At 41.3% G+C, this 506,192-nt stretch overlaps 2 protein-coding genes and 1 pseudogene across 2 annotated transcripts; 1 reads left to right on the top strand and 2 right to left on the bottom strand.

Moving 5' to 3' along the window:
* Positions 1-18,849: 18,849 nt before the first annotated feature.
* On the top strand, positions 18,850-172,532 carry SH3PXD2B (SH3 and PX domains 2B). Its single transcript, XM_089687384.1, has 14 exons — positions 18,850-19,042; positions 26,356-26,471; positions 29,438-29,513; positions 60,763-60,839; positions 90,523-90,614; positions 131,189-131,214; positions 148,120-148,254; positions 148,952-149,056; positions 151,337-151,420; positions 153,018-153,135; positions 156,690-156,889; positions 160,460-160,509; positions 167,450-167,575; positions 168,489-172,532. The coding sequence occupies exons 1-14, from the start codon at positions 18,850-18,852 to the stop codon at positions 169,998-170,000; spliced, it is 2,910 nt and encodes a 969-aa protein (XP_089543510.1). The 3' UTR covers positions 170,001-172,532.
* A 1,514-nt stretch (positions 172,533-174,046) lies between these two features.
* On the bottom strand, positions 174,047-273,732 carry NEURL1B (neuralized E3 ubiquitin protein ligase 1B). The gene is made up of 5 exons (XM_089687394.1): positions 273,460-273,732; positions 211,230-211,790; positions 193,212-193,916; positions 184,573-184,692; positions 174,047-182,094 (listed from the first exon to the last, which is right to left on the bottom strand). The coding sequence occupies exons 1-5, from the start codon at positions 273,488-273,490 to the stop codon at positions 181,853-181,855; spliced, it is 1,659 nt and encodes a 552-aa protein (XP_089543520.1). The 5' UTR covers positions 273,491-273,732; the 3' UTR covers positions 174,047-181,852.
* On the bottom strand, positions 260,742-260,901 carry LOC149454551 (U2 spliceosomal RNA; annotated as a pseudogene).
* Positions 273,733-506,192: the final 232,460 nt, after the last annotated feature.

Raw genomic sequence — 506,192 nt, 5'->3', positions numbered from 1 at the left:
TAAGTCTCATGCCATATGGGTGCAAGGCCTTGAGCATAACAAGGTAGTCTGAAGAGCACAGAGATGTGAAAGTGGTAGTAAGCTTTAGCAACAAATACAATGTTTGTTTTTTCTGTCTGTTCTAAATGATAAAAAATGAAGACTATTTGGCTGATGAGCATCACCTTGGTATGTGTATTAGTACATGTTTATACATATATACAGCATATATATAGGAAAAACTAATACAAATCATTTAAAAATGGATGCTTCCTTCTCCTGTGATCTCTAAAAATTTTCTAACTCCTAAATGGCTGTTCATATCATTCAGTAATACTGGTTTGTTGAATATAGCGTCATATAGCTATAAAATGATTGTACTCTGGCTTTCTAGTAAGCACTGATGCTTACCAGAGGTAGTATACATAGATCTGCATAACCTCCTATGTTTATGAGCTTTTCCTCTTCTGGGTGATCTATCCTCTTCAACCAAGCATCCTACTGTTGGGTTATTTGACCAATGTTCATGTATGCAACAACTTTTGGGGATGCAATGTGTTGAATGGTGCTGTATGCGCATTGCAGTGTATACCAGGAAAATACAGTAGAATATGTAGTAAGAAGAAGAATAGTCCCATACTCTTTCTTATTAAATGCTTTTGTTCTGAGGTCATTCAGTTTTACTGGGAGCAGTAATTTATTCAACAGAAATAGTACTACTATTCCTGTAGTCTGGGTTTTTGTAGGCTGGATATATTTAACTTAGTCCTTCTTCTTGAAATGCAGAAATCACAAGTCGTTTCCTTTTTTCTTTCATGGAAATGGCGCTTCTTCTTTACTATTGCTTAATAATGGTTTCTACTTTGATTGTGAAATAACTGAATGTTTATAATAAAATGTTTTGCATGATATTTATATCACTCCTATATATGCATTTCTCTAATGAAAATGTTATTTGGTTGGAAAGAGAAGAAAATCAAAGTAAATATGCAAGGTTCGGATATAAACACAAAATGTGTTCATATATAAATGTATTGGTGGTAATTGATTTATAGATTGACTCTTGAATAATTTCAAAAGCCAGTTTGAAGTTGTAAGCAGTACTAGGCAGTAAAAAAAGAAAAGAATCTTGGCAGGACGGCTAAAATGTTCACATCGTGTCCTGGGGTACTTGTTTGTAGACCTAAGACCACTTTGCATGGTATGGTGCACGCACAGCTTTCTTCTAAATTAGTTTTGCGTTCCAATCTGGGAGAGAACACAAAGCCTAATGCAGGGATCTGGAAATTTGTTTTAAAAAGTGCTTGTTTGAGTGAAATCTAAATCGGGGTCCCAATCTACTTGTCCCGCATGACAATCTACTTGTCTCGATAAAATAAAAATATGAAGGGTTGATTTTTTTTTTTTTTTTTTTTTTTTTTTTTTAGGCAGAGGTGCTTTTAGGAATATGTGGGGCTTTTAAAAATGAAGGGCTTTATGGCAACAACCTTTGAATGTTTAAACATTGCACTGTTAATCTCCTACCAATCTCCCTGCCTGTCTCCAGCACCGCACCCAGGGACTAGCAGGGAGAGGAGAGTCCTTGCAACGTGACCAGCACTGATTGTGTGCTCGTCCGGAAAGGAGAGTGTTGGCCTTGTTTAAAGTTTAGGAAAAGCGCCTCCACTGAGCAAGTAAATAAGGCGCCAAACGTTATTTCTTCAGGTTACCCTCGCACACTGAAACACTTGGGTGCTTAGTACTAGCGCCTGCTGAGTAGCCAAATCAAGCTCTGGTGTCTGCTCCATTAAGCCCAGTTCACACCTGGGCGTTTTGGGATTGTGGCAGAATCACTGCGGCAAAACCGCACCATATTTTAGGTGACATTAAAAATAATGGCACCTGAACCTGCATTTTGAGAATCTACCACAATCCCAAAACGGCCAGGTGAATGAAGCCTTACTGGTTCTCACATATGCTATTCTAACTAGATATGTGTTCCTATTGAGGTGGTTCACACAGATGCATTCCACACGCATTGTGTTTTGAGTGTCATTAGGAAAAGGGTCCTAATGTGAGTTTGTAGCAGTGTGTTCCAGACTCGCAAGTGATAGTGGCATGCGTAAAAAAGTGTTCACATAGGATTGCTATTGACAGGAATTTTCAAAGTGAATGGAGGGCGTTTTTGCATTAAAGTGAATGGAGGGCGTTTTTGCATTAAAGTGAATGGAGGGCGTTTTTTGCATTAAAGTGAATGGAGGGCGTTTTTGCATTAAAGTGAATGGAGAGCTTTTTTGCATTGAAGTGAATGGAGAGCGTTTTTGCATTGAAGTGAATGGAAAGCGTTTTTGCATTGAAGTGAATGGAAAGCGTTTTTGCATTGAAGTGAATGGAGAGCGTGTTTGCATTGAAGTCAATGGAGAGCGTGTTTGCATTGAAGTCAATGGAGAGCGTGTTTGCATTGAAGTCAATGGAAGGCAGTTGTGGAAAGAGATGGCAAAATCACACCTGTACTGAAATCGCACAGAAACCAGAATGAACTTGTGATTTCAGTACACACGTGTGAACCCAGGCTAAGGAGGCTGCTTGCCCACAGCAGGGCTAAATGTAAAAAAACCCCACCTACCCGACGCATGGAACTGCATGTCCCAGGCTTCGGGCGCAATGATTTGCCACATCCCTGCTAATAGAAGCACTGGTCATTGCTTCAAAGCTCAACTAAGCCCTCAGTTTGATAAGCTAAATACATAATTAATGCAACAGAACAAATGTGTGCAAAGTCTTACTGCTCAGTTTCTTTCAAAAACAGCTACAACCTGAATATAAAACCTGTTCCCTGGACTTAGTGGCCTCTCTTTAGAGGTCCTATACATTCCCCTTTGGAGATGCATAGTTCTGAAATCAGCAAAATCACGCTTCCAGTTGAATGCAGAGCTCTATTTTTGACTTGGCTAGAAGAGCATTGGACCTCTGCAGTCTCCTGCTTCTCTCTGCAGAGATACCCCTACTTCCACACAGAGCACAGGGGTCCTTCTCTACAGCATGCTGGCAGCGGACAGGTTTTTCTACTTGGGGTGCAGCTGCTTTCTAATGAGAACAAACTGTAAGACTTTGAACACCTTTTTGTTTTGATGCACCTAGGAGGTATGAATGTAACTAATCTAAACTAAAAGTTAGCTTGAAACAAGCTACAGTCAGCAATCACTTCCTATCTGTAGATAAAATAAATCTGAAGGAGGCTGCCGCCATTGCGGACTTCTGAGAATGCTAGCTCTTAGCGGTTATGCTGATACGTTCAATTTTAATACACTTGAGTTACTGACCCTTAACAAGTTAACACATCAGGAAAGACAAAAATGTAAAATTCCTTATTCACAGAATTTGTTGTTGCTTAGTGGCGAATAGTATTGAAACAAAATGTTTTCGCATGACAGCCAGGTGACTCATTTGGAGATGAGGCAGGGACAGTGGGTTGAGGGTTTATATTAAGATTGTGTTGTTGGCTACTTTAATTCTCTATCCTCCATTATTATATTGTATTAGCTGAAAAAGAGGTTGGCAAGAAACTGGAATTTTCCATTAGGAGCCCATATTTTAGTTTCATGTGGATCACATTAATTTATTGAAGCCTTTGCTATACATTCTCTTGAAAACATCTGTTTTCATCATCTTCTGTGTCTTCACATTTTCTACAAGTTCTAAGTAAGGTCTGTTGTGCAAGCTATTTTCGTAAGACCTCCCTTAGAGCTGACTGTAGACCCACATAAATCAGATGTTGTGAAGATCAAAGTAAAATATGGTTATGGAGCTATTGTAGTCATTTATCAGGATAGCTTGGGTCCCGTTTATTCATTCTCTTTTTGCTCTTCATTCATTGTGACTGCATTGGGAACTACTGTATATCCATGGTGCCTCTTGTTAAGAGTAATCGTGTCTTGTGTGTCACGGTACTCTCAAATTCTTAACATTTGCTGTTGCCTTTTTCATTAGGGCTGCCACTTGCCACATTCAACTGGACAGTCTGGGTTTTGAATCATGTGTCCGGTTTCTGTTCGCCTGAAAACCGGAAACAGTATTCAGACTGGACTGTGGCTCCCTAAGATAGCTGGAGAGAGGATCAGGCATGCTTCTCCCCCCAGCTCACTTCATTCTCAGCAAGGCACTTCAGGGGAGTGAAGACAGTCTATTCTTCTAACTCTCTCTCCCTGTCATATGACTTATCAGAGGAAGGAGGAGCTGCCGCCTTTGCAGTTTGTGATCTGTGAGTACAAGAGAGAAGGGAGGGGGCTACTCCATTGTGCGGAGGGACACCAGGGGAAAGAGGGGACTCTGATGGGGACACCAAGGGCAAGCGGGGACTCTGGGAACACCATAGGCAAGGGGAGGGGACTCTGATGGGGACACCAGATGTAAGGGGGGCCAGTCATTTATAGGCTTTACATTAAGTTTTAAGAGAATGAACAGTAAGAGGGTACCCTAACAAAATGTCCAGCGCAAGAGGAACGCTAGAGAACCGAAGGTGCGTTTCCTCCTATACTGAGCCCCTAGATTAGGGGTGGGCAAACTTTTTGACTTGAGGGCCGCAATGGGTTCATATATTGGACCCGGGGGCCGGACCAAGAGTAGATGAATGATGTGTATGTGTCATCCATAGTAAGTATAGTAATATTCCCCCATAGTAAGCATAGTAATTCATCCCCCATATAGTAATTCATCCCCCATATAGTAATTCATCCCCCATATAGTAATTCATCCCCCATATAGTAATTCATCCCCCATATAGTAATTCATCCCCCACATAGTAATTCATCCCCCACATAGTAATTCATCCCCCATAGAGTAATTCATCCCCCATAGAGTAATTCATCCCCCATAGAGTAATTCATCCCCCCTATAGTAATTCATCCCCCCTATAGTAATTCATCCCCCATAGAGTAATTCATCCCCCCTATAGTAATTCATCCCCCCTATAGTAATTCATCCCCCACAGAGTAATTCATCCCCCACAGAGTAATTCATCCCCCACATAGTAATTCATCCCCCACATAGTAATTCATCCCCCATAGTAATTCATCCCCCATATAGTAATTCATCCCCCATATTAATTCATCCCCCATATTAAGTCCCCCCTGTGTCAATTCACTTACCTTTACTCCGCGCGTTCCTCTCGCCGTATTCCCGCGCCGTTCCGGTGTAGCATGAAAATCTGTCTCCTATGAGGATCTGTCCCCCTCGACGTATCTGCGCATGTGCCAGTTTCAGGCATTAGCAGCCGATCGGCGATCTCCGGCACATGCGCAGATACGTCGAGGGGGACAGATCCTCACAGGAGACAGATTTTCATGCTACACCGGTCTTCAGGGCGGACTGTGAGAGGAGCCTAGCGGGAGCCTAGCTCCGCGGGCCGGATTAAAAGGTCCGCCGGGCCGTATACGGCCCGCGGGCCGTAGTTTGCCCATTGCTGCCCTAGATAACTGGTTCAAGTGGACAGGGATTCACAATGGCAAAAAGTATACGAACGCTAGGTAGTACAGGAAAAAGCAGATGACATAAAGGCAAAACCTCTTAACCTTCATAAACAATAATGGACAGGGATTCACAATGGGAAACAGAGTTACCAAGTCCACAGGGACTAAGAACCATGCAGATTAAACAGTTAGAGGAACAGCTATCTATTTGAAAAGGATGGATAAAGGGTGACAGACAACGTAACATTAGACATAAGGGGAAATTTTGATGTCAAATTGTGTAATGAATTTATAGTAAGGCTCCACAACTAGTAATTTCTAAAACATGGGGGGAAAAAAAGCGAAAACCGAGAAATGAGAGTTGAATTGTATGGAAATAATATAACCTTTGACCTTGGCCCAAACAGAATACTTTATATGTGGTCAGAGAAGAAAGATGGAATGATCACTATGGCTGCCTATCTGATCATAAGAGCTAGAGTAAGTTGAGTACAAGATTACAGTACATGGGATAAAGGGATATCGGAGAACAAAAGGAAAACTAATTTAGGCAGGACAATTTTTAAGAGAGTAAAAAGAAAGTGAGAGAATGATATGCATGTGTTGTGTAAAAAATGGGAAAAATGTAAGCGATTTTAGAGAGATGATCGTGTATTTCTGTGAATGGATCTGCTGGGGTTTTAGTCCTGCAGCTCTGTATAGATTCCCCCCCCCCTTTTCCTCTTTCTTATGAGAAGAATGTGCTGGGATGAGACATCAGTGATAACTGGCAAGGACACATAATGACAAGTTTTCATAACATTATGTGCCGGTTTAATTAATCTGATAAACAATGTGATCACAGTAATCATGGTAAAATGAAGGTTAATTTTTTAAATCCAAACTTGTTTATTGAAAGTAAAGAGTAATAAACAATCACCCAAAGGGATACATATTGTTTCACATATCTCAGGTATCACAAATGATTAGAGGAAAGTGGCAATTATTGAAATGTGAAAATACAAAAACAAAAGGAAATAAAGAAGTTAGATTAACCACTTGCTCTCCAGAGCAAGGGCGGACTGACAACTCATGGAGCCCCCGGGCAATAGGGGATCATGGGGCCCCTGTGTCCTTGCCCAAACTCAAAAGGACAATGAAAAAGGTACCAGTGGCATCTCATGGGGCCCCCTACTGACCTCGGGCAGTGCCCGAGTTTTCAAATGGTTAGTCCGCCCCTGCTCCAGAGGATTTTCCCCCCTTCTTGACCAGGCCATTTTTTGCTTTCCTTTAACTGACAATTGCGCGGTCATGCAACGCTGCACCCAAATTAAATTTATGTCCTTTTTTTTTCCACAAATAGAACTTTCTTTCGGTGGTATTTGATCACCTGTGCGGTTTTTTTTTTTTTTGTTTTGTTTTGTTTTTTTTTATGCTATAAAAAAAAATACCCACAATTTTGAGAAAAAAAAACATTTTTTGACTTTTTGCTATTAAACATGTCCAGTAAACAAAAAAAATTTTAAAAATAAAATTTTGTCATAAATTTAGGCCAAAATGTATTCTGCTACATGTCTTTGCTAAACAAAAATCCCAATATGTGTAAATTAATTGGTTTACCTGAAAGTTTTAGCATCTACAAATGGCAGTTTATATGGCGAATTATAGCGGGACTGTGGCGGCCATTCTGACACTGGGGAGAACAAACTTGGTGTCACTGACATCCCCAGTGACACCAATACACTGATCAGTGCTAATGGCACTGGGTAGGAAGGGGTTAATGTGTGGTGCGATCAAACGGTTAACTATGTGCTGTGTACTGTTTCACAGTAAGCAGTGTGCTGGAGCTGACTGGAGAGAACGGTGTTGTTTACATACAGTTCTCTGCCCCCGTCGGTAATACTCTCTATCACCGGCTGCCGGCGAGCAACCACTGGCTGGGACCCGATGATTGACAGCCGAGGCCGCTAGCAGCAGCGTGGGTAGGGCAGGTGCACCTCTGCCATTCTATAGCAATATTTCTGCTATAGGGTGGCGGGAAAGCGGTTAAAGAGGTACAGCGTCCTCCTTTATGGAGATGTATTTGTGTAATTGAAGTTAGGGTGTAATATTGAGATTATGACTTGAGTTTTAATTTCTGATATGATAACAATTTTATTAATTATATAGATAATTTTAATTTGGTTTAGATAACCTTAGTTGAAAATTGAATATAAATTATTGGGAAAATCTGTAATTGTTAATATAATTAATATTATACAAGATTTATATAATGCCAACAGTTTGCGCAGCACTTTACAATATAAAAGGAGACGGTACTTTTATAAAAAAAAAAAAAAACAAGAGTATTAAGAGGGCCCTGCTCATAAGAGCTTACAATGTAATAGGGTGGATATAGGGTTACTTTAGATTAACATGAGGTGGTTATATTGCAGCTGCCTTATTACTTAACAGAGCCTAAATGGACGGAACACATGAGAACTTATAGTACCTTGATGTGCAGTCCATGATGTGAGAGTAATAAATAATTTATAACCAAGTCTACGCACACAGTTAGGATAGATGCCACCTGCAGCCAGCTGTTTTATAGTGTTTGAACTGGCTGGTGATTTTCTGTTCTTTCACATACAGATTGTTGGTACTTTTTTGTTTTTATTTATTGTTGAACTCCAAAGCAGAATGTGTGCACTGTGAAATGAGGTGTCCCTTTTTCTTGAAAGTGTAGTGTTAAGCTAAAGATACTTTGGATTTATGGACATCTCTGCAGGACCGCATGGTATTGTTATCATATGTTATGTTGTGACTTCGGAAAAATATGTAAGATGGAAACTATTCTTTAATTAAAACTAACAGAGCAAACTAAGATAAATTATAATATTGCTAGGAAAAGGTTGTTTTTTTTTAGAACATGAAACTGGAGTTCTTACACAAAGAGCATGATAGGAAAAAAACAAGCCATTGAGATATATTTCATGCAAGCTGAATCCAGTAATGACTGGTTTATCCTGCTATATCAGAGCTGCTAGACAAAGGTACAGACAATATTTTAGTCAATTATTCAAATTTAATGGTTCCACATTTTGTGCAGCAAATATTGCAAACAGCCGAACTAAATATTTGCCTAATGCACAGTTCACAAAATATGAATTTGTATTGTTATTTATGTACAAATATAACAAGGAAAAAGGCATACCATTGAACCCAGCCACCATATTGCCTATATTGGAGGAGGATGTAGACCAAGTAAAACCACGTGTTAAATCGATGTTGTAGGAATCCGCTGCTGTGAGCGCAGTGAGGACATACTGCTTGAAGACCCAGAGATTTGATTGTTTTGTAGATTTGATTTCGGTTTTATATCAAGGATGGCTAGACTCATACTGAATTTGCAGTTAACACCCAGAAGGATGCTCTGTATTCAGAGTCATGATTCTTATTCCCCAGCTCAAGAAGCAGAGCTCCAAAGCCTGTGAGCTATCAAGAGTATACATTTTTATAGATCGTAGAGAATTAGAGAGCTGTTGGGGTGGTGCATGATTTTGGTTCCATTTGAAGGGCTAGAAGTTTTTTTTTTTTTTTTTTTTTTTTTTACTTCGGCAGGTAAACCAATGCATGGTAAGTTATTTGATTGGCTGTCTTCAGCCTTCCAGCTTCTTGCTGATGTAGCCATACTAACATTAAAATTCACACATTGGAAGCAGACCAGACGACTAAGAATACTGCATTACAGCCCTGGACACTTGCTGGGTCTGTGCAACTCACAGATTCCACCCTAGTTCTGGGCCAGTAGAGCTAGGATTAATAATTAAACTTTGAGGACCTCAGAACAAGAAGAACAAGTGCTCTACAGTGGGGGGGGGGGGCTTCTTATGAAGCATGACTTTGGAAACAGGTGATCTTTTAGGTCTGCTAGCCACACTTTTCCCATCAGAAGTAGTTATGGTTGCCTTAGTAAATGAGCCTGGGATAGCACTAGGGTTCACCACATTTGTTTTTTAATATACTGCTTCTTGTTTTACCTGTTACCTGAGGTGTTACCAAACACTGAACATCCCTTCCAGAGGTTACAAAAGGATATATCCAGATGCCCAAGTCAGGATCGTATGAGTATGTACTGGTCTGTATGGGCATGTTTTGTGAATGGCCAGAAGTTTGGCTAGTGGCAAATGCTACTGCAAAGGCCACAGTAAAGAGTGTTCTCAGAAGTAGTTTGTAAGTACAATATAACCAGGTAAGGTGCAGTGCATAGAGACCAAACAATCTCATATTACAAAGATAATATAAAATAATGATCGATATGAAGATTATTTAAGGTGTAGTAGAAGAAATCAAAGAAGAAATATCAGTCCTAAAAATGCTTCTATGGCGTGGTGGTAATGTTCAAGATGAAATCCCAGCAGAGAACATGTAGTAAATCTGGGACTCACACATACATCATAGGGTGAAAAGAGATTAAACTCCGGTGGTGTGCTGTAAAATGGTAAGATTGCAAACTCCCCAGAAGCGCAATCTTAATGCGCATTGATCATAAACCTCAGCCTGAGGATCTTCCCTCATTGGGAAATGGTCTGGTCTGTGGTTCTCCCCCTCTGATGATGTGGGCGTAAGTAGATGTCAATCAGAGGTCCCCTTTTATGGGCTGTACATTAAGGTCTGGTCATAGGGAAAACAATCCTTCCTCCGGGCTGGATATAAGCACCTGGGTCCTAGGGGTTTAAGTGCTCATGGTGGAGCAAAAAATAGGGTCCCATAGTGTAGTAAGTATGAAATTTATCTGGCAAGTAGCTAAAACGATTCAGGTTAATGATATAGCTCTGAAAGTTCTCCAATAGTAGTAAATAGCCTGTGCTGCCAATGCTACTGACCAGTCAGTGTATTAAGATAGTCGCCAGACCTCCGTGATCCGGCGGCGTGACGTCACTACGTAGCGAAGCTCCTTGACGCGTTTCGTATAACCATACATTTTCAAAAGGGGTGTTGCCTTGGCTACTGGACATCTATTCAGCTGTTTTATAGGCTTAGATACCGTGCGCTTATTAGCGGGCGCCATCTTGCTGTAGATCATTGCAGACTGCGCATGCGTGAGTGTCGCGGGCGCAATGTTTCTGTGGATCTCTTTTTCACATAGGGGATTGCGCTTGTGCGAGTCACTCGTGCGCCATATTACTGTGGGTCTTACACATTCCTGGAAGAAGAGACCTAGTGCACATGCTCGGACGGTGCAGTCGCCATTTTCCTGTGGATATTATACTGTCTCGGTCATGGGAAGCAGGAACATTACAAAGAGGGGGCCACTATGGTGTGGCACATCAGCTGGATGGCTGATATCGACATAGTTAAATTACTGCAATGAAATGTATATATACTGGGTATATCTTGTTAATAGAATATACAGTACTTTGTGATATTTAAATGTTGTGTAAGCAAAGCACTGTCTGGGACTGAACATGCAGCACAAACTAAAAATACATGTAGAAATAATGTTAAAATATGATAACTATAAAATCAATGTAAATATCATATATAGGTATAAGAAATATATAGAAGATATATATGAAGAACATATAAAAATTAAATATATATATATATATATATATATATATATATATATATATATATAATTTTTATAAGGTCGGTACATGTTAAAACAATAAATGTTGAAGAGTTCAGATACATCATACTCATGATAAATAAAATCAAATAGATAAAAATGATGAATAACATATGGACATGGTGTAAATATGGTGAATATAACCTCATAAGGGACATCAACCATCGTAAGCGCTACACATAAACCATATAGATAGATATAGCCATTCATAGGTTTAATGTAAAATGCATTATTTATATTAGCTGTTATCTATGAAACAGTTCCTATCGATGTCGATATTGTTGCCTGCAGGGGTGAGGGTCTTCATTTCTTAGATCCACTTCGTTTCCATTTGTGAAACGAGCCTACAGTAATCAGTATTATGACACACCAAAGAGAAAATGGGGGACACCTCGGAATTGTAATTCCAATTTTAACTCCAACTCTAACATTAAAGATTATGGACGATCGTATCCCCAATCTAGACATGATACTACACAGGAGGATAATTATGACCACAGACCTAGAGATTATCAAGGTGGACCACACCCACAGTCTCATTTTTTAGCGGTAGGCAATACACGCAAAAGAAGCGTAAGACTAGAGGAAGTAGAGGAGGGAAAAGGATCAATAGATCCAAAAAAGAGAAGAGTCTGACGGGCAAAGGCATCTTCAATTTAAGTGGAGTCTCTTTATCACAGCAAGAACTTCAGATCCTTGACAGAGGTTTAAAATATGCACCACAGGCCGGTCTCAATAAATTCCAGACATATGTGGATATCCACAGATTTGCTAGGAAACTATCCATTAAGAAATATTTCCTCAGTAAACCGGGTACTAAAGAAATTAGGACAAATGATGATACACATTCAAACCTTAGAAATGCATCTTTATTTAACCCCCCTCCCCAGATGCAGTCATAAATCAATATATGTAAAGATTTAGTAATAAAGGATATAGAAGCTATTAAGGTAAAACGTCCATATAATCGAAGAGCTATAGAAACCAGCTTAAACTCTCTACTGAAGAACAAAGATCTGGTCATCAGATCAGACCAGCCGATAAGGGGGGGGGGGGGCGTAGTAGTCCTTAACAAAACTGACTACATGGCGGAGGTTCAAAGGATTTTAGATAAGGATACCTACACAATTCAACCTAGGAATCCACTCATCACATATAAGTGCTCCTTTTAAGAATTTGATCACCAGAGGTTGTGAGAGCAATGTGTTAAATAAAAATGAAAAAGAATACCTATGCCCCAAAGCCCCCAGACTTCCTATTTTGCACTGCTTGCCTAAAGTGCACAAGAACCCGGTGCAACCACCGGGAAGGCCTATAGTTAGTGGCATTGGATCTTTATGCTCCCGAATAGGAGAGTATATGGATCATTACTTGCAGCCCCTTGTTCTGACCACTCCTGCATACATCAGAGACACTAAGCAGGTACTGAATGAAATTAAATACCTGAACTGGAACCCAGAGCAGTTAACCTTTCTGGTGACAGCTGACATGGCTTCTTTGTATAGTGACATCGGCCATGATGATGGCATGATGGCAGTTAACTACTACTTGGATCTAGCCGAGAACATTTCCATAGACCATAAGAAGTTCATTTTAGATCTCTTAGACTTCGCAATGCGGAAAAACTACTTTTGGTATAACCACACTTTCTATTTACAAACAAGGGGCGTCGCAATGGGGGCTAAATTCGCTCCCAGCCTGGCCAGCCTATTTATGGCCAGGTGGGAGGAGGAAGTTATATACGCCAGGGACTTGCCAGAGTTACCATTCTACAAACGCTCTATTGATGACGTTCTACTCCTATGGCAAAGGGAGGAATCAGCTCTGGTTAACTTTTTTGGCACACTTAACAATAACTTAAATATTCAGCTCACATACACTTTTAGTACTACTGAAATTAATTTTCTAGATATTACAATACTGAATAAAGGAGGCTATCTAACATCAGAAGCATTTTTTAAGCAAGCCGACAGAAACGGCTACATTCCAGTCGATAGTTGCCATCACCCATCTTGGTTAGAGAATGTCCCCAGGATTCAACTCATGAGAATTAGACGCAACTGTACTGACATTGAGACCTACCACATTAAAGCTGAAATTCTCAAACAGAGATTTGTTGAAAAAGGCTATGAGGAGAGGACTCTCAATACAGAAATAATCAATGTAGCTAATATGAACAGGGAGGAGATGCTGTCTGATATTACCACACAAGAAAAATAAATTTTGTCCATTGGTCACTACTTTTTCCATACAGCATAAAGTTATTAATAAATCATCAGAAAAAATTGGAACATCTTGAAAGCGGACCCTGTTCTAGCTAGTGCCCTACCAGACAGACCGGAGGTATTCTTTAGGAAGGCACCTACCCTTAGAAACAAAATTTCACCTAACGTCATAGAACCTCCCCCCAGACCTAGTTTTTTCACCAACATGAAAGGGTTCTTTCCCTGCAAAAGATACCCTATCTGCGTACAGAGCAGAATGCCCAAAAAGAAAATTGAGACCTTCACATCCACCACCACAGGAAGAACTTTCAACATTTTACATTTCATGACCTGCAACATGAGATGCCGTATACCTTCTGGAGTGCCCCTGCCGAAAACAGTATATCGGCCACACTACCAGAAGATTGCGCGATCGATTCCATGAACACTGCTACAATATCAAAAAGGGGGTTTAGAGAGCATTCTGTATCTAAACACTTCAGATACTTCCACAACCGAGATCCATCAACCCTTAAATTTACTGGAATTGATATGGTTCAACAACATTGGCGGTGTTCTAGTAAAAGTAGGCTTGTTTCACAAATGGAAACGAAGTGGATATCCGAAATGAAGACCCTCACCCCTGCAGGCCACGATATCGACATCGATAGTAACTGTTTCATAGATAACAGTTAATATAAATAATGCATTTTACATTAAACCTATGAATGGCTATATCTATCTACAGTGGGGATCGAAAGTTTGGGCACCCCAGCTAAAAATTTGTATTAATGTGCATAAAGAAGCCAAGGAAAGATGGAAAAATCTCCAAAAGGCATCAAATTACAGATTAGACATTCTTATAATATGTCAACAAAAGTTAGATTTTATTTCCATCATTTACACTTTCAAAATAACAGAAAACAAAAAAATGGCGTCTGCAAAAGTTTGGGCACCCTGCAGAATTTATAGCATGCACTGCCCCCTTTGCAAAGCTGAGACCTGCCAGTGTCATGGATTGTTCTCAATCATCGTCTGGGAAGACCAGGTGATGTCAATCTCAAAGGTTTTAAATGCCCAGACTCATCTGACCTTGCCCCAACAATCAGCACCATGGGTTCTTCTAAGCAGTTGTCTAGAAAACTGAAACTGAAAATAGTTGACGCTCACAAAGCTGGAGAAGGCTATAAGAAGATAACAAAGCGTTTTCAGATGTCAATATCCTCTGTTTGGAATGTAATTAAGAAATGGCAGTCATCAGGAACAGTGGAAGTTAAAGCAAAATCTGGAAGACCAAGAAAAATATCAGACAGAACAGCTCGCAGGATTGTGAGAAAAACAATTCAAAACTCATGTTTGACTGCACGATCCCTCCAGAAAGATCTGGCAGACACTGGAGTTGTGGTACACTATTCCACTATAAAGAGATACTTGTACAAATATGGTCTTCATGGAAGAGTCATCAGAAGAAAACCTCTTCTACGTCTTCACCACAAAAATCATTGTTTGAACTTTGCAAATGAACATATAGACAAGCCTGATGCATTTTGGAAACAAGTTCTGTGGACCGATGAGGTTAAAATTGAACTTTTTGGCCAGAATGAGCAAAGGTACGTTTGGAGAAGGAGCACAGAATTTAATGAAAAGAACCTCTGTCCAACTGTTAAGCATGTGGTTGGATCAATCATGCTTTGGGGTTGTGTTGGAGCCAGTGGCACAGGGAACATCTCACGAGTAGAAAGAAAAATGGATTCAATAAAATTTCAGCAAATTTTGGATGGTAACTTGATGCCATCTGTGAAAAAGCTGAAGTTAGAGAGGATGGCTTCTACAAATGGATAATGATCCTAAACACACCTCGAAATCCATGGGGGATTACATCAAGAGGCGTAAACTGAAGGTTTTGCCATGGCCTTCACAATCTCCTGACCTCAACATAATTGAAAATCTATGGATAGACCTTAAAAGAGCAGTGCGTGACAGACAGCCCAGAAATCTCAAAGAACTGGAAGACTTTTGTAAGGAAGAATGGGCAAAGATACCTCAAACAAGAATTGAAAGACTCTTGGCTGGCTACAAAAAGCGTTTACAAGCTGTGATACTTGCCAAAGGGGGCAGTACAAGATATTAACTCTGCAGGGTGCCCAAACTTTTGCAGACGCCATTTTTTTGTTTTCTGTTATTTTGAAAGTGTAAATGATGGAAATCAAATCTAACTTTTGTTGACATATTATAAGAATGTCTAATCTGTAATTTCAGCCTTTTGGAGATTTTTCCATCTTTCCTTGGCTTCTTTATGCACATTAATACAAATTTTTAGCTGGGGTGCCCAAACTTTCGATCCCCACTGTATATGGTTTATGTGTAGCGCTTACGATGGTTGATATCCCTTATGAGGTTATATTCACCAGATTTACACCATGTCCATATGTTATTCATCATTTTTATCTATTTGATTTTATTTATCATGAGTATGATGTATCTGAACTCTTGTACAGCCAATATTAATCAATTTGTTTTTTTTTATGTAAATTTTAGTCACAATAAAAGGCCATTTTGTAATGTAATGATATAGCTGCTCTAAGCGATTAGAATCCCCGTGGTGGAATTTGCCTCCTAGACCAGAACTAGCTCCTTCTAAATGTAAGGAGGTTCCAAGTTAAAGGTAATAGTAGGTGTGGTCTGTGATTAAAATGTAAAATATTGATCAAAAGTGGGGAGATTGTAAAGGAAACTTGTAAATTCTGTATAAAATTGTATTCGATTTTGTATGCTTTGCCTATATATTGTACACTGCACTCATTGTGCACACGGCACTAATAATATTTCATTACGTTTACATTCCTTCAAGTCCTGATTAGAAATTAGCCTGCCTATGTAACGCCCCTTGTTATCACATTAATATTACAATTGTACTTTTATGGTATCTACGTAATTATGTGTATAAAAAACTTCAAATACACCTAATAAACAGAACATTGATTTGGAAAGATGCTGGGTGTATCATTTTGTGTCTGTTCCCTACGGCAGTAGTTATTAATTTGGAACCACTAATCAATATGAGGATAGGAGTTGCCTATCTATAAAATTTCAGTATTAATGCCTAGAACAACTCTGATGGGGACACTTTATGTAAGATAATTTTATTTTCTTTTACTTGAAATATAGATGTGATTGGCTTTCTTTGTTATATTAGAGAGCAATTCGAACCTTGGCTGCAAGAAAATGTTTGCAACCGGACCTCCTTGAATTTTAATTTATTACCCCTGCCATAGGTGGACATTTTTTCATGGCAAGAATGTGTGCATTCCTGCAATGCACAAAAAGACACAGCCCTTTTACAGGTGTGCAGTGGTGTCATTAAGTCTTAATAGCACAACCACATACCTTGCTATTGAGTTCACCTGCTACAAAACAAATGGTAACAAAATACCATGTTTTGGTGCAGCACACTTTTTAACCGCTTGCCGCCCTGCCACTGTGTATATACGTGTGCAGGGCGGCAGTGGAGCGCAAAACCACGTTTAAAAACGGGTTCCACGCTCCCGACACTTTCGCCGGTAGGGGGCGCGCGCGCTCCCGCCGACCCGCGGGTGACACTATTTGATCCAGGAGGGATCAATCATTAGATTTCAGCCAGTGATTTCTGGCTGAAATCACATGATCGGTCCCTGTCCTATCCTGTCCTGTGTTGACATACACACAGGGCAGGATATGATGTCATTCTTCTCTGCCTGGACACATTCCGTTCCAGACAGAGAAGAAGACCATCAAAAAGTGAGTACACAAGCACTACACTACAGTTAGAACACTCTAGGACACATTTAACCCCCTGATCGCCCCCCCCTCCAGTTAACCCTTCACTGCCCTGTCACTAGTGTCACTGATCAGTGAAGCGATTTTTACTGATCAGTGTCGCTGGCGACTTCTGATAGAGTTAGCGCCCCTCCCAGATAGCGCCAGATTGCCTGCCAGTACACCAGTAATCCCGTTTAACCCCTTAATCACCCCCCCCTCCAGTTAACCCCTTCACTGCCCTGTCACCCAGTGTCACTGATCAGTGAACCAATTTTTACTGATCACTGTATCAGTGTCGCTGGCGACTTCCGATAGAGTTAGCGCCCCTCCCAGATAGCGCCAGTTTGCCCGCCAGTACACCAGTAATCCCGTTTAACCCCTTGATCGCCCCCCCCTCCAGTTAACCCCTTCACTGCCCTGTCACCCAGTGTCACTGATCAGTGAACCAATTTTTACTGATCACTGTATCCGTGTCGCTGGCGACTTCCGATAGTGTTAGCGCCCCTCCCAGATAGCGCCAGTTTGCCCGCTAGTGCACCAGAAATCCCATTTAACCCCTTGATCGCCCCCCTCCCCCCCCCAGTTAACCCCTTCACTGCCCTGTCACTAGTGTCATTGATTACAGTGAACAGATTTTTACTGATCACTGTATTAGTGTCACTGGTGACTTCCGATAGTGTTAGCGCCCCTCCTAGATAGCGCCAGTTTGCCCGCTAATGCACGGGATTTTTTTTACCAAAAACATGTAGCAGAATACATTTTGGCTTAAATTTATGACTAACTTTGAGTTTACGATATATTTTTTATAGCTGAAAGTAGAAAATATTGTTTTTTTTCAAAATTTTTGTGGTTTTTTTTGTTTATAGCGCAAAAAATAAAAAGCGCACAGGTGATCAAATACCACCAAAAGAAAGCTCTATTTGTGTGAAAAAAAGGACGCAAATTTCGTTTGGGTACAGCATTGCATGACCGTGCAATTATCATTTGAATTAGTGCAGCGCTGTATAGCAAAAAAAGGCATAAATTACAGCATCTATACGATAGTTTGTAGACGCTATAACTTTCACACAAAGCAATCAATATACACTTATTGGGATTTTTTTTACCAAAAACATGTAGCAGAATACATTTTGGCTTAAATTTATGACTAACTTTGAGTTTACGATATATTTTTTATAGCTGAAAGTAGAAAATACTGTTTTTTTTCAAAATTTTTGTGGTTTTTTTGTTTATAGCGCAAAAAGTAAAAAGCGCACAGGTGATCAAATACCACCAAAAGAAAGCTCTATTTGTGTGAAAAAAAGGACGTAAATTTTGTTTGGGTACAGCATTGCATGACCGCGCAATTATCATTTGAATTAGTGCAGCCCCAAACAGCAAAAAAAGGCCTGGTCATTAAGGGGGGTAAATCCTCTGGGGCTCAAGTGGTTAAAAAAGTTTCTGTTTGTACTACATTTGTTTTTATATACTGCAAAAAAAAAAAAAGCTAGGAGCCATTAAAGTGTTTGGGTTTGGCTTGAAGAAAAGGTGGCAACCCTATTTATCATAAAGATCAGTGAAAAGCATCCTCTGGAGAATGTTCTATATTCTCTTGGAAACGCACTTAAATTTTAGCTTTAGAGTGGTAGTAAACTCTTCTTGTTGATTTTTACCTATAGGTAAGCCTATAATAAGGCTTATCTATAGGTACAGTTAATATCTCCTAAATGTACACCATTTAAGAGAAATTTTATTAGAGATATACTTTAGCAGCAGCTGGTGACGTCACCAGCACATGGACACTGGGCTCTGAATGAACTGTGCTGTCCATTCAGAACTCTGTGCTGCTTCCATGACGTCATCAGGGCATGCGCACTGGGCTCTGAATGAACTGTGCTGTTCATTCAGAACTCTGTGCTGCGGCCGTGATGTCATCACGACTCGGCCATTCATACGGCCGAAGCCCGTGAGCTCAGAAAGAAGACCAGATGAAGATGGAAGCTCCTACACCGGTAACAGCTCTCTGCTGGAGGCTTCTTTTCTAGGTAAGTCCGACATAAAGTGCTAGTATGCGGAGTGGTATACTACCACTTTAATATATTTTTTTAAGGCATTAATGTAAATTGAACCTTCCGTTTAGTGATACATGTTGCAAAATTTCAACCAGCTTTTGATCACAGCGCTGATGGGCTGAATTTACGCTGTACACTTGTGCACATATAAATGTTATACAAACATTTAAATGTGTACAGTGTAAATAAGGCTAAAATTTACACCCCCAGGCATAACTGTGTCTAAATGTTTTTTTTTTTGTTACACTCCTGCGTGTAGCGAAATTCTATGGCCTGGATGTGGCTGTGTGAATGTGCCCATAGACTTATATACAGATGCGTAAAAAAACTGTTTGCTGTACACTTTTTTTTTTTTTTTACTCCCTCATCAATGAGCCTTTACACATTTCCTTACATCGGTTGCCCAGTGGTTAATTGGAAATTAGGAATGTTAATTTGATTGCTTTTAAATTTCAATGGAAAATTTGAATGACGTTAAGATCGAACTATAGGACGTACACATGTATAATATACCATAAAATGGGTTGAACTGTTGGCGGAAAGTAGTCCGGACAATGTATAGGTTTTACTTTAATGTGTACTTGTGCCCAACCTATGAGCAATGAATGATTTACATATTCTTAACAAATCATAAATGTGTTAAAACAAGCTATCCTTGACCTTCCTTGCTGCTTTCAATATGAAGTTATTTTTTAACATAGATCCTCAAAGACCCTAGAGTTGGTTTCAGCCTGTTCCTAACAATTTAGAAACACCTGCTGGTTGTTTACATTAGAAGACTGGCAGTCTAAGATTCTGTTTTAAGAATCCCTCTGTTCCTTCTCAGCAGGGGATCCATAGACAGATCCCCTACAGAATTGGATCAGAAAAGAAATGGACCTCCGTGTTCACCCTGATTCCATTCCGGTTTTCCTTGTGAAGAAAAAAATTAACCCATGTACCCCCCATACATGGCTGGATGTAAAAGGAAGTACATCTGTTTTTATCTGTTTATACGTGATCCTTTCTGCTCAGGTCTGCAAAATCGGACCTAGATTCAAACTTATTGTAGTTATTATCAGATGCACGTCCATTTAGATCTGACCACCCACAGGGATATATTGTAGTTTGATTATGATCAGTCTTGTCACAGGTCAAAAACAAACTGATTGAAAAATAGTTACGGCTTAAGCGAACTTTGAAAAATTACTTTTCACTGTACACGTTACAGAAGCCAGCTGTCATTCCTGGGCCTCGCAGCTTACATATACAAAGGGGTAGGGAGGCTCATGACATCATTACCCTAGTATGGTCCCTTGGACATATTGGGCCAATGTCATTCCTTGAATTCTGTGAATATATTGATTAGCCACATTTTACCTTGGACAATAAATTGATTAGCCACATTTTACCTTGGAAATAAATGTGTCTGTTTATAAACCTCTGGAGTTTGGGCAGTAGACACTCAGATTAATGCAGGCCATAGATGGGGAGACAACCGGCCGGTTTTTTAACAGAAAAAAATGAAAAATCGGTCGTTCAGTAGGCAGATGTTACCACCAACAGTAAAAAAAAAATCGGCCGATTTTCTTCCCGTCCACTGCGGGCATTTAATTACTTCTGTCCCTGCAGAGAGCCCTGCTATTATATTTGACATTAAAAAGTATTGCGGTTGCAATATTGTATCTATTTGTATCCATTTCGGATACAGATGTTTTTTCGGATACAAATAGATACATTGTTGCAACCGCAATACTTTTTAATGTCAAATATAATAGCGGACTGGAATTCTTCTTCTTTTTCTTCTTCTTTCTCTTCTTGTTCTTTTTCTTCTTGTTCTTTTTCTTCTTTCGCTTCTTCTTCTTTCGCTTCCTCTTCTTCTTTCTCCTCTTCTTCTTTCTCCTCTTCTTCTTTCGCTTCCTCTTCTTCTTTCGCTTCCTCTTCTTCTTTCGCTTCCTCTTCTTCTTTCGCTTCCTCTTCTTCTTTCGCTTCCTCTTCTTCTTTCTCCTCTTCTTCTTTCTCCTCTTCTTCTTTCTCCTCTTCTTCTTTCTCCTCTTCTTCTTTCTCCTCTTCTTCCGCCTTCCTCTTCTTCCTCTTTCCTCTTCTTCTTTCTCCTTCCTCTTCTTCTTCCTCCTTCCTCTTCTTCTTCCTCCTTCCTCCTTCCTCTTCTTCTTCCTCCTTCCTCTTCTTCTTCCTCCTTCCTCCTTCCTCTTCTTCTTCCTCCTTCCTCTTCTTCTTCCTCCTTCCTCCTTCCTCTTCTTCTTCCTCCTTCCTCTTCTTCTTCCTCCTTCCTCTTCTTCTTCTTTCTCCTCTTCTTCCTCCTTCCTCTTCTTCCTCCTTCCTCTTCTTCTTCCTTCTCCTCTTCTTCTTCCTTCTCCTCTTCTTCTTCCTTCTCCTCTTCTTCTTCCTTCTCCTCTTCTGCTTCCTTCCTCCTTCCTCTTCTTCTTCCTTCTTCCTCCTTCCTCTTTCCTCTTCTTCTTCTTCTTCCTCCTTCTTTTCGTCCTCCTCCTCGTCCTCCTCCTTCTTCTTCGTCCTCCTCGTCCTCCTCCTTCTTCGTCCTCCTCCTCGTCCTCCTCCTTCTTCTTCGTCCTCCTCGTCCTCCTGTTTGCCCATCATTGCCGCAAAAATTGGCCAATCGGCCGATTTGTTTTTTTTTTTCCAACTTTACCGATCAAAAAAATCTGACAAAATCCAGAAAAACGGCCGACCAATTAACCCATTAATGGTGCGAAAATCGGCCGATTATTTATTTATTTATTTTTTCTGCTGAAAAATCGGCCGATTTTAGACCCATGTATGACCTGCATTAGGCTGGCAATACATTATACAATTTTCTTGAGATTTTTGCTTTAGATTTACCAAAAACCATATAATATGAGGTCAAACCTAAACAACGCTTTCAATTGTATCCAATTAGGCAGGCCCTTGCACTACATAGTTGAAGGTAAATCTAAAGGAAATTGGGCAGAAAATTGTATAGTGTATGGCCAGCCTTAGGATCCAACTTGTGAGACCCAATGTCGCAGGACATGCGAAATGCCGTGTATTTCTGAGAGCCGTTCCAATTAACACCACTAAGTCGCTGCAACTTCAGAAAAGGTACCTGCACTACTTTAATAGGAATTTGATATGGCTTCAGTGCCAGAGAGTATAAAAGTCACATCAAAGTCAGACTCCAAAGTGGAACTGAAAATTTGTGTGACTTTGGAATCGGCTAGTGTGAACCGCGTTTAAGGCAGAATTAGATTTACATTGCTATTTCATTTTTTTTTTTTTTTTTTTTAAGGATGCGGTCTGTGTTACACAGCACGTAAATGTCTTTCAATGTATGCATGTTTGTGCATGATACTTTGTTTTTGAGCCCCTAAAGTAACAAAAAAATAGGCATCTTTGCACCAGATGTCATTCTCAAATGTTGTTTGAGTTCAGGACCTTCTCTGTGGTTATGTAGTTTAGATTACTTGCAGCAGTACTGAAGAAAAAAGGCTGGACATGTGAAAGAACCGTGATCAGCAGACTGAAAAAACAAAAACTGAATCGAGATTTGCTGATGTAGACTCTACACAGCCACTCTTATACTTTATCAGATGAGTGAGATTTCAGTGCTGATGCATAAGAATTGTGTTGGTAAAATCTCTTAATTTAGGATATGCTTACGTTAAGTTTTAGTATTTATTTCTTTATGGATTTTTTCCTTCTCCATTTTTTTTTCTGGTTCCGTTTTGTGGTTTTAAATTTTTGGGTTGTCATCAGTAGAACAGCTGTTCTTTGCTCTAGTAAGTAGGATTTAGCATTTTTGTGTCTTTCAGAATGTGGTCCACCCACTCCTAATGCAAACCAACTGGCATGGTGACTTATAAAGGGTCTTTTTTTTTTTTTTATTTGAGCTTCAGCACACTGTGGCTGCTTCGTGCCTATACATTGTAAAATGCTGAGCTTTATGCCCCTTCCGGTGTCTCATTGCAACTGTGATGTGGCAAAAGCAAAGTTCCGTTTTAAAGGATGGGACTTAATTTATGACTCCGCACTGTGACTAAACTGTGGTGTGTGTGTGCGTGTGTGCGCGTGTGCGTGTGTGTGTGTGTGTGTGTGTAAAAAAAAGAATCCTTGAAATTTCTCCATATATGTGATTAGCATCTCAAGACTGTTTTCCCTGAGAGGTACCAGTTTAACATATGGATGATGTATGTTTCAACCCTTTTTGTTTCTGTTTAAAATTACTTTCAGTGACCTAGGCATGGCTTGAAACTTTATGGCTTGACCACTGCCCCTTCCATCACAGTACGCCTATATTAAAAAGCTTATAATTCAACATATACAGCTGGTAAAATAAGTATTGATCACGGCACCATTTCTTCTCACTAAATATATTTCTAAAGGTGCTATTGACACTAAATTTTCACCACATGTCGGTAATAATCCATGCAATCAATACATACAAAGAAACCAAAACAAGTAAGTTCAGAAATTCACCACTTCCCGACCACTCTGTATCAGAAATAGAGCCACAGGGCGGCATGGGTGCACAAAATCACATATATGTGATATTGCATCACTGGGTAGGTGGCACGCGTGCCCTACCTGCACCGCCATTCACGGCCGCGGCTGTCAATTTCCGTGTCCCGGATGGTGATTACTTGCCGGCGCCCAGTGGTTTCCGAGGATCTCAGATGTGGAGGAGAACTTTTATTTACTAACAGTTCTTCTCCCTGTCAGCTCAGGCACACTGCTTTGGATGGCAGTGCACAAAGCAGTGTGATTACAGTGAAGCAAACTGACACACTCCCCTAGTAAAACACTCCCAGCACACAGTTAACCCTTTGATCGCCCTTCCTGCCCAGTGCCATTAATACACTGTCAGTGCTTTTTTTTTTTTTTTTTTTTTTTAAGCACTGATCACTGTATTGGTCTCACTAGGGATGTCAGTGACACCAAGTCAGTTTCCCTCAGTGTCAGAATGCCATAGTCCCACTAAAAGTTGCTAATCACCGCCATTACTACTAAAAAAAAAAATATATATATACCACCATTTTTAAACGCTATAACTTTCATGTAAACCAATTAATTTACACATATTGGGATTTTTTTTAGCAGACGTAGTAAAATACATTTTGGCATAAATTTATAACAAAATTGTTTTTTTTTTTAATTTTTGTCGCAAAAAATTTATAGCGCAAAAAATAAAAAACACACAGGCGAAATACCACCGAAAGAAAGCTCAATTTGTGGGGAAAAAAGTACATAAATTTCATTTGGGTGCAGCGTTGCATGACCGTAAAGTAACGCAGTGCTTTAAAGCAAAAAAGGCCTGGTTAGAAAGGGGGGTAAATCCTCAGGAGGGCAAGTGGTTAAGTGATGTGTAATAAAATGTAATGACACAGGAAAAAAGTATTGAACACGCTAACTGAAATTTAATATTTCCTACAAAATTATTTGTTGGTAATGACAGCTTCAAGACGCCTCCTGTATGGAGAAACTGGTCACATGCATTGTTCAGGTGTGATTTTGGCCCATTCTTCCACAGTCTTCAAATCTTGAAGGGTCCGCAGGCCTCTTCTATGAACTCTGATCTTTTGTTCTTTCCATATATTTTCTAATGGATTGAAGTCAGGTGATTGGCTGGGCCATTCTAGCAGCTTTATTTTCTTTCTTTGAAACCAGTTGAGAGTTTCCGTGGCTTTGGGTTTGGGATCATTGTCTTGCTGAAATGTCCACCCTCGTTTCATCTTCATCATCCTGGTAGATGGCAGCAGCTTTTTATCAAGAATATCTTAGTACGTTTTTCCATTCATTCTTCCTTCAATGACATGAAGTTTGCCAGTACCGTATGCTGAAAAACAGCCCCACATCATGATGCTCCCCTCTCCAAACTTCACTGTTAGTATGGTGTTTTTGGGGTTATGTGCAGTGCCATTTGACCTCCAAATATGTGTATTATGGCATCCAAAGAGTTTGATCTCATCTGACCAGACTATATTCTCCCAGTATTTCACAGGCTTCTCTAAAGGCTCAGGGTGCTGCGCTACTAGTGTAGGCCATAGACTGTTCGTTTATCGGACAATTTTTTTCTTTTTTTTTGTCCGAAAGAGTAATCGGCCGATTTTTGCACGGTTAGTGGGGCAATGGCATCGGACGATTTTCGTCTATCGGTCATGCTGGAAAATTTGTGAAAAACGTCCGATTTCCGTAATCATTGGTGGCATCATTGGTTTACAGAACAAACAATGTTTTGTTTTTCGGACTAAAAATTGTCCGATAGACGAACCGTCTATGGCCTGTATTAGTGTATAAACTATGAACCATGACAACAAAAATAATTAAATAAACATATGCTCCTCATCCAAGTGTAAACATGACATATACAAAGGGCATGTGAATGGGTGCGAGCAAATACAGTAACACCAGCACAAAATAGTATAATGTGGTGGTGGCAACAGTGAACAATAATGATGATGTGTATTGTGTTGATAAAATGTGCTTCAGGCCCAAAAACTTGATTAATTAAAGTGACTCAGTCCCCAAAAATATAACCGTCCCAAAACACAGGAAAAAAATCAATCAATCTTCAGTGCACACCTTGAGACATCCAGTGCAGCAAAAAAACAAAAATATCCTCCACCGGCTAGTGTGCGCGCTCACCTTCAAACTGCAACCCGCAAGGACTCGCAAAGCATAGAGAACCTCAAATGATTCCAACAAATTGGTCCTCAATAGCAATCAGAGAGTGAAAGGTCATCTCTAATGGTGCTGACAAACACTCATAGGCATGCTCCAGAAATGGCCGCAGACCTCTTTCAGCTCCAGTCCCTCACATAGAAGATGCAAGCAAGAAAACTCCCATAGTGTAATCTGTCCCAAACTTTAATATAAACAATATCCACACATAGCTACTCACATTTAAAATAGGTCCGCAGACCAAAAAAAGCAAAATGCTAGCTGCAAAAGGCTGCAGGGAAGGTGTATAGGATTGGGAGTACCAAGTTGGCGGCTGCTGTTCCTTACCAGATATAACGTCACCATGTTCCGTCCTACACGTTACGTCATAGGTCATGTGACTTCCTCAGGATCTTTGAAATCACACCGTATAGACCCGCATATGAATCGCACATGAACGCACAGCGCATTGCAGTGCAATTCCAGGGCATAGTGTGAACTGGCTCTTAATGTTGTGCAGAGAACTTTAAACAAGCTTCGACATGCTTTTTATTCAGCAATGGAGTCTTGCGTGGTGAGTGTACATACAGGCCAAGGCAAATGAGTGCATTACTTATTGTTTTCTTTGAAACAATTGTACCTGCTAATTCCAGGTCTTTATGAAGCTCTCCACGAGTGTTCCTTTGGCTCTTGGACAACTCTTCTGATGGTTCTTTTCGCTCCTCTGTCAGAAATCTTGCAAGGAGCACCTAGTTGTGGACCGTTTATGGTGAAATTATGGTTTTTTTTTCCCTGCTTCCGGATTATGGCCCCAACAGTGCTCACTGGAACATTCAGACGTCTCGAAATCCTTCTGTAACCAATGCCATCAGTATGTTTTGTAACAATAAATTTGCAAAGGTCTTGAGAGAGCTCTTTGCTTTTGCCCATCATGAGATGTGAAACCTTGCTAATAAGATGCCTTTTTTAAAAGGCATCAGTTGAGACTGAACCAGCTGATATTAATTTGCACTTAGAAGGGGCAGGGTTGCTTTTTAATTACTGATAGATTTCAGTTGGTGTCTTGGCTTTTAATGCCTTTTTGCACGTCTTTCTTCATGTGTTCAATACTTTTTCCCTGTGTCCTTCCCTTTTATACACATAACTGAATTTGCTTTGTTTTCTTTGTATGTATGGATTGCATGGGTTGTTACTGACAAATGGTGGTGAAAATTTCATGTCAATAGCGCCTTTAGAAATATATTTACTGAGAAAAATGGTGACGGGTTCAGTACTTATTTTACCCGCTATATCTAATAGAATCAGAAGCAGCTTGACATCTAGTTGACTCACATAAGATGACATCATAACGTTTTGGTAAATTAATTTGTATATTGCATACAAATAATGAAAACACATATGTATGAACTTTAAAGCTGACCTCTAGGCAGTTTTAGAAAATCCTCTTTTTGTAGTTACGTGTTTTCATTAAAAGTATTTTTTAAGTATGTCTAATAGGGGTGCACTGAAATTTCGGTGGCCAAAATGTTTTGGCCGAAAACACCTCTATCGGCCATTGGCTGTTATGTAAAAAAGCAATGATACAGGCACTGACGATAACCTTGCCGCTGCTGCTCCTCGCCGCCGGCCGCTGCCGCCCCTCAGTTGTTCTCAGCCTTACCTGAGAAATCACTGAACAATCCCGGCGCTGGGCATAGAGATTAGTGAAGGAAAGATGGCCTCCACTCATCTCCTATGCCCTTCTTTTTTTTTTCTTCCTTTGTTTTGATCTAATGCTTTACATTGTAGGAGAGATGTGGTGTTATTGACCCCATATATCTCCATAAAGAGGACCTGTCATTAATTATTTCTATCGCAAGGGATGCATTCATTCATTGTGATAGGAATAAAAGTGATTAAATTTTTTTTAAAGGGACAGTGTAGAAAAAAAAAAGAAGTTTAAAGTGCCCCCGTCCCCCCAGGCTCGCATGTAGTGGTGAACACATGTACAAAAAAGTGCAGCGCTAAAATCACAATGAAAAAGTAAATGTATCAAGTGGAACAGTAAAGTGCAACACATAAATATATAAAAAAACAGGAAATCGGCAAACAGTAAGGAAATTATGTCTGTGAGCAAAGGTGATAAGTGCACTATAAGTGCAATTAAAATCAATAAATAGTAATATTTTTGATATTCATGGTTGCACGTAGGTAATTTGTGCAATATTAGAATTATAAGTTCATAAAAAAACAGTTCAAACAGTGTTGGTACAGTGGCCACTGGAAGCGAGTCGGCTGCTGGCAGTGATTTACTGGAGGTGGTGGAGGAGGAAGAGGAGATTCTGCACCACCTTCCATTCATTCCCAGGCCGCCCGGCACTCTCTCCTCCACAGCCGCTTTCATCTACATCCTTTGTATGCTGGATAGAAGCGATCTCCCCTAGGACAAGGGTTCCTCTTCCACCTATGCCTCTGATGGAGCAGTTCGTTTAACCCCCTGGCTGCCTCTCTACCTCCAGATGTGATATACCTATATGCCTCTTATCATTAAATTTCTGGTGAGTGTACATCTGACCGAGGTGATTAATTTCATGTTCACATCCTGCACTGTAGAATATTGCACTTTATGAATATATGGACACTGTTTGAACTCAGTTTTTTAATGGAATTATTCTAATATTGCACAAATTACGTATGTGCAACCGTGAATATCAGTAATATTACTATTTATTGATTATTTTAATTGCACTTTTAGTGCACTAATCACCTTTGCTCATGGACATAATTTCCTTAATGTTTGCTGATTTCCTGTTTTTTTTTTTTTTTTTTTGTTTTTTTTTATTCGCAAGTTTTATATGTTTGTGTTGCACTTCACTGTTCCACTTGATACATTTACTTTTTCATTGTGATTTTAGCACTGCACTTTTTTATACATATACTTGTGGGGATTGTTTCCTGTACCTTGTGTGCTAGCTACTTTATAGTCATCACTAGCGCTCGCCTATATACAATATATTTACATTCACTAAGTGGTGACCACATACGTAGGCCATGCCCACATATGTAAATGTGTTCGAACCACACAGGTGAGGTATTGCCATGCCATCAGAGTAAGAGCAATAATTCTTGCACTAGAACTCCTCTGTAACTTTACACTGCTAACCTGTAGAAATTTTTAAAGCCACCCATAGAGATTTTTAAGTGGAATAGTTTGATGCCATTCCACGAGCGTGCTCAATTTTAAAGCATGACATGTTGGGTATCTATTTACTCACCGTAACATCCTCTTTGATATTGTCCCAAAAATTGGGGTATATATTGTTTTGTTTTTTTTTGTTTTTTTTAATCATTTCCAAAAATATATATTGATTTTTTAAAAACTGCCCGCTTTGGTTTCTGTTTTCGACACCAGAATTTTCATTTTGGTTCACCGCTGATGTCTAACATAAGTACTTGAATCTGGCTTTTCTACCCCCTATAATCACTGCACAACAGTGCTTAGACTGGGTGGTGGAGGGTTCCAGTGGTAACTGACTGTGAGGATTTTCCCTCAATTGTGTTATCTTCATGGCAGGAAGTGAAGGGAAACTTCCCCAATGAGATGTCGCATAGAGAAAAAATGGCTGGAGCTCTAACCATTATCTGCTTTTTCCAAAACAAATACAAAAAATTAGGTTTGCTTTAGTAATAACAAAGGTGATTTATTTTAAATATTGGATGTTTTCAGACCCTATCAATTGTAATATTTTTTTTCAGATGCAACTATTGGACAAGTTTCCAGTGGAAGGAGGTCAAAAAGATCCAAAGCAGAGAATCATCCCATTTTTGCCAGGTATGTTTCTTGACCCTTTGTGAGCACATTATTTTGAGCGATATGACAACAGTCCTGGAAGTTTACGATCGCTGCAGTTTAAGAGAAACAGAGTTAGGGGTGCTGCTGGTATCAAGAAGTCAAGTGTTTGTTATAAAGGCATCATAAACATTCCCATCTGCACCTTGTGTTTTTTTACCTGCACAAGATGTGCATTGATCATGTACTTTCATGGTGTCATATGTTGTTTTGTATGCACAGCCTAAAGTAGAGTAAATATTCACATTCCTTTTTTAGCTGTTCCTGTTTGTGTTTAACCACTTGCCATCCTTTGGATTTACCCCCCTTCCTGACCAGGCCATTTTTTTACCTTACGGCGCTGCGTTATTTTAACTGACAGTTGCACTGTCATGCAACGCTACACCCAAATAAAATTTACGTCCTTTTTTTCCCACGAATTGAGCTTTCTTTCAGTGGCATTTGATCACCTGTGTGGTTTTTATTTATTGCACTATAAATAGAAAAAAGGCTGACAATTTTAAGAAAAAAAAACAATATTTTTGACTTTTTGCTATTAAACATGTCCAGTAAACAAATTAAAAAAATCTAATTTCATTATAAATATAGGCCAAAATGTATTCTGCTGCATGTCTTTGCTAAAAAAAAAATCCCAATACGTGTAAATTGGTTTACGTGAAAGTTTATAGCGTTTGCAAATGGCGGTATAGATACTGGAATATTTTTAATTTTTTTTTTACTAGTAATGGCAGTGATCAGCGACTTATAGCGGGACTGTAGCGGGCATTCTGACACCGGGGGGAACTGACTGACATCCCCAGTGACACCAATACAGTGATTAGTGCTAAAAATAAAGCACTGACACTGTACTAATGGCACTGGGCAGGAAGGGGTTAACATGAAGAGCAATCAAAGAGTTATTTGTGCACAGGGAGTGTTTTACATAGGGGTGGTGTGTGTGGGCTTCACTGTAAGCACACTGCTTTGGATGGCTGTGCTGTGCACAGCCATCCAGAGCAGTGTGCCCAAGCTAACGTGGAGGAGGACTGTTAGTAAACAAAGCAGTCCTCCTCCCTGTCGTAGATGCTTGGTGATCACCGGCCGGGACCTTGTGATTGTCAGCCGTGAATGGCGGCGCGAGTAGGACGCGCGCGCGGCTCATGCGCCCCCTACTTGGAAACACATCGCGTATATATGTGATTTTGTGCACCTCTGCCACCCTGTAGCAGAATGAGGCATGCTGTATAGCACTGCACAGGTTAATGCATGACCTCTGTCTGTAGTCTGAAAACTGACACTTCCTGTAAAGAAACAACATATCCCAAAATCCCTGGGCCTCTCTAACAAATGCTCATCAGATGAGAGATAAATTGTGATTAGATCTGATGGACACACAGGCAGAGCAATTAACAGAGAGATCACCATACAATCTTTAATCTCATTAGCACTCCCACATTTGTGATGCAATGCAGAGGTAATAGTTAGACATGGATTGGATGCTGCATGACCAGAAGCGATCTGCCTGTTACTCTAGCACAGGGATTGCCAAGCTTTCTAAACAAAGGATCAGTTTACTGTCCTTCAGTTTTTAAGAGAGCCAGACTGTGGCCAGTGGGAGTAGAAAATATCTTGGTGTCAGTGGGAGTAGAGTGTTCCCTCTTTGGTATTAAGGGGAGTCAGTGCCTCATATTTAGTGTCAGTGGGAGTAATAGTGCCCCATCATTGGTGGCAGTGGGCGGAATAGTGCTCCATCATTGGTGTCAGTGATAGGAATCATGCCCCATCATTGGTATCAGTGGGAGGAATCGTGCCCCATCATTGGTGTCAGTGGGAGGAATATTGCCCCAATATTGGGGTCAGTGGTAGGAATAGTGCCCCATCATTGGTATCAGCGGGAGGAATAGTGCCCCATCATTGGTATCAGTGGGAGGAATAGTGCCCCATCATTGGTGTCAGTGGGAGGAATATTGCCCCAATATTGGGGTCAGTGGTAGGAATAGTGCCCCATCATTGGTATCAGCGGGAGGAATAGTGCCCCATCATTGGTATCAGTGGGAGGAATAGTGCCCCATCATTGGTATCAGTGGGGGGAATAGTGCCCCATCATTGGTATCAGTGGGAGGAGGAGTGCCCCATCATTGGTATCAGTGGGAGGAGGAGTGCCCCATCATTGGTATCAGTGGGAGGAGGAGTGCCCCATCATTGGTATCAGTGGGAGGAGGAGTGCCCCATCATTGGTATCAGTGGGAGGAGGAGTGCCCCATCATTGGTATCAGTGGGAGGAATAGTGCTCCATCGTTGGTGTCAGTGGGAGGCTTGGTGCCTCATTGTCAATGTCAGGAACTATGCCTCACCGTTTCTCAGAGTAGGGGCAATAATGGCCCTAGGCACAGATAAAAGCAAGCAAAGGGCTGCATCTGGCCCCCGGACCGCAGTATGGAGACCACTGCTCTAGCGAATATGGACACGCTAGGTGAATAAATACATGGACATAGGGGAATCAATCAGCCCTGACATTACAAACTGCAGTCACAAATTGTGTGCCCAACATTACAAGGAAAGGCGAACAAAACTGTGCAGGGAATATAACTACACTAATACCTAGTCAAAACAGTAAAAACATTTAAAATTGTACAATGCCTTTGAGTTTTTCTGAATTACAGTTAAACAATAAACTTGTCATGGGTAACACCTCCAGTTCTTTGCTCCTCTATTAAATGAGCCTATAGTATCCATGTAGTTATGGCAGTGGAGAAGCCAGGTTTGTGGTGATGGTAATAGTAACAGATTTTATATTATGGAATACATTTTGAATCTGCTGTCTGTATAGCTGTGAAAACTAAGAGCTGGCAAGAGATACACAATACTAACTCCAAACTTCACATTATTAAAGGATAAGTTAATCTTTTGGACAAAAATAATAAATAATAAAATTATTTGCAGGCAAAAAAAATGTGCATTTATTATTTTTGTCCAAAGGAGCCTGGAAAGCATTGCATGACCAGTAGATCGCTGATGCCATGCAGGTCTTCTGCAGATCTGTCAGACTATCTGCTTGCTATACAGGGATGTACGATCAAGTAGATATTCTGACAGGAAGCTTCAATGAACTACCACGGCACTCCACAGCGCCCTGGTAGTTCATTGAAAGCTACAAGCCCACAGCTGCTAAGGCTGTTGGGACTTAAAGTTCATTCATCCACGGAAGTCCATGAATGAATGATGTGGCCATGTGGGCGGAGCCCCTCATGGCCCTGCTGTTTTCAAATCTGACAGGCAGTACTGTTAAAACGTCTGTCCGTATTATTTGTCAAAGGAGGGGGGGTGGCTGCAGCATTGGGAACATTTTACGTGTTCCACCGTAAAAACGGATATAACATGTTCCCAAAGGTGAACTTATCCTTTAAATAGCAAATTTGTATTTTCCCAGAATAGAAACTAATTTTTTTAAATACATTTGTTGTAAAATAATGTTTAGGCTTCTAATTAAGTGTAATCATAATTTTTATAATGGTGAGCCTTCCTTGCAATACCACTTTTTCATAGTAATGGAGACGAAATCGAATGAAGATGGAGCAGATGAGTTTGTTACATCTTTGCTTCCTGCCTGCTTGTTAACATGGGTCTGTTTCTAATAAAGTAAATAATAAGGACAGGAATAGACTGGTGGGCAATATGAAATATGTTATTATAATTTAATGCATCTTCTTCAGTAAGTAGTTGTTATGGCTGTGTTAGGAGAGAATGTTTAGTCAGCTGGCCAGCATGAATTTGGTGATCGTCCGTAAGATATGTGATTCATTTGACTGAATGGGCCATAATGCAGTGCTTCCAGCATTTCCCTTCCACCAGTTATAAGTTAATAAGGAAAATACCCCTTTTTGCGAATTGCTTTCCTGTTACGTCTGCAGTGCAGACACACCCTGATTTGTGAACCCTTTAACATCTGGTAGATCACACACACTTGGAGAGAAAACCCTGCCCAGATGTTTTCAAGTGATGACCTATTTGAGGTTTTGAAACTTAAACAAAAATGGAAACATAAACATAAAATATGATTTTAGTGTTTTTGCTGAGCACCCAAGAGGAGTCAAAATGTTTGATCATTACTCCATTGTTTAATGTAATATTCAATAAAAGTGCAGCGCAATTATCCAATAACATACAATGCATTAATACAAATAAGATGCCATTAATGTGATGCCACAAATATAAATGTAAAATTAGTGCTCATAGTAAATCTGTGAAAATAATAACAGCATCTCTTTGAAAAAATCCAATGGAAATGCAATAAAAGTCTACACAATTGTGTTATTGTGAATCCATCTTCCACTGGTGATTATATATAATTCAAGCAATTCACTTTGCACCTTTATCTTCCTGCACTGATCCTTACCTTCACACTGTGACCCACCTATCGGTAGAGTGAATCTAATGGCAGTGATTTTATAATTCTCAGCTGCTGCACCTGCAGGGCTCCAATGAGGAAAGTGGTGGGGTCTGCCTCCCTTTAAATGTGATTTCCCTTTGGGAGTATCTCACCAAAAATGCTATTTTTGCTGCAGAGAGTGCCAAAAATCTTACTTGTATCTTGGTGCAGACATCTGGGAAAATCAGTAAGCCAATCACTCCAGCAGGAAGTTACATTTTCAGGGGGCTTTCTGTACACCTTCTGTGTACAGAATGCCTCCAGGTAGCCATATTGCATTGCAATTTACAGAAAATGACAGCGGTGCAGACTGAATTAGAAAGGTAATTTTTAATAACATTCAATTACAATATGACTTGAATTGCAATTGTATACACTACAGGGGCGGACTGACAACTCATGGGGCCCCCGGGCAATAGGGGATCATGGGGCCCCTGTGTCCTTGTCCAAAATCAAAAAAGCCTATGAAAAAGGTACCAGGGGCATCTCATGGGGCCCCCTACTGATCCCGGGCCCTTGGGCAGTGCCCGAGTTTCCAAATGGTCAGTCCGCCCCTGATACACTATATATTATTTTTAATTTGTTCATTTTGTTCCCACGAAAGTGTATGTACTCTTTAAGGCTTGCATTTGAAGGTCACTGTTTAATTGTTCTCTCATCAATGCCAGTTTCATGGACTTTGTGCATTAAAGTCATACATCAGTTCTGTACATCTTGTCTGATTTTTGTTTATGGACTGACCTGTTTATTCCTTTCTCATTGGCTCTGTATCTGAGAGTTTCCAATAAAGAGTGCGATTTAAAAAAGTTTGATCACAGCTTAGTTGCGTAGAGGATACTCTGTACTACTATATAGCTGCATGTCAATTTTCCTTATATTCGACTGTTGCTCGTTTTATGACTGCTAGTAAAGCAGCATGCAGAAAATGTGAGTACTTTCACATAGACTGAATGCGCTCAAAACAAAGGTACCTTCTTTTTACTGTGGTGGTAAACTTTTTTCTTTTTTTTTACCTGCAGGTAAGCTTACAGTAAGGCTTACCTGCAGCTAAAATGAATATGTCCTAAACGTGCGCCATTAAAGAGATATTCTAGCGAGCAGCAGCCGATGTTGCCAGCGCATACGCTGTTAAGTAACGGCATACCCATGCCATTCCTTCATAGCTTTGTGCCACAGACAAGACTCCCACATGCATTCAGGCGGTTGCAGCACGCCACTGGAGGGCTTTGTTTTTAGGTAACTCTTTCACAATGTACTAGTATGTGGTGCATACTATCACATTATGATATTGCCTTGCAGGAAGAAACCTTTTTTTTTTTTTTTTTTTTTTTTTTTTATATAAACAAGAGTTTGCTACCGCTTTAAAGGCAGCAGTCGGCAGGCTTCCTTACAGCAGAAAAACACTAGGGAATACAAGGGCCAAATAAATACTGTAGCAATGCCAGAATATCACAAAAAGGTGAAGAGTTCAAAAGAAAATAGTTAAGAAGAAACTCGCTTCTAATGTTTTATATTTTGTGCTTATGGACACCAGTGAGGAAACACCTTATAAATGTGCTTATTACGTCTACCGAATGCAGCACATGCATACTTACTGTACGTACAGCCAAAACTTTTTTTTTTTGCGTGGGGTTTAATGTTTGGGTCCCTGCTGGGTAGATTTCAGTTATCACTAGAACAAGAGGTGAGGGTAAATCTTTCAGTGAACTCACCGGTTTCCACAAACACTGTCGAGAGATTTCCGCTTACTTCCTGCTTTGTCTGCAGGTCTCAAATGGAACACAGACAGCAGGAAAAGTGAACTGATGGCAATTTTAACTATATCCTTCTCTTAAAAAAACGAAAATTGGGCTATATACAGTATCTCAGAGAAGTGAGTACGCCCTCTCACATTTTTGTAAATATTTGATTATATCTTTTCATGTGACAACACTGAAGAAATGACACTTTGCTACAATGTAAAGTAATGCGTGTACAGCTTGTATGTAGAGAAAAGAGATTTCAGCACCACTCTAAATGTAGATGGTTAAAATCAGGCAGATTTGATGGTAAAATTGCACTCGCATAGCTAAGTAACAGGTCGGCATGTCAAGTAATGGAGGTCCAGTGGGAACATCAGGTCCTTTTGGCCATGCTCTGGGTGTTTTCCTGCCACTCCGGATGTGTCCAGGACTTGGGGAGTAGCAGAGGGGCACAGGGATGCTCACAGGGATGATGTCACAGAATGGACTGGGTTTCCAAGATGGCGCGCATTTGGAGCATGCTCACACACCACTTAAATTTGCTGTCCCCTCAAAATAAATCAACACACAGCCATTAATGTCTAAACCGCTGGCAACAAAAGTGAAGACACCCCTAAGTGAAAATGTCCAAATTGGGCCCAAAGTGTCAATATTTTGTGTGGCCCCCATTATTTTCCAGCACTGCCTTAACCCTTTTGGGCATGGAGTTCACCAGAGCTTCACAGGTTGCCACTGGATTCCTCTTCCACTCCTCCATTACGACATCACGGAGCTGGTAGATGTTAGAGACCTTGTGCACCTCCACCTTCCATTTGAGAATGCCCTACAGATGCTCAATAGGGTTTAGGTCTGGAGACATGCTTAGCCAGTCCATCACCTTTACCCTCAGCTTCTTTAGCAAGGCAGTGGTCATCTTGGAGGTGTGTTTGGGGTCATTATCATGTTGGAATACTGCCCTGCTGCCCAGTCTCCGAAGGGAGGGGATCATGCTCTGCTTCAGTGTGTCGCAGTACATGTTGGCATTCATGGTTCCCTCAATGAGCTGTAGCTCCGCATTGTCGGCAGCACTCATGCAGCCCCAGACCATGACACTCCCATCACTATGCTTGACTGTAGGCAAGACACACTTGTCTTTTTACTCCTCACCTGGTTGCCGCCACACACGCTTGACACCATCTGAACCAAATAAGTTTATCTTGGTCTCATCAGACCACAGGACATGGTTCCAGTAATCCATGTCCTTGAGTCTGCTTGTCTTCAGCAAACTGTTTGCTGGCTTTCTTGTGTATCATCTTTAGAAGAGGCTTCCTTCTGAAACGACAGCCATGCAGACCAATTTAATGCAGTGTGCGGGGTATGGTCTGAGCACTGACAGGCTGACCCCCCCACCCCTCAAGACAACCTCTGGATATGACCCTGAGCACATTCACTCAACTTTTGACTGACCATGGCGAGGCCTGTTCTGAGTGGAACCTGCCCTGTTAAACCACTGTATGGTCATGGCCACCGTGCTGCAGGTCAGTTTCAGGGTCTTGGCAAGCTTCTTATAGCCTAGGCCATCTTTATGTAGTGCGACAATTCTTTTTTTCAGATCCTCAAAGAGTTCTTTGCCATGAAGTGCCATTGTCCACGGCTTCTCCAGACCCTTCCATGTCTGTCACATGTTCTCAGGGTGAACCTGCTCTCATCTATGAAAAGCACAGGGTGCCAGTGGCGGACTTGCCAATTCTGCTTTTCAGTGGCAAATGCCAATCGAGCTCTATGGTGCTGGGCAGTGAGCACAGGGCCAACTAGAGGACGTCGGGCCCTCAAGCCACCCTCATGAAGTCTGCTTCTGATTGTTTGGTTAGAGACTTTCAGAGCAGTGGCCTACTGGAGGTCATTTTGTAGGGCTCTGGCAGTGCTCATCCTGTTCCTCCTTGCACAAAGGAGCAGATACCGGTCCTGCTGATGGGTTAAGGACCTTCAATGGCCCTGTCCAGCTCTCCAAGAGTAACTGCCTGTCCTTCGTGCTCTTGAGACTGTGCTGTGAGACACAGCAAACCTTCTGGCAATGGCACGTATTGATGTGCCATCCTGGAGGAGTTGGACTGCTTGTGCCACCAATGTAGGGTCCAGGTATCGCTGCATGCTACCAGTAGTGACACTGACCCTAGCCAAATGCAAAACTAGTGAAAAACAGTCAGAAAAGATGAGTAGGGAAACAAATGTCAGTGGCCTCTATCTGTAAAACCATTCGTGTTTTGGGGGTCATCTCATTGTTGCCCATCCAGTGCACCTGTTCACTTCATTAACACCAAAGCAGCTGAAACTGATTAACAACCCCCTCTGCTACTTAACTGACCAGAACAATATCCCAGGAGTTTAATTGACTTGATGCTATACTCTGATTTAAAAAGTGTTTTGTTTTTTTTTGTTTTTTTTTTAGTGTGTGTATGTATTTATATATACATAGTTGCATAGTTAGTCTGGCTGAAAAAAGACAAAAGTCCATCCAGTTCAACCATAGAAGAAAAAAAAAGTTATAATCCTGTACCCACAGTTGATCCAGAGGAAGGCAAAAAAAAACCCAGCAAAGCACGATCCAATTTGCACCTGCTGGTAAAAAAAATTCCTTCCTTTTCCCAGAGAGGCAATCGGATATTCCCTGGATCAACTTTTCCTATAAATGTTAGTATCCAGTTATATTCTGTGCATCCAAGAAAGAATCCAGGCCTTTTTGGAAGCAATCCACTGAGCTGGCCAGAACCAACTCTTGAGGGAATCTATTCCACATTTTCACAGCTCTCACTGTGAAGAAACCTTTCTGTGTTTTGGAGATTAAATTACTTTTCCTGCAGACGTAAAGAAAGCCCCCTTGTCCTCTGTGATGACCTCAGGGTGAATAGTTCTACACAGAGTTCACTATATGAACCACTGATGTATTTATACATGTTGATCATATCCCCCCTTAATCTCCTCTTCTCAAGAGAGAATAAATTCAGTTTGTCTAATCTTTTCTCATAGATGAGCTCCTCCATGCCTCGTATCAGTTTGGTTGCCCTTCTCTGTACTTTCTCCAGTTCCCCAATGTTCTTTTTGTGAATTGGTGCCCAAAACTGAACTGCATATTCCAGATGAGGTCTTACTAATGATTTGTACAGGGGTAATATGATATCTCTCTCTCTCTCTCTGGAGTCTATACCTCTTTTAATACAAGAGAGGATTTTGCCCGCTTTAGAAACCACAGCTTGGCATTGCATGCCATTATTAAGCTTGTGATCTACCAGAACTCCCAGATCCTTCTCCACCATTGATTCCACCAGTTGTACCCCCCTAGTATGTATGATGCATGCATATTCTTAACCCCTAAGTGCATAACCTTACATTTATCAACATTAAATCTCATTTGCCACATAGTTGCTCAATTAAACAGTGCATTGAGGTCAGCTTGTAAGTTGAAGGCATCCTGTGAGGACGTTATTCCACTGCACAGCTTGGTGTCATATGTATGTGTGTGTTTTTATATATACATATATATATATATATATATATATATATATATATATAAAAATACACACACACTCCCTTTCCATTCATTGTAGCTGTCCTGAGTGTGTGAAACGCCCCGTATCTACATGCACCCCACGCTGAATATAGGCAGCCTGTAGAAGTGGATGTATATGCAGCAGCTACGCAGACATGCCAAAATTTGACATTGGCTGGTTGGTGCCAGAGTATTAGCTTCTTAGTTAAGAGTCATGAGTAGGAAGCTGTCACATTTATCAGTGGTAGTAATACCGCTTCACTTCATATTTCTGCTGTAAGTTCATTCAGCTGTTCGCACAGGACACTCCAAAGTCTGTATATACATGGTGCTGGGGTCTACCGTATAGTTTCCTGCTGGTTGAATGTTCTTGGCCTGTAGTGTTAGACTGTTTTATTTTCTAATGAATGTTCTTTAACTCTTATGGTCGAATGTTCTTATGGCTATTTTTCTTTTAGGATCGAATGTTGGGGTATGTTACATTCGCTCAGCAAAAGGCACCAAATAGAAACTGAGATTACACATATTTTACAAACATTGTGTGTTATGCGTTACATTTGCACAAATTGAGATATTTGCAAAGCACATTTTTATAAATAGACCCCTATACAGTGCCTTGAAAAAGTATTCATAACCCTTTTAAATTTTCCACATTTGTCATGTTACAACCAAAATGGTAAATTTATTTTATTGGTATTTTATGTGATAGACCAACACAAAGTGGCACATAATTGTGAAGTGGAAGGAAAATGATAAATAGTTTTAAATTTTTTTTTCAAACAAATATCTAAAGTGTGGCGTGTATTTGTATTCAGCCCCCCTGAGTCAATACTTTTGTAGAACCACCTTTCACTGCAATTACAGCTGCAAGTCATTTTGGGTATGTCTCTACCAGCTTTGCACATCTAGAGGGTGATATTTTTGCCCATTCTTCTTAGCCGTCGCAAAATAGCTCAAGCTCTGTCAGATTGGATGGAGAGAGTCTAATAACAGCAATTTTCAAGTCTTGCCAAAGATTCTCAATTGGATTAAGTCTGGACTTTGACTGCGCCATTTTAACATATGAATATGCTTTGATCTAAACCATTTCACTGTAGCTCTGGCTGTATGTTTTGGGTCGTTGTCCTGCTGGAACATGAACCTTCGCACCAGTCTTAAGTCTTTTGCAGACTCTTAACAGGTTTTCTTCTAAGATTGCCCTGTATTTGGCTCCATTCTTCTTCCCAGCTTCCCTGTTCCTGCTGAAGAAAAGCATCCCAACAACATGATGCTGCCACCACGTTTCATGGTGGGGATGGTGTGTTCAGGGTGATGTGCAGTGGTAGTTTTCCATCACACATAGCGTTTTGCTTTTAGGCCAAAAAGTAAAATTTTGGTCTCGTCTAACCAGAGCACCTTCTTCCACATGTTTGCTGTGTCTCCCACATGGCTTCTCGCAAACGGGGCTTCTTATGGCTTTTTTTCCAACAATGGCTTTCTTCTTGTCACTCTTCCTTAAAGGACAGATATGTGGAGTGCATGACTGATAGTTGTCCTGTGGACAGATTCTCCTGCCTGAGCTGTGGATCTCTGCAGCTCCTCCAGAGTCACCATGGGCCTCTTGCCTGCATCTCTGATTAATGTTCTCCTTGCCCGGTCTGTCAGTTTATGGCCATGTCTTGGTAGGTTTGCAGTTGTGCCTTACTCTCTGTTTTCGGATGATGGATTGGAAAGTGCTCCGTGAGGTGTTCAAAGCTTGGGATATTTTTTTATAACCCAACCCTGTTTAAACTTCTCAACAACTTTATCCCTGACCTGTCTGGTATGTTCCTTGGCCTTCATGATGCTGTTTGTTCACTAATGTTCTTTAACAAACATGAGAGCTTCACGGAACAGCTGTATTTATACTGAGATTAAATTACACACAGGTGAATGCTATTTACTAATTGGGTACCATCTGAAGACAATTTGTCCCACTAGATTTTAGTTAGGGGTATCAGAATAAAGGGGGCTGAATACAAATGCACGCCACACTTTTCAGATATTTATTTGTAAAAAAAAATTTGAAAACCATTTATCATTTTCCTTCCACTTCACAATTATATGCCACTTTGTGTTGGTCTATCACATAAAATACATTTACGTTTTTGGTTGTAACCTGACAGAATGTGGACAATTTCAAGGAGTATGATCACTTTTTTCAAACCACTGTATGTACAGGGTATTAAAGGCAGACTGTGCGCATTGAGTGCCATTTTGAGCAACAGAGTTCACTATGCTGTTATGTCTGCTTCATATACACAGCCATTACTGCATTTAAATTGGCAGCAATCATGAATATTTTGTCAGTCTTCAGCATGCTTTGAGCAAGTTCAGCACAATCTTTTTTTGAATGTTCTACATCTGTAGAAAACTCCTGCAAATGATTAAGGGCTATAAGGCCCTGTCAGCAGTTTTGGGTTCTGCAAAATCTGAGACTGCAAAATAAAGGCTGTAGAAATGAAGCAGTGCCCTAGTTTTTGTGCCAGATTTGAATATTTTCACTTTGGAATTGCATCTCGGTCTAGCTTCATTTGTTTTAAATGTGTATTTTTGTACATATGCAAAAGTTGTTTGTATTGATTCACCGATATATAATGTTTTAATGATAGATTTTAATTAAAGTTTGCAGTAATTACGTCTTTCATTGAATTCCAGTTACGCTGATTATGATTCTGGTTCAAATACCAGGAATGTGTTCAGTGCACTACATGACCGTGCACCTGAAAGGATTTTCCCATCTGAGAAGGCAGAGGAAGAGTTTAAACCACTTTTATCTTCCCCTCACTTGCCATTGCTTTCTTTTCCATAATGGTTTGGGTGGGCTGTGACTCTCTCTTGTTTTTATGCCCTCTTCTTCCTCAAACGTTTTTTAGAGAGGGAGCAGGTGATGGTAACAGGAAGAGGCAACCAGGTAAAAGATGGGTAAGTACTGATTTGTACTCAAAAAATATTTGAGGTTACTATACATATATACCAGCACACTTCCGCTTCAATCTGAGCGCTGCCACCGTAACAAAAAAACATAGACACAAAAAACAAACTGCCCAAAATTGAGCAAAAGTGGTTACTATTGGTAACAGGTATTTTCTAAGCTGGACTCTATGAGAAATACACCGAAATACCAAGTATTATAACACATAAGGTTTTTTTTATTGCTCAGTTTTGAGTGAAACTCCAGCGTGGGTTCAAACAGATTACATTTTGAGTTCAACACATGAAAGACATGAATAGATCAAACAGACTAGACAGACAAACTTAGATTAAAAACGACCACGTCCGGACACATCTAGATTCATACATGGGCAGCATACCGCAACAACATGCTGCAGAAGTAAACCACAATAATGTATAAAGGTAGCTCCCATGTATGAATATGGGATTCCTGGGTGCCCAAATGATCAAAGCAGGCTAAAGTGCACTAAATTAGACCAAAAAGTGTCAGGCCTTTGAAAATTACTGGGCCATGCCCTAATGAAGTCAATGTGGCAGTCTGTGTAAAAAAAAAAAAAAAAAAAAAAAAAAGAAAATTAAATGAATAGTTGCATCCCATATAATATTGTTAGAATCCGTTCATAACACAAATCCCCATAGGTTTTATTGCAGGAAATTGAGTAAAAGGCCCAGCTATACAGTATATACTGGGCAGCATCAAACAAGGAGCATGTATCCTGCACTGAACTTTGTGAAGGATAATTATGTGTGGACAACGTTACTCAAAAACATACAACATCTCACAGAAGTGAGTTCACCCCTAAGTGAAAATGTCCAAATTGGGCCCAAAGTGTCTATTTTGTGTGGCCACCATTATTTTCCAGCACTGCCCTAACACTTGTTGGCATGGAGTTCACCAGAGCTTCACAGATTGCCACTGGAGTGGATGTAAGAGACCTTGCGCTCCTCCACTTTCTGTTTGAGGATACCCTACAGATGCTCAATAGGGTTTAGGTCTCTAGACATGCTTGGCCAGTCCATCACCTTTACCCTCAGCTTCTTTAGCAAGGCAGTGGTTGTCATGGAGGTGTGTTTGGGGTCATTATTTTGTTGGAATACTGCCCTTCGGTCCAGTCTCCTATGGGAGGGGATCATGCTCTGCTTCAATATGTCACAGAACATGTTGGCATTCATGGTTCCCTCAATGAACTGTAGCTCCCCAGTGTCGGCAGCAGTCATGACACTCCCACCACCATGCTTGACTGTAGGCAAGACACACTTGTCTTTGTACTCCTCACCTGGTTGCCGCCACACACGCTTGACACCATCTGAACCAAATAAGTTTATCTTGGTCTCATCAGACCACATGACATGGTTCCAGTCATCTTTAGAAGAGGCTTCCTTCTGGGATGACAGCCATGCAGACCAATTTGATGCAGTGTGCAGCGTATGGTCTGAGCACTGACAGGCGGACCCCCCACCCCTTCAACCTCTGCAGCAATGCTGGCAGCACTCATACGTCTATTTTCCAAAGACAACCTCTGCATATGACGCTAAGCACATGCACTCAACTTCTTTGGTCGAAAAATGGCGAGGCCTGTTCTGAGTGGAACCTATCCTGTTAAACCGCTGTATGGTCATGGCCACCGTGCTGCAGCTCAGTTTCAGGGTCTTGTCAATCTTCTTATAGCCTAGGCCATCTTTATGTAGAGCAACAATTCTTTTTTTTCAGATCCTCAAAGAGTTCTTTGCCATGAGCTGCCATGTTGAACTTCCAGTGACCAGTATGAGAGTTTGAGAGCGAAAACACCAAATTTAACACACCTGAGACCTTGTAACACTAACGAGTCACATGACACCGGGGAGGGAAAATGGCTAATTGGGCCCAATTTGGACACTTCACTTAGGGGTGTACTCACTTTTGTTGCCAGCGGTTTATACATTAATAGTTGTGTGTTGTTATTTTGAGGGGACAGCAAATTTACACTGTTATACAAGCTGTACACTCACTACTTTACGTTGTAGCAAAGTGTCATTTCTTCAGTGTTGTCACATGAAAAGATAGAATAAAATATTTACAAAAATGTGAAGCGGTATAGAAGTACCCGTAATAATAATAATTTTAGTGCTGCCTTTTAGGTGTTCAATATAGTAAAATAGTCCTGTAGTAATTGGAAGAAAATGACCATTCTCACTGGCCCTGTGAATATCGGTTTTTGCTCAGAAGAATGAAGATTCTTATGTTTCGTTAATGTCATCATTCATTTTGGATAACTTTGAATTCTTGGCCTCACCCCTGGCACTGCCACAACCAGAAGTGACTGCCTGGCTGGAGTTCTGAATGATGATTAATTCCTTTATAAGACATACAGTACTAGCCCTGTTTTTCCCATGTCTCATTCCCACGTCCTAAAGGCACCTTTCAGTTCAGATGCCAAATAAAATGAAACATTACTTGGTTAGTGCAATCTGTGTTAGATTGGTAGTCTCATGGACAAACTAGACTGACAGGCAGACTAAACCTAGGAAAGCAGTCTTCAGGATTTGATTTGCCTTATGGGAAAAAAGGGTTGCAATGTCTTAAAATACTGCTAACACTTTACAAACTGGTAGTAAGCAGGTGACTGTTTTGTTTTTTCCCTGCTGTACATACCCACTGTGGCTAGTGTCACTAATAATTACCCCAGACTACTGAAACCAAGTCTCACTAGCTTTTAGTGAATGTGCTATTTCTTAAGAGGCATGTTCACAAAACAGTTTGGTACATCCATTGTATCGGGGCTCCAGGTTCTTTCTGGGTTTTTCACTTATGTATGCCCTTCAACTCCCCAGGAACCATTCTCCATTGAGACTTGTTCTATATAGGGGTACATTGTTTTTGAATGTGTTTGTAATATAAACATTGCACAGTATTGTGCTAGGTTGGGGTTTCACATCATAGGGTGAGGGTGTCACGGGAGGGGGGGGGGAGGGGTGCTTATCAGTGCGTGGATCTTTATTACCTTGACAAAGGTTGGCTGCACTACTCCAAACTGTTCGTGTGATTAAAAAACCTTTTGATACCATTTTCTACTGTTTCAAGTCCTGTGGAGTGCTCACGATTCACTTGACTGAATACATTTCCAATTTGTGATGCATCCAGGCATTACCTCTATGACGAGTGCAGGCGCTCTTCCTCATTGATCTATATTTATCTTAGTGGCTCCCAAATTCTAGAACTAAAAGCAAGTAAGCTTTCCCTTGCATTTTCTCTATCTGTTCTGTTTTTCGGGAGGTTACTGCCTGAAACATCAGGAAGAAACGAGAAGTAGCCCTGCAAAATTATCCTCCATGTTACCAACAACCATCTGTCATATCTTCTTGAACACAGTGATATGGGGTGCCCATAGATTTTAAAGTGTAGTCAGACCTGCCTGTGTAGTCCAAATGCCCTACACCATACTCCTGTGGAGTGCTGAACATACAAAGTTTGTGAGCTAGAGAGGTCAACCATGTGACCATACAATCCCCCCCTCCTCCCCATCACACACACACACACACATATCTACATCTACACTTCTCTAAAGGAGATGAATGCATAATTTGTGAGTGACCACACACACAGAAGACTGGGGGCTTGACATACAGTGCACACAGAATAGAGGCTGTGGTGTCAGCGATAGTCTCTGGTAGCATACTCCAACATTGCCTGTTTTCTGGCTGGTATCTCCCCTTTAACAAACTTTGCAGATCTGCCATCTTACAATCTTGTTCATCTTTTTCTTGTACACTGGAGGACAGAAAACAGCCCAGATCCACTCTACTGATATCCTGAGAAAATAAACTACCAGCAGGAGGCTTGTGGCATTTTGTATGGCAGCGCATACTGAAGGCAAACACCGTCATTTACAACAACCCAAGCTACCAACCGCCTTATAAATCTAATATTGAGTTTGTAATATTTTCCTTAAAGTCTGTTGTTTGTGTAATTGGCATGCTTTATAGTGGCCCATCTTTCTACCTATGCATGTTGTATAAGTCTAAGCATAATATGTAAAGGATGAAGGATTAGAGTTCCATTTTATGCCTTTTGTCCTGAGAGCTTTCTGAGCTTTCTAATAAGTAATCTCTTGCAGTATACAGTATGGTTGCCATTTCTGTCAGGACCGGGCATGCCACAAGACACCAGATGATTTTCAACCAATTCTGATGAATTGACATGCCTACAATTCACACATCTCTAATGAAATTACATTTCTTTTAATTAATTTTTTTCTGCCATTGTCATTCAGTTACTTTCAATGCAATATCTGCATTCTGGGTGAATTTATTGTGTTTTTCATTTCCAATTCTTCCCCTTTTTTTTTTCCCATACACAGATGCCAACACAAAATGTTATGGGCATTGAGAGGACAGTGCTGAGCTTGTCAGGCACCAAGGAAACAGAATGATTCGGAACACTGTTTCTTTTGTATTGCGGGACAAATGGCAGTTCATCTTCTAGGATTAGGGTCTGTAAAGTAAATCACTGATATTATGACAGTCTGGTCAGCATACAGAATATGAAATGGCTAGGGCAGACCTTGTCAGAGTCATGGTATTTCTGAGAAGGAAGGACTATAAATATTTTTTTTTAGACTGTAGTCTTTGATGGACTGTTCCACACTATTAGATTTTCAGCACCTGTTATAATTTACACTCTGCAATTTTTAAATGCAGCTTCCAGCATCCAGTACCAAATTTTGTTTAATTTCCAGTCATTTCTGGCTTGTGGGTCCACAGCTGTATAGGAAGAGAAATCAACCTAGTATATGTATATATACAGAATAAAAATATGTAAATATCATCATGAATGAAGACCTGCCTATGATCTTAAGCTATAAGATGAGAGTGAGAGAGATCCTTTATTCAATATATTTCTATCATGCTAATAGCACAGCTCATGCAGAAGCAGTGAGGGAAAGATTGGTACCTGGATTTTTTTCCCCTGGGTTTATATTCACAAATCTATTGTATGTGATGCTAAAGAAGAGAGGCATGCAAGGGGAGGACAATTAAAATTTCAGCAATGAATTGAGGATACCTTATTTAAGACTCAAAGTTATGTATGCTATAAAGTCAAATGTAAATGCAGCAAGTACTTGAAGGTACAGTATTATCCTTTTAAAATGTAAATGCAACATAAGAAAATGCTTCATAGGCATAGTTAGCTCTCCTCTTTCAAAGTCAAACTTCCCATCAAATAGTTAATATGTACAATGAGGAAACCATTGTTCATTGTCCAAGAATGAACTAAAAATCGCATTTCTATCCTGACCTCTGAGTATTCCTGTAGTGTCTGGATTGATGACATTGTTTGCCTTTGTAACAGGAGTGGAGGTGAAATTAGGACATAGCCTTGCCCATTCTCCCAAATATATATGAAAAACATCAGATTTTTATAGAACCGCTTTCGAAGCTTAAAACTAATCATCCTAAAGCAACCATCTCTTTGAGGGGCGTGATGAAAAAAATCTTACATTTTAATTCCCACAATGTAAAAATATATTAAATCGACATTTTATATGTCAACCAACCCTAACAGCTTATTCCATTAGGAACAGACATATGTATTGCATGTGTCCAAAGTTGTGATTACTGCAGATGAGAAGAGGAAGAGAGCCAGAGGATTGTTTAGGAGAAACTAAAACCCTATGTATTCACTGTCTGAGACTCTCAAAGTACAAATGACATCTCTGGATGTAATTTGATTTAAATATGCTACCTATTATTTGTAGATTAAAATTTGCAAGCAAAACTTTCATATTTTTTTTTGTCAGAGCTGCCCTAATAAATCTTTAATAAGTAGAAAAGTTTATTGAAAAAAAATTGCACGTGAGAGACACGCGTGCAACAGGGGCAACTATACAATCTTTACAACTCCTACAATCGTGAGCGACCCTATGTATCAATCTAAGCAGGCCAGATCTTATCAAATTTTTTCAGGCAATTCCGACTTTCATAGGTAGGCCTATACAACGGCAGTACTTTATCAACACAGGCACACTACTCAGACATTTTAGGAGGATTTGGAAGTTTCCAACAGGTAGGATTTCCCATCTTGCATAGGTTACATAGTACAGGAATAATTTGATCTCAACCTACAACTACTTTCTGTATTTCCAGTAATAATGGGTCAAGTTGTAAGACAACTTCACAGATCCTACTAAGTATCTCAACAGCTGAGAGCCAGTAAGGCTGGAGCAGCAGAGAGGACCAGATCATATGCAGGAAGATACCCTTGGTAGTTCCACACCGAGGACAAAGCGGGTTGGAAGATCGGTAAACGCTAACTAATTGTTGTGGGTTATGAAAGGCCCTGAGGAAGAACTTCAAATTAATAAATCTATCCTTTGCTGAGATCATATTTGTGACATAAACAGAGACCCGTCCTAGTACTCTTCAGTAATGTCAGGTAAGTCAGCTTGCCATCTATGGAATAAATGTGTAAAAGTAGGGGAATGAGCAAATGAGTCATAGATATAGTGAGGAGAGTGGCTTTCCTATCACTCTTGAGGTAAGCAGGCGTTTTGTGGATTCAGATTTCAAAGTAATAGGGGTAGGGAACTGAGCTGTAAATGCATATTTTAGCTGCAGAAATCTAAAGATCATACTGTTAGGAAAGAGATATATTTATATTTAAATTCCTGGAATCTTATGATAGCTGCCTTTTTGGTATAACGTGCTATAATGTTGTCATTCCCTGAGCAGCCCAAAGCTGTCGGTCGGACACTAGATGCAATTGGAGGGGGGAAGAGGAGTTACCCCATAGTAGTACATTTGAAGAGAAGGCGTTCTCTGCATGATAAATCCTTGGGGCATGGTTCCAAGCCCTAATACTGATACGTATAGGGCAAGGGTTTCTGCCCGGGAGCTGCTGCAGCCAGTCAGGGATCCTGATCTGTTCTATCTCCAGGAAGGCAAAGAGCTCAGGCATGTCCACAAGGCATTGTAGCAGGAAAGCAATAATGCCTATTTGGATAAAAATGAACCCCCACCTATAGGAGATTGCCAGCTCTCTGTGTATCCAGCAATGGATGCAACAGTGCTCTTCTCTACAAGGTAGCCATGCACAGATCAGGCAGGATCTTAATGTCAGCCTGGTCAATCTTGACTGAGTCCAAGGAACAAGCCTTCTGAAGGATTGTGTACATTTGAGAGTAGCAATGGAGCCTACAAATCACATCCAGCAGTCTAGTTGGATCTGTTGGGTAAGGACATAGGGCCTGGTAAACTCAATCTAGCTTGATATTGATTAGGGGGCCATGTCAGTAACCTTCTGGAGGATGGCAGCTACCGTATCGTGGAGGTTATCGGTTTCTGTTGCCTCCGAGGAGCTGGAGGTTATTGCAGCGGATCCAGTCCTCCAGGTCTTCCGGATGAAGCTGTATGGAGGATAACTGGGCCATTTTGGGTCTCTTGAGCTTGTTTCAGGCCAGACACACTGTTGTCTAGAGCAAATGTGGGGGCTTCCTTTGTGGAAACCCAAACAGATAATTGCTGGATCTCAGAGAGTAACACTTGAGTCTTGTGCCTTTTGGGTGTTCTCCGGTCTGTGGATCAGAGCTTCTACGTTTGCTTTGATGATGAGACTTTGGATCAGGGCTCTTGTATCATCTGCCCCCTCTCCTGAATGCTGGAGAATATTTTATTATGTTTCAGTGGACACACCATTACTCCCAGCTATTGGAAATACACTAATATTTTCACAATCTGACAACCAACATATTATTGCACAGAATTAAATTAGGATTTATTGAAGCTCAAATATGATATGGATATTATGTGTGTCTTGTTTAGGAGGACTAGTGTGTGTTATTATTCTGCTGGACCTGGTAGCATAGGCATGTTTAAATTGGCATATTATACATCTGTATAAACACTTTTACGTTAAGATGTATGAAAGGTCAGCCTCAGGTTGAATAAAATCAGACATATAGATATGTATTGCTCAGACCACCCTTCAAGACTGTTTTATGGGCCCTGTCATAAATAGCCAAGTCTTTAAAAGTTTTTTTTACAGATTCTGCAAGAGGGGATTTTATGACCAAAACGGGCGGCTAACTTCATTCCCCTATATGGTCAGATTTCAATATATCACTGAAAAGTAATATTTGGCTGTGAACCTTACCCACAATGTAAAAAGTGATATGAATAAGAATGTTGAATCACCATCTATATATACAGAAAAAAATGACATCTGTCTGGATGTGGCTGCCATTTGGCCACCATTGTTCCACCCGTCTCCTTCGCTTTTTCAATCAAGGAATTTTCGAGTGGCAGGTGGTTGACAGGGCAAGTCATGAATGTGAATTTTGACTGGTTCCTCAGGAACGGGACAAAATTTACATACTGTATGCTCAACTTTAATATTCCTGATCTGCGTATGCTGGATTATATACTTGTATGAAAAATGTATCCTGTTTGTTGTATTTCTTCCTTTGTATAAAATCCCTGGTGTTTCTGCAAGTCCCTCTATCATGTGTTTTTTCTGGATTTTTGGTTAATATTCTGTCTCTATTGTTTAAAATACACCCTTAATGGTATTCCAGTCTTAGTCCGTTGTGTTCAATATTGAGTTGACCCACCCTTTGCAGCTATAACAGCTTCAACTCTTCTGGGAAGGCTGTCCACAAGGTTTAGGAGTGTGTCTATGGGAATGTTTGACCATTCTTCCAGAAGTGCATTTGTGAGGTCAGGCACTGATGTCGGACGAGAAGGCCTGGCTCACAGTCTCCATTCTAATTCATCCCAAAGGTGTTCTGTCGGGTTGAGCTCAGGACTCTGTGCAGGCCAGTCAAGTTCCTCCACCCCAAACTCATCCAAGTCTTTATGGATCTTGCATTGGGCACTGGTGCGCAGTCATGTTGGAACAGGAAGGGGCCATCCCCAAAAGTTGGGAGCATGAGAGAGAAGCATGATTCGTCACTCCAGAGCATGTGTCCACTGCTCTAGAGTCCAGTGGCAGCGTGGTTTACACCACTGCATGCAATGCTTTGCATTGCACTTGGTAACGTAAGGTGTGGATGCATCTGTTCGGCCATGGAAACCCATTCCATGAAGCACTCTATGCACTGTTGTGCTAATCTGAAGGCAACATGAAGTTTGGAGGTTTTTAGCTATTGACTCTGCAGACCGTTGGCTACTTCTGTCCACTGTGTGCTTCAGCATGCGCTGACACCGCTCTGTCACTTTACGTGGCCTACCACTTTGTGGCTGAGTTGCTGTTGTTCCCAATTGCTTCCACTTTTCATAATACCACTAACCGTTAATCGTGGAATATTTAGTAGCAAGGAAATTTCACGGATGGGCACAGGTGGCAACCTATCACGATACCATGCTTGAATTCACTGGGCTCCTGAGAGCAACCTATTGTTTCACAAATGTTTGTAGAAGCAGTCTGCATGCTTAGGTGCTTGATTTTATACACCTGTGGCCATGAAGGTGATTGGAACACCTGAATTCAAGGATTTGGAGGAGTGTCCCAATACTTTTGGCAATATAGTGTGTGTGTGTGTGTGTATGATATATAGATATATGTGTGTGATATATAGATATAGATATATATATATATGTGTGTGTGTGTATTTTGCTCAGCATAAATGAATACACCCCAACAGATTTGTCAGAAAACCTGTACTTTCCCTTCAGAATCAACATTTTCTATGGGACACTATACTACAAAATACTCCCACAAATACAGGCCATTGATTGCAAACAAAATTTGTTAATTTGCACACACAAAGTATTTTTCCTAACAAATTCATTCACGACACATGTTGCAAAAACGAATACACCGCAATGAAAGTCTTGGAAGCAAAGCTAAATTTTAGACAAATTCCTATTTAACAAGAATTCAACTACAGGTGAGTCTATTTATTCATTAAACAGGTGTCCAGCAGACAGCTGATTATAAAAGGGCGTTACTTAACAAAGAAAACCCCTTCCCATATCATGTTGTCAGCAATGGCACCACATGGAAGAGAAATGTCACAAGGCCTGAGATCAGCAAAGCTTTACTTATCAGTCAGGATACTGTAGCAAAAGTGACACAAAAATTTAATAAAGATGGCACTGCAACCATCTCACACAGACATCCAGGCTGTCCACAGAAGTCAAAACATCGACAGGAGCGTCTTCCAATGAGAAGGGTTGAAGAAAATCACCATGTAAGTTCACTGCAGTTAAGTAAAGATGTAGAAAGCCAAACTGGGGTGATTGTTTCCCATGACACAATACAGAGTACACTGCAGAGGAATGGCATGCATCAGTGTCATCCTTCAAAGGAAGCCTCTCCTAAAGCCCACGCATAAAAAAGCCTGCCTAGAATTTGCCAGGGCCCATGCTGAAAAAGAAGATGACTACTGGGACCCTGTACTCAGGAGTGATGAGATCAAGGTAAATGTTTTTGGAACTGATGGCTTCAAACTGTATGGCATCGCAAAGCTGAAGAGTACAAAGAAAAATGCATGGTGCCTACAGTGAAACATGATGGTGGCCTTCTGTGGAGCTGCATGAGCTCTGCATGAGCGCTGCTGGTGACAAGGAGCTGCATGTCATTGATGGGATAATCAATTCACAGATGTACTGCTGTATATTGAAAGAGAAGAGAAGATGCTACCATCACTCCATTCCCTTGGTCATCATGCACTTTTCCAACATGACAATTATCCAAAACACACATCTAAGGCCATTATTGCATTTCTGAAGAAGAACAGGGTGAAAGTGATTCAGTGGCTAACTATATCTCCTGATCTGAACCCAATCGAACACCTATGGGGAATTCTGAAGAGACAGGTTGAACATCACTTTCCAGCCAGCATCCAGGCTCTAAAAGAGGTCATTCTTGAAGATTGGAAAAAGATAGATGTTGCAGTTGCAATATGTCACCAACTTGTTCATTCCATGCCTAGAAGACTTGGTGCTGTCCTTAAAATCATGGCAGTCATACAAAATATTAGATGTAATAGTTTTTGTTGTGGGGTGTTATCATTTTTGCATCAACTAATTTGAGTAAAACTGAAGATGTTTAATCTAAGTTATATTATCAACCTTACTTTCATGTAGTGAGCTAAACAAATGTTCTGTAAAACTCAGTTTTGTAAAAATTTTGGAAATAGTTTTTGTGTTCATTGAGATATTTAATAAAATCGTTACAGAGGAGGTCTAGCGCTGGAATCATTGCTCTCACTATAACGTTCATGGTGATACCTCACATATGTGGTGTGAACACAGTTTACATATGCGTTTGCTTCTGAGCGCGAGCACAGGAGGATGGGGGCACTTTAAATTTTATTTTTACACTGTCCCCTTTATTAGCACTTTTATTCCTATCACAATAAATGTAAACATCCCTTGTGATAGAAATAAAGCATGAGAGGTCCTCAAGAAGATCCCAGATATTTCCTCCATTCTGAAAAGCATGAGACCAATAAAAAAAGAAAATTGATTTCATGCTTCCTGCCTCCCAGGACCATAGAGATGGCCAGGACCATCCTGCTCTATGGCAACCCGGCGACTCCACCGGATTGGTTACCAATCACACGGAGTAACCCGGAGAGGCACCGGTGGGTGGTGAGGAGAGCGGGAGTGAACGTCCCCTCCTGCTGCCTGTAAAAGCAATCCAGGGACTAACCAGCTGCTAGGATAGCTTTTACAAAACATGGAATCGCTGACTGAAAAATAAAAAGATACTGGGATGATTCCTGTAGCTGCAGGCACCATCCCGGTATAACTGATGAAAGTCAAGGGCGTCCACCCGCCAGGAAGATATTAAACTGTATGGGTTGTTTTACAAGGTGAGGGTTCCCATATACTTTAGGAAATAGTCCCTGTCATTTACCACAGTAGAAATTCGCACTAGCTACATAATTTTGATTCTGGCCCGAGTGTTAATGAATTTGAAACCTCACATATGGTGTCTGTATCTCTCTAAAGATATGCAGCACTGCATGTAGTAGGATCGCAGGAGGTGCTGAGTGAAGTAGGACCACATGAAGTGCTGCCTGTATTAGGGAGGATAGAGACATGCTGCCTGTAGTAGGGAGGTAAGATGTGCATTGCTTGTTGTAGGGAGGCAAGAGGCATACTGCTTGTAATATGGAGGTGAAAAGGAGCTTGGTGTTACACAAGTATACAGAAATCCAAGGGTGCATGTACAGGGCTGTGGAAATTTTTGAAAAATACTACTTGTCCAGGGACTAAATCTGTGCCCCAATCTACTTGTTCTGATAGGAAAAAAAAAAATAAATTAACCAAAACCGTACTTAAATCTGAGGTGCTGTTAGTAATGTCTGGTGCTTTTAAAAACAAAAGGGGCTTTGTGGCAACTTAAACATTTTAATATTTTTAACATTGCGCTGTTTATCTCCTCCTCCCCTCCCTGCCAGTCTCCAGCACTGCACCCAGGGACTAGCAGGAAGGGGAGAATCCTTGCAGTGTAATGAGCACCGATTGGCTGCTCGTCAGGGAAGAGGAGTGTCCTTCTATCCTTTATCCCTTTCGCTGCCAGAGCTGTTTTTGTGATTTTAAAAAATCATTTAAGGCCTGAAGATTACACAAAACTCCAAAACATTATATATTTTCTGAAAGCAGACACCCCAGAGAATAAAATAGCGGTAGTGCCAATTGTTTGTTACAGCGGTGTAGGAAATGCAAACGTTCAGTAAAAAATACACTTAAGTTAATTTTAGGGCACAAAAAGCAATAAATTATCCAATTTTTTTGTAAAATATAAAAGATGAGGTTGCATCGAGTAAATAGAAATCAAACATGTCAAACCTTAAATTTGCGTGCGCTTGGGAAACGGCAACAAACTTTTAGTACCCTATATTTTTTATAGGTGACGCTTTTAAAGCCCCTTATAGGTCATCAGCGTTTTAGAAATATTGTTCTCATTCTGGAGTGCAAGGCGATATGTAACGTGTATCTCGACGTTTTCATGTGTAGGCACTCCAGCACGTGCTTTTACGTTTGCACATGCATATATGTGGGGGTGGGGGAGGGCTCTTGAAAAATTTGGGGGGGTTATATGTTTGGGTGTATGTCTGCATGTCTCCCTTGAATGTAATGCAGTGTACGTCGCACCGCATTACATTCTTTCCTGGCCTCAATGGCTGGGAATCTGTCAATGTCACATCACTTTCGGGTCAGGGCCACCCGAATGCTTCCACCTGACAGATGCTTGCACGCAGCAGGGCTAAATGTAAATAAAGACTATCTGCCTGGCACTACATGTCCTGGGCGTTGGGCGATATAAATTTAACAACCTTAATTGCATGAAGTTTTCAATTTAAATATATTCTGTACGGGTAATTTACATGAAATGAGATTACACAGTTGCACCATGCACAGAATACAATCAATTAGATTGGTTAAAAAGAGTTCAAGAATTGTTAGGAGATTGGGTGGAGGGGTGTTGGAGATTTTATATAAATATTCTTTTTGTCTTTACTAGTAACAGAGATGATCTTCTACAGCACAATGCAGTCACCAAACACTCATTTACTAGTAATAGTTGTATGTGTATGTTGGAGAAAAAGAATTGTCACAAGGTCTGGTCTTTGATTTCTGTATGATCACATACCACATGTATGAACAAGTTTAGCCTCATATCTCTGATTGTTATATGGATATTGGAGCTCTTAGACCTTTTACATGCTACATGGAAGTTTAATCCTAGGAAAGACAAAGTTAATGAATTAAAGCTGTGCTCAGTAATGCGCATATTTAAAAAAAAAAAAAGAAATCTGCATCTCTGCAAGAATTTCTTTAGAGTATACTATAAATAAACCCAAGGCAGGAAGGAAGAACTTACTCAGGTTGGTTGCATTCAATAAGTACATTCGTCAGTTTTTCTTGCACAGATGGAAGTTGAAAAGTGCAGACAAAATGTACAGGTTTTATCTTTTTTTTTTAATGGTAGATACAACATTAAGGGAACCTTTAAAGTAAAATATTAAGTAACCTACAGTGGGGAAAATAACGATTTGATCCCCTGCAGATTTTGTAAGTTTCTCTACTGGCAAAGAAATGAAGAGTCTATAATTTATATCATAGGTGTATTTTAAATGATAGAGACATAATATCAACCAAAATCCAGAAAAAACACATGATACAAATGTTATAAATTGAGTTGCAGTTTAGTGAGTAAAATAAGTATTTGATCCCCAAGCAAAACATAACTTAGTACTTGGTGGAGAAACCCTTGTTGGCAAGCATTTTAGGTAAGATGTTTCTTATAGTTGGTTACCAGGTTTGCACACATCTCAGGAGGGATTTTGGTCCACTCTTCTTTACAGATCTTTTCTAATCCTTAAAGTGTTACTAAACCCGTGTCATGGTCCCCCCTCCCTCACTCCCTCTCTTCCCCCCTCCCTTCCTCATTGCATGTCCCTGCGTCCGCACATAGCCCACATAAAGTGGTGTGCTGGTCGCAAGGGAGCTGCCTCCTGTGGCAAGGGTCACACCTCTCCTCGGTCGCGCGCCAAGGAGTCTGCCGCCCCACTGTGCCTGCATGTGGATTCTCCACATGCAGGCCACCTGAGTGTCTCCGTGCACCCCCTTCCCTGTGTCTCGGCAGGCAGAGCGCGGCCCTGAGGTTCCCACGCTCTGCAGCCGCCGTAGACAATGGCCGCACTCCCTGTGCGTGGCTGGAGTGAGGGGGAGGGCTTGCTGCCCTGGAAACCCGACGCCAGGCCGGCCATTGCCGTGGCAACCTGGGAGTGTCCTGCTCCGGCGATAAAAGACTGGAGAAGGACCCCAGCGGGGAGATCTTTTTCTGCTCGTGACCCTGAGTGCTGTGAGAGGTCTGAGCTGCGGCCAGACCTTACAGCCAAGCCGGATTTAACTCTTCCCTGCCAGCCTGCCTTCTGCTGTGTCCCCTCTGCTGAGTGCCCGGATCTCCTGCCTAACAGAGCTGCCTTCTGCTGTGTGCCCTGATTATCCTGCCTGACAGAGCTGCCTTCTGCTGTGTGCCCATATTACCCTGCCCACCGGTCTGCCCTCTGCTAGTTGCCCGGACTTACCCTTTGCCTGCCCTCTGCTCTGTGCCCGGATTACCCATTGCGTGCCAGCCTGCCCTTTGCTGTGTGCCTGGACTTACCCAATGCCTGCCCTCTGCTGTGTGCCTGGACTTACCCATTGCCTGCCTGAACTGCCATCTGCTGTGTGCCCAGACTTACCCATTGCCTGTCTGAACTGCCCTCTGCTGTGTGCCCGGACTTCACCCATTGCCTGCCTGAACTGTCCCTCTGCTGTGTGCCCCAGACTTGACCCTTGCTATACTGATCAAGTGTCCAAATCCCTCAATAAAAACCTTGTGTGCCTACTGCACTCTGCGTGTGTTCTGTCCCACCCACACCTCCATCACAACCCAAAACAGTAAAATCAGTCTGTATATGCAGTAAAGCATACTTCTTATACTCACTGTGGAACCTAAGAGTTAGTCCTCTGCATTGTGTAAAATCGCTGTTTGATTCTTCTTTGATCCTCCCCTTCTTCCAGTGTCCCCCTCTTATCTTCTGATAAGACGTGTGGAGACCCTCTGCACATGCTCAATTTGGTGTGTATTGCTAGAGAGGTTTTTTTTTTTCTTAGTGGATGTGATCAGCACAGGGCCAATCGGCACTGTCCACACAGAGGTCAGGGGTCCTGCATCTTCCTAGAACAGAATAACTCCTCATACAAGCTTTAAAATATGCTTGGCTGGACACTGATAGAGGTCCCAAGACTGCTCTAACTATATACTAAAAGGTATTTGGCAGTTTGTTTACTAAAATAATTGCACTTCCATGTTCTGTGTACTGTGGGAGACCAGATATAGTGAATGCAGGGTCCTGGGTTTAGTAACACTTTAAGGTTTCTTGGCTGTTGCTTGGCAACTCTAAGTTTCAGCTCCCTCCCATAAATTTTCTATAGGATTAAGGTCTGGAGACTGGCTAGGCCACTCTATGACCTTAATGCGCTTCTTCTTGAGCCACTCCTTTGTTGCCTTGGTGGTATGTTCTGGGTTATTGTCAAGCTGGAAGACCCATCCACAACCCATCTTCAGTGTTCAGCCTTGTGCAGGTCTACAATCTTGTCCCTAACGTCCTTTTTGACAGCTCTTTGGTTCTACCCATGGTGGTGCCCAAGAAAAAGATTCTGTGGACAGGTGTCTTTTATACACATAACGAGTTGTCATTAGAAGCACATTCTTAAATTGACAGGACTAATCTGTGTACCACATGAGTACATAGCCAGTCTGTGGGAGCCAGAATTATTGTTGGTTTGTAGGGGATCAAATACTTATTTTACTCACTGAACTGCAACTCCATTTATAATATTTGCATCATATGTTTTTTTTTCTGGATTTTTAGGTGATATTCTGTCTCTGTCGTTTAGAGTACACCTATGATAAAAATTATAGACCCCTTTTATTTATTTATTTATTTATTTTTTTGTAAAGTTGTAAACATAAAAAAAAATCTGCAGGGGATCAAATAATAATTTTTCCCCACTGTACACATTTAGCCCTACCTATTGGTAAATGGTACCCTGGTTTGATGTGTAAATTAACATCAGTGTTCTGGTCAGCTAAAGTCTGATGCACACTTTTAAGTTCTTTTTTTTTTTTTTCTTTCAACCAAGTAGTCGCTGTACTAACTATGCAGTGTTTGTGGGACAATCTCTCCTGCTGAGCTATTGTTCTGACATGTGTATTGCCCTCACCCCAGAACACACTGATTAATGCTGGCAGCCATTGGCTGCCACCGCTGATCAGCTGCTGGTCAGATGCTGGTTTTCCAGCATGTTCTTTTGACAAAACCAGGTAAGTGGACCATTTCTGTTAGCCAGACAGCTGTACACACTGTCCAAATGTTGGCTGGTTCCTGTTGAACCGGACGATATTCCTATTGTGTGTACATAGCATAAGTGTACCTAGTGTCCACTGGTAAACCAAATACGTGGGGGGAGGGGGGGAGGGGGGGATTGTTGGCCTGTTCGTACCAGTGAAATTTGTTGTGGTGCATTTAAAGTATGCAAGTTAACTTTGGGTTGCCTAAAACACTGCAACAGACCAAAGATTGCGCCTGTGGCGTCTTTGCTAGCATATCACACAGTAGTGCATTACTGTGCTGCAACATTTACATGCCACATTTTATCACTTATCCCAAAAATAAGAGGAGTATTTCTCATTTCAAGACAGTGGGCGATGCCATACAAATTATCGCTCAGAACCAAAGTAGTAGTAGTACAGTAGACATAGTACAATGTATAACATTAGCCTATATTTGTACTCTACTCCAACAGTTCTGAATGTGCATCAAGCCAAAGGGGTGTTAGGCAATGATATGCATTTCCGCGTCTATTGTACTGAAATGAGGAATAATCCTCTTATTTTTGGGATATGTGATGGAATGAGACTTGTGAATATCTTCTGTTCTGTAAAGGCTTTCCTGTCCTGTGCACTGATTGGACTGAGGGCTTCTTGATTGCTTTGGGTAGGCCTTAGATTTTAGTAACGAAAATAGTGCTCGAGTGTTGATGGGGGGAATCCCTCCGGAGGAGCGATTTGTGTTCTCCTGACAACTGTCCCTGCTGGGAGAACAGAATAACTGCTAGCTGGCAAAAACCTTTTTTTTTTTTTTCTTTTTTTTTCTTTCATGCAGTTTACTACCGCTTAAAGTAAAAGACAGAGTAAAGCCCAACTCCAGATAACTTCTTTTTAACAAAGAATTCCAGGTATGAATAGTTTATGCATGGTTACATTGGTCCAGCTTGGACCAATGAAACTATGCATAAAATATTCATACCTGGCCGATACCCCTGGAAGCTGGAAATCACTAGACGCCGTCATACCAGTGATCTTCACATGCTTCCTGGTCCAGTGCCAAGTGGCTGCCGTGCTGTATTATGAACACTGAAGGTCGTGCCATTGAGAGAATGCTTTGCATTTTGAAAAGTGAACACTTTCATTCATTATTGGACAAGATGGAGAGCATGACACTACCATTCTGCTTCTCCACCTCCCTAGTCAGAGAATGCTTTGCTTTTATTCAGAAAATGCAAAGCATTCTCTAAATGATGCCCATCCGAGCGGCCAACCTCCTGTGTTCAGAATGCAGCAGGATAGAGATCACCTGGAGTAGCAGCGTCTGCTTCAGTAATCTCCAGCTTTCAGGGGCATTGGCCACGTATGGTATATATGCGTAGCTGTAGATATATTAGTTCAAGCTGGACCAAGGTACCTATGTATAAAATACCACACCTGGAATTCCTCTTTAAGCCATATGAATAAAAGCTGACTAATAATATCACCCCTGTCAGTAATAAATTGTTGGTCTCAACCTCTAACTAAAACTTGACAGCTGGACAGCTTGACCAGCTGATGTAAGTAGAAAAAAAAGGATCTATTGGCAAGGTCAACAGGTATCTAAACTGTTATAGGGAGCAGAAGATTTGCTTTTTTACTGCTATTGACAGACTGCATTATCTGTATATTTGTTGTTGTTTTTTTTTTTTTACCGTAGCTACACTTTAAACTGTGGTACTGTGCATAGGTATTAGTCATAAAAGAAATAAACTTTTCTTTGTTTTGTTTAGGAAAAATCCTGTTTCGGAGAAGTCACATACGTGACGTAGCAGTGAGGCGCTTGATACCCATTGATGAATATTGCAAGGTGAGTACAATCTTTGTAAAGTGACCTTTGGTACACTGGGAATTAGGGGAAAGTTGTGACAACCATATAATGGAGATAGATGTCAAGAAGCTTTTTTCAACTGCTTCAAAGGGAAACTGTAATGTACCATTATTTTCGGGTACACATTACTGTTTTAGAACAATTTTTTACTGTGTATACAATCTTTTATCTTGTAAATAAACATTTTATTATGCTGTAAAAGTTCCCAAAGCACTTTGGATTATCAGACAGCACCGAAGAACTAATTCAAAAGGATAATTGGACTGCACTGCTCAGAAATCGGACAGCACTCTTTTTCAGTACGCACTGAATTTGCACTGCCACTGCATTGGGCATATGTGAACAGTCACCATAGGAAGTAATGTTATTTCACATAGCATGCGGATTGGATGCGGTTCATCATCCAATCCACATATATGTGAATTGGCACTAAGGGAAAAAAGGCTTTAAAGTGGAAGTAATCTCTTCTTTAATAATTTTACCTACAGGTAAACTTATAATAAAACTTACATGTAGGTAATAGCCCAGGACTCCCGCACACATGCACGGGAGTGACGTTATCATGGCTCTGCCAGTCAGCCTGCCAAAGCTCGCAAACCTGGAAGGAAGACGGGTGAAGATGGAAGCCCCGTGGAGATGTGACGCTGGTCCGCTGGAGGGCTTTGTTTCAAGGTAAGCCCTTCATAATGTGCTAGTATGCAATGCATACTAGCACATTATGCCTTTACCTTGCAGGGTTTTTTTTTTATGTGGTTTACTACCGCTTTAAGACCTGGAAAGGGACAGGGCCATCATTTGAGGTGAGCACAGTGGTGAATGGTGGTGGGTATCACTGTGCATGTGCTTGAGAGATACAAGAGGTATGATAAAGTGGAATGATCTGCACGGTCAAAATTTGCGTTGTAATCTGTCAATTTATGAGGATATTCACTTATATTGTTTTAATGTTAAGATGACATTATAATTTATGTTTTCATTTTGCACAGTAGATGAAATCTATTACTTGGTTTGTCTTTATAGGGAAGGTGCAACAATTATCCTTTTGCATTATTTCGTTTGTTGGTTGTGGGAACATAATTTTTGTTTTCAGCCACCCCGTACAGGTTTTATTGTTTGAATATTATATTTGATATTGGGACTATACATGCACAGATCTTTTTCACCACTTTTATTATTTGATATACACATATTATTTGTGTCATGCCAACAGTAAAGCATCCTGAGACCATTCATGTGTGGGATTGCTTCTCAGGGAGTGGGCTCACTTGAAATTTTTTAAAGGATTGTACAAAAATATCCTTCTAGAGCAACTTCTCCCAACCATCCAACAACCGTTTGGTGACGAACAATGCCTATTTGAGCATTATGGAGCACATTGCCATAAGGCAAAAGTGATAACTAAGTGGCTTGGGGAACAAAACATCAACATTTTGGGTTCATGGCCAGGAAACTCCCCAGATTTTAATCCCATGGAGAACTTGTGGTCAATCCTCTAGAGGGTGAACAACAAAGAAAACCCTTAAATTCTGACAAACGCCAAGCATTGATTATGATAGAATGGGCTGCCATCAGTCAGGATGTGGCCCAGAAGTTGATTGACTGCATGCCCGGGTGAATTGCAGAGGTCTTGGAAAAAGAAGAGTTAACACTGCAAATATTGACTCTTTGTATAAACTTAATGTAATCCTCAACAAAATCCTTTGACACGTGTAAAATGCTTGCAATTATACTTCAGTATACCATATAACACCTGACAAAAAGATCTAAAAACACTGAATTAGCAGACTTTTGTGAATTATTTGTGTCATTCTCAAATATTTTGGCCAGGGCTGTATATTAATTAGTTTGTGTGAACGTTATAGCTCCTACAAATTACGGTATATATACTGGACGCTATAGTAGTAATGGCTGTGATCAGTGACTTGTAGGCAACCTGGCTCTAACACACTTGCTGGGAGGGACGCTAACTGACATCACTAGTGACACTAATACAGTAATTGGTGATAATACTGTACACTGCACTAATGACACTGGCTAGGAAGAGGTTAACATCAAGGGGCAATGAAGGGGTTAACGGTTTGCCTAACAAGTGTAATGTGGACTGCTTTTACTCACAGATCAGGCTGCTTTTTCTCCCTAAACTCAAGAGTCGATTTTGAGATTTCTGAGTCGTGATCACTGTCTATGTGGAGTTCTGTGTGGTTGTAAGCACAAAACTTTGCACTGTGATTAGCCATAGCCGATCAGCAGGTATAGAACACAAATCATTGGCTGCAATCTGCTGGCATACTTGTGCTGTGCCCAATAACAGCATAGCTCAGCAGGGGGCATATGTGCCTGAAAGCCAGGAAGTTTACCTCGACATATGGGTATGGGCCTGGCTGTGCCACCCACTAGCAGTAAATGTATTTTTAGCTGGTGGAAAGTAGTTAAAGGATGGATTTACTGGGAAAAATAGTTGAAAAACACTGTTTTAAGCAAACATACCTATAGTTCCTGCATGCAGGAGTGCCTCCATACCATGTTGCAAAAGAAAGGAGCCTCCCTGAAACAGGAAACCTGGGCATCGGTCATGGCATCAGCCATGGCAGTAGCTTAAAGTGAAACATAGGCACGGGTTAAAAGACAAACAAGTGATTCAAGATAAGTGATTCAGTCTACTGAAAGTGCTTAAAACTGAGGGTTTAATATAATTTTGAAGCCTAAGTTTACCTTAAGAAAAAAAAAAGTAAATAAAAAGAAGTACTAGAGGCATTACTTCAGTGTGGCATATCCCTTGTGCATCTATCTTCTAATTCAGTAGTAATCTTCCCCTCCCGATGCACCCAGCCACTGTAAGCCTCATGTTTCAATTTAAAAAGCTATAGTACGGCGTCTATGAATGGAGGAGCTGGGCAGAAAGTGCAAGCATAGTTGGGCACTCATGAGCTCCTCAGTTCTATTAACCCCCTGCTGCACCAAAAGATTACAGCAGTGGGGTGAGGAGGTGTTTGTGGTGTATTGGAGGAGGAAAATTACTACTGAACTAGACAAGCACAAGGGACAACTCGCACCGAAGGTAAGCAATGTCCCTTGTGCTTAAATTGTTTTTTTTTTTTTGTCTTTTGTAAACTTAGGCTGTAAGCTGTACAGCAGTCTTTTTACAACAAAAGTGACCGATGAAAGAAATATAAAGCGTCTAATTGCACAGCTGTAGGTCTAACTCCGCATTGGATATATTGGACCTCTGCATAGATAGTACTGCTTCCCCACAGAGAGGAAGGGTTTCATGCACCATGCTGGCAGCGGACAGGTTTTTCTTCTAAGGCTTCATGTGCACGAGCCTACCCTGACCAACGACTGTGAAAAACCGCAAATCGCTGCAAAAACGTGGTACCGCGGTTGCCGCGTGTTTAGTTTTCCTGCTTATAGCGGCCAAAATCATGAACGCGATTCTTCCACGTTCAAGAGAGGGATGGTTTAACCTTACCTAAACTCGGCAGCTCCTAAACTCTGCTAAAAGCCAATGTGTACATAAGCTTTTATGGAGTTGAGTTTAGGAGCTTTAGCAAAAAAATGCCAAAAGCTCCTAAACTCGAGTTTAGGAGCTGCTTTTGTGCATGAAGCCTTAGGCCCCATATACACGGGACACTTCTGAATGATGGAAACTGACTGCTGGAAACGTAGGTTAAAAAACGTTTAGCCATGTTTGCATACCGCGTTTATGCGCGCTTGCGTTTAGAAGCGTTTTTTAAAGATAAGCAAAGGAGAACCTCTCAAATGCTCAGAATGTACTGGAAAGTGGTAAATTATTAACTAATTCAGACTGTTTCAGAGAAATACAGAGAGTAGAAGCAGAGAGAGCAGTACGTGCTGAGATTAGCTTAGGTGTGAGTTGCTCATTAACATTTCTTTTGTTTCCAAGGGTGGGAAAGGTGGCTGGTGGTGTGAGTCATTAAGGCCACCTGGCAGGGGGTCAGCATGAGGAATTTGAGGTGTGAATGGTCATTAACATATCTTTTGTTTCCAAGGGTGGGAGAGGTCTGAGGTGTGAATTGGTCATTACAGTGTGTGACAAGCTTGGTAGGAACATCCTGTGTTCAGTGGTTTGTCCATTTGAGTACTTTGAAAATGCTTTGCATACATTTTTCATGATGAAAAAAGGCTCTGGAGAGCATCTGGAAATGGAAGCATTAAAAAATTTTTCAAACGCTTACAAAAAAATGCCAAAAGTTCCTAAACTCGAGTTTAGGAGCTGCTTGTGTACATGAAGTTTAAGGCTCCATGTACACGAGCCTACCCTGACCGCCGGCTGCGGGAAAACACAAACCGCTGCAAAATTGCGGTACCATGGTTGCCGTGATTTGCGTTTTCCTGCTCCTCAATCAATGAAGTAATGAGATCCTCCTTCATCAAATGTGATATTCAGTGCTCAAAACACCCCATCAAATTGCACACTCACCATGTGCTAGTGAATAACCAGCATGTTAGTATATATCCAGCATTCACCAAACAGACTCCAAGAGAAGATCCTCATGTGTTGGTAATTAATCAGCATATCAATATATATCCAGTATTCCACCAAACAAACTCCAAAAGAAGATCCTCTCATATCCAAATTAGCACATGGATAAAGAAAATACTCGCCATAGTGTAATATTATCCAACAGATTTATTGTAAAAAAAAAAAAAAACCCTTAAAATCACACTCACAATAAACAAGTAAGAGTAAAGCGTTTGTTACATCAGAGCTCTGAGCTCTGTATTCAGCGTCTCACCAGCTTGCCTGCACTCAAGATGGCGATAGTGCTTTCACGTGATCCGGACACGTGCGTCGGCGTGCGTGGTGACATCACCGGATAGCCACACTCTAACGCGTTTCGTCCAATGAAGTCTTCCTCGGAGTATGGCGAGTATTTTCTTTATCCACATGTGCTAATTTGGATATGAGAGGATCTTCTTTTGGAGTTTGTTTGGTGGAATACTGGATATATATTGATATGCTGATTAACTACCACCACATGAGGATCTTCTCTTGGAGTCTGTTTGGAGAATGCTGGATATATACTAACATGCTGGTTAATCACTAGCACATGGTGAGTGTGCAATTTGATGGGGTGTTTTGAGCACTGAATATCACATTTGATGAAGGAGGATCTCATTACTTCATTGATTGAGGATCATTGATATATTTATGTTATTGCACTATTAATTTGCACATATTTGGTGGTGGTTATATATATTTGTGCAATTTAGTTTATTGATTTAATTTAGAATTGCGCTATTATTTGTGGTTATTTTGCTTATCACAATTTATCATTATTTACAGTTTTAATAATAGCAGCACCCAGTGATTATATTCACTCTCTATTGGCGCAATGATGTTGGTATAGGAGGAGTGTCATACTCATTGAGACATTTCTTTGGTGACTAACCTTATAGTGATTTAAATGGCATTAACGATCCGCAACCGTGTCACAACCGCACTGCAAACGCCTGCCAGGCACCATAGACTTGAATGGGAGGCTTCAACTCCTGACTCGACACGAGGCATCAGTTTTGCCACGACGCTAACGCTTCCGTGTGAACAGCACTGTGTGCTGCCAGGTGCAAAAATTTCATAGGCATTTGAGAAGCGTTAAAAACTCTTCCCAAATGCCTGTCTGACGCCTGCTGACAAGGCTAGTGTGAACATAGCCTTACTGTTCAAGGGACAACCTGAAATTTGGAATTTTCTTCTACTTTCAGTGATACCGGTAAAAATAACAAATGGAGAGTGTGAACCTCTCTAATTGGGGCACAGACCACAATAAAAACCTGACTGTCCAAAACTAAAAAACCCTAAAATAAAAATTTTGTCTGTAGTAAGGCCAGCATTCACATACACAAACTGGCAAATATAAAAGGGGGGGGGGGGGGGGTCATCACATTGTTTTCTTGGTTTTCTAAACCATTTTGCATTGAAGTGATACTTTTTTATTGGGAGATTTTAAACCCAACCTTGTTTTTCTTGTTTTATTTCGCTAAAGAAATCTGTTAATCACAGGCTTGCCAATTTTACAGTATTTTGTAGCTCAGTCACTCAGTTTGTGCAGCATTTCATTTCGATGACAAGTTCATCAGTGACCATCTCTCTGCATTCATCTCAATAGTTGAGCTACAAATTATAACACGGTTTGTAGTAACAAACGCTAACAGAAGGATGTAGCACAAGTTTAACCTGTGGTGAAAAAAAAAATCACTTCTTAGCAACAAATCACCAGTGACTATAACCATTACGTCACTAGCCACAAATTGCTAGCATTAGCAAGTTGTAACGGAAAGGAATTGCTGCTACAAAATCACCCATCTGACTTGCCCCTTATGCTTCCCTTGTTAGTGTGATATACTGTGAGTGAGTACACTACTCATTCCATGCATTGGTGTAAATGAAAAAAATTCATTTTTGGCATGCAGCAAACTATTTCTATATATTCATATGTTCCTAAATTGTCGCGTCGGTTCAAATGTATGTTTTGTCCAAGGTGCATAACACATGTGTAGTCCTACAACGTATGGGTTTGGGACTGAGCTGCCAAAGTAGACATCATTCAGGATTCTGCTCAGAACGTGTTCTGCTCTGGCATTCTCTTATTTATTTATTTTTTTTACTAGAATATGTGTCTGTGCCTTAAATTGCAGCGTAAGGGATTACGATAAATCTTTCCAAATTTGTTATAGGAAGTATGTAGGAAATCCCATGCCACAGGTGTTTGTAATCAGGAATGATGCAAATCTAGTCCTTTATTTAAGAGTATTTCCATCATTCTGGACATTTTAAACAATTTTACAATTCTTATTTCTATAAGTATGATGGACTACACACTGCCCAATTATTGTATGTTACACTGTTTGCATAAGTCAGTATTATGTTTTGTTTTAGTGAAAATGGGATATTTGAGTATTTTATTCTGTGTATGAAACACAACTCTAAAGGGTCAATTTTACACAAAAGTAATGTTTTAGTAATAGTTAGAGCCAGGTGGGATGAGTCAGCTCCTGGCTTCTTACACTGTATGTCTTGGATACAACTGCAAAGAGATCTATTTGCCATAAATTGTGAACATTGTCCAAACAACTGATCAACGGGTGCTTGTTCCAGGTTAATGACTCACCAAGCAGCAAAGCAAGGATTAGCTTTGAAAGCTTCAGATCATAAACAAATCGGCTATGGCAGCTTCCAGATATCTGTCCTGACATTCTTTTTAGACTGTACCTGCCTCTACCTAGAACTGTACACATTCTCTAGTTTTTCCCTTTTTTTCCTTAACATGCATTTTGGAAACCCAGAAAACAACTATGTATACTAGAGCACACTGGTGAAACTTGGCTGTTAAGGTGATGGTTAGTAGTGAGGACTTCAAGCATGTCCTGACAGGACAGAAGAGATTGCAGTACAACCAAGAAAAAAGAGCTTTGAGTCTGTAGTATAAATAAATGCATTTTATTTCTGATGGGAGGATTGTAGAATAACTGTGTATTTTTCCTTATATTCTATGTGGGGAGATGAGATTTTTATGCATGTACTACTAGGTGGGATCACCAAGCGCCAAATGTCTTTGTATGAACATCTGGTACTATCAGGCTTGGATAGTTTCAGAAACAACTTTTTTTGTAATTGTTATGTACTAGATACAGAAGGAGCATTCAGGTACATTCTGGCACACTGCCTACAGGAGATTGGACACTGCCAAAACAAAACTGAAAGGACAGTCCATTATAACCCCTGCACTCTCAGCATGCCTGAGTTGTTATGGCATCCTAAAGAACTGACCTATTCTCTCCTCTGAGAGAACCTTTTCTTAGATGAAAACCATCTTGATAAAATCTAACACGTTTCTCCAGTTGCTGAAGAGCCAGAAGAGGCTTGTTTTGCAGCTTTGGCAAAATAGGCTCCAATTGGTGATCCCTATGCTCTTGAAAGATGGCAAATCGACTTCTCACAAAGGTTACCATGTTGGTATGAAACAACGATAACCCTTCCGAGGAAGTTCTCAATAGGATGAATCCTGTCTTTTGTCCAGTCTGGTCTGGATCAGGATTGGCCTAACCATCAAGGGTCAAGTCTTGGTCTTAGCAGTTCTTTTCTGAAACCACTTGCCTCTCATTCCTTGGGTAAGGCCTTCTTACTGAATGTTGCTCTAATTGATCCTCTTGTACATTCCTCAGTGACTCAATGGGACCCCAGACTGGTTTCTCAAAGACCTTCCTTTGAACATATTAGGAATATTCCTTTTTTCTGTTCTTAACTCACAAGGTTGCTTTGCTTTCCTTTCCATCACTTTTGCATGTGAAATTCTGACTTTGCTAACTTAGCTTGTAAAGAGCACTTTTATTGCTACACAAGGGCAAGGTTGTTTTGAGGCCCATGACCTTTTTTTCCCAAGGTAGTTTCTTTTACCTTACCAGGACATTTTTCTACCATCTCTCTGTCCTGATACTAAAGATTCTAAGGAGATTTTCCTACATTGTCTGTGTGTGGTATGCGCTGCTCAAGATTCTCTTAGCTACAGTTTCCCTTTCAGCAGTTACGGAACAACTGAAGTTCATGTGACAAGTGGTCTATGGACTTTTTTATCAACAGGTAAAATTATATTGGACTCTTGATTTTAGTCTAGCACTCCTTTCTGTATTTTATGGCTACTGTTGGGTTCCCATCGAGGGAAGCCTTGCTCTGTGGGAGCTGCTTCAAAGGAATTACCTGTGAAGCAAGAATCATAATTTTTTTTTTTTTGTTTTTTTAGGTTTTCCTTAATCTGACTACACTTGAAAGTCTAAAAGCTCCCAGCTATTTGAGTATGTACCTGTAGGATACAGCTTGCTTCTTGTTCCACTATCACTAGGTGGCATCAGCAGTAAAACATTTAAGCTTATGACCTCATGGGACAGAGTTCCCTCTTTTCCAATCAAAGCACACTCCACTGTACCAGTTAGTGAATTGTGGGCCAACAGGTCTTCTGTTCACACTTTTAAGTTTTACCAGGATTATGTTTAGACGTCCACTGATACTAGCTTTGGGTGTAAGGTTCTTCAAATGGCTCTGTAGGCTCTGTTGAGCTACCACTGTAAACTTGTTGGATTTTGTGCGCTTTTTAGCCTAGGTTTGCTCTGTTGCCCACCCCTCAGTTCAACTGCTTTTGGAAATGAAAGTATACCTGAATACTCATCCTATGTTCCGCAATGTACAGTTAACAATAAGATTTTTTACTTGCCGTAAAATTATTTTCTTGGAGTACATTAACAGATACTCATATCTCCTCTGTGCTTACAATTCACTCCTCTACTGTTCCTTGCTAACAAAACCGAGGCCTGCTGGGTGTGGGTAGGGTTATACTGGGCTGTCCTTACAGCATGGTTTTGGCAGTGTCTTCTGAAGGCCGCAGCATAACACAGTGTATCTGAAAATTCATCCTGTGTCTCATAATGTACTCCAAGAAAAGGATTTCACTGTAAGTCAAAAATAATTTTTTTTGTGCACATGTAGGTAAGCTAGTCAATTATGGCAAGAGTACTCTAATACCCTGCGCTTACTTAGACTACATAGATTTGTTCATATAGATATACCTACCTGTTTTGGACTTGCATAGACCCCTTTGGAAGTTAAAATAATCCTGTACTTTGCCAATACTAGGTAAAAGTTAACGGTTCAGTTCATAGGTGGAGACTTTACTTGCTTTCTTCATGCCCCCTGCTGATGGAGCTCTCTGAAGAACCTGTGAAAATGTCAGCTTTCTAAAAGTGTAAAATTGCGCAGGACCTGGCGACTGGACACTGGGGCATGCAGTACTGCATTGTGGGTGTGTTCTCACACTTAGCAAGACCAGTTATTTATTTAGAGCTCCGGTAGAGCAGAATAGCATAGCCAGCTTTTTAAATGGCTTGCATAAGTGTTGCACCAGCTGTTACTATGCTCACATTAGCTGCTATGTTCTCACCCAGTGCCGGCTTTACCTAACAGTAGCCCTGGAATATCAGCACCTACCTTTTCACAGCAGTACTGCCATTGTATATCTTGGGCCCCTCCAACCAAAGGAAGGTCTGTTTTAAATAAAACTGGGCTGGATTTGCAACAGTCCTTCTCTGACTGTTTTTGAGGAAAGGTAGTCTCTTGCTATTGACACCGTGCACATTACCCTGCATCTGAAATATCAGCCTGCTGTTCAAGCCTTGAGCCTTTTAGCACTCCTACAGCTACAAACACTTTTCCACTGCACCTGCTGTTTGAGTCGTTGTTGTATGTGGACTGGAAATACTCTGAAGAGCCCAGGACCCCATCTCAGAGTGTATCCAAACATTTCTTCTTTTAGAGGGAGTTTCCATATTGGGGGTCTTGCTCCAACAGGAATACCATTTTTCTGATTAAAGATGTGCTTACTTTTTGGGATTCCACTGATGGGCAGCTAGAATCCTTCCTTGAAATTCCAGTTTGAAATGATTGCTCTATCTCTTCGTTCCATGTTGGTAGTAACATTAAATGCCCGTTCACATATATGCGGATTGGATGCGGTTTGAACCGCATCTAATTTGCATGACATTTGAAAAAACATTGCTTCCTATGGTGCCTGTTCATATCTGTCGGATGCACTGGCAGAGCGGATTCAGTGTGATTTTTAAAAGCGTCATGTATGATTTCTGAGCAGTGCGGTCAGGTTCAGGGGTAGAGAACAAGCTATTGACTTCTATGGGAATCGTTTCTAAACCGCATATGTGTGAACAGGATAAACCTGACGTGAACCTATGAACAACTACTGTATCAATTAGCTGTGAAACCGGAGCTTCAATCCGCACCACACGTGTGAATTAGCTTTTAATCGGTCAAACCATGGCAGAATGGGTGGATTCCCTCAGGGGTAGGCCCCCATTGCATAAAATGTCTAGAGCCTTTTGCTTTTGTGATTGCTTATTACAAGCTTGTTTCTCTCGCATAGAACTGGTGTCCCTACAGATGCACAGAGCACTTTGGCTGTGTAGTTGGTATGCTGATCCTGTATCTAAGGAGTATTTCACTTAGTTGGCCAATCTAACCTAGCAGTTAACTATGTCCTCATCTATCGGACTGTCCCCTTTGATCCTCTGCAGCAGGGTACAGGTGCCATGCCTAAATACAGGCTATGTTAATATAGCTTTGCTTTAATTGTTTAATACCAAGGGGTTATGATACTGTGAGTGGAATAACACATCAAACAAACAAAAATCTATTGCACATATAAGGGAATATATCTAGGTAAGTTGCATTCAGGAGTAAGATGGAATTTCTAAAATAATTTGCAAATTATACTACACCCTGTCGCAAACGTGCGCATCAGAGATGGACGCGGTTCAACCATTTTGGCTTCAACCTCCATCTTGGCGGAGGAATTGACCCTCCTGATATGTTATTCCTTTATTCTCGTTCCCCCCTCCCTTCCTGAGAGGCACAGTTTCAGATGTGTGTGTGTTAAAAGGTGGTGGCAGTGAGAAGGGGTTAATTGCGTAATTAACCAGACCCAGTAACAATTGCTCAGGTTGCAGGTACATAGATTGTAGTCCATTAGCTGGAAAATCTTTGTGCAGGGTGCAGCTGGGCATGGTATTGTTACGCACGTCACATTGCGGTTTGGATCGGCCAGTCCTTCGGTCACGAGTTCGGTGAGAAGGTCTGGGGTTTGACGCCGCAATCGTGACATATTGGTGGCAGCGATCATGAGATTGTCATGACACACCCAAGGAGTTATTGGTGTTGAGACACACCTGAGCATCTCAGACCGAGCTGTACGAGAGTGTAATGATGGGGAGGATGATGAGGATTACGATTTAAGATGGAGCTGGAGATCAAGATGGATGATCTGCCTTAAGATGGATCAAGATTGTTTTCCATTGGATGGATGGATAGATATGGATCCTCATTTCTTTCTACGCTTCATCTTTTATTCCCAAAAACCCCTTCATCTAGGGACCATCCCAGATGGTGTAGTTTGAAATATTTACCCACCTATGATTGGAAGGTAATATTATCGATTGCTTTACTTATGCAGCCAATAGATTAACTTGTCCACCAGATAGCACTCCTGGACTGGCACTAGATGGTTTGAATCTGAGCCAGTTCAGCAGAGCCCGGCCAAGATTTGATATATGTATGGGCAAGCTGAATGTGCCCAAGTTGAACCATCAGTTTCTAGACCCTAGCACTCAGAACACCTTAAGGATCAAACATCTGCATGCTTTTACAAGATAGGCTCTTACAGCTGCCTTCCAATGGTAGCTTTTAAGTCCCTAGAGCATGAGGATATTCATCTTAAATTCTCACACAAAAAAAGCCTGTACCCTGAATGTCACTGGGTCCTTCTTAACTGGCAGCAAATTTTCCCCTTCCGATCAGGGGCTTGTAGGATGTTATTGCAACACCCTGTTATGAAGACTGCCTATTTCTCTTGGCTCTTTGTCTTTTTTAGCCTCTCTCTCTCTATCCCTGGGCTTTTGGTCTTGGGGTGAAACATCCACACGATCTCTATGCAGAAAAACCTTGCTGTGGCCTGTCAATCCTTTTTGGTGAATGGAGTGGTCCTTTTTCTGTGTTCTTGGGAGAACTCCACTTTCTGCTGTATACCCATACCTTTTCTTGTTCTCCAGAACTGAAGGTCTCCTTTTCATTGGGGGATCCCTTTGAGACTTAGTTGAGGTCCAGTGGCATGCAAATCAAGAAGCCAACTGTTGTATGATCTTGACCTCAAGGAACGTTTTGGGAGCTCTCTTTGTGACAGGACACGAGGCCTAATCCCTGTGCTGGATGAAGCTTATAGTTCAGCGTTCATTAGATAATGTATTAACATCTGGCCCTCCTCAGCTGGTTCCACTTCACAGGGAGAGGTCATTGACTTGGGTGACTTTCATTTCTTTTATGGCAGGAAGAAATATTCACTGGAGTGTCCTGTGCTCTCCTGGATTGTCAGCAGGCAGGACATGGTGGGATGCAGGTACGCCCTGTTGAGGATAGAGTACATCCGGAGGCCTTTGTGGAACCTTATCACCTGGAGATTTTGTTTTTTTTCTTTGGCTGATCTTGCAGACTCTTGAGGAAGTTCCTGTGCTTAGCAGTTCAGCTATGCCTCCTGCCCCTGTGGATGCTTTGCTGGCCTGGCACAGGTCAGCAGATTCTTAGAACCTGCTCTGTGCTCAAGGTTAGGCAGATTCTGTGGCGTTCCTCTGTCAGGATCCATTGACCTTTCCAGGTGTTTTAAATGAATGATTTTTGTACTCGTGAGTTGTCAAGGGTGTTTTTAGCCATCCTTTTAGGATATAGCATTGTATTATCCCATTTTCAAGATCAATTGCCCTGGCTATTGCCCACCCCTCAGCTGGACTGGTTTTGGGTATCCTGGCTGTTCCTGAATTCCCGTGTCCCTCAATGGACAAGAGAAAAAATATTAATTTTTTTTTTTTTTTTTTTTACCATAATACCTTTTTTTATGTACAGTTGTGCTCAAACGTTTGCATACCCTGGCAGAAATTGTGAAATTTTGGCATTGATATTGAAAATATGACTGATCATGCCAAAAAATGCTCTTTTATTGAAGCATGATGATCATATGAATCCATTTATTATCAAATAGTTGTTTGGCTCCCTTTTAAATCATAATGATAACAGAAATCACCCAAATAGCCATGATCAAAAGTTTACATATCCTGAAATGTTTGGCCTTGGTACAGACACACAAGGTGACACAAATGCCAATTAGAGGTTAATGTCCCACATCTGTGGCTTTTTAAAATGCAATTCGTGTCAGTGTTTTTATAAATAGTCAATGAGTTTGTTACCTCCTTACATGGAAGCACTGACTAGGCTAGATACTGAGCCATGGGGATCAGAAAAGAACTGTCAAAAGTCCTGCGTAACAAGGTAATGGAACTTTATAAAGATAGAAAAGGACCTAAAAAGATGCCCAAAGCCTTGAATATGCCAATCAGTACTGTTAAAGCACCTATTAAGAAGTGGAAAGTTCGGGCATCTCTTGATACCAAGCCAAGGTCAGGTAGACCAAGAAAGATTGCAGCCACAACTGCCAAAAGAATTGTTTGGGATACAAAGGGAAACCCGTAGGTAACCACAAGAAAAATACCGGCTGCTCTGGAAAAAGACAGTGTGGTTTTTTTGAAGGAGCACAATATGATGACACTTGAACAAAAATGAGCTGCATGGTCGAGGTGCCAGAAAGAAGCCTTTACTGCATCAGTGACCCAAAAAGGCCTGGTTAGGCATGTCAAGGTGTTGTCAGGCACTGGGATTTTTGTGGTATTGGTGCAGTAAAAGCTTATTTCTGGCACCTCGTCCAAACAGCTAATATTTGTTCAAGTATCACCGTATTTTACTCAAAAACAACCACATGATCTTTTTCCAGAGCAGCCTGTTTTTCTTTTGAGGTTGCTTGTGGATTTTTATTTGAACCCCGGACAATTCTTCTGTCCGTTATGTCTGCAATCTTTCTTGGTCTTCCTGACCTTGGCTTGGTATCAAGAGATCCACAAACTTTCCACTTCTTAATAGGTGATTTAACAGTACTGATTGGCATATTCCAGGCTTTGGACATCCTTTTTTTATGTCCTTTTCCATCTTTATAAAGTTCCATTACCTTGTTACGCAGGACTTTTGACAGTTCTTTTCTGATCCCCATGGCTCAGTATCTAGCCTAGTCAGTGCTTCCACGTAAGAGCTAACAAACTCATTGACTATTTATACACTGACACTAATTGCAGTTTAAAAAGCCACAGATGTGGGACATTAACCTCTAATTGGCATTTTAACCCGTGTGTGTCACCTTGTGTGTCTGTACCAAGGCCAAACATTCCAGGGTATGTCAACTTTTGATCATGGCCATTTGGGTGCTTCCATGTAAGAGGTAACAAACTCATTGACTATTTATAAAAACACTGACACTAATTGCATTTTAAAAAGCCACAGATGTGGGACATTAACCTCTAATTGGCATTTGTGTCACCTTGTGTGTCTGTACCAAGGCCAAACCTTTCAGGATATGTAAACTTTTGATCATGACTATTTGGGTGATTTCTGTTATTATGATTTAAAAAGGAGCCAAACAACTATTTGAAAATAAATGGATTCATATGATCATCCTCCTTCAATAAAAGAGCATTTTTTGGCATGATCAGCCATATTTTCAATATCAATGCCAAAATCTCACAATTTCTGCCAGGGTATGTAAACGTTTGAGCACAACTGTACATTGAGGGATGCAGGTCCCAACCCTCTGTATTTTTTTTTTTCGCCCTTAGTAATGATTTCTCTTAAAACCGAGGCATGCTGGTTGAGGACTGGTTATACAGGCTCTGGCTTACATTTTTCTGTTTGACAGTGTCCCAGTCCTTCTCCTTAGGCAGCAGTATTAACTGACTTTCTGAATTTTTGTTTCCATCAATTGACTCTAAGAAAAAAGTTTATAGTAAGTACCACACCTATCAAAGTGATATAACAAAATGCATTCAAATAGTAAATTTAACAGACCAAGGGAGCATATAAAGATGTTAATTGTTGGGTTTAAAATACATTTACAGCACATTTCCAGTTTTCAGAGAGGCTATGATTTGGTTTTTTTTGCTAGAATTTCACATTTTGTATATTTGATTTGTGCCTCAATAATTCAGTCATTTCTTTCACTAAGGCACTGTAGTAAAATTTCACCTTTTTGAAGATAAAGCTGACATATTTGTTGCATTAGTACTTCAAGGCTGCCCTTGCAGTCTCTGCTTGTATAAGATGCACATAGGATATTATCTTAGCTTAGTTCACAGAAGGGGTCCAGGATATGTGATCTACCATAAAACCTACACATTTCCTTTCCAGTCAGTGCTCTTTTTCTTAAAGAGACTAAATAAAGAGCCATGTGTTGAGTTCTACAATGGAATGAGTGGAAATCTGAACTAGTTACGACATATTGGAACTGCTGGGAAAACTGCTTAGCAAGCCTGTTAATAAGGGTCTTTTTGAGGTAAAAGATTGTCTTTTCATTAGTCATTTAACTATTGCTCCTGGTGTTTTCGGTTAGACGATACAGGGACAGGAGAAATTAATGTTACTTAAGTGCTATAAAGTGAATTATCACCCTTTGTTAGTAATCAATAAATTTATTGTTTGGACTGTTAAAATAAATATAAGCTCCCTCATCTCCCCACATTTTCTAAGAGGCAATAGAGTATACATTGAGCTTTGGTTGTGTTCCCAACTAGCCCCCAATATGATGGGACAGTCACAATTTTCAAACACAGCAAACAGTAGAACTCGGTAACAGTACAGTCCAGGGCAGATATGCCAAATTCAAATGAGTGGAATATATTTTTCAAGGGCCACTGTCTGAGGGCGGTACCAGCATAACTAGAGGAAAAAGACTGTAGACCTTTGGTAATTAACATTAGCAGTAATTGCACCTTACAATTCTTTTAGCCCATAGAACATTTACTAAGGTATTGAACTGCAAAATTATTGAAGTTAGTATACCCATTATCACCTTGAGAACAGTGTGGAACCTCAACTGGCTGAGGGTCAAAAAGTAGGAGCCAGAGACTCGCAGTTTGACATGCTTAGTCCAGGGTATATATTGAGTAGTACATCATACAGAGTGCCAACGTATGCAACATACTGCTCTGGACACAAGTTTTGAGAATGACCCAAATATTAATTTTCACAAAGTCTGCTGCTTCAGTGTGTTTAGATCTTTTTGTCAGATGTTACTGTGGTATACTGAAGTATAATTTACAAGCATTTCATAATTGTCAAAGGCTTTAATTGACAATTACATTCAGGGATGTTGAATTCCCATTGCCGGACGCCCGGGACATGTAGTTCCGGGCGCCGGGCATGTCGTTTTTTTCTACCTTTTTAGCCCTGCTACGGGAAAGCAGCGGGCTCATCTGTCAGGTGGAAGCAATCAGCGGCAGCGCTGCCGCCGATTGCTTCCACACAGTGATAACCTCTCAGCCCCCTCGTGTGAATACCCCCGCTAACTATCTCCCGGGCTCCCCCTGCCCATCTGTGGGCCCGGCTGACCGCCATCAGGTAGAGTGGAAGGAGGAGAGTGGACATGTTCACTCCCCTCCCCTTCTTGTCTTGACCTGGAAGTGACGTTATGATGTCACTTCCAGGTCCCTGTTGAGAGATTCACTAAATGTAATGCTGTGCAATGTGCAATGTGCACTGCTTTACACTGTGTAGTACAGGGGAGACATGCAGGGTCTTTTAGACCTTGGATGTCTCAATAAAGAGAATCTGTCACCTAATATCACATAGGGGACTTTGTCCCCTATGTGATGAAAAAAAAATTAAGTGTAAAAAAAAATGTTTTTTTACTTTTTTTTTAACCACTTCCAGTCCGGACACTTTTACCCCCTTCCTGTCCAGGCCAGTTGTCAGCTTTCAGTGCTATCACACTTTGAATGACAATTGCGCAGTCATGCAACACTGTACCCATATGAATTTTTGCATTTTTTTTGCATTTTTTTGAGACAGATAAAGCTTTATTTTGGTGGTATTTATTCACTGCTGTGATTTTTTTTTTTTTTTTTTGCTATGTAAAAAGTCCAAAAATTTTGAAAAAAAGTGTTTTTCTTATAAAATTTTGCAAATAAATAGTATTTCATCATAAATCTTGGCTAAAATTTATTCTGTTATATTTTTAGTAAAAAAAAAATAACCCAAATTGGTTTATAACCAAAATTATAATTTTTAACATTTTTATTTACATTTTTTTTATATTTTTTATTTATTTTTTTTTACATACGGTCACCCTAGCAGTACAGTGTCACCATGGTGACACTGTACTACTTGTTGGGGGTGATGAAGATTTTTTTTTCTTTCTTTTTTACACTTACTGCTTTTACACCCATAAAGTATGTAAAAGCAATCATTTCTCCTTCTCTTAAGCTGTATTTTTGCAGCCATTGAGAACTACTGAGTGAGCTGTGATTGGTCACAGCTTGTCACATGGTACAAGGATGTTTTGAATAGCCTTGTACCATGTGACCTCTGTGATCATTCACAGATTTCACACGTAGTAAGCAATGATGTCACAAGTGATATCTTGCTTACTACTTTGCATGTGATCACTGATTGGCCAATCAACGATCACATGATCGGGATCTCGTACAGAGGTCACGTCCGACGATCGGTGTTCCACTGTGTCCGGAGGACACAGCAGGCACCAGATTGCTGTGCTGCGCGCTCCCGAGGAGCGCGCACAAGCAGGGTGCGGGGAGGCCATTTATAAACGGCCACCCGACCCTGCACTGCCACCGTCCAGTCGTTTATATACAACGGCCTGACGGGAGGTGGTTAAGTTGTAAAAAAAAAATTAAAGTTACACCTAAGCACATAACGCCCCCCCCCCAAAAAAAAAGAGGAAGCCCCACATATACACACGTAAAAACATAAAAGCACAGTCTGGGTCGCCTACGCATGTAGACGTCAATTGCGATACACATGTCACATATCGCCGCGCACGCCAGGATGAGAGCAATAATTCTAGCACCAGATCTCTTCCATAACACTAAACTGATGACCTATAAGGGGCTTTAAAAGCATCACTTATAGAAAATTTAGGGTGCTAATATTTGTCACCATTTCACAAGCGCATGCAAATTTTAAGGTTTGGCATGTTGGATATTGAATTAGTCGATGCATTCTCATCTTTTATATATATATTTATTTATATATATATATATATATATATATATATATATATATATATATATAGTCAGGTCCATAAATATTGGGACATCGACAAAATGCTAACATTTTTGGCTCTATACACCACCACAATGGATTTGAAATGAAACAAACAAGATGTGCTTTAACTGCAGACTGTCAGCTTTAATTTGAGGGTATTTACATCCAAATCAGGTGAACGGTGTAGGAATTACAACAGTTTGCATATGTGCCTCCCACTTATTAAGGGACCAAAAGTAATGGGACAGAATAATAATCATAAATCAAACTTTCACTTTTTAATACTTGGTTGCAAATCCTTTGCAGTCAATTACAGCCTGAAGTCTGGAACGCATAGACATCACCAGACGTTGGGTTTCATTCCTGGTGATGCTCTGCCAGGCCTCTACTGCAACTGTCTTCAGTTCCTGCTTGTTCTTGGGGCATTTTCCCTTCAGTTTTGTCTTCAGCAAGTGAAATGCATGCTCAATCGGATTCAGGTCAGGTGATTGACTTGGCCATTGCATAACATTCCACTTCTTTCCCTTAAAAAACTCTTTGGTTGCTTTTGCAGTATGCTTTGGGTCATTGTCCATCTGCACTGTGAAGCGGCGTCCAGTGAGTTCGGAAGCATTTGGCTGAATATGAGCAGATAATATTCCCGAAACACTTCAGAATTCAACCTGCTGCTTTTGTCAGCAGTCACATCATCAATAAATACAAGAGAACCAGTTCCATTGGCAGCCATACATGCCCACGCCATGACACTACCACCACCATGCTTCACTGATGAGGTGGTATGCTTAGGATCATGAGCAGTTCCTTTCCTTCTCCATACTCTTCTCTTCCCATCACTCTGGTACACATTGATCTTGGTCTGATCTGTCCATAGGATGTTGTTCCAGAACTTTGAAGGCTTTTTTAGATGTCGTTTGGCAAACTCTAATCTGGCCTTCCTGTTTTTGAGGCTCACCAATGGTTTACGTCTTGTTGTGAACCTTCTGTATTCACTCTGGTGAAGTCTTCTCTTGATTATTGACTTTGACACACATACACCTACCTCCTGGAGAGTGTTCTTGATCTGGCCAACTGTTGTAAAGGGTGTTTTCTTCACCAGGGAAAGAATTCTTCGGTCATCCACCACCGTTGTTTTCCGTGGTCTTCCGGGTCTTTTGGTGTTGCTGAGCTCACCGGTGCGTTCCTTCTTTTTAAGAATGTTCCAAACAGTTGTTTTGGCCACGCCTAATGTTTTTGCTCTCTCTCTGATGGGTTTGTTTTGTTTTTTCAGCCTAATGATGGCTTGCTTCACTGATAGTGACAGCTCTTTGGATCTCATCTTGAGAGTTGACAGCAACAGATTCCAAATGCAAATAGCACACTTGAAATGAACTCTGGACCTTTTATCTGCTCATTGTAATTGGGATAATGAGGGAATAACACACACCTGGCCATGGAGCAGCTGAGAAGCCAATTGTCCCATTACTTTTGGTCCCTTTATAAGTGGGAGGCACCTATGCAAACTGTTGTAATTCCTACACCGTTCACCTGATTTGGATGTAAATACCCTCAAATTAAAGCTGACAGTCTGCAGTTAAAGCACATCTTGTTCGTTTCATTTCAAATCCATTGTGGTGGTGTATAGAGCCAAAAATGTTAGAATTGTGTCGATGTCCCAATATTTATGGACCTGACTGTATATGTATGTATATATATATATATATATATATATATATATATATATATATTTATTTATTTATTTATTTTAAATAGGGTAATTTATTGCATTTTTTGTGCCCTAAATTTAACTTTCTTGTATTTTTACTGACATTTTGCAGTAATATCATGTGACATAAAAAATTGGAACTACCACTTTTATTCTCTAGGGTCTAAAATAAGATTTGTAATTGTGTGAAACACTCTTTACAGATATCACTTGCAGCCTTGCCAGTTTAGTATAAAGATGTTTTTTCTGTCTTTGCAGTGCCTTAGGCCAGAGTTTAAATCTCTTGGATGTTGAAACTTGTTGAAAAACAATAAAGGAATTAGGCTGTTAAATAAAACTGTCTTATTTTCTTTGTGGTTTGAATCCTAACCACCTACAAATAATGATATGCTGTCTATGTACATTTTTGAATGAAAACACACACACACACATGCTCACACACCTCAAGAAATTAAAGGAACGCTTTTTAATTATAGTATAGTATCAAGTCAATTAAACATCTGGTATATTGATCTTGTCAGTTAAGTAGCAGAGGGGGTTGTTTATAAGTTTCAGTTGCTTTGGTGCTATTGAAATTAACAACAGGTTCACTAGATGGGCAACAATGAGACCATCCCTAAAACAGGAATATTTTTACAGATGGAGGCCACTAACATTTTTTTCCCTACTCATCTTTTCTGACTGTTTTTCTCTAGTTTTGCATTTGGCTAGAGTCAGTGTCACTACTGGTAACATGAGGCAATACCTGGACCCTACAGAGGTTACACAGGCAGTCCAACTCCTCCAGGATGGCAGATCAATACATATTATTGACAAAAGGTCTGCTGTGTCTCCCAGCACAGTCTCAGGGGCATGGAGGCGATTCCAGGAGACAGGCAGTTACTCTAGGAGAGCTGGACAGGGCTGTAGAAGATCTTTAACTCATCAGCAGGACCGGTATCTGCTCCTGCAGGATGAGCACTGCCAGAGCCCTACAAAATGCCCTCGAGCAGGCCACTGGTGTGAATCGCTCTGACCGAACAATCAGAAACCGACTTCGTGAGGGTGGCCTTAGGACCTGACATCCTCTAGTGGGCCCTGTGCTCACTGCCCAGCACCAGAGAGCTCGATTTGTCAATGAACACCAGAATTGACGTGTCCGCCACTGGCTTCCTGTGCTTTTCACAGATGAGAACAGGTTCACCCTGAGCACATGTGAGAGACGTGAAAGGGTCTGGAGAAACCGTGGAGAATGTTATGCTGCCTGTAACATCGTTCAGCATGACTGCTTTGGTGGTGGGTCAGTTATGGTTCGGAGAGGCATATCCATGGAGGGAGGCACAGACTTGTACAGGCTAGACAATGACACCCTGACTGCCATTTGGTATCAGGATGAAATCCTTGGACCCATTGCTAAACCCTATGCTGGTGCAGTGGGCCCTGGGTTCTTCCTGGTGCATGACAATGCCCAGCCTCATGTGGTGAGCATATGCAGGCATTTTCTGGAGGATGAAGGAATTGATACCATTGAATGACCCCCAAGTTTGCCTGACCTAAATCCAATAGAACACCTCCGGGATATCATGTTTCGGTCCATCCGACGATGCCAGGCTGCACCTTTAGACTGTCCAGGAGTGCAGTGATGCCTTGGTCCAGATCTGGGAGGAAATACCCCAGGACACCATCTGTCGTCTCATTGGGAGCATGCACCAACGTTTCCAGGCATGCATACAAGAAACTACTGAGTACCATTTTTAGTTGAATGAATGACATTTCAGCAAAATGGACTAGTCTGCTGCATAATTTTTTCACTTTTATTTTCAGGGTGTCTAAGAATTCAGTCCTCTGTGGGTTGATAATTTTCATTTCCATGAAACGATAGGGCATACCCAGTCCATATCAGTATAGATATTCAGCAGGATATTTTTTCCCATTGAGATCTGATGTGTTTTCAAAGTGTTCTTTTAATTCTTTTGCAGTGTGCGTGTGTGTATTGTGGCAGTGCGGTATCCTGCCATGGTCTAAATCAAGCTTATAACCCAGGATTCTCAACCATAGAGGTTGAGGGGCTCCAGGCGGGTTGTTTAATGCAGAGGAAACTGGTTTGTCAGTTTCCTTGTTGGTTCTTAACCGTTTCAATACCGTGCAATTTTACACCTTCCTGCCCAGGCCAGTTTTCAGGTTTCAGCGCTCTCACATTTTGAATGACAATTGCACGGTCATACAACATTGTACCCAAACTAAAATTTTATCATTTTCTTCACACAACTAGAGCTTTCTTTTGGTGGTATTTAATCACCGCTGGGGTTTTTATTTTTTGCTAAATTAACAAAAAAAGACCAAAAATTTTGAAAAAAAAACACATTTTTCTTTGTTTCTGTTATAAAAGTTTACAAATAAATAATTGTTCTTCATAAATTTAGGCCGAGATGTATTCTGCTACATGTCTTTGGTGAAAATAACCCAAATTAGGATGTATTTTTTAGTTTGTAGGAAAGTTATAGAGTTCACAAACTATGGTATAGATCTGAATATTGATCAATCCTGAAGTACTGACAGCCAATCTAATATCTTGAGGTCCAAGAATGTAAGAACAGTACAGATATCCCCCAAATGACCCCTTTTTGCAAAGTAGACAGTCCGACGTACTTCATAAGAGGCATGGAGGGGTTTTTGAAGTTGTATTTTTTTGTCATCATTTTTCGGAAAATGAAAAATTTAAAAAAATTCTTTTCAATATTTTTTTTTTCACCAGTGCAGTACAGCGTCATGATATAACTGGCATGGCGGTGAACAGCGACACTGACTGGTGACAGTATGAAAAAAAAATATATATATTTTTTTATTTTTTTTTATTTTTTTATTATATTTAATTTTTTATTACTTTTTTTTATTTTTTTAAAGATTTTTTTTCATATTTTACTATGACCAAAATAGTACAATGTTACCATAGTAACACTGTACTACTTTGGGGAAGTGATCAGTATTTTTTTTTTTTTTACACAATTTGCTTATAGCAAAGAATTACTTTGCTATAAGCAAGCATTTACCTGAATGAAATCGATTCATTCAGCTTTTTCTTTTTTTTTTTTTTTTTGTGCTTAGCTGTGATTTGGTCACAGCTAATCACATGACATGTGCATGTGATTAGCTGTGACCATTCACAGCTAGGCACTAGTATACAATGGATGGCATCATGAATGAAGCCATCCATTGTATACAACTGTCATGTGACCTGCTGTGATTGGTCACAGCAGGTCACATGGTACTGGCAACGGGAGCCGGTACTCGGATCTGTCATCGGCCGTGTCCGAGGTGCACGGGCGGTGACAGATCGCACTGCTGCGTCGCTCTGCAACCGCGCAAACCGCGCATGTGCGGGAGCACGCCAAATGGCGTGCACCCGGAAAGCTGCAGCGCTTTTCAAGCCGCCAAACGGCCATTGGCCGGGCGGCTAATGGTTAAAGCCTGTTTTGGGACCTGGGGCCTGGAGATTTCTAAGTGATTTGGGAGGGATGAAATCTCCAATCCTTGGTCCATGTTTACAGAACCCCCAGCACACTGATTGCACAGGTGCAGGCATTTTTGTAGAGGCCTAACCATGTTTCTGGACTCCACCCTGGCAGACAGGAGGTCATTGCCCAGGAGTCAGGAGGGCTCCACCTAGGAGAGGTGGGAGCCAGAGAGCAGGAGTGTATGTATACCTGAGAGAGCCAGGAGGCTGAATATTTGTTTAATTTGTTTTGATAGTGGATACCCCTGTGTGGGAATCCATGTTATGGAACACACACACACACACACACTATTGCCAAAAGTATTGGGCTGGTCTGAGTATTTCAAAAACTACTCTACTGGGATTTTCGCGCACAACCATTTGTAGGGTTACAGAGAATACTCCGAAAGAGAAAATATCCAGTCAGCGGCAGTTGTGTGAGCAAAAATGCCATGTGGTCAGAGGAGAATTACCAGACTGGTTGCTGTGACATTTAGATGGCAGGATCAGAATTAGACATAAACAACATGAAAGCATGGATCCATCCTGCGTTGTATCAACAGTTCAGGCTGGTGGTGGTGTAATGGTGCGGGGGATATTTTCTTGGCACTAGCAAGGTGTACCTAATAAACACACTATATTGCCAAAAGTATTGGGGCACCCCTCTAAATCATTGGATTAATGTGTTCCAATCACCTCCATGGCCACAGGTGTATAAACTCAAGCACCTAGGCATGCAGACTGCTTCTACAAACATTTTTGAAAGAATGGGTCACTCTCAGAAGCTCAGTGAATTCAAGCACAGTACCGTGATAGGTTGCCACCTGTGCAAGTCCATCCATGAAATTTCCTTGCTACTAAATATTCCATGGTCAACTGTAGTGGTAATATAACAAAGTAAAAACAACTGGGAAGAACAGCAACTTGGCCACTAAATGGTAGGCCACGTAAAGTGACAGAGCGTGGTCAGGAGATGCTGAAGCGCATAGTGTGCAGAAAAATCCAACTGTCCGTAGACAGTGGCCGTGGCCTTCAAATTAACACAACAACAGTGCGTAGGGAGCTTCATGGAATGGGTTTCCATGGCCAAGCAGCTGCATCCACGCCTCACATCACCAAGTGCAATGCAAAGCGTTGGATGCAGTGGTGTAAGCCACGCCGCAACTGGACTCTAGAGCAGTGGAGACATGTTCTCTGGAATGATGATTCAAGATTCTCTGTCTGGCAATCCGATGGACATGTCTGAGTTTGGTGGTTGCCAGGAGAATGGTATTTGCATGACTGCATTGTGCCAAGTGTAAAGTTTAGTGGAGGGGGGATTATGGTGTGGGGTGGTTTTTCAGGGGTTGGGCTTGGCCTTGACTTGACTGGCCTGCACAGATTCCTGACCTCAACCTGATAAAACACTTTTGGGTTGAATTAGAGTGGAGACTGGGAAGCAGACCTTTTGGTCCGACATCAGTGCCCAACCTAACAAATGCGCTTCTGGAAGAATGGTCAAACATTCCCATAGACACACTCCTAAACCTTGTGGACAGCCTTCCCAGAAGAGTTGAAGCTGTTATAGCTGGAAAGGGTGGTCCAACGCAGTATTGAACCCTACAGACTAAGACTGGGAAGCCATTAAAGTTCATGTGTGTGTTAAGGCAGACGTCCCAATGCTTTTGGCAATATAGTGTGCATGTAAATATGTGTGTGTGTGTGTGTATGTATATATATGTGTGTGTGTGTGTGTGTGTGTGTGTGTGTGTGTGTATCTTTATTTTTTCTGTAGTCTCATGAAATGAATGACAAGTTTAGGCTGTAAGCCCTATATAGAAACATACAGTTGGCATGAAACAAGGGTAAAAATCATCCAGTACAAGAATGTTAGGTCATATTTAGGCCTATTTGTTGTACTAACCTCAACATAAAATACCATGCCTGTGTTGCAAGTGCTGTTAATTTTGAATGGCAGCCCAATACACTTATCCAGCATACTGCATCACACATGCATTTTGACACGCCACAGCGGATAGTTAAAGAATACTACAGGTATGGTACTGTATAAACAAAATAAATGGGGATGTTTTACTGCAAAGCATATTAATCAAAACACAGCATGACTGAATCTGGCCTTATAATCTAGTCGATTTTATCAGCAGGGCTTTTCTCTGGTCTACAAAAGCAAAATATGTAAACTTTGTTGGTTTATGTTGCTGGAAAGACTGCTTGCATATTTCTTAGAAACCCAATTTTGAAGGTAATCATGTGAAAAAAGTTTCATTTCTTGGAAGGCTCTGCTGGTGTATTATATAGAGAGAATGCAGCGCTCTTAAAGAAAATTATCAATAGACACAGTCCGGTGAAAACAGTGCTCCGTGATTCCCAGTGCAAATGGTAGAAATTCAAACTAACCAGAAAGCGTATAGGTAATACGCATGTGTATATATATATCCTGAAGACTCCCCTCTCCTCTCAGGTCTGGTCAGAAAAATGGCTGGGAAAGATGGTAATCCTACGCCCTCATGTGGTGAAAAGGTGGTCCAGCAGGTCAGAGAAGTATCAATCTGGATAAGCCTCCACAGGAACTGACACAGGGATCACTAGGGCTGCAAGGATTAAAGGGGCTCCTCACAGGAGACATAGGGAAGCACTCATAGTGTAGTAGGTAATGATTTTATTCCAAAAAACACAGGTGCTTAATGAAATATCACAAAGCCGAGTATGAATGAACACACTGACCCTTTAAGAAATAAAGATGGCCGCTGGGCCTCCTCGTGGCACCGGCGGCTTAGTGTCAACGGCGTCCTGGGCTCCACTGACGCGTTTCGTGCGCACACACTTCTTCAGAGATGGAACATAGGACCTATGTTCCACCTCTGAAGAAGTGCGTGCGCACGAAACGCGTCAGTGGAGCCCAGGACGCCGTTGACACTAAGCCGCCGGTGCCACGAGGAGGCCCGGCGGCCATCTTTATTTCTTAAAGGGTCAGTGTGTTCATTCATACTCGGCTTTGTGATATTTCATTATGCACCTGTGTTTTTTGGAATAAAATCATTACCTACTACACTATGAGTGCTTCCCTATGTCTCCTGTGAGGAGCCCCTTTAATCCTTGCAGCCCTAGTGATCCCTGTGTCAGTTCCTGTAGAGGCTTATCCAGATTGATACTTCTCTGACCTGCTGGACCACCTTTTCACCACATGAGGGCGTAGGATTACCATCTTTCCCAGCCATTTTTCTGACCAGACCTGAGAGGAGAGGGGAGTCTTCAGGATATATATATACACATGCGTATTACCTATACGCTTTCTGGTTAGTTTGAATTTCTACCATTTGCACTGGGAATCACGGAGCACTGTTTTCACAGGACTGTGTCTATTGATAATTTTCTTTAAGAGCGCTGCATTCTCTCTATATATGAATTTTGGGACTTTTTATGTGTTTTTTCCTTTAATGTTCAGCCGCTTTAAATTGTTGAGGAGCGCTTACTATATATTTTATCATCTTCTTATCTGCTGGTGTATTGCTTGATTAATACAGGACCTAAATGAGACAATATAGATACATGTTGTTTGTAAATAGTGACCGTTTTGCACATGTGTGATTATCACAAACAAAGCAAACATTCTGTAATTAAATACTTATGTGCAAGATATGAATACCTTTCCTTAAGAGGGCTTTGGCACTTTGCTCTTTTGAAATTACGTTCTTTGCTATTACAGAGGCCACCATGACTGTACAATACTTGAGACCACCATAGCCCATGACTGTCTTTAGTACATGCCTGACTCTATAACTAGTATTCTACAAATGAAGTTGGTGTCTAAAAATAAGAAACCTGTTACATTTCAGCTGCCACAAAAATTAAGCAAATACAAAATTTATAGCAGGGCAGTCATACTCTCTCACACCTTTTTTGATGTTCATAGTCATTAAATCACACATTTATTAATACCTCTGATGGCTCATGCTTGTTTGATTGTCATATTGTCATGTCTCTTGGACCTGTTGGTGATGATGTTGGGAAGGAGTAGAAGCTTTGGACCCAGGAGCAGGGGATAGCCAGTGGAGACAGTTCTGGTTCCCCTCTGTGCTTGGTGGCTTGATCCATTGACTCCTATCTCTCTACGGTGTCCCTTAGTGATGGGCTATTACAGCTACTATCCTTTTCATTTTATCAAATATAGCTCCACTGAGGTTTTTGGAAACCTGTTACACTCAGTGACCAGTTCATTACGTACACATATCAACTAGGTGTTGTATATGTTGCTTGGGGATTTTAGAGAGTGCTGACTCTCTCAGGGGCATAATTCGGTTCTGTAGATTTGTCAGGGATACCCTTGCACCTGCAATTCTCCCAATCCTCCTCATCCTGAAAAGATTTATCCAATACTGGATATGACCAATATGTGGTCATTTGTATATTCCAACAGAAGTTACTTTTGGCAGAGCAGACAGTGTTTCTGTATTCTTGGATCATTCCATTTTGGTATTGCCCTTTGTAGACTTTTCCTTTTAGGATGGCAGTCCAGCAATTTGTTGTGGTCTTCTGCCATTATAACCAGACAGACTTCTTCAAGGCTCAGTGTTGTGCAATAAAAAGCTGTAATTTTTGCAAATCACCATTTTGCAAACTGATAGTGACTAATGTTTTATTTCAAGCATTAGCTTATGTCTCCAATGCTAGAATTAAAAAAAAATAAAAAAATGTAAAGGTATACTACGGTCACCACAGTTGGAAATGTGTAAAAGCTGATATTCTGACAGTGAGCACAGCCCACCTGTTTTGGGTTTTAGTTTTTCATCCAAACATAGCAGTCGTGATCTAGTCTACCCCGCTGCCTTTTTTCGTTTTATGTATCTGGTTTATAATGCAGGATATGAATTTCCTAATACAGCTGCTGTAGGACCCTTGCTGTTTCTCATACTGTATGCACGTACAAATGTATATGTTTTTAAAAACAACCCAAGTCTAAAATTGTGTGTTTAAATGTTAATACATGAAGCAGAAAGATGGCTGCACTGCAATAGAAAGCAGATCTTCCCAATGAACATGTGGGAATTCTGTGACTGTTGGCTTAGCAGTGCACAGATTGGTTAAAGCAGTATTAAACCCAAAACCATAAATGTAAACTTTTGCAGCTTACTAATCATTCCATGTGGTGGCTGCATTAGTTTTCTTTTTTTAGGCTTCCCCCTATGTTTTCACCTTGTGTTCTGGCCAGTAACACAGTTCCTGAGAGGATGGGAGTGTTAGATGTACTAGTAGTTAGATACACTAATACATTGAAACTGAACTACAGCTCACACTGCAGTTAAAGAAGCAGTTACAGCAAACATTTTTTTTCTGTTGGGATAAAGTTTTTTTTTTTTTAAATGAATAAATAAAAGTTGATCATTGTAAGTACCTCTATCTGTGGTAAATGGTTTGTCTCAACACTCTTAACTGATACATTTGTAGGAGAGCTTGCTCTTTTGAAAAACAGACATACTGGCCAGATGACCAGGTGAAAATAAAACTAAGAAAACCTAAAACGAATGCAGCCATCAAAGCTAAGAATTGGTACGCTACAATATAATAACTATTTGCTTTTGGGTGTAATAACACATTAATATTTTTTACCTGGAATTTTTCTTTAACAAAAAAGTTTGTTCATTTTCTTTTATATTTTTGCAGTTCTGTGCTTAGATTTTTTAATGTTTGACTGCTGGTTTACAGATCAGTTTACAGCTAGTTGTAGTATTGAGAAAGTAACACTGTTCTATGTTTTATTTAGGCTCTCATCAGGATGCCTGTTTATATCTCCCAGTGTGATGAAGTCCTGCAGTTTTTTGAGGCTAGGTTGGAAGATTTCAACACACCCAAAGAGTAAGTAGCATCCAGTAAAGCATGTGACTAGGTATAGGTTTTGATATATACCGTATTTTTCGCTCCATAATACGCACTTTTTTCCCCCCAAAAAAGGGGGGAAAATGTCAGTGCGTCTTATGGAGCGAATATAAAGCGGCCGGTCCGGTATTTCTGCGGCCACCATGTCAGAATACCAGGTCGGCCGCTCAGCTGTTCTCTCCTGCAGGGCCTTACCTGTTCCTCGCTCCAGCGCTGCACAGTCTTCCCGCGCTGGCTTCTGTGACAGCCGGGTGCCCACTGCGCATGTGCTGCGCTTTGTGAATGATCCGATGTCTTCTGGGACACATGACAGGTATAATTCTCTAAACATGCTTTTTTTGCCCTTTCCCCACAAATCCATTGGAAGAAAGAGATTCTCATTGTGCTTTGAAACTTATTTCTGTTATGTTGTATTTTAGTAGAATTGTGACCAGGCTAAGGACTTTCAAATATTTACATTACTTTAGCAAGCAATAAAAAAACTTTAAAACAAGCTCTCACTGACCTCGTGTAGCTACAGGTACTGCTGAATGGCTGTTGGTAAGATTCAGTCCATTCCTGCCAGCAGTTCTAAATGCTGCATGCACGCATTGGGGTAGAATTAGCTATAGAGTGCAAAATCTGGTGCAGCTCTGCACTGAAACCCGGTTCCAAGTTATATTCTCAAAGCTTAACTGAACAAGCTGAAGTTAGAAGCTGATTGGCTACCATGCACAGCTGCACCAGATTTTGAGTACTCCAGTTTTAGTAAATCTACCCCATTGTCTGTGAACAGCAGCCAGGGCCGAATTTACATCTAAGGAGCCTAAAGGTAGAAAAGTTTGAAGGACCCCCCCAAGAATTGGTGCCAGTTTATGGAGTGGACTGGTGCTCTTAATAAACTCACAGCAGAGCAGCCAGCCATTAACCCCTATGTAATTTACATAGGCTTTATTGGCTGGCTGCTCTGCTGTGACGGATTATTAAGGGCTCCTTGTGAGATGACAGAGGGGGGGGGATAAGAGAGAGGGGGGATGATAAGAGAGAGGGGGGATATGATAAAGAGGGGGGTATGAGAGACAGAGAGGGGGGTATGAGACACAGACAGAGAGAGAGGGTTATGAGAGAGAGAGAGGTGGGGGGTATGAGAGAGAGAGTGAGTATGAGAGAGGGGGGGTATGAGAGACTGAGAGAGAGGGGGGTATGAGAGACAGAGAGAGAGGGGGGTATGAAAAACAGTGAGGGGGGTATAAGAGACAGAGAGAGAGGGTGGGTGATATGATAGAGAGAGTGGGGGGGGAGGGGGAAGAGGGGGGGGTACAGGGGCTCAGGCTGTGAATGGAGAGGATTGGTGCCTTTAATAATCTGTCACAGCAGAGCAGCCTTACGTAGGAATTATTGGCTGGCTGCTCTGCTGCGACAGATTATTAAGGGCTCCTCATGAGATGACAAAGAGAGGGGGGATAAGAGAGCGTGGGAGAGGGGATGAGAGAGGGGGGTGAAAGAAAGAGGGGGGATGAGAGAGAGAGACCACTAGCCCTGTCTGCAGTTCCTCATATGCCCCTCCCCATCCCAGTCCCCGTGGGTGTGTGTGTTGGAGCTGGGAGAGAAGGTTGAAGGAATCCAGGCTTTGGGAGGTGCTAGGGATGCTGTGCCTGATACTGCTCCCCTCTTCGGGGGTCAGGGAGGCTGTGGAGGTCTTCTCGCTTCCGAGTTCTTGCTCCTAGCCACTCTTGCTGCCTGCATTCCCTGTAGGCTCTGTCAAAGGAAGAGGGGGATGCTCAAACCTGTTACCTGTTATACTCTAAATACGTATGTAACCTGATATATGTTTTAAATGTTAATTTAGCTTTTAAAGCAGATTTAAAGGATAAGTTCACCTTTGGGACAAAAATAAGCAATGTACATTTTTTGCAAGTTAAAAAAATTTGAATTTATTATTTTTGTCCAAAGGACGTCTGTAAAGCATTGCACCAGCGATCGCTGATGCCATCTAGGTCTCCTGCAGACCTGTCATAATATCTGCTTGCTGTACGGGATGAACGAGCTAGCAGATATACTGACAGGAAGCTTCAATGAACTACCACAGCCCTCCACAGCGCCGTGGTAGTTCATAGAAAACTACAAGCCCACAGCTGCTAAGGCTGTTGGGACTTGTAGGCACTCTTTGACAAAACACTGTGAATGAGTGATGCGGTCTTGTTGGCAGAGCCCCGCATGGCCATTCAATTTTCAAATCTGACAGATGTACAGGGACACTTCTCCCCTTACTATCTGCCAGAGAGAGGGGGGCGGCAGGCATGGCTGTGGCTTTGGGAACATGTTACATGTTCCATCCTAAAATCAGGTGGAACATGTAACATGTTCCAAAGTTGAACTTATCCTTTAAATCCAATAACAAAAATGTAATGTAACATATTGGTGCACATCAGTACTTAGATGTACTATCAGTACTTGGTAGAAATGGTTGTTTTTCTTTATTTTAACCTGGTGATCCTGCCTGTAACAGTTTTCTTGTCCTAATGTGGTATTGCTCCATGATGAATCTATGGAGGATGAGCATCGTCGCCCTAGGAAAGGAAATGGTTTAAGACTACAAAGCACCCCTCATTTTCTCCATAATAATAAAAAAGAAGAATTTTGTTCTATAGTTCTCAGGGAGACCTGGAAACAGTGCTAACTAATAGCACGATCAACAAGTATTTTTTTGCAATCATCAAACGGATATAGCAAAACTCTTTCAGTTGTATATTTTAAGTGTCCATATAAGCTTGTTTGTTTTTTTTTTTTTGTAGCTTTAGTCACAGAAGGGAAGGGTTAGAAGTGTCTCCACTGGGCAGATACAGCATCTCTACATGTTTTAGGGACCTTTGTGACCGGGACTGAAAGTGAGAGAAAATACCAGTTTTTTTTCAGGTGTCACTTGAGCAAGAATATAGGGTTAATTGACCAATGGGGACTCGTGTTCCAGTGACAAATGTCTGAGAGAGAAATTGCCCTCACTATGTAAAGATTTCCTCTCACTTCCTGTTTCTGGGACATGAAGTGAATGGTAACCTTCCCAACAGGGCCTAAACAACAAAATATAAACAGATTTTTCACCATTCACTGCTATATCCAAAAGTAAAAAAAAAATACTCTTCAAGGCAGCATAAATGTTTTACAAGTAGATTCTGAATTTCAGATCAAATGTGTGTTTTGTTTAAATATAATGTGAGTGAAGAGAATTTATCAAAACTGGAGCAGACAGAATCTAGAGCAGCTGTATATTAACAGCATTTATATGTTAGCTTTGAACATAAAAGATAGAAGCTGATTGGTTGCCATGCACAGCTGCTCCAGATTCTGTCTGCCCCAGTTTTAATAAATTCCCCACAATGTTTAGGAGTAGTGCAGATTGATTTATAACAAAACATTCTGTTTAGCATCTTTGTTCAAGATATTTTTATGATGATTAATCTTGGATGACTGGTATTGTAAAGTAGTACCGTGTTCCTTAAATTTCTGATACTAGTAGTAAAATCATTGAAGTTTAAACCTAGAAGATCTGTTCTTCTACACAGAGGGACGTTAGAGACGTTTAACTCAGAGTATCTGATTAGAGAGGAAGAAAGATGGTCTAACCACACTGGAACTTCCTCTTAGCGTCTATTTATAACGGCGTTCTGAACGCTTTCTTTACTGAAGTCAGTGTGTCATTGTGTGCAGGTTTGCAGCTTCATTAATATATTCTAGAATATTGGGATTAAAGAACTGAGTAGAGAGAGAGAGCATAACCTTAATCTAGATGGAAGGGACATTGCTAATTTGTGGTATGTTAATGTAAGGAATGGGTGAGGGAATGCAAAGAGAAATGCGCTACTTAAAGCAGAACTTCACCCAAAAGGTGAAGTTCCAGTTGTTTATATCCTCCCCCCTCTACTACTACATTTACCACTTTTTTGGGGGAAGGGAGCGGGTACCTGGTTGTGTCAGGTACTCACTGCCACTTCCGGTCAGATGTGGCGTGGCGAGGTGAGGCGATCTGAGCCAGAAGTTCAGCTCCCCTCCTTCCCCCACAGCCTTCTAGTACACTTCACAAGTCCCAGAAGACTGCATGACCATGCACAAAGTACAGCGTGCTTTGCACAGTATGAAACCGGATGTGAAGCTGCAAGGCTTCACTGCTGGTTTCCCTTATCGAAGATGCCGACACCTGCACCTGAAGCTGATTGAGGAATTGGCTCGGGTGAGGACATTGCTGAATCCCTGGACAGGTAAGTGTCCTTATATTAAATGTCAGCAGCTACAGTATTTGTAGCTGCTGACTTAATTTTTTGAGGGGAGCCTGGAGCTCCGCTTTAAGTGAACAATGATAATGGAAACATTTATGATAAGATACTTAAAATACACCTTAATGCACCATGCACCAAGCTACATTTCTACAAGATTTCAAAGGCAGAAAATCGAGCACTTGCACCTTCCTTTCCATGCCTCAACAGTGCTCAATAAGGTCTGATATCATATGGGACCAACCAATAGTGAGGTGCAGAGGGGAACATAGCAGAGCCTATCCTTCTATCCCACTCATAATTAAGTCCCCTACATTTTCAAGTTCTCAGAATACTTTAGAAGCTAATGTAAAAGTACTTTGTACTTTTTATTGTGGTCATTAAAGTCCAAACCCTTGCAATCCATGATCATCCATCACACACCAGCACAAATAACAATATCGCATGAAGTATAGTCGTTATTTCAAACTGAAGCAGTATGCATTTCTAAAGAAACTTAAAACAGTTGTGCTGCACTCCCGTGTTAGACATGTGCTATATATGCACCTAATAGCTGCGTTAATAACGTAAATATTGTATATAAGAATAAATATAACTTTATATATAATTAGTGACTAAATATATATAAACATCAAATTATAATAACAGTGTTCATGACCAATGTGAAATCAAATTATAAACTTATTCTCAATAAACCGCATAACCAAAGTCAATATATATATATGTAGAAAAAGGTCTGGCCAGATTATTGTGCTCCTCTCAGTATTTCTACCCACAGCTTTGAGCTACCACTATTACTACTTGGAATCGACCTTGGCTTATGACCCCGACTATGAAACTCTTCTTCTGCATCGACCTTGGCTTGTGCCCCCGACTACAAAACTCTTCTCCTGCATCAAACTTGACTAGTGACTGACACCAAGGGGTTTATTTACTAAACCTGGTTGACTCAGAATCTTGTCCACTTCTGCATAAAAACCAATCAGCTTCCAGGTTTTATTGCTGAAGCTTAACTGAACATGCTAAGGTTAGAAGCTGATTGGCTACCATGTTACAGGTGCCCAAGATTCTGAGTCAACCAGGTTTAGTAAATAAACCCCCAATCGTCTGTCTAGTGGTTCAGACAATTCAACCTCTTAAGAACTGTGAATGGTGCTTAGCCTGACGTTCTCAGCCATTGGTCTCCACTCTCTACAGAGAGGATATTAAAGGAAGGAGGAGACCCCCTGGAGGGGAAAAGGGAGATATCCATCCATCCATACCTCAACACAGGGATCAACTTAGTGGACAGACCCCAGGTGGAATATTACCAAAACTACAGCTATCCACACAGCATTTGGAGAAATATCATACGTAGGAGAATTGATTTACATCTGTCCTTTGAGGACAAAAAGCTGTTTTAGCCTAATATCAGTTAGGCAAAAAATAAGGTGAGCACATAAATAGATCATACTGCATCCAGATACTGGAGTTGGAGTTTCTGAATTGAAAGAGGACCTTTTTCTACATATATACAGTCATGGCCGAAATTGTTGGCACCCTTGATATTTTTCCTGAAAATCAAGTATTTCACACAAAAAAGGTATTGCATTAACACATGTTTTGCTATACACATGTTTATTCCCTTTGTATGTATTGGAACAAATATAAAACAGAGGCAGAAAAGCAAATATGACATAATGTCACACAAAACCCCAAAAATGGGCTGGACAAAAGTATTGGCACCCTTAACTTAATATTTGGTTGCACACCCTTTGGAAAACATAACTGAAATCAGTCGCTTCCTATAACCATCAATAAGCTTCTGACACCTCTCACCCGGAATTTTGGACCACTCTTCCTTTGCAAACAGCTCCAGGTCTCTCTTATTGGAAGGACACCTTTTCCCAACAGCAATTTTAAGATCTCTCCACAGGTGTTCAATGGGATTTAGATCTGGGCTCATTGCTGGCCACTTCAGAACTCTCCAGCGCTTCTTTGCCATCCATTTCTGAGTGCTTTTTGACGTATGTTTGGGGTCATTGTCCTGCTGGAAGACCCAGGATCTTGGACGCAAACCCAGCTTTCTGACACTGGGCCCTACAGTGCGACCCAAAATCCTTTGGTAATCCTCAGATTTCATGATGCCTTGCACACAGTCAAGGCACCCAGTGCCAGAGGCAGCAAAACAACCCCAAAACATCATTGAACCTCCACCATATTTTACCGTAGGTACTGTGTTTTGTTCTTTGTAGGCCTCATTCCGTTTTCGGTAAACAGTAGAATGATGTGCTTTACCGAAAAGCTCTATCTTGGTCTCATCTGTCCACAAGACGTTTTCCCAGAAGGCTTTTGGCTTACTCAAGTACATTTTGGCAAACTGTAGTCTTGCTTTTTTATGTCTCTGTGTCAGCAGTGGGGTCCTCCTGGGTCTCCTGCCATAGCGTTTCATTTCATTTAAATGTCGACGGATAGTTCGCGCTGACACTGATGCTCCCTGAGCCTGCAGGACAGCTTGAATGTCTTTGGAACATGTTTGGGGCTGCTTATCCACCATCCGGACTATTCTGCGTTGCAATCTTTCATCAATTTTCCTCATCCGTCCACGACCAGGGAGATTAGCTACAGTGCCATGGGTTGCAAACTTCTTGATAATGTTGCGCACTGTGGACAAAGGCAAATCTAGTTCTCTGGAGATGGACTTGTAACCTTGAGATTGTTGATATTTTGCCACAATTTTGGTTCTCAGGTCCTCAGACAGTTCTCGTCTCCTCTTTCTGTTGTCCATGCTTAGTGTGGCACAGACAGACACACAATGCAAAGGTTAAGTGAACGTCTCTCCTTTTTATCTGCTTTCAGGTGTGATTTCTATATTGCCCACACCTGTTACTTGCCCCAGGTGAGTTTACAGGAGCATCACATGCTTGTAACATTCTTATTTATCCGCAGTTGTGAAAGGGTGCCAATACTTTTGTCCAGCCCATTTTTGGAGGTTTGTGTGACATTATGTCGAATTTGCTTTCTTTCCTCCCTTTTTTTGTTTTGTCCCAATACACACAAAGGGAATAAACATGTGTATAGCAAAACATGTGTTAATGCAATACGTTTCGTGAGAAATACATGATTTCCTGGAGAAATATCAAGGGTGCCAACAATTTCGGCCATGACTGTATATATTGACTTTGGTTATGCGGTTTATTGAGAATAAGTTTATAATTTGATTTCACATTGGTCATGAACACTGTTATTATAATTTAATGTTTATATATGTTTAGTCACTAATTATATATAAAGTTATATAAATTCTTATATACTATATTTACATTATTAACGCAGCTGATATTAGGTGCATATATAGCACGTCTAACACGGGAGCACGGCACAATTTTTTTAATTTTTTTTTTAGTCACAAACACTATTTAATGAGTTGGTGTGAGTGCCAGCGAACCTTATGTGAGTTTATTTAATTGTACTTAATTGATTAACACATTCACAAATTCACCATAGTAGCTCACAAGTATATATAAATTGTTTTGAGTGTGCATTTCTAACCGTAGAATTTTTTGTTTTATTTTTGATGCGTTCTTTTTGGTGTCTTCTAATGCACTAATGCTCAAATTGTCTACAGTGTTGAAGATGTTTGGACTTTATAATGCAGTAGAGTTAGAGCTAGTAGCAGAAAAAAGAATTGTTTATATGTTACACACAGTTATACCACAGGAGATAAATTCTTCCTGAATCAGCCAAACTTCGACCCATCTATGGGCAGGCTGATTGTACAGAAGTCAGTCTTCTGTACAAGCAGCCTTGTGGAAAATGATTTGCTCGATCTGTGCTGCCAGCGATAACTAGTGGTGCTGATGAGTGTATTCTGATGGTGGGGAAGCCTCTCCATTGTCAAAATAGAATAGCTCTGCAGGAAGGATTCCCCCATCTACATTGTGTGTGGACTGTGGCAATCAAATATATGTAACCCACTTGTTGAACAAAAGGGAATTAATCATGTATGACCTACCTTAAGCTGGCCTTTATATGCTTTAAATTTTTTGTTCAGCCGTGTGTACCTGCTCTGGTCACTGCGGAATACCTCGTTGGATGCAAGTGCTGCTTGGCCAAGAATGTGTGGACTGGCTCCTTCAACTTTTGTCCAGTGTATGGCCAGCTTAATGTTTAAAGAAAGGTTTGGCAGTATTTGGTTAATAATTATTTTTTAGTTTGTGTTTTAACACCAGTGTTTAGCATTCATTACTAGTTCAACAAAGTGAATATATACTGTACGTAATAACTGTCCTCTTAAAAATTAGCTAAGATTTTTTTCGTTTTGTGCTTTTATTTTTTTTGGTTGTGTTATTATGTAGCAAAAAAAAGCCATTTTTAGTGGGATAGAAGAGTGATGTTTTTTTTCTGCTGCACATTGTTGTTTGGATTAAAAGCTTTGTATTACTGGTCAAGAGCACTAGATATGTCGGTTAAAAGCAGGCGCCTTTTAAAATTTCTTTCTTATAATGAGGGAGAACTTTTAATGACAAATACTATGTCTTTTTAATAGGCAGCCTAAGATGGGGCTGGTTGCTATTAATCATTTAGTGCATATATTTATGAATACTATACCTAGAAGGTCTCTCATGATATTGGGTTAGAAAGCAATGAAAGAAATGCTTTATTGCAACACTCACTTAAAATTAGAATTGTAGAAAGCAGTCTTGATGTTCCATTTCTTTAAAAACATTCTAAGAAACGCCAAATTACTTCTGACAGTTGGAATTCAAGCACGCTTATTGCACAACCCATGTTTTCATCTTTCCTCTTGTGACATCTAACAAAAGAACAAAAACATCCATTGCAAATAACGCAAGAGGGCAAAACAAAGCTAAAATTAATGTGTACTGTCAACCTGTGGGTGACAGCCGACACTTAGTCTGATGAGAATGGGAAATATAGCATTGCGGAGGCAGTGAGGTAGAAGCGGTCTATTTAACTGGGCAAATATTCATTACAAAAGAGACCCGCACAGTTTACAGTAGTGTGTGTGTGTGTGTGTGTGTGTGTGTGTGTGTGTGTGTGTGTGTGTGTGTGTGTGTGTGTGTGTGTGTGTGTGTGTGTGTGTGTGTGTGTGTGTGTGTGTGTGTGTGTGTGTGTGTGCTTGTCTGTGTGTGTGTGTGCTTGTCTGTGTCCTAAAAATGTCTTCTAGTTGCTGAATGGACAGTTCTTGGTATATCTTCTGTGGGCAGCTCTCAAAATAAAACCATCCTAATTTACAATCCACATTTTGGTAATACAGTTTTCATTAAAGGTCATTTTCTTTGAGCAATTGTATTTTTTTAACTAAACTTGTACTGTTCGTGTTTTTTTGATTATTGTAAATATGTACAGATTTTAATGTCTTTCCTTTTAAAGCGGTAGTAAACTGCATCTAAAAAATAAAATAAGAAAATCCCCTGCAAGGTAACATCATCATGTGCTAGTATGCATCGCATAGTAGTGGATTATGAAGGACTTGCTTTAAAACAAAGCTCTCCAGCAGCGCACTGTCACCACTGCAGAGGCTTTCATCTTCACCTGGTCTTCTTTCTGGGTTTGCGAGCTCCGGCCGTCTGACTGGCTGAGCAGTGATGTCACTTAAGTATGCCTTTCCTTCAGTTCGCATTCTCTGGCTGTCAAAAGAAGTGAATATCTCCTAAACTGTGCAGGTTTAGGAGATATTCATTTTACCTACTGGTAAGCTTTATTATAAGCTTACCTGTAGGTAAAAGTATATAGAAGGAGTTTACTACCACTTTAATGGCTGTTTAACTGAGGAATGTGATGAAAGAATGCAGTCCTGCTTAAAACAAGCATTTCCTTTGTAAGGCTCCATGCACACTAGCATTTTTTTTAGAAGCTCAAGAAACTCTGGATGAAAAACACTGATAATAGTGTACCATTTATGTGATATGAAGTGTCTAAATAATATCTATTCATGTGAGTGCATTTACCTTCATTAAATCCATTTTACCTGATTTGCACTATGTTGAGAGTGCTCCCCTCTTTTCGTGGTTTTGTTTTTGTGTGGAGTCTCATCGCACAGTGATCTGAGGTATATTTGGAGGTGGAATCACTTGCAAAGATCCTTGAAGTTGGCTGAAGGATTCATGACATACCCAAACAAGCATTGCTTTTCTCACTGGTGGTTTGCATAGTGGCCATATTACCAAAGAGTTCTTGAGGCTTTTGGAACACACATTCTGTTCTTTCTCTGGTACAAATAGAGAAGATAGCTCTCATCAACGTTGGACTTTTCCTTTGGGACTTTTTGGTTCAAACATTCTTGAACTTATTAGTATGATATTTTATGTTGATTTTTTTTTATATATTGCAGTCACTTTATTATGAGCACATGTGTCTTTTATATCTGCCTAGAGTTTAGCTTTAATGCTTACCTGTCTTTTATTTATTTATTTTTTTTAAAGAGTGTCTGATGATTGGTCCCCTTCTTCATTCTGTGGTTCAGTCTGCTGGTCCTTACATCACAACAAGGCACAGTATAGAATTAAGGACCAACAGACTGAACCACACTGTTCAGCTGGGTACCAGGCATCCAACATGCTTTTGTTCTCTACAGAGCTAAGTTGGTAAGCAATATCGGTAAGTATTTCTCTCCTTTTACAGGCAGCCCTTATTTACACATTTATTCTAGAGACAGAGTTGCTTTAAAGAGAAGCTACAATCTTTTTTAAAAAAATAAAGTCAACAGCTACAAATACTGGAGTGAAAATCATGGCGTGCAGCATTGTCATCACCCAGGCCAGTTCTTTACCAGGCTTTAAGTGCCTGGACCAATCTTCCTTGTGCAAAGCTAGTTGTGACTTGCTGCTATTTTGCAGCTGGCTCCCCATTGCACATTAAGACTCAGTGAATTCAGGTCTCATAGCCTCCTGGGTCTGTCCAAGGAGGTTTCCTAGGCGAGAAGAGCGAAAGTGGTAGCGTGTACCTGTCAGAAATAAGTACCTGCTGCCAGAAAAAACCCTTCCAAAGTGGGAGAAGAGGATGAAAAGTGGAACTTCCCTTTTAGGTGCAGTTGCACTTTAAAGTAAAGCCAGGCATAGATGGATAAAATCTCATTTGGTTAAGCAGGGACCACAGATTGACTTCAGTACTACCAACATGTTGGATTTTTTGCATGCAATTACTGCCAGCGGCTATAACACCCAGCACTAATCGCTGTATTCAGCTGGCAGAATACAATAACACTGCTGGAGTGACACAAGCAGTGTTGATGGGAGAATCAAGCGAATTTATTTTCTGAAATGTGTGGTTGCAGGAAAGAAAATTACATCATATATGGTTTGCTTAAATGTCTTAAACCGGATAAAAATTTTACACAAAATAAACTTGGTAGCGTACATTAGTGTTAGCAGATCACATTTTTTAAAGTTAAAGTACCTAATTAAAGTGGACCTATATTTACATTTTCAATTCACATAAATCAACATGTGAGCACTACCAAATCGTATTATTACTTTATGGGGAATAATGCAACTTGCTTGTCTTGGATTCAAAAAAAGGATGCTACTGAGTTTTTTTGTGACCTGAAGCCTAGGCACACTAGATCCCTTGGCCTCTGGCTATCAGAATACAGACTTCAAGAGAATCTGATGTTTTCGTTTAGGCCTAGTCTGGGAAACTTGCAATGATATGAGGATCAAGAAAGTTTAGTTACTGTTTAGCTCTAATAAGAAGTAAGTAGAGCCTGCATCTTTATTGAGCATTTATTGCTACTCACATGTGCATATATTATTACAAACTATAAATAGAAGCATTTTTTTTCTTTTTCTTTCTTTTTTTTTTGTTGCATGACATTTTTATATAAAGAAACATTAAAATAACTACAGTTCCCCTTGCCCTATATATGATTATCTTTTTAATATTAATATATTTTTTTTAATAGAAAGATACAGAAACCAAAAACAAACAAAAAAAAATTCTGTATTGCTGCTTCCAAATCCCTAAATGTGGTGGCTGCATTAATTTTCTTTTTCTTTTTTCCCTTTATTTTCACCTGGTTAATTGGTTTGTGTGTCTCCACTCCACACTGGAGGAGCAACAGAGACATCTTTGGACAGTAACATTGTCAATCTGGGGAGAAGATAGTGTTAGATGCACTAATGGGTTTATATGAACTTGACTAACAAATTAAAGCAAAACTGCAGCTAACACTTTTTAAAGTGGAACTAAACCTTTTGTTTTAAAGTGAAATTTTAATTACTGTATTAAAATATGTGAACAGGCAGGATTGTTAATGGGCTCTGATGTAAGCTTAGAGAAAGTGAGAAGCAGTTCTGACATGAATAAAATCTGGTCAACACATGCCTTTTGTGTTGTGCAGATCTGGACTTTGGATATAACATTAAACACTTGTGAGTACACATGATTCTCCTAGCAGAATCCTGCTGGGAAAGCACTTTTCAGAACAGTGTCTAGGTATGTCACCTTTAATATTGTCTTTTAAGAAGATCAATCTTTATAATTTTTGTTTTAGTTCTGTCTCCTTTGGGACAAGATATGCGTAGTACTTTGATACAAGGTGCATGTAGTAATTTGTCCCATGTTTTTTGCAGCAGCAAAAGTAATGCAGAGGGAGGGGGGATGTGTCCGATTCTGTATTCCTCTTGTCGCTGCTTGTATGTGGAAAGTTCTTACAGCCGAGACAAGCTGCAATTATGAACCAGTCATCGTCTTCAAGGCTGTTGTCGGATCAGTCTCAGAAGGAGGGGTGCAGGTCGGACCTCATAACTATGGTTAGAAAGCATTTGGAATCACGGAACAAAGTACCACATGTACTTTGTCCCATAGTGGACAGAACTGTAGCAAAATCATGACAGATCTTAAAGGCCCAAAATGTGCCATATATTGAGTAATAGCATCTTCATTAAAATGCAATATACACTCAGTGATCACTAAACTAGGTGAACCTGTTCCAATAAAACAAGTAATCAAGAAACAAATTGTGGCTACAACTGAATACATGAAGCATGTACATGTGGTAAAATGTTCAAACAACCATTAGAAGTGGAATGATTTGTGATCTAAGCAATTTCGGCACGTCAAGTTTTATGGTGAATTTCCTAATATCGGAACTTTAAAGCAGAACTTCACTCTTTCAATCAACATGGACTATTTTTAATCCTTATGCTGCTAGCATTAGTAAATAGACTACACTATCAGGCCATTTTATTAGGTACACCTGTTCAGTTGCTTGGTAACACAAACTGCAAATCAGTCATTCACATGGCAGCAACTTCATGCATTTATGCATCTAGACATTGTGAAGACGACTTGCTGAATTCAAACCGAGCATCAGATGGTTGTTGGTGCCAGACAGGCTGCTCTGAGTATTTCAAAAACTGCTGATCTGCTGGGAATTTCACGCACAACCATATCTAGGGTTTACAGAGAATGGTCAGAAAAAGAGAAAATATCCAGTTGTGTGGACAAAGATGCCTTGTTGATGTCAAAGGTAAGAGGAGAATGGACAGACTGGTTCAAGATGAAAGAGAGGCAACAGTAACTCATGTCAATATGGACCAAAATATCTGATGAATGTTTCCAACACCCTGTTGAATCTATGGCACAAAGAACTAAGGCAGTTCTGAAGGCAAAAGGGGGTCCAACCCGGTACTAGCAAGGTGTGCCTAATAAAGTGGCCAGTGAGTGTATATTCCCTTAAGTATTGGGTCACCTGCCTTTACACACACACAACCTTTAATGGTATCCTTGTCTTAGTCCGTAGGGTTCAGTATTGAGTTGACCCACCCTATGCAGCTATAACAGCTTCAACTTTTCTCGGAAGGCTGTCCACAAGGTTTAGGAGTGTGTCTATGGGAATGCTTGACTATTCCTCCACAAGTGCATATGTGAGGTCAGGCACTGATATCGGACGAGAAGGCCTGGCTCGCAGTCTCCACTCTAATTCATCGCAAAGGTGTTCTATCGGGTTGAGGTCAGGACTCTGTGCAGGCCAGTCAAGTTCCTCCACCCTAAACTCACTCATCCATGTCTTTGTGGACCTTGCTTTGTGCTCTGGCCAGCAGTCATGTTGGAACAGGAAGGGGCCATCCCCAAACTGTTCCCACAAAGTTGGGAGCATGAAATTGTCCAAAATGTCTTGGTATGCTGATGCCTTAAGAGTTCCCTTCACTGGAACTAAGGGGCCAAGCCCAGTCCCTGAAAAACAACCCCACACCATAATCCCCCCTACACCAAACTTTACACTTGGCACAATGCAGTCAGGCAAGTACCGTTCTCCTGGCAACCGCCAAACCCAGAAACTTCCATCGGATTGCCAGACAGAGAAGCGTGATTCATCTCTCCAGAGAACACGTCTCCACTGCTCTAGAGTCCAGTGGTGGTGTGCTTTACACCACTGAATCCAACGCTTTGCATTGCACTTGGTGATGTAAGGCTTGGAAGCAGCTGTTCAGCCATGGAAACCCATTCCATGAAGCTCTCTATGCACAGTTGTGCTAATCTGAAGGCCACACTAAGTTTGGAGGTCTCTCGCTATTGACTCTGCAGACAGTTGCCAACTTCTGCACACTGTACACTTCAGCATGAGCTGACCCCGCTCTGCCATTTTACGTGGCCTACCACTTCGTGGCGGAGTTGCTGTTCTCCACAGTTGCTTCCACATTCTTATAATACCACTAACAGAAGACTGTGGAATATTTAGTAGTAAGGAAATTTCATGTATGGACGGAGAGACCTATCCTGGTACCATGCTTGAATTCACTGAGCTCCTGAAAGTGACCCATTCTTTTACAAATGTTTGTAGAAGCAGTCTGCATGCCTAGGTGCTTGATTTTATACACCTGTGGCCATGGAGGTGATTGGAACACCTGAATCCAATGATTTGGAGGGGTGTCCCAATACATTTGGCAATATAGTGTAGATAGGAAAGTATATTATATGTACTTGTGTTTAAACTTTTTTTTTTTTTTTTTTTACATTTCTTCAGTTACTTCCTGGTTTCCATGCCTATGCAAATTATGTCATACATCCCAGCAGTCTTCTGGAGGGGAGGGAGGGTTCTCAGGTCAGCTCGAGCAAAGGGCAGATGGATTCCAGGATCTAAATGATACATAATTAATCTGCCTTTACTCAAGATGGCCACTGCCAAAAATGCCGGGGCGTGTTTTTCAAAATGATTCCTCCGCAAAATAAAGCATGGAGACATGGTTGAATGGGTGAGTTTGCTCTGAATATTAAAATTAGTTAAATAGCATTTTTGCTTTTTGGTGCTCAGATGAAGTGCAGTTGCCATGCTAAACCGTTGGAACACCTTTTTTCACTTTTTCATAATGAATCCAAGCTATAAATTGCTTTCTACGAAAAACAATACCAATCAGAAAAAGCCATTCTTAAAAAAAAAATTAAATACTAGTCTGACTGAATAACCTAGGGAAGAATGATCCAAAAAGATAAGTAAATGAGAAAAAGTAGCTCCAGCAGAAGAAATTCTGTTCTTTGAGTTGCTATGTCAGAGCCCAATGCCCATTCACCCTGAAAGTGCTGTAACATGATCTGGCCATTCATTTAAGATGTTCTGAAAATACAAATGAACTAGAATAGCATTGTGTGCGTAATTGGGCCATAATACCTCCTATCTGCTGAATGTAAATTATTGGCAGCTAAACAAAAAATTGATTAACATTAATGCCTGGAAAATTAGGTTCTACTAAATACATAATCAACATTTTTCATTGGTGGCATCGATTGAATTGCAAAATAACACTTTATTACTGGGCCCCAATCACACTTATCTATATTAGCTATTTATGTTTGAATCCATAAAATGCCTAACTGTTGGCATATGTTTTCTGCGAACTCTAGCTTTGTAGCTCTTTGCTCCCAAGAAGTCCACTGAAAACAGATAATTTTCCGTTTGGTAAATACTGGTGGGTTGATTTGACCATCACCTTATTTTGGCTTTTTTTTTTTCCTTTCTGTTTTTTTCAAGGCAAGTCTCTCCATAAAACAACCTAGTTATTAGTGGTTGTTTTCCTTAGTAACTGCCATGCTAAGCTTAAATAAGGATCCTAAAATGAGTGCGAAATTCCACTTTTTAATAAAATGCCCATTAGACATTGGCAACTTTCCTCTATATAAGCTGGCAACCTGCATGCAATTCTTTAGGACAGAATCCAAGGATGAGCTGATCTCCTTTCAATGATCTGTTTAACTTGCAGCACATGTGTCTTATTATCATGAGTGCACTTAAGAATTCATTATCTAATAGCAGCATTTGACATGTTATATTTTTAAACGTTTGCTCCTTGCTCATGGCTTAGGAAACAACCTCGCACTCAATGTCACATCTCCAGTGAGACCATTTACTTCTCAGAGAAGGTCTTACATACTACTCCCCCACCCTCCAAAAAAAAACCCTTGAAAAAACTGTTGAATTGAACTGCATGTATTGACAATTACAGCTTGCACATCTATTCTTGTAAAGGGTCTCTCCACACAACACAGTCAGGTTTCAGGGAATTTGATCTGCAGAATAAGCCATATAAATTTAATATTAATAGTGTTTGTAAATCAACACGCACAAATGCTAATTATCAGCTTAGATATAAGTACACTTAGCTCAAATATGAACACAAAATAAACAGCCTTTCTAGGATTGGTATTTGAATAGTATTATTAAAGAATTTGTAAACCCAGCATTTCATGTTCCTAATATGTGCCTGCTGTAATTTTAGTACCTTTTTCTCTATGTATTGTCTCTCTTGAAGCTTGGGATTATAAAACATAAACATACATACTCACCTAAGTTGATGCAACATTTGTCTGATGCTGTATCTGTCCCCTGCTGCCTTGAGGACCGAAAACTGTGCAGTTAAGACTTCTGATCACACAGTTCTTGGTCTTCAGTGAGCAGAGAACCAGAGACTGACACTGCTGTGCCCCTCCAGCGCTCACTGGGTTGTTTTACAAGACAAAGGTTCTCATATACTTTAATGCTGAACAAAATTCCGCTCTAGGCTTTCTCCTAGAATAGGTCCTATAACAAAACGCCCAGGCATTTCACATAGTCTCTGCTTAAGAAAATTCAATGTCAACTTTAATACTCAAAAATACTGTCAAAGAACCAAGATCACACAATTCTTTTGCTGTTGGTGATGAGACCAACCCCAGAGGGACCATGGTGCATTTTCTCCAAGAATTTATAGGACAATTAATTGGCAGCAGTGGTTGCTGAATAAGCTAGAGAGGATGACCTGGAATATTTGTCCAGCAGTGGCTATTGTGTGGCTAGAGTTGGCATTGAAGTAAGAGACCTTTGATGCCAGGGCATTGTTTACTCCACTGGCCACAGGCTGGCCTCACCTAAAGTGAACTGTAAGTGAAATGGTCTTGTACAGAAAGTTTGAGTACCCCTGCTTTCTACCTTTGTGATCTTTGAGGATCTTTGAAAGTTATTTAGGCCCTGTTCTCGCCTGTGAATTTTACATGCACTGTAGGTGTGGTGCATTAAAAAAAATCCTGCTTGTTGCATCTTTGATGCACTTTCATCAAAACACACGTTTATATAGAAAAGCACAAAGCATATAAAGCACACTGCACAGATGTGAACCCAACCTTACATTGCATGCACCTACAGAGGCTAGGGTGGCTTGTACTGCTTGATAAGAATATGTAAATGCTTTAATGTCCATAGTCTGAACTCAAGTTCACTTTAAATCTCTTTTCAAGTACATTCCATAGATTTGTAGAAATAAAAAAAGATACAGCAGTACCAGGCTTATTGGTCCATTTATCTGTGTTAAATTATATAAAGAAATAATAAGAAAAATAAAATGATAGAGCAGAAAAGCTAATAACAAAGAATCTACTTGGGTACATGAAAATATGGCCTGTCTAAAATATTTTATAATAATTGTAGCATGCAGGACAATAAAAACTTGCTAGGGGCCACCCAAAAGCACGCCATATAACTCCATGCACACACCGAGAGACTGCTGTTTTTGTTGGTGTTCTCAAGTGGTGTATCAGTTCTCCTCCACAGAATTATTTTTCAATTTATAACATTCATTTTTTGTCTTTAAAACTTCTTTCAAGATTTAAATATTTACAGCTCTGGGCTATCTTGTAGTTTCCTGGATTAATTGACCTTGGTGTGTGCCTTGGGGACTGTCCTGGACCCCACTGTGTACGGCTGGCCTGTAATGTTTGCTTTGAGTACTGGATTGTGTATTAGGTGCTCACGTGTGATTACCTGAAGGGTGCTATACAGGTCCAGAGCAGTGATCCATTTCAGTGGTTTTCAGACCCTGAAGACCCCTTTTTGAGGCTCTCTGTGACAGGCGAAGCCTGATCCTTGAACAGGTCTACCTTCATGGATAAGGAAAGGCAGGGTTTCCTTGTAAATGTAACGCAGTTACCTGGTCCAACTGACACTACACACTGTGGAAGGTGTTCATAACAGCCAAGAGGCTGTTATGAACACCTTCCACAGTGTGTAGTGTCAGTTGGACCAGGTAACTGCGTCATGCCTCCTGGATGAAGCCATCCCTTTAACTTTTTCCACTGAGAATGCACATAGCACTTTGCTGCACTCTTGCTGCCTTTTTCTACAGAGACACAGGCACAGGAACACAGTCAACTCCTGGGCTATAGTGGCTCCTATATCTGAATACGCACAACCCAATCTTTGTTGCACCTCACGGCCTTGTAAACCCCCATGCTTTGTACAGGCTTGGTGGGCGTAGCTATCTGCTCACAACTGGCAAACCCAGCAGCAGGAATCAGTAGATTCCTGCAGCTGGGATTTGCACTGTGGCAAACTGCACGCTGGTGCAAATGCAGCCTTAAGTCTCCTATGGGTACTACTTCTCCGCAAAAGAGTTTTTCACTCTGCCCAGGCATCTACTTCCAAAACAAGAATTAGCTGCTCTTTTCATCATACGCTTTGGACTCCCAAGTTCACCAAGCCTACCCAGATACCCTTCTCGAAATGAAAGGGCACCCCCACTCCAAAGAGTGAGGTGATGTCTGTTAGCATTTTCATTTGTCTGGATCTGAGCGGTCCTTAACCTCTGGGTCCAATCTGTCATTTCAAAGGGGTACAAAGTAGACTTTCTGTCTCTGCCGCTCCTGGCTTTTTGACAACTTATGCATTTTGTGTGGGAGCCCAAAACGTTTTCTTTATAGCATTACCATTCAGGCTGTCTTCTGCATTCTTGGTGTTCACAAAGTGCTTACCCCACTTCTGGCTCTTCTACAAACCCAGGGCTTTCATGTCACAAGTTACAAGGACAAATTGCTATGCTAGATTCCTCAGACAGGAACCGGTCTGCCAACATCGAAAGGACAATTAAGTTTCTTCAAACCTTTAGTTGGATAAACTTTCCAAGGTCTTCTCTTCAGCCCGCAGACCGTGTGGAGTACCTGGGTCTAATCTTGGACACAGCTCAAGCCAGAATTGTTCTTACCCCAAGAGAAGGTTGCTTTCCTAAGGGCCCACAAGTGGGCACTCAGGTTAAAATGGCACTCTTTAGATGTCTTCTACATGAATGTTCTGGATTTGATGGTATCTCCTTTTGAGTCAGTTCCCTTTGCCCAATTTCACTCCAGGTCTCTTAAATATAACATACTCATGAAGTGGAACAAGCAAATCTATTCCTTGGATCACGCAATGCTTTTGTCCAGCCAGACAAAGCTCTCCTTGACTTGCTAGATCTCCAGCCCTGTCCTAAACTTGAGAAAATCTTTCCTTCTCATTCCCTGAAAAGTGGAGACAACAGATGCCAGCCTTATTGGCTGCAGTAGAGTTTACAACTCCCTGACCTGGTTCCCACAGGGGTCAAAACTTCCTATTAACATCCTAAACTTGAGAGCCATCACATCCCTGCAACACTGGACCTCCTTTTTAAGGTTACCCAGTCAGGGTAAAGTTGGATATTGCCACAGCGGTATCCTACATAAACCATCAGGTGGGCAGCAGAAGCCAGGCTGCCCTAAGAGAAACAAGTCTGACACTTTCCTGGGGGTAAACATGCATTCCAGCTCTCTCGGCCATCCACATCTCTAAAGCGAACAGTTGGCAGGCGGAATTCCTAAGCTGCCAACACCTACCACCGCAGAGAATGATCTCTGCACTGAAACAGCTTTCAAAATCTAGATAAAACCAGACATGGACATTGTACAATCTGTACAAATTGGTAGCCAAGGATCCTCTAGCCTTTGAAATTGTTGCTCTGGTGGTTCCCTGGGCTCAATTTAAGTTGGTTTATACCTTCTTTCCAATGAAGTTCCTCCCTCAACTGCTGTACAAGAAAGATGCACCTACTGGCCCAAGGCCCCTTATTCCATCCTGCTTCTCAGTTGCTGGCTTTAACGCCATGGCTGGGGAAACCCAAGCCCTAAAGAATAGGTATATTTCTGACTGCTACTCCCACCTTACTCGGAGCAAGAAAATCCAACTCCTGTAAGATTTACCATAACACATGGAATTTTCGCTTTGTCTGGTGCTAGAACAGAAGCTGTGTTTCAGGGAATACTTTTATCACTCAAATTTTTGGCCTTTCTTTAGTCTGGCCTTGACCAGCACCTGATTCTCCTGAGTAATCTCTAGGGACTGGTTTCTGCTTTATCTATTTTATTCCGGAAACCTCTTGCCTCCCAATCCCTCATCAATAAATCCCCCAGATAAACTCCCATGTCACCTTGGGATCTCAAACTGGTGCTCTCTGTACTTCAGAGACCTCCCTTTGAACCAGTTAGAGATATTCCGTAGGTAAAGCCTATTTGTAAAGTTGCTTTCTTGGTAGCCATTACATCTTATATGTTTCAGATATATGTTCAGGCCATGGCTGATGAGGTGTTCAGCCACAAGGTGCTTCATGTTGCCATCTGAGTTTTGTGTTCAGGTTCTTGCCCTTGTTTTCTTGTAGGCCTGTTGGCAGTTCTGTTTTTCTATGTTGTTGCCCAGAAATACATGCCCTGTGCCCTGTACTGTATGATTAAGATAATAGGATTTTGACTTACCTGCAAATTCCTTTTCTTTGAGTACAGTACATGACAGAGGCCCTTTCCCTCTGTGTCTTGATCCTTTTTGCTTGCTAAAATAACTTGTGTCTCCTTGTGCCTGCATGGGTTTCCACCAGATACTGCGGTTTCCTCCAACACTCTAAATACATGCTGGTAGGTTAAATGGCTCCTGTCTAAATTAGCCTTAGTATGTGTATGTATAAATGTGAGTTGGGGACCTTAGATTGTAAGCTCCTTGAGGGCAGGTACTAATGTGAATATACAGTTGTGTTCAAAATAATAGCAGTCAGACATCACTAACCTGATCAATCACTGTTTTTGGTATAAATGATATTTCTACATGGCAAATAATTTACTAGCAGGTGTAGTAGAGTAATAGAAATCCAACAGACCCAACAGTCATGACATGCATGCTGCTGATTCTGTGTAATTGAATCACTAATTAAAAGGGGCATGTTCAAAATAATAGCAGTGTGGAGTTCTATTAGTGAGCTCATTCATTCTTTGAAAAACAGGTGGCAATTATTGCCCTTATTTAAGGAAGGAAGGCAGCAAATGTTGTACATGCTGGTTACAGTGCATTTCTCTCTGAAATTCTGAGGAAAATGGGTCGTTCCAGACATTGTTCAGAAGAACAGCGTACCTTGATTAAAAAGTTAATTGCAGAGGGGAAAACATATAAAAAAGTGCAGAAAATGATAGGCTGCTCAGCTAAAATGATTGCAAATGCTTTAAAATGGCAACCAAAACCTGAAAGACGTGGAAGAAAGTGAAAAACTATCATTCGAATGGATAGAAGAATAGCCAAAATGGCAAGGACTCAGCCAAAAATCAGCTCCAGGACGATCAAAGAAGGTCTAAAGTTACCTGTGAGTACTGTTACAATTAGATGAAACCTATGTGAAGCCAAGCTATCTGCAAGAAGCCCCCGCAAAGTCCCACTGTTGAAAAAAAGATGTGCTGAAGAGGTTACAATTTGCCAAAGAGCACATTAACTGGCCTAAAGAGAAATGGCGCAACATTTTGTGGACTGAAGAAAGTAAGATTGTTCTTTTTGGGTCTAGTGGCCGGAGACAGCTTGTCAGATGACCCCCAAACACTGAATTCATGCCACAGTACACTGGGAAGACAGTGAAGCATGGTTGCGCAAGCATCATGATATGGGGATGTTTCTCATACTACGGTGTTGGGCCTATTTATCGCATACCAGGGATCATGGATCAGTTTAAATACATCAGAATACTTGAAGAGGTCATGTTGCCTTCTGCTGAAGAGGAAATGCCCTTGAAATGGGTGTTCCAACAAGACAACGACCCCAAACACACCAGTAAATGTGCAACATCTTGGTTCCAGACCAACAAGATTGACGTTATGGAGTGGCCATCCCAATCCTCGGATCTTAATCCAATAAAAAAACTTGTGGGGTGACATCAAAAATGCAGTTTCTGAGGCAAAACCAAGAAATAGAGAAGAACTGTGGAATGTAGTCCAATCATCCTGGGCTGGAATACCTGTTCACAGGTGCCAGAAGTTGGTTGACTCCATGCAACACAGATGTACAGCAGTTCTCAGAAACAGTGCTTATACAACTAAATATTAATTAAGTGATTCAAAGGAAAGCAAAATCTTCAAACATTTTTCAGTTTATATAGTGAATGTTTGAATTTGTAAAGAATACAAACACTATTTTTTTGAACAGTCTAATATAAACGTACGTTCAATTTTTTTAGAGGAACAACACACATTTGATATATTTTTCTTCATGTTTTGATTTGGAATAGAATGTGTAGTGTTCCCAATGCATTTGTGTGTATGGAAATAAAAGCTATTAGAAGGATTTTGAGCTTTATTCACTTTTTTCAACACTGCTATTATTTTGAACACAACTGTATATGTAAAGTGCTGCATAAGTCTGAGGCTCTATATAAGTACCAATAATAAATAAAATAAATGTCTCATGGAGGTGGCAGCGTTGTATGGTGTGCATTGGGGCAGCCCTAGCAAGATGTTATGAATACAAGTCCTGTCCTTTTACATGCCCCTTTACATCACCATCAGAGTGCCCCCTTACATCAGGTGTCCCTATTAGCGCGCCCCCTTACATCAGTGTCCCTGACAGCCTCTCCTTGTATCATTTGTCCTCATAGGTGTCCCCTTACATTTGATCAGTTATCCCCATCAGAGTGCCTCCTTACATCAACTGTCTTCATCAGACTGGCTCATGGATCAGTGGATGCACTCTCAGAGATCGGGGGGCTGGCACAAGTAAAATCTGGTGGGGGAGCCAGCCCTTCCAGAACCATTGGTGTATTGTACACACACAACCTAATATTTTAGAGCCATTTATTCCAAACTGCATACAACTGTTTCAGTCTTCATGCTATCATTAGCGCAGTTCATGGTAACCATGACTTCTATGGAGTAGGACTTTGAAAGTGAGAAAGTGTAACTATGACGGATATGGTGAGAATTGTCTAAAGCAGGGGTGGGAAACTGTGGCCCTCCAGCTGTTGGTGAACTACAAGTCCCATCATGCCTCTGCCTTTGGGAGTCATGCTTGTAACTGTCAGTTTTGCAATACCTCATGGGACTTGTAGTTCTACAACAGCTGGAGGGCCACAGTTGCCCACCACTGGACTAAAGGAATCAAGACAACCTCCAACTCCTTGGGAAACCGTAGAATAAAATGGTACATTTTTATAAAGTCTGAAATCTATATAGTACTGCACATTAGGTAGAAGTAGTAGCTCCCAGCTGCATTGCCTACTGCAGAATTCTGCCTAGTAATAGGAGTGTGCCAGTCATCTAGTCTCTAGAGCTTTAGGGTGGAGTCCATTTGCATGCTGCTGTATACAGTCTTGCTGCAACATTAGGGTGGTGCATATAACGAACCTTTTTAAAAATCGGTTCACATTTTACTGCAATGGGAACTGACAGTTCCAAGATCTCAGTCATCTCTTTAATTGAGTCAGAGACTGTATTCATAATCTGCAACTGGAAATGCTGATCATAAAAAGACCTTGACTTTGTCCTTCTGGCAGAGTAAACCATTTCCATTTGATTGCCTTAATGTTAGAGGCTTGACAAGTGTATTACTAGTATGTGTGATTGTATGGAAAATGTGTTCTTCCCTAGAATGCTACTGATGTCAGGTGCATAACTGTGATAGTCAGGCACACTCTTCAGTAGAAACATGATTCCGTCCAGGAAGCACAGGGCATGCATCTACCATTCAGTTGCCAACTTTCATGCTCTAACCTGCCATCACGAAAAAAAATTACAGCCAGAATCTAGTTACTATGGGAAACTCCTCTTTGCTTCAACATTTATCAGTCAGTTAATTTTGTTATTCATTCATATTGTATATATGGGAAAAAATGTATGTAATATGTGGTTAAGTAACTATAGTTTAATTGTTGCCTGTATTACTATTTGTTTTTTTAGTAATTCTTGACCTTCTCTCTGAGGTTCAACTAGAGCACTTATGTACAGTTATGTTCTCTTTTCAGCCCGTTGGAAGAAATTTTTTCAGTATGCTTTATGTACCAGCATGGAAAATGGCATTAATTACAAGTAAATGATACAAGTCCTAGTTACTAAAGTAGTTAGTATGAAGTATGTAGACAAATAAATACTTAAACAGTTTTCGGGTTCGCTTATTAAATCTGAGCTGCTTACAACTGAAGAATGAGGTACATTCTAAAACAGAGTTAACCAAAACAAGCACTAGGAATACCAATCATTATCTGGTCGCTCAATTCAGGATATGTTGTCATAAAAATTCAAATATTAACACTAGTACCAATATTTTTAATGCAGGTGCTGGCATTTTTTAGCAAGCGGAGGCTGCAACTTGACAGGGGGATGCTTTACTGCTGGTAGGGGAGTGTTGAATGTTGTTCTCTCCTTACAGCAACAGCGGACACAATTGTGAATTCAGCACAAGAACATTTAATAGCAGCATAAATCTAATATTGGGGTCAAAATGACACATAAACAAGACAGATTCTTGTGTGTTTAAAATATAAATAAAAAAGATGAACAAGCCCCTGTGTAACTCCTCCTCTAGCAAAAAACTGAGGCATGCTGAGGAATGTCCTAAGAGGTTGGACACCTTGTCTACTGCTTTGCTGAAAAAGCCTAACAATTTTTTTTCTAGCCTTATAACTATGGTCTTCCTTGGTAATTTCAAGTTCTCATTACACTGCTGACACATTTTCCCTTGGTGGCGTAAGTCAGTGCTGCTTGAGCTGGTCTGTGCATAGCAGCTATCTGGATAGGCATCTCCTCAGCTCTAGCTTTGGTGGCTTTTTCTGGCATTTTTCCCATTGTGACTTCCGTCATCACAGCTTGAGCATTGTGTTGCTGTCTAGACCTTTGTGTACTATTAACTGTTGAGTGCTTTTTGTGTCCAGAGCTATGGCACAGCCCCAGATACAACCCTGTCTTTGAAGACTCCCTAAAGGGTAACTCCATTTTCATGAGGAAAAAAAAAACGCAAATAAAAAAAAATATAGCCTATATAATTGCGACTCAAGTCATATAGTAATTAAATGTTATTAAAAATGACCTTTCCCTTTCAATCTGCAATGCTGTAATTTTCTGTAAAATGCAATATGGCTATCTGGAGGCATTCTGTGCACAGATGGTTTACAGATTGGCCCCCAGAAATGTCATTTCCTGCTTGTGTGATTGATTGGTTTACTGATTTTCTTAGAATTCTGCACAAAAATACAAATCAGTCCTATGCAACAAAGATGAGATTTTTGTTTTTCTACTAACAAAGGGCAATCACATCTAAAGGGATGCAGACATTGCAACTTTCCTCATTAGAGCCCTGCAGATGCAGAAGCTGATTGGTAATTTAAAACTACTTCCATACAGATTCACTCTGCACATGTACACAGACAACCAAACAGCTATTCCTTCAGAATAACAAAAGGTGGGAATTTGCAGCAAAGTTTGTTAAAATCCTTGCAATATACATAATCACCCAGAGGGGAATGTTCTTTTCTCAATAAAAGTGGTTACTCTTTAAAGCCAGTTGAGCTGAAGCATTGGGAACTGTCTCACTACTCTAACGTTTGGCACTGTTTTCAAATTCCTGCCATGCTGCTTTAATGCAGTAAGGATCAAGGCTGAGGGATTAAGTGTTGATGACATCAGTTGAAATGCCCCACTTTTTCCTGCAGATAATCATCTTGCTGCTGCTCCTGCCCATGAAGCATCATGGAGATCTCCAGTCTGTTTCCACTGAAAAAAGGGGGGGGGGGGGGTTTGAACCACACTCAATATAGTGGGAACAACAAAATTGCTGTATGTATAGACATCCCATTCACACCAGGCAAGTCAATGTTAAAATATGGGACCGTCAACACATCAATGTCTGTGCTCACAATAATGTAACGCTCACATGTGTGCCTTAGAAACAGGCACCGATAAAACTTCAATGAGAGTCCCAATGGAGCCAGCCAGCAATCAAACCATTAGTTCATAGGATACAAAATAATAACTTTATTAAAAGTCTTGTAAAATAGAGAAGCACTTGCTCCAGAAAACATCCCCGCATGGCTTTTACAGGAAGCATTGTCAATATTACCTTGTAAGATGTCATCCAATTATCCCAGCCTGTGGCCACTCAGCATGTTTGAAGATCACGTACCCACAGCTAGGCAGAGCTGATGTTGGAGGAAATGGCCGTAATACTACCATGGAGCTGCCATCAGCTGTACAGATGGCGAAACTGAAAGTTTTATATATCGCCACTCTCAGAATCTCACCACAGGAGTGAAGAAGCTTTGTTGAGTCTCTGTAGGAAAACCTCCGCCTCTTTTTCAAGCCAAATGTTTGTTAGTCTGTTTCCACTGCCCACTTGCAGGGACTCTTCTACTTCTGGCTTCCTCTGCACCAGCTTCCTGAGTTTAAGGGTAACTGAGGCCTTGGTTCAATTTTGGGCCTAGTTGCATTACTACTGTGCACACAAAATATGTCTGCTAAGACACACAGATGAAAGTACTGCTTCCAGAGCTGTCCTCAGGCCATACTCCCCTAGTGGTTCTAGTGGCATTTACATGGTATCCCCAAAAGGAACTGACATTCACAATCTAGAATCAATCTGATTGGAGTGTATTTCAGTTCTGTCAAGACAGCCAAGGCCTTCCTCAAGTCCACAGGGACATTCTGCCCGCAGAGGTTCTAATTATGATCTGGCACCATCCTTTGCGTACGCTGGCTGCTAGCATCTTGGGCCTACAACTCAAACTGACCATGGGGCTATTGTCACTGTCTCTGATTTAGAATCCCAGCAGTCCACCTATTGTGAGGCTATGTTCTGGTCTCCTTGATTTACAGGGGGTTGTTTAATCCCTATAGCTGCAATTTGTATGACCCTGCACCTGAGGATTAGCCTGGGTCTTTTAGAGCCTGTAGAGCTGCAAAAACCTTCTGTTTGATCCCTTCTACTATGAAGATTGTAAATGCCATGAAGGTTCCTGTTCCTCACCTGAGTGTGTCAGAGCGTTCCCTTTGAGAGAGAATTTATTAATCAGTGATTCTTTACCACCATTGGTGAACCAGACCAGAAGTCCATCTTTAACAAGCAGACCACCAAACTGGTGAACGGTGTGCTCACCTTTTAGGATTTCACTGATAGACGACTGAACTCACTCTGTAAAATTCCAGCTTGAATTAACTGGTGTGGTCCTCTGTTCTGTGTTGGCTCTAACTTAAATATTAGTGCAGCGCAACTCTCAAAATTAATAATTGTTAGAAAACATACAGTCAGGTCCATAAATATTGGGACATCGACACAATTCTAACATTTTTGGCTCTATACACCAGCACAATGGATTTGAAATGAAACAAACAAGATGTGCTTTAACTGCAGACTGTCAGCTTTAATTTGAGGGTATTTACATCCAAATCAGGTGAACGGTGTAGGAATTACAACAGTTTTCATATGTGCCTCCCACTTTTTAAGGGACCAAAAGTAATGGGACAATTGGCTTCTCAGCTGTTCCATGGCCAGGTGTGTGTTATCCCCTCATTATCCCAATTACAATGAGCAGATAAAAGGTCCAGAGTTCATTTCAAGTGTGCTATTTGTATTTGGAATCTGTTGCTGTCAACTCTCAAGATGAGATCCAAAGAGCTGTCACTATCAGTGAAGCAAGCCATCATTAGGCTGAAAAAACAAAACAAACCCATCAGAGAGATAGCAAAAACATTAGGCGTGGCCAAAACAACTGTTTGGAACATTCTTAAAAAGAAGGAACGCACCGGTGAGCTCAGCAACACCAAAAGACCCGGAAGACTACGGAAAACAATGTGGTGGATGACCGAAGAATTCTTTCCCTGGTGAAGAAAACACCCTTCACAACAGTTGGCCAGATAAAGAACACTCTCCAGGAGGTAGGTGTATGTGTGTCAAAGTCAACAATCAAGAGAAGACTTCACCAGAGTGAATACAGAGCGTTCACCACAAGATGGAAACCATTGGTGAGCCTCAAAAACAGGAAGGCCAGATCAGAGTTTGTCAAACGACATCTAAAAAAGCCTTCACAGTTCTGGAACAACATCCTATGGACAGATGAGACCAAGATCAACTTGTACCAGAGTGATGGGAAGAGAAGAGTATGGAGAAGGAAAGGAACTGCTCATGATCCTAAGCATACCTCCTCATCAGTGAAGCATGGTGGTGGTAGTGTCATGGCGTGGGCATGTATGGCTGCCAATGGAACTGGTTCTCTTGTATTTATTGATGATGTGACTGCTGACAAAAGCAGCAGGATGAATTCTGAAGTGTTTCGGGCAATATTATCTGCTCATATTCAGCCAAATGCTTCAGAACTCATTGGACGCCGCTTCACAGTGCAGATGGACAATGACCCAAAGCAGACTGCAAAAGCAACCAAAGAGTTTTTTAAGGGAAAGAAGTGGAATGTTATGCAATGGCCAAGTCAATCACCTGACCTGAATCCGATTGAGCATGCATTTCACTTGCAGCAGACAAAACTGAAGGGAAATCGCCCCAAGAACAAGCAGGAACTGAAGACAGCTGCAGTAGAGGCCTGGCAGAGCATCACCAGGGATGAAACCCAGCGTCTGGTGATGTCTATGCGTTCCACACTTCAGGCTGTAATTGACTGCAAAGGATTTACAACCAAGTATTAAAAAATGAAAGTTTGATTTATGATTATTATTCTGTCCCATTACTTTTGGTCCCTTAACAAGTGGGAGGCACATATGCAAACTGTTGTACTTCCTACACCGTTTACCTGATTTGGATGTAAATACCCTCAAATTAAAGCTGACAGTCTGCAGTTAAAGCACATCTTGTTCGTTTCATTTCAAATCCGTTGTGGTGGTGTATAGAGCCAAAAATGTTAGAATTGTGTCGATGTCCCAATATTTATGGACCTGACTGTAAATACACCTAAAAAAACATATACAATAGATAAACTAAAGAGTCCATAAAAAAATCCCCTCAGTGACATGTATCACTGTGAATATCTTCTTCTTTAGTAATATTCAGTGATCCTCCACCACACCAGGTGAAAAACCTGCTCACCTCAAGAAAAGAAAATATATGCTGATCTGGGTGTACTCAACTCCTCAGTCACAGTGACATATCTTCTTATCTCCTCTCGCCTTCCACTCACTCTGACATCAGGCCAAAAAAACAGAAAAGCCAAAACCTAGTGCTCTCTGTAGAACACTTTATTGTATCCCTCACTAAAATAACACAGATATAAAAGCATAAAAAGCATGTGGTGGAGCATCACTGAATATTACTAAAGAAGATATTCAGGGAAGTGATACACGTCACTGAGGGGATTGTTTATGGACTCTTTAGTTTATCACTTGTATATGTTGTTTAGGAGTATTTATGTTTTCTAACAATTATTCATTTAGAGATTTGTGCTGCACTACTAATTTTTGAATATATTTAGACAGTGAGGTGGGATCCACTGTTTGTGCTCAGCAAGCAACAAAGGGGTATTTAATAGTATTTTGGATTTAGGTGGGGAGAGTGATTGCGCTGATTGATCACAGTTGATTCTAACTTAAATATGCCAAACTGTGTGAGAATGCATGGATTAGCGTAGATCCCACTATGTTTGTAGTAAGCCCCTGTTTCATGAAGTAGTTAGAGGAAATGTCTGGAACCTTGTGCTTCAGTTGTGATAGTTTGTTAGAAGCACCAAAACTTGTTTCTCTCATAGGATTGTCGGCACCACTCTGGCTACATGCCTGGGATGCTGAGGTGACATCCAAGGAGTATGTCATTTGGTTGCTCTTTGAGGGTCTTTACCAACACCATAGGTGGCTGAAGGGCTTGAGGTCAAGAAATGGGGCTGAAAAGACATGCTGGTAGGTTAATTGGATCCAGTCTTAATTGGCCATAGTATGTGTATGTATGAATTTAAGGTAGGGACTTTAGATTGTATGCCCCTTGAGGGTTAGGGACTGATGTGAATGTACAATATATATGTGTGTGTGTGTTATATTATATATGTATATGTAAAGTGATGGTGCTATATAAGTACCAATAATAATAATATTAATAAAAGTCCCACCTTGTTCATCTTCATTGGTCAATACACATAGGCATTCTGAGCCTACCTCGCGTTCAAGCCACAGAGCTCAAAGCCAGAGGACAGTTATGGTAGGCATGAGGGTGTGCATCTTATTCAGGTAGGAGGCTTGTGATGGTCCTCCTGGCACCCCTCTTGAGTGCTTCAGTTGGAGAACTGTTTCCTCGCTGCTGGGAGACAGGACCAAGGTATTATAGCTGAGTATTGCACCCAAGGACTAGACGACACTAGCTAAAGTGTAAATATGTAAAAATCCTCCTGCGCTTAATGGAGTAACTAAAAGTTTCGTATTGAGCAGCTAACACTTGAACTTATACCCAACAGTTAAATAATACAATATATGGAAAAGTAGTGCAGCGCTTCAAATACCCTCCAATAAATAGAATACAATAACATATAACACACTCAAATGGGGTAACTCAATTAGCTACATATACATATAACCACATATGCGTAAAGAGTGACTAGAAATCGTAATAACAGTAGCCGTGCCCCCCTCACTCCCACTCTGTAAAATGGTGTGTGAGGTAGGTAAATGATTCAAACGTGAATAAAGTTCTCAAATAGTAAGTGGTGGTGCCTGCAACGCAGTAAAACTTCATGCAAAGTGCATAGACAAAACTCTGGTGATGGTGAGTGACAATCCTCCTCTGGCTGAATTGCCCCCTCACCTTAATAAAGCGACCCAAAAGGGCCTACACGCCTTCAAGATCACTAGTGGGATCTTAACCACAAATGCTGCCAGACAAGCTCCTCCGAGTATTACATCAGGTTGGGATGATACACTGGATGCCTTGGCTCCTGACCACCGCTGGGTACGTCACTCATCAAGATGATATAGGATATAGAAAACTCTGATAGTGGATATCCTGAGGATATCCTGAGGAAGTCACGAGTGCGGTGACGTAGATACATGAGAACACAGCATCCGGTGAGCGTTGGCGTACTTCCGGTACAACCGCCATTTTGGTACACCTGTCAGTGAGGCCAGTTCACCCATGCAGTGCACCCATGCATGTGAGGAGGAACACCTGTTAGATCTTGCTGCATTATGGAGGGAAGCACTGTAGTGCTCACCTAATGTAAGTGCTATTTTAATTTACAATAAAGCACTGATTATCTGGAAATACTACACTATCAGAGTTTTCTATATCCTATATCATCTTGATGAGTGACGTACCCAGCGGTGGTCAGGAGCCAAGGCATCCAGTGTATCATCCCCATTTCTAGTCACTGTTTACGCATATGTGGTTATATGTATATTTTAGCTAATTGAGTTACCCCATTTGAGCGTGTTATATGTAATTGTATTCTATTTATTGGGGGGTATTTGAAGCGCTGCACTACTAGCTAAAGTGTGTAAACTGGAACTGTTTATTGAACAGAAATAAAGGTTTTTGTACACTTTAGAAATAGGGGCATTCCCCATTTGAACAATAAAAACAAATATTACATATTGAGATAAATAGCCCACACTGATTAGATAATGAGGTCAAGTTGACACAAGACTAATACCATCATGTAGGAACCTTAAGGAGCCACCAGACAGAAACAATAGGTGACTCAATTAACTAAATTAACAATGGAACACATACACAACGGTAAACACATCACACCTCAATAAACAGATTACAACAAGAGACCTCAGCTTCAGGTTGTTTTGAGCTGATTATATTAACATCTGCTCTAGGAGGGAGTCTAGGAGGGAAGTTGAAGCAGTCAATGCTGGTTTGGGCACAGAGACCCCAAATCTGTGCCCTGGTCCTCCAGTTCTGAGTCTGTGTGTTTTGGGGAGAAAGTAAAACTACTCCAAAAGGTACCCAAGGCACACATCTCCCAAAGAATAGAGCCCCCTCAAACACCAGGGCCCATAGTCAGTAGGCAAGAGGCTAGCCTGCAGTCTCCCTTAAAAGACCCTGTCCTGGTTGGGTTTGTCACAAGGCTGTTTACACATCTGGAGGGGTCCTTTGATAGTGTGTCTTCTCGACAACTGTGGGCTTTAGTTACCAACTGTAGCTCACAGACTAAGCCCTTGTGTCTGGTATTTTCAGATGCCCCTCACCTTTTATCTAGTGCTTTTGTGCTGGATCTTCCACACCCTGGTAGCCCTGTTGCCTATTCTAGGAAAAACCTGTCTTCAGGAGCAGTGCCCTGTATGTAGTAACTCTTCTTCCCTCAGGGGCATTTTTTTCCCCTCAGATTTATTTGCAGCCCTCTGGTTGTTCAGCTTTCTCAGAGGGACCCCCTGACCTTTTTGAGGTCAGCAGGCATCAGTTTCCACTGTCCGTTCCCCAACAAGGACTTGAATTTGCAGGATCCTCCAGAGGTCGCTTCTGCTACTCAGAACACTGACCCTATGTTGATCCTAGAGCAGTTTCCGGATATCCTCAATATGGCATGACAATTGGGCAAAGTTATTCATCTTAAATCTTAACTTAAGAGGCCACGTTCTTTTAGGGCATTGATCCCTTCCTTATCTATCAGAAAGATGGTACCTCCCTTTTAGGGCTTTTAGGATGCTGACGGACTAACCTTCCAATGTAGTCTGTTCTTTTTCTGTTATCTTGCAGCCTCTCCTATGACTAGGTGCCTAGACATCTAGAGGGTCTGTGTAGATCAAGAAGTTCCTAGTGCAGCCTGTCATTCTTTTGTGATGAATGGGATGTTTTCTCACCCTGCTGTGAAAGAAATTCACTTGTTGGTATGTCCTCATGTCTGGGGTATACATTTAATTCCCCAGAGCAGACTGTTCCTACTTTGCTGGAGAATCTTTCTGTGACACAGTATTCTGACTTGGTCTCCTTTTGGACAATGCTCATGTATTCCTGGGCTACCATCTCGAAAAGCTCTGCGAGCTTTCCCTTTCGAGTGGCCGGGCTCTTGTGCTGGATGGTGCAGTGTGTGCTAGGCTTGATCACACTGTATCCTTAGAGACTAAGCATCACCATCTGGCACCACTTTACTTACAGTCTCTACACAGAAAAGGGGCGATATAGAGTACATCTGAGGCCTTCATTGGACCTGATCACTGAGAGATAGGACTTTGTTTCTGTCCCTAATCAGAATAATGTGTTTACCAGTTGGGCTAAGATCTCTGCCCTTCGTTCCTTGGCTGAGGAAGTTTTGCTGGATCAGGGTGGGTCCAATGCTTCTTGGAACCATGTTTTCTCTGAATCAAGGTTAAGCAGGGTTGCAGTGTTCCCTGCCAAACCCAGAGATATTGGTGTTTAAACGGATGAGTCCCCCACTCATCTTTGTCTCATCTGTCTTTTGCACCAGTCTGGGTTGCAGTATGTTTTCATCTTTGTCTGCCCGTGTTAGTCTTACTTCAAGGGGAGTTGCCTCTTCTTTTTTTTTTTTTTTTTTTTTTTTCTTTTTTTTTTTTTTAACCAGCCTCCCGAGCTATTTGGCTGATAGGTTTCGTGCTGTGAGGGCTCTCATATGCATCTAATTCCTAAGAGTAAGGAATGAGGCTTATGAGGCCCATGTAGACAACTGGTCTTTCCTGTTGGACCTGTTTGTATGTGTCCCACTGGTTTTTCTCTTTACCACACCTGGTTATTTGGTCTAGATACCAATTTTGTAGGTCACTAGTTGTGCCACTTGCTTTGCTGGACTGGTATTGAATTCCCACACCCTCAAACTTAGGCCCAATGTTCCTTGGTAGCATCTTCCCCTTTGGTGGCTTCTTTGTCCTGTTCTAAAGCACCAGGTTGATTACTGGGGTCTCTCCCTTGGTTGGAAGAGTTGAAATTGAAGTGCAACACCACTGTTAACAGTTCCAGATACAACCTTATTCCATTAAAGGTGGGGGGTATATTTCAGAAAGTGTTAGCGTTACATAGTTTGTCTGGCTGAAAAAAAGACAAAAGTCCATCCAGTTCAACCATTAAAAAAAAAAAAATCCTATACCCACAGTTGATCCAGAGGAAGGTAAAAAAACCCAGGAAAGCATGATCCAATTTGCTCCTGCAGGGAAAAAAATTCCTTCCTGATCCCTTGAGAGGAAATCTGATATTCTCTGGATCATCTGTACCTATAAATGTTAGTATCCAGTAATATTCTGTGTATCGAGGAAAGAATCCAGGCCTTTTTTAACGCAATCCACTGAGCTAAGGTGTTTTATTATTATTATTATTATTAATAATAATAATATTATTTTTAAGAGTTAGGGGGTTAAGGTTAGGGGTTAATTATTATTACATAGTATTAATTTATTGCATTTATTTATTTTATATTTGTGTATTTATTTAGAATTTACTTGTTCATTTATAATTATTATTATTATTAAAGCCTTAACAAAAAAACATAAATAATAAGACAATAAATAAAATATTAACCCCCTATTCCTAACCGTAATCTTAAGCCAAACCCCTAATTCTAACCCTAACCTAACCTTCATTCTAGCCCCCTGCCCTAACAACAAAAAAAAGTGAATAATAAAAAAAGAAATAAAAGCTGATGGAAAATCTGAAAAACCTACATGATGCAACAGATTATTTTTTTCTCTATTGGCTAATAAAAAAACGCCAAAGCTTAAAATCGTTGTATGAAAACGCGTGAAAATCGCTCCAGTTCACTATGTTTCAAGTATAAATGCAGAGGAATCTTACGACCAGATCAACTTCTTAAAGGAAGAATGACCTACATTCCTCACCAGGCTTCCCTGGCCTACCCTTTAGCTTCCATTTTGCATCATTTCTTACACTTGCACACTTTGTGCATTAGAGTCAGGTGTATGATTAATCAATTATACCAAGCAGGTGCTAATGATCATCAATTTCATATGTAGGTTGAACCAGTCGTTAACTGAAACATCTATGTAGGAGGTTTAAAACTGGGTGAAGAACAAGCAAATTCTGCTACTAAGGTGAGGTTGTGGAAGACCGTTTCATGTCTCAATTCATTCACTGAGCACAATTCAAGACTGTGCACAGCAACAAGACACAAGGCAGTTATACTGCTTCTGCAAGGTCTCTGCCAGGCAAAGATTTCAAAGCAAACTGGGGTTTCAAAATGATGCTGTTCAAGCTCTTTTGCAGAAGCTCAGAAAAATGGGCAACATTGAGGACCGTACATGCAGTGCATGGCCAAGGAAACAAGCAGATGAAGACATACTTACTTCCCTTTCAGCAGTGCTATCAGCACAGAACTGGCAGAAACCAGTAGGACCCAGGTACTCCCATCTACTGGCCGAAGAAGTCTGGCCAGAAATGGTCTTCGTGGAAGAATTGCAGCCAAAAGGCTATACCTGCCACATGAAAACAAGGCTAAGGGACTTAACTATGCACAAAAAATAAGAACTGGGGTGCAGACAATTAGCAGCAGGTATTCCTGGACTGAGTCTAAATTTGAAAAATTTGGCTGTAGCAGAAGGCAGTTTGTTGCCGAAGGGCTGGTGATTGGTACACTAATGAGTGTCTGCAGGCAACAGTGAAGCACGGTGGAGGATCTTTGCAAGTTTGGGGCTGCATTTCTGCAAATGGAGTTGGAGATTTGGTCAGGATCAATGGTGTTCTCAATGCTGAGAAATACAAGCAGATACTTATCCATCATGCCATACCATGAAGGAGGCATGATTGGCCCCACAGTTTTTCTGCAGCAGGACAACAAGAACTATCATCAACATAAAGAAGAACAAGGAGTCTTAGAAGTTATGGTTTTGCCCCCACAGAGCTCTGATCTCGATATCATGTCTGTCATCGTGTCTGTCTGAGATTACATGAAGAGACAGAAGAGTCAGTCTATATTGTCTTGTGTTTTGTTGAGGAAAGAAGCGTGGGAATTGCCATTGCTTACCTCTGCCCATTCCCTTTGTCTGGCTGTTGGTATGCAGATAAAAGCTTGTGATTTTCACTTTTTCCTGAACTGCATGATTCTGGGTGATTGCAGCCCTTAAAGCAATTCTAAAGGTTATTTTTTTATTTTTGGAAAATAACAAACATGTCTGTACTTGCCTACTGTGTACAGTGGTTTTGCACAGAGCAGACTAGGATCCTCCTCTTCTTGGGTCCCCCGCAGGCTGTCTTTGCCCGCCCTCCTATCAGGTGCTTCCAGAGCAATCAGCTTGCATTGGTGAAGAAAAAATAAAAAAGTGAGCGCTCTCTCAACAGCAGCCAATGCACTCAAGGTAATCACAGCAAAACCCTCAAAATACACAAGAATATAAGAAGTGCGGCGCTAATAAATATGTGTCTCAAATGAACTAAAACACAAATATAATAAGCAAAAATAAATATATCAGATGAATATATCAAATAAATAATAATGTCCAAATAAAACGCAGGATCTTGCATGAAGTGAAAAGAACCAGGATCCAACAGTAAAATTGCGCACTCACCGGACGCGCTATATAAAAGCGCATGTGTAGTATGACCACTGGAAATCCATCATACGGGGACAATAGATAGCCATCCAGGAACAGATGATCTCAGTGTAATGGACAACTTCCAGATCCAGAAATCCCCTTAAGACTGGGTGAATGATAAGTAAGGGACTCCCTCCGGTGGTGAAGATGAGAAATGGAATTACCTGAAATATGTTAGCTCCAGATAGGAGCCAAAAAACACCTCATAGTGTAGTATGTAAAAAGCAAAAACGTTTATTCCAAAAAATTTTTTGAACTTAAAAAACAGGGCAGAAACACTGTGACAGTGAACAATGAATGGGAGTGTAACTGACCCAAAAGTAAGATGGCCGCCGGGCCTCCTCGTGGCTCCAGGCGGCTGAATGTCACGCTCTGCTGGCTCCTCCTAAGGCCTTTCGTGCTCCTGCACATCATCAGAGGCTCCGTGTGCCATTCACACATGGAGCAGCGGCTTGGCCCCACCCCCTCTCTCTCCTCATTGTCTGACTGGCTGTGATTGACAGCAGCAGGAGCCATTGGCTCAGCCAATGAGGAGCCACAGACCCGGCACAGCCAAGGGTGTCGTGCACATCACTGGATCGTGATGGGGCTCAGGTAAGTATTGAGGGTGCTGGGGGCATGCATGAATGTAAAAAACCTTGACCCTTTACAACCACTTAAATTCTCTCATAAAATGTTAACTTAAGGGTGCTGATGCACTCTCTGTCCATTCAGAAGGTGATAGTGGGGTGACCAAGCTGCTTTAGATATCTGAGAATAGTAAAATTGAAGTCTCCCACCTGACTATGCAGTGTGGCAAAATTATGTGTATTATCATATAGACTGAACAAAATTGCATATCTTGTGGCAGATAAAACCATTTTACAGACACAGGCTTCAGTAGTTGTTGGCCATAGTAGAACTTGACATGTACTTTGCAAACTAGGTTCAGTGTGTCAAGTCAACACCGGTAGCCTGTTCACTGGATAGTTAATAAAAATGGTGGTTAAAAATGGAAGTACTGCCAGAGAATGGTTAGTGCATGATGTGTGATGTTGGTGAATGGATCTAAAAGTTTCTCTGCATCAGTATAGCAAAATATGTGATTGAACTCATAGGAATTGTAAAGGTATACGCAGGATATTCTCCATTGACATGTTGTCCATTTTATTCAACACTCTGTAGTCCATTTACTTATATTGGTAGTACCCCAAGTTTATGGATGAATTCAGATGGGCAGAGTTCTATGGTAAACTCTTGTACACTGGAAAGACCAGCTGCATCAATCAAACACCATTTTGTTCCAGTTAGAGTGGTTAAGAATGTGCACTCCAGCACTGTATCTGTCATCATTCAGTGTATTTGTGCTTTCTGTCCAAGCACTTTCACACATTTTATATAGCCAAGAAAATGCATAGAAATGGATAGACATTTGTGAAGTATATTAAATACAAGGCATTTGGCTGCTATTCAGGATTCCTACTTCATGATCTACACTACTAGGAAAATATTCAGCTGTCTCCAGTGACACAGCTGCAAATCAGGGGAAACCACTGTTTTTTGTTTTGTTTTTGTGGGGGGTGGGTGGGATGCTTTTCTTTGGCTAAAACATTCAGCTTTGTCTGTAGGAACTGTTGTACTTTGCTGCAGAGCTGCCTTAACTAAACTTACCCCGCAGCAATTTCAGAAGAAATACAGTATTTAGAGTTTTTTTTAGTAAGAATGCATTTATCTCATTTACATTTTGCCAAAAGAAATTACAAAACAGAGTGAAAATCAGGATAAATCCACTTATGTAAAATAGGGCTCAATTCACTAAGAATTAAATACTGCATGATTATTTGCGCTGAAATAACTCATGCGGCATATCACTCAGGAACATGCAATTCACAAAAAAGCTTGTTAACTACAGCATGAGTTCTTTTATTTTGTCATATTTAATGTACATTTATGCATTTTATTTTACCACAGACAGGCTGCAGTGGATACTGAAACATTTAGCAGTGGTATTGCTACCAATGCTAAATGTAACCGTTCAGGTCAGGGAACCCACCAGCTTCCTACCAACCATGATTCATTTCTGCTGTTTGTGAGGATTCCCTGATAACAGTAGAATGTAAACAAAAGAGCTGACAGTAAAAAAAAAAATTGCATGTGGCTTCCACCTGCCAATCCATATCAGGCCCTTTGGGAACCTCACGCCAAAAGAAAAAAAATCTGGTCCCCCCAAAATCCATACTGGACCCTTATCAGAGCACGCAGCTTGGCAGGCCAGGATGTGGGGGGATGAGCATGTGGCCAACCCCGAAACCGTACCAAGCCTCAACATGGGGGAGTTGGTCCACCCTGACAAAACACCTTGTCCTCCAAGAGCCTCTTCCTCATGACCCTAGCCTAATGATTGAGGGGGGGGGGGGGGGGGGGTTAGGGGGGAACTTAGCAAAGGGCCCCTGTTTTTATTTACACTTGTCATATTTTTTAGGGGGTGAATGAGTAGCGGTATTATGTACCCCATACCCATTTATATCAGGTGGACTGGGATCTGCGGGCCCCCTTGTTTAAGGTGGCTTCCAGATTCTGAAAAATTATCCCCCACACCCCCACAGACACTAGGACAGGGTTGTGGGGAAGAGGCCCTTGCTCTCATCAACACAGGGACAAAGTGCTTTGCCAGCTCCTGCCCCCCAGCCCACCCTCCTCCCTCGGTAAATACTTCGTAAACCTGCCATGAATTGACATTTTCATTATTGAATGTGATATTTGGATAACTGACCCAAATAGTGTATACGATATAATTTTAGTCAATTGAGCCCGTGGTCTTTTTAGTCACAAAAAAGATATTGAGGAGTTGTGTAAAGCTTTTATAACCAGCAAAGTCCATTTTGCCAAAGAATACCCATTCAGGTGTTTACGGTTAAGTAGTTAACTAGGTGTGGGTCGCTGTTACACACCACAGCTGCTCATAATTGTTTGCTCTAGGGGCAAGCCCAAAATGCATGTTACCACTTGTTTATCCAGAAATATAGTTGTGCAGCATTTTAAAAGATGCTTGTGTGTACATTAAAACAGATTACAGGTAATCATGTGCAGCATACAGAAAATTATGGATTTTATGACAGTAGATCACTACTGAGAGCCATATTTCAAAGGTTGGGACTGTTCCTAGAAATCGGGGATGGTTTTCAACTATTGCACTAGATCCACTGTATTCTTTTTTGATGCTTTAAAACAGTCCTTCTCTGATTAGTTTGTAATTAATTGCAGTTAAATCATTGTGTCTGGGCAAAAAATAAGGTTTAAATGGCGATATCTCTATCCATTGCTAATAACAGATTTTCATTTCTTTTTCAGAGAGCCCATTGGAAGAAGGAAACTCGGTAAGAACATTGCTTGGGTTTGCTAAGCCTTGTGCGGCACACTTTGTAATAATCTTAACCTCAGAAGGAAGGTTATGTCTTATTTTCATATCTGAGAGCCATTTGATTTTGGGCTCAGGTATCAGATTTTGAAGTGAGTCAAATGCAGTTTGATGTCATTTGCTGTTGAGTTGTTTTATTTGTCTTTGAGTTGCTCATGGATTTGCGTTGAGTTTCTTTAAGATGCTATTGCAACCACTTGTGCTTTACGAGTAGGAAAAGTAGCTTAAAATGCTACAAAAAACTCATGTACATGTGCATTTGGAGCCCTATTTTCATTGTGAGGTCCCATATTGAAAAGTGTATATTGAACTCCTGATCTAGATAATATTTTATAGTATGTGGCCACATGACTTTAGGCCTAGGGTCATATCAAAATATGCCTGTTGGGGCATATTACTGGATGCAATCCCTGGTAATACTTCTACCTCTCTGACCCTCTTTTGGTATTTATCTATATGTAATTGTACTGTAAATGTATAAATCCTCTATCGCAAATTGTCAGTGATTATGTGGGCTAGCTCTCTGGGCACTATGTCTGAGATGCTTGAAATCCTTTTTTCATAGAATTTTCTTTGCAAATTGTTTTTTCTTTTTTCAACCCTCCCCATTTTCTCAACCCTCCCCATTTTCTCAGCTTGGAACTGGCATGTAATAACACATAGGAAAGCCAATTTTGCATTAGAGTCATTTTGGACAAGGAACCAGTTAATGTACCAGAGTGTCTTGTGTGGGGAAAAAACCGAAGTACTTCGAGGAAACCCATACAAACACAGGGAGAACATGCAGACTCATGCGTGGGGGGGGCAGTATATCATTTTTGTTCTACTTCATCATTATTGTGTGTTTTAGTATTTTTAGACTCTTGTATACTTGTTATGTTGTGTATGTGATTCGTATATGTTGCAGCTGTAAGTAAGTGTCTTGCATTCCTGTTTTATTTTGAATCAGGGTCCATTTTAAAAAAACTTTAAAGATTAGAGGGAGTAAGCAGTTCCACAACTTTCAGTTTGGGGCATAGTCCATAGTTAAAAGCTGAATTTCAGCCTTATCCCAAGTCTTGAAGTTCCTCTCCTGTACTAAAATTGCTTTCTTTGTTTTCACTGCACACTATGCATTTTCTGCAGAGGTTGCAGCAAGTCAGACAGTGTGCGCCGCATTTCCTGGCAGTCAGGAACGCGTCCTGCATCATCTAGCATTTTTTCCACAGCCTTACAGTCCCTACACTGCCCCTTTCATACACTGGAGTTTAGTTCTTTCAGTCATGGGAACTCTGCATCATATGTAGTCTACCTAAGCACACTCACTCTTCTCTTCTGCTAAACCAGAACATAATAAGAACGCCGTAAAGGTCTATGGGAGCCATTTTTTTCTAGCCTTTTTTTTTTCCAGAGTTGATTTGCAAGCTGTTGATTAAAAAAAAAAGGCATGGTTAGCTAGGCACTGCCCACGGGTACATTTGCAGTTGTCAAACCCCAGGACCACTGCACCAGGCTACATAAACTGTATACCCAATGATTTTACTGCAGTGGGTTCGGGCGGTGATGGGGAGGAGGGTAGGGGATGAGGCTGTAAGGTGTGTTTACTTTGTAATTTTTCCCTACTTTAAATGTGCATCTAAAGTTGCCGAGCAATAGGCTGTACCCCTTTTAAAAGTGATGTATTGCTGGTAAATGACAGATCCCCTCTGTCTTCTATTTATCAACAAACCAGGGGATCTGGTAGCACTACCCTGGTCAAATGACAGATCTCCACCGGCTTGTTTGGAAATGGTCTGGGTATCCTGGGTGAAGACATTGACCAGATATAGCCATGATAAATGACATCACCCAGAATTCCCAGCTGTGTGTTTGCTTCAGCAGTGACAGGCATAATAGTGGCTGGACAGCATCATTGTGGTGGTGAGATAACATCTCCACATAAATGTCATGCACTAATATGGATGTAAATCAAGATGAGCAATGCCTGCTGATGGGTTACGCTGAAAGATATATTTTTTTTTTTTTTTTTTTTTTGGTGAATGAGTAGAAAGGAATACTATATACCCTGTACTCATTCACATTGTGGGGGGGGGGGGTATATATCTGGGGGCTTCCAGGTTCAGATAAGTCAATTCCATCATCAAAAGGTAAAAAGCAAATAATAACAGCCGCATCAATGAACGAGTTTATTAGAAAAATAACTGGGCAAATATAGCTAATTTGTTGCCAAACTGTGGACAGGCAGGGTTTGGATCGAAGTTTTGTTCAACCCACACCTGAAGCTCATCCCTATGGCTGACTGTGCTGTGTTCTTCAAATGCAGAGGAAAAAAGCAAGGTCACCAGTGTTGTCAAGCAGTCTGGCTTAGGGTGTCTAGATGCTAAGAGTGGCTGAATAGAGTTACAAATATTTTTTCAACCTTTTCGACAGAGATGCACACTTGAAATAGCTTTTTGGTCTCACGGACATCCTGCTAAAAAGTACTTGCAACTCATGATGCCTTAGGGTGATGGTCAGTGGCACGAATGCTTCTTACAACTGTGGACATTAGGAATAATAGACCTCTAAATAAAATCAATATACAAAGTGCAAACATAAATGAAAAATTGATCAATAGTGAAGTCCATCAAGATAAACCAAAGTTCAAAAAATATCAAAAAATATTTGTGCAAAAAGAAATATTTTTCAAATTCTTCTTCTATTATAAAGGAACTTCCACCTTCCATTCGTGAAAACCAATATCAAATGCACTCACCAGATATAGGTGAATAAAACGCCTCTTAGGAATTTATGGGATCCTAAACCCTCTTTCGTATCCACTCTATAGGAATCCTCCTCTCCAGCATAGGCTCCACCATCCGACCAGGGAGAAAAAAATCTCAGATAGTGTAATATTGTAAGACACCATTCATAAGTGAAATCAAGGATTAAGGCCACTCACATTAAATTCACTTTAAAAAGGCATATTTATTAGGACCAGCTTCTTTCAGATGAACAGTAGATGCAAGGCAACCTCCCACGGAATCTCACATCACAGCTCCAGGTTACAGCAGAAGCTCTACAGAGACACCGCATATACAGATCCCAAAAGATGGCCGCTGGAACGCACCGCTCAGCGTGCGCTCCACTCACCGGAAGTGACGTCAGACGTACGGAATAGAAACCGGAAATGCGTCAGCGCGTTTCGCCCCTCCCATCGAGCGTTCTCAAGACAAGGTCTTGAGAATGCCCGATGGGAGGGGCGAAACGCGTTGACGCATTTCCGGTTTCTATTCCGTACGTCTGACGTCACTTCCGGTGAGTGGAGCGCACGCTGAGCGGTGCGTTCCAGCGGCCATCTTTTGGGATCTGTATATGCGGTGTCTCTGTAGAGCTTCTGCTGTAACCTGGAGCTGTGATGTGAGATTCCGTGGGAGGTTGCCTTGCATCTACTGTTCATCTGAAAGAAGCTGGTCCTAATAAATATGCCTTTTTAAAGTGAATTTAATGTGAGTGGCCTTAATCCTTGATTTCACTTATGAATGGTGTCTTACAATATTACACTATCTGAGATTTTTTTCTCCCTGGTCGGATGGTGGAGCCTATGCTGGAGAGGAGGATTCCTATAGAGTGGATACGAAAGAGGGTTTAGGATCCCATAAATTCCTAAGAGGCGTTTTATTCACCTATATCTGGTGAGTGCATTTGATATTGGTTTTCACGGGTGGAAGGTGGAAGTTCCTTTATAATAGAAGAAGAATTTGAAAAATATTTCTTTTTGCACAAATATTTTTTGATATTTTTTGAACTTTGGTTTATCTTGATGGACTTCACTATTGATCAATTTTTCATTTATGTTTGCACTTTGTATATTGATTTTATTTAGAGGTCTATGTTTGCACTGTTTTTCTCTATTTTTTCATTATTTGTGTTGATCACAGTGCACAGCAGCAGGATAGAACCTGTAGTAGAGTGTTTCACTAGGCGCAGGAAGAATTTTTAGTTTTAATTAGGAATAATAACCCCCTTACCGATGGCTATAAAGATATAAATGGTGTCAGTGGGAACTTATCTGAGAGGCAGAAATTGCTCAAGGAGCCCTAAGGTTCCATAGAACCCTGGTTGAGAAACCCTGATCAATCTTAATTTATTATGTGCAGTTTTTAGACCAGACAGGAGCTGGAGGTCTTCACCTTGGGTGTTGCAGTGGTGGGGGTAAGGCTGGTGCCTTAGTCTCTATTGCCTCTGCCCCTCCCCTGACCTGGCCATCTCCTGCTCTTTGCAGGACCAGGCTGTCAAAATGTCAGCCAAACCCTGCAGAATTTACTTAGCAGATCTCTCAGTGCAATCAGCATAGCTGCTAGTATGACCACCATCCTTATTCTGTGTCAGTAAATGACACACAGAATGCAGTAGACTGGGCATCAAAGTAGCAGTAGAACACTGCTCATTACATCCTTGATTAACCCCAATTGACTTCTAACTCCTTTTTCCCCTTCATTCTTTTTTTTTTTCCTTTTTAATACTGTATATAAACGTAGAGCTTGTTTGCATTAGCCCTCTGTAGACCAATGTGCAGTAGACTGCTCTTCATAGGGTATTTGGCAGGCTGTGAAGAGGCATTATGTCACCCCCCCCCCCTCCTTTGTCAGTGAAGGACTATGCCTCCTGGGTTATGTGACGTGCATGGCCCAGGAGGCACATTAGGTATAGTGCATGTCATTGGCCTGGACAAGTGACATGCATGGGGCAGAGGACCAGAAATCTTTTAGTTGAAAAAAAAAAAAGAAATTAATAAAAAAGTGCCCTATTTGTGTGTAGCGGAGGGGAATTTTTGCTTCAGGGTGAAGATCTGCTTTAAAGTTTGCTTTATTACCCAGATTGTAGAAAAAATTGTTATCATAATGTGAACAAAAACCTAGCTTTGTTTCACTGTGCTCATTATAACTTAATCACATCAGTTAAAAATGTCAGAACATTCACCTCCATTTCATTTGGCTTACTGTAGACCAAAAAGGTAAAATTGAACTGTCATTGATTAGCCCTGCTTTAGGGCCCTTTTACACTGATTAGTTTTTCTTCTGTTTTTGCCTCACAAAAAGCAGAAAAAAAACCCAATAACCTTTAAATCCTATGGAACGCTTCTTACCAGTCAGTTGCAGTTTTAAAAGTCCCTGCATGTTTGGGGCACTAAAAACACACCTCCCCATTGAAATGAAAGGGAAAACGCATACACGGTTGCTTTTTATTAATCGCACATCCTTTTTTCACAGATGTCAGGCATCCAGATGTCAGCTGATGTCAGGCAGCCAGAAACCGAATCGGAAACATGGCAAAATAGCATATGCGGTTTACCGTGTATTTGCAAAGGAGAAATGTGAAAAGAGCTGTATAAATGGACTTGCAACTGCCATCCATCTCAACTGGGGGGGGGGGGGGGGGGACACTCTTGTAAAAAATTTTCTATCTCTAAGACAAGTTCCTCTGACACTGATGCAAAGATTAAGATATAACTCTTTATTTAGCTTTACTTAGTTTGAACAGAATTTTTTTGAGTTAAAGTGGTTCTAAAGGCTGAAGACTTTTTACCTTCATGCATTCTGTGCATAAAGGTAAAAAAAAAACCTTCATTGTGCAGTTCCTCCTGCAGCCACCCTCATACTTACCTGAGCCTTATCCTGATCTAGCGATGTGCACGAGAGCAGCGGCTCTCCCAGGTCTCTCTCCTCATTGGCTGAGACACTGGCTGAGCCATTGACCCCCCGCGGCTTTCAGTCAGAGCCAGTGAGGAAGGAGTGGGGGGGCGGGATTGAGTCATGCTCTGTCTGTCCAATGGAGACATAGAGGCTGCTTAGGAGCTCGCAAGTGCCCCCAAAGCAAGCAGCTTGCTCTGGGGGCCACCCGGCAAGATGGAGGGACCACCATACAACGGTGCACTATTTCAACTGGTAATTGTGCGGTTATGCAATGCTGTACCCAAAAAAATGTATGTCCTTATTTTCACACAAATAGAGCTTTCTTTCGGTGGTATTTGATCACCTGTGCACTTTTTATTTTTCACGCTCATAAATTTAGGCCAAAATGTATTCTGCTACATGTCTTTGGTAAAAAAAAAAATCCCAATAAGTGTATATTGATTGCTTTGTGTGAAAATTATAGTGTCTACAAACTCTGGTATAGATACGCTATTTTTTGCTATACAGCGCTGCACTAGTTTAACTCACAGTTGCACGGTCATGCAATACTGTACATAAATGAAATTAGTTCTTTTTTTCACACAAATAGAGCTTTCTTTTGGTGGTATTTGATCACCTGTGCGCTTTTTATTTTTCGCGCCATAAACAAAAAAAGACTGAAAAATTTTGAAAAAAAATATTTTCTCATTTGTGTCATAAAAAATATCCAAAAACACTCACATTTCTTCATAAATTTAGGCCAAAATGTATTCTGCTACATGTTTTTGGTAAAGAAAAATCCCAATAAGTGTATATTGATTGCTTTGTGTGACAGTTATAGCATCTACAAACCGGTATAGATAATGGAATTTACACAGTTTTTACTTGCTGACTGCCTATCATATTTCTTGAGGTGATAAAATATCAGGACAGTGCAAACACCCCCGAATTACCCCTTTTCAGAAAGTAGACACCCTACGCTATATGCTGAGAGGCATATTGAGTCCATGGAAGATTTGTTTTTTTTTTCCCCACAAGTCTTTGGAAAATGACAAAAACTTTTTTTTTTTTTTTTTAACACAAAGTTGTCACTTAAATTATATATTGTTCACACAAGCCATGGATATATGTGGAATTACACCCCAAAATACATTCTGCTTCCAAGTATAGGGGATAACACGTGTGAGACTTTTTGGGAGCCTAGCCACATACAGGAGCCTGAAATCCAATGACCACTTTGAAAGCCTGAAGGTACGTAACTTCCTCATTTCACTTCCTCACTACCTATTACAGTTTCAGAGGCCCTGAAATGCCAGGATAGCACCAAACCCCCCCCAAAAGACCCTTTTTGGAAAGTAGACACCCCAAGGAATTTAAAAAGAGGCATGATGAATATTTTGCAGATCTCATTTTTTCTCACAAGGTTTTGAATAATAAAAGAAAAGTAAAAATGTTTTTGTTTTCTTTCTTCATTTTCCAAAAACTTGTGGCAACAAACGAGATCTGCAAAATACTCACCATGTTTCTTATCAAATTCCTTGGGGTGTCTGCTTTCCAAAAAGGGGTCATATGGGGGGTTTGGTGCTATCCTGGCATTTCAGGGAATCCAAAACTGTGATAGTATAGAAGTGTAATGAGGAAATAAAGCCCCTTAAAAGCCTGAAGGTGCTTATTGGATTTTGGGGTCCTGTACTTGGCTAGACTGACAAAAAGTCTCTCACATGTGGTATCCCCATACTTAATGGAGAGTAATTCCACATATACACATGGCATGTGTGAGCAATAAATCATTTAAGTGAGAATGTTGTGTAAAAAAAAAAAAAAATTTTTTTTTTGTCATTTTCCAAAAACTTGTAATAAAAAAATAAATTCTTCTATTGACTCAACATGCCTCTTAGCAAATAGTTTGGGGTGTCTGCTTTCCAAAAAGAGGTCATTTTGGGGGGTGGGGGCATTTTATGGCCAGCATTAGAAGTTTATGCCACACATCACTCACTCTTCTAATCACCGGAAGACCAAGCCTTTTCTGACACTTTTTGTTCACATGAAAAAAAATCTGTATTTTTTGCTAGGAAATTACTTTGAACCCCCAAACCATTATTATATATATATATTTTAAAGCAGACACCCTAGTGAATAAAATGGTGGGTGCTGCAATTTTTTATGTGACATAATACTCGCACAGCGATTTTTCAAACGCTGATTTTTTAAAAAAAAATACATTTTTTTTACTTTTAATGCACAAAAACACAATATATTAGGCAATTATTTGGTAAGATATAAAAGATGATGGTATGCCGAGTAAATAGATACCAAACATGACATGCTTTAAAACTGCGCATGCCCCGTTCAAGGACGACAAGCTTCATACATTTTTAATATCCATAGGCAACGCTTTAAAAGCCTTTACAAGACACCATTTTAGATTCACAGAGGAGGTCTACTGTTCGAATTACTGCCTTGATCTGACGTTCGCGGTGATACCTCACATGCATGGTGCAACCGCTGCCTACATACTGGCACAGGGTGCTTCTTTTTTTTTTTTTTACTTTTAATTAGATTTTTTAAAATTATTTTTACACTGTCCCTTTCATTTTTTTAAAAAAAATTTTTGATCACTTTTAGTGCTATCACAGGGAATACAAATATCCCCTATAACTTCAATTGGCATTGTCATATATTCTTTTTTGAGAAATCTAGATATTTCCTCTACCCATACATTATCTAATCTCACCAAGATTGGTGTGATCAGATGCTTTCCTAATTTACAAATGGCGCTGTTTATATCCTGCGAAACTGAAGTGATGAAATGCTCGTAGCTTCCAATTTCTTGGACTGTAGAGATGATTGGCACCATTCCGGTCTCCAATCAGCCCTATGGTCAGCTGGCAGAAACACCGGCTGCATTCTCAGGTTCCCCCGATGGCACAGGACTGCCCAGAAAGACTGTGGAAGACAGCGGGGGGGGGGGGCATCTTTTCCTGCTGCTTGTAAAAGCAATCCTGCAGCTAATTAGCCACTAGGATTGCTTTAAATGAAAGCCGACCACCGGCTGAAAAAAACGATATCAGGATGATAGCTGCAGGCATCATCCTGGTATAACCACTCAAAGTCCAGTGATATACCAGTGCGTTGCTGGTCCTTGTTGGGTGTATATGCTATGTTCTTCTTCTTTTTTTTTTTTTTTGTTATGCAACCTGTGGGCTGAATGAAAATAAAGAGAAGAAATTTCTGCCAGAAAAAGTGTGTGGATTTGAGGATTGGGCCACAGCACCTTCTGGATACAAAAAGGCTTTGATGATCTCAACCTGGAATTTTAGGAAGGATCCACTTCGTCCAGTTGCTTTGTAAATTGCAAAAGCATTATATATAGCCAATTGAAATAGACACTTTTTGTACCAGTGTCGCGCTTTCCGGGAAACTAGGTACGGATTCATCATTTGGTTGTTGAAGTCTACCCCTCCCATGTTAAGGTTATAGTTGTGGACACAGAGGGGTTTCTCAACAACGTCAGATACCTTGTTAATTTGGACTGTCGCGTCTGCATGAATAGAAGAGAGGATGAAAACATCTCATTTGTCGATCCACTTCACTGCAAGCAATTCATCATTCCTCATGCAGGCTTTCTCCCCCTTTCTAAGTAGGGTATTTACAAGCCGATGGGGGAAGCCCCGGTGATTAGGTCGCACTGTGCCACATGAGCCAATTCCAAGATTGAACAAATGTCTAAATAGTGGCATTCTTGTATACAAATTGTCCACGTATAAGTGGTACCCCTTATGGAACAAACACGATACCATGTCCCAAACTATCTTGCCACCGCTCGCCATGTAGTCTGGGCAGGCAGGGTGCTCTACTTCGCTGTCTCTTCTCTCATATACCATAAATTTGTATGTATAGCCTGTGGCCCTTTCACAGAGCTTATACAATTTGACCACATATCTGCCATGCTTGCTGGGGATGTACTGTTTAAATGCAAGGCAGCCAGTAAAGTGAATCAGGGACTCATCCACGCAGATGTTTTGCTGGGGTGTATACACACCTGCAAATTTCTTAGTGAGATGGTTTATGAGGGGTCGAATTTTGTAGAGCCTTGATGTTCAGGGTAACCCCGAGGATGACAGAGTGTTGTCACTGAAGTGCATGAAGCACATTATCATCGCATATCTATTGCTGGTCATGACAGCAGAGAACACGGGCATATGATGAATCGAGTCTGTGGACCAATACGACCGCAACTCATTCTTTTTTGTAATGCCCATGTTGAGGGTTAGGCCCAAAAAAGTTTTAAATATGGAAACCGTAATGGGTTTCCATGCGAATGGTCTGGCAAGGTTTGAAGTTGGGTTTGTGGTGATATATTGCTGAGCATATAAATTGCTTTGACCCACAATCAAGTTGTACAAATCTTCTGTGAAAAACAGCTTCATAAAATCAAGGGGAGTTAAATTTGCTGTTTCCACCTGAATTCCGGGTTGGGCAGTGAATAGGGGAAGTACGGGTGCTGCAGAATCTGTGGGTTGCCAATCAGGATTTGCAAGCACATCCAGAAGGACACTAGGGGCTCTGCGGGCCTGTGTGCGAATTCGTGGTGGCTGCATGACACTACTTGTGCTCGCCACCGCACCAACTTGTACTGCACTTATGGGACTTGCCACGTCACCAAGTGATACTGCAGTGATGGTATGTGAAAGACCAGGATGTACTAGGCTGCTGGTGCTCGCCAGTTCACCAAAAGGTAGTACTGGCACTCTGCTGCATATGAGACAAGTTATGCGATCCTAGCTCTTCAGCTTCATGGGGTCGGATATGCCTGATCTTAACAGGGACCTCTTCTCCCTGATTGTGTCAGTGAGTCTTCCCCTTTGCTCTCACCTGACATGCTCAGAATCCTTTAAGCCTCTTCACTAGTGTACCTTTTGTTGGACATTTTGGACTCTAAATTTACAGGTACCTAGTGCGACTCACGGGAAAAAGAGCACCTGGCTGTCAGGGACAGCTTGAACCGCTACAAAAAAAACTACCGGCAAATGCTAACAGAGATCAGGCCTGATTCTGTGAACACTGCGGTTTTGTGTGCAATATATTACAGGTGACAGTGATCAGAAATTATACTGACACTGCACTTCATGTTAGGGGTGGGGGGGAGCGTTGGGGCTAAACGCTAGTGCTGGCAGCGAATAGGGATGATCCTGCTAACACTGTGTTTTTGGGGACATTAATACTAAGGGGGCACTGGTATAGTTTTGTTTGTGAGCAATATATTGATCCGTACAAACACTATACTATTAATGATGGCGATCAGCAACCTATAGCGTGAGTGTGATAGTGTGCAGGCAATCTAACTCTAGCTGACCCTAGCTGGGAGGGACGCTAACTGACCCTGATGCTATCTGACGTCGCTAGTGGCACTAATACAGTGATCAGTGAAAAATACAGTACACTGACACTGTACTAATGGCACTGGCAGGGGGCAATCAAAGGGTTAAATGTGGCAATCAAGGGGTTAAAATGTCTCTATCTACCGTGTGGGTGCAGTGTGCTGCTTTGTGTGATGTGTTTCTTCTCTCTCTGGAACAAAATAGTTCCAGGGAGAGAAGAACCAGCTAGATCTTGTGCCTGTATTTACAAATACAGACAGCTCCGCATCTCCAAAATCACTGGCTGAGACCTGCTCACATACACCTCCTACAACCCGGCCTCATCCCAACTCCTCCACCTAACCTTTTCTTTTACACTCGCACAGTGCATACAGTCCACCACCCACTCCGATGGGAACACTCTGGACCTTGTTTTCTCTCATCTCTGCACCCCCCACAACCTCACAAACACCCCTTCTCCCCTCTCTGACCACAACCTCATCACCTTCTCCATCTCCTCGTCCTCTTACACCTACCCCTCCAAACGTCAAACCATCACCAGCCGTAACCTCCGCAACATGAACCCTGCCCCCTTCCACTCTGCAGCTGAACAACTTTACAACAGTAACCTTCCCCTGTCCTGCGCTGACCTGGCCACTACTATAACAACTCGCTGTCAGCTGCTCTTGACTCCTTAGCAGCCCTAACCACACGAAACATTAGACCCCGACCGCTTCAACCCTGGCAGAATGACCACACCAAAAATCTCAAGCGATGCAGTCGTGTGCTAGAGCGACTATGGCGCAAAACCAGATCCCAAAAAGCGTTCACCCGATATAAATCCGCCTTCCTCACCTACACTTCCTCCCTCCACACTGCCAAGCAAGCCTACTTACCCTCATCAATACCCTCTCCTCCAGTCCTCGCCGGCTCTTCTCCACTTTCAACTCCCTGCTCTCTCCGCCCCCACCTCCACCCAGTACCTCACTCACTGCCCACGAGATTGCTAACAACTTCCAAAGCAAGATCGACGCAACTCGTCTTCGACCTCGCCACTGTCCAGACCGCCACCCCGCCCAACATTCCTCACACTAAAACCCCCTTAACACTCCACTCCTTCGACCCTGCTATCTCTGAAGAGGTCACTAAGATCTTCTCTGAAGCTCGCCTTACCACCTGCCCCCTTGACCCTGTCCCCACAAAACTCCTACGATCACCCTCCTCCTCCATCCTACGCTCCCTCACCCACATCTTTAATCTCTCCCTCTCTACTGGCGCATTCCCCTTCCCCTCTGAAGCACGCGCACATCACTCCCATACTTAAAAAAAACTCTTCCTGGATCCCTCCGACCTAAACAACCTTAGACCCATTTCCCTGCTGCCATTTACATCCAAACTCCTTGAGCGCTTAGCCTATAATCGCCTAAGCTCCAACCTCACCGACAACAACCTCCTTGATCCCCTACAATCTGGCTTCTGTCCCCCACACTCCACCGAAACCGCCCTACTCAAACTCGCCAACAACCTGCTAACCGCCAAAGCCAATGGCCACTACTCAGTGCTACTACTCCTCGACCTCTCTGCGGCTTTCGACACGGTCGACCACCCCCTCCTCCTCAAAAAACTATACGCTTTTGGCCTCAGAGACTCCGCTCTCTCCTGGCTCTCTTCCTATCTATCACAATGCTCCTTCAGTGTTACCTATAACGCTGCCACCTCCCCCTCACTACCCCTCTCTGTTGGGGTTCTGTCCTCGGGCCCCTTCTCTTCTCCATCTACACCTCCTCCCTTGGTCAACTGATACACTCCCATGGCTTCAACTACCATCTCTATGCCGATGACACTCAAATCTATCTCTCTACCCCCCCGCCTCACCCCTTAAGTCTCCACCCGAATCACTAGCCTCCTGAACGACATTTCGGACTGGATGCCACTCCACTTCCTCAAATTAAACCTTGCCAAAACCGAGGTCCTAGTTTTCCCCCCAGCCCCCCCCCCCCCGACCTCTCCATCACGACCAACAACGCCACCTTCAGCCCCACCCCGCAAGCCAGAGTACTAGGTGTCATTCTAGACTCCAATCTGCCTTTCCAGCCCCAGGTCCAATCGCTGACAAATTCAAGCAGATTCCACCTCGGCAGCATCTCCAAAATACGACCGTTCCTAACTCCAGAAACTACAAAGCAACTCATTCACTCCCTTATTATATCACGACTTGACTACTGTAAGTCCCTCCTCGCTGGCCTACCTCAACACAGGCTATCCCCGCTTCAGTCTATCCTGAATTCTGCGGCCAGACTCATCCACCTTACTAGCCGCTCCATGTCCGCCAACCCCCTCTGCCAATCCCTCCACTGGCTTCCAATTGCCCAACGCATAAAATTCAAATTAACATTGACGTACAAAGATGTTCATAACACTGCCCCAAACTACATCACCGACCTGATATCCATCTACCACCCAAAACGCACTCTCCGCCCCTCACAAGACCTCCTACTCTCTAGTTCCCTGGTCTCCTCCTCCCATGCCCGTCTCCAGGACTTCTACAGGGCTTCCCCCATCCTCTGGAACTCACTACCCCAATCCATCAGACTGTCACCTACCCTCCTCACCTTTAGGTGCACCCTGAAAACCCATCTCTTCAGAGAAGCCTACCCCGCCCTCACCTAATTGCCCATCTCCTCCGCTCTTCCCACCACTCCATCCCCCACAGCTATTTCCTCCTGTACCACTCTCCCCTCCCTCCTAGATTGTAAGCTCCAAGGAGCAGGGCCCTCGAGCCCCTCGTGTATTGTATTGTTACTGTGCTGTCTTGTGTACGGTCTCCCATTATAATGTACAGCGCTGAGCAAACTGTTGGCGCTATATAAATCCTGTATAATAATAATACAACGAATGACAGTTGGGGGTAAGATCAAAGCGACGTACTTTGCCTGCAGCTACCGCCCGTCTGCAGTACATTGCGGGCAGGCGGGCGGGAAGTGGTTAAAGAAAAAAACGAGCCTTTAGAACCACTATAAGAGCAATAGGTGGAAAGACATGCAAGGGCCTCCATGCTACATTTCATATAACTGCCTATGGTTACGTAAACTTCTGGATTTTCATGGGAATAGAAATTGTGGAAAATCAACCCGCCAATAGATTATTGGTTCCAATGTAACAGTAAGGCCTCAAGCACACAGGATGTTTTAACCCTGTTTTTTGAGGCATTTTGTGTGTGGTTTTTTTTTTTTTTTGGCCTCTAAACACCCCTCAATGCACACCTAGGCATTTACAGGAGCTTAGAGGCAGGGGCCTTTAGTGGCAGAAAAAAGCCAACTTCCAGTGCCTTCAGGTGCAGCAGCGTTTTGTCAGGGAAAAAAAAGACCTATGCGACTAAACATGTGTAACTGTGTCTAAATGCACTAAAGAGATAGGCTTGTCAAACGCTTGAGTGTTCATTTTTTTCTATGGGCAGAGTAAATGATCTTCTGGCCAGCTAATTAAATGAACACCCAAGTGCTTGACGCTCCTAAACGCATTTGTAAAAACATGGCTTTTAGGCGCGTTTTAGACCCTGCTATTCTCCTGCTGTGTAGAAGAGCTGAGCAAACACATGGGCATGGGACCTTAAATGCTGCTTTGCTTTTTTTTTTTTCTTCTGCCTCTAAATTCCCTTCAATGTTAGCCTATGTGTCCATGTACAGAAAAGTTCACAGGAGTTTAGAGGCAGAAAAAAAATGTCATTAATATTCTGGCCAATTAATTGATCGCATTTTTTACGCTGCTTTTCTCCTGGTGTTTAGAAGAGCTGGGCAAACACCCAGTGTGCCTGGGCGTTAAAGAAACATTTTTTATTTGCCATTTAGTTTATATTGTACCTCCATTCACTTTCTGGGGTTGAGCGGGGATTAATAGTGTGTACTTGGTGAACAACTCATACATTTGCATTATGACACCCCTTTGTTACACAGGAGGGCAACCTGAACAAGGTTCTGGATGTTTGGGCTCTCATGTAAAAATAAACAAGGCTTTCTGCTGATTACAATAGAAAGGTATATACTGTATTTATGACATCAGGTTTTACCAAAATTGGGGTTTCCATTAACCATTACATCAGTGGTTCAGATGTTATCTGTGGGACAAAGTGAATACTAAAACTACTGTACAGCAGTCTTCAGGGAAATACAAAGCAGTTGGGTCATAGTACTTCTTGTTCTCTGGTGCCCTCTAGTCGTGTCTAAACATAACTGCACATACAAGAAAATTCAGTGTGAGAACAGATTGGGGATAAATTCACACAGGATTTAGCTTCCTCTCATGTTCTCTTCTGGTTTATAGCATTATTTAGCATTTGAAACTGTGCACAAAATCACCAGAGGAGATCAATTATATGTATAATGCTGGGATAATGTTTATAGTATCTGTTTTCATGTTTGATGATGGTCTTATTTTTTTTTAAATATTTAAGAAAATATATTTAAGGTCCACTTAGATGGCAGTAAAAACTCAGTAGAAATAACATTTTCCTAGTCCATAATGTAAAAATAGGTTTGCCTGATATTTAGGCATTAAACATGATACTTGTTCATATTTGCTACAGATGTTACACATACAAGGTTATTGGTTTTGCACCACCATACTGAAACTCATGAAGGCCTCATTCCATAATTGTGTTTTTGAAACTGTGTACAAAATGTTCACTGAAATCCTTTTCGCTACAGTCATTGACACTGGCACTTATCTGTTTCTTCTTTACATGGCCTTTAAGCATCATTAAACTCTGCAATTTTTGTTTTTTAAGTGGGTCCCCAGGAGCTATTAGGCATAATGTACAGCATAGTAGCACAGTATGACAGACTTGCCTGCCAAACAACTTCCTTCAGTGCTGCGCTGTCACGGATGCTTCCATCTTCTTCTAACCACTTGATGGGCTGGGCTGTAATTGCACCACTCCCACTCATGTGTGCACACAAGAGTCACATGACCTTGGCACAGAGCGATGCCATAAATGTATGTTGAGCTGCGCATGCAGGGAGAAGCAGTTTTCCTACCAATAGGGTCTCTTCTGTCATTAAACCCTAACTTTCAGCTTTTTTTTTTTTTTTGCTTTTTTTTTTTTTTAGGTTGAATTCCAATTTAAACTGACCTGACATTACATCCATTAAAATGTTCCCATCCTTGCTACCTAGTGTGGATGGATGGAAGCTCTCGCTGCAGCTGTTGTATTTAGCCCTGGTTGGATGCAGGTGCTGTTCAGCTGACAATTTTCTGCCCAGCTCATTTAATTTTTCAAAGTTCCATTACCTTGTTACGCAGGACTTTTGACAGTTCTTTCTGATCCCCATGGCTCAGTATCTAGCCTAGTCGGTGCTTCCAAGTAAGAGCTAACAAACTCATTGACTATTTATACACTGACACTAATTGCAATTTAAAACCACACATGTGGGACATTAACCTCCAATTGGCATTTTAACCCGTGTGTGTCATCTTGTGTGTCTGTACCAAGGCCAAACATTCCAGGGTATGTAAACTTTTGAGCATGGCCATTTGGGTGATTTCTGTTATCACTGATTTAAAAAGGAGCCAAACAACTATTTGATAATAAATGGCTTCATATGATCATCACCCTTCAATAAAAGAGCATTATTTGGCATGATCAGTCATATTTTCACTATCAATGCCAAAATTGCACAATTTCTGCCAGGGTATGCAAACTTTTGAGCACAACTGTGTATACAGTATAGTCTTATATCATCATGAAGATAATGTTATTACTTTTTTTCCTTACATCCTCCTGATCTTGATATTGAGTAATATTGTTCTCACGTTATCTTACCTACTAACTGAAGGTGTTATATTAAATACGAATTTGTTTGTTCTGTTGGGCAGGTGCAGACTCTGCATCAGCTGATCCTTTGGTCCTTGACCAGTATGTAGTGGTGGCACCGTATGACAAACAAGAGAGCTCTGAAATCAACCTGCGAGTTGGACAAGTGGTGGATATCATTGAGAAAAATGAGTCTGGTAAAACACAAGTTTCTACTTCCTGCATCAGCAGAAACCTTTTTCTTGTCTTTAAATATTTTAGGTGGAAAGTGAATCTTTTTTTTTTTTTTTTTTTATTGGGGGGAATGCATATTCGGAACAGATAACAGAAAAACTATGTTGAGCCCGCAATTTTCATGTTTTCTGTTTTGTCTTTTTTTTTTGAACAAGTGTGATAAGAAGATAATTTAACAGGATAAAATAGAGACTTTGAGCAGTATCATCCCATGCTTAAACAGGAACTTCACTCTAGAAAAAATAAAAGCAGCTACAAATACTGTAGTTGCCAACTATTAGTAAATATGCACTTTCCAGTCCAGGGATCAAGCACTGTCTTCACCCAGGCCGGTTCTTTGCTGCTACTCTGTTCCTCTGGCTTCACAGCTGGCTTCCCACATGCGTGAGTAGCACTGTGCTTTCTCAATGGACCTACAGCCTTCTGGGACCTGTGACATGGGAGTGGGTACTTGTCAAAACTAGTTACCTGCTCCCTGAAAAAAAAAATTCAATACAGGGGCAGAGGAAAGGGGAGAAGGAAGAAAAGCAGAAAGCTATCTTTTTTGGTTAACAAAAAAACTTAGGTTTGGGGATCTGAATCAAGTAATTGCTTGAATTAAACTTTTTCTGTTGCAAAGCATAAACATGTTGGTATATGTTACTATTGTATTGGTTTTAGGTTGGTGGTTTGTTAGCACTGCAGATGAACAGGGCTGGGTACCTGCAACTTGTCTAGAGGCTCAAGATGGGGGACAAGATGACTTCAACATTCAGCCTGAAGAGGGTAAGATTGCCTGTTCATTGTTCCATTCCAGCTAATACATACCACAGGGATAAGAAATAGAGCATGTGAGAGCCAGAAACATGCCCAATCCATGCTAATATCTTGTATCTAATTAGCTGTTATCACAAATGAACAAACCAGTAAATGTCACTAAAATACTAAACTGTCTTTTTCATCACAGCTTTGTATGTTTATATCTATTTCTGTGTTATACATTTCATTAAGTGTCTTACTACTTCATGTACTGTGTGTGTATGTGCTATATGGTTTTGTAGTGTGTGTTTTTATATGTATCTCCATCCACGATGGTCTGTTTTGAATGTGGAACATTGGAAGAGTGTATATTGTGAGTTTCTGGCTGTCTTTCTTTTTTGTTTTTTTGTTTTTTGCCCACTGGGAAAGTATACAGTCAAATCCTTAAGTGGTAGGGTTAATGCTTCCTCCTACTGTAACTTTAGTGAGATTTCTACATTTTTCTACAGGTCTTACTACTTACTGCAATATAAATAAAATCTAAAACATATGAGCCAACGTCCTATGCATGTGATCTCCCAGAACCTACAGTTCATTTCTAGGCATAGAAAGCTTGATTTTGTCTGTTCTCCAGGTTTGTGAGGAGTTTAGTTCATTAGTTTCCAGCCAAATAGCCTTCGTATGTGTGTTTGTAAGACTATGACATGACCATTAAAGTGGTTGCAAAGGCTCAAGGTTTTTAGAATGCATGAAGGTAAAAAACCTTCTGTGTGTAGCAGTGCTCCCAGCCCTCTCAATACTTACCTGAGCCTCATTGCAATCCAGCAACGTGAATGACAGCCTTGGCTGTCCTGGGTCACTGCCTCCTCATTGGCTAAGACAGCAAGCAGGAGCCATTGGTCAGCCAATGAGGAGAGAGAGGGGGCAGGGTCAAACTGCGGCTCCGTGTGTGAATGGACACACGGAGCAGCAGGTGTCCCCAAAGCAAGCTATTTGCTGTGGGGGCATCCGACAGACAGCAGGAGCCAGGAGAGCCTGCGGGGGACCCGAGAAGAGGAGGATCCAGGCTGCTCTGTGTAAAACCACTGCACCCAGTAGGTAAGCATAACATGTTTGTTATTTTACATACCACAAAAATTAACGTTTAGAATCGCTTTAAGCCTTCTTAGAACAGGGACTTGTGACTAGTCCACATACTACTACATTTGTTGAAATTAACAGGACTACATAGTATTAACAAGTACATAGAGGCACAGGTTGTAGTAACCACATTGTGACTAAAACTTTTTCTAAGTGATCACAGAGCCCCAGATGCCAGTGCCACAGCCCTTATTTACGTGCCAGTAATTTTGTGGTGCTTTTTTGGTGAGGAAGCATATTATTGAATATATTACACAAGTTCTTCAAATCTAGATATATTAACACCTATAAATATACTATATGACTAAAAGTGATCTGTTGTTATAAATCATTGGGAAGAAAAGGGAGCACTGATTATGAATCATGTCTTCTCATACCCACTTCACTGCCTGATCTCACAAATTCTGTTTCAGATAAATGGTTACAAATTACCACAAATTAACTTTAAAATATTGTGGAAAGTATTCCCTATATAGTAGAAGCTTTTATTGTTAGACTGGGAAGGGAGGGGAGGGTGCGCGGGTGGCACTGCCAGGGGTTTCAGAATGGGATGTCCAACAAGCTAATAAAGGTGTGTTTGGCATGTGTCCATGATCTTTTGGCCATATACTGTATATTCCATAATGGTTCACTGTCACTTTGACTGTCAGTATACAGGTGTGAGCGATGCTGCTGCAATAAACAAGGGGCATAATGCCACTTATCACTGCATGTAAAGATATAGTATGTGTGTGTGTGTGTATATATGTATATATATATATATATATATATATATATATATATATATATATAAGGATTTTATATACATTTATATATGAGGGTCAGGGGTGGACTGACCATTTAAGAACTCGGACACTGCCCGAGGGCCCGGGGTCAGTAGGGGGCCCCATGAAGTGCCCCTGGTACCTTTCATAGGCTTTTTTTGGGTGTGGTTCGAGTGTGGGCTAGGACACAGGGGCCCCATGATCCCCTATTGCCCGGGAGCCCCATGAGTTGTCAGTCTGTCCCTGATGAGGATATATGCCTTTTTTCACTTGCGTGTTTAAAATTTGTAATATCAACAAACTGGGTTCCTAAAATTATCCCATAAAGAAAGATTTATTGGGAAAATAATGATGGCTCCTCATTTCCTTTTTTGTCACTTCCTGCTTCCCAACATGCTCCCAGCCCCATGGCGATACTGGTCCTTGCCTAGGCACGTGGGCCGCCGACGGACTCTTGGGGATTTGTACACCAGTGGATGGGGTCCAGGTGCAGAGAGGCTTGTTTTTTGTCTGTTTACTGTTTGCATGTACTCTGACCATTGGTATCTGTATGTCTTGCATGGAATATTTCACTTTGCTAGCCAGTGAAATGTTTATCTGCATGCCTGAGGCATGGATCTTATTGTAAACAATATTAATTGAATTCTATGAAATGTGATCTGTTTTGACACATCATTGATATATGGATTGTGGTATGTAACCCCTCTTAACCACTTGCCCTCCTGTGGATTTACCCCCCTTCCTGACCAGGTCATTTTTTGTGTTATGGTGCTGTGTTATTTTAACTGACAATTGCGTGGTCATGCAACGCTGCACCCGAAATGAAATTTACGTCTTTTTTTCCCACGAATTGAGCTTTCTTTCAGTGGTATTTGATTGCCTGTGCTGTTTTAATTTTTTGCACTATAAAGAAAAAAAGACCAACAATTTTGAGAAAAAAACTATATTTTTTAGTTTTTCCTATTAACCATGTCCAATAAAATAATAAGAAAAATCAAATTTCGTCATAAATTTAGGCCAAAATGTATTCTGCTACATGACTTTGCTAAAAAAAAAAAATCCCAGTATGTGTAAATTAATTGGTTTAAGTTATAGCATTTACAAATGGCGGTATAGATACTAAAAGTTTTATTTTTACTAGTAATGGCGGCGATCAGCGACTTATAGCAGGACTGCGGTGGGCATTCTGACACTAGTGGGATCTGACTTGGTGTCACTGACAATCCCTAGTGACACCAATACAGTGATCAGTGCTAAAAAAAAAGCACTGACACTGTATTAATGGCACTGGGCAGGAAGGGGTTAACATGAGGGGCGATCAAAGGGTTAACTGTGTGCTGTGTACTGTTTCACTATAAGCTGTGTCCGTGTGCTTCAGTGTAATCACACTGCTTTGCATGGCTGTGCTGTGCACAACCATCCAAAGCAGTGTGCACGAGCAGTTTTGTTAACAAAAAGTTCTCCTCCCCGTCGGAGATGCTCAGCAATCACCGGGCGCTGGCGAATGACCACCGGCCAGGACCCGGTGATTGACAGCTGAGGCCATGAATGGTGGAAAGGGTAATAGATTTGCTATAGGGCAGTTGGAAAGCGGTTAAAGGATAGGTTCACCTTTTAGAACAAGGGTTTAACCTGTTACTTGGCTTGAAATTATATTATCAGAGCTATGACCATGTCAGTCTATGCAAAACTGGGTAGGTGCTGGGGTGTTGATTGGAGCATATATACATTACTAAATCTCAGAGTTCATTAATTAATTCATTAATTAGTCTGTTCACTCTAAACTTGTTAATTTTGCTATGGTTTATTGAACACCAGTGCACAAATCATTTCTATTAGTGCTCATATGATTTGACTGTTACTTACCTTTTACTGTGACCTTCTATCTGGGATCTGGGTTTTGTTGTATGTAATTGTTCTGCTTAACGACTATTATTATTTTGGGGCTACATTGATAATTTGCACCAGAACATTTTATATGAATGTAGGTAACAATTTAGCTTGCTGAATTTGCCAGTTATTACATTCCGTTTAGCTGATTTTTACACATGCTCTAAAAAAAATTATTTCACTTTTGATAACAGAGGAGAAATACAGTGTGATCTACCCATACATAGCAAGAGATCAAGATGAAATCACGCTAGATAAAGGAGTCGTCGTTGAAGTTATCCAGAAGAATTTAGAGGGCTGGTGGAAAATTAGGTAATATTTATAATTCATAGGAAGTTTGAACTGTTATATTGTGATTAGGTTTACTTAATGCCAGTCTTTAACAGCAATTTATAGCTAGCTACATATGCTCTATAGTAGCTGGTGATGTCGCTGCTAAGAATTTGTTTTTCACACCTACTGGTCAAACTGCGCTATTAATATGTTAGTGTTTGATACTACCAATTGCTCTCATTTGGGAATTTGTAGCTAAGCCATAGAGGTGAATAAAGAGCATTTGTTGCTAACATGAAACGCTTTTCAAACTCAACAGCTGAGTTTCAAATTGCTGTAGAATTAGTGAGTTAGCAAATCACTATGATTTTCTTAGTGAGGACTTGCTTAAAGGATAAGTTCACTGTTACATAAAAAAAATAATAAATGCACATTTTTTTGCAGATAAAAAATTTGCATTTATCATTTATTATTTTTTTTCTGTTCGGAGCCTGTAAAGTATTGCATCCATGATCAGCAGATCATGGGTGTAATGCCACGCACCTACAGACTGTGTATCTGTCTGCCTGTACCTCCGTTATGGGCAGGCAGTTACACAATGAAAAGAAGCTCAATAGCTCCCTGATAGTTAATCGAGAACTACAAGCTGACAGCCACAAAGGATATCGGAACTTGTAGTTTTCCCATTCACAGAATGCTGTGAATGAATAACGCGACTGGGCAAGTGGAGTCCTGCATGGCCATGTTTTTTTCAGATTGTGACAGCCAGTGGTGGGGAGAAGATCCCCACTAGCTGTCAAAATAGGGGATCAGGGGGGAGTGCGGGCTGGCACGTCTGTAACGTTACATTTTGCATATGGGTGTATCCTTTGAGGTAAAAGTAAGAGAATTGCTGCTACATACTTGCCAGTGTAAGATGGCTTATTACTTGTTTTTGTGCTGTTTATGAAAAAAACATTTTAAGGGATACTTCCTAGAAAATGGACAGTTAATTTTACCGTGCACCTAGAATGTACTAATATGAAGGACACTCAGTCTCTCTAGGCCCTCTTGTAAACAAGTCAGACATCATCCCTGTGGTGCGTACTTTCTTTTACTTGATGAACTAAAATGAAGTAGGTAAAATACAGTGGGATTGATTTACTAAGCAAAGTTATTTGATTAGATTGGGAATGTTCAGTTAATGTGGTAATTTCAAGTCGTGTAAAGTTAAAAAAACAAAAAACTAGTGACTTTTGCTTGCTGATAACTAAAGTAAACAGAGATTCAATTTATTCACAACATCAACGTCTCTATGCCTATCATAAATCAGTCACATTGTTTCACATAGAACACATAGAGAGGACTCCGCAAAGCTCTATTTAGATTTAATTTGTCCCCCTAGGGCTAGTTGACACCAGCCCCATTGGGTAGTGTTGCCCAGCGTAAAGACAAGGCCTGTTCCAACGTGTGTGATAAAATGATGCAGTCATACATTTTATTGCCATGGATTACAGCATGTGGTAATGCACTGCCACACATTGAATTTAATTCATTGTAATTTAAACAAAAGTAAAAAAAATGGGGTAAATGCAAACACTGCAATGCATTGTACCATCGCAGTGTCTATGTTATACGTACTTTAACTTGTGTGAATGAATCTATAATAAAATCACACTGCAATTGAACAACAAACTTCTCTATGTGAAAACAATAGCTATTAATCACTAAAATACATAGAAAATCAGACATTCACTTTTTTATGTATTTACTTTTCCAGATAATTACTTGACGTTTCTAGTGTTGCAAAGATGATATAAAAAATAATGCATCCCTCATCCCATTCCTGCTCCAATGTGTATGGTATCCTTTCTCAACCTTTTTAATATGGAGGAACCCTTGATACAACTTTTTGTCTTCAGGGAACTCCTGCTAATAATTAATATATTTACAGCTCACAGAACATTATTGTGACGGTCAATGTTCCTTACATTTGTGGTCACTGGGGAGACTCCCTCTTTACAAATGGCTAAAAAGTTCACTGATGTCAGAGGTTATGCATCTGAGAATCAGAAATAGCTTATTGCTCAAGGAACCCCCAGCAACCTCTGGATGAACCCTAGAGCTCCACTGAACCCTGGTTGAGAAACCTTGGTCTATTGGCTTTGTATACTCACTGCCGCACCAATAAATAGGACTTTGTAAAATAGGTTCTGTGAATCCGCCCCAACCTCTGGATGAACCCTATGGTTCCACTGAACCCTGTTGCGAAACCTTGGTCTATTGGCTTTGTATACGCACTGCAGCACCAATAAATTGGACTTTGTAAAATAGGTTCTGTGAATTCACCACAATCTTCATAACTATCTTCTTTACTGTGATTGTTTGGTTTCCAAGGGAACCCAAGTTGCTTATTTAGAACCAGGTTTCAACAAGTAAAAAAAAAATGTATTTACTACTACACATTTGGGTTTATTTACAGCATGGTGATGCACTGTTTCACTGTATCTGGAACTCTCCTCTTGTGGCTCCACCACAGTACACGCTTTACCTAGCAAATTGTGCTTCAAGTGAAATCTCTCATAACAGATGGCTGTCCTGAGATCATTAAGAGTCTGTAATAGAAGGAGCTCCATTGTGTTTCTACATGAAGTCATAAACCAACAAGTTTTTTTTTTTTAAATATCCTGGAATGCCTGATTTCCAAACTGTAGAGATGCCGTACAACTATTCAAGCCAGAATTCTGAATCATAAATAAAACTTTAAATATATAGTACATCTCACACCCTGGCAGGGTGTATACTGTAGCATACCACATCCATTACTGGAACAGGATTGTGGCCTGTTTGCTGTCTTGTCAGACTGTTACAAATACTTTGTATTTGTCATTCTTCCTTTTTCAAATGTTCAGACTATGTATATGCATCAGGTATACACAGGTTAGTAGTATGCAATGGTTAGTGGAGTTATTCTACTTAGCATTGCTACTTTCTTAGCTTTTCTTATTTGTACCAGTTACACAAATGTACATTTCTCAGATCTGGAAATCTGAGGCGAGCAGAAGGAATCTGTTATATTCAATAAAACAATGTAATCAGCAAAAATGAAATACAATAAAATTAAAATCCATCTTGCAGTGGTCTGACTTGGTGACCTTGTCAAGTGTATAAAATAGTTTCCAAGGGCAGTTCCCTATGAAAGAAAAGGGTATTTTACTCCCCTCTTTAGTAACCTGTATCTCTGTTCCACCTGCAACCTCTATAATACTCTACAACGTTAGACACTACTGTAAGTTTTGAATGCCCAAGTCCTCCCTCATGCACCATAAGTTAATCTTCTGACTCCTAAGTTACTACAGAACGCAACAGTGACCCAGGAGTTGGAGGATGGAGCCACAGCACACAGTGAAGATTGGTTTCTGTGGATTAAGCTATCTATAAAGAAGTACATGCCATGCCCAATCAGTTAGTGCTTAGAACAAGTGTGTTTAAAATTTAATTGGCATTGAGAAAAGTTATTTTCCTTTGACAGAAATTTTTAGAGACATTCAAGTTGTTAGTTATGGATTTGCAGTTTCTGTGATGCAGAAGATGACATTGTTTCTCTTTTTCAGGTACAAAGGTGCAGAGGGCTGGGCTCCAGCTTCCTACCTTAAGAAGATTAGTGGGGACCTGTTGTCTCAAAAACTGGCTTCAGGATCAAGTGCCAATTCAAGTGCTCTAGACCTGGATGGACTCTCTAGGCAACAAAACTATACAAATCGTGATAGGGATGTTCCTGGGCGGCAGGCTCATGTCACAGACTTTAAAAGAAGTGAGAAAAGATAAATCGTTTACATTCATTAATTTTTTATCTGACCCATAAATCACCATTTTAATGTTCTGTTCACAGTCCTATCCCCTGAAATTGCTGTCTCTATTTCTAAAGGTTTTGCTTCTTCTAAGACTTTTATGGGCCTATTCAACATGCTAGTATAAACATTAATACTGAAATACGGTAGTTGATTTACTAAAGGCAGATAGGCTGTTCACATTTACTAAAGGCAAATAGGCTGCTTTTAATCAACTGCAAAGTGTGTGACAGCAAAATGAAATCAAAATGTGAGTACTGAGGACACTAAGTAACAAGCTGGCGCTGTGAGTATTAAGAGGGCAGTGTGGATATTGAGGAGGCACTGTGCATACTAAGGGGCACTGGGAGCACTAAGAGAATAGGGAGGTGGTGAGGAGCGCTGTGAGTGCAGAGCAGATGGAGTGAGTATGGGGGGAGCACTGTGAGTGGTGGGTGGGCATTGTGAGTTCTAAGGGGGCACTGTGATTGCTAGGTGAGCCTTTAGAGTGCCATGGGAGTAATGATGAGTACCAAGGGGGTCCCTGGGTGTGACAGAGGGGCATCGTGAGTACAGAAGGGCACTATATTCAAAACATTTAGGGCAAATTAATAGTGGTAAAAAATAAATTTAAATTAAATAAAAGCCTATTAAAATAAACGCATTTGAATATCCCCATTATATTAGTGGGTTACAGGCCCTATGGGAGTGGTGATGCAACCCATTGCAAGTTGTCTTTGTGATGCAGCAACTTGCTCCATGTATACGTTCCTTGAACAACCAGATGAATATTATTGTGTGATGTGTGGGCAAGTTGTTTGTTTGGAATACCAGGCCCTGGATCTAAGGAATAGGTGGCAACACTGCAGAGCATCAGCAACCTGGATAGGCGTGTGGACCCTGCCCAACAGGTGCTGGCTGGGGCCAATATAGAGGAGATGGTGACATCGAGGTGCAGGTGGGAATCTGGGTTACAGTTACAAGGCCTGGTTCAGGGAAAAATGTTTGGTTAGTCGTGAGTCGATACATCTCAACAAATATGCCAAGTTGCATGATGTTGGGGATATCAGCTCAGGAGTGGCATTGCTGGAACAGGCTACCACTCCTAGCCGCTAATGGAATGACTACTCCAGTAAGGATGGGGGCAAGGTTACAGGCAAGGATAGACAGATACTGGTGGTTGGGAACTCCGTTATTAGAAGAACAGGGCAATCTGTCGCAAGGACCATGATTGCTGAACAGTATGTTGTTTGCTGGGCGCACAGGTTCAGTAAATTGTGGATAAAATGGACAGCTTGTTTGGAGGGGCTGGGGAGGATCCAGCTGTAATGATACATATTAGTACAAATTACAAAGTTAAAGGTAGATGGAGCATCCTTAAAGATGATTTCAAGGACTTGGGTGCAATTTTAAAGAAAGAGACCTCCAATATGGTACTTTCAGAAATACTGCCTATGCCATGAGCCACACCAGAGAGGCAGCAGGAGTTTACAGAGCTAAACAAGTGGCTGAGGAACTGGTGCATGGAGGAGGGTTTTGGGTACATGGAGAACTGGGCCGACTTGGAGGTCAGTTACTGACTCTTCAGCAGAGATGGACTACACCTAAATGGGGATTGCCCTGCTCTGTTGAGGGAGCAGTTGTCTAGAAGGTTGGAGAAACCTTTAAACTATGTTGTTTGGTGAGGGGTTGGAAGGTATACCATGAAGTGAACAAGGGTCAGAGTGTACAGATTGGGCAAAGTCTGGGAAGAATGGGGCCTCAAACCAGATGATAGAGAAACTAAAGTATCCAAGGCTAGCAGGCATGCTGAATCCTAAGGTGTGTGAGGATAAATGAAGATATAAGATATGCTTGTACAAAATTAAGAGGCATGTGCACAAATGCTTGAAGCCTGGTTAATACATTAGAAGAAGTAGAACTTCTGGTAGATGAGGAGTATTTTGACTTTGTGGGAATATCAGAAACCTGGTTGACAGCCCACATGACTGGTTTATGACTGTTCATAGGTACTCCTTGTATTAGAGGGGACAGGGTGGGTAGAAAAGGGAGAGGGGTATGGTTGTATTTGAAGAGCGATTTGATACTGAATATGTGGGATGGCATTAACAGAGCTAGCAAGAAGGTGGAGCCTTTGTGACTAGAGCTTCAAAGGGGCAAAACAAATAGTAAATTGCTCATGAGTGTATGGTGCAGACCTTTAATGGACTGCCTGGCACCCCTCTTGAGTGCTTCCCTCAGAGAACTGCTTCCTCGCCGCTAGGGCACAGGACCAAGGTTTTATAGCTGGGCATCGCACCCAAGACTAGGCGACACTAGCTTAGATGCAAAACTGAAATTCTTCACTCAACAGAAATACAGGTTTTGATACACTTCAGAGATAGGGGCAGTCCCCACATGCATAATAAAAATGAATATTTCACATTGGGATAAAATCCCACACTGATTAGGTAAGAGCTTGATCACATTATCCTGAACAGTGGAAACCATAAACAGTACAGCTAACAGTGATCTAATTAAAAGTAAGCTAATCAACAACTAGCAACTAATTTGTAACAGTGATCTAATTAACAGGAAGCTAATCATCAGCCAAGCACTCAGACAAACCAGGGAGCCCATATAATATTCCAACAGTCTGAAAATGTGGAATTTATCTATCTTCATAGATTTCTTCAGGCTTGCCTCTCTAAACCCCCATTTTCATTTGTCTTAAGTTGCGTTCATGTGATCCTTCAGCGCTGGGTCCTTCTCCTGTGGTTACTTTTTGGATAGGTCCTTCTTACAGGTGGCCACATCACTCCTGTGTGACATGGACAGATCCTATTGGCTGGCTGGCCAGCCGAGGGGTCCTCTCAGGATCCAAAAAAAGACTGGCAACCAGACCTAAGGAGAGTCAAGGAGACCAGCTGGCAAGGGGGGGGGGGGTTTCCCATCCCATCCCCGCAGGCTGAACTGACTTCACTGGGTAAGGAAAACTTGAACCCTGGAAGGATGGGTTTAAGGAGATTGGGAGGGAGAGATGGGAAAAATTGATTGTGCCCAGACCAGGGCTTTAAAGGAGAATGTGATCACTTCTTCTCATGTGACAGTGCTAGTGACTGATTGGCTCCTCACTGTCATATGGGGGTGGAGAGAGTCTTCAGACTCTGATTGGATTGACTTTGAGATTACACAGGCCTTTTTTCATGCCTTTCAATTGGGCAGAGCAATGTTCTCATGAAGAAGAGGGAATTAAAGGTGACATGATGCTTTGTTTGGGAAAAACACAGGTTCCCTTTTACAGAAGAAAACAATACACATTCAAATACGTGATCACAATCATTTATTCTCTACAGTCCACTGTTAGAACAATTTAACAGGGGTATAAATACTGAAGAAAGCATGGACAGTTACATTGAATTGTTTAAAGTTTGAAGTTCTAGTCAGTCTATTACCTGATGAGTAAAGCTTTTTTTTCTGATGTTTCCTATTGTCTATTTTTAACATAAGATGTCTGCTCCTTTTAAGGTAAGTGTAAAGTGTGGCTATGTTAATAATTTTCCCTATTCCTGCAGAATCTCCAATAATGAGACAGAGACCTCCCCCTCGCCGGGATCTTACTATTGTAAGTTTCTTCTTGTATATCCCTTGGACATATATTTCTCGTGCAGCTCTGGTTTGGAGCTGTGGGCTTCCAGACCTTATGTGTGTCTATAAAATATATACTGTACCTGAGTGACATATTGAATTTTAGACTTTGCAACATTACCAAATAATCTCTGTATAATTAAATTGGAGGACCCACCTGAACTATACAATCCAGTAGGCAGGTCCTTACACTACATACTACTGAATGTTTTATTACTCATTCTATTGCTATGCTATGACTACCCATGGAACGTCTGTCGTCTAGGTGATGAAATATTGATGTGATATCATCCGTATTGTGGTTTTGTGATACAAATAATTATATTATCCTAATTGAACAGTACAGCAAACAGGCTACTTGTTCATCTGCCATGGGTTAAAGGCTCGTATATTCAGGTGATTGGACACACAGTTTTTGAGGAAGGTATTACATCATACCACTGGTAGTATACTTTAATTCCACTTTCTTCTAGAGCCCTTATATGGTACTTACCTTCACTTGTAGCTATAGCGTAGACCAGGCGAAAGGGAGCCATTTCAAAACAGGCAAACATTTGCTCTGTCAACGGCAAAACAATTCAGGGCTTGTTCACACCATGGTGCAGAAACATCAGTTTTTCTGCACGTGTTCTGCAAGGGCACTTTGAAAGTAATTATGTGCCCTGTTCACACCACAAAACTAGTATCATGTGCAAATTTGTTTTGTGAAGGAATCTGCAACGTGTATAAAACCCATTGGAGCGAGCATGAAAACTGATATAAACTGATGTAAACTGATGTCTCTGCAAATGAAATCTGCGTGTCAGTTTCCTTCAGTTTTTCTGCACGTATGGTGTGAACGAGCCTTCAACCTCAGAGTGATGATTCTTCCCCTGCTCCAAAGCTGGACCCAGATTTAACACAGGTCTCTGCATTTGATTCTAGCTCTATTTCAGGCATGCATCGATTGGATTAGTAGACAGAGGCATAATATTCTGCAACCAGGTCACAATTCTATGGACAGATTATGGTTTTTATACAGCTGTGTTTTGTCCAGGCCTCTTCTACTCCCATTTCTCAACCGGAGTCCGTCCCTGATATGCTGGTCCTAACGGATGCAGAATCAAAGGGGAATGAAGAGAATATTGAGGCAATGTTGGAGGAAGCTGCAGAAGATCTACCACCCCCACATTGCAACTATATTGAAGGCAACATGCTTTCTAACGTTCAAAAGCGATTTGCTTCTGTCTGCTAAAGCCTTGGCATTTTTCAAATTGACACTTCCATCCCCTTTGGGCACGAAAAGACTGACAAAATCTTGCAACACATTCCCTGTTTATGAACAGATAGAATGTGCAATGTAGAACAATTGGGTCACTCCTGAAAGTATTTTCACTAACCCAAAAATCCTTTGCTGAATTCTATCCAGTGGAAAAGGAGTTTGCAAAAAAGTGGACTATTCCTGTGGTTGATTCTGCCGTGTTTGTCCTAAACAAACACCCTACTGTACCTACAGAAGATGTTCCTTTTTTTCAAGAATGCTGCTGCAAAATTTGAGATGCTCTTAAAAGCTGGCAAGCCCAGTCCTTCAACAAGCCCTCACTGCTATTTCTGTACGTCAAACTGCAGCTAACTGGACTAAGATAATGAATAACCAACTTGACCCTGTACTTCAGGATTGTTCTGCTGCTGAAACATTACAATTGCCTTCTGCTCCTTTTTCTGTGTAGATGCCCTGAAACACACCATGACACAAATAACCATAATGGCTCTAATCTGAATTTATAAGTGCAGAATTTTATGGCTGAAGTCTTCGACAGCTGCCTATAAAAGATGCCTCACATGTATGCCCTTCCAAGGAAGCCTTCTGTTTGGTGAGACACTTTACAGATTCATCAAAGTCCCATGTTTGTTACCTTCCTTAGAGAAACCCCCCCCCCCCCCCTCCTCAGGGACCCCCTAGCTCCTCTAAACACAGAGCATCTGCATGCTATAATTAGGCTTTAACTTCAAAACCTACTTTCAGCTGTTCCTTTCAGCACAAGGTTTGGCCCACAAAGACCACTAAGCCTTCCCCAAAGCCCCCTTTGCAATGAAGGGGTGCCCACACTCAGTGGGAGGATGTCTGCTACAGTTTGCATTTCTCTGGGTCACAAATGCCCTAGACCTGTGGGTTCAGTCACAGATTTCAATGGGTACAAGATAGAGTTCAAAACTCTACTGCCCAAGCAAAAACTGTCCAAGCACAGTCAGATTTGCATAATCGCGGCAAAACCACACTGCGTTTTTAGGTGCCGTTAAAATGAATGGCACCTCAACTCGCTGTTGTGCGATTTTAGTGGACAGAATTGCGGCGAATGGGGCCTAAGAGCTTATGCTGAACTGAGATTCAATAGAAATCCCTCCTCAGTGATATTTGCCGTGACAGTTCTGGATCTAATGGCTGTCTCCTTCAAGAACACTTCAACAAAGTATTTTGCCAGAATGGAAAAAGCAGGTTCTTTCCTTCAATTTACCTATGCTTCTGTCCAGCCAAACAAAAACTTCCTTGTCTTGTTGGATCACCACTTCTGCACCAACAGTGGGAAATGCTTTCCTTCCCTACAACTGAAAAGTTTTTACTACAGACGTAGGTCTGTCAAGGATTGGAAGACTCCTTCTCAGCCTGACAGTTCAGGGAACATGAGTTCAGGGAACATGAGTTCAGAATGGTAAATTGCCTCTAGCACAGATCTCCCTCCTACAGGGACACCCAATTACTCACTGCCCAGCGATTTCTGTGGTCCACAGATGTGTTCAGTCTGATATCCTAAAGATGGGGGGACTCTGTATGTAAACATCGTAGCCACCAGATAACAAGCTACTTCTTTTTGTGGCCAGAGCCACGGATCATCTTACTCTGGCCTTGGATGCTCTAATTATCCCCTGTTCTCAATTCAGCCATTTAATCTATGTCTTCCCTCCACTGATAATTTTTCCTTGCCAATTTCACAAAAGAGAGCAATAAAGAAAAACAGTGCTTCTACTTGCACAGAACTAGTCCAGAAAAAACACGGACATACTCCAATTTCTAGCAGATGATCCCTGGTCTTTTTCCAATAGGATAGCCCTGCTATCTCAAGGCCCTTTATTCTACCCTTCTTCAAAGTCTATGGCTTTAGCTGCATGACTGTTGAAGGACATGTCCTAATGGATAAAGGAATTTCTGAGTCTGTGATTCCTGCCATGTTGGGAGCATGAAAGGCCATTTCCAGAAAGATTTCTTGTGCCTGGAAATCTTACTTTGCCTGGTGTGAGCTCAGACAAATCAGGCCAAGAAATGTATCTGTGCTTCACATTCTGGCCTTCCTACAAACAGGTCTTGACCATAATCTAGGTCTTAACATCCTTAAAGATCAGGTAAAGACCATGTGTCCTTTTTCCAAAGGCCTGTGGTTTTGCACTTCTTTTTGAAAACCTTTATTGATAGGTTATAATAGGCCCCCCCTTGCACCACCTTATTCTTCCCTAGGATCTTCATTTGGTTCCCTGTGACCTGCAGAAACCACCCCTTGACCCTTCAGGGCTACTTGTCTAGCGAATAAAATTCAAAATACTAACAACTTACAAAGCCATCGACAACTCTGCCTCCAGCTACAACACTACCCTGGTCTCAAAATATCAACCAAACTGCTCTCTTCTGTCCTTCCAAGACCTTATGGTCTTTAGTTTCCGAGCCATCTCCTCCCAGGACTTCTCCCGAGCTTCTCCCATCCGTTGGAACTCCCTACCCCAATCTGTCCGACTATCTCCTAATCTATCCACCTTTAGATGATCCCTGAAAACCCATCAACTAATAAACTGTGTTTTTTACTTTCTCTATCATCTCATATATAATAAAAGTGTGTATATATATATTCGCTGTTTGTGAGTACCATTCTTTTATTAAATAAATTTTGGTTACTGAGGTAATGCGCAAGGTTGGTGCGCTTCTTTTTGTTGTTCCTCTTCACGCTTCCATTAGACAAACAGATTCCCTACTTGTTCTTTCTTTATGACCTTGCCAGGGGCACTCTGGTGCAAAATGCACATTGCATGGTGGATTAGGAGCTTGATTAAATAAGTTTATACTCTTAAGCAAAAGGCACTTCATGGTCTTTTCCCGCTCACTCCACTCCGAGCCTCTGGTATCTAATTATGTAAGGCTTTCATCTGGTCTTCTGTTTATACTTTCTCAAAATATTACCAGGTGGTTGTCCAATCTTCTGTGGATGCAACATTTGGTTACAAGGTTTTTGCAGCAGCATTCTGAACTTGGGTCTTGACCCCTGTTGTTTTTTCAGGGGCCTTTTGGTACAGGTTTGTTTGTCTAGTTGCCCACTTATTGTGGTCATTGCTTGGGGACATTCCATGGTGTTTGAATACGTTGCCTGGGTCCTATACTGTATAATTAACATAAGAGGAATTTTGACTTAACCTGTAAATTTGATATCTTGGCGTATGATACAGGACACTGGTCGCCCTCCCTAAACTCTCCTCATTACTCCGCTTTGCTTGCTATAAAACTGAAGATTTACGTAGTGGGGCAGTTATAGTGGAGGTGCCCTCGGGACATGTGTCCAATCACCTGAAGGTACAAGTCTATAACCCATGGTCTATGAATATGTTGCCTGTGTCAAAAAATCTTCTTTTTTTTTTTTATTACAGTATATTACAGGACACAGTATCTTTTTTTTTTTTTTTTTCTTCATGGGGATTGAATTAAAAAACTGACCTGATTCCCACATTCACACTAAGGTGTGTGAGGTAATCATCCCTGCTGTGTCTTTGTATTCTCACAGCGGGGGACTTCCCCACTATCAGAATACACTGGTCAGTGCTGCAGACTATAGCTTGCAGCTCTAATCGAGTTGGGAAAATCTGACAGGGTGGTTGAACAGAAGTCAATTGGTAAATCTGGCATCTGTTCAAACACAGTGCCCACACATGGATTGAAGTTTGGCCGCTCCCTGCTGAACTGGATAAATTTCGATCCATGTATGGACAACTTTATACCATGGGTTATGCAGCTACCTTCAGGGAACTGGATACTGGCAAACAAAGCTGTAGGGACAGTCCCAACATAACCACTCCCAGCAAGCCTGTTGTTTTGCTAATATCTTTACATGAATGGACATCTTCTCTCTACTTTGAGAAAAGCAAACCTGTTTTTTTTTTCTTTATAATTCTTTTTATCACCATTCTTCTATGAAGTTTACTAGCTGCTACAAAGCTACTGAAGCTTCCACCTTGAAACTTTATGGATCAGTTAAATTCTCCAACAGGAAGATGAAGGGCTAGCCTGTAAAAGTTGCTTTAGGCTCTGGATCCTTTTGGTGCTTTAGGCATGTAGTACAATGGTTCTGGATAAGTTGTCCATTTCCCAGTGAAGCGCTGTACCCCTCAGGGGTTATTCCTACCAGGAGAGTGAAGATCTGCATGGGGCTTAGTCCCTAACATCCAATCCCATTTGATGGTAGGATTGCTAGATTGCTGTGTAACATCCTTGTACTTAGGGCGATGCTGGTCCTTGCAGCTACAAGGTCACCAAACCAGGATCCATTCAGACAATGACATGGTACTGGCCTACAGCAGAAGGTACCAGAAGTCACACAGCTCAAAGACAAGTGGCCCTCATTCTAGGTTGAGTGCTTCTACAGTGATCGTCCCAATTTTCTAGGTGTTGTGCTGAGCATGCCCCAATGCATACTTACCACAGGGTTGCCCAACACTGCTGCTATTCACCGAAAGCCTTGTTTTTTTTTTCTTTATTGAATTCAATGTGTTCTGTAATTGGTAGAGATTGTGATGTCACCACCCCTCTTCTGTTCCTTTTACAATCATAGAACACCTGTATTCATGGAAAAAAAAAACCCATGGCATTCTGTGAATGGATGTACTGGAGATTGAGCAACTCCTGTGGTCAGTGTCAGTGTAGCAGCCACTCAACACAGAACCCCACAGATTGCTGTGGTAGTGCCAAGTACTACAGCAGTCCCTCAGATATGAAATATCCAATTACAAAAATGTTGGGATTCTGTGTAAAGTCTGCATAAACACAGAATGCTTTGATTTGCAAATCTCATCAACCCATATTTTATTCACAATAGAAAACACATCAAAAGATTAAACTGAGGAAATGTACCATTTCAAGAAAAATTTTATCTTGAAATTGTTGTCAGAAACGCGTCTCAAATTGTGATTGTGCATTGTGAGAAGGAGAGAAGATCAGCCATCATGTTTCACTGAAAAGTAGAAAGTAATAACTGCATTAACTGCAGTATTGAGTAAATGTATTTTTTCCAGTGCAGAAATATTAAACACTATCATAATCGGGAATACAATCTCTGACACTTTTCTGGCGCTGTGGCCCTTTAAAATGGCTTGTGGCAGATTTGGGTAGTTCTTAGTAACACCTATATTACAAAATGGTGCTATTAATGCACCAAATTGAAAAATAATTACCTCTAGTTCGTATATAAGAAAACTGGAGTTATTAAGACCCACTCTGGTGTAGAGAGACAAGCAGAGTGCCTATGCTGTGTAGCAGAGTGGTGTATTTGTTACCACTACCTCCTCCCCTCCCCACCTTTCACTAGGCTGGTTAAGGATGCGGTTGGCTTCACAGCCAACAACCTTCTACTAACCAGTGATGCTGACCGTGGGAGGAGTCGTTCACTCCTTGTGTTTGGCAGCAGACATTGGGTGGATTCTATTTCCAATACAGGCTAAGGATCCACCCACTGCCTGCTGCCAATCATTATCCAATCACTATGGTAGCATGATGTTGGAGGAAAAGGGGGGTGTTTGATTTACATAGCTGAAGAATTGAATTGTCAATCCAGTGAGGTAAAAATGTTAAAATATCTTTACAACTGTTTGGAATTGCTTTGAGATATTGTTCTAATTTGTTTCCACAGCCCCGAGGTCTAAATCTCCCAAAACCTCCTACTCCACCACATGTTGAAGAAGAGTATTACACCATTGCAGATTTCCAGACCACCATACCTGATGGCATCAGTTTCCAGGCTGGACTAAAAGTGGAGGTGAGGTTTTAACATAAAATATCACTAAGCTATATTTTTTGGATATTGACTAATAAAATGAAATCCAGACAGTTGCTAGGAAAACTACCATGTGCCATTGCCCTTGTTCACCCCACCATCCTCACCTATCCCCCTCTTTTGTAGATGTATTCTTGCCTGCTTGGCTTTTGAAATGGAACAAATCAAAACAATAGTTACCTATAACAGTCCAGGCTTCCATCCAGCATACAGGGCTCCCATTGCCTGACCCCTGGAAATGTTTCTAGTTTTGTGGTGGGCATGATATTGTGCTGATTTCAGGACTGGAGCCATGCCTCTAGTGCTGAAAAGGAACCTTAGGTGAGTTGCATAACAGCCAAAAATGTTTCTTTGAACCTGAGTGATCTTTCTTCATGGAACCTGTATTATAAAATTATATAGGCTCATTTTTTTTTTGTTAATGCTAGTTGACTGGCTGTTATGATGATCCATTGGCTTTTGCCACTAAGTTGGAAGAAGTATGCAGATCAGGATCTCAGGGCTTGATGCTTGTTTTGGATCAGTGATTCAAAAGCATTGAAGTTATAGACAGCAGCCAGGGTAGTAGAGTTTTCAAAAGGTGCTCAGCAGTAGCAGCTCAATACCGCTCTCAGTACAGATTTGCATGTCCTCATCTCTTTGTATCTAAAGCAAGGTACGCATTTTGTAAAGGGGAACATTTACATAATTGTGTTAATGGATTCCAGGTAGTCCACCCCCCCCCCCTTTCCTATCCCCAAGGCATATAGTTTAACTTACAAATGCATTCAGTATCTCAGGTTGTGTAATTTTATAATGGATTACAAGAATTTTTATTGCAGTGTTGATTACTAGAATTAAATGAAATTTGTTCAAGGATTGTGGTTTTTCTAATCTGTTATTGGTTTCTTTTTAGGTTGTTGAAAAGAACCATAGTGGTTGGTGGTATATACAGATTGATGATAAGGAGGGCTGGGCCCCTGCCACTTTTATTGACAAGTACAAAAAAACTAGCAATGCTTCAAGGCCCAATTTTCTGGCCCCTTTACCAAATGAGATGGCCCAGCTGTGCTTGTCTAATGCTTCTACAGAAAGCACCTCTGTGGAGGAAGCATCTGGGCCATGTAGGCCCCTGCCTGAGCCACCACAAAATGGTACAGACCCTGTGTCCAAATGGTCAAAAGAGTGGAAGAACAAAGATCAAGGTTTCAAAAGTTCTTCCTTTGATGGCAAAGAACACTTTTTAAATAGTGTGTATGATGAGGCAGCTGGGGACGATAGGGAGGATAGGCCAAGTCTACCTCCGAGACGAGAATCCATGTTGAAAAATGAAGAGGTATCTGAGCGGCCAAGCATGCCACAGCACCGGGCTCCCCCTCCAAAACCTTCAGCCAGCATGATGGCATCAAGTCCTCAGAAGCAAGTTCTTTTAAAGGAGGCCAAGAAACCAGAAATAAAAATTGACAAGAGCAAAATGTTTCAGTTGAAAAATGAAATGGGTCTTGAATGTGGACACAAAGTGTCACCCAAAGAGTTAAAAAAGCCAGGGCTTAAGCCTGTTGCCAACAAACCTAAGCCTGAGATATCATCAGATAAACCTGAATTAATGGTTCCAAACCCTTTTCTCAAACCTAAACCACAGGTCAAACCCAAACCAGTTGCTACAAGTAAAACTGAGGTTAATTCAGAAGATAAGGTTGACATTTCAAATCTGAGAAGCAGACTTAAACCCTCTGGGAAATCATTGGATAAAAGTAATGAGCAAGAGCCATGTGCAAGTAGTGGGGTGAGCGATACCGCAGTGTACAACTGTATAGGGGCTGCTGGCAGACCCCTTGATAAACCTGATCAAAAACATCTGAACAAGCAAGACAATAGTGTTCCTGGTGAACCACCTTCTAAAGCGCTTCCAGTACCACTTAGGACTGTTGACACTGAACCAAAGGCTGCAAGAGATCCACCCCAGAGGCCTGTAATTCCACCAAGAAGACCACCTCCTCCCAAGAAAGTTTCCACGTCCAGTGAAACTAATGAAGGCAAGGCAACACAGCTAAAAGAAAGTTCTGATTTTACAATTGCTCATATGGCAAATCGACCCATAATGGTTCCTCCTAAAGCCAAGCCGCTCATTTCTTCATCAGGTAGTGATGATACCAAAGTGAAAAATAGCTTTGTTCCCAAGATGCCGGCATCAAGACTAGCAGATAAATCAGAAACAAAAGAGAAGCCTGTATCCAGCACTCCACCTTCTCAGTATGTGGCTGTTGCAGATTTTGATGGAGATGAGGATACTAGTAGCTTTAAAGAAGGAACAATATTTGAGGTTCAGGAGAAGAGTTCTAGTGGCTGGTGGTTCTGTAGGGTTCTTAGTGGAGGCCCCATTTGGGAGGGCTGGATACCTTCCAATTATCTAAGGAAGAAGCCATAATGGCTTATTTAGTTTACACAGTTAATTAGCCTCTTACTTTCACTCCTATTTAATTAGTCCATTAATTTATAGTTTTTACTTCAAGCCTGCTTTTTATAAGGAAAAAAAATACATTCCTATGTTATTCACACCTTGCTTAATGAGAACAGCTTGCAATGTGGACATCGTGTAGAGAAAATGTGGGCATCCCCTGACTCTGAACTGCAACTTCCATCATGCTCCGATGCTAGAGGCAACAGGACTGATCTGTAAATGGCTGTATGATGATTCCACCATGGAGAAGATAACTGCTAAAATTGCTCCTCCCTGGATTATGGAATTGTGAGCAGAGATAGCATAAACAAAGCCAAATTGTTCTGTCCTCTCCACATTTGGCGATCACTAACCAAGCAATTATTCCTGGCCAAGTCTTACTTAAGCCACTGTTGACAGTGGCATCATGGGACTGTACAGTTTAAAACTTTATTTAATGTTTACAGTCTCATGTTCAGAGCAGTGATAACACAAAAAGCTTGACATGATACTTAAAATATTTTCTGATAAATTTACATGGCTGCCTGGCATGTTTCAGTAGCTTATATCAAATTCCTACAGTGCTAAAAGGGCAACTAAACGATGATATAATATTGCAGGTAATATTTTTTTTTCCTTAAATACTAAATGAATATTCTTCCCTTTTTCATGTTTACATTGTTTTTGTGATCACTTCCATCATAGGAAAGGGTAATATTGTAAGGCCAATAGAGGGCAGTAATATCCAGGAAGAAGTGGACAAAGCTGCAAGTATAATTTTTTGCCATTTGGTCCACCATTTCTTTTATATTTACACAGAACAGTCAGACAGTTTTATAAAATTAAAAAAAAAAAAGAGCCACAACCTGTGTAATCGCACATCTCTAACATCTGTTAGTGGGCAGAAGCCATACCAATGCTAGGAATAGGGTATGCATGACACCTGCATAGGCCCATTTGAATTACTGTGCTCTTCATATGAATTATTATTATTATACAGGATTTTTAGCACCAACAGTTTGCTCAGCGCTTTATCTACTGATGATATGAATCATCATCATTAGATAATAAAGAACCTAGACACATTATATGTGCTTTTTTAAAATCAGTGAAATGACTGTTATGCTTCTAGATTTGTTTTCCTACTGGAAATGGTCTTGTTTAGCAACCTATATGTACAATCTCGAGTGTTAGAAGCTCTCTTGAGCCAATTTAGCAGCTGCATATGTATGCAGCTTTCTCTGCTCATCACAGCCTGGTAGGAATATGAGGCTAGAGCAGAGATCACAAATCCAACCCATTACCTGCTCTTGTCCTGGAATTAAGGACTAAATCTGGCCATTGTTTTGCCTTCATTTAATTGCAAAACTCTGCAGGAATCTGCTACGTTTTTCTTATCTATCATCTAACAGCTGAAACACTTGTTGGAGCCCTTTTATATGTATAAAATGTTTTGTGAGAAGGATATATTTAAAGCGCATTTATTATGTTTGCCAAACTGCTATTCTCTCTTGGTACAGGAGCAGTGCTCCATATCCGGCCATTGTCTTCGCTTGCTCTGGAACTGTGATTTGAGAGGTAGAGATGAACATACCTTCTTACTGTCTGTTTTGTGGAAAGGCTGATGTGGCCTTTGTGTGGTGGAGTTAAATAATAAATCCTTCTATAGGGGCAGATTAGGAAGGGGCTTAAAGTTGTCTCAATTTCTTAGTTCAGTAAACTAGGAATTATGGTGTAATCTCCATATAGTAATTCTGTATCTCTTGTTTACTTTGACAGATGTTTTTAAACATCAGCAAGGCAAAACTCATGCGCATATTGCACATTGTTCCTTCGTATTTTATTGTATCCTTGCAGTATTATATATTCTAATCTGTTTCTTTACAACAGAGGAGGTTAATATCCTCTGCTGCATGTAACCTTTGTTTATATCTATGTATCTAATATACTTCATTTTTTTTTATGCAATCCCATTTTCAGTGTGGTCATGTTTGCCATAAAATGTCATCATTATCGGATCTTCTTTGATCTGCTGAACAAATGTCAACATGAATTACCCCCTGTTTTGCTTCCATATCTTTCCTTATAGTTTGTAATTATCGCTGCTGGTGCCTTTCTGATTGCCTTGTTTTGAATGTGCCATCATCAAACCACCATGGGCTTTCTTGCTCATACCTGATGCATACTTTGTGATGGAGCCCAAGTGACCTTTCCTAGTGTCCATTACCGTGCCTTCATAACGCATGATTAGTTTGTAACAATCTGCTCATACCTTTCAACATTTCTCCCTTTTGGTGCCATGATGGCAAGACACCAAAGACATATATTATTATTTTTTTATAGTTAAGGGATCATCTGGTGTAATTTGTATACATCACCAGTATGTCAGTTATATAGAACGGATTTAACTTTCATACATCTTGCAACTATGCAGACTTCAATCTGCCCATCAAATCTCAAAAGGATCTTCCATTAGTGTTTTGGCTCCTGTACTAGGACAATAAAGCTTTTTTTAAGTTACTTTTGTGTTTTCTTTTTTTTTTTGTCTCCTTAAACAGCAGTTGTGGGTGAGCAATGTTGCTGTTATACCACTAGGTGGCTGCATAGTGTTCTAGGTATTTGCAGTTGAATTGAAAGTGTGCAGGCAAGGACTGAACTGTTTTACAAAAGTCTAGAAAGGTCCTTGAGATGCATAAAAGACTCTCTATCTATATGGAAATTAAAGTTATTTTTGGTGTAAGCAATCTAGTGAATAAACAGAGTTCTGGAAATAGAACCCTTTAGCTGGCTAAACCTTTTGCTTTGACACAGGGCTGGCTAATAACTTGTGAATTCTTATGATTGATTCATTATTTATGAGGGCTCTTGTTCATTAAAGTAGCATTCACCAACATCTGTTCTTAAATAGGAAAAGATGCAGATTGTAATTTTTGCCTTACTTATAACTTGGTAAATGGAAAAGATGCTCTGAACATTTGCCAGACATTCAGTGTACACACCATCCAAGCCAAGGTGGTGGATCCAACAATGATTCTGGATGGAGATGTGGAGACAATACTGCATTATTGGAAGGATCATTTTTTTTTCCTTCATTTTAGTTAAAGCTCCTAACTACCACCAGCAGCCAGGCACATCAGCCATGGTAGAGCCGTATCACTATCCCTAGGGCAGGGTGGAAATCGGTCTGCAATATACTCTTAAGCCATGGTTCAGATCTGTGTGGTCTGTGATTTGCGCGGGGCACGAGAGCCTATTCATTTGAATGGACCCCCATGCCTCGGGACACGCAGGGAAGAAGTCTCTGAACTAAGTTGCAGAACGCAGCCCGCATGGCAACTGAGGTTCCCAGTACCGTTGCGATTTCCAGTGCGGGCGGCATTCCATTAGAATTAATGGCACTTGTCTGCGGGTCCCGCATTCCTCTGTGTGTGGTGCGGTTGCAAGTATTTGTGCAGGTCCCGCAGTGGCACCACCCACACAGATGTGAACCAAGTGTAAGGCATGGGACACACTATAAAGAAAAATGGGCAAACGACCGTCTTGTTTTCCTCGATGGTTCACATTAGGTTGAACCCAAGGATGGTACTAATTGTACAAAAATGTTCGAAAGAGGCTTTTTTTTTTTGTTGGTTTGTTTGCTACAACATTTCTTCGTCAGTCTTTTGTATCCGATTTTTTCCTTGTACAAAAACAGTACACATTGAATAAAAATTGTTTTGTTTATGTGCAAGAAAAATTAGATTTTGTCCCTCCAGAAATTTTTCATTGCAAATTCTGAGTCTGATGTCAAGTTGTGTACACACTATATGAAAATCAAATATCGGTTTTCGTATGGAATTTTTCTTTCGATTTTTTTTCTCATAGTGTGTACCCCACTTTAGCCTATAAGCAGCTTTCATGTTTAGTATAGTTTTGTAACAAAGAGCTTACCCATGTACATAGTAGTTAAAATAAACAGTATATAGTAAGACGATATCCTGTTGATGTTCAGGAGGCAAATGATGTCTTCTTAAATAAAACGCTGAATAGATCAGTGTTGTATGAGCCATATTTTATTTGTTTTTGAACATAATCCATAATGGATGTAGAACAGATAAAAATGTACAATAACAAAACAAAGCACAACACAAAAAATGGAAAGTGCAAAATAAACAACTGATAATTAAGTCTCTTATACAGACTATAGATAAGTTTACAATGCGGTACAGGTATCACAGTAAGGAACCATCATCTGTGTAGGTATTTCCCAAACCACAAAAGTTACAGATTTGGGGCATAAAGGTGAAGCATACAACGTTCACTGAATTATCAAAACAAACAAAAGTCATAATCAGTGGTAATTTTCTTTAATATAAAACTAACACGAAGGTGTTTAAATTTGCAATTTAAGTATTATTATAACATGGAGTCTGAATATAAAAAGTGCACAAACAAGCTCAATAAGGCACATACATATTCTATACAAATGAATAACCATTGAAAGTTACAAATCAATAACATTAGTTGTACAACGATTGTCTTCCTGGAGAGGGGAGTGAGGTGAAAGGGAGAGAGAAGTACAGCTCAAACAGAAACCAATTACCAGAGAAACACTGTGCAGTTTATTTTGGCATGTTAATTGCGAAGTGGAGGCACAACCTGGGGAACAGAATCTGGACTCTGACTTGATTTCAAGAGAAACAAAACGCTCTCAATTTTTTGATTTTTGTTTGTTTTAATGTGAAACTTAATGCACTCCTGTATGCTGTGCCAGATTTGTTGCAAATAATCCTGAGATTGTTCCTGAAAGCTTGTCTGTCACATATGCAATTTTTGTTAAATACAGCGGATTGACCCTTTGATTGGTCAAAAATATAGCTTTGTGTTCATCTACAAAAAGCATTCATTAGCCGTTGTTTGGCTGTCATTCTGATCTAGTAACTCAGGCCTTTAAGTCGGTGACCCCAGGACAAGTATTCATTTCATGAGTTCTGATTTCTGTGGTCTGCATGCTTGTCCCAGGTCAGCGACTCAAAGCACTGCAGCCAGGGAGAGCTAGCATTTTCATAAGGCAGTCAGTATACAGGTTTCCTTTTGGCAATGGTGGATTGTAATTTTTTTATATAGCATACAACTTTTAGGTGACTAGTTCATGGCAGTGTTTAAAGGCTGGTTTGGCAATACTGGCTTGTATCTGGCACCTATGTGCACAGCCATCTTGTAGTAAGAGAAATACATAGGCTGTTATGCACAGTACCTGGCTGTCATAAGGACTTCAGTATATGGTCACTAATGGTGAACAGGGCGATCTGGACTTCTGCCTTAATTCTTGTTGCAGGTGACTTGAAGTCAGGCGCTCAGTATTTTCAGAGGTCCGCAATGGCAGCCTATAGCTTTCGCTTAGTACAGGATTCCTTTAGGGCCCATTTACATTTGTGCATTCCTTTAGGGCCCATATACATTTGTACAATGTGTTGATGCACAAACCCATAGCACATGTACAATGTGCTGCAACAATGCATAAATGTTAATCAGCCCTAAAAAGAAGACCCTCAAAGCGATTTCTTTTACTTTTTAGATGGAGGATAATGCAGTTGTAGTCTGTGTGTAACAATCTATTCTAAGTTCCATAGCACAAAGGAGATCTTACATCCATCTACTCCCCAGCTGCAGTCAATTGTGACGTCACTCATCTGGGTCATCATACATGGGCTGCTAAGGGACGTATTACTCTTTTTTTTTTCTTTTTTACACAACCTATCAGATGCAGTCACTGTTCAGCAGCACCAGTATATTTAGACAGCTGCAACTGTTGAATACAATAGCCACAGTGGTGATTCCTCAATCCACAGTTAGTGTGGATGGGGGGATTCTACTGATTTTTTCCCTTGTTCAGCCCACAAGCTAGCTGAGGCTACACAAACGCTTAAATCTCTTTGCCAAAAAAAATGTAAATGCTTGGTGCTAGGATCACATTTATTTCAGTGTAATGTAAGTGAAGTGGCCAAATAGAACATTGTCAAAGGCAGTTCATCTCTGTCAGTAGCACTTTTAGGGCCAGTTCACACTACATGCATTTCAGGTGCTTTTTTTTTTTTCTGCATCCAAAACACACAGAAAATAGGTGATATGGTTGTCTGTGTCAGTTCACAGCAGTGCTTGCAGTTCTAGTTGCAGGAAAAAAAAAAAGCCATACTGAATTTCTCTGCCCAGAATTGTACTGTAAAGCGGTAAAATGCATAAAAAAACGCACTAGAATGCACCAAAACGCATTGGAACACATATCCCTATTTAAATTGGGGAAAATATGAACTGGAATGCATAAAAAATGTACTGGAACACATAAACATGCATGCAAAAACGCATCCAGAATGCAGCTGGATTGCATTTCTATAGTGTGAACTGGCCCTTAATCGTGTAGACCTAGCCTTAACCCAAGACAACTGAGGTTTTGGTGAAGTATTGAAGATGGACATTGCCTTACTCTGGAAGCAGTGCTTGTCCTTGGCTAGGAGGAGGCCTCTGCTATGAAAGCTAGATAACAGCCATTTTCCAGGTTTTCTTTACGCTGATGAGAAACAGGAGATATATTTGTTCCACCATCTTTGTATGGTATATAACCTTGCTAACAGCTCCTTTAGGGTCTCTGGGTGTGAACTATTAAAGGATAAGTTTACATTTAGGAACATATTACATGTTCCACCCATTTTGTAGGGTGGAAGTGCTGTTGAGCACTCTAGGTGGTACATTGATTCTTCCTGTCATTGTATAATTGCCTGCCCATATGAGGTACAGGCAGACAACTACATTAGAAAGGCTGCAGAAGCCTGACATTGCACCTGCAAACTGCTGATCACGGGTGTAATACTTTACAGGCTTCTTTGAAAAAATAAATAAATGCACATTTTAAAAATATATATAGTGAACTTATCCTTTTAATCAATTGTTTTGTTCTCAACTATAATAGAAAATAATCCCACATAATGGATGGTGAACTAAACATTCATTGGCCAGTTTCAGCCCCCTGAAGGTATAAAGAATGGCTTTATATACCACCTATGACTAATAAAGTACATTTAAAGCAGACTTCAACAAAACATTTTCCACTTCACCTTGCCAGTAAGGACTCCCTAAACCTGCTCCAAATAATATGTTTCCATTCTGCCTTTATATTTCCCCGGTCTAAATGGTGTGACCTGTAGTCTAGGTATCTCTTCTTACACTCACTGTGTGCATCAAGATCTTTCCTGTCCACCTTGCCTAGTTCTTCAAAAAAAGACTTTGCATTTGTGTTACATACACAAGAACATAGCAGCATAAAGATGACAATGGTAGTGCTAGAAAATGGACAAAACTGCCTCACGGACTGCAGTAGCATGTTGTAGTATAGGAGAAAACTATATATTTGTTGGTGGATAGAATTCAATATAACATTAAGAAAAGGATTGCTTGACCAAGGGCTAGTTCTGCTTCTGAGGAACCTGGATGCTTCCATTGCTGCTGTCCTTTTTACTAGAATGCCATTTGCCTAGCAGTAATGCAGATTCTCTGACTTCAATACATTCTTAGCCACTATCAAGGATACAGGCAGTGAAATTGCCACATCTAATCTACATTCTTGTTCCAGGTCAGTATATCTCAGAAGGACCTGACAATATCCGACCAATATGAAAACCAAACAAGTAGCATTTGGAGGAGTCAGCAGTATCAAGCTCCATGGTTCTCATTGTACAGGGGTTTATGTCGACATCACTGCTAAATTGTGTCATTTCTTCAGATTTATCATAATCTAACATACCTAAATCATGAATGTTACCTTCTCTACACTTGCTGTACCTTCAGGTAAAACCATCCCCTCCCTGCCTCTACACCCAAATGTTAACATCTTCTCTAAACTAATCTCAAGGTAACCTTGATACAAACGTTAGCAACTATCATCACAGACTAGGGACACAATGCTGGCTACACGGCCTGTTATGCCATCATGGCACACTACAGGGTGTCTACATCAAAAGAGGGTCTATGCTGGATATGTATTAACCTGTTTGTGATGGTTTAAGAAATTCTTTGGAATCGTATAAATATATAAACAGTAAACAGTTTACATGGTTCAAAACTAAACTATTGATCGAAGATGGTTAACACCCCCCCCCCCCCCTTAAGTATTCTTCTGATGTTTACATACTGATAGAGTTGGGGCCTCTGCCTTATGGGCAATATGTTCCCAATGAACAAGAATCTCAAACATCTAGGTATATATACTGCACATCACATACAGCTACTGTCACACCAAAAGAGTCATTTTGGACAACTACTTCTTAAGCACATTATACACAAATTGTGCTGAAATCTGTTGCTCGTGTACACAGCAGAAGCCACCATTTAGTACACTATCTAAAGGGTTCCAGCAATATCACAAGGCACAGTGTATGGAGATGTCAGACATTCCTAGAGGAGGAACTCTAGCCTCTGCCTTGTGAACATGATCACTGCACCTCCAAGTCTCCATTCACCCTTCTGTCAGATCAGCAGTGCAGTTTTGCTGTATTTTAAATGTGTTTACCATACATCCCATTCAAGAAACCTCACCAAGGATGCAGCAAGCAGGGTTTCTTTTTTTTTTTTTTTTTTTTTTTTAATGCACTGCACTCGCAACCCATACGAGTAAACGTACACTAAACAAAACATTTTTTTTTATATATATATAATACTAGGTAGGAACTTACTGTGAGACATCAGAGCACAGAATAAGCTGAAAATCAGCTGTCCAGTAATCACAATATGTTTAGAAAACACACGGAGTAAAGTTACCTGAAGGGGTTGGATTCTGCGGAACTTAGCACATAGTGTTTGTGTTACCAGCAATCTGCTTGAATACAAAAGAAAAAGCATGAGCACACAAACTTGCACCAAACAGCAGCACTACAAGGACACATGAGGAGTATCAGAGAAGACCTACACATAGTGGGATATAGGATATAGAAAAATGGGGAGAGCTCAGGTCATCTGCTCCAGACGCCCTAGGCTGTCCCTCATATACAATGTGTAGAAAGCAGCAAAACCAGATCTGTTAGGCTATTGAAAAGTCAGTTCAGATGCTGAAAATGTGTGTCCTCGATTCCAGTTGACTACAGCAATAAGGCACCAGACTAGGTGTGTTCTGGGATAAGCCTCATGCACTGGGCAAATCTGGGGTCTTCCCAGCTTGGGTCATTTTCAATTTTTATTTATTTTTAACAAGGAGAGTGTCTGCTTCTCAAATCTTAAAGCTGAACTCAATAATAAGCTCATTTTGTCTAAATACAAGAGGTATATTCTTACTTAAATCTTTGTGTATTTCTTCCAGCTCAGGCAACGAGACACACCTCTGTACAAGAGGAGATACAGACAGGTCACTCTGTGTACGGTCAATAGTCTTGTGCCTGATCCCTCCTGTAGTGGATGGACTGGTTGGGTCCCTCCAATCTCTCTGCTCAAGACTATGCACAGCACAGTAATGATGCCACCACTACTTTTACAAAAGTGAATTTATATCACCTGTGGCTATTGAGGAATACATCCAATGAAAAGCTTCTCTGCCTGGAGTTCAGCTTAAAAAATATTCATTGAGTCACAGTTTCCGCTACAGCCCCACCTGCAGGTAAATCTTAGATTGTTGCTCTATCTAATCAAGTGGGATAAGCAAAGCATATCATGGTCTGGACCAGGGATATGCAAACATCCAGCTGTTGTAAGAGTCCTAAGAAGCATTGAAAGAATCTAACAACCACAAACAGGCCTGACGGGACTTGTGGTCTACATAGCAGCCCTGTACAAATTCATAAGGGCTCATTGGGCAGGTGGGGCTGGCAGTGAACAGAATGAAAATGAGGCACAGGCTGCATCTGTCCCGTGGAGGTAAATAAGAATCTGGGGTTTTAGTGTAGGTTAGTTCAGGGCCTAGGGGAGGGTTTACTGTAGTTGACATAGCTGTTCCTTAGAGGTATAGTTTATCTTCCCCAACAAGCAAATGACAAATTTGCATCTGTGAATTAGTTCTCATATTTGCTTGTGTGCAGAAGTCCAGCTTACCCCTCTCTATTACAGTTCTGAAGTTGTCAGTTGAATTACTATCTGATTCAAAGAGCAATGATGGTGTGCAGAGTGCAGTAACTTTTATCAGAGATTGTCTTCACTGATCTGTTTCTGGTAAACAAATCTGATTAAATGATGCAGGCCAGTGTTTCTTGGATTCAGTCCTGAAGGGCTCACAGGCCAGGTTTCCTTCATTGGGAATGGCTTTGGCATCAAGCATCCTTCATACGTCACCTAGACAAGGTGCAAGAAAACCCAAAACAATGACAACCAGAGCCAGTGGTAATAGTCTGTAAAGGGCCCACTGCACAAGAACTACGTTTTGCTATTCTTTGCTACCCAAGTACAAGCACGTATTAACTATAATGTAGGCAAAGGGTAGCATTAGGGATGCCTTGACCTCTTAGTCCACCACATACAACCTCAGTCAGACCGTAAACACCCCCTTTACCTCTACTCCATATGGCCATCTGTATGTCTCAGTGGCAATCAGGCAGGGCGTAAAGGAGGTGTTTACTGTTCAACATCACCTGTAATTATAAGCCAGGAGAACAGTTCAGGCATCATAAGATTTACCTCCCACTCCTCAAGTGAGCAGTGCCAAATCAAAGTGTCCAGCACTTGCCAGATCCACATCTAATAATCTAGCCCATAAATCCCAGAGGGCCCTTGTACAGCTACACCATCTGCACAAATGATATATTCACCCCTTACCGGAGCTGAGAAACACCAACTCTTCAAATATGCCACTGATGTTTTCCAAAATAATACAGCAATATCTAATCGGTTTACATCAATAAGAGAATAGATAAAAATTTATCTTTGAAATTACCATTTAAGGCACATCAGACATTTCACAAAAAGCCAAGATATTGTTATTACATGGTTACACATTTCCTTGCAAAAATAGAGATGATGAATGTTTCACATTGACTGGGGGCACTCACACTATTACACTTTTCTGTATGACCTAACGGTTACAACAGCTGTACATTTCTTTGTGTTGACCTGTCCATATATCTGTTATTCCTCACGAAAAGTGAGAACAGGTTATATTGCTGGGTGGTAAAAACAATACATTTTGATAATATTGAAAGAAAGTCATCCTATGGCTGCTTTGAGCATTGTGAACTCCTTTGTACCATTGATACTCAAGGGTAGCTCCCTTGATTATATCTGTGCCCCAGTGTCAATGCACTGAACCCTGGGAAAGATTTTGTTGAAATATGGGGCTTTCTTGGAGAACTGGAGCAGAGGCAAAATAAGGCGGTTGCCAAAAACAAGCAATCAACCAGGATTTACCTTTGACGTTGACCACAGTAGTGAATGTGAGTGGCTGCAATGGGCAATAACTCCAGTTTTCATACATCAGCCCCGTAGTATGCCGATGGAAATCTACCTTCAAATGACTCTGATTAAGGATACTGGAAGGCACTACTACTATTTGCAATGTTAAACAATTATTTGCCTAAAATGGGCCTTGGGCGGTGATATGCTAGTGTAGTGACACCCCTGAGTAAAGGCACCTCTCCAGCCATGTTGTTGGTGAGCTGGATGGCTCAGTAAGTGCACCCTGAACAATTGCTATACAACCCTGTGCTGGAGGTATCCCTTTATCAGCTGGCCATGAGTAAGGACACTGGCACATATTGTGCTACACCACCCTCATATGTTTAACCTCGATGCCAACATATAAAGCATGGATTCCCTTTAGGGATAATCCCTGATTTTACTCTATATTCAAATAAGTCCACACACCAAACATCCCTGTAAAAGCTCAGACTCATTTAAGGACGGTACGTTTTGATGACATCTTTTATCACCCTTCGGCAGATGGGGCAACAGGCATTGACCTGCCTCTTCAGCTTCATTCCACAACTACTACACAGACACATGTGGCCGCAGGTGTAAATGACGGTTTCAACTTCATTGTCAAAGCAAACTGCGCATTCTCCATCTTTGCTCCCTTGAGGCTCTGGTGCAAACACAGGTGACACGGGAGGACTTAGAGGGGAACTAGGAGCCGTCACTAGAATAAAAGAAAACCATGTTTGAGAGACTGACTTTAATACAGCACACCAGAACATAAACTGTGCAATTTACTAACAGGATGTTTCTACAGGGAGAGCCTTAAAAGCGAATACCCTGCAGTCATAGCATACAGTGTTACTAAACCCAGGACCCTGCATTCACTATATCTGGTCTCCCACAGTACACACAACATGGAAATGCCATTATTTTAGTAAATACAAGCTGCTAAATACCTTTTCTCATTAGCAGTATATACAGTGAATAAGAAAAGTCTACACACCCCTGTTAAAATGTCAGATTTCTGTGATGTAAAAAAGACAAAGATAAATAATTTCAGAATTTTTCCACCTTTAATGTAACCTATAAACTGTACAACTCAGTTGAACAACAAGCTGAAATCTTTTAGGTGGAGGGAAGTAAAAATAAAAAACTAAAATAATATGGTTGCGTAAGTGTGCACACCCTTAAACTAATATTTTGTTGAAGCACCGTTTGATGTGATTGCAGCACTCAGTCTTTTTGGGTATGAGTCCATCAGCATGGCACATCTTCACTTGGCAATATTTGCCCACTCTTCCGAGCAAAAACATCCAAATCTGTCAGATTGTGAGGGCATCTCCCGTGCACAGTCCTCTTCAGATCACCCCACAGATTTTCGATCGGATTCAGATCTGGGCTTTTACTGGGACATTCCAAAACGTTAATCTTCTTCTGGTGAAGCAATTCCTTTGTTGATTTGGATGTATACTTTAGGTCATTGTCATGCTGAAAGATGAAGTTCCTCTTCATGTTCAGCTTTCTAGCAGAAGCCTGAAGGTTTTGTGCCAATATTGACTGGTATTTGGAACTGTTCATAATTCCCTCTACCTTGACTAAGGCCCCAGTTCCAGCTGAAGAAAGACAGCCCCAAAGCATGATGCTGCCACCACCATGCTTAACTGTGTTGTTTTTGCATCAAACATATATTTTGGAATTATGACCATAACACATTTCCCACATGCTTTTGGGAGACTGTGTTTTTGCAAAATTTATCCGGGCTTGGATGTTTTTCTTCATAAGAAAAGGCTTCTGCCTTGCCACTCTACCCCATAGCCCAGACATATGAAGAATACGAGAGATTGTTGTCACATGTATCACACAGCCAGTACTTGCCAGATATTCCTGCAGCTCCTTTAATGTTGCTGTAGGCCTCTTGGCAGCCTCCCAGACCAGTTTTCTTCTCATCTTTTTATCAATTTTAGAGGAACGTCCAGTTCTTGGTAATGTCATTGTTGCGCCATATTTAATCCACTTGATTATGACTGTCTTCACTGTATTCCATGGTATATTGAATGCCTTGGAAATTCTTTTGTACTCTTCTGACCTCCTCCTCCTGATACCTTTTAACAATGAGATGCTTTGGAAGATCTCTGCGGACCATGGCTTTTGCTGTAGGATGCAACTAAGAAAATGTCAGGAAAGACCTACTAGAATGGCTGAGCTTTATTTGGAGTTAATCAGAGGCATTTTAAATGATGGTAGGTGTGTACTGACTCCTATTTAACAGGATTTTGGATGTGATTGCTTAATTCTTAACACAGCACACTTATACAACAACATTATTTTAGTTTTTTATGTTTACTTCCCTCCCCTAAAAGATTTCAGTTTGTTTTTCAATTGAGTTGTACAGTTTATAGGTCACATTAAAAGGTGGAAAAAGTTTTGAAATGATTTATCTTGGTCTCATTTTTTTACATCACAGAAACCTGACATTTTAACAGGGATGTGTAGACTTTTTATATCCACTGTAGCACTCTTGTGACTTCTATCAGTGTCCAGCAGAGCACTGGTTACAGCTTGTAGGAGGAGTTTTCATTCTGTTCTAGCAAGATGCAGGACCCTTGACCACTGTCTGGACAGTGCTAATTTGCCCTGTGCTCATCACATGCACTACCAAGAAAAAAAATAAAAACCTCTGTAGCAATACACACCAAACTGTGCATGTGCAGAGTGACTCCATGCCATATGTCTTATCAGGAGATAAGAGGGGGAAACTGGAAAAAGGGGTGAATCAGAGAAGTCTGGATCAGACAGCATTTTTACACAATGCAGAAGATTAACCCCTTAGGTTCCACAGTGAGTATAACAAGCATGCTTTACTGCATATACAGACTGATTTTACTGTTGTGGGTTTAGTAACACTTTAATGCTGGGCCATTCTGACAGCCAGAGCTTAGGCATCTACCCATAGTGTTGAAGTTCTCTGCTCCTGCACATTCCTATTGGTCAGTGAGGCTGTATAAGTAAAGATAACTATCGGTTCTCTTTGGCACAAAATTATCTTGAAAATATTATGGTCTACAATGCCATAGAAGTATCGATCCCAAAACAGCCTCTTGTTTTAAACAGGCTGTGATGGAACACTGCTTTGGCAAAACACGCATGGAAAGTGCAAACATGGCAGCTGAAAAGTGACCAGCACTATATCCATACATACCCAAAGACGACTCTGAGGCTGAAGAGGAACGATTCACGCTGAAGGCCATATCTGAGTCACTGTCATACTGGGAGCCGCTAGGAGAACCAGATGGGGAGAGAACGTTGGATTGTACGGTGCCTGGCGATAAGAAAACAGGAGTCAGGATACATAAGTGAAAATCCAGATTTGTTTAAATTAAAAATGTTCAAAACCATTGCATGCAATAGAAGATTTTAGAAAAAAATAAACTTTTTTTGCATCCTAAGCTGCTGTTGCTCTGAAAAAATAGGAATACCTTCCTTAGGCCTCATTCTCACGCAGGGGAGGACTGACCATTTGGAAACTCGGGCATTGCCCAAGGGCCCGGTTTCAGTAGTGGGCCCCATGAGATGCCCCTGGTACTTTTTTCATAGGCTTTTTTGAGTTTGGGCAAGGACACACGGGCCCCATGATCCCCAATTGCCCGGGGGCCCCATGAGTTGTCAGTCCGCCCCTGTTCACATGGGGTACTTCAGGGATAGGTTCGCCTTTCGTAATATGTTACACCCATATTCAGGTGTTCATGTTACAAATGGACCTCCCCCCTCCCGTTGTGACAGCTAGCTGGAGATCTTCTTCTCCCCGCAAGCTGTCACAGTTTTTAAAAAACAAGGCTGTACAGGGCTCCATCTGCCCAGCTGCATCACTTGATCACGGTGTTATGTGAACAAATGAACTACAAGTCCCAACAGCCTTTGCAGTTGTGGTGCTGTGGTAGTTCTTTGATTCTTCCTGTCAGTATATCTGCTTACCTGTACATCCTGTATGGACAAGCAAATATACTGACAGATCTGCAGGAGACATGCATGGCACCAGCTATCTGCTGATCACTGGCGCAATGCTTTTGAGGCTCCAGAAACAAAAAATAAATGCACTTTTTTTTACCTGCAAAAAAAGCGCATTTATTATTTTTTTTGTAAAAAGGTGAACTTCTTTAAATATACAATCATGTGACGGCCATGTTTGCCTACATGGGATACACAGGTGCTCTGTGCATCCTTATGCAGGCAGTCCCATTTATGTCTTTTGGGACACAGTGGCTGCATGGACACAGCTGCTGCTCCCAGTCTGACATGCATGCAGGTATGTGTCCCTGAGCTCACACTCTGCATACTGGCACACGCACCTGCACACACATAGATGTAGATGGGAGCAGCAGCTGTGTCCCAATAGACATGAATGGGATTGCTGGCCCAGGGATGCACACAACACTTCTCTTGATTCTTAAGAGCCAAATGGAAGGATGAGGTCAGTGCAGCCAACAACCCATTTTTAGGATGAGAAATAGTCAGCAATCCCACAATACAGTATAACTGTCAGCTTTGCGTAGTCAGAACTTTAAATCTGAACCTCTAGTCTTACCCAGGTGTATGGGCTCCTGGCCTGTACTGAACATGCTTACACTGATTTCATTGCACACTGTGACCTTATTACAGTGTGCATTGGAAGCTCCAGCACGTCAGATTAAGCCTGCCTCATTTTCTAGTTGAAGGACATTCAGCCCCATCCAACATTTTCTTTCCTCTGGCCCAACACTTTTATTTATTGGATTTCAAATCTATCAATCATGGAGGTTCAGCATTACATGTGGGCATTACCTAGGTTAGTCTGCATGTAAATACAGTCTGACTAGGAATGCCAACCCTTCCAGACTAACACCCACTTAGGCATTTTAATATTTGCACAGCTCCCCTCAAGAACCAGCCCACTGCTTGCATCAGCACTGAGGGTTCTCGAAAAGAGTACTGAGGCAGAGTGCTATGATATATTTGGGAAGCCATGTGCAGCCTCATCTGCCTGCTTTGCATAGTGAAGCACAGAGGCCCAGGGCTGATGTCACTGGTTTAAAATAAGATACTATAAACAAGGGTTTTTTGTTATTTTCTTTTAATAATTAGCATCTTGGTGAGGAAAGAGCGACCTGTGAAGGTAAAAAATTAAACAAAAGATTAACCCCTTGGCGTCGGCCCCTCCAGACCCTTTAAGGGTTCCAGAAGCCGGGAGGCAGGGCGGAGTTTTAGGGTCATGTGACCGACTTGATTCGCTGTCACATGATCGGGAAAGGTCCCGATCGAAAGAGGAGATCGGGACCATTCCGTAAGTACCGAACGTGTGTGCTGGGAGCGTGCTTTCAGCACATATGTTTTTTTTAATAGAAAAACAATTTGTGGTTGGCCAGTGCCAAGAGGTTAAGCAGATTAAACCTCAGCTTTAATATAGGATAGAGTTGGGATAAAATGAAGATCTGATCCAGTCCCCAAGCATCTCTGCAGGACATCATTCATAACAGCCACCTGTTGCTCACTGTTAGGATAGAGATGAGAACTATTGTAGTGACCCGTTTATGCAGGGGAAGACAAAGGAAGAGCTAGGAAAAAAACAACTGGGACTCAAGCAGTGTATCTATCTATCTATCTATCTATCTATCTATCTATCTATCTATCTATCTATCTATCTATCTCACACACACACATACACACATACAGACTCCAGCAAACCACCACACACCTCTTTCACTCACTGTTGATTTCTCATATCTATGGAAATCTGCTAGTTTAGCAGAAAAGATTTCTTAGATTTCTAAGCACTATTTAAGGTTGCTACTCTGCGGATGTGGAAATTAATAATGGCATGAAAACACCCCTGAAAAAAGAAGGGCTAGAATTATGAGTGCTGCCACTGCTGGCATGTTTTTGGTATACACCGATCAGCCATACCTTTATGATCACTCATCTAATATTGAGTAGGTGCCATAACAGCCCTGATCTGTGGTCTGATCTGGCACCAAGCCATCAGTAGCAGATCCTTTAAGTCCTGTAATTTGTGAGGAGGGGCTAACGGGGGTGGATAGGACTTGTTTTCCCGCACATCCTACAGATGCTCGACATGACTGAGATCTGTGGAATTTGCAGGCCAAGGCAACACCTCAAACTCATTGTGTTCCTCAAACCATTCTTGAACCATTTCTGCAGTGTGGCAGGGCACATTATTGTGCTGAAAGAGGCCACTGCCATCAGGGAATACCATTTCCATGAAGGGGTGCACTTAGTCACCAACAATGTTTAGGTAGGTAGTAACATCCACATGAATGGCCGGACCCAAGGTTTCCCAGAAGAAGGATGCCCAAAGCATCACACTGTCCCTGCTGGCTTGCTTTCTTCCCAAATTGCATCCTGGTGCCATCTCTTCCCAAGATAAGCAACATACATGCAACCGGCTATCGCCATGATGTGAAAGAAATCATGATTCATCAGACCACCTTCTTCCATTGCATCGTGGTCCAGCTTTGAAACTCACATGCCCATAGTAGGGGCTTTTTGCTGTGGACATGGGTCAGCATTGGCATCCTGCCTGGTCTGCACTAATGCAGCCCCATACACAACAAACTGTGTTGCATGTTTTTTTCTATTTCAACTTCAGGAACAACAGGTTTACTTGCTTCCTAATATACCTACCCACTTTCAGATGCCATTGTAATGGGATAATCAATGTTATCAACCTAACCTGTCAATTGTTCTAAAGTTATGGCTGAACTGGTGTATGTTCTGGGATTGTGAATTTGGAGGAAGCTTCTACTGGAGATCACCACCTGCTGGATGAAAGTGGTAGTCATGATATCTGTAGGCAATACTACTTATGTATCCAATTAAAGATAAATGTTTAAAATGTAAATTTTTTTTAGTACTAAAGAAATTCTATTCCAAAATTCTCTACATTCTCTTTAAAAAGGAGGGAAATCATTTCCCATATAATATATTTAGTATGTGTGTATTCCTTACATGGAATATGCTGGACACACACACACACAGCTGCACTGACATCATGGCAGTTCCCACACTCTCCCTAAACCACAAGTCTCCTCTACACGCCTGTAGGAGACAACATCTATCTCTAATGCACTATGCTCCATCCCACACATAGAAATAACTGTCAAGGCAGGATGCTAGACCAAACACGGAGCACGGGAACAGCATCTAGGTCTTGGGAAAACAAGTTCATCTCAGGCAGGAACCTAATTCCTGCTCTGTGCTGCCCATTCCATGCAGACATATGTGTCTTCATATACTGCAATCACATGTATCCACAGACATAATAATCCCATAAATAGAATTATAGCAAAATGTCCAGTTGGTAGGAGCTCATGCCTTCTGTAGTCACCCTCTGGACAGTCTGATAAATGAAATAGATGCTGCAAAATAATATGTCTACTAATCCAGAAGAATGAATTTTACGGGAACTATTTTATGGACACTGGAAGTAGGACAAGTGCCCAACACAATCAGGCCAATGCTAACTTTTCTCTTTAAGGCCCCCTTCAAACAGGGCATACTTCGATTAGATCAACAGGGGGTCTGTCCGCTAATCCCTTGCTAATCAAAGTAGAGTGGGTGGATGACAGGTCCGTGTCTTCTCAGTTTATGCAGAATGAACACAGACTGAGCCCGCTCTGCTCTATGGGTGGCCGGGTGTAAATGGACCCTGATGTCTGTTTACACCCGACTGCCCTCTGATCCAATCTGCCTAGGCAGAGGGGAACGATTCCCCTTCAGCTTTTTTTTTTTTTAGCAGACTGGATCGGATTGGAGGAAGGCGGGTGTAAAGTGGACACCGGTCCATTTACACCCGATGGTCCATAGGGCTTAATGGAGGTTCTGATAAGATCAGCTAAATAGATGGACCTGATTGGACCCTTCATGTGAAAGTGGCCTTAACCATCACTAGATGATGACAACTGAATTGTAGCGAAGGCAAAAACACCTCCCTATACTGTTGTCTTCTAATGGGATATCTTGTTTTACAAACAGAAATTCAGTGAAACAGTAATTATAGAGGAAGTAATTTCCATTGAAAAAATGGCCAGCACTGATGGTACCATGGAGCAGTATTTTCTTCAGGAAAGGGAATAATTTCAGCCCTTCTTTTCCACTTTATTAATTCCTTCCATCAAGACAGAGCTTAATGTTAATATTTCAAAATGGGCCCATTTTTCAGTCCAAGTTATAAACCAAAAAAGGTTTAAAATGCTGTCAGGACTTCATGGATCACTTCCTGTTCGGATACAGATCACATGATGTGAAACACTGCTCCTGGGTGTCTGACTCATTTTGGCAGTGGGTGCCAGAGAGAAATTAGTGCCTATGTCTGACCCGCACTGCTATTGATCTGTTGGCAGGGAAGCCACCAAAGAGAACGGCCAAAGGGACCTAAACAAGATACTTATCCAAACACATCTACTAACTAATGGCCCACCATCTACTGTGGTTGTAGTTTTTGTTGTTAGTTGTAGTCATGTAACTGCTTTATGCACACAACACATCCTATAGTCCCTAGCCCATCTCAGGAGAAAGCAAGAGAGGGTGGATGCATTCCTACATACAGTGGGTGCATGGAAAATGAAGGTAGCCATCCTCTAATTGGAAGTCAGATCACAGCAACAAAGAGAAAGGATATGGAGAAGGCAGAAAGCAATAGGAGGTACTTTTTGTAGTTGAAGAATATGTAAGCCCAACATTTCATATTCCTGATATGTGTCTGCTGTACCATGTACTTGTGTGAAAATGTATCCTGTTCTCTTCGTATTGCTTTCTTTGTGTTAAATCCCTGAAGTGCCTGTCAGTCCTTCTGCTTTCCTATTAAAACTGACCACACTAGGCATGAAAGCACAGTGTGGTCAGTTCTATAGCTGTGCTAGGAACTCAGCCTGCTCTCCTCCAATAATCAAACTTGTCCTGACACGTCCCCCCTGCACAGCTTTTCACTGGGAAGATCATTGTGCTGCTGTTTCTTGTCAACCAGCTCTTATGCAGCTGAGAACAGAAGGTATGTGATCACTAATAAAAAAGGGGGAAAAAAGGGTATTTATAATGTCTCTTGTTATATCTATGCACAAATGTTTTGAATTTCATTTCTGTTTTAAACTGTATGAGTTGTTTTACAAGGTGAGGGTTTACAGATACTTGAATATATATATATATATATATATATTTTTTAAATCATTATTTTTATACTAGAGTTTAGTGTCATTTTAACACAACCTAATTCTTGCTTGCAGCATTTAGATCAGCACAACGCAACCAATTTAGAAGTGTTTATTCAGTCATTGTTTCAGGCGCCTGCTAAGAACCCCCTTTTAGTATATGTGTAGATTTAGTCTACGAGCAAGATATCACTTTCATTACCTCACACTGCGCCTACATTTTACGTTTTATTTATAAAATACAGAGCGCAGTATGGAGCCTGCGGTGTCCTGTAAAATGTTCACTGCATAGTGCTGCAGGAGACACTGCTGGATAGGAGAGACCTGACAGAGTAGTGTGTAGAAGAAATTGGAATTATCTTGCTGTAGAGTTCCATAGCAAGCAAAGTGCAAAGAACATTTAGGCTCCATGCACGCTAGCATTTTTTTTTTATCAGCATTTTTTTTTCTGCTCCTAGAAACTAAATAGTGTTATCCTAGGTGTCCATCCACACTACTTTAGGCTGTTAGCATTTTTTGAGCTTCAGTATCTGGGAGCAAAAAAACAAACTTTTTGGAGCATTTTGCAAGCAGAATAAAAACGCTAAATGCTCCTAAACACTACTAAAATGCAACAAACAGCTTCTGAATGCTAATAAAAATGCTATTACCAATGGTTTTTATCAAGCATCTTTCCAGCATAAAAAAAAAAATCACTAGTGTGCATGGAGCCATAGGCCTTATGCACAAGGGTTTCTTGTAAACGCTGTTTCTCTTCACATGAGCAAGTCCGCATTAAAAACTCACCTACTGTATGCTGCATGTTTCCAAACCAGTTTAGGTAAGTTTAGCAGAATTTGGTATTTGAGCATTTATTAATTCATTGGCCATATTTTAAATTTATTCTGGCCATTGAAATGAATAAATGTTGAAGTGCTAAACAATTTTTTGTAGTCAAAATTCCCTCTCCTGAACACAATTTTAGGGCATTCAGAAGACGTCCTCTAAACTCCCCTGCTACTAAACGTCTATGTGTGCATGGACACATAGGATAACATGGAGGGGAGTTCAGGGGCAGGCAAAAAAAAGCCAAAATCCACAAAAATGTGAGTTTAGGAGCAGAAGTGTGCATGAGGCCTTATAACAGAGTTGTGATCTAAGGTTCCATGTACACGGGACACTTCTGAACGATGGAAACTGACTGCTGGAAAACATAGGTTAAAAAAATGTCTGTTTAGCCACGTTTGCATAACACGTTTATGACTGTTTGCGTTTAGAAGCGTTTTTTTAAAGATAACCTCAGGAAACCTTCCAAAATGCCCAGAATGCACTGAAAAACAGTAAAAAATTTACTATTTCAGACATTTTTAGAGAACTAGAGAGAACAGAAGCAGAGAGAGCAGTATTTGTTGAGATTGGCTGTCTTTTCTTTTTTTTTTTTTTTTTTGTGGTTGGATGTTTCAGCCCATTTCTGTGCAGAAATTATTGCAGCAGTGTCTAACATATTTTCTTTCATGTGAAACTTCAAAGTATGGTGTACCAGGTCCATTTGAGTACCGTAAAAACGCTTTGCAAATTTTTTTTAACGCTTCCATTTCCAGATGCTGTCCAGAGCCTTTTTTCATCATGCAAAAATACATGCAAACGCTTATAAATGTGTTTAGCTACGTTTACAAGCGTTTGGCGTTTGAAATGCTGATAAAATCTACTCCTGAACGCAAGTTTTGTTCGTTAAAAGAAACGACAGTACTCAACTGCCTGTAAACAACTGTAAACAAAGATGTGTACATGGACACATAGGAAAACATTAGGGAGAGTTCAGGGGCTGCTGAAAAAAAATGCAGAAAAGCTCCTAAATGTGAGTTTATCAGTTGCAGTGTACATGTAGCCTAAATGTACCACATTTCTAATGCAGCAGCATGAACAGTAAGGCCATACGATTGCTTTTCAGCCACCAGTTCCCACTAAACCATAGGAGAATAGAGTATCTGTGCTCACTCTTGTTGGTAAAATATGGAAATCATAATGCCATATATCCAAAAGAAAGATACAAAATCATTTGATGCTGGTGTGGCCACTCATCTGCTGGTCTCCTCACCTTCTCTGGGACCCTGGAAGACTGTCCTTCCCGAGTTTATTTTTCTCCCCATGTATTCTTATGTAGAACCTAGGACCAGGGAGGTGACAACTATCCAGGCCATAAAACTCCTCTTACCTCTGCTTGTTTATATCTTCCTGGATCACCTCCCGGCTAAGAGGACAGAGATAATAAATCTAATGCACTGTGCAGTGAGCAGTTTGGAGGCGAAAAAGAGTTGATCTCAGAAGCTGAAATGCCAAACTAGGAAATGAGTAATACCAGTGACACCTGCCTGTCTGTGCAGCATGGAAGATGTGTAAATCAAAAGCTTTGCTGTGCAGAAAATAAAAATCCTTTGGCAGGTAAAAAGTAAGCGTATCATTTGTACTGTATTAAGCCATCTGTCAGAGGTTCTGCTTTAACCCTGCACAGGGGCTCTTTGTACACCATTGCAACTGGACCTGATATTATCAGACAACTGAATCATATTTTCAATTTCAATGAATGAAATCCAATAAGTAGAAATTATCAGTCAAGGTGTGCCTGAGAAAAACAATACTTCAGCGTGCACTATTTACTCACCCATAATTCTCAGTTGATTAACAATCCCATGGATAGAAAAGAATACCCAAAGTGGCTGTGAGTTGTCCACACACATGAGCATGCCACGACTGTTTCCGTTGATGCCATGGTGGACCTCCCCAATGGGCGTAAATGAAAAGCTATGGACATCCCCATTGCCCGTTGTGAACAAGCCTTGATGTACAACCCAGTACTCCTTTCTGTCCAATAGGTACTCTGGGTTAGATGGCAGATCATATGTCCGTAATGTGCTTGGATCGCAGGAGGTGATGCCAAATGATAACGAGCCATAATAAGGCAGTGGCAGCTGACCTGTCTCCACGAACAGGGTCTCGCCATTGTGCACTGGCCGCTCAGTGAACACTATCGTCCTGTTGCTCTCTTGCCAGTTAGTATATGCCATTGTTCGGTCTGGTGACAGGGTGATGTCAGCACCACGGGTTGGATGAAAATGAAGCTCAGTGTCCAATATGGTAGGCATGGCCTGTGAACGTTGCCGCCGGTTTTGACAACAAGGGATGGCATGGTTATCCGTTTGTGGAGGCATCCTGCTTAAGTTCAAGTTGGCAATCTTGGCCACCACCTGGTTATTCTCCAGTTCATTATTGTTGAAGTTAGCAGAGTCATGGCTACTTTGGGGCAGACAGGTGCTCAGTCGGGGACTGCTCAGTCGTCCTGGAGGCATGGTCTCTGCAAATGTGCTATCTGTGGGGGCAAATGGAACAGAATAATTATAAGGGACAATTCAGCTACAAAATATCATGTTATGTTCTGAATGACAGCACTAAGAGAAGCACTGGTTAGAATATCTATTTCCCTGTATCTGAAGAGATGCAATATGTAAAGACAAGAGCAATATCTATTGTTTTGTATTATGCTATTAGGCAAAATAAAACCTACAAAGCTTGGGCTTATTTCTTATCTTTGAGAATTCTCCATCCTCTAATTAAAAAATATTCCCTAACTGCATCTCTCAAAAATGCAAGAAAACGGTCTGCCAAGGAATCCATGTCGAATGACAACCTTCATGAAAATACAGCCTGAGCATATCACCAGGACTGGGTAGAATATAAATATTAATCAAAGACTGCTTCACGTTAGGAAAATGTATTTGTTTTTGGGAAGGCAAAATGCTAGCTTCTGTAAATACAAATGGATTTCAATATTAGCTCAGGCCTCAAACTTGATCCTGCAGCCTATCATGCAGGAACACATATTCCTGGCATGCTTGGCCTGCAACCTGTAACTTTCCATTTGTAGCTGAAGGATGGCTTCCAGCATGCTGAGAGGCATTATATGCTGAGAGCCGAGCACCAGCTGGAGAGCCGCTATTTGCCTACTTCTGGCTTAGTGTTCGTCGTCTCAGCCAGGGTCAGAAGACACAATACTAACTCCCATCCATGTGTGGGTGGCAGATGCAATGCAGCTGCCTCCTGTCACACAATGAAGTTGAGAAACCTTCTTTCCATCCTGTAGCTACACCAGCTGAATATTTACAAATGATTGGAGTGGAAATATGAAATCTTAAATGCATTGTGCATTCAGTTCTGCATGCCGATATATAATCCATCCAGGTGTGCTGTGTGTTTAATTTACTGACATTTAATTAGCTCTCGCTTCCTGTTACTCTGCGGCACTGGTGATGTAGTCAGGGCCTCACAGCTGCCCCCTGGGAAGGCTACACCACCAGTGCCTTCTAGGCAGATCTTGAGCATGCACAGCACTAGATCTGGAGCAGATTGTCAATGAACAATGGCATGTGAGGCCAGGTCTAGCCTGGTGCATGCACAGTATTAAGTCCTATCAGTAAACAACCAACTGTGCCAGATCTAGTACAGCATGATTGGGCAAGACATCTTCGGTGGGTGAGCACAATATAAGAAAGATGGCGCCAACCACAGATGACATTTTTTTTTTAAATGGCAGCTTGGGTTCCCCATCAGCAGGGGTGACAGAGCAGCCCAACAGAAAGAGGCAAATAACGATTTCTAATTGTATGAGACTTTAATAAAACCGACAACAGCAATGAAAATTTAATTTAACGTGGTTGTAAAGCTCAGACATTAAATATGAACAAAGCATATCCTTCTATAGTGTGTACCTCTCAATTAAGAGTGCTTAGCCTGGGTTCACACTGATGTGGTGCGGAATCCACAGCGTTTTCTGTGTGAATTCCACACCGCATCAGAATCGCACCCCGTTCATGCGAACCGCTGTGGGTATGTATGTTAAGTTAACAACACCCCGAAATTGGTCCGCAAAATGCGCTGTGCAGAATTGGACTGCATAGGTGGGAATACCCATGCGATCTGATTCTAGTGCGGGGGTCCTACACCTTTTTGGTGCAGATGCGGTGTGATTTGAGCCATACATATTGTATGGCTGAAATCGCACCGCACACAATTCGCATGTGATTTGCACAGGAATGCGGTTCCTGTGCAAATCACATGCGATGCGGTTCCTGTGCAAATCACATGCGATGTAGCGCACCACATGAGTGTGAACCTAGCCCAAGTGTCATTTCTGTATGCTGCTTTGTTCCTCTGCTATAACCATGAATCACTTCTGACAACCTTTTCTGACACCAAGAGAAAAATGGTGACAGGGGAGGGAGCACCACCAGGTTGACAACCTCAGCTCTGTTCCTGTGAGCTGTGTGGAGGGAGGTGTCCCTTTCCTCCAATCAGCTCCCAGAGCCTCCTCACTGAGCTCCTCTGCAGAGTGTAACTTCAGCTCTCCACCCCTGTTTTTTCTGAACTCTCAGACAAGCTTTATAAATTCTAGACTTTGAATGGATTTAGGAAAGAGAAGACTGTAGATAGGCAGGTACACATACTTAAACACATTTGTGTGACATAAGGGGGTTTACATATAAAACATTTGTTGGACGTCTGTCACACACACATTCACACATTTGTGCAGGCTTTAAGAATTTTTCCCATAATTTCTGTAATAAATTAATTCCTATGTTCATCATAGCCAGCTAGTGGCCAAAAGGTAGTACTGTATATTTTTTCTTTCAGGTATTTCAGAAAACTATACCACATTTTGGCCACTAGATGGCGCTGACGATCATAGGATTTAATGGAATACTGGAATTCCGAACAAAATGTGCTGTGCAGCCTGTCCAGAACTGTGACATTTGTCCAAGTAATGTTTAATATATAGACCCCTAGGTGTCCACCACACAAGCCGGACATAGAATAATAGTTACAAGAACAACGTTTAGGTTTAACTCTAAAGTAATGAGCTGTAAAGTTTTTTTATTATGCATCTCCTACATACAAATCCAGGCATCGAACTTTTGTCATCTGAATGCGTACACATTGTTGTGATACCTATTAACTCCACAGCGTCTCATCTTTTATATTTAATGGAAAATGCACAGAGCATATTGAGTTTGTGTGAAAAAGAACAAACATTTTAGATAGAAATACATTTTGCATTACATTTTCATTTTGTCTGTGGTATTACATTGATGGAAGCACCTGGCTACTTTTTAATTCCATCTCCAATGCTGGCGATGAATTATAAAGATAACAGTGAGACATTTATAAACCCAAGTTTCTAAGCAGCATCAACATAGACGCCTATTGCTGAAACGTCAGGAGTCCCCAAACTACAGCCCAGAGGTCACCTCTGGCCCCCGGCTATGGGCAGTGGTGTGTCCTCAATGTGCAATGAGTGAGTATTAAGATCAGCAACAGCTGCCTATGGTCTCTGAGTCTGATGCAAGCAGGAATGCTGTAAAGGGGATTTTTTTCTTGGCCTATACCAAAATAGCCAACAGTTTATATTTTAAGCCATTGAGTTCTGTAAATAAGTGGCTTTTAACAATAGACTAGTTAAGAATAGGCAGATCAGCATGTGAAAGGAGCATCGGGTCCGACCTGTTGGCTGTTGCATACAATATTTCATATTTGCTAAAACACTAATATTTTTTATTCGTATATATTACAGAAAATATTAAATTATTTTCTAAAGATACTTACACAAAGAAGCACTGATGTATATAAAATGCCTAGGATTCTTTACACAATCCCATCTCCATATAAATTAGTGGCCGGCTCACACCACAGAAACACAGCCCAGATGTGTTTCTGTATGTGCGTTTACATGGGTTTTTTTTTTTGGGGGGGGGGGTTGTTTTGGTGCATTCCCCCTTTTTTTTTGTTTACTAAAGTTTTCTGGGCTTTGGTTGTCAGGAGTCGGCACCCGCCAGCATCCTAACAACCAATAACTCTTCCCTGTGGCATCAGTTGGTAAAGGGCCACCATAAAAAAATTAATTAATTAATTTAAAAAAAAATAAAAAAAAAAAAAAAAACAGCATGGGGTGGCCTTTGGGCCTGGTAATAATTTTGAAGGGGACACCACACCAAATTAAAAAACAAAAAAAAACAAATGTGTGGATTCCCCCCCAAAATCAGCCCCTCTGATCCACACAAAAAACCCCACCACCTCCAGGGATGAGTCAATGCTTGTTAGGACACCGGCCGGTGCCGACTCCTAAGAAACGACCAAAATTGCAGGCAAAAATCACATTCCAGTGAGTATTTGAAGCATTTTGCTGCATTCCAGTACAGTTTAGTGTAGAAAAAATGATGTTCTAATGGTTTTGACTGTACTGAAACGCACTGCACTGGTGTGAACTATGCCATAGGAACCCATAGAACCTACTGTCCCTGAGTTTTTGATGCAGAAAAAATACACTGGACTGCATCTGGTGTGAACTGGCCCTTAGTGAGAATTCATTGTGCAGACAATTCATATAGGACCAAAGAATATGTGTACAAAAATGATCGTTTTATCTTGTTAAAAGTCTTTTGCCATACACAATATACTCTCTGTAGTCTCTAATGGCAGTACTGGCAATACTTGGGTCATTGGTTTGAATCCCAACCACGGCACCACCTGCCTGGAGTTTTCATGTTCTCCCTGTGCCTGCGCTGGTTTCCTCCGGGTACTCCGGTTTCCTCCGGGTACTCCAAAGACATCCTGGTAGGTTAATTGGATCCTGTCTAAATTGGCCCTAGTATGTGTATGTATAAATGTAAGTTAGGGACCGTAGATTGTACGCTCCTTGAGGGATAGGGACTGATGTGAATGTACAATATATACACATGTAAAGCGCTGTGTAAATTGACGGCACTATATAAGTACCTGTAATAAATAATAAAAAAATAATGGTTTGGTAGAACTGACATGTCCTACTTCATTCATGTAAAGTGTGAATTTTACCAGTAGGTCCACTCTAAAGCCTTTTAAAGACAAGGCATTGCTTAGTGTTTACAAAAAAGTCTTCTCCTTTTAGAATTCAGAGAAAGGAAAATGTTCAAGGAGATCAGCTACTTCATAACCAAATACCAAACGAATAATGTCACAAAGCAACAAAGTGTATAAGATTACAGTGTGCCGCTAATAAAATGCTCCGCTCCATCCCGAAGAGTGAGTGTATGGAGAAAATCTTCTGTGTGAATAAACAGGGATGTCACACTAGCTGTCGTGCTGTGTTTTATATCCTGTGAAAGATCACTGAAATCCTGTGAACTTTGGTGCACAAAGCCCTGTTCTTTATCAATGTCGTCCTCTATTAAATACAACGCACATTTGTTAACCTTCACTAAACCTGCAAGAAAAGAAACATGGGAGCTACCCGTGCTTACTTGTTTTTAAGGGTGCAGGCTCCAGAGCTGTCATTCTGACATTGGCTTGACTACCTCCTAAATCACTAAGCTGAAAAAAGCATAATGCCAAGAAAGTCTTAACTGCCATTCTGCTTACTTGCTCCATGTAAGGAATTCACTGGAGGAATCTGGATGACAGCCCTGGAGCTTGCACTGTAGCAATACCAGTTCCTATATTTTTTCTCCCACAGGTTCTCTTTAAAGGGAAGTACACCTGTCAAAGAAAATACGGGAGGCTCTTTCTTAAAATGTTAGTTATCTGACTAGAATATGCCTACGTCAGTCCAGAAACAACCAGGCAGAAAATGAAAGCCAGGATAAAGTTGGAATACCCGTTGTTAGAGATTCTGTCTAGTCCCCTACAGAACAGACAGTGCACAGTCCACACGTTTATCTGCTGCTTCTCTACAAACAGGAAACAGGAACTTTATTATAGAGAAAAGGCAGAGTCCTATCATAGATGCAGCTACAGACGTATACACACTGCCACCTACTGGCTGAAGATTATATCTGCAGTTGTTGCACAAAAAATACAAGAACACTATCTATTTATGCTTGTTGCAGGTTAGTGACTTGCAAAAGCATTACAGCCAAAGCAGTACAACAGACAGGCAGCGAACGTTCTCAGAAGGAGAGTTCAGCAATAAAAAGAATATCACACTATCGTGTTGTGGTCAGTGGTGTATTTAGGCTTTATGCTGCCCTAAGCAACACAAAAATCATCTGCCCTTACGGACACCGACCACCGCCATCCCCCCATTCCCACTCCCATGAAGAGAGCCTGACATTGACCAACAACACCCCTGCCCCCCACCTGGGAGAGCCTTCTACTATCCCTCCCCCCCTCAGTGATAGAAAGAAAGACACTCATCTTCACAGCTCCAGACATCCCCAGGAATAAGAGTCACGCTGGTCCCCATGGTGTATGTGTCCCTTCTTCCATCCCTTCTTCCAGGGAGCAGTGCTGCCCCCCTGAAAATTGCTGCCCTAGGCAACTGCCTTGTTTGCCTTGTGGTAAATACACCCCTGGTTGTGGTAGTGCATGGTATTGCACCATTTGTGTTCATTGTAAATGGTACCCCAACACACCTTTGCTGAAGTATGCTGCAATACAGGGCAATGCTCTGCTGTAAGCTGCGTTCAGGAAAGAGTCAGGTGGAATTCTGGCCTTGTTGATATGCGTTGGCAGCCAGTTCAAAATAACTGGGCTGCCATATTGCAATGCCTGTTAAACATGTGTGCATTACTGCAATACAAAAGGAAATTTTAATGAATCTGGATCTGCTATTAACCCTCACGTCAGTCCTGGACTGGCAAAATGGTAATTTGGGGAACCAGCCATAAAGTCCAGGGTATCAGAATAATGCTGAGTTGATGGAAGCAGTCCTGTTTAAACTGAACAGAGATCTCCTTAGCCTATAAATAATAGCTCAGCCTATCGGGGGAAATATACCCCAGAGTGTGGCTTTATGTACTTAACCTGGCTGCATACATGTGATGATTTTAATGAACACATATCTTAGTTAAATGGTGTTTTTTAGTTTAGCTTTAAAGTGTATTTCCAATTTTATAGGTAAATTGGTAAAACCTCTATTTTCTATTTGTTACATGTTCACAAAGCGTAGCTTAAATGGGTGGAGCATGTTTATCACGTTTTTAGGGTGGAACATGTAATATGTTCCCATACCTGGGCAGCACAGTGGCTAAATGGTTAGCACTTCTGCCTGGCAGTACTAGGGTTGTTGGTTTAAATCCCAACCACGGCACCTCCTGCCTGGAGTTTGCATGTTCTCCCTGTGCCTGCGTGGGTTTTCTCCGGATACTCCGGTTTCCTCCCACACTCCAAAGACATGCTGGTAGGTTAATTAGATCCTGTCTAAATTGGCCCTAGTATGTGTATGTATGAATGTGAGTTAGGGACTTTAGATTGTACACCCCTTGAAGGTTAGGGACTGATGTGAATGTACAATATATATGTAAAGCACTGTGTAAATTGACAGCGCTATATAAGTACCTGAAATAAAAAATAATACCCGTAGCAGCACCTGCCCCCCCCTCCTTCCTGACAGATAGTATGGGGAAAAGTTTCTGCCCACACAGTCACATCACTCATTCACAGTATTGTGTGAATGAGTGCCTACAAGCCCGGGAGCCTTATCGGCTGTCGGCTTGTAGTTTTCAATGAACTACCACGGCACCATGGAGCATTGAATCTTCCTGTCAGTATATCTGCTTGCTCGTACATCCCACACAGCAAGCAGATATTCCGAGATCTGCATGGCATCAGCGATCTACTGATGGCTGGTGCAATGCTTTCCAGGCTCCTTTGGACAAAAATAATAAATGCACATTTTACCTGCAAAAAAAAAAATGTGCATTTTTTATTTTGTCCAAAAGGTGAACTCATCCTTTAAAGCCCATCTTCGGAGAAAAGAAAAATGTTACATTTCAGCAGGGCTGCCCCTGCACTGCAAGGGTTAAGTGTTCATTTAGGTCTGAGAGGGAGAGGTTGCAAAAAACAGCTTTACTTTCCTGATCCTCCACTTCTCTGCCAGCCAGTGCTTTCCCCTGCACTCTGGCAGTGGACTGTCCTTCAGCATCCTCATGTTCAATGCAGGGCTATAGGCTCTGCATTGGAGTGATGATATCAGAGGACATGCAACTGCCAGAGCATATGTAAAAGGTATGTAAAAAAGTGCCTAAACAAGGATTTATAACCTGCAGTGTGGACCAAGCCCCACCACAAAAGGGAACATTTTTCCTTTCCCTGGAATTCAGTTTAAAAATTTATATGTAAAATTGATGCTTACCTTTTCACTTGGTTAAAAATCCTACTTGGCTTTCTCCTTTTATGTAATGTAAAGGAGGAGACTGGAAAGTTACACGTTTTCTGTAATTAAAGTTTTACTAAACCCAGGACCCTGCATTCACTATATCTGGTCTCCCACAGTACCCCGAAGATAGAAATGCAATTATTTTAGTAAATATAAACTGCTAAATACCTTTTGACATCAGCAGTTAGAGCAGCCTTGTGACTAACAGTGTTCAGCAGAGCACTGGTTAAAGCTTGTAGGAGGAGTTTCATTTCTGCTCTAGGAGGATGCAGAATCCTTGACCTCTGTCTGGACAGTACTGATTTGCCCTGTGCTGATCACATGCACTCTCCCAAGAAAAAAAAACAAAATACACCTCTCTAGCAATACACACCAAACTGGGCATGTGCAAAATACCTACAGTTCAGTCTGCCTTATCAGGAGATAAGAGGCGGTTGCCTGAAAAAGGGGAGGAACAGAGAAGAAAGGATCAAATAGCCTTTAAACACAAAGCAGAGCATTATCCCCTTGGGTTCCACAGTGAGTATAACAAGCATGCTTTACTGCATATACAGACTGATTCTACTGTTGTGGGCTTAGTAACACTTTAACCCTGTCTGTACTGTGCTGGCAGATCTTCATTGTTAAAATGTGCACACTGTCTATCCGAACAAAAGCTTAAAAATTGCAAGGTTTCTGGGATACACTGTACATTAATGCACTCTGGAAAAAAACTGTCCCTTCTCTGTCCCCTAATTGCACACTACAAGTTGTTCTGAATGACACAAGCTGCCTGTAAAATCCTGCATCAAAGAAACAACTAGAAATATTTTTTTACATTATTTTTAGGTATGCTGTGTGAATGGGGATGCAAACATGTAACGGGGGATTCTCAAATTTGGAAATACATTTTAAAGCAGAACTAAAGGCAAAACTTTTTTTTCATTTTGAATACAGTAAGGAAGGGTTATAGCTCGTCAGAATTTTTTTCGCCATCTGTAACCCATTGTCGACATTTCCCTTCACTTCCTGTCCCAAAACTAAAGTGAGGGGAAATCCCTGTAAATTAATTCCTTGGGAACCCCCAGATCACTAGAACTAGTGTCCCCATTATTATTATACAGTTTGCTCAGCGGTGTACATTACAAAGGGAGACAGAACATGCGACAGTACGAAAACAATACAATGTGATACACGAGGGGTTCGAGGGCCCTGCTCCTTCGAGCTTACAATCTAGGAGATGGAAGATTTCCCCTTATTAATTTTCTGGGGACAATCCAAAATTTGGGATTTTCGTTTACTGTCACTTTCAAAGAGAACGGTAAACAGGACAAATAGAGAGGGTGAATCTCTTTAATGGGAGTACAGACAGTAATAAAAACCGACAAATGTCCTAATACATCCCCACTCTATCCAAAACAAAAAAAAAGAATGTTTCCTTTAGTGGCGTCACTAGGGATGGTGTCATAGATAGATGGCACAGGGCAAGAGTCCAGTCTTCAGGACTCCATGCCCGTCCTGCTCACAGTGGCATGGTGGTGGGATAGTGTGGGCCAGGATCCGGTCTCCAAGTCAGGACTTAGGAGATGTGCTCACTGCCATGCTGCCAGTAATTCAAACATGGCACCAGGTCGTGCCATGTCATTGACTCACTGCGCATGCACCTGCCCGCAAATGACCAAGCATGTTCGAGCCCAATCAGCTTTGGAACTGCACATGTGTAGTTCCAAAGGCATCCCGCAATCATATTTTTTATTGACTGTTGGCAACCCTGGTGTCATCCCTCTGGTGGGTGTCAACTGGGTACAGTCCGCTCCCCCATAGCAATGCCACTGCTTATACTCTTATACTTTAAGATAAAGGTTTGTCCTTTAGTAGCGACATTTTCTTTCTACGGAGAGTCTCCTCAAAACTGAGAAAGTTATTACATAAAATATCTGAATATGATTTTAAAAGCCTCAAACTGTATACATTTTTGAAAACCCATCTGTGACATGTATTAAAAGTAGATTTATGTGAAGGTCATCTCTTCTTCTGTATTGCTGCCCAATACAAAACAAACAAAGCAATACAAAGCTTTGTCTAAAAATTGGTAAATACAAGTATTGAACCAATATACAAGCATGTACTCTCAATCATCAAATGCTTACGTAAATGTAGGTAAATTCTACGAATGTGCTGAATATAAATATATAGATAGTGTTGCTATATTTCAACAGGGCTGCTATAGAACAATACCTTGAAAAAGTATTCGTACCCCTTGAAATTGTCCACATTTTGTCATATTACAACCAAAACATAAATATAGTTTATTGGGACTTTATGTGATAGACAAACACAAAGTGGCACATAATTGTCAAGTGGAAGGAAAATGATAAATTGTTTTCAACATGTTTTACAAATAAATATCTGAAAAGCATGGCGTGCATTTGTATTCAGCCTCCTTTACTCTGATACCCCTAACGAAAATCTAGTGGAACAAATTGCCTTCAGAAGTCACCTTAATCTCAGTATAAATACAACTGTTCTGTGAAGCCCTCAGAAGTTTGTTAGAGAACATTAGTGAACAAACAGCATCATGAAGGCCAAGGAACACACCAGACAGGTCAGGGATAAAGTTGTGGAGACGTTTAAAGCAGGGTTAGGTTGTAAAAAGATATATCCCAAGCTTTGAACATCTCACGGAGCACTGTTCAATCCATCATCCGAAAACAGAAAGAGTATGGCACAACTGCAAACCTACCAAGACATGGCCGTCCACCTAAACTGACAGGCCGAGCAAAGACAGCATTAATCAGAGAAGCTTGGTAACTCTAGAGGAGCTGCAGAGATCCACAGCTCAGGCAGGAGAATCTGTCCACAGGTCTTTATGGCAGAGTGGCGAGAAGAAAGCCATAGTTGAAAAAAAGCCATTAGAAGCCCCGTTTGCAGCTTGCTAGAAGCCATGTGGAGGACACAGCAAACATGTGGAAGAAGGTAATCTGGTCAGATGAGGCCACAATTGAACTTTTTGGCATAAAAGCAAAATGCTGTGGGGATGCTTTTCTTCAGCCGGGACAGGGAAGCTGGTCAGAGTTGATGGGAAGATGGATGGAGCCAAATACAGGGCAATCTTAGATGAAAACCTGTTAGAGCCTGCAAAAGACTTGAGAGGGGCGGAGGTTCACCTTCCAGCAGGATAACGACCCTAAATATACAACCAGAGCTACAATGGAATGGTTTAGATCAAAGCATATTCATGTGTTAGAATGGCCCAGTCAAAGTCCAGACCTAAATCCAATTGAGAATCTGTGGCAAGACTTGAAAATTGCTGTTCACAGACACTCTCCATCCAATCTGACAGAGCTTGAGCAAGTTTGCAAAGAAGAATGGGAAACAATTTCACTCTCTAGATGTGCAAAGCTGGTAGAGACATCCCCAAAAAGACTTGCAGCTGTAATTGCAGTGAAAGGTGGTTCTACGAAGTATTGACTCGGGGGGTTGAATACAAATAGATGCCACACTTTTCACGGATTTATTTGTGAAAAATGTTCAAAACCATTTATCATCTTCCTTCCACTTCACAATTATGTGCCAATTATGTGTTGGTCTATCACATAAAATCCCAAGAAAATATACATTTTTGGTTGTAACATGACAAAATGTAAAAAATTTCAAGGGGTATGAATACTTTTTCAAAACACTGTATATTATGTCAGAATAAGAGATCGTAATATATATTTTCTTCCTGAATATTCCAGCATATGGAGCCAGTACATAAGACCCCATAGAAGGTCAATATACATTTGTCTGGAAGAAAATGCTGAACTCACATGCCAAATACACTGATTGAATTACTCTGCAGCAGCCATGTACTGGGTGCTGCTTAACATGTCAGGTCACAGGTCAATGGTCATTTGTCATTGAGCACCGTATGGCCACAAACGTCAACCTGCAGACAGAAGGATACCAGGGACATGTTACCATAAGAGGCAATCCAGATGAGCCAACACTGGTGCAGAATACATGATAGGAGTCTAGGAATGTCTCTAACCTTCTGTAATCTTCGTGACGGCACTGCCAGCCTCTGGAAGGCCCAAACTGTCAGCACAGGACAATAAAGACACCAGGGCGAGGTGTGTGATTACGTTTTTTTTCACCTGATCCCTTAAGACAATGCGACACTCCATTGAGAAGCCACATAGCTAGAATCAGCAGGTCTACGGTGTCTATTTTCAGCACCTTGTGTGGATGTCGGTGAAATATAAAACTGTAAATCTCCAGACGCAATGGTATTTCGTGACTAGAACTCAGCAAGCCATAGACAAACTATGGAAAGTACAGTAAAAGGAAAAAAAAAAGACCATTGGGCTTCATGTGACATTTTGAGAACTCTTTAAGGTGTCGGTCTAGTGAAGAACAGAAGCAATATACACAACAAAAAGAATTTATAGTCATTCCAAATACCCTTAAAAGGTCACAAGGCTATAAAAAATACAACAGCTTCGCGGTATGTTCACTTCAATATAAAGCTAAAATGACTGGTTCCTCAGAAACACTGAGTAAATATTATATGTCATAGTGTGATATTTAAACAGCAACTTCATCCTACCGAGGTAAAACTAAATTTTAACTCTCTAAAAAATTGTCCTTGTATGAAAAAAAATAAATAAATAAAACATATATTTTTTATTATTTTTTTAATTTTTTTCCATACAGGGACAATTTTCTAGAGAGTTAAAATTTTGTGTATATATATATATATATATATATATATACACATATATATATATATATATATATATATATACACATATATATATATATACACATACATACACACACACACACACACACATACAGACTATATATATATATATATATATATATATATATATAAATATATAATATATATAATAAATATATAATATAATATATAATATAATATATAATAAATATATATATATATATATATATATATATATATATATACTAAATACTAGGAATTCATATATATATGTCCCTGGAGTCCAGCATGGTCTTCCATGCAGCCAAAGTTCTCCTTGCACCACTCTGCTAAGGTGCCACCATCTTGAAACTGCTGTTCAGGGAGATTTTGCGCATACAGGCACGGCCATGAGTCTCTGCAAAGTCCCAATTACCAGACATGCAGCAAGTCTCCGCCAGGACCAATAGAACTGTTAGAAACTGCAGTAAAGAACAGAAAACAGAGCGCACCAACCTTGCGCATTACCTCAGTAAACAATTAGATTTATTGATAGAGGAAATGTATCAAAGCTCTGATGAAGAAGGGACCCCCCCCCCCCTTTGAAACGCGTCAGCTTCATCCTGAGAGCCACCCTTCCTGATGAGATTTGAACGTGTCTCCTAACCTAGGAACTTGGTTCCAGGATTTGATATGCCTGTTTTATTGCTACTCTTGTGAGTATATTTCCTATATCAATAAATCGAATTGCTTACTGAGTAATGCGCAAGGTTGGTGTGCTCTGTTTTTTTTTTTCTTTACTACAGTTTATATCGAGCTTCCCCAGCTTTATGTTAGAGCTGCACAACCTTTGATCGGTCCTGGAGGAACTTCTTCTACATATCATACTTTACATTGGTCCATCGGTCCTCTACTGATCTAGGTCCCTGAGAGCAGGAGGTGTTGTATCTGTTTTAACTGTCAGAAACCTCTGGCACGTGTGAGATCCCATGCATGCACATACATGCAGAAGGGATCTGGCAGGTATATGGGACCTGGAGGAGACCTGGGGCATGTCTGTGCATATGCTAGTGGCCCCCTGTGATGTGCAATGCCTGCATCCCAAAAGGCAGCAAGAACGCAACCCTACATCATCCTCTTCCAGGCAAGGAATCGGGAAGTGGCAGTATTAAAGACAATAAAAAAGGTATTTATTTTCCCCAAGCTTAAAGAAAATGTAAACCCAACATTTCATATTCCTAAAAAGTATCCTGTTCTCCTTGTATTGCTTCATTTGTGTGATATCCCTGGTGTTCCTCCCAGTCCCTCTGTTTTTCCAAAAACTGGCCACACTAGGCATGAGAGCACAGCGTGGTCAGTTTTCTATCCGTGCTGGGAACTCTGCCTGCTCTCCTCCAAAGCTCAGACTTATCCTGACACCCACACCCCCAACAAAATCATTCACTGGGAAAATCACGGTACTGCTGTTTCTCCTCCCCCAGCTCATATGCAGCTGAGAACAGAGGGTAGGTGATCTCTTATTTTAAAAAAGGGAAAAAAATGGTATATAATGTTTTTTTTTAATCTGTACACAAATGTTTTGCCTTTCATTTCTATTTTAAATAGAATTGGTTTTTTTGTGTTTACAGTGAGAGTTTACACATACTTATACTTCCATATCTGCAATTGTGTAAGAGGGAGGGGGAGGAAGCAGACAAGATGAAGTTATTTTTGAATACATAAAAGAAACACTTGAGAAACGGCTGCCTATTTAAAAATAAGTGAACAATTGTACAGCTGATCAGATGCCGATGTGGCCTATGAACTATGTGAGGGTCTTCAAACAGCCCACACATTACAGTTCAGCCACAGCTGTGCTTCACTTCATTATGGGAACAGCTGAATAGGCAACTGAAGAGTGCTAGGTACAGAGAAAATATTGGCCGATGGGCAATGATTGGTTACATCATTTCAGGAGGCCTCTTGGCCAATGATAATAACCAGGAGTAATGCTATTGGTTGACGATATTTCTATGCAGCATTTAGAAAATACACCATTTCACTTGCTAAAATTCAAAAGGATATTATTCACAAATCATTATGAACGTATGCAGTATACAATGGCAGCTATAGTCAGAAAATCTATAAAACACAACAGAACTACTTAAAGTGTTACTAAACCCACAACAGTAAAATCAGTCTGTATATGCAGTAAAGCATGCTTGTTATACTCACTGTGGAACCTAAGGGGTTAATCCTCTGCATTGTGTAAAAACGTTGTTTGATATTGACTTCTTTGATCCTCCCTTTCTTCCAGTGTCCCCCCTATCTCCTGATAAGACATATCATGTAGAGTCACTCTGCACATGCTCAGTTTGGTGTGTATTGCTAGAGAGGGATTTCTTGGAAGAGTGCATGTGATCAGCACAGGGCCAATCAGCGCTGTCCAGACAGAGGTCAGGGGTCCTGCATCCTCCTACAGGAGAATGAAAACTCCTCCCACAAGCTTTAACCAGTGCTTGACTGGACACTGATAGAAGTCACAAGACTGCTATATACTGCTGATGAGAAAAGGTATTTAGCAGTTTATATTTACTAAAATAATTGCACTTCCATGTTCTGTGTACTATGGGAGACCAGATATAGTAAATGCAGGGTCCTGGGTTTAGTAACACTTTAAAAGAGTAGTATGGGTTAAGCTAAAAAATAAATAAATAAAATTATACTCACTTAAGTGGATGCAGCATCTGTCCCCCCACTGGCTTTAAGACTGAGAACTGAGCGATCAAAGACCACTGATCGCTCAGTTCTCAGTGTTTCGTGAGCAGAGAGCTGGTGACTATCAACGCTCACTGGAGCGCTGGGCTGTGAAGGGGGTGGGAGCAGCTGACTCAGGATCTCAGGAGTCAGGTGCCACTCCAGGCTTCTGGGTGGATCCCAATCATATGGTTGGGATCATTTCAGAGCCTGGACCAGCTCTGTGATGTCAGTCGACAGCAGGCTTTAGCCCACTGATGGCTGAAAATGGATCACAGGGGTGTAGAACGAACTGCACTCCTGTAATACCCAAGAGAAATAAAGCCAAAAATGTTTTAGCTATACTTCTTTAACAATTACAAGAGAACTGGTGTGTTGTAGTATAAAACTTTTTGATTATTGAAAAAAGATTTTCCAGCATGTCCCTTCATCAAAAGTGAAACAAACTGTAATGAGTGGGGATTGCTACACACTGATCTGATTTCAGCTCGTTCCTGCTGAACCGGCTGAATTTCGATCATTGTTTGGCCAGCTTAAGTATAAATTGCCAAAATGAAAGGTTCTAATCCTTCCTCATTCTATTAAAAATGTAACACTTTGACTGCGGTACCACTTAAATCAGCTTTAAATAGCCCATTGGGTTAATCTAAGATCTTACCGCCCTTTTTTCAATAAGGCAGTGCAGTGGCCAGTCACATTTCTGTACACACTTTACTGTAGCAAGATAAGCTTAGGAAGAGATCTAATTGGTGGTGATGAGTCAGAACGAGAACTCATCTTTCATAGAACTGACAATAGTATAGTAATTTCAATGATTAGTATGATTTACTGCACTTTGGATACTATCACTGCTTTTGCACTGCTTCAGTTTAACCAGAAAGTCTCATACATGCTGTCCAACATACCCAGCTCAAAGCTGAGCTGCATCAGCCACTTGTCTAAATGAGGTAATTTGTTGATCTGTTATTTTAATGGTTCTAAGTTTCCAAGATCTTAAAAAGCGAATTGGAACACTCCTGTGTGTAGTGATAACAATGGTAGCTGGAGTTTCTCGTGCAGGGTCAAGTGATGGACTTTCTAAAAACCCCGTCCGATAACAGAGGAATGCAGAGTAAGAGGCCCTAAAGAGTCTCTTATGGGACATACAAGATATACAGTATGCCGGACCATTGATGGCTACAAGTGAACAACTCAATATACAGCAGGACTGTGCTGAGAGCACATCGCATGAGATAAAAGACTAATTCACTTTACTATATACATCCCCCATCACTGGAGAAAACAATTCCGTCCCTGGTCTTAACCAAAAAAGCGGATCAGGGTCTCTTAAAATAGTAGCGATTCTTTTATTAACCATCAATAGGTACACGTCATCCTCTAGGAATTAGGCGTGAAACCTGCTGGCCAGAACCCCAAATAGGGTCTAATGATTCCTCAAAATAATTTTCCATTTTACACATTCTTTTGAGATGAACTCGATTTGAAGCTCTAGATTTTTGGCACACTTACATTTTAAGGACCCACAAAGACCTTATGCTGACCTCAATTACCCAACATTAAAATTGTTGAGTCCTTTTGTTTTATAAAGGCAAACTTATAGTATAGTCATACAAATGGTTGGAGGATTATATAAAATTAATCAAATCTTAATCTTAATCAAATTAATTAAATCTTAATCAAATCTTAATCTTAGGATATTTGGGTTTTGCAAGAACCCCGAGGCATAAACTTAGGCCAAAGCAGTTAACACTTACAGTATGCAAATCCTCCTAAAGTTGTAATCATAAATAAGTATCAAAACCCAGAGAACTTTTTTTTTAGTTCTGGATAGTAATGGGAGGGTTAGAATCCCTGTTACCAGCTATGTCCCTGCTGGGGAGATTTACCCCTTGTCCTGGTAACTACTTTCACTAGACTGAAACTGAGAGAAAAGCTTAATTAAACAAAGAGAAATTGTTGAAAGTGCTTAACTTCTATGCACACAATTCAATGAAGCGTGCAGGATTGAGCAAAGTTTTTTTGTAGATTCTACACCTACCCTTTAAACAAAATACAAATAAAGAAAAATGAAATTGTACCTAGTATCTGTACTTCTTGGGTGATGCCATAGACATCGATCAAGGCCCAGAGAGGACTGGAGACTTTAACTCCACAATGAAATAATATAGGCTCCTCATCATTGATGCTGTAGAAAATTCTTCCATGCCGGTCAACCCAAAATGCTAAAATATTGTCCCTCTGTGCAAATCTCTCTGGTAAAGCTTTTGCCCAGTACCCAGGTCGGGTAACCAGATCAGGGCATGCATACTTGGGTATGTCTTCAGTTTTCATTTGCGCCGGATCATGAATTGTGAATCCAAAACGTAGAGCTCCACTCCAGCCATGGTGGACGGACACGAGCTTCAGACGGACTTTCTCATACAGGTGAATTGGGCGACTGGTAAAGGTAATTCCGTTACAAAAGCTATTACGCCGGATGGCTTTTCTTCCATGAGTATCAAGACGGATGTTCTTCCCCTTAGTTTGGCAATGAAACCGTGGAGACTCAGTTCGGGAGAGGACAAGTCTTCTGTCCTGACCACAGTGGAGAAACGTGTAGCATGGTCTATTGGCTACTGGACGACTGTGATGGCTTGTGTCTGGAGGAGGTAAAAAAAAAAGAATGATAGAAGATCAGGTTTGTATGATATGAAGTATGTGCAGAGTCTTTATAAACAAAATCCCATTAAAAAGCTCTCCATTTGGGGATGAAACCTGCCCCATGCTTTGACACCCCATACAAGCCTCCTCTACCCCCCAGGAACCTCACCTGCTCATACATTCTCACTCAAGTCCTTTGAACTTACGCATTTCACCTACGTGTTTAATCTCATAATTAACCTTTGTAATTTAGCTCTTATAAGGGTGAAAGGTGTCAGCCAAAGGACTAGGGCAGGGATATGTTTGTAACTTTCTGAACAATAAATGGAGTTTTAATTGTGGGATCAAGTATGCAGCTATTACTCCTATCTGCTGCAGACAAGCTCAGGAACAGGATCAGCATATGTGGCTGAAAGCAGCAGTTGAACGTGGCTTATAGCCGTGTCAGTTTGTTTTGATTCAAACATTTCAGTGACGTAGGAGTAGAGGATCGGTGTGTAGTTGGCCCTCTTGTTGCCATGGCTGATGTGACTCCTCACCTCTTCTCCTATTCCACTATGTCTATATACGGAACACTGATGTCACCACTGAAAAACAGTTTTTATTACAGCAGTTTGATGCAGTCTAATAACATATGTATTCTTATTATATGCTATTGGTTATTGTGCTTTTCATTGTACCTTTGACTTATCAAACAGGCTGCACTTCTTTTATAAACAAGAAACATGCAGAAGTATAGTATTAAAATACTGTATATGTTACAAAAAGTCTTTATTTTTAATTTTTACACAATAATTCACAAATACATAATACCATTCTCATCAGTGCCCTGTCCACTGGCACTCATTGGAAACCTAAGAAAGAAATACAAAGGATGCCACAACTAAGCTCCTTTCTAAGCTGTAACTGTCAGCTGCCTTGCTGATATTCAGGCTCCTTCACATCCTGAATCACTTAACAAGCATGCACTAAGTGAAGGCAGATCGGAGTACTTCTATTGGGCCAATTAGTGTGAACAGAAGCCAGAAGATCAGTAGTAGAACCAGGTAACAAGCATTTCAGGAGGAGTTTAGTAATGGCAGTCAATGTATTTCTGGTCCCATATTCTTTAAAGTGTTACTAAACCCAGGACTCTGCATTTACTATATCTGGTCTCCCACAGTACACAGAACGTGGAAATGCAATTATTTTAGAAAAAAACACTCACTGGCCGCTTTATAAGGTACACCTTGCTAGTGTCAAGAAAATATCCCCCACACCATTACACCACCAGCAGCAGCCTGAACCTATGATACAAGGCAGGATGGATCCATGCTTTTATGTTGTTATGTCAAATTCTGACCCTACCATCTGAATGTCACAACTGCCGCTCACTGGATATTTTCTCTTTTTTGGACCATTCTCTGTAAACCCTAAATATGATTGTGCGTGAAAATCCCAGTAGATCAGCAGTTTTTGAAATACTCAGACCAGCCTGTCTGGCACCAACAACAATGCCACGTTCAAAGTCACTTAAATCCCCTTTCTTCCCCATTCTGATGCTTGGTTTGAACTTCAGCAAGTCTTCCACACCACGTCTAGATGCCTAAATGCATCTAAGCTGCTGCCATGTGAATGGCTGATTAACAATTTGTGTTACGAAGTAATTGAACAGGTGTACCTAATAAAGTGGCTGGTGAGTGTATAAACTGCTAAATACCTTTTCTTGTTAGCAGTGAATAGCAGTCTTGTGACTTCTATCAGCTGAGCACTGGTTAATCTTGCAGAAGGAGTTTTCATTCTCCTCTGACTGTCCTCTGAGGCTGCATCACCCCTGATCCTCTGTCTGGACAGCGCTGATTGGCCCTGTGTCGATCACATGCACTCTTCCCCCCAAAACAAATCTTCTCTAGCAATTCACACCAAACTGAGCATGACTCCTAGAGCTCTGTACTATTAGCAGATGGATTGGGGACAGTAGAAGGGGAGGATCAGAGAAGGCAGGATCAAACCGTCTTTTTACACAATGCAGAGGATTAACCCCTTAGGTTCCACAGTGAGTATAACAAGCATGCGTTACTGCACATACAGACTGATTTTACTGTTATGGGTTTAGTAACACTTTGGTTTGATTTGTAGGAGGCAATGGACTGTGGAACATTTTGTAGCATGGTAAATAAAACCAGGAAAACGTGGTGTGAAACAGCCCCAGGATACCAGCGCTGAAAAGTAAGATTGATACTCATAAAGCAACTGCTCATAGAATACTACACAACTGCCAGTCAAAAGTATATCCCTGCAAGACATGGCCCACTTCATAAACATCTGTTACATGAAAAATACTATACGGCCTTTTCAGCCACATCATATATTTCAGCCATTAGTAAACAATGGCATTCCACTCAGCAAGCTGCTTCAGCCATGCACTATAACACGTAGACTGAGAGATGGCTCTGTGTCTATACTAGATGGATATTCTAAAAACCTGAAAAGAAGGAAATAAATGGTCCCCACAGAGGATAAACTGTTCGGAAGCCTGTATACCTTCCTGTCCATTTACCCACGAGATCACAGCAGTTGTTCTGCAGTGGAAATATGCAGTGGAAATATGCAGTAACCATTTCCTTTATTATATATGAATTTGTTTCCAATCACAGGGCCCAGTGTTTGCCTGAAACGCAGAAGACGACAGGTAATGTAAATCCATCCCACTGGAAGTTATGTGCTGTTCCCCAGCCTTTCCTTCCTTCCTGGGGCCTTTGTGTTGGAAAGGTTTAACCCCTTTCCCTGCCTTTCAGCAGCTAGGTTACAACATACGAGGAGGACAACTGAGTTTAATAGACCATGGATGTGAATATATAGCGACTGTCCATTTCCTGCATTCATGGCATCCATAAAACTTGGAATATTCACATTAGATATTTATATATAATGTTACATAATTTGGTTGGAAAAGGGCAAGTCCATCTAGCTCAACCAATAGAAAAACCTACATATACAGGACCCTATACCCAATGTTGATCCAGAGAAAGGCCAAAAAAAAAAAATGGGCCATGCTATAAACCACAGTCCAATTTTCTCTAGTGCAGGAAGTATAGGGTCCTACATATACAGGACCCTATACCCAAAGTTGATCCAGAGAAAGGAAAAAAAAAATGGGCCATGCTATAAACCATGGTCCAATTAGCTCTAGTGCAGGAAGTATAGGGTCCTACGTATACAGGACCCTATACCCAAAGTTGATCCAGAAAAAGGCAAAAAAGATGGGCCATGCTGTAAACCATGGTCCAATTTGCTCTAGTGGGGGAAGTATAGGGTCCTGTATATGTAGGACCCTATACCCAAAGTTGATCCAGAGAAAGGCAAAAAAAAAAAAAAAAGATAGGCCATGCTGTAAACCATGGTCCAATTTGCTCTAGTGGGGGGAAATATAGGGTCCTACATATACAGGACCCTATACCCAAAGTTGATCCAGAGAAAAGCAAAAAAAGATGGGCCATGCTGTAAACCATGCCCCATATTTGCTCTAGTGGGGGAAGCATAGGGTCTTACATATACAGGGCCCTATACCCAAAGTTGATCCAGAGAAAGGGAAAAAAAACTGGCCATGCTATAAACTATGGTCCAACTTGCTCTAGTGGTGGAAAAAAAATTCTTACTGATCCCCTAGGAGGCAAATCTGATATTACCTGGACCGACAATATCTGTTGTTATTACAAATGTTAATATCCAGTTATCTTTTGTACATTTAAGAATGCATCCAGCTCTTGTTTAAAACAAGATCTGCTTTTAGCCTAGAAAAACATATTCCATATTAAAAACCAATGCTTCTGAATGGTTTCAAAATGGTCACAGACCCAGATCAAGTGGGTTAGAAAGTCATAGCGAAGTCCAGACTCTGGATTTACATACAGGTCAGTAAACAGGAAAGTACTGAAGATACTGGACCAAAAAGATACACCTACATCATTTCAGAAGGAGATGCCAGTAATGGTAACTTTCATGATTCCTCAATACAGAATTACTTTAAACCAGTGGTCTCCAAAACTGTGGCCTGAGGGCTGAATGTGGCCCTTTGCTTGCTTTTATCCAGCCCTTGCAGAATTATTCCCCCACTGTCAACAAACAGCATGGCATAGTCCCTGCCACTGACAATTGGGTACTACTCCTCTCACTGGTATCAATAATGGACCACTATCACTCCCATTTATACCAATGATGGAGCACTATTTCCCCTACTTACACCTACGATGGAGCACTATTACTCCTACTGACACCAACAATGGAGCACTATTACTCCTACTGACACCAACAATGGAGCACTATTACTCCTACTGACACCAACAATGGAGCATTATTACTCCTACTAACACCAACGATGGAGCACTATTACTCCTATTGACACCAATGATGGAGCATTATTACTCCCACTGACACTAAAGATGGCACACTATTCCTCCCATTGATATCAATGATGAGGCAGTAATACTCCTCCTAATATCAATGATGGGGCTTTGTTTACTCCCACTGATGCCAGGACATTTTCTTCTCCCACTTGCCACAGTCCTCCCCCCTAATGTTTGAGGGACAAACTGGACCTTTGTTTAGAACCTTTGGAGACCCCTGCTTTAAACTAATAGTATGTTTTGGCTAAGAGGGAGGATTTCCCTGGGTATTTATGAGGACACCTCCACTGCTGTCACTTTGTCCTCCTGGACAGATCCAGGCCCTCTACACAGCAACAGCTGAGGACGATTAATTGTTGGACGGACATGGTATATTTAGATCTCAATGCTTCTAAATATGTCTGCACAGGCTCAGGTGGAGCTCAACCAGATAGCATCTTCACATGATATAAATCAGCTACAGCTTGCTACAAGAACATTCCTACTGTACGAAAACATACAAACTAATTAACACTAATAAAACTGTCTTGCTTTTTTCAATGTTCTTTTTCTCTCAATATTAAAAAGGATTTTATTTGAGAAAAGCCTAATTTTGCCATCTGCAAAAACTGGAAACATATGACGACAGCTGCTTATTCATAAAGTCACTGGTGTGGGTTGACACATAAAAAGTAAAGGGTAAAAGTAAAAAAAAAAAAAGAAACCCCACATTGCATATGCCAACCCTGCTAATCCTCATGGAGCCAAGCTTCATTCACATCTGAGTGTACCGTTTTTCGTGTATATCTTACTGTGTTTTTTTGCATATTTTCATACAGCATTTTTAGCCATTTTTGAGCTTTGGTGGTTTTTTATTAGCCAATAGAGAAAAATATCATCTGTTGCATTAATTTTTGCTAGGTTTGTCTGCTTCAGCTTTCATTTCTTTTTTTATTATTATTTATTATAATTATTATTATTATTATTATTATTAATAATAATAATAATAATAATACATTTATTATTTTATTCATTTATTATTTATTATTTTTGTTAGGGTGATAATAATAAAGTATTGTTAATAAATACACAAGTAAATAAACAGAATCATAAATAAATACTATATAATATAAATAATATTTAACCAGCATGGATTCATTAAAGACAGAAGTTTTCAAACAAATCAGATTTTTATGAGGAGGTGAGCAAAACCTTGGACAGAGGGGTGGCGGTGGACGTGGTATACTTGGATTTTGCAAAAGCATTTGACACAGTTCCCCACACATGGCTAATGTGTAAGGTAAAGTCTACATGCTTGGAAAAATCTGTATGTAAATGGATAGAAAACTGGATAAAAGATCATATTCAGAGAGTAGTGGTTAATGCTTCATACTGTGAATGGTCTGGGGTCATCAGTGGTGTACCCCAGGGTTCAGTGTTGGGACCCTTACTTTTTAATATATTTATAAACGATATAGGGTCTGGGATTAAAAATCCCATTTCAGTCTTTGCAGATGACACGAAGCTGTGCAGTGGAATAACGTCCTTACAGGATGTCTCCAATTTACAAGCTGACCTCAATGTACTGTTTAATTCGGCAACTATGTGGCAACTGAGGTTTAATGTTGATAAATGTAAGGTTATGCACTTCGGGACTAAGAATATGCATGCATCATACATACTAGGGGGGTACAACTGGGGGAATCAATGGTGGAGAAGGATCTGGGAGTTCTGGTAGATCACAAGCTTAATAATGGCATGCAATGCCAAGCTGTGGTTTCTAATGCGAGTAAAATCCTCTCTTGTATTAAAAGAGGTATAGACTCCAGAGAGAGATATCATATTACCCCTGTACAAATCATTAGTAACACCTCATCTGGAATATGCAGTTCAGTTTTGGGCACCAATTCACAAAAAGAACATTGGGGAACTGGAGAAAGTACAGAGAAGGGCAACCAAACTGATAAGAGATATGGAGGAGCTCAGCTATGAGGAAAGATTAGAGGAACTGAATCTATTCTCTCTTGAGAAGAGGAGATTAAGGGGGGATATGATCAACATGTATAAATACATCAGTGGTTCATATAGAGAACTTGGTGTAGAGCTATTCACCCTGAGGTCACCACAGAGGACAAGGGAGCACTCTGTACGTCTGTAGGAAAAGAAATGTAATCTCCAAATATGGAAAGGTTTCTTCACAGTAAGAGCTGAGAAAATGTGGAATAGACGCCCTCAAGAGTTGGTTCTGTTGACTGCTTTAAAAAAGGCCTGGATTGTTTCATAGATACACAGAATATAACTGGATACTAATATTTATAGGTAAAGTTGATCCAGGGAATATCCTTTTGCCTCTTGGGGGATCAGGAAGGAATTGTTTCCCCTGCTGGAGCAAATTGGATCATGCTTTGCTGTTTTTTTTTTTGCCTTCCTCTGGTTCAACTGTGGGTGCAGGATTATAACTTTTTTTTTTTTTTTTTATTGGTTGAACTGGATGGACTTTTGTCTTTTTTCAACTAGACTATGTAACCTAGCCGAAGACTCACTGAACTACCACAGCATTCAAAAGCACTGTGTTAATTGAGAAATACAAGCCGACATCTGCAAAGGCTGTCAGGACATGTAGTTCCTTAATTCACAGAACTCTGTAAATGAATGACTAGGCCGTGTGAGCGGAGTATGGGGAACTTCTCCCCGTACTGCTGTCACGGGAGGGAGTTGGGTAGCAGCTGCAGCATTGGGAACACCTAAAAACGGGTGAAACATGTAACATGCTCCCAAAGGTGAACTTATCCTTTAAGAAAACCTGCTGTAATGGCCTAAAACACCTGGTACCTATTGTCATGTGGCCATCATTTAATGTGAAGTATGTATTTTATAGATTTAGGCTAGATTCACATATGTGCGGGTGGTGCCACTGCGGATCCGCACAAAAATCCATGCACCACCCACACAGAAGAATGCGGACCCACGGGCGGGTGCCATTAATTCTGATGGCACGCCGTCAGCACTGGAAATCGCAACCGCACTGGGAACCAAGGTTCCTGTGTGGGCTGAGGTTTCCAAAAAAGTGCAGGGACTTCTTCCCTGCGTGTCCCGGGGCACGCGAGTCCATTCAAATGAATGGGCTCTTGTGCCCGCGCAAAACACGGCCCGCACGGCCGCATATATGTGAACCAGGGCTTAAGGTGCAGTAAAAAAAAAAAATTACCAAATCAGCAGAAGAATTGACATTCATTACCGTGTTATGCGTATAAAAATAATGACATTGTGTTCACATTCCCAGCACATAATGAATGAAAGGAAACAAGCCTGTGCTTGCTCGCCTATCAGCCACATGACTGTGATTTTATTTCACTGATAAGGTAATAACTACACACAGGCAGGTGCTATGGCACTCCCTATACCGGATAACAACGTTACTATGGAAAGACACTGGATACATTTACACAAAGTATCATTTATCCATTTATTTTGTTTAATGGTCAAACATGCCATAAACAAGATAACGAATAAAGCTCTTTTTACAGGAGATAACATTTTTCCCACATCACACAGCTACTTGTACTGCATACTGTATAATTGCAGCAGTGTGGAGTTCCCAGGAACCACAGGTCTAAAACTTTCTATACAAAGGTTTACAACTCTACAGCTGGACATAGGCATGAGGTGACAGTTGGCCATATCAGAAACAAACTCTCACACAGAAGCAGAAAGCAGCTGGGGATCCAAGTGCTACAGGGAGAAGGATGGATTGGACAGGTTTAACCACTTGAGACCCTAGGCCTTTGTCCCTGTAAAACCGGCCATAAACTGATCGAAATTTGGACGGTTCAGCAGGTGCCAGACGAATTTTGATCAATGTGCGTTAGCCCCCACTTGACAGAAGCTGATCATTTGACTGACTTTTGTTAAAAAGGGACATCTTGCATAATTTTACTCAATCAGTGACTGCAGCCAATGAATGCAGCTGCTGATCAGTGTATTCACAATACAATGTCCCAGATTGATTGTCTTTTGTTCTGTTTTGGTTCTGCACATTATACCTTGTAGTCTCCTACAATGTATTCTACATAATTTCTTGCAGGACAGATAAGGTATTTAACTTGGTAACAAACTGGGATCCATATATATTTTTATTTCTTCATTTTCTTTATTGAAAACAAATAGCAACAATTTAGAAAAAAATAAATTACATTTACCTGTCATTTTTCTTAATGCAGTGTTTTCATAAGTTGTGCAGTCCCCTCATATTTGCATATTTTATGACATTAGTTTAACTTTTATGCAATGTAGTGGAATGGTTAAAGCTCAAAGTGAACACATGGATTTTACTTTAGGAGAGCTTTATTCCCTATTCAATGCTACATTGTGTTATTGCTACATTAAAGTGGAACTTCGCTCTCTCTCAATTAACATTGAATATTTTTACTCCTTATGCTGCTAGCATTAGTAAATAGGTAGGAAAGTGTATCCTATTTATTTGTTTTAAACTTTTTTTTTTTAACCTTTCTTCAGTTACTGTCTGGTTTCCAAGCCTAGGCAAATGATGTAATACATCCCAGGAGTCTTCAGGAGGGGAGGAGGGGTTTTCCCAGCTAAGCACATCCTCCTGTCTGCATTCCTGAGCTAAGGGCAGATGGATTCCAGGAAGTAAATTCTACAGGAATCATCTGCCCTTACTCAAGATGGTCACAGCCAAGATTCTAGAGGGTGTTTTTCCATGTGATTTCTCAGCAAAATAAGGCATGCATGAGTTTGCTTTGAATATTAAAAATGAATAAAATGGCATTTTTTGTTTGTGGTACTCAGACGCATTGTAGTTCCACTTTAAGATAAGATTATGCTGGGTTGACAGGGCTAAAAAATTAGCATGACAGTGATTTTTCACAGGTTTACAATCATTAAAATTCAAATAACATTCAATGCGTGCACTTAGGTGAGCATTTTAGCATTAAGGTAAATATCATCTTGATCATTCAATGTCATTGTTGCAACCTGGGGACTAATTTTGGAAGAAAATATTTCTATTCATTTTCAAGGAGCTTATAAAATGAAAGAACCCATGAGATCTATACAATAAAGATCCCATGAAATCTGCATCAGTATGTGTTGTATCTCTACTCCCACATGCACCTACTGCTCCTCTATCGAGTAAAGATCAGGACAGGCTGTTCTAGCAGCAACATAACAGTTCCCACTGTTCATCCACCTAAGACCAGGGCTGCTATTTTTAATGCGGCGTTCTCCGCTTGATCAAGCTGGCTGTTGCAAAACACATAAAAAATACAAGACACTCCTCCAATTAAGAGATGACTAGTCACGTAACACAGCTGAGCTTTTTATAGTCCGATTGTGAAGCTGAAGCAGGCTATGTTCAGTTCTATGCTGTTAACAAGTCAGGGCAACCCATTATTATCATCACAGATGAGCAAACCACTCAGCATGGACTCATGTCAAAGATAGATCAGGCTGAGTCATGAACTTTGACCAGTTTGCTAATTTTTTGTGGTGTGTGTGTGTTATATATATATATATATATATATACACACACATATATGAGATACACCTATCCCATCTTCCATGAAGCTACCAACATGTCACACAACCACATAGGTGACTTCACGGAAAGCAGGACGAGGTGGTCTTTCTCTTAAAACACCAGCCTCGTGCCAAAGAGTACCTGCCCCCTTCCAAATTTCTACTGTTCCAGCAGGAAGTGCTGGAAGGTGTAGGGATCATATGGAACCTATTCTAATGAGGTGTAAATGTAAAATAATCCACTTGAATATCAAAGGATGTCCATAACGACCTTCAATATTTTCCCCCATCATCTAAAAAAGAAAACTGGGGTAGCATTAAAACCCAGAGCAAAAATTATTTCAAGCTTGAGGCCTTAGCAAAAATGAGAGTTCTTTGAGGTTCTTCCATATAGAATTCAGTAAAAGCAAAGTATACGAGGAGGCTCTCCACATGGCCAGTGAGTCAGCTGCTGTTAAATAGCAGATACTACTGTAATAAACTATACAGTATGTACCTGCTGCCAGAAAGTTGAAAACAAACTCTGCCCTTACATTGTGACACAACTTCCCAGGATATGTAAGAGGACAGTACTAGCGTGCATTTCTAGGGGTGACCACATTTCTTTTGTTCTGGGGTCGTTCTTGAATTACTTGTCTCATTATTTTGTTTCCAATAATTTTTTAGTGAAAAGTTTCAACAAAATACAAATATAATTGCAATATAAGTCTGACAGCAGAACATCAAACTCTGGTAGAACAGTATAAAAGAACTACAAAAATATAGCTAGCTGAGTACTTTCATAACAATGTCAAGATACTGAAGCACTAATAGGATCCCCAAGCAACAAAAGTTGGAGTAAGCGATAACCATCTCCCCTTCCAGCCTGCAGGTCGGTGCTCAACCGTAACAAGGTAACCTCTATGGTACAACATCGTAAAATGGATACATGGCCATCTACAAGAGGATCAGTAGCACCAGTGTACATGGCACTCAAATAGATATGATGGGGTTATACCATCATAAAATCAACTTGCATTATTTTAATGACTTAGCTGGCTCATACTTTAGACTTGTATTGTAAGAAGAAGTAAAGCACAACTATTGTGTAGCACTGAAAAGTGGGAAGCAGAGTCCATGTTTGGAATGCGCAAATATGGTTGTCCCCAAGTTCATCTAGATTGACAACCTATACAAATATTTTCTGCTTTTTAAAAATTGACACACATTTATAAAAGCTAATTACAGCAAACAGATCCCTTATAAAAAATTATTAAAAAAAAAGAAAAAAAAAAACTTTGAAAACACTATAAATTCCTTTTAAGGGAAGAAAAAAAGCTGGATTCATTTTGACTACTCAAGTTAACGCATTGCCAAACAAGGAAAACGACAGCTATACATGGTTACATATGTGCCTCAAACAGCATATGTTTGCAGTTAGCTAGCTAGCTACTAAGTACATACTTGCACTGAAATATGGTTTTGTAATTGGAAATAAAATGTGTTTATGCTTTATCACCTTTTTCATATTAAATTACAGGCAATCAAACCCTCCCTAGTGCGGGCTCCTCTGAGGCCTCCCAAGTATAGGGGGGAGCCGTGTGGAAAAGGAAGGAATGAGTAAGTGAATATTTGTGCTCCATCCCAACTAATCAGCCAAAAGCCCCTGAAGACACACACAAACAAAGCCTAGTATTGTTTAACACAAGATACATGCAAATTGAAAAGCATAAAAGGAAAAGAAATAATTATTCCGTCACAGTATTATGTGTTTCACATGGCTTTACTCTATTTGCTACAATGAAACTTCATTAAACTTGGTGCTGGGAGGAGAATGTTTAGCACACTAATTTCATGAGAGCGTAAAGAAAACCAACCAACATTGGGCTACAGATTCATACAGAAAAGTGATCCAAAGCACCCACCCAACCACAAGACAGCTAACTCATAAAGAAAAATTACATTCTGCCAATTTTTTCTTTACTGGCTTGTACAAATCGTCCACTGACTCGTAGACTGGCCTACTCCTGAATTCATCATTAAATAGAATCCATTGGAACAGACAATTGGTCCTTCCATTCTAGGCTTTATTTAAAAGGTGAAAGCTCTAGAGTCAGTAGTCTCATAACCACTTTGCTACTTAGTGAGTCAATGACGTAGTAAATACACAGCCAGTTAAGTGAGCCCTTAGAGGGAAGGTCAACAGAGATACTACATATTTCCCACAGTATAGGTTTCAATTAAGCAGATGTAATGATCAACAATGCAGCTCCAGGTCACAGACTTGGTATCAAGTGAAGTTGGGATGAGAACTGTTCTCATCCCAACTTCACTTGATACCAAGTGCACCTTTAAAATGATAGCTCCTATGTTTGTGTCCTCCCAGGTTCACTGAAAATATGAGATTCTTCAAAGCATCTCTCTGTGTGTCCAGGACACTGTGATCACACACTCGGAACTGGGATCAGAAAATATCTCTAAAGCCAAAACTTAAAAGGGAAAGAAGCCATGTACAGGTGGAAAGCATCAGCAATACGACAAAATGTCTTTGAAAGTTCTCTTTTACTTTAACTAATGATTATTTTCCACTGTTTACAGGCACACCACTGAGGGGAAGATTGATATTCTTGAGTGTGTCTATTTAATAAAACACATAAATTTACAAAAAATATATATATTTTTACATTTCAGATAAGCCAATTGGACACATTTTTTTCCATTAATGTTAAGTAACTTACACATACAAAAAAAGGTCCCAGAACATAATTTGACCCTTTTTAGTACATTCAAACAAACTTGTCATGATAAAAAAACATTGAGGCTGCTCGTGCTGACATATTTCCCAGAAAATTCTAGTATTCTAGTCTAGTCTCTATGACTTCAGTACTTTCCAATTACTGGCCAAAAATGCATATATAGAGAGGGAATTGTGACTTTCCCTGCTTGTATAACTTTGCCCAGGTCAGTGTCAAAATACTGAATCTAGATTAGCCTTACAGGCGAACATCTATTTTCAAAGGGTGGTTAGCAATGATAGCCCCTATATTTCAATAATAAAGATTTACTTGAAAAGGAGAACTCCACTTTCATTAAAAAATGATACAGCATATAAAAATTTCTACACCAGCCATTTTGAAATTCAAATAGACACTAAACAATATCCTTATTCTCTGAAAATAATTAATACACATGAACTATTTAATGGCTTTGTAACCTATTTTTCATGAAATTGTTTCTTACTGTGTTTTTCTACCACCATATAGCCATGAGCTCCTGAATGTCTACTTTTCCACCAAATTTCCCTTTGTTTGGAATGAGCATTGAGTGTTAGTTGCAGTCATGTGCACTGCTCTATGCACATCCCATAGTCCATGGTTCCTACACCATCTCGGAGCAAGGAAGAGAGGGTGGCTACGCTCCTACATACAGTGACACTATTCTATTGAGAACAAACCTCTAACCACCCTTTAAACGGAATTGGGATCACAGCAGCAAATAAAAAAAAAAAAAAGGGATTCTGAGAGCAATAGGAAGTACTTTTTAATGTAATAGTACCTACTTTTTTAAATTCAATACAATATGGCAACCTGGAGGTGTCCTCTACACTTTGGTGTACAAAATACCCCCAGAAATATCATAACTCACTTTTGTGATAGGATCACAGGTTTGATTAGAAATCTGCACTGAGATGCAAGTAAAATTTTATGCAACCTCTGCAATAGGAAATGCAGTTTTGGTGAAATACTCCCGGTTAACGCCACTGCAACCTTCCTACCTAAACCATGCACCAGGATGTTATGATGAACAGAGCCTTCTATTCAAGGAATCCGTCTGGAAAGGATATAGTGAAGCAAAGAGCTACTGTTACATAACAGAAAAAGGTAGGCTGGAATGCTTGTTAAAATCCCTGCAAGGTACATTGATCACCCAGAGGGGACTTTATTTTTCCCCTCAACAAAAGTGAAGTTACACTTTAAGTTTAAAGTAGATAGAACAACACATACACATTGTTACTACCTTCTGGTGGCCCTGTTCCTAACTATCGCCTTTACTGTATTAGGTGCATGTTATAGAAAGATGGTGCATTTTTTCCCCGGATTGGGTACTAAGAAATTCTATGGAATTTGCTTATTTTGTTCCATAGCCTTTTAGCCGCAGTATATACATTGTAGAATTGTAACACACTCTGTGGTGTTATGACCCCCAAACCACTCACAAACACATAGATGGGACCTCTCTGCTATGAATGAATAATTATCCTACTCTTTAAGGAGTAGCTGGCTATGGCTTACCACCTCAATAGCATTTGGCTGCTGCATATTGAGGATGGGGAGAGGAGAGGGTTCTTTTTTTCTTGTTGCTCTCATGATGTGACACTGTTACTTGACATTTGACTGAGTGCACTTGTACCTGACTGTCTTGTCAACATTTTTTCAGTAAAAATTATTGGAAAAGAAAGATGGTGAATTTTTGTAAGTCTGTTGATAGTTGAAAAAAGGTAATGCAGATGAACTAATTAAATAAAATTATCATTAATAGACTTTTGCTGTCATGAATAAAACTGAAATGGTTAACTTTCTACCTCAAAAATAATTTTCTGTGGCCCAATATAGTTGACAACATTTGATTCTCTCCCAGAACCTCAATTTTGCTGCTTGGGATGGGCAAGAGTGGTGGGTAAGTCTTCTCGGTCACTTGCTTTCTCTGGAATTCTCTTCCACGCGCTATTAGATGTTCACCAACCCTCTGGGCCTTTAAAATCAAACTATAATGGTACCCTTTAGATATTTACTTCTAGATATGATTTTCCAGGACTTCACCCTCAACAACTATTTGTATAATACAAATACTGCTTTTGAATTTCTCGTACCATTGTGTCTTTATAATGTAAACTTGCTTGGACAAGTCCCTTTCATATCGCTCTGTGTATCTGTATATGTTTTGTTGTTTTTATAGCCCATACATGCCTTTACTTTGTACAGTGCTATGAAAGACATTGGTGCTATAATTACACATATTTAAAATATAACTAAAGTTACTAGAAGTAAAAGAAAAAAACTAATTTTGGGTTGCATCCAGAAAAGTAATAGAGGAAATCACCCAATGGGGGCACTAGTTCTAGTGACCTGGAGGTTGCCAAAGGATCTCCTTAATTTGAAGGGCTTTCCTCTCACTTTCCTCTCAAATCTTTGCAATGGGACACAGATGGAGAAAAAAATATCTGAGAGGGTTTACAACTGTCCCTTAGGCTATGCAAAATGAAAACAAAAAAAAGAAAAATTTTTGCCTACAGTTGTACTTTAACGCTTTAATATATATGGCTGTTTTACAGAGTTGGGGTTCCGTTACATCAAATAAAACATGCAATAATGCACTTGCTTGCACTGGTAGGATGCAGCAATATTTATTGAGAATTGCATCCCAATGCACAAACAAGAGGTACAAAAATACAATGTTGAGGTGCGCTGCAGCTTGTTCATTTTAAGTTGGCTTTCTAATGCAGTATGTCATGTGCTGCAGTGCACTGTGCTATAGTGCCAATAAACCCTAACGTGTGACTGTACTTATAGTCCTGCTTTTAGGGTGTACCCAGGAATAAGGTTTCACTTGCGAGGAGAAAAGAGGTAAACAGAAAACCTCAGCTATCACATAACATAATCGTCCATTTTCCCTGCCTGCCTGTAGAGCGTAATTGGGCCTACAACATGCTGGTCCATAGAGAAGCATGTGATTGGCCCTGACCTAACTCATCCAAAGTCTGATAAGGGTGGGCAGGGGATTAAAAAAACAAATCGTTTTGTGTTACCTCGGTACCACAAAAAAGGGGGGAAAATCCTCCTGCGCTCCACAAGTAAAAGAACCCTCAATAGCCGTGCCAGCTGCTAACACCCTTTCCCTATACCAGAGGATGCATCAGATAAACTACGAAAATGGTGAAGCTCTATGCCAAATGCTAAACACAAAATCCAATAATCGATAGATAAATATGAATATAAAAATAAAATAAAAATAAAAAATACACAAACCTTTACACCTGTAAGTGTAACAAATATTGTACTAAAAACTAAAATTCAATATCTCCATATATATGTGCAGTAATAAGCAGAAAATATAAATGATGATAAACAATAAATAATATATATAGTTCTAGTGATAATAGTGCAAAATAATCTGGGGTGCCAACCATTGGCTAACCAGAACAAACGTGTGAATGACCATGCTAAATCACACATATAATACAAATAAAGTGACAAGTGATCACATAAATGGAAATATAATCAATAATACAATTCACTAAAGTGCAAACCCATGCCTGGTGAGCCAACCGAGCGGCTGACCAGACTAATACAGTGAAATAAATGAGTGTTGTGCCACTGAATATGATAACAAAGTGGCAAGTGCTCAATATACAATATAAATAAAAAGGAAAAAAGGATGCAGTCCACAATGAAAGTGCCAATCAATAGGTGCAAATGATAAATGTGCAAATACTGCAAAACATGCTTTACATCTTCACTCCCAACTCGATATGTGCTATTGGTGACACTCTAGTGTGACTATCCTTAAATGGCTAGAGTGCCTCCTCACCACCTTAACTCGACCCCTAGGGGCCACAGCTCATTAGATGTTCCACACCTGGAGGAAAAACCTGGCTCCACAGGATTCCACTTACAGGGCTGAAGGTCCGCTACACTTGCAGTCCCCGTGGTGAGGCTCAGGCAAAATGGATGTATATAGAGGAATAGACAAAGGAGATCTCCGTAGTGTAATACCGTTTAATAGATACACAAAAAACGCCAAACAGATGGACACTCACATAAAATCCGGTACACTTCAGCGGTTTCCCATGTGCTATGGGTGTACTTAGGGATTTCGGGTGTATCAAGATGGCATCGGACAGGAACCGGAAATGCGTCACCACTCTCGATACCGGAACTACGTCACCACGCTCTACACGTTACACCACGATAATCACGTGGCTTCTTCAGGATGGCGCGATTGGTGACAAGATCTCCGGCAAGCAGTTTTTACCAGATGCCCCGCTCCTGTGCTTGTTATTCAGTTACCCCAGATGGTGATTGTACTTGGGTTTATTGTCCCAGGACGTCATTAACTATTATTTCTGCATCCTTAGCTCTGTTGGTGACTGTGAGGGTCCCTCTAATGTCCTACGGTCCTGTTTCTGCTCAGTTTGTTCTGGTTAGCCAATGGCTGGCACCCCAGATTATTTTGCACTATTATCACTAGAACTATATATATTATTTATTGTATATCATCATTTATATTTTCTGCTAATTACTGCGCATATATATGGAGATATTGAATTTTAGCTTTTAGTACAATATTTGTAACACTTACAGGTGTATAGGTTTGTGTATTTTTTATTTATTTATTTATTTTTTTATATTCATATTTATTTATCGATTATTGCATTTTTCGTTTAGCATTTGGCATAGCGCGTCGCCATTTTTGTAGTTTACCTCGGTACCACAGGTCAGTTTAAACTGACAACAGGGTTACAGGTAAACATACACTTTACAATAGACAATTTACAGCTGAAAAGGATCTATCAGATATCCGTCCATCTGGAAAGTCCAAATGGGTTTGGCCACCAAAATTGCACTTTTGTGTCTGTATGATGATCAACACTGCTAGAAAAAAAAAAAAAAAAGGAAACAGCATAGATCTTTTGTTGCACGGAATAAAAGAGCTGCCTGTTTAGCATAAGAATCACATCAAACAAAAAAATCAAACATTTACGCTGCTTAGAGATCAGCCAAGCCTACTGTTTATGATTAGCATCATTATAATAGTAATGTCTCAATGAAACACACCATATGTAGATTACGAGTAATAAGAACATCCTAAGATGTTCCAGTTTTACAATTCCATAATCATGACGTTAAGATTATGAAACACGGCTTTGTTTTACTGTACCCATGTTACATAACTTGGGAGCTGAAGCCATACATCACAATTAAATTGGAATTTGTATATAAATGTCATCACCTTTCCAGCCCATATACATGTTAACCCTCCACCCCCCCCCCCCCCCATATACGATCTCCATTTGTTACCTAATATTTTGTGCTCAACTGGGTGATTAAAGTGGAACCTAACTCTGAAAACTCTCTTTCTCCTCTCCTTGATGCTATTCTGGCCTGGGTCCATTCACACACAGAGCCGCAGCTGGGTCCTGCCCCCTCTCTTCTCCTTGGCTCATTGGCTGTGACTAAAAGCAGCAGGAGACAATGGCTCCTGCTGCTGTCCCAGCCAATGAGAAGAGGGACTTACAGGAGGGGGAGGGAGTCCCAGAATAGTCAAGACTCCAGTGCACATCACTGGATCGAGAGGGGGCTTCGGGGAGTATTAGAAGGGGAACCGAAGACCATGTAACAGCCTTGCAAACCTGAGCCACTGAAACTTGATGACGGTTTGCCCAAGATGCCCCGACACTCATAGTCACCTTGGATGCCGCCTGCCCCTTCTTAGACCCCTCTAACAGTACAAATAGAGCATATGACCTCCTGACTTGTGCTGTCGCCTTCAAGAATACCCTTACAGCACGAACCACATCCAAAAGGTATGCAGAGATCTTTCTCTTGCTGACTGAGGCCTAGGAAAGAATGAAGGCTGAACTATGTCCTGACTGAAATGAAAGCTAGAAACCACCTTTGGTAAAAAGCACGGATGAGGTCACAACACCACCTTATAGTGATGCAAAATCAGAAAAGGCTCTCTGAAAGATAGAGCTGCCAGCTCTGACACTCTTCTGGCAGAAGTGATTGCTACTAGAAATAACACCTTATGAGTCAACAGGACCAGTGGAATATCTCCAATAGGTTCAAATGGTGACCTTTGCAAAACCTCCAAAACCAAGTTCTGGTCCCAAGGACACAAAGGCAACCTGACAGAAGGAGCCATACGCATCACTCCGTGTAAAAAAGTGCAGACCAAAGAGTGAGACACAATGGAAAAAAATAGCTAATGCTGAAACCTGGCCCTTAATGGTACCAACAGCCAAATTCTTCTGCAACACTTTTTGAAGAAACAACAGAATCCTGCCAATCACATACTTTCGTTGGTGCCATTTGTGAACCTCACACCAGGCAATGTAAGCCTTCCAGGTTCTCTAATAAAATAATGTTCATAGAATCTTCCTTTCTAGCACCAAACATGATGGGGATCAAAGAATCTGACACTCCCCTATCCTTCAGGATCTTGGTTTCAAAAGTCACACTGTCAAATTTAGCGACCATAATGCTGGGTGCAATATAGGAACTTGAGACAACAAGTCTGACTGATATGGCAGGGCCCATGGCCCATCTACTGCCATCTTCCCTATATCCATGTAGCAGGCCCTTCTGGGCCAGGCTGGAGGAATCAGTATCACCGAAACAGATTCCTCCCGAATCTTGCATAAGAGATGTGGCAGCAGCTGGATCAGATGAAAAGCATAAACCAGTGAGAACTGGTTCCAAGGAATAGCTAAGGCGTCTACCCATGCCACCCAAGGGTCCCTTACCTTGGACACAAAAAGACTGACCTTGTTGTTGAACCTGGTTGCCAATAAATCTACATCAAGGCTACCCCGTCACTGGCAGACTTCCTTGAAAACATCAAGATGCAAAGCCAATTCCACTGGAATCAACTGCTGGTGACTGAGGTAATCCGCCTGACAATTTTCCACACTTGGAATGAACATTGCTGAACTTGGAACATATCTCTCGGCCCAGGTCAGAATGACATTCACCTCTGAGCACCTCGACTCCTGGTACCACCCTGGTGGTTGATGTATGCCATTGCTGTATAATGATGCTGTGGCATTGTCGGACTGAATCCCTGCAGGTCAACCCTGAAGCCTGGATGTCCAATACCTCAGAGCCAGTCTCACTGATTGAAGTTTCAGGACACTGATGGGAAGAACCCTTTCATGTGGATGCCATGCTCCCTGAACTGTGGACTCCTCCAGAAAGGACCCCAACCTGAAAGGCTCCCAACCTGAAAGGCTGGCATCTGTGGTTACCAATTTCCATAGCACTGGCCAAAAGGATCCTCCTTTCTCCAAATTGTGAGTTATCAACCACAAATTCAGGCTCTGCCGCACCTCTGGAGACAGAGATATGCAGTAATCCAGGGCCGGAATCTTTTTGTTTCAAACAGACAAAATGTACCTTTGCAGAGGTCTGGAGTGGAATTGGGCTTAGGGAATAGCCTTGAACAAGGACACCATCTTCCCCAGCAACCTCATACAAAGGCGAATCGAAGGATACCTCTTGGCCTTCAAACTGCAAACCTTGTTCCTCAGGCCGCAACATTTCCCTGGAGGCAGAAATACCTTTGCCTGAACCCTGTCTAGGACCATCCCCAAATACTCCAGACTCTGCACTGGTTCCAGGGCCGACTTCTTTAGGCACCCATCCCAGTTGTTCCAGGATCTGGAAATGCTGAGCCCCTACCGCAAACCGCAGAAATCTTTAGTGAGGAATTTGCATATCTAGAGGCTTGTGACAGCGCGGATTAACACTACTATAGGTAAGTATAACTTGTTTATTATTTTAATTTAAAAATCAATTTAACATACTTCTTAAACCATAAATACCATATACTAAAATTTATACAATCAATCACACACACATACATAAACACACACACACAGACACACACACACACATATATATATATACACACACACACACACATGTAGTATATTGTGTGTAATATATATATTGAAGACAATGAAACACATACTGACAGGCCAGTGATAAGACCACTTTACACACCAAAAGGACACCTTACTATGTTAATGTATGCAGGAAGTAATTACCTTCCCTGTGTTGTGTTGGGTTAACCTGTTTTTGGGTAAATATATGGAGAGTCAGGGGAAGTTTCTAGGTCTAGACACATAAGATCAAACATGCTACTAAAAGTGGCCAATCAGACTGCTTGCCATTGTACTGAATGGGGAAAATGTGTATATTAACACAGGACACAGAACACAGGATGGAATACATGGGATAGAGCACAGGTCAGGATACATGGGACAGAATACAGGTTGTATGGCAGCTACCTAGGTGCATATTATAGATTGGACATATGCTGGATGGTGTAGTATCTCTATGCTTGATATGAGGTATCTTGAATAGGACTTTGAGAGCTGTTGTTCATTGTAACCTTTACAAATATTCAGCTGGATTTCTGTCATCTGTAACAAATATCTTTATCCGAATAAATGCATCTCTCTGGAAAAGGACTATTGGTTGCTGCGGGAATAGTACATATATAAATATACACTGGTCATACGTCCTCCATTATTGATATAAGACAACAGATTTGTCTTATGAACTGTTTCTGTGTGGACTTCATTATTTTAAGACAACAACACACACACAGTTGTGTTCAAAATAATAGCAGTGTGAAAAAAGTGATTAAAGCTCAAAATCCTTCCAATAGCTTTTATTTCCATACACACAAATGCATTGGGAACATGACACATTCTATTCCAAATCAAAACATGAAGAAAAATATATCAAATTTGTGTTGTTCCTCTAAAAAAATTGAAGAAAAGTGAATATTAGACTGTTCAAAAAAATAGCAGTGTCTGTATTCTTCTTTACAAACTCAAACATTCACTATATAAACTGAAAAATGTTTGAATATTTTGCTTTCCTTTGAATCACTACATTAATATTTGGTTGTATAAGCACTGTTTCTGAGAATTGCTGTACATCTGTGTTGCATGGAGTCAACCAACTTCTGGCACCTGTGAACAGGTATTCCAGCCCAGGATGATTGGACTACATTCCACAGTTCTTCTATATTTCTTGGTTTTGCCTCAGAAACTGCATTTTTGATGTCACCCCACAGGTTTTCTATTGGATTAAGATCCGGGGATTGGGATGGCCACTCCATAACGTCAATCTTGTTGGTCTGGAACCAAGATGTTGCACGTTTACTGGTGTGTTTGAGGTCATTGTCTTGTTGGAACACCCATTTCAAGGGCATTTCCTCTTCCGCATAAGGCAGCATGACCTCTTCAAGTATTCTAATGTATTCAAACTGATCCATGATCCCTGGTATGCGATAAATAGGCCCAACACCGTAGTATGAGAAACATCCCTATATCATGATGCTTGCGCAACCATGCTTCACTGTCTTCACAGTGTACTGTGGCTTGAATTCAGTGTTTGGGGGTCGTCTGACAAACTGACTCCGGCCACTAGACCCAAAAAGAACAATCTTACTTTCATCAGTCCACAAAATGTTGCACCATTTCTCTTTAGGCCAGTCAATGTGCTCTTTGGCAAATTGTAACCTCTTCAGCACATGTCTTTTTTTCAACAGTGGGACTTTGCAGGGGCTTCTTGCAGATAGCTTGGCTTCACATAGGCGTCTTCTAATTGTAACAGTACTCACAGGGAACTTTAGACCTTCTTTGATCTTCCTGGAGCTGATTGTTGGCTGAGTCCTTGCCATTTTGGCTATTCTTCTGTCCATTCGAATGGTAGTTTTTCGCTTTCTTCCACGTCTTTCAGGTTTTGGTTGCCATTTTAAAGCATTTGCGATCATTTTATCTCAGCAGCCTATAATTTTCTGCACTTCTTTATATGTTTTCCCCTCTCCAAGCAACTTTTTAATCAAGGTACGCTGTTCTTCTGAACAATGTCTGGAACGACCCATTTTCCTCAGAATTGCAGAGAGAAATGCACTGTAACCAGCATGTACAACATTTGCTGCCTTCCTTCCTTAAATAAGGGCAATAATTGCCACCTGTTTTTCAAAGAATGAATGACCTCACTAATAGAACACCACACTCCTATTATTTTGAACATGCCCCTTTCAATTAGTGATTCAATTACACAGAATCAACAGCATGCATGTTATGACTGTTGGGTCTGTTGGATTTCTATTAGTCTACTACACCTGCTAGTAAATTATTTGCCATGTAGAAAGATCATTTCTACCAAAAACAGTGATTGATCAGGTTAGTGATGTCTGACTGCGATTATTTTGAACACAACTGTACATACATACACACATATATACACAGTGTTTAATCCTCCAATTGGTCAATACACAGCAAATTATATTATACTCTGCAATCAGGTCTAGTAGTGTAATCCTCATCACAGGATGTATGCTCTGCATCAATAGCATTTCCCACTCAGTGGACAGAACCTCACCTTTCTTGGTGGACTTTGTGAATTAACAAAACCCCTTTGCACCTCATAGGGTAAATTATGATGAGGTATTTCACTCTATACATACACATGGATATCCACTGGAGAGGGAGAGAGAGAGAGAAAGAAAGAGAGAATGCAATCCACCGCAACCCACCTCAATGTATCATTGTGGTCTGAATAGGGCACATAGAAAACAACTGTATTACAAGTTTGGTCTTGCTTGTAGTTTTTTTTCCCTCCTAGATTGGGCTGCTTGCCTTACTGAATTCCAAGTTATTTATTGAGCTCCAGTAAACTGCAGACAGTTTACAGCACACATTTTAAGTAGTTTACATTGTCTGCATGTTTATTTTATAGTGTTTAAGCATTTATCTAAACCTCAGATAAACAGTTTCTGGGGGAGCATCCATATTTTATTTTGTAAACATAATTTTACAGTGTAAACATAATTTTTTGAGGAAAGTGTCTATACTTCATTGTGCATGTATGGGTAAGTCACTGCATGAGATATTTGTAATGCACTTTTGCAAACAGGTAGCCATTAATTGAAGCTACTACAGGAGGTGTCAAGCACTAGGTAAATTGCAATCACTTATTACCAGCATCTATAATTGATTAAGGTCACACGGATGAAACGCGTAAGCTGTTTTATCCTGTAATCACCCACATAAAGATCTATGCATTTGGATGTTTCAAGTTGCCGGCTGCCTATCTTCACAAATATTTTGCATGAGTGATTGAAAGACACTCAGAGCCTGAGCACCGATCCCTTAACTCCTCACTGGGGTTTACTGGGACTGCGGATTGAGCACTGCTTTGTTTTTGCTACATGTGACAAGCATCTGTGGCTACAGCCTTATGCGAGAGAGAAAAAAAAAAAAAGGCTGGCCTGATGCAGATGAAGAGATGTGAATGTAGGCTTGAAGAAAATGTTTGCTTTGCCGATGAAGGGCAAAGCAACAGATTCATTGTAATGTAGCACTGCCTGGCAGCACATTCTTACCCAGGGGCGGACTGACCATTTAGAAACTCGGGCACTGCCCAAGGTCCCGGGGTCAGTAGGGGGCCCCATGAGATGCCCCTGGTACCTTTTTCATAGGCTTTTTTGAGTTTGTGCAAGGACACAGGGGCCCCATGATCCCCAATTGCCTGGGGGCCCCATAAGTTGTCAGTCCGCCCCTGTTCTTACCTTCAGCTTGCGCCCACCACTGGTCTGTTCAGCTGCTAAAGCTGTAACCTACACTGGTGTATGGACTTCCTATGTAACAATGATTTTTAGCCCAGCCCTGTCACATGGCGTGCATCACATGCTCATCCATACCTGAAAGTACTAGAAGAGCTACAGCGGGACAGAGAGTGTTTGGCTCTTTCATCAGACACCCCCATACCATCTTCTGGCAGTCTTAGGGAGCAGGGCAGCTTTGCCTAGAGGTCAGCCTTGTGTGGGCCCCACTACAGGAGGTGTTCAGGTTGGGACTGGCCGTGAACCTGATCTTCGAGTTGAGAGATGTGCTGGCTTTACTACCCCATATGCCTGTTTTGATTCCTACTATAGATGTAGTGTATCATATCTGCCCTATTCTCCCTGTTGCTCCATCCTTGCCTGTACCATAACAAGGTTTTATATACGCTGCTTAGCAACCATTGTGGCAGAGTGCATGTTTTTAAGGCCTTCATATATCTCCTCTACATTTTTCACTTCAGTGAATATTTTCAAGTGGCTTTTTGGGCTTTAAAATCGATGTTCACATCTATCTTACAGCCTCTATCTTTGGAAGATCTCAAGACCCCCCCCTTTCAGGGACTACCTAGTGGTGTTTCATCCTTGTGGGATCCCCCTGCTGACTAGCCTGACACGTGGCTGCTTCATGCGTTATCTTTTATCCCGACACACTTTCTGCTCCGTAGCTGATACCTTAAGTGACTCCTGAAGAAGCGATACTCTCGCGAAACATGTTGAGTAACTACAGAGTAACTACCAAGTGATTACCAATATTGACATCTGATTTATGTATTCTGATACCCTTACCAGGATACGGTACATTTGTGTCAATTTTAATAATTTTTGATGAGTTTTATAAATCTGCATAGAATGCTCTACCCCCCTTTGGGGGTCTTGCATTCTAAGCAAAATAATATGTATGTAATTGCTATGTAATGGTCTACGTGTCTACAATAAAGTGATTTTAAATATATCTTTGTTGCAGTGCCTCTAAAGTCCGTAATTGGCCTTTTTAACTTTCTTTGGTTCATTCTAATTATTATGATGGGACGTGGCACATAGGAGCCTGTTATATGCCCTTACAGTTTGTCACTCTGTATCGGGTATCCTTCCATGTTATTTCATACCTGAAAGTAACCAGGTACTTCTTCAGGCACCGCAAAATTGTTTTGACTGAATAGGCAAAGGACAAGTTTGCCATAAGATAAGTAATAGTCATGAGTTTACTGTCCCTCATCTGCCCATTCCAAACAATCTCATGTCCTCCATAACAGAGCAGTAGCAGGAATATTATTAAACCTATCCAACTGATCATAACCTTAGCAGAGCATTTAAATTGTCAGCAGATACCACAGATATGAGATGGTCACCCAATCTGGCCAACCACCTTTCTATGGCCTTCCTGACGCATTGTCCCGGCAAGAGAAAAAGATTAAAATATACAAGAATTCTGCCTTAAACCCAGATAGATGTGCAATAAGAGTTCACCATTTGCACACAATCTGTGCTAGCAGAGATTGTTAAATCTTAGTGACACATTGTTTGAAGCCTTTCCCAAGTGTCTAGGGCTGGTCAAAGAGTACCTACAACTGCTATAGACCTCTGTGATGGATAGTTTTACACACTGTGGGGGTGCTAGCTCCGGAAGGGTACATATTTAGACAAGTCCAGTGTCAGCAGTTTGTTAGTTCTAGTCTTATGACATTCTGAAGCAGACCAATGTTGAACCATCAAACACTGTTAACACCTCTAAAGCAGTGCATTTGACTGACTATATAAGCATAGCTAAAATTTGGCCAGGTTTCCACATTATTGGCCTACACAGTGTACTAAACTCGCTAAAAAAAAATCTATTCAAGTATGGATTCTTAACTCAAAAAGTACCTTCTATTTCTCTTAGCTTCCTCCAAATCTCAACAATCTTTCTTTGTGTTCCTGTGATCGGACTCCGATTGGACTCCCTTGTTAGAGGGTGGTTATGTTTGTTCTCCATTGTCCCACTGTATGTAGGAACATAACCATCCTCTTGTTTTGGCTCCTGAGATGGATTAGGGGCTATCGGATTTGCAGCGTGCACAGAGCAGTACTCATGACCACAACTAAAATACACTGGTCGTTCCACACAAATGGTATCGAGGGAGAAAAGGAAAGGTTCCAGTTTTACTTGGAGGCAGAAAAAAACAAACACAGTAAAAAACTATTTGAAGCAGTATTAAACCCAAAAAGTATACATTCATTATATTGCAGCTTGCCAATGCTAGATGCGATGGCTGCATTATTTTTCTTTTTTAGGCTTTCTTTCTTCTATTTTCATCTGGTGATTTGGCCAGTAAGTCTTTTGTTTTTCCAAAAGAACAAGCTGTTCTGCAGAGTAATTGGTTTACAGGGATGAGACAAACCATTTACAACTGACAAGGATGCTTACAATTGTCCACTATTATCTATATATGTAAAACCTTTATCCTAAAAGGAAAAAACTGATTGCTATAGCTGCTATTAAAGTGTGAGCTGGAGTTTGCCTTTAATTTGTTAGTATATTTTAATCTACTAGTATATCTAACACTACCCTCCCCCCATACTGAAAATGCTGCTGTCTACTGTGCCCCTGTGCTCTTTCATCCAGAGTGGAGGCACTTTAATACAGGAGGTGTGTTACTGGACAGATTACCAGGTGTAAACAAAGGGTAAAAAAAGAAAGCTGATGCAGCTGCCACATCTAATGGTTAGTAAGCTGCCATATAATACATTTTTGGTTTTGGATTTAATACCGCTTTAATGAAAAATCAGATTACAGGGATGAAAATAAATGGATGTGTATGGATTATTTTGGAGAATAAGGATATGATTTAGTGTCAATAACTTCAAGACAGCACTAAGCGAAAAGCAACCGACCTCATCCAGCCAGGCAAATCTTTGCTTCTGATTCTCTAAATAGATATTGCTGAGTGTTATGCCATGCTACTGAATCTTTAAATGTTTCAGCCATTATAATTCCAATCACAGTTGCCTACTACACAGGACAAAATAAGGATAGAAGTCCATTATACATTCCATCCAGGCCCATGTATAAAACGTTAGCTATGCTCTGTATAGAAAACAGGATGGCATGTATCCCAAAGTCATTTGCGGGCTGGACTTTTCCAAACAGCTCTGAAAACTCTGGCACAGTCCTACTTATAACACAGCTCTGCAGCAGGGTGGCCTCTGTCATTTACCCTCAATCCTGCTCTTTTTCATCCACCCATCTCCCCACTCTCTGCTGCCTGGGTTTGCTCAGATGCCAAGACAGTTGCAGTCCTAAACCCATAATCCAGAAGCAAAAGACAGTAGCTGGTTTATATCAAAAGGCTGCTCAAAGAGAAATAGACCGTAACCTAAAGTGACCAATCAAAAATAATTTTTCAGTGAACCTAAAGAACATTTCATATTATTATTATTGTTATTATTATACAGGATTTATATAGCACCAAGAGTTTGCTCAGCACTTTACAATATAACAGGAGACAATACAGTAACAATACAGTTCAATACACGATGGTTAGGAGGGCCCTGCTCCTTGGAGTTTACAATCTAGGAGGGAGGGGCTAGTGGCACAAAAGGTAATAACTGTGGGGGATGGACTGGTAGGAGGAATAGAAGATTCCATTGTTAGCGGAGGGCAGGATAGGCTTCTCCGAAGAGATAGGTTTTCAGAGATTGCCTAAAAGTGAGCAAAGTAGGCGATAGTCTGATAAATTGGAGTAGAGAGTTCCAGAGGATGGGGGAAGCTCTGGAGAAGTCCTGGAGATGAGCATGGGAGGAGGAGACAAGGGAGCTAGAGAGCAGGAGGTTGAGGGAGGAGCGGAGAGTACGGTTTGGGTGATATTTGGAGACAAGATTGGTGATGTAGTTTGGGGCAGAATTATAAATGGCTTTATATGTTATTGGTAATGTTTTGAATTTTATCCGTTGGGCAATGGGAAGCCAGTGGAGGGATTGGCAGAGAGGGATGGCAGACATGGAACGGTTAGTAAGGTGGATGAGTCTGTCAGCAGCATTCATGATAGGCTGAAGAGGGGATAGCCTGCGATGAGGTAGGCCAATGAGGAGGGAGTTACAATAGTCAAGGAGAGAGATAACCAGGGAGTGAATAAGTTGCTTAGTGGTTTCCGTGGTTAGGAACGGGCGTATCTTGGAGATGTTGCGAAGGTGAAGTCTACAAGATTTGGACAGTGATTTGGGGCTGAAAGGACAGATGGGAGTCTAGGATTACACCTAGTACCCTGGCATGAGGGGAGGGAATGATGATTGTGTTATTGATCTTGTTAGAGAAGTCAGGGGAGGCGGCACGGGCTGGAGGGAATAGTATGAGCTCAGTTTTGAAAAGATTGAGTTTGAGAAAGTGGAGTGACATCCATGCTGATATGTCACTTAGTAGGTTAGTAATGTGCGAGGAGACTGAAGGGGTGAGGTGAGGAGTAGAAAGATAGATTTGTGTGTCATCAGCATAGAGCATATTCCTGATACATGTACTTGTATGAAAAAGTATCCTGCACTCTGTGTATTGCTTCCTTTATGTGAAATCCCTGGTGTTCCTGCCAGTCCCCCTGATCTGCTATTAAAAACTGACCACGCTAGGCAAGAAAGCACAGCCAAGTTATGGGGGCTTGTCCATTTTTTTACCATTCAGCTCTAAAATAAAAATGTGGTATAGCTTTCTTTTGTTTTTTTTAAGGAAACCTAATGAGCTCTGTTACCACGGCACCCTTACCTCTCTTGATGTTGTGCCATAGCTCTTGGAATCAAAAACTAATTTCTAGCACATGGCCTAAAGGACCTTTCCAGGTATGTCACTAGTATTTGTGTGAGTCAATCAGTTCCAGCAACCGTTGCTCTAACAACTGTATTACTTCGCCCCTCTGAAAAATCTGCCTTTCAGGAATCCAGAAAATCTGGACTGATCACATGAACTGAAAAAAGCAAGCCATCTTTAATTTGAAAACTTCGACAATGGGCTACCTGAAAAAGAAATCTGATCCGTCTTATTACCATATGCATTGGAATGTGTCCAGCGAAAAGCAGTGATGTGTATCACTAATGTCTCTTAGCAACATGCTTTGGCACATAGTCATTTTGAAACAGCAGATGCATACGTTGCATTTAACTGAAAATCAAAGACAAATGACAGGATTTTCAAACACTAGTAAAAGGAAAACAATGCAATGCTTCTCCCGGCTGACTACGATTAGGTGCACCAAGAGTATCATTAAGGTTTCTTCATGGTGTTTCACAAGACTGATTCATAAACCCAGAAGCAGTAGTAGATTTGTCATTAGGCACACTAGGCCTGAGCTCTGGAGCTTTATAGTCCGAGGCATCCGATCCTTTTCATTCCTCCAATTTTCTCACCTCTTTTGGCTTATGCTTTAAAATCTGCACTTCCACCAGTGCCAGGAAAACTAACCTGTGCTTCAATCTCTGGCTTTTGAATGATAGTCACTGAGAATCAATCAGGATCGGAAGGCAGGTACTCAAGTTACTCGTGACCGAGGACAGGTGATAGTCTTCAGCTGACCCTGCCAAGTTAACAAAGTTTTGTCTTGGCTATATTTTGAAATTCAGTAATGACACCTTCCAGGTTTGCAATTAAAACCTTGCTTTCTGAGTTTATGAAGTGCAGAAATGGAATAGTTTTGACTTTTGCTGCAATTCTGTTGCCTCTATTTCCAAAGACCAGCAGGCATACTGGTACATGTAGTTCAAAGACTTTAAAGGGATAGTTCACCTTCAACAAAGAAGGGGCGTCTGTGGTTAAAAACAAACTGCAACTCTGACTAAAGATGAATAATGTCCTTGCTATAGGTGTAGGCCATTTACGTATCGCATGAATTCTGGCTGGAATACTCCCAGGATGTTGCTAGGATGTTGGTAAGTGAGGCCTAGTCATTACTGCTCACCCCCACCATCACAGGAGTGAGATTTTTCTCTGATTCAGACCCCGCACATGCTCCATCTTTCCCCTGATGTAGTAGCTGTGAGCTCAGTGTCTGTGTGCTCACTCCTGTGATGGAGGAGGTGAGCAGTAACATGTAGGCCTCACTTAGCAATGTCCTGGGAGTATTTCAGTCAGGCTTCATGAGGTACGTAAATGGCCTACACCTATAGCAAGGGCATTATTCAACTTTAGTCTGAGCTGTCCAGTTTGGTTTTATCTACACCCTTTCTATGTATAGGCAGTTTTTTGGTAAGGGTGAACTAATCCTTTAACTTGTAAGGTTCTGCTAATACCTGTTACCCCACATGACTTCAAAAACTGGTTAACCAGCTGCTGTTGATCCAGTTAGCTACACACCCAGGTCATCCATCTTTGTGTTTAAGCTTGGCTTATTCCCTCAGACATTAGCAACAGCTAATGTTCCTAACGCCAGGTCCCCCGTGATTTTATATTTCCAAGAGGTTTCCTAGTGTGCCCAGTGTTTCCTAGTGGAAAAGATTCCCAGTGCCCCCCATGTTTCCTAGTGGATACGTTTCCTAGTATCCATGGCTTCCTGAGAATAATCATCATAACCCCAAGATGTTCTACGTTCTGAGAGACTCCTAGTGATCCTGATATTCTAGTGATCCTGTAGCTGGATTCCCGTTGTTCTTAGTGTCTGTTTGCAATGTCCCCTAGTGCTTTCTAATGTGACGTTAGTACCCCCAGTGTCCTTGAACCCGTAGTGGTCTTAAGCATTTCAGTGTCCTTGTGTACTTTTGCCAGCTTTCAGCCTACCTGCCACTCTGTGATCCTCTGTGATTGCCTGTCTGCTATTCTTTGAGCTTTCCCAGCAAGAAAAGCGGCACAGGCATGCTCTGCCCCACAGTCGCACCCTTGTATACACACAGCTGCATGGCGGGGAATGCCTCGCCTGCATATGATTGCTGTCTGTAGTCACAGCCTCCTGACAGGATAGCTGAAACAGGTTCACGCTCTTGTCCGAACACGCCCGAGTCCACCCCTAGGTCCCAGTAACTGCCTACTCAGGTAAGTCAGAGAACCTCAACCTAGGAACTGCAGATCCAAAGCTGCAGGTTCTTTCCTTCAGGAGCTCTGGAGTAGACCAAGCGGTTCCTTAGACTCTGCACCTTAGTCCTTTCAAGGGCCCTCACCTTTCCTGTATGTGTGAGCAGGTTGGTTTCTTCTCTGCCACTACCAATAGGTATCCTTTCTGTCCTGGAATCTTCACTACTCCAACTTTATCCCATGTACCTGTATTCCCCGGGACCTCTGTGCACGTCCATGTATCTTCTACATACCCTTACCCCTGTTTTCCTGTACATTTCGCATCCCAGTCCTGTACTCAAGGAACCTCTGTGCAATTCCATGTATCTTCTACATACCCTTACCCATTTTCCTATACATTTCACATCCCACTCCTGTACTCCAGGAACCTCTGTGCACTTCCATGTATCTTCTACATACCCGTACCCGTTTTCCTGTACATTTCACATTCCACTGCTGTACTCCAGGAACCTCTGTGCACTTCCATGTATCTTCTACATACCCTTACCCCTGTTTTTCTGTACATTTCGCATCCCACTCCTGTACTCCAGGAACCTCTGTGCATGTCCATGTATCTTCTACATACTCTTACCCCTGTTATACTGTACATTTCGCATCCCACTCCTGTACTCCAGGAACCTCTGTGCACTTCCATGTATCTTCTACATACCCTTACCCCTGTTTTTCTGTACATTTTGCATCCCACTCCTGTACTCCAGGAACCTCTGTGCACGTCCATGTATCTTCTACATACTCTTACCCCTGTTATACTGTACATTTCGCATCCCATTCCTGTACTCCAGTCTAACCTTAAGCCCAGCATCCCAGTGATATATGCATCTTATTAGTTTTCTGTGCCCTGTCTGCCTGTAAGACCAGAACCCCAGTGCTGCATTATACGTCTGCCATTCCTGTAAATCCTGTATTCTGTGCTTTCCACGATCCTGGTGTCTATGCTTCCCAGTTCCAGGAAAGCTGTGGCCTGCATAGATGTGCTTTCCAAGTACAAGCAACACAGGTAGTCCACAGTTACAACCTTATATGACAGTCCCTTCCATAACAATGGTTGAAAGGAACTTTTATAAACACCTGAGCATAAAAATTATTTTAGAAGCTGACCACCTGTGCTCGGCTACTACAAACCGTTCCATCATTTGTGTGATCCAAGAGAAGTAGTTGTGTAGTAGCCATGGACTCCAGGCATCTGTTAAAACATTTTATACTACAGTAGATATTTATAGATGTTTTTAATACACACTACACCTCAGCACTGTTGAAACTGAAAATGGGATTGTAGGTACACCTACATTTTAAGGCCTTGATGTTCTGTATCTACGGTCTCTTAAGCTATAAATCTGGCCCTGCCTGAAAGACAAGTGTTACAGAAAAATGGGATCCAGATATGCAATGAAATAAACAATGGTTCTCTGTGTTTGCATTGTGCAATGAGAAACGGCTATCAACCTAAAACAGATGTAATCAAGAGCATAATTTAATGTGTTTCCAAAGCATACTATCTGAACGCATCTTAAAGGTTTAGAATTAATGTATTAAATATAAGATATTATTTGGCATTACAAATGTATTTTTTTATATTAGTGAAGGAACTGAGCGGTAGAAGCAAGGTCAAACAATGTTCTCTTCCAGTTCACTAGAACACAAAATGATGGGTGTCCTCTCATTGCTTGTCATGGACAACATTAAATTTTCGATTCCTGTTCATTTACACAATCTAAAACCAATGACTGAAATATTAAGGAAACACTGCAATTGCCAGGCAGTTGACACAATTTACCTCTCTATAATACAGTGGGAGTGTGCTCTCTCTATAAGTTCCTTATTTCCATGCCTGTTGTATCACCAATCACATTCAATCTTCTCAAGCAGGCTCTGAACCACTTATCAATATAGACTATTTAGTTTTTCAGTAAGGCACTATATATTGGAAAGACAGCAAAGAGCCTGCAGTGGGTGTAACTGGGAATAGCTTTCATGCATCACATGCAGGGGTTCTCAGAGCACCAGATTAAGAAAATAATGAAGATGCATTGGGCTGGTGCACTATAGCAATATTTAGATGAAAAACAAAGTAAGGAGCAGTGAAGATGGGTTCCCTGTATGCATCTCAAGGTTCCATTTTCAGTTCTTACTTCTGCATATCATTGGGAGCCCATGCACAACAGTGAATGGCAGTATAGTAACATGGAAGACCCACTCATGCCCTGGATCATACATAGCAGCCTGCAATTATCTCTATGTATAATTTTACATTGTAGTCTCTAAGGAGCAGGGCCCCCTAATCCCCTTTATACTGAATTCTATTGTAACTGTACTGCCCCCTCAATGTTGTAAAGCCCTGAGTAAACTGTTGGCACTATATAAATAAATCCTGTATTATAATAATAATAATAATAATTACAATGACGGTGGAGATAGACTGCTTCCTGCTTTTGAAACTCAACCTATAGGCCCAAAGGCAAGGAAGAAACTATAGAAGTAATCCAATTCACAACAGTAAACAAAAGGATAACCAGTGGGGAAACATTAATCCGGTATTTAAAGTGACACTAAACTCTCGGTTAAAAAAAAAAAAAAAAAAAAGATACTTCTATTCGTGTATGTATTTTAAACTAAAAAAAGTACCTTCTATTGCTCTCAGCCAATGATTCACAGCCGGGACCTGCTGATCAGTTGCCCTGAGCTGTGTTGACAATCAACAATCAAGCCAGTGTCATTAGTACAGTGACAGCATATATTATTATCACTGATCACTGGTGATGTCAGTGGCAGTTAGCCATTTCCCCCCAGCGACAGTTAGTGTCAGATTTCCCACCGCACTATCGCAGTCCCTATTGTAAGTCGCTGATCACCGCCATTAGCAGTATAAAAAATAATTCCAGTATATATACCATAGTTTGTAGGCGATAACTTTCACACAAACCAATCAATATATACTTATTGGGATTTTTTTGTCATCAAAGACATGTAGCAGAATACATCTTATCCAAACTTTATTAAGAGATTTGACTTTTTACATTTTATTGAATATGTTTTATTGCAGAAAGTAAAAAGAAACAACAGTTGTTTCCCCAAAACTTTCAGTCTTTTTTCATTTATATTGCAGTAAATAAAAAAAAAACCCAGTTGTGATTAAATACCACCAAGAGAAAGCTCCGTTTGTGTGAAAACAAATTATATAAATTTTGTTTGGATATAGCACTGTATGACTACGTAGTTACCAGCTAGAGTAGCACAATGCTAAACAGCAAACAATGGCCTGGTTATGAAAGGGATAAACTCTTCCGGAGCTCAAGTGGATAATTAGAGTTCAGAAGGTATAATATTGTTGACATTAAATGAATGTTCAATTAGCAAAAACCAATATATCAAAATGTTGGGCATCACTGAGTATCATAATAGGTCTCATGTGTTTGCCATGTGCAAAGACCTTCAGCATCTAGATCTGCAGTAACATATAAACATGAGTCACCTGTCACTTTGCAAAAACGAGTAAAACAGCTCAGTATTAAAATCCCCTTGCATGCATTTTGAACAAATATCTGACCTCTGAAATGCTTATTTGGTAACAAGATCGGGTTCTTCAAATTACAAGTGGATTAGAGAAGCTCACTGAAAAACCTAACTTTCTGCATTACATTCTGATATTTAGACTGCAAAAAAAAAAAAAAAAAAAAAAAAAAAAAAAAAAGCAGTAGCAGGGGATTATTTTTATGATCTAATCCCCATGACTAGTTTACACAGCATCAGTATTCCCAAGGTGGAACAGAGAAAATATTTCAGAATTCATAAACAAATACATTATCTGCATTTAAAAGTTGGTTTGGGACAGTTACTGTTTTATAAATTGTATTTTGAGATAATCATAAAAATAACAGCATTATGATATGCTACATTAAAGTTTTACTAAACCCAGGACCCTGCATTCACTCTATCTGGTCTCCCACAGTACACATAACATGGAAATGCAATTATTTTAGTAAATATAAACTGCTAAATACCTTTCCTCATCAGCAGTTACAGCAGTCTTGTGACTTCTATGTGTCTAGCTGAGCAATGCTTAATCTCGTAAGAGGAGTTTTCATTCTCCTCTGACTGTCCTATGAGGCTGCTTAACCCATGACCCTCTGTCTGGACAGTTTTGATTGGCCCTGTGCTGATCACATGCATCCCACCAAAGAAAAAAAAAACTCTCTAGCAAAACACATCAAACTGAGCATGTGCAGGGTGTCTCCTAGGGCTCTGTACTATTAGCAGATGGATTGGGGACGGTAGAAGAAGGGGAGTATCAGTTAAGATCAAACAGCCTTTTTAAACAATGCGGAGGATTAACCTCATAGGTTCCATAGTGAGTATAGTAAGCATGCTTTACTGCATAAATAGACTGATTTTACTGTTGTGGTTTTAACTAACTAAAAGGACAATTTACTGTGCCCAGTAACAAAATGGTGTGGCTGGCCTGTATGCCAGGCTATGACTGTCCTCTGGAATCTGTCATATATTGGTCTGGCTGGTGGTGCTGGGGGACACCACTGACTTATTATTAAAGAGGGGGATACCAACCAAAGAAGGTTTTTTAACCTGGCCAAAATACCATTTCCTCCTAGGAAGCTGAACGTGCCTCTAAAAAGGTTGGATGAGGTCACTGTCACCTGATGTTTATGGGTTTTAAAAAAAGGAATAATTTCCAAATGATGAATACCTCAAACAATCTATTTTTCAATGGCCAGACCCATCAAAGGGAGGATAGGCATCTGATTTGTTTGCATCCAATCTTCCTAGGCACCCACACAATCGTCTTGTGTTTTGACTGTACATATTTGAAGCAATGTGGTAAAAACATGAAAAAAAATATTTCAAACTATCCAAGTTAGTTTTGTATAGCTTCATTCAATGCTCAGCTCTGTGCAGGACCTTATGCGACCACAAATACCACAATGGATGTACAGTTGAAAACAGAGCTAATGTTAAATAAAAGGCAAAAAATGAGAATTTCCTACTTAGAAACTAAAAATCTTGGTACAACTATTCCCATTTCAATGGGGTGAAAGGAAATAAAATACTGAGCATGCACTACAGTATGCAGCAGTCGAGTTGGGAAGATGGTCGGGGTGGACATCATATATGTTAGGGAGGATGACCAGATGTGTCTTCATTCTTTGTTCTCAGTAAGACATCTACACCGCGTTTCAAATTATTATGTAAATTCTATTTAAGTGACACAAAGATTAAATATTTTGTTTTTCAGTTTTACTCATAGATGGCATTGTATGTCAGGGCTCTTTTGATCACTGAAAACAATCTCGGACACCTGTGATAATTAGATTGGCAGGTGAGCCCAATTGAAGGAAAAACTACTAAAGGAGGGTGTTCCACATTATTAAGCAGAGCACCATTTTCAAGCAATATGGGGAAGAAAAAGGATCTCTCTGCTGCCAAAAAGAGTGAAATAGTTCAATGCCTTGGACGAGATATGAAAACATTAGATATTTCACAAAAACATAAGCATGATCATCGCACTATTAAGAGATTTGTGGCTGATTCAGAGCACAGACGGGTTAGTGCAGATAAAGGCAAATTAAGGAAGATTTCTGCCAGATCCATGCATCGGATCAAGAGAGCAGCTGCTAAAATACCATTACATAGCAGCAAACAGATATTTGAAGCTGTTGGTGCCTCTGGAGTCCCACGGATAAAGGTGTAGAGTCCTCCAGAGTCTTGCAACTGTGCATAAACCTATATTCGGCCACCACTAACCAATGCTCACAAGCAGAAACGGCTGCATTGGGCAGAAAAATACATGAAGACTAATTTTCAAACAGTCCTGTTCACTGATAAGTGCCGTGCAACCCTGGATGGTTCAGATGGATGGAGTAGTGGATGGTTGGTGGATGGCCACCCTGTTCCAACAAGGCTGCGACGTCAGGAAGGCGGTGGTGGAGTCATGTTTTGGGCCGGAATCATGGGAACAGAGCTGGTCGGCCCCTTTAGGGTCCCCAAAGGTGTAAAGATGGTCTCTGCAAAGTATGTGGAGTTTATGACTGACCACTTTCTTCCCTGGTACAGAAGGAAGAACTATGCTTTCCGTAATAAAATCATCTTCATGCATGACAATGCACCATCTCATGCCGCAAAGAATACCTCTGCATCAATGGCTGCTATGGGGATAAAAGGAGAGAAAGTCATGGTGTGGCCTCCATCCTCCCCTGACCTCAATCCTATTGAGAACCATTGGAGCATCCTCAAGCAAAAGATCTATGAGGGTGGGAGGAAGTTTACATCCAAACAGCAGCTCTGGGAGGCTATTCTGACATCTTGCAAACAATATCAAGCAGAAACTGTCCAAAATCTCACAAGTTCAATGAATGCAAGACTTGTGAAGCTGCTATCAAATAAGGGGTCCTATGTTACAATGTAACGTGACTTGTTAAAATGTTTAAAAAGTTAAAATGTTGTTAAAAGTTTGATTGAAATAGCTTTTGATTTCAGTAAATATGCTGCAAACACAACAAATGACAATTTTCAGTTCTTTACAACCTATAAAGTGTTTTGAAACTTACTGTGCGTAATAATTTGGAACAGTGCATTGTAAGTTTTTTATGTTTACCAAAAATACTGTTATTAGGAGGTTTGTTCAATCAAATTTGAATTGTACTCTTAATAGTTGATAACATGAGAATTATGCTGACTGTTATTTACATCAATTATTTAGGTAAATGAGAAAAATATCATTTGCATAATAATTTGGAACACGGTGTATTAGTCTATGGGATGCTCCTCTTGAACAGTCAGTGAAAAAGTAATTTTCATTGAACTGTAACTTTCAGTGTTTATCAAGGTCAAAAATTGGTTCTCTGCAGCTGAAGCAGAAGATACATCTACCTTTGTGCTACTTCACTAATTCGATTCAGATGAGGGATAATAAAAAAATAATTAATAAAATACTGTTCAGGATGTTGACGGCTTTTTTTCCCTTTTATCCGAACAGGAGTTTTGGAAAATTTGTTTGGTGCCAAGTCTAAAAACAGGAAGGCCTCTCCCACCTCATACTGATTTACAAGTAACATCTATCTGGTATTCAGAAGCTGCTTCTCCACCTCTACAGACTGTGCACACAACACTCCTACATGGAGGTAGGCTATGTCGCTTCAATGCTTATTTTACGTAGATTGAACTTGAGTCCAAATGAAGTTAACTGGCAGCATTGGAAAGCATGCTGGCACAGATGAGAGGGCACTGATGATTTATCTTCTTGCTCATCTGTTGTGTGTCACGACTGAGCAAATGTTAAACTAAGAAGACAAAATGTCAAATAAGTGCAATTAACCCAAGTGTTGAAATAAAAAAACAGGAATGGCCACACAAGGGTTCCAGTTTTTGTATTTGTAGGCATAGTAATCTTCTAAAGAGTACATTTTATCACAGGGTTATTGTTCATCAAGCTGCTTAGGGATTACTTTGAGTGTGGAGTTCAGATGTCAATAGCAGTTGAGTTCTCTAATTGGCCACGAGTGCATTTTTTTTTTTACCTATTCTGTATATACCATATATATATATGTGGTACAGAAAACACTTTAAGTACCTTCTAAGCAGCAATAACAGCCTTTTATTCCTGTTGTACAGCAGGAAAGTATTAGTGAGCTACATAGGCGAGAATTTAGCCAGAACAAAGGACCCTATTAAATCAACAACCAAGTGGGCACTTTAGAGTGCAGACCTGGTGGGTAGGCACACCGCAACAGAAGCTGGGCAGGGATACCCTCAAAAGTGCTTCAAAGCTTACCAAATTCATTAGGTCTGTCCTACCTAAACTGATATGCCACCACAGATCTACTCAAAGGGAAACAGAAGAATGCACAAAACACACAACAGACTATATCACTGCAAGCCTTATATTCCCCCAAAATACAACTTTTGGTCTTCACCTCTTTATGCTATTTATCTACTGCCCAAAATTGCTCCATCAGACTGGTGTACAAAATAGAAGGAACACTGACAGAACACTCAACACCCAAGCAAAGGAAGCTGAATTTGCGTAATATACAACAAGGAGAGCACATTAATGTAACAGCAAAACCTTATCACCCCAATTAGCCAACTGAAAGACCTCTCTCACTTGGTCAGTTTAACAAAAATGTAAAATTGTGTTTTAGATCGATGCCATCAGCTTGATCCAACTACCTGCTTCACACACCTTGGGGTTGTTATCAGAGACTAAGATGTCAGATCACTATGTGCAAGTTTTTATCTGTATAGTTATTTTAAACAAATCACAATCCCAGTTTACTACTATTACCCAGATACTCCAGTCACTTCCCAGGAAACAAAAAGAAGCCAGTACGAGATTTAGTTGACCAGCATACGCCCAAAAGGTTGGCTTGGCCTTTACCATCTGGTTGTTCTCCTTTACTTTCTAAATAACACATAAGAGATTCTATACATGGAAAAACAATTGCTTCTATTTTTTTTTTAAATCTATTTTAATTCTGCTTCTACATTGACCTTCTATTATATTCAATGTTTACAACAACAATTGCAAAATTTCCTCCTATTTCTATGACTATTGTGAGCAAACCATTTTATAATTTTTGCTTACCATTCTTCTATGTATAAAAAAAAAAAAAAAAAGGCATTCAATTTAGCATATTTCAGATTGTCATATTAGTAGCTCACTGTTAGCACAAGTCACAAACAGTAACAATATACTATTTCAGCCAGGGGCGGACTGACATTTGAAAACACGGGCACTGCCCGAGGGCCCGGGGTCAGTAGGAGGCACCATGAGATGCCCCTGGTACCTTTTTCATAGGCTTTTTTGAGTTTGGGCATGGACACAGGGGCCCCATGATCCCCTATTGCCCGGGGGCCCCATGAGTTGTCAGTCCGCCCTTGATTTCAGCTGATAAAAACAAACTACTTTCCTAGAAAAGACAAGTGTGCTGTTGTTGTGGCAACACTACCATCCTTGTGAAGCACTAAAAGCATAGATTTTAATTTCCTAAGTGGTTTCCTGCTTGAAAAAATTATTGGTATACAGTGCTTTAACAAAAAAAAAAAACCAAACAACCCAACAACAAAACTATAAGTGCTTTCTAAACTTTGGTTGCTTGGAGTTGTTCCCCAATGTTAAATTTTGGCAGAATATCACAGCTTCGACAGTGTTACTTTTGGCAGTTTGGATTTCCAAATAGTTTTTGAGAAAGGGACCAAGCACAGCTTCAAAGGCTCTTTTTGCCTTACATTTTCTTCTGTTATTGCCGGAACACTTTTAGGTCTCTCCCCTCTTAGTATTCCTGGTTAAAATTTTTAAAGGAAGTGACTCAGGATGTTTTGTGTCCACCTGCCTGGCAGGGCTACCATGAGTTTTTCAAACCATTTTGCACAATTTTGCATCATTTGCTGTTCTGTAATATAAACTCTTTTTGAGCCTAGGTCAGATTTTATTGACTTCCGGTTTGGAAATTTAAAATTTCAGAGATATGAGAATTTTTAAAAAGTTTGACCAAATCTTCAAACTTTGTACTACCAAAGTACCCCACATCTTATTAAAGATTCCATATGTTCCACCAGCTTACACTGCTTCAACATTACTTTACTGGTACTAATGTATGTTCACTGTACAGGCCAACCAGTAACTTTCCCTCAGGCTTCTATTTTCTGTGTAAAAGTGTATAGCATATTTCCCAACACAGCCATCCAACATAGATTAGGACGACTGCTGTGCACTACCTCCACTGAGAACCCCCTCCAAACTTTGCACATCCGTGTAACATAATGGTGCTCCCAGTAAAGGGTTACTCAGCCATTCGCCTGTCCAAAAAATGTAAAATGTCCTTTATTTTCAGTAAGGCTCCATCAATAAGTAACTTTCTGAAAGCTTGCCACAAAAAGAAACAGAAATGTTACAAAGAAAGCCAGGCTGCAACTCGTCTGACTTCTTAATGTAGCTCTATCCATTGTGCTGAGCATTACGCGCTCTTAGAATTCCACAGTGTAAAAGAACTGCTGGACTCGCTCAGTGTTTTCCTAATTCATCACCCTGATAAGACAAAACTAGTTCTGGCATGGCAGGCTGGAGAGTGTCTATGCTTCCAGAAACATGTATTAGTGCACTTGAATGGTCATTTCTGGCGCCAATTTTATTAAGTGTACCACCCTGCATTAACAACAACCATGGTTTCTTTATGAAACATACCACAAAGAGACTTGAATCTTGCCTCCTGGCCACTGTTCTGTGAGGCGTACAGAAATAAAAAGGGCAGGTCTTTTTTGTTTCGGTGTATTAACCAGCAATGTTTGTACTGCAAAATAATACAGCAAAAATAAAAAACAGATTAAGACTTTCTTCTAAGACATCTTTGCCATGTGCCAAGTCAATGTAAGTCCAACATGTAGGAAAACAAATATTGACAGCCAAATAGCCCTATAAGTGGTTGTTCAATGCACTAGGTCGGGCCTATTATTTTCTAGCGAATAACCACAGGATGCCCAAACATCTTTTCCAATTAAATGTACAGCTTCATTTCAAATTGATTTGCTCTTTGGCAGTCAAGTGATCCATGCCATCTCCTGCCTTGGGAAGAGGAAAGAATTTCTGCTAATTAACTTTGGGATGTTTACAAAGTAATACTTCAGCAAAGGCATTTTATGATGAGTCCCTTGGCAAAGGCTCTTCTGTATCTTTTGTCTTTCAATCTTCAGACTTGGCTACTGGATAGAAAGAATACTATATACAAACTGTAATGTGCTGCTGAGTGACCAGCACAATCTGCAACAGAAAACATTGCTGGGAATGGGAATAACATTGCATTTTATAAATACAGCCTTTATCTAAAGACTCTGAATTTTATTTAAAAAGTTCAAGATTTTGTTTTTTGGTTACTTCTCTCTGACATCTCATTATGCAAAATCTAGTCCATAAATTTAGGATATCATTGATTAAATAATGGACAATCTGTTTTTATTACGTCTGTTTCAAAACTCATAGTATATAATGCTCCATTGTCCGTACAATTAAGGTTTTATTATTTGCACTTAATGTGGGTGTAGGTGAACTTTAACATTCTCATTGACACATCAGAAAAAACAACAGGAATTTAAAGAACTCCCACGCATTAACAAATAGGTGTACTGTTTATGAAATAACCTGGCGCACCCTATCCACCATGGTCATTCATTCCAGTTAATATAAGCTTGATCTGAGAGCAAATTGATTATAAAATGCCTCTGACCAAATTACTCAGATAAAGCTATTCCAGATATATGATGAAGATGAACCTCATCACAGAGTATATGGCTGTTCCACGTTGGCACACAGTATCATAAAACACAGTTTCATACATAGGCAATTACATGACCCAGTTTATGTGACAAACGTGAATATATGTAGAGACATGGTTTTGTGTGAATGGATATCAAAGATAGTCTTAAAGTGGCTGTAAACCTCAAACATGAAAAATGAACAAAGCATATCCCTCTTTAGTGTGTGCTTGTCTCAATCCATAGCACTATGTGTCGTTTGTGTTTGCTTGTTCCTCTGCTATCAGCAGGAGTCACTTCTGATGAGTTTTCATGACACCAAGAGAAAAATGGTGACAGGGGAGGGAGCTCCAGCTGATTGACAGCCTCAGCTCCTGTGAGCTGTGTGGAGGGGATGTGTCCCTTCTCTCCAATCAGCTCTCAGAGCTCTCCTCACTAATGTAACTTCAACTCCCTGCACCCTGCTTTTCAGAGCTGAGAGATGCTGTATAAATTCTGTACTTTGAATAGATGTAGGGGAAAGATGGCTGCAGATAAACAGGTACAGCTTATGTAAAAGAATTGATTTCATCTCTGTGTATTCCCTGAGGCCAGTCACTTCACTGGGTATATGTAAGGGTTTACAACCAGTTTAAATAAACCTCAGCTACACTATTACTTTCCTATTTAGTAGCTGAAAATACATGAAACAGTGCAGGCAGCTGTCCTGACTGCATTACACCAAAAAAGCTCAGCTAGGTATTATACAAAGAATACTGAATTCTGTGCTGGAGAACTAAGTTTTCTTTGGGCTATACAACAGGTGGTGAATCACTGGCACTGAGGAACTAGCAGATCAAAGGTATTTCTCCTGGCTGTGCAATATTGGTAGCATGGTGGCTATGAGTGTGCACTTTACTTGCAGCCCTGCGTCTTGATTTTCAATAATAAGAGATTTGCATGAAGTTTGTATTTCCTGTGTCTGTTGATACAGGTTACCTACCATGCATGACCTGACCCAGTATGTCCCTTTTATGGTCAGGTGTGTGAACATATGACAATCACACCTATATGAGTTTACAGGACATCCCATTCCAAGACCATTGCCATAAATATGGAGTTGCCTCACACTTTGTGCATCTATAACAGCCTTGACTTTTCATGGAAGTTCTCCATAATAGTTTGGAGTTTAGGAACACTGTAGTCATTCGGTCAAAAGAACATTTGTGAGGTCCGGTACAGATGTTGGACGAAAGACCTGGGTGGAAAGTAGTGTTCTAGCTCAGCCCAAAAGTGTTCAGTTAGGTTGACATTAGGGCTTTATACAGGCCACTCAAGTTAATCCAAAACGCGTAAAACCCATCTTTTTGGAGCTGGCTTTGTGCGTATGGTCGGGGTACCCACATACTTCTGGCCATATAGTGTATGTGTGCTGATATGAGTATTGCAGAACAGTGGACTGTAAGTTTTATTCAGGGCAGGAAGTTATGTGAAGGGCTTCATGTACTCTGTATATACAAGTAATAAGATAAGATGGAGGTTACAGATATTGTCTCCTCTATCTGTGGTCATCTTATGCTCAAGAGGTTTTTAATGTTGGCTAAAAAAAATGGGTACAACAAATAAAAACTGGCAAATTTAGTTATTAAAAATATTTTATTTTGATCAAAGTAAAAAAGTTTTACATTTGATCAGAAGATATTAGTGAAATCTGATGTGGCTGGTTATTTTTATATGTCAGATGTACCACTCCACTGTGAAAAATCAGCCACATCTTCCCATTCCAGAACCTGTCACATTACTGTTTGTGACTTACTGTTTGTGACTCTGCAAATATATGTGTAAAGCGCTACGTAAATTAACGGTGCTATATAAGTACCTGAAATAAATAAATAAGCAAATCAGACCACATATGGCTAATCTCTAGTATTCAATAGAAGCCAATGTTAAAGTGATACTAAAGGGTGTAGAAGTTTTTTTTTTTTTTTAAAAAACAAACATGTCATACTTACCTGCTACTTAGCTGCTTGCTCTGGGGACACACTGCATGCTCGCTCCTGAGCCGCCTCTGTGTGTCTGTAACACACAAAGAGCGTGGCTCGGCCCTGCCCCAGCTCCCTTCTCACTGGCTGTGTCTGAGTCAACAAGACCCAGGAGAGCTGCTGCTCTCATGTACATCACTGGATTGAGATCGGGCTTGGGTAAGTATAAGGGGGGGGGGGGGGGGGGGACTGTGGGGAGAGCAGAACATATAAGGTTTTTTACCTTCATGCATAGAATGTATGAAGGTAAAATACCTTCAGCCATTAGAACAACTTTAGCTTATTCCTACTTGCTTGAGTGGTAATCAGACTGAGTGCCCCTTGCACTTTCTATGATAAATCAATGAAAATTTTTGAAACAGAAAAATGTACTTAAATTCCGTTTAATAAACATGCAGCCCCCAATATTACACATGCATTATACAGAATTTATCAAAACATGGTCAACTGCAGTTTTTATAATACTTTCTGAAAAACCTGGCCTAAAAAGGTTCGGTGCCAGTGCCACTTAGAAGAGCCACTAGCATAAAAATAATCATCTTTTTTATCAATCCAAAAAGAGGCATTCTTCCCCTGATCACCAATGTAAGGTGCATATTTCCCACTAACCCTCAATTTTTTTTAGCAAGGATTTCCCAGAGAAGAAAGTAATTTCAAGGGTTCCCCTAAGATAAAAAGGATGAGAAAGACTGTCTTACGCGATTATCTTTCAGTCAACAATAGATTAAAATAAGTTTTGTAAATTTGCAGTATAATGTCCTAAAAACCATCTTTGCTAAAATAATCATTGAGTGATCAATAAAGCAATACAAAGAAACATAAGCTCTAAAATATGTTTGTCTTGGAAACTATATAAAAGGCAAATCATCAAAGCAGGCAGGACTACAGCTCTGCCTGTATCAGGTGTTTAGTAATGACACAGAGAAGGCACAAATATTTTGACCAAAAAAATACAAATAAAATAATGATAAAAATCTAATGTGTATGGCCAGCACCAGAATCTGGAGCATTATCATTAAGTATAAAAAAATTGCTCTTTGAACAGTCAACACAACCCTATCCCACAAAACAAAATCCAGTTCTTCAGATAGACTTCACTAGCTATGTCATGCAAATCCTTTTGAGACTATACCAAACACCGATCTATTTTGCGGTCATTTAATCAAGACCCAGTAGTTTATGTAAAGGTGAATATGGTTGCATGACAAACACATCTATTAAGCGATTAAACCAGGGGTGCTCAACCTTTTGAAGAGCAAGGGCCACTTAAGTGATTAGAGAACCGGTCGGGGGCCACAATGAAATGAAATGGTTCAGAATTTCGAATTATTTTCATTTTGAAAAGCATAATGAAGACTTTCCCCCTGAAGCCACTGAATGCTAGCAGGAGGGAGAAGAGGAGAAGCTGGCTTTCAGCTGTTGCAGGAAGAATATGGAGAGGATTGGTTCCTATATGTTTCCCCCAGCCACCCGACCTATCCAAGTGTAAAACAAAATGTGACAGGGAGGCCACACAGGCCCCCTGAAGCATGGGGTGGGATCCCTGACGCTACACCAGTGGTTAGGGGTGTGTGGTAAAAACTCATTTCAACTATGCATTCAGGAGTTTTGGTGCGCTCTCAGAAAACGCACTAAACCTAAAGGATATAATAGAAGTCTATGGCTCAGTGCAGCTAATCCACAGGAAAGCCGCAGGTGCACTGCGCTGCACCCGTGGATCAGTGTGACAGCAGCCGAATAGTTGTTAACCCTTTTATAGGTGCTAATATCCCCATTGCAAAAGTGCAGAGTATGTGTTGTTTGATACACTGACTTTCTTTTCCTCTTCCAGCTTCTGCTGGCTTTGCTCTCCAGGCCAATAGAAAGGTCCAAGGCGAAGCGCACTTGATATCACACCACCTGGGACAGAAGCTGACGCTACAGAGGAAGCAACGGCTTATGCGACTTATGCCCATTCTGTGGCCGCCTGCTTCCTCCACTGCCTGGCACCAGCTCAAAGCACTCTGATGCTCTGGGATGGTAGTTTGGCAAGCCAAGATCACGATCAATGGGTTGCCGGCCCCAGGCATGCGCTTCCCTGGTTTGAGTTTGCAGGCCGCACCAGAGCGCAGACCTCTGGTTATAGAGGGGAAACAATAGTATTAAGGCTATGTTTTCATACCCCTCTGGTTACTCTTTCCTCTTTGAGAAAGGGCTGTCTGCTGATAATACAGGCATGAGATGGTCACCTGAGAAATTCTTAAGGACATCTTTAGCTGTGTGTATGGTCAGATCTTTTAAACCGTCATCTGCCACAATTTGAACACAATCTATGTGTATGGCTAAACATACTAATATTGTCATAAAAATAAGCAAAAAAAGTGAATTTTTCATTTTCTAAACACCTCTATAATACACCGTCAGCTGTTCAAGAAGTACCTTTTCTTTCTTCATCATGTGCAACCTATGCAAACACTGTTCCTGATATGCAAATGATGACTTTTTGTTCTCATCTACATCTGTAACCACTCTTGGCTACTGATATACTGTAGGCAGAGAGCAGGAAAAGTAGAAGTACCTTTAATATACTGGTTGTGGCAAACAATTTTACTTCACCTTCTCTATGCTGTACAGTAGGGGGATGGTGGCATCCAGAATGAGAATAACTGGGTTTTAAGGGACAGACTAGAGCAGAGTTTTTCCTCTACGGATTATAAACCATTGCATTATTTATAAACTGAATATTTCATATTTGGCAGCAGTCTCTGTAAGCACTGGCAAAGCAAAGGGTTGCTTTAACAAGAATATGTTTATATACTATTCCAGTAACATTTTCATGAGGCAAATTTAAAGGAAAAAAAAACAGTGGGTAAGAGCTTCCTTTACTACATACGTAGTTTAAAGGATCGGGAAAAAGTTTACAAACCTCAGGAAAATGAACATTGGGGGGTTGAGTGTACATCATAAAAGAACACATCTGTATGTAGGATATGTGGGACAGGAGGAAGGAGATTGAGACCAAAGCCTTTTGGGGTTAGGTTAGATTATCTTCAGAATTCGCACACACAAATCACAAGCACACTTAAAAGAACCAGAGGAATTTTCATGGCATGTAACAAAGATGCTTGCGTCAGTCTGAACACTTCTCCATTTTTATCGAAGGTTTTGCACAACAAAGAACAGAGGAATTCCAGAGTACTTGAACCCAAATTATTCTTAGAGGGAACTGCTCCATTATCCTTTATTCTAAAACCCAGATCTGAATATTCAGTGCTTCAATCGGAGAAAATATCTGATAGATCTTTCACGTGAGCAGTGGAAGGAGAGCAGAGTAAAAAAGTAAGGTTGCTGCGCACAGCAACCAGAGTTAACTTTACATTAAAGGCTGTAGAATGACAGATCATGCACGCTTGTTCCAGGCTACAGTCATTTATTTCTATTTTCAGAAATCATTTGCAAATATTCTCATCAGTCAAATGCATTCCTGCTAAGAGCCTTCAGTATTTTTCACTTTATACTTTTAGTACATAATACACACTGCAAGTCTTCTAATCCTTAGCCTGGATATTTGAAGGAATTCACTTCCTGCCTCCATCTAAACCACTTTTTTTTTTTAAGTCCGCAAACGTGCAAACTACAACGAAAAACCCGTAAGTGTTTCACAAAAAAGTGCAAGTGCAAAAACACCACACAAAAAGTGCACTTAGGGGTGTGCTTTGTCCTGACGGGGACAAGGTTCCCATTTGGTCCTCCTGGCCAAAAGGCCTGGTGGACCACCGTTCCTTATGTCCAGCCGAAGCCGGACATCCAGTACTTGGTCAGGGGGCTCTCCCGAAGAGAAAACCCCCTAGGGATCAGGGGAGGAAGGAACCAAAAGGCCACACATCCTCCCCCTAGACTTCAGGGCAGGCCCGAGGACCCACACCCTCCATCCTGTGAAAAAAAACACACACATAAGTAAAAGGTGACAAACATGGGAGTGTAAAAATAAATAAATAATTAAATAATCTATAAAAATAATAAAAAGGTGGTTGTGCCCAAATTGTGCACTGACCAGCCCTGAGGCCTGTAGCAAAAAAATTGCCCAGGACTTGGCCAAAAGGCCCGGTCCTAGAGGCGCAGTGCAAAAAGTGTTTTAAACTCGGTGACCATGTGCTCATTCACAACGTGGGGTCCCACACCCAAGTGCTACTCAGAGCACCCCTGAGGCGACTACTCAGGGGGCACCGTGTTTGCGGACTTTCTGCCTTCCCAGCCCCTGGCCAGACCAGGGTAGATCCGTCCAAATCAGGAGGTACTGGGTCCTTCCAGTTTTCTCAGGGGAATTACTCCCAGGGCCCCAGCTTAACGTGTGGCGCTCCCCAGTTTCTGTCCCCCAGTACTAGCTTTCCAGACCCCCATCATACCAGTGGGGGTACTATACAACAGCCATCCCTGCAAAGCTAGAATGGCCGGGAGCACCCCCACTGGACACTGATAAGAACAGATACTACACTTGATCTTAGCCAAAAGGCCGAGAAGTGTAAACCACTGCCGCATCTGCAGTCTAGACCAGGGTTTCTCAACCTTTTTTCATTCAAGGCACCCTTTAAAATTATGGACAATCCCAAGGCACCCTTTAAAATTATGGGTAGTCCAGAGGCATCCTTTAAAATTATGGACAGTCTTGAGGCACCCCATTCTAAACATGGGTGCCTCAAGACTGTCCATAACTTTAAAAGGGCAGCCCATTCTAAAATGTGAAAAACTATTTGAATAGTTTTATATAACGCAGAAACATCCACACATGTAGGACACATAACATTAGAAGTGATTTATTCTTCCAAAGCAAATACACGTTTGCACGCTGGTACTGACTAGTATTTCAGTGTTTCTCTTCTTCCTCAGTTTTTCTCCATCACTGAGCTAATGTGACCCCAGCACTGATGGAGAGGGGCACGGGAGGGTCAAACTAGGATGCTGTGCAGGCAGCTGACATCCTCCTTATCAACTGATGATGACATTGGTAGTCAGGATGTCGGTGGCTAGAAGGTCATAGTGGTGCACAATGGAAACCTGTGGCTTTGTGTAGCTAAAAGGCAGGCTTGTTGCCCCCGCTGGCTTGTATACAAGTTTTGGACAATTTTTAGACAATTTTCCAAGGCACCCCTGAAGAAACCTCAAGGCACCCTGGTTGAGAAAGAGTCTAGTACTTCCACCTAACAGCACTAGGGTTGTTGGTTCGAATCCCATCCAGGACACCACCTGCCTGGAGTCTGCTCCTTGTGCTTGCGTGGGTTTCCTCCGACACTTCAAAGACATGTTGGTAGGTTTTTTGGATCCTGTGTAAATTGGGCACAACATATGTATGTATGAATGTGAGTTAAGGACCTTAGATTGTAAACTCCTTGAGGGTTAGGGACTGATGTGAACATACAGTATGTATGTGAATATACACTGTGTAAATTGATGGCGTTATATAAGTACCTGTAATAATACTAAATAAACAGATAGGAATGCCAGGTGAAACTGGTAGGGCCTGAGCTGGAATATGATTCAGAGAGATCAGGCTCAGAGATTTTTTTCTTCTTGATTTAAAAACTGAAAGTGTGTCTAAACCATAAAACAAAGCGTGTACCCAATCCAAAGCACCAGGTGTGATTTCTAACATTTCTGTCCTCCCTCTGCTATCTGCATGACATCAGGTAATCAAGGTGATGCACCCCTCCCCGCACCTAGGATTCAGCCTATGAAACTGTGTACAGGGGAGGCGTGTTCATCCCCTCCACTCAGGTCTCAGATTACACTCAGCTTTTCCTACTCTCTGTATTATGCTGTGTGTGACATTAGATCCCCACCCCGCCTCCTGAAGCTCCACATGCTGTTTAAAATAGTTTTGAAAGACTATAGAAGAAAGCTACAGATAAACACTTCCTGTTCTAGGGTGACAACATTCATTCACTACACTGTATCTATGGAGGGACAGTGTTGTCACCCTAGGCTGCTCTCCTGACTTGGACAACAGACACCCTCTCCTCCTCTTCATTACATAGAGGTGCATTGATTTGTAGTTTACAGAAGAAAGCTGATAACTCTATTTTGAAACACTAAAGCCCCTTCCACGTGGACAGACGTTTCCCAGGGGTTCGCTTGCTCAGCGGGGGATCTGTCCGCTGTCCCGCTGGGCAGGCAGATGTCTAGTCCGTGTCCACTCTGCTTATGCAGAGCAGTCACAGACACAGTCCTCTCTCCTCTCTGGGCAGTCTTTTGTAAACGGACCAACTGTCCATTTACACCTGACTGCCATCCAATCCGCTAGATGGAAGGGGAACGGATCCCCACCCATCTGCTTTTAGCAGATCGGGTTGGATGTATGTGTGTCCATTTACACCGGCTGTTCCATAGAGGAGAATGTTGAGACTGCCTGAAGAACTGATAGGCGGATCCGATCGGTCCACTCATGTGGAAAAGTCTTAATAGTGGGAAAAAGTGAGCAGCCTTCTTAATACTCCTGCTAATGTACTGGTTTTGGATGCACTGCAAAAACATCATGTGTGCACCATTCTGGGTGACTAGAAGTGTAACCAGCCTATAGACATTCAAATATTTACATATTCTTAACCAGCAGTAATTAACTTTAAAGCCCAACAACAAGTTGGTGTTTGCCCATTGACCAAGCTCCCCCGGTCCCCCTGCACTACATGGGTTTAATACAAATACTTACCTCCCCTGACAGCTGGTTCTCTCCCCATTGCTATCCAATGCTGCTGGAATGTGAGAAGGCTCTGTCTTCTGGTACTAAGCAGGACTGCTGATCCTGCATTGTACATGTTACCATCAGAGCGCAGTGACTGCCCAGGCAGCAAAGTTAGGCAGCTTTGGGGGACCAGTTGCGCAGAGCGGTGAGTGAGCAAGGAACAAGACAAGTATTTGTAAATATTCCTCCCCCCCCAGACAGGCAAGCAATAAAACAATGCAGTGCAGCTGGGGTGATCCCACTACATGGGTACATTTCTCGGCACCCTGGACTGGGACTGCAAAGCTAAATTCTGCACTGGTATAAATTTACACATGTACGATGGAAAAACAAGTGGCTCCGTCTACGTCATAGCAGGTCACAGTGAGCACAGGTCATGGTATGTATTCCCCACTTTCATTCATCACCATTTTTTGCAAATGCATAAATATTCTACCATGCATACTGCAAAGGCTTTCAGGGCACAGATTAATTTAATTAATGTCTCTTGGCAGAAGCGTGTGGCAGATCATAAAATCCTGAAAGGGAAGCCAACATGTAAACACTGTCCTGTTATGCAGACATGAAAAGCCCAAGTAAATGACTCCAAGAACGCTGGACACATGGCATTTTTAAAGTTCTGCTCTATAAAACCAGCTTTGAATACATGAAACAGCCACAAATAGATTGCAAGCAGCTGGGCAACCCACATAAGTACTACAAAAGCAACTGACTGGGAAAAGTGGCCTACTTAAAAAACAGTAACATTACTGATAACACTACATTTTCTTGTTTGTTTTTTTTAAATCATAGCATGTTTAGCCTGTTAGATTCTGAAATTTTTGAATAACATTTGGGCTGGAATTTTATAAATATTTGGCCATGTTATACTTAAAAATTAAGGCATTCTTTTCACCCTTTTTAGAATATAATTAAAATGCATGGAGAAAAATATCCTTAGAAATAGATAAAACTGCCACAATTGATGCTTCTCATGGAGAATAAAAAATAAAAAAGAATACCACTTTTAGGCGTTATTAATACCTCATATAATGATGTAGAACAAGCAACAACATTATACAAATGACAAACTGAATCTGATTGGCTGGGAAACACCTGCACCTTCTCTTCTGTCCTATGTCCTGTGCCCTTATTGGCGACCAAGGCATTTTCATTGGACAGAGGATTGAAAGGGAGGGGGGTGTTAAGTTTTAGATAACCCGAATGAATATGCATCATAAAAAGCACACAGAAATCATGCAAACTTTATTTATTTAAAATATAATGTTTGCTATGTTACGGTTTTCTGTGCTATGATATTACTAAGGTATGCCACAAAATAACACAATCAGTAAGCACTTAAAAAAGTCTCACCATACTTATCACAGGTTTTTCCAGTTCCCCATGACGCAAAGTGCATTTAGCACTTTGTCCTGTTTTAAATTTATGCTGTGGATGCAGAACTAGTGTGGTCCCTCCTCTCCCCCACTGCTGTCTAATTATTCTGCTCAGAATAAATTTATCAAAGTTGGAGCAGCCTGAATCTAGTTTAGTTCTGCATGGCAGCCATTCAGCTTTCATCTTTTTTTATTTTTCAAAGCTTAGCAGAACAAACTACAGGCGTACCTCGGTTTACGAATTTAATTCGTTCTGCAGGACTTTTCATATAGTGAAAAATTCGTAAACCGAAACGCTGTTTCCCATAGGAATGCATTGAAAACCAATTAATCCATTCCAGAGGTCAGAAAAAAAGTAAAAAAAAAAAAAAGTCTTTTATCTGTTCAAAACTCTTGCTAAAGTGCACTTTAAAGGCATAAATACTGTACAGGGACATGATTAAAAATTATTTCGGAAATGCATTGAAAACCAATTAATCCGTTTCGGCGCTCAGAAGTAAAAAAAAGTCTTATCTGTTCAAAACTCTTTATAATGTGCACTTTAAAGGCATAAATACTGTACAGGGACATGATTAAAAAAAAAATTGTAAATGCATTGAAAATCAATTAATCCATTCGTATTGCAAAAAAAATTTGTAAACCAAGCCATTATTTTCAATGGATTTTCATTCGTAAACCGAAAATTACGTTAACCGAGGTACGCCTGCAAAGTTATAAGTGGATTGGTTGCCATGCACCACTGTTCCAGATTCTAGCTGCTCCTGTTTTTAATTTTCCCCAAATTATTCTGAGTGACAGGGGTGTCACTACTGTTGCAAGGGGTGGCCTGCAATGATTGAAAAGGTACGGTATATTCTTTAGAGCAGCCTTTGTCAGGCCTTGGAAAATGTCCTAAAATTTCTCAAAAATTGTATACAAGTCAGCCAGTGTATCAAGCCTGCCTTTTAGTTACACAAAGCCACAGGTTTTTATTGTACACCATTACAACCTTTCAGCCGCTGACGTCCTAACAACCAATGAAGTCATCGGTTGATAAGGAGGAGGCCAAGGGCCTGCACAGCATCCTTTGGCCCAGTCTTGCCAGGAAAGAATGACAGCAGAATCGGAGAAGTAGACTAGCAGCTGGAATCAAGGGAAGAGAATTGACTACAGGAGAAGAGATGTTTGTAGAAAATTTCCGGGAGAAAAAGAGACTGGCAATGGGAGGTGGTGGAAGAGAACTGACTGCAGGAGAGGAGATGTCTGTACAGAAGTGCTGAGAGAAAAAGACAGAAGAGGGTGGGGAGCAGGAGAAAACAGACAACAGGGCATGGGTGAGTGAGAATGACTTTGGGTGGACATAGAGGGGTCTCCTGAATCTTTCCAAAAGGAATGCCAACAAATAGGGCTTCATACAGGGGTGGAGCTCACAGCCAAAATTACGACAAATAACAAGGCATTTTTCCTCATGGTTTTGCTTTTAATATTTGAAGCACATTTTTTTTTTCTATTATTCTGTCTGAGACTTGTTCTTTAAGAGAAACAGCATCCTTTATTGTAGAAATAACATCCTATGACTTTTACGGAAAGATGAATGAGAGTCTTTGTAAGGTTTCTTAGATGTGAAAGACATCCTTGCAATGGAAACAAGTCTTTCAATTTGTGTTAATGCATTAAAAACCTTGTCCCTATGTATAGTCTATAATTAGCTATATACATGGAGTCAGACCTATTGATTCTTTTTTCTCACTGCTGATTAAAAACAATAAACGCTTTGCAGCAATGAATGGTAATGAGAGACCATGTGGCCTAAGGGGGGGGTTAGGAAGCATTTTTATTAATTGCAAAAAGGGGGTGCTTTTATAAACACGTTAGTAGTATGATTTGCTACTTCTGACATTACCGATTCATGCAAAGTATGGGTTTTAAGGATGGGTCTACTTGAAGAAAAATCCAAAGGAAACTTCCTAAAAAAAGTGTAACTTTGTAGCAACCCTGTTTGAATAATGTCCCAGATTAAGGCCATACAGAAAACTCTCCTAGAAGCTTTTCCTCCTGGCAGCTGCGATTTTACAGAAAAAAACCCCTGACGCTTGTAAAAATTATTTAATTACATTGGCCAGAATAATAATTTATTCTTCCCATTGAAATGAATTAACACTCAAGCATTACCGCGCATTTAGTCTAGGTTCACACCTATGCATTTTCTGCTGTGTTTTGCAGAAACGCACAGCAGTCCATTTAACATGGTTTCCTATGGGTCAGGTTCACATCTCCTTGTTTCATCCTGTGTGTTTTTTGGAATGGGTAGCAACTTTTTTAAACACAAAACATTGCATTTTCAGTTCTATAGACTCCACTGGAAACACCGCAGAACAGCTTTTTGGGCGTTTTTGATGCATTTTTGACATGTTTTTTTTCTGCCCAGCAACAAGAAGTTGAAAGAAACCTGCAAAACGCATAAAAAACGTGTTAAAAATGCATGTGCTAAAAAAAACACCGCAAAAAGCACTGCAGAAACGGATCAAATGCAAACTGCATAGGTGTGAATCTAGCCTTAGACGCATTTACAAGCATCAAGCATTTTTTCTGACAAAACTCTACTGCTCCTGGATGCACTGGCAGTGGGATTTTCTTTTTTTTTTTGCCTCTAAACTTTCCTGCCACTAAAGGCTGCTAAAAGTCTGTCTGTGCATGAACACATAGGCTAAGATTAAGCCCTGGCTCACAATGAATGTGGCTTTGAAATTTTGCTACTTCACTTGAAATAGCACAATTTCAAAGCAGCTGGTCAATGCGATTTCATGTTTGGCTTGCCTGACATCTGTGCGCAGATGTCTATGCAAGTCGCATATGCATTTGCCAATCACCAAAAAAAATCAGTGCTGCATCACAAAGTCGGATTTGAACAGTTTCATAGGTACATAGATATGAATTGTCATGAGATCGCATAACATATTGCATCTGGGGGGGGGGGGGGCAGAGGGGTGTTTTGAAACGGGAAAAAAACACCCCTAAAAGCGGCAGTAAAAACATCCTGTGTGCATGAGGCCTTAAAATCCTTTGTAAACACATGAACCTCCAAAGTGCATACTGTGAAATAGTCGTCGCTAAATAGTTCAGGTAAGTTGAGCGAACATCTACCTGCCAGAGAGACCTCATTTATTCCAAAGCCATGAAATGAATGGAGTTAAAGCACAAGGGCTTTCAATGGCAGGGGCACAGCCTCTAAGATTTATCTGGAAGGCCAGCTGACAAGCTCACAATTTCCCTACACACAAACCATCTGCCAGGGGCCCTCATTGTCCGTCTGCTTTGGGCTTTTCAAAGAAAATGTCTGATTCTTTCATGCAGAAATACACATTTTTGTAACAAAAATACATGTGCAGCTTGACTCTACCAACATAAACAGCCCACATGGAAAAACACACACTTTATATAAATTGCCGGTTAGTTCTGGTCTGTATGCAATCTTGACGTTTTAACAAGCAACATATCAACAGATACTTTACAGATAAAGTAACCGTTATGCTTACAGGCATTTATATCTAAGCAAGGAAAAGATTAAAATATACTTTTTTATTTTTTTTTACTGTGTACAAAAGTTCATGTGCATCTAAAACATGATCATCCATACTGTTGATCAATGGAACTAAGTGGTATGAAACTAAGAAGCAGTGCCATAAATAAAGCAATCTTCATGGGCCCATGGTGCGGTTGAGGTTTAAATTGGTAAAGGAGAGGGTTAAACGGACAAGTCATTAGTGAGGGTCTAATTTCGCCCACAACAGGCTCAATTCTTGGATGTCCCTTCTCCGATTCAATCTTGGCATCTCAGCTGTTTTTTGTTCCTTTGTAGCATGTGTGCAGCAAGTGTGGGACAACGGCAGCCGTGTCTCTGTGGCATCTGTCCCCTCTCAAGTTATACGGGCACATAGCTAATCCTTGTTAAGGAATAATAGCTAGTTCCTGCAGAAGTCTACCACCTTCACATACAAAAAAAAACAAAAAAACAAAAAAAACCAAAACAAAAGTAAATCAGAACTAAAGATAGTCCTACAAAATAACATTAATAATTCCACTATTATTTGTGACTAATAAATACAACTATTTATCATTCTTCTAAATTGCCGTATTATCTTGTAACTGCAATACACGGCATCCTATTTTCAGTCCATCATCAATAGTTTTGTAGCGTTGAGCCACTCTGATCTCCCTGAAAAACAGCTCAAGCACATCAAGAAAACACATTAAAACACATGTCCTAAATGATAGCACACAATAGCGTCATCCCAGACATCAGGTGAAGAAAGGGTTAATGGCAACCTACCATGATCTGGTTATGTGAAACTGCTAATCTTTCTAATCCCTGGTTACACATTCGCATCTATGAATTATAGCCTTCTTTATTTCAAGGGGAAACCCACCGCGGTATCACAACCACGATCAGGAAAGCATTTACCACAGTATAACCAGCAGCCTAGCTGTGCAGTTAGGAGATAATAACATAGTCAAAGCAGAAGATGGAATAAAAAGAACAAAAGGTGACCAAAATGAGCCGGAGTGGAAGTTCCAGCACAGGCTACTGAGTGTGGAGTCATATCACGGTATATGGAGAAAGCAGAGCCAGGGGGCCAAGTGCTACATGGTTCATGGCATGACTTCAATACATCCAATGAATACTGCAGCTAAGGGAGATTGTTACCTATAGACTGGGAATGAATATTCATAGAAATGGGATTGGGTAGAGAATGAAATGGATTTCTTGGCCGCTAGAAAGCACCAATGACGTTAAGGCTCCATGCACACTGCGTGTTCTAATAACGCTGGTAACGTTAGCTGTGTAAAGTCATATTAAAAACGTGAGTTTTTTACCATTTTTAGCATTTCGTATTAGCGTTTAGCTGCGTTTTGTTTAGCATTTTTCTGCATTTTTTTTACAAATAAATGTATTTTGTTTTGGGGGGGGGGGGGGAGGGTAAAAAAGTCCAAACTGACGATTTGCCGAGTTTTTCAGCGTTAGAGCATTTTTACAGCTAAAAAACTCCTCTAGCAACCCACTAGCCCTAGGTTTTTTTCTAGCCAAAAAACGCTGATTACAGTCTATGTGTGCATGGACACATAGGATGACATGCTGGGGAGTTTACCGGCTGTAGAAAAAAATGCCAAAAGCCAAAAACAGCCGCTGTAAAAACGGCCAGTGTGCATGAGGACTAAAAGTTCCGGGGGATATCCTCTCAAATATCAACAGGGGACAATCATGTGTATCAGTCTGGCAGGATAATGGTAACCTCTGGATATGGGAACGTTTACCAGCTTTACTATACTATTACTCAGAGATGCAGTACTGGATGGGAACATCTCTCTGTGAAACCAAAGTCTCTTAAATCCAAACACTGAAGACTAGTATCAATATCACTCCCCTCAGCCATTTAGCAAAGATCAGAGTTGCTAGGATGTAGATCTGATATGGTGCTTTCTCCAGATCAGCCAACCTGTCCTACATAGTCATCACAGGGTTAACTTAAAGAGCACCGGTCCTAAACTAAATATCCTCAGGTTACCTTAAACAGCACCCGTCCAAAACTAACTATCCTAGGGTTAACTTAAAGAGCACCTGTCTTAAGCTGCCCATACATTATACAAATTTCCTGTTCAATTTACTTTAGATTTATCTTCAGCTATGTAGCACAAGGGCCTGTGATTGCATACACCTCATATTATATGGTTTTGGCAAATCTAAAGGAAACTTGTACAGGAAAATTGTATGATGTATGGCCAAGCCTTACACTGCTCATCACAGGATTAACTTAAAGAGCACCTGTCTTACACTACTCATCATAGGGTAAACTTAAACTGCACCTGTCTTACACTACTCATCATAGTTTTAACTTAAAGAGCACCTGTCTAAGGCTCTGTTCACACCAATACGTTTTTTAAGGCTTTTTTGCAGAAATGCACTACAGTCCATTTAATATGGTTTCCTATGGAACATGTTCACATGTATGGGCTGCTGAATTTTTGGAAAGGGTCAGGGACTTTTTTAAAAGCATGTTTTCTACATTAGAGTTGAATGGAGAATCTCCTAAAATGCATGGTAGTGCGTTTTTGCAGTGTTTTGTATTTTTATTCTGCCCAGCAAAAAAAACAAATTCCACTTTAAAAAAAAAAATGTTGAACAAAATGCAAAATGTGGTAAAAACATATCAAAAACGCATAAAACACATAAGAAAAACGCTAAATGAACTGTGAAAAGCACTGCAAAATGGACAAAACGCAAACTGCATAGGTGTGAATGGAGCCTTACTCTATTCATCATAGAGTTAACTTAAAGAGCATCTGTCTTACACTACTCATCATAGGGGAAACTTAAAGAGCACCTGTCTTACACTACTCATCATAGGGGAAACTTAAAGAGCATCTGTCTTACACTACTCATCATAGGGGAAACTTAAAGAGCACCTGTCTTACACTACTCATCATAGGGGAAACTTAAAGAGCACCTGTCTTACACTACTCATCATAGGGGAAACTTAAAGAGCACCTGTCTTACACTACTCATCATAGGGGAAACTTAAAGAGTGAAGAGAGACAGCGGTGCCACTCTGACTGTAGATGGTTTAAAAAGCAGGTATGTTTAATGGTTAAAATGCACTCACAAGAGTAGGAGGTTAAAAGGTATGTCATGGTTACAGAGGGGTCCGGTATACTGGCAGTCCTATACGGTGCTCCTGGTGTGTACCTGTCACTCAGGTGGTCTCGAGGGGTAGCAGAGAGGTGCAGGGAGGCTCAGACAGATGGCGTCACTGCACAAACAGGATTTCAAAATGGCGCACATGTGCGCTCCTTTCTCAGGTCGCTTAAACTTAAAGAGCACCTGTCTTGCACTAATCATCATGGGCATAAATTAAAGAGCACGTTCTTACACTATTCAGCATCAGGTTAACTTAAAGATCACCTATTGTACACTATTTTTCATAGGGGACACAAAGATCACCTATTGTACACTATTTTTCATAAGGAACACAATGATCACCTATTGTACACTATTTATCATAGGAGACACTTACAGATCACCTATTGTACACTATCATAGGGGACACAAATATCACCTATTATACACTATTTATCATAAGGGACACTTAAAGAGCACATATTGTACACTATTTATCATAGGGGACACTTAAAGAGCACTGGTCTTACACTAGTCATCATAGGGTTAACTTAAAGAGCACCTGTCAACATGTGTTGTGCTTGGGTCCCCAGTTCTGCACACCAAATACCAGCATTCTAAGTGGGTCCCAAACTTCTTGTTGAATTTCTACTTTATTTCAGAAGGAACATTCAGCTGCTGACCCACAGGCTAGATGCTTCAATGTAGATCAGGAAATAAGGTCAGGATCAATGGAAATGAATCCTCCCAGCTGACCACTAAAGTTCAGTCCACACCACCAACAACTGAAAGCACTTTAAAGCGGAGAAATTCTTCCACGCATGAATCAGATTCCGCACAATCCCCCCACAATAGGAATGATCTGGTAGAGGTTATGTCCCTGTGTCTAGGGGGATTGCCGATTGTGGGTGACCTTACAGCCACATCAGTCCCAACCAACAGCAGAAAACAGACTTGAGAAGGGAAATACAAGGCTGCCTTGTGTAGACACGGATTGCAGGACTTCATACAAGTCCCTGTGTCCTCCCTCCTACACCAGGGACTGGAGAGAGAGCACCATCAATGGAGCCATTCTGCCATCACCCACCACTCTCACATCTAAAGAGGCACCTGCCTGGACTCTGGACATCCCTACTGTGTCCTGGAAATGTGACAGCTACTTGGTAACCAGCACAGCACTGCTGAGCCACACGGCCGTTGAGATTCAAAAGCCTCAACACAGACCTCACCTATAGCTCCACAGCGGCCCCGCCCACACACATTACATTCTGTCACCTCCACACATCGCTGCTGCTCGATTCTACAGACAGACTGGAGATCGCTGCACCCCCATTGCTACATTCTATATACAGAAACAGGAAGGAGATCGGTGATCACATCCATATATTGCTACATTGTATATACAGAGCCAGACAGGAAATCGAGGATCACTACCCTCCTCCATACATTGCTATACAGAGCCAGACAGGATATCACTACCCTCCTCCATACATTGTTACATGGTATACACAGAGCCAGACAGGAGATCGGTGATCACTACCCTCCTCCATACATTGCTATACAGAGCCAGACAGAAGATCAGTGATCGCTGCACCCCCATACATTGCTACATTCTATATACAGAGCCAGGAAGGAGATCGGTGATCACTAGTCACCTCCATACATTGTTACATAGTAAACAGAGACAGAGAGGAGATCGGTGATCACTGCATCTCCATACATTGCTACATAATATATACAGAGCGAGACAGGAGATCGAGGGTCACTACCCTCCTCCATACATTGCTATACAGAGCCAGACAGAAGATCGGTGATCACAAGTCACCACCATACATTTGCTACATAGTATATACAGAGCCAGACAGGAACTACCCACCTCCATACATTGCTATACAGTGCCAGGCAGGAGATCGGTGATCACTAGCCACCTCCATATATTCTATATACAGTGCCAGGCAGGAGATCAGTGATCACTGTTCACCCCCATACATGACTGTTCTATACAGGCCAGGCAGGTCACCTCCATACATTGTATTACAGATCAGAGCAATCCCTGCCCTCCTCCATGTAGATCTATTAGACATCAGAACAGCATAAGTGATCATTTCTCTTTTTAAAAATACACATCCAAACTCGGCTCTATCCTATTGGGTGGAGGAGATCCCTCTGATCCGATCAATGATCCCATTCACAGGCAATGATCCACCTAGTCAGAGGAGCCAATACATATGACAGACAGGCTGGAAGGACATGTCATGGGTCCCCCTCCTGTGTGTAGATCACCGAAGACAGATCCCAGGATGCCGATGGCTGGCTCACCTGGCAGGGTTTTGTGTACCGTGTTCCCCATCGCGGTAGGCGCAGCGCTTGTAGCAGCGGCAAGAGATCACTGAGCCCAGTCCGGGCCACTGAAGGTCCATTTAATCCCTCTCTTCCGGTAATGTGTACGCTGCACAGAGATCCGGGTGTGGGTGCCGGTCCCCCCCGCTCTATAGACTCCTCCGCCGGCCGTCTCCGTACACAGCTACAGCCGGAGCCGAGTGACTACATCTCCAGCCACAGCCGCTCCATCACCAAGGGGGCGTGGCCGCACTGACAGCCAAGACACGCCCCCCGCAGCCTCTGTCCCTCTCATCCTGAATTAATGGGGCTCGGCGGGGGGTAGAGATCGGGCGACCAATACGTGACACAGTCCCAGCCGGGCCCTTCCCTGCCTCACTGTAATGTGTACAGTATACCTAAGACCTTCTTATTAGAAGAGGATGTCTCTGTACACACACTGATCCACCAACCCTTTATTGTATGTCACATTCTTCACTACCACAACAAATCAGATATGAATGTCAGATCATCTGCTCAGGGGATCTCTGGTCACTTCTTTTATACAGAACATTTCATGTATTCCTGGTCAGGGGCGGACTGACCATTTGGAAACTCAGGCACTGCCCGAGGGCCCCGGGTTATTAGGGGGCCCCATGAGATGCCCCTGGTACCTTTTTCATAGACTTTTTTGACTTTGGGCAAGGACACAGGGGCCCTATGATCCCCTATTGCCCAGGGGCCCCATGATTTGTCAGTCCACCTCTGTTCCTGGTCCTATAATATTGTGATCATAATAAATACATTGCTATGAGACAGGGCTGGTGTTAGAAACCACAGTGCCCCGTACAGCCAACTTGAACCCCCCCCCCCAAAAAAAACCCCCAAAAAACAAAAGTTTACTGTGCTTCAAGTTATTAATGAATACAGTGAGTGATCGGTGCCGATCCCTCATTGTGTTCATTTAGAAAAGAAAGGGGCTGGTAAATATGACATAGTTGCCAGAACATACCCCCAGTGTCCAGGGAAGGAGTGTGAGAAGCCCACAGCACTGCCTATGGTGCACAGGGAGGGTGACGGGGGTGTGTGTGTTGGGGGGAATCACTGGAACCGATCCCATGCATGGCTCTTTCTGCAGCAGCTGAAGGCCAGTGGGAGGGAGAGGAGAAGAAGCCAGCTTTCAGCTGCTGCAGAAAGAGCCATACAGGGGATCTGTTCCAGGTATTGCCCCCCACACACACCTTGCCGATCACCCTCCCTGCCCACATATGATTCACCCAGCTGCTTGAGTCCCCCTGCTGGCCAGGGTCCCTCACAGGAGGACTGGTAGTACCCCCTTATCCACAGCCCTACTATGAGGTGTCCTAATGATGGTAGAAAAATATTACAGAGAGGAAAGCTGCCTCTGGTGACTATAGACACATGCCTACTGTGCCTAATGTAAAGCTGGCCTTGGACCATTTGAATTTCAGCCGCTCAACCTACCAGAGACAAAGCCATTAAATTCCCCCATCTACATTGCTTAATCTCCATTGTATTAAGGAAGCCGTAGCCGCTGATAATGCCAACCAGAGACTGCATAGGAAAGGTCCATTATTTTCCAGCCTGGTAAGTAATTTTTTGTCGAGCCAGGCATTGCTTGCAGGACCACCCACAGCTTGAATTTCAGATGAATCAGCAGAAATCAGGCAAAATTTAGGTCATCTAGGGGCCTCCAAGTGTGCATTCACCTTTTCACAAAAAATGAAAATGAACTAAACATCACACCCTCTCCCTCTGGTCCCTGCTGCACTTAACTCCATGGATGATTAGCTTTCACTGCCCACGCAGAGGTCTGGGGATTTGAAATCCACGGTCCTTCTTCTCCTTTGGGATGCTGAGATGGATCAGAGCAATACAGCTTGGTCAAGGTGGTCATGTGCCAGCACAGAATTTTATGTATTACAGGTGCTTATATAGTTCCGCTTTACGCACATATATTGTACATTCACATCAGTCCCTAACGCTCAATGGGAGTACAACCTTAGGTCCCTAACTCTAATTCATACATACACATAACAGGACTAATTTAGACAGGAGCCAATTAACCTACCAGCATGTCTTTGGAGTGTAGGAGGAAACCAGAGTAGCCAGAGGAAACCAATGCAGTTGCAAGGAGAACATGCAAACTCCAGGCAAGTGGTGCCATGGTTGGGATTCAAACCAGCAACCCTAGTGCTGCTAAGCAGAAGTGCTATCCATTTAGCCACTGTGCTGCCCCATCACACTCCATCATTCACCATCACACCTATCATCTATCTCATAACCCTCCCTCCCCCCCATCTCTTTCTTTCTCTCCATTCCCCTCTCTATTTAATTTAATTTGTTTTAATATTTCATTAGTTTTAACAAAACATTGTTGCATTTTCATTTTATTTATTTGCATAAAAAGGCCCACCAAAATCTTTAGCACCAGACCCATGATACTCCTAATCCGTCTCTGATCAAACCTGAAGGCAAACCTTCTGCTGTTGTCTCTTTTATTTAACATAATGTAAACCCTTAAAGCAGAACTACTGTAAATGTAAAACTTTTCTTTTTAAATTTCGGATAGTGTATGGGAGGGCTATAACCCCCGTAAGGTTTATTTTTGCCATCTGTGTCCCATTGGGGAAATTTCCCTTCACGTCCTGTCTCATAACCAAATCAAGAAGGGAAGAGGAGCAAATCCCTCCAAAGTGAAGGAATCCCAGGGTGACATCAGAACTGGTGTCCGCATCAGAAGATATCTCCACTATTTCTGTTTTGGGGACAACCAGGGCCAGTGCTAGACTATTTTGCGCCCTAGGCATAATCAGCTATTTGTACCCCCTCCCCCCAAAAATATTTCTCTTGCAATACAGTTCAATCTCTCTCCCATCAGGTCACATACCCCTTTCATATATCCCTATTATCCTTGCCATATCCTCCAAACAGGGACTTAGCCCACGCCCATATCTGTCAACCTCTTTAGCCCCACCCACCTGTCACGTTTAAACCCAGTGGCGCCAATTTCACTTCTCAATGCTGCCTCAGCTAGCATAGCCGACACTCAGACATCTTTCTGTCTGCTCATTATCTCAGCTTCTAATGTCCCCCCACACACATACATACCATCTCCTTTCCATCCACCAGCTAGCACGATTTCCTCTCTACTGCCAAGTGTCCTAGTGCTAGCTCGTTCCTACAGCCAACATCGCTGCTGCATCATCTGCGCTCCTGCAGCACTGTTTCAGTGTTCCTCTACACCCCTGCCAGTAGTACTCCTGCTCTCACAGCCAACATCACTCTTGCTCCTGTCAATAACAGCCCTGTCATCCATCCCTGCCAATGTGGCCGGCCGGCCAGCTCCTTGCATCCTTCTCCCCCCAGCTGCCACTTCTGTCACAAACAGACCTGTCATCCAGCCTTGCTACTGCAGCCAGCCAGCTTGTCACATCCCTCTCCCACCAACTGTCATTTCTGAAACAAACAACTCTTTCATCAATCCATGCCACTGTAGCCGGTTGGCTTGTCACATCATTCTCCTGCTAGCTTGTCACTTTTGCCGGATGTTTCCCCACCTCCTCCCTCCCAGCAGCTGTGGCTGCGCCCTAGGTGGCAGTGTGCCCTGGGCAGCTGTCTGGTTCACCTAGTGGTAGCGCCAGCCCTGGGGACAACCCAATTGTACTTTCACTTTCAGTAGTAATGGTCAACATCAAAATAGAGTGGGTGAATCTCCTTAACTGGGGCATAGACAGCAAAAAAAAAAGTGACAGGGGTTTTGATCCTTCTCCACTTTGTCCAGGGGCAGACTGACAACTCATGGGGCCCCCGGGCAATAGGGGATCATGGGGCCCCTATGTCCTTGCCCAAACTCAAAAAAGCATATGAAAAAGGTACCAGGGCATCTCATGGGGCTCCCTACTGACCCCGGGCCCTCGGGCAGTGCCCGAGTTTCCAAATGGTCAGTCCGCCCCTGACTCTGTCCAAAATAAGAAAAAAAAATGCCTTTAGCTATACTATATTCCTACCCTTTTTTAATGTACAGTTGCAAGAAAAAGTATGTGAACCCCTTGGGATTATGTGGAGTTTTGCATGAATTGGGCATGAAATGTGCTCTGAACGTCATCTAAGTCACAACAATAGAAGAACATAGTCTGCTGAACATAATACTACACAAACATTAGATCTTGCCATGGTTTAATTGCACATAACATGTAAACATTCACAGTGCAGGGAGGAAAAAGTATGTGAGGCCCTAGCTTAATGACTTCTCCCAGAGCTAATTGGAGCCAGGAGTGAGCCAACCTTGACTCCAGTCAGTGTGATGATATTGGATGTGTTGCTGACAGCTGTCCTGCCCTTAAAAAACACACACCTGTTTTGGGTTTACCTTTTTCAAGAAGCACTGTCTGATGTGAACCATGCCTTGTAGAAAAGAGCTCTCAGAAGACCTACGATCAAGAATTGTTGACTTGCATGTGTATGGTACGGTTGTTTGGTGTATAATACCTTGTTTCTTTAGGTATGATTCCATCTCTTTATTCATATATTCCCCTCCATTGTCAGTGCGTATTATTCCAGGTTTCCTTTGAAACTTGTTGCTTGTCATAGCTACAAACTCTTGAAATTTTTCTAATGTCTCACTTTTGTGCTTCATTAGATACGTTATTGTGTACCTGGAATAATCGTCGATGAAAGTCAGTAAATATCTGTTCCCGCCAGGTGTGATGGTTTTCATTGGTCCGCACACATCACTGTGTATCAGTTCCATGGGTTTAATGGTTTTACTCTGACTGGTCTGTGGAAGAGAGGTTCGGGTGGCCTTTGCTTTGATGCAACACGTGCACTTGCTGAGTGTGTGGCAAGGCAATATTTTCATGTCTTCTGATAGACCTCTCTTTGCAAAGTCCTTTATAGCTTCTGGGTTTCGATGCCCCAGTCTTCTATGCCACAGGTGGATGCACTTGTCATGTGGGTTATGAGTTGCTGCATTAGCCTTCTCACTTTCAGTGATGATTTTGTACAGATGTTCATTTAATCTTCCTCTTGCTAAAATTTGCTTTCCATTTTGAATTGTGCATTCATTACCTCTGAACTGGACAGTGAGTCCATTGCTTGCAAGGGTTTTAACTGATAGGAGGCTTGGAACATATAGAACATTCTTTACAAGGATGCTCTGCTTGCCCCCTGATGGCGTTTTGCAGTTCAGAAATCCCTGACCTTTACCTTCTGCTGTAATACTTTTCCCATTTGCTAGGAAGACTTTATCTTTTACACTAAAATCAATTTCTGTGAAGAATGTCTCGTCGCTTGTCATGTGACTTGTTGCCCCTGAATCAATGTACCATCCGTGTGAGGTACTAATCTGAGTCACTTTAAAAGTACCACTCCATGATGTACTTTCATTTTCTTTCATGACTGCTTTAGCTCTTTCTGTCAGGAATGGACTCAGCACTGGTGGTGGGACTCCCCTGCCGTGTGGGCTGCAGTACCAGAGCTGACCAGCGGGTGCTCTCGGCACTGGTGGTGGGACTCGCCTGCCGTGTGGGCTGCAGTACCGGAGCTGACCAGCGGGTGCTCTCAGCACTGGTGGTGGAACTCACCTGCCGTGTGGGCTGCAGTACCAGAGCTGACCAGCGGGTGCTCTTAGCAGCCAGAAGCTCACAATCAGCCAAACCTGGGGCTGATTACAGAAAGGTGTATATAAGGCATGACCAGGTCTGTGCTCTGGGCCTTGGTGTATGGTTTCCCATGAGCCTCTGTACCTGTACCTGTACCTGTACCTGTACCTGTATCCTGTGTTCCTGCTTCGTTGCTGACCCGGCTTGATCCTGATCTCTGTTGACCGTCTCCTGTTCTGACTACTGGCTCATCCCTGACTATTCTTCTGCCTACTCCTATGCTGTTTGACCTCCTGTTGCTGTACCTTGGCTTGTGACCCGTTTACTCTTTGCCTGCTGCTCTGTACTGATCTGCCTCCACCGTTACCGACCCGGCTTGTCTGACCACGCTAACTACTCTGCCATCCATCCATCCTGCACGGATCCAGCCGTACCTGCACATACCTCTGGCGGATCCCTCTACCACTAGCAGGGGTACGCCAAGTCCATCCCCACCATCAGGGGCTCTGGTGAAAAGGCAGACTGGGGCTTAGACTCTGCGCCCTGGGGAATCCTGCCCTGAGGACCGCTAGAGGTACCACCAAACGGTCATTACAGAACCCTACGGCCGGCCTGACCGTTCCACCTCTCCAGCCCTGACTACGCCTGTGTTCCTGCACCTCCTAAAGATTAGTGGAAGGTTGGTTTGCTCACTGTGCGTTTATATAGATATATATCTGGGTGGCTAATAACCTGTATTATATTGTACCTGAGACCTGCATTTCCCTGTGCCAGTCCACACCTTTCTGGTCATTCCTAGATTCCTGACACTTTCTCTTGTGGTTAGCTCCCGCTTTCGCTGCTCAGCTTTCCAGATTGAACAGTTCTTTTTCAGGTGACCGGCCTTTTTGCAGCGAAAACATACCCTGGTTTTTTTGCTTTGTCTTATGCCTTCATGCACCTTCAGAGCTGCCTCTGGTCTCTCGTTCTCTTCACTATGCAAATTTTCATTTCTTCTGCTGTATTCATCAATTAATTTTCCCTTAACATATTCTAGCGTCAGTTCAGTTTCCGGTCTAGTTTCCAGAGCGTTTATAAGGGCACTGTATGATTCTGGAAGGCTGCACAGAAGTAGCGCCACAACATGGTTGCCTTTTATTTCTTCACCTATTGCACCCAGCTGGTCCACAATTTCTAGCATAGCATTTACATGTTCACCCATTTCCTGCCCTTTTTCCAGCCTCATCTTGTACAGTTTGCGTAGCAGATATAGTTTACTGTTTAGGTTTGCACGTTCATGCAGTCTTTGTAGTGCAGTCCACATACCTTTAGCTGTGCTTTCTTTCCTTATATGAATGAGCTGATTGTCCTCCACTAACAGGCTTATGACTGCTTTTGCTTGCCTGTTTTTTCTGTCCCATTCTTCCGGGTTGTCATTGGGTCTGTGTGTATCTAGTACCTGCCACAAGTCATCTTTGGATAACAGCATTTCAAGCTTAAACTTCCACAGCTGGTAGTTGGTGTTGTTGAGCTTTGCTATTGTAAACTTCATATCTGAAGCACTTGCCATCTTTCAGTGAATTGGTAGGATTGTAAATGCAGCACTTACTTGCTTGTAGTTTTCCTTTTTTTCAGTGTCTGGAGCTGGGCCCATAACCTGTTGGTTATGTGTTATAGAAGACACTGGTAGTGATAGCAGAATTCAGGCTTTACTTGTGTGGCTTAAGTTACAAACATATAGAGCACATTTCGCAGCAGACATATATTACAGCAGACATTACTTCCCATTACTTCCTGAAGAGATGATAGAGAAGAAAGAACCAGCAAGTTTTACACATACACAACTAGTAACCTTTAGCGTACAGTGCCATCTACTGGTCAAGTGATATTACCACAGAATACTGTATATAGTACATGCTGTTGTATTTCCAACAGCATGAAGCTGGAAAGGGTTACAAAAGTATCTCCAAAAGCCTTGATGTTCATGTGTCCACGGTAAGACAGACTGTCTACAAATGGAGAAAGTTTAGCACTGTTGCTACTCTCCCTAGGCGCGGTCGTCCTGTAAAAATGACTGCAAGAGCACAGCGCAGAATGCTGCATGAGGTAAAGAAGAATCCCAGAGTGTCAGCTAAAGACCTACAGAAATCTCTGGCACATGCTAACATTTTTGTTGACACATCTACAATAAGGAAAACATTAAACAAGAATGGAGTACATGGGAGGACACCACGGAGGAAGCCATTGCTGTCCAAAAAGAATATTGCAGAACGTTTGAAGTTTGCAAAAGATCACCTGGATGTTCCACAGCACTACTGGCAAAATATATTGTGGACAGATGAAACCAAGATTGAGTTGTTTGGGAAGAACACACAACTCTATGTGTGGAGAAAAAAAGGCACAGCACACCAACATCAAAACCTCATCCCCACTGTAAAACATGGCGGTGGGAGCATCATGGTTTGGGGCTGCTTTGCTGCCTCAGGGCCTGGACCTTTACCAAGACATTTTGCAGGAAAACGTATGACCATCTGTCCGCCAACTGAAGCTCCGCAGAGGATGGGTGATGCAACAGGACAATGACCCAAAGCATACAAGTAATTCAACAAAACAATGGCTGAGACAGCACAGAATACGCCTTCTGGAGTGGCCCAGTCAGAGTCCTGACCTCAACCCGATTGAAATGCTGTGGCATGACCTTAAGAGAGCGATTCACACCAGACATCCCAAGAATATTGCTACACTGAAACAGTTTTGTGAAGAGGAGTGGTCCAAAATTACTCCAGATCGTTGTGCAGGTCTGATCTGCAACTACAGGAAACGTTTGGTTGAGGTTATTGCTGCCAAAGGAGGGTCAACCAGTTATTAAGTCCAAAGGTTCACATACTTTTTCCTCCCTGCACTGTGAATGTTTACATGTTATGTGCAATTAAATCATGGCAACATCTAATATTTGTGTAGTATTATGTTCAGCAGACTGTGTTCTTCTATTGTTGTGACTTAGATGACGTTCAGAGCACATTTTATGCCCAATTCATGCAAAACTCCATGTAATCCCAAGGGGTTCACATACTTTTTCTTGCAACTGTATTAGATGCTTCAGCATGACGGATAGGCTTTCCCTCTGATGGCAGTGCCCTAAATGTAGTTGCCTCTACACAGTTGGAGTATTTGAGTCTGACCCTGCTGGAATAGCAACTACTGGATAAGAGGTGTTTAATGTTTATGGGCACTATAGGCACCTATACTTTGCATTCCACATCAGACAGGGCATAGTGTCTTCCAAACCAGACTCTTCCTCTTATGTCAATGAAACCCTTGCTTTTCCTAGAAATACTGCTAGTACCACATGGTGGGCAGCAGGCACTGCAGCCTCTACAGAAAACAATAAAGACATTGTTCGCATATGCATTTTTAGATGATTTCATGCAGCTTGACCTTTAAGAAACTACTTTCGTTTTTAGCTAAATGAAATTGGCATAGTAGTTTTCTGGGCAACAGATTAGGGTCATTTCATCTATAGCACCATAGCACCCAAAATTAAAGCTGAACAGCAGGCATTATATGAAGTTGAAACACACACTGTATATGGTAGCTGTGTGTCTGTCCATTCCATCTTGAAATTTACACAGCTCTGCCACACAGCAAAACCCTCCCTGGTAGAGCAGGAGACTTGATGCTTCTCTGCTGCCCCTCAGTTATGCGCACAGTACAGTTCTTATCGTTCCCCAAGCTTGTAATTGGACAGTAAGATGAAAAGCAGCAGACTGATTATCTCATCTTTCCATCACTCAACTCTCTTCTCCTATCAGCATATTCCTTCTAAGTACAATAGAATAGCAGCATAGCTGACTGGCTGCTCCTCATTTCTGAGCAAGCTCCTCAAGCTCATCACCCTCCTCTGAAGATGATTTAGGGCTCATCCTCACTATAGCACAGTGTACAGCAATACACACATTTTTCTGGGTTTAGACATGCTTCATTAGGCAGCCTGTTGAAAATGAATAGTCTGTCAATGCATCTCAACAAAAGGAAAAATGGTCCCATCACAGTGGTATTTCTAGGGTCCTAACTGACCACAAGCACCTCTGGGAAAACATTAAAATGTTGATGGGCTGGTAGGATACCGTGGTAACTTTTTTTGGATCAAACTGAACTAAAGTAAGGTTAATATATTGTGAACAAAAATGAATTGGTGTAAAAACAGTAATAACACCTTACTCTGAAATAAAAATCAAATGTATTATCATTGTTTAGCAAAAAAATATAAATAATAATAATCAAATAAAGAGAACCTGTCATCTCTAATTTATATTACAAGGGATGTTTACATTCCTTGTAATAGGAATAGAAGTGCTTAAAAAAATTAAAGGGACAGTGTAAAAAATAAAGAAAGAAATAAAAAAAAAAATTAGTGTCCCTATCCCTCCGTGCTCACGCACAAAAGTGAATGCATACGTAAGTCGAGCACGCAGTGCTTTTTTTCAGTGGGAGTGCTAGGGAAAGCAGTTCTGACACCTCCAACACTGAAAGTATGTAACACCAAGGGGTTCTGGGGTGTGCTGGAGCGTCTATTGATGCTGGCTGCTGGGGGATCTATTGTCACTGGGAGGGGAATCTATTTTTGCTGGTGAGGGGTCTTGTGTTGCTGGGGGCTACTGGAAAAGATCTACTTTTTAGAGTGGGGTGTTTTGGTGCTGGCTGCTGGGGGATATTTTGTTGCTGGGGTGGTATATTGTTCCTTTTTGCAGGGGATCTATTTTACTTCTTTCCTTGCTATCATTAAGATATTCCATCCAAAGTACTTAGCACTACAAAATGCTACTTGGCTCTGTATTCTCTCAAAGGGGCGGAACTGTGAGGTGGGTAGAGGGTGGAACTAAGGGATGATGATCAGAGGTGGGAAGGAATGAGGAGCAAGGGGTAACTTGGAAGGGGGGTATCTTCACCTATTCACTGAGAAAAAAAGCCCTGTGTACACGCATATGTAAACAGTGTTTGCACCACACATGTGAGGTATCGCCATGAATGCTAAAGAGAGAGCAATAATTCTAGCACTAGACCTCCTCTGTAACTCTAAACAGGTAGCCTGTAAACATTTTTAAAGCGTTGCCTATGGAAATTTTTAAGTATCATAGTTAGTCGCCATTCCACGAACGTGCACAGTTTTAAAGCGTGACTTGTTAGGTATCTGTTTACTTGGTGTAACATCATTTTTTATATCTTACCACAAAATTGTGTTATACAGTATATTGTGTATTTTTGTATTAAAACTCATTAAAGTGTATTTTTTCCCCAAATAATTGCGTTTGAAAAATTGCTGAGCAAATACCATTTGACATAAAAAATTGCAATGATCGCCATTTTATTCTCTAGGGTCTCTGTTTAAAAATATATATAATGTTTGAGAGTTCTAAGTAATTTTCTAGTAAAAAATACAGATTTTTACTTGTGAACAAAAAGTGCCAGAAAAGGCTACATCAACACATATCTGATGAAGACCATAGCAGTTGCTTTCTTCTGCTGGAAAAATGTCAACACAGATCACCACATATCTAAAAGTTTAGCACAATCAAACATCACATCCAAAAACGATAGAAAGATGGCATTCCTAGTCCCATATAGCAACTAAGTATGCCATACTGACCGCCTTGATTCAGTACTTTGAATAACTGACCCAGAACAAGTATGCAGACGGAATTTTGTGAATTGAATATAATATACCAGAGAAAAATCAATAATATACACCCTGTTCCAAATTATTATGCAAATTCTATTTAAGTGTCACAAAGATTAAATATTTTGTTTTTCAGTTTAACTCATGGATGGTATTGTGTCTCAGGGCTCTTTTGATCACTGAAAACAATCTTGGACACCTGTGATAATTAGATTGGCTGGTGAGCCCAATTGAAGGAAAAATTACTAAAGGAGGGTGTTCCACATTATTAAGCAGAGCACCATTTTCAAGCAACATGAGGAAGAAAAAGGATCTCTGCTGCGGAAAAGAGTGAAATAGTTCAATGACTTGGACGAGGTATGAAAACATTAGATATTTCACAAAAACTTAAGCGTGATCATCGCACTATTAAGAGATTTGTGGCTGATTCAGAGCACAGATGGGTTTGTGCAGATAAAGGCACATTGAGGAAGATTTCTGCCAGATCCATGCATCGGATCAAGAGAGCAGCTGCTAAAATACCATTACATAGCAGCAAACAGATATTTGAAGCTGTTGGTGCCTCTGGAGTCCCATGGACATCAAGGTGTAGAGTCCTCCAGAGTCTTGCAACTGTGCATAAACCTTCTATTTGGCCACCACTAACCAATGCTCACAAGCAGAAACGGCTGCATTGGGCAGAAAAATACATGAAGACTAATTTTCAAACAGTCCTGTTCACTGATGAGTGCCGTGCAACCCTAGATGGTCCAGATGGATGGAGTAGTGGACGGCCACCCTGTTCCAACAAGGCTGCGACGGCAGCAAGGCAGTGGTGGAGTCATGTTTTGGGCCGGAATCATGGGAACAGAGCTGGTCGGCCCCTTTAGGGTCCCCGAAGGTGTAAAGATGACCTCTGCAAAGTATGTGGAGTTTATGACTGACCACTTTCTTCCCTGATACAGAAGGAAGAACTATGCTTTCCGTAATAAAATCATCTTCATGCATGACAATGCACCATCTCATGCTACAAAGAATACCTCTGCATCAATGGCTGCTATGGGGATAAAAGGAGAGAAAGTCATGGTGTGGCCTCCATCCTCCCCTGACCTCAATCCTATTGAGAACCTTTGGAGCATCCTCAAGCAAAAGATCTATGAGGGTGGGAAGCAGTTTACATCCAAACAGCAGCTCTGGGAGGCTATTCTGACATCTTGCAAACAATATCAAGCAGAAACTGTCCAAAAACTCACAAGTTCAATGGATACAAGACTTGTAAAGCTGCTATCAAATAAGGGGTCCTATGTTAAAATGTAACGTGACCTGTTAAAATGTTTAAAAAGTTAAAATGTTGTTAAAAGTTTGATTGAAATAGCTTTTGATTTCAGTAAATATGCTGCAAACACAATAAATGACAATTTTCAGTTCTTTACAACCTATAAAGTGTTTTGAAACTTACTGTGCGTAATAATTTGGAACAGTGCATTGTAAGTTTTTTATGTTTTAAAAAAATACTGTTATCCTTAGGAGGCTTGTTCAATCAAATTTGAATTGTGTTCTTAATAGTTGATAACATGAGAATTATGCTGACTGTTATTTACATCAATTATTTAGGTAAATGAGAAAAATATCATTTGCATAATAATTTGGAACAGGGTGTAATATGAATGCAGTAAATTCAGCTGGCTCATACTTTCTGTTAACTGAAAAAAAATAATTTTCTAAAATTTACTTTGTGCTCAGCTTCTCCAGAAGACCTCCAGAATATCTGTTGGGAGCACCTCCCTAATTGCTACCAGAGTACTCTAGTTCCGAGGGCTGGCCCCTTGTCCTTGTGTCAGGGAATGGGAAGATCGCCGCAGCGATCGAATCTGCACATGCGTAGAATCCTGACAAAACTTACAGGCAGGCGGGCACTAGGACCCAGGCGCGCCTGTCACAAATGATGGCGCTGGGCAAGCACTAGGACCCAGGAGCGCCTGTCAGGAGTCGGGCGGGCTATTTAAACCCGGCTCTTGCAATGCTCAAGTGCTGTATGGTCTTATCTGTGTTCCTGTGAGTAGACTGTTTGTTGCCGACCCTGCCTGATCCTGATTTGCTGTACAATCTCCTGCTCTGATCCCTGGCTTTGTCTGACCATTCTCCTGCTTAACCCCATACTTTCTGACCTCCTGTTGACGAACCCGGCTTGTGACCTGTTTATCCCTCTGCCTGCTGATTCTGTACTACACCGCCACCACTGTTACCGACCCGGCCTGCCCGACGCTGCTTCAGTTACCTCCTCACATCAGACTCTTACCCGCTATACATCTTCAACGGTGCCTCTACCACAGCTGGGTGAACCCAGGGGCCGCGACCTGGTCTCGGCCTGCTCCAAGTCCATCCCCACCATCAGGGGCTCTGGTGAACAAGCAGGTCGGAGCTTAGATTCCGGGCCTTGGGGGATTCCGGTCTGTGGAGTGCTATAGGCTACCGCTGCAGGATTTCTGACACCTTGGGTCTTGGATTCTTCCAGTTTTTCACCTGTGTTATCAAAGCTACTCTGGTCTTCACGGAAAGGGTTGAGGTTTATGAGGATAAGTGCAAGTAGCAGTTTTTTTTTTAAATTCTTTTTATTGAACTAATGATTCTCAGATAGACTCTTGGCTGCTATAAAGTCTTAGAAGAGACTATGCAATGCATGTTACCCTAACTGAGTCACAAAGACATTGCTTGGATGAGTGCATATTGTGCAGCTTCCCTAATCTATTTTATATTATTTTGGAGTGAACTTTGCCATCTTGACCCTGTTTTGCATGTTTGCTTCTAACTTAGCACCTGTTTAGAAATCTGCAACTTAGAGTTAAGCCTAGTACAAATGATCAGAAAATCATATGAAAAATCACACTTTCGACGTGATCATACAATAATCTGATCATTAGTACACAGCTTTCGTCCAAAATTATTAGAAGGGACAAGCACAAAAATGTTTCTCGTATGATACCAGATTGTATGATTTTCTTTAAGCAGTACAGTTTTCCTGTGAATATACAATACAAATACAATACAATACTTTAGGGCTTAAAATTTCCACTCAACTGCTCGCATTTGGCAAGTAGAAATAACGTGGGGGCAAGTGTGTCCCAGGTGCCGCAGCTAGGGTTGCCAACAGTACGGGATTGACCCAGGTTTCTGTTCACCTGAAATCTGTCCTCGGGATGCAGCCAGCCAGTGAGAGAATTCAGTGGGGGTATCGTAGTGTCAAAGTGATTCCTGTCAGCTGAGCCTGTCTGTCCTGTGTGCTCTCTGCCTTCTCCCCCGAGATGGCGCCTGCCTGCTGTCCACATATGGGATTGTCTGCCCTAGAGCCACTCCACCTCCCAGCTTCAACCCCTAACTCCGACTCCCAAACAAGGCTGAATGCTCTCCTGCCTGCAGTGGCTCCACCAGAATCCCTGTCCATCCTGACGGTAAGGAATTATTCAGAGTCATCCAATAGTCCAATAAAGAGTGGGGGGGGGCACTGATATAAGGGGGATGGGGCGGGTCCCTCTTTAATGAAGGTCTCTGAGGCGGTGGGAGGACAGGGGCACTGATATAAGGTGACTCTGATATAATGGGGGGTCTTTAATGGGGGATGCTGACTGCAGATATAATAATTGTTGACTCACCATTAGATCAGCTGTCAGCACCCCCCATTATAGACCCTCATTATATCAGAGTCACCTTATATCAGCACTCGCCTTTCAGACCCACCATTAGATCAAAGTCTCTTTATATCAGCGACCCCCCCTTAAGACTAACTGTTGGTCTCTAAGGGGTTTCATTTATATAAGGGGATTCTGATCTAATGGAGGTCTGATGACTCTGATAGGGACACCTGATGTAAAGGGAGACTCTGATGGGATGCCTGATGTAAAGGAGGACTCTGATGGAGACACCTGATGAAAGGGGGGCTCTGATGGGACAATTGATGTAAAGTGGTCCACCTGATATAAAGGTGGACTCTGATGGGGACACCTGATGTAAAGGGAGACTCTGATGGGACGCCTAATGTAAAGGAGGACTCTGATGGAGACACCTGATGAAAGGGGGGCTCTGATGGGACAATTGATGTAAAGTGGGACACCTGACATAAATATGGACTCTGATGGGGACAACTGATGTAAAGGGGGACACTGATGGGACACCTGATGTAAAGGAGGACTCTGATGGGGACACCTGATGAAAGGGGGGATCTGATGGGGACACCTGATGAAAGGGGGGATCTGATGGGACACTTGATGTAAAGTGGGACACCTGATTTAAGGTTGGACTCTGATGGGGACACCTGATGTAAAGGGGGACTCTGATGGGACACCTGATGTAAAGGAGGACTCTGGTGGGGACACCTGATGAAAGGGGGGCTCTGATAGGACACTTAATGTAAAGTGGGACACCTTATATAAAGTTGGACTCTGATGGGGACACCTGATATAAAGGGGGACTCTGATGGGGACACCTATTTTCCTTTTATGTTTAAATTGCTTTATGTTACTATGGTTAAAGTTGTTGTTAATATTTATTTTTGTAACTTTGTTCTGCATTAAACATGTAACAGTGTCATTTGATACAATTTATAAGGACGTGTTTAGGGGTGGAATTAGGGACAGCACAAGGTAGGGGTTGGGTGGGGCAACTGAGTTAGTAGCTCAGGACTTGAAATTTTGAGCCCTGCAATAAATGACATCACTTTCAAATGTTTATTCTGTTGTACAAGAATTTTTGTAACTTTAGTAACCTGTTCATTTTCGATATGAGACTAGCATGCAAACAAACACGGACTATCTTTCTTTCGATATTCTCATTGCGTGTACAGGGCTTTACTCTCTGTCTGATCATTCGGCCAATTATCCATTCTTCTTAACTTTTAAAAATAGGAAAATACAACAACATTGTAAAGAAATAAACATATGCATTAGTGCCGGTTCATATACTGTATATGCGGATTGGATGCGTCTTGAACCAATCCGCCTGACATGTAAAATAACATTGCTTCCTATGGATGGTGCCTGTTCACATATGTAAGGTGCATTGGCAGTGTGGAATCAGTGCGGATTGAAAAAGAGTCCTTTCCAATTTCTGAGCAGTGCGGTCCGGTTCAGATGCTGATTGACTTCTGTGGGAACCATTTTTATCCACACATGTCATCAGTTCTGAACAGGATTGTTGACCTGAACCTGATCTAATCCTATCCTCATCCTGATGTAAACCTGACCTGAACTGCTGAAAAACTACTGTCAATTAGCTGTGAAACCTGAGCTTCAACCTGCACTGCATATGTGTGAATCAGCAAAACTGTATTGACCTTATTTTATAGGAACTTATCAAACATTTGTCTAGCTTTACCTAATGTTCATAAAGCCCAGTCTTTTTGCGGCAAGTTATATGAGTAGATATTCCAAACCAGCAGAATACAAGAATTCAGCAAACTCCCTGAACAAAACGTACGGGGAGCAAAATCATCTCTATACCAGACACTGGTTTCATAGGTTGCCAGGCAACAGTCCAACTGGCAATGTCAAAATATCAAAAATAAAAAAAGCATGGACAAAAAAATATAGAAGCGAAGTAGAACAGATTTCCGGGAGCGATCTTAACCTTGGAGTATGTTTGGAAAAACCAATCAAAAACTCAATTTACATTATACTATTCAAGAAGTATGTTTTGATTAAATTAGTCATGCCTTTATTTTACAGCATTTCAGACAGATTTTCCTTCAAATACAATTACATTTCAAGTTAGTGTGTTTCTTTGCATCCTACTGTGCTTGGCAACTGATAAACTTTGGGGGCAATGTGCATGTAGAGTAAAAGGCCAGGCTCTCATGTTTCCTTCTTTGCAATGTTAAATACAGGTGCTAGTATCTGTACAGCATACAGCTTCATTCATAAACAGTAAAATGATTAAAGTAGAGGTCTGGTCAAAAGCTAACTAAGCATAAAATGTCTGCCACCCCTATTATATAGGAAAGATGTCTACAGTGAAGGAAATAAGTATTTGATCTCCTGCTGATTTTGAATGTTTGCCCACTCACAAAGAAATGATCAGTATAAAAATCGAATGGTAGGTGTATTGTAACACTGAATAGCACAGAATAGCAACAAAAAATTCAAACGAAATGCATGTCGAACAAATTATGCACTGATTTGCACGTTCATGAGGGAAATAAGTATTTGATCCCCTTCACAAAACATGACTTAGTACTTGGTGGAAAATCCCTTGTTGGCAATCACAGAGGTCAGATGTTTCCTGTAGTAGGCCACTCCAGGACCTTAATGTGCTTCTTCTTGAGCCACTCCTTTGTTGCCTTGGCCGTGTGTTTTGGGTCATTGTCATGCTGGAACACCCATCCGCAACCCATTTCAATGCCCTGGCTGAGGGAAGAAGGTTCTCACCTAAGATTTGATGGTACATTGCCCCGTCCATCGTCCCTTTGATGCGGTTCAGTTGTCCTGTGCCCTTAGCAGAAAAACACCCCCAAAGCAGAATGTTTCCACCACCATGTTTGACAGTTGGGATGGTGTTCTTGGGGTCATAGGCAGCATTCCTCCTCCTCCAAACACGGCAAATTGAGTTGATGCCAAAGGGCTTGATTTTGGTCTCATCTGACCACAACACTTTCAACCAGTCCTCCTCTGCATCATTCAGATGTTCAGTGGCAAACTTCAGATGGGCCTGGACATGTGCTTTCTTGAGCAAAGGAACCTTGCGGGCACTGCAGGATTTCAATCCTTGTTGGTGTAGTGTGTTACCAATTGTTTTCTTGGTGACTGTGGTCCCAGCTGCCTGGAGATCATTGATAAGATCCTCACGTGTAGTTCTGGGATGATTCCTCACTGTTCTCATGATCATTGACACTCCACGAGAAAAGATCTTGCATGGTGCACCAGACCTAGAGAGACTGACAGTTGTTTTGTGTTTCTTCCATTTGCAAATGATTGCACCAACTGTTGTCACCTTCTCACCAAGCTGCTTGTGTAGTCCCAGTCCAGCCTTGTGTAGGTCTACAGTCTTGTCCCTGACATCTTTGGACAGCTCTTTGGTCTTTGCCATGGTGCAGAGTTTGGAATCTGATTGTTTGATTGCTCCTGTGGACAGGTGTCTTTTATACAGGTAACAAAATGAGATTAGCAGCACTCCCTTTAAGAGACTGCTTCTAATCTCAGTTTGATACCTTCATGAAAGACACCTGGTATCCAGAAATCCTGTTGAATGATAGGGGATCAAATACTTATTTCCCTCATGAACATGCAAATCAGTGCATAATTTGTTAGACATGCATTTGAATTGTTTGCTGCTATTCTGTCTCTCAGTGTTACAATACACCTACCATTCCATTTTTAGACTGACCATTGCTTTGTGAGTGGGCAAACATTCAAAACCAGCACGGGATCAAATACTTATTTCCTTCACTGTATACTTACCTAATCTAAGGGCACTTTGGTCGGCTTAGTGTAGAAGAGGGACAGTGGACAAAGGATGCCCTAAAGTGGGTGACGTCACTGCCCAGGCTCTGCAGTCGTCACCCTCTCTCTGCCGCTGAAGTCGGTGCCAGAAGCAGATCACATAACCAGACTGACTATATTAGGTAAGTATACACATCTTTCTTTTACAGGATAGTATAGGGCGTAGAACAGAGGTGGGAACAGGTTTAAGCCTAATCAGATTTTGACCAGACTTCTACTTAAATATAAAAATTATTATTATTATTATACAGGATTTATATAGCGCCAACAGTTTGCTCAGCACTTTACAATATAAAGGGAGACTACAGCAGCAATACAGTTCAATACAAGAGGGTTAGGAGGGCCCTGCTCCTTGGTGCTTACAATCTAAGATAAATTAGCTCAATACTAACAGTGGCTGTTTGACTTTTGTAAAAAAAAAAAAAAACACAAAATAATAATAATAGTAATAAAAAAGCAAAGACATTGCTGTCTTGGGCATAAATACTTTCTGAAATACTGACCTGAAACAAGTGTACAGATCAAAAAAGTCAAACTAAAGTGACTAAAAAATGTAAAAGTGAAACCTGCAACTACAGCTTCTCAAAAAATATAAAAATGCAATTATATTTCATCCATCATTTAAAAGAAGAATCAATTCCAGTACATACTGACGTGTTTCAGACTCCTACAGAGGCCTTAGTCACAATTTTCACTTTTCAATTTTACATTGGATGCCATAACACTATAGTACTGTGGTTATCCAGGCACAGGCATGCTTCTCTCTATCCCATCCTGATGGTTGCTGTGGGCCGCAGTACTACTTCTATTGCTTTCGAGACAGATCTGAGTTTTTAAAAGCAGTTTTTAAAAGTAGTGCATGCAATATTTTTTATATGATCCAGTGAAAATTAGTCCAGATCCAGTCAAATGAATGGGCTGAAAACCGCACCATACTGAATCACACAGTAATAGAACAGAAATGCAGACCAGATTCCTGTGTGATCCAGGTGTGAACCAGGCATAATCCCTTAATATGAATCTTTTCTTAAAGAAACTTGGGTGCTGCCATTGTTGACCTGCTTCTGAAGATGCTATTTGTCTGGCTATTATTATACTGACCCACTGACCTACTGAGGCAGAGGGTAAAGGACTAGCCATCAGTCAGGAGCGTACCTACAGGGGTTGCAATTGCAACCCGGCTCCATGCTCCAGGGGGCCCGTGTGGCCCCCCTGTACACCCGGATAGAAGGAGCGATGGGGAGGCTGCATACAGAGCAACCAATCTCTCCACTTTCTATCTGCAGCCGCTGGTTGTCCGCTTCTTCTCCTCTCCTTCCCAAAGGCATTCAGTGGCTGCAGGAGGAAAGTAGAGAGATCGGTTCCTCTGTATGCAGCCACCCTGCCACTCTTCCTATCCAGTTTATTTCTCCTGTCCCCCTAAGCTCTTTCCTGTCCCCTCTGTGTTCTCTCTTGCCCCCCCTGTCCCCCGAAGCTCTGCTGTGCTGCTTCCCCCCATCCCCTCTCTCTCCTGCGTGGGATCTGTCAGAATGGAGAGCGAGGAAGGGGTGGGTAAATGTGTCATTACCAGCCCCTTCCTTGTCTTAATCAATTACTGTGTCCTCAATCTCTTCTCTCTGTCTCAAAGGTGGAACATCAGAAATCTGTTTAGACAACTGATATTTCATCAAAGCCCCCCAACGGGGCTCCTAAAAACATTGTAATAAATAATACTGTAAAAAAACTACTGACACAAGTGGTAGAACTATGAATTCTTGTACTGTACCGCGCTCCAATATTATCAACCTTTGTGATTGACCTTTTTTGATTGTGTGAATTTCTTAATATACCACCTATAATCCAATCATTACTTACTTCTATGGTGCTTAAATATACAATTAACATAAATTCATTTATAAATGTGAATTAAAAAATTATATGTGATTATAACAAATATTAATAAAAAATTAATGAAAAATTGGAATGTCAATTCTATGTGAATAAAATTAATAAAAAATTAATAAAACATTAATAAAAAATGGGAATGTCAATTATTTTCTTTGAATTTGAGATGGTGTTGTTATTCAATTTAGTTAATGTGATGAGTCTGTGTTCGCAGCTTGAACCTCTCCCTCCTGTCTCCTCAGCTCAGCCTTCTCAATTGTGCTTTCTTCACTGGCTGCTTTGCCTAGCGATCTAATATTTAATAAATATTCACTTAAGCACACTATTAACATTAATAATAGAGTAAGTTAACTCCGGGTGGCTCACAAAAAACTATTCTATTAAAAGTGGTAGAACTACTAGGATAACAAAGGTCCACCACCAGGCTCCAGGCCAGGGGTCGGGGGGCACTTCATGGTTTCCTGCATCGGGGTTCTGAAGGTTCTAGTTACACCACTGCCACCAGTATTGCATGTGGTCTCCCCGAAGCTGATCTTTTCCCCATTACTGACCAACCATGCTTTGTTCTGCACAGTGTCTCTGAGCTGAGGTGGCCATCTTGATAGAGGCAGGGCTCTTCTCCATGCTATGTATGAGCCTCTTTAAAGCAGTGAAATCATCTAATCTCCTGAGACTAGCAGTCAGAAGCAGCAGTGCCTAAGATGATCTTAAACTGCAGGTATGCAGGTATACAGCTATGCAGAATGGGAGTGCCTAGGCACACTGACATACCAGGAGGTGCACCAGTGGTGTATCATTCATGGGTGCAGGGTGTTCACTGGGGGGCCACTGTGCTGTGAACACCCTGCACCTATGGTTGAGATGTATCAGGAGTCAGGGATGATCATTCGGGGCAGTGACAAGCATCAATCTCCCTGTATGGCTTTCAATGAAGCAGCTGGAAGCTGATTCTCCTCCTCTCCCTCCTGCGGCTTCCAGATGCTTCATTGAAAGTCATACAGGGAGATTGGTGCTTGTCACTGCCCCCACCGCTGCACTGATCATCCCCTACCGTCCATTTCTCTTTGTGGGCCCCCCTGTGTGCTGCTAAGTGCCCAGCCCCTCCCTCAATCCTCCACACTAATTGGAGAAATAGAGGCTGGATCAGCTCTGCCTCCCCCTGTACCCACCCACACTCCAGTCTGTGCCATGCAGAAGAGGATGTGTGGGCGGAAAATTGTATACAGAGCAACCAACAGCTCTGCAATGCTTCTGACTGAGCCAGTGAGCCAGGGGCCAGCCATGTAAGTCTGACCTTCCTCCCTTCCCTTTATTCCTCCCCTTCCTTCCTCCCTTTCATTCATTCCTCTCCTTTCCTCCTTCTCTCTTTCCTTCCTCCCCTTCCTTCTTTCCTTTCTTCCTTCCTCCATCCACTCCCTCCCATTCCTTGCTTCTCTTCCTTCCCTCTTTCCTTCCTCCATCCATCTGCTTTCCTTTCTCCTCCCTCTCTTTCCATTTTCCTCCCTCCACTCCCTCCCTTTCCATTTTCCTCTCTCCCCTCCCCTCTCTCCATTTTCTTCCTCCCTCCCCTCCCTTCATTTTCTTCCTTCCTTTTTTTCCTTCCTTTCCTTCCTTCCTTTCTTCCTCCATCCATTTCCTCCCCTCCCTTCTTCCCTCCCTTTCTCCTCTCCTTCCTTCCTTCCTCCATCCATTCCCTCCCTTTTATGCCTTCAATTTTTCCTTCCTTCTTTCATCCTCTCTCTTTCTTCTTTCCTCCCTCTCCTCCTTTCTTCCTTCCTTTCTTCCTTAATCCTTCCCCTCCCTCCTTTCCTTTCAGTTCCTTCCTTCCTTCCTCCATCTCACCTCAACAACAACAACCTCCTCGACCCCCTACAGTCCGGGTTCCGTCCCCTACACTCCACCGAAACTGCCTTACTCAAACTCTCCAACTCTCAGTGCTCCTACTCCTTGACCTCTCTGCGGCATTCGACACAGTCGACCACCCCCTCCTCCTCAAAAAACTACACTCCCTCGGCCTCAGAGATTCTGCTCTCTCCTGGCTCTCATCCTACCTGTCACAACGCTCTTTCAGCGTTACCTATAATGCTACCACCTCCCCCTCACTCCCCCTCTCTGTTGGGGTCCCTCAAGGCTCCGTCCTCGGGCCCCTTCTCTTCTCCATCTACACCTCCTCCCTTGGCCAACTCATACACTCTCACGGCTTCAACTACCACCTATATGCCGACAACACACAAATCTATCTCTCAACCCCCCACCTCACCCCCTCAGTCTCTGCCCGAATCACACACCTACTGAGCGACATATCTGACTGGATGTCGCTCCACTTCCTTAAACTGAACCTCTCCCAAGACCGAGTTTCTTGTCTTCCCCCCAGCCACCATCCCCCATTGACTTCTCCATCATGTCCAACAACGCCACCATCAAACCCGCCCCGCAGGCCAGAGTACTTGGTGTCATTCTGGACTCCAACCTATCCTTCCAGCCCCAAGTCCAATCTTTAACAAGCTCGTGCAGACTCCACCTCCGCAACATCGCCAAAATACGCACGTTCCTAACTCCAGAAACCACTAAACAGCTCATCCACTCCCTCATCATATCACGACTCGATTACTGCAACTCCCTCCTTACTGGCCTACCTCGCCGCTGGGTATCCCCGCTTCAGTCGATCCTGAATACGGCAAACAGACTCATTCACCTTTCCAACCGCTCCATCTCTGCCACCCCCCTCTGCCAATCCCTCCACTGGCTTCCAATTGCGCAACGGATCAAATTCAAAATCCTAACACTGACGTACAAAGCCGTCCACCACACTGCCCCGAACTACATCACTGACCTAATATCCAAGCACGCACACTCCGCTCCTCACAAGACCTCCTTCTCTCTAGTTCCCTGGTCTCCTCCTCCCATGCCCGCCTCCAGGACTTCTCCAGGGTGTCACCCATCCTCTGTAACTCCCTGCCTCAACCAATCAGATTATCACCTACTCTCCTCTCCTTTAGGCGCACCCTGAAAGCCCATCTCTTCAGGGAAGCCTACCCCACCCCCTGCTAACTTGCCGACCTCCTCCACTCTTCCTACCACTCCATCCCCCACAGCTATCTCCTCCTGTGCCACTATCCCCTCCCTCCTAGATTGTAAGCTCGAAATAGCAGGGCCCTCAATCCCCTCATGTTTTGCATTGTATTGTTATTGTTCTGTCACATGTTCTGTCCCCCTTTGTAATGTACAGCGATGAGCGAACTATCAGCGCTTTATAAATACTGTATAATAATAATCCATTCCCTCCCTCCCTTTTCTTCAGTCCTTTCTTCCTTCCTCCATCCATTCCTTCCTTCCTTACATCCTTCCTTCTCTTCCTCCCTTGCATAGTTACATAGTTAGTCTGGCTGAAAAAACACAAAAGTCCATCCAGTTCAACCATTGACAGATTTGCCTCCCTTCCTCCATCCATTCTTTCCCTCTTTCCCTCCCTCCCTTCCTTCCTTCCTTCCTTCCTTCCTTCCTTCCTTCCTTCCTTCCTCCATCCCCTTCCTTCCCTTCCTCCATTCCCTTCCTTCCTTCCTTCCTCCATCCCCTTCCTTTCTTCCTCCATTTATTTCCTTCCCCCAAATCTCTCTCCCTCCTCTCCTCCTCTTTCCTATTTTGTCCTCCAGCAATAGCATTCATGAGTGCAGCCAAAGAAGTTTAGTTTTTTGTCATTAGCCTATAGCAGTAGTTGGTCCCATGTGAGGACATCTGATAGGGGACTGTGATAGAGATGTGTGATATAAAGGGGTACAGGTTCTGTTTATTCATCCCAATCTAATGACAGCCCAATATATACTTGTGCTCCCTCTTCATTCCCTACTGAAACTGTGCATTGCCCCCACAAAATCATTGTGAAAAATTAATACAAAAATAAATTGTAAAAAAAAAATTAAATAACAATAAAAAAAATTCTGACACCCACTCCATTGCTCTACTGACACCATCCACTGGCCACCCAAAAGCATTTTTAAAAAAATGATAAAATAAATAAAACATTAAATTGTAAAAAAATAATAAAATCATAAAAAAATTATTATAATAAAAATAAAGAACTACTGACATCATCCACTGCTCTACTGACACCATCCTGCACATACTACCCACCGCCATACACTCCACACTGTACATTCCCTATTTAACATCATCACATTCTGCACATTATGCACGTTATGTCAGACACTATTAACCAAACCCTTTTTAAGCCACACCCATTTTAGGCGCACTTTAAAATACACCTGCTGTTCGCCACGGCATGCATAGCACGCCACATTTTTTCTTCATCACTGCCTAGGGTCCACTTTCGATCTTGCACACCGATTTCATGAGACACCTCTTCAGTGCACTGCTATTTTTCAAAAGGAATTTACATTTTGCAGAGTACTGCTTAGACACAATGAGCACAATGTGTGCTATAACATAGCAAATCTTTGCTTTTTGAGTTCAGGGCCAATTTAATACTTTCTGAGTAATTGGCCAGGAACAAGTATGTAAAACAGAAAAGTCAGAAGTCCTTATTTGCATGCCTATTGTAGATCAGTGATTTAAAGATAGACTCCAGACAAACAGCTAAATACTCATATGAATTCCATGAAGGGAGCTGTATTTACAAGTATGATTTATCAGAACTGTGAGTAACACAGTAAAAGGAGAAGCAACAGATTGGTTAGCTCATATCTCTGCATTCTCCTACTACCACTGCTGAATAAAAATAGCATTTGTATACGCTGGCTACCTCTATTTTGTGGAGTTACTTGGGGCACAAGATTTTTGTTTCTCAGTGTTCAAGATGTGATACACAGGTTGGTGTATCGCAAATGTGTCACGGCCCTGGGCATGTGCTTCTCCCCTATCTTACGCAGAGTTAGCTATATCATGTAGACAAAACCATCTCCCCTTTAGAGTCTTCTGAAGAAAGGTAACCTACCAAACACGTTGAGACGCAGTATCCTTTGACGTCCCACTTTTCTGTAACATCAGAATTACAATTGTCACTACTGTATGTACTGTATTTAAGATATATATAATTAGTTCACCATCTATGTATCAGTGTGGTGAACGGGATACATAAGGTGTTTTGCTGTTACAATTGGGTCTTCTTTTGTTTGCATGTGTTTTTTGATGCTTAGTATGTTTTTAATACAATACATTGAATGAAACATACTGTATTAAGTTTTAATACTACAGTTTGTGGCTGTCTATTCCTGAAGTCAAGAGCACCCAAAAAGTCCCACATTTTTCTGTCCTTATTTCTGCTTTCTGAAGTCCGCCAGGGATGTGGTGTTTGCAATACCAATTCATACCAATTTTTGTGTAATGTATGTAAAACCTTTATCCTAAATATATGAAAACTGTTACTGCAACTGCTTATAAAGTATTAGCTGGGGTTCAGCTTCAATTTGTTAGTGTATCTAAATCTGCTAGTACATCTAAGACTCCCCTCCCCCCAGAATAACAATGCTGCTGCCCAAAGGTCTCTCTGTTGCGTCTTCAATCAGAGTGGGGGCACTCTAATACAAGAGGTGTGTTACTGGCCAGATCACCTGGTGAAAACAAAAGAAAAAAAGCCTAAAACAAGATAACAATGTAGTCACCACATCTAATGATTGGTAAGCTGCAATATATTATATTTTTGATTTTGGAGTTAATACTGCACACATCTAGTTTACTACTGATAATGAGATCTACCAGCACAGTGTAGAAAGGGGTAAAGATGATAACCACACAGCCCCTCCTTACTTTACACAGAATGGGAAAGCTTTGTATGATTTCTAAGCAAGTAAAAGGTAAGCAGCAATTTTTAAAGATATGCTATGTAAATGGGAACATGTAACAAATATAGAGAAGCTGTTAGCCTAATTTGGTTGCAAAAGTGGAAATAAACTTTAATTAAAAGTAAGGATTACTTTAGAGATGAGAATCAGTATGGACTGTTGGGTAACAGCCTATGAGATAGCAAACTTTTGGGTTAAATAAATGTTCTTTCTTGTTCAAAGTGGTACTAGAACAGTCCATTCCACCTGTAATGATTAAATAAAAAAGATATACAAATACATGTAAATCGGTAGAAAATATATCAGTGTTCTCAGTGAAAACAGATTAATTCTTCCTCCACATTACATTCTTATACTGGAAAATGTTTTCTCTAATTACCAATTAACCCAGCTCAGATTAATACCGGAAAATAATCAGGGAGATGTCTGAACTTGAATATCTAACTCCTTACTGTCCTTCAGGATTTAACAGAACACCACATATTAGAATTTGCTAAAGGTCTTTCTGCAGAGGCTCATATCCCCATTTGCATTACTGATGTAATATTATTAAAGGTCCAAATAAAAATAATAGAGAAGAATGCATATTTAGAGGGTTATACAATCTGCCATTATGAGATTGTCTGGAATCCAGTTCCTTATTTTATGGAAGAGATGTTGAAGGTTAAAGTATGAAATCATTATTATTATTTTATTATTATACAGGATTTATATAGCACCAACAGTTTGCTCAGCGCTTTACAATATAATGGGAGACAATACAGTTCAATACAAGAGGGATTTGAGGGCCCTGCTCCTTGGAGCTTACAATCTAGGAGGGAGGGGCTAGTGGTACAAAAGATAGTAACTCTGGGGGTGGACTGGTTGGAAGAGTAGAATATTCCATTATTAGCTGAAGGCAGAATAGGCTTCCCTGAAGAGATAGGTTTTCAGTGATCGCCTATAAGTGAGCAGAGTAGGCGATAGTCTGATAAATTGGGGTAGAGAGTTCCAGAGGATGAGGAAGCTCTGGAGAAGTCCTGGAGACGAGCAGGGAGGAGGAGACAAGGGAGCTAGAGAGTAGGAGGTCTTGCGAAGAGCGGAGAGTACGGATTGGGTGATATTTAGAGACAAGATCGGTGATGTAATTTGGGGCAGAGTTATAAATGGCTTTATACGTTATTGTTAGTGTTTTGAATTTTGTGTTTTAAATCATGATGTTTAAATTTGAATGCCGGGGAAAAAACTAAATACCCAGGCAAATGCATAAATAGAAACTCTTTTATTTGTAAAATGAATTTGTAATTCTGTGCAGTCACTTGTAATCTAGACATAACTACCAGACAGAACAGCCTGGTTGGCAACCTAGTTTTTCTCTACTGCATTTAAATATAGCCTGGTCACAACCAACTCCCATCCTGATGATTAAAACTTGCAGGAGAAACACCACTGAGAAGCGGTCATCTCTCTTCTTAATCTTAAACTGGTCGTACACTGATTGAAATTTGGCTGGCTAGCTTTTTTATTGTTTTTATTACATTTATTATTTTATGATTTGTTTTAAATCTGTAGTTACTACCAATTCCTTTTTTTTATTGAACGCACAGCTGTATTACCTGGAATTTGTAATATCTTTCAAGATATTACCTTTAAAGCATACTGTATTTCTGATTTTGCCATAAAATTTAAGAAAACCCTACTATATATTTTTCCCATTCACACTTACCTACAGAAAATACCCTTAGATATGTAAGAGGGGGTTAAGTTAGCATTGTTGCTTATGCCGTTATACTTTTCTACTTGTGGGTGCGGTCTTATTCCTCCGATTGTGGTGAAGTCATAAAAATAGGTGTGGGGGGGTCAGTTGTAAGTGAGAATACCAAGAGGTTTTTGAAGCAAGCATTTACGTGTACCTCCACTATGTTCTTTCCCTTTGCAGGCACCCCCACAATTGACATTCTTCGATTATTTGGATTGCCCTTGAGTACAGGAGTTCTATATTGAGGTGTTTTAGTCTCGGAAACAGGGATTGTTGGTGTACTACAGCAACCCCCTCTTGTTCATGCAGAACACAGGGTGTAGCAGCCAGGACAGATATTAAGTACTGTGTGTTGTTCCCTATTATTATTTGGACTGTTAACATCATAATTTGGAAATCAAGTAAAATTAATTAAAGCACTCTCCTGCCTGGTTCTGTGTCTCACAGTGTAAGTGGGCAATATTAGATTGCAGAACAGCCTACTATACAAAATAGAGGATGGACAGAGGGAATGCAACTGGCTCAAGGCAGGAGTGTTGGGAGTGGTGGTGACCAGGTGACAGAGGGCCCTCATGGATAAAGTGTCTATAGGGTCCAAGATACATCCCTTTGGGTGGCCAGGTTACTGTTACTGCTACTGTGGTTCAGGACTATACCTTGTGACCCATCTAGAGCTAAAAGACAGCAAGGCCTTGCAAATGTTCATGAGCTATGCGTATCTTCGGCCCTTGTTCTGTGGCAAAGTGTGCATAGAGAGCTGTTCGGAAGGCTTGCATGATACTCTTCCCCTCCTAAAATTCAAAACTGAACGCTGCTGGATCCTTGCCTGGCAGCCGACTTAAATAACATAACAAGTGCTAGTATTTCTTTCTTCTGGGTAAAAGGTCACTAGCAAGCCATGGTGACCTCTGGTAGCTTAGGGGTACTTACACATGTTTCACAGGAGAAGGCCTCATGGCTAATTGCAAGCATTTCTCAACAATTTAAATTTCCCAAGGACAGACTATGTTTTCCCTCATTAACATACAATGAAGGCCAGCTTCAAAATCTTACCCATTTGTTAAGATAGGCAGCATTCAAATCTAGTTTACAACTGATAATGTCATCTGCCAACAGTACAGACAGGATTATTATGGCAAACCCAGCTCCCCAGCTCTCTTATAAAAAAATAGAACAAAGTAAGATTTTCCAGTACCGTAGTTATCATAAAAGAACATCTAATATGGTAGGCAGCAATTTTTAAATAGTATATATTGTATATATACTATTATACTATTTATATATATAAAATATTTGTATATATTTTTTTTTTGTTTACAAACGATTTTATTGTACAAGAGTAGACAGTAGAACAACAGCACACTTTAAAAGTGATATTGTCAGCAAAAACAAGGCACTTTTGAAAAGTACAATACATAAAGGTATATTAACATAACAAAGAAGATAAGAAAAAAGAGAGGAAGTTACAAGTGCATGAAGTACGTAAACGACAAAATAGGTTAGGTGATACACCTGTCAATAGTACATGCCAGCCAACTTTTACTGGGGATGTTATTAAGCATGTAATAAGTGTCTGCAATCTCTCCATGACTCCCATTTTTTATCGTATAAGTGCATCTTATCCAGTAGGGTATAATGAATGCGTTCCATAAGCATTACAGTGTCAATTCTGTGTAAAACGGAGTCTAAGGGTACAACATTGGACCTCCAATGTAGGGCAATAGACCATAAAGTGACAATGCATAATGTGTGTATCAATCTCAGATTGGCATCAGAGACCCCTGGGATATGGGCCCCCAACAAACAGGTCTGCATGGACAATCGTATCGGGGCGCCCGACAATAAGGTAGCGACCTCAGAAATCCTACGCCAGATCAAAGATATGGTCGGGCAATCCCAAAATATATGAACCAAAGTACCCGTGCAGTCACAGCCCCGAAAACATAGAGGGGACGTTTGTGGAAACAGTACATGTAGTCTTGACGGGGTATAATACCATCTGGTTAGAACTTTAAGGGCCGTCTCACGAACCGAAAGAGATCTAGAGCTCTTGCATATATTATCCACCATGGAATCCCAATCCTCATCCGAAAAAGTGACGCCACAATCCTCCTCCCATTTTCGTCTGTACAAAGGGGGAGCATGAAAAAGACAGATCAAAAATTGGTGATAAAGATTTGAGATAAGACCCCTACCCCTGGGAGAGTCACGGCTGACACGTTCAAAAAAGGAAATCGGAGAGGATGGGGCAAGGCCAAAGTGCGCTTTAAAAAAGTGCCTAATCTGTCTATAACGAAGGTACTCGCGAAGAGGAACATCAAACAACACGCGCAGCATATCAAAGGTAATATAAGATCCTCCTCTTTGGAAATCAGACAATCTGATAAAAGATCGATCATACCACCAACGAAACATATGAGGGGAAGAAAAGGCTACAACAAAAGTAGGATCCCCAAAAAATGACACACCTGGGGGAATAGAAGAGACTAAACCCAATTTAGATTTGCGTTTGGACCAAAGCGTCAGTGAGTGAGTCACTATGGAGTTATGAAAAACAGTCGATCGGGGGGAGATGTTAGACCATAAAATTCCCGGTAAATAAAAAGGGCGTATCGACTGAGACTCAAACTTGATCCACGGGATTTGAGAGTTAATAGTAGCCCATTGTGACAATTGCGCAAAGCGAGCCGAGAGATAATATAGCCAAAAGTTAGGAAGACCGAGACCTCCCGACCGTTGTGAGCGTTACAAAATGGATGAGGCAAAACGTGGATGCTTATTTCCCCAAATAAAATTATTAATAGTCCGCTGAAAATGATCCAAAAAGGTTTTTGAGACCGGAACTGGAAGTGCTCTAAAAAGATAAAGCAATTTGGGCAAAATATTCATTTTAACCGCCGTGACTCTAACCAGAAAGGAGATATGATAACCGTGCCAGATCTTCAGTAGAGTAGAGAGACGCGATACACATGGTGGACAATTAGCCGCAAATATATCCGAGTATCTGGGAGTGAGGTTAATCCCCAGATAGGATATCCTGTCCTTGACCCAGCGAAATGGGAAAGAACTACGGAGAGATGCACTTAGGGAGTCAGGAACATTAACAGGCATGACCACAGATTTGGTAAAATTAACGGTGAGACCTGACACTTTGGCAAAATCGTTCAATACAGCACACAAGTTAGGTAAAGAAGTCAACGGGTTAGTAATAAAAAGCATAACATCATCAGCATACATGCTCAATTTAAAATGTGAAACTAATAATGAATAGCCAGAAATATCCGAATGTGATTTAATCGCCAATGCCAAAGGTTCCAACACCAGCGCAAATAAAAGGGGTGAAAGAGGACAACCCTGGCGGGTACCTCTACCCAATGTAAAGAAGTCAGAGTTACAGCCAGGAAGCCTAATTCTCGTTTTAGGAGAGTCATACAGGGCATGTATGCCTGCCAAAAACCCCTCACTAAAGCCCATTTTCTGTAGCAAGGAGAACAAGTAGGGCCAAAGAACACTATCAAAGGCCTTGTTTATATCCAAACTCATCAACAGAACCTCTTTGGAATGTAAATTGGCGTCTTGAATAACATTTAGAGTGAGACGAATGTTATCAGTAATAAATCTGTCGGGAATAAAACCCGACTGGTCTGGAGAGACCAAAGAGGAGATGATAGGGGCCAACCGGTCCGCCAAAATACGGCTAAATATCTTTAGATCATTATTCATGACTGAGATTGGTCTATAGTTTTGTGGCAAACAGTGGTCCTTCTGTGGCTTGGGTATTAGAGACATGTTAGCCAATAACATCTCCCCAGGGAACTTACCCCCCTGCAAAACATCATTAAATAAAGTTATCAAGTATGGAGCCAATGTAGAGGCAAAATGTTTATAATAGCTAGCGGTAAATCCGTCAGGACCCGGCGCAGTAGAGAGCTTGAGCGCGCCTATCGCACATGTTATTTCTTCTAAAGTACAGGGGGCATTAAGAGTGACAATCTGAGAGGGTGTAAGGGCAGGGAGGGGTATAGAGTCCAGCCAAGATTTGTATATATTTTTAAGTTATGCTATGTGAATGAGAACATTAACAATTATAAAGTAGGTCAGGCATGCTCAACCTGTGGCCTGCGGAGCCATCTGATGTGGTCCGCGACCTCAAACCTAAGGCAATCACCATGCACATCCTCCTTTGGGTGCAGGCCGCTCTAACGATTGCCAATCCTCCATAATCCCCGCAGCTGTCATATACAAGCAGCTATTGCAGCTAGTTCCCTGTTCTTCCCTTTCTTTCTTAACACATGACATGGGAATAGGAGCCTTTAGTTTAGTGGATTATATCTAATGGCATCCATACAGGGGTTCTGAATGTGGATTCTCACAGTTGTGTCATGAGCTTGGTGTCATTCCAAGAGCATGTGAGTGCATAATGTGTCATTTTATCTTTGCTTAAAGTGATTCCAAAGGTTAATTATTTTTTTTGTACAATAACAAACAACTTACATATGTTGTAAAGCGCTGAGCAAACTGTTGGCGCTATATAAATCCTGTATAATAATAATAATAATAACTTACTTGCTGTGTGCAGTGGTTTTGCACAGAGCAGCCTGGATCCTCCTCTTCTTGATTCCCCCCCGCAGGCTCTCCTGCTCCTCCTTTCTGTCGGATGCCCCCATAGCAAGCAGCTTACTATGGGTGCATCCCCTGCTCTGTGTGTCCATTCACACACGGAGCCACGGCTTGGCCCCATCCCTTTCCTCATTGGCTGACTGGCTGAGATTGACAGCAGTGGGAGCCAATATCTCCTGCTTGCTGTCTCAACCAATGAGGAGGCAGAGATCCAAGGCAGCCGAGGCTGTCATTCACATCGCAATGAGACTCAGGCTAGAGTATGTGCTAGTTTGTTTCCTTGATGTTTTTTTCTTAGATTGTCCACAGTCCTTGTTCTGGCAATTCAAGGGATGGCTGCAAAGACCCTGATATAGTGAAGGCTGAAACACTGGTTCGGAGCTTTTTCGCATGGTCACACTTGAGCATGAGAGTAGGATTAATTGGATCTGGTAATAAAAAAATGATTTTTGTGATTAAACTGTGGTTTGTTTAAAATTTTCATCATGTCATTCAAAATAAAAAATCAGAAATTCTGAACCATTTTGTTTCATTGTGGCCTGCAACCGGTTACCAAATCACTTAAGTGGCCCACGCTCTTCAAAAGATTGAGCACTCCTGAACAGGAAACTCGGGCTCTGCCCGAGGGCCCAGGGTCAGTAGGGGGCCCCATGAGATGCCCCTGGTACCTTTTTCATAGGCTTTTTTGAGTTTGGGCAAGGACACAGGGGCCCCATGATCCCCTATTGCCCGGGGGCCCCATGAGTTGTCAGCCCGCCCCTGCTCCTGATGTAGGTGTTATCCTAGTTTGACTGCAAATCTGAAAATACTCTTTAAAGAAAATCCATGCTAAGAGAAATATCTAGTCTGCCATTGAGGACTCCCTTCTGATAATTCTAGCTCCTTGGATATGGGTTCAGTGCTTTCTGAGTCACATACCTGCAGCAGTCTGAAGTCTAAGAAAAGCCAGGCCTCATGATCTGCATGCCTGTTTTAGGCCAGTGACTTAGAAAGCATTCATGAAATCAGAATGGCATTTTCAGAAGGACAGGTCAACAACGGCAACCTTCATATTTCTTGCAGCATAGGTTATCTTTAAACTCTCTCAGTGACTGGTGGCAAAATCCTTCCTGGTGGGGTTACCAGATCTGCACCCACCACAGCTGTCACTGCCCCTCTACTGGATACTCCATAATAATAAATAACATAAAAAAATCCAGCAGCTATACTGTGACACAGAATGCGATATATGACCACTGTAATGGGGGTCATATAGGTCTGGTAAGTGATCCATTTGTTTGCCATTTGTGTGGATTTATGGATTTCTATGTCACCAAATTTTGAAGTCAAAGAAGGACTGTCATGATTTGAATTCATGCAGCACTTGGTGGAAGCATAAGGGTGCTTCATAAAATTGGGAATATATAGTCACTTTATATTTATTTATGTTTGGTATATGTACTGATTGATATTTAATTATTGCTATTCATGCACATAATTCATAATTTAATCAATATATGGGGAGTATAGGGTGCTACTTTACACCTTATGCTATTTACCTTGTTTGAACCTAGCGCCTGCCTATTCATTACTAATATACTGTGACAGCCTTGTTGCAGGCAGGAGGATTTCTGTATGTGGAAACAACCAGACATGAGCACCAGGTCATAGTCTTACAAAATGGAGCTTCAGGCTTGCATTTCAGGCATTTATCCCTGGGCTCATATCAGGGGCGGACTGACAACTCATGGGGCCCCCGGGCAATAGGGGATCGTGGGGCCCCTGTGTCCTTGCCCAAACTCAAAAAAGCATATGAAAAAGGTACCAGGGGCATCTCATGGGGCCCCTTACTGACCCCGGGCCCACGGACAGTGCCTGAGTTTCCAAATGGTCAGTCTGCCCCGGCTCATATTGACCTAACTGTTAGTAGCCCTCAGTGCCCTGTCCAGCTGCAGCACCTGTCAGACTCTCAGAATTTACCAGGCTGTCAGCAGCAGGGCTGGGCAATGCACCTTTTTCTCCTGTCCACACCTAAATGCCAGAGTTTTAGGCACTGGGTATCAAGTGTTCATTGGGGTCTTATAAAGTAAAGCCAGCAATTCAATCAGCCCTGGTTCACACTGATGCGGTGCGGAATTTGCAGCGTTTTCAGTGCGAATTCTGCACCGCATCACAATCGCACCCCTTTCATATGAACCGATGCGGGTGTGTATGTTAAGTTAACAACACCCCCGACATTGGTCCGCAAAACACGGTGCGATATGCAGAATTGGATCGCATAGGTGTGAATACCTATGTGATCCGATTCTAATGCAGCTAAAAAAGGGTTCTGTGTGTTTTTGGTGTGGGTGTAGTGTGATTAGAGCCATACAAAATGTATGGCTCTAATCGCACCGCATACAAATCTCATGTGCTTTGTACAGGAATGCAGTGCGGTTCCTGTGCGAATCACATGGGATTTACCGCACCGCTGTAGTGTCAACCTAGGCTAAACCGTGCATTAGGCAAGAAGCTCTGTGCCAATAGAATTCACATTACTGAAGACATACCAGTAAAGCTAGGATAGTGATTCGTTGCTAGGAACGTGACACTGTGCACGTAGTATTTTACTCCTTATACCCCTCTGGTACATTAGGTCCTTTGTTTTTCATTCCAGACCATGAAGGGTTAATAGGTCTTATTTACTAGAGAATGACACACTAAACATTATCATATTCTAGATGGTTCTATAACTGCTGGGTATATTTACTTTACATGCAATCCCGTGAAACAGGACTTTCTTGTTATCTAATTATGAAAACTAGGTAACCAGATCTAAGAGTAAGGAAGTATTGATACATATGATAACATATGTAGTCTAGTGAGGCACTACCTTAATGCTTTTCCCTGGAGACCTGTCCACGTGCAGGAGAAGAAACAGAACGATTTCAGTACTACAGTGTATTCTCTTTAAAAAGAGAGTTCAGCAGTAAAATCCAAAGGGAAGCCAAATGTCATTCCGTAAAGAGAACAGTGCAAATGATAGTATTACGAAACCTGAAGATATTTTCAGTCATTAACAAGCAGTCATCTTGCACATCAAAGAAGCACCACAGGCTATAAGATCAGCTTCATTCTGCCCTTGATTACAACACAAGCCACACATTTTCATGGAAAACTTCCATTATGAAAAAAAATGAAAAAAACGTAGGTCCCTTCTGTGTATAGTAAACTGTTTTATTTAATTTACTGTCTTGTGCCCTAGGAGTATGATAACCTTTCCCCCATCGCTACCAATTGCATGGGTGTATTGTTTTGGCATATGGTCTTATCAAGCAGTAGGAATTGTATGTTTACTGACTGCTGTTTAGGTACAAATATGTAGACTGCAGGGCCCTAGATATTTTTTTTCCTGGGTTCTGTCTTAGGCACCTAGAGGAGAGTAATCAGGCAGCATGTTCCGTGTGGCAGAGTGAACACGGGTGTGGTAACTGTGGTATGGCTGAGAAAACTGCTGTGCCACAGACAGACACTTTGAGGTAGTTTGGACCCCCATATTCCCTCCTTATTTATGCCCCTGGTAGGCTTATATTGTAGATCTTTCTTTCAGAAAATGCCGATGGCCTGTCATAAAAATGCTATATTATCAATAGTTTCCAAATTCCTTACCCACAACAAGAATGTAATTAAATAGTTCTAACTTTACTAGCTGCATGCTTGTTCCGAGTCAGTGTGTAGACAGGTGCAGTCTGCTTTCTCTGCTGTAGGTAGCACACAAATGGAAAAGTATCACAGCCTGGAGAGGAAGTCAGGAGAAGCTCAGTTTTCTATGGTTTCCTAGTTCCTGGAGGTAGCATTCCAGGTGGCTATGCTGCATTCAGGTGACCTCAGAGGGGTGTGGCTGGGATGTGAAGGAGACAAGCCACACACCACCGGAGCTCCGTACCAGTCATCTTGAACCATCATCCTATGGGCAATTCGCCTCTTGCAGACCAGCTCCGTTCCGGCGCTCCTATCCCCTGCAACACCTCTGCTTTTTTCCGGCACTGTAGATTGCTTCCAGCAAGCAGCAAAACACCCACTCGTCCTTGGGCCCCTCCCGCCTAGTTTCAATGACAGCCTTCTTGCCCACAAGACAGTCTGCTGCAGTCATGTTGGCAAGTACACAGATTCCTCCAGCTCCTCTGGAACCTGACAATCCCACCAGTGCAGACCTCCTGGTAGCTATTACATTCTGTAAGGAGTCCCTGATGGCAAGGATAGATGTCCTCTCCACAGTTGACCTCTGGTGGCCATCTTTTGGAGTCTCTGCCCCTAGGTTTTGGCACTTATTTTGCAAAGTGGTTAGGATAGGTAAAGAGCACCCACCTATAAGGGAAAGTGATAGTTCCTGACAAGTTGGGATAAGCTAGGGACTCACAATCCTGTACTGTACTCCCTTTTGGGATTGGACCAGCCAGGCCGCATTCTGCCCTCTGAAGACCGACGCTGTTGGTGCACCTTTACTTGCTGGCTCTCTGACTGAACTGTAAGTGTTACTCTTAGTGGTGCTTTCCCACTGGGGTTGTTTGTAGTTGGTATTTTCTGCAATACAAGTCCTAGTTTATCTACAACTGGACTCTGTGTCTGTACTGCCGCCGCATCCACGGAGATGCAGAGGCACCTACCCACAAGTGATTCAGAAAAACCAAGCAATTTTTAGTATTGGCAACTCCTAGCATAGGTTTCAGCAAATCTAAATCTTTCTGATTCACCTTTTATATTAGCCTGTTCCACAGTGCCCACTGCTATGTATTATAAAGCTTCTTTACTGGATAGATTGCTTTTTGATTTTATTTTTTTTGTAGACTGTGCAGATTTCCTAGGCCTACTTCAGTCCAGTTCTGTTGAAGAGATATAAACTTTGATGAGTGGTGTTTTACAGCACTGTTAGCAGTGAGCTGCTAAAAGTTAAAGTTTGCAAAAGATTTTCTCTAGCAGCTGCAGAATTTCTGTCTAGTGAACTTCCTTGAAAACAGCCATAAGTTATTCCTTGGAACTATTTTCAATGGACAGTTGTCTTTACTCATTTTTCTAATTTTGATGGGGCCTAAAACTGAGCTAAAAAATTAAGTTTAGTCAGTGAAAAAAAAACAACCTGTTTTGATGATTCCCTTTATTTTTTGGTTGTAATGTTGCATTTCTCTTTTGTTACTGTTGTACCCTATGCACTGCCAGGCATTTGCAAAGTTAAGTTAATATTACCCACATTATGCCCCTGTATTTCTAAAATTTTGGGCATATACAGTACCTCTCAACTTTCTGAGATGAGAATGAGGGACATCTTAGTATAAGGTATGTAGGCAAAGGACACACTCATGTAATGCAGCAAGTTACGGGGACCATGAAGAATTGATATGCAAAAATGATTGGTTAAACCCACAAATAATTTTTTTTTGCCACTACTTTATCGTTATACCAGAATTTCAAATAAACAAATGCAATAATTTAAAGGTGGGATATATGGTTAACTGTAGTATAACACTTTTAGTAACTAAATATTACATTTCTTTATAAAGGTCTATACATCATATCAAAAAGAGGGACAAGTAACAAGGACAGAGGGAAGAAGAGATTTGGTTTTAAAGGAGGGACAGTCCCTCTAAATCAGGGACAGTTGGGAGCTATGTTTTGATCCTACATTTTGTTTAATATTCAGGCTTACAGATAAAATATTTCACCGTTTGCTACTTAATTAGCTTTATTTATGGAGTCACAGGGGGTTACAGGTCACTTCGAGTCTGACAGTTGCAGTTCTTTCAAATCCATTACAATACACGCTAATTTCCACATTTTATGTGTGCGGTAGGTGACCCCAACTGTGACCTGCACTGAACATGAGGCCAAATCTACATTTTTAATATTTAAACCTGAACAACTATAACAGTTTAAGACTGCACTATTAGAAATAAGCCCAAAGTTGAACTCTTAGTTTTGAAATTTACCCTTAGCACCCACACACACACCACACACATGCTTCAAGGGTTTAAATGCTTAGTTTTGTCTAAGGAGTAATAAGTAAGCAGTAATCTGCTTGCTTATTGCTTATTGCTTGTTCCCCCAGTAGCAAGCTATGATCCCGCTTTGCACATGGTTAAATAGAATTTCTGTGACTGGTAGGGCAAAGAAGAGCAGTGACTTTGGGGGGAAGTTGTACAGAGAGGAGGAAGGCTGCAGTAACAAGGAATAAAGTAAGCATTTTATCTTATTCCTTTCCAGCATCTGTAAAAATGGGCATTTACCCTTGCAGTGTGGTTGGGGTCCACTGCAAGCTTAATGTTTTCTGCACCCCTGAGTTGGGCACTAAATACAGCAAATCACAAAATGGTAAGTAAAAGGAGGAATACCTTGAAAATGGATATCGGTGTTCAAAATTTCTAGGAAAATACATTTGAATGGTGGACTGATCTGGAATGTTTGCAAACATTCCCTGTTCCATGTAATCTTGGCCACCATGTTGTCCTGGAAATCATAGTTGGCAGTGCTTCACACGCTATCTAGGACATGCTTTCCCCATGAAATAAAAGATGACAAGCTCAGCAGATAGCTCTGGTGCTCTGCTGTGTGTCACCTGCACAAGCCATCCACACCTCACCTCTTAAACATCAGTGACAAAGAACTGCTACAGTGGACGAACTACACACTTAAAGGGGAATAACTGTAACAACTCATGCTTCGAATGCAAAATTCTTCTGAAAATAATTTTACGATTTTCCATTTTTTCAACAGTTATATTTTCATGTGAAAAAAACATAGCAAATCTAAGTAACTAGATATCAGTTAACCACTTTTACCCCCTTCGTGCCCAGGCCAATTTTCAGCTTTCAGCGCTGTCGCACTTTGAATGAAAATTGCGATGTCATGCAACACTGTACCCATATGAAATTTTTATTATTTTTTCCCCTCAAATAGAGATTTCTTTTGGTGGTATTTAATCGCAACTGGGTGTTTTATTTTTTGTACTATAAACAAAAAAAGAGCAAAAAAATCTGAAATAGAATAAGTTTTTCTTTGTTTCTATTATAAAATTTTGCAAACAGGTAATTTTGCTCTTTCACTGATGTGTGTTGATGAGGCTGCACTGATAGGCATCACTGATGGCCACAGATGAGGTGGCACAGATAGACAGCACTGATGAGGTGGCACTAATGAGGCAGTACTGCTGGGCATTGATGAGGAGGCACTGATGATGCTGAACTGAAATGCAGCAATGTTGGGCACTGATAGGAGGCACTGACTGACTGACAGCACTCACTGGTGGCACTGATCAGTGCAACTGCTGGGCAGCACTGATGGGGGGTACTGCTGGGCACTGGTGGCTGGCACTGCAGGGCACTGATCATCAGTGCCCTGATAATCAGTGCCGATCTGCTCGGGGACAGCTGCCGGTTATCGGCAGTACTTTCCTCACGCTGTAACAGTGTGAGGAAAGTGCTGCCAATAACCAGCAAGTGTATTTACTCGGTGATCTGCTGTGTCATTGGACACAGCTGATCACGTGGTAAAAGCCTGCTGTGATTGGCCTTTTACCTCATCATGTGATCAGCTGTGTCCATAGGACACAGCGATCAAGGAGATTGCCGGGTTAGCGCCGCTGGGGGCGTGTTCTAGGAGGACGTCATATGACACCCTCCCAGAACTGGAAACCGTGCTGTAGCTGTCATTCGGCTATAGCGCAGTAAGCATGTGGTTAAAATAAAACAGAGGTTCAGTTTGACAATGTTAATAAACCTTTCACATTATCATTGCACTACCTTATTAAATTATGTAACATAAGCTGGGAGAGATTTGCTCAGTGACACTTCGCTTTAAATTAATTTTAAAGCAGACCCATCATGAGGAAAATATAAAGGCCACTACTGTTGATTCTCCTTTTGAAAATTCTAGTTGCCTGGCTGTAATGCTATTGCTTTGGCTTCAATACTTCCTTGGTAGCTGATTCAAAACATATACAAAAATTGGTAATTTTGACTTTCTGTGACCACCATTTGCTGCATGCTTGTTCTAAAAACTTTGTTGGAGACTGCTCACAATACACCATGGCAGAACCATGTTCTGTGAAAAGCCGCCTCCAATAAAGTTTCTTGATGATGACACCAGCGTTGTTTTGACCCTCTTTTGCACCTGCTCTTAACAGCTTAACTCTTAAGTTATTATTAAAACCAGTAATAATCGAATGCAGGGGCAATTATTTAATATGATAAAGAGTAGATACATTTATATAGTCATATAGATACAGCTGGCCCTTTGAGGGCAACTGTAATGCTGATGAGGCCTGCAATGAAATTGAGTTTGATACCTTTGCTCTATATAATCTTCCTAAATTGGCTCCAGGAGAATACAGGTACCTAGCAGAGCAGACATTTAAAGTTATGTGTAGAAACTGTCTGATTGTTCTTAATCAGAATTTTGAGAGCCATTTACAATTAGGTTTTTATCATGGCTAGCTGGAAAAGGTTTGTAATGTCTAGTGAATTGCCCACACATGTGCACTTATCGATTCAATTTAATGGCTGTTAAGTCTTTCTTTGTTGTGCCTTTGAGGAGGATGAAGCTAAATCCTGTTGCCTGCAATTCTTATACATGGTTACATAGTTGGTAAGGTTGAATAAAGAAACCAGTCCATCCAGTGAAACCTGTGTGATTTGTGTGTGTGGGTTTATGTCAATACCCTTTCTCATATTTCTGTATATTGCAACAATTAGGATGCCCATCTAATAATTTTTAAAAAATTATCAACACTCCCTTGCTGACACCACCAACTGTGGAAAGAAGTCCCACATCCTTACCACTCTGACAGTAAAGAACCCCTTACACAGAATAAGGTTAACCCACTTCTCTCCCAAATTCATTGAGTGGCCACGGTCCTCTTAAGGGACCTAAGACTGAATAGTTTTCTCCATATGCTAGAATTACCATTGAGATATTTGTATATCGCTATATCGCTATCATATCTCCTCTTAAGTGCCACTTCTCTAGGGAGAATAAGTTTAATACTTGTAGACATTCTTCATAACTGAGGTTCTCTAGTCCCCTATTAGCTTTGTTGCCTTTCTCTGGACTTTTCAGTTCCAGCACATCCTTCCTGAGGACTGGTGACCAGAAGTGGGCAGCATACTCAAGATGTGGCTGAACCACAGTTTTGTAAAGTGGTAGAATTATAGTTTTATCTCCTGTTAACTAAAGAGATGAACTAAAGACTGTTTGGTCAGACAAAACAGAGCACAAAGTAATCAATGTCTGATTGGATGGCCTGCGATTTCAGGACTACTAGGAGGTGATATTGTACATAACTCAGATTGTGGCTGTTTCAGAAACTGTGAGAATATCATCTCTGTACCTTAGGTGATACCTCTGATAAGAAGTTACAATGCTTCCAATGTGAGCAAAACTGTCCTTACCCCCCACAACAGCTGGATAAAGTGTAGGGATGATCCCAGGCATGTTTGGATTCAAGCCCAAACCCACCTGGGAGATCCCACCAGGAAGCTGTCACTGTAGTTGGTCAGCCTTAGGTGGCTAAGCCATTCCCTGCCCCACCATAGACTTTTATATCCATCACCTACGAATGAGAGCTTTCTGGTGGGATCACTTGAGTGGGTTCAGACTAGGACCTGAACACTCCTGAGATCATCCCTAATAAAGAATACTGGGAAATGTTTTTATATTGTGACAAGTTGGGGGTTTTGTACTTCATTGGTAGTGCAAAAACATTGGGTTTACTCCACACCAGATGTAGATTGCAGGGTTTTTCCTGCCTACTTTTCTTTAAAAGAAAGCAAAAGTTCTTATTAAACAGCTTCCAACTCAGGGATTTTCATCATCAAACAACATAAACAATAATCAGCCTCATGGCTCTCTTCACATCTCTATTTGTCAGGCCCCATGCCTTGGTCCTCCAGACCATCTACCACACAGTCTCAGTGCTCGTGCACAGAACGCTGTACCTGTCAGCTTGACTTTGTCTTTTCAATAGCTCCCCACTGCTCCTTCCTTCACAGGCTCATGTCTTAGACTGTCCTGTCCAGCATGGTGCAGAGATACACCTCTCTGCTCCCTTAACCACTTGCCTACCAGGCACTTATACCCCCTTCCATACCAGGCCAATTCTCAGCTTTCAGCGCTGTCGCACTTTGAATGACAATTGCGCGGTCATTCAACATTGTACTCATATAAAATGTTTATCATTTTTTTCTCACAAATAGAGCTTTCTTTTGGTGTTATTTACTTGCCGCTGGGTGTTTTATTTTTTGCGTTACAAACAAGAAAAGAGCAAAAAATTTGAAAAAAAAAAGTTTCTTTGTTTCTATTATAAAATTTTGCAAACAGATAAATTTTCTCCTTCACTGATGTGCGTTGATGAGGCTGCACTGATAGGCAGCACTGATGGGCATTGATAGGCACTGATATAAATACTGTATAATAATAAAAATAAAATAGGTGGCACTGATGGGCAATGATAGGCAGCCCTAATGAGGCGGCACAGATAGGTGGCACGGATAGGTGGCACTGATAGGCGGCACTGATGAGCTGGCGCCGATGATGTGTACTGATTGTCAGCACTGATAGGCGGCACTGACCGGCGGCACTGCTGGGTACTGACTGGCGGCACTGCTGGCCGGCACTGACTGGCGGCACTGCTGGACTGCACTGATTGGCACTGGTGGGTGGCACTGGTGGCCACTGATGGGCACAGTTGGGTGGCACTAATGGGCACTGGTGGGCACAGGTGGGTGGCACTGCTGGGTACCGATCATCAGGGCCCTAATGATCAGAGCCGATTCTGACAACTGCCGGTTCTCGGCAGTAATTTCCTCAAGCGCTGACAGTGTGAGGAAAGTGCAGCCGAGAACCGGCAATTTCTCAGTGTTCAGCGTGTCATTGGACACGGCTGATCATGTGGTAAAAGGCCGCTGTGATTGGCCTTTTACCACATCACGTGATCAGCTGTGTTCGTAGGACACAGCGATCACAGAGATCACCGGGTGCGTGCCCCTGGGAGCGCGCAGGAGAGCACATTCTGGGAGGACGTCATATGACAGCCTCCCAGAACTGGACAGCTGTCATTTGGCTACCTGCGGTCGGCAACTAGTTAAAATCACAAACCCCTTGGAAGGGTGGGTCCTGACCTCTAATCCTGACTCTAATATGAATAGGGTTGCCACCTCATCCCTTTAAAACCAAACACATATTAATTACACAGGTTCTGAGGCTATGTTAATGCACACAAGGCACTAAGTGAGTTTAATTACCACCTTAAACAGCCATGGAACTTGTGTAATTAATATGTGTTTTTCGGTTTTAAAGGGATGAGATGGCAACCCTAAATATGAAGCCAGGCTACACCTACATCATTTCTCCAAAACCTGATCTAAACTGCTTTATCAGTGACATGGCCTTGCCCTAAAACAATATGTTTTTCAAATGCACTACAAATTATCCCAGATGTTACATTCATGGGACTGGCTCTAAGCAAATGGCTATAGGCTGGCTCCAATTTTTTGGCCAATAGCCTAACGTTCTTCTAGTGGAGAGGTGTTTTGCCTGTTTAGTTTTGGTGAGGGGTTTTATTCAATAAATAATAAAGGCAGTGTTATTTAGGGAGCTTCATCTCCAGGTATTTACATGTAAATAAAACAAACCTACATGCAATTACTTCAGACAAGTGATTCACCACAAACATTATGTAAAGCATGTAAGTACTGTCAGAAGTTAAAAATATGAACAGAAACTTCCTTGTCAGTAACAGTGCAAAGCAGACTTCAAACAGGTATTTCACTTTACCAGATTCCCAGTGTACAGGTGTGACTTTTCTAGTAAATTGAAGCTGTACTCTAGACAGATCATAATCTAAAATGAATAACAAAGATATTTGTTGAAATAAATCATATCTGTGCGTTTGATGAGCGTTTTACATCCAGTTCACATCAGTGTGGCGCACTTTAGATGTTTTGCATTTTAGGTGCATTAACATTGAGCTCTATTTGAAGATAGCGGGATTTTTTTTAACACACTGCACCTAAAGTGAATGTAAAACACACAGGTATGAAAATGACCTTAGGTGTGGACCATTAATTAACGGCAATGGTAAAGAGTCTAAAACACTGCTAAAATTCACCGCACAGATGTGAATCAACCCTAAAGCCAAAACTTTTTTTACATTTTTTTTAATAGAGTAAGGTATGGTGTTTTTTTATTGTATTTTTGATATGCCTAAGATATGGTTAAAGCCTACCTCTGGAGAAAGGCAAAATCCTGCCTTGCAGTGGGGTTGCCCCCTTACTGCAAGAGTTAAATATTAATTTAAGTCTAGAATACCAGGAAGAGTAGTTTTACTCACCCCACCCTCTGCTTCCCTGGCAGCCATTGCTCTCCTCTACTCCAATATGCTTCAATGGTGGACTGTACCTCAGAGTCCTCACATCTAGTACAGGGCTATGAACCCTACACTCTACTTCATGACATCAGAGGACCAGCAACTGCCGGAGCATAGGGAAAAACAGTCAATCACACCTAATATGTGCCTTATGTATATGTACAAAAATAAATACAGTCAGACGAACAAACACTGCTGCTCTCCACCTATTATTATTATACAGGATTTATATAGCGCCAACAGTTTGCTCAGCGCTTTACAATATAAGGGAGACAATACAGCAACGATACAGTTCAATGCACGAAGGTTAGGAGGGCCCTGCTCCTTGGAGCTTACAATCTAAGAGGGAGGGGCTGGTGGTTCAAAAGGTAATAACTGTGAGGGATGAACTGATAGGAGAAATAGAAGATTTGGTTATTAGCTGAAGGCACTGTAGGCTTCCCTGAAGAGGATTTCAGACAATCGCCTTAAAGTGGGCAGAGTAGGTGATAGTCAGATAGATTTGGGTAGAGAGTTCCAGAGGATGGGGGAGGCTCTAGAGAAGTCCCAGAGATGAGCATTGGAGGAGGAGACAAGGGAGCTAGAGAGCAGGAGGTCATGAGAAGAGCGGAGAGGACGGTTTGGGTGATATTTGGAGACAAGATTGGTGATGTAATTTGGAGCAGAGTTATAAATGGCTTTACAGTATATGTTATTGTCAATGTTTTTAATTTTATTTCTTGGGCAATGGGAAGTCAGTAGAGGGATTGGCAGAGAGGGATGGCAGATATGGAATGGTTGGTAAGATACTACCTAGGAAACTAATTTTGCCATATCTCTTAATTCACATAGTATACAAAAGTGACCAAAAAATGTATACAATATGTCAATGGTACATATACAAAATTGCTAATTCATATGAAAAACCTTATGGAAAAACAGATCAAAATTCTTGCTGATATGGACAGGGAAATGTGTTAGGAACATAAGGATGTCCGATCGTTTGATGGAAATGAAAATTATCAACCTACAGAGGACTGAATTCAAAGACACCGGGAAAATCAAAGAGAAAAAAATTATGCAGCAGGCTAGTCAATTTTGCTGAAATTTCATTGCAGCGACTCAAAATGGTAGTTTGTATGGCCCCCATGTGCATGTATGCATGTCTGACAACGTCGGGGCATGCTCCTAATGAGACGACGATGGTGTCCTGGGGTATTTCCTCCCAGATCTGGACCAGGGCATCACTGAGCTCCTGGAAAGTCTGAGGTGCAACCTGGTGGTGTTGGATGGACCAAAACATGATATCCCATAGGCGTTCTATTGAATTTAGGTCAGGCGAGCAAGGGGGACATTCAATGGTATCAATTCCTTCATCCTCCAGGAACTGCCTGCATACTCTCACCACATGAGGTCAGGCATTGTCATGCACCAGGAGGAACCCAGGACCCACTGCACCAGCTTAGGGTCTGGGTCCAAGGATTTTATCCTGATACTTAATGGCAGTCAGGGTGCCATTATCTAGCCTGTAGAGGTCTGTGCGTCCCTCCATGGATATGCCTCCCCAGACCATCACTGACCCACCACCAAAACAGTCACGCTGAACAATGTTACAGGCAGCATACCATTCTCCAGGGCTTCTCCAGACCCTTCCACATCTGTCACATGTGTTCAGGGTAAACCTGCTCTCATCTGTGAAAAGCACAGGGTGCCAGTGGTGGACCTGCCAGTTCTGGTGTACAATGGCAAATGCCAATCAAGCTCTATGGTGATGGGCAGTGAGCACAGGGCGCATTAGAGGACACCAGGCCCCGAGGCCACCAAGATGAAGTCTGATTTCTGATTGTTTGGTCAGAGACATTCACACCAGTGACCTGCTGGAGGTCATTTTGTAGGGCTCTGGCAATGTTCATCCTGTTCCTCCTTGCACAAAGGAGCAGATACCGGTCCTGCTGATCGATTAAAGACCTTCTATGGCCCTGTCCAGCTCTCCTAGAGTAACTGCCTGTCTCCTGGAATCTCCTCTGTGCTCTTGAGACTTTGCTGGCAGACACAGCAAACCTCCTGGCAATGGCACGTATTGATGTGCCATCCTGGAGGAGTTGGACTACCTGTGCAACCTCTGTAGGGTCCATGCATCACCTCATGCTACCAGTATTGACACTGACCAGGGGTGGACTGACCATTTGGAAACTCAGGTACTGCCCGAGGGACCGGGGTCAGTAGGGGGCCCTATGATATGCTTTTTTGAGTTTGGGCAAGGACACAGGGGCCCCATGATACCCTATTGCCTGGGGGCCCCATGAGTTGTCAGAGTAGGGAAAAAAATGTCAGTGGCCTCCACCGCTAAAACTATTCCTGTTTTTGGGGTCATCTCATTGTTGCCCATCTAGTGCACCTGTTGTTAATTTCATTAACACCAAACAGCTGAAGCTACTTAATTGCTACTTAACTGACCAGATCAATATCCCAGGAGTTAGATTGACTTGATGCTATACTATGATTAAAAAGTGTTCCTTTAATTTTTTGGAGCAGTGTATTTTGGCATAATAAGAACTCAAAGGAGTTGCCATGAGAGCCAAATCTACACCCAGTGTAGCCCCTGATGGCCAAGTGGGAGGAAGAGAATATTTTGGGAAATGGTTGGAAATATCGCTATACAAAAGATACATAGATGACATCTTGATAGTATGGGAGGGGCCAAAGGAAAATTTAAACAATTTTTTGGATAATATAAATTTGAACATATATGGTTTAAAATTCACAGGGGAAATGAGTATTACTGAAATACATTTCTCAGACCTGATATTACATAAAAAAGATGTAAAATGTTTACAAAAACTATTTTATAGACATTGATTGTAATAGCTACATCCCCACTTTCAGTTGTCATCAGCCAAGGTGGATATACAATACTCCAAAGAGCCAGTTTACAAGAATCAGGAGAAACTGTGACGAGGACTCTTATTTTTTTGAACAGACAGATCTATTGATAGATTTGTGGAAAAGGGATATAAAAAAAATTTGTAGAAGAAGAAAAAAATAAGGTATTTGAGAAAGACAGCAATTTCATGTTTAATAAAAAAAAACAAGAAGACGAGTAATGACATACCAGTGAGTTTCATTACAGATTTTAATGGAAATTATAAATAAATAGAAAATATTATTGGCAAGCATTGGCCCATATTATTAAAAGATGAATCTATCAAAAAATGTCTTCCTGAAAAGCCCAAATTTGTTTAAAGGAAGAATTGTTCTTTAAGGAACAAAATAGTACATAATGTAATAGAGCCTCCAAAACAACCTAAAATGCTTTTTGGCTGTGGCAAATGTAAAGCGTGCACCAAGACCAGAGGGGGTAAGAAAAAGAGAAAGAGTTTTTCATCAAAGACAACGGGTATAGAGTATGACATCAGACAGTTAATTTTGGGTGACTCATCCCATGTAGTTTATGTCCTAGAATGTCCATGCCAAATGCACTATATTGGCAGGGCTACTAGGGAATTAAAAGTGAGAATAGGAGAACACAATAACATTAAAAAAGGCTTTGAAAATCATAGTGTATCTAAACATTTTAAAATCAAACATAATAAAGATCCAAGCCTTTTAACTTTTTATGGGATCGACAGGATCGTCCTCCATTGGAGAGAAAAAGATATGGAAAGAGAGGTCTCCAAAAGCGAAACTAAGTGGATTTTCCAGATGGACACTCAACAGCCTAAAGGGTTACAGTAAATATAGGTATAGATTTATATTGTTTTTTTGGTAAATTTTAATATAGGGCTGTCTCTATACACTGATAGAGTAAGAATACAGTGTTCAGGCAGTAATTGATGTTTCCTCTAAATGATGTAGGAAAAAAAAGGATTTTGGTCAGTTGTTTGTATTTGGTTTCTTTTTAGGAGAATTATGAGCATCTGCCCTGTCAGTTAAAGGATAGTCATATATGATAGAAATCAATTTATTTAGCAACTATTGTGACAAATAAATCACCATTGATTTAGTAATGTTTTTTGCAGAGTACCGCTTTAATATAGGTAAGGCAATGACCCTTTAAATAGTCCACCATTTTGGTGTTTTTTAAATAAGTTGAGTGTTCATCTAGCCCCGGAATAATAATAGTCAAGTAAGGTTTAAAATAAGAGTAGAGGGATCAACTTTTTGAATAGTTGTTTATATGATGTTTTTAAAGATTTTTAAATTAGGAAACTAGATTGCGATTTAGCGATCTTTTGCATAAGAGGCGTGGTTGGTCATGCACACATCACTACCCCTGAAAGACTTCCAATGATGAAACATGTAGGGCAGGCTTACATGTGACGTCCCCACGCACACAGAAGCTCTGAAGCCACGAATGTGGGATTCCAGTCGGGCGGATTGGCCTCTTATATTAATATGCTGTTATACTTGTGTCGGTGGGACACACATTTATTTAAGTGAGTTTTTAACAAAGGATACATATTTTTAAAAGGTTTTATGCCATGTGAGATCTTCCTTTCTTCTCGAGATACACAGCTTGTTCCTTTGGATTGACTGAGACCTTGATAATGAACGTTGGCATCTGCAGGATTTGACTACCAAGGGGAGAAGGCGCTACATGCTGGTTTATAATCTTACCAGCATTGGTTTCTGGTGAGTGCAGCTTTTTTGGTGATGGATTGCACTTCATTTTGGGTGATTCGTGCAGGCCCAAGAAGATACCATTTAAGAATAAAGGAGATTCATTGCACTATGGGATCGCTTTTCATATGCTTATTTGCACAGACTATTTATTCATTTATTTGCTTACAGAAAGGGGAATTGATATATATATTTTACATATTTTTCATATGAATTAGCAATTTTGTATATGCACCACTGACATATTGTATACATTTTTTGGTCACTTTTGTGTAGTATGTGAATTAAGAGATATGGCAATATTAGTTTGTAAATTGCATAAGCACGTAGCACTTTAGATGATTATACAGATGCTTGTCTGAACATCTGAAATCTGCTCCATCATACATTGCTCTTTCATCTGTAAGTGCTCCCAGCCAAATGTCTTCCCACAGAGCTGTTTGTGAAGTTTGAACTTTGGTTTTAATACAAATTCCATTTCCAGAGTGAGGACTCTGATCTCTGATATGAAAGGGTAGGGCGAGGGCGCTGGACAAGGACTCTAATGTAAAAGGGGGAAATGAGGACTCTGAGAGGGGGGCTTCTGATGTGATAGGGGACTCAATTTTAGACTGGGGTGTCTCAACATTTTGCAAATTCTCAAACGGGTGCCATGAATGAAAAATGGGTTAAGAAACACCAGGATGCAGAGACCAGTCTAGCAGCACCAATGGAACTTGCAGGAATGGAGAATTGGGTTGGTAACACTGCTTTTTCCAGTACCCTAGACCTAAACAAGCACTTAACCCCTGCAGTGCAAGGTGGGAAATGTTGGTCTTTAAGATATTTAGGGATTCTTTTTTTTTTTGGCTTTGAAGTGACTGTTTCTACAACACCTTTAAAGAAGAACTGTAATTCGAAAGATAACAGCATGTGCTCTGCTAAGGAGGAGGTGTAACAGCAGAGATTACATCATATCCTCTCCTCTGTCTATAGAAAAAGGAAACTACAGTTGCCATCAACCTCTGGGAATTGCATTGAATGTGGGTGGGTACACTAGACCTGTACATGTTGAATGTGTACTTGCCCACTTCAACATAAAGCACGGCCCCTCATTCTCCAGCCACACTGTTCAGCACAACACAGCAGGGCAGTTAGGTGACAATAAATGTAAAGCATGTGTGTGCACAATGCATGTGCACAATGTTCAGAGGTCAGGGGTCCTGAGCATAGAACAATCAGGGGAGAATGAAAACTCCTCCTACAAGCTTTAACCAGTGCTTTCCTGGACACTGATAGAAGTCACAAGACTACTCTAACTGCTGATGAGAAAAGGTATTTAACAGTTTATATTTACTAAAATAAATGCATTTCCATGTTCTGTGTACTGTGGGAAGCCAGACATAGTGAATGATTCTGGCTTTAGTAACACTTTAATGTTTATAAGCAGTTACTTCATACCACATTTCCGTGTGCTAATGTGCATTTTCACCTGCGTTGTGATTTTAATGTAAAATGCATCAGGATAAAACACAAAGTTATGTTTCCAGCCTAAATTGTTAGTCCTTTCTACTTGTAGTTCACAGAGTGCCATATTTCATGTATTGTGAGTGATAAGGATGCCTAGGACTCACATAGAGTCAAGATTCTCTGATAAGTAATGTTTGCCTTGGAGAAGAGATTTTTGCGCATGAGAGGGCACAAACAAATGCTTAACATCTTAAAAAACAGGTTTTGCTTTCTCCTTTTTAGAGCTTTTGGTTGTCACATTTCTCATCCCATAGAGCAAGATAAGTGACATAACATAGATGCCAGCATGCTGGGTCTTATTCATCCAAGTGTCTAAATAGCTACAGCCAAGAGAAGCATAAAAGCTGCTTTGGAAATAGAAGAATAGAAGGTTTGATTTTGAGTGACTGTGTGGGACATCAAAGGAGATATGGATTTCAGACAGTTTGATCCTGGCCAATAAAACCTGGCCAATAAATTAAAAACCAAACACTGAAGCTTTTACGCTAACCACATCATTGATGATGATATAGAAATAGTTTACAGATAAAATGCATTTATGTGCAAAATGGTCATGACTTGAAAAACATCTTAAAATATGAATAAAGGAGAAGTCTATCTACCCCATTTCTCCATAGAAACTACAGATAACAATCTTCATCTTGTTTATTTTCCAGGGAATTAATTATAGCTACAGATAACTGAAGAAGTTGCGGCTTCGGGTCTCCTTGTTAACCCAAGGATTTAAAGTGTTTGTAAACCTCAGACATGAAATATGAACAAAGCATGTAACTCTATAATGTGTGCTTATCTAAATTAAGAGCACTAAGTGTCATTTCTGTCTGTTGCCTCATTCCTCTGCTATCTACATGAGTCACTTCTGACAAGTTTTCCTGACACCAATAGAAAAATGGTGACAGGGGAAGTTACTCCATCAGATTGACAGTCTTAGCTCTGTTCCTGTGAGCTGTGTGAAGGGGGGCATGTCCCTTCCCTCCAATCACCTCTCAAAACTCTCCTTGCTAAGTGTAACTTCAGTTCCCCACCCTCTGCTTTTCAGAGCGGAGAGATCCTATGTAAAATCTGTACTTTGAATAGATGTAGGGGACAGAATGCTGCTGATAGACAGGTACAACTTACTGTATGTAAGAGGATTTGTTTCATCTCTGTGTATCACCTGAGTCCAGCCACTTCACTGGGTATATGTACAGGTTTACAACCACTTTAATTTAAACTGGAGCACTCTTTGTTTTTTTCTTTGAACAGAGGACTTATGTATTGCCTACTGGGAAGCACTGGATCCATTAGAGAACATATATGTCTGAGTTACAGAATGGTGTTATAAACATATGAGCCATGGCTGACCATTTATAGAGGAAGGTTGCCTAATTACTAATGAAATGTTATTTACTATCTTCTCTTATAATACTAGATCACAATATTGAAAGTGCTATGTATTTGTATCACCTTGCTGTGAGCAAATATATTGAGCATGCTAACAACTGCCCTGAACATTCAAATGAGTCTCCCTGGCAAACCTAACAAAGGAATTAGTGGTCAGCCTAAAGCTCACCATACACTGAAAATCAGATCACACAATCTTTATACAATCAATAATAGGTTTACCAAAATGTATGATGACCTGACTAATCCATTCAATCAATCTGTACCAGGGGTGAACTGACAACTCATGGGGCCCCCAGGCAATAGGGGATCATGGGGCCCCTGTGTCCTTGCCCAAACTCAAAAAAGCCTATGAAAACGGTACCAGGGGCATCTCATGGGGCCCCCTACTGACCCCGGGCCCTCGGGCAGTGCCCGAGTTTCCAAATGGTCAGTTCGCCCCTGATCTGTACCCAATTTGGCAGGCCCTTGCCCCGCATAGGCACATCTACTGTCACGATTCCGCACAGCCCTCAAGATATTTAGGAAGAGATGGTAAGGAAACTGTGACATTCTCAGCATCTCTGTTACAAGGATTTCTCCTATCAGTTCAGCTAATTATATTCTTGCTTTGGGCATGCCTGGGAACTTAGCTAATCTATTTTCCTGCTGGGTATCTGGACTGCCAGAAGTTCACTCCGGCTTCATCTCTAGTAGGCTGTAGAGGTAATGGGGGGAGGCAGATTGAGCTCCAGTTATTCTCACCATTACTGAGTTACTGTCAATACTGTTATTCATTCTCAATGTTCACATTCTTATTGTAACCTTTGTGGATGTTATTGTCATTGTCCCGTATTGCCATGAATGCCCACTGGATACTTGCTTATTGTCAAGCTTACCAGTTTGTTGCTTGTTGTCAAGATTGCCTCTTGGTTGCCCTCCTATGTTAAAACTGTCCCATTGTTGCCTGTGTATTGTCACGATTGCACATTTGGTACGTATTCTTTTGTAGCTCATGTATTGTCAGGAGAGCCTCCATATGGTCAATTCAGTGCTGTTTTTCTCAGAAGATCATATTAATGTAGGATGAGGGCATGGATATGCCTGAAGTAATTCCCATCTTTGACCACTGCCAGTGTTAGTGGAATGGGTTAGGCCCAGGACCACTTGGATTAATTGGAAGTGTAGTTGCTTTAGAAGCAATCCCATGGGTAGAATACCAGCATCAGGAGGGGACACACTGAGTTAATGCCAGCCCTGCCCCTGCCAGCAGTAGAAGGAGTGTCTGACCAAAAGATAAAGGAGTCCAAATTATTGGTATTGTGCTAAAAGACAACCAATGCATTTTGGGAGTCAGAGGAACTCCCCCTTTATCAGGGGCATAATTGTATTTTTTTTTAAAGCAGCTGTATAGCAGTCAGGCCAAACACGAATTGTGGCCTGCTATAGAGAACTCATATGGCACTGACATCCAAAGGGGATGCAGCATTGCATGTCATTGGAACCCCAGAGACTCCCAGCACGGTTTTTAAAAAAGTGCTGGGACAATTGCTTCCTGTAATCATCAATGAGTTTCTTGCTCCTCTCTATTGGAATTTTGGACCACTCCTCTTTTGCCAACTGCCCCAGGTCTCTCAGATTGGAAGGGTTCCTTTTCCAACTGCTGTTTTCTTTCCACAGGTGCTCTATAGGATTTAGATCTGGACTCATTGCTGGCCAGTTCAGTACTCTCCAGCGCTTTGTCTGAAACCATTTCTGAGTGCTTTTTGACGTGTGCTTTGGGTCATTGTCCTGCTGTAAGACCCACAACTCCCCCAACTTTCTGACACTGTACCCTACATTGCACCCCAGAATTCTTTGGTAGTCTTCAGATTTCATAAAGCCATGCACACAGTGAAGACATTCAGTACCTGAAGCTGCAAAGCAACCCCAACACATCAATGAACCTTCACCATGTTTGACTGTAGGGTCTGTATTCTTTTCTTTAAAGGCCTCATTTCTTTTTCTGAAAACAGTAGAATGATGGACTTTACCAAAAAGCTGTAATTTTGTTTCGTCACATTCTCCCAAAAGGATTTTGGCTTCCTCGGGTAAGTTTTGGCAAAGTCTGATCTGTTTTTTTTTTATACTTCTGTGTCAGCAGTGGGGTCCTCCTGGATCTCCTACCATAGCGTCCCTTTTTATTCAGATGGTGAAGTATAGGGCGAGCTGACACAGTTGTACCCTGTGCCTGAAGGTCAGTTTGAATTTGTCTGGAAGTTGACCGAAGTTCTTTATCCATTTTTCGAACAATCCTTCATTGCAATCTTTGATGACGTTTTTCTCTTTCGTCCACCATATCTAGGGATATCAGCTACAGTGCCATGGGCTGTAAACTTGCTGACAATGTTTCACACAATGGAGATAAGAACATTGAGATCTGTTAATCGCTAAAGTTGAATTTAATTACAAATTACAGTCTCTAGCTTTTGTTAGCTCCCACTCTAGTTTTGAACATTCCGCCATTCATTCCTTTGGGACCAATTTCACCACAAAAACGCCGATATTTCGTGAACCATTCGGCGAAACGTTCCACAAAGTAATAGCACATCAATCGGGAACAATCCGCACGTTTCGGTATATTACTGTCTATGTAGTGTAAAAACTGTGGCAGGAGTTAGGGTGGTAAATTTGGCTATAATAATAAGAATTTATATGTGAGATAACAGTAAGTGGTCTTGCCACGCAAGAACACTTAACAAAAGAAATAAACATAATAATGTCTAAACATTTGTAATTGCAACCATTTTCTGGGCAGATTGGTACATTATCTGACAGAAATTAGGGGTTGCGAATATTTTTGGCCACGAGTGTGTATATACTCCGGCCTCTTTATTAGGTACACCTGTTCAATTGCTTTGTAACACAAGTTGCTATTCAACCAATCACATGGCAGCAACATAATTAGAGATGAGCGAATTATTCAAAAATTCGATTCGGCTGATTCGCCGAATTTGAGGAAGAAATTTGATTCGATGCGAATTTATTCACTACGAATTTAACTTATAAAAAGGGTTTCTAGGCTTCAGAGAGCTTTTATATTAGTGCAGAACACTGTACCTTTAATTTAAATGCCCTTGGAGATGAGGAAGGAGAAGGAGAAGGAGAAGGAGAAGGATGAGAAGAAGGAGAAGGATGAGAAGAAGGAGAAGGATGAGAAGAAGGAGAAGGATGAGAAGAAGGAGAAGGAGAAGGATGAGAAGAAGGAGAAGGAGAAGGTTGAGAAGAAGGAGAAGGAGAAGGATGAGAAGAAGGAGAAGGAGAAGGATGAGAAGAAGGAGAAGGATGAGAAGAAGGAGAAGGATGAGAAGAAGGATGAGAAGAAGGAGAAGGATGAGAAGAAGGATGAGAAGAAGGAGAAGGATGAGAAGAAGAAGGATGAGAAGAAGAAGAAGGATGAGAAGAAGGAGAAGGATGAGAAGAAGAAGAAGGATGAGAAGAAGAAGAAGGAGAAGGAGAAGGATGAGAAGAAGGAGAAGGAGAAGGATGAGAAGAAGGAGAAGGATGAGAAGAAGGAGAAGGATGAGAAGAAGGAGAAGGAGAAGGATGAGAAGAAGGAGAAGGATGAGAAGAAGGAGAAGGAGAAGGATGAGAAGAAGGAGAAGGATGAGAAGAAGGAGAAGGAGAAGGATGAGAAGCAGGAGAAGGATGAGAAGAAGGAGAAGGAGAAGGATGAGAAGAAGGAGAAGGATGAGAAGAAGGAGAAGGATGAGAAGAAGGAGAAGGATGAGAAGAAGGATGAGAAAAAGGAGAAGGATGAGAAGAAGAAGGATGAGAAGAAGGAGAAGGATGAGAAGAAGGAGAAGGATGAGAAGAAGAAGAAGGATGAGAAGAAGAAGAAGGATGAGAAGAAGGAGAAGGATGAGAAGAAGAAGAAGGATGAGAAGAAGAAGAAGGATGAGAAGAAGGAGAAGGATGAGAAGAAGAAGAAGGATGAGAAGAAGAAGAAGGATGAGAAGAAGAAGAAGGATGAGAAGAAGGAGAAGGATGAGAAGAAGAAGGATGAGAAGAAGGAGAAGGATGAGAAGAAGGAGAAGGATGAGAAGAAGAAGGATGAGAAGAAGAAGAAGGATGAGAAGAAGAAGAAGGATGAGAAGAAGGAGAAGGATGAGAAGAAGAAGAAGGATGAGAAGAAGAAGAAGGATGAGAAGAAGGAGAAGGATGAGAAGAAGAAGAAGGATGAGAAGAAGAAGAAGGATGAGAAGAAGAAGAAGGATGAGAAGAAGGAGAAGGATGAGAAGAAGAAGAAGGATGAGAAGAAGAAGAAGAAGGATGAGAAGTAGGAGAAGGATGAGAAGAAGAAGAAGAAGAAGTATGAGAAGAAGAAGAAGGATGAGAAGAAGGAGAATTCCAAGCCGGCAAAAAGTGTATCTGCAGAGCTCCGCTATTTCTTAGCGGAGCTCTGCAGATACACTTAGCGGAGCTCTGCAGATACACTTTTTGCCGGCTTGGAATTCTCTTATTTTCATCCTACTTCTTCTTATTCTTCTTCTTCATCCTCATCCTCATCCTCTTCTTCTTCTTCTAAGGATGAGGATGAGGATGAAGAAGAAGAAGAAGTAGGATGAAAATAAGAAGAATTCCAAGCCGGCAAAAAGTGTATCTGCTGAGCTCCGCTAAGTGTATCTGCAGAGCTCCGCTATTTCTGACAGCGCTCTGCAGATACACTTAGCGGAGCTCTGCAGATACACTTTTTGCCGGCTTGGAATTCTTCTTATTTTCATCCTACTTCTTCTTCTTCTTCGTCCTCATCCTCAGAAGAAGAAGAAGAATGAAAAGAAGAAGAATGAAAAGAAGAATGAAAAGAAGAAGAAGAATGAAAAGAAGAAGAAGAAGAATGAAAAGATTCTTCTTCTTCTTCTTCTTTTCATTCTTCTTTTCATTCTTCTTCTTCTTTTCATTCTTCTTCTTCTTCTTCTCATTCTTCTTTTCATTCTTCTCATTCTTCTTTTCATTCTCATTCTTCTTTTCATTCTTCTCATTCTTCTTTTCATTCTTCTTCTCATTCTTCTTTTCATTCTTCTTCTTTTCATTCTTCTTCTTCTTCTTTTCATTCTTCTTCTTCTTCTTTTCATTCTTCTTTTCATTCTTCTTCTTCTTCTTTTCATTCTTCTTCTTCTTCTTTTCATTCTTCTTTTCATTCTTCTCATTCTTCTTTTCATTCTTCTCATTCTTCTTCTCATTCTTCTTTTCATTCTTCTTCTCATTCTTCTTTTCATTCTTCTTCTTCTTCTTTTCAATCTTCTCATTCTTCTTTTCATTCTTCTTTTCATTCTTCTTCTCATTCTGAAGAAGAAAAGAAGAATGAGAAGAATGAAAAGAAGAATGAAAAGAAGAAGAAGAAGAATGAAAAGAAGAATGAGAAGAAGAATGAAAAGAAGAATGAGAAGAATGAAAAGAAGAAGGAAAAGAAGAATGAAAAGAAGAAGAAGAAGAATGAAAAGAAGAAGAAGAAGAATGAAAAGAAGAAGAAGAATGAAAAGAAGAAGAAGAAGAATGAAAAGAAGAATGAAAAGAAGAAGAAGAAGAATGAAAAGAAGAAGAAGAAGAATGAAAAGAAAAAGAAGAAGAATGAAAAGAAGAAGAAGAATGAAAAGAAGAAGAATGAAAAGAAGAATGAGAAGAATGAAAAGAAGAAGAAGAAGAATGAAAAGAAGAATGAAAAGAAGAAGAAGAATGAAAAGAAGAAGAAGAAGAATGAAAAGAAGAATGAAAAGAAGAAGAAGAATGAAAAGAAGAAGAAGAAGAATGAAAAGAAGAATGAAAAGAAGAATGAGAAGAATGAAAAGATTCTTCTTCTTCTTTTCATTCTTCTTTTCATTCTTATTATTCTTTTCATTCTTCTTCTTCTTCTTTTCATTCTTCTTTTCATTCTTCTTTTCATTCTTCTCATTCTTCTTTTCATTCTTCTCATTCTTCTTCTCATTCTTCTTTTCATTCTTCTTCTTCTTTTCATTCTTCTTTTCATTCTTCTTTTCATTCTTCTTCTCATTCTTCTTCTCATTCTTCTTCTCATTCTTCTTCTTCTTTTCATTCTTCTTCTTCTTTTCATTCTTCTTCTCATTCTTCTTTTCATTCTTCTTTTCATTCTTCTTCTTCTTTTCATTCTTCTTCTTTTCATTCTTCTTTTCATTCTTCTCATTCTTCTTTTCATTCTTCTCATTCTTCTTCTCATTCTTCTTTTCATTCTTCTTCTCATTCTTCTTTTCATTCTTCTTCTTCTTTTCATTCTTCTCATTCTTCTTTTCATTCCTCTTTTCATTCTTCTTCTCATTCTTCTTTTCATTCTTCTTCTTCTTTTCATTCTTCTTTTCATTCTTCTTCTTCTTCTTTTCATTCTTCTTCTTCTTCTTTTCATTCTTCTCATTCTTCTTCTCAGTCTTCTTTTCATTCTTCTTCTTCTTTTCATTCTTCTTTTCATTCTTCTCATTCTTCTTTTCATTCTTCTTTTCATTCTGCTTTTCATTCTTCTTCTCATTCTTCTTCTCATTCTTCTCTTCATGAAGAAGAAAAGAAGAATGAGAAGAATGAAAAGAAGAATGAAAAGAAGAAGAAGAATGAAAAGAAGAATGAGAAGAAGAATGAAAAGAATGAAAAGAAGAATGAAAAGAAGAATGAAAAGAAGAAGTATTCCAGTACAGCAAAAAGTGTATCTGCAGAGAGCTCCGCTATTTCTGACAGTTCTCTGACAGTTCCTTCACATTTACAGCGGTTGAAACATTGTATCTGTTTCCGAATAAAAACATCTGTATCCTAAATGGAAACAAATTGATACAATGTTTCAACCGCTGTACATGTAAATGAACTGTCAGAGAACTGTCAGAAATATCGGAGCTCTCTGCAGGGACACTTTTGCCGGCTGATCGGGAAAAATCCGATTCGCGCACCCGAAGTATGCTAATATTCGGATTCGCCGCGAATCGAATTTTTCCTGAAATTCGAAACGAATTCCACTTCGCCTGGTTCGATTCGCTCATCTCTAAACATAATGCATTTAGGTATCTAGACATGGTGAAGACAACTTGCTGAAGTCCAAAACGAGCATCAGAATGAGGAAGAAAGGGGATTTAAGTGACTTTGAACATGGCATGGTTGTTGGTGCCAGATGGGCTGGTCTGAGTATTTTAAAAACTGCAGATCTACTGGGATTTTCACGCACAAATATCTCTAGGGTTGACAGAGAATGGTCTGAAAATGAGAAAATATCCAGTGAGCAGCAGTTGTTTAGATGAAAATACTTGTTGATGTCAGAGGTCAGAGGAGAATGGGCAGACTGGTTTGAGATGATAGAAAGGCAACAGTAACTCAATAACCACTTGTTACAACCAAGGTATGCAGAGTTCCATCACTGAATGCACAACACTTCGAACCTTGAAGCAGATTGGCTACAGCAGCAGAAGACCACAGCGGGTGCCATTCCTGTCAGCTAAGAACAGGAAATGGAGGCTACAGTTTGCACAGGCTCACCAAAATTGGACAATAGAAGATTAAAAAATGTTTCTGGTCTGATGAGTCTGAATTTCAGCTGTGACATTCAGATGGTAGGGTCAGAATTTGGCGGGAACAACATGAAAGCTTGGATCCATCCTGCCTTGTATCAACGGTTCAGGCTGGTGGTGGTGGTGTAACGGTGTGGGGGATATTATCTTGGCACACTTTGGGCCCCTTAGTACTAATTGAGCATTGTTTAAATTCCACAGCCTACCTGAGTATTGTTGCTGACCAAGTCCATCCCTTTATGACTACAGTGTACCCATCTTCCAATGGCTCCTTCCAGCAGGATAATGCACCTTGTCACAAAGCTCAAATCATCTCAAACATGACAATGAGTTCACTTTACTCCAATGCCCTCCACAGTCACTAGATCTCAATCCAATAGAGCACCTTTGGGATGTGGTGGAACGAGGAATTCGCATCATGAATGTTCAGCCGGGAGATCTGCAGCAACTACATGATGCTATCATGTCAATATGGACCAAAATCTCTGAGGAATATTTTCAACAACTTATTGAATTGAATCAAAGAATAAAGGCAGTTCTGAAGGCAAAAGGAGGTTCAACCTGGTACTAGCAAGGTGTACCTAATAAAGTGGCCGTTGAGTGTATATATACACATATACACACACGTACAATACATCATACATGCCTGTGTGTAATGTACGTGTGTATATATACACATATACACACACGTACATTACACACAGGCATGTATGATGTATTATTCTTTTGGAAGTTGACACTGCCAGTAAACATACACAATATTATACAATATGCAGATAAGCATTCCCTTTCTGAAAAGGATATGCCTTCTTGTTACAACACAGCAAGTGCTCCAATACAGCTACAATCACCTTCTAGTTAGTAATACATATCAACCTAAAGTAAGTGGCAAACAGCCAAAATACCTTTGCAAAACAAAATACATATAACATTGAACAGTTAATTATAGTTACTGAACTGAAATACTAGAGCACTACTTCCTTACAACAGCTGGCTGCATACTCTTCTAGTATACATTACAGACACTTCCTCCTCTGTCGTAAATCATGTGTTGGAGCTTCTATATCTAAAATCAATGGCAGGCTACAAATGTCACATCATTACTGCAGTCAAATGTCGGTTCACCTTTGACATCTGTGGACACATATAAGCACACGCATGACATTTCCAACATGATTTATATATATTGGATGTACATGTCTGTGGAAAAGAGGTGACATTCTCAGCTGATGGAAGAAATATTTCTTAATGAACACCATTATATGTAGTAAAGGTAATGGGTTGAAATGTAGTCTTGTGTTCATAGAAGTGAACCTCTGAATGCCTGAACCACTACTGTGCAAAATTAAATCAATATATTTAAGAAGACAATTTTGTAAAGTTTCATATAAAAGTTACGATGTAAATTTGAAATATATACAGAGGACTATTTCCCCAGGGCTTTTGTTATTCAGGCTAACACTGCTTGATTCACCAGGTCAAACCGCTGTCACTGATAAAATATGATGGGATCACCTAATCCTGACAAGGCCTCAAATTCTCAATTTCACTCCTTTCTCCAGCCAATCCTTCATACTACAGGAAGCACATACAGAAAAATGTGATTCTTAAAAAGAGAGGACACAATTAGTAGCTAGACACTGAGATCTGCAGGTGTTTTGTTTGATCTAGCTCAAGAGATCATGAGAAATTACATTAAAGTTTAACCAAATTTGCCTTCTTGGTTCCTCCTTTCTCTCCTTATCAAGATACCATTTCACTTATAATTTATTATATTATTATTATTTCAGACATAGTTACATAGTTAGTCTGGCTGAAAAATAGACAAAAGTCCATCCAGTTCAACTATTAAAAAAAAAAAGTTATAATCCTATACCCACAGTTGATCTACAGGAAGTCAAAAAAACTCAGTAAATCATGATCCAATTTGCTCCTGCAGGGGAAAAAATGATTTCCTGTTACCCCGAGAGGCATCCGGATATTCCCTGGATCAACTTTAGCTATAAATGTTAGTATCCAGTTATATTCTGTGTATCTAAGAAAGAATCCAGGCCTTTTTTAAAGCAATCCACTGAGCTAGCTAGAACCAACTCTTGAGGAAGTCTATTCCACATTTTCACAGCTCTCACTGTGAAGAAACCTTTCCGTTTTTGGAGATTAAATTTCTTTTCCTCCAGGCGTAAAGAGTGCTCCCTTGTTCTCTGTGATGACCTCAAGGTGAATAACTCTACACCGAGTTCACTATACGAACCATTGATGTATTTATACATGTTGATCATAGATTATCATTATAGATTTCAAATAAAAATAAAAGACAATCTGCACCCCCCCCCCTTCCTGAGATATATATATATACTTTGTTGCTTAAGGCACTAATTTGTATACCACATGATAAAACGTGAGGATGGGTGGTGCTTTTCTGGGGGGAGCTGTGCGGCTAATGATGGTTTATTTTTATTTTAAATTTTCATAATTTGTGTTGTGTGGGGGATTTTAGCACCCCTAAAAATCTTTTAATTGTATTTTTGTAATAAAAGCTAATGATGTTATATTTACATGTCCGTTGAATGTCAGCACCAATAAAATCCCAATTCTTTTTTGTCTTTTTTGACATATATTTATATAGTGCAATGAGATTACATAAAACTGAGAGACAGGAAAGAATAAAAAAAACATATTATCAGTCATGGAGGAGTATTTTACATTGTCTTTTTGCAGAGAAATATTATTATTATTATACAGGATTTATATAGCACCAACAGTTTGCTCAGCGCTTTACAATATAAAGGGAGACAATACAGCAACAATACAGTTCAATACAAGAGGGTTAGGAGGGCCCTGCTCCGTGGAGTTTACAATCTAGGTAGCATATAATAGCTTTGACAATTGTCGGTCAGTCAAAAAATTTATAGCATACAGACAACTTGCTATTTTATCGATTCAAAAAAGGGTAGTCGTCCATTGGATAGGACCATCTAGCAGAATTCAAATTCTGAATTATTCCACAAAATCAGTTAAAAAAATAACCAAGGGAGAGGTTAGGGAGGGGTAAACTAAGTAAAAATGAGGATACGGAGCTAAAGGTTCCTTGGATTAGGGTCAGCAGCATGGAACCATGGGGGGGGGGGGGTGTAGAGAGTCCTCTAGAGTGTTTACATGGAAGGGATGAATTGGGACAAGTCAACTACATGACTGTCCAAATCTAGCAGGAGTAAAGAAAGTAGAGAAAAGAAAAAGAAAAGGGAAAATAGAGGTAATCAGGGAACTATGGTAAGCACAAGATAGAACCATATAGAGAATTGTCCATGTCTGCATCTATCTCATTCCACTCTTGCCATTAACTGCTTGCCCTCCTAAGAATATATGACGATGTTCAACATGCCATTTTTAATGGATATTTTCTGTTTTTATCGCACAGCTAATGTTAGATCCCATTGGGTCTCTGTGCTTCTTTAGGCAATGCAGGCAGATAATGGCTGGTGGGAGGGGCCATCAGAATGCATAACATCAGGATATCTTCCTGAAAACACAGCAAGCAATGGGCTGGCTCTTAGGAGTCATGCAAATATCAAAATGTGTAAGTCTAGATTCCTAAGCATTCCTAGTCAGCCTGCATTTCTAGGCATACTGCTCTAGGTAACACCCACATGTGATTCTGCTCCTCTCTGATTGAAAGAATTGAAATCCAATAAATAGAACAGGTAGGTCAGGGACAATAAGACTGGGGAGAAAGGAGATAGATGATTCTGAATGTTCTGTAGCCTGGAAACAAGGTGGGTTCTAGTTTACATGCTGCAGTTTCTAATGCATACTGCGAAGTTCACAGTGTGCAATGAAATCAGAGGAAGCAATTTTAGTACAGGAGAAGAATCGGTACAACTGTGAAGAATTAATGTACAGCTGGAGTTCAGCTTTTCATGCTGAATGAAAATATAACCAAATTGACTTTATGACAGTGTTTCCTGACTCCATTAACAATTGCTGAATTATTTTATTTTTAAGCCTATAAAAGAAAGTCTCGTACAAAATACAGTGCTTTCCCTAAATGAATATATAAATAAATCACTCCTAATCAATCAAAAAATGAATATCATAAAATGCACAAAATAATAAAAAAACAGTGAAAAATAATTCCTAAACCATATTGGTATCCCTTCAATATATTCCACATAAGTGACAAGCAGGGCCGCTGTAAGAAATCATAAAGCCTACCTGAAAGGCCACCCTCAATAAATCAAAATAATATTTTCTCTAAACGCACACTAAAATCATTAGGAGACACAAACATAACTTACAAAATTCCTGCTAAATCTAAAAGATAAAATAAATAAAGCTCTGTGTGTGCATTGTGGCCTGTACAGTGTGAATCAGTATGTGGCTGCAGTGGTGGTCAGGCAATCTATGTTACGCTACAGGGACGCAGGGGCTGTTCAAACACAGCCACAGGTCCTAATTTGACAGGTGTGTGGGTTCAGGTCTAAGGCTGGCCATACACTATACAATTTTCTGTCCAATTTCTGCCCAATTTCCTTTAGATTTACCTTCAACTGTGTAGTGTAAGGGCCTGCCTAATTGGATACAATTGAAAGTGTTGTTAGGTTTGACCTCCTATTATATGTTTTTTGGTAAATCTAAATTTGGGATTACTGTGCTTGATTGGCCAGCAAACTCGCCTGACCTGAACACAATAGAGAATCTATGGGGCATTGCCAAGATAAAGATGAGAGACATGAGACTGAACAATGCAGAAGAGCTGAAGGCTGCTATTGAAGCTTCCTGGTCTTCCATAACACCTCAGCAGTGCCACAGGCTGATAGCTTCCATGCCACGCCACATTGAGACAGTCATTGCTGCAAAAGGGGCCCAAACCAAGTACTGAGTACATATGCATGCTTATACTTTTCAGAGGTCCGATATTGTTCTATGTACAATCCTTGTTTTATTGATTGCATGTAATATTCTAATTTTCTGAGATTGTGGATTTGGGGTTTTCATGAGCTGTAAGCCATAATCATCACAATTATGACAAATCACGGCTTGAACTATCTTGCTTTGCATGTAATGAGTCTATCTCATATATTAGTTTCATCTTTTAAGTTGCATTACTGAAATAAATGAACTTTTGCATGATATTCTAATTTTTCGAGTTTCACCTGTAGATTCTCTATGGGGTTCAGGTCAGGCGAGTTTGCTGGCCAATAAAGCACAGTAATCCCACGGTCATTGAACCAGGTTTTGGTGCTTTTGGCAGTGTGGGCAGGTGCCAAGTCCTGCTGGAAAATGAAGTCAGCATCCCCATAAGGCTCGTCTGCGGAAGGAAGCATGAAGTGCTCCAAAATCTCCTGGTAGATGGCTGTGTTGACCATGGACTTAATGAAGCACAGTGGACCAACACCAGCAGATGACATGGCTCCCCAAATCAACACAGACTGGAAACTTCACACTGGACCTCAAGCATCTTGCAGTGTGTGCCTCTCCATTCTTCCTCCATACTCTGGGTCCTTGGTTTCCAAATGAGATGCAAAAGTTGCTCTCATCAGAAAAGAGGACTTTGGACCACTGAGCAACAGACCAGGTCTGTTTTTCTTTAGCCCAGGTAAGACACTTCTGATGTTGTTTGTTGTTCAGGAGCGGCTTGACAAGAGGAATACGACATTTGAAGCCCATGTCCAGGATCCGTCTGTGTGTGGTGGCTCTTGATGCACTGACTCCAGCCTCAGTCCACTCCTTGTCCCCAACACTTTTGAATGGCCTTTTCCTGACAATCCTCTACAATCTGCGGTCATCCCTGCTGCTTGAGCACCTTTTTCTTCCACACTTTTCCCTTCCACATAACTTTCTATTAATGTGCTTTTATACAGCACTTTGGGAACATCCAACTTCTTTTGCAATTACCTTTTGAGGCTTTCCCTCCTAATTTACAGGTAACGGTGCAATCCAGTTTGCACCGTTACCTGTAAATTTTTCCTTGCAAAAAAAAAAAAAAACCCCAAAAAAACGTAAACCTTTTAGGAACAAGTCGCGGAACCCGTAGGCCTCTTCACCAAAGTCCAGGTCCTTCACGATCCAATCTGCAATCCAGGGTGAAGACTGGATGAGTCAATTTGGTTGGTCTGATCGATTTTTTTTTTTAAAACAAAGTCAAACGTCCGGTGTCAATGATGGTTTTCTGCACAACGGTCAGGTCAGCAGTCTTTCCCATGATTGTGATTCCTACTGAACCAGACTGAGAGACCATTTAAATACTCAGGAACCCTTTGCAGGTGTTATGGCTTAATTAGCTGATTAGAGTGGGACACTTTGAGCCTAGAATATTGCACCTTTTCATAATATTCTAATTTTCTGAGATTGTGGATTTGGGGTTTTCATGAGCTGTAAGCCATAATCATCACAATTATGACAAATCACGGCTTGAACTATCTTGCTTTGCATGTAATGAGTCTATCTCATATATTAGTTTCACCTTTTAAGTTGCATTACTGAAATAAATTAACTTTTGAACGATATTCTAATTTTTAGAGTTTCACCTGTATTTTGTCGAAAAGTTTACCTAAACATACTATTCAGCACTTATAAATGATCAGAATAACCACAAGCTGCCTTTGACAAAAACAGCTCCAATACTTTGACAGATACTGAAGATGTAATATTAATCAATTCATTGATCAATTAATTAATAATGTAATATTATCAATGAAATATGTCAGAAATACTTTTAAACTAGATTACTATAAATGCTATGTGGCACCCTCCTAGTCAGGTCCTAGAATAGGTAAATTTAATCAATGGACTTAATCTGTTCTGTTAGGCAAATTTAGTTTGGCTTACTGTACCCAGTGAGGCTGGAATTCTGTTTGGGTTTTATAGCCTAGTGTTAGTGTAGGTAAATTTAGTTTTGGCCCACTGTAACCAGTGGAGCTGGGTTCCATTATTTTGGTCGGATCTGTGTCCCACAGGCTGAAGGATTGTTTGCTTCTCCTTGTTCGCTTGGAGGAGCTCTGGATAATAGAAGTAGAAGCATATTAATCAGCAGCTAGATATTTATGTAGCCCCAGCCAATCCCTGGAAAGCCTCGGCCAGAGGATTCTAGGAGAATGCATAAATACCCTAGAGCAGAGAGCAGCCTTGTCTCCTTCCAGAGGGAGAGATCATCACCTAGTTGGGCTTGTTGCCTTTTCTGGACATTCTGTCATTTGCTTGCCAAGTGGAGGCCCAAGCTGGTAGGCTGGAGGGTCTGGAGCCACTGTCTATCACTAAAGGCTGGCTATGGGGGCTGTCATATGTGGATCTAGTCAGGTACCACTGGGAGAAGCTTACTGCAGGGTACTGGTAGGAGGCCAACATGTATCTAGAGGTATTCTGTGAGTACAGGTGGGGAGAAATCCTAGAGACTGAGTGTCTTCACCACTCTTGAGTGCTAGAGAGTCATCTGTGTGTTTAATAAGGAGTTTTGTCCTGAAGGACTTAGTTATTCAATTAGTTGTGAAGGGACTGTTGCTTGGACTGTTTGCCAAGGAAGGCTCAACCTTCTCAATACTGCATTGCAGAACTTGTCCACTCTCTGCTACATAGGGACAGTGTTCAGAGTTGCAAGAGTTTAGAATTTCAAGAAGCAAGTTCAGTGTCTATAAGTTTGTCATAGCAAGGTATTAGAGTATCCTAATTTCCCCAATACCCAGCCAAGTTCAACCCTTTTTTAAAACATTAGAAACCAACACCCTAACCCAGTGATGGCGAACCTTTTAGAGACAGAATGTCCAAACTGCAACCCAAAACCCACCCACAGCGTGCCAACACTGCAATTAAACTTGAATACGGAGGTTTTAGTTTGGCAAAAAGCAATCCATACATTAACATCTTTTGTCTTAAAAGAAAAACACAATAACAGAGCTTCCACTGACCGCCAGCACAAGGGGACAAAGTTCCACTGACCACCAGCACAAGAGGGCAAAGTTCCACTGACCACCAGCACAAGGAGACAAAGTTCCACTGACCACCAGCACAAGGGGGCAAAGTTCCACTGACCACCAGCACAAGGGGCCAAAGTTCCACTGACCACCAGCACAAGGAGGCAAAGTTCCAATGACCACCAGCACAAGGGGGCAAAGTTCCACTAACCACCAGCACAAGGGGGCAAAGTTCCACTGACCAGCACAAGCCTGGACTGGAAGGGGGTGAAAGTGCCCGGACTTGCAGTGGTTAAATCTGATGATCTTTAATCAATAAAGTTAGATGAAGAAAAACTGCCACATAGTTTACCAGTCCAACACCTACCAGAAACTGAAATGTTAGCTTTGGATGGACTGACCCTTTAAGTGAATGTTCTATGAACAACCTGCATAACAGAATAAGGTCTTTTTTTAAATTGAAATATGCAAAATCTGACTAGGAAATGAGAGAACAGGAATAAAATGTTGTAGAACTCAAACAAAAAGGTTAGAGTAGTTTGTTGTATTAGAACAGAGTGTTCTATGGTTTGCAAGCACTGAGTAGGTTAACTGTCATCGTTTGCATGGGAAGCCGCTTTCTGCACAACAGCATAATTATGCATAGAACACAGTTTGCCACCCACATGCTCTTTCAGCGTCGTGTTTTCTTTTATTTTGAAATGCAGCAAGTGCAACACTTCCTGTGATGAATTTTTCATGGTAAATGTCGGATGCTTCAGGTCTAGGTTAGGAAAGGCACCAATGCTTTGCAACAAGAGGGCAGCACAGTGGCTAAGTGGTTAGCACTTCTGCCTGGTAGTACTAGTGTCGTCGGTTCAAATCCCAATCACGGCACCACCTGCCTGGAGTTTGCATGGTCTCCCTGTACCTGCGTGGGTTTCCTCCAGGTTCTCCGGTTTCCTCCCACACTGCAAAGACATGCTGGTAGGTTAATTAGCTCCTGTATAAATTGGCCGTAGTATATGTATGAATGTGAGTTAGACACTTTAGATTGTACGCCCCTTGAGGGTTAGGGACTGTTGTGAATGTACAATATATATGTAAAGCGCTGCGTAAATTCTAAGTACCTGAAATAAGAGGAAGCAAGATATACTTGAAGTGAACACCCTAAGAAAAGACCAATGAACTGGCCTTGACTGGTGAGGAATCCAAGCTGTTTCCTGCTTCTTTGTCCTCTTTTCGTGTCTTTTGATTTCATATTGTTAATAATCAGCAGCCAATGACATGTTTCATCAATGCTTGAAGAACTTCCTCCAAAATAAGTTAAGGAAATCATAAAGGATAACAGCCAAATAAAAAGGCACACAACATCATGAGTAGTCATCCTGTTCTACATATTTATTTTTAATATTGTTTTTATATAGTGTCAGCCTATCATGAAGCACTCTAAAGAGAACATAGAGCCATTCACATAATTCCCTGCCTACATAAGGAGCTTACAGTAAAAAAAAACCTTCATCACACTCCATTACACCTTGCAGCCAGTTTGGGCTCATATCAATGTACCTACCAGAAAGTTTCCAGGTTGTGGGATAAAACACGAACACACATGGCAAGAATGTACAAACCCCATGCAGATATTGATAAAGGGGTTATATGAACCAAGGACCCTAGTGGTGGTAAGTATAGTAACAACTCAGCCACCATGCTACCAAGCAAGTGTTGTTATTTGGATACAAGCAATAAGGTATATATGAACGGTTCACATAAACATCAGGTTAGTAATAATGATGACTGAAGCCATTTCAGAGCTTGTTGCAATTTGTTGTTGAAAAACATCTATCTCCAAAAATAGAGAGTAAATATAAGTTTAAGTACTCATGCACACTTAATGTTTTTACAGCGGCTGTTTTTGGCTTTTGACATTTTTTTCTACAGCTAGTAAACCCCCCAGCATGTTATCCTATGTGTACATGCACACAGACTGTAATCAAGGTTTTTTGGCTAGAAAAATAACCCAGGACTAAGTGGGTTTCTAGAGGAGTTTTTTAGCTGTAAAATGCTCTAATGCTGAAAAACAAGGCAAAATGCCGCAAACCTGTGTTTTTTGACCCCCCAAAAAATTATTTTTGGTAAAAAAAAAGCTAAAAACCGCAATGGCGGAAAAAACGCCGCTAATCACAGCAAAACACAGCTAAATGCTAAAAAAAAGCTGAAAAGCTCACGTTTTTAACGTGACTTTACACATCTAACGTTACCAGCGTTATCAAAACGTCCAGTGGGCATGAGGGCTAATAGATCTGAAATTGACAACATGATCGGGTTGATTTACTAAAACTGGAGAATGCAAAATCTGGTGCAGCTCTGCATAGAAACTAATCAGCTTCCAATTTTTTTTTTTTGTCAAAGCTTAATTGAACAAGCTGAAGGTAGAAACTGACTGGCTACCATGCACACCTGTGAATTGTGACTGAGCTATGGTAAAGGCAAGCCATTTGCTTAAAAATGTGGATGCTAAAAAGGGATCCTTCTTTCCCAACTCAGAATTTATGAGGTATGTTAACTGATTTAGTAAAGTGTGGTACAAGGTTTATTGACTCAACCATTCAGTGTCATAAAGGACCAGACAATGCAGTGTTAAAAGAAAAATATTGTTTTTTTTTTATTTTTTAAATCATACTTACCTAGGTAGATGTTGCATCTATCCAATTCTGCATCTGTTCCGCCGCTGGCTCTGAGGGCTGAGAAACTGAATGATTAAGCACCACTGATTGCTCATGCGACTACGGGACTGCGCAGCAGCGCGATCTGTCACCAGCTGTGTCCACGGGACACAGCCGATGACATATCACTACACCGGCCAGTTGCCAGTGTCATATGACCACTGTGACCAATCACAGCAGATCACATGTCAATTGTATACAATGGATGGCTTCCTGTCATGCCTTCCATTGTATACAATTATGCTGTTAGCTGTGACTCGTCAAGGCAGCCACATGATACAGACAGGGCCAATCACAGCCCATCTGTATCATGTGATCAGCTTTGCCCAATCACAGCTAATCACAAAAAAAGACTGAATTAATCAGTTTCATTCAGTAACAATGATTGCAAATATCAATGAAATACATTGGTATTAGCAATCATAATGTGTTAAAAAAAATAAAAAATCCTGATCACTTTCCCAGAGTAGTTCAATGTTACTATGGTAACATTGTATTGCTTTGGTCACACTGTGCTGAAAAATAAAATAGTAAAAAAAAGAAAAAATTTAATAATAATAATAAAAAAAAAATAGAAACATTTGAAAAAAAAAATACAAATTCAATTATTATTATTATGTTCACCAAAGAAATGTAGCAGAATACATTTTGAACTAAATTTATTAAGAAATTGTATTTATTTGCACAATTCTATAACAGAAACTAAGAAAAGTGCATTTTGTTTTCAAAAGTTTCAGGTGTTTTTTGTTTGATTCAGCAAAAAATAAACCCAGTGGTGATTAAATAACACCAAAAGAAAGCTCTATTTGTGTGTTTGAAAATTATAAAAATTTCATATGGGTACAGTGTTGTATGACCGCGCAATTGCCATTCAAAGTGCGTCAGCACTGAAAGCTGAAAATTGGCCTCGGCAGGAAGGGGATATAAGTGCCCGATATTCAAGTGATTAAGCCTGAGCTCTTGGCTTTGTTTCTGAGTGCCTTAGAATTTTAGGTGCCCACTCCACCTGTTGCATTTTTCATAGCAGAAAATTAATTAAAAATCCATCAAGGATTGTTGGACCTAGTTCCCAGGGCTGTAAACTCAATAATACATAAATTCTGTCACCAAGTGTCCTCAATGATTGAAATGGTTAGAATTAACTCTCCAGCATCTACCAAAAACTGAAACAGCTTTTGTTGGACCAATGAGCTAAATTGTCTGGCTTGTTTTTAGAAGTTCTACATAAAACTCTGTTGTACACATGGAGCAAATACTGGGCGAAATCAGCCTGTACAGTAGATACCATGTATGTGTGTATGGGTTTTTGATTGACAGAAGTTGATCTCTCAGCTGGCTTCTATCAAACAATCTTGCTGGAAAACCAGCAGCCGATCGGCATCTGTCCAGCACTCTCAGTCAATGGCTGTGAGCTCTAAATGGTAAGTTATGGCAGTCCCCCTGTTAGAACACAAAAACTCAGTGTGGAGATAGCTGTACTAAAATCACATAGTTAGTATAGCGACCTCCTCCTGGCGAGCTCCTCATTATTTTTTTCATTCAACCCACTGGGCTGAACAAAAAAAAACGTATCGTGCGTACCAGGCTTTACAGTCACTTCCTTAGCAATTTACATCCTAACCACATTCTGCAGTTAACGTGACTCTGTTAAAAAGCATGGCCTACAAAAGTAGAGCCTTTATACTCACCTGTCCTGATAATCACTACTCCAAACTTCATTCTGTACCAGAGCTAAAGAGCCCTGAAGAATCATCAAATTCAATATTTCTGCTATATTTTTATCAGTGCTGCCTGTGATAAAACTAATTTACCCAAAAAACAGAATCAGCTTTTGAAAATAAATGTTTTTATACTATTTTGAAGATGCATTGCTTCCTGCATTTTGTACTCCACAAAGTCTGCTAAAGTAACTAACTGTCATGGTAACACATTATTATTTCTTACGATTCTTGACCTACAGTGTCATTAATGGTGAATCACAATCTTGGAAAAATGAGGTAAGTGCCTTCCAATAGGTGTACTCTCAGTTAGTTAGGCGTGGGCAGGCTAATCAGTTCAGTAAACTGTACAGCACATGAAAAATATAAAAGATGCTTCCCAGAACACATTGGATACAATCCTGTAGATCAGTTTGAAGTGACATAGGGAAACATTTTACATTTCAAAACTGAACACATGTTTGTTTGACCTACGGGGGATCCTTGATTGCTAACAAATGAATAAGACTTCCAAAGTTTAATTCACACTGCTTTGCATATAGAAGAGCATCCAACACAGTGTGTTGTACAGCCTGTAACCTGCCCATGGCTGGACAGTTCTCCTAGCAGGAAGGGAGGGGAAATCTACAAAGAAGACAAAAAATATAATAAGCAACTATGACATATGAACAGAGGAAGTACACACTTTCACACGCTTGTTAGTGGGAGCATGGCAAGGAACCAATTTTTAGACTTGTTCAATGCATTTTTTTTTTTATTATATTGTTTATTATGTTTTTCCATTTTAAAATCAATCTTATACAATTCACATATACATAAATTCCAATTAAATTTTATCCCATTCCCTACCCCCCCCCCAGCCTTCCAACCTCCCCTTCCAAGTACTAATGTCCATATCCCACTTCCTTCCTTCTAATTCCTCCCTTATTTTATGTCCCTTCCCTCCTACTTCCTCTCTTTCTTTCCTTCACTTACCCTCCCACAGATACTTTATCGTACACTTTCTAAACTTTCCTCCTTATACTCCCATCATTTCCAGGTATCTTTTAGATATTTTAAAGTCCAACCATCTACTCCACATTTTCCTAAATTTTTCCATTTTATCCTCCTCCATGTGGTATAGCTCCTCCATCCTGTTTATATATTCAACTCTCTTTAGCCAGTCTTTTGCTTTTGGGGGCTCTGGTGCTTGCCAGAACTTGGGAATAAGGCCCTTAGCTGCACTAATTAGATGGTATAGTAACCTGTTTTTATATTCTTTACTTGATGACTCGAATATGTAAACTAAATATACCCACGGGTCCTTTCATAAAGTGATTCCAAGTATCTCCTGAATATACTGGATTATTTCTTGTATTATTTCTTGTATTTTAGGACAATCCCACCATATATGCGTTATTGTTCCCTTTTTTCTGTTCAATGCGCATTTGACCACTGAGTTGTTCAACGTTTTACGTTGTAGTTGTAAAGCATATGTGTTTCTTGCACCTTTCTGGACTCAGTTGCAACTGTCTCTATTCACCACACACCTGGATGTTCAGTTCTTTAAATGGTAATCTAGGTTTTAGTAATTATAAATAAAATTAATGTCATAGCCAATGGGTTTGATCCTCTGTTTGGCGTTCACCACTTAGAGACAGAGATTGTAGATTCAAAGCATATGTGTGTAGTACCCTCCTCTAGTTGGGCTGCTAGCCTAAATTTAGTTTTTGGCTTCACTGCAGTCAGTGGAGAAGCAATCTATTATTTTTGTCTGGTCAAGGTTTCCTAAACTGGGTGTTTGATTTCTCCCACCTGTTTCTTGAATAAGCTTCCAAAATATACTGTAGGGCAGGGAGAGTCAAATGTCCAGTATCAATATTTTTCATGCCCCAGCCAGTCCCTGGAAGGAGGTGTCCAGAAGGTGGCTAGTGAGGTGATAAATGTTTGGGAGGCCTTTCCAAAGGGTTCTTTTCTCTCCAGGGAGGGTTCCAGTTCTCCTGGAGCTGCTGCTCCTGGGAGATACCTACTGAGACAAAATTTGCTGTATGGGCCACAGCAGAAGCTCGGCTGAGAGCTTGGAGAAGATTGTTAATGGATTTTTGCTAGAGGGCACTGTCCTGAAATCTTTGTCTGGAGAAGGATCTTTTTTCTCCATCACTGAGGAACTACCTGTGGACGCTGGGTGGCAGACAGCTCCTGGGACATTGTGTGTAGAGACCTTACTGTGGACTCTTGGGTGTTCAAGTGCTAGAAGGGAACTAAGTGCCAGAGGATGCTATATGGGCTGGGATTGCTATTATAGATTACTAGATATACTGGCCATCCCGTTACCTCCGGGAAAGGCTGCTTATAGAAGATTAGTAAGATGCTGTCTACCTGATGTTTATGCTATTGTTTGGATTATCCTGATCCCTGAACCCCTTTCCTGTTCAAGTTCTTCAGCAATAAATAGTAAAAAGATTTCCACTAGATGGAGCCATTATTGTTGGTGTTCATGTGGGGTTTATTTACTAAAGCTGCTTCACTCAGAATCTCATGCACTTCTGCATAGAAACCAATCAGCTTACAGGTTTTATTGCTAAAGCTTAATTGAACAAGCTGAGGTTAGAAGCTGACTGGCTACCATGCACAGCTGCAGCAGATTTTGAGTGAACCAACTTTAGTAAATAAACCCATTGTGTGTGACTGGCAGTCCCTGTACTAGTGTGCGAGACCTGAGCATCTTCTCAATGGTCCATCTGGGGGTGAGCGCTACATGTGTTTCTTGCACAGTCGCTGGACTAAGTCACATTCATCCCCATGCACCATACATCGGGTTCTCATTTTCTCATCTGGCGGTGAGTGCTACATGTGTTTCTTGCACAGTTGCTGGACTGAGTCGCATTCATCCCCATACACCTTACATCTGGGTTCTCATTTTCTCATCTGGGGGTGAGTGCTACATGTGTTTCTTGCACAGTCACTGGACTGAGTCGCATTCATCCCCATACACCATACATCTGGGTTCTCATCTTCTCATCTGGGGGTGAGTGCTACATGTGTTTCTTGCACAGTCGCTGAACTGAGTCGCATTCATCCCCATACACCATACAAGTGGGCTCTCATCTTCTCATCTGGAGGTGAGCGCTACATGTGTTTCTTGCACAGTCGCTGGACTAAGTCACATTCATACCCATACACCATACATCTGGGCTCTCATCTTCTCATCTGGGGGTGAGCGCTACATGTGTTTCTTGCACAGTCGCTGGACTAAGTCACATTCATACCCATACACCATACATCTTGGCTCTCATCTTCTCATCTGGGGGTGAGCGCTACATGTGTTTCTTGCACAGTCGCTGGACTGAGACGCATTCATCCCTATACACCATACATCTGGGTTCTCAGTTGTTCAAGAGGAAATCCAGGTGTCAGCAATTAAAAATAAGATAAATGTCACAGCTGATCCTCTACTTGGCATCTGTTACTTGGAAAGAGCACATCATTGATTTCTGCATTGATACTACACTGACTGCTGCACACATACATCGGTCAGTTCAAACCTTTTCCTGTTCATTGTGGCTGAATTGAGTGTCAAGGAAGCAAGGGAAGATGAATATATGCTGCAAAGTGATTTGCTTTGCTCTACAGGGAAAGAGGAAAGGTTCACTTTAAGAAACAAAAGAAAAAAAACCCACTCATAATGTAATAATACACGTTAAGAAAAGACTGGGCATAGACAAGATAAAAGCTGTGCTTGGTCCTTTCAATGTATAAGGAATTTTTTGTTTTTCTATTTTCATAATCATACTGTTTGGCTGTTACCATGGAAATACAGAAAGGGTTATTTATAGATTTAAAGGTTTCAAGCAATCTTATGCTTGGAAGCAATCATTCAACGCACTAAAGAAAAACATCTACTGTATATAGTTAAATTCAACTTGATTTTCCACCAGGACCAATCCGGCTATTTTTAACCAAATGTATTTGCATTGTATTTTATTGTATTGTATATTGTATTTGTATTTGTAAATGTATTGTAAATGCAAATGTATTTAGCTATTTCTAACCAAATCTATCAAACTGCCCGTTTGGGCAGCTAATTTCAGAAAGATACAATTCTTTCATCAAAATGAACAGTGGTCAGGAGACAAGTGATCTCTCCAATGGAAGACCCATATACCTTTAAAAAATCCTTTTTTATAGAGTATGGAAGGATTAGAATCTGTCACATTTTTACTGCTGTGTATTGGTAATCAATAAAATCCCAAAAAAGATTTTAACTGTCCATAAATTTTGGCTAGGGTTTTAAAGAGACCCAGTAACCAAGTTAAACAATTGCAGAGAGAAGCACAGAAAAATCAAATATTTTACATGCTTGCATATTTTTTAAATTCACTTGTAATGTGCCTTTGAACATGTCAGAAAATCTAATTTGTCAATACCCTAGCACAGCATGTAATGGCCTCTTTTCTTCAGGGAGTGGCTAATTACTCTCTGTGCTGGCCAAGCTGTTCCACCCCTCCCCTTAGCCTCCTACATAATTTTTTATGTAGCTGTTGGGGAGGAACATACTAGAGTGTCATTTGACTGACAGCTCTGAGGCTGCTGACATCACATTCAGCAGCAGATTCAGTGTTTTTGGATATCTACACAAGGGAGATTTGTACAGGTAAAAACCATGCACAAAATATGTTAAATGTGCACATCTTTAGATTGTAAGCTCCACAAGCAGGGCCCTCATATTCATTCTGTGAATGTATTGTAAGTGTACTGTCTCCCTTATATTGTAAAGTGCTTCACAAACTGTTGGCGCTATATAAATCCTATAAAATAATAATAACATTATGGGAATATTTTGAAAGGAATAGTCTGCTGAGAGGGCAACTAAGACATAGAACAGGGGAAAAATATCAGCTTTCCAAAATATCTCAAACACCTATATTACATTATTTAAAAGAAAGAACATTTAAAAAAGGGTTGTTCTTACATTCTGTTATGTTTTTGGGCACCCTGTGTTCTTTTGCTACCTAGGGTGGGGAGATGCCCATATGCCCTGTGAACAGTTGGAACGCACTGCCACTAATCACATCCAGTGACAAACCGGTTCCGGTTTTCTGAACACCGGAAGTGATGTTCACCAATGGCGGCAGGAACGCAGTCCGATGTAACATGTCTGACCTTCGGACAGTGTGCGCTCCATGGCATTGCCATCCATTTTGGATACGTGGCCACTATTCATCTTTTGATCAGCCTGTGTGAAACCTTCCTTTCCCTTTTCTATCCATTAGGACCTATTTTGTACCCCAGGACAACTTCTAATGAAAAAGGGTATGTTCCTAAAACACAGGTTCACTATACAGATTCCACTTGAGCCACCTGAGTACTCTTTTTTGTGGTGCTATACAAACAGCTTGTTGGGCATGGTAAATACTCCCTATCTGGGACTACATATATATTATAGTTTCATATATATTTTATTAATTTGCATTTGTATTTTTCTATATGTAATCATGGTGGTCCAATTGTTGTCAGTTGCTCTTCTGCTGTTGTCTATTGATGCAGTGTGGTTGTTTGCTCATTGTACATTTGCATTTTTTGTTATGTTGGTTAGTTTTTGCACACTTATTGAATCACTTATGTGAATGATGGGCTGATATTGGATATCATGTGACCTTTGTATCTTTCCTATAAATGCATGAGTTGTGTAACATTCTTAATTGGCTCTGAGGAAGTGGGGATCACCTTTTCGAAATGTGTCAGCCTTGGTATCATCCATCCCTCAAAGGGACCAGTCCAGGGGACCAGACCATCCCTACTTTTAAAAGTACCGCTGAGGCAATGCGCTAGGCTTGTGCACCCTCTCTGTTCTTTTGTGTTTTGCAATTCTCTAAACTCTTATTACAAAGCATATCATTTCCTACAGATGCCCCTTAAGGTGCATGTTAAGGCAAAAAAAAAATCTGCAATAAATGCACATTTCCACATTTTATCTATTTAACCCCTTGACACCAATGTCACACAAATATGCGGCCTCACAGAACTGGGCTTTTTTTCCACGGGGCCACATATTTGCGTACCTGTCTTCGTGCTGGGAGCGCGCTGCACAGCATGCTCCAAGCACAAAGACCGGGGTGTCACTGAGAGCCCCGGGTCCTAGGATCACTGTGATAGCCTCTGATTGGCTATCACAGTGATCAGTCACTGTACAGCCCAACCCCCTTGTCTATGAATGGAGGAGAGAGATACATTGTATCTCCTTAACTCCAGGCTAGAGGGGAAAAAAATGTTTGTAAAAAAATAAAGAAAAAATACCTAGATCAAGGTTTGATCTAGTTCAGTGCCAGGGTAAGTGTTTGGGTCAAGGTCAGGGTCAAAGGTCAAGGTCAAAATGTCAAGATTTTTTTTTCATTGGTAATAGTGTCAGTGTGTTTTAGGTAAAAAGAAAAAAAAAAACCTAACAAAACAAAATGTGCACTATTGTTTCTGGGCTATACTACGGGTACAAACAACATTCACATATATGGTATTGCTGCGATTGACAAGAGCTGGAAAATTTCTTTTGGGTTGCTCTTTGGTGGTAGGTTATGGTAGTAACTAGAAACACAGTTAAATTAAAAAAAATGTTTTCCTTTGATAATAACACAAAAACAGGAGATATCCATTACTATTTACCACCAAGTGAAAGCCCAATTTATTCTGAAAAAAAACAAGATATAATTCACCTGGATGTACAAAGTAGTTGTGAAGATATGTGCGGTTTTACTATCATATGTCAGCGTTGCAAACGTTGTACTTAGGCATTAAGATTTGTTTTACCCTTAGGCGTGAAGGGGTTAAACTTGCTGCAAGTACAGCAAAATAACTTGATGGGCCAGAATTATAGTGTATTTCAGTCTTCATCTTTGACATGACAACACAGTATTTTTGGCTCTGAATTCCACAGCACATGTTGTCAGCCTGCCTGTTTCATTTCGGATGCATTACTAAGGATGCCCTCCTCATCTCCTCCCCCCTCTACATATTCATAACCTCTCCTTTTTATCAGTAAGGGAGCACAGCAAGTTATCAGCTCACAAGATTCCTGGCAAAATCAAGATGTATTTTTGCACTTATTGAATAGATACAACAACAATTTTATATTTAGCAGACCAAAAGGGAACAAATAAGAGAAGCTCGTTGTTGGGGTATACATACACTTTAGGTCAGTTGTGCCCTTTATTGTACATTTTTTACACTTCATCTCATTTTTTATAGCTAAGATGTGACCTTTTAAAGCTGCCATCTGATGCCTGCATGTGATAACATAGCACAGCATTTCCTATGAGCAGATTGTTCACTTATTATTTTGGGTTATTGTACACAGAATTCTGCCCACCCAACACCCACCATACACATAACTGATGCTGTTTTCTCAGCCAGCCATAAAAAAACAACAAGGCCAGATTCACATACTTTATAACAACTAGAGTCTTGCCTAATCTTGAGAAACTACTATAACTGCATAAAATGAGCAAAAAAAGATGACATTATTTTAGACAATAGGAGTATGATAAAACTGCACAAGGCATCAATTTTTTTTTTTTTTATTTATTTCAGGTACTTATATAGTGCTGTCAATTTATGCAGCACTTTACATACAGTATATATATTGTACATTCACATCAGTCCCTAACCCTCAAGGGGTGTACAATCTAAGGTCCCTAACTTACATTCATATATACACATACTAGGGCCAGTTTAGACAGGATCCAATAAACCTACCAGCATGTCTTTAGAGTGTGGAAGGAAACTGGAGCACCCGGAGGAAACCCACGCAGGCACAGGGAGAACATGCAAACTCCAGGCAGGTGGTGCTGTGATTGGGATTTTAACCAACGGCCCTAGTACTGCCAGGTGGAAGTGCTAACCATTTAGCCACTGTGCTACCTCAGAAGCACAAGAAAGCAATAAAATAAAGCATTAGGATATTTCAACAAAAATAAAACCAGCGAATTGAAATTTCTTCAAGGTTCTCTGTTTGTCTTGCTTTTTTACCATTAGTTCAGTAAGGACAGACATACAGGAAGTCAGCTGACTAATCTACAAAACAGTGGAAAGAAGGATTCACTTGCATTCTCCCTTGAATCAATGCATTTTGTCAATTGTATTTGCAACTGCTGGCTTAGCGGAGGTGGTACAAACTAGCAAGTTAGAGTCTGGGATGGTAGTCCAGGGGACGTTAAAGAGTATAGGAAATCTCTAAATATGTTTGCCAGACAGTTCAGAAATGATGAATGCTATAGACTGCATGTATTTAAAAATGTAGGCCAAATTTTTGGCAGGACAGAGTCCTCATGTTAAGCCTAGGGGTGAAGGGTTAAGACTGGATTCACACAGGCGCTAATAGTAGAAAAGCATACAATGCTACTGTTGGGTAATTATTCTACCCTGCCATTAAACCATTTTCTCTGCCTGGGAAAGCAATACAGTGAATAAGCACCCACATCCCATGCAATGCATACAATGTAGCATCTGGAACCACAGTTTAATTACTTTCTAGTTGTGTACTGTAATTTTGCTTAGGACACTTCATCTCATCCAGTTATGATGTGTGTGGCTGGGGTCAGAGTTGACAATCAGGTCGTCTATTTTACTGACTGTAGCTTCCCCGGGAGCCCCCCAATACTTATCTCAATCCAGCAATGTGCACAAGAGCAGCTCCTCTCTCAGGACTCTCTCCTCATTGGCTGAGACACAGCGGCGGGAGCATTGGCTCCCACTGCTGTCAATCACAGGCAGACAGAGGCGGCTCAGGAGCGAGCAAGCGTGAGTGCACCTAGAGCAAGCAGCTTGCTCTGGGGGCACTCAGCAAAGGGAAGGGGCCAGAAGTACCGGTGGGGAACTCAAGTAGAGTTCAATCAGGGCTGCTCTGTGCAAAACCATTGTACAGTGCAGGTAAATATGATGTGTTTATTATCTTAATGAAAAACAAAGCTAAGCCTTTAGAACCACTTTAAAACAAATCAGTGCTTTGCCATGCAGGAAGAACGAATGTTTTCTTGTTATTGCAGGACATACTCACCTTTTTTTGGTCACCCCACGTAAACTCAGAGTGGCTCTAGTTAGCTGAAGACTCTATTTCCATGACTATGTGAAAATGCAGAGCCATTGTAACAGCTATAGTGACTAGTTCTGCTCTTTCACATGGCTGTGGGACAGTCCTCAGCTGACTAGAACAATTCTAAGATTACAAAGTGTGGAGCTATGATATTGAATCGTTTTATACTTATGGAAGTTTGTATCAAGTACGAAATAGCACGGAAATAAGTCTCAGTTTACACTTGTGGCTGGAGGGGGGGGGTAATAAAAATAATAAAAATAGGATGATCAGCAGTGGTTTTGCCACCCCCAACTCCCCCCCCCCTTATGCTGCAAAGGCAGCCAGATGTGTGTGAACACGTTGCATTGAAAAGTGATCCACCATGGCTCTCTTCAAAGAGCAACACAGGTGTAATGAAGCCCTAAGTGTGGGAGCTTGGCAGGGATAGGCAGTGTATTTGTTACACTTTTCAGTACTGAAGTACCGGCTATGTTCTTCACTTCTGGCAACTAAATGGAGCAAGGGATCAGTGAAGGAAAGATGAATGTGTGCTAATGCAGAAAGGGCATTAAAGTAAACCTGTTGCATCAGGCTAAGCATAGGTTTTAAGAACCTGTGTATATAAAAGGTTTAGAGAGCGAGAGAAACAGCATAGCTGCATTAGGAGGAACAAATAAAAAGGGTGTAGATCTAGATAGCGGTCAAATCTGAAAAATCTCAGAAGGGTGACCTACAAAGAATAACTTTTTTTAGTAATGCTGGTATTTAGACATTGCCTCTGACATCTTGGTGGTTCACGAACTGTCAAAGTGTACAAAACACTGAATTTTAAGAATATGAACAAGCTATTTGAGGACTGAGCTCCATCAGTTTATTTCCATCAAATCTTTACTTCCAGCTTAAACTGCTTATGAATTGTAGAAAGAATGTAAGGTTTTGTGCAAGTAGTACCAATGCATGTGAATTTTTGTATGCATTTTTATTTTAATTGGTACAAATGTCGCTTTTATGTGCCTGAGTCCATATGATTTTCCAGGGAGCTGTAATTTTCACCCAAGGATTTGGGTCAATAAGTGTTCAATATATCCATAAGACTTTTTTTTCCAAAAGGTCCAATCTAACCAAATGCTTTTTAATGGTAAAGGTTCACTAAAAGTAAGATTTTTTTGTCCATGAACTGGCATACTAGTGATTCTGGAGGTAGCTGTAAAAAGTTTTATTTTGGATTCCATGCTTTGCTGAAGGGTGGAGAAGGTTAATATGCTTCTAGTTAAAGGATTGTCTAATTGGCCTAATTTAAATAGGGCACATGCTTTTCAGGGATGAACCATGCATGAGGTTATGCTGTCAGTGATAAGAGGGGAGAAGAGGAATATTTGTTGAATTTTGGATAGTAAGGTTGTATTTGCTTCTAGTAAGTCTCCAAATACAGATTGCATGGGAGATAGAAGCTGGGATTCATAAGCAAGGTGCTCCATGGCTAGAAAAAGGCAATTACATTTTTCAGTTTCACATATGTCTGCATATTATAGATCCAAAAGGTGGATCAAGCCAAAAACTGACATTGTGAAGCTAGGGAATATTTTTAATTTGGGACTCCCAGTCCGTTCTGTGATTTGATTGTGCACAGGACATTTTCTAGTAATCTACACTGTTTGCATCCCCAAATAAAGATCAGAAAGTTGGCTTGGAGTTTCCCAATTGTAATTGGGAATGTCTCAAATAGATAAAGCACCAGCTGTACTTTTTTATGGCAGTTTTCCATTCTAGAAATGAGAGGTGATAGGTCTTACATTTTGGGAGAGTAGGGGAGATATCCTTATAGAGTGAGATAAAGTTGTGGGGGTCATTTTTGTTCTCAAGTATTTTAGGGACTCTGTTTCAAGGTATATGGGTAAATCAGGATACAGGAATTAGCGTTGACATTGAAGGAGTAGGCTTCAGTTTCCATAGAATTTAATTTATATCCCTAAAATTGGCCATAATTCCTAATTTCTTTATGGAGATTGTAGAGAAAAGCCACTGGCATCATAAAAATCAGAAGTATTTTATCCACATAAAAAAACTGGGAATTGCTTATTTTTTATTTCTTTTTAAGTTACATATTATAGATGCTGCTAGGGGCGCTATACTAAGGGTAGACAGGAGTGTGGATAAGAGACAACCCCAACTGATGCTATTTTGTATGGTGAATGTTTTGGAAGAGGAGTGCAAAAGTTTTATGGTTGCCAACTGATTGAAAGAACCATAAATAAATGGCCAACCTAAGTAATAAAACACCTTTTTCAGTGGCCAAAATTAATAAAGTGCCTCTGCTTTTTTATGGCATCTGTTATGCTACTGGTGTTGTTTTAGTCTATACATTTTAAGACACACGTGAAAAAGGGGAGTACAGCATTCAGCCTACTAGCAAGTAATCTGGTAAAAAAAATGAAGGCCAAAGTTTAAAAGTGGTATGGGGCAGTAACTTGCTGTACCTAGTTATCTCTTTGGGTAATACCATTATATTCAGATATAACATAGTATCCAGTAGGCAATCATCTTATAGAATAGAGATAAAAAGGGTGGTCAGGTGGAGAGCCAGAATAAAGGAAAAGGTGGTAAAACACCTTAATGGCTTTCTACCATGCAGATGAAAAATATATGAATTCCCTTTCATTAACTTCTTAGATTTGTTTCCTCTGCCAATCTTCAGCATATGCTTCAGCATCATGTAATTTCAGAATACAAGAGTTCTAACCTGTACCAAACTTAGGTCTGTGAAGTAATATATGGTCTCAAAATAGTTAAGCGACATGTGAATACAGGATAAAACCCAGAAGCATACTGGAGAAAACAAGCTGGCAGATAATCAGTAGCTGCAGAGAGAGACATATAACAAAATAAAATATTAGCCAAGTTTTATTTAGTAGTTTGGCTTGAAATTCTTTAGAAGTAAAAAAAATAAGCAAAACATGTTAATGCTGATTTTTATCTCTTAGAATAACAGTAGATAGAGGATTTCCCAAGGACTTGCAATGGGAACAGGAAAAGCAGAGTGATAGGAGACGCTGTTATTTGGACTTTCATCCCTGCCCATTATTACTTTTAAACTATGTTAGGAAATTTTCTTTCTTCACATATTGTTGAACATCCAGCACAGGACTCCAATTTACGATATATATCAGTAAAACAATAGTAAAAGTGGTAGTGGTATTTTTGACACTTTTGGAACACTAATTTACCATGTTGCTGCATTTAAATTTTACTTTTATCGAGCAGTGGAGTGCAATCTATAAAGCTAGAATTACACTGCCCACATTTCAATAGCTATGTGTCAGGTTTGAGCATTGCTAGAGACAATCTAGAAGCACAGAACAGAGTTCATCAAACAGTGCTACATGTAACACTAGAGGTACTTGACAAATTTGGGAGATTTACAGAAACATTACCTTTTCTTAAAGAAATGACAGCCAGAATGAGAGCTTCTGTAGAGAGGATGAAGCCAGAGCAAAGCTAGTTAAAGTGGACCTAAAGTCTATTACAGGTCTAATCATATTCCTATCCCACATCCTTTTCCCTGCTGTCGTTAAATTGAAACTGCTAATAAGACCACTGTAATACGTACCTCTTTAATACTTATCTGGCTGCTAGTTCATGAACACAGCTATGGTAGAGATTAACATGGTCTTTGTCTGTCTCTGCCTTGACATCATCAATTGGCAGCCCTTGTGATGCTTCGGGTTTGGACAGATTTTAATTTTTCTATTTGGCATTTAGAGTAACAGTTGGCACATAGGTAAATGGCAATTATACTGAGTTTTTGAGTTGTACCGGGTCACATTTGGTGCTATCCATATCCCTATGAATAACAGCTTAAAATGCAATGAGGTACAGAAGCAAGCTTTAGGATGAGTATTGAAGATATGGAAATGTAAATGCTTATACCAGCACTCAAAAAGATAACTCCAAGCCTAACTATCTGGTATTAGAAGCTATCTTGTCAGGTTCACACTACAACACTATATACAGTTTCGTACACACATTCTTTACAAAGACAAGTGTATGACGGACACACCACACTGCCTCATCTTTGGCACCACTTTTCAATTTTGAATACCCTACCATAATGTATATGGGGCAGTAGGACCGGATTTAGACTTTGGGGAGTCTGGGGCACTTCAGGTTCAGGGGGGCCCCTTACACACTGCGTTGGTTTACATTATCAATGATAGTCATGCATTTTTAAAATGCATGACACAACGTCATTCTGAGGTCATGCGTGTGCACACACTCGCAGTCATTGCAATCTATGTGTGTTTCGCGCTTGAGCCGCCAAAATTTGTTTTTAAAAACAATACAATATACCAGTCTAGAGTAAAAATGTTTACAGATGATGGCCAGCAAAATATTACTTCCCAAGATACATTTATTAAAATAGAGTAATTTTCTATTATACATTTTATATTATTATTTATTTTATATAATTTTTTAAATACTGTTTTATATCATTTTTGCCCTATCCTGCCCTCAGCTAATAATGGAGTCTCCTTTTCCTCCTACCAGTCCCTCCCCCACAGTTATTACCTTTTGTACCACTAGCCCCTCCCTCTTAGATTGTAAGCTCCAAGGAGCAGGGCCCTCATAACCCTCTTGTATTGAACTGTATTGTTGCTGTATTGTCTTCCGTTATATTGTAAAGCGCTGAGAAAACTGTTGCCGCTACATAAATCTTATATATTAATAATAATTTTTGCATAGAGTGGGGCCATTTTTACCCCCTTATAAATCTGACACTGTGGGGCAACCTATTATATCCCAGTAGACCAGCAGTCCCATCTCCAGCAATCTTCTCTGACCTGCCCTACCAGGACAGAAAGAACGGTTGAGAGGTAACAATGCAGACAGCCATAAGAAAACTACTATATTCATAAATGTTTACATTTTTGGTATCAAGAAAAAAGGAATTTCAGAGGGAAACTATGATGGTTTGGGTGGATTTTGTTTAATAAAGTTTATGAGCTTTTAACCACTCAATCACCAAAGTGATTCTAAAGGCTTTTTTTTTCTTAGAATGCATGAAGGTAAAAACCCCTTAAGCATTTACAACCACTTTAAGCTTTCCTTATGGAAAAAAAAACAGTTTTTACATATAACTAGGACATAGGATTCACAGAGCACTATTTTTTTTTAGAGCGCAGAAGAAGATGCTTGCCTTTAAGCTCAATCTCTCCGCCAGAACGCATGAAACCTGAAATCTGATTGAATGGTATTAGTCAGTACGTTTTTGCCACCTTAGTAAATAAGCCAATGTGTGCACACACCTCAGTTTATTAGAAAGCATCTTATTAAATATGTAGACTTATAACTATACTTGTGTAATGTATTTATAAAACAGTCCCTTTCATCTATCAGCTTTTTCCAGGTTGCTCAGTTGTTTTACTGCTTCTCCAAACACACAGTGATATTTGACGTTACGCACCAGCTCCGCTCACAGATACCTCTTTGCTTGTCAATGATGTTTATGAGATGAGGTGTGGATGGCTTGTGCAGGTGACACACAGCAGAGCACCAGAGATATCTCCTGAGCTTGTCATCTTTTATTTCATGCGGAAGGCATGTCCTAGATTGCGTGTGAAGTGCTGCCAACTTAATTTCTAGGACAACATGTTGCCTAGGAAAAAATAGGTGTGTAGAAAAAAGGGACTAGAAATGCGGATCATCTTCAAACATGCAAGTGCACATATATATTGGGCATTATATAATGTATACACCACTGAGAAATATGTGGCTACCCCATAAGTGTGACAAATGTTCTCACTTTTGTCAAACTCCTCTTTGCTTGCACCATTTTTTTTACAAGGCCTATACACCACATACTGGGTGAAGAGCTACAGAATTCAGAGAACACTATCATATACAGTATTTATGCCTAGCCATCTTTACTGCTTAAATGGGACTACCCTGTTCATTGTCTTTTAAAGTGCATGCGTAAGCACAACAAAATTCAGCATGGCTCTACATTTTCATATGATACGAGAATTGAACTTCGGGATGAGAAAGTGAATTTCTTACAAAGACTTTTGCTGTTCATCACTTCAGTTAGCTCAAAAAGGGGCAATGAAAAAGTGGTCACGTGACTGCTATCTAAATAAAAAATACAGGGGTTGATTTACTAAAACTGGAAAGTATAAAATCTGGTGGAGATCTGCATAGAAACCAACCGGCTTCCAAGTAATTTTGCCAAAGCCTAATTGAGCAAGTTGAAGTTAGGAACTGATTGGTTACCATACACAGCTGCACAAGATTTTGCACTCTCCAGTTTTTGCATTCACACCTGAGCGTAGCGATTTACTGGCATTTTTATTTGAGAGTTTTGAGCGTTTTTAGAAGTGTATTACAAGCATTTTTAGAAGTGTATTACAAGTGTTTTAGAAGCGTATTAAAGGCGTTTTACAGCTTCAGGTGTTCTTGTTAAATCACTAGAGGGAAGAGAGGGGGAGGAAATTAGGGGTGGAGAGCTGCTGCTTGAGCCGAAAAAACGAGCAACAAAATGCTCAAGTCACAGGTTTTTAGGCGCTTCTATTGAAGTCTGTAAGGCTAAAAATGCTTATAATCTGCCAAAAAGAAGCTCATGGCATTTTGGTTCAGGTGACAGAAGCATGGACCCTTGAAATGAATGGGATTTGGCTTGAGCGTATTAGAGCTACAAGCTTCAAGCAGAAAATCACTCAGGTGTGAATACAGCCTAAGTAAATCAACCCCACAGTTTTTTTTTAACAGATAAAAATATTTCATATTAAGGAATGCGTTGTGTGCATGTATTTAATTTTTTAGGTATATATCTGCTTTAAAATGCATGCCAAAATGCACCAAAGATAGAATATGAGCTTCACAATGCACAAAAACTCATATAAAAAACCCAAAATGCACTTAAAGTCCTGTAAACCCCAACTGGAAGGTATTTGGTTTGCTAAAATACTGTGGTTTCATTAAGTGTTCTTGCATGGCAAGACCACTTACTGTTATCTCACATATATATTCTTATTATTATAGCCAAGTTTACCACTCTAACTCCTCCCACAGTTTTTATACTACATAGACAGTAATATATACCGAAACGTGCGGATTGTTCCCGATTGGTGTGCTATTACTTTGTGGAACGTTTCACCAAATGGTTCACGAAATATCAGCGTTTTTGTGGTGAAATTGGTCCCACAGGAATGAATGGCGGAATGTTCAAAACTAGAGTGGGAGCTGACAAAAGCTAGAGTGTGAGCTGAAAAATCAGGACATGATTTCTAAATTGCCATCACTCCCTCATTTTCAAGCCCACCTACACAAATCTTATATCAAAACGTTCAGCTATCCCTGCTGCCACTAAAAATGTCTACGGCTAAGTCCTGATAGTTTTCACAATATGACCATTTGTTTGCAACTCACGCCGCCCATTGACATTCATTGAAACTCCACTCTAGCTTCCTCAAATTTGAAGGGCAATTTCTAAACTGCGACTGTGCCTTCATTTTTAATATTTCAGAGACATACTATGCATCAAAATGTAGATCTGGGTCTTGTGATTCTCACAATATAAAGCTCTTCAGTATAGGATTTATAATTTTTAAACTACAACCGTTTGAAGATGGAAACCGCCAGTGAAGTGAGCAAGTTGGAGCAGTTTGTTTTTCTTTGCCCTTGCTGTAGAGTGAGTTGCCATAGAAACCCAGGTGTGTGAGCAGGCAGCAGAGTGACAAAAGCTAGAGTGTGAGCTGAAAAATCAGGACATGATTTCTAAACTGCCATCACTCCCTCATTTTCAAGCCCTAGACTACTGGTGGAGGCAAGAACACTTCACACAATTTCCCCAGAAATTGTAGCTTTTCTAGTTTTAAAATAAAATACAGTACACTTTTTTTCCTCTATTGTTGCATATTAGAGCTGCTGATTTCTTGCAGCTACTTTGGTGTCCGTTTATGAACCAGCAGTAATAGCTTGCTGCTCAGTTCTCCGGCATTCTCGGAGAACACAGTTCTCCTGTGAATGCCTTTTATGAAGCAGTTCTCCAAACGAAGGGAGAACGGTCTCCAAACACTGGAGGATGGTCTACAAATGCTGGAAAATGGCTCATTTTACTATAATCTCGTGAGATTACAGTAAAAGATCAGTTTACTAAGCAGAGGTAAATTATCGCTGCCTAGTTTGTGGTCCCTCCGATTCTCCAGCTCTGGGCTGGAGAATCTGGAGGGAGAACACAGATCTCCAGTGAAGGGCTGAACATATTCTCCACTGATCTCCTGAGTGTCATAAACTGTGAATGACCAGAGAATAGCTGCAATCCCCTGAACTGCAGCTATTCTCTGTGTCATAAACGGACACCATTGTGTCTACACGCATTCGCTCCTGCAACTGCTGCTCATCTTTCGCAGGGTGGCTTTCCTGATGGTGATAATAGAGAAACATGCTAGTACAATGTGAGGACTTTTAGTCTCTATTTATGGAGTATGTGGAAGGGTGACAATGCAGGAGAACAATTAAGAGACAGAGGAAGCTTTACCCATCCCAGGAGCTCCACCATATATTCTCTTCAATCTTCATCCACTTTATTTGCAAGTTTAGAATAGGGTAAAATATGTGGTACTTCTAGGTATATGGATCAGGTGGCTAACTAGTTTTTCTCCCATGTGACACAGCTGGCACTTGGTAATTTGCTGCTCAGACACCCAGAGCTATCACATAGGGGTGGAAGAGAGTCCTCGACTTGGAGCACACAGTACACAAGGATTCCTCCAGTCAACTAGAGTGAAGGGATGGTGAGCTTAAGTAGCTGGTGGCACCACCACTAAAGTTAACCTGCTGATTTTTTCCTGTCTGGTCAAAGCAGAGGTTAACTTTGAGAGAGCATTTGATCATGAGTTGTACAGAGTGATAACAGCATTTAGCATTTGTGTACAACTTACTTGGTACATTGCTGTATGTAGATAATGGGTTGTTGGGTAAGAATGTGCTTCTATCAAATAATTACATCTAGAAATAAAACCAGAAAAGTATTCTCGTATTGTATCTTGCTGAATAGTAGCAGCTTTTCTTCTCTCCTGCAACACATTAGTTCATGGCATTTGGGACTACAAAGCAACCTATGAAATATTATTTCCTATTGAAATTGTATGTATACAGTATGTTTGTGTTTTTGCTGTGGACATCTTTGACAGAGAAATAATCATCTTAACCTTTAAGTTACTTTATATATTTTATCTGTTCTTGGTACTAAACACATCAACTGGTCATATTTTATAATTTGCTTTTTTGGAAATTAGAAATGAGTTTTGAAAGCAAATTCATAAAATCGATTTATTCACCTTTAAAAACTTATCAGGATACCTTTTCACATTTTGTGCCAGACCAATGCAATCTAGATCAGTGTTTCTCAAGCTTTTTTCATTCTCATGGCAAACCTTGAGAATATGCAAACTCTTGAAGCACCCCAGTTTAAAATAGGGTCCTCTATCACATCAGAAGCACCATTTTCACATTCTCCTCACTCCCCCACACATTAGGGTCTCCATCTCCCCCCTTTAACATCAGAGGTTTTCATTGTGCATGTCTGTGGGGTTGATTTAGTAAAGTCAAATAGACTGTGCACTTTCCAAATGCAGTTGCACTCCGCAAGTGTGGTTGCTCCAGAGCTTAGTAAATGAGGTAAAGCTTCACTTTGCAAAGAATACCTAATCACATGCAAGGAAAAAAACCCTGCATTTTCATGATTGGATGATGGAAGTTAGCAGAGCTTTTTCTCATTTATTAAGTTCTAGAGCAACTGAGCTTATAGAGTGCAACTGCACTTGCAAAGTGCACAGTCTATATGCCTTTAATATAGTAACCCTTCTGTGTCTCCAACAATTAATCACTGACACAAATCACCTTTTTTAGATGTCTGTAAAGGTGGCCTTGTTCCCACTGACCACCAATGTAACCGTGCATTCTCACCTACCTCCAATTTAATAGTGCATTCTCTTTCATGACAAACAATGTAAGTGGTGGGCATCTTGGGGTAAAACGACAACTATTGTATACCAACAGAGGATATTTTATAGCTTGTTTTCTTTTTTTACCAGAAAAGGATTTGATTTGGAGAAAGTGTGAGACAACATGAATGCCTAGGACCATTCTTCCTATGGGAAACTCTTGCAGATGTCTCTCTCACATTCTGTTATAAATGGGACTCTCCCTCTGAAGGGCATCCCTCTCAAGAGCACATATATGAAGGTGAGCATCCTGGTAAACCCTCCGTCAGCACGGCAGAGTTGATGAACTATGGTGTCCGTTTATGAACCAGTGGTAATAGATCGCTGCTCAGTTCTCCGGCATTCTCGGAGAACACAGTTCTCCTGTGAATGCAGTTTATGAAGCAGTTCTCCAAACGAAGGGAGAACGGTCTCCAAACGCTGGAGAACGGTCTACAAACTCTGGAAAACGGCTCATTTTACTATAATCTCGTGAGATTACAGTAAAAGATCAGTTTACTAAGCAGAGGTAAATTATCTCTGCTTAGTTTTCGGTCCCTCTGATTCTCCAGCTCTGATTCTCCAGAGAAGGGCTGACATGATCTCCTGAGTGTCATAAACTGTGAATGACCAGAGAATAGCTGTGATCTGTTGAATCGCAGCTATTCTCTGTGTCATAAACGGACACCTATGTGAAGAGACAGTGGAGATAAGCTTTAGATTTCAGGGATCTAATGAAAACTGGCAATTGACTGGCTTGATAACAATCTTTCATAGTTAGGAAAAGGTATGTTGTTTAAAAACGTGTTGCATCTGGAGAGCATTCAAAGCATAATGCCCTGTACACATGATAAGAAAATCGTACAAAAAATTTAGTGGAACCACTGATTGAAAGATTTTCTCTTCGTTGATGAGCAGGATGTTTTAACCGATAACGATATTGTGAACGAAAAAAATCCAGTTGAACAACAGTGAAAAAGTTTGTCATTTCGCATACGAACGACCGATTTTCTATGCGGTGGTATGACGGTTGCACAAAATAAATCTATCAAGCATGAGCGGAAACAGAAGAGGACTCGGATGTTTATATCCAAGGATTCTTTGTGAACACGAATGAAAAATCCAAATGTTAAAAGTAGATAGGCCTAATGAGATATTGAAACCAGAATTATGCATATTATATTTTATGTATCACTATTTATGTATATAGATAATGTAATAAACTATATTATACTCATTGCTGTTAATTGTTGTGTAAACAGCTCGTTCTGGCCGGAAGGTCACATGCACACTGCATCACTTCCACAAGAACGATTTTTTAAGATTGGTTAATGTGGGCCACGATTTCAACCAATGAACGAATGCCTCTCGGTCGTCGGATGTTTTTCTAATCGTGTATTCCCACTTTAAGTATTGGTAGAGGTTAAGCTGAGAGGAAACCTTGGATTGAAATATGTGAGTAGGAGGTCTAGATTTTGTGGAGAAGTCTGGGATGAATAGTTGATGATCCCAGCATTTAAGTAAAGGAGAGGATAGGAGGGAGCTAGCTCTGGGTCTGTGATTTGGTTCAAGCCAGGGCAATGTTTTTAGAGGGATAGGGATGATATCCCTCTCCAGGACTACCTTGGTCTTTTGATCTTCCATGTGGACTCAGTCTAAAAAGTGGGTAAGCAGTGCTGATTGATGATATAAGGAAAGGACTAGCAAGCCAAATCCACCCATTTTTTAAGTTTTTGATAATGTCCACTGGTAATCCCACCATGTACATCTTCTTTTGTCATTCAGCCTTAGAACTGAACGAGAGAAAATCAAGTGATTCTCTCATCAATGATAATGTGGATGGAGGAATCTTCAATGCCAGAAATTGCAATCAGGCAGCCGCGGTCCCAAACAGTGACCATATCCGATAGGACACAGTCCCTGCTCAGTCAATCATTTTATACTTAACGAAGTCGAACTTTAAATCACCTTTTGTCAAGCCGGTTAGCACTTACAGGGCCACCCATGGCTTAAATGTCAACCAGTTCAGAAATCAGATTTTAAAATATTTGATATTTTAAAGTATTTGGGTGTTCAGGTCACCAGATCCCCAGATGACTATGGGGTTTATCAAATAGTCTGTACCAAAAGTATGCTATAGTATGCTACCTCTTCCTGCTGCCACTACCTTAGCCTTCGGGCTAAAATCACGCTGGAAAGCTGAAGTGGGGGACACGCATGATGAAGACTGGAGTGAGTCCTGGACACTTGCAAGGCTGTCTCACCTAAATTGCCAGATCGCCTTACGCAATTATACATTTCTATATGACAACATTGGCTCTCCATTTATGCTACACCCTAAACCATGTTTGTTGGGCTTATATCCCACCCCTGATCTAGATAATCTTTTTCACTGAGACCCTTTTTATTTTAAAAAGCTTATGGCTAGACAATTGATGAGCACGATACCTCCTACTCTCAGCTCTTGGATAAGTGAAATTAATAGCACATTACTCCATATGCAACCTATCTATATTCAAAGGGAATGCCCACCTAAATATAACAAAATATGGGATTGCTGGTTACAATCTTCCACAACGTGTATATGATGTGCCTCTATTAAAAGCAGCTCATTCCAGGCTCTTGGGTGAATCCTGACCATATGGTCACGATCTTTCCCCAGCCTGGACTGGCTGAGTGACATCAGCCGACAGTGGACTTGAGCCCACTGACAGCTGCAAATGGGTTACAGGACTGCAAAACGAACTTCACTCCTGTGATCCACAAGAGAAGTACAGCCAAACAAGCTTTGGTGGTACATCTCCTTTAAACCTTCTTTACACATTCGTCTTTACTGGGTCTTCTAATTTATTAATGATGTTTATTTTATATTTCCTAGTCTGAGATGTGATTGGCGATAAGACCTTGGGTCTGTGATGTATGCAATTTCTGGGTTGATTTACTAAAGTCAAATATACTGTGCACTGCAAGTGCAGTTGCTCCAGATCTTAGTAAATGAGCAGAAGCTCTGCTGATTTCTATCATCCAATCATGTGCAAGAAAAAAAGCTGTTTTTTCTTTTCCTAGCATGTGTTCTTTGCAAAGTGAAGCTTTACTTTATTTACTAAGCACTAGAGCAACTGCACGTGCACAGTGCACGGTATATTTTCCTTTTATGGATCAACCCCATAGTCTTTTGTTTATTAATTATGCTTGTTTTGTGGTGCTCTCCAGCCCTTCGAGGTACACACCCACTTACATTACTATTCCTCTAGGAAATAAGACTCTAGATTTGTTATTTACCTGCTTGTTATCCAATGTACAACTAACTGCTGCAATGTATGTACCTGGGAGATTTTCCTTCATTGTTATTCGAAATCTTATTGATATCTGTATTGTGTATGTTGTAATCTCCCATGATTTTTCTTTAATTCAATACAAATTCATGTTTCAGGTCAAAAACTGTTTTGGCTGATTCAAAGAAATTTTTAATTTGCTTCATGTCCCAGGCACTACAGGAAATGAGCGGAAATCTCCATGGAATAAGAAAAAAAAACTACCTTTGGTAGCTGTCACAACATGTGTCATTGGAAGATTTACCATCTACTTCTTTTTGAATATCAACCATAATATTTAGAATTCCCACTCACTTTTTGGTCCAGTAACATTGGATTCCCAATAATGGAAACAATCAGCAATGAAAAAAACTGACTGAAGCCAACCATTGTGCTATAAGAGAAGGAGATCCTTAGATTGTCCTTTAAGAGTGGAAACTAGAGCAAAGTCAGAAAGTGTCTTAAGATAATCTTTATTTATAGCAACCCTTACTTATGCCAAGATGGCCTGACCTTTAGGAACATCAGTTCATAAGGAATCCCTTTCTTATCTTTATTACCTCAACCTGATAAAAAAGACAGCATGCTGTCTTAGGGAGTTCCCAGTGGAGCAGAAATCACTCAGGGAAAATAGATTATATATACATACTTATATAACATAAAACATATGGACTTTTAGCTAGCATGCTGTAAAATATACAAAAATACCAGCTTTTGAACATCAGAAAAAAAGTAAATTTTAAGCATTAGCTCCTTTAATAGCATTTTTGAAATAACAATTGCCTTTTGCAATATTTTAAACTCAATTGGTCTTTTTCAGAACCTACAACCTTCAACAGTAATGGGGCTGGTAAATTGTTCACAGCTCAATGACTGGAGCTGACCTTTGCTGCAGATTCCAAGAGGTTGTTTAGCTTTTCATATGGGAGAGGACTATCTTAAAGTGGAACTTTAACCATGATAACTTGATTAAAACATTTTTATTTTTTTTTAGCAAGGAACATACTGTCTACAATATTAATTATTCCACCAAATTAGTGTGTGCTGTATTGCCTCCACCATTGCTCCTGTTTCTTCTAGCTGGAGGCTGCCATTTTGTTGAGCCCCTGAGCAGCAGTAAATGTTTAGGCTGTCAGCAGACCAGCTGCTATATTTTCGGCACAGTGCCAAAAAATAGAGTGCAACTGAGCATGTGTAGAGCAGGGTGAGACATTGTATTACTGGATTTTAAACAATATAGGCACTTATTTTTAATGTTTTACATACCTGCAAAGGTGGCCAGCATGAAGTGATCTAGTAGGACTTCATTTTCTGAATAAAGTTCCACTTTAAGTGTCAGACCTAAACAACCTGGACAATTTTGTTTCTGTTTCCAGCTGCCTTTTTTTATCTCAGCTTCTACTTGGCGAAAATACTTTAGATCATGCCTCCCAACTTTTGGACCTGAGAATGAGAGACGCATTAGGGAGATGGCAACTAGAGGCATGAGGCCGATGTGGGTGTGGGTAAATTATGCTAAATATTGGTCGTGGCCCAATCACTGCTCCTACTCCCTTTTTACATTACTTCCCTCTCTGTACACACTGCCGTTCTCCCTGTACTCCCTTTGGGAGTGGGGATTTCTGGGGGGGAAGTTGCAACCCAAACCCCTTTCTGCTCACAGCTGCACTCCCACCCCTCTCCCCCTGCTGACCAGTGCACCACCTCAACCCCTCCCCAGCTACCAACCTCTGTTCACCCCCCCCAGTGACATCTGCACCCCAAATGCTCTCTCTGTTTACCTCTGTCTACTTGCCTTTAGACCAAAACCCCCTTCTCTGCTAAACTTTGTACCCCAAACCGCTCCCCCTCTGCCAATCTCTGTTCCTCAAACCCCCATTCCCTGACCATTTCTGCGCCCCAAACCCCCCCTCTCTGTTTACCTCTACACTCACCTTTTCTTCCCATCCCCATGTCTGCATCCTATCCCCTCTCTTCTCTCCTTTGCACCCCAACCACTCCTTGCTGTACATACCAACTCCCAAACATCTTCTAATCTTTGCACATCATTTCCCCTCTTAGCTAACCTCTGCACCAAAACTCCTCTCCCTCTCCTAACCTCTGTTCCCCTCTTTGCTAACTTTTGCACCTCACTCTCTCTACTTACATCTGTGCCCCAAACACCGCTCTACAACTCAGATTCCTCTTTCTGCTCACCTCCACACCCCAAAACCCCTCATGGCTCACCTTTGCTCCCCACTCTCTGTGATAAACTCTGAACCTCACCCCCCTCTGATCCCCTCTTTGCCCTGCTTTTCTCTTTGCTCACCAGATCCTCAGGGCAGGACCATTCTGTTTGTGTAGCATCCATGGGGCTCTTGGCATGGCTGTCCAAGGTTAGTTAATAACAGGCAATTTGGGTTACTTACAAAGATCACACTGGCTGCCAGGTAAACTACTGTAGTAGTGAACTGTGGGCAAACTTGGGTGGAAGATAGAGGGCAGTACGAACCCAGAGCAGTCAGTAGGATACATATAGCTTGCGCAGCGCTTTCCTTTGTCCTGGCCCTGCACTTCTCCCTCATTGATTGAGAGGTGCACTGAATCTCTCCTGATAACCAGCACTGCAACAGCTAGCATCTCTCCCTGCTGGCTGCCTGCAAATTAGTTAGTGGAATCACGTGTTGGAACAACTTCTGTCATTGGGCCTTGGGTTACAGCTCAGAACTGTGGGACTCTAGGACTTGGTTGAAATTCCAGGATCCAGGACAGTTAAGAGGTATGCTGCAGGAGACAAATAAGACACCTGCCATGCACCCAGTTGTAGTTGTAAAGAATTAAAATAGTTCTAAAAGTTACATTCTATGCATGAAGGTAAAATACCTTCAGTGTGTAGCACCCCCCTCAGCCTCCCCTAAAACTTACCTGAGCCTGTTCGAACCCAGTGCTGTGCACTAGAGAAGCTTCTCTCCTGGGTCTTTCTCTCCTCATTGGCTGGGATACAGCAGTGGGACCCATGGTCTACTGCTATTGTCAATCACAGCCACTGAGGAGGGATCAGGGGGCGGGGTCGAGCCTCACTCATAGACACACAGAGGTAGCTCAGGATGCACCTTCGGCATTTGCTGAGTGAACTGCACCAAAAGACACGAGGCAGCATCTCTAATGTATGTGAGCTCGACAGACTTGCTCTATGTACTCGCTCCATGGACCTCCCTATGGCTTGTTGCCAAGTTCCGTTCAGGGAAATGTGACTCTCCCGATTTTGGGGGTGGGGGTTTGGTTATGTTTTCTGGGAATTTTTAGTTTTTTTCTTAAACTGAAAGGTACATTTACTATTTCCTGTAATGTATCATCTAGTATACTGTTATTTATGCTAAAATGACTTTAATTTCTATGCTTTCTTCTCTGGTTTCGGCCTGAAGGGCTGTATATTCATTTTAGAACACCCATATAATGGCGTCCCCTGAATTAAAATGTATTTCATGGAACATGTGGGCCTAAACTCCCCTGTGAAGCGCTCCTTGGTCTTGCAATTTCTCAAATCCTATAGTCCCCATATATGCATCTTACAAGAAACCCATTTGATGGGCTGTAGAGTACTTAGCTTAAAGAGAGCTTGGGTTGGACACTAATACAATGCTACTTATTCTTCATACGCCCGAGGGGTTAGTGTCCTTATTCATAAATCACTTCCATTTACTCTCCTCCACCTCTGGCTGGATCCCAAAGCTAAATATGTTCTGGTGTATGCAATGATTAATTGTTTTGAACTGGTGATAGGTGCCTCTATCTTCCTCCTCCTGCCTCCGTGCGTTTTTTGGCTGCTCTGGTCTCACTCTTGGCTTTGTACTCCACGTCCCATATTCATCCTGCTGGCAACTTTAATCATACTCCCGACCCTAGTGTTGATAAATTGTATCCTGGAGCCAGCAGAGAGTCCGACTTGGCCAGATGGGCGGGGCTTTATCAGTTCATGGACATGTGGCAGTGGAAGAATCCTGGGAATTCCTCCTCGGAGAATGCTCCTGACAACACTGCCTGCTGACTTCTACTCGGCTGTATCCCCTGACAACTGGCCGAGGTAGGAGGGACCATCCTCAGAGCCGGGAGGACATTACCGGAACTCCCTCCCTCCCTTGGAGAAATATCCCCTCTTGATCCACCTAATTTGTATTATCTGTTAATTCTTGGGGTGGGAGGGTTGCTGAATATCTCAATGTGATCCCTGCCCTCCTCTGAGTTGTGGTTCTTAGTTCTCCAGTTTTCCATTTGTAATTTAAGTTAGCACCCTCGGCATTTGCTGAGTGAACTGCTACAAAAGATACAAGGCAGCATCTCTAATGTATGTGAGCTCTACAGACTTGCTCTGTGTACTCGCTCCATGGACCTCCCTATGGCTTGTTGCCAAGTTCCGTTCAGGGAAATGTGACTCTCCTGGTTTTGGGGGTGGGGGGGTCGGGGTGGGGATTTGGTTATGTTTTCTGGGAGTTTGTAGTTTTGTTCTTAAACTGAAAAGTACATTTACTATATCCTGTAATGTATCAAGCTAGTATACTGTTTTTTATGTTACATGACTTTCATTTCTATGCTTTCTTCTCGGGTTTCAGCCTGAAGGACTGTGTATTTAATTTAGAACACCCATATAATGGTGTCCCCTGATTTAAAATGTATTTCATGGAATATGCGGGCCTCAATTCCCCTGTGAAGCGTTCCTTGGTCTTCTAATTTCTCAAATCCTATAGTCCCCACATATGCATCTTACAAGAAACCCATTTGATGGGCTGTAGAGTACTTAGCTTAAAGAGAGCTTGGGTTGGACACTAGTACAATGCTACTTATTCTTCATACGCCCGAGGGGTTAGTGTCCTTATTCATAAATCACTGCCATTTACTCTCCTCCACTTCTGGCTGGATCCCGAAGCTAAATATGTTCTGGTGTATGCAATGATTAATTGTTTTGAACTGGTGATAGGTGCCTCTATCTTCCTCCTCCTGCCTCCATGCGTTTGTTGGCTGCTCTAGCCCTACTCTTGGCTTTGTACTCCACGTCCCATATTCTTCCTGCTGGCAACTTTAATCATACTCCCGATCCTAGTGTTGATAAATTGTATCCTGGAGCCAGCAGAGAGTCTGACTTGGCCAGATGGGTGGGGCTTTATCAGTTCACGGACATGTGGCAGTGGAAGAATCCTAGAAATTCCCCCTCGGAGATTACTCCTGACAACTCTGCCTGCTGACTTCTACCTGGCTGTATCCCCTGACAACTGGCCGAGGTAGGAGGGACCACCCTCAGAGCCGGGAGGACATTACCCCCTCCCTTGGAGAAATCTCCCTGTTGAATACTGATGTGAAAATCCTCGCTAAAGTGCTTGCTGGGAGGCTGTGCTTGGTTATTTTTACATTAGTACATAATGATCAGACAGGCTTCATGCCAGGTAAGGGCACTGACATTAACATACATAGGCACTCACATTTCTGTTGCCAGTACAGTAAGTCCCCGACTTGCAAACATTCGAGTTGCGAACAAATCGCGGAAGTAGCTCACGTGTCTGCCGGACATTGCCACAGCTGCACATTGTCACAGTTGTGTTGCTGTGTGCTTACTGTGCAATGCGATAGTGTACTCTACAGAGCCCAGGATGTCCGGAAGCAAGAGGAATAGCAGTGGTGATGTGGAGGGGACTGCTAGGAAGCGCAAAGCAATAACCATGGAAACAAAAGTGAAAATAATTGAGAAACTGGACCGAGGCAAAAAGATGGTAGACATTGCTTGTTCTTATAACATGAATCATTCAAACATTAGCACAATTCTAAAGAACAAGAATAACATCAAGGAACATGTGAAGTCTGCTGTGCCTATGAAGTCAACAATAATATCCAAAAAGCATGGTAAAGTGATAGAGGAGATGGCAAAATTTCTTAGTGTGTGGATGAAAGATCAGTATCAGTGTCGAGTCCCACTCAGCTTAATGCTTATTCAAGAAAAAGCTAAAAGCCTGTTTGAAGACTTGAAGAAAAAACAGGATGAACAGTGTGCATCTTTTACTGCCAGCCATGGATGGTTTAACAGAGCCAACCTTCACAATGTAAATGTAAGTGGTGAGGCTGAGAGTGAAGATACCATAGCTGCCCAAGAATTTCCAGCAACACTTAGAGAAATTGTTGACAAAGGTGCTTATTTACCCCCACAGGATTGTAACGTCGATGAGATAGGACTGTACTGGAAGAGGATGCCAGAATGAAGTTACATCAGTAAAGAGGAAAAGGTGATGCCAGGCTTCAAAGCAGCAAAGGACAGACTTACTCTGTTGCTTGGTGGCAATGCTTCCGGTGATATGAAATTAAAGCCTCTCTTAGTTTACCATTAAGAGAACCCAAGAGCCCTCAAAAACATAGCCAAGGGTTCTCTACCTGTTGTGTGGAAGACTAACCCCAAAGGCTGGGTTACACAGTCCATTTTCCAGGACTGGTTTTTCCACCACTTTATCCCAGAGATAGAGAAATATTGTTTGGATAAAGATATCCCATTCAACATTCTTTTGCTGCTTGACAATGCACCAGGTCACCCCCAATTCATAGATAACTTTCATACCAACGTCAAAGTAGTGCATCTGCCACCAAATACTAGGGCGCTCATCCAACCTATGGACCAAGTTATTGCGACTTTCAAGAAATATTATTTACGTCACACTTTTCGTCAGCCAGTGAAAGTGATCGATGAAACAGGAACAACCTTGTGACAATTTTGGAAGGACTATAACATCTACATGGCCATAAAAAACATCAACTTTGCTTGGCGTGAGGTTTTGTCTGTCACCATGAATGAGGTTTGAAAGAACCTTTGCCCGCAGTTTGTTCACGAAGTTCATGGACTTGAGAAGATGAGTAAGGAGTCCAAAGAGGTCTTCAACAACTTAGTGACCCTTAGCATGAAGCTGGAGCTAGATATGCAAGAGGACGACTTCATTGAACTTCTTGCTGTGCAACATGAGGAGCTTACTAATGAGGACCTGATGGAATTAAAGGTCCAGTGAAAAGACGAAGAGAGCCAAGAGGAAGATGTAACTGAAGAACCAAAGAGATTCGCAACCCAGGAAATGGCGAGGGGATTTTCTTTACTTGAAGAGGCACTGTTAGTTTTTGAGGCACAGGACCCCAATGTAGAACAATACACAAAGGTTGCAGCAGCCATTCAGAATGCCATCCAGTGCTACAGAGTCATCTGTGATGAGAAAAAAGAGCTACTACTCAGACATCACTGGATCATTTTTTTCCAGAGGGTAGACAGAATTGAATCCATCAAAAAACCTGTGTCATCAACATCAGATGTGAGTGAAATTCCATCTTGCCCTCCATCTCCTATTGCTGATGATACTTCACCTGTGTCAACATCAGGTGTGGGCAAAATTCCATCTTGCCTCCATATCCTATTGCTGATGATCCTTCATCTCTGTCAACATCAGGTGTGGCCCAAGTTCCATCTTGCCCTCCATCTCCTATTGCTGATGTTCCTTCAGCTCCGCCAACATCATATGTGGGCCAAATTTCATCTTGCCCTCCATCTCCTATTGCTGATGATCCTTCAGCCCCACCATCTCCCACCTACCTTTCCTCCTCCAGTTAGTAACTGTCTTCCACTATATGTCACTTGTGGTACTGTACCGTACCACCATTTTAAGGTAACTGTTAAAGTAAAAATAGTTTATTTACAGTTGTACTGTACCACCATTTTAACCACTTCCCGTCCCCCATAGCAGAAATTCTGCTACAGGGTGGCATGGGTGCATAAAATCACATATATATATATGTGATTTTGCATTTCCGCCATTCGCGGCCGCGGCTGTCAATCACCGGGTTCCGGCTGGTGATTACTCGCCGGCGCCCGGTGATTTCCGAAGATCTCCGACGGGGGGGAGAACTGTTTTGTTTACTAACATTTCTCCTCCCTGTCAGCTCGGGAACACTGCTTTGGATGGCTAAAAAAATTTAGAAATCTAGGGAAAAATATACCAATACAGATTCCACTATCCTTTTTCCGTCGTGTGGATGGCATTGTCTCTGTATTTCTCTGGGCTCAGGGAGCCCCTAGACTTTCCTGATCTACCTTACATTTACCAATTAATTGGCCTGGCACTGCCTGGGCTCCTACTGTACTACTAAGTAGCTGTCTTGGTTGTGGTGCACTGGTAGTTCTCCCTGCCTGTCAGCAGTAATGTACATCCAGCATTGCATGCACAGCTCAGCATACATTTATGGCACTGCTCTGTGCCAAGATGATGTGACTCCTGTGCATGACTGAGAATTGAGCGATCAGCGGACTTTGACTGTCAAGTCACCAGCTCTCTGCTCTGTCCCTCCAGCACTCACTGGAGCACCGGGCTATGAACGGGGTTGGAGTGGCTGGCTCAGGCTGCCAGCGGCTTGCTGCACCAGCTGTGGGTCCAAGCATCTGGGTGGATCCCAACTGTTAAGTCAGGATCTTTTCTTGCTAAGCCTGCAGTGGCTGGATGACAGGAATGCCCAGCATTCCTGTGATCCATAGGAAATGTCAAAGTGCCAAAGATTGACAATTTTATGGCCTTCTAGGGAGAGGCTAGAGAGATCAACTGCTAAGGGGGAATTTTCCCCTGCAAAAAACAAAAGGATCTGTGGAGAAAATAAAGTGGTATTTAACCCAAAACCAAAAATGTAATATATTGCAGCTTTCCTGTGATTAGATGTGGCTGCAATAATTTTCTTTTCTTAGGCTTTTTCACTCTGTTTGCATCTGGTGATAGGGCCAGTGCAACACCTCCTGTAGTACAACCCCCCACTCTTGAGGAATCGGTTCAGGTGGCAGATTTGGGCAGCAGCATTGTCAGTCCTTGGGGGAGCGGTGTGTTAGATGGACAAGAAGATTTAAATACACTAACAAATTGAAGCCAAACTCCAGCTTGCAGCAGTTACAGCAACAGGTTTTTTTCTTGTTGGGATAAAAGTTGTACATAAATAAATTAAAGCTCAACATGGAAAGTACCTATGTATTATTGAATGGTTTTTCCCATCTCTGTAACTGATACATTCTGCTGGAGAGCTTGTTCTTTTGAAAAACAAGAGACTTAATGACTGGATAACCAGATGAAAATAAAAGAAAGAAAGCCTAGAAAAGAAAGCTAATACAACCATCACATATGAGAACTGGTAAGCTAGAATAGAATAAATGTTTGTTTTTGGGTTTAATACCACTTTAAGCTCCCCTGAGCTCACTGAAAGCTCAAGTTTGCCTTCAATAAACTTTCATTCTTTCCGACAGAATTTTCCTCCGTATACTATATAAACATACATGCCATAGATAAATGGTATTTTACATTCTGCTTAAATCTCTGCAAAAGTTTGCTGTGATTTAAAGCAGAGCCCAACCTAAAAAGGGAAGTTCTGCTTTAAGGACTGGTCCCCAGTAGCACCTTTGGGGGAGCGGGTACCCTAAATTGACAGGTACCTGCTCCCACCTCCACTTCACCTAGGGCGATTGGAAACGGAAGTTGTCCTCCCTCCCCGTAGTCTCCTGGGACTACGGGACCATTCCCAAAGTACAGCATTACATGCGCAGTGGGCACCTGGCTGTAAAATTACAAGCTATCACAGCCGGGTGCCCACACTGAAGATGCCGGCGCAGGGAACACAGGGTGGCCAGTGAAACGGGCTGTGGAGGGGACACCGCGGGAACGAGGGACAGGTGAGTGGGTGTTTTTTATTTTAATTTTTTTTTCACTGGAACACCACTTTAATTTGTAGAAATGCTACACATTGATAAGCCTGCAATCATTTACTTTTCAATCTTTTATGCTGAACAGTGTTATCTGATTAATCAGTTTATAGATGTCATTGTACATAAGAAGGTAATAAACTGAAGTATGTGAAATTGCTGAATAAACATTATAAATCAGCTAAGTGATAGCACAATGTATAGTGAAGCATATTGCACAAGTTCAAGGTCAGGATAATATTAGCCAATGACGTATCCAACGCGAACACTGTTAGTTCCAAGTTAGCTTATCTTTAGGCCATTTAAATAATAAAGAAATGGTAAAAATAAAGTAAACATTTTTTTAATTTACAGTCCAAAAAGTGAACAGGTACTTTTATCATTGACTGTCTGTGTAACCTACAAAAGAATTACCATCTAAATGTAGCACTACCCCCTTGAGGGCCACTGAGTTGTTTTCAGGTTCCTTGTCTCCCTGAGCCTGCTGTGGAAGCCCAACCCCTGCTGACACCACCTTAAGCCTTTGGCCAGGATAACCCTCTGGCCTTTAACCATAAAACAGACTCACACAAGTTAGAGCAAAATGATCCTTTGATTATTTTTGTGTTCAAATGGTTAGCACAGTCAAAGTAAGCACATTAAGATGACAAGAAGGTATGTGCAAGAGAATGAAAGTTAACACTCTTAATAAACTCAAACAAAGGGTTGCAACATAGCACACTCAAATCAGTTCTTTTATGTGTACTACAGTTCAGAATTTAGACAGTACCCTCAGCCCTGAGGTGTTTACTCCCAAGTGTGCATAATGAGTAGCAATCAGATTGACAGACTAGCTCACTTTGGTCCCTCAGGTGCCCGTGGCTGGGTTCAAATCTGAAAGAGGAAGAGCTCTGTAAAAGAATTGATCAATGTCCTTTTAAACTGCATTGTTCAATCTTCTGTGGATATGAAGTAAGAGAAGCTGCTCCCTTAAGTAATGCTGAATTAGGATGGTGTCCCTCTTTAACCATAGAATTTGGCTGAGATTTAGAAATGAGGGGGGAGGGTGAGTGGCAGAACACACTTTTGTAGTAGAATGGGAAGGTTCCCTAATGAATGATGTATGCTGGGTATGAGGCACCAAGGAAGCTTGACCCGCTGGGTACAGGTATTGCAGTAGGCTCTTGTGATTCAGTTTGTTGAGAATGTGTTTGTGTGTGATGAGGATGTGTTGTGATGATTAGTAGGCCGCAAGGCTAGATGGACCAAATAATCTAGGTCGTAACACTTGTAACTTGTAACATAGAGGATACTAAGTTGAGAAGAGAGTAACTGAGTTTAGCAGCGTCTTTTGTAACTTAGATAATTTAGGGTATGGAGCTCTCTCACCTGATCCATGGCTGCAGTCAAGTATTGGATAGTCTCTCTGCAGATGGGGCCCATGTGATCTCTGGATTACTCCAACACAGATCACTCCGGATGACAGTACTCCGGTCCGTCTGCTCATTCGCTAGGTTGCCAGTCCAGCTTGCCAGTGGTCAATGGTCTCCAGCTCTTCCTCCCTCCTTCACTCTCTCTCTCTGCAGTTCTGTCCCAGCCCAGACCTCCAGCGTCCCACACAGCTTTCCTTTCCAGCACTTAATGTTCACCTCCCCCTCCTATTCCTGGGCTTTGGTATTTATCTGCCCCTGCCCATCAGCCAGCTTCTCTGGGAAATGTAGTTGATCATCTCCACCATAGATAGCGAAGTCCTGCTAGCAGCCTACAAGTCCCACAAAGCTTTCCTCTGGCAGAGTCTGTCTAGCGGGGTTGAAGAACACACATCTTGTGTCCATTTAACATCCTGCACCCAATGTTTCTGCAGGGAGTTACATAAATAAGGGCTTTATGTGTTAGATGGCAGTGTTTATAAGTTTGTAGCAGCATCTATGGTAAACTCTATGTCTTTTCTATGAATATGGTTTCTTGTTTCCTTGTTATAGTGAAGCAGGAAAGCACATGTGGGCTGTGTACTGTCTGTTCTTTAAGGCTATATACAGAATTTCTAACAGGTTATTGGCCCAGTCATAGCCGGTTGCAGCAAATAAGTGCAAGATACAGCAACACAAAGAAGACTGCAACAGAATAAAAGAAAACGGCCAGTAACACAGCTCCAACAAAGCTTTCATTTGCAAATCTGACAAACCAGAACTACCAATCTTGGAAATTCAAGATGAAAATGCTGTTAATATTTGAAGGTATGTGGAAATGTATAAATTAAGTCAGGCTATAACACCATTCAGATGTGTGGATAGAGAAAGGTAAGAAAGCTCACAGCACAATCTCTCTTAGCATGGAAAATGATCAAATCATACAAATATACAAGTGTGAAACTGCTAAAGAAATGTGGGAATGATTACAAAAGGTGCATAAAGAGCTAATCTTAGCAATAAACTGTATTTGATTAGAAATGTCCCTGTATGTTCCTGCTCTTGAAACTAATCTTTTGTCAGTGAAGAAGCTCACAAAACCGCTCACAAAACAAGGCAATGTTTTGCCCTTCCAAGGGAGGAAGCAAAGCCATTGAGCAGAGCAGGTAAGTATGCAATGTTTGTTATTTAAAAGAAAAAATTACATCCTTTAGAATCTAGTACTGTAGTTGTGATGGATGCAGTGTTTTGCATGACAACGATGCAAAACTTGGTTGAGGCGTTAAGATTTCTTTTATCATCAGGCATCAAGGGGTTAACTTAAATGCGATTTTGAGTGTGAGAAGATCAAAAAGCTTCCTTGATTGAACGCACTGACTAAATCTGTTATCAGTAGGCAATTGTGTGCAGCCACAATCATCCTGCAATTGATTTTATGGGATAAAAGCCACAATTGCCAGAACCTTTTAAAAAGTCAGTAATGGCAATGTCCTTATTTCTATGCTCACAAGCATGCTTTAACCCCTTCATGATGAAGGGTAAAACAAACCTTAAGTTCACCTGTTGTAACATGTTACATGTTACACTAATGTTCAGGGTGTAACATATGACATTGTATTGCCCCCCTCTTCTCCTCTGCTAGCTGTCACAGTTTTAAAAAGGGAAGACTCAAAGTCCTGACAACCTTTACGGCTGCCAGGTTGTAGTTCTCATTGAACTACCATGATGCTGTTGAGCGTTCTAGTAGTTCATTGATTCTTCCTGTCAGTGTCCTATCAGGCAGATTACACTGACAATCTGCAGAAGACCTGCATGGTACCAGCGATCTTCTGATCATGGGTGCAATGCTTTCCAGGCTCCTAAAACAAAATATAGTAATGCACATTTTTTTACCTGAAAAAAAAAATGTGCATTTAATATGGTTTGTTAAAAGGTGAACTTATCCTTTAACCACTTGCCCTCCTAAGGATTTACCCCACTTCCTAACCAGGTCATTTTTTGTGTTACGTTACTTTGACAATTGCGCGGTCATGCAACGCTGCACCCAAATTAAATAGCCTGTGTGTTTTTTGTTATTTTTTGCGCTATTATAAAAAAAAAAAGGACTGACAATTTTGAGAAAAAAACTATATTTTTGACTTTTTGCTATTAAACATGTCCAGGTGGGGGTGCTTCCAAGATGGCAACTGGAGCAGACACATAGGAGAGAGCTCTGCCACCTTGATACAATTATCCGCATCCATTCTAGGGCTAGCGGGATCCTGTCTGCACCGGAGACCCCCATGGACCTAGCCTGCTGCCTGGAGAGGGAACCAGGTCAGTTTGACCCCCCTCCGAGATGACAGAGGTTTGCGGCCTGCCACAGCCTCCATGCGGACCTGATTTGGCCTTTTACCCATCCGGGTGCTGCCCTGCTGCCTGGAGCCTTTAGAGGTGAGCTGCTGTCTGGGGGAGGGTGGTGCCCTCCACCAACCCCTAAATTCCGCTCCCGGGACCTGAAGCCTGTTGGGGCCTACGATCAGGGGAGACCGTGCGTCCATGCCAGGGGTGAAGTAGTTCGGCCTTGTCCGAGAACCTGTGGAGGTGTGGCTGCTGCCTGGAAGGGGAACGTTTGAGCTGTCTGTGCAGCCCCCCACGGAAGATTTGGCAATCTGCACTCTGCAGGGCCCTGGCAGCTCTGTGCCCTGCTTGGCTCCTGTTTTGGGCTTGGGATCTGGCTGGGGTCCATACCTGCGACACCTGTGGCATCTGAACCTGTGCGAGAGGCTCTAAAACCTGCCACGGCTCATATCTCCCCTCCCCCTCAAAGTGCTAGTGTCCTGAAATACCACGGACAGAGTTGCTTACCTCCTGCATGGGTTCAGCTTCAGCCTAGTTTATACTTATTTAGTCATATGTGTGGGCTGAGTGGGCCAAATACCCGTATCCCACGCCAATTGTTATAGTAAACATTTTTCCTGCCGATGTGAAGGAATATTGGGGATGACTAGAGGAAAGCCTTTGACCGCTGGCAGAAGGACCCAAAACTACACAAGCTGCAAAAACCAGTCGGCCCTTGGGGGCTAAAGCAGATGCCACCATGGCCGCATGCCCCTCCCAGGAGCCCAACCCACCTACCGCACCGGCGGACTTTAATTCTCTCATGACGGCGATTACCAATTGTCAGGCGGTGCTCACCACGAAAATAGAACACCTGCAGGTTGATGTGGGGCTGATCCGGAGGGATCTTGACATGTTCCGGGGCTGAGTGACAGCGGTCGAGCGGCTAGTCAGCGATGCCGAGGACACTATCCACGACTTTTCAGCAGAGATGCATACCCTGTGGGTTAAGGTAAAATACCTCGAGATTAGAGCAGAGGATGCAGAGAACCGCAGTAGGTGTAACAACCTCTGTGTGGTGGGTCTTCCTGAGGGGATAGAGGGTGACGATCCTCCTCGGTTTACTGAGAACTTCCTTCACTCCTTGCTGCCTTGAGCCACCTTTTCCAGCTTCTTTGTGGTCGAGAGAACCCATCGAATGCTAGCAGTCAGGGGTCCACCTGGTTCGCCGCCGCACACCTTTATTTTTAAGCTGCTTAACTACCGTGATTGAGATCTGGCGCTATGGGTGGCTAGGGCCCAGGGGGAACTGCACTATGAAAATCACAAGTTGATGCTGTTTCCTGACTACTCGGTAGATACCCAATGACAATACCGATCCTTTGATGCTGTTAAGGCCCATCTACGTGCACAAGGCCTTACCTATGGTGTGCCACACGCTTCTTCACTGTGCCTGAGGCAGCATCCTGGTTGGAAACCCTATGACCACAGCGCTGATCTTGTTGTACCGCTGGAAAATATGTCATTTTGTTACCTCTGTCCCAGTCTATATGTTGGATCGGGAATCCCATATCATCCGTTTCACAAGTTATCATTTAAGTTAGTGCCCTTGGTGATGGCTGAGTGATATACCCCATTAACTATGAAGTGGCATCTCTTGGACATTTGAGCTTTTCTGACTTGCTCTATGTACTCGCTCCACCGACATCCCTATGGCCTGTTGTCTGTTTTTGCTCAGAGAAGTATGACTCCCCCAGTTTGGGGGGGGGGGGGGTCGGGGAGGGGGTCATGCGGGATTATGTTTTTTATGTTCCTCGGGAGTTTGTAGGCCTTTTTCTCTGTTGCAAGGTGTCACGGATCGCAAGATCGCCGCCACCAACATGCGACAATCCCACAATCGCGACGTCCAATATGTCACGATCGCAGCGTTTGACAGACCTTCTCACCAAACTCGTGACCGAAGGACTGGCCGATCCAAACCGCGATGTGACGTGCGTAACAATACCACGCCCAGCTGCACCCCGCACAAAGATTTTCCAGCTAATGGACACAATCTATGTACCTGCAACCTGAGCGATTGTTACTGGGTCGGGTTATTTACGCAACTAACCCTCCATACTGCCACCACCTCCTTTTTGGACAGAGAAAGAAGAATCTCGCGATATCAGTTATAACACTATAATGATGGAATAATCGTCTGTATGAAACGGTCCGCAGGCTGGTTATACAGAGGTTTAAACAAACAGTAGCGTCTCTTCAAAGGCAGGGATTCGTAAATTGCAATTAAGAACTATAGAAACCATTCAACACTTTTAGAAAAAGAAATTTATTACTAAAAGGGTCAAACAGGTGCAATAAAATATTTACAGAGAAGATGTAACTAAGATATATATATATATATATATATATATACATATACAGGAAACAGCATAGCACAGCAAAGAAATAACAGAGAGAAGTTAAAGGGTTAAGTTACTTGCCAGTAAGCCTTTGATGTAAGCAGATCCAAGTTTTTTAGAGCAGAATGGAGCTTTGATCTCCCGCTGTTATGATGGAAAAATGGGAGATGTCTTCAAATCTACCTTCCTTAGGCATGACAGCCTGTTTTAAAGTTTCCCAGCAGGGGGTGGTTCTGAAGTAACAAACCAATCCCTTGTGCAGGGAGGGATCGTCGGGCGGAACACTAAACTGGAGACCACATCTTTCATAATTCATATTCTGGTTCATAACTGCCCAGCTGCACAAGCTACAGTCCACCCGCGGGTATTTTATTATGCAGATAATCCTGAGGATTATTTAGATATGAATATGAAATTATATGTGGCACGGTTCGCGAGTTCTATGTTTCGGCTCCCCTTATGGTCCGAGATAATTCGAATGACCCATCAAATGGTTCGCCTGCTCCTAGCCCATCTGACGGGATGTCTGGTTTTAATGTAAGTCTCTCATATTCCAAGATATCAAACATAGGGGGAAAATTGATTTGAGAAGTGTTCATCTAATTCTGTCACCTATGCTGAGTTAAGTTTATTAGCCCAGAGTCCCTTTCAACTCCTGGGAAGGCTCTGTTATCTTTTCACGAGGTGTGAAATTACACATGTTCTCTGGGCAGTGAGCCACCACGTGGCTCCCTGCTGGGATCTGGCCTGTGACACTTTTAACACACATACATCTGTCACTGTGCCTCTCAGGAAGGGAGGGGGGAACAAGAATGAGGGAATAACATATATCAGGAGGGTCAATTCCTCCGCCAAGATGGAGGTTGAAGTCAAAATGGTTGAACCACATCTCTGATGCGCACGTTTGCGACACAAGGTACATTAGATTTTTTCTGTCTTTCAGTCTGTGCATCCTATCAAGCTAATATACTGGTCCTTCTGATGCCTGTTTTACAGTTTTATGTTTTCTTCCTGGGGTTCAGCCTGAGTGTTCACAAATTAGTTCTCAAATATTTTTTTTATGGTGCCCCCTGATTTGAAATGTATCTCCTGGAATGTCTGGGTCTCAACTTTCCCATAAAGCGCTCCTTGGTCTTCCAATTTCTCAAATCCTATACTCCACATATTTGTATTTTGCAAGAAACCCATCTAATAGGCCGTAGGGTACTGGGCCTCAAGAGAGCTTGGGTTGGTCATTATTATAATGCTACATACTCTTCTTATGCTTGAGGGGTTAGTGTCCTTATACATAAATCGTTGCCGTTCACTCTCCTTCATCTCAGGCTGGATCCCGAGGGTAAATACGTTATGATTCATGCGATGATCAACTGCTTCAAAATGGTAATTGTTCGGCTCTATTTTCTGCCTCCTGCCTCTGTGCGCTCATTGGCTGCCTTAGCCCCACTTTTGGCCTCCTATCCCACATCTCATGTTCTTCTTGCTGGTGATCTTAATCTTACTCCGGCTCCTAGTGTTGATAAATTATATCCTGACGCCAGTGGGGAGTCGGGGTTGGCCAAGTGGGCGGAGCTTTACCAGTTCACGGATGTATGGAGGTGGAAAAATCCTGGGACCAGGGTCTATACCTGTCACTCAGCATCACACAGGACTATGTCTAGAATTTATCTTTGTCATGTTGCACCTGCACTTTTAGCAAGTGTTCGGGAGATTTCCATCTTTCCATGAGGGATTTCTGATCATGCTTCACTCCTTCTTAGGTTAAGTATTACTGATGCCCCAGGGGAAAAAGTCTGGAGGTTATCTCTGTATTGGATCACGGATCACTGATCACTGATGTAGAACCCCCTATAGAGAAGGCACTGGAGCAATATTGGGACCCTAATGAGAATACTGCTCCACCTAATACTATCTGGGAGGCTTGTAATGCTACGCTTAGGGGCCAGTATCAGACCCTGATAGGGGGGCTGCAGGTTAGATTGTGGGAGGAAGTGGATTTGGTGGACCAGAGCATGCAGGAAGCTGATTCCAATTATGTGAAACCAGATCCTGTTAGTCACCACGACTTATAACTAACCAACAGGGAAGCGTTATTGTTATGCACGGAGGCCTCCAGGAAGGCGATGCTCCATCAAAAACAGTGTATTTTTGAACAGGGAGATAAAGCGGGCCGCATACTTGCTTGGTTGGCTAGGGAACAATCTGCCCTATCCAATATTGCCCTTATACAAGCTGAAGACGGTTCCAGGATCCTTTATCCAATCTCAATCAACCATCGTTTTGACGACTATTACACGAGTTTATATTCCTTCAAAGCTGCCTTCACACCACAGGATTTTTCCCATTATTTGGATCATGTTGACCTGCCGTCCCTCTCCCTGGTCCAGAAGGAGCAGTCGGAGGCACCGATTTCCTTGGAGGAGATCCAGCAGGCGATTGGCGCACTCCAATCCGGCAAAATGCTGGGCCCAGATGGCTTTCCAATTGAATTCTATAAAATATACATTGAGCAAATGGCTCCCGGTTTTCAAACACTTTTTAACGCACTACTTGAGACGGGAACTTTGCCCTCTGACATGCTTCAAACGGTGATAGTGGTGATTTTGATGCCAGGGAAGGACCTGATTCACTGATCCTCCTATTGGCGGATCTCCCTGTTGAACACTGATGTGAAAGTACTCGTTAAGATGCTTGCTAGGAGACTGTGCTTGGTTATCTCTACAATGGTATACCAGCTTTATGCCCGGGAAGGGTACTGATATTAACATACAGAGACTGTTCACCCACATTTCTGTGGCTTGAGACAGTGATGACCCCAGTGTGGTGCTGTCCCTGGACGCCGAGAAGGCCTTCAATTTGGTCGAGTGGAAATATCTATAGGAGACTCTGTGACGCTTCCGATTTGGCCCCAATTTCATTTCTTGGATCAGATGCCTGTACAGTGCACCACAGAGTACGTACTAATTAAATCCTTTCCCCCCTTTTTGCTCTCTATAGGGGCACTCGGCAGGGCTGTGTGCTTTTGCAGGGCTTGCTTGCCCTGGTGATTGAGCCTTTGGCCTGCCTGATCCGCTCTTCCAGTTCATTACATGGACTACCGGTGGGCAACTGGGAGGAAACTTGAAAACTTGTTATTAATGGAGGACTTGCCTAAACCGTTGTCCACTCTCCATTCAATGTTGCTACCCCTATCTACCCCTAGAATGCAGTGGGTTTATGATAAATGGCACACAGACCTCCCATATCTGTCGGAGGATGATTGGAAGGATTGTCTTTTACAGTGCCTCCCTACCATGATCTCAGCCAGGGACCGCTTCATACAGCTAAAATGTATCCATAGCATATATTACACCCCGCGGTGATTGGCTGCAATATATCCTGATAGATCGGCAACATGTCCTCGCTGTGATGTGGCGGTGGGCATGTTTCACCATATGTTTTGGGAATGTTCAAAGCTACATCCCTTTTGGGCCGGGTGCTAGATACTATTAATGCTGTTAGTAAACTGTCTATTCCCATGGATCCGCTGATAATGTTGTTGGGTCTCCTGGACCTCGTGGAGATGTCTAAGCATAATAGATTGTTCAGCTTCTATTCTCTCTCATGCTAGAAGAGAAATTTTGTTGAAATGGAAGCCCCGCCGACGATCTTGGGCTGGAAATCAGCAATCAACGGTGCACTTCCTTTGTATAAACTTACTTATATGAGTCGTAACTGTCCAGCTAAGTTTGAAAGAATATGGGCTGGGTGGGTTGAGGCACAGGGTTACAGTATAACATATGGGTTTTTACCTTGCGGGTATGTCCAGTTTGTATTGTTTGTCTGATTGGCTATTGTTTATGATTTGCATTTCTTCACAATCCCCCCTTCCCTTCTCCTCCTCTTTCCCTTTTTCCCCCCCCTCCCCTTTTTATCTTCTCCGCTCTCTTCTTTTTACGCTCCAGCTCTTCCCCTAGATATTTTTTCCTAACTTATTTGGTGGGTAATGGCCATCTACATTGTAATATCTATGTTTTTCCTGGCCTGACTCAGGATGACCAGTTGAATCTGTATGATTTTTAGCATTGAAATCTCATTGTATGTATTTTATTTCTACGGAATAACATAAGCTTGATTGTTCTTATGTACCTTGATTTGTTATACTTTTGACCAATTTCAATAAACACAACTGTTAAGAAAAAAAAAAACATGTCCAGTAAAAAAATGTAAAAAATAAAATTTTGTCATGAATTTAGGCCAAAATGTATTCTGCGACATGTCTTTGATAAAAAAAAAAATCCCAATATGTGTAAATTAATTGGTTTACGTGAAAGTAATAGCATTTACAAATGGTGGTATAGATACTGGAATTTTTTTTTTACTAGTAACGGCGGCGATCAGCGACTTACAGCGGGACTGCAGCGGACATTCTGACAGTGGGGGGAACTGACTTGGTGTCACTGACATCCCCAGTGACACCAATTCTCGGTAATCACCGGGAGCCAGAGGGTAATCACCAGCCGGGACCGGGTGATTGACAGCAGCGGCCGCAAATGGTGAACTAGAAAATTAGAAAATTCACCTGTATATTTTAGCACCAAAGAGCAACCCAAAACAAATTCTCCTGCTCTTGACAGTTGTAGCAATATGTGTATATTATTTTTTACTTGTACCCATAGTAGGGCACAGAAGAATAGTGCACATTTTGCTTTTTTTTGCTTTTTTAATCATCCAACCTAAAGCATACTGACATTGAGTCTAACTGACAGTGATACAAATTTAAAGTGAAACTTCACCCTAAAAGGAAAGTTATACTTTAACACCACCTTCCCGCCTCCTCTCCCACTTTTGAAGGTATGTTTTTTATTGGGGGGAGCAGGAAACTAAGTTTAGCACGAACCTGCTCCTACTTCTGCTCCGAAACCCCCCCACCCCACGCCCGCAACCCAACCTTCTGGCACACATCACAGGTCCCAGGAGGCTGTGGCTCCATTCATACTGCGCAGGGCGGCTCACAAATGCGCAGTGGGAAGCCTGCTGTGAAGCAGCAGGGAGTCACTGCTGGCTTCCCTTAGTTTTCATTCTTCCCTGATTGTTCTGTGAAGCTGCAGGACCCCTGACCCTCTATCTGGAAAGTGTTGATTGGCCCTGTGTAGATGTCATGCGCTCTCCCAAGAAAAAAAAAAACTCTCTAACAATACACAGCAAACTGAGCTTGTGCAGCTTGCGCCCAAGGCTCTGTTCTATCAGAAAATGGATTGGGGACAGTAGAAAAAGGAGATAATCAAAGAAGACAGGATCAAACATCCTTTTCACAAAATGCACGGGATTAATCATTTAGGGTCCACAGTGAGTATAACAAGCATGCTTTACTGCATATACAGACTGATTTTAATGTTGTGGGTTTAGTAACACTTTAGCACAGAGACTGATGGGGCTTAGTTAAAAATGGACGCTCCTGATGACATCAAACGACGAAACATGTAGAGTGGGGTTTGATAGCGCTACACTTGTCCTCTGAGAAGGAATTGGTTTTTGCTGGGATTTAAAGTGCCATACACATGGTTTTTATGTAAGTGCAATTTTAATAGTTTTTTACCTAATAAATACGGTGTTATGCTAAGGAAGTTTCCCTTTGATGTTTTTATGGTGGTGGAGGAGTACTGTGAAGGTTCTGGAGGAGTTTTGTCGCAAATGATTGATCTAGAGGTGTTTCCACTATGGAGTCTGTCATCAGAGTATAGAGGTGTCAAGACCAGGGGCGGACTGGCCATTGGGGAACTTGGGCACTGCTCGAGGGCCCAGGGTCAGTAGGGGGCCCCATGAGATGTTCCTGGTACCTTTCATAGGCTTTTTTGAGTGTGGACGAGGACACAGGGGCCCCATGATCCCTTATAACTTTCCTGCAGGAGAGAGCTGCAACATCTCATGCGATATTTGACCTACCATTCCAGGTGGTCAATTATCTGTGGTGAGTGGGGCACTGAAGGGGGAGCACTAATTGGAGCACTACGCACAGAGAATTGCTATGGATAAGAAGATTTACTACTGTATCACTTAATATTCACACCGGATGAGGATGGGGGTTTCTTTTGGTTTTTTTTGGAACTTCCAATTTTTTTTGGAACTCTTATATGTTTGCACAATTATTGGGACTTTAATATATATATATATATATATATACAGTGGGGATCGAAAGTTTGGGCACCCCAGCTAAAAATTTGTATTAATGTGCATAAAGAAGCCAAGGAAAGATGGAAAAATCTCCAAAAGGCATCAAATTACAGATTAGACATTCTTATAATATGTCAACAAAAGTTAGATTTTATTTCCATCATTTACACTTTCAAAATAACAGAAAACAAAAAAATGGCATCTGCAAAAGTTTGGGCACCCTGCAGAATTTATAGCATGCACTGCCCCCTTTGCCAAGCTGAGACCTGCCAGTGTCATGGATTGTTCTCAATCACCATCTGGGAAGACCAGGTGATGTCAATCTCAAAGGTTTTAAATGCCCAGACTCATCTGACCTTGCCCCAACAATCAGCACCATGGGTTCTTCTAAGCAGTTGTCTAGAAAACTGAAACTGAAAATAGTTGGCGCTCACAAAGCTGGAGAAGGCTATAAGAAGATAGGAAAGCGTTTTCAGATGTCAATATCCTCTGTTCGGAATGTAATTAAGAAATGGCAGTCATCAGGAACAGTGGAAGTTAAAGCAAGATCTGGAAGACCAAGAAAAATATCAGACAGAACAGCTCGCAGGATTGTGAGAAAAACAATTCTAAACCCACGTTTGGCTGCACGATCCCTCCAGAAAGATCTGGCAGACACTGGAGTTGTGGTACACTATTCCACTATAAAGAGATACTTGTACAAATATGGTCTTCATGGAAGAGTCATCAGAAGAAAACCTCTTCTACGTCCTCACCACAAAAATCATCGTTTGAACTTTGCAAATGAACATATAGACAAGCCTGATGCATTTTGGAAACAAGTTCTGTGGACCGATGAGGTTAAAATTGAACTTTTTGGCCGGAATGAGCAAAGGTACGTTTGGAGAAGAAGGGGCACAGAATTGAATGAAAAGAACCTCTGTCCAACAGTTAAGCATGGGGTTGGATCAATCATGCTTTGGGGTTGTGTTGCAGCCAGTGGCACAGGGAACATCTCACGAGTAGAAGGAAAAATGGATTCAATAAAATTTCAGCAAATTTTGGATGGTAACTTGATGCCATCTGTGAAAAAGCTGAAGTTAAAGAGAGGATGGCTTCTACAAATGGATAATGATCCTAAACACACCTCGATATCCACAGGGGATTACATCAAGAGGCGTAAACTGAAGGTTTTGCCATGGCCTTCACAATCTCCTGACCTCAACATCATTGAAAATCTATGGATAGACCTTAAAAGAGCAGTGCGTGACAGACAGCCCAGAAATCTCAAAGAACTGGAAGACTTTTGTAAGGAAGAATGGGCAAAGATACCTCAAACAAGAATTGAAAGACTCTTGGCTGGCTACAAAAAGCGTTTACAAGCTGTGATACTTGCCAAAGGGGGCAGTACAAGATATTAACTCTGCAGGGTGCCCAAACTTTTGCAGATGCCATTTTTTAGTTTTCTGTTATTTTGAAAGTGTAAATGATGGAAATAAAATCTAACTTTTGTTGACATATTATAAGAATGTCTAATCTGTAATTTGATGCCTTTTGGAGATTTTTCCATCTTTCCTTGGCTTCTTTATGCACATTAATACAAATTTTTAGCTGGGGTGCCAAAACTTTCGATCCCCACTGTATATATATATATATATATGTTGTACACAATTTCACTGTATACACAGTTTCATGGCATTGTATATGTGCTATTTTTAGCACTATTGTTGTTTAACCATCTCCCGCCCGCCATATAGTCCACTGACGGGCGCAAGGTGGTTCTCTTATTCTGGGAGGACGTCATATGACGTCCTCCCATTCTCACCACGCATTCACGGCTCAGGGAGCACGCAGCTCGGACACAGCGGATCACCGATCATGGAAAGAGCCGAAGATGTATACACAGAGCTGAAGAAGGTATTTAATAAATTTACCTTCTTTTTGTCCCCAGTCACCCACTCAAGATTATTTTGCAAAGGGCCTACATGCTTGGACCTGACCTTTTTACTATTAATATATTTGAAGAATTTTTTGGGGTTTGTCCTGCTATCTTTTGCAATCTGTAGTTCAATTTTTGCAGTCTTTACAGTGGGGCAAAAAAGTATTTAGTCAGCCACCAATTGTGCAAGTTCTCCCACTTAAAAAGATGAGAGAGGCCTGTAATTGGCATCATAGGTAGACCTCAACTATGAGAGACAAAATGAGAAAAATAATCCAGACAATCACATTGGCTGATTTGGAAAGAATTTATTTGCAAATTATGGTGGAAAATAAGTATTTGGTCAATATCAAAAGTTCATCTCAATACTTTGTTATATATTCTTTGTTGGCAATGACAGAGGTCAAACATTTCCTGTAAGTCTTCACAAGGTTGGCACACACTGTTGCTGGTATGTTGGCCCATTCCTCCATGCAGATCTCCTCTAGAGCAGTGATGTTTTGGGGCTGTCGCTGGGCAACACGGACTTTCAACTCCCTCCAAAGGTTTTCTATGGGGTTGAGATCTGGAGACTGGCTAGGCCACTCCAGGAGCTTGAAATGCTTCTTACGAAGCCACTCCTTCGTTGCCCGGGCGGTATGTTTGGGATCATTGTCATGTTGGAAGATCCAGCCACGTTTCATCTTCAATGCCCTTGCTGATGGAAGGAGGTTTGCACTCAAAATCTCACAATACATGGCCCCATTCATTCTGTCCTGTACATGGATCAGTCGTCCTGGTCCCTTTGCAGAGAAACAGCCCCAAAGCATGATGTTGCCACCCCCATGCTTTACAGTAGGTATGGTGTTCTTTGGATACAACTCAGCATTCTCTCTCCTCCAAACACGACGAGTTGTGTTTCTACCAAACAGTTCAATTTTGGTTTCATCTGACCATATGACATTCTCCCAATCCTCTTCTGGATCATCCAAATGCTCTCTAGCAAACTTCAGATGGGCCCAGACATGTACTGGCTTAAGCAGGGGGACACGTCTGGCACTGCAGGATCTGAGCCCCTGGCGGCGTAGGGTGTTACTGATGGTAACCTTTGTTACGTTGGTCCCAGCTTTCTGCAGGCCATTCACTAGGTCCCCCCGTGTGGTCCTGGGATTTTTGCTCACTGTTCTTGTGATCATTTTGACCCCACGGGGTGAGATCTTGCATGGAGCCCCAGATCGAGGGAGATTATCAGTGGTCTTGTATGTCTTCCATTTTCTAATTATTGCTCCCACAGTTGATTTGTTCACACCAAGCTGCTTGCCTTTTGCAGATTCAGTCTTTCCAGCCTGGTGCAGGTCTACAATTTTGTTTCTGGTGTCCTTCGACAGCTCTGTGGTCTTCACCATTGTGGAGTTTGGAGTGTGACTGTTTGAGGTTGTGGACAGGTGTCTTTTATACTGATAACAAGTTCAAACAGGTGCCATTGATACAGGTAATGAGTACAGGACAGAGGAGCCTCTTAATGAAGAAGGTACAGGTCTGTGAGAGCCAGAAATCTTGCTTGCTTGTAGGTGACCAAATACTTATTTTCCACTATAATTTGCAAATAAATTCTTTCCAAATCAGCCAATGTGATTGTCTGGATTTTTTTTCTCATTTTGTCTCTCATAGTTGAGGTCTACCTATGATGCCAATTACAGGCCTCTCTCATCTTTTTAAGTGGGAGAACTTGCACAATTGGTGGCTGACTAAATACTTTTTTGCCCTACTGTATTTCATTTTTGCATATTCGGTTATATTCTTTGTAATGTTTAAACGATAATAGCATTCCTTCATTTTTATATTTAATAAAAGCTCGTTTTTATTATTTATAGATTTTTTGGCCGTAAGCCACATAGGTTTGATTTTTAGTCTTTTAACCCCTTGGCACCGACAGCACACAAATATGTGGCCTCACAGAACTGGGCTTTTTTCCGTGGGGCCGCACATTTGCGTACCCGTCTCTGTGCTGGGAGCGCGCCGCATCTTCAGTCACTGTGAAGCCCGCCCTCTTTTTTTTCTCTCTGAATGGAAGAGAAAAATACATTGTATCTCTCTCTCTCCTTACATAGAGGAAAAAAACAACTGTTTGAAAAAAATGATTAAATAAATAAATATTAAAAAATAAAATAAATCATAAAGAAAATATACCTAGATCAAGGTTTGATCTAGTTCAGTGCCAGGGTTAGTGTTTAGATCAAGGTCAGGGTCGAAGGTCAAGGTCAATTTGTTTGTTTTTTTAAATTGGTATCAGTGTCAGTTAGTGTCAGTGTTTTTTAGATTAAAAAAAACCCAAAAAACCCAAAACGTGCACTATTGTTTCTGGGCTGTAGTACAGGTATAAACAACACATGACATACACAAATATGGTATCGCTGCGATCATCAAGAGCTGGAAATTTATTTTGGGTTGTTCTTTGGTGGTAGGTTATGGTAGTAACAAGAAACACACAGCTAAATAAAAAAAAATGATTTTTTTTTACTATGTTGAGCTAGTTTTCCCTTGATAATAAAACAAAAATCAAGAGATATCCATTACCAATTACCACCAAACAAAAGCCCAATTTGTCCTGAAAAAAAACTAGGTATAAGTCACCTGGATGTACCAAATAGTTGTGATGATATATATGCTTTTACTAACACATGTCAAAAGCTGCAAAATTGTGCTTAGGCTTTAAGAATTGTTTTACCCTTAGCCATGAAGGGGTTAAACTTGTTACCCATGGGAATATATTTGGCAGTGTGTTCACATACAGGTTTTTTGAAGAACTCCCATTTCTGTGTTGTGTTCATCGATGCCAATATTTCCTCCCAGTCTAAGTCTTGATGAGTAGCTCTCAGCCTGGGCAAATTAGCTTTCTTAAAGTTGAGCATTTTTATTTTCCTCGTATATGCTTGTTTACAGCTACCAATAAATGAAATTATGCTATTGTCAATGCTACCCAGATGTTCTGGACATTGGTAATAAGCTCTGCATGTTTTGAGATTACCAGGTCCAGCAAAGCATCATTCCTAGTTGAGGCTTCTATGAACTGTACCATAAAATTGTCCTGTAGTAGGTTTATACATTTTTGCCCTTTAACTGTTCCTGCAGTGCCTTTACTCCAGTCAATTTCCGGGTAGTTAAAATCTCCCATTATTATCACTGTTCCAGCCCTTGCAGCCCTTTTGATCTGTGCACGGAGCTGAGTCTCCAGCTCCTCATTAACACTGGGTGGCGTATTACAAACTCCAGTTATTACCTTTCTAGTACACACTCCCATGTGCAGTTCCATCCATAATGCTTCAGCCTCATCACACTATCCATCAACTAGGTCCTCTTTCACACTTGCTTTGAGATCACTTCTTGCAAAGAGACAGACACCACCACCTTTCCTTTTTACCCTGTCTCTCTGAAGGAGAACATAGCCAGGAATATTTATGGCCCAGTCATGTGAAGAATGAAGCCAAGATTCAGCAATATTTTGCATATTTTTTTATTTTCATACAAATGGTACCAATTCCAATGGTTGTTTGTAACATGAGAACCTTCTTATTACCTGCCATAGCCCCCCTCCCATCTTTCCCCATTCCACCCACCTATAAAGACTGACCTCTGTCTGATCTGTCTGTCCCATTTTATTCTAATTCTCCCTCCCCCCTCAATCCTAGTTTAAATACTCCTCCATCTGTCCCATAAACCTCTCCCCCACCATAGCAGACCCCCTTCCATTTAGGTGCAAACCATCTCTAGCATATAGTTTGCACCCAAATGAAAATTCAGCCCAGTGCTCTAGAAACCCAAATCCTTCCCTCTTACACCAGGTCTTTACCAATGCATTTAGTTCTCTGATCTCCCCTGTCTTTCCTGAGTTGGCATGGTACAGGTAAAATTTCAGAGAATATCACTTTGGAGGTCCTTCCCTTCAACTTGCAGCCTAGTTCTTTAAATTGATTATAAAGGAGCCTCTGCCACCCTTTCACCATATTGTAAAACAATGGCAGGGAGGTGTAATTGTCTTTTTGCCAGAAATAGCCTTCGAGATTCCAACATTCCCATTAATAGCTTTAATGGCTTGGTCCACAGACACAATGCACAGAGTCAATTCAAACAGCTCTGTACCATGTGATTGCTGTGATTGCAATCACAGAAATAAAAAATGTAAACAGTGTTTTGGTTACTTTGGAGAACCCGTCCCTTCCTGTTAAAAGAGAGGAAGAAGAACTAATGAATGAACAATCATTCATTAGTTCCAGGGCAAAAACAGCAGCAGATTCAGGATAGGAGGTGGTCTGATTTTGCGATCCTTGTTTGAATCGTATCACCTCCCCCCTTCCCTATTCATCTCATTTCTATCCTCCCAGGTCACGTGACCTCTGCATTAACCCCTTTACTTTCTACCCTCTGTGTATGGCCTATGATGTTGCTATCTCTACTATTGCCAATGTAGCACCCTCTTAGTTAGCTAGGGGGAGCTCTAGTTCTAATTGATAGTAAGGAGGGCTGAGTAGCAGCCTGGGTGTGATAGCCAGGTGGGTCAAATTGCGGTCAGAGACTTCCCCCTGCTCTGGAACTTTGGAGAAAGATCTAGAAGCAGTGAGTGGAGGTGAGGAGTGGCTGGTCTGTACTCTTAGATGATCCTGGCCAATACCCCACAGGAGTCTGCTCAGCAGGGGGGAGAGTTCAGATGGAAGATAGAGAGGAAGTGAGGCTGGATGGAGAAGCCTGGGAGGGGTCCCAGATAGGAGAAGGGCTCACCTCTACGCAGGAAGCTTGGAAGGAGGAAAGCTTGGGACTTCACCGGCCCCCATAGAAAGGGCAACCTGTGCAGCAGGGAAGAAGTGGCCGAGCTAGAAGGCCTGATAGCAGTCATAACCCACCAGCAGCACAGCAGAAGGACTGAGTGAGTAAACCTGCACCTGCCTGGGCCAGATAGGGGAATGAGCACTCTGGTGGTAAACCAGATTAGGAACTACCCGGGACTGTCTTACCTTAAAGTGACAGGCACATTAGGAGAATCTAGGGTCTGGGGTGCTACATCCGGAGACACTGGCTATCTCTCCAAGAAGAGAGACTTTTTCCTGTAAAAACTTGTATAGTTCCAGGAAGTTTTCACAGTTCCATTGGGCATCCCCTACACCCCTAAACCTATCCCAGTTCAAATCCCCTAATAAAACTTCAAACACGGCTCAATGACTGGTTACTGTCTCCTGGATGCAAGTTAATGTGAAAATGTGCATTGCCTGGCTGGACAGGACTATAGGGGGACCCAAAACATCTGCAACTCCTAAGGGAGTAGTGCTACACCAATCTCCATCATTGAATGTGTAAGTGTAATGTACATTTGTAGAAAACACCTGTGGTGACAATAATATTAACTGCCTTTTCAATTGAACTAAAGTAGCTACACCAACTATGTGTCAAGGTCCTACCTTTTCCCTGAGGTTATGTTACTCCATGTGCTGGCGTCCATCTTGGATTCTGCTGTGCATGGTGGGAATCATTTTATGCCTTCAGGTCTCTGTGGTCCATCCCCCAGAGGGGTGTGGCTGATGACATATAAGCCTGTGGCCCGCACATGCTCTTTTCCCTTGTGTCTTGTGTCTTTGTGTTGCTATTACTCTGTTCTGACTCTCGTGGCTCTCCTGGTATCTGATTCGGCTTGTGACTCGACTATTCTTTGTATTCTCCTTTGATCTGACCCTCTGTTGCTGAACCCGGCTCGTGACCTGTGATTCTCGTCTGCTGTCCTGTACTGTTTTGTCCTGCTGTTGTTGACCCGGCTTGTCTGACTACTCTTTTGTCTCTTCCACCAGCTACACGCCATTGGCGGCGGCCATTACCGCAGCTGAGGTGTCTCGGGGGCCACGACCTGGTTCCTGGCTGCGTCAAGTCCATCCCCACCATCAGGGGCCCTGGTGAAGGGCAGCCTGGGACTTAGACTCCGCGCCGAGGGACTTCGGTCTGTGGGTGGTGGTTGTCGTCAGCCAGTGCGTTACATTTTTAGGCCTGCCTGTCCGTTCCTCGGCCCCTGCCCTGACATTACACAAGTGCCATGAACCCTGACGGTGCAGGCACGCCTTCGCTCCCAATGCTAGTCGCCAGACTCGATCAACAGGATCACCTGTTGGATCAGTTCGCTCAGGCGTTGCAAACTCTGCTTGCACGCTCTGCACACCTTGCTCCTGGTGCTATTAGGCCGGTAGTCACTCCGGTGGTCTCTCCCGCTGCTTCTCCGCCTATTGCGTCCACAACCTCGACGGCTGCATCAGCGGCGCCCAGAGGTATGACTGGTTCTGCCCCTCTTCCACAGCGCTTTGGGGGTGAGCCGAGTCAGTGTCGTGGGTTCCTCAACCAGGTGGGTATTTATATTGAATTAATACCCCACGCCTTTCTGTCTGAGAGGTCAAAGGTGGGGTTCCTAATTTCACTACTCTCAGACAAGGCCTTGGCCTGGGCAAATCCCTTATGGGAGAGGAACGACCCGGTGATTCAAGATTTTTCCGGTTTTGTCGATGCCTTCCGTAGGGTATTCGACGTACCGGCTCGTTCCGCCTCGGCGGCCAAGCTGCTCATGACCATGCGTCAGGGTTCACGGACCGTGGCCGAGTACGCTATAGAGTTTCGTACCCTGGCGGCAGAGGTCGGTTGGAACACTGAGGCTCTAGTGGCTGCGTTTTCCCATGGTCTTTCTGACACATTGAAGGACGAGATTGCAGTTAAGGAACTGCCTGTGGTGTTGGAGGAGCTCATCTCTTTCCTGATCCTGATTGACACCAGGCTCAGGGAGAGGCCTTCACTCAAGGAACGCCTTCGGAGGCCTTCCAATCGACTGGCACCTGCGTTTTCTGTCCCACCCGTTCCTCCCTCTCCTCCCACGCCTCCTGGGGATAGCTTGTCTGGTGGGGAACCCATGCAGCTGGGGTTTGCTCGCCTTTCCGAGGCATCGGGAGGGTCGCTGCCTGTACTGTGGCCTCGGTGGGCACTTTCGGCAGTCTTGTCCGGTCCGTCCGGGAAACGCTCGCACCTGAGATCATGTCGGGGACAGATCTTGGGTGGAGTTTCCTCGTCCCCGGCGTTCCGCAAGGATAAGCCACTGATCACCGTGGTCCTTTCTTGGACGGAGGGCTCGGTGACGGCCTAGGCGTTGGTAGACTCTGGGGCCGGTGGGTTGTTCTTGGACAGCTCGTTTGCTGCACAGCACTCCATTCCCCTGCAGGCTCGTGCTACCCCATTGGTTCTCGAAGCAATAGATGGCAGGCCCCTGCAACCGCCGCAGGTTACCCACGAGTCTCTGCCGATAGACGTAGCCATTGGGGCTGTTCACAGGGAGTTGGCCTGTTTTCAGGTGATTTCTTCCCCACACTATTCGGTGGTTTTGGGGTATCCCTGGCTCCAGAGGCACAATCCAACCTTCAATTGGCAAACAGCCGAGATTCTCTCATGGTCTCCACAGTGTGGGGCCGGGTACATCCGGGGGCCGGTTAAGGTATTGTGTGCCTCCTCGGACTCTGCGTTGCCCACCGACTATGGGGAGTACCGGGACGTGTTTGATAAGGTACGCGCTGGTACCTTACCGCCGCATCGTCCTTACGACTGCGCCATATCCTTGCAACCCGGGGCCACTCCTCCGTGTGGCAGGGTGTACCCTCTCTCGGTTGCGGAGAATAAGGCCATGGAGGAGTACGTTGTGGATGCGCTTTCCCGGGGGCACATTCGTAAGTCTACTTCTCCAGCAGGAGCAGGTTTTTTTTTCGTAAAGAAGAAATGTGGGGAATTGAGGCCCTGCATCGATTATAGGGGTCTCAATTGGATTACCATTAACAATGCATATCCAAATCCTTTGATTTCTGAGTTGTTTGACCGCCTTAAGGGAGCAACAGTCTTTACCAAACTCGACCTTAGGGCGGCGTACAACCTCGTACGGATCAGACAGGGGGATGAGTGGAAGACCGCGATTAACACCAGAACCGGGCACTACGAATACCTGGTGATGCCCTTCGGATTGTGTAACGCGCCCGCAGTTTTTCAGGAATTCATAAACGGTGTCCTTCGTGATTTGTTGCAGCAGTGCGTAGTGGTTTACCTGGATGACATCTTGGTTTACTCTACCTCCATGGAGTCCCATGTCCAGGATGTCAAGCAGGTGCTGCAATGATTGCGTGAGAACGGACTCTTTTGTAAACTCGAGAAGTGCGAGTTCCATCGATCCCAAGTTGCCTTTTTGGGCTACATAATTTCCGCAGAGGGATTTTCCATGGACCCTCAGAAGGTTGCGGCGGTTCTGCAGTGGCCTCGTCCCAATGGTCTTCGGCCCATTCAGCGCTTTCTGGGTTTTGCCAACTACTATCGGAAGTTCATCAGGAACTTCTCCACATTGGCAAAGCCTCTCTCTGACCTAACCAAGAAGGGGAGTAACCCTCACGAGTGGCCATCCGAGGCCATCATAGCTTTCGAGGCTCTGAAAGCCGCCTTTGCTTCGGCTCCGATTCTTTCACATCCCAATCCTGGGCTGCCCTTCGTCCTCGAGGTTGATGCTTCCGAGACGGGAGTAGGGGCTCTCCTGTCTCAGCGTCGGTCGCCCGATGGACCCCTACTTCCCTGCGGGTTCTACTCCAGGAAGCTTTCCTCTGCAGAGTGCAACTACCAGATTGGAGATCGGGAGTTGTTGGTCATCATTCTGGCTCTCAAGGAATGGAGGCATCTGCTCGAGGGTTCCGCGGTTCCGGTCCTCATTCTTACCGATCACAAGAACCTGACTTATCTTTCGGAGGCCAAGAGATTGACACCCCGCCAGGCCAGATGGGCTCTGTTCTTGTCACGCTTCAACTATGTGGTTTCATATTTGCCTGGTTCCAAGAATGTCAGGGCTGATGCGTTATCACGGCAATACTCTGAGTTGTCCAGGGAAGACTCTGAGCCAATCTCACTTATACCTCCAGATCTGATCCTGGCTGCCATTCGCACCAGTCTGACCTCTCCTCTTGGGGAGCAGATTTTGGCGGCTCAAACTGATGCTCCTCCCGGGAAGCCGGAGGGTAGATGTTTCGTACCTGAGGGATTGCGCACCCGCCTGCTGCGTACCTACCATAACGCCAAAACTGCTGGGCATCCGGGGAAGAACCAGCTGTGTTGGGTCGTCTCTCGCTTATTCTGGTGGCCAACCCTCCGTTGCCGACATTGCCTCTTATGTAGCGGCATGTTCGATCTGTGCCCAGAATAAGTCTCCACGGCATCTCCCTTTGGGTCTTCTGCAACCCATTCCCAATGGGGAGCGTCCTTGGTCACATCTAGGTATGGACTTTATTGTAGACCTCCCGGTGTCTCGGGGTCATACGGTCATCCTCATGATCGTCGATCGGTTTTCCAAGATGTGCCATTGCATTCCACTCAGGAAATTACCCACAGCACAAGAACTGGCCACGGTCTTTTCCAGGGAGATTTTTCGCCTGCATGGGTTGCCTAAGGTGATTGTCTCGGACCGCGGGAGTCAGTTCGTGTCCAGATTCTGGCGCGCCTTCTGCTCCCAGTTGGGTATTAGTCTCTCCTTTTCTTCAGCCTACCACCCGCAGTCCAATGGGGCTGCGGAGCGTTCCAATCAGGCCTTAGAACAATTCCTTTGGTGTTATATTTCAGACCATCAGGACGATTGGGCCGATCTCCTGCTTTGGGCAGAATTTGCCAGGAACTCGGCGGTCAACTCCTCCTCCGGGATGTCTCCCTTCATGGCCAACTATGGGTTCCAACCCGCGGTATTACCTGAGAGGTTCTCACCACAGGACATTCCGGCTGTGGAGAACCATCTTTCAGCCCTGCGTTCTTCATGGGGGCAGATCCAGAGGGCCTTGAGGGACTCAGCTCAGCGCCAGAAGTTCCAGGCTGATCGCAGACGGTTGCCCGCTCCTTCATACCAGGTCGGCGATCGGGTGTGGTTGTCTACTCGCAACCTCAATCTTCGGGTGCCCACACCCAAACTAGCTCCCCGTTTTGTCGGTCCTTTCCGCATTCTCCGCAAAGTGAATCCGGTGGCCTATGCCCTTGCCCTTCCGTCTGGGATGCGGATCTCCAATATCTTTCATGTTTCCCTGTTGAAACCTCTGATCTGCAATCGCTTCACTACCTCTCTGCCTCGGCCCCGTCCTGTCCGGGTTGACGGTCACGAGGAGTATGAGGTGAGCCGGATTCTGGACTCTCGATTGGTGCGCGGTCGATTACAGTTCCTGGTTCATTGGCGCGGTTATGGTCCCGAGGAGCATTCCTGGGTTCCTTCCGCGGATGTCCATGCTCCTGCCCTCCTCCGCGCTTTTCATACCCGCTTTCCTCAGAAACCTTTTGTTGAGCCGCGGAGGGGGAGGGGCCCTTGAGGAGGAGGTACTGTCAAGGTCCTACCATTTCCCTGAGGTTATGTTACTCCATGTGCTGGCGTCCATCTTGGATTCTGCTGTGCATGGTGGGAATCCTTTTATGTCTTCAGGTCTCTGTGGTCCATCCCCCAGAGGGGTGTGGCTGATGACATATAAGCCTGTGGCCCGCACATGCTCTTTGCACTTGTGTCTTGTGTCTTTGTGTTGCTATTACTCTGTTCTGACTCTCGTGGCTCTCCTGGTATCTGATTCGGCTTGTGACTCGACTATTCTTTGTGTTCTCCTTTGATCTGACCCTCTGTTGCTGAACCCGGCTCGTGACCTGTGACTCTCGTCTGCTGTCCTGTACTGTTTTGTCCTGCTGTTGTTGACCCGGCTTGTCTGACTACTCTTTTGTCTCTTCCACCAGCTACACGCCATTGGCGGCGGCCATTACCGCAGCTGAGGTGTCTCGGGGGCCGCGACCTGGTTCCTGGCTGCGTCAAGTCCTTCCCCACCATCAGGGGCCCTGGTGAAGGGCAGCCTGGGACTTAGACTCCGCGCCCTGAGGGACTTCGGTCTGTGGGTGGTGGTTGTCGTCAGCCAGTGCGTTACATTGTTAGGCCTGCCTGTCCGTTCCTCGGCCCCTGCCCTGACACTATGGGGCCTTTACTTAACTCACTTCTCTACTCCCATGCTGTTCAATGGTCAGCTTTACATATATTCTTGAAAAGCGAAAATTCAATTCTGTTTTGTTATAACATTTTCTTTGAACCTGCTGACTTCAGTGTAGCATCAGCTTTCTAAGTGCCAAAGTAAGCTGAAGTGCTTAGGTCTGTAACAATATAAAACAGAATTTTACTTTGTGAAACATTTTAAGCTACACCAATTATTAGGAATATGTCAGAAACAAAATCCCACCTGAAAAGATTAACAAATAATACGAAATACAAATTTCACTGTAACCTTTCTGTTCCATTGGTCCGTTACTAACTAATAGGGTACAGTATATGGCATGGTAACCTCCGAGAATAGTATTGTGCTTTTACTAAGCTATATATCCAGCTGTGCATATACTGTATATATATCACACACATCAGATCTTAAACGGGATACAGTTTGGGAAGGCTGTGAAGATGTGTTGGCAGCTTTACATACAAGAAAAGTTTATTGGATTCCATTTGCGCATTCACTTTTTTTTAAACATTTAGAGATGTTACAGCTGGTGCGAGAAGCACTAGACCAATAGATACAACATAAATGACAAACTAAAAGTCTAGAAAAATGAATTATTAAATGTAATTCAAGTTGATCCATCACCAAATACGTCCACTGATCAGGAAGGAAAGCTGAGTCTGCTGTGGCCAAGTGACATAAATCCCTAAATTATGGCTGGTCTTATGCAAACATTACTAGAATTTTAATGCAGGCTTTTGTTCTTGGTTAAAACGAATGAATATGTTCTTATAGCTTACAGCTGGAGCATAGCCTGAAGAAGCCACACATTTTACAGCTACAATGACTTAAAGGACCATTTGCATAAAAAATATTTTAGTTTGATAAATGTATGCAGTTAATATTTCATTCAACATTCTTCTTTTTTTTTTTAGATTTGCTTATAATTTGTTCCATATTTACCTGCAGACCAAACTGTCCAAACAATGAGGAGAAACTATAACTCTGCCAAGGCTTCTGAAGCAGCTGCAACAACATTTTATTTTAAGGAGAGTTACAACTGAACTCCATACAAACACCTATCTATGCCACTAAAATCTATATTTATGAGAGCGATTTTACCTGCCAAAATACATATATTGCTATCCATCCAGTACCTAGATTTACACAGCCCTGAGATATAGCAGATGCAGCCTGGTGAGCAAACTTTTTTTTACTAAGAAACACAGCTAGGTCATCTTCCTGTCCTTGGCCTGTAAATGGACAGTGAAGGAGTAGCAAAAGGCTGATATAGTCATTGTTTGTGTCTCTTGCACCTTGTCACCATATGTGCATGCAGTACATCTGATTGAATGCTAATGCTGCCCCTCCCTTTTCCAGTCTGAGAGCAGCTGTACAGGGGATTACAATAATGTGAAATCAACTCCAAGTTGGGTACATAGACTAGGTGAATTAAAAATAGGTAACCAATTGAAATGTGATTACTTGCAATACATTAAAGTAGACATTAGATGGCGGTGGTCTGCTATTCAGGGTTACTCACAGTGGCAGAACAGCCCTCTGGAACTTGTATTTCTGAGCAGCATGACTTGGATGATAAGCAGAGAGCCTGGGACTACATTTCCCAGGAGAGATAGTGTGTGGACGGGGGCATATAAATATCATAGCCTGGGGGAATAGTGAAGGGAGTGCAGAGGGAGATTGAAGGAGAAGGAGGTGTGCTGACGACTGAAGTGCTGAACTAGGCTGTGGAGCCAAGATTAGAGCTAGAAACAGCGGAAAGAGCTTATCGACCGCCCAGCCTGCTACGCTGCCAAGCAGACCATTCTGACAGCAGGAGACAGAGCGGTATGCCAAGTCTGAACCAGACGGTCCATGGACTGTCCCTATCCATTGAGAAAGACAGATCATGCCAACCCACCGAACCACATTGATCGGGTGAGAGTGACCCATACATCCACTAAAAAAGTGAACATTGATAGTTCATCACCTCAGTTATCTACTTGCACATAGTTGTCAACATTACATACAGTTGCATCAATCAGGGAAGTGTTAAATCTTCTCCTTTTCCTTTACTATCTTTGATGTGACCACCCTAGGGAACTACCATCCACCTCTTGACGCAACTTCACATCAATTGGGCCCCAACAAGTGTACAGAAGACATTATAGCACTCTTAAAGGGCATACTGCCACTCATAACTGAGAATTATCTTTATTTCACATCTAATCCTTGTTATCCAGCTCTGAGGACCTACAGTGAGCTTATCTGTTATTGATTAGGCTTTGAATATGGGGGATCATCAAACTAGTAGCTCACAGAGCAGTACACTGCCCAACAAAGTAACAATTGAATACTTTGGAGCTCTACTGCTGAATTTTCAGCTTGAAAGTCTTGAGCCTCCACCATGAGGGTGCATAATTACAGCCCTGATGGAAGGCTTATGGGATCAGTAATCACACTCAGGTATGGTGCCCCTAGGATCCCAATTGCTGTAACCCTTATTGTGCATCACAATGGGTTTATACTTGCATATATGAGCTTTAATCATAGGGGTGTACAAATCTTAAACCTGGTGGTTGATACTCAACCCTATGACAGAAATGTGCCAACAACTGATATGTTAGTGGAAATAATCCATAATTCAAATCTCACCCATCATTGGGTAAGAACATACCTGTATAAAGAACTGCATCAGATATAGTCTTTGTTGTAGACAACTGTATCATATAATAGCACCTTTCATAGATGGTAGCTATGCCAAATGAAGAGTTCTTATGGAGATAGAGAGCTGCTTGTTATTGTAGAATTTAGCATATAGGTAAGAGATCCACAGGTATACTAGAGTTATCTCTTTAGTCTAGTATACATAATGCCTGTCTCTAGGCAGGAGATAGTGTCCCTTAAGGAGGGCAACATACAGCATGCTAGTACATTTAGTTGCTGATCAGGGAACACTTACATGGCTCTGTAGAGGATTGGCGTTATAGATGTAGCCGGTACCTTCGCCCGGTTCAAACCAGGGGAAACCCCTAATGGGGCAAGAAAGGGGAGACCGGAGGCAACAACTGGCTATGTCTATTCAACACATCCCAAAGAGCCAGGGCATAAGCAGCGATGGGAGAGGCAGAAGTAGCCAGCCCTCTGGATGAGCGGGGCAGCCATGGAGCATGGGACAAGTTACGACCAGCCAAGCACTTCTCCAGAAGAACCCAAAGTTTATCCTTAACGTGATGGTGCCAATCCATAATCCCCTGTAACGCCATGGCCTCATAGTAGCGGCAAATGGCAGGAATTCCCAGACCACCCATTCGCTTAGGGCGCTTCACAATGTGGAATGCCAAACAAGGGCGAAGCTTGTTCCAGACAAAGCGTATAAAGAGAGTGTTGAGGCTCAAGAAGAAGGACTAGGGTAACGCTATGGGAACCATTTGTAAGTAAAAGAGAATCCTAGGCAGGATGTTCATTTTCAAAATGTTTACATGACCCATCCAGGTGCATGACGCGTGGTCCCAATTGGTAAGGTCTGCTCTGATAGTGGTAACGGGGCATAATTGCAAGAGTACAGTTGTGAACAATGAGTCTGAAGACGGATGCTGGCACCAGAAGAATGAAAACGATGCTTGCAACTGTGTTCACATACCATCGGGGATGGAGAACAGCAGAATTTCAGATTTACTATAGTTCATTTTGAAGTTAGAGAGTTGATGAAACTCTTGTAGTTCAGCCATGATGTTGGGGAGAGACATCAAGGGGTCAGTCATGTAGAACAATACATCATCCGCATATGCAGAGAGCTTATGCTCCACAGTGCCGATACAAATTCCTTTAATTCTAGGGTTCAAGCAGATTCTTTTAAGTAGGGGTTCAAGGGTAAGGGTGAATATGAGCAGGGACAGGGGGCACCCCTGTCGTGTCCCTTTTGTAATGGGATATGACTGCAAGAGAGCCCCATCCACCCTGACCTGTGCCTCTGGGGAGTTATAGTGGGCCGCAACCCTAAGGAGCATGTGTGGGCCTAGCCCAAGCCTATTGAGAACTGTATGGAGATATGCCCAGTTTACCCTATCAAAAGCCTTTTCGGCATCAGATAGACAAGGAGGATGGTCAGCACTCAGTCGGGTCCAATGAATAATCTGAATAAATAAAGTGTTTTTGAATGGCATAGGTGGTTTAAGGAGGGGGCGCGAAGATGTCCACAATGACGCAAGAAGTGGGAAGCCAATAATGCAGAGGACAGATGCAAATATGGATAGAGTGTGAACCCTCATACACTCAGATTGAAGAGTGAGTGTGTGAATGATGGCAGAAGATGCACAGGGGAATAGTGCGGCAGATTTTGACGGAGGATTTAGGAATGAGAAAGATTTCTTCAAAGGTGGTGCCTCGAATCTTGACAAAAGAACAGAAAGAACATGGTTTTCAAATTTCATCCAATCTTTTAAAGATCAAACATTTTTTAATTTTTACAATCCATTCCAGTAATTAAATTGTCATACCTCTTAAGGAAATGGGACATTGAAACATGGTTGCCAGTGGGGATATTGGGCACATTTATAAAGCAAATCCATCAAACGTGAAAGACCAATTTCAAAGATCAATTCATTAAACTGTTTAAAGTCGCTCCAACAAGCCTATTGTCTTGCAAAAACTTTTTCTTTGCAATTTTTAGATCATTAGTAATTCATTTATTTTCTTTATTAGGGGTTCTTGTATAGTGCCGTTACTTTTACGCAGTGATTTACACATATATTGTGCATTCACATAAGTTCCTGCCCTCAAGGAGCTTTCAATCTAAGGTCCCTAAATCACATTCATACATACACATACTAGGGCCAATGTAGACAAGAGCCAGTTAACCCACCAGCATGCCTTTGGGGAGTGGGAGGAAACCGAGTACCCGGAGGAAACCCATGGAAGCACAGGGAGAACATGCAATCTCCAGGCAGGTAGTGCTGTGGTTAGGATTCGAACTGAAAACCCTAGTGCTAGTAATTTCTTGTGATCATGAGCCATACTTGTATTTTCAAAATCATTTTAAAAGAATAACTATACCCAAGAACAAATAAATAATATATAGCAGCTTACTGTTGCTTATATGTAGTGGCTGGTATAGTCTGCATTTTTCAGGATAAGAACATTTTCAACAAGAACAGGAAATACCCGTTGACCTTGCCAGAAATAAAATGTCCTGGTAACTTTGTTATTTTTCTTTTGTAAACTACTAATCCCTTGAATCCCATATACCCCCACCAACTGGAGATGAAGTCACCACTTGGACCATGCTACTATGATGACATGTTAACATCAGTGAGGAGCTGCAGGTAACAGGAGTGTCCCTTTGGGACTTTGAATTTTGGATTTATTGGATGCAGCAGTCTCTCCAGCAATTCTGTTTAAAATTATATTCTGCTTACCATCTGAGATCCTTCAGAGCCAGTTGTTAATTAAGTGGATGATTGTAATGAGGGTTGCTACTATATCTAGACAGATATGTGAACCCCAAGAGTCTGCCTGCTTGCCCCCCACCAGTCCCATGTAAACATTGGGTGGGCTGCAGGTGTCTGAGCCAGCACTGTGTGCCCCTCCGCTCATCCCCTACCCCTTTGGATCTGTGTAATAAGAATGGGCTTAGTGAAATTTCCTACTTGCTTTTCTCTCCCCCCTCCTTGCAAATGGATTGGATCCTATCAAAGAGCAGGAAGGAAGGAGCCAATGGGAACATCAGTAAGGATTCAATGTACAGGCGCCATGAATGATGGGAATTGTCATTCTTAAAGGGGAGCAGCACCACACTTGCCAATGAGGACTAACAGGCTACTGGACCTCAGTTTTCACAGATCCTTGCTCCTGGAGGGGGAGAGCTTTGCTGTTGGCCCAGGTGAACTGAGAGCAAATGGGGCAGTCCAGGGAAGGGAGCAATAAGGGCAGATCTGTCAGGGTCTGTGCCTCACATCTGAATCTGTGCCTGTTCCACCACATCAGGAATAGGGAATGAACCTGCACCTGAGCCTGTTGAAACTGCCTTTGAAGACTGAGTTGAGAGAATCACAGCATCTGTGGGTTCCAAGCCAAGACATTGTTGCCTGTGTGAAGATCCGGAACCTGCTGATCGCCAAGCCATTGGGACCTGATTAGCCACCTGCCAGGAAGTAGTGAGCAGAACTAAATGCCCAGCACCCTTTGTAAACCCAAACATAAAACGCTCCCATTTAGCACTTTAGTCCCTGTTATCTACTAGCACTCTTAAAGGGACAATGCACCACCTAAAGAAGGGACCCACCAAAAGCCAGCCACTGTTAATTACTAGGTGACAGGTACTCTCTATCACTTGCAGGGATACCCCATAGTAGAAACGCTTACGCCCACTTATTACTGGAGTTGTATGCACAAGGTGTAGAACAGGACCCTTTCTATTCCTGATATTGCTTAGAGACTCTAGTAATCGGGTTAAGATTAAAGTTAGCTAGCAGTGAGCACAGATCAGAGGAGGATATAAAAAGAATACTTAAACAATGGGAAAGTGGGTTGGCAAAACAATATTACAGACACAGAACAAGTAAGAAGGAAATAATACAATACAGGATATTAAATGGGACCAAATCCTAGGAACACTGATAAATGGGAGTACTTTAGGAACATATTAAGTAGAGATATTAACCAGTGCATTCCAATAGGTAACAAATATAAAAAGAGGTAAGATTAAACCTGGGTGGCTAAACTTTAATGTGAAAATACATATAAAAGAGAAAAAAAATGTTTTTTTTTTAAATATAAGGTGGAGGGTTCATTGTTTGCATTTCAATACTACAAGGAATGCAATAAGAAATGTAAGAACGCAGTCAGGGTGGCTAAGATAGACCACGAGAGACACATACAGAAGAGACTAAAATAAAATCTAAAAATATCTTTAAATATATTAACAGAAAAAAAGTGAGAACAGAAAATATTGGCCCCATTAAGAATGATGAAGGAAGTTGGTTATAATTGATAAGGAGAAGACAACTGTACTAAATACATTATTTTTCTCAGTTTTTACTAAGGAAAACGAGGGGTATAGTAATCATGACTATATCATTAGTAGCGCATCACAGAATGTACCCTTGTGGCTTACAGAAGCCAGTGTTAAAAAAAGACTTGAAATGCTTAAATAAATCGCTAGAACCAGATAGCTTACACCTGAGAGTTCTCAGAGAACTCAGGTCATAGCCAGATCATTATTCTTAATTTTTATGGACAGCATACTGCCAACGGATTGGAGAAGGGCCAACGTGGTACCAAAATTTAAAAAATGGCAGAGATGTATACTTGGAAACTACAGTCCAGCCAGTCTAACAATTTAGTATGTAAACTATTGTAGAGGATGATAAGGGACTATATCCAAGATTTTGCTGATTAATTTAGTATCATTAGTTGCAATGAGCATGGCTTTACGCAAGGTTGTTCTTGCCAAACCAACCTGTTAACATTCTATAAAGGAAGTGAGCTGCCATCTAGATAAAGAAAGGGCAGTGGATGTGGTGTATCTGGATTTTGCTAAATCATTGGATACAGTTCCCTATAAATGCCTAATTTACAAACTGAGGTCTGTAGGTATGTACCATAGGGTTTGTACATGGATAGAAAACTGGTTACAGGGGCACATCCAGAGGGTGGTGATAAAAAATGTGTACTCAGACTGGTCTGGGGTGGTAAGTGGGGTACCACAGGGCTCTATCCTGGGAACAATTCTATTTAATTTATCCATATGTAATATAGAGGTTGGTGTAAATAGCTCAATCTCAGTGTTTGCTGATGATACAGAATTAAGCAGGGCAATAACTTCACAGCACGATATAGAAACTTTACAAGAAGACCTTAAGAAAATGGACCATGGTTCGAATCCTTGCCAGGACACTATGGATCAGGAGGCTATGAATCTCTCTTTGAAAGGGTGGAGGAGGGTGGACAGGAATGTCTGGTCCAGGGGCGGACTGACAACTCATGGGGCCCCCGGGCAATAGGGGATCATGTGGCCCCTGTGTCGTTGCCCAAACTCAAAAAAGCCTATGAAAAAGGTACCAAGGGCATCTCATGGGGCTCCCTACTGACTCCGGGCCCTCGGGCAGTGCCCAAGTTTCCAAATGGTCAGTCCGCCCCTGGTCCGGTCTGTGAGAGAGCGGAAGAATGATCCTCCGATGGCCTGACAGCACTGACAGTGCAAGTGCCACAGAGTATGGGAAGCAGGACTCATCATTAGGGTAGGGGGCAGCAGGGAGTGCACCGGCTGGGGACAAGTGCAAAGCCATCCACATGACAGCTCCAGGTTTTAGGTCAGTTCACTGGCAGCACAGGAGATTGCTACACCTGTCTTTGAGTAATCAGAACTGCTGGTGACAATAAGGGTGTGTGTGTGTTTCTGAGTGTGTGTATATGTCTAAGTGTCTGTGTGTTCCTGTCTGACTGTCTCTCTGTCATATCCCCCCCAAAAAAGACACTGGTTTTTACCTGCCTTTACATAAAATATCTGCCCACAGAGCACAGGAGACCAGTGTGCTATTAAATCATTACATTAAAAATACAGCTTGCTTTAAAGAATAAACTCCCTAAATGTCAGCACCAACATCTGTGGCTGCTGCAGGGTTTTTTTTTTATATTTCTGTCTTTCACTGAAGTTCCTCTTTAAAAGTTGCACTATATTTAAAATCCTTTTTAGTTTCTTTAGATCTGTTAATGGAAGGAGGTCCTGCTACTTGCAAAACTAAAATTAATTGAAGCCCTGGTTTACAACCTTTCCTCTAGATAAATGAAGACTCGTCCTACCATCCTCTCCAATATTCCATGGCCCTGATTTTGTTGACTGTAGTAGACTACATTTTAAAGCACCATCTTCTGCGACCATGTGATCAGAACATAGGTGAGGTACTTCCTCTTCCTAAACCAGCCCATGCATCATCCATTTTTTTTTTGTTCAACCAGCGGGTATTGTTTTCTGATAGCAGGGAGAATTCCCCACTGTCAGAATACACTGATCAGCACTGCTGACTATAGCCAGCGGTGCTGATCATGCAGACATTTTCCAACAGGCTGGTTGTACAGAAGTCCATTGATAGATCAGCTTCTGTACAACCAGCCTGCCCATACATGGATCAAAATTTGGCTGATTCCTGCTAAACCTACCAAATTTCAATCCATGTATGGAGGGTTTAATATATCATCCTGTTAACGCTCTAAAACTTCCCTAACCACACACTTGCCATACCCTCATCCCATGCTGATCTCTCTGGCTATTAAACCCACCCAAAGGACTTCCCACTAGCATGCCTACAGGTACCTCCCAAAAAGGAAGGAATTGCCAAAACGATGATGGATAATATAGTTTCAATAAAAATAGATAGGGGGCCTCCTGAACGCAGAGTAAACAGCATTATGAACCACACCCTTTGCATTCAAACAGAAAATGTAATAGGCAGAGGTGAAGAAGCAGTTTTTACAAAGAATTGAAAAGATAAGACAATTTTTAGATGTGACATGGAGATTAGTATAGCTGTGCAAATCTGATGCTTATAACAACTTTATAGGAGATGTTTTGACTAAGAAATTGGAAATAAGAGCTGCTTATGTTGTCCATTTCCAATCAGATTGCAATTTTCACTGTTTATCGTTGAATGATGGGCAACAATGGCAAACTCCACTGTGTTTGTACCCCAAGTCAGTGCATTTAGGCTTTGTTGTAGAATGTCAATATATATTTCAGTGGGAGTTACTTACCTTTGCCAACATGAGATATTTGCATTTGCTCTCACTACTCATTATATTGCCTCCATAGGCAGCACAGTGGCTAAATGGTTAGCACTTCTGCCTGGCAGTACTAGGGTCGCTGGTTCGAATCCCATCCACGGCTCCACCTGCCTGGAGTTTGCATGTTCTCCCTATGCCTGCGTGGGTTTCCTCCGGGAACTCCGGTTTCCTCCCACACTCCAAAGACATGCTGGTAGGTTCATTGGGTCCTGTCTAAATTGGCCCCAGTATGTGTATGTATGAATGTAAGTTAGGGATCTTAGATTGTAAGCTCCTTGAGGGTTAGGGACTGATGTGAATGTACAATATATATATGTAAAGCGCTGCGTAAATTGACGGCGCTATATAAGTACCTGAAATAAATAAATAAATAATAGGGACTATGCACATATGCTCTAAAGTGTTGCACCTAATGTAAGTTCCTTATGACCAGTGCCAAACAGTTTGTATTAACTGACCCTCTCAAAACATATACAGTATACAAGCTGCTCAATTCACTATACTAATCTAAATGAGAGCTGCAACAAATGTCACCTTTGACTGCCCCAGCTAACCTTTCCTTTTATTCTGAATAAAGTTAAAATGTAAGCCAGAGAATACACATGCCACATAGTTGACTTAGATGGGGTTTTGACAGCAACCTTTTTCACTCACACTCTAAGAATCCCCTATTTGGTGATGGTTGAAGGGCCATGTCCCATGCACACTGACCTTCCCCCTCGCAAGTCCTCCTCTAGACTTGCATTCTCTTTTCATTCCTCCTCTTCTTCTTACTTCTCTTTTTGTCTCCTTCCCTTGACTCCTTTTTAACTGAGATTTGCCTGCACGATTTTTTCTTTATCTTTTATTATTATTATTATAATACAAGATTTATATAGCGCCAACAGTTTGCTCAGCGCTTTACAATATAATGGGAGACAATACAGCAACAATACAGTTCAATACAAGAGGGAAAGGAGGGCCCTGCTCCTTGGAGCTTACAATCTAGGAATCTACACTTACTTAAATTTCTTTACGAATGTATATGCACTATTGTGTATTTCGCTGTTAAGATGTCCCAGTTGATAAACTGTCCCTTTGCTTTTACCTCTGTGAAGGTAGGATGGTTACATACATAATTTCTTTATACTAGCTAGACGGTGCTGCATCTACAGTTGTATAGTTGTATTTAGAAGTCTATGAACTTGGTTGACTCAGTGTTCATGCTTGTAATGTATGAACACTGTCTGTAAATGGATATGGCTTGTTTGAGTAAAATAAACAATTAATAAAAAAACCGGCCATATTGGAGACTTAAGCCCATGCAAGGTTGCAGGAAATGGCGCAAACAGGAAGTCATAATCAGAATTGCTGTTTATGTCTCTACCTGTGGTCTTATGGGGATCAGTCTGTAGATACAAAAGGTTGTTGGAGAAGTGAAATTCAGGAGGACATAAACATAGACTTTGCAATAGTCTTCAGAGTGAATTTTAAACTAGACTGGTAACAATGACATTGATAACTAAAACTGTATTATGGTCCCTTTGAAGTTCTTTTGTGATGTGAAGGAAGACAGATGTACAGTAAGGGCATCCTGTGTTAGTGACAGCACAACACACAGTCCAGCCTGTAGGGATTCACAGTTATAAATATTGTCTTCCTGTCTTTGTTTCCAATATGGATGGCTGGTCTGTTAACCATATTAAATCATACACTGAGTCAGAAGAATAGAATTTCGAACAGTTTAAAATTAGACCTTCGGTTATTTTCTTTCAGGGATGGAGGTTGTGAATTGCTAGCAATACTGACTGTGAAACAATGACTATGAGGAAGAGGGAAATATTCATACCAACAGTAAGTATTGTATTTTAGCGTAGAATGGCTTTTATTTGGTTTAGTGGTAGAGAGAGCAGATTGATAATGAAAGTGGAATAAACATTTTTTAATTATAATGCACACAAGCATTATACCATTCTGGTCTACTTGGGGGTAAAACACTGGAGACAGCATGTGTGCAGTAATAGCACTAAATAATGATTGAAAGTAAAGTTATGGAAAAGAAATAAAAAAAACTGTAATGGGTTATAGATTCATCAACCAAGAGCCATTTTAAAACTTTATGTAATGCTAGGTGTAAAATATTGACATGCTTACATCTGACCTGGGTGTCAAATACAATAGGTAAGCCACATTATTTTTTTTTATTAATTTACACTTTTGACAACTTATTGATCACAATAATGCATACCATAATATAAAATAATACTTAGTAAATAGTGTTGGTATAATCATTATTATCTGGGGTTCCCTGAGACCTGAAAGGGTTTCTCCGGGGTACAAAGGCTGCTGTAAAGGAAGGATGGTAGCAATACAGGCTAACTATGATACCTTTTGGCACAGGTGGCTATTCAGTAGCATGCCCATACCCTGACTTGTTCTAGTTAATGATCATGTAGCAGCGGACCTTTCCATTGGCATTCTTTATTCTATGAATATCATAACCTTCAGTGTCAGATCCCACTCCTAGTTCACCCTCTGTCAATCTCTGAGAGTTTCAGATAATGGTGGAGCTCCTCAATAAGGTGAAGATTAGAGTCTATGTCTGCCAGAAATGGTAAGTTTTAAACCCGATTTTTTTTTTATGGTAGCAACAGGGTCACTTTAACTTTTTAGACACACTCTACATACATTTCACACGATAGAATCAATCTAAATTAGTTAAAATCTGTTATAAATTTAGAAAATCAATCACCACACTTGTTTCTTAGATCAGACCAATGACTGTCTTCATTAATGTAACTACAATGAATGAGACACAGAGGGTCTGATTAATAGAATTACAAATAAATATTTCCAAAGTTAGGTGCAGGTGTCAGTTGAAGGCATGGTCTGTCATTTTGAGATACACAAAACCCTAGAGAGTAAGAACATAAAATATGACAAAGGTAATATTACATTCATCCTATGAAGAAGAACAGAAGGAGGCTTTGCTATGTAATAATTCTGGCAATCACAACCACGTTTAAAAGCTCAAACCACTCGTTTCAACATTTTGTATACACAAATGTGCCAAGGACATTTTGTTTGTATGCTCTGAGGAGCAGCCATTCTGTGTATATAAAATCACTTTACTGTATTGTTGCACTTTCAGAAGCAACTCTAGTATACTGTTAGGAGTGAACAGTCTGCATGGGGATCAACGACAAAACTCTTGGCAATGCACCTTCATTTCACTGCACTGGGGAACAATTTGAAGTCGGCTTACTTTTACATATTCCATAATATCTAAAGTTTTAATAAGGTTAATTTTTATTTTAAGTCGCTTCAACTTTAAAATATCAGTCCAAAAGAACCCATCATCACACAACGACTGGAAGCTCACCATACTAGGTTTTCAGGTCCATTCTCCAGCCACAACACATAGAAAAGAGAGTCACTCTCCATTTTAAATGTCTTAACTCATTTACATTACAGAATGTAGAACAAAATGTTGACCTAGTGGGCAAAGCAAGAAGAGATACCATAATACAGGTATTGAAGGCACTCAGGTGAAATTTGCATAGACATAAAATAGGACACTTTGTGTTACCTGGTGTAGTACCCTTCTAAAGTAGTGTTGGTTTGTAGGGAAGTTTAGTTGGCCCCTCACTTATCAGTGGAGCAGGGATTGATTGTTCAGGCCTGCTCATTGTTTCACAGGCTGCAGCTCTAATTGTTCCCCTCTGTATTCTAGAGTATTCTAGAATTATAGTTGGAGGAAGAACAGAGTAAGCAGCCCAAATTTTTATGGAACTCTAGTCAATCCCTGAGGAGGTATGCCCAGTAGTTGCTTGGGGAGTCCTTAAATAGTTAGAGACCAGGGACAGAGCAGCAGAGTTCCTGGGTCCAGTCCTGCTGTAAGTTTGAGTCTCCCTTCCTGAGGCGTGCCTGGTGGATTTTGGAAGGAGACAACCGATGATTCTGTGGCCATGTGAGTAGATAACCCAAGTGCTGGGAAATAGTGATTGTGTGTAGCTTTTGGTCCTTTGAAGAGAAGTCATAGTCACCATCAGCATTAGAGATTCTGTGGGACATTTCTGTGCAGCTCAAGCAAAATAGAGAAGAGTCCTCAAAGTGTTAAGTTCATCAGTTTTTTGGTTATCCCATGCTCCCTTCACCCCATCCAAGTTCCTTCAAGCCAGTGGAAGAGTGAATATAATGTCATGTGCCTGGCTGTGTGTGTTTAACTGAGAGAAAGAAAGCAAGTTCACCAACGGCTCTTTTGGGGGTGCACTACATTAGTGCAGCAAGAAGACCAATTAACAGTCAAGCAGAGCAGTTCTAAAGTTATTTTTCTTTAGTGATTCTTGAGCTCTTGTCCAGTGGCTTTGGCTGGGGGGGGGGGGGGGGGGGTTGATGCTAGTCTCCTCCTCACTCTCCTTTCCCAGTTATCAGACTAGCGGATTAATGATAGCACCAGGGAGCTGATCTGTGCCAGATAATAGCAAGGGCTGCAAAGTCATCAACATTTACATGACTAAGTCAAGAAGTAGATCTTGACCCTAGATAATGCCTGAACAAAGATAGCTCCATCCATATGGAGTTAAAATATTAAGGCATTGTACTGGTACTGGAAGGTATTGTCATCTCTGTGTGAAGTTAAGTTTCTGCAGTAAGTCATTTGCACTGAGAAACACTCATTTGTAACAGATATTGCATTTCATTATGCCATGCGTGTCTACGCACTTTGCAGACTGCATTTTACTTCCCGTGACATACTGGCATTGCTACAAGAGAGCTCTGCATGAATAGTGTAATAGCAATACTACAATTGTTCCATGTTGGCTGCCGTGTGTTGTTAAAGCAGGCAAAAGAGAGACTGTTGGCAGTGTAAAATTACTACAAAAAGCGGGCAGTTTCCATCTATACGAATACTAGACAAAAAGCCAGCTTTTTCATGCAAAATATTGTCCCTTTACTCTCAAATTAGCTTGGATATGCTTTCAAAACATAACATATGTATGCATGAAAGTTACTTAAAAATACAACTTCTTGGTTTCTTGCGCCTGCATTTACAGCTATTTGTACTTCCCCCATCCTCTGGCACTCACTACCCCAATCCATCAGACTGTCACCTACCCTCCTCACCTTTAGGCGCACCCTGAAAACCCATCTCTTCAGGGAAGCCTACCCCACCCTCACCTAACAGCCGATCTCCTCCACTTCTCCTACCACTCCATCCCCCACAGCCACTTCCTCCTGTACCACTATCCCCTCCCTCCTAGATTGTAAGCTCGAAAGAGCAGGGCCCTTGACCCCCTCGTGTATTGTTTTGTTACTGTATTGTCTCATGGCCTGTCCCCCACTATAATGTACAATGCTGAGCAAACCTTTTAGCGCTATATAAATACTGTATAATAATAATAATAATAATAATAATTTGTGAGTCTACCATTCTCTTGTTTTTGTTCATTGAGGGACATTGGAGTAATTCTTAGACAGTTCCCTTATACTGCCACCTTCAGAGGGTTTGGATACTAGCAAACAAAAAAATTTAGGCCAGCCGCTGTATGACCCCACCTCAATCGTCTTGCTTCAGTTTTTTGCTAGTGAAGTTTGAATGCCTTTTTCTCAAAACTGCTGAGAAAAAGTCTAACTATATTTTTTACTAAACTTCTTATTAGATACTTTATTCTTCATTCAAGGTATTCTGTACATTGTGGAAATTTTTTCTTTAGCGACCTCAATCAGGACTGTAAAACCGCTGCTTGAGTCTCAACACAGCAGCTATCGACCTGGTATATCCTTAGCAAAAGCATTGGAAGCTATACCCCAACACTGCTGGACTGAAGATTGTGGGGGTTAAATGTGATTCTACTTGCAGTGCTTTATAGACCTTTGCGCACTGTTAGTTACAGAGTGCTCTCCAGGTCCAGAGTCAAGACATAGCCTTGGGGGTGACTCATTTTTTTGAGGGCTTACACAGGGAGCAAGGCTGGTTGGGCTGAAGTACTGGAAACTACCTCATAGTAGGTACCGTTGGTGCCATTTTAAATTTCCAGCCAACTCAACCACACATTGGTGTCTGCTGGAGTGTGTGTATGCTATTCCTCTTGCATTTTTCACCCTAGAGTAAGCAAATTCTTGCTTTCTTGCTCCTGCCTTTGCAGCTATTTGTAAATCTGCCATTCTCTGTTTTAACTCCACTACCCACCTTTACATGTCTAGGAATCACCTTAGAATCAGCTGCCAGGATTTGTGAGTAAGCAGGGCCCTGCCCCTTCTGTGGGCCTAGTTGCTGGTCATTGTGCTGTCTCATTGCAATAGCATAGGAGTTCCACCCTATGATATTTTTTTTATGGGTGGCACTGAGTATGCTGGTGAGTTTCTCCTTGATGAAAAACACATTGATGTGCTTTCTGTCTTTAGTAAGTTGTATGATTGCTTTGGCATCTTCCAGAATGGAAAGCCATTCTGTTTTTTGTAGTCCTCCACCTCCAAGTGTGCCCCTATCTTTATATCTGGTTCAGACTCAAAGCCTTCACAGTCTATATTTCAAAAATTCTGTACTACTCTATGTTACAAGAGTACTTGATACTCCTGTCCTGTAAATGGAGTATCAGCCTGTTGTACCAGGCATAGGGTCTTTTAGAGATGTTGCTCCTAAGACCTTCCCTACACACTCGATATGTCAATCCTTCCTCTATGAGGATTGGAAACAATCTGTAGAGTCATGCTGTTCCCCTGACACTGTGAAGGAACTTTTTCCATTTGAAAGGGAATTGAATGGCAGGCGGTCTTTACCTCTGTAGACTCTTCAGTCATTTACATTAATAAGCATACCATTAAACAGGTGGATGATGATTTTAACTTTAGGAATTTCATTGACTATCTGGTAGATTCCCTACTTAGGTCTCAGTTGTTAGCTATCTGGCATAACTGTCTGCCTTTATTGGTGGTGTCTCAGATTTGCAAACCCATGCCAGTGTGGATAAGCCCTCTTAAACAATACCACTCTATCCCAAGTTTAAACCTAGTGTCCTTGAGCTTTTGAATCAATTCGCTAGAGACCTGCAGTTCAACTGCGATGGACTCTTGGTAAGCATCTAAACCGGTGTCTCATATGGGTGTTTTGTCTGTTCAGATGTGTAGAGCATTTTGGCTTTGTGCTTTTCATGTTGAAGATACACAAAAAGTACATTTAAGGGTAAGTTCCTCTTTGGTTCTGCCCGTGACACAATTATTTCTGATGCCTCTAGTACTTGAAATGTGTACCTGCCTCAAAGCAAAAGATATCGGGATAGGGCTGAGGATCCCAATCCATCTTCTACTTTTACAGTAGAACTTCATACACAGTAACAGTCCACCTCCCACTCAAGCCACAGATCTCAAGGCCAAAAGACCTCTGGTTCTTCTGCTCAGCCCTCAGTATGACATTTACCTATCCACTTTTACAAGTTAGGGTTTTTACTTGTACTGCTTGATCCCTTATGAGTTGCCTCCTAGAAGTTATGAATCCTATATTGACATACATGACCATACCTTGTCCATTCTTTTTCTGTTTTCCTGCAGTCAAGGGTCAGGAATCCTGGACTTTGGTAAGCTCAGTTTTTAGTTGACCTCCTTACCTTTGGTCAAATTTGTTCTCCTCTTTAGGAGCTTCTAGTTCTACCTATTTGTCATGTATTATATTTTTGATTGTTCTCTACATTGTCACTTGAGGCCCGAGATTCCATCAGGATGTTTTTCTCATTTCCCTATCCTGTTCTGAAACACCCAGTTGATCCTTAGGGTAATTTTTCCTTGGCAAATTACATTTTGGCAAATTCTCCTTTTTTCAACTAGCCTTCATTGAGCTGGGGTACACATCTTTTGGATCAATAAACGGCTGTTGCCCACACCTCAGATGGAGTGCTTTTGGACATCACAAATGTACAAGAATTATTATCCTCCTTTTAAACCTCGATGAACGATAAAGAAACATAATATTTCCATACTTACAATTTTTCTGGAAGTCCGTTGAGAGGCATAGGTCCCTACATAGAACAATAGGTCGTCCGCAAAGGCCGCTACCTTATGTTCTATATTTTCTATCTGGATTCCCTTTACCGCTCCACTCTTCCTTATTATTGACAACAACAAAGGTTCCAGTGTCAAAACGTACAACAGGGGGGACAATGGGCAGCCCTGTCTTGTTCCGTTGGACATCTCAATGTATTCCGACCTCTCCCCATTTACCGTAATGATTGCAGTGGGCTCCCTATATAAAATACCTATCCACTCCCGCATTCTCTCTCCGATCCCCAGCACTTCCAAGTTGTCCATCATAAAGCCCCAGTCCACTCTATCAAACGCCTTTTCGGCATCAATTGACAGGAGCACCACCGGGGCTTTTCCTTTTCTACTTTTCTGCATAAGCATTAAAGTTCTCAACCCGTTGTCTCTGCCCTCTCTCCCTGGGACAAAGCCCACCTGATCTCCATGGATCCATTCAGGCATTAGTTCTTTCAGCCTGTTTGCTAGAACCTTTGCGTACAACTTGGTATCAGTGTTCAATAATGAAATTGGTCTATAGCTAGAGCACTGAGAAGGATCTTTTCCCTCCTTATGAATGAGAACTACATGGGCCTGAAGGGATTCCCTCCTCCCCTCCATCCCACCTCCCAAGTCGTTCATATACTTCTTCAGCTTCGGTAGCAGTGATTCACTAAATTTTTTATAGTACTTAACTGTATAACCATCCGGGCCAGGGCTTTTTCCCCCCCCTGTACTTCTTAATGCTGCTTCTATTTCTTCCTGGGAAATTTCCACGTCCAAGGAGTTCAATTGTGTTTCACTGAGTTTAGGTAATCCCGCATTTTTTAAATATATCATCCTTTTTTCGTTAATACCTTCTCTAGTTTCTTTTGGAGTACCTTGATGGCCAATATTATATAACTTTCTATAATACTCCGTGAATACTTTAATAATTTCTTTAGTTGAATGAACCAGCTCCCCCTTAGGACTTTTTATCTTTTCTATATAATTCCTGTTTTTCTTTTTATTCAGGGCTCTCATTAAGTATTTTCCTGGTCTATCTCCCCATCTATATCTTTCACTTAATACTTTGTTATATACTCTTCTCCTCTCCTCTTCCATCAGTCTCTCTAGTTCGTCTTTTTTATCCTTTAACTTCTGTCTTGTTTCTATTGTTATTTTCTTCTTATGTATCTGCTCCAAGTCCAGGATTTCCTTTAGGAGTCCGCTAACCCTCTCTCTTCTTTCTTTTTTCTTCCTTGCTCCCATCGCAATCAAGATTCCTCTTATATATACCTTATGGCTTTCCCATACTGTAGCTGTCGATACTTCCTCTGTCTCATTCTCCTTGAAATATACTTTGATCTCTTCCCTGATCTTCTGTACAATATCCTCATCCAAGAGAAGAGCCTCATTCAACCTCCATCCCAAGCCTCCCGTCCACCTTCTTCCCCATCCTATTTTCATTATGACAGGGGCATGATCCGAGAAAGTTCTTGTCTCTATTTCTATTTTAACCAACAGTTCAATGAATTGATGATCTATCAAAAAGTAATCCAGTCTCGAGTATATCTCATGTGCATTAGAGAAGAAGGTATAGTCTCTGTCTTTCATATGCATTATTCTCCATGAGTCCACCAGTTGGTACTCGTGGATCACCTTCTTCAAAGCTCTCAGAGACCTACCCCCCTCTCTCTGCACAAGGGAGGTTGTATCCTTTTGTGGGTCCATACAAAGATTTAAATCTCCTGCTATAATTAAACGCCCTTTTTTAAAATCATTCAATTTTTTCAACAGACCCTTCAAAAAGATCTCCGGTTTTTTGTTGGGACAATAAATATTGGCTAGTGTACACTCAATTCCCTGTAGTTTACCTTTCAAAAATAGGAATCTGCCCTCCGGATCAGTCTTTCTCTCTTCCAGCTCAAATCTCATATTCTTTGCCAAACCTATTGCCACCCCCTTTGCTCTTTTAATTGGAGAGTCAGCGTAATACCATGTTGGATAATATTTAGATTTTAGTTTCACGTTTGACTCTATCTCAAAGTGTGTCTCCTGTAAAAATACCACTGACGTTGCCCTGTGATGTAACTCTTTAAACAACTTAAATCTTTTCCCAGGACAATTCAACCCATTCACATTATATGTTATAAACTGTATTTCTTCCATCCTTCATAAGTCTGTCTATCTTTCTTCTAATTCGTCTCTTCCTATTAGGCCCAGCTGTCTTGCAGAGTATTAACCCCCCAACCCCTATCCCCCACCCCCTCCCCCACCCCCTCTCTCTTATTTTCCCCCTACCCATTTTTAGGCTTATAAACTGCCTACAAATCATTTGTGGAACTGTTTCCACGGTTGATTTAAAATATTGGGCGTAAGCTCCGCCCATGGACGGCTCACCTCTCCTCCAACCTCCCCAGCTCCCCTTTCTCTATCAACTGGGCTCTACAATACCTTTACTTCCCCCCTTAACCGGAGCTTCCAGAGGGACCTTCGCTTCTACAGGGGGGATACGAGGGGGGGGGGGTGAGGAGAAAAGAGAGAGAAGAAGCAAAGCGTATATTTTACTTAATTCTCCCTCCCCCCAACCCCAGGACCTCCCTCACCCTCCCCCCGACCCGCTGCCAGTCCTCCTTTCTTGCATTAACCGTATCTCCTTTTTCTTCTTCTTCCCACCCAGCTATCTCCACTCTTTGCAAGTCCAGTCTATCGCAAAAATCTCTCAGTTCGTCCGGGGATCTCAGATATGCTGTGACCCCATTTTTCCAGCCAATTAGAGGTACCGAGGTACCCCATCTATATTGCACTTTCTGTTTTCTCATTTGCTCCAACAGGGGTTTCAGGGATCTCCTTCTCCATAGAGTTTCTGATGTTAAGTCCGCAAAAATTTGAATAGTCCAATCTTTATACTTAATTAATGATCTTCCCTTGATCTTCTTCCAAATCTCATTTTTGACCCCAAATTTCTGGAACATAACAACGATATCTCTCGATCTGTCCCTCTCAGTCTCTTGTTTAAACTTTCCTGTTCTGAACACTCCGTCTAGTTCAATCACTTCTGTTTCAGGACTGCCTCTCATGGAGTTTAAGATTTTATTAACTAGTTCATATAATGTTTCCCCTTTTACAGATTCTGGAATTCCTCGCATCCTGAGATTACACCTTCTTTCTTTATTTTCTTGAATTTCCATCCTATAGAGTAATTTTTTCTGGATTTTCTCCAAATGAGTTGTTTTTTTCCTTAGACTATCTATGGTTTGGTCCTGGGTTTTAACTCTCTCCTCTATTTCTTCCATTCTCGACAGCAAATGCCCTAAGTCGTTTCGAATAACTGTCATTTCACGTTTTATCATTTTCTCCAAACTTTGAAACATTTCTGTCATCTCCTTCTTATTCGGTACTTGTAGTTCACCATCAAGCTCTTTTTTTCCCAAGCCATCCTCTATTTGTTGGCTTCTACTGCTGTTCTTACCCAATGACAATCTAGGACTATTTCCGGGTCTAATGTCCATTTCCCCTTTAGCACTGTCTCCTTGGGGCCTTTCTGGGGTAGTATTACCATATGATGTAAATTTCCTTAGCGTGCCTGATTGAGACCCTTTGAGCCCTGCTCCCTTAGGACCTTTATTCTTCATATCCTCTATATATCATTTGTCTCCTATATGCTCTAGATGGGGGTATACCTCTCCTTTATGGTTTGTGCTCCAAACAGGTTTGCAGATTATTCTTGTATTTTGCTCTCCTGGGGCACCTGGGACTTTTCTCTTCTAAGCCCAGGGAATCCTCCTCTCTCCTCCTTGACCCCTGGATCCCACTGTCATTCAATAGTCCACTGCACAATAGACCCCCCAAAGCTCTCACTCACCCTTCTCTTCACAAGACGGTGGCTCCAAGCATATGTAGGCAACCCCCGAATAACATTACCAAGTATAATGAAGACCCTGAAGGAGTATGGTGAACTATCAAATCTAAAAATTAACCCAACAAAAACAGAGATCCTAAACATCAATATACCAAAGAGCGAAAAAGAAAAGTTACAAAAAGAATTCCCCTTTATATGGAGAGAAAAAGATATAAAATACCTAGGAATAAAACTGGCTACTTCTTATAAACAACTGTATAGATTAAACTATATTTCTTTGATAAACGAGACTAAAGATGAGTTAAAAAGATTAGAAGGAGGAAATCCATCATGGTTAGGACGTATAAACCTAGTTAAAATGGTAATTATACCTAAAATACTCTATAGATTTCAAATGGTCCCAATTAAACTCCCAGAGGCGTTTTTTAAGATAATGAGAAGAATGTTAACAAGATATATATGGAGGAATAAAAAACCAAGAATATCATACGAAACATTGAGCAGGACTAAAGAGAAAGGGGGAATGGGACTACCTGACGTCAAGAGATATTATAAAGCAGTAATTTTAGCAAGAATATATGACTGGACATTTAACCATAAGGGAAAAAGTTGGGTAAAAATAGAAAACGAACTGAGTGGAATTAGTTTGAGTAAGATGATATGGGTCCCAGCACAATATAGAAGAATTAAAGAAAACACAAGCACTTTCACTTTAAATGTTTTAAGGACATGGGATAATTTACATAAACACATGAAATGGGAATTCAACTCTATATTAATGCCACTTGCAAACACAGAGTTTTTTCCTCCAGGAAAGGAAGAGATATCAGGGAGATGGTTTAAAAAAGAAGATATCCAATTGAGAGATGTATTGGTAGAGGGGGAATTGAGAACATTTAAAGAATTAAAAGAGAGGGGGGGGGATATGTTTAATAGAATAGATGAGTGGAAATATCACCAATTAAAATGTTTCATTGGAAATCTCCCAAAACCTTTGAGATTAAAAAAGGAGTGGAATTTGTTTGAAAGGCTATTAGAAACACGTAGGGATGGGAAACACGGTGTTACAAAAATTTATAGGATCCTCACAGAATTAGACACGGACACAAAGTTAATTTTTATAACAAATTGGGAAAGAGATATGGAGGTGGTGATAGATGAAGATCAACAGAATAAGATATTTAGATTGGTACACGAGAGTGTTAGTATGAGAGACGTCGAGATCAACTATAAATGTCTGACACGATGGCATATTACACCGAGCACTGAGCACAAGATGAGTGGGGAGAATTCAGAAATGTGTTGGAGAGGATGTGGGGAGGAGGGCACGGTGTTCCACATATGGTGGCAATGTCCAAAAATTCAGGTTTTCTGGAAGACAATAGTTAAATTAATAGAAATAATAACTGGAAATGACATAGGGTTAGACCCAACCATGTGCCTCCTGCATAATGTTGAGACAACAGTAAAGAAATATAAAGAATCAGGAGTATGGTATTACCTAAGTGCTGCAAAAGGGTTGATACCTAAGTTTTGGCGGAAGACAGAGGTGCCGATGGAGGAGGATTGGATTAATAGGGTAAACCAGATTAGCAGAATGGAAAAATCATACTATATGCAGGAAGATAGGTTGGAAATATACTATTCGCGATGGGAAAAATGGGAAAAATCAGGAATGAAAGAGAAATATAGAAAATTTTAAACTAGGAAATTAATTAAAGTTAGTGGGTCTTGAGAGATTGGTGATCTTGCAGAGGGGAGGGAGGGGGTGGGGGGTAGAGGTGGGTTGGGAGGGGAGGGAAAGAAAAGAGGTAATTAGAAGGGGGCAAAGTAGAAATGTTTTGATTATTTGTACGTTTGGTCCTCTTCTTATGGAAATTTTGTAATACTATGAAAAACTAATAAATATTTAAATTAAAAAAAAAAAAAAAAAAAAAGAGAGGCATAGGTCCCTCCTGCTGTGGGTCTTATGTATTGTTGGCTCACAATACTGAGACATAATGATTGAAGCTGGTGTTACACAGGGGCTGTGTTTTTTTTTTCTGCCAGTGTCAAAATCTGTTGATGGTGGCAGTATAACGCAAATGTCTAAGAATTACTATCCTCCTGTGTCCCTTAATGGGTTTTAAAGTGTTACTAAACCCACAACAGTAAAATCAATCTGTATATGCAGTAAAACATGCTTGATATACTCACTGTGGAACCTAAGGGGTTAATCATCTGCATTGTGTAAAAAGGCGGTTTGTTCCTGACTTCTCTGATCCTCCCCTTCTTTCAGTGCCCCCCTCTTATCTCCTGATAAGACACATCCTTTGGAGACACTCTGCACATGTCCAGTTTGGTGTGTATTGCTAGAGAGTTTTTTTTTCTCTTGGGAGAGTGAATATGATCAGCAGAGGGCCCATCAGCACTGGTCAGGGGATCTGCATCCTCCTAGAGCAGAAAAACACCTCCTACAAGCTTTAACATGTGCTCTGCTGGATAGAAGACTGCTCTAACTGCTGATGAGAAAAGGTATTTAGCAATTTATATTTAGGGATGGTGTATATGATATTCAACTTGAACATTGGATGTTCGCTGAACACACAAACATCTCGGCATTCGATGGACTGTTTGCCCGTGCGCCCCGCAATGCAATGTGCTCTGGCAGCGCATTCTAATTGGCCAAACCATTGCACCTGACCACAGGTCAAGTGCAAGGCTTTGGCTAATCACAGCGGAGTTCACAAGAAGAGCCTTGATTGGCCAAAGTCACTAAGACTTTAGCCAATCATGGCTCACGGCAATTGAGCAGAGCCACCGGTGGATGACAGTGTGGATGACAGTTCTGACAGTTGCCGGTCAGACAGCGGTGAGTGCTCAGCGGGTGCAGATGGGCCAGCAGGCGTCGGGTTTTTTTTTATTATTTCGGCGAGTCTGTGGTGTTTTTTGATCAATAAAAGATTTTTTCAAAAGCTTGGTCTCTAGTTTTTCACACTTTTAACCCTTTAGTGAATGGGTAAGGGTACAACTTAAAGGGGTACTCTGATGCTAATGAGTCCCCCTGCCCACAGATCCCCACAACCACCATACCAGGCCTCATCAGGCTCCCTCAAATGGCCTGATGAGGGTACGCGCATGCTCCGAATGTGAGCTAACCCCCGCCATCACATGACCAGAAGTGACGCCTCAACTAAGGGAATCCCGGAACTAGGAGGACATGCTGGAAACCACCAGCACCACCGCCAGATGACAATGACCACCATCCATCCAGAGGCTTCACACTCCTTCACTACAGCAGATGCTTATCAATTTACAAGCGCAAACCTACTTATGCTTTGTGAGTGTCCTGTATTACTGCGCCTTTTATCCATTAAAAAGTTTTCATACTGCACTTAGAGAGCGCCGCCTCTTTCTTACTGACCTTTAAAAACAGTACTTTTAAGTACTTTTAAGTACTAAGCACTTAGTTTAAGTACTAAGTTCGGGTCCCATAGACTTGCATTATGTTCATAGTTCGCGGTAGAACTTTCTTTATGTTTGAATGTTCTAACGCGAACCAAACGGGGGGTGTTCAAGCCATCACTATTTATATTTACTAAAATAATTGCATTTCAATGTTCTGTGTACTGTGGGAGACCAGATATAGGATATAGAACTCCTGACCTCTGTCTGGACAGTGCTGATTGGCCTTGTGCTGATCACATGCACTCTGCCAAGAAAAAAAAAACCTTTCTAGCAATACACACTAAACTGAGTATATGCAGAGTGACTCCACACGATATGTCTTATCGGGAGATAAGAGGGGGGCACTGGAAGAAGGGTCAGGATCAATATAATACAGAAGATTAACCTTTTAGGTTCCACAGTGAGTATAACAAGCATACTTTACTGCATATATAGACTGATTTTACTGTTGTGGGTTTAGTAACACTTTAAGTCTAGCCTTTAGTTTATTGGAGGAAAGCTGATTTGTTTTGGAAATTAAACCTTTTTTGTATCTTAAATCTCACAAGGCAAAATAATGTATATATGGACTCTGTATGATTTAATGATGATAATGTTCTCTGTTGGTTCTCAGATCTTGTTTAAGCTCTCATAGTTGTATTATACTTGAAGTTATTTATTAGTTATTATTTTGATGTATGAACATTTAGTTGAAGCCATGATAAGGCATTTCACCTTTTTTTATTTTGATAGAAACAGTTTGCATGGGTTTTTAAATCACATTAAGAACAATGGCAATGGGAATTTGACTTATTTGCTAATAATCAGAGTTTTTTTTTACATAAAAACTAGTAAAATGTCATAATATGTTAATGTAACTCTCAAAATGTTTAGTTCCCATTGGTCACAGATCACTGGTCCCTCTTAATAGTATTCATTTCCTGTTTGGAAGAGGAACCCTAAGATCACATTCACACCTGTGAATGGGACTAACTGATTTCATTTGAGAACCTCAGCTGGGTTCCCAGCAATTACCTGCAGAAGGCAGTCCCATTGAAAGCAATGGGAGGCCACTGGCTCTCTCAGCTAATCACAGTCACTCGTATGCAAATGCTCATGGAGCATTCAATTGTGAGTGATTGGCCCTTAATGAAGAAAGTAATGGGAGGCTGCTGGCTCACATTTAATCGTTCATGCAGCATTCACCTGCGAGTGATCAGACCTGGAGACTCAGCGTCCCGGGCCAATCACTCACAGGTGAATGCTCCATGAACAATTATATGTGAACAGCCATGATTAGCTGCAGGATCAAGCAGCCTCCTATTGCTTTCAATGGGGCTGCCTCTGACAGCTAATTGCCAGGAACACCTGCTGGGGTTCTCGCATATAATTAGAGTCGGGCCCATTCATATGTGTAAATGTGGCCTTAAATAGCTCCCTTTTTATTATATGGGTAACTATCAGATTTGCCATGTATGCAAGGAAAAGCCTTAATGTCACCCAATGCTCCTCTGGCCTTCCAGTTAAAAAAACATTTTTACTAGAGTGAATTTGTTTTTTTTATTGGCCCCCGACAGGATGGGGAATCTATATGATGGATTAGATAACCATTTTCTCTTTGCATTTCAGGTTAGAGTCTGTACACTTGTGTCAGACCATGAGCATTGCATGATCATGAGGATCTTATAGGTGGATATTCAAACATGGTGGGAGAGCTACAAACAAAAGACACCTGGAAGAGAATAAATAGGACATATTTTCTTGAATGGGCTTAGTTGGAACTTGGTGGAAGAGTCTGTTGGGTTCATATCTTAAGCCAATAACTGGATCTGGAGACAAATCTGCTCAGTTTGTTGTTGAAGCCAAGAGGTCCAAGTCCAGTCTTCCAACCTGTGACAGAGGATCTGAAATGCCTTGGGGTGAAGAGACCAATCCCTGGAGTCCAGACTTTGATAACTGAGGAAGTCCACCTGCCAATTTTCCATGCCTTAGACATGCACCGTGGACAGGGCTGAAGTGTGAGGTTTTGCCCAAGCCAAAATCAGATCCACTTTTCTGTGATCTGCAAAACTTCTGGTTCTTCCATGATGGTTTATGTATGCCACTGCTAATGGCACTATCTGATTGAATGCTGGCTGCATGACCTTCCGGACAAGAGCTTCAGCATTAAAAGTATAACTAAATTGCCCAGAGTTCCAAAATAGTGATCAGGAGGCAAGCTTTCTTTGACAACAGTCTAATAGAAACTTTGAAATCATTAGAAGAAAGGGTTTTCCCAATTTCAGTGCCAAACCTGTGACCCAACATGTGAAGGCAATTCTTGTTTTTCTGGTCAGGCATATGACTGAGGAAAAAATCTTTGGTGGCCTTGAAATTAAATTTTTTTGGTGACAATAAAAATGTCCTATTTTTTGGTTGAACATGGTATGCTAGTGATATCTTGGATTAAGTCCCTTATCCCCCCCCAGAACTGCTGTTAGATCATAAGGCCTACAGGACTGCTGCCCTTGCACTTATGATTCGACATACTAAAAATGCAAGCAAGGGATTCCCACAAGGGATAATGCACAAGAACAATACAGGTGCAGGAAGGGTTATTGCCATCTGTGACGTAGTCACTGTAGGGAAGTAGCAAGGAGGAGGTATCTGGCAAGTAGTAGCAAGGAGGAGGTAACAAGGAGTTGGCTGAAACTCAGGCAGAGATACAGAGGACGGGTGCAAGCATAGCAGCACATGTTGTGGCACTTGTGGAGATGGAGGTATTGTCTGGGAATGTGACACAACCCTTACAAAGTGTTCGCAACAAGTATGACAAGTGTTCCGGGACCAAAACAAGAATGTCACAACCTATACCTATAGAAGTGTGCAACAAATCAAAAAAGTATTGAGGCACCAAAAAGGTAAGGTTTCAGCCCTAGGGAGGCATATAACAAAATTAAGTATATGTTGCTGCACTTTACTGGTGTACTTGCAACACAATGTAAAGTGTCACAGCACACAGCATACTTAGAAGGATGAATGTACTTAGAAGGATGCCAGCTCCCACAAAGGCAGAGACAAGCCCTGTTACCCACCATTAGTGGTTTGGATGGGTGATAGTAGGGTATCAAACACATACCAGAACAGGCTTTCAGCAGCAGGTGCAGCACGTCACTGAACATGTACAACTCTGGAGCAACTGAAGAAATGTGATAGTAGAAAAGTAGAAAAACTAGCTTACTACCTCTCAGAGGAGAGAAGTTATCTATTCTCCTAGGACACTAGCAAAAAAAAAAAATTGAGGTAGACTGGGAGGAAGGGGGTTTGCTGGGCAGTCTTTATAGCTTTGTTTGCCAATATCCAATCTCCTGGAGACAACAGCTTACCCAATGTACCTGAAAACTTGATCCTCTGTCCCTTAGCCTTGGTTCACACTGATGCGGTGCGAAATTTGCAGCGTTTTCAGTGCGAATTCCGCACCGCATTAGAATCGCACCCCATTAATGTGAACCGCTGCGGGTGTGTATGTTAAGTTAACAACACCCCAAAAGCGGTCCGCAAAATGCGGTGTGATGTACAGAATCGGATCTCATAGCTGTGAATACCCATGTGATCCGATTCTAGTGCGATCCCAAAAAAGGGTCCTGCACCTATTTTTGGTGCTGGGGTGGTGCGATTAGAGCCATACAAAATGTATGGCTCCAATTGCACCGCACACAAATCACATGTGATTTGCACAGGAATGCGGTACGGTTCCTGTGTGAATCACATGCGATATACCGCACCACAGATATGTGAACCCAGGCTTAAGGGCTAAATTCGCCTTTTTTTTTAAATTCCAGTCCTATGTACCTATATAGAAAAATAAAAGCTTCCTTTGATTTTGAGAATATGGCCTTACCTTAACCCTTGCTGTATTTCTTAGAAAGCTTCATTATTTCTTGGTATGTAGATTCAGGACAGAGAAATCAGTAAGACACAGGAAGGAAATTACCAGCTGAGCTCATTATCATATGCATCATGCACTGACCTCATTAAAAAAAATACCCTTCACCCATCAACTATTTTTACACAGCATCCCCAGCATCCCTCCATGCATGCATTTTCCTGGCTTTCCCAGCATCCCTCCAGATAGGCTCAGGCAGCATGCGCCACATGGGTTGGACACCCCTGATCTAGTGCAAGGTCCTGATTGAATGCAGAGTGAATGGATCGATGGTGTGTCTTCCTATTATATAGTTTTGGTAAATCTCAAAGTACAATTTCAAAGTTGGATTTCCGTGCAACTTCACGTGCGACTTGGAAGACATCTGTGCGACTTCATGCACAGATGTCTATGCAAGTCACACCTGAAATTACAAAAAGTAGTGTAGGAACTACTATTAAAATCAGTGTAGCTCCGACAAAGTTGGGGTTGCACCCATTGGAACGGTTCCATTGCCGATCACTGTTAAATCGCATGACAAGTTGCATCAGTGTGAATGGGGGCTTACTGCCAGTATACACATACTAAATTACATTTAATGTATTTTTTTACTGAAAATATAGATTTGAAAAACAGTAGTGCAAACATCATTGCAACTTCCATTATTTTATCATTTTGGTCTTTTGCTTCTACAAAGTGTTTCAGTTTTTTATATTGTTTTGGGGTTTTAAGTGTATTTTTCCAAAAAAAAATTATATTTTTCAGATAATTTCTAGCCTCTGTTTAGCAAGTAAAGAAAATCATTTTCTTGCTGACTAATACAATATACTGTATATCATATGATATCTAGCAATACATGCACATAATTACATATAGATTTACTGTAATATTACCTATTAGTTAGTAACAAATGAGAAATAGATCATTTACACACTGTAGCTGCCCTGGGATACTTCCCTTCTAAATCTAATTTACAGAAAGTTTATCTCTATGATTTGTTACAATCAACCACAAAGAAACCACACCATAAATTACACATTTAATTTTTTTTCAAACATGATCTCAATAAAAAGCCTCTCTAGAGGAAATTCCTTGCTCCTTTGGGAAGTCTTTGGCTCTCTTTTATTTCCCGAAAATGATCTGTTAATGATCTCAAGTCAGAATGCATCTTATGCAAGCATTTTGCTCATCGCCTGCCAAAAGACTGAACTGACCAAAAAATGGCAGAAGAATTCAGTGAGAGCTGGCTGGCTGCTTAATGTTTATTGAATTGCATAGCACACCAATGATTACGTCACCACTTTATTCGAAGCAAAGGCTAGCGGACTGAACTGGCAGAGCATGGACCTTTGATGAAATAAATTATGTTTTTGTAAATGATTTCTTGAATTTAAATTGAAGTAATGGAGCTGGTATGGATTGCAAAATATGACCAATATAATTATTCTTTTGAAAAGTTTGGGCATATGAAGGAATCTAAATACTTAGTTATTAAGGTCACGCTGTTACTTTGCCAACTCAAGGTAAAAGATTCTTGAGAAGGAACCACTCTTGCATCCAATGACTGATACCATATTTCCTGTGCTCCAGTGCTGCTCCATTGGAGCAATAATTCCTAATACTCTGTAAGATCTGTGCCAGATGGCATACACAAGGTTATTGTTCTCTTCCTAATTGGATTACATTGTCCTGGCTATACACTTGGCTGCTCAGGCCCAAGCACTCCTCCACGTAGAAGGAGGTTACAACTGCCTCTATACCTGTAAACAGGACCGGTGCTAGACTATTCTGCGCCCAAGGCAAGACCAGCTACTTGCGCCCCCCCCCCCCCAAAATAAATAAATAAATAAATAAAAATGTTTTAAAAGGATAGCATGTCTAACAAATTATGCACTGAATTACATGTTCATGAGGGAAATAAGTATTTGATCACCTATCATTCAGCAGGATTTCTGTAAACTAGGTGTCTTTCATATAGGTAACAAGCTGAGATTAGAAGCAGTCTCTGAAAGGGAGTGCTGCTAATCTCATTTTGTTACCTGTATAAAAGACACCTGTCCACAGGAGCAATCAATCAGATTCCAAACTTTCCATCATGGAAAAGACCAAACAGCTCTCCAAGGATGTCAGGGACAAGATTATAGATCTAGACAAGGCTGGACCGGGCTACCAAACTATCACCAAGCAGCTTGGTGAGAAGGTGACAACAGTTGGTTCAATCATTCTCAAATGGAAGAAACACAAAACAACGGTCAGTTTCACTAGGCCTGGTGCACCATGCAAGATCTCACCTCGTGGAGTGTCAATGATCATGAGAATAGCGAGGAATCATCCCAGAACTACACATGAGGATCTCAGTCAATGATCTACAGGCAGCTGGGACCACAGTCAATAAGAAAACAATTGGTAACACACTACGCTGACAAGGATTGAAATCCTGCAGTGCCGCAAGGTCCCTCTGCTCAAGAAAGCACATGGCCAGGCCTGTCTGAAGTTTGCCACTGAAGATCTGAATGATGCAGAGGAGGACTGGTTGAAAGTGTTGTGGTCAGATGAGACCAAAATCGAGCTCTTTGGCATCAACTCAACTCACCGTGTTTGGAGGAGGAGGAATGCTGCCTATGACCCCAAGAACACCATCCCAACTGTCAAACATGGTGCTGGAAACATTCTGCTTTGGGTTTGTTTTTCTGCTAAGGAGACAGGACAACTGCACTGCATCAAAGGGACGATGGACTCAGCAGCGAAAACTTCCAATCGGAATTCCAAGAACTTCATGCACAGGCTCAAAAAGAAAGGAAAAACAAAGCAAACGATTGTGTGATACCGTACGACACATTTATTCATAAAAACTCGAAAATAATCCATTCACATGGAACAGTTTCATGGCCGACACTAGCAACAAACACATTTCGTTAAAATCACAGAAAGCCGAACACGCCAGACTCTCACAGAATGTAGTAACGTTAGTCCGAAGCTCCACCGTGAAGATGTCGGATGACGAAACGCGTAGGGTAGAGCTTCGGACTAACGTCACTACGTTCTGTGAGAGGCTGGCGTGTTCGGCTTTCTGTGATTTTAACTAAATGTGTTTGTTGCTAGTGTCGGCCATGACACTGTTCCATGTGAGTGGATTATGATGAGTTTTTACGAATAAACGTGTCGTACGGTATCACACGATTGTTTGCTTTGTTTTTTCTTTCTTTTTTAAGCCTGTGCATGAAGTTCTTGGAATTCGGATTACAAGTTTTCGCTGCTGAGTTTATAGATCTGCAGAGTATTGCTCCCAAAGAGAATAAATAAGTGTCTGGATATCTGGGTCTCCCCGACCTGTAGAATACTACATCAACAAGGTGAGAGAGGAATAATTTGAAAAGCTGGTCACCACTGAGTCTGCCTGCAGAGTATTGCTCCCAGAGCAAAAAAGTGCAATTGCTGGTTTATAATTTAACTGGCAATTTGCTCTGATGAGTTTATTCATTTCTGTTGGTAGTGGATTTGCACAAATTTGTTTTTGTGGTGATGGACATTGTTCACTGTTGATGGAAAGAAAAAATCCTTAAAGACATTTTTTGGTCACTTAAAATAATTTTTCACTGTTTAATTTTATCACTATTTAATTTGTACATTTAATTTGATAGCGCTACCTTTGTTTGTTTTATTATTGTAACCTTTATTTTAAGGATAAGCTTTAGCAGCTTGTGTTAATTTATTATAGTAGAACACTTTTTGGCGCTATTTCCACTTATATATTTTTTCTCTTAAACAACACTATTGCTACATTTGTTTACTTTGTTTCATTCATATGTAGAGCAAATAGATGGCCTTTGCTCATCATCACATCAGTTAAGGCAGTGTTTCTCAACCTTTTTTCAGTAAAGGCACCCTTTACAATTATGGACAGTTCCAAGGCACCCTTTAAAATTATGGACAGTCTTGAGGCACCCCATTCTAAAATGGGGTACCTCTAGACTGTCCATAATTTTAAAAGGGCACCCTACTCTAAAATGTGAAAAACTATTCATATAAAAAAAACATATAACGCAGCAACATCCACATGTGGGACAGCTAACGTTAGAGGTAATTTATTCTTCAAAGCCAATCCACTTTTGCACACCGGTACTGAGTCGTATTCCAGTGTTTCTCTTCTCCGTCAGTTTTTCTCCATCACTGAGCTAATGTGACCCCAGCACTGATGGGGAGGGGGTCAAACAAGGATGCTGTGCAGGCAGCTGACATCCTCCTTTTCAACTGATGATGTCATTGGTTGTCAGGACTCTGGCGGCTAGAAGGTCATAATGGTGCACAATGAAAACCTGTGGCTTTGTGTAACTAGAAGGCAGACTTGTTGCACCCAGCTGGCTTGTATACAAGTTTTGAGCAATATTTAGACATTTTGCCAAGGCACCCCTGAAGAAACCTCAAGGCACCCTGGTTGAGAAAGGCTGAGTTAAGGCAACCTTACATAATTAAATAAATACATAAATCAATAACTAGGGGAGTTTACTAAGACTGGAGCAACTAGAATCTTTATTTCATTTTCAAAGCTCAACTGAATGAGCTGAAGGTAGAACCTGATTGGTTACTATGTTCAGCTGCTCAAAATTTGGTCCGCTCCAGTATTTGTAATTTCCCGCCAAAATATGTTTCTATTAAACCCGCATTAACCCTATGCAGTTCTAATTCAATCCTTTCTCCCCTTCTCTCTATTTGTATTATCTTTCTGATGATTTTTATTTTATTTTACTGTTCATATTTTTAACTTTTTTTTTCCCCATTTGTTCTAAATTTTCAGTGTCACGTTAAAAAAATGCAGAAAACTGGAAAACAAAGGTGCCTTTGTCATGCTTCATACCATCTTTTTCATTTTATTGTCATTATAATCTGGAAAAACTATAAACTTGCACTTTGTATATGCAGTAAACCTACTTATTTTATAACTAATTTTTGTTATTTTGCACCTTTTTATCTATAGATTGCATAGAAAATAAAATAGGTCATTCAAGATATTACCAAAAGTCTTGTTTATCCCCCCTCAAAAATTCTTTAAAATTTGTCTTACTTTATTTTTGTGACAAAGTTATCTCCAAAGAATGAGGCCCATAGCAGAAATTTATAAATTGCTATAGCCTACTTATGTCAAACACAAGGCCCACCGTCCAAAAGTGGATCGCTCTGGGCCATTTTATAATTTCATTTGGCCCCCGCACCTCTCCTACAGCTGTGGCACCCCCCCCCCCCTCATCTGTGCCTCCACCTTGCTTCAGCAGTCAGCAGCAGAGAGGAGGACAGAACTCTGCCATCAGATCCTGCGATTCTCCATGCAGTCACAGAGAAGCTTGTCTCTGCCCCCCATTTCAGCAATTGGCAGTAGAGAGGAGTACAGAACTCATCCTACAGATCCTTCATCTACCTGTGCAGCTGTAGGACCCCTAATCTCTGCCTCCCCTGGTTTCAGTATTCAGCACACTTCTGTAGCCCTCCTCTGGTCCTCCTCCAGAACTTGCACTTTATACTTCCCAGCTTCACCCTGAGCTTCTTCATGGCAACAGCACTGTGGGTGTAATGTGATGTAAAGGAGGGTGGGAGACTTGACTTCTGATAGTGGGGGGACTCTTGACATCTGATGTAGGGGGGGTTGGGGTGCTCTGGACATCTAGTCTTACAGATACAACTGGCTCATTGAGGGCAACCATAATGCCAATGCGGCCCACAATGAAATTGAGTTTGATGTCCCTGCAATAATCCTTAAGGGGCTTACAAGTGTGAGAGCTGAAGTGATTAATTGTAGTCATTTACCCTTTATGGATCTGAGCAATTTTCACATTTCAACCAAGGGGTTAATTATTCTTCAATACGTTTGTCATTGTCTTTTGATACTGCAGTAAAAAATGTAATTTTTTTGACAAATAAACTTTTCTGGCTGGTGCTGCCTTTTAAGAATAATTTATTTCTTTATATGTTTAAAGTTTAAAATGGAAAAACATTTTACACAATTTGATCAGTAAATCATTTAAAACAAATGATATGTCTGACCCAAATTTGCAGATCTACAATGCAAATCTCTGAAAATAGGAAGTCAAAAGGCAACCAATGAAAGCTAACTAATGTTAAATACAAATTCTTAGTTTCTACTCCTTGATTAAAACTGGAGTATCAAGTATGATTATACTAATAATATGTGTCATTTTGTCATATGTTTACCTTCAGAACGGAGTAAAGTCAAAAAGTTTTATATTTCTAATGCTTTTAGAAACAAGAAAGGAACAGAGAGAACACAAGATTTAACTGTTACTTTGTACTTACAACAGAGGAGCATTGCCCACTCCATTCCTCCACATGTCCAAAACCAATAAAATTACATTTTCTGAGAATTTATGCATGCTTGGACTCACTTATTGAGCCCTTTGTATTTTGTCCCAGTCACATCATTGCACAAACATGCAGATACAGTCTTATAAGGTACTAGGATGTACACTGCCAAAATGTAATTGTTCCTCATTATCCACTGAATGTTTCAAGCTAATTCTCCGTTTCCACATTCTGCCGCTCTGTACAAGAACGTATGGAAGAGGTCCATCATCTATTCCAGCACTTAAGTAGTTAGTTCAGATAATGTGGAGCAGGCCTTGCATAGCAGGGTACTTCCCAACCATGCCTCGGGCAGAGACGGGGAGGGGAAGATCAGGGTTTGTGACTAAGTAATCATGACACCCTGCCAGCACTTACATGTGGCTCTTCAATAACGTAATGCATATTTTCTTCTTTTATGGTTGCTGTAAATTGAAATATAGAAACTAATATATTCTGAAATGAGGCACTGAAAAGAGCATTTTACACAGGGCATGTCACGTTCTCTTAGACAGTGCTACCTGGACAAAGAGAATCGATTATTATATATAAGTATATTCTAATAGACTCTTTATGATCCTCATAAGCATGAACTAATGTTTACAGGTACAATGGTGCTGATGTCATGTTAGGACTTCATATACCATCACAGTTATTAAACAGCCCATGTTGTAATAACTGCCATTGATCTGCAGTGGATCGATTTTCAAAGGGCTGTTGACAGGTGGTTGGGAGGCAATATCTCACCTACTTACAGCCTATTTTAACTCTGAAAAGGCTGAACCACCGCCCTGGACCCATGAGAAATTGCACGGTAGTTGTTTTGTTGACCCATTCACTTGAATGGGTCAAGTTCAGAAACAGTACTATCCACCAAAACACAGGTATCATTTTTGGCAAGGCAGCAAAGCCACATATGTACAGCTAAAGTGGCATGTGTACAGCCTCAGTGGTTGCATATTTTTCTTTAGATGGGAAGTCTGGCGAGTGGTAAAACCGTGGCTCCACCAACTGTTTTACTGTTCCCTGGCCCAGGGCCGGATCTAGCTTGTCTGCAGTAAAAAATGTCAGGGGGCAGAGGATGGGAGGTCAGCAGGGCAATGTACAGGGGGCAAGCAGGACAGAGGACAAGGTTAGCAGTTTGGATGGCAGTGTACAGGAGCTATTAGTTTGTAGGGAAGTGTTAAGGACCAGCAGGGAAGAGGACAGGGGCAGCAGGGCAGTGTACAGGGTGTCAGCAGGGCAGAGGACAGGGGAAAGCAGGGCAGAGGACAAGAGGCAGTGTACAGGGTGTCAGTGGGGCAGTGTACATGGGGTCAGCAGGGCAAAGGATGGGAGTTCAGCAGGGGAGTATACAGGAATCGGTAGGGAAGTGTACACGGGTACAGTAGGACAGAGGACAGTGTATAAGTGTTAGCAGGGTATGGGACAAGAGTCAGCAGGGCAAGGAACAGGGGTGAGCATTGCAGTGTACAGCAGTCAGCAGGGTGGAGGACAGAGATCAGCAGGGCAGTGTACAGGGGTCACCAGAGCCAGGGATAGGGATCAGCAGGGTGGAGATTAGAGGTTTGCTACCTGATATGGCCCCCCAAAATATCAAAATGATATTTTAGCTAAAAATAAACTAAACTTATTATTACCAGACACAAACAAAAACATTACTTACAAAATTCCTGCTAAATCTAAAAGATAAAACTGTATTGAGTTAATAAATGAAGCTCTGTGTGTGTGTGAATAAGGTATTGGGGCTTATTCACATGTGTGGTGTGGCCTGTACAGTGTGAATCAAAGGGTTTTTTTGTGGCTGGAGCTGTGTGTAGGCAGGCTATGTTACGCTATGGGATGCAGAGGTTGTACAAACACAGCCGTAGGACCTAATTTGACAGGAGTGTGGGTGCAGATCTATGGCCCCGAAAACAGACAGTGTGCATTCCGGGGTCACTCACTCACACCTGTCAGATTAGGACATGTGACTGCATTTGTACTGCTGCTGCACCCTCAAAGGGTAGCAGACAGCTTCAGACACAAATAAACTGCTCAGAAACACCATATGGGTCAGAGAACCAGTGCAAACAAGCCCTCATTTTTTTGTTATTTTTAAGTTTTTATTATTTTTTAAAATTATTTAATTTTTTACAATTTTTTAATTTTTTTTCACAACTCTGTTGGTGGAGGTGGGCTTTGGTGAAATATCAGGGGTCTAGACAGACCGCTGATGTCTCAATTTTGAGACAGAGAAAGGGATTGGGAACATATATTCCTCAGTCCCTTTCTGAGCAGCCTCAGTCACACTGGACAGTGAATGAACAGAAAGTTAGATGCACTTGTTCATTTATAAACTGAAGCATAGTAAACATGCTTGAGTTATGAATCATGCAGTGAGTGATCGGTACCGATCACTCACTGTATTTCTTCAGGAAAGGAAGGGGATGGTAAACACGCCCCTTTCCCAGCTCTTCATCCTGAAATATCCCCCTATGTGCATGCAGCAGCAAGTGGAAGAGGAAAGGAGGGAAGCCAGAAGAGCTGTGTGGGGGGAGAGGATGGTGCACAGAGAAGGTGATTGGGGCAGTGGAGGGGGGGATTACAGAGGTTATCCTCTGTGATTCTCTCTACATCAGCTAAAAGCCATCAGGAAAGAAAAGAGGAGAAGCAAGCTTTCACCTGCTGCAGAGAGAGCCACACAGAGGATTGGTTTTGTAATTGCCCCCTCCTGACCACATCTGATATCGGTGGCCCTGGCTGTGTGGAATGCGATCTCAGTTATGTGTAATGTGTGGAGGAAGAGCTTACCTGCCTGTGCCAACACTGTGTGTAGGCTCATTGGCTGGGCACAGCGTCTTAGGTGGAGGGGGCTTTGGGGGAACGCAACTTAAATCTGGTGGGGCACAGCCCACCCCAGCACCCCCCCTAAAGCCTGAAAAAATCTGACAAAAATTACCAGTAGAACGAGTTGTTCATTCTTTGATAAAAAATAATAGTTTATTGATTGATCCACTCACAATGCAATTGATTTCTGAAGCATATACCATACCCCTTCCTGCGTTCTCCACTATGACATTCAATTGCTGAAGTAATGGAACAACCATTTAGCACATTTTAATGTCCAGCCTCTTCAGCTGTTGCAAAGTCCTGTACTAGGACAACATACAGTATGTACATGTGAGATAAGGGTGCGATCTATAGGTAGGAAGGACACATCAAACATCTGCCCTAATCACACAGCTGTTGCTGAACTCACATCATCTAAAGTTTCAGAACTTATTGGAATAGCTGCACTGAAACATATGTGTTTCAGATTAAAATTATTCTGAATAATGAATAATACTCTGTAGAATATAAATTTTTTTTTCTTTTTATTACTGACGGGAAAATAAATTTTAACTGCCTGTAATCTGCAGTATGTTAACACATGTTAAATACATTTGGGTCCTTTTCCCACTATCCATTAGTGTACAGTAAAAAGCCCTTTGCTTGAAAATAAATGGAAAAACAATCAATAATAGCAATGTTAATAAAAAGGATCTGAATAATATACTGAGTTTGCCAACTATATTGTACTGCTCGCTTAGTCTAATGTGCTGATGTTATTGTCAAGCAATAGTGCTCAAACGACTCCAGACTTCAAGGAGTGTATATACCAGTTTGCTCTTCACTATTAAAATATCACAACTAGAAACAGCTGCAGAAGTACTCATTTTCAATATCTATTGAACCAACATATGACATAGCACTTTACATTGTTCTTTACATCAACAATTGTCCAAAATAAGCTAATAAATTAAAGTTGAACTCTAGACAGATATATTGTATAAAACACAAATGTATGCAGTTCTGTACTCAGTAAATTATGTATTTTTTATTTTTTAATTCAAGCAGTGCAAGTAACCAAATTAGAATCTTGCATTCCCTGTAGAGCCCAGTCATAATTAAGAGGCATGGGACATCCTATTCTGCAGTGAACTTTGCACGTTTCTTTTGACATATTTAACCAATGGCGTTACTGATTCTAAAGCTGAAAGAGGGAATCCATAACACCAAGGAAGGTCTGTGCCAGAAATACTCCATACGGCCAAAGAAGATTGTGCCAGAGGGACTCCACAAGACCATAGACAATTGCACCAGAGGGGACTTCACATGGGGATGACACTAAATCCAAAGAATGAGAAAACCCAATTTGCTGCAATTGCTTGAGCAGCCTGGAGTCCTGGTTGCCTACAGAAATTGAGATGCTTCTATAACATAAGTCAAATTACTTTTTAGTATATCCCTATATCATATAGACCATTGTTGATGTAATTTTCTAGGAAGATTAGACACTGTAACTCAAAGTTGAAAGTCTCAAATATTTCTCTCACCAGTGTTCAGGTCCAGAATTCGAAGAAAGGTTTCCCTCTCGGCTGGGAATACTCCCATCTCCACTACCTGGGGATTTAGCTTACATCTTCCAATGAAGCACTCTATGCAGCCAACCATAGCTCTTTCTTTCAGCACACAGAGTCCAATCTTGATTCCCAGAAGAAATATTGAACATTTTGGCTAGGTAGAATAGCAGCTTTGAAGAGGACATTACGCCATAAGTTATCCTACCCTTTCACGGTGCTTCCTGTCTTTGTGTCCCTTCATATACCCCAGCAGTCCTGGGGTTTATCTGGCTTGATTCCAAACCGAAAGCCCTAAACATACAGCACAATTAGCTCCGTTAACCTCATACCATCCACCAATGTCCCTTTGTGGGTTAGTTTTGAAGCATATTTGTTGGCACCAATGGCAAGAAATACTATCCTTTGGACTCCTTGCTAACCCAATACTTAAATATTCCTTAAAATCCTGGCACTCAATGAAATACTCAGGCAGGTTGCTGTCCATTTATACTCGTCTTGTGACTATAATGAACAACCCTTTCTGGGATATGAAGATATAAGGTATATGACTTAATCACTATGCAGAAGGTTCACAACTCCCTCTTTCTGCAATCTATGCATCGTACCCCTCCAACAGCATTATTACATTACTTGCAGATTTGCAACTACATGCAATCTGTAACAAAACACAGAGGTTCCCCACTGTCCCTTACTCCTGTTTAACGCATATACCCCCATGACCCCTTATCTACAAGTATTATCCCTATGATCTATTGCACCCTCTAGGAGGGTGACTTCCAACATCCCCATCTTATGTTTCGTTATGATAGAGGAATTTTGCCAGCTCTTTAAAGTCCGCTGCTTCACCTCACACTTTAGGGGAGATTTAATAAAACTGGTGCACTGAGAATCTGGTGTAGCTGTGCATGGTAGCCAATAAGCTTCTTACTTCGGTTTGTTCAATTAAGCTTTGACAATAAAACCAGGAAGCTGATTGGTTTCTATGCAATGCAGCACCAGATTTTGCATCATGAAGTTTTAGTAAAAAAAAACAGTGTCTTAGCTTCTAAGTGTGCATAATTACATCACAGAGCCACATAGATATATGCATTCTTCTTAATTACAACACACTGTTATGTGATTTAATGCTTCTATACATTTTTTTCATTCTGATAGACAAAATATGAGACTGGGCCTGCCACAAAAATTGGTATACATGAAACTGGAGCAGCTGACAAAAGTGGAAAATCTGAGACTGCCAGGTTCTACCTCAAAAACAAGAATATCTAAAATTAGGGCTGTCAACAAAATGGGAGTGGGAGGTGCAATGATGCTATTTGAAGAGAGCCCCAGCAAGGGTTAGATCTATTAAGTGTAGAAAACCTCTTGGATAACACATTACTCTCTCCATTTAAGCAATTACTAAAAATATAACAGTCTTGGAGGCAGCAGATGTTCAAAGTGTACGTCTTCAAGTGTGTTATTTTCCCCCAAAAGCATCTCATTTGATATTATTCATCAATATAACTATGGCTTTTTGGAACACTTGATTTATTCTAACAGGATTAATTTAATATAAATCCAGGAAAAAGAACTGTAGCAACCCAAAGCAAGCTATAGCATAACAATATTGTTCTGAGGAGCATGTATGTCTGTTTACTCTGACAAGCATACATCACTAATTATGGCACTAGATTTACCATTCAGCTAAATCTGCATACCATGCATGCTGCCTAATTAGTTTTAGCTAATCATTATCTTTTTCAAGCAGTAATCAATGCGGCCTTATTATGTATAGGGGCTAAATAGAAACATGAATTATGCAACTTTGGTACTTTATAATGACTAGATTAAGGATTGAGCAATGTTCTCTCTAGAGAGTGTTAATCAGAACAAGACAGCCAGTCAAGCACACAGTCATAACACTGACAAAGTTTAATCGCTTGCTAAACCTTGCAGCCAAGAAATCATATGCAAATAGAAATTACAATGGAAGTCCGGTACAAATTCTGAAGAGAGAATTAGACCTATGTACTCATACTTACACTTGTTCTATGAAAAAGCATTGACCAGTGAATTCCTAATCAAAAACCAGTATGAAGGTTGCCAAGCTTGATCAAACATGAGAGAGAGATCAGGGGTGCAAGATCCAACCAATAAAAGTTCCTTGCATAAACGTGTACCTTTGGATTGCTCCAAAAGCAAGATTACACCCAGGCTAGAGCTATATGCAATAGTCTATAGGCACCCGCTTATATGGGGGATAATACGTGATCCAGCCCAAATAATTGTGTCACTAATTTGCCACCTTAAAACACAGGTGAAACCAATTCATAAAGCAATAAACAAGTATAAAAAGTGATAGAAGTCAACCCAGTCTCCATTAATTGTACATATAAAGCTTGGTCACTGCCCTTTGCAAATCATCACTGGCAGATGCATTAAAGCAGAACCACACTGCATTTGAGCACCAGAAACCAAAAATGCAATTTCATTAATTTTTAATATTCAAAGAAAATCACCCATCAATGTATAACATGCTTTATTTTACTGATAAATCACTTTGAAAAACCGCCTTGCATATCTAGCCATGACAATATTGAGTAAGGGCAGATGATTCATGTAGCATTTACTTCCTGGAATCCATCTGCACTTAGTCCAGGCATGTAGGCAGTGTTTAGCTGAGAAAAACCCTCCTGGGTTGTATGACATAATTTAGCTTGGCTTGGAAACCAAGAAGTAACTGAAGAAATGTAAAAACAAAGATTATTAAAAAAATAAGTATAAAGTAAATATATTATTTTCTATATATATTTGCTAATGGTAGCACCATGAGGATTAAAAATGGTCAATGTTCATTAAGAGAGTGAAGTTCTGTTTTAACTTGCACAACATAAGAATTGTCATGCTGGATCATGCGATCAAACCTACAATACATGCTTTCATATTGTTTTGGCTAGACTGCTGCAAAATGTCTATTAAGGTCTTCAAGAGTACGTATCTACTTTCCATATTACGCAAGTACTATTACATAATAAAATTGAGCCACTTTCCTAATAGTCATAACAAAAAAGGACCTCTTGTTTCCAATTCTTTCTTTTTTTTTTTACAATACTCACTGCCATCTATGTCCTATTCTCATTTTGTTTTTGAAGGTACAGTACATGCATATAGTATATTAGTAACTAAGGTATTTTTAGGAAACTACAATAAACTGACCTCTGGACATTATAGCAGGCAGCAAGTGTCCAGTGTACTGTATGTCAAATTGCAAACAATGATTCTTTGAAACTATTTTAACCAGTTTAGAATAGTTATATTTAAAAAATTATTGTGGAATGTGTATTAATATTTTACTGCTTCTGTATGAATATCTGGATAGATTTATCTATCATGAAAATGTGTCAGACTTGATATTTAATCATGGCCAGAGTCAGTAGTAGGGGGCTAGCACTTTTATCATCATTTTATATCATTTTTATGGCTCTTAACTTGGTTGGGTGACTGACCTCCCATTACTTATTTTTTAAGCAGTTATAAGTTCTGAGATTTACCAATAAAGTTCCTTAAACATTTATGAAGTGCCAAGTGTTCTTATAATACTTTTTTTCTTTGTTATTAAAGTGGAACTACACTCCTACTGTATTAAAAAAAAACATTGCTGGAAGGCAAGTTTTTATTGCAGAAGAGTTTCTGTAATTCTCTTTTTCAAAAAGCCTCTTCACTACCTTACAAGAATGTTTTTTATGTTTCAGTAAGTTTGTTTAATTTTCAACAGTTACGACAACTTTAGAACAGAGTAGTATACAACCATTATGTTGCAACAAATGAATATTATAGTGTAACTAGAAAGCCACACATGAGTATCATTTAGCTTATCAAGGCAAGTCATTGGTCTGAATTCCGAATATGCACTAGAAATGACAATCCCAGGAGTAATCCATACAGGGACTAAATTTATGGATAATAATATTTAAGAGAGAAACAACCTTAGTGAAAGGCAGACATGGAGCAAAAAAGGAGCTAGGGAAAACAAGTGGAAGGAATAAGGGGAAAGCCAAGCAAGGGAACCGGTAGAATGGAACAGAATGGGGAGAAAGAGAAGGAGGAAGAGGAAGAAGGGAGAAAGAGAAAGAAAAATGAAAAGGGTGGGGATGGGGATTATGTTGGTAGGTATGATATATTATAAAGGAATAGTGACCTGTGCTCATCTTAGATAAGGAGAAGGGCACAGTCAACGTCTAGCGGTAAGCAATGTCTTATCCAGAGCTCCCATATTTTTTTTAAATTTGGGCAGCTTGCCATCCAGGGTGTCTGCCATTTTCTTATATATCATGTACAAGTTAATGCAAGATTTTAGCTCCTCAAAGGGGATATATGAGCGAGTAAACAGAATTTTGATTTAGTACAGTCAACCGTTTTTTGTTTTTGTTCAGAAGGGGATTCTCTGAGTTTTCTTTTTAGGGGTCTCTCTAAAAAAGTATAGATTATCTCAGTGGCGTCCCAAGACAGGTGCAGGGATTGCGGCCTGCACCGGGTGACACCGACCGCACAGGGTGACACCGACCGCACAGGGTGACACCGGACCCGCTCCATGAAAAGGTAAGTTGTAAAGCAAGCCGACTATCGTCGGCTTTCTTTACAACTTACCTTTTCGTGGAGTGGGTCCGGTGTCACCCCGTATAGGTTGCATGCCCGCAGGATGGATTGGATCTGCAGATTGCAGAGCATAATGGGTTGGACTCCGATCCATTATGCTCAATCTGCAGATCTGAACCATCCTGCGGGGATCGTTGGCATGCAACCTATACGGGGTGACACCAGACCCACTCCACGAAAATCTAAGTTATAAAGAAAGCCGACGTTCCCTGCAGGACGGATCAGATCTGCGGATTGAGCATAATGGATCAGAGTCTGATCCAATATGCTCAATCCACAGATCCAATCCATTCTGCGGGGATCATCTGAGGGGGTGTCACCAAGTGTTACTGCACCGGGTGACACCAACCCTAGGGATGCCCCTGGATTATCTTGTAAGTGCAAGACCAAATATGTGTAAATTTGCAATCAGTACTGCATCCTCTAAAGCGCCTGGAAACCCAGGTATTGCATGTGAAAGACAGAAAGATACCAAATACCACTGCATTAGCAACTTATAATTGGTTTCAGAAGCTAGGACATTAATAGAGCTCTTGACATGTTGGACCAGATTTCTTTACATTCATCTGGGGAGATGGGAAACTTGCAGTTTATATTTATTAACTCTCTGGTTCTGATCTATTCTACTGTTTCCCTTCCCTCTACTGTCTTTTCACTTTTCGTTCTTACATAACAATATAAACACTTAAAATGCACCTTTGAAAAACCAAAAGAGTGAAGCCCACTATTACCGTGTATGTCTGGTAAGGTGGCACTAGGTGCTTGAAGTGGGTATCGCAGACGAAAATATGGCACTGTCGACTCTGGATGGATATCAAGGACCGGAGCACGATTTTCATCATCATAGGTACGACAAGCCTGAGTTATTCTAACTGTCCCTTTAGGGGTTTGCCGATGGGAACCCCAACCTGCAAACAAAGAAAAAGAAGTTGGTTGACTGAATGTTGTTCCATTGACACTCAATTTTTTTTTTTTTTTACATCTTCTCACAATCTCCCAAAATGGCAAGTGATAGCTTAGCAGACATGAAAGAACCATATGTAATAGGTGTTCTGTAGAACTCTACTGCAACCTGTGCTTCTTAAGGTCTTATATTAATATGCATTGACAGAAAGGATGGATGCAGGCAGGGATGCATTGAGCTAAATTGATCTCTTCAGAACTAGACAAAAAAGACTGCTTAGATCAGGGGTGTCAAACTGGTGGCCCTCCAGCTGTTGCGAAACTACAAGTCCCATCATGCCTCTACCTTTGGGAGTCATGCTTTGAACTGTCAATCTTGCAATGCCTCATGGGACTTGTAGCTTGGGAACAGGTGGAGGGCCACCAGTTTGACACCTGTGGCTTAGAATAAGTAAGGTACACATTTAGTTGCCCTGAGATAGTATGAATGTACAGGTGCCAGGGTCTAAGGACCCCTTCACACTGACGGTCCAATCGGGTCTGCCTGCCAGTTTTTTAGGCAGAACCGATCAGACCATCCATAGACCTCTATGGACCAGCAGGTGTTGGGTGCCGTCGGCATCCGATCCGATCCTGTATGCCAAAAACAGACATATGAGGATTCGTTCCCCATCCATCTGGCGGATCGGATCTGATTACAGTCAGGTGGAAACGGACAAGAGGTCTTTTTCTATCCGACCACTCCAGCAGCAGCGGAGTGGACACAGACCAGTCATCCGCTTGCCCAGTGGGGATTAGCGGAGAGATCCCCTGCTGAGCAAGCAGATCCGCTGACGGGTCCATCTCATCTGAAAAGGGCCTAAAACAGGAAAAAGAAAACAGTTTTGCATTATATTTATTTTGAATCGGAGGGTTAAATGCTTGTATAGATCTGGGGGCTGGGAAAAGCAGTTTTACTTACCTGATCCTCCGGCCGCAGAGGTTTCTCAATGCTGCAAGACTGATCCCCGCAACAACTGCCACTGTATGCTTTCATGGTCAGATGTCCTTGGATGTCATTAAGACCATTGAAGGGCCGAAAGCTCTGCACTGAATGTGAGGATGCCGATGAACAGTCCACTGCCGGAGCATTGGAGGGATCCCATAGGCCTAAACAAACATTTAAACCTTGCATAGGCAACTCCACAGCAAGGAAGATTTTTTTTTCTGGAATTGGAGCTTTAAAGTGGTTGCAAACCCTTACATACACCAAGTTAAGTGACTGGCCTCAGGTGATATGCAGAGATTTAACAAATCCTCCCATATAAGTCTATTAATGGTGCAATATGCAATGCTGCACTGCTAAAAAATGTGTGTATGTATATACTCTTTATAATAGAAATGTACTTGTAATGCACACCTCACAAAAACGATCAAACACATGCGCACTTAATGAAAATAAAGTCCACCAAATATTATTACTCAGTCCATCAAGTCCATAATGTGATATCAAAAATATATAAAGAAGTATATAAACTCTTCCTTAAAGTTATCATCCAACACCAATATCCAAACAAATGTGTTCCTAAGCTTCACACACTGTAGTGCCACCTCTGTGCTCACAGAACTCTCACTTCTAGATAAGGATCATATCGCATGTATATATTAATCCACCCAAATACCAACCAGTACTCCAATCCTTCTTTACCTGCAGACTGCTAGGGACTCTCTGCCTGTACTTCCCTTTGCTCCGGTTAATGGGGGTTATGGTACCTTTAAGGCTCGTAAAAATTCATGCTGCCATATTTTGCCTGTTAACCCTGACAGAAATCCAGTGTTGTCTGCACTCTGCAATGCAATCTTTACCTAAGGGTAAAACAAATCTTAAAGCCTAGAAAAACAGAAGATAAGTGAGCGCTTATGTGATAATATATAATATATAATAAACAGCAGCTGTACACCCAAAAGGCACCGTATCAAACCTTCAATAGCATATATGTGAACAGGGAGGTGCAGCGCTGTATAACCAAACAAATAATAATTACACAATAGTGAACAGTGACTGTAAATTAGTAATGCCACTATATGGTGGCTCTAGGTGAAGAGAGTGAAAAACAGTCCAGTGAAGGAGTGCTCTTAAGATCCAGGGTGATCTTCAGACGTCCAATATACAGGACCATCGGGTGATAAAATATAAAGACTGCGCACTCACCAGATACGCAATCTTTATGCGCATTTGTGTAAAATTATCACTAGACCTCCTGTATCATCATCCTGGTCTGGTAAGATCTGGTCAGCATATCCCTCATGGCCCGGTAACTGGATGGATGCAGCTGTTCCGTAGACTTGGCCGGTTCTCACCAGAACTCAAATAAATAGAAAGGGCCACATAGTGTAATATCCTCAGGTATCTTTATTGAAGGCACAGGATAGCAGAAAATCCAACTTACAAAAAATACTGACCCAGGTATGAATCAAAGATGGCCGCCGGGGCCCCTCGTGGCGCCGGCGGTAAAGCGTCCAACCTGCTGTAGCTATCCCTGACGCGTTTCGAGCGAAGGCTCGTAGTCATAGGGGTGCAGCTTACCCCTATGACTACGAGCCTTCGCTCGAAACGCGTCAGGGATAGCTACAGCAGGTTGGACGCTTTACCGCCGGCGCCACGAGGGGCCCCGGCGGCCATCTTTGATTCATACCTGGGTCAGTATTTTTTGTAAGTTGGATTTTCTGCTATCCTGTGCCTTCAATAAAGATACCTGAGGATATTACACTATGTGGCCCTTTCAATTTATTTGAGTTCTGGTGAGAACCGGCCAAGTCTACGGAACAGCTGCATCCATCCAGTTACCGGGCCATGAGGGATATGCTGACCAGATCTGACCAGACCAGGATGATGATACAGGAGGTCTAGTGATAATTTTACACAAATGCGCATAAAGATTGCGTATCTGGTGAGTGCGCAGTCTTTATATTTTATCACCCGATGGTCCTGTATATTGGACGTCTGAAGATCACCCTGGATCTTAAGAGCACTCCTTCACTGGACTGTTTTTCACTCTCTTCACCTAGAGCCACCATATAGTGGCATTACTAATTTACAGTCACTGTTCACTATTGTGTAATTATTATTTGTTTGGTTATACAGCGCTGCACCTCCCTGTTCACATAAATCTTAAAGCCTAAGCACAATTTTGCAATGTTGACATGTGTTAGTAAAACCGTACATATCATCATAACTACTTTGTACATCCAGGTGAATTATACCTTGTGTTTTTCAGGACAAATTGGGCTTTCATTTGGTGGTAAATGGTAATGGATATCTCCTGATTTTTTTTTATAATCAAAGGAAAACTGTCCGAGAATAGTAAAAAAAAAAATATATATATTTTTTTAATTTAGCTGTTCGTTTCTTTTTACTACCATAACCTACCACCAAAGAACAACCCAAAATACATTTTTCATCTCTTGACGATTGGAGCGATACCATATATGTGTATGTTATTTGTTGTTTGTACCCGTAGTACAGCCCAGAAACAATAGTGCGCGTTTTGGGTTTTTTTTTTTTTTTTTTACCTAAAACAAACTGACACTGACACTAATACCAATTTAAAAAACAAATCCTGACTTTTTGACCTTTGACCCTGACCTTGAACCAAACACTTACCCTGGCACTGAACTAGATCAAACATTGATCTAGGTATTGATCTAGGTATTTTTTCTTTATTTTTTTATATTTATTTATCTTTTTTTCTTTTAACAAACATTTTTTTCCCCCCTCTATGCCAGGAGTTAGAGAGAATGTATCTCTTTCCTCCGTTCATAGAGAGAAAAAAAAAACAAGGGGGGCGGGCTGTACAGTGACTGATCACTGTGATAGCCAATCAAAGGCTATCGAAGCAATCATGTGACCTGGAATCGGGAGTCCCGATCGTTATAACGGGACCTGGGGCTCTCTGTGACACCCCAGTCTTTGTGCTGGGAGCGCGCTGTGTGGCGCACTCCCAGCACAAAGACAGGTATGCAAATATTTCCCAACGGAAAAAAGCCCAGTTCTGTGAGGCCACATATTGGTGTGATGTCAGCGTCAAGGGCTTAAAGTGGTTGTAAAGTTCTGTGTGCATCCACAGAACTCCGATAGGAAGTGTCCATGCATACACCATGACATGGTTAAGCAGAACAGCATTTAGGGGCAGTTAAACATCCCTCTTCTGAATGCAAAGAAATCGTGTTCAGGAGAAGAACGTTTTGGACAAAAAAACACAAAACATGGCAAAATGCGTGTAAACATGCCTAAGCACTAGCCACATTTAGCACTAGGGCGTTTAATCATTTCAATGGCAAGTAATCCGGCCAATGAAATAAATAAACGCCCATGCACTATATACAGGTAAACATAGCTAAACGCAGTACCGTGTTTATGAACGTTTCGCTGCGCTTAGCATTTTCAGCAGCCAGGAGAGCTTGGTGTCCAAGGGAGCTTAGTGTGCATGTAGCCTTTATGAACCTGCCATAAAGGTCCTTGTTCAGGCATGTCCTGTTATGGGGTGACAACTGTCATCAAATTGCACTAAAATGTATATATGTCTGAAAAAAAAAAGGTGAAAGCTACTGGATTGATTTGTTTGTTTTAGGGCCAATTCACACAAAAAAAACACACTCTGGATGCATTCCGGATACGTTTTTGCTTACAGTTCATACCACACTGCAGTTATGGTGCAGTTTTGATGCACTTTGTTCCAGTATAGTTCTGTGCAGAAAAAATACAGCATGTACTACTTTGTTCTGCACTTGAAACTGTCTGGAACTGACTCCACTGGTGTGAACTAGGGCCATTGGAATACATGAAAAACACTGCACATGCATTTTTGATGCAGAAGAAAATGCATTGCACTGCATCTAATGTGAACTAGCCGTAGGTTTTTTACCTTCATGCATTCTATGTATGAAGGTAAAAAACCTTCTGTGTGCAGCAGTGCCCCCAACCCCCTCAATACTTACCTGAGTCCCATTGAGATACAGCGATGTGCATGACAGCCTCAGCTGTCCCAAGTCTTAGCCTAATCACTGTCTGAAACAGCAAGCAGACGCCACTGGCTCCCATTGCTGTCGATCACAGCCAGTCAGCCAATGAGGAGAGAGAGGGGGCATGGCCAAGACATGGCTCTGAAAGTTGCTATGGGTGCCCCCATAGCAATAAACCTTAAAAATTCCCCAAATGTCTTGGTTTCCCTATGTGACCCTTCTTGCTTTGCCTGAGGTGTCTCAGGTTTAAATCAACAGATCTGCTTTATTTATTATTGCTAAACACTTGGACAGAAAGGCATATGTATTTTATTAACTCGGATGAAATGTCATCACTGGTCTGACTAAGAAAAGAAAAATAAGGAAAAAGCTAAAAGTGATGTTTACTCTTTCAAGTGTGCAAAAATGGTGAAACAACCAACTTCCAATCAGTTTTAGTAAGAGGACTTCATTAGCAATAAAATGACTTTGAAGTATCTTGATCTCGTGATGTGATATCAGATAGGACGGAGATATATTGTAAAAGTCCTCCAACAAGTTCACTCTTTAAAATCTTCTTTTCTTTAGTTAGAGAGCTCAAGAAACGTTTCCTCTCTAGTTTCAAAACTGCTCTGCCACTAAGCCCTGGTGCACACTGATGCGATTTGTCATGCAATTTGAACGTTTGACAAATCACATCCAATGATCCAACGCCCGGCCATCAAATTACTATAGGCTGGACTGGAAGTAGTTAAACATGAATATCATACTCTATAATGCATGCCTATGGACAGAATTTTGCAGCTACAGGGTTTCACAAATACAGGTGTAGTTTACTCTGTACAGTCATACAACCCTATATAAACTAGTGTGCAAGAGTCCTATAATAGGTGGCTTTATAATATTTTTTATATATTTATTTCAGGTACTTATATAGCGCCATCAATTTACAGAGCGCTTTACATACAGGTGAAACTCGAAAAATTAGAATATCGTGCAAAAGTTAATTTATTTCAGTAAAGGAACTGAAAAGGTGAAACTAATATATGAGATAGACTCATTACATGCAAAGCAAGATAGTACAAGCTGTGATTTGTCATAATTGTGATGATTATGGCTTACAGCTCATGAAAACCCCAAATCCACAATCTCAGAAAATGAGAATATTGTGAAAAGGTGCAATATTCTAGGCTCAAAGTGTCCCACTCTAATCAGCTAATTAAGATATAACACCTGCAAAGGGTTCCTGAGCCTTTAAATGGTCTCTCAGTCTGGTTCAGTAGGAATCACAATCATGGGAAAGACTGCTGACCTGACAGTTGTGCAGAAAACCATCATTGACACCCTCCTTAAGGAGGGAAAGCCTCAAAAGGTAATTGCCAAAGAAGTTGGATGTTCCCAAAGTGCTGTATCAAAAGCACATTAATAGAAAGTTATGTGGAAGGGAAAAGTGTGGAAGAAAAAGGTGCACAAGCAGCAGGGATGACTGCAGCCTGGAGAGGACTGTCAGGAAAAGGCCATTCAAAAGTGTTGGGTACTTTCACAAGGAGTGGACTGAGGCTGGAGTCAGTGCATCAAGAGCCACCACACACAGACAGATCCTGGACATGGGCTTCAAATGTCGTATTCCTCTTGTCAAGCTGCTCCTGAACAACAAACAATGTCAGAAGCGTCTTACCTGGGCTAAAGAAAAACAGACCTGGTCTGTTGCTCAGTGGTCCAAAGTCCTCTTTTCTGATGAGAGCAACTTTTGCATCTTATTTGGAAACCAAGGACCCAGAGTATGGAGGAAGAATGGAGAGGCACACACTGCAAGATGCTTGAAGTCCAGTGTGAAGTTTCCACAGTCTGTGTTGATTTGGGGAGCCATGTCATCTGCTGGTGTTGGTCCACTGTGCTTTATTAAAGTCCAGGGTCAACGCAGCCGTCTACCAGGGGATTTTGGAGCACTTCAAACTTCCTTCCGCAGACTAACTTTATGGGGATGCCGACTTCATTTTCCAGCAGGATTTGGCACCTGCCCACACTGCCAAAAGCACCGAAACCTGGTTCAATTACCGTGGGATTACTGTGCTTGATTGGCCAGCAAACTCGCCTGACCTGAACCCCATAGAGAATCTATGGGGCATTGCCAAGAGAAAGATGAGAGACATGAGACTGAACAATGCAGAAGAGCTGAAGGCTGCTATTGAAGCATCCTGGTCTTCCATAACACCTCAGCAGTGCCACAGGCTAATAGCTTCCATGCCACGCCGCATTGAGGCAGTAATTGCTGCAAAAGGGGCCCAAACCAAGTACTGAGTACATTTGCATGCTTATACTTTTCAGAGGTCCGATATTGTTCTATGTACAATCCTTGTTTTATTGATTGCATGTAATATTCTAATTTTCTGAGATTGTGGATTTGGGGTTTTCATGAGCTGTAAGCCATAATCATCACAATTATGACAAATCACGGCTTGAACTATCTTGCTTTGCATGTAATGAGTCTATCTCATATATTAGTTTCACCTTTTAAGTTGCATTACTGAAATAAATGAACTTTTGCATGATATTCTAATTTTTCGAGTTTCACCTGTATATATATTGTACATTCACATCAGTACCTAACCCTCAAGGGGCGTACAATCTAAGGTCCCTAACTCACATTCATTCATACAGATACTAGGGCCAATTTAGACAGGATCCAATAAACCAACCAGCATGTCTTTGGAGTGTGGGAGGAAACTGGAGGAAACCCATGCAGGCACAGGGAGAACATGCAATCTCCAGGCAGGTAGCACCATGGTTGGGATTTGAACCGACAACACTAGTACTGCCAGGCGGAATTGCTAACCACTAACCACCACTGTGCTGCCCAGTATTAAGCTGTATCTGTATTATAAACCAGGGGCTCTGTATGTTCAACCAGCCAAGGGGCATAAAGGAAAGATTTGTATGGCTTTAATCCTTTACTAGATACTGTATGTGTGATTCATTTAATTATAAATTGAAATTCAGAAGAAATTGTCTTTATTTGGAGATTCAGAAGTATTCAAATTTCTGAATCACAATAGTAACAAATGTAAATTAATCCAAAATAAAGTAGAATGAAACAACTATTTCATTAACATTAATTCGATTGTGACTTCAGAGGGTTTTGTAAATTTTCTAATGTGTCACACTCTGTATTGTTATGATTGGCCAAAGTTGCAAGCAAGTTGCATCAAAGTCACAGAAATAGCATAACATAACAAATTAATCTGAATCTTCTGAAATATCTTCTAAAAATATGAATCAATACGGAACAACAAATATAGGAAATTAATCTGAATCCGAAAACAAATCATTCTACCATAAAGAATATGAGGAAATGAACTGGTTGACTTAACAAATGAATCTGAAACAAAGCAAAGTTTTTTCGTGGTGCTCAGCTCTATGCTTTACCCTACAATAAAGAACAATACCCTTATTTCTGGAATGTGTGAATAAATGAGAAACAGGATCACCTTTTGTTCTAAAAAGGCTCTGTTGTGCTGAAGAGATGAACAAATCTGAAAGTGCCCAAGAAAATTGCAATTCCCCAGTCTAGTGGTGTCGAACCTATGGCATGCGTGCCACAGCGGGCGCACGGAGCCCTCTCTGTTAGCACATGAGCCCCAGACATCGAGCATCAGATAACAGCACACATAGGGGCCATGCCCATGCTTGGAAAGGAGTAGTGGCACCAGGCAATGATGTCATGAGCCGCGATTCATTAGTCACAACTCGTCCAAGCTTTCGCATGGCCGGTCAGTGCGCTGCCAAGGAACTTTGCCCCTTGTGCTGGTGGTCAGTGCAACTTTGCCCCCTTGTGCTGGTGGTCAGTGGAACTTTGCCCCCTTGTGCTGGTGGTCAGTGCAACTTTGCCCCCTTGTGCTGGAGGTCTGTGGAACTTTGCCCCTCTGTGCAGGTTGTCAGTGGAACTTTGCCCCCTTGTGCTGGTGGTCAGTGGAACTTTGCGCCCTCGTGCTGGTGGTCAATGGAACTTTGTCCCCTTGTACTGGTGGTCAGTGGACGCTCTGTTATTGTGTTTTTCTTTTAAGACAAAAGATGTTAATGTATGGGTTGTTTTTTCTAAACTAAAACCTCAGTATTCAGATTTAATTGCAGTGTTGGCACTTTGCGATAAATAGGTGGGTTTTGGGTTGCAGTTTGGGCACTCTGTCTCTAAAAGGTTCGCCATCACTGGCCTAGTCTGTTTGGATATACCTGTGCCAAGCTATGTGATCCTAGTACACGTACACCCTAGCCTGAGGTTTGCAAATATCTGAGCAATACACCATGGATCAGGTCAAATGAAATACACATAATTAACTTTATTGGCCTCTTCATTTATATAGAAATTAGGAGTTCTTCATGGGTAATCATAATCAAGTCAATTTTTGACAGCTCATTTGTGCGGTATTTTAGATCTAGCTATAGATGACGTTATACTTACATGTCACCTCTGCACTTGTAAGCATCTATTTTTATTTTCCTCTCTGACTGTACCATTGTAACATTGAAAGCATAATCTTATCTAGTATAATCACTTCAACATCCCTGCTTCTTCTTCCACGCATTGACGCCTACACATGTACATGTCTCTCTGTCAGCTCTTATTAGGCAGGAAATTCATTGGGATAAATGTGATGTAAGAGTACACCCACTGCAACGACCTTAAAAAAACATTACCTCAATGCATTTGGTTTTTTTCATAGAAAATAAATTGCAAAAAGCAAAAATTAATGAAAACATTGTGTATTTTGTTTCATTTTACCATCTTAGAAAGGCGTTGTTGAACAATGACAAGGCCGTGAACAAATATGGCAAGTATGCAGTCAATCCGACATCTATAGCAAAATGAAAACACACTAGTACATATGCAGGGTGAACAGCCACTTATGTCTGCTTTTAGCAAAATAGAAAGCCTCTCTTAGAAAACATCCTGTTTCTGCAGACTCCAGACAACATAATAGCTTTTAAATACAATGCTGTATGATTCAGCATTGAATCTTCATTATCAATTTCCATCTATCAGAGAGAGTTGCCTGGATGTGGCTTATAATTAAAGCAAATATAAACTTCTGGAAAAAAAAATGTTTACTATATTGCAGTTTACCAGTCCTCGTATGTTGTGCCCATATTGGTTTTCACTTTTCAGACTAAGACCATTTTCAGCAAGTACAGAAAATACCTGTTGATCTTGCCAGAAGTGCAGTGCCCTTGTCACTTCCCATGAACTGAAAATAAAGCAGCATCCTAATCTGTATTGTGCAATTGGTTGGGATTAACATTGACAGCTGTGTTTGAAGTCCAGCCTACAAAACAACCATGGCTGCCTATCCCACAGGATCCAGTGGAGTAAAAAGCCCAGACATGAAAGGAAAGGGATTGTATTTGTAGCACCAGGGCTGCTGTTAGAAACCACGGGGCCCCATACAGCCAACTTGACAGCCCCCCCTTCAAAGAAAACAGAGTTTACCAGGCTTCAGTTATGAATGAACACAGTGAGTGATCGGTACCAATAACTTGTTGTGTTCATTCAGTAAATGAAGAGGATGGTAAATGTGACATATCTACTGGACCCTTCCCCCACTCTCCATCCTGAACATTCTTATTGTGTGGTTGCAGCTGCTGGTGGGAAGGAGAGGAAGGAAGCTGGCAGCACTGTGGGTGTGGGGGCACACAGGGGGGCATGGACAACAGGGGGATATATATGGTTCACAGGGAGGGTGATGGGTGCAGTGGGAGGCAATTACTGCAATCAATCCCCTGTATGGTTTTCTCTGCAGCAGCTGAAAGCCAGTTGGAGGGAGAGTAGGAGAAGCCATCTTTCAGCTGCTACAGAAAGAGCCATACAGGGGATTGATACTAGTAATTGCCCCCCCCCCCACTGTGCCGATCACCCTCCCTGCTCACATCAAATTCAACCAGCTGTCTGGGCCCCCCTGCTGGCCTGGGCCCCGGACAGGAAGACTGGTGGTACCTTCTTATCCACAGCTTTGTGTAGCACTACCCCCTTCGGAGACACTGAGTTATTTTCGGGACCCCTTTCTGCAAGTCTAATCCCTGCTGATACCACAGGATTCTATTGACCAGAGCAAATTACTATCAGAGAGTCGATCACACACAAATTAGAGTAAACTGATATGAGGTTTATATTAAACTTTAGTGTAAGTTTGCTTAGACATTACAAAATGGTATTAGTACGTGGAATGGCAACTATTACTCTAAGCAACTCTAAGCAATGAAACAACACAGAGCAGAATCTCAATCAGTGTTAGCAGGCCTGCTTTTCAGAAGTTATCCAAATATCTCCAACCTGAGGTGTTGTCAATCCCCAGTGAGCAATGAAAACTAGCAACAATTGAGTTGGCTCACGTTGTGCCCTCAGAATCTGATGGCAAGGTTTAAATCTGAGATAAAAAGAGCTCTTTGACAAGGGTAGTCATTGTCCCTTAAATGCAGTGAGGATTCTTCTGTGCGCTCGTTGGGGCCCAGTTGGTGCACAAGTAAAAAGTGCTGTAGGTGACAGTTCCTTAAAGGATTAACACAAGTAGAGGAAGAAGGACAAGTATTTTCCCTTTAAGTAACACTTGGGTGTTGTCCCCTTTTTATGCAATGAGAAAAAGGGCAGTTTTAGGCAAATAAAGTGTCAAAACTGGCAGTAGGGCTTGTTGGCAAAGGGCAATTCCACTCTGGGCTGCAGTAGCCAATGACAACAGTGGTAGAAGTTTCTTTAGGAGGGTAGGCCAATGGTAAGGGAGCACTTCTGTGAACTGGCCTGCAGAAGGCATGCACTGCTGCCAGCTCTGATGATTGGACTGTGCTAAAAATGTGTTCAACAGTAGCAGCTGTGGGAACTAGGCCGCAACACATATTAACGGAATGCAATGTCCGCAACTGTGTGCAGGAAAAGTATCAGATATGAGGAGAATGTCAGTGTTATTAAACTGGTGTATGAGGCTCTCTCATCGGATTGGTGGCTTCCAGCAGGTCCTGGCTGTCTCTGTCAGCAGATGGGGGCCCCAACAGGTCCACCTGCAGCGTTCTGTCCGGTCACCAAGCTACGGGTCACCTGCTGGCAGACTGTCTCACTGAACAGGTTGGCAAGGCTGGCGATCAGCAACTCTTCCTTGCCTCTCCTCTCTCTAGCTCTGCAGCCTGGTCCTCCAGGAATCAGCACAACTCTCTCTCTCTCTGCTTCTCCTCTCCAGCTCTCTCCCCTTTCACTTCCTGTTCCCATTCCTGGGCTTCCACATTTATATGACTCTGCCCACACACCAGCTCTTCTGGGAAAACTGTAGACCCCATTTAGCAGCCTTTGTCAAAGTTCTGCAGTTCAGCCTACAAGATCCATAAAGCTTTTACCAAAGTGTGTGTCACTGAGTTGCAGGACACTGCCATCTTGTGTTTGTTTCAACATCCTGCAACTGACATTGCAGCTGGTGTTACATATTATTTGCAGGATTACCAGGTGAAGATAAAAGAAAAAAAATGACTGAAAAAGAAAACTTAGGTTGGTTATAGATTGATCAAAAATCGGCCAGTGCAATAGTGACCGGCTGAATTTTAATCCATCTATGATCGGTCCAGCTAAAGAGAAGTCGATCTAACAGTCAGCTTCTCTCAAACAGGAATGTTGGAAACTTTTAAGTTGATCGCAGCATGCAGCCATTCGGCTGCAGCACTGATCAGTGTATTCTGATAGAGGAGGAATCCTCGTTGTCAGAATACAATGACACAACAAATGTGTGGATGGGGGAATCCAATATTTTTTTTATCAGCTGGTTGGCTGGTAAAAACTGACCCATCAATGGCCAGCTTAACCTCTTAGTGAAAGTAAAACAAATGTTAATGCCTGAACACAATTTTGGAACTTTGACATGTGTTAGTGAAACTGTACATATCATTGCCACTGCTTTATGTATCAAAATGGATTATACCTTGTTTTTTTCAGAACAATTTGGGATTTCATTTGGGGTTAAATTGTAATGGATATCTCCTTATTTCTTTATTAACAAGGAAAAAAATTGTAAAAAAAATCACTTATTTTAGGTTCAGCTGTATATTACTTGCTATTACCATAATTTACCACCAAAGAACAATCCAAAATATAATTTTCTGCTCCTGATGATTGTAGCAATACCACATATGTGTATGTTAGTTGTTGTTAGTACCCGGAGAAGGGCCCAGAAACAATAGTGCGCATTTTGCTTTTTTTTAAATCATACCTAAAACAAAATAACACTGACATTAATACTAATTTTAAAAAAAAGCTTTTTTTAAAAAAATTCCTACCCAAAAATATACAGACCCTGACCTTTGACTGCAACCTTGACCATTTCCTTGACCCTAACACTAACCTTGGCACTGACATAGAACAAACCTTGATCTAGTTATTTTTTTCTTTATTTTTAATTATTATAATTATTTTTCACACTTTAGTTTGTTTACATCTTCCTCTCCTGCAAGAAATTAAAGAAACACTGTGTTTTTCTCTTCATTCCGAAGAGGAAGTAAATACATTGGCAGACTGCACAGTGACTGATCACTGTGTAGCCAACCAGAGGCTATCACAGCGATCAGTGAAGTGGAACTAGGAGTCCCGGGTCTTGATCATTAGTACGAGATTGAGCACAAAGATGGATATACAGATATGCGGCCACACGGATAAAGGCCCACTTCTGTGAGGCAGCATGTCTGCGTACGGTCGCCGGGAAGCATTTAATAAAGATACTACATGTAAGGACTGGTAAGTTGTAATATCTTGAATTTTTGTTTTTGGGTTTAGATTCTCTTTAAATCATCTAAAATTTCCCCTCACTTCCTGTCTTGGTGAAAAATAACCATTTATACAAATATTTTGGGTAGAATTATACTGTATTTCAAGAAAAACATTGCACTTTTCTGCACTGATGCCTAGTTATATATACACATGCTATCTTGATGTAGCAGAAATATATATCAGTCCCCTGCTCTCAAGAGTAGTGTACAAAGATGCAACTATGACACATCCTTTGTGTACCAAATATCAGCACTAGCCTTACTGCCCTCTAAGGGTTGGGGGAAACCCACAGGAACCAACTGTAAAACAAAGGAAAACAGGAGGCGCACCAGCCTTGTGCATTATCTAGGGGAATAGCTTTATTGATCCAAAATAAAATATACTCACAAACATTGTAGAAACAAAAGCGTGTCAAATACAAAGCGACCAGTACACAGGATCAGCTCCCAGATTCATGAGCCGAGCCTCTGAGGAAGAGGCGACCACTCCTCGAAACGTGTCAAACTTAAGAGGGTCCTCATGAATCTGGGAGTTGATCCTGTGTACTGGTCACTTTGTATTTGACACACTTTTATTTCTACAATGTTTGTAAGTATATTTTGTTTTGGATCGATAACTATCACCCTAGATAATGCACAAGGTGGTGCGCCCCCGGTTTTCCTTTTGTTTTTACATGCTATCTTTAACATGCCCTTTTTCTCAGACCATGGTCCAGTTTATTACCAGCCTTCTCTACCACCAGCATTGAGTTTACCACTGAAAACCTATACTATAGCAGAATAGATCAGACAGTCATAGGATCACATATGGTGAGCGCTAGAAGAACAGAGTGAAATGTTGAAGCGAGTGTAAATGATATAGCCTGGTTTAAATTACTGAGCTCAAAGATAATAAAAGAACAGGATTAGGGGTGTGGTAGGTATTCGCATATCTTTTTCAGAATATATTGCATGAATACAGTTTTCTGTACTCTATATAAACTGTACGGTATTAGTTTATCAATCTTACAGTAAATCATATGTAAGCAGTTGTACCTCTGACAAAGGTCCTTTTGCAAAGGTAGGAAGAACAACTGTAATTTGAAACAAATGCATAGACCATGGAAGACAAAGTAAAGGTTATACTCTCTTGAAGAGTTGATCTAGTTACAGTAGGCTGAAAAGCAAATACTGGCTGTTGGTTTTACATTGTAGAGTGCACAGGAAACCAGCTAGCTGCTGATAAAGCACCACTTAAATACCATAGCATGCACCCCCAGGTGCCTCCACAACAGTTTAGCTTTCTTAGAAGTCCTTAGAAGTCTTTTTGAGAAGTCCCAAAACCTGGGCTTTGTATAGTCTGACCCAGGGGCAGACTGACAACTCATGGGGCCCCCGGGCAATAGGGGATCATTTGGCCCCTGTGTCCTTGCCCAAACTCAAAAAAGCCTATGAAAAAGGTACCAGGGGCATCTCATGGGGCCCCCTACTGACCCCGAGCCCTCGGGCAGTGGCCGAGTTTCCAAATGGTCAGTCCGCCCCTGGTCTGACCATCTCCTATGAGTGAGAGGCAACTCTGCTCCTCCAGAACCTCACTCTTGGCTGGGAGGATGCCCTTCTTAGGGATGGGCCAATGACTAAGAGCAGAAGGCAGGACGGGGCAAAAAACAATCAACATTTGCATATTAGAGTAGCTCAGGTTTCAAGACTCTTGCAAAGCCCAACAGAAAAGCTAAATGAATGTGCAAGGACCCAAAGATGCCTGTATCGTAATACCAGGAACAGTCTTCCAGTAAATTGCTTTGCAAACCAATGCTGTGCTAAATCTACTGTAAGAAGCCCTGGCAAATGATTCATCTCTTTCTTTAATCTGTTTGAAAAATGAATAGCTGAAGTAATAACGGGTGCTATTTATGGCTTGTGTACAAGATATTTTGGATGTATTTTCTTCCAATACAAATCAAAGGGATTTGCAATAGCAGCTCAAGAGGTGGTCAAAAGCTGGTCAAAAGAGCTCAGGAATCTCAGAAACATCTCAAATGCTAGCTGAATGCACCTGGAAGTATGCCGCACCTAACATAAACAAGCCCTTATATTGCTGATTGGACTTTAAAATGCTTTTTGAGCAGGCCAGCAAACCTTTCGCATACATTTATATCAATAATAAAGGGCAGTGGATAGACATTCTAATAAAGAATGAAGGTTGTTACCCTCATTTTTCAGGTATTTTACAGTGGTGCAAGAATCAACTAAACAAGAAAAATCTTTACAAGATACGCAGGTTTGAAAATATTAGGACAGAAGTGATTACAATATGGTAACATTTAAGTTGGTTTTGAATCAAATATCAAATAAGTGGGTTATGAAATTATGCGTTTTGGTGAACCAATGTTTAAATACTGTATAAAGGCTGGTGAAGATGGATTATGGAAAAGTGTTCCTCATGCATCCTAAAAGTGGTGCAGAATGTGGCAAATTCACATACCTGTCTAGAATTTCTCCATGAATTTGGCATATGCTGTGCAACGTTGAATGCATGCGAAACACTTTCACAAAATCTATCTGCACCAGTTTCTCTCTTTGTACCCAAAAAGAGAGTTGGCCTTAACACATGAATTGAGTGCACACATCGCTGTCAGAACCAAAAGTGTCACAAATGGTTCATAAATTTGGCACAAGTCATTAACAAGAGGAATTAATGCCAGAAAAGTGGTCCAGAAGCTTTATTGCATTTCCCCGATAACTTTAAGGCATATCTGAACCCAAGAACAAAAATGCACAATATTGCATTTTACCAGTATTTAGATGTGATGGCTGCATTAATTTGACTTTTTTAGGCTTTTTTTTTCTGTATTGTAAACTGGTGAGCCTGCCAGTGACACACTTCCTTTGCTAAACTGGCAACATCCACTTACTGTACTGTATCAATGAATAAGAAAAGTTGTCCTAGTCAGGACCACTGATAAGCGGGTACCATTAGTCCTCCTGTATGGCGCCTAGGCTAGCAGAGGGGCCCAGGCAACAGGGGCAATCAGATGTGGGCAGGGAGGGTGATCGGTGTGACGGGGGGCAGTAACATTGTACTACTTTGGGATAGTGATCAGTATTTTCTTTTTTACATAATTTCATTGCTTATAGCAAATAAATTCTTTGATATAAGCAAGCATTTAACTGAATGAAATTGATTAATTCAGGTTTTTTTGCTGTGATTAGCTGTGATTGGTCATGGCTAATTACATGACACAGATGGGATCACTGTGACTATTCACAGCTAGACACACTTGTATACAATGGATGGCATGAAAGGAAGCCATCCATTGTGTACAACTGTCATGTGACCTGCTGTGATTGGTCACAGCAGGTCACATGGTACTGGCAACGGGGTCAGTACACAGATCTGTCATCGGCCGTGTCTGAGGTACACGGCTGGTGACAGATCTCGCCACAGCGCAGCCCTGCGGCATGCGCAAAGCTCGATCAGGGAAGGATGTCATATGAGACCCTCCCAGAGGGACGAGATGTTCACTTGGCCATCATTTGACCATAGGCCAGGCGGCAAGTGGTTAAGGACTCAATCACATGGGTTCTCTGGCCCACACATTGTGAATGGCCAGTTTGTGCGCTTGTAGCCACATGTTACTCTATGAGGACATAGCGGTCATACGAACACAGCCATAAGTCCTAATTTGACAGATGTTCAGGTGTGGGTGAGTGGCCCCAAATGCACAATGTCTGTGTCCAGGGCCGTACACCTGCATCTACATGTCTGTCAAGTAAGCGCTCTACCTTAATGCCAGCAAAACATACTGCTATCGCCTAATGTGACGGACCTCCTGGCACCCTGCTTGAGTGCCTCCGTCAGAGAACTGTTTCCTCATCACTGAAACACAGAAACAAGGTATTATAGCTGGGCATTGCACCCAAGGACTATAAGACACAGGCTTAGGTGCAACTGCAATTGTTTATTGAATAGAAATACAGGTTTTTATACACTTCAGAAATAGGGGCAGTTCCCACATGAACAATAAAAACAAATATTACACATTGGGATTAACATCCCCCACTGTTTAGATAACAAGGTAAAGCTGACACTAGACTAATCCCATCATGTAAGAAAATCAGAAGGACTAGCCAACAGACAGAAACAATAGGTGACTCAATTAAGTCATGTAACAAGGTAAGAGAGGCACAACGGTAAACACATCACATTTTAATAAAATGAGACCCCAGCATCAGGTTGTTTTGAGCTGATTACATTAACATCTGCTTAGAGTCTCTGAGTCTAGGAGGGGGGTTGAAGCAGTCAATGCTGGTTTGGGCACAGAGACCCCAAATCTGTGTCCTGGTCCTCCAGTTCTCAGAGTCTATGTATTTTGGGGAGACATGGACTTGAATCCAAAGTAAAGCTACTCCAAAAGGTCCCCCAGGCACACACCTCCCAAAGAATAGAGCCCCCTAAAACACCAGGGCCCTTAGTCAGTAGGAAGAGGCTAGCCTGCAGTCTCCTCCAAAAGCCCCTGTCCCAGTTGGGTCTGTCACAGTAAGTTATGCTGTGTTTGTGTCCGTTAATAATGATTATAGAGTATTTTTAGCAAAAATGTTATTTGATTTTTTTTTGGGGGGGGGGGGAGAGGCCCTGTCCGGTAAGCTGTAAGGGACCCTGTGATTTCTAACAGCAGCCTTGCTCCTAGTACATTAATTTATCTCTAAATAGTTTTAAAAACATTCCTTTCTCCCTACTCATACCTATCCGGCATAACCTGTATAAAAGAGATCTGTGTACTTACCTTTTTTAACCGCCTCCCATCCGCCATATAGTCCAATGACGGGTGCAAGGTGGTTCTTTCGTTCTGGGAGGACGTCACATGACGTCCTCCCAGTCTAACCGTGCATGCGCGGCTCCGGGAGCACGCAGCGCGCTGATCGGCGGTGCGCTGTGTCCCTCGGACACAGCAGAGCACCAATCAACGAAAAGAGCCGAAGATGTTGTCCAATCACAGCTGATCACATGTAAATAGGGAAATGACGGTTATCGGCATTTCTCTCCTCACAAGCTGTCATGCTGATAGCTCGAGAGGAGAGGAGAGTCGGTAATTGGCATCCCTCAGAGGGGACATGTACACTGATCAGGGCACTGATGATCAGTGTGCTTTGATGATCACTGTAGCCCCAGCAGTGCCACCTGTCAGTGTTAATCAGTGCCATCTGACAGTGCTCATCCATGCCACCTGCCAGTGCCACATCAATGCCACATTTCAGTGCCTACCAGTGCACATCAATGCCACATATCAGTGCTGCCTTTCAGTGTCACCCATCAGTGCCAGTCAGTGCCCCTATCAGTGCTGCCAATCAGTGCCACCTATCAGTGCCAGCCAATGCTGCCTATCAGTGCCGCCTATCAGTGCCAGTCAGTGACGCCTATCAGTGTGCATCAGTGCCGCCTATCAGTGCCCGTCAGTGCTGCCTATCAGTGCCGCCTAACAGTGCCAGTCAGTGCCACCTATCAGTGCCAGTCAGTGCCGCCTATCAGTGTCACCTATCAGTGCCATATATCAGTGCTGCCTTTCAGTGCCCATCAGTGATGCCTGTCAGTGCCCATCAGTGCCACCTATCAGTGTCCATCAGTGCAGCCTATCAGTGCCCATCGCTGCAGCCTCATTAGTGCACATCAGTGAAGGAGAAAAATCACTTATTTACTAAAACTACTACTAAAATTTACAAAAATGTTTTTGGTTTGTTTAAGAAAAAATAAAAAACCCAGAGGTGATTAATTACCACCAAAATAAAGCTCTATCTGTCACACAAAAATTATAAAAATTTCATATGGGTACAGTGTTGCATGACCGCGCAATTGTCATTCAAAGTGCAACAGCGCTGATTTTGGCCTAGGCAGGAAGGGTGTATAAGTGCCCTGTAGGCTAGTGGTTAAAATCCAGTCTGTGTAAGGGAGCACTCAACAACAGCTGAGAATTCCTGTAGCTGTCACATTACCAGTAGGCACCCATGGCCCATTCGCTTTTAGTTATCCCTCCTCTACTCTGCAGCAGCCACTCACTGACAGGGCAACTGTTGGATCATGCAACCCAAAAAATAGGCAAATACACAGATCTTTTTTTATACAGAGTATGCAAGATAGGAAGGAGAAGGGGGAGAGAACCTTTTTTAAGAATTGTTAGAATTAGCCTGTTCTTCCACTCTAAGGGGGGTGTTTACTAAATGTTGAGAATGCTAAATCTTGTGCACTTCTGCAGAGAAACCAATCAGCTTCCAGGTTTTATTGCCAAAGATTAATTGAACAAGCTGAGGTTAGAAGCTGATTGGCTACCAGGCACAACTGCACCAGATTCTGAGTGAACCAGCTTTAGTAAATCTCCCCCTAAATGTTTTAGGACCACAGAACACCCCCCTTCACCTCTTCTCCATAAAATGGAGGGGGGAGTTGTAGTCCAATGAGATACCTAGGAACAATACCTGATAAGAATATATCAGAGATAGAGAGTAAGTAAGTTACTGACAGGAACAAAAGTTTTTTCGTTTATTTATTATTTTTAACAGATAAAAGACTTTTTTTTAAACTGCATTTGACTTCAATGCATGACAGTATGTTACCATGTGTTGTGGTGCAGTTTAGTGCACATGCCTTGGCTGGTGCATTTGGGGTACCATTAGGAATGAATGGCACCTTGTGTGCTGGGGCAGATCTAATTTTTATGTACTGCTAGAATGTGCAAAATATCCTACACATTGCACTTCAAAGGTGTGAACAGTATCTAAAGCCATTACAAGTGTTAGTGTACCCTCCTTGCCTCCACATATGCTCATGGCAGATGTCAATCATTTAACAGAAGGCTCCCTTGTAGCCTGTGAATTTGGACAACAAAAGGGAGTGTGAACTCAAGAAGGCTCATTGTGAGTAATGTCCAGTCAGTTCATTGCTACATCTAAAATGACAGGTTGTAGAGTGCTGTGGTGCTGGCTGTGTACAAGCTGGGCAATTCCAAAAGAGATTTCTTCTCAACCCAAGAGCACGTTTACAGTGTATTTTTAAAATATTCAGACCCCTCACTATTTTTTTAAATTTGTTATGTTGCAGCCTGATGCTACAGTTGTTTACATTCATTTTTTTTCTCCTTAATCTACACTTAGTACCCATACCTATGACAAAGTGAAAACAGAATTTTATAAATGTTTGCAAATGTATGAAAAAGGAAAAACTGAAATACCACACTGGCATTCAGTATTCAGACCTTTTGCAACAACACTTGAAATTTAACTCAGACGCCTCCCATTTTTCTTGAGCATTGCTGAGCTGTTTCTACACCTTAATTGGAGTCCACCTGTGGTAAATTAAATTGATTGGACGTGATTTGGAAAGGCTCACCCTCTCTATAAAGGCCTCACAGCTGACAATGCATACCGTATCAGAGCAAAAACCATAAGGTGAAAGAAACTGTCTGCAGAGCTCAGAAAAAGGATTATTGCAAAGAACAAATCTGGGGAAGGCTAAAAAAGAATTATGTTGCACTGAAGGTTCTCAAAAGCACAGTTGCCTTCATAATTCTCAAATGGAAGAATTTTGGTACAACCAGGACTCTTCCAAGAGCTTGTCCCCAGGCCAAACTGAGCAATCAGAGGAGAAGGGTCTTAGTAAGAACCCAATGGTCACTCTGACTGAGCCCCAGAGTTTCTGTGTGGAGATAGGACAAAGTTCCAGAAGGACAGCCATCACTGCAGCCCTCCATCAATCTGGGCTTTATGGCAGAGTAGCTAGACAGAAGCCTCTTCTCAGTGCAAAACACATGAAATCCCGCTTGGAGTATGCAAAAAAGCTTCTGAAGGACTGTGAGGAACAAGATTCCCTGGTCTGATGAAACCAAGATTGAACTGTTTGGTCTCAATTCTAAACCGTGTGTCTGGAGGAAACCATCACCTGCTTAATACTATCCCAACAGTGAACCATGGTGGTAGCAGCATCATGATGTGGGGTGTTTTTCCCAGCAGGGACTGAGAGACTGGTCAGGGTTAAGGGAAAGCTGAATGGAGCAAAGTACAGAGATACGGTTCACCTTCCAGCATGACAACAATCCTAAGCACACAGCCAAGACAACACAAGAATGGCTTAGAAACAACTCAGTGAATGTCCTAGAGTGGCCCAGCCAAAACCCTGACTTGAGCCCTACTGAATTTCTCTGGATAGACTTGACAATGGCTGTCCACCAACGGTCCCCATCCAACCTCACTGAGCTTGAGAGGATTTGTAAAGAAGAATAAGAGAAAATCCCCCATTCACAGACATTTCTAAAATTCTGTTTTCAATTTATTTTTATGGGGTACTAAGTGCTGATTAAAAAGAGAAAAATAAATTTAAACAACTGTATTATCAGGTTGTAACATAAAAAATTTGAAAAAAGCGAATGGGGGCCTTAATACTTTATGGATGCACTGTACAAGTACAACTTCCTAGCATAACAAGTACTTAATATAGCCAAAACTTTTTTTAAGCAAAATACATTTTTCTTTTAAAAATGTCCATTCTTGACATGTGTGACCAAATTTCACTAGCTAATATGTTCTGCACTAAATGCAATCATTTCACAATAAGGAAAGCAATATTCTCATAGCACACACTGAAAGACCCTTGGAATAGCTAACACTCCTCTAGGTCAGCTAAGGTTTCACATTTTACAGTGAAATGATATGTGCAAGCTATGCTAGTTAAACAATTATTTCATGTCAGCAACATTTCTGTGTATACACAAATCAGCTCTGCAAATCCATGATTGAATGCACAGAAAAACCAAGTCCAATTTTTTTTATTCTTGCTGCTAATGTACGGCTACAGCAAAGATTAAATTAAGCCATTTTTCAAACTACAGCACAACAGCCGTTAACACATTCCCAACTATAGTTGACATAAACACTCTTACTCTTTTTACCATGTGTCTCTAAGCACAAAGAATAGATTACGTCATGCTCAAGCTTTAAAACTGTAACAGTCACGTTAATTCTTATATCCATCTACTCCATCTACATTTCCAAACACTTGGAATTTAAGTGCTAGGCAAAGGCAGCCTCCAATCTGGCATATAACCATGATATTAAAATATGCTTTGAGCTTTGCAAAAAACCCATGTGTTTGGCTATGGCCTAGAAAAAAAAGAAATAATTTAAGAACTTAATAATGTACATAAAGACTGAGACAGAGTCTGGTTTTCAGAACGACGGATGATTAAAGAGAACCTGTGCCCAGGTTATGACATTAAGGTACCGTATTTACAAATTCTGAACATGTAAATGCTGTCAAAACAAGCTCTAATTCATCTCTGTAGTTGCAGGCATTGTGGGGAAACAAATCTTCAATGTTTACAGGAGAGGCACTGAAATATTAGCTCTTCTATTTTCTATTGCACCAAAATCTTGCTTGTTGAGTGTTTTAGAGCTTCAAGCTACAAAACACTCAGGTATTTATGGGGTATTAGCTTAGGTTCACACTACATTCCTGTGCAACTCACATGCAATTCAGTATGATTCAATTGGTGCCCATTGGTTTTGAATGGGCTCAAATTGAACTGCAATGCACCAAAGTAGTGCATGTACCAAATTTAGAAATGCATTGCAACCAGATTGCATGGTCATTATGTACTTTTGATCATTTTTAATCTTTGAGTAGGAATTACTTCACATTACAATCAGCTACAGAGGTCAAGCATGGATTGTTTTAATCAATCAATTTATTACTCCATGCTATGGGGTTTATTTACTAAACCTGGTTGACGCAGAATCTTGGGCACCTGTGCATGGTAGCCAATCAGCTTCTAACCTCAGCATGTTCAGTTAAGCTTCAGCAATAAAACCTGGAAGCTGATTGGTTTTTATGCAGAAGTGGACAAGATTCTGAGTCAACCAGGTTTAGTAAATAAACCCCTATGGGTCTGTTAACAATTATTGTTTTAAAACTTGTTTAAAACAATGGATTACTTACCATGGATTGTTTTAAATCTTGTTTACTGCTTGTCAAGAATACAAAGTATGCCCAGAAAGCAATGAGAATGATATTTAAAAAATTCTTATTGAAAGGTTTTACAATTGAACATGGTCTCATTCAAAGTACGCACCTTGTGAGTGTAAACAATGCTCCCAGCGATTTTTCCATTCTTCATTGCATCCCTGGAAGTCTTCAAGTGGGATGCGTTCAGAGTCTGTGTAGTGGCTCTTTGGACGTTATGCACAATACCAAAATGGTGTCCTTTCAAACCCTTCTTCATTTTTAGGAATATTAAAAAATCATAAGGATCCTCCTAGATTGTAAGCTCTAACAAGCAGGTCCCTCTGTTTCCTCTTGTATCAAATTGTATTGTAACTGTAATGTCTACCTTCATTTTGTAAAGTGCTGTGCAAACTGTTGGCGCTATATAAATCCTGTATTATAATAATAATAATAAGTCGGGGCTCTAAGGTGGATGTGTAAGCACCGTGATGTGTTTTTCAGCCAAAAACTCTCTGACTGCCAAAGCACTGTGACTTGGTGTGTTGTCATGATGAAGGATCTAAGTTGAGCCGATCTCAGGACGCACATGAAAAACTCTTTGTCTCAAGTGACCAAGAGCTTCCACGTGAAATCTTTGATTCACAGTTTGACCAGTAGGTACAAACTCTTTATGGACAATTCCACGTGAATAGAAAAAAAAACAATGACCATTGATTTGAATTTTGATTTGCTCATTTGAGCTTTCTTGGGGCGAGGTGACGTGGGTGTGTGCCATTCTGAACTTTGTTTCACACTCAAACTCGCATGATCACTTGACTCAAAAAATCAGGCTCTTTCCAAATGGGCCAACAGGTCTTGGCAAACTATTTGACTGTGTTCCTTCTGAGCAGGTGGCAAGTCCTTTGGAATGAGGTTTGCAACACTTTTCTCGTGATCAAATTCTGAGTCACGATTTCATGAACAACTGACTTAGTAATTCTTGTTTCCTCTGCAATCATTCTGATAGTGAGCCATCAGTCATGGCTGACAACAGGCCTCACTGACGGCATCCACATTCTATTCCATGTTCGATGAAGAGGGTGTCCTGATCATTGTTTGTCTTCAACACCTTCTCATCCTTCCGTGAAGGCCTTGTGCCATTTGTACACTTGTGCAGATGATTGCGCAACTTCTCCTCTTCTGATGCACTTTTATCCAGTTTCACACAAAATTTTATCATGTACTGATGTTCCAAACTCTCTTGCATTTTTCTTAATATGAGGTACTTGAACAGGATGTCACAAAAAAGAATGTCTCAACTTGATAGGGCTGGAATGCTGGTCAGTGTTCTTATGTATACCTGGCACCCCACCCCAAGTGACCTTGGCCAGCTTCTCCCTTCACAGAGCCCTTCTTGAGTGTAGGAACTTCATTCTCATTATATTCTGGAAACACCACGTATGTAAAAAATATTTGAAGTGCATTGTCTGGAAGAAGGTGGCAGAATATAGCTTAAATCAAAAAAGTTTGATTGATTATGTTTCAGAACCTACAAAATCTACATTAGGTCACATTTTTTAGTACAGCAGTAATTTTACAGAAATTACTGAATATGTATTCAAGGTATTATGCAGTCCATGTACATCTAATACAGACTGATCTGAATTGGGACTGCAAATTCCCCTTTTCTAATATCATGAAGTTGAGAGCAATTATGCCTACAACATGGGTATAAGGTGACAGGCACCCTTGACTCACTCTTCAACCCACAGATGACCAGTTACAACAGACAGCATTTACACTTTCTTCTTTACACAAGATACATCATTCTGGACAGAAATTACAACTGGGATTGTGCAATGCTGTAATCTTTGAGCAACAGTCTTACCAACTGTGAAAGAAGCACTGGCTGTTACAGCATAAATGTGGTAAATGCCAATAGGAGAGCCAGTTTTGGCAGAAAAAAATGTGACCCGAGCAGTGTTTTAGAAAGTGGACTGAATCCTTGACAACTCTCCATTTGATGCTGTTCTTACTATTCTTAATAGATAAGTTCACTTAAAAAAAAATGCCCATTTTTTGCAGGTAAAACAATGTGCATTTACGATTTGGTTTTTTGGAGCCTGGAAAGCATTGCACCAGTGATCAGAAGATTGCTGATGCCATGCAGGACTTGTGCACACCGTCAATGTATCTGTGTGCCCGTATATCCCGTACAGGCAAGCAGTTACAGTCTGACAGGAAGACTCAATGAACTACCACAGCGCTCAACAGCACCATGGCAGTTCATTGAGAACTGTAAGTCGACAGCCACAAAGGCTGCCAGGACTTGTAGTTTATTAATTCACAGAACTCTGTGAGAACATGGGCTTCAAATGTCGTATTCCTCTTGTCAAGCTGCTCCTGAACAACAAACAACGTCAGAAGCGTCTTACCTGGGCTAAAGAAAAACAGACCTGGTCTGTTGCTCAGTGGTCCAAAGTCCTCTTTTCTGATGAGAGCAACTTTTGCATCTCATTTGGAAACCAAGGACCAAGAGTATGGAGGAAGAATGGAGAGGCACACACTGCAAGATGCTTGACGTCCAGTGTGAAATTTCCACAGTCTATGTTGATTTCGGGAGCCATGTCATCTGCTGGTGTTGGCCCACTGTGCTTTATTAAGTCCAGGGCCAACGCAGCCGTCTACCAGGAGATTTTGGAGCACTTCATGCTTCCTTCCGCAGACGAGCTTTATGGGGATGTTAACTTCATTTTCCAGTAGGACTTGGCACCTGCCCACACTGCCAAAAGCACCAAAACATGGGATTACTGTGCTTGATTGGCCAGCAAACTCGCCTGACCTGAACCTCATAGAGTATCTATGGGGCATTGCCAAGAGAAAGATGAGAGACAAGAGACCGAACAATGCAGAAGAGCTGAAGGCCGCTATTGAAGCATCCTGGTCTTCCATAATACCTCAGCAGTGCCACAGGCTGATAGCTTCCATTCCACGCCGCATTGAGGCAGTAATTGCTGCAAACAGGGCCCCCATCCAAGTACTGAGTACATATGCATGCTTATACTTTTCAGAGGTCCGATATTGTTCTATGTACAATCCTTGTTTTATTGATTGCATGTAATATTCTAATTTTCTGAGATTGTGGATTTGGGGTTTTCATGAGCTGTAAGCCATAATCATCACAATTATGACAAATCACGGCTTGAACTATCTTGCTTTGCATGTAATGAGCCTATCTCATATATTAGTTTCACCTTTTAAGTTGCATTAGTGAAATAAATTAACTTTTGCACGATATTCCAATTTTTCGAGTTTCACCTGTATATGTATTAACACTCGCTGAGACCTTTAACACTAGTGATGGAACTCCAGGTGAGCGCCACTCAGTCCTACAGAACTGTGAACCCAGCCTGCATTCCCCCCCCCCCCCCCCCCCCAGGGATGTATACTGTATATGTCATTATTGAGTAGGGAGTGTTCTGTCTCTCCAATCTAAGCATTGATAGTGTGATCTCTGCAACTTACAGTTGTGATGAGATAGCGATAACTTCAACCTCAGATGGATACCACAGTTAGTGACTCAATTGATAAGACATCTTGTAGATCTTGTGAAGTTTATTCCATAAACTGAGAGAATCTTACAACAATGAACATTTGATAGATCAAAAGATCATAATGTTTCCTGCTCCATGACATGAGGCTAGAGCTGCAATTCATTTCTGGGAAAGGGGGAGGGCTATCTGTACGGCATTAACTAAACCAAAGGAAAGAGAGGAGCAGAAACAAAATATAGAAACACTTAAAGGCATATGACAGTCAATATGACAGTCATGTGAAACATGACACTCCCCGTCAAAATCTATGATTTCTATTATAATAAACTTTAGTTCAAGTCCAATATAAATAATGAAGATTCTTTCCAGGAACATCAGCAAAACAAGAGGGAAGGAAAGAACACAGGAAAACAATGCAAACATTTAGCATAATACTTGTAGATGTTGGTCTCGAAAGTCTAGGCTGAGACATGGAAATCCATATTCAGAGGGGAAGGCAGCAACATGCACATTCCTTCGTACCTCCCTTTAATTCAGGTTGATGACTTGTCTTCCTCTTTGGGCAAAAGAAGTACTAGTTCCTTTATAGGCCTGAAGTAAAGGTGTGCAGAACCTTCTTTCATGGTGGATATAGCCAAGATGTGTCCCGAAATGCAGTAGTAGGTACTGCACGACTGCCGCAATCAGCAGAATTAAGGCTAGTGGGAACATAGTGCCATTGTTCAGGATTTAGAGATTGTTTCCAGGATTCCCACCTTTGTTGTTTCTCCTTGGGTAAGGGGGTATCCCAGTCTGAGCTTTCAGAAGTTGTCTCAGCAGTACCTTACCCTGAATGGTGAGAGGTGTGATGAAACCTAACGGATCATAAATGCTGTTTACTGTAGACAATACTCCTTGCTTTGTGAAGGGCTTGTCACAGGCTGATGCTTGAAATGTGAATGCGTCTTGTTTAACATTCCAAAGCAATCCAAGACTGCGTTGTGTAACAGAAAGGTCAGATCCTAGTTGCAATTTCTTCACACTGACGGCATGGTCATCAGAAGGAAAGGCTATCATGACCATGACCTTGACCTAGCTGTTAGAGATGATTTTGTGAAGTCTGAGGTTTGCAGTGGCAAGCATGTTCTGGGTTCTAGTAAGAAGGTCAATAGCTTCTTCTTCATTGGGCAGAGATTTGAGTCCGTCGTCTACATAGAAATTCCTTTCGACGAACTGTCTTGCATCAGATCCAAATTCTTTCTCACCCTCTTGAGCTGTTTTCCTCAGTCCATAAATTGCTACTGCAGGAGGACTGTTACCAAAAACATGTACCTTCATTTGATAGTCTATGACTTCATCGTTGACATCATTATTGCGGTACCATCGGAACCTGAGAAAGTTTCTGTAGTCTTCACGGATGATGAAACAGTGGAACATCTGCTGAATGTCAGTCATAACAGCAATTGGCTCTTGTCTGAAGCAAAGTAAAACTCCTATGAGATTGTTGTTCAGATTAGGCCCAGTGAGAAGATTGTCATTGAGGGAGATACTTTCATGACGAGTACTTGACTCAAAGACCACCCTAATCTGATCAGGCTTGCGAGGATGTTAGACACCGAAGCATGGTAGATACCAACATTCTTCTCCTTCCATAAGAGGAGGTGCAGGCTCAACATGATCTCTCTCAAACATCTTCTGCATAAAGTCCACAAAGTGCTTTTTCATCTCAGGCTTCTGGTTCAAACTGCGATTTAAAGAAACAAACCGTGTTTCTGTATGTACCCTGTTGTTTGCTAGTCTCTTTCTTTGGGTACGAAATGGTAGAGGTGCTACCCAACTGTTGGAATCATCTTGGTAGAACTCTTTACTCATGGTTTTCAAGAATTCTTTGTCTTCTATGGTGGCTGCCAACTCATTGTCTTTAGTGGTTACCTCGAACACTGTGTTGCCGATGTTGTCATCCCAGAGATTAAGAGCTTTCCTATTGTCTTGTATGATGTGCTGTTGTGCACCTTTTTTAAACAGTCTTTCTTTCACATTATATTTATGTGGTCATTGTGCAGAACAAGTTGTTCGTCCATTTGATAGGAAATGTGTTTTAAAGGAAACGATTGAGTAGGACCTCCTGTCCTTGTCTAGGCAGACATTGCCTATGATGACCCATCCTAGATCCGGACACTGATCATATGGTGCATTGTGTGGACCGTTGATTTGATGACGAACTTTGTGCACCCTTAGGATGTCTCGACCAAGTAACAGCAGGATATCGGCACTTTCATCAAGGGCTAGTATTTGGTTGGCTATGTGCTTTAAGTGAGAATGGTGAAAAGCAACTTCAGGAGTAGGGATCTCCTCTTTGATGCTTGCAATCTGGTTGCACTCAGTGATAGTGGGCAAAGATATTTCTACATTGTCATTCAGAGGAGCAACTACAAGACCACTGGCTCTCCTACCTAAGACTTCTGTAGTGCCAGAACAAGTGCTTAGAGTATAAGGCAGAGCATCTCCAGTTATGTTCAACAGTTCAAAAAACTGTGTTCTTGCAAGAGATCTGTTACTCTGATCAACCAAAATAGTATATAGTCTTATGGCCTTTTCAGGTTGACCTTTGGGGTATACACGGACCAAGCATATCTTTGCACAGGATTTGTCACAGTATCCTTTTCCACAGATCTCTGTACATGTAGAGAACACTAGGGTGGTAGGTGCTGCTTGATCTGGGCGCTCCCCGCCTTGCTTTGCCTCAGGAAGATTGTTTGTGAGCGTAGTAGAGTTGTGCGAATATTGATGAAGAGCTTGCACATGGTCATCACTGTCACACTCTATACATTTGATGATCGCTTTACAGTCCTTTGCAAAGTGTTCTGTGGAGGCACAGCATTTGTAGCAAACCCCAAATTTCTTCAAAAGTTCCTTACGTTCTTGGAGGGTTTTCTTTCTGAAGCTGATACATTTCTTAAGTGGATGTGGTTTGTTATGTATTGGACACTGGTGATTTGGGTCCTCAATTCTCTTGTTTTGTTTAATCTTTTCAAGAACTGTAGCAGGCGCAGGTAGAACATTAGTCCTTTTCACTAACGCTGGACCTCTACGGTCTCTGTGCTACATACGTGTGTTTGTAGGTCTTGGAGAGGGTGTACTAAGAGAGTTACAGTCCCCATATGAGAAACTTTGGTCATTCTTAGTGTCTGCAGTTCTTTTGATGAACTTGCAGAAGTAGGAAAAAGGAGGAAAGGCAACTCTATGTTCTTCCTTATACTTTGATCCAAGCGCTGCCCATCTTTCTTGAATTCCATATGGTAGCTTGAGAACAATAGATTTGATGCCATGAGAGGTGTCAAGGTAACTGAGACCAGGTAAGTTGATGTCAGCCTTAGCAAGTTGAAGCTCTAATAGAACATTGCTGAGTTCTTGAAACTTTAGATTGTCGCTAGCAGAAATCCTTGGGAAGCTTTGCAACCTTTTGAATAAAGCATCTTCAATGGCCTCTGGCCTGCCAAAGGTATGTTCATGTCCGCCTCAAGCAGCATTAAGGCCTGCAGCAGGGTTGTCAAAATGAACTGCTTTGAGCCTCTTGATGCGTTCAGTAGACTGGGGACCTAGCCATCTGATGAGTAGATCTAATTCCTCTGTGGCATTGATGTCTAGGTCACTCATTGTGGCCTTAAAAGTGGATTTCCAGCCTCTGTAATTTTCAGGCTTGTCATCAAATTTGGTGAGGCCTGTATTAACAAGCTCTCTGTGGAGCATGTATTTAGCAAACTGTGACATGTCTGTGTTTTCATATTTTGGGTGCATGACTGCAGGTGGAACAGAGTTGGTTGTGACGGTTGGTGGACTTACGTTGAGTGACTTGGGAACATATGTTGCTGCTAAGGCATTCAATGCCGGGTCTGGCTTAAAGTCCACTGGCTTGTTGATTTGTAGAGTAGTGCATTTGCTAGGAGGTACTCTGTTGGTGCCAAAGTATGATGGACGTTCTATTAAATACACACCAATGTCTGCGGCTAGCTGAGATGCTGCAGTCTGACGTATTGGAGGATATAAGGGCAAATCGTCTTGAGGTACGGTAGGTGCAGAGAAGAGACTTTGATTGAGTACTTTGGCTGCTGTGACAGGGAGTTGACGTTCTGGAGAGGTGTGTGAAGAATCTGAGACATAGGATACAACTGAGTGTCTGGAACTATTGTCTCTTTCGTTTTCACTAGCGGCTTGTTCTAAGACAAATAACCTTGCCATGGCTGTGGCATGCTCACATTGTTTTTCCAAAACTTCAATTTCTGCCTTTTGACGTGTAGCTTCAGCTTCTTTCTCTGCTTTCTGATGTGCGGCCTGAGCCTCCATTTCTGTGGCCTGAGCCTCTCTTTCTGCTTTCTGATGTGCGGTCTGAGCCTCCATTTGTGCGGCCTGAGCCTCTCTTTTATCTAAGTCCTGCTTTGGATGTAGCTCTGATTGTGGTTGTGCATTAGTTTCCCCAGACTCTATATTACTTTCCTGAAACATCATGTTAGCAAGGAGAGGGGTTGATGGAAAGTTTACAGAGAAATGTATCACTTTTTCTGTGGGTGAGTTTAGGTTTCCTAGGCAATGATTGCAGAAAGGTTTTCTTTTTTTTTCTTATAAGTTCACAGGCAAGCCATGTGGTAATGCATACAGATGCAGTGAACATTCACATCAATAAATTGTCCTGACACTGATGAGTGTTATGCTGGGATATACTTGGAGGCATGTACAGACTTGTGTAGAGGTGGCTGCACTTTCTATATCTGTTATATCCAGTAGCCATGTAACATCTCACTGTGTATTCTAGCTAGCAAGGATTCTTATGAAGACATTTCACTGATCCTTTGACTAGCCAGGATCCTATGAAGCATTCCACTGATCTTTTGACTGTTCTGTCTCTCTAATCTTAGCATTGATAGTGTGATCTCTGTAACTTACAGTTGTGATGAGATAGCAATACCTTCAACCTCAGCTGGTTACCACAGTCAGTGACTCAATCGATAAGACACCATGTAGATCTTGTGAAGTTTATTCCATAAACTGAGAGAATCTTACAACAATGAACATTCGATAGGTCAAAAGATCATAATGTGCTCTACTTCATGACATGAGGCTTGCTGCAGTGCCTTACTGGGAAAAGGGGTGGGCTATCTATACAGCATTAACTAAACCAAAGGAAAGGGAGGAGCAGAAACAAACTATAGAAACACTTAAAGGCAAAGGACAGTTAATATGACAGTCATGTGAAACATGACAGGGAACCATCTATTGGTTTGCAGTTTATTACTAGGATCTATTCCTTTCTGAAAACAGGAAAAAGGAAGTGCTTTGTATTTGGTAATAAAGTTTGACCCACATATCAATCAGATCCATTTTAGCTTACAGAAGAACTTCAGTGAAGCTCTCCTCCTTTCCCCTTTGATACACATATGCTTGTAAGTCTATTTATCCTTTCATAAAGTCATGATATATTTGGATTGCAATGCTATGTATTTGCTGTGAGATTTGAAGGAGGTCTGTCTGCAAAAGAAATGTGTTCATTGTACACATTTGTAAGAGACATATTTAAAAGAATATTGTAACCTCGGTTATGTGATTGTATTTCAGTTTCACAGAACTATTTACACAAGTAAATTCAGTTTTGAAATGAAACACAACATTGCTTCTGTCATTTTTGATAGCTAGCTGATGACTAACAGTTAGTAGGACTACATAGGATGTATAAAAGACAGTCCTTGGCTCCCTCACACAAGGTCAGGCATGGTGCATTGGTTCCAATGTATGACTCAACCAGGTAGCACAAAGCAGTAAGAAGCTGGAAAAGAGTAGGAAGAGGCAGGGGTGACCAATATAGTGTCAAATGTCTGTGCTAAATTCAACTCTGCCAAGGCACCCAATCTAACCTGGCCTTCTTCCACTTAAGTTGGAAACCCAGCCAGTAAGAGGAGAGGGGAGGTGCATTTCCACACTTCCTATTACTAAACTGAGGCACACTAACCCACTGACTACCACTACACTGCAATTACACTTACTGCTACTACACCAAAGTGCATTTCCTTACAGCACATGCCACCACTGCACCAACACACTTCTTCACTTACTGCACTTACTAACAAACGGCACATACTTCAGCACTCACTACCACTGTCCATATTCATCCTGTTCAACGAACGGCACACTAGTTACCTTGAAAAAAATAGTGGTGTTACCATCACTGTGCTACACATACCTAGGGGTTGATTTACTAAAGGCAAATAGGCTATTTACTTAGCAAGGAACTTTGTCCCAGAACCTAATGAATGAGGTGATGCTCTGGTGATTTCCATCATCTAATATTGTGCACGAAAAAAATGATATTTATTTTTTTCTTGCATATAATTGGGTATTCTTTGCAAAGTTAAATCTTAACACATTCACAAAGCTCTGGGGAAAGTCCCCTTGAAAAGTACATCTTCCCTTGCAAAGTGAACAGCCTATTAGCCTTTATTAAAGCAACCCGATAATCTATGAAGCTTGGGGAGCAGAAGATGTACCCACTACAGATTGCCTATGGAAAACTACATGGGGTAGTCACCCCTAATAAGAAAAGAGCATTGCAAAGCACAGAAATGGTTTCAAGTTGGATTACTGCCCAGATCTGGAAGAAATATATACAGGACACAAAGATTCAAGTAAAAATACATGTGGCTCTTGTTTTTAGACAATATTTATTTAGCCCGGATTTCATAATTAAAGGTTTCCTTTAATAAATCGCTTATGTAAAGTCTGCTTGCATTTATAAGATGCAGAACCTCCAGACCTGTATTGTTACAGAAAGACTCCTTTAAACATATGCAAAGCATTATTTGATGGCACACATGGATATGTCTGGAAAAATGTTCAAAAGTTAATCAGCAATCACTGAAAAGGCATCAAAAACAGCAAATGAAAATTAGGTTATGCAGAGCTTGCTTAATCAACAATCCTGGAAAATGTGTACTGTAAGGTGAGTAGAAGCATTAGAGCCAGCAATTTAACTACAAAATGGCTTCAAGGCACATGCTTTTGCCAGTAACAGTTTGAGCCTATAGTGTATCTTGGAAAGACTTTCCTCAGAAAATCAAAACCACAGATGTACCAAAGGGGTAGTAATTTATAGAAAAGAATCAGATAAAAATGGCATGATAGTATTATAATTTATAGGGCACGGTCATTTTTTTCTAACAAGCAATATAATCACAATATATAACATATAATCACAAGAGATTAAAAAAAATCAGTCGTAGAATATGAGACTCAACATCCTTTAAAGCTGAACTCTGGGATAAGCACATATGGTGTAAAAGTATTCCTCCTTGAATTCTGGTGTGCTTTGTGTATTTTTTTGGATCTGTGCAGTAAAACCATTGTGAAACTTTGCCTCTGTGCAGGATCTTCCTGTAATAAAGACCAGTCACTGCTACTCTTTCTCATTGTGCAGGGTGACTGGTCTTGTCTCCGCCCTCTCCTGTAGCGTTCTGCTTGTAGCCTGTAGTGGGTGGAGCTGCTGGACCCCTCCCACAGCTCTGCTCTCTGCACAGTCTATGTACAGCATATGTATGATGTCACTGCTACTTTTATACAATAATATCTGGGTTTGTAAAGGTATTAAGAGCACACAAAGTGGATTTAAAATCATTTGTGGCTATTGAGAAATATAATTGCATGAAAGTTCTTTTGCCTGGAGTCCAACTTTAACTTTTTTCTGTAAACCTGGATTATTATCTAAGTGTTTGCATGGGACAGGATACAGTCAGCTACAGCATAGACAGGGGCACACCTGGAGTGAAACGGCTCGAAATAGGTCCGCACGCTGTGTATGCTAGAAATGCACTTTGCATGAAATTTACTGCCTTGCTACATCTTGTAATGGCCCATGAAAATAGTACCTTTTCATACTACGTATTATAGCTTCTGCAGAAAGCACCCAAAAAAACAACCAAAAAAAACACTCTAGTGATCTCATTGTTGCTTGTACAGCAGGAGCTCACCATCTCAATGTCCCAATGGAACAGTTCCATTATCTCCATCGTGCTCACTTTTCCAACACAACTGTATCACTGGCTTAGTGATAGTACAGGTCAATTTCGTCATCACAGTTCTCCTATAGAACAGTATCATCAGCTTCTCTTTCCAGCAGAGCAGTATGATCAACAAAGTGGAACTAAAGTTGTTTTTGTGAAAGAGAAGACAAGGAACTCCTGACAGCACTTTTTTGGGGTAAGCATACATTGAGCTGCAAATGTATAATCAAAGAATAAATGGTGAGCGCAAGACAAAAAAAGAAAAAGTAAAGCAGCTAGCACAACGTGATAAACCCTCTGTTCCAAAACAAAACACTATATTATCAATGTGCAGCGCTAATAAAAATGTGTGTCATAATCAATGATGACCAGTGTGATCGTAAAAGAGAAAGGAAACATCATAAAAAAGAAATAGAGAATAACAAATAACAAATGAAAATAAATAAGTCCTCTAAATATAATAGTCCCAAAAATATTGATGTGATCAAATCAACAAAATGCAGTGACTTCTGTGACTTCTGCACTGCACCTCCACCATAATGCACTCACCAGAAGTAAGTAGCAAGCAAGCCCAGAGCGGAATGACACTAAGGGGTGTTCTTGCTTGTTCCTCCTGCAGGTGACCCGGTTGCAGGTGGGATCTCTCCAGAAGCCAATGTTACACCAAATGAACAATCAAAAGTAGAGTAGCCAAGTCTCCATCTCCAGCCCATGGTGAACCAAGGAAAGGGATTCCTCCTAGAGGGCAAGCTCATAGACCGAGCCCAGATACCGTATCATATAGTGTAGTATGTTTTATTAAAAAGATAGCAATCACGTGGAGCATAAAATCATCAATGGATAAAAAGCACTTACAAAGATGGCTGCCGGACCATCAAGGACATGGCGGCGTGATTTCGCCACGCAGGCTCCTTACTGACGCGTTTCGTGAACATGCTTTATTAGCGCTGCACATTGACATTATAATACATTGAGCTGCGCATGCATAGCATAGTGTACAGTCTCAGCACGATTCTGTGCATTATGGCAAAAAGATCCTGGTGAACAGTATAGAAGCTTGGAGTCATCACAGTTTGCTGAAATCTGTCAAGGAACGCTACCCCTGATTATTCACTGAACTGTGCTATAAGTTCCAAAGCCATGTTTATCAGCTGTACCAAGAAGCCAGTTCAAGGTCAACATAAAATTCCACAGTGCACCATGTACGGAGTATGGAGAATCCTGCCAAAAAGGGTACCTAGCTTGAGACCCGCCTACAAGTTTGCTCTTCTCCGGGGGTGAATTTTCCATCCTCCAGTAAATGATTCATTCAACATCTACTGTATGTCATGTCCCTCAACCTCCTCTTTAGCCATTGAACAGACAATGATGATATAATGGAGATCCTGCAGAGCTGCTCTTTGGCCATTAGATGGACTCTGATGATGTACCTCCTGTGCAAGTGTGCAGGAGTTACATCTTCCCCAGCACATGGATCCTATTCTTGGCATGCCAAGAATAAGCTGGATTATACTGCATGGCACAGGGTTAAGGAGTTGCAGCAAAAATTTGGAGACATGTCCAGCTTTCTCGTCATTTTCATGCGTTGGAAGTCCATTGATTTTAATGGGCTGCCTTAATGCAACGAATATTAATGCACCCCACATATGTAAATGGGCCCTTGTACACAAAAACACAAACATGACCCTTTAATTTACTCTGCTAAAAAAAAATTTTTTAAATCCTGTTAAGTCAGCTTTAAGGCAGCTGCGAAGCCCTGTTGGGCCTCTGCACCACATTTTACAACACAAAGAATGGCAGCTGCCTTAAGCGAGAATGGGTTTCAGATGTTGCACCTTTAAAGTAGTCCTAAAATTTGGGTGTTTTATATTTTAAATGCATTCCCTGCCAATAATGGGGTACCACCAGTCCTTCTGTATGGGGCCTGGGCCAGCAGGGGGCCCAGGCAATGGGGGGATCAGATGTGGGCAGGGAGGGTGATCGATGCCTCGGGGGGCAGTTACAGGAATCCTTGCCGCATATGTGTTTTGTGGTGTGCTGCAAGAATAGGAATACTGTGTGCATATGAATGCAATAACATATTTTACCAAAACTCAGGTCTGAATTAGTCCTAAATGTTAGACTATATAAGTTTCCTTAATTAAACAACTTCCACACTGAGCACTTTTACCCCCTTCCTGCCCATTTTCAGCTTTCAGCGCTCTCACATTTTGAATGACAATTGCACAGTCATGCAACACTGTACCCAAACTAAATTTTTTTCATTTTGTTCACACAACTAGAGCTTTCTTTTGATGGTATTTAATCACCACTGGGGTTTTTATTTTTTGCTAAATTCATATTACACTATGACCAAAGTAGTATAATGTTACCATAGCAACATTGTAATACTTTGGGGAAGTAATCAGTATTTTTTTTTTTTTTACACAATTTGATTGCTTATAGCAAAGACTTTCTTCGCTATAAGCAAGCATTTAACTGAATGAAATCGATTCATTTAGGTTTTTTTGTTGTGATTAGCTGTGATTGGTCCCGGTTAATCACGTGACACAGATGGGCTGTGATTGCATCAATGTGAAATTTCTTTGTGCATTTATATGTGTTTTGAAGTTTGTTTCTAATCCAATTTTGAAGTTTAGATTTGGAATACATAGCACTGAAGCGGTTGTAAAGGCTGAAGATTTTTTACTTTCCTGCATTCTATGCAGGAAAGTGAAAAACTTTCTGTGTGCAGCTCCCCCCACAGCTCCCCCTATTACTCACCCAAGCCCTCTTTCAATCCAGTGATGTGCACAAGAGCCTTGGGTGTTCCTGGTCTCTCTCTCTCCTCAGATGGGTGAGACACAGCAGCAGGAATCATTGACTCCCACTGCTGTCAATCACAGCCAGTGAGCCAATAAGGAGAGACAGGAGGCAGGGCTACACCATAGCTCTTTGTGTCTTATGGATGCATAGAGCAGGGCTTGGGAATGAGCATGCACCAGTGCCCCATAGCAAGCATCTTGCTATTGGGGGCACTGGTCAAGATGGAGAAGGCAGGAGCACTGGTGAGGGACCTGAGAGGAAGAGGATGGGGGCTGCTCTGTACAGAACCATTGCACAGAGCAGGTAAGTATAGCACGTTTGTTATTAAAAAAAAACTAAACTAAACAAAACAAACCCGAACCTTTAATATCACTTTACCAGCCATTGACCAAGGCTTGTTAATACTTGTTGCTAACACGTAAAAATGTGTGTACATGCCATTGACGTCTATGATCCTCTCAACTCACTACAGGGCAGACAAAAAAAGGACATGCCATATTTTCAAAAAGGCACCTCACTGCAGGCTGAGATGAGAACAGACACCATTTCACTATGGGGGAGTTGGACACATGCGTTTTAGCGCATTGCAATTCAACAGTATAAATGGGTCCGTAGCAATATGACCACCTGCCAAACAGATTTTTTCCATTTTAAACAAGCATTTTTGCCTGAAGCAATAGACAACTGAAAATTATCAGAGCCATTAGTCACGGCTTTACTGAATTCCAAAATCAGCTCATTCTTAAAATACAAGTTAATTGTCCAAAAAAAGCTTATTTAAAATGTTGCAAGTCACAAAATATCTGTCAGTTAAGAAACAGCGTCTTTAACACTTGCTATTGTCTATGAAAAAAAATTGCATATGTCAGTAAGAATAATATTTTTAAAAAAAAATCACTTTTAAACAAAATAATTTAGGCATGATGATTTTTTTTTCAGAAAGTATGCGTGATTTATAATTTACTATCTGACACAAAATTTTCATAGCACACTATCTAGCCAGTCAGCACAAACATACCTAAATTAATTCTTTTTACAGGTGTTTTTGTTGTATACTTTTGGAAATGCATGTAAAGCCACATTGCCACATCAAAGCACCTCTGCAAAGTGTAGTCCCCAACTCTAAACTACCAACTTAAAGTGTATGTAAACCTTTACAATGCTTTGTTATAGCTGTGCAGTAAGGGCAAAAAAATTATATTGATCTTCTCAAAAGATCAGAGCCAACCTATGTTGTCTCAAAAAGCCTAAATAGCCTTCTTGGATCCTATCTTGGATATCTTTGATCTCTACAGAACAATTAGTGCTAATGTTGTGGACATAAGAAAAAGGGCCATGATTTAGTAGTCTGGGCAGGGCTGACACAACTCATTCCATGAAAATGATGAGTGTTGTCAGCACACAATACTTAGGAGTGCAGTGCATTTCTGGCACATCAGCCTGTAGTTTTCTGTACTTGTAGGATCTTTAATGGCATAAAACATAAATATACAGTTGCAAGAAAAAGTATGTGAACCCCTTGGGATTACGTGGAGTTTTGCATGAATTGGGCATAAAATGTGCTCTGAATGTCATCTAAGTCACAACAATAGAAGAACACAGTCTGCTGAACATAATACTACACAAACATTAGATGTTGCCATGATTTAATTGCACATAACATGTAAACATTCACAGTGCAGGGAGGAAAAAGTATGTGAGGCCCTAGCTTAATGACTTCTCCCAGAGCTAATTGGAGCCAGGAGTGAGCCAACCTTGACTCCAATCAGTGTGATGATATTGGATGTGTTGCTGACAGCTGTCCTGCCCTTAAAAAACACACACCTGTTTTGGGTTTACTGGTTTCAAGAAGCACTGTCTGATGTGAACCATGCCTCGCAGAAAAGAGCTCTCAGAAGACCTACGATCAAGAATTGTTGACTTGCATGAAGCTGGAAAGGGTTACAATATTGCTACACTGAAACAGTTTTGTGAAGAGGAGTGGTCCAAAATTACTCCAGATCGTTGTGCAGGTCTGATCTGCAACTACAGGAAACGTTTGGTTGAGGTTATTGCTGCCAAAGGAGGGTCAACCAGTTATTAGGTCCAAAGGTTCACATACTTTTTCCTCCCTGCACTGTGAATGTTTACATGTTATGTGCAATTAAACCATGGCAACATCTAACGTTTGTGTAGTATTATGTTCAGCAGACTGTGTTCTTCTATTGTTGTGACTTAGATGATGTTCAGAGCACATTTTATGCCCAATTAATGCAAAACTCAACGTAATCCCAAGGGGTTCACATACTTTTTCTTGCAACTGTACATGTAGAACAGAGATGTACTACATATGGTTTCCCCTTACATACACTTTAATACATATAGCAATGAAAAAATTGAAAGCAGCCCTGCTTTGCTGGTAGCCACATCCTCCGTAAAGTGATAGTAAAATCTTGATTTTTTAAAAATCATGCCGAATGATGGCTACAGCATGCTTATCCAGTTCTGGGAGGGCGTCATATCATGTCCTCCCAGAACGCGACCTATGGCGTACCCCCAGCGGTGCACACCCGGCGATCTCTGTGATCGCTGTGTCCTACAGACACAGCTGATCACGTGATGAGGTAAAAGTCCAACCACAGCGGCCTTTTACCATGTGATCAGCTGTGTCCAACAGCACAGCAGATCACGAAGTAAATACAGTTGTCGGTTATCAGTAGCACTTTCCTCACACTGTCACAGCATGAGAAAAGTACTGCCGATAACCGGCAGCTGTCACAAAGCAGATTGGCACTGATAATCAGGGCACTGATGATCAATGCCCTGCAGTGCCACCCAGCAGTGCCACTCACCAGTGTCCAGCAGTACCACCCACCAGTGCCCAGCAGTGCCACCCAGCAGTGCCACCCAGCACTTGACAGGCATGTGGATACAGGTGTAAGGCCCCTAAACACAGACATTGTGCATTAAGGGCCATTTACCTGCACCTGAACACCTGTCAAATCTGGACTTATGGCTATGTTTGTATGGTCGCTGTGTCCTCATAGAGTATAACAGAATGAGTGTTGTAGCAAAGGGATTGTAAAAGGGGCAAACATGTAGTGAGAAAAACCAACAAGAAAATAAATCACATAAAACTCCAAATTTATTATACAAAAGTTAAGACATAGTAGTAACCATATCAATGTGTTGTACCCAGGTAAAGTTTACATTTATAAAATAGAGAATATTCAAAACTGGTCCACATAAGAAGCTCGACACGTTTTGAAAACACTCTTCTTCTTCAGGCGCTCATGTAAACACTTATGATGTCCAGAACACAGTCAATATATAAAAACAGTGTTAAAATAGAGTTGAAATCAGAAACATGATAGAACAGCAGGGAGCATGTAGTGAACCACAGGTGTACTCAAGTGGCACCAACAGTTACCAACAACTATCACCCCATATCAATAGAAAATGTGTATGCATAAAGTAGTTATATCAAATGGCAAACGTCCTTCATGGAGGCTGCTCATGGAGAGGTCTTTTGACAATATTTTTATATATGGACATCATATGTGTTCACATGTGCTCCGGAAGGAGAAAGTGTTTTCAAAACACGTCAAGCTTATGTGGACCAGTTTTGTAAAAAAACAGGAATATTCTCTGTATTATAGATGTGAACTTTACCTGGGCACAACACATGGATGTGGTTACTATGTCTTAACTTTTGTATAATACTTTTGGAATTTTATTGATATATTTCTGTTTTTGTTAGTTTTGCTCACTACATGTACAGTTGCAAGAAAAAGTATGTGAACCCCTTGGGATTACACTGATTGGAGTCAAGGTTGGCTCACTCCTGGCTCCAATTAGCTCTGGGAGAAGTCATTAAGCTAGGGCCTCACATACTTTTTCCTCCCTGCACTGTGAATGTTTACATGTTATGTGCAATTAAACCATGGCAACATCTAATGTTTGTGTAGTATTATGTTCAGCAGACTGTGTTCTTCTATTGTTGCGACTTAGATGACGTTCAGAGCACATTTTATGCCCAATTCATGCAAAACTCCACGTAATCCCAAGGGGTTCACATACTTTTTCTTGCAACTGTATATTTATGTTTTATGCCATTAAAGATCCTACAAGTACAGAAAACTACAGGCTGATGTGCCAGAAATGCACTGCACTCCTAAGTATTGTGTGCTGACAACACTCATCATTTTCATGGAATGAGTTGTGTCAGCCCTGCCCAGACGTAATCCCAAGGGGTTCACAAACTTTTTCTTGCAACTGTATGTCTGTATGTCTTTTTACAGTCCCTTTGCTACAGCACACATTCTGTTATACATATTAGTGGGATGTGGGCATACTAGCATATTCTTCCCCTGTTGAGGTCCTCCTAGAGTAACAGGTGGCTCCAGGGGCACAAAACACTCATTCACACTGCATGGGCTAGAGGAACCATGTGATTGAGTCCTTTATATTTTGTATTATTTAAAGTCCATTTCTCTAAGCCTCAGTTGCACTGGATGGTGTTCATTCACAAACTGAAACATAGTAAACAGATTACTATGCTTCAGTTATGAATGAACACAGTGAGTGATCGGTTCTAAGCACTCACTGTGTTCATTCATTATAAAAAGGCCCGGTAAATATGTGCCAGTTCCTGTAACTGCCCCCCGAGGCATCAATCACCCTCCCTGCCCACATCTGATCCCCCCGTTGCCTGGGCCCCCTGCTGGCCCAGGCCTCATACAGAAGGACTGGTGGTACCCCATTATTGGCAGGGAATGCATTTAGAGTATAAAACACCCAATATTTAGGACTACTTTAAAGGTACAACATCTGAAACCCATTCTCGCTTAAGGCAGCTGCCATTCTTTGCGTTGTAAAATTTGGTACAGATGCCCAACAGGGGTTCGCAGCTGCCTTTAAGCTGACTTAACAGGATTTTTAAAAAAAATTTTTTTTAGCAGAGTAGACTCTGATCCTCCTGCCAGTTTGTAAAATACTGTATTGCATTCTGTGTATGTGTTTGTAAGATGCCAGGAATGCAAAAGGGGGCATGCAGTGGGAGGAGATGAGTGATATGGGAGCAGAAGATGCAGTGAAGAAGATGCAGGTGGATAGAGCAGCCAGGGAAGGATTTGAACTGTCATCGCTGGAGGAAGGAGAATACCATTTTGCTAAGCTAATCTGGGATTCTGGTGTGTTCCTTTTAACCTAAATGTAATAACTGGATATTTTGAGCTAAATGTTGCATAAAGGGGAAGGTGTGGTTACACTTACCTTTATCAACTACTTAGCTACCTGTGTATGTCTAAATATACCAGTGGGATACCCTTATATGTGGTAGATAGAGACACCTCATATCTCCCCCTACAGTCCCCCATAGAGAGGAAGTTTTTAGCTATGGGCTTGCAATATTCATTGCACATCTGGCTTTAATGTACATAATGTAAGTTTAATTCAATTCGTCTGCCTTTGTGGATAATTGTATACCTAAATATGAATGCTATGTAACTTGTGATTGTACATGGAATATTAATTACTGAAAATACGATATCACACACATTACCTCTAACTGACAATAACTGACAGGCATCGGTTCCCGGGACCGGAGGATATTTTATGTACAGCACTTATTTGTCTACCAAAATGTGAGTGCTATACTTTATCTCAATAAACGTGCTTTTATGGTTTTATGCGATGGTTACTCCTTTGCTTTTTATCTGCATGGCCAGATTGAGAGGTTCTAATCGTGAGAAAATATGAATGGGGAGAATTTGAAGGCATCCTTTCCATCCATTATTATGGTGCAGTATCTTTCCCAAATTTGAGGGATACGGTGGACATTTAAATCATTTAAAGGTCCACATGTTCCGTTAAGAGTCCTACCATTACCTGGTGGTGGAGCACTAGTTTTATTGAAGACACGTGGTGGTCAATCACATATACAGATTACTGGGACTGTTTTGTTATTTTCACACTTTGGACTTGTTTTATTTTCACTCAAGTTATTTTGTGATACACTTGTTTTGAGAGCCATACCATTGTAGCGCGACAATTTATTTATATGATTTGTACACAATTGATATGATTCTTTTGCCAGCAGCTAATTTTTGCACTTTTTCACTTTTTGTGCAGCTTTGTTTTTAGATTTTGCTCTAACTGACAAAACTGATTGCGAAACCCATCGAACTACAACACCCCTGCTTTGTGCATCGAAGAGTTCTTATGCAGTAACTGCTATAATAGAATGATAATATGTAATAGGGATACCATGTCATTTAATTAATCATTTAATCGATGTAAATAACAAATGGCAAAAGATGTCTATATAGTAAGGGGTATATTCTAATTGCGCAATATAATGTTGCAAACCTTTATTTATTTGTGTGGAAAGTATGATTTGTTTTTGATCTATTAATAAGAAGGTATGTTTTTGGCACCTTTTAAAGTCCTATTTACATGCCTATCTTTGATGTACAGTCAAGGACGGACTGACCATTTGGAAACTCGGGCACTACCCGAGGGCCCGGACCCAGTAGGGGGCCATATGAGATGCCCCTGGTACCTTTTTCATAGGCTTGACTTCACTCTGAAGGACATTGTGAAAGCTGATGGACATAGTGAAGGTAATGATAGTGGTGCATGACTCAACTCAGGATTTTTAGTGTAAAAATGTGTGAATAGATAATCCATGCTAAATCTTGGATTGTCCTTTACATTATTAAAAGTTGAACCGAGCAAACAATGTGTGAGCTGTTGCAGACATTATATAACTAAGTTTCTATCTACTACAATCAAGGACGGACTGACCATTTGGAAACTCGGGCACTACCCGAGGGCCCGGACCCAGTAGGGGGCCATATGAGATGCCCCTGGTACCTTTTTCATAGGCTTTTTTGAGTTTGGGCAAGGACACAGGGGCCCCATGATCCCCTATTGAGGGCCCGGGGTCAGTAGGGGGCCCCATGAGATGCCCCTGGTACCTTTTTCATAGGCTTTTTTGAGTTTGGGCAAGGACATAGGGGCCCCATGATCCCCTATTGCCCGGGGGCCCCATGAGTTGTCAGTCTGCCCCTGTGTACAGTATATTAACAAGGGATGTGGTGCCTTGATCACCTATCAATCCAGCTGCTAAGAAACGTCTGTATTTTTTCAGTGTACTGCCCTACCCATGTCCACCTTTTATGTGCTAATTATACATGGATCTGGGTAGTTGCTGGTTTTAGTATTCACTATTTTACTATGAGAGCCATTCAAGTCAAACCAAGACTTTTAATTTTATGGGTATAAAAAGGGATGCTAGTGTGGTGGTACGGTTGGGCTTCATGTTTGAGTCTTGTGACATCATCACAGTATTTAGGAACTGTCACCCTGATGCCACTGTCAGATATCGGGAACCAGCGTCGAGAGCAGAGCATTTTTTGGGGGGGGGGGGGGGGGGTTGGCAGTGGCATCGTGATTGACATTGGATCTACTTCCGGGGACATTTTAAACTTTTTGTTTTTAATAAAGGACTCATCAAAGACTGTCTCCTGTAATTTTTACACTTTTTTTGTGAATGAGTAGAAGAAAAGGGAGCCCCCCTGACCCAAAGCACCCCCCATGTTGGGGGCATGTGGCCAGGAATGGTTCAGGAGCTCGCTCTTCCCTTTCCTGACCTCCCAGGCTGCATGCTCAGATAAGGGTTTGGAATGGATTCTGGGGGGGGGCACACCATTTTTTTTTTAATTTTGGTGTGGGGGTTCCCCTCAAAAACCATAGCAGACCTGAAGGGTTTGGTATGAATGGAGGGGCACAAGCCGTTTAAAGAAAAAATTAATTGCTTGTCAATGCAGGCAATTCTTTATACATTCAGCTGTCAGCAAGGAACCCCACTGACAGCTGAAATATGAAAGAATATTTTCACTACTAAAATACCTCATGACTGAATAATATAATGCATGCAGTATTTTAGTAGCTGTGCGGTATCTTACCGCACACTCAGATACCACTTAGTGAATTGTCCCTTTTCAAAGTTCGCGGTCAAACTGTTGGTAAGTTTGAATGTTCCACTGCAAACTGAACAGGGGGGTGTTCGGTCCATCACTACATGGCGGTACTGCATGCAGTAGTAAGTGGCAAGTGTGTACATCTCAATAGGTGGTGCACATGTCGATGGCCAGTCCAGAGACCAGTAATCAAGATCACAGACAACAGTGTTAGCGCGTGCATGGAACAGAGTGTGGTGCTAAAGTTTCTTCTGAACGAAGGTGTAAATCCCGCGGATATCTACAGAAGACTTCAAGCACAGTGTGGTGATGAGACGCTCAGCCGCAGTAAGACTTTTGAATGATGTAAATGTTTCAAAGATGGCCGTACGTCCATCAGTGATGATCTCAGCCATGGTAGTTCCCAGCCCACAGCAGTTATTTGTGTTAACATTCAATGTGTGGAACACCTGATCCTGGATAATCAACACATAACCTGTCCTGAAATTGCACAAGAGATTAATCTTTCTGTGAGAACGGTGAACACAATGATGATGAAGTGAAGCAGGCTGTCCTTGGATGGTTTAGGTGTACTGACAAATCTTTCTATGCTGAAACTTTCCAGGCATTAGTTAAACACCGGGATAAGTGTATAAATGTAGCAGGGGAGTATGTAAAAAAATAAATGCACAAATGTTTCCACTCCTTAAAATTAGTTTTTCCATTTTATAAACGAAAAAGTCCTCTTTGACTTGAACCCCCCTCATATTTTGTTGGTTAGGTAAAGGGCTATAAATATTTATAGGATGCATATAGTGTTAAACAGACAACATTGAATTGAACCTGCCCTATTGTTATAAATTGCTGTTATTTAGTTTGTTATTATTTTCAAAGATACGTTTAACTTCAGTAATGTGTACACCCACATAAGGATGTAGCATGTACCATGTTGCTATGCAGCACCCTCCTCACTCTTTTATGACAGTGGGTGAGGGTTCCTCTCCCTGGCAGCCACTGCCACATTTTAAAATCACAGCCACCTTATTCATTCACAGAGATCTGTTAGAAAGTAAACTACAAGTCCTGTCTGTCACCGTGGCAGACTGACCTGGAGTTTAAATGGACCGCAAGAGTTTTTTTCAGTGTGCTCGATGTCCATTCACTCTTCCTGCAGCTCTGAAACTGCCAGGGCACAGAGATGTAGGAAGAGTCAGCAGAGGCCTGACATTACAATTTCTGCAGGCACCCGAGAAAAAAATTAATAAATGCACATTTTTATACCTGTAAAAACATGTGCATTTATTAATTTGTTTAAAAAAAGCAAACTAATCCCTTAGGCTCCATTTATACTTGTGCAACTAGTCATACGACTCTGGACACTAAAGTTACATGACAAGTTGTACCCTATGTTTTTCAATAACAACCATTCAAATATGTATGAATTTAAGCTGCAGCGACTTCAAAGTAGTTCATGCACTACTTTTGTACAACTTTCATTCAAATTGAGTGCCATAGACTACAAAGTAAACCCTCAAAATTCGTATGAAAGTTGCACCTGAATGTTATACATGCAACAGTTGTGCAATTTGTCCATTATCATTAATGAGATCCAAAGTCGAATCCAAGTTGCATCAACGTTGCATCAAAGTTGACTTTGGAGTGCAACTTTGACGCTACTTTGATGCAACTTTGACGCAGTACAAGTGTAAATGGAACCTTAAACTAAAACAATACAATACAAAATGTACTTTTACAACCAAAAAATATTATGCTGCACTAAACCTTTTAGCCAACCTCTGTATTACTGCATTTATTATTTTGAAAAGCTGATATAAAAGGAAGATAGAGGTCAAAAAAGCACATTGATTTAGCTACTCATTTTCTGCGTATTGGAACTTTGTGGTCCGTGTAAGTGGGACAATGGTAGCGACTTGTCCTTTGCCCACATACTGTACTAAAAGGTATCCCTCATTATCTGTTCAGACAGATGGGAACTATGCATGGCTATGTAGCTGTGGTTGAGATTAGAAGTTGTACTGCTTCAGGACTGTCCCAGGTAGCAGAAAATAGGCATAAATGAATGCAGAATATTTTTCTGTTAATTATTTTTAGTGTGCCAAGAAGTGGCATTGCTACAGGAGGGTAATTGACCCCTCCCCCCAGGTTATTCCTTGCCCCCCATGTGCCCCTTGCTAAATTAGGCTCCTGGGCAGTAGCGGAACTACCACGGTCATAGTGAACAGGCCCTGGCATTTTGGCACCTGGAGGGGCCCTGACAAGTGGAATAGGCAGTATTGGGACCCCTCCTGCATGCCCAAGCACCTGTGCACCCAGTGGCATCACTAGAGGGACGTGGGGGGATGCGGACCGCACCCAGGTGACACATGCCAGAGGGGTGACACCCAGTGCCATCTTTAATGCGGGGCAAAAGGGTGCATGGAAGCCTCAGTATTCACAGGAGGAATATGTAACTTTCTCCTCCAGAGCTGCTCCGTTTCTAGTGCTGTATTTCCCAGCTCCAGGCTTCATGCTGTCAATGGAACAGGCCGAGAGTCTGAAGGGACCTGCTGTCTGAACCGGAACACTGCTGCTGAGATGACTGGCTGGAAGTCTCTGATCTTCTCCTGTAATATGTCTGCAGTGTCTGATTATTTTTTGTAATTAATGTATTTGCAGTCTCTGACCATCTCCTGTAGTATTTCTGCAGTCTCTGATGATCTCCTGTAATATGTATGCAGTCTCTGATAATCTCTTGTAGTATTTCTGCAGTCTCTGACTTTCTGCTGTACTTTGTCTGCAGTCTCTGACCATCTCCTGTAGTATGTCTGCATTCTCTGATTATTTTCTGTAATGTATTTGCAGTCTCTGATCATCTCTTGTACTATGTCTGCAGTCTCTGATCATCTCCTGTAATATGTCTGCAGTCTCTGATCCTCTCCTGTACTATATCTGCAGTCTCTGATCATCTCTTGTACTATGTCTGCAGTCTCTGGTCATCTCCTGTAGTATGTCTGCAGTCTCTGACCCTCTCCTGTAGTATTTCTGCAGTCTCTGATCCTCCCCTGTAGTATGTCTGCAGTCTGTAACCTTCTCCTGTAGTATTTCTGCAGTCTCTGACCACCTCATGTAGTATTTCTGCAGTCTCTGACCACTTCATGTAGTATTTCTGCAGTCCCTCACCACCTCATGTAGTATTTCTGCAGTCTCTGACCACCTCATGTAGTATTTCTGCAGTCTCCGATCCCCTCCTGTACTGTGTCTGCAGTCTCTGACCATCCCAGTTACATGTTTCTAGATGTGTCAGTATTGTTATGATTACCCTTTTGATGCTGTCATATTGTCACAACTGCTTGCTGCCTGGGTATTGTCATGATTTCTGGTTTGTTACTATCATACTGTCTAAATTGCCTGTTCGTTGCCCAAATATGGTCTGGATTTTCTATTTTTTGCCCACATATCCTACCAATTGATCCTTTGTAGTCCAGGTATAGACAGGCATGCTCTTTTATTTTGCTTCCGTGTTGTTAAGTCAGTGATGTTTTTTATAGGATCATATTTTTATATAATTTAATCCCCTGCAGGCCTGTCACTATTAAACCACAGCACTTTTGTGCTGCTTTTAAACACCTGCCTCTATTTCTGCATGGTGAGCTCCATGCGTCGCTTCAGACCCTACCCCTTGAAAACAACTATGAATTAAAATGCCTGTCATAAACTGAACCACAAACTTCACTTGGCCATTTATGATCAACAGCGTCACACATCGATAACTTACAGGAGAGTCATGCTCAAGTTACTATGCAAATTAAATATATTAATATATATGCAGTAAGATAGATGAACGTTATTTTTTGCTTGAAAGTTGATTAATTGCAATTTTACCAGATATTATTACAGCTAGGAACAGATGTGCAGTGAATGCAAGCTATTAGACTGGAAGAGGTAGTAGAGGCAATAGAGGGAAAATATATTGTTTATGACAGCGGGAATCCCTAGACTATATAAAGGTTTATGCATTTTACAAGACTTTCTCCTCAAATCTTAGCCTGGATTTGTCTAAAATGCATTAAAATAAAATGCAGGCAACTCCCGGCTCCCTGGCACAGTTTAACCCTACACACACAATTTTTCAGAGAAAGATTTATAAAAGAGGCAGCACTAAAAGCTTTAAAGAGCTACTTCAATCAAAAAATATATCTTTTCAGAAAACATCCTAACCTACTGTATAAACATAGTGTGTGTAAATATATATATATATACGAAGGATATTCAAGTCAAGCCAGAACTTTTCATTTTACATGTATAAAAAGTGATGCTAGCATGAACAAAGGCATAAAACCCATGGATATCTACAGAAGACTTCAAGCACAGTACGGTGATGAGATGCTCAGCCGCAGTAAGACATTTGAATACTGTAAACCTTTCAAAGATGGCCGTACGTCCATCAATGACGATCCTGGCCGTGGTGGTTCCCAGCCCACAGCAGTTATTCCTGTAGAACACCTAATTCTGGATAATCAATGCATAACCTAACGTGAAATTGCACGAGACAAATTTTTCTGTGGGAACGGTGAACACAATCATTCACGAACTTTTGCATTTTGCAAAAGTTAGCGCACGATGGGTATCACAACAGGTGCCACTATCATCAATGAATATTACTGTCATGTCCAGAGTGATATGCAGACACGTCTGCGGAAAAAATGGTGTGGTTTCATCACTAAGGGTGTCCTGTTTCTCCAGGACAACCCACAAGCTCATACTGCTCACCGCACTATGTGCACAATACAGCAACTCGGCTGGGAGGTATTGCCACATCCCCCTTACTGCCTGAGCCTTGCTCTGAGTGATTTCCACCTGTTTGGACCCCTAAAAGAGTTCCTCAGGGGGCAGCATTTCAGAATTTATGACGAAGTGAAGCAGGCTGTCCTAGGATGGTTCACACATACTGACAAATTTTTCTATGCTGAAGCTTTCCAGGCATTAGCTAAGTGCTGGGATTAGAGTATAAATGTAGCAGGGGAATATGTTGAAAAATAAATGCAGTTTCCACTCCTTGAAATATGTTATTTTATAATATGAACTCAAAAGTCCCGGTTTGAATTGAATGTCTTTCGTATATACAATGGGGCAAAAAAGTATTTAGTCAGCCACCAATTGTGCAAGTTCTCCCACTTAAAAAGATGAGAGAGGCCTGTAATTGGCCTCAACTATGAGAGACAAAATGAGAAAAAAAATCCAGACAATCACATTGGCTGATTTGGAAAGAATTTATTTGCAAATTATGGTGGAAAGTAAGTATTTGGTCAATATCAAAAGTTCATCTCAATACTTTGTTATATATCCCTTGTTGGCAATGACAGAGGTCAAACGTTTCCTGTAAGTCTTCACAAGGTTGGCACACACTGTTGCTGGTATGTTGGCCCATTCCTCCATGCAGATCTCTTTTAGAGCAGTGATGTTTTGGGGCTGTCGCTGGGCAACACGGACTTTCAACTCCCTCCAAAGGTTTTCTATGGGGTTGAGATCTGGAGACTGGCTAGGCCACTCCAGGACCTTGAAATGCTTCTTACGAAGCCACTCCTTCATTGCCCGGGCGGTATGTTTGGGATCATTGTCATGTTGGAAGACCCAGCCACATTTCATCTTCAATGCCCTTGCTGATGGAAGGAGGTTTGCACTCAAAATTTCACGATACATGGCCCCATTCATTCTGTCCTGTACATGGATCAGTCGTCCTGGTCCCTTTGCGGAGAAACAGCCCCACAGCATGATGTTGCCACCCCCATGCTTCACAGTAGGTATGGTGTTCTTTGGATGCAACTCAGCATTCTCTCTCCTCCAAACACGACGAGTTGTGTTTCTACCAAACAGTTCTATTTTGGTTTAATTTGACCATATGACATTTCCCCAATCCTCTTCTGGATCATCCAAATGCTCTCTAGCACACTTCAGATGGGCCCGGACATGTACTGGCTTAAGCAGGGGGACACGTCTGGCACTGCAGGACCTGAGTCCCTGGCGGCATAGTGTGTTACTGATGGTAGCCTTTGTTACGTTAGTCCCAGCTCTCTGCTGGTCATTCACTAGGTCCCCCCTGTGTGGTCCTGGGATTTTTGCTCACCGTTCTTGTGATCATTTTGACCCCACGGGGTGAGATCTTGCGTGGAGCCCCAGATTGAGGGAGATTATCAGTGGTCTTGTATGTCTTCCATTTTCTATTTATTGCTCCCACAGTTGATTTGTTCACACCAAGCTGCTTGCCTATTGCAGATTCAGTCTTCCCAGCCTGGTGCAGGTCTACAATTTTGTTTCTGGTGTCCTTCGACAGCTCTTTGATCTTCACCATAGTGGAGTTTGGAGTGTGACTGTTTGAGGTTGTGGACAGGTGTCTTTTATACTGATAACAAGTTCAAACAGGTGCCATTGATACAGGTAATGAGTGCAGGACAGAGGAGCCTCTTAAAGAAGAAGGTACAGGTCTGTGAGAGCCAGAAATCTTGCTCGTTTGTAGGTGACCAAATACTTATTTTCCACCATAATTTGCAAATAAATTCTTTCCAAATCAGCCAATGTGATTGTCTGGATTTTTTTTCTCATTTTGTCTCTCATAGTTGAGGTCTACCTATGATGCCAATTACAGACCTCTCTCATCTTTTTAAGTGGGAGAACTTGCACAACTGGTGGCTGACTAAATACTTTTTTGCCCCACTGTATATATATATATATATATATATATGTATATATATATATATATATATATATATATATATATATATATATGTTTCTTTTATCAGTGCAGTCAGTCTTTGATTCTATCATTGCTCTTCATGCTATATTATATACTTGACATCATATCCATTTAGGATGCAACTATATTTTAGGTAAACTCAGCTCTACCTTCTGAGTAGAATTGAGTTAAGATTCAGCACAATTCGGCCTGAATCTGCGGGAATCTGTCACTTGATAGTAGACCACCAGCCCAATCAGCTGGGGTCTTCGAATTACCTGACCTGCAGCTGCACGTAACAAGGGGGTAGAGATGCTTGTGACACCAGTGGTTTAATATGGCCAATTAACCATACCTGGACATTGTCATTAACAGACTATGGACATGTAGCCATATTAAGTCAATAATGTCACCAGCATCCCGTTCCTCTGTTATGTGGGACTACAAGGTGGGGAAATCCATGGCTGCAGCCTAAACTGTCCATAGATGGATCGAAATACGTCTGGTTCAATAGGGAAAGGCTGAATTTAAACCCATCTATGGTCAAACTCGTTTGAGAGGAGCCGACCTAGAGATCAACTCCTCTTGAAACAGGAATGTTAGAAAATTTGTGTTCAATCAGCGTTGCAGCTGAATGAATCAGTGTATTCTGAGAATAGAGGAGTCCCTCCTGACAGAATACAATAACATAGTGGAGAGGATTACTTCATCTTTCCCAGCAGGTGCAAATTGGATCATGCTTTGCTGGGGGGTTTTTTGTCTTCCTCTGGATCAACTGTGAGTATAGGATTATAACTTTTTTTCTTTTCTATGGCAGAACTGGATAGACTTTTGTCTTTTTTTCAGCCAGACTAACTATGTAACTGTAAATGTGTGGATGGTGGAAACCATTGCCTTTTTTTGACCAGCTGTCTATGGCCAGCTTAACTGGCTCAATAGCCTGTTGTCATGTGGCCATTCCCTACAGCCTACAAGTCTGGCCTGATTTCAAGAGATCCTAACACTTTGCATTGAATGTGTCCCACCCTTTGCTCGCACCAGAAATGTTGATGGGAGATGTGTAAACATGGTTTACATGGTTTGCCTCGCCTAGGGTACAGCTTTCTACTTCATTGGTGTTCTATAGGTGATGATTATTGTGTTGGCTCCGATCAGGCCAGGAAGTAAATTGCTATGTTCAAATATCAGATGTATGGTGCATATGAACATTTTTCCTGCAGAGAGCAGGAGGAAGGGGTGGGGGTGCTTCATGTGCCTTGCACCTCTAGGTGCAGCTTACTTTAAACATGATCGAAAAATGATGAATTGCAAAACATCTCTAGATTAGGATAATTCTATTTCTGCAAGTAACCTTTCTGATTTCCTGTTACTTTGGATGATAGTGATATAATAATGGAGCACATGTAACAAATGACAACCTTTAAAGGCAATAGAATTACAAGCAGAGAAACAGAGATTTATTTATAGAGAACTAGAGAATGGCAGGTAAATGTGATATATTAAGGTTACAGTGAATTCAACATTTACATATTAATGCAGGTGTTATTACCTTATATTGTTACTGCAAAAAGATCAGCCATAAATGCAGGTTTCCCACTAATCTCCTACTATTTCTACATTTGAGTTGGCAAAAGAGAAGTTATAAATTGATCCCATTCAGTACAATTAGATAGTGGTGGGGGGAAGCAATGTTGTGATTTTTACGTCTTCCATGTATGAAGGTATGAGCAAATCGGTAGAAGCTAATGGACCAGAATGTGCTTTAAACAATTATTGGACATCTACACTCACTGGCCACTTTATTAGGTACACCTGTTCTATTTCTTGGTAACACAAACTGCTAATCAGCCAATCACATGTCAGCAACTCAATGCATTTAGGCATCTAGACATTGTGAAGACGACTTGCTGAAGTTCAAATCGAGCATTAGAATGGGGAAGAAAGGGGGATTTAAGTGACTTTGAACATGACATAGTTGTTGGTGCCAGATGTGCTGGTCTGAGTATTTCAAAAACTGCTGATCTACTGGGATTTTCACACACAACCATCTCTATGGTTTACAGAGAATGGTCTGAAAAAGACAAAATATCCAGTGTAGTTGTGCAGTTGTGTGGACAAAAATGCCTTGTTGATGTCAGAGGTGCAGACTGGTTACTGCGACAATCAGATGGGATGGTCAGAATTTGGCGTAAGCAACATGAAAGCATGGATCCATCCTGCCTTGTATCAATAGTTCAGGCTGGTGGTGGTGGTGTAATGGTGTGGGGGATATTTTCTTGGCACTAGCAAGGTGTACCCAATAAAGTGGCCGGTGACTGTATATGGAACCCATGCACTGAACAACAGCTCCAAGATATCATAGCCCAAACCTGCACTTAATTTGTTAAAAATGCTTGAGTAGTCACATTGGAGAAGTGGCCAATGCTGATTTTGGTAAAAAAGAATATGTGGTAATGCATAGCTGCCTGCTCATAGTGTTGGTGTTCCACTAAAGGTACACGCGTGACTCAACACATAAAAAGTACTAAATGAACAGGGCATTTCTAGTTAACAATCTGTGCTTCATCAACTCCCTAAGGACAGCTACCAGGAAATTGGAAATCATAAACTTCGTATATGCTACTGTGTATTTTTGTAGTTATTTTGGAGAAAGCACCTAATTAAAATTAGATCTCTTAAAATTAGGGTTTATATTGCAGAGAAATATGCACCAAACACACTGGGGGGTAGCGTCCAAAGTGAGACAGTATGTAAATTAAAAACACATACCACTACAGTGTAGGTAGATGGCACATGTAGTCTTGACTTCACTCTGAAGGACATTGTGAAAGCTGATGGACATAGTGAAGGTAATGATAGTGGTGCATGACTCAACTCAGGATTTTTAGTGTAAAAATGTGTGAATAGATAATCCATGCTAAATCTTGGATTGTCCTTTACATTATTAAAAGTTGAACCGAGCAAACAATGTGTGAGCTGTTGCAGACATTATATAACTAATGCAGGCCATAGATGGGGAGAAAAACGGCAGATTTTCGGCCGATTAACGAACTATCGGTCGGTCTAAAAAACTTACCTGACCACCAATTATTACGAAAATCGGCCGATTAATGAGTAACCTATAACGGGAAATGATGTCATTTTGTGGCCTTTGTGATCCTTTTTCGGAAAACGATCGTTCGTTTTTGACCATCAATGAGGATAAAGTCGGGCGTTTTTCGAAAATTTTCCAACATCACCGATAATCTGAAAGTCCAAAATACATGAAAAACGGCCGACAAAATCGTCCACTAACGATAAGATAATCGGCCGGTTTTATTTTCGGACGAAAAATCGGCCGTTTTTCTCCCCATCTATGGCCTGCATTAGTTTCTATCTACTACAATCAGGGACGGACTGACCATTTGGAAACTCAGGCACTGCCCGAGGGCCTGGGGTCAGTAGGGGGCCCCATGAGATGCCCCTGGTACCTTTTTCATAGGCTTGTTTGAGTTTGGGAAAGGACACAGGGGCCCCATGATCCCCTATTGCCCGGGGGCCGCATGAGTTGTCAGTCCGCCCCTGACTACAATTTTGCACTTTTTTATTGCAATGCCTAGCAACTATACTTTACATGTCACCCAAAGTTAGATATCCATGTTCAAATAAATGTAGACAATCTTACCTTTTTAATGTTAATTTGTTTAAAAAAATGTGATTTGATTTACATTTTTAATTGACAGTGCCTTGAAAAAGTATTCATGCCCCTTGAAATTTTCCACATTTTGTCATGTTACAATTGAATAATTAAAATACATTTACGTTTTTGGTTGTAACATGACAAAAGGAGTATGAATACTTTTTCAAGGCATTGTAGATTGTAGAATTACATTAGTCATGCTTGTGCAAGGAAAATGTGGGATATGCTGCATGTTTAGTGATGGTGTCATCTCAGCAGTCATTTGCCATGGCTCATAACTGCATTTCTTAATGGTGGAAACCTTTTTTTTTTTTGGTTAACAAAGAGAGTGAAAGGGATAGGTTTTATATAATGTCTGTGCCACTTTGCGAGAGATTTCCTCCTGTTTTCTGCTCTGACACCTTTAGCCTGGGGAAGCAGATACAGAAACAACACCTCCTGCACTCTAGGACTCAAATCAGGGGTGAAAGGGTCGAAGGAACCTCGAAACAATTCCACCAGTGCATGGAAGGTTGTGAAGCTCTAGAATAAGGCTGGGGAAGCCTGACCGATACTGTGAAGTGAAGCAAAAAGAAAGAGCGCACCAACTTTGCGCATTACCTCAATAAATCTGTGATTTTAAAAAATATATATACTCACAAACAAGGAAGTAAAACAAGCATTACAGATCCTCAAAGGAACTGGGGAGTGTAGAGCCAGTGTGAGTCACGTCATGAGGGTAGACTCTCAAAGTGAGGCTGACGCGTTTCGAAGGGGGACCCTTTAGCCTGGGTTCACACTGATGCGGTACGGAATTCGCAGTGGTTTCTGTGCGAATTCCGCACTGCATCAGTAGTGCACCCCGTTCATGTGAACAGCTGCGGGTTTGTATGTTAAGGTAACAACATCCCGAAATCGGTCTGCAAAATGCGATGTGATGTGCAGAATCGTATCGCATAGGTGTAAATATCCATACAATCCGATTCTGGTGCAGACCAAAAAAAAGGGTCCTGCACCTTTTTGGTGTGGATGAGGTGGGATTTAAGCCATACAAAATGAATTTGCATGTGATTTGCACAGGAATGCGGTACGGTTTCTGTGCAAATCACATGCGATATGCCGCACTGCACAAGTGTGAACCCAGGCTCAGTCTAGGTTCACACCTAAGCATTTTCTGCACCGTTTTGCAGAAACGCACTACAGTCCATTTCACATGATTTCCTCTGGAACATGTTCACATCTCCGTGTTTTCCACTGGTGCATTTTGGAAAGGGTCAGGGATTTTTTTAAATGCAAAAAGTTGCGTTTTTGGTTCTATAGACCTCAATGG

Source organism: Staurois parvus, unplaced genomic scaffold (genome assembly GCF_062004578.1).
Source record: "Staurois parvus isolate SC_StPar_1 unplaced genomic scaffold, SC_StPar_1.0 ptg000424l, whole genome shotgun sequence".
In the NCBI taxonomy this organism is placed as follows: Eukaryota; Metazoa; Chordata; class Amphibia; order Anura; family Ranidae; genus Staurois; species Staurois parvus.
This window is presented reverse-complemented; position numbering and strand designations above follow the sequence as displayed.

Coding starts and splice junctions, on each gene's coding strand:
- NEURL1B (XM_089687394.1), bottom strand. CDS start 273,490: ATGGGGAACACGGTACACAAAACCCTGCCAG. Junction 211,791..273,459: donor GGTACACAAAACCCTGCCAG/GTGAGCCAGCCA, acceptor TACCTCCTCCAG/ACACAAGCCATCACAGTCGT. Junction 184,693..193,211: donor TAATCAACTGAGAATTATGG/GTGAGTAAATAG, acceptor TCTTATCGCCAG/GCACCGTACAATCCAACGTT.
- SH3PXD2B (XM_089687384.1), top strand. CDS start 18,850: ATGACGTCATCAGGGCATGCGCACTGGGCTCTGAATGAACTGTGCTGT. Junction 149,057..151,336: donor CAACATTCAGCCTGAAGAGG/GTAAGATTGCCT, acceptor ACATGCTCCCAG/CCCCATGGCGATACTGGTCC. Junction 160,510..167,449: donor CTCGCCGGGATCTTACTATT/GTAAGTTTCTTC, acceptor TTGTTTCCACAG/CCCCGAGGTCTAAATCTCCC.